The sequence below is a fragment of the Lepisosteus platostomus genome, chromosome 15 (assembly GCF_059453375.1).
Source record: "Lepisosteus platostomus isolate fLepPlt1 chromosome 15, fLepPlt1.hap1, whole genome shotgun sequence".
Taxonomy (NCBI): domain Eukaryota; kingdom Metazoa; phylum Chordata; class Actinopteri; order Semionotiformes; family Lepisosteidae; genus Lepisosteus; species Lepisosteus platostomus.
In genome coordinates this window covers 25,419,193-25,957,450 of record NC_142625.1, presented here as the reverse complement: position 1 = coordinate 25,957,450, position 538,258 = coordinate 25,419,193, and the positions used below count along the sequence as shown (strand labels likewise).

General features: G+C 49.5%; 17 protein-coding genes and 1 non-coding gene across 45 annotated transcripts; 7 read left to right on the top strand and 11 right to left on the bottom strand.

Moving 5' to 3' along the window:
* Nucleotides 1-83,996: 83,996 nt before the first annotated feature.
* On the bottom strand, nucleotides 83,997-85,779 carry irx7 (iroquois homeobox 7). Its single transcript, XM_088608110.1, has 2 exons — nucleotides 85,474-85,779; nucleotides 83,997-84,947 (listed from the first exon to the last, which is right to left on the bottom strand). The coding sequence occupies exons 1-2, from the start codon at nucleotides 85,723-85,725 to the stop codon at nucleotides 84,204-84,206; spliced, it is 996 nt and encodes a 331-aa protein (XP_088464236.1). The 5' UTR covers nucleotides 85,726-85,779; the 3' UTR covers nucleotides 83,997-84,203.
* Nucleotides 85,780-93,803: 8,024 nt separating this feature from the next.
* Nucleotides 93,804-111,497, bottom strand: LOC148648383 (ankyrin repeat domain-containing protein SOWAHA). Its single transcript, XM_088608003.1, has 13 exons — nucleotides 110,841-111,497; nucleotides 107,462-107,526; nucleotides 106,934-107,173; nucleotides 105,570-105,722; nucleotides 103,804-103,932; nucleotides 101,389-101,445; nucleotides 100,233-100,334; nucleotides 100,035-100,046; nucleotides 98,096-98,098; nucleotides 96,693-96,779; nucleotides 95,349-95,421; nucleotides 95,157-95,246; nucleotides 93,804-94,726 (listed from the first exon to the last, which is right to left on the bottom strand). Exons 1-13 carry the CDS (start codon nucleotides 110,962-110,964, stop codon nucleotides 94,539-94,541), a joined length of 1,323 nt encoding a protein of 440 aa, XP_088464129.1. The 5' UTR covers nucleotides 110,965-111,497; the 3' UTR covers nucleotides 93,804-94,538.
* A 5,821-nt stretch (nucleotides 111,498-117,318) lies between these two features.
* Nucleotides 117,319-149,960, bottom strand: znf335 (zinc finger protein 335). Its single transcript, XM_088608002.1, has 41 exons — nucleotides 149,692-149,960; nucleotides 147,928-148,163; nucleotides 147,312-147,460; nucleotides 146,821-146,949; nucleotides 145,703-145,876; nucleotides 145,185-145,358; nucleotides 144,539-144,712; nucleotides 143,867-144,022; nucleotides 143,184-143,388; nucleotides 142,578-142,717; nucleotides 142,271-142,421; nucleotides 141,630-141,733; nucleotides 140,896-141,017; nucleotides 136,026-136,214; nucleotides 135,341-135,538; nucleotides 134,182-134,455; nucleotides 133,803-133,880; nucleotides 132,287-133,489; nucleotides 131,338-131,484; nucleotides 130,890-131,045; nucleotides 130,473-130,743; nucleotides 130,004-130,181; nucleotides 129,323-129,435; nucleotides 129,092-129,110; nucleotides 128,844-128,960; nucleotides 128,127-128,200; nucleotides 127,771-127,931; nucleotides 127,116-127,345; nucleotides 126,497-126,596; nucleotides 126,168-126,256; nucleotides 125,279-125,547; nucleotides 125,016-125,151; nucleotides 124,194-124,397; nucleotides 123,243-123,385; nucleotides 122,873-123,015; nucleotides 122,397-122,497; nucleotides 121,952-122,038; nucleotides 121,521-121,604; nucleotides 121,026-121,091; nucleotides 120,581-120,686; nucleotides 117,319-120,386 (listed from the first exon to the last, which is right to left on the bottom strand). Exons 1-41 carry the CDS (start codon nucleotides 149,824-149,826, stop codon nucleotides 120,262-120,264), a joined length of 7,110 nt encoding a protein of 2,369 aa, XP_088464128.1. The 5' UTR covers nucleotides 149,827-149,960; the 3' UTR covers nucleotides 117,319-120,261.
* A 25,494-nt stretch (nucleotides 149,961-175,454) lies between these two features.
* On the top strand, nucleotides 175,455-358,941 carry slc12a5a (solute carrier family 12 member 5a). Of its 6 annotated transcripts, none has more exons than XM_088607690.1 (27): nucleotides 175,456-175,912; nucleotides 223,191-223,223; nucleotides 309,460-309,554; nucleotides 309,839-309,970; nucleotides 321,259-321,405; nucleotides 329,522-329,576; nucleotides 332,647-332,777; nucleotides 333,886-334,133; nucleotides 334,936-335,147; nucleotides 335,307-335,474; nucleotides 336,970-337,068; nucleotides 338,070-338,127; nucleotides 339,012-339,186; nucleotides 340,247-340,365; nucleotides 340,623-340,721; nucleotides 340,837-340,956; nucleotides 341,523-341,627; nucleotides 341,906-342,074; nucleotides 342,628-342,823; nucleotides 343,279-343,448; nucleotides 343,800-343,931; nucleotides 344,811-344,918; nucleotides 345,039-345,164; nucleotides 345,779-345,975; nucleotides 346,867-346,881; nucleotides 347,660-347,793; nucleotides 348,050-358,941. In XM_088607690.1, exons 1-27 carry the CDS (start codon nucleotides 175,756-175,758, stop codon nucleotides 348,139-348,141), a joined length of 3,492 nt encoding a protein of 1,163 aa, XP_088463816.1. In that variant the 5' UTR covers nucleotides 175,456-175,755; the 3' UTR covers nucleotides 348,142-358,941. The 6 variants fall into 6 exon arrangements, with proteins under 6 accessions (XP_088463817.1, XP_088463816.1, XP_088463818.1 ...); XM_088607692.1 differs by having other exon boundaries at nucleotides 175,457-175,912; nucleotides 345,806-345,975; XM_088607695.1 differs by lacking the exon at nucleotides 175,456-175,912 and adding an exon at nucleotides 201,858-202,427.
* On the bottom strand, nucleotides 358,932-375,110 carry ncoa5 (nuclear receptor coactivator 5). The gene is made up of 11 exons (XM_088607720.1): nucleotides 374,879-375,110; nucleotides 370,793-371,068; nucleotides 367,322-367,429; nucleotides 365,747-365,810; nucleotides 364,160-364,393; nucleotides 363,040-363,194; nucleotides 362,180-362,333; nucleotides 361,625-361,827; nucleotides 360,736-360,940; nucleotides 360,480-360,571; nucleotides 358,932-360,368 (listed from the first exon to the last, which is right to left on the bottom strand). The coding sequence occupies exons 2-11, from the start codon at nucleotides 370,953-370,955 to the stop codon at nucleotides 359,638-359,640; spliced, it is 2,109 nt and encodes a 702-aa protein (XP_088463846.1). The 5' UTR covers nucleotides 370,956-371,068; nucleotides 374,879-375,110; the 3' UTR covers nucleotides 358,932-359,637.
* A 202-nt stretch (nucleotides 375,111-375,312) lies between these two features.
* On the bottom strand, nucleotides 375,313-378,005 carry neurl2 (neuralized E3 ubiquitin protein ligase 2). 2 transcript variants are annotated; one of them, XM_088607710.1, is made up of 2 exons: nucleotides 376,987-378,005; nucleotides 375,313-376,607 (listed from the first exon to the last, which is right to left on the bottom strand). In XM_088607710.1, exons 1-2 carry the CDS (start codon nucleotides 377,665-377,667, stop codon nucleotides 376,401-376,403), a joined length of 888 nt encoding a protein of 295 aa, XP_088463836.1. In that variant the 5' UTR covers nucleotides 377,668-378,005; the 3' UTR covers nucleotides 375,313-376,400. The 2 variants fall into 2 exon arrangements, with proteins under 2 accessions (XP_088463836.1, XP_088463837.1); XM_088607711.1 differs by having other exon boundaries at nucleotides 376,974-378,002.
* A 71-nt stretch (nucleotides 378,006-378,076) lies between these two features.
* On the top strand, nucleotides 378,077-388,706 carry ctsa (cathepsin A). 2 transcript variants are annotated; one of them, XM_088607700.1, is made up of 15 exons: nucleotides 378,077-378,213; nucleotides 379,202-379,367; nucleotides 380,280-380,391; nucleotides 380,626-380,676; nucleotides 381,325-381,411; nucleotides 382,159-382,314; nucleotides 383,277-383,368; nucleotides 384,120-384,204; nucleotides 385,029-385,120; nucleotides 385,461-385,539; nucleotides 385,852-386,000; nucleotides 386,369-386,444; nucleotides 386,748-386,837; nucleotides 387,150-387,251; nucleotides 387,588-388,706. In XM_088607700.1, the coding sequence occupies exons 1-15, from the start codon at nucleotides 378,141-378,143 to the stop codon at nucleotides 387,669-387,671; spliced, it is 1,494 nt and encodes a 497-aa protein (XP_088463826.1). In that variant the 5' UTR covers nucleotides 378,077-378,140; the 3' UTR covers nucleotides 387,672-388,706. The 2 variants fall into 2 exon arrangements, with proteins under 2 accessions (XP_088463826.1, XP_088463825.1); XM_088607699.1 differs by lacking the exon at nucleotides 378,077-378,213 and adding an exon at nucleotides 378,275-378,295.
* A 1,696-nt stretch (nucleotides 388,707-390,402) lies between these two features.
* On the bottom strand, nucleotides 390,403-412,520 carry pltp (phospholipid transfer protein). 7 transcript variants are annotated; one of them, XM_088607703.1, is made up of 18 exons: nucleotides 412,237-412,516; nucleotides 406,445-406,642; nucleotides 405,748-406,330; nucleotides 400,984-401,107; nucleotides 400,505-400,604; nucleotides 399,681-399,809; nucleotides 398,872-399,027; nucleotides 398,251-398,314; nucleotides 397,461-397,524; nucleotides 396,931-397,022; nucleotides 396,355-396,531; nucleotides 395,310-395,369; nucleotides 394,618-394,782; nucleotides 393,997-394,064; nucleotides 393,243-393,285; nucleotides 392,377-392,440; nucleotides 391,941-392,017; nucleotides 390,403-391,534 (listed from the first exon to the last, which is right to left on the bottom strand). In XM_088607703.1, the coding sequence occupies exons 4-18, from the start codon at nucleotides 401,090-401,092 to the stop codon at nucleotides 391,433-391,435; spliced, it is 1,470 nt and encodes a 489-aa protein (XP_088463829.1). In that variant the 5' UTR covers nucleotides 401,093-401,107; nucleotides 405,748-406,330; nucleotides 406,445-406,642; nucleotides 412,237-412,516; the 3' UTR covers nucleotides 390,403-391,432. The 7 variants fall into 7 exon arrangements, with proteins under 7 accessions (XP_088463829.1, XP_088463830.1, XP_088463828.1 ...); XM_088607704.1 differs by lacking the exon at nucleotides 412,237-412,516 and adding an exon at nucleotides 402,348-402,447 and having other exon boundaries at nucleotides 406,445-407,665; XM_088607702.1 differs by lacking the exon at nucleotides 412,237-412,516 and having other exon boundaries at nucleotides 406,445-407,664.
* Nucleotides 411,480-429,348, top strand: pcif1 (phosphorylated CTD interacting factor 1). 3 transcript variants are annotated; one of them, XM_088607697.1, is made up of 16 exons: nucleotides 411,480-411,849; nucleotides 415,706-415,839; nucleotides 416,824-417,128; nucleotides 417,577-417,723; nucleotides 418,033-418,166; nucleotides 418,918-419,072; nucleotides 419,535-419,682; nucleotides 419,780-419,863; nucleotides 420,340-420,439; nucleotides 420,898-421,060; nucleotides 421,916-422,088; nucleotides 422,426-422,512; nucleotides 422,676-422,860; nucleotides 423,096-423,189; nucleotides 423,760-423,935; nucleotides 424,265-429,348. In XM_088607697.1, exons 2-16 carry the CDS (start codon nucleotides 415,716-415,718, stop codon nucleotides 424,587-424,589), a joined length of 2,400 nt encoding a protein of 799 aa, XP_088463823.1. In that variant the 5' UTR covers nucleotides 411,480-411,849; nucleotides 415,706-415,715; the 3' UTR covers nucleotides 424,590-429,348. The 3 variants fall into 3 exon arrangements, with proteins under 3 accessions (XP_088463823.1, XP_088463824.1, XP_088463822.1); XM_088607698.1 differs by having other exon boundaries at nucleotides 415,701-415,839; nucleotides 417,004-417,128; XM_088607696.1 differs by having other exon boundaries at nucleotides 415,701-415,839.
* A 2,000-nt stretch (nucleotides 429,349-431,348) lies between these two features.
* Nucleotides 431,349-431,421, bottom strand: trnat-ugu (transfer RNA threonine (anticodon UGU)). The gene has a single exon. It is a non-coding gene; the product is annotated as a tRNA-Thr (tRNA).
* A 659-nt stretch (nucleotides 431,422-432,080) lies between these two features.
* dnttip1 (deoxynucleotidyltransferase terminal interacting protein 1) lies at nucleotides 432,081-439,914 on the top strand. Its single transcript, XM_088607709.1, has 13 exons — nucleotides 432,081-432,519; nucleotides 432,922-432,992; nucleotides 433,364-433,460; nucleotides 433,920-434,018; nucleotides 435,200-435,268; nucleotides 435,907-435,963; nucleotides 436,079-436,140; nucleotides 436,987-437,032; nucleotides 437,385-437,443; nucleotides 437,635-437,695; nucleotides 438,060-438,131; nucleotides 438,333-438,388; nucleotides 438,525-439,914. Exons 1-13 carry the CDS (start codon nucleotides 432,448-432,450, stop codon nucleotides 438,631-438,633), a joined length of 930 nt encoding a protein of 309 aa, XP_088463835.1. The 5' UTR covers nucleotides 432,081-432,447; the 3' UTR covers nucleotides 438,634-439,914.
* Nucleotides 439,915-440,309: 395 nt separating this feature from the next.
* On the top strand, nucleotides 440,310-444,403 carry ube2c (ubiquitin-conjugating enzyme E2C). Of its 2 annotated transcripts, none has more exons than XM_088607718.1 (7): nucleotides 440,310-440,454; nucleotides 441,513-441,647; nucleotides 442,074-442,101; nucleotides 442,233-442,319; nucleotides 442,892-443,096; nucleotides 443,624-443,683; nucleotides 444,225-444,403. In XM_088607718.1, the coding sequence occupies exons 2-7, from the start codon at nucleotides 441,547-441,549 to the stop codon at nucleotides 444,260-444,262; spliced, it is 519 nt and encodes a 172-aa protein (XP_088463844.1). In that variant the 5' UTR covers nucleotides 440,310-440,454; nucleotides 441,513-441,546; the 3' UTR covers nucleotides 444,263-444,403. The 2 variants fall into 2 exon arrangements, with proteins under 2 accessions (XP_088463844.1, XP_088463845.1); XM_088607719.1 differs by lacking the exon at nucleotides 440,310-440,454 and adding an exon at nucleotides 441,159-441,324.
* LOC148648372 (regulator of G protein signaling 9-binding protein) lies at nucleotides 443,537-447,225 on the bottom strand. Of its 2 annotated transcripts, none has more exons than XM_088607717.1 (3): nucleotides 447,024-447,225; nucleotides 446,199-446,566; nucleotides 443,537-445,523 (listed from the first exon to the last, which is right to left on the bottom strand). In XM_088607717.1, the coding sequence occupies exons 2-3, from the start codon at nucleotides 446,398-446,400 to the stop codon at nucleotides 444,967-444,969; spliced, it is 759 nt and encodes a 252-aa protein (XP_088463843.1). In that variant the 5' UTR covers nucleotides 446,401-446,566; nucleotides 447,024-447,225; the 3' UTR covers nucleotides 443,537-444,966. The 2 variants fall into 2 exon arrangements, with proteins under 2 accessions (XP_088463843.1, XP_088463840.1); XM_088607714.1 differs by having other exon boundaries at nucleotides 446,199-446,444.
* A 3,658-nt stretch (nucleotides 447,226-450,883) lies between these two features.
* On the bottom strand, nucleotides 450,884-459,918 carry LOC148648371 (E3 ubiquitin-protein ligase RNF182). Of its 2 annotated transcripts, none has more exons than XM_088607712.1 (2): nucleotides 459,547-459,918; nucleotides 450,884-453,600 (listed from the first exon to the last, which is right to left on the bottom strand). In XM_088607712.1, exon 2 carries the CDS (start codon nucleotides 452,478-452,480, stop codon nucleotides 451,719-451,721), a length of 762 nt encoding a protein of 253 aa, XP_088463838.1. In that variant the 5' UTR covers nucleotides 452,481-453,600; nucleotides 459,547-459,918; the 3' UTR covers nucleotides 450,884-451,718. The 2 variants fall into 2 exon arrangements, with proteins under 2 accessions (XP_088463838.1, XP_088463839.1); XM_088607713.1 differs by lacking the exon at nucleotides 459,547-459,918 and adding an exon at nucleotides 456,616-459,508.
* Nucleotides 459,919-463,598: 3,680 nt separating this feature from the next.
* tbc1d20 (TBC1 domain family, member 20) lies at nucleotides 463,599-473,027 on the top strand. Of its 2 annotated transcripts, none has more exons than XM_088607559.1 (8): nucleotides 463,599-464,110; nucleotides 466,432-466,617; nucleotides 466,848-466,931; nucleotides 468,017-468,203; nucleotides 469,240-469,341; nucleotides 469,569-469,710; nucleotides 469,935-470,119; nucleotides 470,692-473,027. In XM_088607559.1, exons 1-8 carry the CDS (start codon nucleotides 464,047-464,049, stop codon nucleotides 470,960-470,962), a joined length of 1,221 nt encoding a protein of 406 aa, XP_088463685.1. In that variant the 5' UTR covers nucleotides 463,599-464,046; the 3' UTR covers nucleotides 470,963-473,027. The 2 variants fall into 2 exon arrangements, with proteins under 2 accessions (XP_088463685.1, XP_088463686.1); XM_088607560.1 differs by having other exon boundaries at nucleotides 463,600-464,110; nucleotides 466,851-466,931.
* Nucleotides 473,028-473,389: 362 nt separating this feature from the next.
* Nucleotides 473,390-487,076, bottom strand: rbck1 (RanBP-type and C3HC4-type zinc finger containing 1). 9 transcript variants are annotated; one of them, XM_088607552.1, is made up of 14 exons: nucleotides 486,606-487,076; nucleotides 483,536-483,650; nucleotides 482,378-482,441; nucleotides 481,825-481,969; nucleotides 481,026-481,122; nucleotides 480,322-480,520; nucleotides 479,845-480,011; nucleotides 479,196-479,369; nucleotides 478,195-478,355; nucleotides 477,390-477,501; nucleotides 476,577-476,756; nucleotides 475,953-476,051; nucleotides 475,485-475,628; nucleotides 473,390-474,820 (listed from the first exon to the last, which is right to left on the bottom strand). In XM_088607552.1, exons 3-14 carry the CDS (start codon nucleotides 482,418-482,420, stop codon nucleotides 474,740-474,742), a joined length of 1,602 nt encoding a protein of 533 aa, XP_088463678.1. In that variant the 5' UTR covers nucleotides 482,421-482,441; nucleotides 483,536-483,650; nucleotides 486,606-487,076; the 3' UTR covers nucleotides 473,390-474,739. The 9 variants fall into 9 exon arrangements, with proteins under 9 accessions (XP_088463678.1, XP_088463677.1, XP_088463676.1 ...); XM_088607551.1 differs by having other exon boundaries at nucleotides 482,378-482,457; nucleotides 483,591-483,650; XM_088607550.1 differs by having other exon boundaries at nucleotides 483,590-483,650; nucleotides 486,606-487,075.
* maf1a (MAF1 homolog, negative regulator of RNA polymerase III a) lies at nucleotides 485,677-495,429 on the top strand. The gene is made up of 7 exons (XM_088607562.1): nucleotides 485,677-486,517; nucleotides 488,439-488,567; nucleotides 489,148-489,316; nucleotides 490,054-490,175; nucleotides 490,737-490,856; nucleotides 491,479-491,577; nucleotides 491,880-495,429. The coding sequence occupies exons 1-7, from the start codon at nucleotides 486,435-486,437 to the stop codon at nucleotides 491,899-491,901; spliced, it is 744 nt and encodes a 247-aa protein (XP_088463688.1). The 5' UTR covers nucleotides 485,677-486,434; the 3' UTR covers nucleotides 491,902-495,429.
* Nucleotides 495,430-497,223: 1,794 nt separating this feature from the next.
* Nucleotides 497,224-505,945, bottom strand: trib3 (tribbles pseudokinase 3). The gene is made up of 4 exons (XM_088607561.1): nucleotides 504,402-505,945; nucleotides 503,024-503,314; nucleotides 500,460-500,752; nucleotides 497,224-499,105 (listed from the first exon to the last, which is right to left on the bottom strand). Exons 2-4 carry the CDS (start codon nucleotides 503,312-503,314, stop codon nucleotides 498,634-498,636), a joined length of 1,056 nt encoding a protein of 351 aa, XP_088463687.1. The 5' UTR covers nucleotides 504,402-505,945; the 3' UTR covers nucleotides 497,224-498,633.
* Between the last annotated feature and the right edge of the window lie 32,313 nt (nucleotides 505,946-538,258).

Genomic DNA, 538,258 nt, shown 5'->3' with positions numbered 1-538,258 from the left:
TGCTGTAACTTAGCCATTCAATAAAACAATTTGATTTTGTGGTTACGATTCGTGACGTGTATGCTGTGCGGGGTGGCAGCTCCCTCCACCAACCCCCCCCCGATACAACTTTTGTTGTACAGATTTTGTTTGGTCTTGGATGATGAAGCACTAGTTCCTGTCCATTCTGGAAACTGGCAAGGTGCCGTGATGGGGCAGCAGCCGTGCGCAAATAGTTTTTTTAATGGCTAATATATAGGCAATACTCTAGAATATTAGTTCAGGTGGGGAGCTGCGTCAGCATGCGTAGGCTGCAAAGGAACAAGTAATAGGTTTATTCCATGCTGAAAAAAAGAAGAAAGAGAACACAACGTTTCGGCCGTGGAGCCTTCTTCAGGTGTGAGAGAGACAGGGCAGTAGGCAAAGGTAAAGTAGCCCTAGAGTATACTCTAGAATATTGGTTACCCTGTGTGTCAAAAATGTCAAGTTCCTGTCGCAGTTCTTAGTATCTGCTCCCAAAGAAACTGCAGCTGGAAAACAAGGAATTAGAGTTCAGGTTTACTAAGCAGCTGAGTGGGAACATCTTTCCCTGGAATGGTTGCCTTGATAACAATTCAGCAAATTCTGCTCACGTTTGTCTGAAATTTGGTCCACCAGGCACTGCTGACAAGTTCTCCTCCATTGGTATTCCACATGGGTTCTGTATAATTTATTCTAATGAATTAAGTGAAAAGAACAAAGTTATTTATTATTATTATTAGTATCCACCTTTCCAAGGGGGGAAAGCGGTCTTTAATCTCGCTGCAGTGTGCTGGTGGCAGTCCTGTTGTGACATGAGCTACACGTATCAATGGTAATGGTGACAGGATGAATGGGGATTTTCATTTCTTACATTTTATACAGAACTTTTCATGCTAAAGTTGTTTTTTTAACCACTGAGTGGCTGAGGCGGAAGGCAGTCCCTCTTCAACCACATCGCAATGCAGCCCTACCGCACACATCAGGTACGGTAGTAAGATACTGCTTCACAAAATCACCAGGTGAATCAAGAGGGAACTGGAGGCTGGCCTGTGCAGCCCAGAGAATCTAGCCAAGAGACTGGGTTAACACCCCTTCTTTAAGGGAGGCGGCAGGGACTTTGGGCTAATTAATATTAATCCTGCAAATGAGGTTTTTTATTCTTTGTCTTGACAGTTGTGGCAACAAGCCTTGGAAGTGTTTTCAGAGAATTAACCCTTTGTGTGCCCCCCCAGTCCGTGCGCCGGAGGTGATTTGTTCTGTGGGGGTGGGACAGTATGTGGGACTCTCTTGAGTTTGGTCTACCCACAGTCCTCCAGTGCTGAGGCTGAGGCTTTAGCCTGAACGGGCTTTTCCCCCTCCGCTGGTGCCTGGCGTGTTCCTTCAGTGCAGCCCAGCCAGCACTTCCCTTTAGAGCTGATGACTCCTCTGAGCAAGGGCCTCTGCTTCTGCTGAAACCCCTCTGAACCTCTGCTTCTCCGTCACCCCTGGCTTGTTTCAATTCCACTGTCCGCATGAGGGTGAAGAAGAGCAGGCCCAGCCCTACATGTGTTGCACAGCGTTCAAGAAGCCCTCAGCTGTTAACTTCCTCTCAAACCATTACAATGGAAAAACTGTTCAGCGATATTAGGGCCTGAATGGGCGGCAGTTAAATAATTAGAACCCCCTGCCCCGATGCCGACGGGTTTCTGTTTCACATCTGCTAATTAGAACCAATTTTTCTCAGCCCATTGTAATCTTCAGCTGTTTTAAATTCCAGTCTGATCTTAAATCTGTCCGAGCTTTAACTGAGCAAGAGCAGCGCAGACTGTGACCGCATCAAAGAAGTCATTTAAGGACAGTGTAAACTGCTCTAATGTCGGTCTTAAAAGACCAGCATATTTGGATCCTTTCTTACAATTCCTGTTGACAAAAAAAAATCTTTGTTGTTTTCAAATTTCGTTTGGAAGTAGGTTTGTTTGAAAAGTTGAGTTTTCATACGTGTGTCTATGCAGGATTGAGAACAATGCTTTAGCAGAAACGAAGTGAATTTATCCTTGTCCTGCACTATGCCTCCGGCGCCAGAGAGCGGAAGACGGGTGGGGTGTCCTCCGACTGGGTTCTGATGCTCTGAGCCCAAAACACCAGGGGTGCTGGAGGGAGGGGTGGATTGTGTTTATTAGTGTGGTCAAGGACGCTATGTGGAACAGGCCGGCTTGTGAGGGCTGATTCTTCCAGCTATTCTGCAAGATAAGCAGGGAACGGTAGAAAGGGGGGATTGTCACCAGTTTTACTGTGACCAAAATGCAGTCTCCATGGCCCTTTCACAATACTGTACATATTTTAACTGAGAGCTTGGCGCTGAAGGGATATGTCCCAGGTAGAGAGGAGAGGGTAGGCTGGTCTCCAAACACAGTAAGAAGCTCCAGAAGACACAGCCCACCGCCTCAGCAGGTAAATAGGGGCAGCCTGGCCCACAGCATGCACTACCTGTCCTGCAGCAGAACCTGATTAACCTGCCGCGCAGAAGCCTGGCTCGGCAGCAGGCAACGGCAGCCGCCTTTTCAGTTCCACATGTTAATTCCTCGGGGTTGAAAGCAGAGACAGGGAAGCTTGCACTATCTCAGCCTGAAGATGTGTCGAGCTCTCTGACCACAAAGCCCTCATCACCTCCCAATCGGGGGGCCCCTAGTTTCGATAGGACTGAGAAAACACCTCCATCCATTCCATTAGAGAGCAGAAAGGTTCTGACAGAGTTGGCTTCTTTATCAGCACATTACGCCACCCTTCTCAGCTCTGAGGTAGCGAGTAAGTTTACAGTTCTCTTTTATTAAGGTTTTTGTAAAAACCTTAACCTCCACGCAAAAATGCTGTTAAAAATAGAGCAAATTCTTGATCAACTGAAAGGGGAGTTTTGATCATGTGAAGCTCTGGGTTTAGTTTTGTCCAAACCCCTTAGTGTGAATCCCTCCTTAGTGATTGTAGAGCAAAGAGCCAATTCGATCAGAACCAGAAGGATCTTGTCCACACTGTGTAAGGCACAAAGGGGCAACATTATTCTGTCCAACAGTGCAGAGGTGAAGTCAAATCCAGTGTTGTGCTTATTTGAATTGGACCACACCCAAGCGTCAGAGTGTGTCATTAAATTCCTCGTGCAAATATTCTTGAATATATGATGAGAGGAAACAAAGCACAAGCTTGAATTACTATTCACCAACAAATGCTGGTGGCATTCTAGGTTTGTTTAAAAATAGAGCACCGTAAAGGAAACTTAGAACATGCAATAAAGCCACATGGAACAGCTTTTTATGCTTCAGGGCAACAGTTATGAGTAAATGTTTTGCAGTCGAGTCATTTTAATTAATTAGAATGGGGACTGAGAAAGAACAAGCAGGTTTGTTCCAAGCTGAAACGTAAAAAGAAGGAAAAAAACATCTCAGCAGCGGAGCCTCCTTCAGGTTTGCATTGGGTATTTTACATTAATTGAAATGAGTTAATTGACTAGAGTGTCTGAAGGTTTTCTTTCGGCAGTGCCGAGTTCTGACTGCAGTGTTACCGTTACTTCAAATCCCCAAACTTCCCAAGAAACCCAGATCTATCAACCTGGAACAAAAAATTCTATGCAACAAAAAAATGGACACAAAAAACAAAAAATGTCGATGCAGTGTAATGTACAGGTCAGAGCAGGGGCAGAGGAAGGCAGTGTGATCTACTGGTCAGAGCTGTGTTACAGTGACGTGAGCTGAGATACAGAGAGGCAGGGTACGGTTTAGGATAAAAAGTGCCACAAAAGATGCAAAACAAACAGTTAAATGAGGATTTGCACGCAGCACTGTGGGCCAGGACAGGGAACAGCCCCCTGGGCACGGCTCTCGGCCTGCAAGCGCCTGGTCATCGCGTGTCCCTCCTGCAGGACAGCAAAAACAAGAGGAGGAAAGTCTAAAACACGCGAAGGAGAGGAAAGCAGGCCCAGGTCAGGCAAGGAGCAGGGTGGAAAAGCGAGCGGCAGAACAATGAGAGTTTCAGAGAGCGGCTCGGGGGGAGGGATGAGCCTCTACTCCTCGGAGAAAATGTGGTAAAAATTAATCCAAATTACAGACGACGGATGTTTCGGTGGGGTGCTGAAGAGCCTTTATGAAGTGACTCTTCTTTTTGTTCCGTCTGAGTCATTCTGTGGGAATGTGGTGGCCTGTCCTCCCCAATTCCCTGCCCACCCCAAACACAGTCACACACACACGCAGCAAGTCACCCTGTCCTTCCCCAAAACAGCAGCGTCTGATCCGACGCCCTCCCTCTCCCCTCGCAGACAGCAGATGTCAGAGGTTCTGAGGGAACTGATGCTGCACCACTCTCACTCCCAGGAAATGAAATAATTGTGCCCCCCCCCCTTCAGAACCAAAGGCCTTTGCAATCCGACAACGCAAATTTGTCCAGCTATCCTCTCCTTTCCCATACGCACAGGCCAGGAAGAATCAATGATAGGACAGCAAGCTCTAAATACCCATGCAAATTGAAAGCAACTGTTACTTGCTAAAAAAAAACCCACACAAAACAAATACTGTCCGTTTACCTCTTATTGAGCAACACTAATCCCAGAAATCTGTCAGCAATTGCTCATGTTGAATGGCCCCAGCAAATGCATTCTAAAGTTGTTCATTCAATGTCTAAATCACTTAAAGCAAAATAGGTGCCTGCCACACTAATTTTCTTTAAAAAATGTACATTATTTTTCTTGATTACTATAAATCCGCTGGAGTTCACGAAAGTAGTACTGTAATTGAACAGACCGTTTTTGTTAAATGCGTATTAAAGCTGTTTTTGTTTTACCAAGTCAGTTTGTGCTTAGACTCTCTCTCATCTAGCTACCCTCTCTCTCGCTCAAACGGTAACTGCACACGGGCCACATGTTTGGGTCTCAGAGTCCGAGTGGTAATGAGGCCGAGGGCTCATTGTTAATGAGGACTAACGAGTGCGTGGGATAAGAAGGCTGTGTGGGAGAGGGGAGTGGGGCAAGGGGCTCTCCGTCAACCACCTGTCAGGACCTGGGGGTACGTCACCAGAGGATCATGGGACGGGTTCATAGTGCCAGCTGTCCGTCAGTGATTTCAGTGGTCACTGAGTGGCCTGACTTCTCTTTCACACACAGAATCAACTGCACAGCACATCCTTCTTCCCACACGCACAGAGGGCGTCTGCCAGAGTTGGAGAGCCGGCTAGCAGCGGTTACCTCCCCAAGAAGAGTCAATACCAATGCCAAGACTCTTCAAACAACTAATCAAACAATAAGAATGTAAGCTTGTGGGAGTCTGGAATAACCATCGTTCAGGAAGCATCTGAATGAGATTATTGGATTAATGAGCGGCTCACTACCAAGCAACTATATGCGCCAAATGGCCTTCTCTTGTTCGTAACCATTCTTATGTTATTAATGCATTGCCGAAATCGTATAACTCTACTCATGGGTTGCAAAAAACTTACAATATACTGAACTTGAAGTTGTAATATCTCAGAGGGGATGAACAGAACATTTGAGTTACTATGCAATATTTGCATTTACTCTTTGTACACGATGTCTTGTGCGGGTCTCTACAGCTCTCAGCCTGCACAGGAGCCCAGCACTGTCCTCTCATACTCAACACATGGCGCCTTTCCAGGTCCATTCGTTTTCATCCCTTGTGTGATTAACGGATCCCTTTCTCTGGCAGGGGGTGGCTTTATTTTCAGCGTGTGCGTGGCTCCCCCCTGACGCCAACCCCTGCAACAGCTTCTGACGTCGTCCCAGGACTGACTAACTCGGGGCAGGGCCACAGGCTCTCCAGTAAAAGCAGGTTCTTTCTTTGACCGAGCAGATTTCTTCAGTTCCTTCAACACAGAGTGGAGGTCCCCAGACAACAAGCCCATGGGGAATGTGTCAGCAGATATCAAAACCCTCGGACGCCACCACTCACCTGTGGACAGGAGGACCCCCCCCAGGACAGACCGGCAGAGCTGTTGTTTCCAGGTGTGGATGGCAAGACAGCAGGACTGGGGGGGGATGGACAGGTCCTCAATTGACGTTCCTGAGAATAAAAAACTGTAGAATTAGCACACAGTACAACAAACAGTACAATTAACACAACATTTCTGAATTCTAAAAAGCTGCTCTAAAAGATGTGTGATCTCCAAAAAAAAAACACGTCAACTTCAGTGGTACAGACACCAGACTGTGGATATAAGCCAGTTTGATCTCGTAGTGTTTCCACACTTCCATTGCCTGCCTTAACAAAATTATTAGACAGCACTGCACTGAGCCCTGTGACAGAGCACTTCTGGGCAGTGTTGGATCTTTACTGACTTGCAGGATGTCTGCTCCTGGAGTTTTGGTCTTCTCACGCACAGAGGGATAAAAGTTCTCAACCCGTTTCACAGTGATGAGTGGCTTAAAGTTTCTGCCCTGTGGTAATAAGCGGGCATCACACAAGACGCAGTTGTTGACAAAAAGGCCCAACTCACAGAGTTGCTGCCTGCAACATTATTGTGAGTTTCGGAGTAGAGGGTGGAACAAACTTCAGTGCCGCCCGCAAGCTCTCGGACAGGTCCCTGGACTTGAGAGCTCACTGGAAGAGAGCCACACGCCCAGGAGCTACTGGGGCTCAAGAGAATGGCCGCCCTTCGCCTGAAACCTTCCCTATTTTCTCACACGCTTGTGGAACGGCGACGTGGGAGCAGACGAACTTCCTGTGCTGATTTGGGTTTGATAGCAGTCGTGCCTTTCACGAGAGGTGGCAGCGATGTAGCCGTCATGAAGCAGTCATTGAGACCACAGGGGGGAGAGGCTGGCTTCTCTCCACAGGTGCCCCCGACTGGTGCCAGTTTTATTTGCTCCTCGGGAGGCCGAGGACGGTGTGACAGCATGAGCTCTCGTCCGGATGGAAAAAAAAGCAAAAGGAACAAGTGACTCATCGCTGCGTGAGTGCCGAGCAGTTCTGGAGCTGGAGGATCTTACTGACACAGGGAAGAAGACAGTTTGAATTCCTTTCAGTGTTTTCCTTTCTAATCTCCCCGATGTTATCAAGTCCCAACACAGCCCGGTCCCCCTCCCTCCTAGTCTCATGCCAGATACTTCTTACACTCCTGCCTTGTTTAATTATTTATTGAAATGCTGTTTATACAAGACAGGGGTGCTGCGCCGTGCCGGCTCTCGGCGAGCCCGCGCGGTGTGGACCTCCCCCCCAGCCTCGCCAGCGCGCCCAGACGGGAAGAGCCCTGCTCCTCTGCCAGAGCGAATGATTGCACATCCAGCCTGTCCTGTGGCGGCGAAGTCTCTACCTGGTTATTACATGTCATCAGATCCGGCTATTTCCAGAGCAGCCTCCTACTCTCGTGTCACTGCTTTGTCCCGCGGCCCCCCTCGGGGATCCCTGGCTCGGCAGGAAGAAATCTCTTCCCAGCAGGGCGGACTTTTCATTCCATTTCTTGTGGCACTTTTTCACCGTGATCCCGCTGCACCTCTGCTTTGACATCTCAATGGTACTACACTGCACCATGGAGAACCCTTCACATCTACTTCAGGAAAGCTGGCGCTCGAGCCTCGTGCGACTCATCGGGCCCGATTTTATTCTGCTTAACGCTGTGCTCAGTGTACCCAGAGGTCATCACTCCTGCCCGAACGGGACACTGGAGCATCAGAGGGGTCACACCCCAGCAATGCTGATAGGTGGAGCGGAGCGACCGGATCGAAGCCCTTAACTCATGGAAACAACCCCCCGGTTAGGAGAGCAGGACTTTAACCATTACTGGACACGTCCTCCTGGGATCTGACGGTGTGTGGGGGCGTAGTCTGGGTTCCGAGCTTCGAAACTGGAAGGTTGTGACAAGGCAGCACAGAGAGGCTCTGCTGCCTGTGTAACCTTGTCACAGCCCAGGCTACTGCGCCCTTGAGCAAGGCTCCTTGCTCTGATTGTCCCAGTGACATGCCTTGCTGTATATATGGGTACAGTTGTGAATATCTTTGGATACAAGTATCAGATAAATGAATAGTGAAAGTGCACCAGAGTTAACGTTCATAAAGGAAGCTCTAGTAAACACTGCCAGTGGACTGGTCTCTGCATTTCTGCACCCACTCTGTGTACAGGGGCATTTTACATACTGAGCTGATCTTTCATTATCTTCTGAGCTGTCCGGTTTCCCTTGCACTTTGCCATTGTTTCGTACTTGTCCTGATTACAAGTTACTTGTTACATTGTTAACTGTTGTTATGCTGTAGCAACACTAATTCGTTGGTCACACCCATCAAGCATTTGGAGTTGAACTGACATACCTGTAACTACTGTCTTCAGCAAGCACCAGAAACACTTTCTAAAAATAATACACGAAAAAGAAAACAATACCAAAGAACCTTCTCCAATTCTAATTTATTAAATCAACATTTATAACCAGAGAAAAGAAAACGGAAAAACCGACAATGAGCAACACAGTGCAAGTACTGATTGCTCCTGGGCAGTGTTATTACTGGCTCAGTAAGACTTGGGCCCTTCTGTCAGAGAAGCACATGGATCACCAGAGGTGGACGCAGGTATTGTCTTAGACACGTGGAGTTCAGCCGCTGGTTAAGTGGCTGTCGAGGGAGGAATGCGGCCTGCGATCCTGGGACTAACCCAGCCATGACTGCAGCAGGGATGACAGCAGACCCCCTCTATCACTTACCTAACCCTCCCCCACCCCCCCGTCTCCGCGGTCACGAACACACTAGCCTGCTGCCCCTCCCACCTCGCTCACCCCCCCCTCACGGCGGGGCCAGGGAAAACGAACGCGAAAAAGAGCCGAGGCAAAAAACAGAAAGATCGAGGAATCAGTAGCATTTTTTTTCATTTAAGTCCTTGTCCCTCAAATCTACTTCAATAGGGAGTATTCAGGCTGGAGTGCGGCAAGGAGTGGTCCTGATTGGAGTTCTGTGGGGCCCAGGCTTGATTAACACTGGTAATTAAGTCAAAGCGAATTGTGGTCGTGTTAGGGATCTCTGCTTATCAGGTCTGTTGATCTGCATCTTGGCTGCAGAAAGGTCTTCCCAGGGATCATTATTTTTGAATCTGAGTCTGCTAAGCCAAGGAGCTCTGTGCTAGTGTGCATTTTAAGTAATTGTCGGAGTTGCTGATTTCATGAGATGCTTGATAAACGCATGCTAATTACAGAAGGCTGTAATTAAAAGGCTCCTGGCTGTAGGTCAGTGCTTGTGTGCCAGTGTGTCCTGCTTGTGAAGGAAACTCGACGATCTGTTTAATTATTATTTACACATACAAACAGAGGTGATCCTTCTGCTTGACTCTCCCAGGCTTCTGTTTTGCTCTGTTGCCAAGCTTTGAAAGTACAACTGATTCTTTCGGGCTCCAGGGAGCTGACATTTTTAAGCGGCAGCACTGAGAGAAGAAAAAAAGAGTCATGTTGCAGAAAGGCATTCTAATGTTCGGGGACATTATAGGGGCACATTGTTTTTTGGTGTTTGTGAAGCCCCTCTTAACAGGGTGGGGGAAGGGGATGGGGGGGGGGGTATACTCTTGTTTTTCCAGTTTGCAGAGGGGGGTCCCAGCAAGTAGGACACCTTGCCTTTGTCATAGAAGAGTGTGGCCTGCAACTGAAGCTGTGGATTCTGGCACAACGGAAAGAAAATTTGCATTGGAAATAACTAACTGAGACATAAAAATCTTTGCATATGACATTGCTTTTGTCTTTTTAACTCGGAGCAGTACATTTACCGTATATGATACTGTAGCCATCCTGCCTGTCTTTGCTTTGCTGCGTCTTTCTGCCGGTTTGCAGAGAAGGGTGCATTAGAGAAGCGCACAACTAACCTTTTCGGGAAGCACCTGGGTAGCTTTCCATACAGCAAAACAAGCGAGGGGGCCAAGACACAATGCTGCAACACACTGCTGCGTCTGAGAGTGAGCCGAGGCAGCGCGATCACAGCCGGAGCATCTTCAGCAACTCATCACCCAGATACCGTCAAAGCCGTTTCAAAATCTTACTTTTTCACGGCTCCATTGCTGCTACACTGTGGAATCTTTGGGCTACAGATGAATGAGAGCAATCAGATACGTTAAACACAACTCCCAGACAATGAGAAGATAGCTACCAGAGGGGGTTGCATTTGCATGTGCAGAACCACACAAACTGCCCTGAGGCATGTTTTCTGGTTTTGACGGATTCCCTACGCCATGCAAAGATAACTTCTCTCAGCAGGCTGTGCACTCAAGTGGATGAAAGCAAGTGGGGTGAATGAAGGCAGAGCTCTGGTTTTCGATAAGGCCTGAACCTTATGAAAAGAGCAGCGATAAAATTGCGCTTTAAAAAAAAAAAAGCTATTTCGGTAGTCCGGCTCTATCCCAGTGATTGTGACAGAGGGATGAACTATGTTGTAGAGAGACCCGCCTGGCTGAGGGAATGGCCGCCTATCTGAGAGAATGAGGCTGCCCCCCACCTCACTATCGCGAGGAATGAGCCAGGGAGCTGCTGCAGGAGTGGAGATGGGGGGGGAGGGGGTTGAAGGTTTGGGAGAGAGAGAGAGCAAGAGAGAGACGCATGTAGGGAAGTCCTGTGCACGAGACTTAAGTACACAGGTGAGTTGAAGAATGCCAGTTAGGATTTAACTTTCCTTTGGAACTCCATCTAGAAACGGGGAGGCAGGGTCTCCCTGGTGCTCTGCTCCTTCCCTCGAGAGTGGCTGTGAGAAGGGAGCTGCGCAGGGAATCCCTTGCTGTGCTGGTGGCCCACTAGTCTCAGTCTACAGCCCCCTGCACAGCTCAGTGCCACACGACCTCGAACATGCAAAGCAGTTAGCAAAGGAAGTCCTTTCTTGTGTTAAGAGCTTTCATTTCTATTTTGGGAGGCAATACTTTCCGAACTGATGCATGTAGTGCACTCTTGAGATTCTTAAAAATTCAAATCCTTTTTTTTTCATTCATTACCCAGCTTTCCAATATTTTCCTCATTTTTCACAGTTCAGCACAGTAACATCTGGCCAAACAGTTCCCGTATTTGGATGTGCACAGCGGGTGTTCTCAGTGCCTGGGGAACGCAGGAACCACCTCCATGTAAGGGAGTGAGGAAAAATGATTACAGGTGAATCAACCAGCAGGCAGACTCTCTTACTGCTGCCTGAGGAGAGTGACTTTCTTGTAAGGACAATTACTGACACCAGCAAAGACCTGCAAAACAGCTTTCCATTGGCCACAAGACAACACAGATGTGCTCTCCTTTTCTTCTCAACACCTGATGTGGACATTGTGTCCTATTCCACAGCCTTTAGTTTTTAATCCACGCTGAAAATGATCCCAAAGTTTTTAAGTTAGCTAATCAACAAGGGAGACCATCAACAAGCTACTTCAAATGCATCCCTCATAGGACACAGTCATTCAGGAAGTAAAGGTCTATTTAAAAACTTCTCCTTAACAAATTAACAGTGATAAAACTAAGACAAATAAGCAGGCCTGCTAGCAAAAAGGATAATTTTTGCTCGTTTCCATTTTATGTGCAGCGTCTTCCTGAGCTCAGCAACAGTAGTGGGAAGACTAAGGAAAGAGAATGAAAGAGGCTTTATTTAGTAAACATCTCCAGCAACGGAAGGGTCTTGAAGAGATTCCTTTGACAATAAATAGTTCCAGTATGGAGTGAATCACTGCAAACCGCACTCATTTCCTGCCTGTGTTTATTCAGGGGAACGAGATACAAGCTGTCCGAACTTGTTCCTGCTTTGCCGGCTGTGAATAAATCTGCTTTTCGCAGGCACCCTGGGCTCGGCCCCCAGTCTGCGTGCCTGCCAGCGTGAGCTCCCCCAAACACACCAGACACAAGGCTCCGGGGAGCTGTGGGGAGCAGACTGGCTGTCCAGGGAGCCCTGGAAGTCTCTCTGCGCAGGACACCACCAAACCCTCTAAATTGCTAAAACATTCAGGATGAAGGCCTCCACCTCCCAGAAGGTCAAAGCTCTTGGTCACTTTTCACATCTTGTGAGTCACAATCAGCCTCTTCTTTGGCCTGGCAGTGATCAGAAGTAGTTTTCTGTGATCTAACCCAATTCATTGGCTTTCACCCTGGACAGGAGCCTCTTCAGATCCTGTGCTGGGTTTTCAGAATCTTTCCGTATCCAGCGGACACCATACCACAGTACACATCTGAGTTCAGGTGGTGCACACTGGTCACATCTAAGCCCTTCTAGGGTGAAACAAGATGTGCTGTCCTAAATGCAGTATCTGCTTTAATGTGAAGCAAGTAATGCTAAAGAGCAAGTCACCTGCATTTCCCAGAGGGTGCACCTGAATGAGGAGAAAGGCTCCTGCACAAACACACAAGGTGTTTTTAAAATCTGTCTCTCGCAAGTGGAAGATACTGGTGCATAAACAAGCTTAAAACCATCACATTTCCTTCACTACCAAATAGCTATGGACTTCACAGAACCATACATTTCTTCACAGGGCTCTGCGTGCTTCCTATGCAGGGTGCTGTCTGATCACAGTGGGGTCAGCCAACTGCGATACAAAGATTTTTCAAGATATGTTGCACAGTGTAAGTGTGGCTTGTAATGGGAGATTTGTGTTAACAGGCGAGCATTTTCCTTACGATGCTTTTTAATTATGAGCAACAAGTTACGGTCTACAGCTGTTGACAGATGTGAATGTCTCTGCAACCAGGAACATGTGTGGGACAGGTGGGAATCTGCTCGATAGAACGCTGCTTAGTACATAGACAAGTGCATGGTGAACCATCCTGTTCGGACCAATTTCCTGGGGTCACCTGGAGACGTCTGACCCATTCTTAAGAGTTTGCAGAACCAGAACCTAGACACGTTAACTGAAAGCTCTCTGGGTCAAGCTCTGGCTTGGCCCATGTCTGTGTCCAGTCTGCACAGACGCACAAATCCTACGACACCGTGTCCTGCTGGAGCTCTCCCTCCCAAGGGGTACCCACAGGAAATGTGCACAGCATGTTTGTTTTTCCATGTGTTTCCTGGGGTTGCATCACAGATTTATTCCTCTTTACCATCTACAGTCTCTACAGTTCAAACAAGGTGTTTGCTTTCGGCCTATAGTGGGATAAGACTACACTATAGATGGCCCATCACACCGCCCCCACTAGCCCCAACCTTCCAACACCTATTGCCAGTGCTGCCATGGCAACTGGCTGTTCATCAGGGCGGATTATTGTCAAGTAAACCACAGGCGTGTTTACAGAAGACCCTGGCTTGGGTCCAGCACACGGATTTCAGCACCTAGAACAGGGTGGCAAGGAAATCTGTCAGTGTGGCCTGTCAGAAAGGCTCTTTCTTTAAACAAGCGTACGGAACGCCAGGGAGAGAACACGGCAAGACAGTTTTTTCTTCCAAACATGGAGACTTTCTGTGTGCTGCTTTTCACCAACTCCTTGCTGCGATTGATTTTTTTTAAAAAATATATCTCGAAGTCCCTCGGGAGGAGACGATTCTCCCCCTCAGACACCCCGATCTGCGACACCGCGGCAGCAGGCAGCCATGGCTGAACTTCTCTGTCCACACCGCCGCAGGGGAGCGCGGACAGCTCGGAAAATAAAGAGCGGTGAAAATACGCAGCCATTTCTCTCTGCCGCAGAGGAAGGCAGCCGCGAACCTGCCCACCGCGATGGGCCCGGAAAACGAGGACGATTTCAACAGTCAAAAAGTCTCTGATGGCAGAAAACAAAATCATTTTGCACCGAAGCACAAAACAACAACATTTGATGTTCAGAAAGAAAATGAAATAACGGAAACAGTTTTGGACCGATGGAGAAATCTTTAGATGGAGACGGGCTCTGTGCAGAGTCCAGCTGTGAGTCCTAATGTTTGCGATTCTGCCATTCAGCTGTCTTGCTCTGCGAGCTCCCCTCCCTGTGCTGTATTACACAACATGAGACTCTCGCTGTCTGGACTGGTTTGAAGTCAAAACCACAAGAATGTGCTGCACACACACACACGGGCTCCAACTGTGATCCGAGGAGGGGAGGACGTCCCGGCTGTGTGAGGAGCAGGCTGCTGGGCTGCGCTTCATTGGTCACTGTGTTGCACTGGAAATAAACTGTACCTGAGAAACGAAACACAGGGACAGCCTTAACTACCCAGACTGTTCTCTGAAGACGAATGATGACCACAGTGCAACATTTATTCGTCATTCTATGAACGCGTGCAGTTCCTGGTTGGCACGGATAATCTGCAGGTACCAGCATGCTTTGCCCCAGCCAGACACGATGGGCACTGCCAGCACTTGGCAGGTCTAGCAGGTGCACAGCTGAAAAAAAGTTTCAAAGACAAAGCCTTGTTTAGAGTTTGTGAAGATCAACAACACCAGAATCCAACAGCAACACCGGGCACTTCGGAAGAAACTCTGGCACGGGGCCCGATGCAGAAAGTGACGTCGCCCCCCCTAGGGGCTGGGATGGTACTGAGCTCTCTAGAGGGCAGGAGACCAGGATATTTCTGTGTAGCGGAATTCACTGCCATCCACAGCAGGGGGGGGTTGCGCAGTTCTGCAGTCATTGGCCCATGAGCATCAGCGACTGGGTCTCAGCGCAGAAGGAGGGGCACTCGTCTTATTCTGCCAAAGTCAAACCAGTTGATCCTGGATGATAAGGATGACCTTCCGTCCCAGGATCGGCTGGCGATGCCTGCGAAAGTGACTTGAGCCCAGCCCAGACCTCTCAGCCGGGCTGCCCTCCTGCGCTTGGAGCAGCATGCTTTACTCAAGCTAGTTAAGCTAGTTTTGTGCGCATGCCTTGCATTACAAATGAGGTGCTCTAGTAAATGCATAAGTCACATGAGTATTACTCAAAGGGGCCTCACTCTCATAGAAGTGCACTTCTATGAGAGCTGGTATCGACATGCCTGAGTGAAAGGATTTATTTTGAGATTCAATCAAAATAATAAAACACAGTACAAAAGTGAAAGAACAGAATAAAAGACTTGTGAAGGTCTACAATGTCATTGATAATGCCCTCAGCAGCCTTCCGCCCTGAAAGCAAACAAGTCAAAGTGAGGTCAATGAAAGAAGTACCCTTGGGGTACCCCCCAAAACACTGCAGCCCGAGACCCTTCAGCTCACACTGCGGAAAGGAGGGTGGGGCGCTTGTCTGAATACGTACATCACTCTCCGGGTGACAGCTCACTGCGGCGGAACAAACACAATCTGATGGCCAGCAAGCAGCGGCCCTGAGTGGCTCTTCTGGGCAGATGGGTAAACACAGAACGAGCAGGAAGACGCAGAGCCCCATTGGGAGGTGGCGGGGGCACAAATCCTGTGCTTCGCTGGTCCCATTCTAATATCAGGAATTCATCAAAGTTCTACGAACGCGCACCTGGGAAAAAGTCCAAACCATGCCTGCAATATTTAATCCTGTGCCGCATGAAGCCCCGATCTGCCATGGTATGTATTCTAATCGAGAGAGACAGAACAAAACACATTGATAAACATCTCGCCCCTGGTGTGTTTGTCTTCCTGGGTGACTGGCATGTTTAGTGCTGCCGCTCCACTGAAGTGCAGCCCCCCCATGCTGACCGACCGCAGATGAGGACTCCGCAGAGCACAGCGAGTCCTGGGACGTCCCGGCCGGAGCCGAGAAACGCAGGAGCCACGTGGGTGAGCCGGCGAGCGGAAACCCAAGCGAACGAACGGGTGGGACTGGGACAGCAGGCGGTTTCACCGACGCGGCGGCGGCACGGCCCCGCAAAACTGCAAGACAGCGAGACAGAGAATGGGGGATAAAGAAAAGAGGGAGGAAGAAAGAGAGGAAGAGTGAGAGACGTCTTAAGAGATCTGAGCTCAGCATCCCCTGACAAGAGAGCATCCGCCACTGCTGCATTTTGGTGGTTCTGGTCTTCCATTCTGTTCTTTCTGTGCAAGATGATGAATCACCGTCTTTATATAAATCACCAGATTGCTCTTGTCCTTGAGGACAGAGGACAGATTGCACAGAACAGAGTGCGGCACCTCTGGGACGTGTTTCTGCCCCTCTGCCCATGTAAGCTGGGGCCCATCACACTGCAGGTGAACCAGTAATAATAATTCCTTACACTTATAAAGCGCTTTTCTGGACACTCCACTCAAAAAACTTTACAAGTAATGGGGACTCCCCTCCACCACCAACGTGAAGCCCCAGCTGGATGATGCTGCGCCAGTACACTTATCACACATCGGGGTCCCGGCTCTCCTGTGACCCCGATTCGGGTAATGTGGTTAGAAACTGGATGGATGTGCATCAGACACAACAACATGACCAGCTGCTGGAAGGATCCACTCATGTGCAAGGGAATGAGCAAGAGTGGTCAGGACAATTTGGGAAACTGCTCTTTACAGCACTACACTATATCAGCCTCTCAAGTGGGTACTGGGTTCGAGTAAAATTTCACACTGTTGTTTTTAACTGCAAACGTACAGGATGCAGATGACTGCAGCCAGACTGGAGGAGAGGGCAGTGAGAGAGGGGACTGAGGGGTGAGGAAGAGGAGGCCGTTCGGGTGCGAGAGTAAGGGGAAGAAGAGACGGTGAGAGGAGAGCCAAGCAGGTGTTTCGGCCAGAATCTCCCGGCACCAGCGCGGGTTTTCAGGAGAGATGTCAAAATAGAGAGCAGGTGAAGCCTTGTGAAATCTCATCGCAAGGAAACGGTGACAACACAGGCCATGGAGATTGAAGCGATAGCTTGTTATCTCTCTGGGATAATTGCATGCAGGCATGTCAGGGGACAGGAGCAAACATGCAGCTGCAGCAGAGGAATTAGAGTCTGGTTAATGGAAAGAGACACTCTCACAAAAGGAGTTTATATTTAACCCTTTCACCTCTCCCCTGTTCTCCTCTCCCCCCAGTCTGGGCAGTATCCAGAAGCTGAAGTTAATAGAGCCTCAAAAGACCAGAACCCACCTCGTTTCTCAGGGTGGTTGCAGGCATGTCTGTGTGGCTCAAATACGAACAGGAATCATTTTGATTTTATCGCTAGAGCCCTGAAACCAGGTTTACTTCCCGACAGCAGAAAGCTGTCACGTTTTGTGAACAGAGCACTCCAAAATCTTTCCCAGCAGCAGGAGGAAATAAAACATCCCTCTGTCTCTCCAGCCCACTGCTGAGAAGTGTAAACAGATCGCGACGACACCTCGAGCAGAGCAGGGCTAGAATTTCTTCACGAGGTGAAAACTCCCCCCCAAAAGAGTGACACAAAGATTACCGTTTGCTTATTTTTAAATTAAAGCCCTTCAGGAACATTTTTTCCACTCATTTTTCAATGCACTCTTTGTTAGTCATCAGAAATCGTGCAGAGTTCCTGGTTGCTCTTCATGTCGACCAAGAGACACACCTGCATTCTGACCAACACTAGCCTCAGGTGAAACCCTTCTATTTTTGTCTGCCCTGCAATTATTTCCTTATTGGATTAAAAAAAATAGCTGATTTTTGATGCCCAGAGGGTCTGAAGGAAAACTATCATTGCTGCTAAGGCATTACAAGTGGATTATCTTTTGCTTTTGTTTATTTATTTATGCTATGAACACCTTGCCTCAGTGAAAACCTGACACAGCATTTGAAGGACGCGCAGTGAAACAGAAAGGGTTCTGTCATTAAAAGGCAAACCCTTTCAGAGTCTTTATCACACTTACTGATGCCCTTCGAATTCCAGCCCAGCCCTGCAGTTTTTCCAAAGACCCACAATGAGCCGAGCCCACCGAAGAGGCACATTTGAGGGGATATGTTGCTTTGCACCAGCACACCTAAATTTCCCATCGGAAAATTAGATCATTACTGTTAGTGGAGGCAGTGCAAATAATAACTTTCAGTGCAAACGCAGGTTTTCCAGCAGGTTTTATCATTTATCATAACAAAACCCAAGATTGCTTAGAAATGCAGAAGCTTACACAGTGGGTCAAAAGGCACAAACTGAAACACGGAGATGACACCTGACTGTCAGGAGGAGCACCTGAGGTGGGGAGAGGAAGGGGAACCGAGCAGATGGAAAATCCCAGGCTGGCAGAGACAGGCCTCGACAGGCCTGGGTCAGGACAGGGTTAAACACGCCAAGGGCTGCACAGACACGCAAGGCTGTTTGCTCAGGAGGTGCACAGGCTGGAGCTGGGCTTCGCTCCTCTCTTGTCCCGCGAGCCGCCCGAGCCCAGGTAGAGGCTGTGCAAGCAGGCGGGCAGACAGCTCACTCAGCAGCACTGCCAGGCCTCAGCCGAAGGCCCCTTTGCCCCAAGCTAAGCACTGTTTATCCTACAGACACAGATGAATTCACGCACTTAAACTGTACCAGCAAGCAATCACATTTGGCATGCTTTTTATTTCTGGTTTCTAGAGCAGATTCCTGGAGATTTACTTTACATGCTTGCAGCAGACGTACAGTACGTGTCGAAAGACAGCTCCCCCTTTCTGGGACTGCAGTTTGCAATCTGAGCTCTGCAGGGAGGCAATGGTTGGTTTTCTGTATGTTTCGTACCAGGAGCCATTTAAGGAGGGACTGCATTGTCATGAAGATATGCAAGCGGTAAATATTTCTCATGTTTCTGCAAATGGAATTTCAGTTTCAAGCTCCTAAGCGTGTGCTCTTGACACAGTAGGGAGCAGCCAGTTCGAACTCCCCTGACATCCTCCTTGACCAAGAACCGGTTAACCTGACTGCCTGCTCTCCATCGTGTTCTGACACGCTGAGCTTCACAAACACTGAGCAAAGACTTGCAAAGCCAAGAGACGTCAGGCCCAAAGAAAACACTATATGTTAAAACAAACAAATAAGCGAATTGCCAGAAGAGCTTTAACGGACAGCCCAGGATATGCTGCAATTTTTACCACAGCATGTTTTAAAATGATAACTGTCTGACAACGTGCTGAAGGAAAAGAAATGCTTTATACTGTATCTGTGCAGCAGCACACTAGTGCAAACCTCTGTGCTCTGGTGTCAGATGGTTTGCACTTCATGTCAGGGGAGCTTCTGCTCCTGCTAGCAGATGACCGTCCCTGTCACTACAGATCCCTGTGAAGTGGATAAAGACCCCTGAGTGCTACACTACTTAAAGCTGTTCTGTGTGAAAGCAGCGTTTGAACATTGATGGATAGTGATGTTAAGAAGCATCTTCTAGGTCTAAGTGGAACAATTACTGGTGAAATCGTATGGCGTACCGATGCCGGCACGAATCCAAGAGAATAAAAATCACTCCTGGAGAGCTGCTTTGCTAAGATGTAAATGCAGTTGTCTCCAATAACAAAAAAGCCCTCTCCAACACATTTGCGATTATATAATCATTTAAATGTTCCACTGCACATAAATGACCTCCACAGACTTGCTTTACAGGTAATGGGGACTCCCCTCCACCACCAATGTGCAGCATCCACCTGGATGATGCGACGGCAGCCATAGTGCGCCAGAACGCTCACCACACATCAGCTATCAGTGGGGAGGAGAGCAGAGTACTGTAGCCAATTCATAGATGGGGATTATTAGGAGGCCATGATTGGTAAGGGCCAATGGGAAATTTGGCCAGGACACAGGGGTGGTTTTCCATGCATTTTGCCAGTGCAAGCCCAACTTCTGCGACCGGGAGATTTCCAAAGATCCCAGGAACTTGCTTCCCCTTCCTTCCCCTTGTGGTTTATTTGGGATCCCCTGCTCCTGAAGAGTATCTTGCTTCCAGGACAGGATTTGCACACTTTTGTTCATCTGGGATTTTAGAGATCAGCGCCTGTTGGAGCCCTGTAGGACTGCCCAAGATCCCTCTGAAGACTTAACCAGCTCAATGTTGTTCAGTAATACCTCACAAACAGGGCGCACAATGCCTAGGGCTCTCTAGGACAGACAAAGAAAAAAAAACAATTAAAACGCCAGATAATAGTTTCTGAAAATTACCCCGCATTGCACTGAGATCCTATAATAAAGTTAAGCTCTCCTATTAAGCAGCTGGTTTTCTTCTACCTTTTTTTAGGAGCTAGCTGGTTGCAGTTCTGTAATCCCTCAACACCCTCAGGCAGGGTGCTTCTGGAGCCAAGCATAGTTCAGGGCTGCGGTGTCTTGCACGTTTAGCTGGTGTACAAGAAAGTAAAGCTGATAAAACACAACAGGTTGTCCACTGGCACCTTTCATGCCAAGGGTTCTCACAGCGTGGCACTGCCCTGGTTTCTGGGGAGGCCCCAGACTGCAGTTTATGATTTGGAGAAATGAGCAAAAGACAAAAATGTTTCTGTCTTCGTGCATTTCATTTTTCCGGCCTTTAAAAAAATGAGGCCTGCCCCCTCCACTGAGTTCATACAATGATCAAGAGTGAAGCACAGATGTTTCTTCACCTGCACACGTGTGACGCAGAACATCACCACCACCAGCCATGATCCTGCAGGGCAAGGGAATTCAAAACTCAGCCGCAGTACCAGATACCCATCCCGGCCCCCACCCCCCAGCCCGTGAGACTTTCTGAGCTGACAGTTCGGTTTCACTTTCTCGTGCTCAGCGATGCAATTTACATCCTGTTCCACAACACACCGCTTCTAGCACTGACCAGATTGGAGAGTGCATCTCACTTGAGCATACACGCCGCAAAGGGGGTCGTGCTTATGTCTGAGGGCTGATACATGCGTTCGCTGTTCTTGTCATGCTCCCGGACATCTCGCAAACGGAGGGACGCGGGGGGGGGGGGGGGGGCTGGAGATTTCAGATGAGCAGCGCACACATGTACAAACAGCCCCCAAGGAAGCGCAGTCGTCTCGGGGAAGATTGGCTTTGGCGAGTAACGCAAAGAGGCAGCAAAGCCCCAGCCCAGCCCTCAGCCATCCCCTGGAAAGGGGCAGAGAGACGAAAGGAGGGATCGCTGGATGGAGAGCGGAGAAGGAGAGTGGACAAATGGGTTTGGACAGGCCTGGCGAGGGGCTGGGGCGAGAGGAGGCCGCTGGGGGCTGGGCGGCGAGGCGTGCACGATGTGGGGGCTCGTGGAGGGGGAGGGGGAGGATGCCGGCGACTTGGGGGAGGCTGGAGCTGTGCCGCTGATGCGATCTGAGCGCCGGAGAGCCGCGCAGCCTCGCCGCCGCCAAATCCCTTCTGACACCGTTCGCATTCTCTTAGACATCGGAGAGGGGAAACCGCACCAGAAAGCACCTGACACACACAGACGCTCGTACAGCTACACAGGCAGCACTGGTTGGCACTGCTCTCCACCAGAGAGGTGGAAGGAGACCCAACACTGCAGCACGCAACACCTCTTAAAGGCCCAGAGCGAAGCATTTCAGTAATATCTTATCAACTTGTGATTTTCATCTCTCTCTCCAGGAACCTTCTAAAAAGATAAGACGAAGCTCGAGGTTGGCTGTGCCACAGTTTTTAGAATGCAGAGTCTGTCTTTCTGGAGGACAGGGCTTATTGAGACTTGTACTGCCTCTTTCCAGGACTTAAGGGGGATTAAGTGTGTTTTCTTAACACTGATCACGCTTCATAATGCTCCAGATTTCTGGAAGAGCGAAGGAGGTTCATAATCAGGGCGTGCACGTTTACTGGTGTTCATTCCTGTCCTTTGCTTCTTGGCAAAGTAAAGGGCAAACACCTTTCACGAAATAACAAAAATCAGCTTTATTTCACTATTCCATTATCCATACTCAGTGGTACGAATAACCTGCTAGTAGCGACAGGCTAAAACAGTGTACTATCACAACACTGGTGCATGGCTCCACATCAACACACATCACTGTCCCCTCGCCTGCCTGCAATCACAGAATACAGAACCAGCCTTTAAGTCTTTTAAAGACTCAATCCTGTCCTTCGCAGGTTTGTAGCAGTTGCCTGGTTCCTTTTAGCAGTAACACTAGTGCTAAGAAACTCGGATGATGCCCCTACACAAGGCAACTAACAAAGTTAACAACAATTACAAATATTGCCACCTGAGCAAACCCGAGCAGATGTACCAAATGAGCATGCAATCCAAACTGGGCCAGAGCTCCTGGAACGTGAGGTAAAAAAAACTCAATTTTGCCAACTGGCCCTTTAACCTTGAGAAAAGAATCTCTGATGACAGGTGCAAACTAACTTTTGGATCTAAAACCTGGACTCCAAACACAAAAATAACAGAAAAAAACAACAAGCTGCCCAAAACCGCTCCCTTGATTGGAGAAAAAGCAAAAAAAAAAAGACTAAAAAACAAACAAGAGAGAAAGCAACGTGGCACCATTCGTAAAGGCACAGACTTGAGGAGGTCTTCACCCAGCACTGGTCAAAGAGAGGCAGCAGAGCCAGGGCAGCAAAGCCCTCTCTCAGGGCAGCCCGAGAAAGTCACATTCTCCAGGTAGCAGACAAACAAACAAAAAGCACTTGCAAAAGTAAAAAAAAAAAAAGCCTAAAAATTAAAGTACCAGAAAGAGGAAGTAACACAGAAAAAAAAATTCCATGCAAATGTCTCTCTGCGAGGTTTGCAGAAAAGCTATCCCGCTGGAGTGAGAGGAGGCGGGATTATTTTTGTGAGCGGGTACTCAGTTGTCATCAGGTGCTCTTGTGCAACACATTTCCAGCTAAGTTTCCACCACTCACCGTGGTGTGGAACTGGGATGATCTCGCGCACACTAGCACAGGCACAGGCACACGCACACGCGGTCTGGGGCTGCAGGTTTCGTGCTTGCGTGTCAGGAGCCCGTGTCGGGGGAGGTGCTCCGAGCGCCTTTATGTTTCTGCAGTGAACCTGCCAGGCGGGCTGAGGCAGTGCTGCGCCATTCCCACACCCTGAATTCCCACACAGGTGTTACTCTTCCCTCACTCAACTGACAGTCAGAAACCTCCAGCCATGTTTGCTTAAGAACCTTTCTAGGGGTTTCACACAGCAGGAAAAGAAGTTACAGGTGTAAATCAACACCAGAATATCTTCACTGCCATTGAATTCCAGGGTGAATGCACGTTTAATACCCATAAAAGAGGCACCGTGGACAGAAAATAGCAAGGTGGATCTAAACGGGATTTATTGTACCCAGCTAACTATCAGATAGTCCTGTATCAATATTACTTCGTATTAAAGATTTGAAATTCAGATTGTTCCTTTTAGAAGTAGTTCACTAAAGAATAATTGAATTGTAATCACTTATTTATCCTGCATCAATAAAATGTCATTTGCAGAATTAACATGTCCCTGTTGTTTCCAAAACAGGGGGCTGAAAACAGTGATTGGTCCATAATTTCTATATACTTGCAATGATTAGTTATGACCACAGGATCCATTTAAGGTAAAAGGGGTTTTATTCAAAACTTTAAATGTTGCAATCCCACAAATAAATCAGTTTAAATTAATTCTTCATTCCTTGGCAGTCAGTCAAAGAACAAAAGTTGTATTTGCTGAAGGTTTTCCTTTGCCTTCCAGTACTTGGGTGGATGGTGACTTACAGTCAACATAAACTTAAAATAAATTAAAGATTTACAAACAGTTCTGAAAGGGATACAAGAAATATAGTAACTACAGCATGCCAGCCGCACCGAGCCACTGCGTTTCCAAGGCAAACAAGCTGAAATCATAATTCGCATCTGTATTGAACAGGACTGTCAGCTTACAGTACTTCTACACCCATCACTCGGTTTGTGAACAACTGTTTATGAATTTCTACTGTAATGATGCATTTTCATACCTATTCGCTACAATGAAGGTTCATCCTCTATACCTGAACAGAAGACATCATCCTCAAAGTGTGACCTCTCACATCAGGGTGTGTAGTGTACCTACATTACACATTTTCTCTTGGCTATTTCACTTATTAACTATTGCCCTGTGGTAAATAGAGTAAATAACACTCAAAAACAAGCAGCAGGGTTCTTACTTTGACCATCCAGGGTTCTGTTGGGATAAACACAAGCAAAGCTGGGCAATTCTCTAAACCTCAGAAACAAATCAGAAAGTTTAGCATGCAAAGTGATGGGATTCCATTTTCACTTCCAAACAGTTTTCGAGGAACAGACTGCCTTTGGAAACCGGGGGAAGGGTGCAGGATCCTCAGGGAAAGTCTGCCCTACCCAAATCCCCAGTCAAGCCCCGACTGGCACAGGCCGCAGCACAGCAAGCTTCAGGTCTGAGGCGCGTCCAGGAAGGATCAGATCCCGGCATGCCTCCACACGGACGACCATCGCCCGTCTTCATCTGCAGCATCACTGCTTTTCAGTGCACTAACTCTGCCAAGACCCGCTACAGGACTCACGGCATCGCTGTGCTCCCTGTACCTTGAGGGGAGCGTAAGGGGACGGGAGAGAAAGGCAGGAGGGCGAATCCTCTTTCTCCCAGGACAGCTGGGCTCTGCCGACTTGTTGGGTGCCGAACAGGTCTTTTAGCTCCCTCCTGCTGACCCCTAACTCCCTCTCTCCCTCTCTGTGGGCCTTAACGAGCCCCCGGAAGGCTTGATTAGCTCATAACGAGTCCTGTCCGGGGGGGGGGGGGGGACAGATCACGAGTGGGTGCCCTGTTGCACGGGGAGCCACTGAAGGTTAGGGCTCGGTTTGGGTGACCGCGCGTGTGCTGTCCTTCCCCCCACTCCCCCTGCACTCACACCCTCTTCGTGAAATTATCATGAACCACTGTTCTGGATTAACACTGTTTTTTCCCTGGTTACTTGGTCAACAGGGGGTGCAGCACACGAGCGGGTAGGGACGCCCCAAAGACACTCGCACAGGAAGTCCACCGCAGGACCCGTCCCATCCCATGCCTCGGCCTTCGACGTCTGACCGGTTTCAAAAAGCAACGCCCACTGCTGCTCCCCCGTAAAATCCCAAGCATGTCATTCCTCCTTTCTTTGGTTAAACATTCCCATTCCCGGAGCTCCGGCAATTCTCCCAAACTCACAAGCGGTATAATAAATATAAGGACGAGAACTGAAAGCTCTTGCCCATTCGGCCTGAATCAAACCTGTTCTAGTGAGATCCCTCACAGGGTGTCTTGTGACAGGAGTGGGGCAGGACGGAGTGTTTCCAGAGACACACCAGCACTCTTGTGCAACCTCTTAAGGACAAATAAGGTTCCCCTGGCCCTAGGAGGAATAAAAGAAAGCAAGATACAGCTCTCCGCCCTTTTTCCTCGTCTCCTAATCTGGTGCCAAGAGGATGAGTTTTAAAGGAGCTGAAGACGGCTCTGCCCACAGCAGGAAGTCCGGCTGTGTCTTCCGCCTCACACTGGGGCTTCTGTAGGGAAGCCTCTGCTGGCCAGAGCTGTGGCACAGCGGAACTCCGGTGGCCCAGCCAGCGACGCAGACCAGTCAGGCCAGAGCTGCCACTTGTCTGTCAAACGCACCACAGCAGACCCCAGGGGGCCCTCGGTCCCGAGCCAGCCGAGACGCGGCTCGCCCCTCCGTCTGAGCTGCGACCCCAGAGGAAAGCTCCAAGGATCACCTGAGCGATGGTCTCCAGCCGGACCCAGGCTGCTCTCCGTTCCCAGCACACCTGGGGGACAGGGAGGCCCTGCATGCTTAAACCTGCAGCTTCTGCCCTGCATTTAGGCGGTGGCCATTAGTGAACTCCAGAAGCAAATGGGGTGCTGCGTCCGTGAGGGCACCGTCTTGGAGTGGTTGCTCATAGAAAAAAAAAAAAACACTGCAGCAAAAAATTGTGACATTCTGTTGCAGGGGTCCTGGCAAAACCGGTTTGGGCGTGTTCCTTTCTGAAACGGAAAGGGGAACTGGAAAACGCACAATGATGTACGCTTGAGTCTGTGGGGAAGCCTGCTGAGCAGCTCCTTGTCAGGATGGGTATTAAACCCTTTTTAACAGGCGTTCTGTGACTTTGTTACTGCAGAGGCGTGATGCCTGGCTTGCGAAAGGAATATACAGACGTTTACTGCGTTCCCTGTTATTACTGCGATCATGAGGTGTTTTCTGGGGTTTGAAATCAAAGGCTTGATCCCATTACACAAAGCTCCATTACAAAGAACTCCTTAATCCAGAAAATAGCTTGGTTTTATTTAAACAGATAAGATGGGAGGGAGAATTAGGAAGACTGAGAACAGGATTTCTTTCATTCTGAGACTGCAGGGAAAGCTATCGAAACGAAGTTAAACTGACACAAAAGCAGGATAATCTCTCCCCCCACCGGAAGTTCAGGGCTGCAAACCTACTACTTTTTTTTTTTTGGCGTCTTCTGCTTGCAGTTACCCACAATCCCCTTGCGCCTCTCGCGGGTCGTCGTGTTGCTCCCGCCAGGCTGGCACACCGTCGTGTCTCCCCCTCTCCTACGGCGGCGCCCAGCCACGGCTGAGACCCAAGAGCATGTTTTAAAATATCTGCGCCTCTTTTTTTTCCCAAAAACAGAAAAGCTCATCCAAGGGCCCGCGGAGCTTGCATGCCGACTCCCAGCTGGGGAAGGACGGGTCACCGGGGGACTGCATAAGCCGCAGGCCTTGACCCCTCGAACCAGGGCTCGCACACTCAGCGGCTCGCCTCCCTCGGCGGTGGGGTTCAGTCCCAGGCAGGACTCCTGCCCCCAGCACATCTGCATGTGATCTGCTGGCGGACTGAGCTTCCTTAAAGAGTTTTACTGCATCCTGGCGCATCCTGTCTTAATGAGCGACCCCCCCCCCCAGCCCCCAGCCGGCTTCCTCCTCACCGCCCGGCAGCGGGACGGACTGCGCGGGGCGGGGCCGCCGTGGAAGGGAGCAGGGCCCGGGATGAGGACCCCGTGTGGACACGGGCCCCTACGCCGGGGCCCCGCCATTGATCCCTGGCCCCCGGAGTGGCCTCATTAACCCCGGCTGCTGAAGCTCGTTAACCTGCTAATTGAAGAGGGGAAAGGGGATAAAAGACGAAGGAATTTACTGCCAGCTTTTAACATCAAAGGAGGCAGCAGCAGCACCAGGCCTCAGCGGGGCGACTGCAAGGGAGGGGCGCAGGAGGTGGGGGAGGGCCGTGGCGACTCCATCACACGCGCGCTAGTAGGTGGAAACATGCTGGTCAAACTTGCCTTCGTGGAGAGGCACCGTAGAGCAGGGCAAGACAGAGCGGACGATGAAACACTGTTACCGCGGTGTACAGGGGTACGGACCAAAAGCAGGGATGTACAATCGAATCACAGCAAAGCAACAGGGAGGTTATGTAAGGAGACGTGCAAACCTCGGAATTCCTACTAAAGCGATTTAAAAGTGAAGCATAAGCACAGTAAGACTCGCCATGGCACTGCAATCTTACACAGGGGAGCTTTCACGAAGTCGGGAGACTCCTACCGGCTCCGGCCTCAAGGCCAGCTGGGGGTCTGTGCAACGGGGCCGGATCTGCTCGCCGTTCCTTCGTGGACCAAATGATGGCGGACTCCCCAGACCCAGCGGTGCCCATCTCTGCCACCCGCATCCCCCAAACGGCGGGGCAGGGCCGGGCAACCTCTCCACCTGCCACACATGACCATTTCAATCAGGCTACTGCAGGAGAAAGAGGGGGGGGGGGGGTTTCGTCATGCCAACCAGACAGACAGACAGACAGCAACGGACGCAAGGCAGGGCTCACCCTGGACAGGACCCCGGTCCACCACAGGGCAGGCAAACACAGACGTACCCACCCCAGGGCCAGCTTTCCCAGAAGCCAACCAACCCACCGGCATGTCTTTGGGCTGAGGGTGAGGACAGGAGCACCCAGAGGAAACGCCTCCGGGGAGAACGTGCAAGATCCAGTCGGACAGCAGCCCAGGTCCAGAGCCGAGCTCGGGGCCCCAGTGGTGTGAGGCAGCCCGCTCAGAACACAACACCCGAACGATGTCATCAGACAGCAGACCCACCCTCGCTTCACCGTACCCGGGGTCACAGAGACACACAGGCAGTCGTCATGCCTGCAAGCCCATGCTCTTGACTCCTAGGAGACGTTTTCTCAGGTCTTCGTGTGAGAAGGCAGTGTGTTAAGGGTCTGGGGATGATAATCGCTAATTCATGCCTCTTAAGCGCTGATTCGACTTGGTCCTCATCTGATGTAGTCTGTCCCCTCGGGGGGGGGGGTTTCAGTCCTTTTCGTTTTCAAAAGCAACACAGAGAACTGGGGCAGCAGGAGCAGAAACGTTTTCAACCAAGTGCCACTGCTATCGCTTGCAAAATGCCGCGGTGAATAGGCACGAACCTCCCTTCCGCCCTCTCGTTCGAACAGTTGGCCCATTTCATCCGATTTTAAAATCATGAAACTGATTAATCTGCACGGCGCAGTGCAGCGCAGTGGGTCAGATGGATGTTATTTTTTTCCTTCCCTGTCCTCATACTCCTTGGAAAAAAACAAAACAGCTCGGATTACACAGAAAACTAAAGATATATTGTTTCTAAGGCTGGAGGAATGGAAAGCCTTGTCATTTTACATCAGTTTTATAGCTTCTGGCTGAAAACGGCCACTGTTTATCAAGTTAGGGGAGAACAACTGCTTTTTTCAGTTAAATTTAGAAAACATTCACGCATCTGTGACCCATTCTTCCAAACCCAGGCTCTGAGGTCATTGAAAGAATTACAGTTTTGTCATTGTTAAACTCCTATAAAGTCACGTCGGCAAAATCACTTGTAAAAAAAACCTTGCAGTGTCCCTGCAAACTGAAGTTCTCTTTTGGAGTGCCTGAGTAACATTAACTTAACATTTAGGTGCTCAGCTGGATCCAAGATAAAAGTGCTCTCTTTTTTTCAGAACGGCAAACGACGGAGAAATAAAAATGATCATCTCGGAAGCATTGCTTTGAACACAAAACGGCAAATAATATGTTAAAAAAAAACCAGAAGAGAGTTAAAAAACTGTCATTGCGCTTGTCTAATCCTGACATGCCTTTTTCAGCAAGAACAGAGAATGAATTCAAGCCCCTGGCGATATTTGACCTTTCTGGAAAACTAAATACAGCCCGTCTAATTAACCCATCCTACTCTCACACACACAAAGACACAATTTATTAGTTTTTTTTCCCTGCTGTTCACAGGTCAGCAGTTTATTAGACTAATTTGCCTAAATGCAAATTTTCCTCGTTTGAACATTAAGTTTATTAACCCCTAAGATTTAATGAGTTTTAAAGACTATGCAAAATTAACGATCACTCTCTGTGACATGTAATTAAAAATGCGCGAAGCTGGCATTGTGTGCGTCTTCCCTCAATGCGCAATGACTTCAATTTCAAGATCCCCACCACACAAAACTGGATCGAGGTCATAGGAGCAGCTAGTCGGACGTTTTCGGTTTATGATCTGAAACATCTTTTTCATTTACGTTTTTTCACAGTGTTATTCCTAGTTTCTCTGAAGGAATCCGGAGAGCAATAGGAGCAGGACGGAGCGCTCTTCCTCAGGCAGGGGGGTCGCACAAAACTGACCGAAGTAAAATTCGAAGTAAGGTCGAATTTAAAAAAATCGCAGTTTAAAATTCGTACGTGTTATGAAGGAGCCCTTTTTCAGGCTATTAATATAGCAGCGGCAACGCGAAAAATGCCATTTAAATATTCTAAACACAGAGACCTGCGAATGTATTTTTCGTCACAGGCGCTCCGGCTGCTCCGCTCTCAAATGTGAGATCTTCGGATATTCCGGACGCCTTGATTTTGTTGTGATAGTTCTCCAAGACAGGAGTTTGAAGAAAAAAAAAAGGTTATTAATGAACTCATTAAATACACATCGGTTTCCCCTGATGCAAATTAGCCTAATTAATTGCGCCTTGTTTTCGCACATTGAGCCTCGCGACGGCGCAGCCGAGGCGCGCGGCTCTGACAGAGGACCGAGCTGCTGACAGGCGCGTGCGGCCGCGCGGGCTCTGCCTGTCAGACCGAATTGGGGGAGATTCTGGTAAAAAGCACGAAATCTGAAGAGCAAGAAAACGGCCTTTCTTGAGCTGAATGACTTTCGGCTCTGCTGTACACTGGAGTGCCCTCATGGGCAGGCCAGGAGGGTCTGGGGCTCGCTGTAGCTCACACACGTCATACTACTCTTACTAAGAGAATGTATATAGTAAGGGTGTTGTGATTCAGAATAAAGAATCCTACTCCTACTGGGAGAGGGAGGAGGGAACCCAGCTGAACTGGCAGCCCAGTATGTGACCTCCTGTCCCAGCCTGAGGAACAGTGAGCCTGTCTCCCAGTAATGCTCCAGATGTTTACATGTAAATATCTTGTGATTGTGTCTTTATTGTAAACGTCTGTAGATTCTTTTATGTTTTATGTTAATCGCATTTGTTTTGCTCTGGCAACACAGATTTCACTCATTGGTCATGCCAATGAAGCATCTTGAGTTGAACTGAATAACGTTTCGCATGGGGGTGTAACACCAGCATCCCTGGCCCTTACCCATCATGACCTCCTAATAATCCCCACCTCTGAACTGGCTTCATCACTCTGCTCTCCTCCCCACTGAGAGCTGGTGTGTGGGGAGGGGACTGGAGCATCATCAAGGTGGGGCTGCACACTGGTGGGGGTGGAGGGGATCCCCATGACCTGGAAAGCGCTTTGAGTGGGGTGTCCAGAAAAGCGCTATATAAGTGTAAGCAATTATTATAATAATTATGAGGAGGAGGAGGCAGGAATCGCACCTTTGACGCAAGAAACAGCAAAGGCGATACTCCGCATAGCAGTGACTGCCTGGGTCAATTCACCCCTGTTGTTACTGAGCTCTTTCTTCGTGTTGAACCCGTGGATGTTATAGGCATAAATCATACTGTTTTTGGTTTAGCTCCCTCCCATCCCATTCAATCGAATAAGCTTCTGTCGGACTAGTCAATTACAGGCACGTTCAGCTGTTGACGCTGGGGACCCGGGCAGTGCACTTGTACACCCGGGCGTGTGGTACTGCTGTCGGACCTGCACCCACGACCTCCTGGCCGCTGCTTCACGGACCTATCGCCCCCGAACAGCACCAAGAATCCATCAGTCGGGGCAGCCGTGTTTCTGTTTTTCTCTTCATTAAGAACTTCACGATGAGCGATCCCGCTTTCTCTCTCACACACACACACCCGATGTTAAGTGTTTCACGGAGGACGTCTCCGGTAGAGGGGTTGAAACGACTGTGCTATGTTTCTTGAAAGGCTGATAATGAAGGCAGCCCGAGGTACGTCCGTGTGGATCGAGTGGCTGACGGAACAACTGTGTTCGCTAAAGACCTCGCTTTTTCTTTTAATTGGCATTGAGGTTATTTCTGTACGTCGACAGAGCTTCGCGTATCAGTGAAAACAGACCTATTAATGTTATTAGTTCTATATAAACAAGCGGGACCCATCCCTGGTATTCTCGCAGGGCTGTTTTGCCAGGGGAAGTAAACTGCATTAAGAGAAGAAAATGTCACAGACCGCATTACGTCAGACGTGAACATTTCTCAGAAGCAGCGATCAACCCCTCAGCTTCACTGAGGACGGGAGAGCGCTTTAAAAACTGAATCGAGCCCTAATTTACCGACGGTGCGCTGCAAATGATCCAAGATCCTTTCGCTAATTAGAGCCAGTTACAGGGCCCCGAACACAAACCCCAAAATTCAGTCCTGACGGGCATATTAAGAGCATCAATCCGTACGGCCTTGAATATTTGGAATTATGTCAGGAGTTATTCCCTGCTCAAAAGAGAAGATAAGAAACACAACGTTTCGGCTGTGAATTTGGAATTATGCGTGTTGAATATAACTTTTCTGAAGGCAAAAAGGGAAACCACATAATCTTTAATATGAGAGATGCGCATTTCTGTGATTCCTTTAAAATATGAATGTTTTATAACTGTATATAGCGCCTTTCTCGCTCTCAAGCCGCTATGCAGGAAAACACAAGAGAAGTCGTTTAATACAATAAAATAAATGAGACGGAACTGAGAGCTGGGGGATAAAGACGAGCCTTAAAAGTGCCGTGTGACGTCGTTACCTTCGAACAAGAGCACGCAGCCCAGACAGAACCTTCCCCTTCGCTTGCAAGCCGAAGCCCTCCTCGCTAGAAGTCTTTAATTGCACCTAATAGTTACTTGCCCGTGGTCTAACAGCGACTCTGACTGCAGCGAACCAGTTTCAAACTTCAATCTCTGGACCTCGCCCGCACCACCCTCGCACAGTCCTTTAGAAGAGGCCAGAAACCGAACAACTGCACTGTGCGACCACTAACAACATCAGCCTTGACCAGGAAACACCCCCCGGACCTGAACTCGCCGTCATCTTCCAGACGAGGAACGACCGACAAGCCCTTTCTAAAAGCCAGTTACGGACAAACACCACCGCCTCAAAAACGTCATTAACAGAATCGCTAAGCACGTAGGTTTGAATTCTACACGTAGAACAGGAGTACAGTTAGATTAATTAAACCTAGCTACGACTGTTACGATTGCTAAATCCATTTTGATTCAAATTTCAAACGATTCATGCAAAATGTCCGTCACACCAATTGTCCATAGGCCAATTCCATGAAATACGAACGTTTAAACACATTTTGTGAATGCCCCTCGTTCTGTACGCGCCGACCGGCATTTACAAAGCCGTTTATGGGGAAATATAAAATTAGAATCCTCCTTATAGCGAGGAGGGCTTCGGTTTAAAATGAATGAATGTATATAGTGAGCTCGCACGTATATTCCCACACAAAGCAAAGATAAACAGGGGCTTCGCCCGACGCCGTTTCAAAATGTGACACGTTAAGAAAACGGCGACATGCGTTCGTGTCGTGGCTGCGCGCTGTATTCTGCGGTCTTGCGCCTTTGTCTGCAGGACACGTACAGTCTGTCGGGTTATGAGAAGCTCGCTGATGACCGAGCGCAGGATCGCTGTCCTGCACAGCGCCGTTCGTTCAATCAAGTACAGGACAGGCGCATTGATTGTTTTCTCCCTGCAAAACTGGAAATCCGCCTTTTTTTTTTAAAGTACCGAATCCGACAATGTGACCCACAAAACAATCGGCTACAGGCACACCTTGCTGTAGGAGTAAACTGCATTTGTGTTGTAATACATCAGCGTATCTTTTACAGTAGAACTATACAGCACTCCAGCCCCTAAATCCAGAAATCGACCACAACGTGTTTAAAGTGTCCCGCTTGGTGACTCGGTACAGCTCTGTCAACACGGAGCTGGAAAGTGACATACTGCATTACCGCTAAAGGTCACCCCTACTCGCTCAGTCTCACCTCCAGCGCGCCGGACACCAGGGCCGACACCAGCGGCGCTGAGAGCTTACTGTGAGTGGGGTGTCCTTCTGCCGACACAGACACATGATGAGAACTCAAATTGGGGGGGGAAACAGGCAAAACATTTTTCCCGCGTAACTATGGCAATCAAGTCTTTCCCTGGAAGGGGGAGTCTGCAGGGCCTGGCCAGTAAGGGCTGTACTAACCTGCATTCTATAAACTGCAGAAGAACAGGCAGGTTGCAAACGAGGGGAGATCAAATTAATTAGGTATCCACCTCAAGCTCATCTCGTCCACCAGATAATAGTGTAAACAATTCAGGGGTCTCATCCAGCCAGGGCATCGGCCACAACAATTTGGTTGGGCAGCTTGTTCCACACCCCCACCCCCCTCTGTGCAATGAAGTGCGCCCATGTTCAGGATTAAAATGCACTTTGCCTCGCTTGCGGCCCCTGGTTCGATTTCCATTACTAACCTTGGCAAAATCTAAAGGGTTGAGTCTCACAAAGCCCTTGAGGATTAAGAATACTTGAACGGGGTCAGTCTTTTCGGTTCTTTGCTGGGAAAACAGTAAGATAATCACACCAAGCCATATAAATGGGTAGATTAATTAGAAATCAACTAGACACAGCTACTTTCACTTTGCTAGTGTGTCTCTACACTTTTCCGAAGCAGTGGTTCCAATTCCTAGTGCCCAGGGATTCCCGATCCATCTGGATTTTCAGTTGCCCAGTGGGAACCCATCGTGCAATTCATGACGTTCTCCTCCCAAAAACTTCCAAGACACTTCAGGCCCAGAACCTGAAACACTCCCACAAAAGTTCAGTTCGGTAAACACTGGTTGCACTTGGGGTGCTACCCGAACAGGCAGGAGGTCAGCTGGACAGCAGCCCGGCAGACCCGGGGTCAGGGGGAGCAGCACAGAGACCCCAGCCCGAAGAGGACAGAGCCCGGAGGGAGAGCATGCAGAGGTGTGTGTGTGTGTGTTTATGGGGGGCGGTGGACCACTTTAAACAAGACTTGTTCTTTTTCAAAAGGCAGTTAAACAAACAGTGCTTTTGTCCCCGCGGTGCTGACAAAGCCGCCTGCTTCTCTGCACCTCCTCCTCCTCCTCCTCGGAGAGAGGGGACGGGCAGGCGGGGCTGTGGGCTGGCAGCGGCCCAGCGGGGCCCGGCTCTGTGAATGGGAGCGGTAATAGAGAGTCACTTCAATGGGCCGCTGAATGGGGAGCCAGGGGCCTTGCTCATTAGCTCGGCAGGTCCGGCAGCAGAGAGGAGCCCTTGATGAGCGGCCGACGCCCCGCTGGGGCCCCAGTGTGATGCAAATGCTCTAATCACCATGATCTAATGGCCGGCTCCTGGGGACGAGAACGAGCCCTCCTCCGTCCGCCGGCTCCGAGCAGGGGCCCCGCCACGCTCCCGGCGGGGGGGGGGGGCAGAGACGCACGGAGAGGCGGGGGGCGAGGGTTTCGGAAAGCTCGGCGCTCCGGTCTTCCCAAGGCAGGCCCCCGGCTCCTGGCTGCCTTTCCTCCCTGGTCCTTTCAGCGGAGAAGGTGCCGGAGCAACAGCTCTGACCTGGAGCCTGATTGCACGGCGACCCTCCCCGACGACTCACACCTCCCTCAACAGATGCCAGCCTTCCCCCTGGCGCAGATGACAAGCTGGCACCCTGTGTGGTTCCTTTGTGATTCCAGGACTGCGGTTTCCATTGCCTTTGTGATCGCTGTTTATTTATTAACCCTCCCATTAGACTCGGAACTGTGCGTGCTCTAATCTGGCCGGAGAGCCCCTCTTGATTTCTTTTTGCAATCACCGCAAGACTCGCAAGGTCAGACTTTAATAGAAGACCTGTGCAATATGTTAAAACACGCACGCATGTTTAAGATGCCCTGTGAAAGACGCCATCTCCCAGCACTGGCGGGTTGGGACTTTTTTCCGTTCTTTCTTTGCTCCGGGAGACCAGCAAGCAGCTGCTCCCAGTGGACTGCAGTCTTTAGTGTCCCACACGACACTAGGGCTGCAAGCAGGAGGATCTCCGCTGAGGCAGCTACCTACTTGAAGTAGTTTCATTGAGCTCAGGCTGGGACCCCAGCCTGCCACAAGGCCTCTCAGAGTCATTGCATCTGCCAGCGAGACGCGCACACAGATGAGAATCAGACCCGTTTTCCTGGGCCCTGTGATTCCCAGCCCCTATCCCATCCCCTTCTCCTGGAAGGTCCAGCCAGGAGCCGCTCGGGATCAGGGAATGCCAGAGAAGGCAGGAGAGGGATGGAGAGCTCAGCAGACCCCGTGTCTCCACATCCCCACGTGGGTGTGACGGACAGCAGCTCGGTCAGCCTTACGAGCATGGGAAATCAATTAGTCCTCGACGGCCAGTGACTGCACGACATGAAAGGAAGGAGGACACCCTCTGAAGGAAATGGGCCTGTTACAGATGAAAATAATTTAACAGGAGGAAAGGATTAATGGACAGAGCTGTACAAACCCATTAGGCATGCCTGCATACCTTCCAGAAGTGGAAAGGAGATCAGGCGTAGCCCACAGGAGAAGCACTGACCACATCCCTCTCCTGCGTGGTCACTGCATGTAGACCCGGTGGAACATGTACACGGGCCCCGGTGCAAGTTGGTCTTCTGGGCCCCAGGCCCCAGGCTCAGGCCCCATGCGTGTGCTTTGCATTAGCAGGAATGGGGGGGGAGCCCCCCTGTACAGGGGCTTTCCGGGAGCGTCGGGGGCAGGAATCGTTCCCCTTTGTGCTGGTTCTCAGGCACACACTCCGATACAACAACAACAGCATCTCTCCATCAGCAATCAGACCAAACTTCTGTACACCGCTAGAGTCAAGCAAGAAATCGGGCAGCTTCATCACGCTGGTAACTACAGACAGACCCATAGCAACAAGACGACGTAAAGGATTCAACTTGCGCGAGCAAAACTGAAAACCGTTCATAAAATAGCGAGCACGTTTCAAGGATGCCTGATCACATCGTGCACCATTTCCTAGTAGTATCCATCCGTCGTGAGCCAGCTGCTCAGAACTGGAAAGGGTCGCGTTGCCTGTCTAGGGCTCCAGGAGGCTCGGCACTGGACTGTAGTTCAGCACAGGGCATCTTTCGCAAACCTCTAGCGAAACGAACAACGGCGTTCCCACCTCCGCAGCAGAGAGAGAGGATCGGTGGAAGGACCCGGCCCTTCTGTTCCCAAGCGGTGCCGCCCTGGCAGCGGGTGAGCTAACGGGGGCTGGCAGCCGGCGTGTGTGCAGTGCCGGGCTGGCCCCCGTGACGCGGGAGGGCGCGGCCTGGCGCGACCGCTTGGCACCCCTCAGCCCGTGACTTGTGAAAAGTGCCAGGCCGCAGATTGTAACTGAGCGGGACACTCGTCACGGGGCTGTCCATGAGACATTCTGACACCTGTCAGGGCTGGTTATCTTGAAGACCTGCTATTTTTATCCTCCAGTCTTGCCTCCGATCCGCAGTTCGAGAGAGGGCAGCGCCCGGGAGACAGGAGCTGAGAGGATGAGAAGGGGAGGTGGTGTGTGTGTGGGGGGGGGGTTCGATGCGTTTGGTCTGTTCTCCAAGGGGGGGTTAGCAGCACTGAGTTGAAGCCGGACTGGGAGAGTCTGCCTTCCAAGCGCACGTCCTTCAGATGAAGGGCCCGGGTGCTCTGTGGCCCCTGTGGCGTTTGTGCAGTGAAGTGAGGTCAGAGCGCCAGGCATCTCTCCCTGCAGCTCCGAAAGAAGAAAACGCCGAGCTCCATTTCTGGACAAAGGGGGCAGAAACCAGCCCTCAAAGTCCTTCAAGAAGAAGTGTGGAAGCTGAGTGAGCCTCACAGTGAGAGACAGGCTCTCTGGCTGGAAGCAATATTAACTCACTCGAAACAGCCTGAGGAGGGAGGGACCTGGAGAATCACTGACTGCGATCTGCCCAGTGAATAAACAAATACACAGATTCAGGGACGTGCATGAAAAACCGAGACTTTGCAAACAGAAACCCCAGGCGATCAAGCCAATGATCAAAACCTGCACCGCAAGGGGATCCCTGCAGTTCTACCGATGGCACCTCACGGACGGGGCACCACTGAACCCGCCCGCGCGCACTGCTCACCCGCCTGCCCTCTCTGCCGCCCCCTGCTGGAGGAGCATCGGGAAGGGTGGTCGGACCAGGACCTATTCAGGCTGGGCGCAACCTCCAAGAGCTGGATGAAGAGAGAGCGAGAGAGCGAGAGAGAGAGCGAGAGAGAGAGAGAGAAAAAAAAGTTGTTTGGTTCAGGAACCGTTTAACAACTTCCCCCTGGAAATTGAAAAAGGAAATAGTTTTGGGATGGATGGTGGAGACGAGGGGGGTGTTGTTTCCCATATGAATACCAGATGAAACGAACACCCAGCCAAGCTGAGGAAGAGAGTCTGGAGGGGGGGGTTCAGTGTTTATGAGGTCATTTACCAAACTCGTGTTTTCGACATTTCCTCTTGAGTTTAATTCCACAGCCTTGTTCACTTCTAATTGCCTCCATCCACATGAGAGAGACCTGCCGAGCTCCAGTGCTCAGTACCACCCCCCCCCGGACCTCCACCCACACACCTCCGACTGCCTGTGCCCCTTCCGGATCGCTCCGGTCAGGCTCCGCAGACCCTGACCCAAAAGGAACCGATCTCTTCAGCCCTGAGCTCGACAGCTGCTTCTCCGAGCCCAACGGGACCTACAGAACTGCGGGCTGGGCCTGCAGAGTTGCCCTCACACTGGCGCCTTCCTCTGTGCCAGCGCTGCACAAGTTATATAAGCATCGCATGTAACAGCCAGATCGCAGTGCAAAGCGCAGCAGAGCTAAAGGCACTCGCTCTGCTCTGAGGTTTATACTGTGTCCTCAGTGGAGATGTTTATCTGTGCAAAAATACTGCAGTGTTGGAACAATAACACAATAATAATAACCTGCTGTACAAAGTGATTTTCAGAAAGTGTTCTTAATCTGAATCATTAATCGAAAAGACGCGCATTAATATGCTAGTCCATCACTAATGGCCTATTTGCTTTCATCTCTCCCCTGTCTTTCCTGTGCAGCTTTCTGAGTCATCGGAGAGAGAACTGGATTCACCCTGCCTCCCTCTCCCCCTCCTGGTTTGCCAATGCATTGGGCTGCTGCTTCCTGTCTCTTCACCTAATTGTTTCCTGGCCTGGGCGCAGGATGTTGATTTGTCTGCTGATAAGTTCTACTGTAACACAAGAGAATCTGCCTGGTAAATGTACACCTCCCTACTAACAGGACAAAAAAAAAACATTCAATTTTCATGGAAAACAGCAGTATGGGGCATTTGACACAAAGTATGTCAAATATAGTGCAGATTGCACAGGCAATGATGGACACAGAATAACAAAGCCCCCATCAGCGAGTCAGTGTTTTGGGTGTGACGCAATGCATTGTAACACTGGGAATTGCTGTAGTTTGAAACAGACTTGAACCTGTTAGAAAGCTGGTTAAAAGTTAAAAGACTCAGTGGTGACCACCGTGTTGGGGAGGCGTTTGCGAGATCGGAAAAAAAACCAAGACGGGTGGCAAGCGAGCAGGGTCACGCGGCCCGTCCAGCTTGACTGGGATTTTCAAAAGATGAGTGACCCCAGGATCTCACCCAGCTGCTTCCACACCACTGCCCACCCACCCGCTGTGCAAAGAAGAGCCTCTTGTTCCCAGTTTAAACTGAGCTCCCCAGTAGGCTGTGGTATTGTATAAGAGTTCTTGCCCCGGACTCCGAATGTACACCCCGTATTCTAACCCGAATGGCAAAGATGTCATTATAAAGAGCCTAGCAAGAGACAAAGTAGGTACGGCAGAGAGGGACAACAATGATGTACTTTGTAACTGAAACTTGGATTGGAATTATGGGGAGCGCTTTATGTGGAGATGGGACATGTGGATCTCATTTTGTCCCAGAGCCAAAAGCCTTGGAAAAAGCTGGTTGCTTCTTTAAGCAATGCTTGTCTGGGGACAGTGCTGGGATGTGGCAGATGTGGCAGAGGAGACAACTCCCCCCCCCAACCTCTCCAGTGTGCTGCTGCCCTACAAATCTGCACATTACCTGAACAAGCCAAGGCAAACACCACACAAATCGCTGTGAACAGCACAGGGAGAGAGTGTGCAGCGCAGGCTCAGCCTAGAAACACAGCCAGCCAATGCCATCACTGTTCCACCACAGAGCAGGGGTTTACAGGACTCACCGTCATAAAAATCAAGGCATTTAGCGGAGCATGACAAAATATGCCCCTGATGAACCACAGTGGATTCAGTAAGTCAGGCACCCTGCGCAAATACCAGAGACACTGAGCACTTACTGTACTGAATGGACAGTAAACCAGTCTCATTTGCCTCCTGAATTCTCTTGAACAGAAGCTGGATCCCTTTTTATTGTTTCGCATTCTGTTTTGTAGTTCCTTATTACAAGTAACTTCTAATATCTTCTGCACCTAGTACATGAGTGCCACATGGAAAATAGGGTCATAAAATCACCAGATCAACTCATCACAGCCACATGGGTGCCTGTCTTTAGAAACGGATGATTTAATAATCACATATAAAACCTGCTGGACAGTGCTCTTTAGGAACAGGGTTGGAGACCCGTCTTCTGGTCTTTCGTCCGGACAGGCCCCGCCCCTCTCCACAGTGTGCACCAATGGGCTTGTGGTTCCCACAGTGCTCTCACTCCAATTAGCCCATCGCCAGGGGATTACCAGAACACCGCCAGCGAGCGCAGGAGGGCCGGGCCGGACAGCCACTCGGAGAAAAGAGGGCAGCCTGCTTTAAAACAAACAGCCCTGCAGGCGTATTGCTCGACAAAAGGGGATAAAAGGAGACAGGGAATTCCACTGCGGGGTGAGGGAGAGCTCCCTGGAAACGCAGCCAAGCTCCTGGCCTTGACGCTGCTGCCTTGCCTGCACTGGGGGATCATGCACAGACATACACACTCTTACAGAAAGGGAGCAAAGAGACTCCAGTACAGGTTGATCAGTGGTAAAGTGCTGCTAAAACCGTAATTGTAGTATTACAATTTCCAAGCTATTTATGAGAAACGCCACCCCATGACTGTAGCAAACAGAGCAAACTCTCGCACATCCTCACACACCCCAGTTTCTGTTATGCTGTAGAGAAATGCTTTAAAACCACTGACCGAACTCAGGACGATCAGTCATCCTTCAACAAAAATCAAGCTGAGTATTGCAAACAAAACAAACTATGAGTTGTGCTCGAGTGCATGAAACATGAAACAGCCTGACATGCATCTCCTGCTCCTCCATCACAAGAGTGACAGTGATCTGCCTACATGGTGTGCGTGTCCCCCCTGTACTGCCTTAACACGTGGGGACATGGTCAACAACTCTCTCTCTCTCTCTCTCCAGCCAGCACTCTGGACGTGTTCGATCGGCAGTGCCCCCTACAGGTGATATGCATTTTCTCCTGCAGGTGTATAACCAACACCGAGGTCCACTGTGCAACAGTGGCTGCACAGTCAGAACTAGAAAGTGGATGACTTGACCATTCACACCAGAGCCCCGTGCAACATCATCAATGTTCCCCACTGTGTAACCGGAGCGGTCCTGGCTGACGCGCTGACACGGCCGCACGAAACTGAGGCGGACCTCTAACAGCACGCAGCGAATTCCTGGAGACTGCAATACCCCAGCTAGGGACAAACCCCCGGGCGTTCTGTTTAAAGCACATCTTCCAGGACTACAGAGACTGAAGCCTGTTTAATCCTAATGTTAAGGAGGATGGCTGGATGCGCATTTCCTAAAGGGAACTGCATATTGTATTTTAAGATATTGCAAAATTAGAAACTAAAAGGAGGCGCATTCAGGTATGAAGATAGGAGATTTATCTTTGCTCTTAGAGCTCTGAGTGTAACGTAAACTGTCAGCCAACCTGTTGAAGCCAAAAATCTGTGATCCTTTGGGAAGCAGATCGTTGAGATTTTGGGATCAATTAGTTACCAGTAATCAAATGAGCAAGATGGGTGAATCAGTTTTGAACCCTTCCTAGAGTCTTGCATTCCTGCAGGAATGTGTTTTCTCAGTGTGAACAATGTGTACATTTTATTGCCAGGAAACCGGTCTTGGCAGGAGGCAGCCGTCAAAGCTCTATAAAAATAGTAAAAAAAACAGATGACATGCAACCTCATGTTATACAAACAAATACTTTAACAAATCAACTAATTAGCGTTAAACAGCAGCGAGAGCAGCGATCCGTGGAGTCAAACTACTGTACACAGCATCTCACCCAGGATCGCCGCTCTGCTGCCGAGCGCTGAGAGAGAGAGAGAGAGTGTGGCCACCAGCCTTACACTGCCGCCTAATCCACCTCAACAAAACGAAAAACGATCTTCTGCTCTGCTCTGCTTGAATCTGCTCCAGACTACAGTTACGAAACAGAGATAAAAAAAACAGAATAGATTGCTGGAAGTTAAGGATACCGTGACAAAGGGCTGGGTCACGCAGCGATGAGTCACAGAGGCATTTTAATAAAGGCGGAGGTCTATTTTTTTATGCAAATCATTCATGCTTGTGGTAAAAGACTTCTTGCCAGAGACTACCTAGCGTGCAGCCTGCTTCCAGCGGCGGCAACACAACCTGTGATATTGAACTTTTTCGAGGTTCAGAAGACAGGAGCTCAGCCTGCCCACAGTCTCAGACACCAGGACCACAAGGACATGCACACGTTCTGTGCTGGCTGAAGTGCCAGCATTTCTGGGGGTGTCAGAGGAAGCCGTAGCGCCCCCCCCCCCCAAAAAAAAATGGCCAAGCGCCCCTAAAAAAGTTAACAACCTCATGACTGCTTGAATACCCTATAATGTTACGCTTATTTTCACACCCCAAGAGGTCTAAACCTAACCCTTCACATGCCCCATCTGGCCACACAAGATAGGTGGGCCACCTGAAGGCAGAGCCTTCAAAGACAACAGAAAGAGTCGATGTTTCACTGAAAGGTGAGATGTTTTTCCTACAATGAAAATGTCCAAAACTGCAATTACTGCACATGAGGAACAGGACACTGCAGAGCCCTCAGCCCTGCTGCCAATGTGACAGCAAGAGGCCTGCAAGCATGTGTTATGATGGTGGGTGGAGTTGGTGTCTGTGTGCACGTGTTTGAAAGAGGGGTGTGGCAGTGGCTGCAACATGATAGAGGGCTTCAAGGTCTCTCCTGACATTCCAGCGCGGAGGGGATAGGGTTACAGGCTCGAACCCAGATCCGCCCAGCCCCTGACCGTGAATTACTAGCTGCCGGCTCTGCGCTGCAGTCCCACAGAGCAGGGAACTCCTGATAAAAACACACTGGCGTGCATCGCCCATTCCAAGAGCAAGTCAGAAGAGTGTGACCCTGAACTTGCCCAGATCAGGGTAAAAAAAATGCAAACCCAAAAGCTGGAGTCTTCGCGGCTTTAAATAGCTTGTTCACGGGTGGCAAGCTGAACGGGTGAAGGATTTGAGGCATCGGCCTGGGGCAGCGCTCAGAGCTCTGGAGGTGTACCTGGGACGCTGTGGGCACAACTCCTGGGTGGGATGGTGCTGTTATGCCCTTGAGTAAGGCACCTCACGGACCCTGTGCCAGTAAAACGCCCCACTGAATAAATGGGGAATTCTCCAGGCTGTCTTTGCAAAAGGATATCTGTTTGAATAAAAAGCGCTGACTCCCATTAGTACCTCCGCACAGGAAATCCGAGGATGAAGATGGAGACAGGACAGAGCATGGAGAGAGGAGAGAGGTGGACAGTGAGAGAGTTGTGCCCGAGGGCTGTGAAACCCCTTTAAGTCTGCTTTAGGCTCGTGTTTTTCATTGTTGCACAACTTGTAACTTTTCTTTTCCAACAAGGAATGCCGGCTGATTGCTACCTTGGTGACACGGAGGATTTACAGAGATCTTTATCGAAATGACGGGGCTGTGGAGTTCGGAGAGGCACTGTTTAAGGCCAAGAGAGAATCAAATCAGAGTCGAGTGTAGAGCTCTGGGTGGTGTTGGTCTTCAGAATGAAGCACGCGTATTTAGAGCAGGATACGACCTCTCACATACAGTATATGAGGGGGCTTGATGCAAAAGAACAAGTTCAAAAAATTTCAACATTTTGCCCATTGATCCTATTTCGCGGTAATCCCTGTTGTTTTCTTCTTTCTACTTTTAAGGATTAATTAATGTCTGTTTGATCCTTTTATTTATAATATGGCTTTATTTAACAAGGAACAGGGCCTTAATATATAGATAATAACCCTAACACTTACAGAGCGATTTTCTGGACATTCCACTCCAAGTGCTTTACAGGTACAGCGGAATCCCACCACTACCACCAATGTGCCGCCCCCACCTGGATGATGCGACGATGATGCATCTTGTTTATAGACGGGTGCTTTTTTAATAGAACAATGCAGCTACTACTTAAATACATGAACAGGAAGTGCCTGTACATTATATTACACCTTTAATAGAGGCCAGAGAGCAGAAAAAAAGGGGACAGGGTGGATGGTGGGGGTGCCGTCTCTGCTGCATACTATATACACCTGGGGCACAGACAACTAAGGCAGAAACATGACTTGATTAGATACATTAATTAACGACTAAATGAGACAAACGCTTGGAAGATCCACCTCACAGTGCGATTCATTAAACCTGACTCTTTAGCCAGAATGAAAACTACACTAAACCTAATTTGTTTTAATTTACTGCCCTTGAGATCACTATTAAAACAGTGCCATGGGGAGCGGTCTGCCCCGCTAATTAGAGGACTTCTTTTAATTACATTAACCAGGGGCTCGTTATGAATTTCATGCAGCACAGTGACCTCATAGACCTTCCACTGCCTTCATCTGCCTGGCACATCACTTCCCGGTTCCCAGCTCATTCTGGAAAGTCACAAACCTGCACACACACACCACTACTGTCTTTAAAATAAGGTATCATTCTGATCGTGCTTGTGATGGATTGGAGTTGCTGTTCGCAGCCGAGGAAATGCAGATGCATACAATAAACACGCACTGCTCAGTTCCAGTTCATGAAAATAAATGCAAATGCAGCCTTACGAGTGTTAAGTGGACAGACTCTTCACCGCCTACAGACCAGTACTGGAACAATACAGCTGGCACACTGAGGACAGACTTCTGTATACAGGAGCAAAAGATCAGGGGTTCTCTGTCAAGGTCCTGGGGACATCTGAACCTGCTCGCTCTCTTTACTTGACTGAATCTTTAACTGCACTATTCAGAAGTTTTAGATCTTAAGCTACTTATAAAAAGCAAACTCCAATGTGTTTAGCAGGTGAAGACAGCTAAGAAAAACATCACATTTATCCTATTAGTATTATCCTATCATTAATAGGATATTAAATATTAATATCCTGTTAAGGGCTGAATCATGTCACTCAGAGCTCGACTGGAATGAGAGCCAGCAGGCGCAGGGGAATGCTGCTGTACAGAGCTGACTAGACCCTGCAGAACAGATTTCACCCAAGTCCAGTCCTGGAGGGCCAGTCCAGCAGGCCTCTTCAAATCCCCAGCACCTGACGACCCCATCACGAAGAGCTGAGAAAAACTGTTATGCTGCTCCAGTGAGGCCAACAGGCAGTTCAACTGGACAACTAAGAGCTGTTCTGGAAGTGAGTCCTGCCGGACTGTACAGGGACACGGAACCTCTGCTGGCGAGAAAACGAGAGCGGCCGCCCTCTAGTGCTCAAACTGCAGTACTACTGCCCACAGCGCACCGCGCTGGAAGCGGAGAAAGTTACACTCGGTTCCCAGTCTGCTGTAACACCGCATGTGATGACGGCTGTTAGTTTTTATTCTCTTTGAATTCACAGTGAGCGGTCTGTCTGATTCTGTGCATTTCAGCGTTTGAGGACGCACCGATTTATTTTTATCTACATACTAAAAAAAAATCTCTGGCCACGATCAGTGGTTAAAAGGCTCAACATTAATCCACCTCTTACACGAATCGATCAGATAAGGATTGTACAACTTCTGCATTTGCCGAATGGTGAGGGCGTCCTTGCGCGGTTCTTACAACTTTTATACATATTATTTTATTTATTAATACCTCGTCCTGACATTTTGTAGCCAGTACTTCAAAACATTAGTCTCGACGGTTTCGAACAACGTCCGTCAGCCCTCGAGACCAAATAGACTGACGGCGATTTTCTCCGGTAACTAGATCAATCACAGTCTTAGCTGATAAGACTTCATTGATCCCGAAGTGAAACTGGGGCGTTGCAGCAGCGCAGCCAAAGACAAGCAAAAACAGACATCAGAATGGACTAAAAATTAAAATTAAATAAGTACAGCAATACAAAATAAAATATATAGAGTTAGGCGTGTGCAAAATATGCTCATAGTCACTGTAAAACAATACAATATGTGCAAAATGCGCACAGGTATATACAGATTGAAAGTACCACAGTATAGATAGTGTATGAATGCAGTTACTCCTGGTATTCTTTCTTTATCCGGGATCAAGGTGAAACAGTGGACGGGGACACTGAAGTGTCTCTTTATACCGAAAGAGCGAGATGGGTAGAACGGGGTCACGGGCGGCGTCTCAGATTATTCAGGGCAAGAAGGTGGTTGAATATTTTCTCTGTAAACCCGTTTTCCACGATCACGTCGCGCCAGGCTGGCTGTACGCGTGCTTTCAAAGTTTCTCAATTGCTCTCTAAAAATGGGGGTAGTAGCAATTAAGATTGTGAAGAAACTATATATAGAGAGAGATATACTGATATAAAAATGACCATAAAACTTTCTGGAAGAGAGTGAGACATTGACCAGGGGTCTCTAGCTCAGTTCCTGGAGTCCCGATGTCTGGTTTCTGTCCCACCCACATCGAGTTACTCAGTGGGACTAATTATTTAATTAGCTGCACAACCGTAATACTTCGAACCAGGCTCCAAAGTGAAGTATAAAAGGTACATTTTCCTTTTTTTGAAAGGAGTGTCTTGTTGAAAAGCAACTGCAAAAGACCTGAAGAAAAATCCAGTCTAGCTTTGTTAACTGAATATTAAGTAAGTCAGACACTATCAGTTAGGGTTTAAAAACAAAAACCAGATTTTAAATGAGTTTAACTGACGACTCGAGCTGGAGCACTAACTGGGCGACGCCAGTGGTGGAGATCCGGCGCACACAAGGAGACCGCCGATCAGCCAGGTCCACTCCAGGACACACATTTCCAGTCTATTCAAACGGCAAAGACCTACAAATTCGGCATCAGGGCTTAAATTAACTCTCACCTGAGCGTGCCCATCAGCTGCTGTAGGGCTCTCCCCAGGTGGACTCAAGTGTTTGTGTGGAGTACCTTGAGAGGTGAGACATGAAAGGAGTTTCAGGACTCTCAGAATGCACTGCACTGTTTACATGTCTACGTATTAGGATATTCATATAAAGAATGTGAAGTATAACAGGCTTATTGTCACAGTCAAAACTGCATTATACAGTATTACAATGAAGTAAGACTTTTGCATTTCAAAATAGTTACTATGTTTTGCACGACTGTTGTCACAATCATTGCACTTTTTAAATACTGCAGGTTATATTGATGTTTATATTTTCAGACTGGCATAGTTAAAGTTTGCAGCTTTGTTATACCCTGATGGAGGCAAGGTTTTTTCACCTAAGCATGTTTTTTTTTTGTTTTGTTTCGTTTCGGCCACGTGAACAATCTGAATACCTCCGAGGCGAACGAATCTGAGCGCCGGGTGAACATCTCTCGCAGGCATTACGGGGCAGTGAAAGCAAAAAACAGCTTTACTTCTGCGCGTGATTTATTGGCTCTGTAGTTCTCCTGCAAGATAAGACAGAGAGAGAGATAGAGAGAGAGGAAAAAGAGGCTCAGGCCGGTCTGGATGCCTAGCCTGTGGTAGGGTGCTCGGGTGGATTTTAATTGCTGGGTCCATACCCCATGACTGTTCTGAAGAGACGCTTGGGCAGGCCTGACAGTTCACACATAGCACGCCACCCTAAGCGCTGGGTGGGGCAGGTCACAGAGATCACCAGCTCCTGTAATTACTGCAGGGCTCGTCACAGAGCGGTATGAGGCTATAGCAACCAGAGAAAACAGCCTCATGCCCCGAACTTCAATCAGGACCTTAACGACGGGGACTTCTCTCCTCTTTTATGTTCTGTGGAAGAAACAGAATTCTTTTTCCAAGCTGGCCATTGTGCTCCTGGAATGGGGTGGGGCGCTCGGGACGGGCCCTGTGCTGTCAAAAGCGTGGGACAGCCAGCAGCCCTGCTGTTCAGAAGGGAAACACAAGCCCTGGACAACTAGAAAATAAACTGCACCTCCCCGTCTAGTCCACACGCCTGACTGCCGATCGAGCACGTTGGCGGCAGAATCGCAGCAATACGGCAGCTCGGCTGTTTGCATTCTTGGGTGTTAGCAGATATACTCCGCTTATTCCTTCCTTTCGCTGCCACGTTCTGCGGCAACACGCAAATCCACGGCAAACCGAGAAGGCGGGCTCGCCAGTGGAAATTAGGATGGGGACGCATGGAGAAGAATAGGAAACACTGCTGTGACAGGAAATAGAGTGTGCGATTTCTGGAGGCATTTATCAGTCGATTCTCAGAGATGCTGTGGGTATCAGTTAGACGCCAGTAGCCTCTTGAGCAAGACGGGTTAAAGAGGAGGAGAGGAGGCTGTCCAACCACGCTTGTGTCCAAGACAGAGGCTTCAGAATAAGAACAAAAACGATTCCTCAGATCAAACTCCTGGAATGTCAAGCACATCTGTCCAGATATTTATGCTTCGAGGTATTTAAGCCTGAGGTTAATAGGGTGACATTCCTGGTCACTCACAAGTCCTAGCCATTTACCAAGGACTCGAGTTCTGCCTTCTGCCTGGCTGTGTGCAGGAGACACAGAGGTGTTTGAGACTGCTCTGCTTTGTGCTTGGCGATGTACACAGCCTGGGAAAGCTACTCAACTTCAGACAGCAGGATGCTATGGTACTGCTCAGACCAAACAGAAACTGGCTTGATTCCACCTAGATGAGAGGAAGGATGTCATCTGCTTTAACCCCCAAAGAAAAAGAATGGAGTGCTCAAACTGTGCTCTCAAAGGACACAGATCAAAATTAACCACTTTCACAAGCCACTGATGCACAGATTAGTAGACAAGAATTTATATTGAAACAATCTATCTGTGTCTGTCTGCGCATCTATCAGAAGTCGTTGAAGTGTTTACAAAAATAGAAATCACACACATTTGCTTTGCATTTATTTCAAACTTCTCATGTGGCTCACAGGGCTTTGAAATACCCAATACACAAGACTGCAAAAAAGGAACATGTAACAATACAGGCCTTTAAGCAGCATGAATTGTCAACCTTTTCAAGTTCCAATGCGGGGATATCTGTCCTATACTGTCAGCAGAGAAAACAAGCTGCATATTTGTCCCATTCTGTTTTAATCAAGTTGTTTCTAGATGAATGTGGAGAACAAAGGGGGCCCTTTGTACCAGAGTCATGAAATTGTTCTTTTCTTATAATTTAATCAGCACTGTCAATTAAATCCGGCAAGCCCAGCATGATCTCTTTTAGGACTTGTTTACCGTAAACATCTTCAGGAAAAAGGCCTGGAGTGACAGCAGAGGGGTTAACAAACGCAAGCCCACTCCCCTGGCCCCTCCTCACCCCTACTTGATTTAGGGGTCAAAGCTCAAATGTGCAACACACCACAGCCACTTAGGACTGTCCAGGTCCTACCCGGTCCTACCTGGACAGAGAGGAAATCATGCCATTTGCTAACACCACACATGGAATACACCATCACAGGCTGTGCCACTCTCACTACGCAAGCATCAGTAACAGAGGACTTCAAAACATTTAGCTTCTAGCAGAATGAACCTCCATTAGTTTTCAGATTAGAAGAGCCACTAGGCCACTCTACACAGACAACTGCATTTACTAGACACAGCCTTTACTTAACTGGTTCCATTCTTCACCCCTCTGCTCTTCTTAATACCATCTTCCACGGTCTCCTCTATTGTTATTGTTGTATTGTTGTAATTATAATTGTGTCCTGTCTTGTGAAATTTTCTTATTTATTGTTGTAGTCTTCTTATTTATTGTTATTGTCATCCTGTAAAGCGCTTTGAGAAGCCACCTTTAAAGGCGCTATATAAAATAAAGTTTATTATTATTATTATTATTATTATTATTATTATTATTATTTCCAACATGAAACAGAATCAGCTTCTCTTAGGTGCTGTAGGTTTTTCTACCAAGACAAAAAGGTGCTTCAGGTGCTGCGACGAAACCGTCAACCGTCACGCCGCGACGCAGCTCTGAAGGAATTCCTCGGATTTCGGGTGATGCCGCAAAGGGATCGGGTGGCTGTATGATCACTCCGGTAGCGCCCTGCTTTTACGGTTTATCTCGCTCAGTTTCCTGGGGGGGGGGGGGACCCCGGGGCCGGCTGGGCGCGCGGCGCGGCTCCGAGAGCAGGCCGAGTTCCCGACATTCTTCAAAATCCTTCTCGATACATCACAGAGAAATGACAAAGAACAAAAAGACAGCAAAAAAACCGACTTCAAGTCATCAGCCCCCCCGCCATAAAAACGGCTCCTTTTTGAAATTTCACCTGGGACAAGAAACAGCCCGCCCACCGCAGCACAGATTCGGAGCTTTGATAATTGCAAAAATAATAAACAGTTCTCATGGCTAATTGAGATCTCAATAATCCGTATAACGTGCAATATAAACTTAACACGAGGGGCGACTGGTGAAGAGCCTCCTGGCTGCAGTCTGTCGTGTTCTGAACTGCGGTTCACCTATTTTTTTCATTTGTTTTTCCAAAAACTGCAACGAGCTGGACGGATCACCTGCACTTCTGTGCTCTGACAGGTCTGTACCGAGAGTCAGTGAAGGCGGTGCTGGTGCCCTCCTGCATCATACAGCAACGTCCCAGCCAAGATGTTCCGCTCTGCTGTACAATCTCTTCATGCGCAAGATCATTTTATCCCCCTTCCTTTTATTTTCATAGCGCCTAACATCTAAAAGTATCCGAAGCGCGATGCACCTAATTACAATTCCAGGAGATCGCACTGCATGGCTTCATGAATGTGCAGAACAGTGAAAGCGAAGATGGACAAGTTTACGTGTGGCCCACGGGCAGTGGAAATACTGTTCCGATCAAAGCGCAAGGAAAACTTATTTTTTTTAAATCGCATTACTGAAAAAGGAAATTTCTCGGCGAGATGCGGGTCGGCTAGTATAATCCACACAAGCCCACGGACACGAGCGGGCCGCGCCCTCGCCGTGCCTCTAAGGGCTGGGGGTGCGAACGCAGTCGAATTGTTTTTGCTCATTTCGATTTTAACCTGTAGATCACGTGGGCGTCAACATATTAATTGTATTCCCACGGGTGTTTTTTTTTTGCTCAGAATTATTGTACAGCTGCCTCATTTATCAGAGAACATACTACCGTCCCGGCGCACCCCGAACCTCAGAGATAGTCCTTTCTGGCACAAGGCCTGGGACCTGCCGTTCTGAACACGTTTAAAGTGATTGAACTGAGACATATGAGCCGGCTCTTCAGTTTCAAGACTCCATCCCTGAAGGCATTCTGGATCTTTAAAAATAACCAAACAGCAACTGCAAAAAAAAAAAATCGAAAGCGAAAACTGAATTAATTTTCCTTTTAGAGCTCAGGTTTATTAGCTCTCCCGTTTCGCCCTGCGTTATCACCAGTTACAGACAGAACAATTAAAAATGACAGAAAAATCAGTATTTTCTCTTCAAAGCCCATCTAGCTGGGTGCGTTATGCGACTCCCGCTACAACAGCTTCGGCACACACACACACAAAACCGCCGTCGCAAAATATCCCAGCTGCAGTTAACAGGTTACACGGAGAAATCGTGATGTATTTTTCTAAACGCGTTTCTAATTAAAAGTGAAACATCTCTGAGTGTTGACATGATTAGCCGAGCTCCTGTTCTGTTCAAAGCCTGCGAGTGGGGCACGGAGCGCCGAGTGTTGACGTTGACGAGCGCACAGCCCCGGGGAAAATCCAGCAAATGTCACTTCAGAAATAGCCGGCGTGCCTGCGCGCTGCTTAACTCGGCTTTTTCTCCCCGTTGTGGGGAGAGTAGAGCACTCTCACCCCTCTGCTGCCCCCCCCCCCCCCCCTCTCTCTCTCTCTCTCTCTCTCGTCTTCTTAATGAAAACGCTTCGTCCGAAGATGCGAACCGGCGGAGCTGTTTCTGCAGGGACTTGGCAGGACAACCCGAGCGGCTGCGTCGGCGTCGGCCGGCCCCTGAGACAACGCGTTACCCTCCCTGTGCTCCAGAGCGCCGTGCTGACAGCAGGTGTCCGTCCTCCGCGCCGCCGCTGGCCCTGTGCTCAGCAGCCAAGCAGCGACCCTCAAGGTCGTCCGAGGGCCTGTGCAGCGCCCCGCTGTTCAAATGCGTCCCGGGAGAAGCCCGGTTCGCCCGGAAGAGGAAAGGGCCGAACCCATTCTCGTCCACGGCCACCGCGCATTACATCGTCCGACCGCAGTGAAGTCGGGAAAAGAGAATTGTGCAAGAGAGCACTCGATCCCCGGTTCACCGGGTTAGTCAGAGACCTACACATCTCCAGTGCTGACTGGACAAGCAATTTAAAAAAGTGAAGTGGTATTTGTAGCCAAACCTGTGGCAAGGCACCCTGGAGCCTATCCTGAAAGAATGATCTAGCAGGTTAGACCCTGGACAGGCCAGTAGACTCCCACACACACACACACATTTAGAGCCACCGGTGATCCAGCTGACCTTGTCTTGGGAAGGGGGGTAAACAGAGAAAGTGCATGTGCACACGGGGAAGAACGTGCAAGCTCCAAACAGCAGGGTCTGCGCTCGGCCCTCGAACCCAGGACTGGCACTGCCGCCACACACAGGGAAATGAGAAGGAGGGGCAGAGGCGGCAGTATGGCTACGCTGGGGCCAGTGGGAAGGAAAAAAAAAGTCACGGCGATCTCAAGTCTGAGGCTTTCTTCTCCTCCAGACAAGGTCAGTCCCTTCAGGCCTGAGCAGGTCCTGCTCTCCAAGGTGCACCAGTCATTTTGCTCCACACAGGGCTGTTGCAACGACCTCTGACCTGCGGAATTTTCAGGGCTGTTTAATAAGCAGTGAAGCAGGGTTTCCTTGCCGCCCCAGAGCCCACCGGCTTTCACTTGGGGTGAAACCTCAGAGACCGAGGTAACCTTACAAAATCCCTCAAAACGCTCAGAATTTGATTAAGCTGGTCTCTTCACTTGTCTGTTGCACAGTGTTTATTAAAATCTATAAACACTTTGAGAACTAAAACTGTTAAGGAGCCAAAAACTGCAAAATGAGGTCCAATTAATCAAGTGAGGATACTCGAATTAGAGGCTCTGTTAAGCGGTAGTCATTCGGACCCCTGGGAGTTATGGGCCTGTGTGACAGAGGCAGGCAGAAGAAGAAAGCATTACAATACTGATTACAATTTAAAAACGCTTGGCAATGATGCGTTTATACACCCGAGGTGCCCAGGAGCTATATGGTTAAAGTCTTTGAAAAATAAATAGTGGTTTAAGTTGCTCTTTTTTTGCCCAAGAGAGTTTCAGAACGTTATTGCTTAAATTACAGCCTGCGTATCACAGACTGGAATCAGAAGAATGGATCTGATTAAAGCTTTGTTGACTGTGGATTCTGGTTTAATAGGTGTCTACTGGCACAGTGTCAGGAACGGCAGGTATTAAACAGAATCTGTAATATATGGTTTTAAAACTCAAGCTATAAACTAATTGAAAATGAAAATGTGATTGCTATTGCTAAGCTTAAAAATTTACCATTTTTAAAAAGGCAAAAATAGAATTTCATACAAAGTTTGGAAATGTAAACTAAAAATAAGCAAAATGAGTCCATATTCTAATTTTGTATTTTCATTATACTTTCAGCAACTGCATAATTGTTTCACATTCACAAACTGTCAGTTTTTAAATGATAATTTTCTATAACATTTTTGACCCTGTAGGATTCCCAAGTGCATTAAGATTATTAAGATAAGTGCATTATTAAGAACATAAGTTACAAGTAACAGACCATCTAGCCCATCCAGGTACTTAGTCTTAAAATTGATCTAAGGTTCAGTCCTTTCTTGAAAGACCCAGGGCACAGGCTTCAATATCATGGCTCAATAGCTCGTTCCACCCTCCCACATCCCTTTGGGTAAAGAAGGGGCCCCCTGTTCTCCATTTTAAATGCACTTTTGTGTAGCTCCCACTTGCGTCTGTATGGTTTATACAGTAGCTGCACTACAATTAAGCTCTCTGTAATACGAGAGCGTGCCTGCTCCGAGTGCGTTAGAGGTGGCTGAATATTTAGCAGTTCGGCAGCCCAAAGTAGGAGTAGTCCATGAATCCTAGCCAGCGTGTCTTTAGGCCGTGGGAGGAAGAGTCTGGCAAAACCCCAAGCAAGCATGGAGAACATGCCAACTCCACACCGACAGACCCCCGAGGCCAGAAAGGCCAGACCCGAACCCTGGACCCCAGGGCTTCGGCCCTGTGCGGCCCCGAACGCGAGGCAGGGCCGTGGGGAGACCCCGTGGGAAGAGAGCGGCCGAGGCCCGTCCTCCGAGCAGGAGCGGGAGGAAGGGGGTGGGTGTCCCCCCCCAGCACGCCGGGACCCCCCGCTGCCCCTGCGCTGCCTTCTGCTGACCTTTGTAACCCTGTGGTGGAGAATGCCCCGGCTCTGCCACAGACTTTAATCTGGAGCTGAGAGCACAGGGCGGGTCCAGCCTGAATCTCATTATCCAGGACCTCATGGGGAGCAGGTGGGCGGGGGGGTCAGCAGTTGTCCCTGACCGGTGAGGTGTGGTCAGACAGCTGAATCAAGGTGAAATTATAGGTGCGTTCGGCTGCCATTGTTCTTTACTGCTCCCCTCTGTGTTGCAGACCCCTGGCTTTGCGGCACTGTTTCCGCAGGGGACGCCACAGTGAAATGCCCCCCCCCCACCCACCACCCACCCCAGAAGGAGACCGCAGGTAGCTGGGAGGCTCTGGTGGTGTGTTGGCCTCTCCTCCTAACATAGGAATGCAGGGCAATTAGCAGGGCCACATCTGTGTGGATTTTACACTCTTACAGTCTTTAGGAGCTGTCCAGCTCAAAATGTCATTAAAAACAGTTGCTGATGCATGTCATTTCTGCACTGATTCATATAAGCTAGGGTTTGGGAAGAGTGCCGTCCCACCTGTCCAGCTTTTAGTACAAGGCACTTAAGTGCCTGAAGACATGGCCAGTATCTGTATCTTTACAACCACCCTGGGTTACAAAACACCCCCCAAACCCTGCACTTCAATTCTTTTTATCTGAGACTTCAAATTAGCTTCTCTACGCCTCCACCCCCCAAGATAATCACCATAACAAAATCCACACCAACGTGATCTTTATCTCTGGTCCACTGTAGGAGTTGAAAATAAGAAAAGGTCGCACCAGAAAGAGAATGGAACTGCAGACAAAACTTTGGGGGGATCCCGATGGGGCGACTGCAGCCAAGGCGGTGATCTGGAAGCGTCTCTTCTACCCCTTTGCTCTGCGAGACGTCACCCTGCAGGGATACCCTGCAGCAATTCTAGAGGAGATGTTTGTACTGGTGCTATGGGAAGGGTTAAACAGATCTCTGTGGTCAGAGTGGTTTACAATCTGACCGCTTGCTTGGAAAGGGAGCAGTGCGCTTAACTGCTTAACTTAATTTTTTTTTTTTACATCAAGCAGATAGCTTAAGCCAGTTTTTGTTCTGTGATTTTCCTTGTAATTGCTGCAAAATGTAATTAAGTGTGTGCAAAAGTCAAGACGATTTTTTTAAAATTTGGAAACGCGGGTTTTTAAAAATGCATGAAAAGCACAAACAAAAAAACAAAACAGCTTCCTTACAGCCATGATAAAGCTAACCATCTTATCTCCAAGATCATCTTCACTTCACACACCTACTGCAATGTCACAGGGATTCACTGAACAGAAGAACGATAAAAACAGGTTTGCAATTAATTCTGAATGTCTTAACTGCAGAACAGACAAGAAGAAAAGTGTAAGTTAAATGCATGCCTTCTGTGGGTTTGTATTTCAAGGACTGAGTGTCAGATCAGCAGAGACGCCTGCACTCTGGCTCTCCAAGGCCAGGTAACCTCTTTGTAATTGTATGGCAGTAGCTGGAGGGGCATTTAAAGAGACGTCATTCTGTCAACACAGAGGGGCACGGAGCCTGAGGCCGGGGATTAATGTCTTCAGCCCTGTCAACCTCAGCGTCTCCACCTCCACACAGGTCAGTCATTGTCACTGCAGGACCATACACCTGGGAACGGTCTTTCACACACCCATGCCCCAATCAGCCTGGGTTTGAATTACACCAGTGGGAAAATCCCTGGAGCCATCTCATGTCATTCTTCTGCAGCACAGCTGCGAGTGGCACCCAGGCCACCACACTGCCTCTGCTCAGTTCCACAAGGCCTTACTCCACATGAGCCAGACACGTTTTTGGGGGGTCTTTATAGGACATGCAGGTGGACCCCACTTCTGAGTTGGCGTCCCGCGGCCCGCCTGTGAGCACTTGAGCTGCATGACCACTGAGTCAAGTCAACTGTCCCCTGACCCCAGGATCCAAATGAAATTCCCGGGAGAGTGACATGACTAACAGGCTCTCTGCAACCTGCTATTCCTGGCTTAAGTAGCTGATACATTTACATAGCACTTGACATTCCCAAAGAGCTCCAAGTACTTGATATATACAGCATATAGGAGGGTGCCCCATTCATCTACCACTGGGCAACATGTGGCAGCCACTATGGGCCTGGAGCCCCGCAGCACAGCAGATCAGATGGAGGAGTGACAGACTGAATAAACGGGGAACTTTACAAAGGCCCGAACACAGCCAGAGTGGAATCAAGGCAGCACACAATCAGGGGATTAACACCCCTCCTCTTCTGAACCTCTAAGACAGATGTGTCCCCGGTCAACATACTGGGGGGCGCCGCTTTGGAAATTCTGGTCCAGACAGTAGAGCGCCACCTACTGGTCCACCGATTCCACTTACAGCCACAATACACTCTGTTCAAAAGCCATTCGAGCCACCTTAACGCGGGAGCATTGAGAACGGACCCACTGGAGGCCATCAGAGAGACGCCGCTCAGAGCAGCGGCAGCCAAGCCTGAATTTCCCCGCAGCTCCAGAGCTGCTGAGCCGTCGGGCCCCTCTCCGGCGTGACCTCCAGCACAAGGGAAAAGCGTGCCGCTGTGATTAACTCCTTCATTACACTTGGCACAGCCAATGCCACTGCAGGGCACACTTTCTCCCATGGCTAGAGGTGCTGGAGACGAGCTGATCTGAGCCGGCAGTTCAGCTCCCCGCAGGTGCCAAATTGGCACTAATAAACCAACACAGGATCTGGTTAGATACATATTTATCTATGCATACAACTCAAATTCTATTTGGCTGTTAAACCTCCCTTCCGAACAAAAGCAGGCTTTGGAACATTCCTCTTGCTGGAATTCCAGCTGCTCCCTGGGGCGGCTGCATCATTATTTCACAGTATGACAGGTTGTGCACCTCACAGCCCTTGCAGAAAAACTGGACGGGGGGGAGTGATCTTCATGCCCAGCGAATGCGTGGTTTTTCTATATTATCTCTCATTTTGTTATACTGGATTTCATATTTTTGCCAACTATACCTCCACGCTGTACAAATGAAATATCCAAATCACTTTGCATGGAGAAGTGTTCTAGTCCTGGAGTACAGGTGTGTCTGCAGCCTTTCATGAGGTACTGGGGCCTTCAGGAGACCTTGAAAACCTGCAGACCCACCAGGACCGGACACTACGAACGCCTAGCTCCGAGGATCTGCTCTCACTGTGAAGTCTGGCTCTGCAACGCACAGGTGTGACCAGAACAGCTCTCTTACCCATCGCCTCCTGGAGGAACATTCCACCAACTCCCAAGTCACGTGGCTGAACCCCACAGCTCGGGATCCAGCGTTACAACATTAAGCTGGGAGCCACCGGACTTGCAAGATGCGTTTTTGTTGACCTGCTCTCCTCTGTGAACATTATTTGAAGGTCTTTCTTGCCAGACAACGTCCACGTCCTCTGCGCATGTCATTTCTGAATTAGTAAGCTTCCCTTACGCAACACTGAAAAGCTTCACAAACATGTTAATAACAAAGACAATAACTGTAGCACTAGCAATGACAGAGACAGCTTTGTGGGTTTTAAACTGCAGCACCACACTTCCTCCCTGGGGGGAATCGGCAAAGAAATTCAGTTAAGAATGCCACTTGAAAGATACATTAAGAATGTGTAACTATATGTGCTGTACATATATATAAACCTAGAGAAAACCGCTCAACTTGTAAAAACCGAGGGCAAGTTAGTACAGATGCACAGTCCTTGTCAAAAGTGCAGAAAAGCACAACTTCAAGCGCTATTTCCACTCAGTGATCTCTGCTTTCCTAATGAGAAAGCCGCCTAAAAACACAAGCAGCTCACACTGACCTCAGGATGTTTTCTAATTCAGTTTTAATTAACTGAAGCATAAATGAATATGAAGCTCTTGGGAAGGTATCCAGATTTTCTGAGCTGGTCTTCAACTGCCCCCCAGCTGTGAAAGGGTTGGACTCTCACCCCAGGACCTCTGGGGGTTTTTACTAGAGCGTTTCAATTGTAAAATGATATTTTGCCAACAGTCACCCAACTAAAAGGGCGCAGAAAAAGACAGGCCAGAGCTCAGGGGTGAGGTTACCAGCAGTTTGACTAGAAATACTGCACGATCATTTAGGTTCACAGGCTGAAATGATCATGCACAGAACAGCATTACACCCAAGAAGAATGCAATGGGGTACTTTAAGATACAGTGTGTAATTACATTATAGGTAATTTTATAGTCATGTTGCATCTCGAGATTAAGCATTAGATACATCAAAAATACTCAAGTCATTGTGTCACTGTAACCCATTAAAATGTTGCTTCTCTGTAATTATGCCGATCAATGAGTATGTACTCAGATTTAGTTATGTCAACCTATAAAGAGGTTATTTCATTTTGACAGAAACCGCAAAGATTAAAGATGATACAGTAGAAGACTCTGCCTTTTTGGATTCAAAAGCACCACAGCAACCTCAGTGACATGGAGATGGGAGTCTATGACTCACACACTTTGTCTGCTTTGCATATTATTCTATTCAGGAGCAAACAAATTGGGGGCAATGCTGACTTTACAGTAATTCCAGCAGTATTTCCACACCACTTCCAAGTGCCAAGGAGGGTGTTATCAAACCTGGCAGAGTCATGTGCCAAAGTATCAGCAGGCCTTGTGTTGCTGCAGAAGTCGATTTAGTTGCCAGAATGAGCCAAGTACTGTCTCCCCCTCACACACACACAGCCTCGGCAGCTCCAGAGAGATAACAAATCTCAGACAACTCGAATGATCGGCAAAAAGATGCTGCAGATTTTTTAAAAGTAAAGAAAAGTCTGATTACATCGCAGAGCTCCAGCTTATTCAGGAGAACTGTTTTTCAGGGCAGCAGGTGGGGCAGGCCACTCCAGTCACTCTTGTTGCCACACTTTATTTGCAGCTGGATTTCGTGAAGTGATAACAGCTGGTCCCCAAGATGTGTAAATAAAGGAGGCCCGAACGTACAAATTAATTGTTTGATGTGTTGCAATTGAACTTAACGAGCAGATTGATGCATCTGGCTTGCCAACTGCAGGCTGCGACGAGCCGCTTTGAAAGAAGCTCGATACAGACAGTGACGGGTCTGCCTCGATGGACTCGTTTCTCTCTCTCTCTCTCAAACGAAGAGTGTTTGCTCCAGAGCTGGACAGCTGACAGAACACTTGTTAGTCATCCACAATCACCTCGGGCAGAAGAGAGGTGGAGAAGATGGGAGGGGTGTTTCTCAATTAGACAGCACCGCTCTTTTAATTAGATACCGAGGAGCCTGATGCCTCTGGATCACTGTCAGTCTTGATTAGGGTCTTGGCAGCCCCAGAGAGGCAGGACCGCCTCCTCGCTGCGCCGTCATGTGAACCCCCATCCTGGTCTTGGCGATGAGACCAGGGAGCCGTGCCTTTCACATCTGGCAAACAAGGACTAGGGATTAACTGCATGTGCTCATTAATTAAACTGATTCACTGCCAGACAGAACAGGACTGGTGTTCCTCAGCTCCACACCTGGCTTGGTTTCCACAGCCATGACAAGAGCAAAATAACCCATGGTGGAAATGGCAAATTGGGAAGCAGAGTTTTTCGTCCCAATACGGCACTCAGCACAGCAGGGTCCACAATTCAGAGGAAGCGCAGAGAGGTGGCTCACACCCCACAGCCCATCCATTTAAAATCTCCGAGGACAGCTCGTGCTGTCTGGAGACTGACCTGCACTGCAACTCCCATCACACACAAGCAGAGAATGGCGACCGGATCACAGAAGCAAGACGGCTAGAGCACAGCAGGGAGGAATGAGCCGGTCCAGTGAAACAATCCAGCACACGACGCGAGAGCTGGAGATACTCCAGTACAGAACAACGCAATCACACCAGCTCCTGCTTCTGGCGGCTTTGCTCGAGTCAGATCACACACAAGCTTTTAGATCACCACGCTCCTACGGGGACGTTCCACAATCACAGTGGCTAGCAGCCCCAGACGACAGCACACCCAGCACAACCACCAGCACAACCGCACTGCACCGACACACCTGGACAGCTGCTGGCTAATCGAGTCTGCAAGGAGCCAACAATTACCGGACTCCCTAGTCTTTAAAGACACAGGTTTAATCATACATTTAAAAGAGATTATTTTGGCTCTCATGACTCCATGAAAGTGTTCTGGAGCTACTCTAAAATCTCTTGTACATTCTTCTGCCTTGTAACTGCTCCAGCTTTCACTGGCTTGCCTGTGGGTCTACAAACCATCAACAAACAGTTTCTGTATTTCCTTTCTGCATCTTTCGGGATGTCCTGTGGGCTGCACTTATGGTCACTTATTTTCAAAAAGGCTTCTGTTCTTCTGCTTCTTCACTTTAATCTCCTCTTCTCACCTCCCCCCCCCCCCCCAACACTGTTGTGGTGAAGATTCTTCTATACAAAGCACACAGTGCTCTGAATGCCACACCCCTAAACCCCAAATACCCCAATCCCCCCCACACCCCCCACCACTCTGCGCCTCCGGGCGACTGCAGCTCCCTTGCGGTTTGAAAATGTGGCTGATGTGTTTCCAATAAATCTCCCAGCCCTTAATGATCCCTTTTCAGAGTGATTCATGGCCAGACTGACAGGTCAAATTGCTGGTGTGAATCTTTGGCAGGGCATGAAACGACGCCTGGCCGCACCCCTCCTCGGGCGACACGCCGACAAGCCGAGACTCCACAGCAGATCCCAGCCCCCGGACCGTCGGCCCTCGCTGCTCTCGAGCGGGCAGCGCGCCGGGTCGCCGGGCCAGCAGGGAAACACGGCCGGAGCACACTGCAAGCCCACTCCACCTGGGGAATGTTCCTGCAGAACCAGTCTCTGCAGCGGGGGGTTATAACTTAACCTCAGAGCTCAGTTTCTAATGATTGCTGCTCCTTAGACAAGTGCCGCATATTTTGCAACGGAAGGAACGTTTCTGCTGTAGCCGGCCTAGTAATACACCTCCATTTAATAAGAACTTCACCGTCCCGAGATTAAAAAAAAAAAAAAAAAAAAAAAAACCTGGGCTGGAGCCATGCTCCCTCTCAGCCAGGTCTCTCCCATCTAGGCCTGGCCAAGTCCAAACACCCCCTCACCGCTGCCTCCCACACAGGGGCAGGGCTGCACAGCAACAGCGCTGACTCGGCCTGAGTCACACGCGCTGCAGACTCGACAGCGCAGACCTTGCAGGGACTTGCCGCCCGCTGCTGCACAGAGCTCGGAGGGGAGACAAGCAAGTCCTGTATTTCACTAACAGGATGTCCGGTAGCACATTCTGTTTTTTCTCAGGTCCTTTTTGATTCAAGGAAGAGGCAACAATGTTGGTGTCTGTTTTTAGTTATTCAAAAAAGCTCTTTTTCCCCCCTCTTTCCAGTTCCAAATAAAGCTGTCAACTGACCCCAACAGGTCACCCAGCCATTTTGAGGCATGGTGGGTTTTTCAAACTTGCCCTGAAGTGGAAAAAACCTACAGACCTAAATTCTTCTGCTGCACAGCTCTCAAGTCCAGGGTTCGATTCTGAACCAGGCACTTTCTGTGCGGAGTTTGCATGATAATCTATACAGAAATGGAAGCACTCCCACATCCCAGGGACATGCAGTTTGAGTTAAACCATGTGATCTTGTGCTCTGCGGTGCACAGGCATCCCTTCCAGGATCTCATCCTGCCTTGAGCACTATTCATGGTAATTAAGAATTTCAATTTGAATGCTGCCACTACCTCATTTGCAAACTGCTTTCACAAGGCTTGGAACACACTGTTTTTTTTCCCACTTTGTACGTTGGAGGTTAGACTACTAAATAAATGTTACTGGAGTTTAAACTTCCCCCTAGTTCTTCCATCTTACAGCTGATGGAAGATGGATTTCCCTGCACCCCCAACATCCAAATCAGACAGAAGAGAGCCAGGTTAGACCTGTCTCATAAAGCGGTATGAAAGAAAACACATCAGAAAGATGAAAAATTGGTCTGAATGAATACCCTGCTGCACCTTTCAAATGTGAAAATAATTCCCTACAATTCCAATTTCTCCCCACGGCTCTTCCTAGGCCTCTCCTTCTCCAGCCCCAGTCATTACCAACAGTATTTCACATCCCATACGTTTCTGACAGCAGGCACGGGAAGCTCTTACAATAGGATTTCACGGTTAATTGCCTCGACGGCGTGTTTTCATGCAACAGCCCGATACAAAAAAACTACTAAACTGAGCCAAGACATTTGGATCCCATTAGGAAAAGAGATTATGATAAAGTGACTGCCTAACCCCATAAGACCTTTCAGTCCAATCTGAATTACCCCCAGCACGTACATCAATCCTAACTCTATTAGACAAGCCAATCTGGCCAGGGCTCAGAGGAGCTGAATGGATTGGCGTTCAGAGCCTAGAGCTTGGACTAGACAACACCGTGTATCAGGATGACCAGTGACAGGGCAGTGGTGACCGTATGTTTCAGCCAGATCTAAGCTGTTATACTGTCCAAATCTCTCTCACCCATGTGCAACAGGCAACACAGTGCACAATAGTCTCCCTTTGGCCGTGCAGAGCATTTAAAATTCCCCCACGCCAGGGTAACAGTCTCTAACGGCGTCTCTTAATGGGTTTGACCTTTGTCCGAGCTTCACGACGCAAGCGAAATGTGGGCTGGGGTGACCATGAGCCCAAGGCCCCACTAGGAGCTTCACCCTCCAGCTGCCCAATTTAGGCTTTTAGTGATCAGGTGGGTCAGCACGGCCCAACTGGAGTCACAGTCTTCTTCCAAAGGGCAGGGAAACCGGGGTGAGGACCAATTCCCAGAGCGGAAAACTCCAAATCACGACACGAGCTGCTGAAAAACAATCAGATAGAAGAAAGCTCGAGTGCAGGCTGGTTTTTATTGCACATAGCGCGGTTATATTTTAAATCAACTCACGCACACCTAATCCAAGTATGCTCGGCAAATAATGAGTGTGAAACCCATTTTAAAATCCGCTTAGAGGCCTGGGTGAAATTATGGTCCCAGATCAGCTGGACGCTATTTGATCGCCCGGTTCCTTTTCGGCCCAAAAGAAGTGGCCGTCACGCGGACAACGGCTCCAACGTAACCACAGCAGCACGTGATCGACCTCGGGTAGGGAAAAAAAGAATTACAGCTATTATAAGCCCTGCTGGCTAAATTCGGCACTTCCCTTTCAGAGATTCAAAACTGCAGTTTATTCTCAGGGAACTCGGTCGCCGGGCTTTCAGCGGAGAACATGTTTTCACTTAAACCACGTTGTTGCTCTTGCGTTCCGTTTTCCACTCTTTCGGCTTTCGCAGGCTACTGCTGCTACGGCTGGAGTCCCAGAGGGCTCTGCGGTCTGTTTCTCTTTTCCCACAGAATTGCACAGACTCCCAGCGACAAATAACAGGGACACTCCCATTCAAAGGCACCAGAAAACGGGCCAAGACCGAGAGCCCGTTGCGAAATCAAACAGCTGGGGTACAACGGCGTGCCCTTCTCGTAACGCTAGAGCAGGGGCTTCCTCCATCTGAAAGGAGATAATTCGGCAAGGCATTCAGCCCTAACACACAGTTCAAATTCGATCTCCCTCATGGTGGTGGACCCGCGGTTGCTGAGCTGTCCAGCTGAGCTGTGGTGAAACAGGAAGGAGTTTCCAGCTACAGTGCGGGCAGCCTCGGTCTCTCACAACCAGTCAGACCCACCTTAAACCCAACAAAGTCTCGTGTCTTGAGATTCTCCAAACATTCAGAGTCAGGACGGCTTTTCTCTTATGCAACCACCCGCAGACCACCCATCCTGCAGGTCTATTCCGACACTTTACAAATTATTATTTCATTTTGTTAATTGGCATTTCCCCGATCACGTGATCTTGACACGTCCTGGACCTCACGAAATTGAGAGAGTGGGACCGACAGGCACAACGACCGCCCCAGCCCGGACACAACGTCAGGTCAGCCCCAGCTGACTGCAGGAGAGCAGGTCGGGCTCTCTGACCTGTGCTGCAATTACTCGCCGTCCCACTGAGGGAGTACCAAGTCATTTATCCCCCTGACCCCACAGCATGAGCCTGATGCTTTCTGCTCTTGGGGGATACGGCCTCCTCTGCCTCCATTCACTGCTCTCCAGCAGAATTCAAGCACCAAGGAGCGAGATCTTCTCGGATAAGAGAGCTGCCGTGTACAGTTACTTTTAGCTCCATTTATTTTTCCCCCCCAACAGCGTCTTAGGGCCTAAAACATCCCCGAGGATGTACATGCAAAACTTTCAGCACTGTGTCAGGAGAAAAAAAAAAGTCCTGATAAATGTTTTCCATTTGTCCTTGCCGGAGACGCGGAGGGTCAGCTCTGCTGGCTCAGTCGCTGTGGTTGGACAGGCACTTCAAAGGGGCCGACGATAAAGCTTCAGCAGCAACGCTGGCGAAGCCAGGAGCTGAAGCGCGTGGAATCGGACCTGATCGCCCACTCGAAAGCATGGCTTTGCTCATCACAGGGAACAGGGCCGCAGGAGCGAAATGGTGCTGCCAGTTTACCTGGTCTCTGCCTTTTAGAGCTGTTAGCACAATAATACAACCCACCAGCCTCCAGATACAGTCCTCAGCAAAACAATGGCAAAGAACTGCAGGCTATTAGCTTAAAAAGAAGCACATGCCAGGGACCACTCACGACTGCGACATCTGGACTCCCAAGAAGGAACAGCAGTGCTCAGTATGAATTAAGAAATAGACATTTTCTGAAGAGCAGAGTAAAAAAAACAACCACAAGATGCGTTTATCCAATCTTAATCCACTGGCCCTCCCAACACTTGTTTTGCCTTTTAAAACAAAATTCTCTACAGCAAGCCCATCTCTCGTGTGTCGCCCCCTGATCCTTAGGCAAAACCAGAGTAACAAATATCTGTTTGTTGTCCTCAACACCCCCCCCTTTCCAGTGTAGAGGAAAGCAGGCACGTCTGGGAAACACTCGCAGCCCTGAAAACCACCGAGGAAATGTCCTTGGAGAACGAAGAACCGCAAGCTGTCAAGTCCCAGACACTGCGTTCCTCCAGCACCCCAAAACCATACCCCCCCCCAGAACCCCGTCGAGACGAATAGCCTTTTGTTTGCAAGATGCAACCCCCCCTCCTCCTCCTCCTCCTCTCCGCAGCAGCCAGAAGAGCTGTGGGGTCTGGTCAGATTCGGAAAGAGAAGAGCACACAGAGCCGAGCAGGGGTGCACGAAGAGAGACGCTCAAAGGGAAACAAAATAAGTTCCACCACTGAAAACTGAAATGAAGCTGGATACAGTTAATTTTTTCTACAATACTTTTTTCTATTCCACAACGGTGGTGACGGTTGGGAAGCCGTGCAGGAACCGGCTGTATCCGGAGCACAGTGGAGACGCCACACAGCACACACAGCCCTGCCCGTCACCTGTGAGCCCCCAAAATAAAACATTCCCCAATGCTAAAACATACAGCCTGCTGCCTACTTGTCCGTTTTCGACTCTAGACACTATCAATTATATGCAATCTGGCCATTAGGATATTATTGGGACATTCCTCTCCTCACATTTCTAAGCGAGCTGTACACATCACATGATCATCTTTTGGCTCCAAGACGGCAACATCTTGGTAGTGCAGCATGCAAATCACTGGCAGGAAACCTAAGAAATTAGGTAAACCAAAGGCATTTTAAACCTTTCAGATTCTCTCTCTGGGGTTCAGCAGATGTGCCTGCCTGCAGCTAAACAGCACAGTCCACGATTTGAATACTGCAGCCCCACCCTTCACCGCCAACACCAGTCGTCTCATTGCAGGTGACAAAAGAAGCTCAGAGATGCTGGCTACCCTGCACAGAATATGTACGATTGCTTTCTTTCTCTCTCTTTTTTTTTTTTTTAGACAGCTAAATTAGCTGGTAACTGACAATTGTCTTGCTACGTTGGAACAGCTGATTGTTAACTGGCTGGGTTTCCCAGTACGACTCTGGTGCCACTGGTACGTCTCAGCTAAGATGCGCACTGTTGAGCCGCCCACCCTCTTCATACCAAGACCCTTCAGGCCAGATGGGCTCAGCTGCAGGAGGTGTGCGGCTCCGACTTGCTGAAGAGCTTACAGGTGTCTGAACTGCTAGCTGTGCCCTGCTGGTTAACTGGCCCTGCTGGTTAACTGGTCAGCTCAAGATCCTTGAGCTAGCCGTGCCCTGCTGGTTAACTGGTCAGCTCAAGATCCTTGAGCTAGCCGTGCCCTGCTGGTTAACTGGTCAGCTCAAGATCCTTGAGTTAGCCGTGCCCTGCTGGTTAACTGGTCAGTCCAAGATCCTTGAGCTAGCCGTGCCCTGCTGGTTAACTGGTCAGTCCAAGATCCTTGAGTTAGCCGTGCCCTGCTGGTTAACTGGTCAGCTCAAGATTCCCGAGGTAGCTGTGCCCTGCTGCCTAAGGAATCTCAGACACAGTCAATGAAATCACACCTGACTGAATATACACTATGTGGACAATGGGGCTCAAACTAGATTCCGATCAAACTTTTCCTGACTGGGCCACCTGGGAGCCCTCTCCAAACACCGGTCCCCCTCCGAACTAAGGGTCACGCGTCTCCCACACAGAAGGGATCCTTAAAGAACAACCGACGTTCCTGGATTTATAATTAAAAATGCATGGAGAATATCAACAACGCCCTCCTATCTGGAACCTGAGCTGTGGCACAGGGGGCAGGAGGAAATGAATGTCCAGCAGGAGGGGGCTGGGATGTGTGGTGGGGTCACCTATCTGGGGGTCAGCTGGGAGAGTGGAGGAGTGGAGTCGGACCAAGATCATTGTGTCAAATGGCTGGGGGGGGGGGCTCCCACTCGTGACATCACTGGCACCCGGCTCTGAGACGGACGCGCTGGGCAGTTAACTCTGCTGTCCACACAATAGGCTTTAGACTTGGAACAGGAGAATGGCTATCATTACAGTGCTGGAGATCATTCCTTAAGAGTCAAGATCAGTTACTTCAAAGGCAGGCAAGAGGCTAGCAAGCTGACAGGAGCCAGCGAGACCTGAAGAACTCGTTTCACAACCGCCAGAAAGAAACGGAAAAAGAAGCCCAGCGGAGACACACGCCCGACATGCTGGTCTTGTCCAGTTCGGTTCAGGTACTGGCATACGAAGCCCACTGGGTTTGGGTGAGCGTCCATACTGGCCGAGAACAGGCGTGATCGGAGTTAGAGGGTGTGCAGGTGGCAGTGGAGGGCATGGGCACTGGAAACATTCCAGAAGCATCTGTGTTTGTTTGCTTGCTTTCCGCAAAAGGGCTGTTTTATTCAGCAAAGCAGGGCTGAACCCTCCTCTTTCTCACGCTGGCAGGGGCAAGGGGTTAAAGTGCCCCCCCCAGTACCGATGCCACTAACAAATACTGCCCCCCCCACCCCCGCCTTGACCCAACCCCCTCATCCTCCCTACTCCTGCATTTATGAGTCGCTTCCATTTACTGCCAGTTTCCTGTGCAGCCCATTAACGAAGAGAAGGTCCAGCTCTTTGACTACTCCCACCCCCACCCGATCCCATCCCGCCCCCCATCCTCACGGACATCAAACATCTCTGGTAAACACACCACCACTATTTTCCATGATGCAACGCTCACACGCAATGTGTTTTTAATCTGGGGGGCTTTTTTCTTTTTTTTTCTTTTCTTACGAGAAAGGCTGGTCAAAATGTACACAATCCCTTGAGGAGCCTGCTGAAGCTCAATCAAGCCAGGGAGGCCGGCATTTCTTTTCGCGGCTGCCTTGCTAAAAAGCAGCTTTCGCCTCCCTCCACAGGACTCACCAGGTCCAGAACTGGTCAGAGAAGTGAACTATGTGCACAATCTTCAAGCATCACCCTTTAATACATGATCAATGCCCATTAAACAGAAAAGGCGACACACAACCTCCCCCCCCCCACTCCGAACCCCCCCCAGTGTCTAATAAAACATGGCGGTACACTTTATTATACCACTTATGCTGCTCATCAAGCTGCAGTTTCCCATTAGACTTTGCCCCATTGCCTAAAGCTCACTCCAAGTAAACCATTAGTTAAATTTGACACGGCCGGCGAACAAAGCTCCTATTATCGTGATCTTCTGCAGAATGTTAAAAAAAAAACAACTCTGGAAATAAAAGCAACGTCAGTGCAAGAAAAAAGGGCGCCACATGGACGAAGGCATTTCGTGCAGCTGCTCTGAAGCCGACCCATTCTGCAACAGAGCATCAAAAGAGCCAGTTGTAAACAGGATACAAATCAAAGGGAGAGACAACATGCATGCTTGTGGCTCATTTTTTCGTCTCTCTGCTTTTCTCAGGCTTCTTAGTGCTCCTAATCACGGAAAATATTTCAGGACCACTCTCCCAAGGCCGAGTCTGAAGGAGGGCACGGCGCCCTGTGAGGCTCACGTGTCCTGAGAGGATGCGGGCTGGATGATGGAGTACGGCACAGGGATGCCTCCTCTGCCTCTGGGCGTGGATGTGCCCTGGCACTAGAGACCCGTCTGAGAGCCCCAGACATGAGGGCCTGAAGGGGTGCAAGATCTCCCATTGCTGGAGCTGCAAAACCAAAGGAGTTTGGGAAGGGACCAGGAGAAAGAATAGCTCTGCAAGGGGCTTGCTGACCATGCTATGTCAGTATTATAGATAGAGAAGAGAGTTCTTTCATAAAGGGGCCGGGAGGACTGGGTCTTGCCTAAGACAGAATGATTCAGCTGTAAGCTGAAAGGCTACAGCACTTGGATGTAGCCTTGGACGATGCAAAGTAGCCCACAGACAGGAGACAGGCAGACACCGCCCAAGTGGCTGCTGAAGAGTGGAGGCTCTCAGACTCTCAGAGAGAAAGGAATACATCAGGAGGACCCCATGCAGGGCATTCCTAGTGGCGAAGGTCCCGGGCATTTTGATACAAAGGTCTGAGCGTCACGCACTTTCCTGAACATCCCTCCTTTGGAAAGCACAGCTCTCAGACTGCCAGTCTGAGCTAGGCTCTGTACTAAGAGACATCAAGCATGAGTAAAACAGCTTGCTGCGATTTTTCATTGCGCCGCAAAGGCAAATGCCCTTTAAAGCAAACAGATCACGGACATTACAAACACGCCAGCCTCACCTCAAGAGATGGGCAGTTCGAAGGAAGCTTTAATCTCCTAGACAGTAGGACAGACACAGAAAGAGGCAGAGTGAGTGGGAGCTACACCGCACACCTGCACAGCAATCAAGCCGAAACATCAGAGACAGGAACTCTGACCAGCAGTAAAAGCAGGAGAATAAAACGTGATCCCTTTAAGACTCTTTCAAATGCAAATTGCTTTCAGAAAAAGGCATCTTTAAGCTTCAGGGCACGAATGTGCAGTACAGGTTCGTGCAACAAACCACATCAATGCACAGAACACCCCGCCACAGGAAGACCTCAACCAGCCAGCAAACCCTGAACAGGGTCTCCTCAGCAGCCTTCGGTGTCTCAGAGGTCAGCAAGACTTATTTTAGCAAGCCAAAAAGGTCGCGGAGGTCACAGCAAGGCCTGAGCTGTCTTTCAGGAATTCGGCGACGTTGAAGCAGAGATGAAGTGAGGTGTTTAAATACCACAGGATCACTGCCTCTTCCAATTAGAGGGAACATGCAGATGGGCAGTGTGCCGTCTGGAGGACAGGCAGGCCGCGCAGACCGGCCTGGCAGTTTCGAGGGCCGAGGTGGGGGGTGGAGAAAGGGTGGGGGGAGGGGCTTTGCTCATCACAAATTTGTTTCAGATGGCCCGCTGGACGGCGCCTACAGGAAGCAGCGAGCCCTGGGGTAGGAGCCGGAGGCCTGTAAAATATCCTACCCCACAGCGCTCTGGCTCCAGGGCCTATTACAGGCCCCCGGGCTGGACCGGGAGAAGACTAAACAAAATCTGCTGGCACTTTTAATTCAAGACATCATCATCATCTGTCCCTGATCTGCGAGCGGGCCCGAGGGCTTCCTATTCACTCCTTTTCAAACGGGCCTTTTTTAAAAACTGTTTCCGAGCAGAGAAAAAAAATAAAAAGAGTGTTACCCAGCCTGGGAATTAGAAGCCGCTGGCAACCCGGAATGAGGCCGAGTGGCCTCGTCTTTTTCAGGAGCCCTGTCCGGTTCCACGTCAGTTTCGGAGACAAGCGGCTGGATTGTGGCTCGGACTTAGGTCACTCACACCTGAGCATCAAGAGCCCCTTCACTGGATACAGCAGGAGAGAAACTTCACAAACTGCAAGTCAAGTCTGTCTTTTGAGGCACTCCTGCAAACCAAGCAACCATCCCGCCTGCAAAATTCTCCACAGAGCTGATGCACTTTAAGCTTTTATTTAGTACAGATGCTCGAGTTGAAGATTCTTATTCATTTAAACTAGTCATGACCAGCATGAAGGCCCGTCATAAATGCACAGGAGCAAAATCCCACATCCACACGGAGAGGTGGCTCTGTGGCTCAGGATCTGCGCCTGTGACTGGAAGGTTGCCGGTTCACATCCCGCGGCCAGCAGAGGAATCCTACTCTGTTGGGCCCTTAACCCCAACTGCTCCAGGGGAGCCGTACAATGGCAGACCCTGTGCCCTGACCCCCAGCTTCTCTCCCTGTCTGTGTGTCTGTGTCTCCATGGAGAAAAAGCTGGGGTATGCGAAAAGACGAATTCCTAATGCAAGAAGTTGTATAGGGCTAATAAAGAAACATTATTATTACACACTTGCACCTGAAAGCACACAACAAAACATCTGCTCCACCAGCCCTTCTGTGCAACAAATGCTAGGTTCTGTCAGATCTTACCTGCATTTTTTAACAATGGTTTAGTCCTACACTAAATCTAATTATTTCACACATGACTAGTTACCATAAAAGATGGGTGTGGATTCATTAGATAAAGAGCATGCAAATCAGTCAACTGCAAATTCATTCTTGTTTCACATTTGGGTTACAAAGTTTGCCTACTGCTGTAACATATAGCATGGAAGGGAAATGAGAGAATCACAATAAGACAATTGTTACATAAAACAGTGAGATTCAGACAACATGCAGGCAAACAATTATTACCACTGCTGCTGTTTTGCTACATTTTCCCTCTGTCAACAGAAGCTAAAGAGAATGTTTGCCATCGTGTGGCCACTCTGGGTTCAATTTCTTTAGAAAAATGAGAAACTCTGAAATGTTTCCATGTTGTTTGAAGGGTGTCTTTTAACACCCAGGGGAAAAAAAAACTCATGCTCTGCATTTTACTGCCTGGGTGAGTTGCAGATCTCAACTTTACATTACACACCACTGGAAAGACAGCTTAGACTCTGACAGATGCTGCAATGTCTGGATTCAGCTTACCAAATGAAACGGCTTGCAGTTTGTGCTACAGGTTGTTACTGAAGATACGATTCACAGCAGCACGATCCTCCTGGGTGCGGAAGCTGTCACCCACAACTCAGCAACCGATAAATTCAAGAAATTCAATGCCAGACTCTCCCAAAGAACCAGATACTGCGGTTAAGCTAAACGTCTTCACGGGATGAATATCTTTTCAGCCTTTTGCAAATGTTTTCAGATATTCACACCCTTAAGGACCCCCAATTTAAGCCTGTAACAGAAAATCTATATATCTATATTTATGAAATCTATATGCATTCATAAAATTCTATACTTTTAAGATAGCATTTTATCTGGACCTGTGGTGATCAATTCCATCACACCCAACCAAACAGATCTCTTTCAAAGAGAAGAACAGAGTTCTCAGATTCAGGTCAAATTAGCTGTGCGGGAGAGAAAACCCCCGGTTTCTGAGGAGAGGAGCCTTGCTGACAGGCACAGCGCCACCGTTCCCTAGACCTGCCCTTGTGATCGCCTGCGCCCCCTGGTGACCTCAGCTGCGGTCCGTGCTGGTGGGCGATGCTCAACGCGCACACTGGCAGCTGTTCCTGCCGCGCCGCACAGCGGACAGGAGTCCGGCCCTGCGAGACGGGCCCGCACTCAGGCTGTCTCCGCCCCCCCCACAGCGATCGTGGGCCTCCGCGGCCGCAGTGCGCAGCACACGGCCAGCCTGCGTGCGAACACAGCCCTCTGTGAACACCGCAGGAATCTGGGAGCACAACACTCGGGGACGGGCCGTAATAAATCAACTGAAAAACAACCTCACAAACACACACTTCCAAACACACACTGCCTCCCTTTCCGGGTTCAGAGGAGGGAGAGCAGAAAAACAGGGCTGAGCGTTTTCGGCTCGCCCTGTTCTCCTTCAGCTGCACCCTAGACGGAGACTCCGACAGGCAGACAGATAAGGGGCACGTCCCGAGGACAGGGTCAACAGTCCCTGAAGAGCCAACAGTCCTGATGAATTATTGCCATTCAATACTTCCCAACCCTGACAATTTTCCAGTCCTCGTTTTGACAGCTCTGCTTTCCAGCACTGCAAAGTGGCAGGAGCTTATTACTTCTCCCTCCTCATAGACAGATACTTTTCTTGATTATCGAAAAGGTTAGATACACATACCAGTAAATCATTTTTTGTATTTTAATACATGTTTTAAATTAAAACGATACATTTTTATCGGTGCTCAGATCCACAGGTTGCATTTCATTATCATTTACAACTTAAATAAAAATGCTGGGCTTAGCAATAATTACATTTATACAACAAACTTAGTACTAACAGCAGTGGGAACCTTAAGGTCTATTTGAAAAAGCTACAAATTGATATCACAATAAAACAGAGCAATTAGAAGGTCTACAGTAATTTAATCTACCATAATAGCAGGGTTAGTTTCAGTGATAAACTTCAGCTTAAATAATTACATTATGTTAATAAATGAAGTCAAATTAATTTTACAGGAAGTGGACAATCATATTTCTTACAGTGTTATTTTAAAAGATTTTTAGGTTTTCACTCACTGAAATGTGAAACTTTCATGCGGAGTTATTGGTGGTGCAATAGCGCCGCCTGGTGGACAACAATGTACTCGTGCCCCATTACACTAGTGGCGCTATGTGCGCATAAACGCAGCTCCTGCTGAACCGTCTCAGCGAATAGGTGCAATTTCAATTGATCCAAATAAATCAAAGATATCGATGACATGATATCAACGACAAGAAAGATTTGAGGTGCGTTAAAATGAAGGAAAAAAATGAAAACCCCAAAACATTTGGCTAAATAAAAAAAGAAGATTATTAACCCGGTCTAGCTGCAATGTTACCAGATCTTTCCTAAACACTTAATGGGAAATTAGGATAAGGTCGTGTGCTAAATAATAGATGTCCTCACATCACATACAAAGCAAAACAAACTCCTTTAAATATTTATTTATATATTTAATACTTTCGCCATAAGGCATTCCCCGTGCTTTCGACCTACTTAATTTGGACAACTGTTTTAATATTTTACTTTATTTAATTTTCCAGCAAGCATGCATCTTATGTATCAACATCACATCAATTTCTCTGTTGTTCTTGTTTTTTTTTCTCTAGATGGTGAAGATTATTTATGACGCTAACTCGTCTTTTTATACACGCGAGTCTCTCATCTGTTCACGGGTTCACGCTGTGTTAAATGGTCCGTGTGGTACTGGGCGCTACTGCAGTCACCTGCCTGCAGGGCGAGATTTCACATCCGGGACAGTGCGGGGAGGAAGTCGGGACGGCTGCCAGCCAATGGGAAGCCGGTGCGCCCCTGCAGAGGCGCGCGATGGAAGAGCTCCGGAGAACTGCTGCTCTCCCAGTTATAATAATAATAATAAAATAATAACAATTGCTTACACTTATATAGCGCTTTTCTGGACACTCCACTCAAAGCGCTTTACAGGTAATGGGAACTCCCCTCCACCACCACCAAGTTCCACAGAGCCACCGGTTCCTCTGCTGCAACGTCTGAGGAACTGCAGAATTAAGCATTCAAACCCTCTGTGTGGTGAATCGACAAATTCTCAATAGCCACTCGGGCGGTTCAATGCTCAATACACGTAACGTTACATAACAACGTACTGTATCACACCTAATGCATCATCTTAAACCACTGTTGCAGATGGAGGATGGATTTACGCTTTAGGAGAGCTCTGCCCGTGAAGGTTTCCGGGATTAAACATTATCTTTAAAACGGATGTACTGCTGGGGAAACGCAAACGCAGAGAATACGTTTCAAACAGAAACACGTCTTCGTTTGATCTGACACGCAATGGTGCAGTAAGCTAACGAATCGTTAACTGATCTGTGACTAAAAATCTATGACTTGTGAAACAAAGACCACTTATAGGTGATGTTCATCCTCGACCAACGTGCTGCAGTCCTGCTGTTTACAGAGTAAGACGCACAGCACACAGAAATGCGCTCTTATATTCCCGAGGATATAAAATGAGATGAATCTCAGCGGAAAGCAGATGTATAACAATCACAATAACAATACTCCAAACAAGTATGAATAAGAATAGAGAAACATCCTTTAAGAAGTCAGTACGTTTTACAAAAATGGGAAATAAATCACAAGTAATTTCTCCTAGTTTCGGTTTCAAGTCGCTGTAAAAATTTAATGAAAATGCTAACACTTTATTTTCAAGGGCCGAAAGAGGACATTTCCCTTCAAATGAAAACTAAAGACGTGGAGATGTTCCTCACCAGGAAAAGGGTGCTAAAAATAAATTCCTTGCATTTTCTGTAGCCGCTACTCTTCCACGCGATCACGTTTCATCATGCCTCGAAAATGACAGCATTCAACAGAAAAAACAGCCGAGAGGGCGGGGTGGGGGCTATGTACATCAACTTTTCTTGAGGCCGGATGATTTTATCTAAACAATAGTTATATGCAAATTTCCACTCCCCTTTAACGAGTGGTTGACGCATAAAGGGTTTAACAGCTCACAAACACCTGCTGCCAGGTCCTGTGTACACTGATGACCTCATTCATCCTCTAGTTCACTTAGACCCTTATGTAAACTTTGTCTCAAACCCACCTCCGCCCCAGAGGTACATTTTCCACAACTGCACTCAGCCTCTCCTCAACTTCTGACTAAGCCTCATTGATCACTCCACGAAGCACAGACACATTTAAGGGTTTAGTATCTTCGGGTTTTGTTTCTGCATGTCTACTTAGCTAATGAGCTGCCTACTTGTAATGCCAAGCAAGCTGCTAGCAGATTTATAGGTAACTGCACCTTTAATGAAGCGATCAATGTTTTGAGTCAAGCGTACCCTTAAAATCCGAAGTCTAATTGAGAAAATAATTAGGTTAATTGTTTAATTGACTGCTCGGGTAGAAAGAAAACCCAGGAGATTCCTGGCCTCCAGGAACAGAGATAAAGACCCCTGCTAGGCAGCGGTGACTGACATGGACACACACAGCAAGGAGAGTTCAAAGCTCAAGCACATTACAATCCTTCGAATTCAGTTGTGGACATCACATCAGAGGGCTCTCCAGAACTCTTTATGGCTCAGTCTACCACATTCAAACGCAGATACCCCATCCTTTAAGAAGACAATACGTTGTACTACAATGGCATCCAATTATGAAGTACTTCCTGCTAGCTTCCATTTAAAAAGTAAGTTATGTCGCCGTAAAATGAAAGGAAAACAAGGAACACTTTAGTTCCAAGGCTCGATAGAGGAAAGTTCCTCTCAGTTGAAATTCCTCACCAGAAATATGCCGCACAACACTTGCCGGTTGACGATAATTGTTCAGTTATACGAGTTTAATTTTGGCGGCTCCTTGCCCTGGGTAACGGAACAAACTCGCGGTCTGTGGGCTTTGCCACGGTTAGGTTGTGCTTTGTTCAGTGTACCACTTTAACTTGGACATACCTGAATCAGGGGCACAAGAGGAGTAACACCTTATCTTCCCAAGGCCGTCACCTGGGTCTTCGGGAAGCGGTCGACATGGCCGCCAAACCATGTGACCCACCAGCCTCGCTCTGGTGCACTGGCGCGGGAGTGAAGGCGCTGCGCTCCTTAAAGACCTGGCGCTCATAGTAAACTACGATAAACTACACCGTGTTTCTATAATGTCATCCTCGGGGTGAGATTCATTTATCTGGGAAGGGACATGGTTACAGGGAGAACCCAAGTATCCGCGAGAAATAACACGATCTGAAATCCCACGGATATACGAGCTCGCAATTCCTAAATGACCTGTTTAATAGAAGACAATTAAGAAGTGTTTTGGGACAGATATTTAGTAGCGGAGAATCACACTTCACTCTTCCTGTAAAACGGCATTAAACTAGTACAGCTGCCTCTTAATAAAAACAACGAATTTTTGGTAAATGTAAGCCTAATAAATACTGTTTAGAAATAGCCTCTGAGAAAATATACCCTTACTGCTTTGTTTGTGTTAAAATAAATTTGGTCTTTTTAAGACTTGCTGAATCCGCGCTCTGCCAAAACTGAAGCCGGCGCACTAGAACAAACTTGAAATTCCAAAGTATTATTCTTTGCTACAGACTCCCACAACTCTCAGTGTAAAGGAATGTCACAAAGTGAAGTAGTGGCAAGATTACTTGCCATTACGGGGCAGAAGGTGGCTGGAAGGTTGCCGGTTCAAATCCAGCGGCCGGCAGAGGAATCCTACTCCGTTGGGCCCCTGAGCACGACCCTTAACCCCAACTGCTCCAGGGGCACCATATAAATGGCTGACCCTGCGCTCTGACCCCAAGCTTCTCTCCATGTCTTTGTGTCTCATGGAGAGCAAGTTGGGGTATGCGAAAAGACAAATAAATAATGAAAGAAAGTGATCTTATCTTACAGTACAGTACAATCATGTTGCACTTCTCCTAGACAGTCACCAGGTGGCAGTGTCCGGTATTCACCTCCTAGTTTTGTCACTCGGAGCATCCCATTATAGATCAGAGTTTAAAACCGATACCAATAGCAGAGTGATTCATATCTATCGCCCCGGGACGTCTACGGGTGGAAACGATGTCCTGTTACCCAAATAAGGCCCGAGAGAAGCTCCTGCTATATTGGTTTACCTTGGGATGCAAAGTAGCTGTAGTGTCCCTGTGTGTCTGCCTGTGCAAGACTGCGCATGTTTGCACAGAGGTCAGACTCCCTCCTGCTCCAGCAATGTTATTCATAAGAAAGCAAGAAAGTTTCCACACAAGGGGAGACAATTTGCTCATGTTGGCGACAGTAATCCGAGGGCCTCATGCAGCTGTTTCCCGAAAGATGCCAGGGGGTTCAACTTTGACAGCATGGCTGGGGTGTCTGTGCCATACCCCCACAACCCTTTGTGTAAAGAACCCCCCCCCCTCTGCTCTCATTTCTCAGTGCATTTCAGCAGCTGTTTTCACTTGCGCCCTCCGTCTGGGGTTGGTTCTGTGGGTCTGGAAGTCCAGGTTTGTCAGGTGGGTGCCCTGGTGGTCTTCTCTGCTCTAGGAAGCAGTGAACCGTCTTCAGTCGAGACGGTAATAAACACGGCGACCTACGCTGCGCTCATCTGGCGAGCGGACCTCTCCTATGCTGTCGAAGCGCTCGGTCCCCCAGCCGGCGCAGCGGAGGACTCTGGGAGTGAGCCGCCTGGCCAGGGCCCGAGTTTGCGCAGAGATTAGACCCCAGTCCGGCCACCTGTGATAAAGGAGCTAATCCCCTGTGTTGACAGTGTCCTGGGAAGAACGGGCAGGAGCGCGAGCTCCGCCATTCCGGGCTGCTCCTCGCTGGGGATTTCCCTTTATCCGGGGATTAGGGAAGGGAAGGGCCTTGGAATTGGCATGGAAACCTGCATGAGGAGCAAGGGAGGGGCCCCTTTCATCTCCTCCGAGATCAAATATTCTCCCCCAGGGCTGATCCCCCCATTACTGTAACATCAAAGCCAAGAGCCAGGAATTAGCATGCGAGGTGAGAGGGGAGCGGGGCGCATCACAGCACCCCAGGAATTAAATATTTAATACTGCATAGCTTGGTGCATTCTACACTATAGGTGTCCCTTCTCCACATGCTAGGACATTTTCCATAAAATCACATGGAATACGGTTACAGATCGGGACAAAAGAAACTTCATTTGGAGGAATCGACACGAATGACTGAGCCGAGGCCTTCTGCGACGTGAACAAGCAAAACCTAAATAAAAGTATAAAAAAACTAAAACCTAAATTACTGGTTGGTTCTCAGAATTGAAAGCCAGACAACACTTATATAGTGCTGTTTTTTTTTTTTAAATCATTGTACTAAAGCACCACAAGGAAGGCCAGATTACAGATATTTCTGGGATTGCAAACTAATTTTAAACTAGGGTTTTAAACACCGCTCGGCTGCTGGTATGAATGCGTTTTTCCACTTGTACCAAATCCTCATGTTATTCGGGACACGGAACAGGACAATTCACACATCCTAACAAGTTAAGTTACACCTCAAGCAAAGTTGTGCCCCTTACTGTGTTTGATTAAGGTGACTGGGCAAAGCCCAGTTCTGACCCATTGTCTTGCTCTGACAATGAATTAAGAAAGCATCCCATCACTGTCCCAGCGCCCACCCCCACAAAATCCATCCTCCCAATATCATTAGCCAAAGCTAACAGGATTAATTAGTTGTCACCAACAAAGGACAATAAGCACAGCTGATCCCTACAAGTCAGAGAACACTTCACAGCTCCCTTTCTGATATGCAGATCTCCTAATGGCTGTTACCAGTGATTGTGGGATTTGAAGGAGATAAGGCTTCTCTAAGAGGCTGACAATGAGATTCCTCTGTGTGGGTCTTCATATCTGATCTCCCACCCAAGGGGTCATCTGAAAAAACAGTCAGGGGAAAAAAGGGAGGAGGGAGGTTGGAGGAGGGGCACAGGAGAGCTAATCTCTTCAAAGTAACTGCAACTCATAAATTACACACATGCAAAGCTGCTAGATGTTAGACACCAGGGGGCCACAACAGGCAAACACAAAGAGAGCTGGTACATACAGTAAGTGATGTGCTGTGCTGTGCGTCCAGTTTTCAGACCCCATCAGTAAAGAGAAATGATTCAGAGTCTCTGACTCTGCAGTCCATGCTGAGCAGCCCCCACTGTGCACCACCATCGCCACAGTTATGACTCAATAATTACCATATGTACCGTAATCTGCAAAGGAACACGTAAAGGTTTATTCCCTGCTGGAAGGAGAAGGACAGAAACACGTTTCGACTGTGGAGCCTTCTTCGGGTGTCACACGTTGTTTCTTTTCTTCTCTTTCCAGCAGGAAATAAACCTTTAGTATAATGCAAAGGAAGAACAAGTAAAAGTCACTCTCTTTCAAAATATTGTCATAGTCTTTACTTGACGTCTGAACTTATCGTTTTCATTCTAAACCATATGCAGATGATAGGTCACATCAATTTGTTTAAAGCATTTAAAACCTAACACCTGAACAAGGTGCAGTTATTTATCCAGCCTTACAGATATATCTAGCAGGCTGCTGCAGTCGAAAGGCGGCTCGGCAGTGTGCCTGTGCTCCGACCATTACAGAAAACCATTTAGTGGAATTCGAAATATAAAGCCAATCAAATAAAATATTTTGAAGTTATTTCAGTTCACTTCTGTTTTAAATCAGGCTTTTACTTTTTTTCTTACTAAGTAACACATCGCCGACACAGCCAAGGGAATCGCTTCGGCTGCCGAAGGACCTAACACGGGCACACCAGGGCGGAAAGATTAAATACAACCGAGTTTTAATCTGGCGAGCAAGTCCGAAACAAACAAACAAACAAACAAACAAACAACTACGAATATTGTTAAAGTCACAGGAGAGCGTTACTGTGTCATTACAACACTCTGAGTATCAGTGTTAGAGGAGCTGGATGCTCCATTGCGCGGTACTGCTGCTAAATGCAGAGACCGCAGAATCTGCCTTTCTTCTGACTCACACCCGGCTTCTTAATTAACTGGTTTTCCACATTCGCTTTAGCTACATTACCCCTGAAGAGAAGATTAGCTGGTTAATTACGCAAATGAAAAAAACAAGGGAGAACGTTATACATTCCTTCCCCCCCCGATATACTACCGCGATCCGAACGCCCCGACTGCGGTAGACACAGGGGCTTCAGACGGTTTCGCGACAGTAGATGATCGTGTTGAAAGGTTGAGCTCAGGGGTGAATTGATGGGTCGATCGATCATTGACACTGCTATGCGTCCGCCTTGTCGGAATGAAGTCCAGCGCTTCGTCATGACATAGCGTCCTGCTGTCGGCCAGATCAAGTGCATGAGGTTGATTTATATCATGTTCCTTCCTATCCAGAGTCCGGAGAAGCCGGCGTCCCTTTCTTTATGGCCTACATTAAGAAATGTTAAGAAGTGTGTTTTTTGTCAGTTGATTTTTAAAACAAAATAGATTATGCCAAGGAACAAGTTATAGGTTTATTCCACGCTGAAAAGAGAAGAAAAGAAACACAACGTTTCGGCCGTGGAGCCTTCTTCAGGTGTGAGCAACCTGAGCAACCTCACACCTGAAGAAGGCTCCACGGCCGAAACATTGCGTTTCTTTTCTTCTCTTTTCAGCGTGGAATAAACCTCTTACTTGTTCCTTTGCAGCTTACGCGTGCTGACGCAGCTCCCCACCTAGATGATGTCAAGTCTTGGAAGTTATTGTCGAACTTCGTGGGGGGGGACAAAGTAGTTTTATTTTTTATGGAAGACGTAGTTAATTCGTGTTAAAAAGTTAAAATAAGAAATGCAACGTTCCGGATGCTGCAAGTTGAGTGGAGCTTTAACTTTTCATTGGAGAATCTCTAGCACTTTCTGTAGTGCGGAACACTCAGCTGCAGTCTGATTACTTTATACCCCGTCATTAACGCGAACATCGGGACAACTATTGAAAGTGCAAAAGTGAAAACGTTTCGTGAAAACGTCTGATTTAAAGGCTGTGCAACCTCTAATATGATATATAAAATCGTAGTTGAATTGCTGAAGCCGGAAGCATTGATTTTGATTTTCCAAAGTACATTATACGTTCAGTATGATCTGTAAGAGTTTGCTGGGAAAATACGCACGGCAGTAATCCCATGGTTAAGATTCAGACTTCTGCTGTTTGTCTTTAAACTGGAGTACAATCAAAAACGAAAAGCGGTTTTCATTTCTTTTTTTTCTTTTGAGCCTTTTTAAGTTTACCGGTCGGTCGGGGGAAAAAAAACTGCGTTTAAAATAACTGTAGTGTGAATTCGACCGGTGGAGAGACAGACAGCTGCGAGGGTCCTGTTCAAGATCTGCGTGCTGTGTCGGAGTAAAGAAAACCTGATGTGGCCTTATTAGGAGATTCGTTCCGATCAATTCGGATTTATTTACTTGGAAAAAAAAAACAGCATCTCATTCCAATTGGTTGTCTTTCATTTCGTCGGCTCCCAAGAAAACAGAATTTCGCCTCGCTGAGTCATTTTCACAGACCCCTGATGCAATAGTAACAGTTTTAATTGTAGTACTGCAGGATATCTATAGAAAGTCTCAAGGGGCCACAGATCACACACCAAGCTGACTCTTTAGACAGGGAGCTGTTGACACTTGATTCCCCTCTGAGAGACGAAATGCGTTAGTTCCCAGAGTGTTTGCGCTAGGATGTAACACAGAAAGGTTGCACAAGTCAACAGAAATCCATTCTGCTCGCTTCCTTAGAAATCGACAAATGTCAGTGGGTCCCAGAACGGAGAGGGACAGCTTCCACACTCGATTTGAGAAGCACTGTCCGTTCAGAAGCCGAGCCACCGGGGAGAGATCTGTCCTGGAGAGGTTATAATGACCTTTCCATACCTGAACCGGTTTGAGATTTGAGACATAAGGGTCGTTTTTCACGACACGATGCTCCGACGCGACAATCCTCCGACCTAAAGGATTTTCGGTGAACGTTAAATGAACTCCCCTTCTAAGTGATACGTGCAGAAATAGGCGGAATTAAACCGCTCCTTTATCGCAACCACCCCCTGCAACACGCCGGCGAATGCTTCCCGAGTTGTAACAATATGACGATATTTTAACAGGTAGGAATGATCTAGAAATGTATCGCTACACAGCGAAGACCTCAGTGAGGAATGTGCTCGATTCCGGAGTTCGCCACGGCAGGTCTTTCTATACGGCTCCTGTCCATCCAGCATCGTACAGGACGGCGTGTGACCGCTTGAGCGCTCTGGGGGTCGAAGCCCTCCTGCTCGTCCCCCGAGCGAGGGCCCTTCCTCTCACTCACTCTCCTCCTCCTCCGGTGCTCTGGCGGGTGGCCGCCTTGCCGCCTCTGGGGTCTCCGGCCGCCAGGGGGCGGCAGGACGAGTACGGGGCTCCGGCGCGACTTAGCGGAGACCCGAGGCACGAAGACGCGCCCTGAAACCAGCCAAAAGGAAAACAAAAGTGGGAATAATAATTCCCACTTTTGGGAATTAACTTCGCGTAAAATAATAATAACGCGTAGTTTCACCTGACGCGTAAATGAGTCCTCAGTGTCTTTAAATACCCATGTAGAACAATTGCCTGGCCGCTGATACAGGGGTGCTGTGGAGGGACAGTCCGGCGCCCGCATCACGGCAATAGTTGTTCGCCTTATCAATAAGAAAGCAATACCTACCACGTGCCCCTCGTGTTGCCCGGAGGATGCGGGACAAGACAACAGAGAGGAGAGTCCACGGGGCACCCGGGCCGACACCCCAAGATCACACATCTTTTTCCCTCAGAAGAAGGGAATCGGCAACTCCCGATCTTGTTTTGGCGAGGCAGACGGCCTCGGTCCGCCGCACTGAGAGCTCCCCCGTCTCAGCTGCAGCCGATCCCCAGAGCCCACCGCTCCCGTCTCCTGCGACCGACAACCTCATCAGAAATCTTCTTTAACAGCGTTTCAGCTGCTTAAAAACGAATAACGCAACTTACAGAAAGAGCTGCTTACTTTAAGCGCTTTCCCACTAGCAAAATTGCAGAACTACTTCGCATTACAAATAACAGAAAGAAATCAGCTGTATTTTGGTCTGTTCATTGCCGTCAGCTGTACAGCTGCCGGTTTGAACTTTAGAAACTAAAATGTATTCGTCTTAATGAAACTGTCCTAACAGGTGTGCTTGTATCAAAGCGCGTTCGTCAGTAACAGGCTTCACTTTCAAAGCAGTACTGCGTGTAACTGAATGAGAAAAAAACAGCATTCTTTTAAGTAGAGATGTAGTTGTTCTTCTGTATTCGTCGATCATTTTCTTAATCGGGGTTCCCTCTGGAAAGCGGGGCATGGGGGGGGCGACGGGACAGGAACACCCACAATAACAAGCACAGGCGCTAGGGATACATGAACACACACTGTGCTATCCCCAATCACCACGATGGATAGCGCAGGCTTTAGACAGGAATAAGAGGAAACGTAGTCAAATTAAAAATAAAATTGTACCGCTAAAATCCACACTCAAAAACGTTTAAGCACGCTGTATTGGGTTGTTATTAAGATAGGGACACGGAGGTGTTCGGGTTGTGCGCCTATCGCAACTATGTTGCGCATTGGTTTTGTCGGTTTGTTTCTTTCAATCCAGGTTTACAGTCTACACCGACCACAACCTATGGGGAGGCGGCCGCCTTTTCTCTGTATTTAAATTTGAAGATAAAATTAAATCCAACAAAACCAGGACTTTTAAAATATTTTAATCCCGATCGGTTCGTAGCAACTGCAACACACATCACAAAATGCTAGACGACTCCAAACTTCATTCCGTTTTCACCGAGTCACTGGAACACCTGCGTCTGAATACTCTGGCGTTCCTACCTGCTGGAGGCGTTTAACACACACCTGCTCCAGTTGCGTAAACCACTCGGTAAGCGTTACTATTCTCTAAAAATAATGTCTTAATTACAAAGAGATCTCATTTACAACCGACACGTTTTCCCGCTTACATTTTCTTTTAATCAATTTTAAAGGAAATAAACTTAATCGAGTGGCGACTGTGAACGTTTGCTGTATATTATCGAGCCTCTCTTAAAAACAGTCAAACGGCACAAGATATTCCCGCTCCAAACGTATTTAGCGGGATCGAATTAGAAAACCGTGGAGCCGCCTTATGTCAAAGACCCCATTGAGTTGTATCCACAGTGGATGAAAGCGATCTTCTGGACTTACTGTACTTTTCAGCCGCCATAGAAGCGACCGACCCACAAAGCAAATTAAAGAATCTGTTGATGTTTCAGCATCGGGCTGTATAGTCGTTCATGATGGACTTTTTTAAGTTAACACACAAATGTAATTTAACCGGTGTTGACATGGTTTTCGAAGTTAAATCAACCGGCCTTTACACAATCCACAAAACAGCAAGGTTTCCGTCAACAGATGCGTGTTTAAACAGAATTATTTTCCGTCTCACGAAGTGCGTCTGCTTACATGGAGTCTCTCTCTTCTGCTCGGGCTTGTTGAAGCGAGACAGGCGGCAAAGCGAAGTCATCAGGCAGACGGTCTTGACTCACACCTGTAGCCCGGCGGGATCGTTACCCTATTCAGCACACAAGAACCTCAACACATCGCGCCAAGCTGCAGATTGCGTATGCATTTTTATTTAACAAAATACCTTATGTACAGTTCATATGTAAAAAATAATAATTTACAGGATGTACAAAGAAGAAAATATACGTCTTTTCCGCGTGATTGTCTGCTGGAACACGAGACTTAAAAAAAAAAAAAGATGAAACCTATGAGGTTTAAAGACCAAGTCGCAGCGCGCCCGGGGACCCCGCTCACTGACAGTTCAAGCCGCTGGCTGGGCCGTGCTTGAAGATGTACTGTGCCGGGTAGTAGACTGGAGAATACTGTCCGTTCCTCAGAGCCCAGTCCGGCCACAAGGCGCCCGTGTCCGGGCCGCAGCTTGTCGAGCGGGCTCGGTGCCCGCCGCCCGAGGTCGCCGTTTCCGCCAGCGACCATATCTTGGGTTTCTGGGCTTTGGGCTCGTTCTCCGTGCAGCCCAAGCCGGACCGCGCACAGACCGCCTCCGTGTCGCTCTCGGTACCCGGGGCCGGGGGCACTCGCTCCGAGCCCGGTAGCCCCCCGGCGTCCGCTTCTGCATCCTTCACGGCCCGGGGGTCCTCCTGCTCGTCCCCCGAGCACGGGCCCTTCGGCCCGAGCCCTTCCTCTCCCTCACTGTCCTCCTCCTCCTCCTCCTCCTCCTCGGACCGGCCCTTGGAGCCCCAGCTCATCCTGTTCTCTTTCTTCAGGCGCCGGCGCGCGTTGGCGAACCAGGTGGACACCTGCGTCAGGCTCATCTTGGTGACGATGGCCAGCATGACCTTCTCGCCCTTGGTGGGGTACGGGTTCTTCAGGTGCTCGTTCAGCCAGGCCTTGAGCGCGCCGGTGCTCTCGCGGGTGGCCGCCTTGCCGGCCCTGGGGTCTTCGGCCGCCAGGGGGCGGTAGGTCGAGTACAGGGCTCCGGCGCGGCTAAGCAGAGCCCCGTGGTACAAAGACACGGCTTTGGGGTCGAAACAGCTCTGAAGGGGGAGAGGAAAAAAAAAGTCGAGTTAATTAGACAGCTGTTAAGCGTCTTGAAAACGGACGCAAACGTTTATTTGTCATCGTACGATTATTTTAATTGAAATGTATATAAAGTGGTTGAAAAAAGAAGGTTTATTTAATCCACGTATAGCATTTATATTGAAATGCATCACAAACGGAAACTGACTTGGGATTTCACCCAGGGACGGTCATTTGAAACCCGCATCGACGGGCCTGACGCTCAAGGGAGAAAAGTCGCTATAAAAAAAAAGTTATCGGACACTAACAAAAAATCCACGAAACAAAAAGAATACGGTAAAGGGTTGGAGGATCGGGAAGCCTAAAAGGAAGCGACACGGGACTCGCGGGCGCCCGGTATGAAATTGCAGCGCGACTCGCGTCCTGTCTTCACATCGCCTCCCCGGGAAAGCATTTTCTGCGCATCTCCCGAAACAGAGCGGTTTGGACAGTTACCCCGCCACCCGAGCGGTTCAACAGGGAGGAAAGCGAAGCTCGGCTTACCCTGTGCGCTCCGTGCCTCAGGTGAGGGTAAGGGACGAAACCGCAGTCCTGCACCCCGGGGAAAAACAGGGGCGCCGCCGCGAGGGCAGGGAAGGCAGGCGGCGGGGGGACCATCACGGTCTGATTCCCAGGCGGCAAGCGGAGGTTCTTCCCGAGGAATAAGTCGCCGAATCCCGTTTGCGAGGCAGGCATCCTGGTCTTCCCGGTGTCAGCGCTCCGACAGCGGCGCGGCGCCCCCTCACCTGAGCTCATATACTGCGCCGGGCGCGGGGCGGGCGGGGCCTCTCGCCGCTGACGGACAGGCCTGCTCTGCAAGACGGCCTTTTACAGCTCCAAATTCCTTCAAAGACCACCGCTGTTCCTTTTAGCGGAATCTCAAAGACGCTAAATACATGATAATCCTAAAGCCCAACCTGATATGTATTATAATGAAACGGATTACAAGACTTTCTTTAATCTAATAAAATATAGGCTGCGGCGAGAGAAGTCGAAAAGTCACCCCCAAATTAGCCCGTTTTCACACAAGCCGCGGAAATTAGATTTAATTTAGATCATATGGATTTAAACAACACGCAGGATTGTAATTTACTCGTCGGGAAGTTTTTTTAAACGTTGATCTTTAATTAAAAATAAACGAGTGAACAAACCTACTCCTCCAAAACCTGAACGGGTTTAACGATACGATTCTTTGGTGGGAAGGAAATATATGCGTGTAAAAAGTAATTTCCCGTCGCCTTGAAGATTAGATTCCCAGAATACCACAACGTAATAATAAAACAATTCCACTCAATCCGTTAGATCAAGTTAATTGTGAGGAGAAACAAAACAGTTTATTTACGCCTGTTGGCTAACCACTCAAATCGCATAGTAACAACGATTCAGTTTTAAATGCAACGCTTGCGTATCGACGAACCGGATACGCATTAGCCCCAATTCAGCGTTGGATGTTAGTAAAATTAAATCCATTGGATATACAGTGTAACCCTCTTAAATTATCTTCATCTAAGATCACATTTTAAATGGATCACACTAGACAAATGGGACAGTACAGTAGGCCTTTTAAAAGGAATGTGTGCAAGTGAATAAAATAACGAAATGGACAGCCCATGTTTATAACTAGTTTTTGAACTTGGTCCACTGACCGACGTTTTATAGTTTGTCGTTTACTAGAGTTTCTTAGATCCTCATGATGGATATCTTACGTTATTGACTCAAAAAATATAAATAATAGTAATGCTTACATAAAATATATATTGGGTGCACTGTTCTTATATAGGTATCGTTTTTGTGAAATACGGATTACTTTCTACCGTTCGCTTGATTAGAAACATGCCTTCTACGAAGCACAGAAATTAAAACAGACATTTGCATATGAAGCGAGTCCCTGATCCGAGATCAGAAGAGCTGGAGAATGAAGCCCGTGTTTGTCAGACGCATTAACAAACACGGCTGTGTCGCTGAAGTCTGGCGGATACATGCGAATTAAATTAACCACATTTAATTCAGCAAATAGCTACAAAGATCACAGACCTTTGATCACGGATTTTCACATTTTCAAGAACTGTGCGTTAACAGCGCTTTCCAGGGATGAAGTCTCAGAGGCCGATTATGACTGTGTGTTAAAACAGGCGGTGCCTGGAGCATCAACCTTAAATCATCAATTTATTAACACTCGGGGCAATTTCGTTTTGCAATTAAGTAATTAAGTGGATCAGCGATCATTTAAAAATGAAAACCCAAACGAGAAACACAGACGGCCTTTCCGGACTGAAACGACATTAATTGATTTAGTGAATTGATCACAACTCGCCTGTTTTCCATGTCTTTACGAACTGGCCCTTCGTTTAAATCGGTTTCCAAATACACTAAGAATACAATCGGAACTACAAATATTTTTAGTTTACAAATCAACCTTACTTTAAATTGTCTTCTGGTTATAAAAGTGTTTATATTTACATTTGTCAATTGATATCATTTAAATTATTTTAATTAATCATTTTTTTAGATAATGATATCATTTGTAATTCTGTATCGAGCAGAACAACGACAGAGTCACATGTGAAGATTTCAGATCTGTTTCGTCAGAGGGATACAGAGAGTGGCCTTACTGTACGTATTCATTCATTATAAATGAACCGTGTTTAAAAACCGATATAAACCAATCAGGATGCAGCTGAAAAGAATTAACACAAAAAAACGATTATTTTTAAAACTACTCCACCTAACTTCACCTAAGAAATCTCGTTGCGATTGAATCCGTCAGATTTTTTTAATTAACTATTTTATAAGCTAAAAAGTGTTTCCTGTCTCGCTACGAACAAAGATTTTTATTCGCAGGTCAAAGATAAATTGCCTTATTAGGACAGATTGTACTAATTCGGGTTGAATGGTTACTGCATTACAAAAAAACTGTTGTTTTTTTTTTTGCTCATTAGTGTTTCTAAAGTGTCAGCTGTTTCTGTCCCTATCAGCCCACTGCCGCTCAATAGTCCTCATTAAACGTGCGTGGCGGAACAGGTGTCGGGTAATGTATATGATAATGACCAGATAACAGATGCTAATACAAGGTAGGCGGAGGGCACAGTTAAAAGACACCAAGATAAGGTTACAATGTTTTCCCCTCATTTTAAATTACTCCATGCATACCAATGCGAGCTTCCCTCCCTAAAAGGGGGAGATGTACACATACCGACCTGCCTATTCAAATCAGGAAACGGTTTTTTTTCTCCATTTTGCCGAGTTAAGATTGTCGGTACTAATGTGTTTGGCTTGAATGGGGTGTCAAGGCATTAGCGCCGGGCGTGTGAAACACGAGTCGGCTCCTTACCTGTGGACAACCCGTAACCTCACAGCACGGCGCTGTCACCGTCTTTCCTTTTAACGAGACGCGTGTGTCGAGAGCATTTCTGCGTCTTGACCCGCAGACGCACACTTCACCATACGAATTAAACACGGATTCAATTACAATTATTTTTTTTTTACCATCACCCAGGCGGTGGAGGGGAGTCCCCATTGCCCGTTAAGCCCTTTGAAGTGTCCAGAAAAGCCCTATTTAAGTGTGAGGAATTATTATTTAATTAGGTGTTCTTCGGAGCGTTAAAGGATCAGCGCTAATCTTGGAGAAATACTCTGTGCTGAAGCACCGCAAAGATCCAGACACTCTGGTCGGAACATGTTAAATAAATTGCCGCCCCAGTTGAACAGCTTTCAACGAAATCTTTGGGAATAAGTAAAAACGATAACCCAAGAATGTGATCCGTGGAAGCAGACAATGCAGTCTGACAAAGTTCCACGCAGGATTTTGTTTTGTTCTGTGAACTGTAAGCGTGGGTCTGTTTTAGCCTAGACGCTCGTAAGGTACTCGCTGAATCTCTGAGAGGGGCTGAGTTTGCGGGTGAGCGGCGGTAGTGACGGGCCTGATACAGACCGGGGAAAGGGACTCAAAATAAACAGTTTGTTCTACAGGACAAATTTGCTCAGCTTTTCTAAAGGGTGACGCAACCTCGCCCAGAGCCTGCTCTGTGTGCAAAGTAGACTCCAGTAGATTACAGATCTCCGACAGGAAACGGCTCTGGACAGACAAGCCTCTTTCTTGGGCTCTTCCAGATCTTATAGCAGGCCAGTGTGTGAAACAAGGACCACTGAAAACACTTGGGAACTATGGGGGAGTACGCCTCAGACTGGAAACAGGTGGCACTTCTTTACACAAAGGGCAGTGGGGGTCTGGAACAACCCGTCCATGTTATTTGAAGCCGATACCCTGGCCTTTCAGGAGACTGATGGATGAGATCCCTCAAGCAGCCGAGAGCTGGAAGGACAGAATTGTCTTCTCTCGTCTGTCACTGGTCTTCTGACCGCTGGTCTTAGCTCTCTTGCGCAATTGGCTTGCGGGGGAGGACAGACGTTGGGGTTAGAATAGAACACGGATCTGAAGCTCCAGCCTCAGGGAACACGCGGCCTTCCTGCTCTCACCTTGTGGAGATCTTCACTGCCTAATTGCACAAGCAGACCAGTCTAACGCTGTCATCAGTCTTCAGATGTCAACGTCATAAAAGCAGGTTGGACACTGTTGCTGCTCCACCTACAGCCTAGGTTATAGCTGATGTGCCACAATCCAGCACACAGCACGACTCAGAGAGCCTGTTGTTTCCACTATCCTTCGGTCTCGGAGAAGCCAGAGTACCTGACTAGCAGCAAGTGTTACTGATCCTGAAACTCTTCCTTGCTTTCTGCTGGTGTGCCAGGAACAGGCTGAGAGCAATGGCTTACATATCAGCATATTAAAAAACTCTGATTTATGTTCTGATATATCTGCTATATAGGTCATACACATTTCACAGATCCTGTTTATTTGCTGAGAATTGTACTACACTGAAAATACAGACCCATTAAATCTGTAACAATTTCAGATTGTACTCACAAGGCTCGACATGAGGAATGCCTGTAAAATTGCTCCAGCTCTGCCTCTACATTGTCCTGCCTGCCAGAAAAACAGCAAGACATCTCTGCATACAAGTGAAGAAACGCCTTTTAGAAAAGCATTCCCTGCCTGGAGAGCTGACAACACAAACATTATTTGTAATGATGTTAAATTGCAGTGGGGCATAATTTACTAGCCATCACCTGCAATCATCAATGACAAAGGGTTGAAGCACAGGCTTTATTTGGAAGAGAAAGCCCTGAGCGAGTCTTTTCACTCCTGGCCAAGTGTTAACAAGTCACATGCAAAGAATGGAGCCTAAAGACAGCAGACAGGCTCTCTCTTTCCAAGGGCTCTCTGGCTTCTGCAGGGGAAGTGAAGCGCAGCACTATCTGAAAAGCAGCTTTTCTGATCTGCTCTGCTCTGCTACAGTTCTGTAAAACTACCAGTATCTTCACTGTAACGCAGATCACGAATACCAGGTATTATTAATACAGCTACTCTGCAGGAGGATGGACTAGAAGAACCTTAACTCTGCCAACAGCAGAGGGGGGCCTGTCCTGATGGTGTGAGTGCGCTTTAGAGAACGGGTCAGAGGAGCTCGTCCAGTCATCTCTTAACAGACTGGGGAGGAAGTGTCTCTCACAGCCTTCCTGGCCAGCTTCTTCCCTGAAGAGCAAGGTGCACTTATTGCTCCCGGAGTCACTGTACTTCCTTCAGAGTACCCTGACACCCCCATCCCCAATTTCTGAATTCATATTTGTGGGTGCAAACCGAAAACACCGGGAGCAGGATTTAAGAGTAGCCCTTTTAAGGTGTAGAAATCTGATTTAACTCCTGCTTTATGGAAAAAAAGCTATTATTATTGTTTTTACTGATATTATTTCTTTGTATTGTGCAAGCAGGACAAGGGCCTCCTAGAATTAATTTAAAAAATCAGTTGAATTAAAAAGACTTTTTTAGCAGCAAGGAGATGTTACAGTTTTTTTTTCGGGGGAAAAGAGAGACTCCAGTCTGAAGGTTGAATTTAATCATTGCTCAAAGTCACAGATTGCTTCTGAAACTCAGCTAAAGGTGTTGATTCAACCTTATAGCAAGTGAGAGTCTGCGTGTTCCCTGTTAAATTGCATCTAATCAGCGTTTACTCTTGTTTGATCAGTATCTCCTGTGAATTGGATTTATATATCGGTAAGTGTTGCACACACGCTGTTTCTTTGTTGTACTAGTTCAGGTGGGGAGCTGCGTCAGCATTCATAGGCTGCAAAGGAACAAGTAAAGGTTTATTCCCTGCTGAAAAGAGAAGGAAAGAAACACAACGTTTTGGTGGTGGAACACCCGAAGAAGGCTCAGCAGCCGAAACGTTGTGTTTCTTTTCTTCTCTTTTCAGCAGGGAATAAACCTTTACTTGTTCCTTTGCTGTACACTGCCCTGGGATGGGCAGTTTTTATAAATAAAGTTTGGAAAACGGGCTCATGAAGAAGCCTAATCGCAGGGCCCAGGGTTCACCCAGCAATCCCCATGGCTCCAGAGCCCCGACCGCTGCTGCCTCATGGGGCTCAATAAGCCTCCAGACGCAGATGGATTGGCGTTATCGCGCTGTGCCACCCTCTCCAGGCGCCTGTCCCTGCCTCTATCAGTCTCACTCCATCTCCCTGTCGAGAGCCGGGGAGCAGCCCCCACCCCCCGGCCCGTTAAAGCTGCTCTTTGTTCACACCCTGAGCCGAGCCTGGGCTCCCCAGGGCCCGCTGTCCTGGACGGGCCTCGTCCGTCAGCCCCCGAGGAGCTGCGTGACAGCCGGACAGGCCGTGGCCCCCCCCGTCCCGGGTCGGTCCAGCGGGCCGCACCCCTGCAGCCCTCGTCAACGCCAGGCAGAGCTGCCAGCAGCACTCTCCCTCCTCACGCCGAGCTGATTGATTGGCGTTTGTAGTGGGTGGCCCCCTTTTTTGTGTTTGCAATTGCTAATGACAAAAACAGCATTCCCCATTATCCACCCCAACCCGCCCCCCAGCACACACACACACACACACACACACACGACTGCACTGAGGCTGCCCCCCCCCCGTTTCTCAAGAGCTGCTTTGTGAGAACATCTCATCAAGTTGGTCTCGCAAATACAAATACAGAGCGTGCTATCTGCCCTCTCTCAGCTCACACACTCCGTTTCTCCCATTTCTCTCCGTTTCTGACCGCCGCTCACAGCACGACGCGGGGATCTTATCCTGACCCCCTCGACCTGCTCGTCGGCCTGTTCCCACTGGGCACACCTCCCGCTGCCCTGCTGAGCCCCCCCATGGAACTGGATTTGCATCAGCAAACTTAAAAAAACGAAACAAAGCGGATGTGTGTCGGTGTTATTTTGAAGTAGCACCCTTCAAAAATATCTAGATCAGCACTGTCCCGTATTTAATCAGCAGCTTGGAAAGTCCCCGCGTGCTCTCCATCTCAGGGTGAAAAGTTCTGCGTGGACTGTAGCGGGGACATCGCCCTGTCCGCGCACACGCCTGCAGTGGCCCAGGCTGACCCCTGACCCCTGACCCCTGACCCCGCACACCCCGGCGCAGGAAAGCACCGCAGCTCCTCGGACTTTCATCCCAGTTGGATGTGGAGGCCTGGAGCCACACGCCCTGCAGGTTAAAAAACCAACAGTGCTGAAGCTGCGCGTGCCGTTGTCTCCGCGTCTGTCACTCCAGGGTCCTCTCTTCGCTGGCGGGGAACATCCTCTGTCCGTTTCGGGAGCCCATGGTTTCCTGTCTGCGGCGGACTCTCCCCACGCCCCCCCCCAAGGTCCTGTTCCAGCCAGAAGCAGAAATCCAGCACCGCAAGGAGTAACGGGGCTAATGGGGTTAACGAGGCCGACGCCCTCGTTCGTTTTGTAAGGAGCCGGGGAGCCGGGGCTGCTCTCTGACCTGAACCCCCTCTTCGACACGCAGGCTCGCTGTACTTGTAAGAAAACCGCGACATGACATCTACATCTCAGGCCATTTGTAAAACAAAAAGTCCAAGCAGGCCGGGGGCGCGGGGCTGCGATGGAAATGAGCAGCTCTCCCAGCAGGGCGGACTAATCCCTCACAGAGGAGCTGGGGCACAGCAGTGCCCCCCTCCTGCCCATTGAAAACCAGCCCCCCTGTCCTGCCGCGGGCTCTCCCCACAGCGCCCCGGTTCCAGAACCCCTTCAGCAGAAGGGGGGGGGGGGGGGGGAGGACAAGGGGGCTGGGGCAGGTGGGGAGGGAGGGGGAGGGGGGGGTTGAGGCCTCAAAGCCTGGGATTAGAGTTAATGTGCCTCCGTTGGTTTATAATCTCCTCAGAGGGGGCTTTGTTTGAGAGCTTGAGGGTGGCGAGATAAGTATCTATTACAGAAACGCCCCTCTTATCCCCCCCTACCCCCCACCCCTGGCAAAAAAAAACACACACACTTGCCTCCATTCCCCCCCTTCTCCTGATACCCACCACCGAAAACAAGCGCCCTTTTCAGCTAATCTGGAATTAGGAGATAAAGACCAGCGCAGCACCACCAGGCCCCATATTTAGTCCATCTGTGGCTCTCAAAGTAAATTACACCCACCCCTGCAGATCAAAGGCGCTGTGTAAAAATGGGATTAGTGGGTGAAAAGAAAGAGCAGGGGTGGTGGGGCGCAGGGCCCACGGCAGCAGAGCTGATAAGGGTCCAAATATCACCCCCCACGGGGCAGGATAAAAGCGCCCCATTTCATGAACTGGCGGGGCTGGTGCTCGATCTCCAGGGCTGGGCCAGCGCGGAGGATCGCTGGTCCACCCACCGCCGGGCCACTGGGCTGCTGGACCGAGACCGAGACCGAGACCGAGACCGAGACCGAGACCGAGACCGAGACCGAGACCGAGACCGAGACCGAGACCGAGACCGAGACCGAGACCGGCAAATCACAGTCACAAGCCTGGACCCATTTCAATTTAATTTCACATAGGAAGCACAGGGAATGAATTCCATTATTTGTGATGATAAATAAGAAATATATTGCAATATATAGAAAACATAAATCACCTGTTTTTTTAAATAAAAAGGTACTTTGATATTTCACAGATATTTTTTGTAAGAAAATAAGTATAGTAAGGTTGAACGTGAGATATATGTAGATATATCAATTAAATACATTCAGCTATATACACATACAGAAACGTAACTGTTTTATATCTACAAAATGGAGACATTGAGTGTTTCAGTCCTTCAGGAAACCTAAAATGTGTTTAACAAAAGAATCAATCCTGCAAAAACGCGTAGGAGTATTTTCTGGAATGTGAAGTTTCGGAGCGTGGCTCAACCCGGAGTCAAAGAAAGGAAAGCACATCCTAGACACTCTCAGCTCAACTGTGGCTTCCAGCACGGAAATCCTGGCATCCTTCACGACATAAAAAGAAACGTTTAAGATACAGAATTTCTCAACGCGTCCCAGCCGAGCTCCCGGGATCTCGGCTCATCGGGGCTGTCCTCCGAACCAGCAAGAGCCGTCCGTCCGTGTCCAGGCTGCACCTGGGCGGAGGAGGACAGCTCACAGCTCGCTCCAGGCCCGGAGAATCACTGGACGCACAGCCCGGCCCGGCCCAGACAGGCAGAGCTCTGCGGTGCGGTGCTGGCTGGGGTCTCTGTCCGGCCATGAGCCCCCACTCGACTCTAGCGGGAGAACTTCCTGGGCCTGAACGTGGGGGGGATCAACAGTTGGGGTCCCCCCTTTTCGTCCGAGCCCGCCAGGTCCTCCACCGAGCCCCACTTCTTCTTGGTGCTGCCCCCCGCGGTCTTCGGCTGGAAGAGGGACCCCAGTTTCTTGGTCCTGCGCTCGCTGCCTTGAGGAACCGGGTATTCTGAGATGGGGAACAAAACCCACAAACAAGAAAAACCGAGTTGATCTGCTGAAAAGCACAGAAACAAACTCTTAAGCACTTCAGTCTGGACACTCCAGCCGAGACGTTTTTAGCAATGTACACATAACAAACAGGAGGTACTTTTTTTACACAAAGGGTTGTGGGGGTCTGGGACAAGCTACCCAGCCATGTCGTTGAAGCTGATACTCATGCTTTCTATAAGACACGGCTGGATAAGACCCTCAGACCAATTTGCTAACCATCCAACAGAAGAAACAGGCTGAAAGGCCTCCTCTTGTTTGCAACCCATGTCCCTTATGACCGTGATGAAATCCGAGGCCTATATCAGGAAGCAGGATACTGTAGGACAAGCCCAGGACACCACTGAGGCTGGACCTCAAAGCAGCACCAGTCACGCAGCCCAACTCACGCAGGTCTCTTCCCTCCTTGTGGATCTCCTGCGTGCCGAGGTACTGGAGAGCCTTGTGCCCGCTGTAGTCTCGCAGGTCCTCCCGGGCACCTGAGGAACACAGACATGGGGCACGGGGTCACGTGCTCTGCCCATGGACGGGACGTGGGCCCCACTGCCTTTAAGACACTGAGCGCCCGAGACGTGTCTTACCATAGGTCTGGATGAGGAGGTCTATGATGTGCCTGTGTCCATGCAAGGCTGCAATATGAAGCGGAGTGTATCCCTAAGGAGGGAAATAATACAGTAGCTTATAAAGTACAGATAGGTACTTTATCACCATTTTGGAGTGAATTATTTATTTTATGGAGGAATAAAAAAAAACATCTTTCATTATCCTGCCTATTAGCCTCCCCCAAACATTTAAGGTGTGCAAATCTATCCCCTGTTCAACCCCATAGGAAGAACTACTGTTGCATTTCTGGCGGATTTCAGAGGAGCCAAGTGGGCACAAAGACAGCTCTCTGTCTGAGTTGCAGGAGTCTCAGCGTGTTCAAGCCTGCTGTAGATGGGGCAGTTTTTCTCTTTATTTACTTCACTGATTATTTGGATCAGAAGGGAAACTGCTTGTGTTTTAGATCTTTAATCTGGTGTTATTGAGAATTGAAAACCACCTGTAAACCTGCAGGACTGCAGCTGCACTCGCTGATCCAGAGATGCCAGTCCTGGTCCTGAAGGACCGGCCAGTTGTCCTGGGTCTGTTTAAAGCTCCAGCACCCGCAGGGCTGGGAGCTGCGATTGTAACTGGGTTCATAATGAACTCACTTGAGATCATGAAGAGACAATGTATAATAAAAACCTGCAGACACACAGGCCTCCCAAGACCAGGACTGGACAGCTAACTGGATCCTTACAAATCCTATCAATGACCAGATATACTTACTCCCTGGGACGTCACAGGCCCAGTCCAGGAGAAACAGCGTGGAAAACAAAACAAAAAAGCACAAAGTTCATCAGCTGAACGCACTTAAGGTAACCAAGTCTAATTCATAAGTGTCACATTTTTCTACACAGTATACAAAACATATAGGTTTAAACGATGTTAAAAACATCAATAAACAATTGGAATTATAGGTAATTTAATAAAAACTATACCTTAAACACAAAATCAAAAAGATATTCCACATCAGAGTGTGTAGCAGAGCTGACAAGAAAAATACTTACATGCTGCAGGAGACCCACGCCACGCACACATACAGACAAGGAAACAGAGAAAACGTTGCAGTTAAAGTTTTGGAGCAGTGCAGTTTGCTGCCAGCGGTAAGAGATGCCAACCCTGGGCTGCTCTTTCAGAAACAGATCCCCCCCCCAGACCGCTGCCAACCCTCGACTACACAGTGCACAAACACACACCCAGCACGTTCGCGCCCCCTGCCCTGGCACCATCAGTCCCCGCGGGGCGGGACCATGCTCGCTTAAGAAACCCGCTCCTCTGCCTGCTGCGCCAATGGGCGTCGACGTGCAGCTGGCGCAGGAGACCCGGGCGCGCGGACTCACCGCTCTGCAGTTGACGTCCGCCCCGGCTCCGGCCAGCGCGGCGGCCATGTCCTCCCGGCCGTGCTTGGCAGCCCAGTGCAGGGCCGTCTGCAAAGCAGCAGGGGGGGGGTTAGTCAGGAGGAGGGCGTACACCCCGCCGGCGTGGCAGGCCCCAAACCCACCCCCCACGCCCGGGCCAGCGGCGGCCCCCGCGGTTTGTGAACGAGGACGGGGGGGTGGGGGAGTGAGCGTACTGGGCGTCAGGGGCCCCGCGCGGGGGGGGTGGAGGACAGCCCTGCAGTACGAGAGGCTGTGGGGTGGACGAGGACCACGAGGGGCCGGGGCCTGCTCTCCCCCGACAGCCAGCCAGCTGCACGGGGGCGGGCCGAGTGCTGTTTCCTGCCATTTAACACAGCTAATTACAAAACAACAAGCTGAGCGTGCCCACGGCGGGGGGTGGGCGGGGGGCTGTCAGCCGGGGAAGATTGATGATGTTGGTGTGACCCACAGATGCCAGCCTCCTTCCAGCCCGTCAAGCGCTGACAGCGCCGCTGCCCCCCCACCACGGCAATTACCCCGATTCATATTTACACCCCAAAAATGATGTCTGAAATGACTGTAATTGCGAGGCCGTGATTAGGCAGTTTTTTTTCAGCGAAGCCCGTCTATCCTGTTTGCTGACAGGGTGCAAATTACACTTCACCGCTGTCTAAGCAACACGCCCCCTCCCTGCCCAGCCCGGCCTCTGAGGCCGCTGCTCTGACAGCGAGGCAGGGAGGCAGCGCTGGGCTCTGCGCTGCTCCAGCCACCTGCCGTGAGGGAGCACAGATAAAGCTACCTTCCACCTCCCATCCCCTTCTTACTGTCCAAGCACAGAACACAGGCTTCTCAAGATATTCCCTCGAGAAACACTGATTGTATTCAGACAGATCACTGAATCTCAGTGAAATCCGCAGAGCAACTATGTACACACAGGCGAGTGAAACATGCGATATAGAAGGAGCAGTGCCCAGGTGAACTGTGTCACACCTGGGAATGCCAAACAGTGTCAGGACTCTCAGGCCAGCAGGCCTAGATTCACCACCACTGCCTCTGTGCAGCACACAAGTGTGTCTGGAGCTCCTGGGCGCATGATTGATGTGTCTGTCTGTGGTATTTGCATGTCTGTGCCCTCACACCCCCCTGCAGTCTGAGTGATCAGCGGGCGATCTGACTGCACTGACGGACATCTCCACACAGCGGGGCAGGGACCTGTCCCCCTTGGTGGGCTGCACAGAGACACCGGCCCACCAGTGCAGGCCCGACCTCCTCTTCCCCTGAACAGAATGGGCTTGAACAGGACCCACACTGCTGCAGCTCAGGAACACCCCAGCGCCCCCATGTCCCACCGCCAAGAAACGGGGAGAAAGAAGTGATGTACTTACAAACTGGCGATGGGCCGGGCAGGAGACAGGGCGCGTTCCATTGGCATGCAGGGAGAGAGAGACACAGGAGAACAGAGAAGTCAGGGCGGGCTCTGCTTTCAAATATGGTGAGGAAAGGAAACAAAAAGCTTACTGTGGAAAAGCCGTATTAAAAGACAGAAGAAGGAAACGTTTATTCCTCTGTCCTGTACCCCCCATCGTGGCTATGGAGACATCCCACTGAAGTGGATTTGTGAGGGACTACTCCACCGTGGGACCGGACAGACACACCACGGACAGACCCGCCGGACAGGGTGTGACGAGCAGCCGGAGCACAGGGGCCCGGAGGAGGGGTTCCCTGCCCCCTGCCTCGAGGCGGACTGGCCCAGAGGCTGGGGACAGCGCCCTCTGCAGGGCAGTGAGCGTGAAGCACATGGCTGCCGTCCGCTGGGGCGATGCCCAGAGACTGGACCGCGCTCCTCGAGGACTGTCCGGCCCTCGACAGGACATGGGGGAGGTGGCCCCAAGGCATCCTCGAAATGACCATCCCCACAACAACAGCCCCGTTAACCCCTTGTTGACTGAGGCCTCGGAGCACAGGGGCTTCTAAATTGGCTTTCCAGGGGGAACCGCGGCTCACACACAGCGCCGGAGAGCTCAGCACCGCCGCAGGGAGGATTCCCGGGCACGGCTTCGCACAGCCAGTATTCCACGGAGAAGAGAACATCAAAGGCAAGGAAGGGATTTAACACCATCGGCCATTGTCCGCCAATTAATCCTGCCTCCTCTGTTACTTTCAGATTATCTTCAAGAGGGCCCGGGGCTTTGTGCTGCTCAAGGGGCTCCTGATGATCCCTGACACTTCAATGCCGGCCGAGTGTCTGGTCTCCTCAGAAGGAGGTCTGAAGCCGCTGAGGGAGCCCCCCCCCCCAGGGGTTACAGAACCCGCCGTGCGTGTGCGTGCGGTTTTCAAGATTTCCTCAGGACCCACCTCTGGTACCCCCTCCTGGTACCGCCAGGACTGCCAGAACCGTGTGGCTCTGAGCTCACACGGACTGAGACCCGAAGGACGCTGGGGTTCCTGCAGCAGGGCCGGGGGCTGCGAGACCCCCAGCCTCCCAGCAGCTGCTCTCAGGTCTTCCCTCTGTCCTCTACCCCATCATGGAGACATCCCACTGAATCGCATTTGTAAGGGGCTTTCACACGCGTCACACACCACGGACAGACCCGCCGGACAGGGGGAGACGCGGGAGCGCGGGTGTGACGAGCAGCCGGAGCACAGGGGCCGGGAGGAGGGGTTCCCTGGCCCCTGCCGCGAGGCGGACTGGCCCAGAGGCTGGGGACAGCGCCCTCTGCAGGGCAGTGAGCAGGCGAGCAGGGAGCGTGAAGCACATGACTGCAGTCTGCTGGGGCGACGCTCAGAGACAAGACTGTTCTCTGAAGGGGACAGCCTCTGAGGAGTACTGTCTGAGGAGGACTCCGCGGAATCCAGTCAAGAAATGAGGCTGGCTGTGAGAACTGAGAGTCCTCACTGAACAAGGCTGCCTGTCTGCACACCAAGTACTGACCTGGCACTGAACACAGGCATCAAAACTGAAGTCAAAAAGTCACTACCTGTAATTAACACAGATGCACTAAAGCACATTTAAAAGTCCAAACATCCGGGCACAAGAAAGCAGTGAGAAGGCTGAGACACCGCGAGACTCACCCCCTGGGAGAGAAGGCCACCGTGCAGCCAGGGACCGCAGAAGAGACCCCAGAAAGAAAACAGAGGGCATAATTAGACACTGCTGGGGACCTCCAGGGGCCAGAGGGCGACGGCCACTCAGGGCAGCGGCACGCACACGGGCTGCCAGGCCCCCCACTCCCGCGCCACAGCGGGGCCCCCGGCAGGGCCGGAGGAGCCCGCGAGCCGGACAGACAGACGGAGAGGAAAGGACAAAAACACACTCATACTTACAGAGGTGAAGTCCTGGTGTCAACCGAGAAGGAAGAGAAAATACAGTGAGTTACATTTCAGGAGCAAAACCCATCGGCCTCCGCGCCCGACTGCACGAGCTGGCGCGTTAAGCACAGGTTCAGGAAATAAGGCCGGCTGCTATGGCCTTTGACTGGTCCACCGGCCCCCCCGGCCCCAGGTGCGAGTCAGGCGCCGTACCTTCTTGCAGGCCAGGGACGGCTCTTGCTTGAGGAGCTGGGCCAGGTGGGCCAGCTGCCCGCACGCTGCCGAGCGCATCCACTCCTTCTCCAGCGGATCCAGCTGCGGACACAGAGGAGACCCGGGATGGGCTTCCGGATAACCACCTCCGCGGCGGCGGGAGCAGTCCGCCAGCCTGCGCCCAGCCTGCGGGCAGCGGCACGAGGGCTGCCCCCGTCTCGCCCCGCGCAGCACCAGCTTCACGCTCCCCGCGGCCGGCCTGCCGCTCACGACCGCCCACAAACTCCCTCGGCCTCTCCGTGTGGCCCTCTCCTCCAGCGCTCTGCTCTGGGCACAATCCAGAGCAGCAAATCTGCTGACCAAAACTGTTCTCAATACTCTAAACCTCATCGTACCTTTTCAACAACAGCAGCTCCCAGCTGGCCGCCCACTGGAGCTCAGCAGGTGTGAGCCTGGCCAGTACCTGGAGGGGAGACCTCCTGGGAAAGCTAGGGTTGCTGCTGGAAGAGGTGTTAGTGGGACCAGTAGGGGGCGCTCACCCTGTGGTCCATGTGGGTCCTAATGCCCCAGTATAGTGACGGGGACACTATACTGTAAAAAAGCGCCGTCCTTCGGATGAGACGTAAAACCGAGGTCCTGACTCTCTGTGGTCATTAAAAATCCCAGGGTGTTTCTCGAAAAGAGTAGGGGTGTAACCCCGGCGTCCTGGCCAAATTTCCCTCTGGCCTTCACCAGTCATGGCCTCCTAATAATCCCCCCTCTCTGAACTGGCTTCATCACTCTGCTCTCCTCCCCACTGAGAGCTGGTGTGTGGGGAGCGTTCTGGCGCATCATCCAGGTGGGGCTGCACACTGGTGGTGGTGGAGGGGATCCCCATTACCTGTAAAGCGCTTTGAGTGGAGTGTCCAGAAAAAGCGCTATATAAGTGTAAGCAATTATTATTATTATTATTATTATCCGTCTCCAAACTGCTTTATCCAGTACAGGGTTGCGGGGGAGCTGGAGCCTGTCCCGGAAAGGCAGGTTACACCCTGGGCCGGACGCCAGTTCATGGCCGGGCACACACACACACTCACGCCAGAGCCAACATACCCAGAAGCCATTCCACCTACCAGCATGCCTTTGCCCTAGCCGACACAAGGGCGCCCACACTTACCGCCACCGCGTGGGACCCCACGCTCCCCGAGCCGTCGTCGTCCCGCTCCGACTCCGACTGCGAAAGAAGCACAGACAGGGGTGTGAGCGGGCCGCCGCGCGGGTAAACGCCCAGGCGATCAGCACAGGAGCAGGAACCTAGCCAGCGCTGAGCGCGAGAGACAGCTGTGGACGCCGGAACCTGGGGGGCACGCGGTCTGCTGTCACACGAGGGGGCTTCACAACAGCGGTGGCTGCTGGTTAGTTGGGTCAGTGAACGAAGGAAGAGCATCCCGTATTCCCCTTCAGCCCTGGCGCTGGGCTGAACGGGATCATTCAAGCAGGCTCGCGCTTCTGCTGGCTGTGTCCCTCTCTGCGCCCGTGAGCCCGTCTTTGCACCCTGTCTGTGCCCCTGAGCCCCTCTCTGCACACTCATCCAGGTCTGCAAGCTTGTGTGTGAACAGACCATCACTGTACATCTTCACTGTTTCTTCAGCTCCCAGACACTGACACACACACGAGCCTCAGAGCTGAAGAGCTCAGAGCCCAGTGTGCTCGACTTAAGAAATCCCCAATACCAATGCGAACTGTAACAGCCTGACATTACACCATCGTGGCTTCTGAATCATTTGCTGGGTGCTAGTTTTGTGTACGGAACTCCTGCAGCTCCAGCCGGTTATCTTTTCCACTTCTTTTTTTAATTTTTATGTTGCACTCCCATGCAGCACTGCTCAGTTAACAAGGAAAGGTCAACACAATTAAAACCACCCCCCACATGCCCTCCTGAAAAAAATAAACAATTAAAGTGTCATTCACTCTGATTAATGTGGGCCGCAAATAGAACTCTACTTGCAGAAACACTTGATTGCTAATTGTTCTCAGATCGGGATCTGGATTGGGACATCATGAGCAAACACTCGGCCCTTTCATGTTAACCACACTGAAGTTAAATGTGCTTGTTTTAGCCAAGACAAGAGTGGGGGAATATTTATCCAGCTAATTCTACCCAGACACACGTGAACAGTTCCAGCCCGCCTGTATCATGCATAACACAGAGGTGCCAGTGTACCAGCTGACATGGGTGGGACTTTCACATGTACTTTTCTGGTAACTGAGCAAGAGCCAGCCCACCCAACCTGGAGCTGACACCTGCTTTACGATGCGCAATGATTCCTGCACCGCTCGGGGCAGACGAAGCAAAGGCAGAGCTCCACAGCGTCGGACAGGAGAGTCGGTGCTGTCTCTCTGTGATGTCACTGCAAGCCTGCAGGTGCTCAGCCAATGACAGGAGCACCGGCTACTCAAAGATCCTGGTTGACTAACCTCCTTATGGCAGCACTCAGTCAGCTGTGAACCCATGACATCTAGGCCAGGACCATGTCCAAACCTCCAGAGACCATCCTTACTGCAGTGATAGTCATAGCTGTCCACTGACTTAGCCTGCACTAAAAAAACAGAGAGCTGCTGCTCACTGGAGGCTACACCACTCAGGAGCCTGACACTTCTAGCTGACTTGTCCACAGTCCTGTAAGACAGCCAGAGTGAAAACCGTCAAAACTGAGACTGTCGGTTCTCCCACAATTCATCAAAACGCAAAACAGCTCATCGCCATCTTGCAGTCACAGGTCCGTGCACCCCAAACCAGCACCGTCTCGGTGTTCTTAACCCCCTCCTTGAAAGGTCTGGACACAGGCAGGTTTCTCCCGCCCCCAGTTCGTGCGTCATGTGTTGCACAGAGGCTGCGAGGATCACAGCACACTTGTCAACTCCCTGCCCTCCCTGTGAGGCAGCCAGCACGGCAAAACCTCTCTTCAATACGAAGGATAGGAAAACAACCGTTACGAGCTCCCCGGGGGAAAACAATTACATCAGAAATAACGAGCGCTGCTCCCGAAAGGACATGACCACGTTCAGCTATGATGTTAATTGGCCAATTCTCAAAAGCACCAACATTAAGCTTTTGATTAATGACGCACAGCAGAGGGACAGCGACATTAAGGCCAGCACAGCGGAGCTGCAAAAATTCCAAAGCAACATTCGGCCCCAATATCAAAACAAACACGCTGAGTGCTCCCTCCCTGAGGTCTTCTCACCCGGAGAGCAATTACACTTCATTCTGCCCTCTCTTCCAGGGCTCCAGATCTGCCTACATAAAGATTACAAGTAAAGACGCACAGTACATAGTGGGCTGTTTAACCCTCCCCTCCCCGTCTCCCAGTAATAAAGGCCCTCCTGGAATTTGAGAAGCCCAGACGTCTTTTCCCATCGGGGGCTCAGAGAACAAGGCCAAGGGTGAGCCCTGCGAGCACCTCGTGTGACCCCCACGTCTACTGGCTCCTATAACGAGGCCGCACTCACACAGAGGTGCACAGTGCTGTGATGATTCGGTAATGGCCATGACCCGCTCACACCTCAAGCAGGGACGGAAACCACTTACAGCTCCTGCACTTTGGGCAAGGGGGCAGTGCGTTGCTGTCCACTCCCCTCTGCTCGCCCGCTCCTCTCCCACGGCTGCACTCAGGCCTGCCACTGTACATGAGGAGAGCCTGTCCTGTCCGCTGCTGGCTCAGAAAACCTCCCTGAAGCCATCCTCCTCCTCCTCCTCTTCCCACATGGATGTTAGATCCCAGACAGGAGCGATGGTTTAAAAAGGGCAGATTTCTGATTCCTGCGGCGTCACTGATTTTCACAAGTCAGACACAGTCTGAAACAAGTCTACCGGTTGTGTAGAGTACAGTTACACACACTGTGGACACAACGGATTTCCACAGTGACAGATCCCCATCTCTGCACGGTGCCTGAATCTCAGTGCCCCCAGTGTCTGGGTGTGTGCATGTCGGGGTTCCCAGATGGCTTCACACCGTGACCCCGACTGAACCTGGGGCCCATCTTCCACCGGCGCGTGATTTCTGAGAAGCAAACTGGAAAACCATACAGGTCTTCTGCTCTTGTGACGAATGTTTCCAGCAGCAGGGGGTTCAGACAGGTTTGTGAGCTCCGAACCCCCAGACAGGAGGGGGTGCTGCACCTCAAGGCCAGTCACCAGCCTGCCCAGGTGGCTGGGAAGAGTGGGAACGTGCAGCTGTACTGACACACTGGATGAATCCCGGAGACTCTAGATTCTGGGCTGTTGTGGAGAAGGCAGGAATATTATAGATGTAAACTATATACAACAGATGCAGACATTTTTTTTCCAAGACAGAGATACAAGAATCGAACCCCCTGTCCCCTCCTTTTTCCTCTCACTGGCAGGTTCTCTTCAGCTCTCTGCTTGTCTTCCGATAAAAGTTTCTTCTACTGCACCACCTTGTGGAGAGTCAATGTCAATGCAATAGTGTCTCCAGAGAAACTCCTAAGTCTTCCAGGAGCCAAATGCAGCGGAGAAGATAACTTCTGGGAATAAAGGCGCAGGATGGCACAGGTAGAAAGGGTCATTTTAGGGATGCCATGTTGTTCCCCAACTGGAGTTTTTCACCGGTACATTTTATGATCCATCACTGAATTTGCCATACATGTTGCTGCATGCCTTGCTTACATAATGTGAAATTTTAAATATGTTCTTATAATGAATTATGTGACTTTGCACTCTACACACATTGTGTGGTTTATTAACGGTTCTGAATATACACGTGCTCAATGCTACCAGCTAATTATTATGAACAACATCTTGGCAATCAAAGGGAGCTCATGACTCCAGCAAGGAGGGACTGGATCTTTCGCTGGGCTCTGCTTCACATCCCTTCACTGCGTTATTGTCGCCGTGAGGCGAGAAAACACCTGGATTCAAAATTTGATTCCAGTTACTACAGTAAGACTTGTGTAAGATTCCACTCAGGACTCACACTCCGACAGCTCGTCCCTCTCAATTCTGATCTGAGAACCTGACACCTGTCAGGGTGACTCCTGTCCTTTTCCACTTTTGGGGAGCAGAGTTCTGTATTCCCGGGAGTTTCAAACAGGCCAGCTGGGAAAACTCTGCTGGCATCTTTATAACAAGGAGCAGGATCTGAAAACTACAAAAGGGTTCTTTTGACCTCTTTTAATTCTTCGCTGCAATTGTGTGTTTTTGTGCGTTTTGTGTTGGGGTCATATTATTGTTCCCGTGTTACTTTAAAATCTCAAACTGCACAGCCGTGAGTCGGCTGTGACACACACAGGGAGTCCAGACCTGCGACTCCGTCCGGGCGCCGTGTGACCTCTCACCTTTGACACCGCGTCAGGCTCGGGCTCCTCCTCCTGCAGGCTGGGGGTCGGCGACTCCTCGCCGGGCTCCTCCGCTCTCCCATCCTCGGGGATTCTCCGGAGCGGAGCTGCCTCCGGGGGCTCGTCCGGCTCCAGGGCCAGGGGTGGGGCAGGCTGGGCAGGGGGGCAAACACCGGGCATGAGAGCCAGCAGTGGGCAGGAGGCAGCAGAAGCCCAGTGGAAACAGCATGCCTGTCTCCCACTCGAATCACCAGACCTGCACAGCCCCTGTGGAAACTACTCCCAGGAGTGTGACTGACTGCTGACTGACTGAGGAAGGCCTGGTATGAAACAGTAAGCCCAGAGGGTTTTAGCATGGAGTTAGAATTGGGGAGGTGCTTCTCTCTGTAAATATAATCTAAACGTTTGCAGAAAAGTATTTTATTGTAACCTGAACTGATGCCGCTTTCCAAATCCCAGACATTACAAAAATGTTGTTTTGCTGCTGACTGACTTGACAGAACTGTCTGGGGGCCAATGTCTTGACATTTGTCAGGTTCTTGCCTGCATTGTGCACATCTCTGCCTCTCTGCTGCATTTTGCACTGACATGGCTAGATGCTGAGGGCTGAGGGCAGAGCTATTTGAGGCTCTGATAGATTCGTTAACCCCAGACTTGTGGTTTTCTGACTCAAGGCTCAAGTTCAAAGTTAGAAACAATATCTGTTACACTAAGCAACAGCTGTCTTTCTTTCTCTCCACATGTTTCCTACTCTGCAAAGCACAGGCTACTTCTGTCCAGATCACAGATTCACCTGAGACTCTTATCGAAGGGGAAGAACCACTTCATCTCACCAGCATTGGATTCAATATCCCAGAAAGCCCTTTCTCTAGGATAGTTTACAAAACCTCTTCGGGACCATATTTAAAGACAAAGGCAGGTTGCTTTAGATCGTGAAACAAGCCTAAGATTACAGGTAAAGAGCAAAGCCCACACCAGACAGTCTATGCCAATGCCACACACTGTTCACATGGGTCAGTGGAGGACCAACACTGGACAACAGCTGCACAGCCTCATGGGAAACATGAGGCGTGAGGACCTTCCCAGAAGGAGATAAGAGCTGAACTAACCACATACCCAACGCCAGAAACACATATTTTAAGCAGCAGCAGGAAGTCGGTGTTTAGCACCAGGGGTGATACACGAAAAACAAACACTTCTTTTTTCTTCGCAAGTCGTGCTTGCACCGTGAAAGCGGTAGAGGGCACACAGCTCTCTGGAGAGCCGACGAGCGCTGTCAATAGAGGTCCTGATGCCCGCCCCTGTGCTGCCGAGACGGCACCCCCCTCACCCCTGGGAGCTGTTACGCTGTGTGAAGCACTCACCCTTTCCTCAGGCCGAGAGGGCTCGGGAGTCTCCGTGACAGTGATCGCAGGAGCCATTTCCCAGGGGACCAGGACAGCTTTCTTCTGCTCCTTGGGGCTCCCCGCCGCTGCGCCCCGCGTGCCGGCCTGCGCCTGAGGGCTTGACCCCGCGGCGGCCTCCCCGCCGTCCCACTGCACCCTCGCGGCAGGCCTGGGCCCCTGCGGGGCGAACCTCTTCCTCAGCACGAGCTGCTTCTCGCCCTGCGTGGCAGACAGCGGCGCGGACAGCGCATCAGGGGCGGGCCCGGCTGAGCAGAACCGCTACCGTCCAGTTCCCGCACCTGGGTCCTCGTAAGAGGAGGACTCGGTTTTTACTCAACGTTTGAGAGTTAAGGGGGTCTACCTCCTTCGCCACCATGGTCGACCCAGGTCAGGTCGCCGAGATCTTTCTTTACTGCTCAGAGCTAGATCGATGCACCCTCTCAGAAATGTATGTCAGACAGTACGGGCCGAGCAGGAGAGGGCGGCGGTTTCCTGGGCAGTACTTACGTTCTCCGCTGTCTTGACCACGGCGATCTTATCCACGATGGCTTTGAACTGCTCCCTGTACGTGGCTGGAGGGAGAAACACCATCGTGTGAGTCAACCCTCATTGCCCAAGTGCTTCTGGAGCCCTGCTCTGGGCCTGCAGGGAGAGAGGAGCTCTGTGAGGGAGAGAGGAGCTCTGCTCTGGGCCTGCAGGGAGAGAGGAGCTCTGTGAGGGAGAGAGGAGCTCTGTGAGGGAGAGAGGAGCTCTGCTCTGGGCCTGCAGGGAGAGAGGAGCTCTGTGAGGGAGAGGGGAGCTCTGCTCTGGGCCTGCAGGGAGAGGGGAGCTCAGTGAGGGAGAGAGGAGCTCTGTGAGGGAGAGAGGAGCTCTGCTCTGGGCCTGCAGGGAGAGAGGAGCTCTGTGAGGGAGAGGGGAGCTCTGCTCTGGGCCTGCAGGGAGAGGGGAGCTCAGTGAGGGAGAGACGAGCTCTGCTCTGGGCCTGCAGGGAGAGAGGAGCTCTGTGAGGGAGAGAGGAGCTCTGCTCTGGGCCTGCAGGGAGAGAGGAGCTCTGTGAGGGAGAGAGGAGCTCTGGTCTGGGCCTGCAGGGAGAGAGGAGCTCTGTGAGGGAGAGAGGAGTGTGAGGGAGAGAGGAGCTCTGGTCTGGGCCTGCAGGGAGAGAGGAGCTCTGTGAGGGAGAGGGGAGCTCTGCTCTGGGCCTGCAGGGAGAGAGGAGCTCTGTGAGGGAGAGAGGAGCTCTGCTCTGGGCCTGCAGGGAGAGAGGAGCTCAGTGAGGGAGAGGGGAGCTCAGTGAGGGAGAGGGGAGCTCTGTGAGGGAGAGGGGAGCTCTGTGAGGGAGAGAGGAGCTCTGCGAGGGAGGGCAGGGTGTACTATGTGCTGTGCAATGGTACTGACAGGGGGTGGTGTTTTTAGCCCAGTGTTCATGGTAACTCTCACGTGGGCCTTTCCAGTATTCTGGTTTTCCAAAGGGAGGAGTATGGTGTTTGATGACTGGAGACAGAAACTGCGACGCCTGAGGACACACATGGGGACGTTTTTCCTCTGCCTGTGACTGCCAGATGACAGCGATTCCCGGCAGAGCCTTCCTGTCAGCACGGAGCTCCGATTGCAAAACAAGCACTGTCCACGCATCTGGGAGAAAGGGCCAGCCCCCCACCCCTCACAGGAGGAAGTGGAATTAAAATAACACCCCGATCCCAGAAGACTGAGTGTCCTTACACTTCCGCTGAAGGATTGTTCTGTCGGAATATTCTCTGCGCAAAACTGAGAGAAGCTTCCCCTGCCCTGCGATTGACCTCTGCGCTGGACCTGTAGTTAAATATTATTGACCAGCCTGTTTCTTTAAAAAGATCTGGAGGAGGAAGACTGTAACAGGCAAACATTCAACTTCTCTGAAGCTTTCCAAAGCAAAACAAAACACTCCCCTGAGTCCACCCCGTGCAATTCGGCACTTTCTGTTCTGGGAGGGAATAAGAAAGCTCAGTTTCTGCTCCGGCCATCCGATCCTGTCCCTGCAGACACAGGCGCTGTGGATGAACAGGAAACTGCGGAGGAACCAGCCACTCGCTCAGCCCACACCAGAATTCCTGGCTTGTCACTCTTTCATGAGTTTACACTTCCAGTTATTTATTAGTCCAAGCAAGAAACTGCCGTAGCAACCGAGTCTGTTATGAAGGACTCGGGACCAAACACTGACCCTCCCTACCAAAGCAGGAGACTTACAAAGCAAGCTGCCAGGGTGCCTGATACAGAACTATTTACTCAGGAGGCATTCGGAAATAACTGCTGCAACAGGACACCCTCAGTGGCAGCCCTTATCTCAGGCCATCTTGCAATCTCCCCCCCAGACTGTACCACTTCTCCCAGCAGATACTGTGCCAGTGGGTTCCTGCAACAGCCAGGTCACAACACACACAGAGGAGACCGAATAAAAAGTCATTAAAATCATCAAGAAATACTAGACTGCAAATACATTTAAGACATGCAACTGGCAGATTTAAATATTGAAAACTACGTCATCCTATTGGCTACATGCCCTGCTCGGTGTAGGATAATAACAAGTACAGGTTTATTCCCTGCTGAAAAGAAGAGAAAAGAAACAATGTTTTGGCTGTGGAGCCTTCTTCAGGTGACAGATGCCAGTCCATCTCAGATCACAAGGCAGGACACAGGCTGGACAGGACACCAGTCCATCACAGGGCACAAGGCAGGACACACCCTGGACAGGACACCAGTCCATCTCAGGGCACAAGACAGGACACACCGGGGACAGGACACCAGTCCATCTCAGGGCACAAGACAGGACACACCGGGGACAGGACACCAGTCCATTATGGGACACAAGGCAGGACACATTGACAGAACACCAGTCCATCACAGGGCACAGGCAGGACGCATGCTAGATAGGGACACATCGGAAACACCAATTAACCTAATCACTATGCCTCTGGAAGAAGGTTAAAAACCAGGGCACGAGTATCTTTACACTCCACAAACACTCAAATGCAATCAAGAAGCTCTGATTACTGGTCAGTAACTGTCCACAGACAGCAGTCTGCATCACCGTGTGGGTCTGAGATCAGTAGTGTTCACTCTGGGTTGACATTGAGCTGAGCACATTGACGCAAGTAAATTGTTTCATTGCAGGAGAAGGTGTATTAGCCTTTTCTGAACTAAACCACGGAGTCTTGTACCAAAGGTGTGTTTGTGGGGGGAGGTGACCCCACTGCGCCCTTTGGACTCAGGGGACGAATGAGAGGGGACGGGGGGACTGGACTGACGACAAATCAAACTGTTTCGGCATAAGACCTCTGTTCCCTCAGGACGTGTTGGAAACGTCCGACTCCGAATAATGGCGAGGAGATGGCGAAGAGGCGACAAGGCTCAACCCCTCAGCAGCAAAGTGCAGATTCGTGGTTCGGCGGCCCGACACGGGAAAGTCCACGCCGGCCAGAGCTCTCCTTACAAAACCCCACTCGCCACCCCGCAAGCAAAACGAGCAGTTCACATGCCTCCGACTTCCAAGAAAGATATTGCAACCGCAACAGAAAGGAAGTTACATTATCCCGAAACGCAACCCGATATGCCTGAAATAAAAAAAACAACATCTTTCGACAATAATGTGGAACAGATGTTGTTGTTTTTTTTTGGGGGGGGTAATTACGTTTTTAGAAAGCTAAGACCGTGCTGAGAAATGGCGTAACGGCGTTGTGTTCTAAAGCAAAACAAAAAATAACTGTTGAGGGAATATTTTCGGGGGATCGCGGGCGGACAGTTAAGACACTGCAACGCCGTTCACGAGCGCTGCTGCAGACTGGGGGTGAGGAGACCCCCCCAGCGGCTCGCGGCTCGGGCACACAGCGTGTCCCCGCGTGACCGTACTCACCGCGCAGCCGCTGGTCGCTGTGACCGATGTAGTCTTTGTAAGCCTTCAGCAGGTCCGAATTCTTCACTCGCCCTCCCGCCGCACGCAAGTAATCCAGCAACGAGTCCTCGCTCAGCTCCCCCATCTCGCCCGCGTTCGTCTTGTTCTGGTTTTCCTCTTCTCCCCTATGCTGTCGGACAAACGGGACGGGTCCGCTCCGCTACAGAGCTCAATGCTCAGCCTGGAGTCGGAGTCTGCTCACCCCACCCAGCGCGCCGCCTGCCGTTTCAAAACAACCCCGGAACCCCCGTCTGCGCCCCAATGAGCATGCTCGCCCAGCGCCCCGCAGGAGCTCACGCAAGACAGGGCGGAAGAAAGCGCAGCCGGCGAGAGTTGGGCTGGATCCGGAGTTGCACGACCCCGGCTACTCTCGGGACTGAGATCTGCGGGTGTAGGAGACGGAGTCGGACCCGAGACACGCCCGACTGGAGCCCTGACGCCCGGCGTTCGTCTGCTCTTCCGCAGCGAGCTATAAAAATAGCAGAACCGAATTTTCTGAATGAAAAAACGGGTGACAGATAAGTTATGAGAGATAATATCGACATATATATGTATTCATTACAGGCCCGACGTTTTTCTGAACCTGAGATCTAGTTGAATTGTGCTGAATTATGTAAATATGTTAAAACATGCAAATTCAATCTCCCTTAAAAGGTTTAGAGTACATTCATTTATACCTGAATACGATATTACAGTAATTGAATCAGTCTTGCACTCACTATTACATTCCTTTAGATTAAGCCATATGCCTGTGATTTAATTTCCAGATGATTTGGCATCAAAGCCTCCTGTGAAATGTATTGCAATATTGAAATGGCGTTAATCTGCTTATGCGTTTGCAGACACAATTATACTGGAAAGAGAATCTGGGACTGTCATTCTTTTAATTCTGCCCCCTTTCTGCAGGTCAGTAGCGTCTATAAGCAGTGCAGCTCTGGTGCAGTTCTCTGCTCTGTCAGTATGGCCTGCTGGACTGGGACACCCCTGCACTGGCACTGGGGACCCCAGTTCTCTGTGGCTGCTCTCTCAGTATGGGCTGAAGCCTGCTGGACTGGGGACCCCAGTTCTCTGTGGCTGCTCTCTCAGTATGGGCTGAAGCCTGCTAGACTGGGGCACCCCTGCACTGGCACTGGGGACCCCAGTTCTCTGTGGCTGCTCTCTCAGTATGGGCTGAAGCCTGCTGGACTGGGGCACCCCTGCACTGGCATTGGGGAGTTATATGCGATGATTGCGTATGACAGATGGGGGTCACGCAAAGTCGTCCACCGTCTCTGCTTTCTACGACGTACAGGGGTCTCCAGCCCCAGTCCAGCAGGGCTGGGGAGTCGCCCCTAAATGGAACCGTTTCGTGGTGATCAATCGAACTGGTGAATTGTTAAATAATGGGCAGCGGTCCTGCCTCGAGCTGTTAAATGACTACATGATTATATCCGGAGAAAACGCGGGACTGTTTTTGCCTTTTATGGCGCCGTGTCTGGAAGTCCTCTGTTCTGCAGGAATACAGCCTCAGGAATCTGGGGGGGAGGCTGCAGTCAGACCCGGGTCCCCAGACAGCGCAGTGTGCGCCCCACCCACACCCCAGAAACGCCTGCAGCCCCGAAGCAGACGCCCTCCCTGGTGCACTGGACTGAATGACAGGCCCGCAGGTCCTTGACCAGATGCCTTCCTGCTTCACCCCCGCTTGCTGTGGGCTGGATCCCGTCTGTGCAGCGCGGTGTGACCAGCAGCCTGCAGCTCCCAGCTGGCCGCCCACTGGAGCTCAGCAGGGCAGACCCTCCAGGGAAAGCTGAGGTTGCTGCTGGAAGAGGAGTTAGTGGGGCCAGCAGGGGGCGCTCACACTGCGGTCCATGTGGGTCCTAATGCCCCAGTATAGTGACGGGAACACCATACTGTAGAAAAGATGCTGTCCTTCAGCTGAGACGTAAAACTGAGGTCCTGACTCTGTGGTCAATAAAAATACCAGGGTTTTTCTCAAAAAGAGTAGGTCCTGGCCAAATTTCCCATTGGCCTTTACCCATCATGGCCTCCTAATAATCCCCCTCTCTGAACTGGCTTCATCACTCTGCTCTCCTCCCCACTGAGAGCTGCTGTGTGGGGAGAGTACTGGTGCATCATCCAGGCGGGTGGTATCATTTATAGTAGTTCAGGTGGGGAGCTGCGTCAGTAGGCATAGGCTGCAAAGGAACAAGTAATAGGTTTATTCCCTGCTGAGAAGAGGAGAGAGAAAACGCAACGTTTCGGCTGTGGAGCCTTGTTCAGGTGTGAGGAAACCGTTACGGAAGGACTCAATAAGCTCACACCCGAAGAAGGCTTCTTCTCTTCTCTTTTTAGCATGGAATAAACCTATTGCTTATTATTCTTGCCGCAGAATCTGCCAGCATCATGCACGAGGCGCGGACACGAGACCGCTGTTCCTGACAGCAGCAGCTCAAGGGGAAGGGTGTGGCGTCTCCACTCGCCGTGCACCGGATGTGAGGTGTTGAGAGCTGACCAGACGGGACACCCAGCAGGGACCGCTGCAGGATTCCTTCTTTTCCCTGCGTCTGTCCCAGGGGGGGGGGCTGCGCACAGGTGCCGAGCTGCGGGCCCGTGTGCTGTCGGGTGGGAGAACACTCCGGCCTGTCTGGGCTCTCTGTTCCAGCGGGTCTCTCCTGCCTCAGCAGGGATCTGGCTGGGCCAGATGTTGAGGTGGCAGCAGCGCGGCGGCGCTGACAGAGGGCAGCTGTTCGCGCGGTGATCCGCCCCATATGCCACCAGCCCGCAGAGAGGCCGTTTTCACAGCAGCTGGCTTGTAAACACGCTCCGCTGCTGTGGCGCTTTCTAGGCTACTGTCCCAGAGCCAATCGCCTGGCTCGTCAAAGGGATGATGTCGACTGGGGCAAACGGCGGGGGTAAGCCCGTGGAGAAATGGGGCAGCGGCTCTCTCTTCCGGCGGAGAGGCAGCTGGGATCAACGGGATTGTTCGTTCGGACAATGGTGTCTACCTGATCTTAATCCCGCCGGCTCAGAAAAGAGCCCGGGGATTCTCCGAGTTTAATAAGCGAAAGTGCTTGTATTATCAGGATTTGCGAAAGTGCCTTTGTGTTAATCTAAATTTATTGATCTTTCACCGCGTGGTTTTTGACATCTGTCACCAGGAGGACAGATAACCCCCCTGCGCTCTGCTCTGCCTCTGGACTGCGCAGTGAGCCCAGGTTTTTTATCCATCTCCAGAATCATGCATGAAATAAGGATGCCATGGGCGCCCAAACTAGCCAACTAATTAATTTAAGTGAGCATGGAGCTGTGTCAGCATTCTCTAGCAGCACAGAGACGAGTAAAGGTTAGTTTCATGCTTTACAAAAAGACATTTCCGCTGTTAAATTGTCTTCACGTGTGAGGGTAACAGCTGAGATGCCGTGTCTTCTGTCTGCTTTTTAGAGTGGGAATTAACCGTTTCCTGTTCTTAATTAACTGCTCTGTTTCCATATTTTACATTCAAAAGCCTTAAGTAATCCCCTCACTGGTATGTGAGAAATCTATTTTAAAACTGATTGTGATGAGCTGTAGAGTTTGGCAAGGAAATAGAGGTGCCGTTTTTGTATATATATATTTGCAATACTGGACAATGCATAACTATATCGCTGTGTTTGTCTTACCCTCAGTGGGTGCCATAGTTACATGATATTGTGTATTTATGAACTTAAAAAGCAACAGTGAAGTTTGGTGAGATCAGTGTCTGGCCTTCGGACTTGTGGAAAACTCCAGGAAACTTTTCCTTGAGAGAGAGAGATACTGGTGTGGGTGGGACTGCGCATGTCAGTAAAGGCCCAGGAGCAGGCGCTGACTGAAGAGAGAGGACAGCAGGACACGGCCGGGAGCAGACTGCATACACAGCCCATGTGAACAGCACATTTTCACAAGTGAGGCGAAAGCAAATCTTTCGCTACACCCCTTTGAACTGGAGTGTACCCTGACAGTCTAACTGGTGCTCAGTTTTCAGGAAAACAGACAGAAGTAAGCATTTCATAGGGACTTCACTTGTGAATAAACCTTCAATGATTTGTGAATCAGGTCAACGAAAAAGTTCAACATTTGCTTTTTATGCAAAAAGTGTAACCATCTGAGTGTCAGTCCCTGCAGATGTCATTGTATTGTGTATCGATGTGCTTTGATTGCCAGTTTGGAAGACACCAGTGAGTGATGCGTGTCAAGATCAGCCACTGCTGGAAACCTTCCCAACAGAGAGCTGCTGGTGTCTGCTGTAGCCACAGCCAGTAGTGTAGGTTCCCTGACCTTTCACACGCTGTGCTGTTTGCATGCATGCACAAACGCTAGCCCACTTATATAGGCCAGAAGTCATGACAAAGCAAAACCTGATACCTCTCTTCCTCCCTTTCACCTGTGAAATGACACAGCTTGAGCTCAGAACTGTCCTTGGTCAATCCATCTTTACTGCTGCATCATGGGATTCCAACACTGCCTACGTACTGTGGAGCCAACAGGACACACGAAACTCTGTCCTCGTGCACTGTGTGAACCCCATTCTGTGATGTCTTGCTAAACTAGACAACACCATTGAAAAGCAAAAGTGGCATTTCTGCCGACTTTAACCAGAAAGGCAAGAATATTTGATGTCCTGGTCATATTCATGCATTAGCATTTATATAATATGTGTGTAGTTTATTACATTTAAAACTCATGTGGGATATATACCCTAGAAACTACCAGAAGAAAAAAGTATCACATTAAAATGCACATTTTTCAACACAGTGCAGTCCAATTAAAATATTAGAACTGTTAAATTCCAGAGCTGTCGAATTTAATAAATAGCTTTTCTGCCAAACCCTTGGAAAACGTCCAGCACCCTCTGCACAGAAAAGCCACGTGTTCATAAAGAACATGCTTTAATGCGCCAGGAAGAGGGATAAAGGACACATACAGGACTTTCTGTCCGCTCCCTAACACCGTGCCTCTTGCTGTGGCCCCGGTGCAGATAATCGAATTAGGTTTTGTAATTACTTCAAGATTAAATCCCAAAGCTGCATTTTTATAATTAAAGTCCAGAGTATCAGCGCTGAACTATAATAAAATTGTTTTAAAATGCCGGATTACAATGGTAAGTCTAGTGGGGCCAGCTGTGTGGATGAGCCGGCAGTATGAGATGAGATTTGCAGTAAAATCCCAGAGCGCACTGCTGCTCTTACGCTGGGATTACGTGCTTGTGTGGATTCAACATCCTGTAATCTGCCGATTAGCTGCTGTAATCACCTGTAAATACAGGCTCCCCCTCCCCGCAGTGCAGTACTGCCATGGCTGTGGCTTCAGGACACAATGTCACAGAGTACTGCTCTCCCCTTCATGCTCAGACTTTCATTCAGTCTCAGCAGTTCAGCTTTAATGAATCTGACCTGACTTACCAGAGGTAAGAAGTTCATGGGAAACAAATGAGAAAAGAAATCGCCATTATCCCTTGAAAAGTGTCTTAGTGTTATACAGAAGATGTTGAAAAGCTGTTTTAATCCTGTTAAATTCTCAATGTGATGGTATTTCCAAATGATCTGAAATACATCGATTGTAGGTTTGTCATATTGTGTATGACAGCAGGTCTGTGAACTACTGGGAAGTGATAATTTGCTGACAGTAGTTATTGTCTCAGGCAGTTACTGCTTGCACAGTACAGAGAAGAGAACAGCGGCATCGGATTTTGGATGATTTCAAACCTCTCCGCTTGCTGTCTTGACAGGCCAGGTCCCTTAAAGGTCAGCAGGGTGTCTAAGTGACCTGCTGCACAGTGGGGCCGATGGTGCAGAAGTAAACCAGTAGAGGGTGCAATTTCCTCTGAACAAGAAGTTCCTAACTTATTCCCCTGTTAAATGAGCACGGACACGGAGCAGTAGCAGGCAAGATCCTTCAGGACCTGATTACTTCCCACAAACGATCCTGTAAATCGGTGAGAGTAGGGGCGCTAACCCCTGTGACCTGGCTATATTCCACTCAAGGCCTGAACGACCTGGCTTCCTTGAAGGTCCTCCTTGAATTCAACCGATGGAACAGGTTCTCCCTTCTCCACCTGTGGCTACTACGCATCATACAGCTGAGTACAGAACTTCTGTGGTGGAAGACGTTGGTCATCTCCAATGTGTAAAATGATTTGGGTCCTTCGAGATGAAAAGCACTATGCAATGGCAGACGATCATTATTGGTAGTGTAGTGGACGACATGCGTGTCATTTTATAAGTGGTGTAGCATTGACTGGATACAAGACGAACACATGCACGTACCTACACTGGGTTCGGCCTGCGATTCCTTACTTTCATTTAACAAACAAAATGTTACATCCTGACTCGAGCCCTGCATGGCCCCGGCCACAAGCCAGTCCAGTGGTTATACATGTCATGTCCTTGTAATCCTCAAACGGGTGTCGGAGCACAAGACAAAGTTCACCACACCGCACAGGTTAGCGGATTAGCTTTTATTCGTGACCTCCACGCTGCCTCTCCTGGTCAGTCTCTGTATAGCATCTTTTCTGGCCCTGTCATTCACAGAAGGAATAAAAAAAGACCAAGGCAACACCCCTATTTTGTTCTGCCCACTACAACTAAAAGAACTATATTTTATACACCATTTACAGAGGGTACCTGTTTCTCTCTTTCGGGTTGTATATCACCCTTCTGTGCCCCCACCTGGGATCGACAAGAATGCATCCAGTACAGCCCCCATCTCACATACTTCAAAATAATAAAAAAAATACGATTTTAAAAAAGAAATCATGAAAAAAACAACCACAAAGAAATTAACACAAAGATAAAAAGGTTTTTAAATGTAATACAACCTTGAGGAATCTGTTGGCACAGGGGTTTCCAGTCCTGGTCCTGGAGGTCCAAACACCGGCTGGGTTCTGCTCTAGCCCAGCTCTCTGGGATACAACCGGACCACTGATTGACGTAATTACAAGATTAAATTGAGCCGAGTGGCTGCTTTCAGCTCCTAAACATGTTGAGGCTGCTAGTAAACTCTCGTAACTATTGCGTTTATTCATGTAAAATTAACTAAAGTAGAAAATAAACTTGCTGATTTTCCAATCAAGCATATCTTATAAGTGCAATTAAGACTCTAATTAAGTCATTAGTCTGGGAATGAAAACCGGCAGGTCTGTGGTCCTTCAGAACCCGGACTGGGAACCCATGAGGTCACGGATTCTACCTCTTCGATCAGAAATGATCAAAACAGATTAATTGTACACTGGATTGTCTATCTTGTTGTCGAAGGAGTTGACCCTACCTTTAATGAGCAGCAAGGCTTTAAAAAAAAAAAGCCCTCAGCCGGCTCTTTAAATCTGCAAGGTCAAATCCTGGATTTCATAACAGAAAGAAACACAATTCGTTTTTCTTCTTTCGGTTCCCTGGTCATTTAGTGCGATGTTTTCTTTTTCACAGATCGGATATTCGTTACAGCTCGCCGTGCGAGAAGCTCGATCTCACAGTAACACTGCCATCTGCCGGCGATACAATGACATTGTGCAAAACACACTTCCGCGTTCCCTTTTTATGGGTATCTCATTTTGAAAGCGCGCGTGGGAGGTTAAGGTTAATACATTTCATATCGAAGGTGGCCAGTCATGGCGCTGAACTGCACAGTCAGTCAGATGATATAGGGCTACTCTCATATTACCAATTTCCAAAAATGCAATGCAATTTGCAAAATCAAACGACAATCACAGGAAAAATTACAATTCACACTAGATTGTTTAATAAAGAAATCGAGATCTTTCCGAGTGAAAGCACATGCCGAATTGAGCAAAAGCCTACATCTGGAACAGGTCTTTATAGAATGACTGTTAAAACCAAACCAGCTGTTTCCATCCAGCGCCATACTGGCTGGTTCCTAAACCTCTCCACTGCGACCTGCATCAGGGAACCCTGTACAGCTGGCTCATGCAACACCAGCAGCCCCTGGAGCAGATAAGACCAGCCTGATCAGGCAGCGACCCCGGACAAAGGTGATTATTGCATGATTCATACATTTTCCTGCATTTTGGAAATGCAGTTTCTCACATACAGAACCTCTAGGAGTTCATATTTTTCTCCCAGCAGGCTATTTGCAATAAAAGAGAGACTGGTACTTTTAAGGTGCAAAGGTAAGTGTTATGTCATAAAAGCGATCTCTCAGGGAACTGCAAATGAGATTATAGCATCACAAGCCACACACAACACTTGTCAAAAGCATCTGGAATTTTAAATTATACAGGTCCTTTTTTTTTACTTACAGGATTAAAGACGAATTATTATGGTTTTGCAGAAAGGAGCGCACACCGGTCTTTCTAGCACTGAATAATGCGTTTGCAACTCATCTCTTATTTACAATGCAAGCAATGATCTGCAGATCCTAACTCAGCCCTACAAAACGAGCTCTCAGCCAGTATGTACATTACACAGTTGGTTTTGGAGGTTAAGGTCCTCCTGCGTGTGGAGTTTATTAAATGACGAGGGAAGCAGTGTTGACGTGCAAGCTCAATGGGAACGAACAGAGGTTAATTCCACACTGCTGAACACCTTCATAGCTGAACTTCGTTGGTTTTCCTTCTTTTCACTCTGCAGTGTGGACTTAACTTCTACTTGTTCCCTACATAGACACTCCCGAATAATAGCAACAGAGTTTTGCAATTTCATAAGGTCCTATGTGTGTGACTGGACGTACATTATTTATTTTAAACACTATGAACACCCGATCACAAAAAAACGACATTAGAAGTGACTCCGGCTGTTTATTTGCCTTTTCTGTTTCTGATTGAATTTTCTTTCTTTTCTATTCTTCTGAATTTAGGAAGTAAAGGTTTCTTTGGTATCAGCTTTCAGCTTATTATATCTGCTCTTTCATCAGTGTGCAGCACTGCACCTGCTCTTAAGTGTCTGTCTACTTGCACAAAAAAGAAAATCAAGAATTCTTGCATAAATTGCGCTGTAACTATGTTAATATCTCATATTGACATCAATATTTACAAAATCTCTTAAATATGTTCAATTGAAAAGAAACCACAGAAACTCTCACCAGGGGCTCCCCCTTATTCCTACCAGTTTAAGACTCAGCTACAGCCTAAGACTGGACAAGGCATCTCAAGAATAAGTGAATTTGAAAAGACTGCCATAATCATTTTGTAGTGCTTTTACAGTTTCAGGTAATCTTGTTAGTAATTTGGACCATAACCTCCAAGCAGGAAGAAGTTTATTCTGTTTCTGCCCGTTTCTGTGATCTCCAGTCATGTCCTGCTACAGAGACCCCTGAGAAAAAAAGGATCCCACCAGGAGGAGAACAGGCAGCAGCAGTGTTCTGAAAGTGCAGCTTCCGGCCCCCAGCAGCAGGGGGCAGTGTGTGATCATCCGACACCCAGACCAGGTCTCTCCTAGTCTTCCGTGATGGTGATGACATCATACTGGATCCCCTGCTGCTGCATCTGCTCCAGCTGCTCGGGCGTGGCCTCCGTGGCATAGACGGTCTGGGCCTGCGCCATCGCCGCGTCTGCAACAGCTGGGGAGCCCAGAGCAAACAAAGCCACCTTTCAACCACCTGCACCACTTCAAGCGCACCACATCAGAATCTCTTGGCTGGAGCTTAATGCAAAAATGTGATCTTGAAATCTCCCGCCCGATGATGCAAGCAGGCTTATAAATGAGGGATATGGAGAGCTGGAGGAGGGGAGATGCCGGCGTGGGACCACCCACCTGTCACAGCAGAATGGGCCGCAGCTTCCAGGTCCTCCTGAGTCACGATCTGCTGCTCCGAGCTGATGGGAACGTACTGTATCTGCCCATCGTGGGTCACCGCAATCTGAACAGCAGGCAAAGCAAGCCATTTGTCAGTACTTTAGGAAAGCAGGTCTAGTGCTACTGCTCAGCAGGACCTGCGGAACTTCCCCCCTTTCAAGAATTTGTCTTGGCATATGAAAGGCCTTGTACACAGTGCAGTTCAATGAACTTGAGATGTCTCTCTGCTTAGAGTTTCGTCTGAACACCTCCTTCAGAAATGAACGACCAGCTCCCTAGGTGTGCACCACATGCCAAAGGAATGCCTTCTTCAAATTAAGGAGAACAGTGGCGGTGATGGTTGGAAGTTCTTTAGTTCAAACCCTGAATGTGTTTCTGTTGCATTTTACTGGAACAGGCTTACCTGCTGCTCCTGCAGGAAAGCTCCATCCTGATCGTACTGGATGTGTGCTATCTGCCCATCTTGCATCTGCAAATAAAACACACACCTCAGTGTCAGCAGAGAACGGCCTTCACTACTGTGTGTTAATTAAGGAGAAATATGACCAATTTGACTGTCTTTTGATTTCATACTGTACAACGATCAGGTTTGCAGAACACGTCCGAAATCTACAAAGCTATGTTGTGGAAGCCGTCCCCCTGGCTTCGTTCAACAACCAGCTGAATGAGACCTCCTTATCAATTAGCTACTAGCAATCAAATGAGTCAAACAAGCCCAATGGCCTTCTCTCACTGGCAGCCTTTTTGTTCCAAGCTCCTACCCTTTTTTTGGGAGGAGGAGCTCTGCTGTGGAAGTTAAACAGGTTTAAAAACACACCGACTGTGTGTGTGTGTGCGCGCACATCAGCCCTCCTGTTCTGGGAGGATCTGCATTCCTGCAGGTGTCTGGAAAGTGTACCTGGATGTGGTTGCCCTCAGATACCACCACATACTCCTGAGGAATGAGATGTTGGACCCCATCCTGTGAGATGATGTACTGGACCTGCACGGCAATGAGAAAGAGCAATGTCACAGAATGCCCTCCGGGAGACAATAGCCACCAAATGGACCGATGGCCAATCCATCTTCATCCACGTGCTGTCATGAACACCACGCGTGCGCCGTCAATGCACTGAGGTTTGTGCTCGAATGTCAAATTCACACCTCTACACAGGCATCACATCTAGCCCTGAAACAACCCCTCCTCTTAAACACAGCACCATCCTGCATCAAGAAATCTAGACTGCTAACAAATCAGTTTCTCAGGGAGTTTTCAGTCCAAAACGGATACCTGGCTCCTTTCCGGAGCGTGCCGACGGACACCATTCTCAGCACAGTCAAGCCCCTTACCTCAGTCACCTGGTTTTCCGCAGCCACCAGGTGCTGAACCGTCTGTCCGTCCACCGTGGTGATCTGCTGGATATACGTAGTCTCCCCCTGCAAAGAAAAATCTTTCCTAGGATCTTTCCCAATACTCCCAAAAGACTGGGAAGACAAAGATCAAATGCGATCTGAGGGCTTGTCGTAATTCCAGGCCATTCTATCTGGTATCTGTGCATTAGACTGGCCACGCTTTAAGAACAGGAGATTGGGTTTATTAAGGAACGAGAAATTATGAAGAATGAATGGCATTCAGCAGGATGGATGAGGTAATGAACGTGCAAGGTGTTGACATTATACAGCTCTGCTGGCATATTAGAAGAAGCACTAGACTCGGCAGCCAGACCTGGCTGATGTACTGCTTGTCTCTTGACGTGCTCCACACACACTGCCGGAGCCCCCCCATGTGCTCTACCTGGTCAGACAGGGGCTGCTCCTGCGCCACGATGATGTGCTCCTGCCCCAGCGCCTGCTGCAGCCTCTCGGGGGAGATCACCGCCTGGCCAGCCTGCAGAGCTGCCGCGCGGAGCGCAGAGGGAGAGAGAAGCAGAGGGAAACTTGTCAGGCGCGACAAGCGCATCGGCCACGCCTGATGTGTTCTCGGCGTTAGCCCGCGAACCGGATATCTCTCGACACGAACTTGTGTGCTTCGTCCTGGCCAGTCGTGGCTGCATGCACTTCTCGTGTGATCCAACCTAAAACTTTTTAGATCTGTCATTATCCAACATGCATGGTCCCTAACTCAATCTCAGTAAGAAGATGCAAAGTGCACCAGGAGACAGATATGAAGCCACCAGATATTTGTTTTAATTAGAAGCACGCTGGGGACTTGTCACAGGTCGAGGCGATCACGGCAACGACACCTGAAAGGGTTCGTGGAAACGGGCTTACTCTGGAGTGTGGCCAGGGCCTCCTCTTCCCCGTTGATGATGATGGCCTTGTGGGAGGCGGCCCCGAGCCGCGTCTTGCGCGGAGAGGGATCCAGGCTGTGCAGCCTCTCCATGTGGAACTTGAGGTGTCCGTTACGGTTAAACCTGGGGAGGAACAAGAGTATGGCGGCCACGTCACATGGGTACGATTTGGACATTTCCTTGACATGAACACACGCAGTGAGAGAAAATGAAGGTTTATACCAGTTGCTGAAGGCAGGGGAGTGGAAGGTTATATTAAAATGTTTTTTTTTTACTGTTTTCTGTGTATGGCAAGCCAGGTACGGAGCGCAGGAGTGTAAGAGCAGCTGAGAGAGAGACAGGGAGGTCACCTCTGTCCGCAGACGTCGCAGGCGAAGGGTTTCTCGTTGGTGTGGGTCATCATGTGCCGGCGCAGGTCCTTCTTGTTCTTGGAGGCGAAGCTGCAGTGGTAACACTTGTGGGGCCGGAGGTCAGCGTGCTGCATCATGTGATCCTGAAGACAGTGTCCGAGGGGGGGGGCGACATGCAAAATCACAGACTTCAGTCAGTCATGTTTTCCCCAATGAACAAGGAGGAATGGGGCTAAAAGAGGCAGTGTTTAGGGTGGAACAGGCAGTATGCTGGCAGCACGTGACAAAGGTCTAAAAAAAACATTGGTTAAACACATATGCATTAAGGTTGTGTCGAATCCAACTGTTCCAAATAATCTTTCTATTGGACCTTTTCTGAAATAACATACGACTACTCAAAGCTGTGAAACTTTTAATTCTCGCGATCAGTCTTTGCCAAGAGTTAGCAGTCCCCAGAGTGCTTCTAATTAAAAAAATAACTTGTGGCTTTATATCTGACTCCCGGTGCACTTTCCATCTTATTGACCTTCAAGTTAGAGATCATGTATGTTGGATTATGACGGATCTAAAAAGTTTTAGGTTGAAGGACAGGAGAAGTGCATTCAGCAATGATAGTCCAAGAAAAAGCCTGCCGTTCCCTTTAAATAGAAAGCATCCCACAGACTGCACACAGCAGAAGATAAGTTCATAGTTTGCTGCGTGAAGTGTTACTGCGTACAATAGAAAGGTGAAGAGTCACAGAAGGTTTTAAAGGAGAAATCACTCAGACAACTAGATGTTGCAAAGCACAGAATATGCAGTTTAAGTGGGCGATACAATATTCCATATTTTGATCTTGCAAAGTGGTCGTGCAAATATAAAAACCAACAGCCACAAGCTGACATGCGCAACAGGAAAGAACACGGTGAGCTGAGAGGCCAAGCTTGCCTGGCAGAGAACAGCGAGACTGACCCTGACGTCCGGCCAGGAGGGCGCCGTGAAGGTGCAGTCAGGACACTTGAAAACGTGGGGGCCGATGTGCGCCCTCTTGTGGCTCTCCATGTCAGCGCGGCCGAGGAAGGAGGCCTTGCAGATCTTGCAGGAGAATTTCTTGGAGCTGAGCTGCTGCTGGGGGGAGGACCCTGGAGGTGGGGAACTGGTGGTCTTGCTGCTCAGCTGGGGAGCAGAGCAAAGACAGCAGCTGTTTCAAGGTTCAGCCATGGACACACGGAACTCACCCCCTCATCCTCCGATCGTCTTCCCCAGCATTTAGTTAAGATCTATAAGATCACTTTATTGGCCATATACAATTTCTAGCATTAGGTTTTTGTCTTTTTTGCATACCCCAGCTTGCTCTCCATGAGACAAACAGGCACACAGACACGGAGAGAAGCTTAGGGTCAGAGCACAGGGTCAGCCATTGTACAGCGCCCCTGGGGCAGTTGGGGTTAAGGGCCTTGCTCAGGGGCCCAAGGGAGTAGGATTCCTCTGCTGGCTGCGGGATACGAACCGACAACCTTCCAGCCACAGGCGCAGATCCTGAGCCACAGAGCCACCGCTCCGCCCTTTAAATAAGTTTCATTAAGGGGTACCGACTAGATTAAGCATTTGTTCATATCCAAAAACATGACCACAAGAGTCAGTGAAAGCTGAGTTTTTGTTTTCAATATCTGCAGCATGACTGAGATGCCATTCCATCAGAGCACTCACTGGCAAGAGGATGCACCCCAAGTCCACACAACACTGGAAGTGCTGAAAGTGGGAAAAGCCCCCGTGACCTGCCTCCGGCCTTACCTCCACCTGCTGCAGCGTGCCCGCGCTCAGCCCCGAGGCCAGGTAGTATTTGCCCCCGTGCTCCTTCAGGGTCCCGGAAAGAGAGCTGCTGCTCACCACCACAGGGCGCGCCCTCTCCGGGCTGCCATCTGCACTGCTGCGGAGACACACACGTGCGGGGGGGGGAGGTGAGGCCTGGCGTCTGAGTGGGGCGACCAGCAGAAACCCTCCCCTCCAATCAGGTGAGGCCCGGATGTAATGGGCAGCCAGGCTGCGGTCCATACCTGTAGACCGTAGAGGTGCTGTGGATCTCCTCGGCAGTCTGCTCCACCACACTGAAGTCCCCGGCGCCCGGGTAGGCGCTGATGGCGATCTGGGCGATCCCGGTGCCCGCCTCTGTGGGCCCGGGTGCGAAGGCCTCCTGCACTAGGGTTTCTCCATGCTCGCTCACATGGAACGTGACCACCTTCTGCGGCTGGGCGGGGGGCTGTTGGGCAGAGCCCACCTCCTCCCCCTCCAGTCCTCCTGCCTCATCTGATTTCAGCACAGCCACCTGTGTGGGGAGACAGCAGGTAGAGGTAAACCAACGTGGCCGTGCTGTACCCGACGGTTTTGATTGCTGCACATCTTTTTGCTTTTCCTGAATGTTGTGAATCTTCATTGGTAATGCTTTTATTTGGCGTTTAATCGACGTCCTAGGGTCCAGGCAGGATCCTGCTGCAAAACTGAGTCGAGGGGTCATTTCTGGAAAGGACACTGGGAATGTATGCCCAAGCCCAGGGTGTAGAGACTGAACTGAGCATCCCCTGTCCCTGGAAAGGCTAGAAGAGCTGTTGTTAAGTTTTGAACATGTTAAATATTTAGATTCAAAGCCTACATCACTTAAACTGAGCAAGTCAAACAGCATACTGTTTACAGGAACTCTGTCTATGAGCTGTCCAAACAGCAAGCTCAGAATTTAAGCTCATCTTTAGTTGAGTGGCAATCACCAATGATGGCCCAGAATATGCTCTATATGCTCTTTGCTCTAGGTTACCATCACCTGCAGCAGGTGCAGAACGAATAAGGTGAAGCGAGTGTTTAAGACGCGATTTAATGCTACCAGCCCCTGGCAGGGCCCGTCTGAAGCTGTGGCAAGGGGTCGCTTTGGGGTAGAGTGTGACGGTACCGTACCTGCAGGGAGTTGCCCGCCAGCTCTCGGGGGTTGCTCATGTTCAGAAGCAGGTCCAGCGCGTTCTGGGCGGACAGGTCAGTGGTCCCTGCTGCAGGGAACATTCAACAGGGAGCTGAACACTGATACGTCGCACCGCCGCATAAGGTCCAAACTTTCATACCTTTGCACGCTTTTTAACAGCGATCGGAACTGGATGAAGCAGTTAAGAGAACGAATGGAGAGGTTGACTTCCATACTCTCTTACTCCAGGAGAGAAAAAGAAAAGCTTTCCCCTGCCTGGTCTCCTAGGTGACTTATTTTGTCTGCTGGAGGAAAGTCGCCGGCTCACCTTGCTCATAGATAATAGTGGCATTTTCCAGGGAGTCTTGAGAGACCCCAGAGTTCCCCACCGGCTGCATCGCTTGAAAGGCGACCTGCTCCATCGAGACCTTCCAACAGCCGCGTCAAAAAAAAAAAAGAGAGAGATAGAATGAGTTGGACTGACCCGGCCACTCCTCATGTTTGTAAACTTTCTGACGTTCTTATCAGGCCCCTGTGAAACCAAAGGCTAAGCTGCTCTTTTCTCTCATCACCATGTTTTCCTCTCCCAGTATTTCCCTGAGCCCTGCTCCGGCGTGACCTCACCCTCATACTTTCATAGCCATGTTGCTGCTGATGCACTCCGTCTGTTACCAGCGGCACCCCTGCCCCCTGGGCCCCCCCCGACCACACCCACAGCCCAGACCCCGCCCCCGTCCCCATGGGCCCCGCCCCTGACCACAGCCCAGACCCGCCCCTACCCTCTGGGCCCCGCCCCCGACCACAGCCTAGACCCCACCCCTGCCCCCCTGGCCCAGCCCACAACCCAGACACCACCCCTGCCCCCCTGGGCCCCAGCCCACAACCCAGATACCACCCCTGCCCCCTGGGCCCCAGCCCCGCCCCCACCCCCCAGGCCCCGCCCTTACGATGGGCCCGCGGATGCCTTCCTGCACTGTCTGCGTGTGGTCGTGCTGCTGCTTGAGCTCCTCGATCTGCTGCAGGGTGAAGAAGGGGCGGCGGCGGCGGGGCGGCTCCTCGGGGTGCAACCTGCACCACTCCTCGAAGGTCTCGGGGTGCCGGCACTGCACGTGGAGGCGCAGGTTCTTCTTGTGCTTCGTCATGAAGTGGCAGAAGTCGCAGGAGAACGGCTTCTCTCCTGGTGGGGGGGGTAAAGGGCAAAGAAATGAGCCTCGTACACAAACGTCCTTCGTCGGGTCCAGTCAGGATTCAACCTATGCCAGCAGACGGCACGCCACAAACCTGGCACCTGAGGCCGGGCTCCCCTTTAGAGAACCGAAGGCCCTGGCTCTGTAAAGCCAGTTTGCACAGTGGGATCAACATTTCCAGTGAATCTCAGCTGCACTTTTATGTGCACAAGCTGAATCTGTCGTTCGTCATCTTACGTTTCTTGAGCCGCTGCGATCTGACAAGGAAAAAACGATCCCGAGGCTGGCGATAGTGGCACGGTCTGAGCTGGATGCAAGCTGCTCTTTGCTTTCCGAAACGCCTTCAGCGGCAGCACTGCAGGACAGAAAGGCACGGCTGTTCATCAGAGCAGAGCCAGGGCCACTCTCTCCTCACCGGTGTGTTTGATGGCCATGTGCGACACCAGGAAGTCCTCCTTGGTGGTGGAGTACTTGCAGTAGTCGCACTTGAAGGGCTTGTCGCTGGTGTGGGACAGCTGGTGGTTGAGCAGAAGCTTCTTGTTGTCACACGTGTACTCGCAGAACTCGCACTTGAACCTGACAAGGGAAGACCAGCAGAGGTGGAATTGTATATTTGCATACATAAGACAGCTTGTCTGTATTGCAAAACCACATGTAACACCAAAGAACAGTAAAATACATAATTGCAATAAACAACTACAGAGCGGTATTCTACTTTTATAAGAGTAGAAATAAAAGGTACGGGTATTATCAGAAATAGCTTGCTCTGACCTGTTTCCATAGCTCTGGATGTGTGTGAGGAGATGCATTTTGAAGGTGTAGCGTTTCTTAAATGACTTCCCACACTGCAGGGCCAAAACAAAAGACACAATGTGTGAGACAGGTTACAGAAGCACGTTTTGCAAACCAGAGCAAGCCCATCTAGTCCATTTGCCTCCGAGTGTCTCAGCAAGCTGTTTCTTGACATCTTTCATAGCACGGCTGCACAGCTTGTTCCAGACTCCCACAATCCTTTGTGTTGCCCCCCTGCTTCTCGGCGTTTAAAAATTCTTTCGGATTCTGACCAGGCTACCCCCGCGTAGGGCCACTGTCTCCTGTGACGTACTGTAGCAACAGGCAGAATTCAGAGCAGTGAGGCGCGGTGAAATCATGGCCAAAGCAAGGTAAGGTGTGGAAAGGTATGGTAAATCAGCGTACACACTGTGGAAAACATGGTGAAGGCAAGGCATGGTGTGGTTTAGGGATGGAAGAACTGGGAAACACGGGACTGTTGCGATGCTGGTAACACTGTACAGATGCGGGCTGTATTAATGGGGCAACTCAGCCGTCACTGGAGCAGAAAAATAATCACAGACCGTGAGGCACATCCTCTGTTAAATGCGTAAGCGCTTGAGCTTTGTTTTAAGGGAGCTGCTAACAGTGCTTGCAAAAAGGCTTTTTACTTTTTTTTTGAACTCTTCATAGCTCCCAGTCCAGGCCGGTGCTCACCTTGTCGCACATGTGTGGTTTCTCTGTGCTGTGGGTCTTCATGTGCTGCGTCAGGCGCTTCTGCATGGGGTACACACGGTTGCACACCGGGCAAGGGTACTGGGTGATTTTGGGAATCTGGCAGAAACCAGGAGAAACGAGCATCTAAAGCCAATCTTCAAAAACCTGTTTGCTTCTCACAGGTCATGCTTAGCAACACTCCATGCTACCTTGAGAGTTAAAGACCTCTAATGTTACAACAAACTTACCAAGTCTGACTTTTTTCTCCTGAAAGAAAGAAAAGATCCACGTATTAGTCACGTACCCTCTGACATCAGCAGTCATTACCCCCAGATTCACAGTACAATTTACTACCTCAGTGCAGTTCCCCTTCTCTAATATTCAAACCATCATGTCCCCCTGATCACACTTCTGTCCACCCAGGAGGCCCTGTCCCCAGTGTCTCAGAGCACCACACCCCCCAGGGTCCCGGCTCTTACTTGTCCTTGTTGTGCACAGCGGAGTGGCGGATCACATCCTTCTTGTACACGCTGGTGTAGTCACATTCCTCACACTTGTAGGGCTTGGTTCCCACATGGTTGAACATGTGCTCCTAAAGTAAGAGGGGGCAGGTGTGAGTAGATTCACCCACTGTGGCTGATGTTTTTGGTCGAAGATTTAACATAACCTTAAGACTGATGCGGAATGTTTCTTCTCCTTTAAACTGTTTCCTTGAACAGGTTTTGGGTGATTCATCCCTCCAATGCAGTTTAATTAGCTTATTAGAAAACAATCAATCAATATTGTATTTCCCATGTGTCCCTTTGCAACAAGTCTGGCACCGAGATTTACAGAGTTGCACAACGGTTGCCAAAATAATGACAGCTGACCGTACGGGCACAAAGGAGAGGAAAACAAAAACCCCTAAACTTCTGGGGGGCCCAGTCCCGATGGCTGCAAGTGCAGTGAGTTTGTTAATCAAGGCCAATCTCTGCTATCCCGGGGTCGGTCATGAAGGTCGTCTGAATGAAGTTTCGCAGGTCTTCTTCATCGAAAACCAAGAACAAGACCACGATCCAGGCAACAAGAAACAAACAGACGAGTACAAACTCAAGACTGACTGCTTGTTTCCACCAGAGAGGAGAGTACTGCAGGAGAGGACAGCCCTGCTGCGTACTTGCCTTCAGTGATGACCAGCGCTTGCACCGGTATGCACACTGCAGGCACCTGAAGCTCTCGGGGTCGTTGCCCTCGTGGGACTCCACGTGGAAGCGCAGGTCCTCCTGCGACAGAAACCGGGACCCACAGACGCGACAGTTGTGTGGCCTCAGCAGGGGCTTGTGGGATTTGTAGTAGTACCTAGCGTTAGAACAGGAAAACAGTACATCACATCAGGAGTGGGAAGGAAAAAAAAAAAAGACATCTGACGGGGAAACATCTCAAACCATTTAATCTAGCAGAGCAATTTTTGTTCTTAAAAAGGTGAAAACCGTTAAAAAGGTCTGTTTGAAATTTGCAGAACGAATAAGAATAAAACATTATTTTGTATAGTGTCTTCAGAAGTGGCTACGACAAGCACTTTACAGTAGGAAAAAAAGCACACAATCAGAGGACAAGCAACTGCAGCAAATCACAATCACTGTATCTTACTTGCGGGTCATGTATTTCTTATATTTCTTTCGGAGAAACCGCTTAGAGGGGCGTCCCCGTTTTCTGGGGTAGAAGTCCACATCCTCCGATCCCGTGTTGGAGGACGGATCCTTGTTCTCTGAATCCGACTGGCTGACTCCGGGCTCCGCGCAGTTCTCGAGGCCAGAGGAGGGCGGCCCGGTCTCCAGCCCGGAGGAGCTGGCCTCCTCCGACGCCTTGGGGTCTGCGCTCCTATGGGCCACCTGGGCTGTCAGGGGATCGGCTGTCGTTACTGAAGGGGCAGACAAAGAGCAACCCCAGGGGGAGTCAGCAGGCTTACAGCCTTCAGCGCCCTGGCCAGCGAGCGATAAATGGAGAAAAGCAGAGGAACGCAATCTGGAACAGCCACACCAGGCGGGGCCGGGCAGGCAGACCCACCCGTGCCGCTGTGCGCTCCTTCGGCGTAGGGGAACTTCCTGGGACGCGTCACCTTGCGGCGCGGCCGGTCCTGCGAGGAAGAGGAGGGGGCAGTACGGAGGAGGGCAGGCTGGCGGCCCCTGCAGTCGTCCTCGGCCGGGTTGTAGTCGCTGTCGTCTGGGGAGAGACGTCTCATCAGACGGAGAGAGAGAGAGAGAGAGAGAGAGGACGCGCCCTGTAACCCGCCCGTCCCGTTTCAAAGCTCCGTGTGCAGGCCACGAGCACATACGGTCAAAACGGAATGCAATCAAGTCCGACTTTGAAACTTTCGTTCATTTCGCGGCTCCTCTCATTCAGCCCTCGAAGCAGGCTTCCGAGCTCCAGCGCGAGCCGGCCCCCCGCCTCTCCCCCCCCCCCCCCCGTGCGCTGGCGCCAGCGGGCGAAGGCGTGCGCCGGGCCTGCACTTCACCTGCGGGGTCGTCGATGGCCCCGGCATCGACGATGTCGTCGTCCTCCTCCTCCGCGGGCTCCTCCGCCTTCACCTCGCCCTGTCGGGGGGCGGGGGAGTCACAGCGCCGCGGACGCCCGCGCCCGCGCTTCTTCGGCGGCGGGGCTCCTGCGACAACACAGCCGGGGAAGATGATGGTGAACGAAGACATTAAAACATGCGTGTGTGTGTGTCAGCAATACTCCTTACTTTCCATACCCACTCAACTCTAGATCCCCGAAGGTTTCCGGACTTGCCTCTTCTACACCCCTATACCAGCATGGCAGGAACAACGACCTGCAAATGTGCTCCTCTGTCAGGGTCGCTCATCTTTCGACTCGCTGCGCGGACCACAGTGCCTGGCAGGAGGGTTAGAGCCAGGAGGAGGAGGACCGGCGCCTCTCTCACAGAGCCTGCACGTGCCTGACAAGTTACACCAAGACCCAAGAGGACCCTGGCAATGAGGCTCCACGAAAACAGGCTCCGCTGCGTGCGGAATCCTCCTGGAAAAATAACTGACCCGGGTTTCCTAGAACGTGTCCTCTTGCCAGAATCCACTCTTACTTGGGCGCTACCTCTGTTTGCAGAACTTACCACCTGCTATTCAGTGGGTGTGACTAAGGCATGTTAAGGTAAAAGGGCCTTTAACATTCTTCTCTGATGCAACAGAAGAAGCCCAGAAAGGGAACACTCTCACTGCGTGACGTGTCGATCTGATTCGGTTTCCAAGCTCTAGCACTGATTAAAAATAAATTTAAAAGTAAATAATAATATGTAACAATTTTCTACAAAAAACAGGAGAGTACATCTACAGAAGATGGTCATTCTGGCTCACTCCTACTAAGTAATCAGCGCCTTGATTGCTATATCCTGCTCTAAGCAGAGGTGCTGTTTCTCAAGACGTGCTCTGCTTTCAGAGACGGTGACCCACCGGTGTGCTTGAAGTGCCTGTCTCTCATGTGGTTGATGAGGGTGTCCTTGGAGACGCTCTTGTAGGGACACATCTTGCACTTGAACTGCTGCACCACCACCACCTCCATCATCTCCTCCAGCTCTGCCAGGTCGGGGGGCCGGTCCCTGAGCCCCACCTCGGCGGGCAGCCCCCTCGCGCGCCCCCTCTCCGTCTCCCGGCTGAGGCGGAGCGCCTGGTGCGGGACCGCTTCCCGCTCGGGGTACGCCGCGCGCCGGGGCCCTTCGGGGACGTCGCCACTGCTCTCGATGTAGTGGGAGCCCTGGGGCTGGTCGGGAAGCTGCCCGGAGCACCCCACATGCTGGGACCGCTGGGCGCTGCCGACGGCTTCGGCACTGCACCCCACGAACTGAGAGCGCTGGGGCTGGTCAGGGTGATCCACGGAGTCCTCTTCTTCCTCGTACAGGGAGTGCTGGGGCCCGTCCGAGTCGGGGACAGCGCTACACTCGATATAGCAGGAGTGCTGGGGCTGGTCGCAGTCCGGGTAGTCCTGGGCGCGCTGCGGCTGATCCGAATTGTCCACGCAGCACTCGATGTACTCGGAGTGCTGGGGCTGGTCGGGGCCGTCCACGATGCACTCCACGTACGGCTGCGAGTGCTGAGGCTGCTCCGAGTGGCCCACGCCGCAGTGGCCGTACGGAGAGCGCAGGGCCTGGTCAGAGCGGTCCACGGCGCACTCCACGTACTGGGAGTGCTGCGGCCGGCCCGGGCGGTCCGAGCTGCACTCCACGTACTGCGAATGGCGCGACTGGTTGGAGTCGTCCTCCCCGCCGCCGCACTCCGCGTACCCCCGCGAGTGCCTCGACTGCTCGGGGTCACCCGCGCTGCAGTCGACGTAGCGGGAGTGCTGGGGCTGGTCGGGGGTGTCGACCGCGCACTCCATGTACTGGGAGTGGCTGGGGTCATCTGCGCCGCACTCCATGTACCGGGAGTGCCGAGTCTGGTCGGGGTGGCTCATGTGCTCCTCGTGCTCAGGGTACCCCGAGTGCCCGGGCTGGTCAGGCTGGTCTGGGTCCATCCCCTCGTGGTCGGGCAGGCTCGTCCGCCGGCCCTCCGTCAGCTCCGACTGGTCCAGACAGGTGGAAGTCGGTCGCTCCCCCAGTGCTTCAATGGTGATGCGGCTGGACAGGGCAGAGGAGGACATCTGGGACACCATGGGGGCACCTGGCGACAGGAAGGGCGTCACGCAAAAGCACTGCCGTCAAAACAGCGTCCAGTGAAAAGCAGTTGTGAGAAATGCTCACAGCTGAACTTGGGTCTCTGCTCTCCTAAGGTTATATTCCGTTTTATTATAAAACTAAACTTAAAACTTCATCATGCAAGACACTAAAGAGTGCCAGATTAAGGCAGGGCAGCCTTACAGTACATTTACATGACAGCAGTAGTGTATAAAGTTATGTCTACTGAAACATTTAATGGTACTTTGCTGGGTAACGACTGCGAGAATGGGCTATGAGCAGGGCAGGGATATACTGACCGTCGTCCGGTCTCTGCAGAATGAGATACTGGGTGGTCTCAGCACCTCCCTCCTCTGCACTGGTCACTGTGATACAGCCTGAAGCACAGAGACATGGCGATAACATCAGGAAGAACAGCAGCCCCAGCAAACAAAGTCTCCACACGCGGGCTGCATTTCTCAGTTCTTCGCTTCTTAATTGGACCCCGGGTAAGTCGACTAGCGTTGACTAGTTAAACTGCTCGTGTTCCTGCCAAAAACTTGCAATAGTAAGTTTATTCAAATGAAATAAGATACATCACGGTGCCTGCGATTACAGTGGTAGTGGTCCCAGCCGAACTGCGGGAGACTCTTTGAGCAAAGAGAGCACAGGCTAACGGAGAGGGCCCTGATGTCTGACCGGTTATGATGTCCGGTCCGATGGTGGACTCGATGATCTTGTCGATGGCGGAGCCCAGGTCGGTAGAGGTGGAGGCCGTGGAGTCGGACACGATCATGGCGCCATCGGACACCGCGCTGGAATGCACCAGGACCTGCGCCGACTCCGACACCAGGATGGACTGCGTCACCGTGGAGACGCTGGAGACCCTGGTCGACTGGGCGACGGAGGAGGAGTCCGGGAGATGGATGACAGCTCTAACATCAGTGCTGGAGCTGGTCTCTGGGATCAACTCCTTAAAAGCACAGAAACACAGGAGTTACAGCTGGAAACTGGAATCTTTGCCCCAGACGCCCTGGCCAAATTTTCCATTGGCCTTTATCAGTCATCACTTTCTAATCATCCCCATCTATGAACCGGCTTCATCACTCTGCTCTCCTCCCCACTGAGAGCTGGAGAGTACTGGTGCATCATCCAGGCGGGTGGTATTATTTATAGTAGTTCAGGTGGGGAGCTGCGTTAGTAGGCATAGGCTGCAAAGGAACAAGTAATAGGTTTATTCCCTGCTGAGAAGAGGAGAGAGAAAACGCAACGTTTCGGCTGTGGAGCCTTGTTCGGGTGTGAGGAAACCGTTACGGAAGAACTTAAAAAGCTCACACCCGAAGAAGGCTTCTTCTCTTCTCTTTTCAGCATGGAATAAACCTATTGCTTATTATTCTTGCAGCAGAATCTGCCAGCATCATGCACGAGGCGTGGACACGAGACCGCTGTTCCTGACAGCAGCAGCTCAAGGGGAAGGGTGTGGCGTGTTCTGGCGCACTATGGCTGCCGTCGCATCATCCAGGTGGGGCTGCACACTGGTGGTGTTGGAGGGGAGACCCCATTACCTGTAAAGCGCTATGTGTGGAGTGTCCAAAAAAGCGCTATATAAGTGTAAGGAGCATTCTTGTTGGTATTGTTATTATTATTAAACATCCACTATCATCCCAAAATGTTATTTCATATTCCAAAACAGGCATACAGAAGACTCCTTACACTTCAAATTAGGAGGCACAGTCTTAGTTCTAATACTGGGAACACAAGGGAATTTTAGAGTTAAGGCCTGTGAGATTATGAATACAGACAGCTCAGACTGTCGTGTGAGATATCCCCCCCCCTGCCGGTGTCGAACCGGGCTCACCACCAGCCCCTCGGAGCTCTGTCCCACGTGGGAGTCGGACTCGGGTGCGAGGAGGGGCGGGGCCGCCGTGTCGCTGCTGTCGGCGGACATGGCTTCGGACGTCTCCATGCCCAGGCCGCTCTCCGAGGGCTGCTCCAGGCCCGAGGGCCCCGCGTCACTGCTGCTCTCCACCTCATTCTCCTCCGAGTCCATGCTGCCCTGCGGGGACACGCCGGACGGGAAGAGCTGTCACCCGGAGAACTCCCAAGCGCCCCGCGCCCTCGCCGTCTCGCACTACCACCCAGCCGTTCTCTCGCCGCTTCACCCCATCCGGGGGGAGCGGGAGCCCATCCCAGCAAGCAGCGGGGTGCGAGGCGGGGTACACCCTGGGGGGGGGGCGCCAGTCCATCACAGAGCAGACCGACACAAACATGCGCACACTCACAGCAGAGACGATTCCCCAGAAGCCAATTAACCCACCAGCATGTCGGTGGACTGTGGGAGGAAACCCACATGAACACGGGGAGAACATACGAACTCCACACAGAGAGCACCCCCCCCCCCCGGAACTGAACACCAGGCCCCAGCAATGCTCACCACTGTGACTCCCTGCCCTAACAGACAAAAAAAAAACACCTCACCAGTGCAAGACACTAAAAGGATCACTAAACGTTATTGAAATTTCTCTTCTCCAGTTATATCACACCTCTGGTAAGGGCATGTTCCTTGTTCCTTCATGTGATAAAGTGCAGAGCTCTGTAAAAAACGTAACTAAATACAGGTAGAAATGTCTCAAAGACCTAGTGGACCAGAAGGTGGCACTCCTCCTTCTGGACCTGTTTCCAAAGCAATGCCCCAGGACAGTGACCATTGAAGCTGCTGTGGAAGGTGCCATCTTTTACATGAGACGTTAAACTGTGGACCTAAAGATCTGTTCATTAAAGCTTTCAAGGCCACTGTCTTGTAAACTAAAAGTGTTAAACACAATGTCCTGGCTAAATTCTACTCTGGTTATGAACAATTTAGCTGCCTTACAGTTCCTTCTTAATTTGTGAAGATTATTGCAATTTAAACCCCTTAAATCCTTAAGGATAATTGATCCCCCAGCAGCTCCAGGACTGGAACGACACGAAACTTCAGTACGGCTAACCCGTGAAAGTAAAAAAGGGGAAGGTCTCTCCATTGGAGATTTTCACCACCTTGTGGGTTTAAAGAAAAAGAAACTAAACCCGACAAAAATAGCCATGAGTGTCGGAGTTACTTGTTACTGATACTTTCTAATTGGCTCGGGAAGGTGCTCTGTTTAGGTAGGGCTACTTTATACCAGCTTTTTAAGCGATGTCAATCCAAAAGGTCTCCTTATTTACATTAATAATCTCCGAGACCCTAATCATGCAATGATGTCTAGCACTGGTGAAAACAAAAAGGTGTGAGCCGCCTTGCGTACAGCTATTTCGTTTAATTAATCGTACAGCTGCACATTTATTTAGGGCTTAAACTCGTGTGTGGGGGAGCGGGGCTTTCTCGGGACGGTGCGTGGACCTGCGACGCGTTGTGCAGCACAGGAACATGTGTCTGAGCAGAACTGAATCGATGGGAAGACTGGGCTGTGCTTCAGGGCACCGTCTCGAAGCGTCTTTCAGACCTTCAACTGCCCAACGAGGGGGGGGGTTAGTCGAGGACACTGCTGCAGTGGTTAAACACGACCCCCCCCCCCAGAGAAAGAACGCCTGGGCGGTTCGTAAGAACCCGTCTCGACGAACAACTTTAAAAAAAAATATTTCAATCGCCCCAACACGTCCGCCTACGCCGCCGCCGCCGCCGCCGCCGCACTCTTCATCAAATCCTCTTCCTTTCTCCCCCCCTCTTTTGAAGAAGAAGAAGAAGGGGGAAAAAAAACCAAGCGCCCAGGCCTAGCTGCCCTCCCCACTGCCTGCTGCGCGCCGCCATGTTCCTTCCCCGCCCCCCCCCGCAGCCCGCTTTCCGCGCAGGCAGGTCCGCGAGCTCCTAACTGCAGCCTGAGGGACCCCGAGGGCCTCCTCGGCGCGGACAGACCGCCCAGCTACCTCCCCTGACGGAAAACAAACCCCCTCTTTCGCTCCGCGGCCGGAACCCCCGAATGTCTCCCTCACCCCTGCTTCGGTTCCGAGTCGCCTCCCTTCTGCCCTCGGCCCCTGAGACGCGAAACAGATCTGTTTCTGCTATAACCGCTCCGGCATTCTGCTCGGGCGCCATGTACCGCCTTCTCTGCCGAGGACGCCGGCCGGATCTTATTTATCAACTTCATTTTTTTATCAAAGGGGGAGGGGGGCCCCGGCGGGCACAGATTGGGCCACCCAGCGCTTGCTGTAGGCTCATGTAGGGCCAGCACCCTGACCGTCGGTCCGTAGGCGAGCGAACGGTCAGCGAAATAAATAAGTCTTCGCGTTTTGTAGGTTGTTTTTGTCACGAACCGTGGACTATTTCTTGCGGCGTAAGGCAACGGTACTGTGGCACGGGGGCGCGGAAGAATATGTTGTACGAGAAAGGCCATGGAGCTATAAACAGCTGGAGGATTATTATGAGTCGTGTTATTATACTAAGTTTTGTTTTGAATAGGAGTATCCGCTTTTCCATCACCTGTCTGTAGTAGTTATTTAGTATTGCTTTATTTTTAAAACGGGGAAGTGTCTACTCCCCCGGTAAGTACTTCACATTGGTGTTGTCTGAAAATGGTCCGAACTGGTTTCTGAGTTCTTTAACCTTCATGCCTTAAAATCCCCCCAAATCTGGCACTGAATTTCGCATTACTTTTCCCTCCCTAGCATTTACACACAGGTATTATGAGAAAACCTGGAAGTCCACTCGAGACCTAGCTATTGAGTTGGACACTTGCGTGAAAATCTGAAAACCAAACATGAAAGGTTTTGCCATTCCTGACACGATCTCTACACAGCTCTGCGTGCTTCTGATGCCACAAATCATCAGCATGATGAGAGCTGTGCTGTAGTCTGCAGAAATCCAGGGGAACCAAGCTGGAGATGCCTCATTTACTGTGTTCTCTTCTGCAATCACATTCATCTTGTTCACGTTAGCCATTCTCGCCTAGCTGGTCACTCAAAGTAACAATAGAAATTCATCTCAAGGTTACAATCAACATGGGGGGCATGGTGTCACAGGGGTTAACACTGCTGCCTTGCAGCACTGGGGCCCTGGGTTCAATTCCGGACCTGCTGTCTGTGTGGAGTTTGCATGTTCTCCCTGCCTTCATGTAGGTTTCTTCTGGGTGCCCCTGTTTTTTTTAGAAAGTAAACACTGGGGGAAGTAAAGAGAGAAGAGAGAAAATGCTGGTTCCCAATTTTTGAACCCAGCTCAGCTGCTTTCTGGCCTTGGGTGCTGCACATTGGTGGTGGTGGAGGGGAGACCCCATTACCTGTAAAGCGCTTTGAGTGGAGTGTCCAGAAAAGCGCTATATAAGTATAAGCAATTATTATTATTATTATTATTATTATTATTATTATTAACCCAACAGGCTCGACCCAAAGTGGTACCGGCTCAGACTCTCTTTGGGTCTCAGCTCACTTTCCAATGCTGTGGACGTGCCACTTGCACTTGATCTGAGCCCAAAGGCTGAGAAGCGGGACCTTAGACATGCTGGGAGGTTAACTGGCTTCTGGCAGAACTGGCCCTGGTGTGAGTGTGTCTCTGTGTGTGTGCCCTGTAATGGACTGGCGTCACGTCCAGGATGTTTCCTGCCTTGCGCCCCATTGCTTGCTGGGATAGGCTCCGGTTCGCCCACGACCCTGACTTGGATGAAACGGTTAGAAAATGGCAGGATGGATGTAGTGTAGGACAGTGTGTCTGTGCCCACAGTGCCAGGCTGCAGTGTGGAGGGCAGGAGTTTGCAGCAGGACAGTGTGTCTGTGCCCACAGTGCCAGGCTGCAGTGTGGAGGGCAGGAGTTTGCAGCAGGACAGTGTGTCTGTGCCCACAGTGCCAGTCTGCAGTGTGGAGGGCAGGAGTTTGCAGCAGGACAGTGTGTCTGTGCCCACAGTGCCAGGCTGCAGTGTGGAGGGCAGGAGTTTGCAGCAGGACAGTGTGTCTGTGCCCACAGTGCCAGGCTGCAGTGTGGAGGGCAGGAGTTTGCAGCAGGACAGTGTGTCTGTGCCCACAGTGCCAGGCTGCAGTGTGGAGGGCAGGAGTTTGCAGCAGGACAGTGTGTCTGTGCCCACAGTGCCAGTCTGCAGTGTGGAGGGTAGGAGTTTGAAGCCGTGTACGTCTGTGCCTTTTTTCTTTGTAGGCAGTTCATGTTTATTCACTTGTACAGGTTTAATTTTTGAACTAATTATGTTTACATCGGCAGCACAGTGGCATGGCTGTTACTGTTGGCACTCTCACAGCTCCTGGGATAGATTTCAGCTTGGGACATTATTAATGACTTATAATAATGGTTTGTTTGATAAAACTGGTAAAAGAGATTTCTGAACGCCTTGCATTAATACTGATGAAAATCGTGTAATAAGTAAAGTAACAGAAAATAAATCAAGAGGTCATCAGATTAGAAATGCAGTATATTTTTATTGAACTTTTAGGAGCACTGCAATAATTACAGAGAATTCTAACTTTTCTTTAAATTAATAATTTAGATTTATGTTGCTTCATGTCTTCCAGCACCTGTTCTGGTATTACAGACATTTTTAAATAGAAAGAAAAAAAAATACAGCAATCACCTTATTGTTTCATCAAAATACATCCAAAACAACAACAATAATAATACAAAAAATAACTAAATTAACACAACTCAAGACCTTTAAAATGAAAAGAACAGTTTTTTTGTTCCCGTTTGCTCCAGGCAGACGGCTCAAAGTCAATAAAATAAAAATTGATGACCGAGTCTGTTATCTTTGGAACACAAGACCAAACATTAGGAATTTAGGTATGGTTTCATAGAATATGTAAAAATGTATACATTCTTGAGCAATACCACAGGTCCTCAGAAGAATTGCAGGGTGGAAACTAAATTTTGATTTTTGAGGCCACATTATAATCACAGTCATAAATCCAAATTTGCACTCATCCCCACACACAGCACAAAAACAACATCCAGGCCAAAATGTCTCCACTTTCACAACACACTGGCTCATCTGGTAAGTGACTTACAGTACAGTAGTGTCTGAATCTGTACCTGGCTCTCTCTTGATCTTCACATGTGAAAGAGACTCTCCCCATAGCTGGGCGAGATGATCATGAACCTCAGTCGAATCATTTTGACATCATTGTGGGTCGCAGTAAACTGAGATCTTTTAGGAATCAACACAAGGGCAGTAGCATTCGTCACCTCTCAACGTGTGAGGGGCTCCTTCACAGCTGAGGGCAGTGGTGGAGGAGTCGTCTTAATTTAAATTATTACAGGTACAGGATGTAGCTCAGGTTCATCTGAAGGGTTGTTTCATTCTGGTCTATATCATGAAAATCTTTAAGGGCAGGAGGTCTCTAAAGGTGGATAGAGTGCATGAAATAATAAATTAGCCTCCCCGCAACCCGCAGGGAGCAAGTCAGGAAGTTGGGGTTTCGGGGGCGCTGGGGGCGTTGGGCTCAGACGTAGCGGCGCGAGTTATCGGGACACTTCAGGATGTCGTATTTCACGTAGCCGACCCGGTCCACCTGCCGGCGCGAGTTCATCCTCCAGTAGAACTGCTCCCGGCAGAAATAGTAGTGTCCTGGGGCAAGGAAAAAAAAAAACAAACCAACCGTCCTGCAGTTAGATCTGCTGCCCCGCTGCAAGCTCCTTTCGTACAGCATGTTACCCCCCCCTGCTGGCGGGATCATGTAATAACAGCAGACCGCTGGGCGACAGTCGCCTGCTGCTGCTCAGCATTCTGCTCATTTAAGGGCGATGCCGATTGCTGCTGATCTGTGCCTGGTGAAATGCTGAGGGCTGGAGTCGACAGAGCCCTGTGTGGCGCTGAGGGAGCGAGTTTATTTCCTCTGCAGCGACTGGCAAGCCGCCGTTTCAAAGACCAGCTGACCCCGTTTTTTCAAACACAGCAGATTACTGGACATTTCATTCTTTCTGTTAATTTTTTTGTTGTTGTTGTTGGTCCTTTGGTTGTTTTTGAAAACGGACATGTTCGTTCCTGTCCGCAATGCCTCTCTGCGCCCTGCCTTGCCTTCACTGTGATTTCACTGCACACAACGAAGGAGCTTGTACTGTACACAGCACGGCCAGAAACATTCGGAAGGAGCGACCTTTCAGCGCTCCTGAACGTCAGACAGAGTAGAGTTTTGGAAACGCGGTAGTTTCAGTCCCGCAGCGAGGCGTGGGGACTTACCGTTGTACAGGAAGACGTCGTGGGAGTCGACAGGCACGCCAGCGAAGACCAGGTCGATGAAGCGAGGGTAGCCCTTGTCGATGGTCTGGGCCTTCACGTCCAGCCTGGGGGCGAGGGCCAGGGAGTTAGACGAGCCGAGCCGCGCGTGGGCCCAGTCGGAGAGACAGCAAGAGAAACTAGCCACGGGCGGGCCAAGAGTCGGTCATCTGGTCAGCCCCACGTTTTAACCCCAGTATGCTTCCTCAAAATGTGACTCACAGATTTGCTCCAGTAACTCGCTGCTGCTCCCCAGGGGGTCGGCTATTAAACAATGTCATTTAGGTACTAGGGAACATAAGATGACCTTCAGCATTCAAAGGTGGACGCGGAAATAAAATAGACTTTAAGACATGGTGGTTGAAAGCAGGTCCTGTTCCTTTGACAGGACCTGTGCCCTGTGTCCTGTGTCCTGTGCCCTGTGCCCTGTGCCCTGTGCCCTGTGCCCTGTGCCCTATGTCCTGTGCCCTGTGCCCTCTGCCCTGTGCCCTGTGCCCTGTGCCCTGTGCCCTGTGTCCTGTGCCCTGTGCCCTCTGCCCTGTGCCCTCTGCCCTGTGCCCTGTGCCCTGTGCCCTGTGCCCTGTGTCCTGTGCCCTGGGCCTCACCTCCAGTAGCTGTCTCCGCTGAAGAGCAGCACCTTGCCCTTCCCTCGCTGCAGGGCGCCCTCCACTTTCTGCACGCTGCTGGCCAGGCCCAGCTTCTCGATGCCGCGGGGCCCCAGCACACTCTTCCCAGTGTACACCCAGAACTGGCGGGCTGCTCGGGACAGGAGGTCACAGGAGCGTGGGTCAATACACAGACACGCCGGCTCTCAGAGCGCCCCGCTTATTCCTCTCTGAGGGACGTCCCACAGACACACAGAGAACACACGTACGTCTGTAATCCACACGGGTGTGGGAACAGGCCCCGTACCTGAGAAGAAGTAGATCTTCTTGGTCAGCAGGTCCTCAAAGGCAGAGTCAATGGTGGAGGGCAATGCCGGCCACTTCTCGGAGATGGGGAACGGTCCTTTGATGGCGTTACCCTTCTGGGACAGCACTCTCCAGTACTGGCTGTGGAAGACAGACAGGCCGGGACGCCGGCGATGAGCAGAGTGTGAAACCAGGCTGCAGACTTACACACCTCTTATTTACTGTGGATCTACACCGAAGCGCTGCGGATTCGTACTGACACCTTCCCGGACAGGCGCTCCAGCGGACAGGGTGCATCTCTAGACATCTCCGTGAAAAGCCACGTCAAACACGAAGCTCTTGATTCTGAGTGAGCGTGGGGCGGATTTCTCCAATATTCATTTACGCCGTTACACTGACTGCTGTGTCAACTTTCTGCAACCTTTCCACTCTCGCCAGCTACTTAAGAGCCTTTGCAGTTTAGCCTGGTAGCAGCAGGAACCAGCTGAATCAGTCACACCGCCTACTGTACATGTGCGCCCAAGTTGTTTTCTCCTGGAAGGTGCTTCCTGTGCTGTCCTGTCCCTGGCCCGCGGGTCTGCCCTGACGGCGCCGGCGCCGCACTCACCCGTCCTTGAAGAGGTGCAGCTCCCCCTGGATTTCGGTGATGGTATCGAACTTGTCCACGTTGCAGGCGTCGGTGGAGGGGTCCACAGGGTGGGTGGTGGGCGTGGAGGTCTCGGGGGTCTTGTCGCTGGGGGTGGGGCCGGGGGCGGGGCTTGCGGTGGTCGTGCCGGGCTCGGGGGGGGTGGGATCAGGGCCGGGTCTGGATCCTGCGAGGGAAGGGAGGAAGAGTGATGTCCAGATGAAAGGCGAGGCTAGGGGTTATTCAGCAACTGCCTGTGCTTCCTATAACCTATAACCTATAACCTTTAACCCTGCATTGCTTTATTCTGCAATCATTGCGTCCTTGAAAAAGGCTGGAGCATTTATAATTCTGTTTCCTACTGGACATACTGAAAATGAAAGAACAAAGGAAGACTCCGTCTCAGTGGGGGCCGTGTGCTCAGCGCGCTCAGTTGTCTGTGTTTGTTTGTGATGCAGTGTGTTGTGCAACGGCACACCTGCCATCTTTGAAGGTCACGTGGGATGGGACATGAAGACAGCTATTTCTGAGTAAATTCTGTGTAAATGGAACTCAAAGATAAGAAAACAGTTTTTCTGAGAGCGAGCCTCTTTCTGAGGTGTCGCAGGGGCGTGCGGGCTGCGTGTCCCCTGTGGCAGCAGAGGCCAGGGAGGGCCGGGGCTCACCGTAGAGGTACTGGATGCCCTCTATGTCGTCCTGGTGCAGGGAGAAGTCCTTCACGTAGCTGTACATGGGGAACATCAGGGCCTCGCGGACGTTGGAGTGGTCCAGGCCCAGCGCGTGGCCAAACTCGTGGGCCGCCACCAGGAACAGGCTGTAGCCTGGGGGCAGGAAGAGGAAGGCAGGAGACAGGGGTCACACCTGCTGCCAGGGCCCGGGAGAGCGCGAGCCGATCGTGCCAGGCCACGGCGGACGGCCCCTCGTTTGCGTTGTGGTTTCCAGATGTGCGCACTAGGGTGTGTCAGAATCATGACCGTACCAGGAGGGCAGTAACAGGGGGGTGTGGGGGGCAGTAATTGGGGCATGCAGGGGGCAGTAATGGGGGGTGCTGGGGGCAGTAATGGGTGGAGCAGGGGGCAGTAATGGGGGGTGCTGGGGGCAGTAAGAGGGGTGCGGAGGGCACAGTAACAGGGGGGTGCAGGGGGCAGTAATGGGGGGAGCAGGGGGCAGTAAGAGAGGTGTAGAGGAGGCAGTAATGGGGGTGTGCTGGGCTGGGGGTAGTAACGGGGGGGTGGAAGGGACAGTAATGGGGTGTATAAAGGGCAGTATCGGCGGGGGGGTTCAGGGGGCAGTAGTGGGGCGTGCAGGGGGCAGGAACGGGGGAGCGCAGCTCTCACCACTGTCTGGGCAGAAGCCCCACTTCAGGTCCCGGTCGTAGTCGCTGGTCGTGGCGCACCACAGCTTGCCATCGCCCCGGCCGTCGCTGGTGCAGGAGGCGTAGCTCTTCTTCTGGAAGGTGAAGGGGAACACGCAGGGCTCTCCCTCGGAGTTTCCTCCAATCACAGCCGTGTCTATGGAGAGACAAAGACACACTTCGACAAGCGCTCCCTGAGCAGGGTCCTGCTCCCAGCCCAGCCCTGGGGGACCACATCCCCGCAGGGGGGGTAATATTGCTGAACTCAGTAAAACCTGCAGAGATGGACTCTGAAGAGAAGAGGTAATAGGTTCTAATAAATGAGCCAGTTTATCTCCCTCCAATGAAGCCAAAGCAACAGAGCCCCAGGATCTGTGTCAATACAGGTTTACACCACTAGAGGGCAGCATGGTGGCACTGCAGGGAGAACATGTACCATCACAGGCCCAGTACCTCTCTATCCAGCTGCCCTACGGGACTGTCCGGGGTTCTGTCCTGTCCATCTGGAGGCCCGATTCGTCACCCAACATGTTCAAAACCCAGATTCCAGCCCCGGAGATCCAAGAGTCAGCCTGCCCCCCTCCACCCTGCGTTAGGGGATGGCTAACGCCCCGCTCTCGCGCTCTCACCTCTGCTGGGGCAGAAGCCGTACTTCCTGTCGGTGTCGTAGCTGCCGGTGGTGGCGCACCAGCGGTACCCGTCGCTCCGGCCCTCCGTGGTGCAGCCGTCGTACGACTCGCCGTCGAACACGAAGGGGAAGACGCAGGCGGCGCCGTCGCTGTTGCCGCCGATCGTGAAGAGCACTGCGGGGGACAGCCTGCGTCAGGGCCGCGCGAGGGAGCTGTCCCGCGAGGGACACCGCGGGCTAGAGCTCGCCCGCCGTCACGCAAGAGGGTGATGTTTGCAGCACCGGCGTGCTGCAGGAGAGAACTACGCCTGGCGGGGTGGAAGACTCAGGTGACCTTAACTCCAGGCCACTGGCCGTCATGGCAGTAAAGTTCTGCACCTGAACGGCGGTCTCTGCTGGCAGCCAAGGGCCAAGAGGCAGAGATGAGGGTGTCATCTTGCATGAGAAGCTTCCGACGCTGCCCCGGCCTGGCGGGTGAAGTGTCTGTGCGCTGTCGCCCCAGGCCCGGAGGGAACTTACGCTCGCTGGGGCAGAAGCCGAACTTGTTGTCCCGGTCGTAGTCGGCGGTGGTGGCGCACCAGGGCAGGCCGTCGGAGCGCCCCTCAGTGGTGCAGCTGGAGTAGGACTCTCCCTGGAAGGTGAAGGGGAAGTGGCACAGGGCCCCCTCGGCGTTCCCGAAGCGCGTCTTCACCACTGCGTCACAGACGAGAGACAGGGCACACGGGTCAGCACACAGGGCACACGGGTCAGCGCGGCCTCACCCACACGCACGCTGCCATGTCCCGCGGTACCAGGCTGTGAATAAGACCCCCGTTCAGGCCCGGGGAGGGGGCGGGGCCAGAGAGTGGCCCTCCTTTTAGCTTCTCAGCTCCTGTATTTGACAGTGGGCACCAGATGGCAATGTACTGTTACAAATGAGCGGATGCAGAGGAACACGAATGAGAGGGCTTATTAAATATTTATCCGCTGACGCTTACAGCGCATCAGACGCGGCTGACATTGGTAACACAATCATTTCATTCCTGTCGCGGAAATCAGCCGCAAGAGCTACACAGACCTGCTTATAAGACACTACCGAGCTGCACATCTGTACCCACAGCTGCATTGTCTCTGCCTGCAGCCTCAGAGTCTGTACCCCCAGCACCAGTGTCTGATCCCCCAGTTTCAGTGTCTGTACCCCCAGCGCCAGTGTCTGATCCCCCAGTTTCAGTGTCTGTACCCCCAGCGCCAGTGTCTGATCCCCCAGTTTCAGTGTCTGTACCCCAGCGCCAGTGTCTGATCCCCCAGTTTCAGTGTCTGTACCCCAGCGCCAGTGCCTGAACCCCCAGTTTCAGTGTCTGTACCCCAGCACCAGTGTCTGATCCCCCAGTTTCAGTGTCTGTACCCCAGCCCCAGTGCCTGAACCCCCAGTTTCAGTGTCTGTACCCCAGCCCCAGTGTCTGATCCCCCAGTTTCAGTGTCTGTACCCCAGCACCAGTGTCTGATCCCCTAGTTTCAGTGTCTGTACCCCAGCCCCAGTGCCTGAACCCCCAGTTTCAGTGTCTGTACCCCAGCCCCAGTGTCTGTACCCCCAGTTTCAGTGTCTGTACCCCCAGCCCCTGTCTTGGTAAGACTCTGTCCCAGAGGTGTCCCCTCACCTGGACCAGTGCCCAGAGTCCAGAACTCGTCGTCATCAAAGTGGGCGTCTCCCTGCATGCCCTCTCCGGGCGGGTAGGCGTGGGCCAGGAGGCCATCCTTCCCGTCAAAGGGGTAGGGGTCCCCGTGATCTGGAGCACAACAGTGAGCAGCTTCTTCTTAGATCAACGGCCACAAACACAGCGACAGGCTCTGCCCACCCCCCCCAGAACGAACCAGTCTCGCCCTCCATTCTCCCAGTCAGATCCGATATTTTACACTCTTTTGCACAAAAGCAAACAAGTTCTTACTTTGCAGTTTCATTATTTCCCAGACACAGACTATAAACCGTGAGTAGAGTGTAACCCACGGCGGACAATATTCAGATGACTAGAGTAATCACTGTTTTTCTCTCCTGGTAGCTGTGGGTTTGCCGCTGTTTCTCTTTGTCAGGTGTATTATACGGAACGCGTTCACCGGGCGGGAAGGGACGTGTTCGGAAGCGGGAACGGACCTTTCTTCCCGAAGGATACCATGATGTCGGCCGTGCCGTCGTACAGGCGTGTGAAGGTCAGCGGGGTCACGTCGCTCCACACCTTGAACGCGCGGGCGAAGGCGTCGTCGATGAGAGAGGCGTCCATGTCGGGGGAGTAGTTCAGGATCCTGCCGGAGGAGAGGAGACGCTGCCGTTCAGCAGAGACCAGCGCGGCGCGAGGGGAGGGAATATCTGGCAATCCTGTTGCAATTAGGACCCTGCCTGCGGAGCTCCTCGCTTCCTCCTGTTAGCGGGCTTTTGTTTGTTGGCGCAGACAGAGGGTGATTGGCCCTCCCATCCGCCAGGGGGCAGTATTCGCCACACGCACATTACCATACTTTACTTCACGCACCCTAGCGGTACCTATCCCCGCAGTGCTTCCTGCCTTGCCTGAAGCCAGAAGGGGCAACCACAGAGCAGGGTTTTAAAGTCACCAGCCTACCTCTAAAATTTTGCATCATCCGTGCATCTGACCTATGCGCTGGTGAGTTGAGGATATCGAGGAAACCGCTTGCTCCTCCTCTCACTGCGTGCATGTTGCCCGGTAACTTGGCTGCTGTCCTCTGCACCCCCCGCGCTCCTCCCCAGCCCTCACCTGTAGGTGACGTCTTTGTGGTCCCACTTGAGGTCCCCCTCGAAGGTCTGGTAGTTGCGGATGTCGGGCACGCCGCAGCGCGGCCTCCTCATGGCGTCCAGGGTCTCCCTGTCCAGCTGGCCCGTCTCCTGCAGGCCCAGCTGCCTCTGCATCCGGCGCAGGGCCTTCTCGCTGGACACCTGCTGGTTCCCGCTGCGGTCCAGCACGTTCATATAGCCAAACTTCTGGAGGTAGTCCTGTGGGGGGTGGCGGTGGGTTAGATCGCTCTGCACAGACGCAGCAGGCCACCCGGGCTCTGCAGTTGCCCACCGACTGTCCTTCCACACAGAAAGAGCCATACGAGCACTTTTTGTTGTTTAATGTTTATCCATCCATTTGTCTGAACCCTTTTCCCAGTCTAGGACAGGGGGGACTCTGGAGCACAGGGCAGGATACAGCCCGGACAGGACCCTTGTCACAGACGCACACAGTCACACCACAGACAATTTTCCTAGAAGCTGGTTAACCTACCTATAGGTGGGCAGTTACTGCTCATAACATTTTGAAGACTTGAAGTGAATATCCGTAAATAAGAGTACTGTGTTACAGTCCTGTGCACCAGGAACACGGCACAAGTAGCGAGTAATTAGGCCCAAAAATTCCAAATGAAACCAGATAACTCTCTTCATGGTAGCTTAGCATCTGAATATCAAAATATTTTCCGTCCATAATTAAAAACAGTCACCAGGGCTGAGTCAAAATATCTGAATCAAGCTAATGTTCGGTTGCCTAAAGATTCTCTGCTAATTCTCTGCAGCAGTGCCATAAAAATTTCATTTTCTTTTCTTGCTGTGACACATAAAGCACGTAAGCGATTTCAGACTGACACTTCTCTTCCTGCAGTCCCTGCAGTTGTTGAAGCTGCTTATTAATCAGCCTCATCTGTATGAGACTTGTTGAAGCAAGGAGTTTTCTGAGGACTTTGAGAGGATCTGAAAAAGGTTTTGCCGGCCAGTAAAAATATTTTCATATGGCAGCTCCAGCACTCGAGCCAAGTGCTGTCTACCACTGACTTAAAGGCATTCATACTCAAACTCCTGCCCTCCACACTGCAGCCTGGCACTGTGGGCACAGACACACTGTCCTGCTGCAAACTCCTGCCCTCCACACTGCAGCCTGGCACTGTGGGCACAGACACACTGTCCTGCTGCAAACTCCTGCCCTCCACACTGCAGCCTGGCACTGTGGGCACAGACACACTGTCCTGCTGCAAACTCCTGCCCTCCACACTGCAGCCTGGCACTGTGGGCACAGACACACTGTCCTGCTGCAAACTCCTGCCCTCCACACTGCAGCCTGGCACTGTGGGCACAGACACACTGTCCTACACTTTGCTGCCCAGTGCTCAAAATTGTCCAGTGCTGTACAGCCCTGATGCTGGAACTGCTGAAACACCCCTTTCCTGCAGGTTATAGGTATCTTCATCAACACTTCCTGTAATAACGGAATGAATGACGTAATGAACTGCTTGTTTGGGATGGAAGCTGGAAGACCCTGCTGCTCTCCAGGAGCAGGATGGAGACCTGTTGCTCGACAGCAGCTTTGCAATCAAGCTCCATCACTCTTTAACCACCCAACCACTCGAACCCAGCCTGCTCTGCAGGCGGGCCATGGGAACTCCACGAGCCCGCTGTGCTTCGCCTCAGTGACCTGGGAGCCTCGTGCTGTGATGTGAGCTGTCTGAGTGCAGGGCTGCGTGCCGGTGCGAAGGAGAGGGTTACTCACATTGGCGAACTCCTTGTTGGTCATGTTCTTCAGCGTGTCCCCGGGGAAGACCACCGAGACGGACTTGAGGGGGAGACAGAGCCCACCCAGGGCACACAGCCCCAGGGTGAGGACAGCCAGGACGCAGGGTCTCATCCTGAGAGCACAGACAGGCTTGAGCTGCTTTCTGCTGAGGAATCAAAGCCTGGCGACTCTGAAGCTCCTGCTGGAGAGTGGATGTGTTCTGCTCTGGGACCTGCAAGGCGCTTATATGTACCTTGAGCCCCGGATGTTTTAGTTGAGTCACTCACAGCCAGCCCCTCTTCCTCCTCCTTCTCTGCTTGCACAACAGTCTGCATTACAGCACACCCACTTGCAGGGGAAAACACACACGCGTATCAAAACAAGCCTTTGCCATGGCTTCAGCAAGGGGAGGGTCTGTGCTGCCTTTGTGTTTTCATCAGTGTTCTTGCCTTATTTGGTGTGGTCCCTGCAGCTCCCAGGTCCCTGAGCGCTGTGTGCTGGAGAGGACCGAGCCCTTCTGCTGGGAGAGCTGGGAACCACTGGCCCCCCAGGCCCCGGTGTCCAAGAACGAATGGCAAGCACACCCCAGAAGTTGTTGGGGTGTCGCCTTCACTGACAGCACAACCCATTTGCTCCGTGGCAAATTGGGTAATTCTTCCTCAGACTCAAAATCAAATCTTCTCAAAAGCGTCATTTCTGACACAGTGAGTGGGATTTGTTGGCAGGGGGAGGGAGGGGTGGATTTTGCTGAAGAGAGAAAGGAGCTGAAAGTCAAACCAGTGTCCTGGTAACAGTGTAGCATGACAATATTCTCCCTTTGCCATGGTCGCATGCACCATTTCCACTGGTGTCCTCTGGATGGTGTGTAACTGGTCATTCTGAAGACATGCGCTCAGGTTGGGCCTGTCAGTGCCATTGCACTCTGAACACCTGCATCAGGTGCCCTCTTGGTCGTGTCTGCTCTGAATTCCACCTCAGTCAAGCCTCCACGGCCTTGCACAGCGTGTGCCCCTCCCTGCTGAAAGAAGGTACTGTAATTGGCAGTGCTCGTGCAAGTGATTACAGTGAGTCATGTCTGCCAGCAGCAGGAATACTGACAACAAAATCTCTGGATTTAATGTGTAGAAGCGCTCAGCTCCAGTTTTCTTGACAATCATTCACAGCAACACACTAGTCAGCCTCTGCTTCCACGCACGTTAGAGCGAGACTGTAGGTTTTTTGGGGGGGGGGGGGGGGCGTTTCGACTCCCACCCCTATATTTGTGAGCTGGATCGAGGCGGTGTTCCCTGATGCCGGCCAGGATGTGCGATGAAGACTGGATTGTCTAGTCCGATGACGCAATGCCCTCGCCTCTGCGTTTTGTCGCTTGATGAAGTGTGTTGATTGGGGACTTCCAGGCAATAGGCAATTCCGTTCACCCTTTGTGTTTCACAGAAGCTCGTGCACGTTACCTTTTTTTGAGGACACAGACGAGGTGGTATTTACATAGCCCACATCCTGCTGGTGCAGGATATTCTATTCTTTTCGAGTCCACTTGAGAGCTATTAACGAACAGCTAAATGACTCATTGAATCAATAATTGACTGAACTGGATCTAGTAATATCTACAGTGGCAGTGAGAAGTGCAGGGTCTGTAGATCTTGGGCTCCTGGCTCTGTGAGGCGAGGAGGAGAAATGCCACTTCACTGCCTGGACACATCTGCCCATCAGACCAGAGAACAGAGGGTGTTCTTTATCCTTAACAGCTCTGTTGAGGGCCCCACGGTACAGAATCTGGGACACACTGCCCCAGTGTGCAGCAGGGCTGGGGGAAACAGAGGGCTCTTGTCTAGGAGTTGCTACAAGATCAGTGTGTTTTCAAATAAGGCATATTTTATCAATGCCTGTAATCAATTTAACAACACAAATTGTGATGTTTTGATCATGGAAAGAGGCAAAGCTGCTGTTGTATCACAAAAAATGAGCTCAGTTTAAGAACAATCTTTGAGTACCTGATGCATTTATGGCTGTTGTCTGTGCTGTGGCCCGCTGGCTCTGTAGTTACAGTACTCTTCAACTGTCAGAAGTCATTGTGTTGCAGTGATTGCAATCAACTCCCAGGAAAAGAGAAGCAGAGAAGATTTCTCGAGAAGACCTGGCCTCCCTTGTAGCTGGGTGTTGTTGAGTATCGGATGGGAAAAAGCACAAAGCAGGCTCTCATGGTGAGCGAGGAGTGCGTCAAACAGTCACACCCTCCTCGCCTGCCATCGGCTGGCTGTGTCACCCTGAGTCAGGATCCTTCTAAACTGGGACAGTCGCCGATCCGCTGCTGTAACAAGCCATCTGTCTCCGATGCTTTCTTACGTACTTTAAAAAGATCGTATTTTCAGTGATAGGTGCACATGCATGTACAGAAGGGGCATGTAGAATTCAGAGTGGATCTTCCGTAGTTACAAGGAGGAAGGTCCTTTTTTTAAGTGGACTTCCAGCAGGGGGAGCTCTGATCAGGTGTTGCTTCCCCCCCGCAGCCGAAAAGGCCTGTGTGCACATGAAGAAAAAGAGCCGTTTCCTTGCCTCGCGTGTAGCACTGCATCACGTTCTTACAAATAATCGCTTTGCATTGCGTACGAGGCAGAAGCACAGCTTTGATGTTCTGATTTAGAAACCGTGCTCTTACAACATGTCACCCTCCCGTTTGTTAAGAATTTCCTTTTCAGATTTTTCTTCGGTGGTCTCCGAGTGGCTCCACCGGAGAGGGCCTGGGCGCAGGTGTAGCCCTTGGCTCAGATGGGAGGCTGTGTCTCTTCTCCTCCGATCAGTGCTGTTTGTGTCTGCGATGCCTGTGACCTGAGATGAGTGACGGGAGCCTGCCTGCACTTCCTCCTCCTCCACAAGTGTGCTTCTAATAAGATCATGCGTGTTGTTTCATTTTCCTTTAGTTACAATTGAGATGATCTCTAGGTATCAAGTGTTTTCGAGGCCAAATGATACTACAGCTCATCTTCTAATGTATCTGTAGGCATGTCGTTGGCCCAGCCTGGAGCTCAGGTTTGTGGATGGCAAGACAGGTGATCTGCTGGGGGTGCTGGTGAGACTCATGCTTCGACTGTGGTGCGTCTTGCACAGTCTTACTGATAGTACTTTGTGTAAAAGGAGTCTGGTTCTTTCTGGGAGAGCTAATTAACGGTTAGCAGAAAGCATATCCGCCCATCGGCACATCCTTGGAGGGGTCCTGGATCTGTACAACATGCAGGCAGGAATGAAGCTCGGGCATACAGGCATGTTGGCAGTTACAGTCTTGGATCAAAAGTCCCCCTAACCCTCCCTTCCCTGCCTGCGCACCTTTCACCTGTAGAAGGCTCTCTAGCAGAAGGTGCCTTGTTAGTGTGATGCTTGAATTTGCATTATGAATACAACCAGCTGCCACTCTACAAGTACTGATGTTACTACATTAATTACTGCTGTTTAGCCAGTAACTGTGACTACTAATGTTACTGCTACTACCTCGCCTGCTGGTATTGATTCTAAGAGTAGCAGGATATGTGATACTCATGTGATGCCTAATAATTCTCCTGCTACAGCTACTGCTATTAGAACAACAATTGATTCAAATTATAATACCACAGCAACTTCCACTGCTACAGAATTACTACTAAACCTGTTGTAACTGCTTTCCATGATAATAGCATAATAGCAATTGGGATTTGAGTCTTTTAATGGCCCTCCACGGTGCTAACACAAAGCCTTCAAGTGAACGAGTAATCGTTTAGCATTGTTATTATGATGATGATGAGTTATGTGGGTGTTTGTGCTGGAAAGTTTGAAAGCCGTTTTGGTGACACAGGTTATAAAAAGAGTAACGAACTGGGGGGGGGGGGTCATTTGAGCCATGTCATTCCAAGTGCTTGATGACTGAAAATACTCGTCTGAAGTTCATTTAGCAAAATATTAATTGCTCACATACAGTAGGTGTATTCTGTCACTCTCTTGTACAGCATAATCGGTGTTAACGATAAAAATTAAAATGGGGTAGATGCTTTTCAAGTCATCCCCAAATTGAAGAAACACGCATTTTAAATGAGTTAATCCTTCCTTAAAACGTTTTGATCTGTTGCGTCTAAATCATCAGAGCTTCATTCCAAATGCCTGAAGGAAACCTACTGTATGTACAGCACATGCACAGATAATTGCTACCTAATCTTTTCCCTGGCATGTGTTCACAGTCAAGGCTGGGCACACATGACAGTGGTGAGCTGAGGTACTAGGAGGGTGATGGGCAATGTTCAGAACTTTAATAAGGACAAACTGGATCACGCTCTTTATTTTAATGATGCTCTTTAAAGAAAAGACCATACAGACTTTTGACCAGACAAATTGATGAAATTGAATCACTCAATATTCTATATTATTCTGCAACATTAGAGTGGCCAGGGTTTGGCTATATATATTTTTAAATAAACAGATATGGACAGACTATTCATCCGACAAATGACAGAAACAAGGGCACAGTGGGACAGACTGTAAGATTGTAATCCACTGCAAGCTGTTTGAAGTTCTCTTTGTTTTGTTCATGCAGCCCTGCTGCTGTATTTCAGCACTCTGCTATTGCAGAACTGCTGGTCTTCCTGGTGTTCAACTTGCTGGGGCTGGCATCCTGTCCAGTAAATCGTGCCAGATCATCCTCAGGAAGATAACTCAAGCGCTGCTGGACAGGACCGGCAGTGATGGTGACACCAAGGCAGTATTAAAACACCCAGAGGTTCTGCACAATGAGGCAACAGCACATTAGTAAACAGACACTTCCTTTGTCTTGCATGCGCTGTGATTAGTTAATAACTATTGACATGATGTAAGCAAGCCTGTGTTTGTGTGTCAGACATAATAATGTCCTGGTGCAATTCCTTTTTTTTTTAAGCAAGCATTTGATGATCTTGCTGAATTGTGTGGGTGTATGGTTCTGTAGCAGGCTTTGTACCAGACCACTGTGAGCATGGAAAACAAAAAGCTTGCAGATGTCAATACATATAAATCAATATCATAGTATTAATAGTGCCTTGGATACCTTGTAAGGAGAGAGCAGCAGACACATAGACTACATTAGCTGTTCTCTGAAACAGCATAAAGTGTAATATGTACTCTATATAATATTAATGGTAAACAATATATTTGCATGAACAGTACTGATGAAAGCAGCCAAAGGCTGAAATTCACAGAAGAATCACAGAAGATGCACTACATCCAGCACTGGATCAATCAGTGCTGACAATGCTGACGATATAGATATCCACCCATCCGTTTTCCAACCACGTTATCCACTACAGGGTTGCAGGGGAGCTGGAGCCCATCCTGGTAAACAAGGGGCACTAGGCAGGGTTCACCCCGGACGGAACGCCAGTCCAAGGCGGGGCACACACACTCACACCAGGCCCAGCTTTCCCAGAAGCCATTAACCCACCAGGTCTGGGGGAGGACACAGGAGCACCTGGATGAAACCCACACAAGCAGGAAAAGAACACGCACAGCGCTCACAGATAAGACCCCAGGGACCGAGCCCACAGCCATCCTGATATGGATATCCTTATATATATAATGGAGCAAAAGTTCAGGAGGAGGTCAGGCCCTAATCTCACCCACAAACCCACAGTCTCTCCCCTCATTAAAGGGAGGGAGGGTCCCCCAACAGCTTCATTACGGACTGGATGCTGTTTTCCTCAACCAGGTGAGTTACCCCCAATACACCTCTTTAGTCGAATCTCACCTCTTGTCCAGTTTAATCAGGGCTTGGCAGAACTCCTGATGGAAGCCACGCTGGACCTGTGTCTCTTCACAGTAACACGCTGTGGAACATGAAGCAATATTTGGATTTTTCTTGCATCTGTGTGGATTTCCCGTTGATCTTCCCCTCGGGGGCTCTTTCCAAATACAGAAACCTTCCCCATTTTCTGCGGAAAATCCCACTCATTCCCTCCGTTTCCGAAACGTGACTTGGGACAAGGAATTGATCAGTCACGATGGCTTTGAGGGCAGGCGTTGACTGCCAGACTTGCGCAGTGACAGCAGGCTGTGTGCGTTAAGAGTGTTGCACATATGAATGATCATTTCAAATCTGGAAAACTGTGGTGAACATTACCAAGACTATGAAACACTGAATATTACAGCTGAAGGAGGCAGTAAAGAATAAACCACATATGACACTACTGCACAGACTGGCTGGAGCAGTGATAATAGCTTTTTATCATTGCTAAGTATCTAAAACTCTAGAGCAGCATGTAAAATAGCTGACAAAAGAAAGCTCTTTAATTGAACCAAGCTGGGGAATGGTACTAATCACAAAGTGGCTGTTAACCAGTGGAGTCAGGAAGTGAGCTGGCGCTGCTGTGTGTAACGGTGCTCAGTGCATTGCCCAAATCTCCCAGTTCCCAGACCAGGTGATGTGTCAGCCAAAAACACTTACCACTTACTGGAACTCATTTAAGAAGTCGGCCACAGAAGCTGAAGGACAGTGAGGACAGAGGTCCCTGTTATCACTCTGGATGTTGGTTCAGAGGCGGAGACCAGCCGACATCAAGGTTGCAGACGCACCTGTGGTTTTAGAGTCCAGGAGCTGGAATAAGTGCGTGGACCTGCCTGTCCGGGCGGGAGGAATTCCCCTGGAGCTCTGGGAGGATGCAGAGAGCAGCTCAGCACCACAAGAAAGAGCAGGAGACCAGCCAAACAAGCACACTCCGTGTTCCTCAGCATGTTGCTGTGGGCTGGGAGGATGACTAAAGAAAAAAAACCCACATTAGGAGGTGACTTTTCAATAGCTGAAAAAGCTGAATAGGAAATAGCTGAGGAGCTTCTCTTTATTCTCCTGTCCCTGACCCCCTTTAGAAAGGCCACAGACCACTGTGCTGAGCTCAGGCCCTCATTACAGATCAACCTCTTCCTTCTCCATGCATGGAAAGCACTGTTTTCTGCAGCTGCAAAATTGTGTGACCTTTGTTGCAGGCTCCAGGCAGCACTGGGAGATAACTGCTAACACAGTAAAATAAATAATCCTTACCATAGTAAATCTGCTTAGCTTGAACTGAACTTGAACTTGAACTTAATTGCCATATGTGACCGGCACATGTACTGGTACAATGGAAGTCTGACTTACAGAAAGAAAGTCTCTCGAATGTTAAACAAAAGTGTAAAACACTAAGTGCAAACAGTGCATCAAGACAACATACAAACAGTAGACAATGTACAAGTAAACAAGTAAACAGTTTGAATGTAAACAATGCAGACGTGTAAAGAACGACTGCAGGTGTGCAATAAATAAAATAACAATGAGGTAGATGGTGCAGGTGTGGTCTGAGGGGTCCAATCGCACTGCTTGTGGGTAGAAGCTATCAAGGAATCTGGTGGTAAGCGTCCATATGCTCTTGTATCTCTTGCTTGAGGCCAGTTGGAGAGCTCATGCCCGGGGTGGTGACTGTCCTCTGTGATGGCCAGAATTCTACCACGGCGGCGATCCCCACAGAGCTCTTTAATCTCTGTGTGTGTAGTGAGTGGGGTGGGGGGTGAGGTGCGGCTTGGACCCCAGTCCACACACAGCTGGCTCACTCCCCTGCTTTGCCTCGCCTGACCGCCTGCTCGGGGGAGAGTGCACATTGCTTCCTTGCTTCCCATGCGACTGTGGGAGCTGTAGCAGAGTCGAGTTGAATGACATTCAGTGCTTTCAAATTGGAAGCATATAAAAACTATTGAGCCAAAAGATGCAAACTATAATCATCGCCATCATCCTCTCCAGCCTCATCATCAGCACCATCACCTTCACGTTCAACACCACCACCATCATCATCATCATCATCATCACCCTCATCATTACTACTATCATCATCATCAACACCATCATCATCATCAACACCACTATCATCACCCTCATCATTACCACTATCTTCATCAACACCATCATCATCAGTATCTCCACCATCATCAACACCACCATCACCACTGTCATCGTCTCCATTATCTCCACTTTCAACCTCAACATCATTTCTCCACCATCGTCACACTCATCATCATTTCCACTTTCCATTATAACCATAATGCTGAAGTGTTCATAAATTAATCTAACCAGATTTACAACATAAACAGCTCTTATTATTTATATATATATATCTATATATATAATCTCTTTTTGCATACAACTCTGTCTTAAACACACATTGAATGTGTTTTATTTTTCAGAGCTCTGGTATATTGTTTATATATACAGTACACATCCTGTATTCTGTGAAGGATGTATAATGCATTCATTGTGTCTTCTATCTTTGTATCTGCCTTACCACCCACAGTCTGCTTTCCAAATCTGGAAATCAATATGAAAGAAAATGTACTTTTTATCCATGTATGAGTATGAGGGTAGAATATTGCGTGGTTGGGGTGTTTCCAACAATGTATTTCAGGGAATATGTTCCAAAACTGACTTCAGGGATTAGAAACAAACAAACCCCTCTTGTGGTTAGTGATGACATCTCATCCAGGAGATGGATTAGCAATACATTCGAGGTACCAGTCTGGGACAGAAAATTGGGTCACAGCTTTTGTGAACCAATTTGTCATGTTTTCATTTGCAGTTCTAAGAAAACAAGCAACAGCTCTGATTATGTTAGGGCGTGATAACCATTTGTTCCAAAAACAGAAGTCATCGCCTCTTTTCTTTCCTTGCAAAATAAAAAGAGCGAGAAAGGAAATACAGTATGTAACTGAATGGCGAGATTATCCAGGAAGTTGGGTTACGGAGGTGTTGAAGCTGGGGTGAATCAATAGACTTCAGTTTCATCACCATACCAGCTGCAAGCAAGCCTGGACTCCACATGGATAGGCAATGCAGCATTGTTATAGGGAATAATCACCGTGGTATTACATACTGAAATAGTCCAGTCAGTTGTATGCAAGAGAGCGTGTGTGCTGCTCATCTATAACATCTCACAATCCTCAGGGTATAGTGAGTAGAAGGGAGATCTCACTAGTTGTAGTGACTTCAGGAAACAAAGCAAACAAGCAAAATACTTCTCAATCCATCAGACTATTTTTTTTTAATGACACAAATACATACATGCTCGATTGACACATTCGTTACTGTGCAGAACATCATACGTGCTCATCTAATTTATTGCACCATGCATCCTGCAGGTGATCCGAATGTCTCTGTTTAACTCAGGGTAGGGATTAGGACTGGGATGTGCTTCGGATTTTGGAATACAGTTTGGGTTAGGGATTGGGATTTAAGGATATGCTAAAAATCTCCAAAATGCTTAGAAAGCATATGTCTCATAACAATATATGCATATAGTTGGTTGCTTATATGATCATTTACAGCACAATATTGTGCTGGGCAGTACAATGAGAGCTCCAGGTCACATGGTATACAGGTGACACACAGAGGACGATCCACAGCGCAGTGCCAGGCACCTCTCCTGTGGCTCCTGGAAGAGCTATGATTAGCCTGTTGTGTTTTAGTGGAGATCTATAGAGGCCTTGGGCAGTACAGGTACATGTAAAATGCATTGAGACCCCAGTATAGGCAAGTGCTCTCAAATCCCGTATTTTCTGTGAGTCTTTGTAATTAGATAGATAACACTTTATTGATCCCGTAGGGAAATTGATGTGTTACAGCAGTCCAGCCCAAGACAAGCAAAAACAGACATCAGAATAGACGGAAAGTTATACATAATAAATATAAAATAAATAAATGAAAATAAATACATACAGTAGGTGTGTGCAAAAGATGATGATCATGATTAGCTGCATCACTGTGATTCTTCTACCTTTTATCAGGAACATCAGGAAATGTGTTGCAATATCCCTCCACAGAACAGCGAGGGAAAATCGCCCGGCACAACGCGGTTCCCTTCAGCTTTTCCCTCTGTGGCGGGAGGAAGAGACAATAATGTAGCAAGCGGCCATGCTGGTGAGCCCCTCACTGAAGGAAGAGAGAACTGACAGCCAGGGCGGAAAGAGAGCCTGAGATCGGGACCGAACCCGTGAGTCTGCAGGCATGCAGGGCCTGTCAAGTGGACCTAAATATAGGAGCCTGACATTCAGCATGCAGCGGAAAACAGGCTGTGGTGTTGAAGGGGGTGTGGCGCAGTTTCCTGTGGCCTGGTGCGTAGGGGCTATGGTCTTGGTTTCCTTGCAGCGCTCGTGAAGCCAGACGTATCGTTTGAGGGTTAGACTGATGTCTGATGTCAGAACCTCGTCTTCTGAAATGGACCCAGGAAAAGGCCAGGAAAGAGAGTGTGTGTGTGTGTGTGTGTGTGTGCAAGAGAAGACATGGGGGACCAGCTTCTCCACAAAGGGGAGAATTTGAACACACTCATCTCCACCCTGCAGCTGCCCCTGGGTTCACTCCTCTCTGACTGGGGTTCGAGTCTCCTCGTCCTGTGGCCAGCGGGCTGCCCGTTAACCAAGGGGGTTAAGCCAGACGTTTCTCACCCAGTATTCTTAAAAGTCACAAAGCATTCAATCTGTGGATGTTGTTGTCCCTAATGAACTACCAATTGGACTAGATGGGCCAACTCTCAATTGTATCAGATGGGCCCCTTTCACCTATCTCCTTTCTCATGTTAATGAACGACAAATGGTTTTGATTAGGAGGGACATTTTCAAATATGTGTCAGTCAAGCTGTCCTGCGAGAGAACATAAGGTGACTTTAGCATCAATGCACGCAGATTTCTGAATACAGACCAGGAGCTGCATGGGGCGTCAGAGCCTGATTCCGGATTCTGGAATCTCCTCTGACATCACAAGCAGAAAGGAAAGACAGGGGCGTGTCAGTCTTTGTGACATCACACGCGGTCTACACTCATTCTCATTGCTTTCCAATTACAGGCTTCTGTTACCCATCTCTGTGACTGGCCTGCTGGAGCCTTCCGCAACACCTTTTACATCCTGCTAAGGAGACAACAGCAAGAAATGACAGCCTGTTCCAAACACCTCATTACTCAGTAGTATCAATAAATCTTTCTGTATTTTTGTGTGGCGCAGAGGTGCTCTGTCTGGGGGTGAAGGTGACTGATACCTACTTTATTCTAAGTGACTTCACTCATTTCCTTCTGACTCAGTCGTTGACAGATGAGATCATAATATTGCCTTACTCAGAACACTCATGTACACAACAGCCGTTCAAGCCAGCCTACTACTGACGGACACACCAAAACAACTTAGCAGTATTTTTTGGAGACAAGAGCACTCTGCCCTTGTGTTCTCAGAGCTGTGATTGTAAATTAAAATGGTTTAGACAGTACATGGAGGAAAACCAAGGGAAAACAATAAATCTCCCACCAACGTTTGATAATACCACACAATTTCGTACTGTAAGGTTTTTTTCTGCGTATTTGCTTTAAACATTTCACTTTGTATGAACACTAGAGACTCATGTGTGAGTCTACTAGAGGTCGAGGCGCTGTCGCTATAGGAGATTGGGAGCCAGATGCATGTTCCCGTTAATATGTTTTAATTAAAGTGCTTGACTTGTTGTGTCTCTGAGTGCGAAGGCGGGTGATCCCTTCCTCCCTGTGAAGGGTACCGGAGAAACGGTGGAGGTGTCTCACCGTGACTGTTTCCCGGGGTATAATTCCCACTCCATCAGTAGAGGCTCTCAGGGCCCGCTGGGCGACTGTGCTGTCCGGACAGCGGTGTGCGGTCAAGGCCGGCAGAGCTGCAGTGTCCCCTGTAACTCGTTGGGTGCCAGCGGATCTGGCGAAGTCTCGGAGGGACTTCTCTCCTCCGCTCCTCCGAGGGAGGGCTGGGGCAGGGAGCTGAGATAATGGAAGAGCACTGGGGGCTTTTAAAGTGTTTCAGGGAACAACACGGAGCCAAGATCTTGCTCTTCACCGAAGTGGTGTACATACTCGGACTGCAAGAGGTTATCTCTGAAGTGCCCTGAGAGATGTCTTCATGTTTGTGGGCAAAGTGTACTTACGATCTTATACTGTAGCTCACCCACCACAGTCCATAAATCTTTTATTTGAATAATGTAAGGATCTGTTGCTCTCCTAACAGACAGAAACCCATCATTAGGTCACAGGCAGCGAGGGCTCCTGGGGTGAAGAAATATTCCCCAGTGCCTCAGGACGATGAGGAACCATCAGTGTGAGAAAGCATGTGGGCAGGAGTCACTGAGGTGAGAGCCTGACTGTATCATCACAGTGTACAGTAATAACTCCAGATTAAAAATAAATCATGACACAATAGTGTGTGAACTGCAGCACATCAATTGTCCTGGGATGGGGGACAGACGACGGTGTGTTCAGTCACTCAGTGTCAGGGTGCTCGGCTGCAGTGTGTTCAGTAGCTCAGTGTCAGTGTGCTGGGCTGCAATGTGTTCAGTAGCTCAGTGTCAGTGTGCAGGACTGCAGTGTGTTCAGTCACCCAGTGTTCAGTCACTCAGTATGTTCAGTCGCTCAGTGTCAGATTGCTGGGCTGCATCTGGTCTACAGTGTGTTCAGTCACTCAGTGTGTTCAGTAGCTCAGTGTCAGGACTGCAGTGTGTTCAGTTACTCAGTTATAGTGCTGGGCTGAAAATTGTCAGTAACTAAATGATGATGAGTTTGAAATTTTATTCCTATAACAGTGTATTTTGAAGCTTTTGTTTAAGTTTACTTTTATTTAAGTTTACAACAACTTGTGAAGAGGAAATAGTTAGAATTGTGGGAATAGTTTTTTTCATTAATTTGGTCAGTTTGTGGAATCAGCTGGAATTTGTCTGGAGTAAGAAAACATGTAGCACTTTTCTTGCTGTGGGTGGAAGTTTTGGAAAAACACAAGAAAAAAACCCTCTTTCAACACTACTTATAGGTTTCATAAGCCTTCGTCTTCCTTACGTTTTCCCTGGCCTGTCCCACATGCTGGAGGGACTTCCCATGTGCCCAGGGACAGGAATTTACTCCTCACTGCTCGTTACTCAGACAGCTGATTGAAACCTGGCGTGAATCAGTGCCGATGTTTTATGTAGACCAAGTAACATCACCAGGAGGTTTAAGAGCACAAAGGCAACTAGAGAGTGAATCATGACATCTAATCCCAGGTTAATTGCTTATCCACATGAATTCAAAAGATCTCTTTCTTGTTTTTGTGACTTTGCCTATGTGGCTTTTCAGTATAGGAGAATGTTGTATGCGAAGGTGAGTCAGGGTTGTAGCTGGTGTATCAGGACTGGGCTGTGTGTGTGAAGGAGCCCGTTGCTCTGTGGAACTGTTTCAGAAAGCCTGTCGCAATCAGGGCATGATCTGTTGCTGTTTGTATTCGAACACGATTGACCATTTTCTGCATTTTACTTCACACTAAAGTTCTCCAGTAAAATACACAGCTTTATAAATGGATACAAAAGCAAGTTACTATGGCTAAAAACATCAGCCAGATAAACTAAAGTGAGCAGTATGTACTGCATTTCACATCCTAAAGGGGTTACCATAATGATCACTGACCCTTTCATCTAAAGTGCTTCTCTTAACAAGTATTATTTAACCCAACAAAGTTTAGCACTTCATTTACAATTTGTTTCCCACGTGCTAAAGGATAATAGCAGCGTTTCCATGGGGCATTAATACTCCTGCAAGCTAAATATTTGCAGGATTTAGAAACGGTGTGGTCGGATTTCATCATTCTCACCCTTTTGCAGTAAAGTTACAGCCCATCATTTAGGCTGCTCTCTTCCAGCCAGTGTGAAGAAAGTGTTGTGATGTGGCCACGGCCGTTTCGGAATCGAAACCTTTTTAATGTGTGAAAACGACGAGCTAATTGACAGAGACAGTTCCCCTTGAACAAAGCAGTCCCTTCACGGGAAACAAGAGAAACCGTCGCTCGGTTAAATGACGCCAGGACTGAGGACTGCTGAAGGTTATTTTAAATCAACCCTGTCCCCGGAGCGAAAAACATATTTCGGTTTTTTTTTTTTGCCTTTCCCTAACGGCGTCCCATCCACGCTCTCCAAAGCAGAGAGCAATACCTGGCTCGTCTGAGATCGTGACGCCTGGGTGCGGGGCGGGGTGGCTGGGCTCGGGCTGGAGCGGGCTGCCTGAGGCCCGGCTTGGTTCTGCTCGGGCTGGGGGGGTGGGCACGGCAGCTCTCCCGAGGAAACTGTCGCCTGACGGGAGCACTGGGAAGTGCCGTCAAGCCCGCTGGAATCGGAGGGACAGAGGTGTGCGCGGCGGTGGGCTACACCCCCCCGCGGGCAGCAGGAAGACCCGGGTACAAAGCACAATCGTCACTGGTCTCGGATCACACGCGGGCCCCCTGGTGTGCAGCCAAGTCGGGGTGCTGCCTGCCGGTGCTCCCCCACTTGTGCGCTCAGGATTCATGTCTCACAGGCTTGGGAAAACAAGAAAAGACACAGGAAAAAGTTTTCAGGGATCCGTCAGCGTGGTGGCGGCGGCACTCGTCCTGTTCCAGCCACACAAACGACTGTGGCGAATTCGGTGACATCATGAGCGGCGTCATTGGGCGCTATTTTCTGCCTGCGGTGGTGGGAACAGCCCAGGCAGCCCGGTGCCCTGGCACCATGTCACGGCCGTCGTGTGACAAAGCTGAAGAGCACATCGTTGGGAAGATTATTGCTCGGTTAACCACCCCCGTAATGAAAGAATAGACTCACTGTATACGCTCTTCAATTGGTGTACAAACACACCACAACCCGATGTATCCACTGTGTGAGGAATCGCTCTGTTATAGACGAAAATGAGGTTAAACTGAGGAACAGTGGCTGAGAGTAAGAAATAACAATATAAGATTTCTGGAGACAGATAAAGATTAGGGCTCATCTGTGCAGCATAGTGCTTTTGAAAAGCAACTGCCCTCTGCTCTGGACAATCACTGCGACCCTCTGCTCTGGACAATCACTGCCCTCTGCTCTGGACAATCACTGCGGCCCTCTGCTCTGGACAATCACTGTGACCCTCTGGTCTGGACAATCACTGCGGCCCTCTGGTCTGGACAATCACTGCGGCCCTCTGCTCTGGACAATCACTGTGGCCCTCTGGTCTGGACAATCACTGCCCTCTGCTCTGGAGAATCACTGCGGCCCTCTGGTCTAGACAATCACTGCGGCCCTCTGGTCTGGACAATCACTGCGGCCCTCTGCTCTGGACAATCACTGCCCTCTGCTCTGGACAATCACTGTGGCCCTCTGCTCTGGACAATCACTGTGGCCCTCTGCTCTGGACAATCACTGCGGCCCTCTGGTCTAGACAATCACTGCGGCCCTCTGCTCTGGACAATCACTGTGGCCCTCTGCTCTGGACAATCACTGCGGCCCTCTGGTCTAGACAATCACTGCGGCCCTCTGGTCTGGACAATCACTGCGGCCCTCTGCTCTGGACAATCACTGCCCTCTGCTCTGGACAATCACTGCCCTCTGCTCTGGACAATCACTGTGGCCCTCTGGTCTGGACAATCACTGTGGCCCTCTGCTCTGGACAATCACTGTGGCCCTCTGGTCTGGACAATCACTGCCCTCTGCTCTGGACAATCACTGCCCTCTGCTCTGTGGGGGAAGCTCAAACGTCACCCTTTCAAGTCAAAAAGATACTGCTGCCCTGGAGGTGCTACAGAGTAAATTCCATAGGGACATGATTCGGGTATCCTGAAAGGCTGCTCAAGAGAGACTTCCTCAAGACCAGAAGACTGTGGAAAATCAGTCTACACACAGGAAACCACACAGGAGACCCATTTTTACACAGAGTGGCCCACTCCCCAGCCATGTTAATGTTGCTGACTCCCTGGGTACCAGGGACTGCCCTGATGGAACTGTTAGATCATTAAACTGTGCAAGACGAGGCCCTTAGAACACCATCTCTTAACTTTTCTTAAGAGAACCTTTCTTGCGCACAGACCTGGATTAGGAACTTACTGGCCTGCAGCTTTGTGCCTGTCTGCTGCCAACAGGTGACGTACTGGATCAAGAATCAGCTGGCCAGTGGACGGCTGTTCTGCTGGATGACTTCATACCCCAGCGTTTTTTGGTTGGAGTGTTTGCCTTTTTAAGTTGCTTTCCCACATGTCCAGAAGACATGTGTCAAAATAAACACCTCGCTCTTTTTCACAAGTAGCCTCTCCTACTGCAGCTCAATTTCAATTCAATTCAAGCTTTATTGTCCCCTAGGGGAAATTTGTTTGTTCATTTTTACCACCCATATATAAAACCCTGCGTTTTTCCACATGAAACCTCATCTGCCATGAGTTTGTGAAGTTATGGATCTTATCTAAATCTTGAAATTTAATTTGCTTCTTCTGCAGTCTACTAATCCTCCTAAACATGCAAACATGACTCGTTTACTTGCTATTCCCAGAATTCAGATCACTGATTTAAATTAGGAAGAGCAGTGGTCCTAAGACAGATCCCTGTGGTACTCCACTAATTACTAGTCTAGATGTCTGGAATCCATCCCGAACAAAGTACGTAGGCTTTTGCTGACTCAGGATAACAGCAGGAGCGCCGATTCTCCGCAGCTCTTACGTCAGGAAGCACAGCAACAGCAGTGAGGCAACAGCCCTCTCCTGTGAAAGGTAGCACACTTCTGTTGTGCCATTTCCTGTTCTTGTTTGTCCAGCTGTTCAGGCACATCGCAGACCGGACACCACACTTCAGTAGCAGCCTTGCCAGCAGGCGTGTGCAACAGCTGCTCCTGGTCTCAGAACTGTGTGAGAAATCTGTGTAAAAGACCACAAGAAGTTGCCAAACTTCAAAAGTGAGGAGGAAGAGGATAGGTTACAGGGAATCCAGCCTGCTGAGTCAGTGCTTTGGTGATGTAACAGTAGGTATTTGTTTTTTATATAATGCCTTGAGGAATCCATACATTGGATGGATGCAAAAGCAGTTGCGGGTCTTTACCATACATTAATGAACAGCTGTCTGCAAGTATGAAACCTTGTACTCAGTAGTTTGGTTAGATCCTGATACACACAAGAGTGAGAGGCGAGATGGGCAGAGTGGGCTTGGCGTAGCTCACCTGGCTGAGGCAACTGGCAGCCCAGCCAGAGGAGTGAGGCTGCTGCAAGGAATGAGCCAGGGAGCTGCTGCAGGGGTGTAGATGGGGTGGCAGGAAGTGTACGAGGGAAGTGCATTGTGGGACGTCCCAGGTCCGAGACTAATATACGTAGGCAAGTAGAGGTGTGCAGCAGACAATGTCCTGCTTTGTAAACAGGAAACAGGAACCATTCAGGTAGAAATGAGAATTTGTTCTTAATTGATTTGTCTAATTAAATACTGGACTCCACAAACTGAAGCTGTAAAGCGTGTTTATTGCATCTCATTTGGTTTTCAAGGTTTGATGTTAACAGGTGATGAAGCAAATACTTAAACTTTTAATAAACAAGTAAAGATTTTTTTTCCAGAATCCCTGAAGCAGGAGGACAGGTGTTCCTGGGGCCAGATCTGACCCCTTGTGTGCTGGGAATAATCATCGGCCCAGTGGTGTTCTGGGTGGTGTTCACCCAGTGCTTTGCCCACTGATGGTCAAGAAATTGCCCCAACCAGACCTGGAGCTTTCATTCCAGCAGAGCTTAATTACAGGACCTTAACTGGAGCCTTAATTGAACTAACAAGTTGCTTGATTGGAATACATGTATGTTTTTTTATACTAACATGAGATATGATTTGAATGATGAAATGTGATAGTTAAAAGGCAACCTCATGCATGTTTAAGAGCTAAAAACAGCTCATTTAAATCCTGTTATTAAGTCAATTAAGGGTGCAGCTGTGAAGCAGGGAGCTGGGCTGGGAGAGAGCCCAGCAGGTGTGTGGGCCTCCAGGACCGCTGTATAACGAGATGAGCAGACCCAGTTCCCAAGAACACGATGTGTCTCACTCATACTGTTGTTGAACCAACAGGAAGCAACGCCAGACTTTCAAATCTTTCTCTACACAATTTGCACCACAAAAAAAACAGCGGCTTTCCTGTCTCCGGCCTGTGGTAGCCCTGCTATGCTGACCCCCCATGGAGCATGGCAGAAGTAGAAGACAGGGCTGACCCCTAGACTGCACACGGTTTTCACCCCTCGCTGAACTCCTTGGGTAACAACTCTGCATCCCAGCTGCAAGGATAGCACAGGCCAGGCCCATGCCTCGTCCCAGCTCCTGAAACTCCGGGAGGCCAAGGGGCAGATTTAGGGCAACTCCAGACGGGACTGCACCACCGCCAAAGGCACAGAGAGGCTCGTAATGAAGAGCTTCAGGAGAGAGACGCCTTGTGAAGCCATCAGGCCTGGGAGAACACCGATGGAAGCACACAGAGCAAACCCTGCCTTAGACAGCACGAGGGCAACAAGCAGGGAGAGCCAGGCTCCATGGCCTCCATGAACACACTCTACCAGGCACCAGGGAGAGGCTCCACAGCAGCCAGGGCAAGGTGCCCCGCTGTGCCAGTCTGGCCTGGCGTCGGGAGCTGTGGTCTGGTGGGGTTGAGGCTGTGCTTTTCTGAGACAGAGGGAGGACTCAGGAGACTGAAGGAAGATGTCAGTCTATGAGATGCAGAGGGCTGGGATGTTGTTATTCTTTTTTTCTGAACGCTTGCCTAGGGCAGGACTACACCCTGTAATAATTTTTGTCTTGTTCTTAAGAGGTTTGTTTTGAGGCTGGATTTGTTTCAGTTGGTAGGTTTTTACTACCAGTGCAGAGGCAGACTCCCTGATTGCTAAAGAAAACCATATGCCAGTGTTACCAATACCATCTTTTTTTAAGGCTCATTCTAAATTACGACCAAATGGGTGAAAATTAAGTTCTGTTTTCTTTTTGAGGGGTAGCTGTGGCCCAGTTTTCTATGTATTTGCAATTTTATGAACAGGCAGATTAAAGGAGATTAATCTTTTTAGCATTGAACAAGGGCACTTGATAGACGTATCTGAAGTCCCAGGTGTGCAATTAGACAGTTCTTACAATGTACTGTTGCAAACTAATAAGAACTCTCATCCTGCTGGGTGTTGTACGCACTGGACTCACTGTGAAATCCCTGTGGACACACCTGCTGGGTCCACTTGATCCACCAGCTGATCTTCTGAAGGAAGATGGAGTGAAACTGCTCTTTTCCAAAACACAGTTTTTAAGCTGAAAATGGAAAACTTTGTCCTTTACGTATACAAGCAAATTCGCTGATGTATATCATATAAACTGTTCTAGTCCAATATACTGTTTACAGTGTAAAGATCGCAGCAGTGTGTGTGTTTGCGGGCAGCAGTGTGGAGCTGTGGTCAGGGCTTGTGGACTTGTAACTGGAAGGTTGTGGGTTCATATCCCAGCTGAGACACTGCTGCTGCACCTAGAACAAAGACACTTGCTCAAATTACAGTAAAACACCTCGCTTAGGATAAAGGTCTACAATTCAGTATGATTTCATAGCCCAGAGATCTTTCGTGATGGATGACAGGAGTCATTCTGGAGAGATCTGTTTCTGATCCCGGCGCAGGAGCTGTGTGAACTGCGTAGACAGTACTGCACTTCTCCGCGGGGATGGGGTGACTCATTTTCTATGTTAACATGGTTTTCTGATTTAAACAGGGTGCAGACTTCTGTACCCACGATCCTGTTGTGGGAGTCCACCCCACCCCCTCCCCATAAAAAAGGGAAATTAGAAGCCTTCGCCACTCCAGCCACACAGAAGCAATAATAACTCCTCCTCTCCTGTTAGATGTGAAGAAATGTCTAATATGTATTTGAAAACTGAACTGTGTGCAACAGCAAGCTCTCAAAGTATTGAACATTTGGTTCAGGATCGTAAACTAAGAGTTAATGCATAAGATGTCTGAAATCTAATAAATAACGTAATCTAATTAATAGTGATCTAATGAAATCTAATTCGTTTAGCTTTGGCATAATGTCATGGTTTCTATAAGCAGCAGTTTTAAATAACTTAGCGGTTCACTTTTTTATGTCTACAGAATATTGCCGACCTCTTTTTTTTACAATATACTCTTCCCCCTCGGTAGTGTCTCTCTGTTCCGTGACACCTTTATACACAGTGCAGAACAAGCACATTTTCTTCACCTCAGAGTGTCAACAATGGACAGACACATGATATTGCTGGATGTTGCGAAATCACGACAGCAGCTGACGACGCAAATAATACCATCAAGAGCTGGACCTAAAACTGCTTTCATCTGCAGGATTTCATTCCAGCTCAGTTCTTAACAAACAAACGCAGCTGGAGCAGGGCTGAACTGGACTGGCTGAATATCTTCTACTTTCTTCTAACTTCAGGTTCTTCTGCGCTAAAGCCTGCAGATGTACCAGCCATTCGAGACCTGGGCTGGACCCCCTGACAGGCCACGGCCCTAGATAACCCATTTTTAATGTACACTTCCAGAGAAATGGAGTTCGTCCCGGAAGGAATTGTGAGATCCATCAGGACACATCATGTAGATCCATTCTTGCTCGGGTTTTTCCTAGCACGCGTCTTTACTCGAGACAGAGTTCACTCCATTCAGACTCAGCATGGTGGCGAAGCAGGAAACTCAGCCCCTGCGGAAAGCAGCCCCCATGCAGCGAAGACACGCAGGTGAGCTCGCCGCCTGCGGGAACCCCGGCCCCTGTGTGCTCGCCGCCACAACAGCGGAAGCTGTTCTAAAAAAGAAAGACCAGACTTGAAAAAGGGGAAACTGGAAATCCCCCAGCTCCAGAAAAAAAGCAGCAGGAGGCAGTTGCTATCTCGAGGACAGTGAGTCAGTGAGGGGCTCGTGTTGCTCAGCCCTGTGATGGATACCTGCCCCGACAGATCGCTGGACCTCCTGCTCTAGCAGGGGGAGCTGGGCTGGGCCTGTGTGCCTCAAGCGTGCAGGCCCCCTGCGGACTTCCACCTAAACCGCGGCCCCCCCGTCGTGGGGTCCGGCTCTCAGGGTCCTGTTCAAGCAGGCGGGCGTCGCCCGCGCTGCTCACATTCCTTCACAGACACGCCAGCCGCAGGCGGGAGGCGAGGGAAGGCCCGGACATGTCAGCACACGCGCCCCGCCCGCGACACGCGCGCGAGCTGCCCGCCGGAGACGCAGAGCCGCTGTTCTGGGCTGTCCGGGGGGGAAAGGATCCGGATCTGTAGCCTGGCGGGCTGCTGGCAGGCAGGAATCGGATTGACCCAAGCTTCTCCCAGCTCGTCTCGGGAGCACAGACGCTCAGCGGCCTCACGCGTGTCCTGTCTGTCTGAGCCGGCGGCACACTGGCAGGGCCACTGCTGTCGCCTTGCAAGGCGCTATAAACCCGAGTGCGAACGAACCCCTCTTAGCCGCAGACCTGCACGCCAGCGCCTGGCCCGCCTGCAGCGCGGGTGGGGTCACTGTCGCATCCTGCACCGTCCCAGCCCACACCCCGAGATTTCAGCCTACAGATCCAGTTAAAAGCTGTTCCGGTTCTGATTTTATGTTTTAATTTTGCAAGATTTTGGGCTCCACTTCCCAGAAGTTTAACAGCACAGGCTTACTGACAGGAGCACAGACAACCTCAGACGGCCCTTTCCTGCCAGCTGTTTATGTGAGCGCTGTTTATATGAGACTCGATCAGACACACTCTTTGGCCCCGAAACCTCAAATTCCTCTAAATAAAGCCTGTAATCTCTGTGTATCATCATACCGACGCTGTTGTTGGAGAAATGGAGACCTCAGCCAGTGGGCACAATAATATATATTATATATTATCTTAGGACAAAAAAATGATCAACCACTTGTTTTCAGTGTTGTCACATCTGGTCTCTGACCGTGTTCAACAGCGACACCTAGTGAGGACAGGGAGACATAACCACCTCACGCTTTGATGCCGTGTCCTTCAGTAGTTCATGAATCTACAGTAGATCATTTTAAGATAAAGAATAGGCCGTATCTCGAAGTCATGTATTTTCTCAAAGGTCATTAAACTGGCAGAATAAGAAATAACACTTCTGAAAATAAACTAGTGTAACGTCAAAATGCGTTATCTTCACCTGATATATGTGTGTTTATAGTGCATGCAGGAACAAATACAGATACAGACATTTACCTTCTGGATCTCAGTAAAGGTTACTAGAATGTTGTGTTTGTAAATAATAGTATTTGGTGAACGAATTGAACCTGTCGATAAAGCATCATCTATGGCCGCGGAACACAAACGTTGTTTCACAGGCCCTAGTTTAAAATGCATGATGCTATTACCTACAGTACAGTACGTGTGCTGTCCTGCAGCACAGTATGTGCCTCTATAGAGAAAACGGGTAATTATTTAAATAAACACACACCTTCACAAACAGCGCAATATCGTTCAGGCCGCTCGAGCTGTTTGGAGGTCTGCGGGAACAACAGCAAGGGGCGAAGTCGCCTCGTCTGTGCCGTGCTCCTCTTCCCTTTGCTCATCAGCTGTGTGGTCACGCTGTTCCTCCGTTTTTAGCCGCCTCGTCCGGGTGAGTCAGCAGGAACCCGAGCCCTTCCGCCCTGATCTTCCAGGACACCGCAGAGCGCATCTGCGCCTAGAAAGCGGGAGGGCATCTTGCTGTTCGCTATAGCACCAAATAAAAACAGACACAAAATCTGCTTTTCGCAGATGAAGGGAGTTTGAAATGACGAAAACAGGCGCCCCCTCCCGCACCTCAGCAGCTGACAACACTGTTCTGGCCTGCTTGTCGGCTGTCGATTGATTATTCCGTATCGATTCCTGAAAGGGTGCTCACGACACTTCAGTCTTCGCTTCGCGTTTCCGGGTTAGAAACTTCGTCAGGTCTGCGGGGGCTTCCAGCAAACCTAAGATTAGTTTGCTCGGATGTACTGGCAAGATTCAGTTCGTTTATAACTCATTTTAAAACTATGCACTTATCGATTGTGTAAATTCTGTACGAAGCGGCTTGATTTATTTCATTAAAGTGTATTAGCCGTCGTATAGGCCTAAAGATATGATTGACTGTAATTAAGTCACAAAGGTATCGCAATCGGCGGTCAATGCATATTGATATGATTCTGATCACAGCCTCTGCTACAGGCCTAATGGCTCTCAGAGCAAGTGTCGCCGCGGTTGTGCGACCACTGCACGGCCCGGTGCGTGTGAGGACTTCGCGCTGCCCGCAGTAACGCGACGCCGGATCGGGAGCTGACGGGTCGTCCTTGGATGTAACGCGATGGCGTTAATGTTGGTGCAGTCTCTCCTGCAACCCGCCCGACCTCCAGCAGATGGAACCCGAGTTGTCTTTAACTTAGCGGCGCTCCTTGAGGTGGGGAAGGACGCCGCGGCACTGAAATGTCAGTAAGTCACCCGGCCTCCGAAGAGGCAGGCCGGTCACGTTTCGATACGAATGATGGAATATTTTTTATGAGCAATCGCGTTCAAAAGTAGAACCTTTATTAAAAAGTAGGACCCTTATGAGCCGGTTTAAAATAAAACTTAAAACGAAAATACCCAAGTCATCAAATAAATCCTGCGGAACAGAGCACTGTGCTTCTCAGCGAAGCAATGCTAAGTCTGATATAATAAGTCTGACTTAAAATAACGCAATTTACCGGACTGTAGTTCCTTCAGGAGCGCGTCAATACCGCTGAAAGACAGCTGTCGGCTGGGGCAGCGCTGCCACCTGCTGGTGGGTTGTAACATTGCAGCCGGAGTCGCAGATATGAATTTATGCACGGACAGACCGATTAATTCTTTTTGTGAAAAGCCAAGCTCTGGAAAATCACTTTTTTTTCCTTAGAAACAGAAGAGAAGGACAAAGAAGACAATTGTGCTTCTAGCCAAGAGGAGGTCACTCACAGAGGAGGCCTTGTTTGTGTTTGTCTCTGGTCTGTGATGTTCAGAAAGGCTGAGGGAGAGGGGCAGACCCCCAGGGTGTGTGGCTGATAACCTGCAGGCACCCAGACCCTCCCGGACCACGACTGGACACCTTCATGTAGTGTCAGGGATCCATCTGATGCTTTGCAGATGGAGGTTGGCACTGAACAGACGATTGAACAGACGATTGCAGCCACAGCAGCATCCAGTTACTGTACCAGAAACAGCTGGAACAGCAGAAATCAGAATATTTTGCACCGCCTGACTCTGTGCATTTCATTCTGTGAAATATTTATGACTGATTAGATCAGATCCCACCGAAGACCTCCAGTCACCTCTCTTGAGTTTATGCCGGCTGAAATCAGAGATAATGATGGAAAAGACTCATCCAAAGCTCAGCCAACTAAGTGCCCACACAGTGCAGAACGGCTCCCTATTACCTGACATTCAATACAGACTGATGGGTTAATTTAATGCACAGCTTCCCACACGATGTGCAGAACTAATACATTTATTTGAATGGTTTCTCTACATCTTAATATACGAGATATAAATGTGACACCTTGATATACAGTCAACAGTGTAGAATCTGAATAAATTATGATAATACAACGCACTAGAAAAACCTCTGTTGGATTATGTAGAATGCAAATTTACAGGGAAGAGAGATATTTTGGTTTAAAGAATGTCCTACTCCGACAGGCTGAAATATCAGAATATTTTGGTCACTAACAGGGAATATTACTAGGGGACATGATTCGAACAATCAAAAACCTCCAAGCCATTGACAAAAGACATAAAGAGGGGACACAAGAAGATGGTAAGGGGAAATGTGTTTAAAATTGAGAACAGGAGACCCTTCTTTACACAAAGGGTTGTGGGACACAGGAACAGGCTTCACAGATGAGATTTTCTGATCAATCAGCTACTAGAAACCTAAAGAGGTTGTTCCAAACTCCCCAAACCCTTTGTGTGAGTACACCTGTGTTCTCTGATCCGTGTTTCATGGTCGATTTTAAACACTGCCAATGACTTTGGGGATGGTAAACTGGGTCTCCTCATAATCTTCTCTGTCCAAGACTGAAAAAGTACAGCTCTTACAGCCAGTTGGGAAAGGACGTTCCTTTGAGCCTGGGAATGAATCCGGTTCCTCTTGATTGGACTGATTCCAGAGCGGCGATGTCTGTTCAGTATCATGGTCACTATAATTGAGCACAACATCCTAAATGAGGTCTTACTTGCGCATTGTGCAATTTTAACCCAACACCCGTTAATTTAAATTCTACATGTTTAACTATATATCCCAACCTTCTGTTTGTCTTTTTTTTTTTGCTTTCCCACAATGTTTCATAGACGAAAACGATGTGCCAACATAAACACCTAAGTCTTTTTCGTGGATAGCTTCTTCAAAGCAGCTCATTCAAACAAGTCAGGACCGCAATTATGGTAAAAACCCGTCCATACTTAGTGCTTAAGACGTTTTAACTAGCCAGGGATGGGCCTGTACCGTCAGGGGTCCTGCAGAGTTCACTGTTCCGTGGCACAAGCGAAACTAAAGCGCTTTAGCCTTGCAGGGGACAAATATAGCCTACAGAATTAACCAAATAGCAAAGCTGGAAGACGTGTGGTAAAGAGAAATGCGTCCCAGCCGACGGTGCAAGGAGAAACCCAGCCTGTGACCAGCGGTTTCACTACCGTGTTCTCAAAGACGCCTAGCTGGAGAAGCGGCACCTGCCGACTGCCTGCCCGGCGGAGACGCGTACCTGTACGTGTCCACAGACCGGTAAGGGCGTGAGAGACAGAGAGAGGGAGCTCGCAACCCCGTTTCAAATGATCGGGAAAAGGAGAAAGGAAGTTAAAGCACACGTTAGGACAACAATCCGGGGGTGCTTCCAAAGACAGGATACGCTTTCGAGGAAAGTCACATGATTTAAAAAGAAAAACAACGCTTTCTATGCAAAGTTTACGGCTTCGAGTTTCACTGTTGCACCGACAGTCCTGGGTTGACCGGCTTTAGGACCCAGAGACGCGGTTACAGGCGGACACTGGTTGATGTGAGCTTGACTGTTGTGTCTTAGGTCTACAATCGAAAAAGGGTGAGCGAGTGACTGCGACAGGACCGGATAACATAAACCCCACGCGGAAAGAGACCGCCGTGACAGGGCTCGTGGTCGGCAAGCCCGGACAAGCCGCGCGCCTCCGGGACACTGTCCAGCCGCCTCCTCGCGCCGGGTCCCGTCTAACCCCCCCCTCCCACCCGAGAATTCCTGCGCCCAGCGCGAGACAAGCAGGCGAAGGCGCGTCGCTCCGCGGTCCCGCTGTCTAGTCTCGTCACGGACACGGCACCAGCATGAGCCAGAGGTTCACCGTCACCGCTTTCTCCGGCAAGGCAGAGGGGACCTGGGCTCTGGGCGACGGGAGAGGGGAGATCAATCAGCTGTTCGAGGGCGACGAGTCCAGCCCGGGCTCCCCGGACAGAGACCCCGGCGCCGGGGCGCAGGAGGGAGGTAGATACCCACATTTCTGTCTTTTTGTGGGGGTGGGGTGTGGTGGCGGTGCTGGTCGCTGATATGTGAGCACCTGTAGGCATGACTGGAATCGTCAATGACCGACCGGCGATACGGGATCAATAAGCGAATCGGGGCGAAGCGCCTCCGCGCTCGGGAGCGGGGCAGGGGACCGCGGTCCTGCGAGGAATTATCATCATTATTATCGTGCTTGTCACAGAGATCAGAGCTAAAAGGGTCAGATTATCGCTTTTCCCAATAAAAACAAGTATCATGCCGAGGAAAACGAGTGGCGGCATGAAGCTGCAGGTGCTACGACAACAACCACAGCAGCGATAATAATAATTTAGTCGGGGTAACGCACTGCCGTTGTATCCGGCGCGATATTGTAGTGCTGTCTTACACTTCTGCCGAAGCGGGTTTCCACGAGAATGCCTCTTTTACCGCTCCTTTGTGCACTGTAATTAGACAGTGACTGTCCAGCAGTATTTATTGTGTCAACTGTTGTAGACCCATATCAGCGATTACGATGTGTAGGAAATCACAGGACTGAGCGCGGTGGGCACTGGGGGGCGGGCGAGGAATAGGCAAGAGACCTCCTTCAGACAACCCGGGAGCCTCCTGTTTCTGCCCGTTCCCCGATCGCTGTGTCCATATTGAATGACCCCTGGGGGCGGTGGGGATCATCCCCTCAGCGACCAGGGCCGGAGCCCGGAGGAGGGCGGGTTCCTGAGACACCGGAACACCGGGCCCTCTGCTGCGGGCGGAGCGCGCAACAGGTGGGGGAGAAGTCGCCGGTTTTTTCTGTCGTCTCGAAGCACACGCGTGACAGTGACCTTGGCTGTCCCCCGCGGCGCCCTTGCGCGCTGAGCGCCCCTGGGGGTCGGGAGAGAGGTTCTCGGGCTCCGCTGGAGTGGAGAGCTCTGATGGCGCTGCTTGGCGCCCGCCCACCCGGATCAGGTTTATCAGGGTCTGGAAGGGAACAGTGTGGAAACTCCGCCGTTGCCCTTATTTACCCTGGACACGCCCCAGACGGGCTGATTTGCCCCAGGCGGCAGTCCTGTCGCTGGACAGAGCCCTGCCTCAGCCCTGCTGGTGGGGACCCGGCCTGGCCCGGCCTGGTTCTGTCTGGCAGCGCGGGACGGCCGACCAGGAAAATAACTGTTGCCCGAAAATGTGTTACCACCCCCACCCCATCGAAAGACCGACACAAGTGCAGGAAGTTGGACTTAACTGAATAAAAGAAACATGAAGAGCTCCTGGCCAGCTGCTCAGGCACACAATCGTTAAGCTTAATGTCCTGTGCGGAGAGCTCCCCGGACTGGAGCTATTTCACGGGAGCTCAGCGCGCTGGCAGTCAGCCGGTGACTCAGTGTATTTCCCTATCGATCCGCCCTGGCCCCGGGAAAGTCGTGGGAGCGCGCAGGGCGTGCAGCCGCGCCAGCGGGGAGGCGCAGTCCGAGGCACAGCAGCCCGCCGCTCTGGTGCCTGCGGGCATGTGCAGCGCTTGAGCAAGAGTTTCCTGCCCAGGGCCCACTTCTGCTTTCTTCGGCCAGGAGCCACTGTGACTGCAGGGCGAGTAACCCGGCTTTGAGGAATCAGAGGGCTGCTGCTGTACTGGCAACCGGTCACTGTGAGGACAGGCCCCCCCTGCAGGCAGGGGAGAAGGCAGCAGGTCTTTGCGAGGACAGCCCCCCTGCAGGCAGGGGAGAAGGCAGCAGGTCACTGTGAGGACAGGCCCCCCCTGCAGGCAGGGGAGAAGGCAGCAGGTCACTGTGAGGACAGGCCCCCCCTGCAGGCAGGGGAGAAGGCAGCAGGTCTCTGCGAGGACAGCCCCCCTGCAGGCAGGGGAGAAGGCAGCAGGTCTCTGGGAGGACAGCCCCCCTGCAGGCAGGGGAGAAGGCAGCAGGTCTCTGCGAGGACAGGCCGCCTCAGCCCCTCTGCACATAAATGTAAACACAGAATGTGTTTTAAAATAAAGTGCAATGCAGCTCAGCCCAGTGGGTTAGCGCTGCATCAGGAGATCCTGGGCATGACCGTCCACTCAACCACATGTTTGCTTCATTAGAGACCACACGGCCCACCCACAGTGTGCACACACGTGATGATTACATGTACTGTGAAAGTCATCTGGCCAACATGTGGCCAAGTCGTTACAGCCTATTTCACCCTTTCTTAGGGTGGATCCACAATACTTCTGCCTTAGGAGGGATGGATCACTGGCTAAAAAGATTAAATTAAAACAACCATGAGTTTGAAGTGTTTTTCCCAATTAGTGTTGAAGTTTTTTAAATGTTTCTCTTCATTGCTTTTGGTGAATTTGCTGTTGTTTCATCTTGCTGAAACCCTCACTGTCCCCTGTGACTCTGGGGCATCATGTGCTTAAAGGCTGTTCTCTTCAGTTTGGAAACTTTTGCAACATCTAAAAACCTCAGCCAGAGACTCCACTGCGCCCTCTGCAGGCCGGTCTAGCTGCAGAAAAACACACTGGCACAAAAACGCCCGGCCGTGTGTACGTCTCAAGACTTTCGGTCTTTAGGAAGACTGTGTCTTTCAGTGTCGTGAAAGAGTGAACTGCGCAGAGCATCTGACAGCGGCCCAAGGACACATAATAGGAAAAAGCTGCTTTTGATTAAGTGTTTTTCCTGGCCGCTTCAGACAGGGCACAACAGCAGAGAATAACAGCCCATTCACCACTCCAGTCCAGTAGAGTCCAGAGCAGTCGTGGTGTCAGAACCACTGCGGTCGAACCCCTGCTGATCTCACCAGGAGAGAGGCACCAGCTTGCAGCTAAACCTGGTCACATTTCACCTGTCTCATAGCCCAATTGCAGTTTCTGCTTAAATGAATAACATTTTGTGTGTTAAAAGGTATTATATGTAGAACGAATGTAAGGTGAAAGAATGTCGTTTTTCAGATTCGCTCTCGGCCAGTTCAGTAAGTGATGCCTCTGTTCTGTAACGGGGTGAGGGGTGGGGGATCGTAAGATAAGCAGACTCTCCATCTTGGTTTTAAATATAACGAGATAAATTCGTCGTAACTCCTTGTGCAGTCCTGCCAGGACTGTGAGTCCTGGAAATATAAACCTCATCGCCCTGCAGATCCATCGTGATGTACCGTGGTAAAGGGCAGTGTAGAGTGTGGAAAAACAGAGTGAGATCTGGCTCAGGGCTTGGCAGTGCATGGTGAAGCATCACACACACTGTGAGCCATCATGGCAGAGTGAACCCAGTGGCCAGTGCGAGCATGGTGGAGCAGAGTAAGTCAGTGAAATTCACTGTGGTGTGTTCTGATAAAGGCTGTCGTCCCCCCTGGCGTGGGTCAGGACTGAAGCTCAGGTCCCTTCACCTCTGATGTCGCTCAGCTCAGCACAAAAAAAGACAAGCAGCACACAGAAGGAGGATGTGCAGCACAGACTATAACACTGACTCATTGTAGCAATTAAAGTCCTCACTCTGACACACGACTCATCACGCAGAATGTGTTACAGTGCTCACCCTGTAAGTATTTATTTGATCAACGCTGCTTGACATCTAATGTACTTCCAGCCTTCCAGCATATGGGCCTTGTATTAACAGAGGCAGATCCAAGAAATATTTCCACTTCGCATTCACACACAGTGTACAGGCCCGTTGATTTAAATCCATTCAAGTGTATAAAGGCTGTAACACACACTGGCCCCAGGAGAGTACCTGTACCTACTAGTCCCCTGGCCTTGAAAATAAATTCTCCTTATGTCGTGTAGGCCTACAGGAGGAATTAGCAGTACGAATCGCACGGATCAGCAATTTCTAAGAGGCGAATGAAAAATCGGGATTGTGCAGATCACGGGTAGATCTTGGGTGTTGTGTTCCGTCTCAGCATTTGCTGTGGTACCCCAGGGGTACATAGCAGAGCTGAGAGTGAGAACACAGAGGGTTGTTGAAAACATTACAGGGCAGGTGGGTACTTATGGTTAAGCAAAACAGAAAACAACCCAGGCAGGGTACAGGCACAAGAGCACACCAAGGCACTGTGTACATTTACAGGAATACATTTTCAATACAAGGATACAGCATGGTGCCAGTTTGTGCTGCTCATAATTAATAATAATTGCTTACACTTATATAATGCTTTTCTGGACACTTTACTCAAAGCGCTTTACAGGTAATGGGGATCCCCTCCATAGTGCTCCAGTCCGCTCACCACACACCAGCTCTCTGTGGGGAGGAGAGCAGAGTGATGAAGCCAGTTCAGAGATGGGGGTTATTAGGAGGCCATGAGTGGTAAAGGCCAGGGGGAAATTTGGCCAGGACTGTGGGGTTACACCCCTACTCTTTTGGAGAATGGCCACAGAGAGTCAAGACCTCAGTTTTACAACTCATCCGTAGGACGGCGCCTTTTTACAGTATAGTGTCATTATAGTGGGGCATTAGGACACACACAGACTGAAGGGTGAGCGCCCCCTGCTGGCCCCACTAACACCTCTTCCAGCAGTAACCTTAAGTTTTCCCAGGAGGTCTCCCCTCCAGGTATTGGCCAGGCTCACACCTGCTGAGCTCCAGTGGGCTGCCAGCTGGGAGTTGCAGAGTGATATGGCTGCTGCCATGATCTGATCTGACAGATCATGGAGTTCTTAAGTGTCCACGTTCTCCCCAGGTTTTTTTCTGGTTCCTCCTATCCCCCGAAAGGTGGTAAAGTAGTTTAATTTACATTGTGGGTGTGGGAATTGTATAAGTAGAGTATTTTATTAACTCTGCTTAGATCCGTCAGTGTGGCAGCCTTGATGATTGTGAAACGTTTGTCAAGAGATGTGAAAAGCAAGGTCACATTCTGCTGTCAAAAATGAATAATTGTTTAATATGATTCCAGGGTACATCTGTTTCATCCAAAATTAGCATTTGACTTAACGCCTCTCGTTAAAGGCACCAGCAGAGGCAGGAGTAATTGCTAGGATGTATCGCTGTGTTCCCTGCTCTCTGATCAGTAAAGACCGCTGCCGAGGTCTAGCTGCTGGGAAATGAGATGACTGCCCTGTGCTGAACCTGGCCAAGTCCTGTCTCCCTGCTGGTCTCCATCTGAATGGTGGGAGAAGTCCGCATTTTGTGTACTAGACTGTGTGAAACTCAAACCAATTCTGAAGAGCTGGGCATGCTAGTAACAAAACTTGGTTCGGGGGTGTTGTTTCCTTCCCGGATGAGGGAGGGTAAATGCAGTCGCACAAGGCAGTGAGGAGACAGCCTGGCCTTCCAGAGACCTTCTCCTTGGGGACATGCAGCTCAGTTCTGACAGACGCCTCGGCAACCGCATTGTCATGGCAACAGTGGCCGTTTTTTCTTCTTTCTGATATCACTGCAGGGAAACATCAAGGGGCTTTTATTTACACGTTGGGCTGCAATGGGAGTCAGATTAGCCTTCTGCTTCTCTGGTGCATGTGTGTAGGGGGTTCCTTTATTATTAATATGCGGTTATGTATAATGTCAAGATACAGAATAATAGGTTGGTGGAGAAGGTGTGGAGCCCACTGCTTAATCAATGTCCTTGATGCTAAATTATTAACTGGACGAGACTGTGGTAAAGCTATTTTGCATGGATTTAGGTTTAGAGGACTACAGAAGACCTGCAGCTCTGATGTGGCTGAGGGCTCTCAGGGCTGTTTATGAGCTCAGAACTCACTCAGTTCACCACAGAGTCACACACACTGTGACGCAGAGGGCATTCCTTCTCATTTTCTGTTCCTGTATGACTGGAGGTTCTGTTTTTTTTGTTATGACCTGTAGTGGAGCAGTAATAGGGCAGTAACAGACCTGTAGTGGAGCAGTAATAGGGCAGTAACAGACCTGTAGTGGAGCAGTAATAGGGCCGTAACAGACCTGTAGTGATGCAGTAATAGGGCCGTAACAGACCTGTAGTGGAGCAGTAATAGGGCAGTAACAGACCTGTAGTGGTGCAGTAATAGGGCAGTAACAGACCTGTAGTGGTGCAGTAATAGGGCAGTAACAGACCTGTAGTGGTGCAGTAATAGTGCCGTAACAGACCTGTAGTGGAGCAGTAATAGGGCCGTAACAGACCTGTAGTGGAGCAGTAATAGGGCAGTAACAGACCTATAGTGGTGCAGTAATAGGGCAGTAACAGACCTGTAGTGGAGCAGTAATTGGGCAGTAACAGACCTGTAGTGGTGCAGTAATAGGGCAGTAACAGACCTGTAGTGGTGCAGTAATAGGGCAGTAACAGACCTGTAGTGGAGCAGTAATAGGGCAGTAACAGACCTGTAGTGGTGCAGTAATAGGGCAGTAACAGACCTGTAGTGGAGCAGTAATAGGGCAGTAACAGACCTGTAGTGGTGCAGTAATAGGGCAGTAACAGACCTGTAGTGGTGCAGTAATAGTGCAGTAACAGACCTGTAGTGGAGCAGTAATAGGGCAGTAACAGACCTGTAGTGGTGCAGTAATAGTGCAGTAACAGACCTGTAGTGGAGCAGTAATAGGGCAGTAACAGACCTGTAGTGGAGCAGTAATAGGGCCGTAACAGACCTGTAGTGGAGCAGTAATAGGGCAGTAACAGACCTGTAGTGGAGCAGTAATAGGGCCGTAACAGACCTGTAGTGGAGCAGTAATAGTGCAGTAACAGACCTGTAGTGGAGCAGTAATAGGGCAGTAACAGACCTGTAGTGGAGCAGTAATAGTGCAGTAACAGACCTGTAGTGGAGCAGTAATAGGGCAGTAACAGACCTGTAGTGGAGCAGTAATAGGGCAGTAACAGACCTGTAGTGGAGCAGTAATAGGGCAGTAACAGACCTGTAGTGGAGCAGTAATAGGGCCGTAACAGACCTGTAGTGGAGCAGTAATAGTGCAGTAACAGACCTGTAGTGGAGCAGTAATAGTGCAGTAACAGACCTGTAGTGGAGCAGTAATAGGGCAGTAACAGACCTGTAGTGGAGCAGTAATAGTGCAGTAACAGACCTGTAGTGGAGCAGTAATAGTGCAGTAACAGACCTGTAGTGGAGCAGTAATAGGGCAGTAACAGACCTGTAGTGGAGCAGTAATAGTGCAGTAACAGACCTGTAGTGGAGCAGTAATAGGGCAGTAACAGACCTGTAGTGGAGCAGTAATAGTGCAGTAACAGACCTGTAGTGGTGAAGTAATGGTGCAGTAACAGACCTGTAGTGGAGCAGTAATAGTGCAGTAACAGACCTGTAGTGGAGCAGTAATAGTGCAGTAACAGACCTGTAGTGGTGCAGTAATAGGGCAGTAACAGAACTGTAGTGGAGCAGTAATAGTGCAGTAACAGACCTGTAGTGGTGCAGTAATAGGGCCGTAACAGACCTGTAGTGGAGCAGTAATAGGGCCGTAACAGACCTGTAGTGGAGCAGTAATAGGGCAGTAACAGACCTGTAGTGGAGCAGTAATAGGGCCGTAACAGACCTGTAGTGGTGCAGTAATAGGGCCGTAACAGACCTGTAGTGGAGCAGTAATAGTGCAGTAACAGACCTGTAGTGGAGCAGTAATAGTGCAGTAACAGACCTGTAGTGGAGCAGTAATAGGGCAGTAACAGACCTGTAGTGGAGCAGTAATAGGGCAGTAACAGACCTGTAGTGGAGCAGTAATAGGGCAGTAACAGACCTGTAGTGGAGCAGTAATAGGGCAGTAACAGACCTGTAGTGGAGCAGTAACAGGGCAGTAACAGACCTGTAGTGGAGCAGTAATAGGGCCGTAACAGACCTGTAGTGGAGCAGTAATAGGGCAGTAACAGACCTGTAGTGGAGCAGTAATAGTGCAGTAACAGACCTGTAGTGGAGCAGTAATGGTGCAGTAAGAGGGCAGTAGTGGAGCAGTGATAGTGCAGAAAGAAGGCAGTAGTGGGGTAATAACAGTGCAGTAACAAGACGTTAGTGGGGTAGTAGTAGTGCAGTAATGGTGCAGTAACAGGGCAGTAGTTTGGCAGTAGTCCTGCTGGCTGGGGGAGGCTGTAACCTGTTGCAGCGCCACACACAGATACCCGTGGGCACAAGGGAAAGCTGGCTGGTTTTGAGCTCCAAACTCCCAAAGCCATTTTTCAAAGCAACAACCTGGCAGATCATACAGAACCCGACACGCTGCAGGACCACTCTCATTACCAGCACCTATTCTTAGCAGTCTGTGCAGACAGGTGGACGCCGAGTCATTAACACGTCTCGAGTGTGCTCTGGGAGGTGTAGCTATTGTGTTTGCGAGTGGCTGTAATTGAATTTTAAGCCTTTGACTTCCTGAAAGCAATTTGCAGCAATCAGTGTTTCCACTTCATGCATCGTGGTGCTTCTGCCCAAACCTGGCAGTGCAGCTTGTGGTCAGTCCTGGCTGTGTGGCTTGTGGTCAGTCCTGCAGTGCAGCTTGTGGTCAGTCCTACAGTGCAGCCTGTGGTCAGTCCTGGCAGTGCAGCTTGTGGTCAGTCCTACAGTGCAGCCTGTGGTCAGTCCTACAGTGCAGCTTGTGGTCAGTCCTGCAGTGCAGCTTGTGGTCAGTCCTACAGTGCAGCCTGTGGTCAGTCCTACAGTGCAGCCTGTGGTCAGTCCTGCAGTGCAGCTTGTGGTCAGTCCTACAGTGCAGTCTGTGGTCAGTCCTACAGTGCAGCCTGTGGTCAGTCCTGCAGTGCAGCTTGTGGACAGTCCTACAGTGCAGCTTGTGGTCAGTCCTACAGTGCAGCCTGTGGTCAGTCCTACAGTGCAGCCTGTGGTCAGTCCTAGCTGTGCAGCTTGTGGTCAGTCCTGCAGTGCAGCCTGTGGTCAGTCCTACAGTGCAGCCTGTGGTCAGTCCTGCAGTGCAGCTTGTGGACAGTCCTACAGTGCAGCCTGTGGTCAGTCCTGGCAGTGCAGTCTGTGGCACAGCAGAGCACTGGGTCTCACCTGCTGGAGGGAGGGTGATTTGGGGTTTAGAGAACAGCAGAAATCCTGAAACTCTGGGTTGAGTTCTGCAGAGTCATGTGCACTGTGATAGCAAAGGTCCTCCCACCCAATTCCTTGTTTCTGTTCCACTGGACATGTAGCTCAAGAAAGTAGCTGCGTCAGCATGCGCAGGCAGCAAAGGAAGGTGTGTTCCCTGCTGAAGAGAGAAGGGGCCTTCTCCCGGTGTGCTTCATTCTGTGCTTTTGTCACGTGGCAAGTGTGTCTGGTAGAAAGTTCGTTGCAGCACAGATTTTCCATAACTGTGTTGAATTTAACAGTAACACATGAGTGGATTTGCCTCTGTCACCCTTCCCAGTGTTTCTGGAGCAGAAGGCGGCTTCGAAAGCCACCCTGACTGGTTCTTATCCCCCAGTGGCTGCACGGCCTCCCACAGCCCCTCCACGGGGGGTGCCTGGCACTCGGCTCTGTCCCCAGCCGCCCTGACCCGAAGGAGAGGCGCCTGGAGGTGTCTGTGATAGCTGGCGCCCCTCCGGGCTGGGCAGAGCACCTTGGCGCCGATCATGGTGCTGCTCCTCCCCTCCCTCATGCAAACACACCCCTCACTCCTCAGGCCCGGGATTCTGGGGCGCTGCAGGGCGGCCAGGTGGCCAGGGGGCAGTGTGTGCCAGTACGGGGGGGGGGGGGGGGATGGGGCGCTGGCTGTGCGGAAAGTGATTCTGTTCTTTGGATTTGTTTCCACTGCATTTATGCGGCGGTGAGAGCAGGGCTGTTTTTCTTCCTCGCAGTCAAACTGTCTCCATTGATTAGCGAAATCAGATACCTAGTGGTGAGGGGTGGTTGAGGCTGAGCTGGTGGCTTCCGCTTCTGGGCTGGTGACCTTGACAGGGACAGGAGGGAGAGAGGAGAGAGACAGGGACAGGAGGGAGAGAGGAGAGATAGGGATAGGAGGGAGAGAGGAGAGAGACAGGGCAGGAGAGAGAGAGGAGAGAGAAAGGGCAGGAGAGAGAGAGGAGAGACACAGGGACAGGAGGAAGAGAGGAGAGACACAGAGACAGGAGGGAGAGAGGAGAGAGTTAGGGACAGGAGGGAGAGAGAGACAGGGACAGGAGGGAGAGAAACAGGGCCAGGAGAGAGACAGGGCAGGAGAGAGAGAGGAGAGACAGGGACAGGAGGGAGAGAGGAGAGAGACAGGGACAGGAGGGAGAGAGGAGAGAGACAGGGACAGGAGGGAGAGAGGAGAGAGACAGGGACAGGAGGGAGAGAGGAGAGAGATAGGGACAGGAGAGAGACACCAGGTTCTGGATATTTCAGGTTTTTTCCTGCCTTTTTAATAAATCTGAAAAGCCTCAACATGCAAAGTCAGGTTAATAGCCCTTATACTGTTTTAGCCCTTCCCCTTCATCGGTATGGACTGCACAAGAGCACGGCACTTCCTAAAGTCTGGAATGGATTAGACTGCCATGCAATCAAAGTCTTATCTCTGTCCCTGTTATAGGTGACTAATTAGCTGAAAATCAGGCTCAGAGACCTGCTGGGCGTAATCCACTGAGCATTTAAGATGTTTCCTTTTAGGAAAGTAGAGAAAGCAGTATCTGCTCAGCCTACACACAGATTAGCAATGTGAGGCTGCAATGCAACTGTCAGGTGGGTGACGCAGTCAGATGAGTGGTGTGTGAGCCGTGTGGGCGGGAGTCATGTGGAGAGGCTGGGGTCTGTGTTAGTGCGACAAACCCCAGAGCTCCCAGCCTCCTCCTGGCCACCCTGCTCTCCCTCTCTCCCTGTCCCTCTCCCTGCTTGGTGGGACATGCAGTCACAGGGACGCAGGCAACACCAGCTCACACGCGTGTGCATGATGCCAGGCCTGTGTGGAAGGGTGTGACACACGTGTGCATGATGCCAGGCCTGTGTGGAGGGTGTGACACACGTGTGCATGATGCCAGGCCTGTGTGGAGGGTGTGACACACGTGTGCATGATGCCAGGCCTGTGTGGAGGGTGTGACACACGTGTGCGTGATGCCAGGCCTGTGTGGAAGGGTGTGACACACGTGTGCGTGATGCCAGGCCTGTGTGGAAGGGTGTGACACACGTGTGCGTGATGCCAGGCCTGTGTGGAGGGTGTGACACACGTGTGCATGATGCCAGGCCTGTGTGGAGGGTGTGACACACGTGTGCGTGATGCCAGGCCTGTGTGGAGGGTGTGACACACGTGTGCGTGATGCCATCATGTCTGTGCGTGTGACCTGTTATACTATAGACAGATCCCACAAGTTAAAACTGAATATTCTCAGTAGGAGATGGCTGCTGGCATGATCACCTAGCAATGATGAGTCTACTGTATTTGGTTGGCTATCCTAAAAGGATGCTTTTCTCCCTGGTAGGATGTCTGCACTCTACTGCTTTTCTCTTCCTTTGATCTCAGAGGAAGGACAAAGCCTATTCGAGCACTGCTTGGCTCTGTCTCCCCCTGCTGGTCGCCTCTGGCATGACGGCCATCCAGAGGCCAGCACTAATTATAAGGCGGCAATATAATTGAGTCTTGTCTGTGTTTTGTTTGGAAAAGACAGAACATCTCGGTTAAGGGTAGCTGATCACACATTGCCTTTGTGTTCCCATTAATTAGTGAATTAACTGCATGATAATTAAAATTCCTCTCCCATAGCATTTTTTTCTGTCTGTTATTGTGGGAAAATCTAGAATTTGGAGACACAAACATTGCTTTTTTAATGACAATGTCCTTTTGTCTGAGAATGCTTGGCCAAAACTTGCTGCACATAAATAAAAAACCTTTACTTTCTCAGAGGAACTAAACATAGAGGAATTGTCATAAATACTGAAACATTTATCTGTATTTACTAATATATATCAGTATTATACTAATATATATTGAAGTAAAAATAACCTTTGTGTCAGACCATTGAAATTATATTTGTATTGATTTTACTTTCCTCCCATCACCAGCAAACTGCTGATATTATTATGGTACCTTCATCTTTACAACATTTATTTGATCATTTGTCCTAGGAAGAAATGGATTTGGAATAAAACCTGGCCATCAGCATCTATAAAGCCCCTGCTATTGTTTTTCTTTTATTTTGTGTCTAGTTTGCAGTTAATAGGTCAACAACTTAATCAGATCTGCCTGACCTTTATTCTTCCGTTCAGAGAACTAAGCACGTGTTTAACTGTAATCAGGAGCCTCCGCAGGTTCGGGCAGCGTCCGAAGGGTCACCGAGGAGACCAGCTCCAGCAACATGGTTCCACACTCCTGCCACGCCTGTGGTCTTCGTCGGGTTTGCTGGCTTGCTCTGGAGGAGTTAGACCTTGTACAGGGTTGTAGTAGTTCAGGCGGGGAGCTGCGTCAGCACGCGCAGGCTGCAAAGGAACAAGTAAGAGGTTTATTCCACGCTGAAAAAAAGAAGAAAGAAAACACAGCATTTCGGCTGTGGAGCCTTCTTGAAGAAGGAGCCACCTGAAGGAGGCTCCACAGCCGAAACGTTGTGTTTTCTTTCTTGCTTCTTCTTTTCAGCTTGGAATAAACCTCTTACTTGTTCCTTGTCCAAGGTTTTTGGCCGTGTTCTGTGCTTCGATACGATTTACATGATCAGTATTAGAATAATTATATATCACATCTGGCTATTTGATTACAAGAAAACAATAGTTTTTCCCCGCTGCGGTCTGGTGCATGTGACCATGGCAGTACCCCTGCACCAGTGAATCCCCTGTGGTAATGCTACATTGATTACGGTCACTTCTCCCAGCTGGTTTTGTAGCGAGTCGCTAATAGATCTCAGGATCTCATCCAGCTGGTTCTTGAGAGAAGCCAGGGGGTAACCTTTGAGAACATGACTGCTCAGGCTGCTCCACACTCCCACCATCCTTTGTGCAAGGAAGTGCCTCCTGTTCTGGGTTTTAACACTTTCCACTGGGCTGCCTTGGCCCCTGAGGGTTCTGCGCTCCGCTCAGGACGAAGCAGGCTGGTCTTTTCGTCTGTCAGGGGGGGATCCTCCGACTCCGGGAGCGGTCCCTTCCTGGAGGGAGAGGCGAGCTGCAGGGCCCGGCCGTCGCCAGCTCAGGCCCGGATCCCGACAGCGCTCGGCTGCGGCCGCTGTCCCCTGCTCTGCGGCTCACGGCGCGCCGGTCCCCGCTGGGAAGGGTCGGGGTCAGTCGGGCTGGGGCGCTCGACTGTCCAGTGGTCAGCGGCTCTGTGGTGACCCGGTGGAGATCGCAGCGTGGCGGGCGACGAGCTGCTCTGCCAGTGGACCCAGAGACAAGTCTGGGACTGAACAGCCACAGCCGCCGATGTCGACCGTGTCCAGTGAATACAAACTCCCGGTCTGATCAGGGCCCTGATCCCAGCTGCTGTGGGTGTTATTAGCATTGTCTGCAGTGCTAAAGTAAAACACAGCTCCTGGCCTTACCTTTCCAGACGCCGAAAAACTACACTTTCAATTTTGTGGGCACAAGATGGTGCTAACACTGCAGGAATTCAGCCAGGGTCTGTGTCTGTTTCTTCTGTCCTTCCCTTCATAGCAACTGAGCCAACAAAGACAACCCTGCTGGTTACCTTTACAAAATCTCATCAAGCTCCAATTACTGCTATTGACAGGCACAGTATATATAAAGTCAAATCAATATTCATCTTCTTCTGGCCATGTAATCAGTCAGGAAAACAGATTTATTGATATTGAGATTTTCTTTTTTTTTGTGCATGCCTCTGATCAATAGTATATCTAAAATGAGGTATTTTGAGTGATGGTACCAACAAGCCCAGCGCTGCGGTTTCACCGAGCTGGAAGAGAACTGCAGTTCTGCCTTTCAGACAGCAGAGGGCAGTGCTGTCTTTCCTGTTGTAGGTACTGTGCTCCGTAGCCTTCTGTAGGGAAGGTTGTTACAGGGCTGTCCACGGGCACAGTGGGAGAGGGGTCACTCAAATAATACGACAAACCGAGTGCTGTTGCAGAATCTAAATGGCAACTAGGCTGAGGTGTCGTTCACTCTCTGGCTGAGGATGTTTTGACGGAGGGCTTGCTGGAGTGTGAGACACACACACTTGAAACACTCTCCTCTGGGGGCAGTGTGCAGGGCGGGACACCAGCACACCTTCCCCGTGAAACAAGAGCTCTGCAGCAGGAGCCTCAAGCCTATTGACGGCCTGGCGACTTGATTGAGGCGATTTCGCGCGAAGGTGACCCGTATACGAGGAGGGTTTGTCCAGGTTTCACGCGTACGCGCTGGGCGAGCAGACGTGCTTTTGACAAACTGGCCCCGTGCCTCCCTGCAGAAACGGGCCAGCTGTTGGACGACACAAGAGAACAGCAAGACAGGGGCCTGCAGTGTGCTGCTCTCGGTGACTGGAGGTCGTGGGGCACCGGAGTGCTGAAACCCAGCACATAGAGGGGCTGCCCTGGGGGTCGTCTCCCTTTGTAAAGTGGGCTGAGAGGAGGCTGCACGAGTCGTCCAGGGGGAGCTGACTTCTGCAGCCGAAGGGTTAACGCTTCCCCTCCTCCGGCCCGCAGAGGCTGGACGGGCAGCTTGACCGAGAGATTCATTTTTTTTAATTTACGCTGGGACCGGGGCTGGGACAGTGACCCCAGGTCAGCACCCTTGACGCCGTTCAAAAATAGAAATGCAATTTAAAATGAAGCCGCAGGACAGCCCCCTGATTTTATTCAGCTGTGAATTTATTTTTCCTTCAGCACCCCCACACGCCGAGCTCGCGGTGCACCCCGCAGTGAGTCCGCTGCACTGGGGAATGTGTCTTTCACAGCGCTGGGATTTCTGTCCACAGCCCCTGTCTCGGCCCTCTTTCTGCGTCACACACTGCAGTGTTCCAGCCAGGCTGTGTTACAGTTCCCTGCAGGACACGGAGTTATTTAAAAATGGCTTCATAGCAGCTGTAAGGTCGCTCTCCTCCGTTGCGCCAGGGTGCTTCGAGAATGCCGTTTCTGGGGACCGGGCTCTTTCATCAAGCCTTGGCACACGGCTGACTGCGAGTGAGATTGTGTTGCTTCCCGAAACTGGGACACAATAAGGTAACACAAAGGCAAGTCCGCTGTAAAGTGCCGAATTGAATCAGTGTGGGAGGAAAAGAATCTTGTTCTGTAACCCAAAGCAATGTCTGCTAAGAGAAGGATTAACACTACGAATAGGCAGCCCTTCTTCGTACCAGGACTGTGGGTGACTGGAGCAAGCTGCCCAGGCATGTTCTTGAGAATGTATTCAGTTATATACTCAAAAAATGAGCTAGGTGGCCTAAAAGGCGCCCCTCTAGTTTAAACCTTTCTTGTTTTTTAATTATTTTGGGATTGCCAATTGATTTTGATTTCACAGACCTGTTAACTCATCATGCCAAGAGGCAAGTTCTGCAGCAACGTAGGTTATACACTGACTGGAAGGGAGGTGGGGCTGCCTAATTCAAACCCTGCACCCCAAACCAGAGGAATCTTGATCACAGCTTGCAGGCTCGAGCTTGCAACCTCTGGGTGATACGAGTACAGCCTGCGCTCGAAGCAAAAGCCATTACCGGTCAAACTGCACAGGTGTCCACAGTGAAGGTCTTTCTGAGGGACCATGTGATGCTGCTTTTGAGACATGCGTACACTTGTGGAGTGCTGCTGGCCTGTGTTCTCCACTGCGATCTAGAACATGCACTGGGCAACAAACACATGCAGTATCATGTGGTATGTTGTAGTATATTGCAGTACAGTGCATCTGCCTCGTTGCCTCCTGCTGTCAACCCTACTCTGTACTATGGAGTTAGATGCTGTCCTGGTTGTCTTTGATGGCACAGCTGAGCCAGGGCACACAGCGTTAGAGCTGTCCATGTTGGCATATGTATATACAGTTATATATAGTATATATGTGACAGCATCTTCAGAGAGTGATTTTTATTGTGGACGTTTGACATGCAGCTCCAGTGCTGGGCCCCGGTTTGATATTGATTTTTTTTAACTTGGTTTTACTTAACACTTTACGAAAAGGGGGAAAGTGAGCAAGTGTCAGATGTGGCTCGTTGCCACCTGTCTCCAGGACAGCAGAGCTGTAATGTGCTGGTCCCCTCGGGCAGGTGAGTCACCGGGGCTGGCAGCGCAGGTGACTGCTCCTTCAAGGTGACCCGTCCCGTCCCCCGCCTTGGAACTAAAACAACAAAAAAACTCAGTTCCCCAAGGACCACCTCCTTGGTAAAACAGCACCAAGATCAATAACCCCCTGCTTGAAATAGTTATTGAAAAGCTGGTTCTTGCACAGCAAAGGAACAAGGACAGCTCCAATTCAGAGCACTGCTCTAAATGATCAGTTGGTTTCCCTAGAGTACAAGAAATAGCTGAGTCTCCATCGTTTATTGTGTTTGACTCCAGTCTGCTGCTCTGACTTTAGAAACTAGAAAATATCCTTTGCAGTGCAGCCAAAGATCTTCATCTGACCCTTTGGTAGAAAAGATCACAGATGACATGATTATGTGCAGACATCTTCCCAGTACTGCTTTATAGTGTGTGGTGTGAAGATACAGAAAAAGTGTTTATTTTGATAAAGAAGAAGACTCTGTATTTATTTAGGTACAGAAGAAGCTTTTATTTATACGAATCCTCAGCTCTGTTCCCAGCTTGGGGAGAACACCAGGACTGGGTGCTTCCTAAGTGAGTCGGCCTGTTCAGAGAGCTGCTTCAGAGAACCTGGACACCATGCAGAGGGGGCAGGGGCCATGAATGTGACAGTGACCATCGGCCACTGTGTTTGCCACCACCCAGAGCCTTTGCAATATCAGACATGCCTGGGGCTGGGGTCATGAACCCCCGGCACTAGAGGGCGCTATATCGATTCACTGAAATCACAATTTCTATTTATGATGGCACGCATGCGTTCTTTCATGTTCCTCATGATCCTTTTGCACACATGCCAGATTTCAAGATTTCGTAGCTCCAAGGAGCAGTTTCCTCACTAAAGGTGTTTGAAGTGGTCGCCTAACTGTGTGTCGTTAATCCTGCAGGTTCTGTGAGTGGCAGGGTGAGCTGGAGAATAAATGCCCCCCCTGAACCTCTGGCCCGCTGACCAGATTAGCACACCGATGCTTAATGCGACTGCTATTTCAACAAAATAACACCACCTTGAAAAGTTCAATTCAAAATTAAAGCAATTCCAGGAGCAGAAATGCTCTGGATTTCAGCTGTAAAAGAAAAGATTTCCCCTTCCCTGGCAGAGTCCTTGTTCCTCCTTCATAAAGCTGTCTTTATTTCTGTAGCTGAGTCACAGTGCTTTGTCCTGACCCCAGCTCTTAAAGTGCTGTACATCAGCGGCCCAGTGAGCAGTGCATCAAGGCTCGCTCTGCTTTATTCACAAGCTGGCGATGAGTAACAGACGAGTACGGCTCACCATGAATTAAGTAAAAAGGCAGGCTGCAGGCTGCTGTCGTGCAACATGCTGTGGATGTTGGACGAACCAGCCTTCCTGCCAAATAGGGTGTATTAATGGTCTGCCTGCCTGTGTGGAATAACGATTTGGGGTTGAAAAAATTCTGCCTGGAGAAGAATTCCCCTCTTAGTCTCTGAAGGGTAGGACACAGAGACTGCAGGTGCCCCCGCCCTCTGCAGGTCAGCGAGAGAGGGAGCGCAGTTTTGAACTGAGACAGTCGGGGTCCTTGCTATCTGGTAGACAATGACCTTGCCAGTGATCACCATTACTGATCCCAGCCAGCCCCTCTTCTGCACTGGAAACACAGGGAAAGGGTATCTCAATGTGAAGCCTTGCACAGGACGTGCTGTAAGAATCGCAGCGCTGCGGGAGACGCCATTACTCTGACTGCAGGCTGCGGGTCCCGGCTTGATCCGACTCCCGAAGGCACTCCAGCGGGAGTTTGTGATGGTGCTGAGGCTGACATCCTCCAGACTGACTCTGACACTCGTCTCACGGCACGATATGAACTAGCAGGAGGAAGAGGGACGAAGGGGCGAGGCGAGGCCGCAGCGACAGGAGGGGACCCCTGCTGAGCTGCACGGACTCAAACTGGAGTGGAACTCGGTTCCACTTTTCCCAGACAGGGGAGGGGGTGTGTGATATGGGAAGGTGCCCTGGTAAGCTTGCAAAAAGCTGGGGGCTGCTTTAGTTTTGGAGAACTGAAACCTCATCAGGAGTCAGCAGGAATGGAGCTCTGTATTGTACTTCTCCTCGCTACTTTGCATGGGGTGTGTCGATGGCTCTGATTAATGCGCATGTTGTGTGTCTGGCTGTGCATCTTTTCAGTCCTCCTTAATCGGGATTGTCATGCCCCGTGCTGCCGAGAGACGCAGTGCGTCTGTTAATGAGGGCCTTGTGTGAGCGCACTAACAGGTCCTCCTTTGCCTCGATACAAAGCCGAGCTGTTCGAACGGCCTTGAGCTTCGTCTGCCTCTGGGTTTGGGTGGCGGGCTGACACGGGGCGCAAGGTGGGGTTTTTGCTCTGCGTGCTGATTAACGCAGCCCTGAGCATGCTGTGCTTGCGCTTGGACGCTCATTTGCATTTTTATAGGTATCTTGAAACGGGAAGGAATGAGCTTCTGCAGATGCTGAGGATGGGGGGGGGGGGGGGGGTTGAGGGCAGAGTTTTCTGCCTCTGATTTATGGTGGATGTAAAGCAGAGGCAGGAATCTTAATGTGTTGCAACACAGCATTGGGCCAGAGCCACCTGTCAGGAGGATCCAGGAGAGGGAGAGGGGCTGACATCGTATTGCCAGATGCCGTTAACTCGCAAATAAGAAAAAGTCTGCGTTCGCATCATTCACATCCCACTGCATTAAAGCTCTTCATGTTATAATGATTAGGCAAGTTGCCATTAAAACATCTTCCTGATCACCATCTGCCGGTTATCATCAAGGAAGGATCTGCAGCTGCCTGTGGTCACTGAGGGGGTTTGAATACTGGGCAGGGGTGAGATGAGATCCTCTTTCACTCGAGGGCAGGTTAGTGGGTCTTTCCCTCCGGACTGAAGCCCATTCCAAAAAGTCACGAATTGGACGTCCTGAAACTGTTGTTTTTCTATGGCAGAATCTTGCCCACAGTACCTTTAGGTGGAAACATTTGCACAGAGATGAATGGCCATTACTGAGACGGAAGAGTAGCACTGCAGAAAGCTGCATGTTAAAGAAACAGAATCTAAAAGATTATTTTGCTCTTGTGACTCTGTGTTTCAGACACATCAAAGGAATCAATAGAGGTTAGTAAACAATTTCAGATTATTGATGCATATCTGCTGTAGTACTCTGGTAGAAGTAAGACACTATAGCAAAGGGGCAGCCAGGGGTGTCTTTTTACTGCCAATTGCAAATTGTTGGGTGTACAGTATGTACTGTAGAGGATGCATTGTGCTGTTCAGGTAGGCGTGTAGCCTGACTGCAAATCCACTGCAGGAGAATATCCTGTTCCACACAAGCATGCTGTGACTGCCTCTGTGGCAGAGGATCATAGTGATTTTCACATTTGGAAAATATAAATATGTCAGGGTTTACACAGAGACTCAGCACTGAAACAGCCCTTGGTAAGGTGGTTGAAGTTTGACTGCTGGCTTCCCAGTATGGGCCACACTTCTCCTTCTGGGCGTGTGCAGCTTTTGATTCGTCATCCTGCTGGGTCATGGGGAAACCTGTCTCAGGATTAGTGGGCTCCTACCTGGCGATCAGGTACCTATATGTAAATCTTGTCTGCTTTCAGTCTGATGTGATCCCACATCCTCAGGGTGTTCCACATGGGTCTGTCCTGGGATCCTACATGCTTCTTCTTCTCTTGGTCCCCATCGTAGAGCTGGGTTTCAGTCCTGTGCCGACAACATTCAGACCTGATAGCGATCCACATCAAGGACTGCTACTTTTCTACACTTTATATAGGCACCTGTTTGATACTGTATGAAGATAATTTTGCAACAGAATATTCTTAATCTGAACTGTGAATGTACAGAAGCTGTAATCGTACTGTAGGTCACAGAGCTGGTGACTTTAGTGTCGTGGTTGACGGTCGTGCAATCAAAGCCTCAATGGAAGCTAATAACCTCCGCGTTTCCAAGCTGTCATTTGAGGAGTGTGTTCGGAACATCAGCAGGGGATCCTTCTCCCTTCTGCGCACTGCTTGGAAAAGGACCTGGCCCAGTCCTGCTGATGATGAAATGTCGCCACATGCCTTTGGGTTGGTGCACCACAGTGTTGGAGCTCTGATGGCTTCAATCTGGGCTTGAAACCCATCCCCATGTCCATTTTAGACAAGGTCTCTTCTACAGTATTTCACCATTCGGTGGCATTAAGGTATCTTGTCTCCACTGACTTGCTTTCCGGATGGCGCTGCGCTCTTTTGCAAAAACCATTATCCTTCAGCAGGCGAGCGGGGCTTTCCTGCTGTGCAGAAAAAAAGCTGTAAATGCTATAAAAACACCATTCAGTACATGTATCCCTGAACGCACTTGACATCGTGACTGAATGCATCGCAGCTCTTTATTAAATATTCAAGACCGCGGTCTCCGATTTGCCTGCCAGTTCACACTGTGTCTCCCCCATCTCTCTGTCACTACCTGTTTGTCCTGCTTCCTTCACACGGTACAGCACGATCCGATAGGCCACTTGCTATATTCACAAGCGGAACGTGGAAGCCTTTATGTGGCACACAGCTGACATTGATGGGATTAATTCAATCATGTGGTTTTCCTTGAAGGATTGCATTCTTGTCCGGGATAGCTTTGCTGGATATTAACACCGAGATTAAAGCTTCCCCTCCCCTGCGTTCGTTTTCGGATTCCACTGATCGTAGGACAAAAGGCGTTTTTTTTTTAAGTGACTGCGCGGAGTTGTGCAGAAGGAGACGATCCCTTCTAGAAAGGAGGGAGGCAGACAGGCGAGGGGAGGCGGAGGGGATGCGTGTGAGGAGATGTGGAAACGGGCTCGTTCCCTGCCTCTCCGCGCTGCAGCCAGTTGGAAGCTTTTTCTCGCTCGGGGTCTGAGAGGGGGGACAGGCTGACAGCCCGCGCTGCCTGTCCCTCCCCCCCCCCAGCAGGGTTTTGGTGCAATGCAGTCGCTCCTCCACACCGGAGGCAGCACAGCCCCAGCTCCCCGGCTCTCCGCCGCTGCGTCGCAGGGGGGCGCCGCAGACACGCGGGCAGCAGGCGGGAGCACACAGCGCCCCCCCCGCTGCAGTCGGAGAGGGGCCCGGCCAGCCCCGCGCTGCCCCCCTGCCCCCCTGCCCCCCTGCCCCCTGTCCAGCGCCCCAGCCGTCGGGGCCGGCACGACGCCAGGGGGCCGGCTGCCTCGACCGCAGCGCGGTGTGGTGCGTGCCCCCCCCCTCTGACTGCTTGCCTCCGGACCAGACCTGGGGGGGCAGGTCGACGATTCGCCCTTCAAGCTGATCTGACAGGTGTAAAGGGCCTTAATGTCCAGATGCCGCTCGTAAATATTTGAAGAACATTTCGGATGAGTAATGAATGGTTAATAAAGAGGTTCTACCGAGAAAATTAAACATTAGTGAAGCACTGCTCTGTAGCTCGGAGACCCTCCTGTGCAGTCTCATGTGCAATATCCGCCCGCAGACGTTGACGCTGCTGTGACCTGGTGACTTCTCCGTCACGCGTCACTCAAACGTTCATGTGCGCGGTTCCCCCAGAGGCCCCCCGCGCGGGCGAGGGCGGGCCCGGGGCTCGGACCCGGGTCTGGTCAGGAGTCCAGACTGCCGCTGGAGCCTCCGGGGGGGACTAAAGAATTCACCCAGCATAACGTGCAGCGCCGTCGTTTTACTGCGGGACCAGGAAAGGCGGATTCTCCCGGGATGTGGGGCAAGAGGAGCTCTGCAGCGCGGAGTGGACCTGCCCCTGACTCAGCTCCCCACTCGAGCATCTCGCCATGCTTCTGACACACAGCCCATCTCTTTGGCATTGCGGTGACTTCTCATTTCCTCCTGCTGTGCTTTGCCATGCCTATGTGTAGTATAGTTACAGTACACTGTATCTATCTATCTGCCTGCGCGCCCCTCTGTGACCCAGACCCCTCTGTGAAATACCATGCCCTCTCTGTGGTATACCACGCCCCATCTGCAGTATACTGTACGCCTGCACCACCCTCCCGGACCTCTGGCCATCAGCACCCCTGTCTGTCCGCTGGGCCTGGGGGGGATGGCCAACCAGCCAAATCAGGAGCGTGTGGGGCAGTTAACCTCCTGTGAGTACAGAACACAAAACTGTGCAAAACACCCCGCTGGCATGTGACTTGCAGGAAAGCAAACCAGACGACAAAACGAGAGCCTCCATGATGCACCAGTGTGTCGTCCCGCGCGACAGACCGGGCCAGTGAGAGTGGCAGAGACCTGTCCTGGTGCTGGAGCGGGCTCAGTGGGCCCAGCTGCAGCTCCGGGGCGCCTGCTGTTCTGTAGGTTCGGGTGGGCAGGCAGCTCCTACCGTGAGTATCCACCTCTGGACTGTGAAGGCTCGCCCGTGCCCTTTTATTGTGCTCATTTGCGGGGGGGTTTGTTTTTTTTAAAGAAATAAATGGGGTCGGTCTGGTGGTCTCTGCACTCAGGGCGGATGCGACGCTGGGAAAGAGTTCAGCGAGATCCGGCGTCGGGACAGGAGCCGAGCAGGGGGACAGCCCCAGCCCGCCCCCCCCCTCCCGCACGCGCGACTTACATAACCCGCCTCGTCTTTCACGCGCGGCAGATTCATGGGAGTGGAGTGGGAGGGAGGGAGACGCGCGAGGAGGCAGCCGTGGCCAGGAAGCGTTCCTGCCTGCCTGCCGGCTGGGAGAGCCCTGCTGCCTGTAGCCCGGACAGACACGGGGGAGACAGGGGACAGGGGGCAGGCAGGGGACAGGTGTCAAGAGTCCCGTCCGGTCCCGCGACCCGTGCGGCGTGCGCGCTCTCCTGCAGCTCGCCCAGGGCGCCGCGCGCGCTTACTCACGACCGGATCAACGGCGCGCGCGGGGTCAGGCGCTGCCCGTGTTCGACTGAACTGGATGAAGTCGCTGGTAACGCTGGTCCGTGTACGAGATCAGACCGGAAGAGCGGAAGACCAGTAACACTGAAAACACAGCACACATACTGAGGTCTCCTGCCGTCGCATTTACTTGGGTGATCGCCTCGAACCCGTGTTCACTGTGAAGTTCTTCAGATAAACTGGTTCTCCGTTCATTCACACCCGCTGTGAGCAAGGGTACAATCTGTGTGCCGGAGTTGCAGATGAGAGCGCTTCTTCCCGGAGTCTCGGTGCCGCGTGTCCAGCTTTGATTGAGATTGATTTTTAACTCAAAGCGAGGAAGCTGGAGTAATAGGCAGCTGGGGCAGCTGGTCGCGATGTGAAACTCTCAGCTGGGAGGGTAATGGCTGGTTGAGAGACCCCCGCTTGCGAGGTCCGCCCTGCGCGCGCGCGCCGCGCAGCCCTCGTCTACCAGTCGGCTCGTGCCTTCAGTTCAGTGCGATTGGCCGGCAGAGCTAAATCACTTATTCTGTAATCACCGGAAATAAGAACCCGCTCGCTCGTGCTGGGTTGGAATATCTCCCACCTACAGGAATTGACTAGATACAGCGTCAGAGGAAACCTGTTCGGAAGTCTGCAGGAGTCTACTTTAATTACCACACAGGGCTCAGGGAGGGGCTCCTGTGCTCTAGAGCTGACTGCGATTGAATTAGTGCGAGATTAGAACTTGTTTAAGATCGCTCATAGCTTGGTTTGTTTGTTGTATCAGGCGTTACTTGAATTCTAGGCGGGTGTGGCGCTTATCCCACTGTAGTGCACTGAGAAATAAACAAACTGTGGATATGTGGGTACAACAGGGAGATCCATAGCAACGAAACCCCAGAGTCTGCAGCACAGTTTTCAGCAGCCAGTGTGTCAGAGCGCTGGGCTGCAGTGTGTTCAGTCGCTCAGTGTCAGAGAGCTGGGCTGCAGTGTGTTCAGTCGCTCAGTGTCAGAGCGCTGGGCTGCAGTGTGTTCAGTCGCTCAGTGTCAGAGAGCTGGGCTGCAGTGTGTTCAGTCGCTCAGTGTCAGAGAGCTGGGCTGCAGTGTGTTCAGTCGCTCAGTGTCAGAGAGCTGGGCTGCAGTGTGTTCAGTCGCTCAGTGTCAGAGAGCTGGGCTGCAGTGTGTTCAGTCGCTCAGTGTCAGAGAGCTGGGCTGCAGTGTGTTCAGTCGCTCAGTGTCAGAGAGCTCTCAGTGGGCCGCCTGTTACAGAAGGACTGGATGTGATCTCTCCGGTTGTGTCATCTTCAGACCCAGGCAGTGCGTTTCCGTGCCTGGGTGGGCCTGGGCGGGCCCGTCTCGCCCGGTGGAGAGCTCTGACCCTGCTTCGGGACTCAACTCCGAAGCTTCACCGCCATCTCCAGCGCCTCTCGTCGGTGGGTCAAGCGAGCCCGCAGACGGGCCTGTATCCTAAACTCCTCCTCTCCCGCGGGAATCGGCCGCGTCCAGTCAGAGCTCGTCGGCGTGCTGTCCGAGGGCCCGGGGCTGCCGAGCTGGGGCTTTAAACGGCTCCCGCGAGCGCCCGTGCTGTAGAGCAGACTGAAAGGCCGTGTTGAGGATTGTGAATCGCCAAGACAAGGCCTCTAACGAGGTTCCTGGATGTTGCAGTCAGGCGAGCTGGACGGCTCAATCTCCCCCCTCGTTTGTACCCGTGACCGCGGACTGAATATTTGATCCTGCGGCTCAGCGCGCCGCTGAGGACCTCCTGCTCAAGGGTGCTGTGTTGCTGGGAGGGGCAGTGATCTCTTGGGAGAGTCCCAGTGCTCATCTGGGGAGGGGTAACAGCGGAGCAAAACAAGGTCAAACTGGTCAATAGGAACCCGATCGAGACGGACCGAGAGGACGGGCGACGGCGACCGCCCGGGGCTGAGCGATACCCGAGGCAACCAGCAGAGGGCGCAGCGGCGGGAGACACGCCACGACACCTCTTGCCTGCCTGCCTGCCGAACTGCCGGTCCCGACCCACATCTCTCGTGTCCGGGCCCCCGGGGTGACAGGCCGGTAAGCCCGGGCAGTGATTCGGAAAGGCAGCGGGTCTCCAAAGCTGCCCTGTCTGTCCCGCGCGCCCGTGTCTGTGACCCGCCCCGGCTCCCACACTGCCACTGCGCGGCTCGGGGGCCGGGTTCCTCTCGGGGGCCGGGGTCCTCTCTGCCGCGGGCGCGCCTGGCCTTCTGCGCGAGAAACCTCTGACGTGCAGCGGGATCTCTGGCCCTCGGAGGGGCCGGGCAAGGCGGTTCTGAGTGAAGACCCGTAACCTCTGGCTGTCGCCCACTGTGGGTTTCCTCCTGCTCCTGTCCGGGCGCTGGGCGCAGATCCGGACTGCAGGGGCGCTGGTGGCCATCGCCGGGCCGCTTATCCTGGCCCAGTGTTTCTCTAGGAAAGAAAAAAATGTCGTAACGCAACGGGGGCATTTGGCAGGCGCTCTTGCCGCATTAGGTCAGCCCCCCACTGTTGGGGGCTCGAACCCGGGACTCCCGCGTCACTCTGTAGGGACCCAGCCCGGTGAGCCAAAGAGAGATCTCCCCACAGCCCAGTAGCTGTAGTCCTGCTATCACAGGGAAGGGCGGTGACGTCACCTGCTCGGGTACGCCGGCTCTTACACAGTGCCTGTCGGCCGTAAGCGTTACAGTATTTTGTTGAAGGCTTAGGACCACGTAAGGTTTAATCGCGCAACGTAAAAAATTCAGCGTTCCGCATTGCGTGAGGAAAAGATACAAACGACTCGGGCCGAAATCTAAAACGTGTTACATTGTTAGGGCCACGAACGTCCCAGAAGAAATAGTTGAACGCCCAGGCTTTTCTCCACAGCGCCGTAATGGACAGCCGGCAGTGAAACACTATCAGATGTAGATGATGAGCACCCTGTCATTGTAAAATTAAGAAATGTTTAATTAGGCATTTTTGCACATCAGGTGTTAGTTACGCGCGCGCACGCACACTTTTATGTTTTACTCGCCGCCTCCCGTAGGGTGAAACGCCGCGAGCGCACGCGCAGCGCGCGGGGCGCCGGACCTCGCGCCGCACGCAAGGCGGTCTCGCGGCTTCCCCCTTACCAGGGGGGCGCGAGGACCGGTGTGGAGACACCGAGCGGAGCGGCTCAACGTTAGAAACGGCGGTGGGGGGGGCAGAAGAGCATAATCAAGACCCAAAGTGACACATGGTGGGTGTAAATCTTTCCGAAGGCCCCTCCCCCTCCCCCGGCCGCTGGAGGTGACACGTAACTGCCGCCGCTAGATGACCGGAAGTCACGGCCGCCCTCACAGCTCCCAGACCGCGGACACTCCCGCCTTCAGCGGCGACCCAGCCGGCCGGAACCGGGCCGCGGGACTCGGGAGGTACCGGGCAGAGCTCTGAGGCGGGGCGGCTTCTCGCTACAAACATTGAGTTGTATTGGGGGGCGGGAAGGCGGAAAGTCGACTGGACCCCGGGCCCAGAATCGCCCCCCCTGCCCGGATGTCCTGTCTACAGAAGGGGACTTCTGTTCTTATTTGAAAAAAAAAGAGAGAAAATATCCTCGAAGAATTTGCGAGGCGGGAGTGGAGCAGGACCAGGAGCAGCTGCTGACCCGGTGAGGCGCTGGAGGCTGTGCGGTCCGTGTAGGACGTGTAGGACGGGCCAGAAGTAGCCGCACACCGTGAAGCGCTCTCTGAAGAACGCGTGTTAGAACCCCTGTCACTGTTTTGGTATTTTGGAAAACGTAAGACAAGGTAGTGGAACTTTTATTCGCACTACTCTCAAAATAGTGTCAACTCTTATGTGTGATAGAGTTATTTTTAAAGTGTCCTTATGACCGATAATACCGTGATGGTACTGGAACAGCACCTTAATTACACAGTGGCGTCTCACTGGTGCATATTTACTACCAAGAGTGAGGGAGGGACTTCCAGGCTCTGATATCCATCCTCTATACAGTATATGTGTGTTGTGATGTTGTGGATATACAGTACCGTAGCTGGGATTCGCTTACTGCACGTTACCGTGTGGGCACAAGAACATCTGAAAAGGTTGAAAACAAAAGCAGACTCGTGAAGCATGCGGATGTCAGCAGGTGTTCGATTCCAGGATTCCTCCGACTGCCTCCCGAAGGACTCCTGGGAATGCCCTTCAGAGGCAGGGCAGTGAGGTTTGTTCTGAACACCTACACTACCAGGTGGATGCTGGTGGATGCTGCACATTGGTGGTGGTGGAGCTGTAAAGCGCTTTGAGTGGAGTGTCCAGAAAAGCGCTATATAAGTGTAAGCAATTAATTATGATTATTATTACTACCAAACACTGCAGTAACCTACAGTTGTGAACACCTTCAAAACCCTCCTGTTTTCAGCCGTGGCTGTAGGATCTGTGTTACTTCAACTTGTCCCCCAGGTCACTGGTTCGCTGCTCGGCAAGACCCGGTGCTGTTGGGTTGACTTTGTCAGTGGCTCTCAGGGCCTGGTGGCTTCAGTTCTGCTGCTTGGTTCACCCTGTTCGTCAGTCAGCAATGAGGGGGTCTGTCCAGTGCCTGTCCAGCGCCTGTCCTCTGTCTTTAAATTTACAATGTTGTGACTGTTGTCCAGTACTGACAGAGTAGTGTCAGTGATCTAGGGAGCCAGACAAGACGCAGAGCTCAGTCTCCTCCGTGGGCAAACAGCATGTCTGTTTTATTTTATTTACTCTGGAATAGAAGGATTGCCCACATCCTACCCACAGAGAAAATAGGGAATGATTTTTGTTAACGCCTGGCTAACCGCGTGATTGAGCTTGGCGAATGTTACTGTCCGCAGGTAGTGTTTGAACAGGAGCTCAGATCTGAGCAGCTTTACAGCCTTTGTCCATCCAGCCCCCCGTCATCTGTCCACCTGTCCGTCTGTCTGTTCCTCTTATCTGTCTGACCAGCCGTCCAGCCAGTGTCCCCTCTGTCTCTTCTTCTGGCATTAGCACAGTCAGTGAAATACCAGCGAACTGCTGCGGTTTCTGGGGAGATGAATGTACAGGAGGAGTATGGAGAAGGGAGCAGGGAGAGAGAGGGGAGGAGAGAGGGGAGCAGGGAGAGAGAGGAGAGAGAGAGAGGAGCAAGGAGAGAGAGGGGAGCAGGGAGGAGAGGAGAGAGAGGGGAGCAGGGAGAGTATGGAGATAAACGAGAGAGAGGACAGGGGAGAGGAGGGAGAGGGGAGCTGGGAGGAGAGAGGGGAGGAGAGAGGGGAGCAGGGAGGGAGAGGAGAGAGAGAGGGGAGCAGGGAGGGAGAGGGGAGCAGGGAGGAGAGGAGAGAGAGGGGAGCAGGGAGAGAGGGGAGCAGTGAGGAGAGGAGAGAGAGGGGAGAGAGAGGAGAGAGGAGAATGGAGGAGAAGGGAGCAGGGAGAGAGGAGAGGAGAGAGAGGAGAAGGGAGCAGGGAGAGAGGAGAGGAGAGAGAGGAGAAGGGAGCAGGGAGAGAGGAGAGGAGAGAGAGGAGAGGGGAGCAGGGAGAGAGGAGAATGGAGAGGAGAGGGGAGCAGGGAGAGAGAGGAGGGGAGACGGTGGTGGGGGAGAACGAAGACAGAGGAAGAGAGAGAAGTGCTTGTTTGCGAAAGAAAACAATCTGCTGCCGGGGCCTGCTGACTGCTGCGTTAGAGAGGACTGCTGTTGCCAAGGCAACCAGCGGCCGTGATTGGTATTCGGAGCAGCGCGCGGCATGACTGCGGAGGATCCGATGCTTTCACACGCATCTGGGGCCCTCGAGTACGGCACGCGCCTCCCCGGTTTCTCACCCCCCCCCCCCCCCCGCCCCCCTGCAGCTCGGACAGGGGCGGCTCAGTCCCCCTGGGAAGGACAGGAGGAGTGGGGAGAGCACGCAGCCGCCTCGGGGTCACGCCACTGCCAGCCCCCACAGCACCAGCCCACGCCCGGCTGGAGCCAATGGGCAGAGGGCCCACTTCACAGGAAGTTTGGGTGGGCGGGGGGGCTGTCGGATATCCAACAGGACGTGGTGATACCCTCGCAATTTCCCACTTCTCACAAGCCCTACAAAAACTAGGGCCTTGGGGGCGCCAGTCTTGCTGGTGATACATGAACCTTCAACATAATTCCATAAGGCCCTGGAACAGTGCTTGTTCAGTGCCTTTTAAGCAGTATAACTGGGTCGGTCAAAATCACATGGAGCACTCGTGATGTTCTTGAGGTGCTGGAGGACAGGTTTGTGAAAGGCCACTCCAAGGCAGCTGCGTGAAAGACGACCTTTTGCCTCATCTCTCCCCTCTCCTCTCCTCTCTCTTATTTCTCTCTCTGCTTGTCTCCGTGCCAGCAATACAAATCCCCATTACCAAGTCATGAACAGGGAAGCACGATTCTGTGATCTGGAGAACGTTTACACTCCTGGGGGTTGCCAAGTGCAAACAAGACATAGGGAGACTTGACGTTTGTACTTCACGAGTCCTCGCAGAGACCCGTTTACAGGATAGATAAGTGTCTCTCCGGACATATCAGTCCCCTTTTCTTCTTGTAATCTGATTTTGGCACTGAATTTAAAACCCTGGCTATCACTGGTGAGAAACTAGGAGGCAGACTTGAGCTCTGGAGTGGGACAAGCACAGTGTTTACACAGACAGGTTTAGTAAGTTTGTGTGATATATTGGCCATATACAATTCCTTGTATTAGGAATTTGTCTTTTTGCATACCCCAACTTGCTCTCTATGAGACACACAGACAGGGAGAGAAGCCGGGGGTTTAGAGCGCAGGGTCAGCCATTTTTACGGTGCCCCTGGAGCAGTTGGGGTGAAGGGCCTTGCTCAGGGGCCCAACAGAGTCTAATTCCTCTGCTGACCACGGGATACAAATCGGCAACCTTCCAGCCACAGGCGCAGATCCTTAGCCACAGAGCCACACATACTGGAGTTATAAGTCATTTAGTATAGTCTAAAATCCCTTGTGGATGCCGTGTGGATGTAGTGTAACTCATCAGCTACTACTGCTGCAAAGCTGTTAACAATAGACCTCAGTTTTGCACAGTACACAAGGAGCTTAAGTAGCCTTCAGGGAGTACCACATAGAGAGATGGTGGACGAAATTTACTCTACCTTTACCATAGTACAGGCAGGTCTCCAAGAAGATTGTACTTCCTTTGGTGAGCAGTGTTTCCCATAGCTCTTGAAAGTGTAGCAGCCAACATATACCAGATAAAATGCAAAACCGTTAAATACTTAATAGATCTTGATGGGCACCTATTAATTAATGAAATACAAAGAGGCAGAAACATTCCAATGACGAAGTGCATGAAAGGAACGAAGCTGTGTTTGAGGAATAGATGTATAGATCTACTGATACATACAGCAGCTGACATCTGTATATCAGTTGCCAGGACTAATTAAATTACAGAATGCCAGTCCTATTTCTAAACACAAGACAGAATTGTGTCAGTCTTGATGCATGTTTAGTTAAAGAGAAAAAAACCCAAATGATTATAGATATGTTTATAACATAATTATTTTTTTTTATTTTAGACCCAAATATAATAATTACAATACAATTATAATACAATATATTATATTATGATAGACAATTATTCTTAGCTTTTACATTCTTGCTTAGTTGACATGCTCTAGTTTTCAGTTGTGGGAAATTAGTTATTTTGTTCCTTGATTTCAAGGATGTAAGAATTTTTATACCTCACTCTCAGGACTGATAGTATAAAATTGCAATTGAACTGCAAAGCACATTTCTAAAAGTTATATTGGCTTCCTGGCAGGGTTTTTTAGCTGTATTCCCTGGAACCTGAACAATTTTAGATAAAAAACAGTTAAGCATTCATTGGAAAGAAATTGCATTTGTTGATTAACGAACATACAGCGTCACTTGCACTGTTAACAGCACAGTGTTTTCAAACCCATATTTATCATGTTTTTTTAGCACTTACTGACATAATCCAGGTACGTAGTAATATGTGTTAATTTAGCACCATGATCTGCCAATGTAAATGACTGTTGTTGTTGTTTTTCCTGCCAGGGGCAACTTGTGTCTGATAGAGGTTTGGGGGCACAGCATTATGAACCAAAGCAAGCATTTAAAATCATAGAGAAAAATGTTTAAACACGAAAACACCTGTTGGGGGGGTGGGGGTGGGGGGTTGTTGGGCTAGCATGCACCTGGCAGCCCACATCTCTACTTAACGTGCACTACAATAGATGACTTCTTTAAATCCGTACAACACTAAAATTTGCCCTGAACTGTAGGATTGTCTTGTGCATTGTTAATTTATTGCCTTAATATATTTATCATGAAATTTCAATTTATAATGCTGTGATAAGTCATGGATTAACACTTCAGGGCGATACAGTAAAAGTCTTTGCTGAGAACAGTACTTGTTTAAGAAATCTCTCTGGAACAGTACCGTCTGACAGCGTAGCAGTGGATCTGTGCTGTGGAGTAATGGAGCTCCCAAAGTCATTTAGCAAGTGAAGGAGAAACTCCCATTTTGCCATACAGTGTAGGAGCTTCATATGGCATGCACAACTCTGTTTTATGTGCAAAAGAAAGAGATTTGTCTGGGTTGTTTGCACTGAGAAGTGCTGCTCCATTTCAAGGTCGTTAGTACTGTATGTACGGCTCAGTGCCAGCTCCTTCCAAGACTGGTTATATGCAATGAGGTTGCCAAGCAGAGGAAGTTAGGGAATTGCTGAAACATTGAGTGGATTAAAGTAATGTTCTGGGAGGATTGTCGGGACAAAACAGATTATTAATGCTGCTCGACAATATTTTCAAAGCTGCCTGTCCTGCTGAAACGCACAAAGCAAGAGGGGTCTTTGATCCTTTTTGCTGTGATTTTGTTGGACTGGGTTGATGATGTAGACAGTGAAAATGTTTCAGATCACATGTAAAATGTATTTTGGCCAGCATTTACATACTGTAGTAGAAAGGAAAATGTTATGTGCCTCATAGAAAAGAAAAAATGGTCTTTGCTTAATTTATTTAGAATTGAAATCTTGCCAGATAATTCAAGGAATATATACTTTTGTGTATGCTCTTGTGGGCAATTTAAATTCTGTTTTCTTGTATTTATTTGATTTTAACAAAGGGAAAGTAGGTGGTGTACTTTGAACAACAACAACAGCAACAACAACTACTGTATTTTACAATCAACAATGAAACATTTGACGAAAACAGTATTGGTTATTTGTAACCACCATTGAATGTAGATAACTAAGTGTTGACAGATTCTATTAATAAAAAAAGTTTAAAAATGTAATGCATAAATTGAACTCGCTTAGTCTGATCTGAATGAATAGGAGCGATTAGTGAGGGTTCAGTTAAGGTAGAACAGTATTTAAAGGAAAAGTAAGAAGACACATAGTCTGTAAGCACAGACACTATTCTAAAGACTGTGTGGCATTTTATACCACTTGGGCATGCATCGTAGACCTAAGCCAGCTTTCATTTGGCTCCTGAGATGTCTCTTAACTCATCTCCAGAGAGCCCAAGGACTGCTTTATCGATATAATTTAGCGGCTGAAAGCAATGGCTTTGAAAGGATTTCATTTAGAAAACAAGAATGACAAAGGTTATTTAAAATTGCCTCTTTTTCTCTGGCTAAGAGACAGAAGGTTTAATTGCTCCCAGATGCCATGACATACTGTACTTCGGCACTAAAAGGTATCTGAAGAAGGCCCGGGGTGTTTCGATGGGCTTGAGTGAAATGGGATAAAATACTAGGACGAACATGTTGCGCTGTGCAGATAAGCTGGATGAAGCAGCACTTCTGGGGTTCAGAAAACAGCTGCCGTTGTAGCCACCTGAGCCTGCCTGAGCCGTGGGTGTCGGAGACCATGTGACATTGTGACTGAGAACTGAACACGCGCTCACCCGAGAGTTCCTCCAAGTTCGAAGTGAGACCACAGGCGTGCTGTCAAATCCAGTTGCCCGCTTCAAACAATTGCGTTCTGCAAATAACTGAAGTAGGGAATTTTCAGATAAATTGTTGCATGTGTTGGCAAGACCAATGAGGCCTGTCCGATAAAATTCTCCCTGCTGGCACAGAAGCTGCAGCACATGTATTCTTTTCAACTTTAACATTTATAGCTATACTGTAAAATACTGTACAGCTTATTCTTATAATATTATAAGAATTACAGTATTAAGAGGGACCATTGTAGAGCATTATATAATCTTACAGTACTTTCGGGGAAAGTAGGTCAGTTTCCATTACAGGCAGGCACGATAGTGTACAGCAAAGAGCACTGCAGATAGACAGGTGCAGGACCTTACTGTAAAATGTCGTGGTGTAGTAACTATTGAGAATTCTCTAAAACGGTGTCTTGAGAAGTGTGTGCATTGCAAAATGGGATTTTCTTGCAGCGTGCCTGGTTCAGAGTCCGTTCTAGTCCAGGCCTGATTGTAATTCACTGTGTACAGGCTCCCCACTGGCCTGCTACAGACTTCCCTCCTGCTTCTCCACTGCCCACGCACAGAACCAGCTCAAGGCCCCAGAAATTCTCCTTCTCCACCAGCACTCTTAAGTCACCATGGCAGATGTTTTCCTCTAATGGAAAAGGGTTATAAATGATGCAGCGTTGGTGAAGAGCGTGCGTGGCAGGGGATCCTTTTAAATGGAACTTGTTTGAAAATTGATGGGCTTGCTTTTCGTCCCGTGCTCTGACGGTTTGTGTCCCTTGTGAGCCTCTTTCACTCTCTCTTCCTCCTACTCCCTGGTCCTCCATCCCTCTCCGTTCGGCTGCCCTCTGTGCTCCCGTGTGCTGTAGATGTAGGGAGCAGTACCCTTGCAAGCGGTTTCACCATCCTCATCATAGGAAAAATCCTATCCATCCTATGATAGGAAAAACAGACCACATGTTTGCAAAACATTTTTTAATTTTATTGGAGCAGCTTTATATCTCAGGCTCACAGCAGCAACTCCTGTTTCTGTAGGACCTGTAAAGCCCTAATCACTTCCTAAACTTTTGACATCCGGCACCTGACAGGAGAGGTGTTTCTGATTGGAGGACCAGTGCATCTCTCAGTGACATCATGGCAAGCCTGCAGGTCAGGTGCCAAGGAAGGAGCAGAAGTGGCTGTTTTCCAGAAAACTCCCAAGAATAATAATAATAATAATAATAATAATAATAATAAAACTTTATTTTATATAGCGCCTTTAAAGGTGGCTTCTCAAAGCTCTTTACAGGATGACAATAACAATAAATAAGAAGAGTATAATTATAATTCAATGCCAATCCCTTCCTCATCCCAGAATGCCTGTGTGAGTTGGCTTGTCAGGTGACCCAAACTCAAACCTGTGACATTGCATCATAGAACCTAACTTCCTCTTACCTCAGAGTGTGTACCTGTGTCGGCTGAGCCACTCTGGCCGTTTCTTTAATAAGGAGACCTGTATTTTAAGATAAGGATTCATGAAAAACCGTATTCCCCATTCTGGATGTGGGAATCCTTCAGCTCAGTATTGCTTAGGTCTCAGAAGAAAAGGAGAAAAACCCACCAGTATGGGATATCGCTTCACATCTGCATGGTTTTGAAACAGCTGATTCAGCTATGTCACGCGTGTTTGGAACAGTAGCCGTGGTTTTAAAAATGGAAACAGGAATCCCCTGCAGCAAGATCAGTGTGTTCTGATGTCAGGCTCTCTGTCGGCTTCATTGATTGGGGGTTCCCTCGTGACCCCATCTTGAGCAATCGGTTTACGCATCAAACAACATGCGAAAACCACACCGCTCAATAAGACACCGACGCAGCCTGCCTTCCTTTTGACTGGCGCTCCAGCTGTTTAGTCCCCTTTTCCTGCAGGGCTGCAGATCCCATAATTGGCCTGTCAGTTTCACTGTGGTTCACATTAGCGGTGGGGTCAGGGGGCGTCGCTCGGTGCATGCATGATTCTGATTTAGTTTTGTTCCGATGCAACCAGCGGACGCGGATTGTAAGTCGCGCACGTTGATTAAATAAATCTACGCTACGGTCTCCCGTCTGAGGCTGCTCATTTGATTGAGTGCTGTAAGCGTTGGGCAGAGATGTCGGAGTGTTAGCATTCCTTTGCATCTCCTGTTTGCATCGCGATGTACACAGTCCTTTGAGTGGAGAGCTACAGCCGTGTAGTTTCCACTGCCTGCCCATTTCATATCGCTCATTTGTTGTGCCATTTATGGAGTGTAATTTTAGAAAGCGATGGAGTTCATTTGGACATGAGTGGAGGCGGGCTGTCCCAGTGATGTTAGTGCTGGTACGAGCTTTGGGTAGGAGAGCTGTATGTACTCTGCCCCACTTCTGCATTCCAGGGTACTGAACCGAAAGATAAGGCAGTACTGTACAGTGCACAGCCATGTTATTGCATTTCCGAAGATAAAAAAAACAGAATTAATAAAACATCAGCCAAATGTACTGTATGTGCTTCTGTTTTCCTTGAGTTACGTCACGTTAATTAAGGGCTTTTTTAGTTCCACTTAGTTCACTGTTGCTAACAAAGTGGTTCTGTTACTTTAACCATGGCAGGATTGATCTAGAACTGCAGATCATGGGATGAAATGATTTTGCCTAATGCACTCCACGTTGCCTGGGCAACTTGTGTGACTTCTAATCATTCTGGTGATAGTTAACTAACCCTGATAATCCCCAGAGTCGGGATAAGGACTTCCTAGAATGATTGTTTGAGCTATACTGCTTAAGATCAGCAATGGCGTATCCTCTGTTAATCATTTTGGCACTGCTGATTTTGTTAATGTAGATCTAGCTGCTTAGTCAGCATATATTGAAATGTGCCACGTGTTCTCTCCATGTGTGTGCCCTGTCAGTTGCACCCTTGACTCTTGGATCTCTCTGAGATCTCATCCTGTTGTTCGGGGTTGCGGTTCATTTGGCAAATTAGGCCATCTCTCAGCCGTCTGGATACTGTCCTGGTTGAAAACCATGTTTATGTTGTGTGAAAAGGCATATGCTTTAGCTGTTGTTTGTGTGGACCGTTTAACAACCAGTCGTGAGTGATCCCTGCCTGTCTTCAGTGGAGTGAAAAAACACTTAAAGAGCTCTCTGTCATCTTTATTCCTGGATTACACTTTAGAATACAGCTACATATACATTCACTGCATGATTATTACTCATGCTTTTACATAGATTTATCATTTAATTCCATTACGTGGAGTGCAGCCAGTTCTAAACGCAGACTGGTGATTAATTATGTCCTGAACCTGATTATTCTTCCCTTCATTGGATTGGAAAATGAACGTGTGTGGAAGGTTTTAGGTGTTTCCATGGTGGTAAAGGTAAAAGACTTACAAACTGGAGATCCTATTGTGTTTGTATTTTGCAGCGCATCATTCGGGATAAAAAAATAAAATTAGTAACTGCAGTCTAAACTGGCAACTCTGTTTTATGCCAAATTAATTCACTCATTCACAGCCTGGAGAAAAACCATGACAGAGGGCTGTTTGAGTGCAACACAGACAGAGCTGCATATGTTCAGTATGCAGAGCTAGGTTGTGTTTCTCTAAGGGATCTGAAACACCCAAATGATCATGTCCTTGTGATGCACAAAGCAAAAATTGAATTAAAAAGTGTTCAGGCCCAATGAGTAAGCAAACAGATTTAAATGGAGCAGGGAGGGTTATATGTGTATTTTGGGCTGTCTGTGGTTGCCACTGTGCAGTTCAGAGAAGTGATTACCAGCATTTGCATGGCTGAGCCTTGCCCCAGTGCTTCTCAGAAGAAGACCCAGTAATTAAAGACATGACCTGAGAGTTTGGGTGTTCTCCTTCTTGTTTCTGAGGGCAGAAAGTGAACCGTGTTCACAACAAAATTACTTGTAGTTGTGTAGGTAGGTAGTGCTATTAGATTGGACCTAGCAGCAATGCAGTGTTCACAGTGGAGGTTTTGCATGATGTGTGCAGGTCACTGTACTAACCATATGAGAGACAGTGCAGGGGACAAGGCTCGTAGTGAGAAAAAAGGGCTTAGGAGTTGGATCACCGGTGCATGTTGCTAATTTTAAACCAATGGCAGAAGATTAGCTACGAAAGCTGAAATGCTGTTTATGCTCCCATATATTTCTGCAAGATCAGTCACCACGTCTAAACTATATCTATAACTTGCACACAGTGAGATGAAACCATCTTTGTCCTAGTGTTTAGCGCACCTCTATATTTCCTTATCGCCCCATGATCTGACTTGAGTATCCAGAATGCTTTGCACCTGTGTATTGAGACAGGAATCGCGGGCCTATCAAGGTGTGTACAGGCTTTGCAGAAGCCTGCCCAGACTCTAGAGCTTTGTACCACGCTTGGGTCTGTAGACCAGGGCCATCGGTGTCGACGTGTGGAGCTACAGCACAGTGCCGTCTCGTTCTATAATTTATCACATGAGATTCAGGCCCTTCTGCCCCCGGTTATTTATAAGTCTCCTGCCTCACTCACTTACAGTGCTTTGCATTCTCTGCTGTAAAACACAACAGCTCCTTTCTATTTGTGCTAAGTTCCCTCCAGCTCTCAATGCACAAGTGTCAAGTGCTCTCCAAGACAGTGGAAAGTGGGGCCCGGCGATTAGTGCTGTTCCCAGATGGAGGAAAAACCGTAATTAAAGTCAGCTGCGGCGAATGTGGAGAATGCATTACAGAATTTTTTTCCCAGTACTAATGCATCCTACCCCTTACTTACAGTACATGTCCCAGGCTAGCGCATATGCACTTAGCAGATCCTCGCCAGAAATGTCACCTCTGTATCTTGCAGCTCAGAACAAGATCTTGTATAAAGCAAAGGCACAGCGGGCAGAACGCGGGCCAGGACATACTGTATGACAGTTTTGCTCTTCAAAGGATGACTTTACTTCCAGCTTCTTATGAAAAAGCCCGCCGGCGCAGCCAGGAGAGCTGCCTTAAAGAGGTCAGAAGGTTTAATTCTCCCTCGAGAACGATAAGATCCGAGATCAGAACAAATAATGACTTTAGTGTTCTTTTCTGCCTCAGGTGGTTAAGACTCAATTATTAAATTTGGAAACATCGAAAAAATCTTAAAAACAAAGTACACTCACGAAATGAACAGAGACACCCCTCTGTGGAAGGCGTGCAGGTCTCAGTCAGGTTCGTTTTGTGTCTGTGTCCAGCGGTGTGACTCTGAGCTGCAGCACTGAGCGCGCTTGGCCACATATAATGGATGGCTTTGTTGTCTTGCTCCCATCTCCCACTGCCTTTGCAGTATAAATCAGAGCATGGGGCCTGGTCCAGAGGGGAGGCTTGAATTAGGGCTATGCCCAAGACCCCTGTGTCTCCTGGAGTCTCAATAGATTTCTGCTGTGGAAGAAAATTAGGGTGGAGAGTGGCTGTTCTGCAGTAAGATTAGCAGTTCCACTTTGGGCAAACTGCCCACTTCATTGTAAAAATGAATTAAATGGGCATCTTCCCTGCTGTGGGAAACCCCATGATATAATATCCAATAGATAAGTTTATTTTCAGAACATATAGCACCCTTTGTTGACCACATTTGTGTGTACGCAGTCCTTCACAAGTGTCATTTGGCTCTGAGCTTCGGCTGGAATCTGTGGCATCAGGAGGACTGATGGTACAGTATAAGACTCCCCCTGGTGGAGGATACTGGTCCATTGCAGGTTAAATTCCCAGCGTGGCCGGTACCCATTTTTAGAGCTGGGTGTCCTAGGAAAGTACCTTGCTCTGGAGTGCAACAGCTGTATCTGCACTGGGGTCGTGAGACTTCAGCCCAGAGCCCTGGCTCTGACCAGTACTCCACAGTGCCCCGTGCTGGTTTGAAGCAGTGCTGATTGTTATCACGGCATGAACACATGAGCCATATCCAATTCGCACACGCTGTCGCGCCCACAGTATACCAGATGTATTCTGCGTCTCTTCCGAACTAGTGAGCGACAGGCTGCGTGTAGATGTGGGTTTGGGACATCGCAGCTGCGGGGAGCTGGGGCTTCGATGAGCTGCAGCTGTGACCCGGCCTGTTGGAGCTCTCGTGGAAGAAGACCCCCTTTGAAAGAGAAACAACACTTGATAGAAAGCTCCCCTGATCCTGTAGAAAGCAGCCTGAGGTGTGTGTTCGTGTTCGTGGGGGCAGGCCAGACGAGGAGCTGTGGGGGTGTCCGAGTGTCCACGTGTTGGAGGCATTGTCGGTGTGTTTGCATCGGTGATGGGAGAGCAGTGAGAGGGAAGAGCGAGAGGTGAAGAGCTCCGTGCAGACCCCCCGGAGCTTGTAACCCCTGCACAGTCCTCCCTGGAAGGGGAGCCAGGATCCTAGGGGGGGGGGGGGGCTCCACCTGACAGAGCACTTCTCCGCAGAGAGCGAAGCTGCGGTGGGTCTTCTCTCCTGTGCTGTCTCCCAGCCGAGAGCGTGTGAGAATATACCGCGGTATTGAGGGTGAGGGCTGTTCATGAAGTCCGAACAGGACTAGTGCGTACGTGAACAAGAGCGTGAGAAATCGTGAAGTGCAGATGGGCCTGGTGACGAGGCCACCTCGGAGAGGCAGGGTCTGTCTGTCGCAGCGACAAAAAGTCAGTCCAGAAGCGTATCTATTGCAGATTGAATACATAAAGATGAATAAATGCTGCCTGATTTCACACTGAGGTTTGCAGGGGTCTGGAAATGATTTGAGCAGTGAACTCTGCAGAAGCCGGTGTGAACAGAGCCCTCTCCTGGTGTGGCTAAACTTCTAACGAGAGACCTTAATCCATCCACAAGGTCCAAAGTTGTCATGCAGCAATGTAGAGGATTGCTAAGGAGTCCCTTCTGTAAAAGACGTGGCAGCCGGCAATGATCATCGTAATCTATTCCTGTTGACAATTCTTTTAGTTCTCGTAGTGCCTTATGAAGACATTTCCTAACATTTTCAAACCTTACCTCTGGACTTGCCTGTCTTTGTCTTTGAGTGGTAAAGTGTTCATTTGTGCATCGTTGGCGTTCTGTTTTGTGTTCCTTCACTGAAGGTTTTTGCATCTGCAGTCTTGTTACCCCATCTTTAAAGGAGTTTTCTGCAGAGCAGGAGACACTTGTAGACAGTCCCCCCTAAGAGGATTGCTTTAGAAAGTCATCTGTTGATGCCACCTCTCAAGTCGACAGAGGTTACTGCGGAAGGAAAATGAAGTGAAGAAAAAGGAGAGAATCTCCCTCTCCTGGATTCGGTTCATTTGAGATTTACTATCTCGTTGTGAGAAACGTCCAGGGGGAGATGTTCTTTCATGAATTAGAGATAGCAGCCATTCCCCAGTCTGCTGTATAAAAACAGCCGTCTGTAGCTGTTCTGAGCGCTGATTAAAACAGAAATGTGTGTATGAGTCAGAGTGTCTTATACTGTAAGTCTTCCTTAACACTGAGACATTTGACGTAATGGTTTTTTCCCCTACTCCTAGAGATGCACAAGCATAGCCGTTTCTGTTTATTGCACTTCAGGCAGCACAGGCTTCAAATGAAAACAGACAGAATTAGGGCCCCAAACTGAGAGGATACTTTTGGAAAACCAGGGACCTGTGACAGTGTAAGAATTCACCATTTTTACTGGAGTGTGGTGTAACGTTAACGTGGTTCTGTTAAAATCAAATCAAATACTTTATTCAACCCCAGAAGAGGCAATTTAAGACTCAAGACTTTTATGGAAGATAAGTCTGAGAACATTGCAGAGCTGGACAAAAAAAGCATTCTTGTTTCGTGTCCATACTTGATTATCCTCCCAGTCTGCTTTTATAGTATGTCTGTACGCTAAAAGATTGAACACTGGAAAGACAGTGTTTAACAGGAGAAAACAAAAACCTGAACATTAATGTTGCGTGTGCAAGTACTCCAGATCTTGTGCTGGTCTGACGTTTTGCACTAGAGTCTCTACAAGGCAGGCTGGGAAGGCTGGAGAGGGAGAATTGTGTAAATCAGACACTGGCGGAAAGATCGCTCGGTAATTCCCATCGTATTCTGGAGCAGGGAGAGACAGAAAAACATAGGATCAATGGCCTTTCAATAGCACAGGGTCTGGCAGCACTCCCTCTAATTTAGCCACAGGACTAATGCATTGTCAATTGTGCAGCCCGTCTTCTTACCCACTTGGGTGTTTCTGTCTTTTTCATTCCCACATCTCCATTTATAGACGCCTTCCCTGTTGAACACAGGTGCGTCCTGCAGTCTAACTTGTAACTTGTCAGCCCTGCACCTGAGTTCACCGCAGGTTCACCTTGACTTGTTGATCCCAGTCAGATTCCTGTAGATCCCAGTCACCGGAGTTCCTGGACGTATTCAGTTGGCCACCGATTAAAGATGTGGAGAAAAATAAAATGCGAAAAATTATACATTCTGTCAGCTGACGGAGAGCTCAGATGAAATGAACACCAGAAATTCGTTGTTCCCGAGGAGCAGTTCTGCTTCTCGTTTCTGTTGCCCCTCCTGAGATCTTAATTGCCTAATTGAACTCATTATTTGCCCTGTTGGTCTCTTCAGATCATATTCTTGGGCTTCCCAATCTTGATCCCCAGGACCCCAGCGTGTCTTCTGACTTTTCAGTCCCGCTGAGCTCTCAATTACTTAATTGGATTCCTTCCCTACTGAATGAGTAATTTGTTGGATTAGAGCTTTGTCAGTTGTTTTCAGCACTAAAACTGTTGGAGGTTTTCAAGTTCTCCGGAAAATTGTATTATCCGAGTGAAATATCTGCAACTTTTTCAGAGCTGAAAACAACACTGCAGAAGCTTAATTAAGCAAAGGATTTGTCCACTGAAGTCATTGAGAGCCTAGCGGGAACACAAGTCATCTGTCACCCCCTAGAGGTCTAGGACTGGAAAGTGTGTTTAAAGGTACTGGAGATTGAGAGAGACTGATAAATCCTGCTGGGCTGTGCTGGTAGAGGCAGGGCAGATGTGTCAAAAGGTTTAAATCCCACCTCAGTTCTTAAGGACCTTAATACGCTTGTTATTGGTTCAATTGCAGCCATTTACCAACTTCTCTCAGCAGTGCAAGTGCTGCTGCATTTAAAAGATGTTGTTTTGTTTGGTTATTTTAAATGGCGCATTCCAGAGTTCAGTTCTTGACAAGTGCCCATGAGGAAAGGAGCAGGGCTCCCAACGTCACTGCTCTGTCCTTTGAGGCATCGTTGGATAATTACTAGTTTGGCTGACACTTTTATCAAAGCAGTCTTACATTTGCGCTCCTTTATCTCTCTGTGTATCTTACTGGAGCAGTTTGGATGAAGTGCCTTGCTCAAGAGTACAGGAGCTGTGTCTCGGCTTGGGTTTGAACCAAGAGCCCTCCAGTTTCCTGGCCACTGCTCCACACTGCTGCCTGCAACAAACCACTCTGACACTTCTTTGCCAGAGCCTGGCTTTTATATTCAGAAGTACTTTAACCCAGCTGAGACAGAACAACCACTGTGAGTACGTGGTGCCAGCTGTATTTGTGGTTTTTCGTGGAAATCAATCCATAGTTGAGAAGGATTGAAAGAGCTAGTTGAAGCAGACTCAGACAGCTAGTGGCCTCCTGGAAATTGAGCTGAGGACGGTTTCTCTAGAGTTTGTCTTTGCTGCCCGTGAAACATGTCGCACAAGCCCTGCAAAGACGCAGAGAAGGGGTACCTCCTTTTCCGAGGAGATGAATATTCAGTGCGCAGGAGATGAGCTCCGAAGATGTTCCTGGTAAATCAGGCTCATTTATTAAAAATGAGCCGTGTGTTTTGGCGGTGGAATGTTAAGGAGAAAACGGGAATAAATTTACAAGTTAATAAGAGTCTAGCAAACCCCCTTGGGGTTAGAAGGAGCCTTTGAAATGTTGCTGGAGGACGGGACGCCGATGGCAGGCGATGGAGGCGCCGGGGCGCAGTGCCTCTCCTTTACTCTGCAATTAAAAAGATTTGATAAATAAACGGGAAAGAAAGAGAGCAGGAGAGCCCGTCCCGGCGGACACTGGCAACAGAGAACAGACTGCACTGAGAGATCCCAAGCGGGCTGGACTCCGGGTGACAGTCCTGGACACCGGGGGTTTCCAGGACAGAACGAGCTGTGGATGTGCAAGTGGGCTGCGCAGCTATCGCTTCAGGGGGGCTTTCTGATGCTGCGGGAAATTAAACTTGATGCCATGATCGTCACATCAGAGTCGTATGAGTGTTTTTTTTTTGCAGGCACAGAATTGAAGTGATGCGTATGATTGAGAGATAAATATGGACTGCCGTGCAGATGATGGCTCGTTTGACCTTCTCATATTAATCAGTTGACCCTTCCAGTCAATTTCCATAGTGGTGGAGCTCCCTTCTTGTTGACTTCATATGATATTGCTCTGAGCTCTAGTGGCTGTGGTGGCCAAGAGCAGTGCCAGTAGATGTTGTGAGAGTCATGTGATGATTTGTAATAGTATTAACCCTTTATCCATCTTGAACTCGGAGACTGCAGTATCACTACCTTGGAAAGAACATGCATTTGCAGCCAGACACTATAATGCACTTCAGTTTAATATACACTAAAGTACTGCAGTGCTTCTCAGTGCATGAGAATAGTGCTTTGTGCATGTGTTGCACCATGCCGGGCAATTAGTGATTCCTTATATTCGCATTGTGCTTTTCATCCCAAATGATCCCAAAGCACTTTACACTGTATAGGGGACACATTTCATCTACTATCCTGTACCAGCAGCCCCTCTATCCAGGAGAGCAGATGGGGAAGTGAGAAACTACTTCACCAGTTTAATTAAGAGGGAACTTTAGAGAGGCCAGGACTCCAGGGTTAACATCCCTGGTCTCACCAGCAGTGCTATTGGCTTATGAAAGACCAGGTGTTCAAGACCTCAGTGTACCCTCTTATCTGATGGACAGCATGTATTCACCCACCATGCTGGGGCATTGGCTTGGAAATTCTGGGCTGGAGAGAAGAGTGCTACCTATTTGGTCAATTAATACCGCTTGCAGCTGTAACTTAGTTGTCCTTAGAGTACCATCCCAGTACAGACAAGACCCAGCGTTGCTTAGTGTCCGAGGTCTGAAGAGGTCAGGCTACAGCCTGGTAACACTGTTGTGATGGGGTGCTACTCTGCTCTCCATCTTTTTTAAGGCAGTGAGTGGGGGCTGCATGACAGGTTGAGATATGGAGCTGGTAAGCTCTATCTCATACAATGTCATGTGTGCTCACCTTGCTGCATGAAATCAGCCTACCTGCTCTTCTTCTGCACAGAGTGATTACTTCATGTAAATTTTAATCCAAAAATAAATCCGACAGCAAAATAGGTCTTCTTTGTCTTTCTGTCTTCTGTAATTATGGGCTGGTACAGTTTTGCTCACAGGGACTGAAAAGTGTTTTTTTTTGATAATACAAGTTTGCACAAGAACCACTGCCGTTCTCTTAAAAAAAAATCCTGTCATGTCAATGCAAATTACATATCGGGTTTTTACCAGCAACACGTTCTTGTATATAGTACGCTGGGCAGATGAAGCCAAAAATGTAAATCTGTGCTCATTTCCTCTAGATTGTCTTTGTAGATTTTACTCAGAATAGGTTCGTGCAAAGGTGAACTCACCTGCCAGGTGATTCATTCACGAACTAGGTGCTAGAGATGGCGGCTAAGTTTGTGAACAGGAGGCTTCCCATCCACCCAGTGGTAACATTGAATCATGACTGAAATCTTGTATGGCTGAAACCATGGATGATCTTTCTCCTCTGCGGTTGCAGACTCAGTGGTGAGTGCTCTGAGACTAGATCGTGTCACGTTAAGCCGCCACTCAGTCTTCGTTCTCAGGCTGCCTTGTTTGGTCCTATAAATACTGTCTTGAGAACACAGGTCTCTTGTTCGCCTTCATCAGGGGCATAATTAAAAACAAACCTGTCATGTTTGTGGAGTCTGTTCATTACTTGTTGTCCTCGTTCAAGTGGGAAGCACGTCAGTTTGTTTAGAGTCAGATCTTCAATTAAAAGGCAGAAAGCCACCAATAAGGACGTTAATTAGCGAAAAAAATATTTTAATGGCCACTTCCTTTCAGACGCATTAGAGTCTGCCCCTGAAAGCCTCTGATGGTGACTCATTAGTTTAATTACCTTCAACTTGTTATGTCCAAGTAGTGTCTCGTACCACTGGTAGCCTTGTTTTAACCCTCCTGTCCGCCTCCTCAGTGGTTTTGAAGTGAACTTCCTGACGTACAGGGTACTGTAACCCAAAGGCGGAGCCTCCACAGAAAGAGCAGCCTTCACCTCTGCTGAGCGAGAGTCTCATCCTTTAAACTCAAGGGGATGGGCGCTAAACGCTGCTTTTCATGGTCAATTTTTGCGTTGTTGGTTTTCTCGCAGCAAGGTTTTGATCCCATTCTTCTGTGAAGAAAATAGAAATTCGGGAGAGTGAAGACAGCGATAGCAGTGCGGAGCACAGCAGCTGTATTTCCAGACCTCAGTCACACCAAGGAGACCTATTCCGTTCGTTAAATAAGAGTTGTAAAGAAATACTGGACACCTTTTTATGATCCAGTAGAGCAGTTATGAAACTCTCAGACCCCTTGACAACATGGAGTCAGATTTGGTATCATAAATATGGTTAAAAAAGAATGGAGTTGGGAGTATTTTAACAGGCCCTGGCAGGGATCGTGGCTAAAATGACACCTGTTGGGTCGGCACAGTGGTGTGGTGGATGTTATGGCCGCCTCACAGTTTTTCAGTCCTGGGTTTGATTTCAGGCTTTGTGTGTGGAGTTCTCACATGACCATATGGCTTCCTCCTGCTTTGCAAAAACATACAGGCTGGAATAAGTTCAGTCTCTAAATTCCCTGCGTGCGTGTGTGTGCCCTGTTATTCCTTGATATGTTGCTTTTCTCTTGACTGACTCCAGAGCAGTTATGTCTTTATATCTCACAGTGACCAAAATTGAACACAGTATTCTAAATGTTGTAAAACAGTGCACACATTAGGATTTTAACAATAAAAAATAAACATTTAACCATAAATGTTAATAACCCCCCCAAAAAACTGAAACCACCAGCTCTAAATCTTTTTCCTAAGCAGATTCTACCTGTTAGCCGAGTTTGATATATCTCACATGTATATTTTGCTTTTGTTCCCGGTGTGTAATACCCTGCACTTGTCTGCTTCAAAGACCATCCGCCAGGTGTTTGCCTAATCTCGAGTCACTCAAATTGTTTTGATTTCCTTTGCAGCTCCTACAGTTTTTTGATAATCTTCCTCTTTTCGTATCATCTGCGAGGGCATCCACTGTAAAATACTATCCCAGAATTCTGTCCATTGATGTAATATAAAAGCAGCAGTGTTACAAATACAGATCCTTGTGATATTCCACTAATGACATCACCTGTATTCACAGAGCATTCACCTGTGTGTTACTAGTAAACCTTCATGTTCATTCCGCTTTTCTCCATCTCTGTTTTGTCCTTTTAAATGCTGTAAAATGTTTTCTGAGGTGCAAATGTTGCTTGTAGTGTTCAGAACAGCGTTGTGCACAGGGGACTCCATTTCTTGCAAATCCTTGCCATCACAATGTATCTCTTCAGAGCTTGCACCTGCTCTTCCCTGGGAAGATGCCCGCTCCCCTGCATCCCTGGGATGGCTGAGGGAAAGATGACAAATGGCCTACAGCAGAAAATAAGGAGGTGCTTATCTGAGCGCAAGTCACCCACAGAAAAGAAAGATACAAAAGGAAGATAAATTTACAGATGAAGTTACAGACCACATGGTTCTTGAACTAGAGAACTATAACGTTTAGCTGTTTACTGAATATTTATTTAGAATGTAGATAAATAAAATCAGTACTTATTAATGGTACTTAATGAACACCTCCAAAGTGCTTGGGAAAGCAACTAGAAACTCCTGATCTCCCCCCACTCTGTGGTTTTAGGTTTCCCAGCTTCATGTGGCAACAGGTGTCGATTACTTATTTTATTTTAAATGAGGAAAAAGACAATAAATGAAAAAAATCACCAACCCCTGTTTGTTGGCCGTGCTTCCCCAACACAATCATAAAATAACTCTCCTTTTCTGAAATAACCCAGCAGAAAACTGGCATGTCTGTTCTGATTTTCCTTCTGAAAAGTCTGCCTGTCAGAGGTTTTATTACAGAGGCTCTGAAGTTGTGGGGTGATTGAGCGCCTACTGCACTGTGTTTGGCCTGAGGCCCCTCTGTCATGACAGAGATTTCTGATTAAAATATCGCACTAAATGTGCAGTACATGAACCAGAAATGAGAGTCCTATGAGGAATGACTATACAGGGCTTATTTTTTAGTAGCTTTATTTTTTTTACCCCTGCATGTAATAACCCGGACTTTGTGTACATTAAATGTCATCTGCCAGATGTCTGACCTGTCTTTAATTGCAGATATTTGTGAATAAAAATTGCAGTGCCGAATCTCCATCAGAACATGTCCATCTTATCTGTAGTTCCTTAAAAGGTTTACTCAGAGGGAATGTCATTGGTATCAAAATCTGGAGACTCATGAGGTCAACGGGACAGCTCCCTGAAGAGACATCTGTGCCGTGGATCCAAACTCGGACAGTGAAATACGGGGCTTTTTATGTGCTGAGGTTGTTCTTGGCTTCTGACTGTCCGACCTCTTCTCTTGTCTCCACAGATACTGTCCAGCAGGTGCGCACCTTCTCCCCAGGTAAGCCAGAAGAATTTCCCCTTTACTTCTCAGCACTTGGGGCTTGGTTCCAATGCTCTCAGGATGCCATTATTGTATGTTTTCTTTCTCTGTTTCCCTTGCTATCCCCTTCTGGGTGCTAATTAGGAAATAATAGCCTCGGAATGACAGGAATGGGGAAATGGCATGCCTCCTAGGACCCCCCAGATCAATGAAAGTGTGATGCGTTTATAAGCTTGTGCTCCATTGAGTCACACGGCCAGCAGCTTTGTGCCCAGTTCAGGGACAGAAAGACAGGTGAAACAAATGCTCTATTTCAGGTTAGTGGAACATAACTTCGGTTGGAGTGAAAGTCTTTGCTGGTAAAGATCGTTTTTGTTTTTATATTTTTAATATGTTATGAAAATGAATACATTTACTGAAGGAAGTTTAGGTATTTTAATGCAGCCTTTCAAAAAATAAAGACATATCTGTGGAGACAGGACTGGAACATTTTCCCAATACCAGTTGACATAGTTCTGTGTGAAATGTGGGTCCAGCTTTTTTTGGTTTTAACTGTTCCTTACACAGGTGTTTTTATAGCTACCGTACAAAGTATTGCCTGTAAATTCTCCTGGCTGTCTGAATTGACACACTAGCCTGGTCTGCTGTTGCCTGCTCTTACCCAGGGGCACATGCACCTAGAGTCAGCCCTTTTGTGAGGGCACTCAAGTCCACAACTTGTCCCCCAGCACAAGCAGGCAGAGGAAAACCGTTTGGCCGGCTGCCGAGCCCTCAAGTTCACCGTGTTTCTTGCTCCGTTCTGCGCTGCGGTGTTTGGAAAGCGTCACTCGGCGAGCCCAGGCGAGGGTGAGGAATGAGGCCGTGTCGTGTGACTCAGGGAGGCGACACTCTGCCCTTGAGGCTTGGCATCCTCGCTGTGTGTGGTAGCTCTCGGTGCCGGCGTGCTAAGGCTCAGCTCTTCGTGGTCACAGCCCGGCGGCGCGCAGGCAAGCCCGGTGTCTGCCGGCAGAAGTGCAGGAATAAGCCCGAGAGCAGCCGCTCTGTCTCTGGGAAGAGCGGTTTCATGGTTCCCGGAGGCGGAGGGGCAGCACAGCGGGCAGATAAATCAAGGGTGCCGGAGCCGCTGGCCAATGAAGTGTGAAAGAGCCCTGATGAGCGCATATGGCCGAATCGGAGCGGGAGAATTTACTGCCGTCACGCTCCGTGCTCCGGCAAGCCTGGCCGGAGCGGGCTGCCCAAATTGAATCCAGTGCGGCACACTCTGCCGCGGAGCGTGACCGGGCCAGGGGCAGCGGGAGGAGGCACGGCCGGCGCGCCGAGAATGACAACGACAGAGCAGCTCGCTGCCGCAGTGGTCGGCACTGCTGCAGGCGCCCTGGCTGTGGAGTCCGAACTCCCTAGGCTCTTGTGGGATTACACCCGGTGCCTCAGTGTCCTCCTGCAGTCCAAAGCCCCGCGATCGACAGGCGTCCCCTCCAGGGTGTATCCCGCCTTGCTCCTGCTGCCTGCCAGGATAGGCCCCGTCTCTCCTCCACGGGATAGATCAGTACAGAAAACGGGTGGATGGTAATAGAAGCCAAAACCTGTCCGTGATGCTGTGGTTTGAAGTATTTTATGTGTTAAGCAGTTAAGTACTACTTCTTGCGACTGTTCCAGGAAGAGCAGCTTAATGGAGACTTGCTGCTGCTGGTAAGGACTGAGGTGGGGTTGTGTGACACAGAGAAATTCCTGCTCTTGAGAGTTTTGCACTGACCATGATGCAGTTCCCAGTGAGCAGTGATGTTGACTGCTCATCACAGGGAGACCAGGAGATTCCCCCACCTCCCCCACCATTCCCAGGCTCTTCGACTCCGTATGGCCTCTTTCCCAGCCCGGCATCTCTCACCTGAGGACTGTCTTCCCACAGGTGCAAAGAGGCTCCGCTTTTAATTCTGCTCCCATTCTGGGCCCCTCTCTGGTGCTGCGGTCGCTCTGATTGATCTGAGAGCAGATATTTACGAAGCGGAGCTCTCTGGGCGTCCATAAAACTCGCAGTGTTGCTGAGCTGAGCAGTTGCAGTTTATGATGAGCACACTTTAGGATGTGCCAAGTATCCGGGCCAGCTAGCATTAACTTCTCTGAGCGTCTTTTGCACTTTGTTAAGAACTCTCTAAGTCCTTTCTGTCATTGCTGACATTTGCAGAAGACTGTGGTTCCTACCTGTACTGCCTACCTAGGGCAGGCAAGTGTCTCACCTCACTGCTGAGGTGAGGTGGGATTTTAGCCGTTGACCTTTAGGGGATGTGCTTGAGATTCCCTTGCTTTCCTCCTTCCTCTGAGAACTCAAGGGTATTGGACCCTCATCCAGAGGCAGAGAAGCCACGTTTGAACTCCATATCTGGTGATCACGTGGGTGGTGGTTAGAAAGGGGTGCAAGGTTGCGTAAACGGAGCGATGGAAATCTCATAATCCGTGACAGCTGTTTATTTGTATTAAATCAGCATATCAGCTATATCGGTGGTAAGATCTGGAGTGGTTGTACCCTCTGGGCTGTGTACATCATCCTTTTTTTGAACAATGCAGTGGCAGTAAGAACAACTAAGAGCTTATCTTGACTCCTAGCTACTTTATATTCCCTTAATATCCCACTCGTAGGGCAGTAATCTCATTAGGTGACGCTGAACACTTGGCCGGGCTGCATGGCGATCTCATTAGGATAGAGTGCCTCCAAACGATCTGCCAGCACAGCGCTGATTACCAGTTGTGGTGCTCAGACCGCGGGAGCCCAGGCACCCCCAGGGCAAGCGGTGTCCTGTTGATGAAGGCTCGATTGCGCCAGAAACCGGAGCTTTTCCGAAAAACAAGGGGAATTGTTATCCGCGGGTTCCTTTAGTGAAGGCGGCAAAATGACTGACAAATTGCTCAAAGCATGCAAGCGCTGCGCTAAGAGCCTGCGGACCAGCTTGTTTATGGGGCCTCAGATATTCCGCCCTTTTTATAACACTCCTTATTGACAGATTTCCATGGATAAGCAAACATGAAGAGTGGCATGCTTTTAAACAACAAAGAAGAGGGTATAATTAAATAACTCCTACACAAGTAAGGATCCAGGGTAGAATTCAGTTAACTGATTCAATGCCTTGGACTCTTCCCTGCTCACTTCTGCTAAACTAGTAATCTTAGTTTAGATAGCTGGCAAAAAGTGCATGCATGCCAGCCGTTATACTTGTCTAAACTCTTAATGCACTCGTGTGGGTGGTCTGCAGCAGACTTCTGTCTGCAGTTCCCAGTTGTGGTTAATGTAGAGGGCTCTTCTCTTTTGAAAGTTGCGGCAGCAGGGTGCCTTTCAAGGCTACGTCTTGCTGGCTTGCTGATGATGAGGAGGTTTGACGCCGGGTCTGCGCCGGGACCCGTGCGGGGAGGTTGGGGGTGCGTGCGAGACACGTGCATTGCGAGCGTTTGCCTACACGCCTCAACGCCCCCGGGTCCGCGCGTCATGAAAGGTGCCGCGGCTCTCGAGTCTGAGAATGCAGAATGCCAACCTGGCCCGTTGCGACACACTCTAGTCGGTCATTAGGAAAATGCAGTGGTAAACTTTTCTTGGTACATGTCGTACTGTAAATGCTACGGGCTGTCACGCCAACAGAGCTGGTTGATTGTAGGAAGTCGGGTCACGCGGGAGGGGGAAGAGAGCCGTCAGCCAGCCTCAGTCTTAGTACCTGGTACGGTCCGGGGTAAATACCTGATGCGTGGTTAATGTTGTAAAGTACCTTTACCCCCAGAGGACTGGTTTTCTGTCTCAGCTTTTCAGGTGTAGTTATTTCTTTTTCAAGAGACCACATTTATTGCTCAAAACGGTATGAAGAGTCTCAGCGGGGTGGTGGGCTTTGCTATAGCTGTTGTCATCTTGAGTAAGAGTGTAGATATGATTCCATCAGGCAAAGACGCTTTTCTCTGTCACTATCTGGTTGCACAATTCCTAGAATCGGGAGGATGTGAAGGAAAGTCCTTCTGCAACTGCTCCTCAACTTCCCCATTTTCTGCTGGGCACCCACTGTCTTCCTGTAGTTGCTCCGCAAGGGGCACTGTTTACACTAGACAGTCAGATCCCTGCTGCGTTCTGTGCCCCATGACTTCAGCTCGAAAGGCACTGATCCCTTCTGTATCATTTCCAGAGACAGGAGCACATTGAAGATCAGAAAAATCCTTTTAATTCAGGTCTGAGCTCATCCCTGCATGCCAGCACTCCATTGCCCAGCCTGAAGAGCAGGGGTGATTAAAAGATTTGCCTTCCTCGTGGAACATGAGAGCAGTGTCCTTGTCTGTTCTTCCTCTCCGCTGTTCTGTTGCTTGTATGCTACACAAGCTCTCTTCTCGTTCTTACTTTATCGCTTTTCACAAATGCTTCCTCTAAAAAAAAATCTCTTGATTATTGAACTGCAACTGTCCAGTAATACCCACTAATGCAAAATAATGCCCAGTTGTTCTGAAACTGCATCCAATAGCTCCATTTACGGCTTTCATTTATTACCAGAGCTGATCTCAAATCCTATAGTCTTATTTTTCCTGAACTTACCTGAACTTTTATTTATATACACATAGAGCTTTAACAATGATGGAGAATAAGTGTACATGATAGTATGCATAATGTTAACATAGCATTTGCAGCGTCTTTCCCAGTTGTATTTACTAGTACCCTGTTCCAGTTTATTGCACGGCTGTAAGTAAGATGTATCCAAAGTGAAGATGAAGTGTGATATGGGAATAAGTCAGAGACCACTCAAACACATCCTACTTTATACAGTCCTCGATTGCAGGTTTTACTCAGCTCAGACTTCACTTTTAACTCCCTGATTGCTCATAAATGGGTGTAATTTGTAAGGATTCCTTGATTTTCATGACATGTTGCCAGGATAATGTTTTTTTTTTCCGGGATCATGCTGTTTAAAGAACGTTCTCAATCACAGCCCATTGTCCCTTCATTTTTAATTGACAGTGTATCCTTTGCGTTGTTAAACTTTTGCTGCATCTCTATGTCTGCTCCAGTGTTTTCTGCTTCAGGACTGCTTTTCATGTCCGTGTTTGCATTTTGGAGACCAATGAAAAATCTCTCACATGCAAGCAAGCAGGCTGTGTTTACTCCTGCTAGAGAGCATTGTGCACAGAGCCGGGCAGGCTGCTTCAGCTGGGATTCTCGCATAGCTTTCAAACATGGAACATACAGGGTAACATTGGTGCAATATAGTGAAGTGTACGGAAACGTGCCAAAATCCTTCCTCATCTAAGCCAGTTCCTCTTCGTTCAATGTTAAGGTCAAGAAAAGCCTGTAGTGGTCAGAGGAAGGGGTCAGCTGGAAAGGCAGCAATGTGGGGAACAACCGTGAAGAAAACCACACACCCATGAGCATGAGTATACAGCAGCCTCCTGAGTCCTGGGTTCCACAACACATTTTTCTGATTGTGGAGGAAAGAGAGAAATCCTGTCCAGTGCGGTTTGGCCTTAATCTGCGGATTAGGGTATTATACTGTATTTTGCAGCAGTTGCACTGCGGGCGTCAGGCTGAGCTGTGCTCTGTCGTTGGTTTAGGAAGTACATGTCCCAGGGCAGGTCATAGGGCCACAGCAAATCACAGAATACCCAGAATACCACAGTAAGAAATGGTGGGGGGGGGGTGGGCGGGGCACCATGAAGACCATGTAACCAGAAGCTTTCAAAACAACCATCAGAGTAGCGTTTGCCCCTCCCCTTTCTAATCAAGTGGGTTGTTTCTATCAGCCTGCATTTCTCATTTTCTGTGTTTTTTTTCAGTCCGGACTAGGCCTTTTTCACAAATAAATCCGCTGAACAAAAAGAGGCTAGAGCTGTTGATATTTTGCCTTCTAAAACACCAATAACCAAAGATAATAGTGGTTGTTTTAGTTTAGTGCAAAAAATCATCTACCAATCATATCCATTGACAATTACTAGACTTTTACAATAACTGGCAGACAGAGCACAGCAGGCTCCACCAGACATAAAAGAATCCTTAATAAAAAGAAATCGTAATGATCTAAATTAATCCTATTCACTCTGGCCAGTCTTCTCAAGTGGCTGGAATCTCAGCATCAGTACCTGGGCTTGGCTCTTCTGAGTCAGCCCTTAATTAAGAGTTGTGGAGCAAATCACACTTTCATCTTTGAATGTGCCCTGGTCGTCTAGGATTTTTTTAAATGGCTGTTTCATTGTAAAACAAAAAAGGAGTGTTTTAGGTTTGAAATACAAACCTTGTCCATGCAGATGAGTGCTCCACACAGCTGCTGAAACTTTAAGAAAAGGAGGTCGGCTGGTGACAGTTGTGCCAGAAATGAGGTCACAGGCTGTGTTTCTGAATTTGGTTAAATATTGTTTTGTCTTGCTTTCCTCAAAGCCATTTTTATTAGTGAAAATGTCTACAGGTCTTCCAGAAAGCCATGGACACCTCTAGAAGGGATTAGTAAGAACAAAAGCATTGAGTTTACTCAGAGTGAGCACACACAATCTTACCTGTAAATGAACAGAGCTCATCAAAACAAACGTGTTAAAATGTTGCATCGCTTACCCATATCCCTGACCTGAGGAATTAAAGAGAAAATGAGGAAGTGGGCAGGGGCAGATCTTTTCAGAACTGCATTTTAATGATGCCCTGTAATGACTTTCAAAGATTCATATAAAACCAGCCCTTCTGCCAGTTCCATTTTATGGACTCTCGGTTCAAAGTGCACTGGCCACAGTGGGCGAGGCGCCTTGTACAGCGTGTCTGAATCTGACCTTTGACCCTGCTGTCTTCCCCTGTCAACAATCACTGACCCCAGCAAGGTCTGCTAATTAAGCCCTTCTATCAGAGCATTAGTGCACATCACAACCACAGCCACTGCTTATCCGCGGCAATTTTCCACTGTTATTAACATGCCTGTTCTACAAGTGATAAGCCATTTAATGCTCCCTTGAACAAGGTGTGTAATGGGTTGTTAAAAGCATTACAGCACAGCGATGAAAGGCGATCAAGGGGAGAGCTGAGCTCAGACTCTGCCACCCAGACCCTGCTGCGCCTGTCCGCTGAGACGGGGACCCCTCAGGCACCCCCTGTAGAGCTGTGATGGCTCTGCCTGGTTACGATACCCAATGCTTTGCACCCAGCTTGAAGAATGCTTTCAGGAAGGATGTCTTTGCCAGAAGTCAGTACCTTGCCGTTTGTAACGTATCCAAATTTTTCCTCTCGTAAATATCAACCAGGCGCAGCATATTGCTTATGGCTCAGTTTCCATTCTTAATGAAACAACGGAGGGCGGTATCGATGGGTGGCTCTGGCAGTGACGTTGGGGACGTCCTCAATGCAGACAAAGCGTCTTCGCTGTGAAACGCTACTTGAAAGCTGGTTTACTGACTTTTTGTTTTGTAAAGCTATGAAAAAACAACCCTCAGAGCTACAAAATGAATGTTTTGTGTATGTCGGGTGGGAGTGGGGGGGGGGAACGGGTAGTTACATTTGCGTATTTGACATCGGGGTATAAAACAGTAAGCATAAGTGTTGCTAACTGCTCAAAGCCTTTCCCTTCCTGCCCATGTGTGCGACAGTGTGTGACGCTCTACTGCAGTCCTGCCCTCAGAGTCAGGGTCAGCCTGTGTGGGGCTGCAGGACATGTCTTCTAATGCTTTAAATGCACACATCTGTCATTTCTCTAAGACGCGCTGTAAGCCCGTTCCATTACTTCAGTGGCCGTTAGTGCTCAGGGCTGGAAAGCTTTCTGAGGAACAATTTCCTCTGATCCTCGGCCCAACCCGGGAGCTGAGATTCAGGGCGGGGGTGAAGGAGGCTGTAACGGGGCCCGTCTTCAACCGCTTTTATCCTCCTCCTTCGCTCTTGAATATGGTTGGGTTTTCTGGCACAGCCCTTAGGGCCCAACGGCTTCTCAGGGCTGACGAGCAGAGACAAAGACGGAAAGATTTTTAAGCCCTGAGCACTCCTTTGAGGAATGACGATAGAATCTGAGCCTGTCTCACTCAAGGTGTTCGTGGGGCGTTCATTTCTGCCTCTCCTGTGTCGCCCACAGTTGATTGCTCCCATTCATCTGCACTGCGCTGTGCAATTCATTCAGTTGTCTGCAAGCAGGGACAGTAACCACTCCTGAGGCACGTAACCTAGCTCTACAGCATAGCTGTGTGTTAGCTCTGTCCCCTCTCATCCGTGTCCAGCTTCAAAGCACGGCTCACTCCAAATGTACTGTACAAATGCTGATCCTCTATGGATAGGGGAGAACTATTCTTTTGTCACACTGTACAACTAAAGCAAATATCTTTTCTTACAGGTACAGTATCTTTCTCCCCGTTTTTTGTTTGAGTGGTGAAACAGTAGGTCATGAGATGCTGTGTTGTTCAGGTTCAATAATTTTTTTCCTGACTAAATTAAATTTGTGGTTGAAAAAAGGTCATGGCTGAATTTACACAGAATGTTTGCTGTCCTGGATCAGTGACGGCAAAAAAAAAATGTTGCTGTCTTTATGGAAGAATACAAGGCTCTTGTGTTTATTCCCTGCATGTTCGGGCAGACCACATTCATCAGGAGATGCATTCAAGCAAAGAGCAGAGAGAACTGATTCATATTGGTGTTGTTCGTGACAAGGAATTGTTTTGAATCGTAGTCCAGTTAGCCTTCACAATGCAGCCACTGGATCTGTGTGTGTGGTGAAGCAGAGTGCGAGGGGAGTGTAGCGCTCTTGATTCGCCATGTTTTTTTTCTGCTCAGCCCTTAGAATACACTTCCAGACCGTGCCGTGTTTTTACCCTCAAAGGCACGTGTTTCACCAGCTCCAGCGCCGGGCGTGCTGTCATCACCCTCTCATCGCCCAGCGTGGAGTGAGAACACTTTCGCAGGGGAACAAGGGGAGACGTCGCCAACAGCTCAGTTCCGACTCGGGCCTGGCCTCAGTATTGACACTGGTGCAAGCAATCCCACCATAAGGTGTGGAAATGCGGTGCATTTTCCCCGGGGGGGTGTCTTGCAGTGGGGTTGTCTGCTTATTGTTCCTGGGGTGTTTGGGTCATGGGCGCTGCCAGTCGGCCCGCTGATCTTGGTCGCTTGACCGCCACTATGCCAACTGAGAGAGATTGACCTAGGCAATGGGCAGTGCTCTGGTAAGACAAAAGCCTCCTCCGCCAATGCTGCTTCAGGCCTCAGCAGAGCAAACAGTATTTAAAAAAACTGCCACAGTGTACTCCAACAGGAATGCAAATATTGCGTTGTCATTTGTAGCCATTATCAGAGGAGTTTGAATGATTTCTAACACATCGTAAGAGCTCAGGGTATCTGGTGGAAAAGGTAAAGGGCTAGTTAAAAGCATCTGCTAAATATTTATTTCAGAACTTCTCCGTTACAGCACATCCAGCACATCCTGCTAATGTGGGTGCAGTTTTTATTGAATGGATTTTGTAGGATTTTGAAAGGATTGTATTCCGTGCTGCAAAGAGAAGAAAAGAAATGCAACATTTTGGCTGTGGAGCCTTCTTCAGGTGTTTTTATTTCAATCTTTACTAAGCAGGGCGCAACAAAGTACAGATAGTTTTCAAAGGGGAAAGATCTTCCATCAACAAAACACAGCATCACAATTTCCATTCAATCCCTCCCTGTCGTTGGCACCTGTTTGATTCTGTGACAAAGTATGGAATTTGTCATCAAGCACGGGTCAACTGCGCTGTCATACCATGACAACTCAGCAGGAAATCAAGAGATGAGGTGCTGTATGTAAACATCAGAGGTGCTGAAGGTGGATATGAATTTGTCAAAAAAGGCTGTAAGCCCACAGTTTGAAGTGAAATTGCAGGAATCCCTTTGATCTAACGGTAACAGCAAATGGAAATGATAATGAATAGTTTCCTCTATGGGGCTGTTTAATGTTTTTACTTCTGTGATCGCATCTAGCAAAGCTCAATGCTCTAGATACTGCAGGGCGGAACGCACTGTTCAACTCTAGAGGTCTTTATCCTCCGCTTCAGGGAGCTCATTCGCTGAGATTTACTCAGGTGTCATCTTCCACATTGGGCAGAAAAAAAAGATGGACACCGAAATGCGTGTTTCTGGGGGCCATGTGTCTCGAGTGCTGATTTTAATGATGGAGCATTTGCAGTTCTGCATGAGGTGCCGTGTTTAGTAAGAGAGCCCCTGACGCTAGGCGCAGAGTGATAACACTGGGACACCTGGAGCTCCTGAATGATGGATAGCTATAATCAATTGCCAGAGACGTGCTGAAAAGCTAAATTAAAGTTTCAGCATCTTTTTTGAACAAGATGTACTCTTCCTCCCTTTCGGCATGATAGTTGTGCAGGGGCTGTGGAATGTTCTCTCAGGGTTCAAGAGCCAGAAATGGCTTCTGGTTCCTTTGGCCATCTCCTAGTGCATGTAGTGTGGAGCTTTCTTTGTAGTGAGTTCTGTAATTAACAGGGGGAAAAAGCCATTTTGAGGACTGGACATTATTATAGAATATGATCTGTTGATAAAGTATTTAATATTTTAAATAAATACATGTCAAGGTCTAAAAGTTATTGGTTGTTGTAAAATACCCTTCGATAGTAATTTAGTTAGTGTTTTTTCTTTGTGGGTGCAGGGTCCATCGTTAATTGCCCAAAAGCTTTGCAGTGACATTATTAATTGCATTAGGAAGTTGCCTTTTCGCAGACCCCAGCTTGCTCTCCATGAGACACACAGACAGGGAGAGAATCTCGGGGTCAGAGCGCAGGGTCAGCCATTTATACAGCACCTCTGGAGCAGTTGGGGTTCAGGGCCTTGCTCAGGGGCCCAACACAGTAGGATTCCTCTGCCAGCTGCGGGATTTGAACCTGCAACCTTCCAGCCACAGGCACAGATCCTGAGCCACAGTGCCACTGCTCCACCCCATAGTAGTGCGTATGCTATCAAACCATGAAAGCATATGAAGTCTATATGTCTTATTTGGGTCAACTCAACTTGTCTGGCCTCTAAGCACGAGTACAGGAGGCTTTTTGCTACAGTAAGTGTTGCTAGCACCACGATCTTTCTGTGAGTAACTGTGCAATGTGGTTGACATCCTGAAACTGATAAAGATGTTTTGCTCTTAACTGGAGCATTCGAACCGACCTGAAATGAGACAATTGCCCAAAAGCTTTGCAGTGACATTATTAATGTGTCCAATCTGAGAATCAAATGCAGTACTACAGCCAATAATGCCCCTCAGCATGCATTAGTTTGGAGTTTAGCAATAGATTAGCTTGCCAGTAATGAGTCCTAATGGGAAACCTTTGTTGAAAGATTTCTTTCAGAATGAAAAAGGCATTGGAAGACCCAATCAAGTCAGTATTCCTTAAAAAAAATGTTGGAAGGAATCAAAGTGCCTCTCTACACTGTTTAATGTTCTGAGCTCTGTTCTGTTCAACGCCTTTTTGTGCCTTTCTTGAATATGGCTGGTGTGCAGTTGTTGAAGTGCCTCACAGAACTATCTTTAAAAGTGTTACAGTTCAGGGTGCACGCAATGAAATGTTACTGGAAATGGATTTTGCTTTAACCACAAGATAGGAAACAATTGCTTTCATTCCAAAAATGGGTATAAAAAGCCTGACAGAGGTCCTAAGCAATCTCAGTATCCCATTCCCCTCCCCGTCAGTGGGATTCTGGACAGAAGACTCAACGACTCTTGCCCATCCTCCACCCACTGCTGGTCGAACAGAGGTCAAGAAGAGTCAGCTTTCTCAGTCTGTCAATAACCATGATTACGTTTTCACACTGCTTTGCAAACATGAAAGTATTTCTCAGAACAGATACAATCCCCGCTCGCTTGCGGCTGCCTTGAGCTCGGTTTCCCCTCGGCAGGAGCTCCACTCGCTACTGCATCCCACAGGACACTTTCACGCCAGCGCTGTCCTCGCAGGTCTCCGACTGCACCGCCCTGGTGTTTCTCTTGGTCCTCCTCTCGTTCGGCTCATCGCTGAAGCCTTTGAGCACGCGTCTATCCACAAGATAGGCTCTTAGAAACGTCTTCTAGTTCGTCTCCGCTGACGAGTGTGACGGCGCAATTTCCTTGCAGCACGACGGCAGGACTCTGGCAGCTGACACCCCCTCGGCTTCGTGTAATTACAGTGACCTCCTTTTAGAACTGAGCACCAGGGAGGAACCTGACCTGTAAAAATAGTAAAAATAGTATTTGTAAAGGTCGGTGGTAGATCCTCGGAGGAGCAGCACAAAGAAAATCCTGTTTTTTTGTGATATTCATCAAAATGTATGTTTGTTGTGTTGGGAACTGCAGCTGATACATGCGCTAGGATGCAGAGTTTTCTTGCAATACCTTATCTGTAACTGCATTTTTAGAAAAACCTGCTCAGAGGATTCCTAGAGAAAATCGCTCACCAGCTCTTTATTGTAGTCTGTGAAGAGTGCTGAAAACAGACCCTGTCTTTGAGCGCTGGAGCTCAGATGCTTATCAGCTGCAGTCAGGTGAAGGCAGGGAACATGATTCTTACTGTATGAGTTTGTCTCTACGATATAAAAATAATATGTATATATAATCTATAAAAACTGACATAGATCTGTAGTGTGTGGGTATTAAAATGAGCTGAAATTGTTGGTTGATCTGTCTTGCTTGCTGTCTAAAAGGTGCCGTAGAGTTAACCAGTATTAAATATAATGCTGTCTACCATTCACATATGCATGAGCCACAGGCACCACAGGCCTGAGTAAATGCATAACCCATAAATTCTGCTTCTCTTGTAAAGCTTTGCTGAGCACTGCCTATTAAATGTAGCCTGTTCTGCATGCATGGTCCTTGAGCACTCTTCCTTTGGTCTTCTGATGAGTGCTGTACTGTGCTCCTTACGTGTTCCTCCTCCTTTTGTGGGAATACCCAGTCTATTCCTGGAAACCCACTGGAGCAAAAGCAGACGTACAAACCTTTGATGCTGTGAGCCACAGAGGCTGGAAGTGTGCTGCCAGCCCACCGTGGACAGAAATACAGCAGCAGTGCGGGTTGAAGCAGAGCAGCGATTCTAACTCTGGCCAGAAAGGCCACAATGAATTATATATATTTTCCAAATATTAAAAATAACCAAATCACTGTTTTTCAACACAAAAAGGGCCAGGTTTGACTGTTCTTTGAATTGCAAGACTCAAAATCATTGAGGCTTAAAACCCATCTTTGCATTATTTATTATCACATCTTCTCTGGCTTTTTTCAGTTTGAAGTCTCCTGTCGGTAGATTTTTTTTTTGGTGCCTGATGCAAACCTTTGGTGGTCCTCGCTTTAGTGAAGCACTTCTGTTGCGAACGTCCGCAGCCCGTTCCGGTTTTGACGTGGTCTCGAGTTGCGCACGTGGCCCCAGGTCGGCATGGTGGTCTGGGTGGTTAGTGCTTCCTCGCAGCTCCGAGGCCCTCTGTTTGAATCTTGCCTGGGGCGGACATTTGAGTGGAGTTTGCACACCATGTTCTCGTTTGCATGGCCTTTGGGGGATGGGGGGGGGGGCTTTTGATTTTCTGCCACTGCCCAAAGACATGCATGTTGGGTTTGATTGACTTGAAATCTGGGGATGGTTCTCTCTATCTCATTGCCAGACCGTGAGTGGCCTCTTTGATGTTCTCTGCATCCTGCTCACAAACTAAACAGACAGACAGGACTAAATGTCTCTTATGGCTTTTGCACAAAGCACAAAGCATTTTGCTTCTAAAGGGTTGATGCCGAGTGTCATTATGGTATTCTGTGGTAAATGCTAAGGAGACTGCAGTGAAGTACAGTGCAATCATGGTAAAGCATGCAGAAAGGTGTGTTAAAGACTAAGTGACAAAAGGCCTGATCAATAACTAAGTGCAGGTTTAAGCATGGCGAAGCTGTTGTTAAAAGTTCAAGGCATAACGATGATGTCTGCTGTACAAACCTGTAGCATTTGTTTACTAGTGCAGTTTTAGGGGGGTTATCAGTATCCCATCAGCACACATCAGAACTGACTGCTTAACAAAGCCTCTCCTCTCACAGTTTGACTTGACACAGTGCACTGCGAATCTGTAGATTTCCAAATAATGCGACACTGACTAAAGAATCACCAGCTCACAGATAAACAGGTCAGTCTTGGCAGAAGATTAAAAACTGAAGCAGGCAAAAAAAAAAAAAGAAGAAATCAATATGAATATGAGAATATGATTTCAAACGCATTTTCTAGAACAACAAATTAATCAGTGCATGAACTAAAATATAAAAGCCAGAACATGTCTCTGAGCAGCACTGTCTTGAAGAGAGACAGCAGGGGCATTAATGAATCACTCTCAGTCTGTAAATTGTCTTTTGCAACGTGTAATAAAAGACTTGATTGTGCCATGGCCTCTGAGTTTGTAGAGAAGATCACTTTATTAGCCATATACGTTTTCTTGCATTATGAATTTGTCTTTTTACATACCCCAGCTTTTGCATACTCCATGAGACGCACGCACACAGAGGGGGAGAGAGAAGCTTGGGGTCAGGGCGCAGGGTCAGCCATGGATATGGCGCCCCTGGAGCAGCTGGGGTTAAGGGCCTTGCTCAGGGGCACAACGGAGCAGGATTCCTCTGCCGGCCGCGGGATTTGAACCGGCAACATTCCAGCCACAGACGCAGATCCTTAGCCACAAGTGTCACCGCTCCGCACTTGTGGAATAGCATGTGGAATAGCAGCTTATGATTAGTGTAGCAGATTGACGAGTATCCATACCAATAAGGTGTTCTCAGAGGATTGCGATTGGGCCTCCGGCACTCACAAACACCACAGCTAGGGCTGTGGACATGTTCCTCTGACAAGGGGGCCAAGAATGTGTGGGATTCCAACACTGGGGCCCTGGAACTGAAGGGTGTTAAAGTGCTGGAGGTCATGCACCTGTGCCGTAGTTTGCAGGGCTGTTGGTCATCAGGTTATCTGTCGAATGCTGAAAACCAAGTGAAAATGACAAACTGTTTGTTGAAATATTAGAGAATTTAAAAGTTGTCTTATTTAATTGTAACCCTGTTTAATGCGGCAGGACAGTCCTTTGTCTGAATGATGGGGCGCTGTCTCCTTTGTTCTGGCTAGCCAGGCGTGGGAATTTCAAACCCCCGGAGAGCTCCAAGTCTTGAGGTTCACCATATATCCTGTAGAAAAGCTCCCCACCATAAATGCAGAACTGAGGATCCTCTCTTTTTGAGGCCAGAGTGGTGCGATAGAGCTCTGGAGGTTTGTGCGGCCAGAGGGATTCAATATATATTACTGGAAAATTGAATGTAATAAATCAAACGCTTCTGTCTGTGCCTTTATGCACCAAGGATGAGGTCATCGATGGGACTGGAATGAGGTGTTCTGAATTAATATGCAAGGATGGTGCTGTCTTTCACGATGTGACGATGCATACGACCCTAGTTCCCTAGTCCGTTACACAGGACCAACACAGAACCTGTGAAAGAAATCCTCTAAGCTCTGAGCCGTAGTTGGTCACGTGTGGTTCTGCAAGGGTTAAACCCAACTGCCTGTTTATTAAAAAGAGGCCATTTAATTTGGCCCTGTTATGCGAATTAACTCACTTTGCTGCCTCTCTTTGCCCTTATTAAGCTCTATCTGTAGCATTATTCATGATGCTAATGATACAGAAACTTTCATGAAAAGGTGGTAATATTTTACAATGAGTGGCTAATAACATTAAAATCAGGGGGCTGCAGTGGGTCTTAAAATGCATCTCATTTAAGCTAACTGTGTTGGAAATAATTCATACTGTGGGTAATTACCCCAGAAATACTGTCACCTATTGCAAAGGGTTCCCAGAAGTCACTAAGGGTATGGCCTGACCTTTGTTAGAAACATCCAGAGGCTGTGTTTACACACTGCAAACTAAAACGCTGGTAGAAGGACAATCAGACTGTCGATCCCTGTCGTAGTGGGACATGGGGACAAGGTTTCCAGCTGAGACTGTCCAGGACAGATCAGAGGAGGGGCAAAGTGAGAGCTGGCACATCCAAGCCAGGGCCTCCACCCTTCCTCTGCCTGCAGCACTTCATTCTCCAAAAGGAAATGATAACATTTCCTTCAAGAACTGACTTGAGTGAACATGCATTTTGTGAGGACCGCTGCAATTTCATTTTTCAAGCCCATTTAGTGTGACTGCGAAGCTGTGTTAGTTTCGTGATGTTCACTTGTGATTGTCACACATCATTCTGGTAGTTAACACCTCGCGGCACAGCCCGGTTTCTCCTGAACGGTGCGCCTTCCTCTTCTGATTGTCATCATTAATCCTCAATATTGTTAATAAACATGCAGGTTTAATTTGTAGCTGGTAATAGCACTAATTGAATATGGAAAGTGGCACCAATATATTTTGCAAAGGACATTACAAGACTCTTTTACTGTGGGAGAAGGACGTTTGAGAATTTTAACAAGAAAGGGAGGCTTATGCTGAAGAAGTGTGTTCATTTTAAATTCAAGAATTGGTATGACAATGCTCTTTGACAAGCATATCACTTCGAGGACTTCAGTACACTGCAGTGCATGCAGGTCCCAAATTAATTATGTCAGGTATTGCTTCCATCATAGTGACCTCGACATCTATGGATATTCTTTCTCATTTCCCTTTGTATTCATCTGAGTTCATGAGATGTTTCTTGATGTTATAGTAGTTTGCAAACAAAGACGGGGCTTAGGATATTCTGTGAGTTACACCACTAATATTGCTTTATTAATTCATTTAGATTTTTTAGCTTTACTGGATTATTTTCTCTTGATTTGTATACTACAAGCAACAAACAGTCTTCTGTAAACCATCTACATAAAACTCCCCGCATGTATGAAATCTAACATTTTCCAACAAAAATCAAATTCAAAGCATATTAGAGCTGTAGGTCTTAACATGCTTAGAAAAAGGGTTCCTTGTTTTTTCCCAAAGTTGTTTATTTTTCCCTGTCCACTATAAACCTAATTGTTTCACCCTGCCAGTATAGTATATATTGACTTTGGATATTATTCTGAACACCTGGCACAAAGCCTGAATGATTCCAAACTGACTTAATAATTTAAATACTTCTGTCTCTTATTTTATGGTTGGTCTTCTATAAGGAATAAACCATTGCAACAGAGATCTGTTTTTGGACACAGTCTGATCGTGCTCAATATACACAATCTGCTTTTACACACAGTCATAGTACTGACCCTGTATTCATTCATTTCCAAATGGGCTAAATGGGACATTCTAGTTCAGCTTATGCATTGTCTAACTGTAGAGACATCTTGACCACTTTTTACTGCCTCACAGCCAGACAGGTTTCGGTTGAATGCAGTATAATGCTGTCACCTGTCAGGAAAAACCTGGCTCATTAAATCTGTAATTATACACAACGCTAGTTTGTATCATTTGCTGATGACAGTTGGGATTCTGCAAGAATGTTGGCCCCAGTCATCCAGGGTATCATCTGCAGCCCCTAGGAACTTAATAGGCACCTGTGATCTCTTTAGCTGGAAAGGCACACATCTGTGCTCTCCCATAGGCATTCACAATGGCAGCAAGAAGCAGATGGCCACACGCATGTGCTCGGAGGAGGGTGAGTGTACAGTCCTCACCTCCCCAGTGCCAGCGTGACACTACCACTGGAGTTGGTCTACAGCCTGCAGTTCCAAATGAGTGGGATAAAAAGGAAAAGGAAAATGGAAAATTGAAAAACAAGTCTTGAAGCAAACTGAAAGAAAACATTTGTAAATGGATGCCTGTGTTTTTATGCAACTACTGTTGTGCAGTCTTAGATGCAGTCCAAGATTTTATCTTGACTGAAATGTGAGAATGTTCCCTCTTAAACATTGCCCCCTCTGCCATGAGATGCGGTTGCCTGCTTTTGTTATGTCAGTAATTACACTCGGTTATTACTGCATGTGCTGCTCTGGAGGACCTGTGTGTGTTTCCTAGCCTCAGGCTCTGCCAGCCTCTCTGTTCACTATGGACAGTCCTCCTCCTGCTCGCTTGCTTGCAAAGCCCTGACATAGAGACCAGCGCAGGTCTGCTTCAAGGGGAACAGTGCTCACTCTCCTCAGCTTCCCTCATCCACACCCTTGTGGCATTTGATTTTCTTTAATAGGATACTTACAGGACACATAATAGGATACTTACAGGTGCATCTGTGATTTTTGTCATGGTGATTTACAGTGTTGGTTTTTTGCATGTACTGACTTGTGTACATTGTGCCTAAGAGAATGCATTTTCCTGTATGGACATGTTGCTGAAGACTGCACAGTTGTAGACAGTACTAGATGCTCTATGTTCTCAGTACCATCAATTAAAGGGCTGCTGACAGGATTATTAGGAGAGGTGGAAACCATTCTGCTATGTCATAAATGGTTTGGAAGGATCAGTAGGAGAAGATGATACAGCGATACAAGAGGCCAGGGGATCTAGGGGTGAAGGCAAAGTACAATTGTTGCCAGGAAGCTCTTGATTCAAGTCCCAGTCCTGCCACAGACTCAGGGCAGTGCCTCGAGCCAAATAGTGCATCTCATTGTGGTCCATCATCTGAATGAAACAGAAAGCTCCTGCTAACCTTGAGGCTGTAGGAACTACTGTTGGTGCCATTGTTTCATGTCACCCAGTCTCCCTCACTCCTTCTGGAAAACACTGCAAAATGACTTCAGTGATTTTTTAATTGCGCTATTTACCTTGCTATCCTACCCCACAATGGACCCACAGTGTATTTAAACTTAAATACTGAGCACCTGTACAGGGGAGCAAAGGCTCCTGGTCCTGCGGGGTTTGATTGAGACTGGGAGCTATGGAGACAAACGCCTAACGAAACAGTATTTTGTCCCTGCAAGAGGTGTTTTTAATAAACATTGGCCACTATTTTCAGCCACTGGAGTCGCAACCACTTTGCAAAAGTCTCATGGGTCCAACACACTAAGGTGTGTGTGCACACAAAAGCATGATCACTCGATCTCAGACAATTGCCCTCTCCTGGACTCGGGCCTTTTACCTGCTGGAGCTCACAACCCATTTTCACTGTCCAGTTTCCTGCACTACTTCCTTTGCACCACTTCTAAAGGAGCCTCAGCCTTCATGTCACCTGATACAGCAGCTGTAGTCCTTTGCTCAATTCTGCTATTGACTTGTAATGGGTCTTTCCCAGAGAGCTGAGACAGCTGAGCACATCCTCCCTGTGTCTAGGGAGCTTGTGGTTTGTAGTAGTCTTGGTCTTGGCATTCCGTACTTTGTGCTCTGCTACTGCTCTGTATCACAGGGGCGCTGTGCAACATAGTGGCTGTGTGCCACTGAACTGTTTTGCTTAGCGTGGTGAGAGATGATCCAGCATGTTTTTAATCAGGAGAGCATGCTGTGCAAAGATCTGGTGACAGCACAGCCTGTAGATAGATACCTCATACAACAGAGTATACCATGCTAATAGCAGAGTAAATCAAAAGCAGTACAGTGGACTTTAATCAAGGTCAAAGCAGAGGAAATCATGAAGATTAGCATAAAAGCAGGGTGTGTCCTGAAGGAAGTCACAGTGGCAAATTATGTGATAAAAAGTGCAAGTAGCTTGTGGGAGAACTTTGTGATGATGACCTGTCATAAGTGTCTTGATGTGACACAGGATTTGCAGCAGGACTTCCAATGGAATTCAGGTACTGCATATCCCCGCAAGAAGCTCATGGCAAACAGCTTTGACTGCATTTTACCCTGAAGCAGCTCTGCTCGTCCAGTGACATGTAGGCCCACAAATAATTTGTTTTTTCGTTGTTTTTGTTTGCTGATTTTTTAATGTTTTATGGTGCTGCTTATCGGTCTCAGAAAACAAAACTGCTGTGCTGCATTTTGTTACTCTCATAATCATTTGATTGACCTTTTGTAGTTTTTGTTCAATTTAATTTTTCCTTAGAAATGTTTTCCTTTGAAATACTATGATGATTTTTCTTCACTATTTTTACTATAGGAATGTGTTGTATTTGAACTGCTCGCTGTATAAATTGTCCCTTGGGGATGAATAAAGTATTTTGAATTGAATAGAATATTTGTTCTGTTCCTGTTGTGTGCATTTTAACTGGATACACATTTAAAATGTGTATTTTTCCTGGGGCCTTTTCTGAATCCCCACTTACTAAAGAGCACTATTTTATTTTAATCCAATGACTGTTTTCACATATTGACTTCATATCGCGTGAGAGATGCATTTGTAGACCAGCTGTGCTGTGTGAAATAAATACTGTGTGCAGCTGAACATGAGACTTGCAAAAGGTGTTTTGGATCACTGAGAGGACTGACAATAAAACATCCCATTTAAACAAGAGTACGGAAGGTTGGTTGTTTGCAATTGAATCTGGTTTCTGTTTCTGCATTTTCTTCACCTTTCGCCTGATTCATTTCCACGTGATCAAGTGCTTTGTGAACGCCAGTACCTTCACTTGTCCTCTGCTTGTTCTACTTCTTTCATTTCCAGTACAGGAGTCTCTCATTTGAGCCCTGGCGCTGTGCAATTAAGTGGCAGCTTACAAGTGTCATAAAGAACGTTCTTTCCCCCGAACACATCTCGATGGGCTTTTTCATTTCCAGATAAATGACACACATCTCTCACATGAAAGACAGCGAGACTCACTGAGATTTAAAAACTGGGATAAGAAAGGAGAGCGATAAAGAACAAAAAAAAATTCTAGCATCCTCGCATCTCAGAAAAAACGATACTTAAGCTAGAAGAGGCAACCCACACCCCCTGCATCACATCTCTGAACTCCATCTCAGAGCAGGAGAGAGAGAGAGGCAGAGGGAGAGAGAGAACAGAGATAATACCTCCTGAATGCATGATGAATTTAGTCGTCAGGTTCAGACTGACCGGAGGCCGGTTGTGGATGCTGCGCGAGTGAGCGGGGAAGAGACTGTGCGTTGAGGTGTTCCAGCATCCACTACTCCTGCAGCTCTCCCTTCGCCTTGCCCTCCTCCTCCTACAGAGAGGGAGCGAGAGAGAGAGAGGCACGCAACACAGAGAGAGAGAGGGAGAGAGGGGGGAAGAGAGAGAGAGAGAGACGCGAAGAAGAGAACAAGACGAGAAGAAAAAGAAGGAAGGAAAGGAAGCTCTTTTCTCTCTGCACCACGCCGCCAGAGCCCAGGGACGCAGGGTGCCCAGCTCGTGCCTTTTCGTTTTCCGAGGACGTCGCGTGCTGCCGGAGGAGCTCTCCCCACAGCGAGCTTCCGCGCCGCTTCCTCCCGCGCTCCCAGTAAGGAACTGCCGGTAGCCGTCGGCACGTGCCGGAGCGAGGATGCTCAACAACCTGACGGACTGCGAGGAGGGCGACGGGGGACCCAACAGCCAGGGTGAGTGGCGGAGCCTGCCCCGGGTTCGAGAGCGCGAGAGGGGCAGCCCGCGAGGCAGGCGGGGAGGGTGTGCTTTCTGCTCCCTGCTCCTGCTGCTGCTGCCTGTGGTGGTTCTCAGGTCTCCGCTGTGGCTGTTACTGCAAGGCTGCTGTGACAGGAATAATAATTGGGTTCCTTTTGTATGGGGGAACTTGAGGGCATTAAAGCAGGTATACAGGCGATCGCTGCAGCCTCGTGGGGCTCTGGACAGCAAGAGTCAAGCCACTGTAACTTAGCATCGGGCACATCAAAGGTATCTCTTCAGAGGGCATATTCGCCTGTCGACCTTTTTTTCATTTGTGTCTGTCCAGTTTTCATTGATTGAAGTACAGTACGTAACCATCTGGGCATCTATCTGCTTGTGAATTTTAATTTGCGTAGGAGCAGAGGAAAGGTCTGTGCCTATTACATATTGCAATGCTTGAGCTGCAAAGCATGCAGCGATGTTCGGAGCTGTTTCTGCTCTGGCATAACTGAGCGATCTTCCCTACAGGCACTCACATGCACACTTTGCCTCCACACACATGTGTCCATCCTGGCAGCTCCCCTTTGAAGCAGAATATCCCAGTTTCTGTATTGGCTTGGGTTTCATTCTTTCAGCTGCAAAAATAGGGATGTGAATATCTTTGGTGTGTGTTTTGAGTGCACTCACATGAAGCAGCAGCACTTTGATGCCAAGGGCACATACACATTGCATGCCCAGATATTAACGGGCAGTTTCTTTTAGCCCACAACAGAAACCCTGCAGAATGACAGGAATAGATGTGTTGCACCAATCTGGAAATTCAGCCATTATTGCCTGTACTGGAATATGTGCCACTGGTGATGTACAGCATTTTTTGTGGCATGTCCGTTTTAGGTTATATGAAAAGTATTTGGGGTTTCTGCTACCATGCTATGTGACTGAGCTTGGCATTGTGGATTTTTCTGTGTCTGCTTTGATCCATCGACATTTCTGCATAGCAGTGTTGAAACCAGTGTGTGCAATCTGTCCCCATGACTACAGAGACAGATATGTGTGTGCTCTACAGGAATGTGCTATCTGCTCTGCTAAATCTGTGAAGATATTAAAAAAAGATCTGACATCATTTGTAGCAACCCATTTCTTCCTGGGAACACTGATTCCCTGTGTACCATAATATTACTATGATCCACATTATTTCCTTGGGTTTTCTTTAAATGTTTTGTCAGATTGCACTTAATCCTCTCACTGCATGCTTCCATTTTGATTTCTTTATTTCTTCCTCCTTTTTTATAACCTGAATTCTGTGCTTAATTTTCAGTCGTTCTCTCAACGCAATTATTATCCCGCTCAGCATACATTTTTTGGGCTGTGATAGACATTCCTTTACCGTGCTCAAGTCCCCATGTAAAGAGGGTGTAGTGCTGTACATGGGTTGTGACAGGCAGAGTGCTCTGTCCAGGGAACTAAAGCCACCGGATGAGGAACGAGGATTCCTGTATATTGTCTGCCTGGCTGTCTATGAGAAAGCAAAGCCGCAGTGTAGGCTGCTGTCCTTGGTGCTGAAACAGTATAGAAACATTTGCTTGTTACAGACATATGATACTAAAAGGTGTCATTTATTTAAAGAGATGATTCACCAATTAATGCAGTGCTTCAATGCATATGACATTTCTGGCATTAATGCTAGTTTTGAATATTACTGCAAATTAAGATTTTCTACTACATTATATGTAGCCTTTTTGCTACTGTATATTATTGCATTGTGTTTGTTCAGATTTGTGGGTCAGAATATGTATTTCAAGCAACAGTAAAAAAAAATCATCCTTGGAATAAGAACACGGGGGTTTTGACGATTGAGGCCGGTATTTCCTTTTTTTACTCCTTGGAAAATCGTAGAAAAAAGGTTGTCAGGCGAGTAGCGCAGGTGGATGTTGGCGTGTTTGTGTCCGGCACAACGGCACAGTACCTGATTCTGAGCTGCCTGTACGGAGCGCGATCAGAAAGCACTGCAGGGCCCTCAGGTTCCTCAGAGATGCACGATCTCCACTCGGAAGGCTGGAGTGACAGGGAGACCCCAGTGCTGTGTTAGCGTGAGGAAAGCCTCCTATTGGCTGAAAGATAAAAAAAAGAATAAGCTATGTTCTAGTGAGGGGAGGGTATCACTCTGAAACCATGTCGCACCTGATTGTGGGGTAGGATGCTGTCCCATTGACCTGGGATACTTCACAGCCAGTTAGCAAATCAGACCCTTTGAGTTTGCAGCTTCTAGTAGAGATCTGGAATCTCAGTTTTAATTTTCATGGATACATTAAAGAATGATATTAAACGTAACATTTTGACATTTTGATCTTCCTTTCATTCGTATTTTTATTGTTGTTGTTAGTATTATCACTTTTACTGTAGTCATTATGGATTCCAGCAGCTGATGATGTTCTCGGGGTGATAAATTCATTCCCCGTCTCTTCTAGAGAGTTGTGGCATGTGATTTTGACAGGGTCAGCACAGGGTCAGCACAGGGTCAGCTAAGTGCCCCTGGAGGGTCATTACCCTGTGCATAAGACAACTCACACACCAGCTCTGACTGCTGTCTGCCTGTCAGTCGGTGCTGATGCTCCGTGCTGAGGGAGAAATGCTGTACGTACACACATGGTCTTCACTTCTATACCAGGAAATATTGCTGTACCGGGAGTACTGGGGGGGAGGTCAGTGGAATAAACTTCCCTCTGACTCAGCTGGCGTAATTCCAGACAACCTTGTTTTTTCTTGATGAACATCTCAGAGACAGTGAGCTAACAGTCACACACATAACAAACATAGGGATTATCCAAATGAAACCGCTGTGACCATTCCACAACCTTAAAAAAATGGAAACATCTAAAAAAAACTCCCACTGAGAAAGAGTCATTGTTGGTTAATTGACATATTTCCCCATGATTCATAGCAATCTCCACTTCCTAGTACTCTAGACATAGAGATAAATAAAAATCAGGACTTGCGTCTACTTTCCGGTCTTGAGACATTTCCCTGTTTTTCTATGATTGAGTCTGCACGTGTCTCAGGGGTGTCAAGCATGATAGTTTCAGTGACAGTGATGGTGAGTCGCCTTGGTTTCGTGTGCTGGGTCCTCTTGTGACTATGGAATACAGGACATGCAGCGCAGTCCTGCGTTTCCTTTAGTGAATAAATTTCCATGTTCTGTTGTGTCCAGTGCTGCTGCAAGACAACTTCCATCTGATCATAGTTATTGTACAAACAGGAGCAGAACGCCAAGGCTGACATCTGCTTGCTTTATCATATGCGGTACCGTACATTTCATTCATTATGAACTTCAAAGCTGAAGAACAAAAAGCTTATTAGCAAGTTGTGAAGACAAGAAGAAATTAAAAGAAGCTAAAAAATCAAAGGTACTCCCTTTCTGCAGGCCTTTGGGTACAGAACTGCTGACTCACGTCAAACTGTGCTGCTGCACCTTAACTCTTAATAAGAGGCCCTTCAATTACACTCACGTTCTTACAGAGCCAAGATAATTGGAAAAACAGATTTGCCAGAATTGCACAAACTCTCTTTGCTGTGACGGTTCATGCGGTTTGTGGTGTGTGGGTTTAACACGTGCATCTAAAACCTGGACTGGATCAAGCTGCTGTGCCGCGGGAGTCCTGTCGCTCCCCGATCGCTCCTGTCCTCTGAGGATGCAGGCAGTGCGCCGGGGTGGCGTGTGGTGGCGGTGTGTGGGGCTGCCTGTGCTGCACTGGGGGGGCCCGTGGACACCTGTTGCAGTGTCCCAGGGTTTAAGCAGAGGGGTCAGCGACTCCTTGTCTTTGCCACAGTCCCCCCCGTCACCCTCCAATCCCTCCAGACCTGTGCCCTACTCTCGCAAAGGCTTAACATGGGCTTAATGATGTTTTAGTTATGACTGACTGCATAATGCCTTAAAAACTCCCTGGGGCATTTTTCAAGAGAATGAAGTGTTTTTTTTTCTGTTCTCTGTTCTCTGCACCGAGAAATAGCGTCAGCAGAAACGTCTGTGTGAGTGCCAGGGAGCAGGGGCTGAATCGGTTACAGCCCAGAGGTGTGCCCACAGAGGAGGCTCCCTTCCGCCGCACATCCCCGTTCGCAAGCGACGCCTCCTTTTGTTCAGCCACATTCTTCCTGTCTGTCGGCACTTATTACCAGGAAGGAAACGAATACGATAATTATAATCATTAACACTTCAGCCACTGCTGCTTCTAGTATTATTATTATTATTAATTTAGCTGATGCCTTTATCCAAGGCAACTCGCAATCAATGAACTGTAAAATATTAGGAGGGCAAAATACATCATGTACAATTGTATGAACAAAAGGAATCAGTTCTTACTGTACAATTATATCACCTGGCGAAAACGGAAAAAAACCTGAAATCCCAGGCCCTGAAAGTGCCATCTGCTGTAAATGAAGTAAAATCAATACGAGGCCCAGAGATTACAAGAATCTTAAAGGCTAGGTCTTATAATATTCATACTCTTCAGCAGAATGCTATCCCATCTACACTGGGGTCTGCACTGGGGCGAGGCTGCTCCATACAGGCTGAGTGAGTGTGTAAGGAGTCTTCCTCCTGATCCTCCAGGAACAGGCAGTTTGGCACAACTGGTCCCAAGCATGAGTCTGAGAGGTGGGGGGAACCATGGAGAGTATTTGGAGGAAACCTGTGCAAATATGGGTAGAACACAGTTCCACCTAACACTAGCATCGAACCCAGGACCACAGAGCTATTGAGCAGCAGCACTAACTACCTTCTTTCAGTCTTATTATTAAGGCTATTAGTTTTGGTGGTGTCTATTTGCATATAAGTGTGTAATAGCCTCTGTACTAGTAATAATCGTCATAACAGCCACAAATAAAAAGTGCCAATATTAGATTCAGACTTTATGTGTCTAAAAATATGCCCATTAACTTTAATGTAACTGTAACAATATTGAAAATGTGTAATTGTAATATTGCACTTGTCAGGGCAAAGAAATCAGGGCAGGCGGTGTGTAATTAGCTGACGAGATTCCTGTGAATAAGTAAGAGGTGAGTAAGCGTTAAAATTGAGAAGAACCATGACTCAGCTTCGCTCCCTCCTGCAGCTTGGTACTAAAGGAATAGGTGAGTTTGGAAGGTCTTTGCTTTTCTGTTTTATTCATTTCCTGGATTTTTGCTTGTTTGTGCCGGGCCTGCACGTGGGAAGGGCCTTTCCCACACCTCTGTGCCGAGTGGGACGAAAGGTGTGTCCACAGCTGTGTGGCTTTAGGGGGTCACTTTGTTTGCCCTGGGCTCTGGTGTTGCCTAGCAACACTCGGTCCAGGCCTGCCCTCTAGATTAACCTTGTCTGCAAGGCAGCTACTGGATTCCCGGCTGTCGGGTTTGGGGCTGCGATTCATCTGCAGCTTTTCAGATGGCAGTCAAGCATTTGTAGTCGTGGTCTTTGTAGTATTAGTGTTCAACTCATTATCGGGGGGCCATTCTTGTGGGTGAGGGCCGTGGCAACGCAGAGCCTGCCCCGAAAGCGTGTGGAGGAAAGACGCAGGGAGTACACACCGGACAGGACACACAGACACACACACCTGCTCGCTACTGTAGCCAGAGGGTCTTCGGCAGGGGAGAGGAAGAAGGAACACCTGGGGAATGCCTATATTCCACACGGGAGGCTCCCGGTCCAGGACGTGAAAGCTGTAACCAGCAACATTCAGGTCACTTTTTAATCATATCGTTTGATTAACTGACATGGCCATTTGACTCCTTAAACATTTAGAGGAGATTAAAAAAGCAATGCTCTCTGTCTCCTAAACACAACTGAAGCTTTTTTTTTTCCCAGTATTGCTTCTCTGGGTCTGTTTTGCTGGTCAGTTTGGCACTGTGACGGCTGACAGCTGAACACCATGATGGGAATCCTGTCATTTACTCCTCCCTCTGTGCTTTTTATTTCTGTGTTTACAGTAAACAGTTTCAACTAAACCAACACTGCTTGCATATCGCACCGTTTTTAGGTTTATCGCTGTTCGTTTAAGATGCTCATAGTCTCTGTCCCCAGGTGGTTTGCTGTAAGTATAAACTTGCACGGATGAGCTTTGTGTGGAAATGGTGACAGAATGACTGTGGACACAGACCGGGGCTGACAGATGGTAACAACGGCTGACTTCAGCCCAGACACTAACATGACAGCAGCCTTATAGTCATAAAACATTTTCAGTCACTCTAGGCTTAAAGCACCTTGAAAGTCAGGAACAAAAATAGTTCCCCATCTTCCAAGATGCTAAATACTGTTTTAACAGATACAATTTCCTTTGAAATAACGGAGCTGAAAGTTTTCCAATCGCAGGCAGGCATTACACAGATGATACGCTGACAGCGTGAGAGAGACGATTCGCCCAGTGGTGCCAGAGCACTCCAAAAAATAAATAAGATCCGGATTAAAGTTGGTGGCGAACACCATGATGGCTTCAGAGAATTTGCTTCAGTTTTTTAGTCTCCCTGTGAATACCAGGACTTTTGTGACCAGGATTATCCACCTGACTACCACAGATTTCCAGGCCCGAGATGCACAGGGGCTATGCAGCTTTTTCTTTCAGGGGTTCTGTTTTAAATTTGAAGAAGCGCCGCTTTAAAACAGAAGGCAAAGGTTTTGCGGGAGAGAGACAAAAACTGGTGCCTTGAGGTGGAACTGATGTTAACGGCCCAGTGGTCTAATGGACAAGCTGCTGAAATATGCAGCTCACTTACCTTTGCTTTTAATTTAAACTTAGGGTTGATTAAAGTTATGCTCTGGTAGCCTGGTAGGTAATTATTTTTTTTCCAACGAAAAGGAAAGACAAAGGTGGAATGGAGAACAGCTTCCTTTGGCAAGGGGAGTTTAAAAAAACTGTTCGGAGAGACGTATTAAAAAAGAGGAAATTGAGAGAAATGGAGTTAGTGATTTCTTCATCTGAGTGTGTCCCAGCAGATGAGGTCCTGTACAGTGGAGGCTTTCTGAGTCATCAGTGAAGCGGACGTTGCTGAGCTGAAGAGAGAAATAGATGAGTTTGCAATGAAAGAGATGATGGAGGAGGTAGATCGGAGAGGGGGTAAGAAATTCACTCATTGGAAGATGACACTTGTTGAACAGACAGGGATTTCTTTTGTAATGTTCCTAGGGATAATTGACATCCCTTTATTAAAGGTCTTTTTATTTCCCTTTTGGGCTGGGCAGCTGGAATTGCTCACTGAAAGATCTTCATTTCCCCCGTCTGAAAATAGGCTGGCTTTCAGTGTGGTTTACCTGGAAGAACAATTAACTTTATGATTCAGCTTCTGAATAATGTCAGTCCTCTATCTGAATCGCTACATTTCCAGCCCATTTCTGAGTGTGCTGCACATTTTGCTACTTGTGGTCATGCGTGCTTCATGATCCATTTTAAGATCACTTTCAGTACTTTTAGGCAATTTCCACCTGGAATGATGTCCCTGTTATTTTGGAATACAAGTGTAGACAGGAGAGGCCTGGTTTAGAGCTTAGATTGAAGTTAATGAGATAAAATAAAAAACAAGAGAATGATTTACATATTCTATCCACTGACCCTGAGGGTCACAGGCATGGAGTGTTGTAGTGATTTAAAATGTCAAGAGTGACTGATTAAACCTTTATTCGCAATTCAATTACCATATCTCCATTATGAGTGCATCTCATAAGTCTTCAGAATAGATGGCCTCTGTATTTTCTTTACCACCTCCAGTATTACCAGTTACCAGTGAGCTTCCTTTCTCAGGACAGCGCCTGTATTCTGCTGGCAGTGACTCTCAGGGATGCAAGACTCCTTTCAGGGAAGGGCAAAGACTCCTTCTGCCACCTGGCGTTTCTGAAGTCCCTGTCATGCCGCAGAGATGGGGGGATCCATGGGGCATCTCTGCTCCCCCCCAGCTCCTTCCCAATTCTCCGACTGAATCGGTGGAGATTTGAACGGACGAATTCTGCAGCAGTGCTGTGACAGATGTGAGAGGGTGGCTTCTACCACCAGCTGCTTGTCTATGCGGTCGTGGATTTGGCTGCCTGTGTATTCCATCCCCGCACTCACACTCTCACCTGTAGTCCAGGAGCCAAGTGCCTGGCTTCCCATCCCAGTCCATTTTGAAACGGATGACTGGTTAGTTGCTTGATTGCACCCACTGTGGAACAGACAACATACCGAAATGCCTTACTCCAGAATGGATTGGATGCTTCAGTATTTGACTGCCTCGGGTCTAAATCGGAGGCCGTATAAACCCCACACCTTATGGAGCACCGGAGAGGAGCAGAGCATGCGTGCTGATCAGAGCCGGCCTGTGTGTGACAGCCACCTCCAGCAGAGAAACCGCGCAAGCGGAGCACGAAATACCATTATTACAGGTCCCCTTCTATCGGTTCGTTTAGGGGGGGGTCTTATGATTGCCTGTGTGCTAAGAAATGAAAGTTAATTTAATGCATCTGATCCTTTTAAATTACATCTCAAGGAAGGAGGGAGTCATTTTCATTTTTTTAAATTAAATTTCACAATGCTGGCGCTGTTTGATGCAGAAAATATAAGGGGGCCACTTTTCTTCTGCTCAGTTGGCTGCTACTGGAAGTGTGACCTCTTTGTGACCCTACAGTCATTAAGACACTTTTGGCTTACGTACAGGGTGAGGCTGCCCCTCCAGTTCCACAGTATACCTGATGAGCGCAGCCAAGCGCACTGAGTTGGGGTGTTGTAGTCCTTGTTGGGTGTACATTGAGAATTTCTTTTAGAATTAATAACTGCTTGGGTTAAAACTGGTTGACTATGCTAAGAAAGAGCTCAACTAAATAATTAAGTTGAAATGGAATATTAACCTGAGAATCCTGATGCTCTTGGTCGGTCTTGATATTACTCAGAGAATGTAATATATTCCTTATATAATAATATAACGAGATGATCAATTACTGATGCAGAACTAGGTTTGTGCAGGTGTCTAGTGTGGCTTTCTGAACTTAACTTGACTGACCCTTCTTATTTGTTTTATTAAAAGGCTTCTGATGACTCTAACTAATCTCATCTTAAACACCTTTTATTGAGACTGAAAAGCCTATTTTTACTAAATTGGCAGTCTATCCAAAGAAGGTGATCATACTGTATATAGACCAATGTATATCGGTTTGCACTTGAGTCGGACACACAGTGAGAATGAGAACTGTTCTTCCATTGTGTTGTCCTCAGAACAGATATAAAAAAATATCTGAAACTGAAAAGAAAAAGCTTCATATACTCAAAAAAGTAAATGCAAGCCCAAATTTAGAGTTTTTTATATTTTTTAGAAGTGTAAACCTCAATTAAAAATACAGTAAAGCTGACAACTGAACTGTGCGTTTCATGCATAGATTTTCCCTCTCTTACTTCAGTATATTCAGATGATTTTCTCCGTAGTTCTTGTCATCTTTGGTGGGTATGCTTTCAATATGTGAATGTAATTATTTTGAGCTGATGAGACAGGATTCTGCACGGCTCTCATAGCAGTGAAGACGACAATGTAGAAAAAAGAAAGCAACCTCAACATCCAAAAAAATAGCCACTTACATCATCTTGTTTACTAAAACATTTTTCTTTTTTTTTTTAGATGGTAGAAAATAGACAGGGGGCATCAATTGCTCATGCAAGGAAGATAATGCAGGTCTCCATGGTTACAAACCGAAGTGATAGGTCCATAGGATACATTGCCCTAGTAACCCTCTTCGAGATATAAACTTCAGAAGTGTAGCAAGACTTTCTATAAATATCCCCCTTTCAGTCGATTTAACCAGCAAAGAAAAAGTGCACCAGCAATAATAATACATTTGGTACACTTTGCTTTTCTCTTTAGACACGCGCAGTGTTTGCTGTGGTTCTGAGGCCGATACTCATCTCTGCCCTTTCGCTGCTCGGTCTTCTCTCTCTCTCCTGGGCTGTAGTGGGCTTCTGGGCTGACATTGAGGACATGGCTCCTGATACTTCCTGGCTGTCTCAGGACTCGTGCTGCCATATCTGTTCTGCTGTGCAGTGGGGCTGCCGCGCGTCACCCCTGCGCAAACCGCACCGGATTGGTGGATGAGGTAGTTGTAGTAGTAATAATAATAAATAAATCTTATACAGCATCTGGAAATGCTCTCAGTAGTAGGTTCATTAAAATGACCTGCACCCTGCACTACGGGGCGAAGCTAACAACAGTGGTTCCAGACTCTCATCGCGACTTAAGCAAGTCGTGATGAATCCTCCTGTGTGGTGTTAACCGTGCAGCGTTTGTTAGCATGTGCTCTTCCTCGTGCGGAGTGATCTTGGAGGTGTGGTGGGTGGACGGGGAGTATCCGAGAATGTGTGGGAGGCTCGGGGGCCAGAGAAGAGTACTGTGTACACAGTCGATAAGGAGTCGGTACTTACTGAGCGTATTTAAGCACATAGGGAAGCATTTCTGTTTTCAGAGGGTGAGAAGGTGGAATTGGAGCACGAAGAGGAAATCCAACTACTCCGACTAAGCTAATCCTGAGGAAATGGTTCTGTGGTGCCCGAGGCTGGGAAACACCGGGAAGCAGGGTGGTCACACCCAGGGAGAGCCTGTTGTTCATCCTTTGGGATAAAGGTCCATCTTTGGTGGCTAAAATGGTTTGCGCTCACTAACTGATGTTTTCCAGTGGCATAGTGATTCGCTGTTTCTCCTTTGTTGTTTGTAGAGTTTCCTTTTTTTTAATATTGTGTAGGAAGAGCTTAGACACGTGGAGCTTAGTCCAGGTGTATGATGTTTATGTAGGCAGTGACCTTTTCAGAAAAAGAAACATTTACGATATAAGTAAAAACAAACTCTAGATCTTATTCTGGGGTGCTGATTCACTCTTCCGAGCCCGTTGCTATCTCCTGGCTACATGAAACAAGCACTTGTTCCTGTTCCCAGTTCAAATGGACTTTCCTGTGTCTTCCCTCTCTCCGTCTCTCACTTTTCCTGATGCCAGTGGCAGGTGTCTGCTTTCCCTCTTTCAGGAAAGTTCCGATGCCAAACTCTTTAACACAATAATGCCTTCTGCTTAAATGGACGGCTCCTCATCCCCTCCTGGTTCTTCCCCCCCACAGCATTGGGCATCCCTTCCTGCTGGGCACCTCCCCCGTGACCTTTGCCCTGTCTCGTAGGGTCAGACTGTGGGAGCTTCCCCGGCTCTCCCGGCTCCTCCGCTCTTGGTGTCGCCCCATCGTGCAGCGTCTTGCAGCGTTCTTCAGCAGCCGGAAGATGTTTCGACTGGATTGCTCTCATGGCAATGGACTGGGCACTTTATGTGCTGTCTGTATTCCAGAGCAATCATGCTCAAAGTTCCGCGCTACCATTCCAGAGGAGCGGAGAGGCAGGCTAAGGCGGACGCGTGCTTCCTGGAAGGTTGTTGTCTGACCTTGAGCGCTGTACGGTGATTTGCAGCGCCGATGGTGAAAAAGGCACCTTCCCGTCGGCGTGCTTTCCTGAGCTCCCCGTGAGCCGGGAGACAATGTGTGAACACGGAGTGTCTCTTTGTCGTTTCGCAAGGCTGCTAATAAACCGAACAGGCCGTCTGCTCCTGTTCTCATTAAAGAGTTTCGACCTTCAAAGTGCTGCTGGCCTGTGGATTTGCCCTGTGTGGGCCATGTTGGCAAGGTTTGGGGGTCAAGCTGAGGATGGCAGTCTGTTTGAGGGGTGTGTACAGTTTCACCCGAGATCCACAGCACTAGGCATGTGTCTGGTGCTCACAGTGTGCTGCTCACAGTAGATGAACACATCCTTGCTTTTCTCTTGTTGTTGCGCACAGATGTTTCTCTAACAGCGAAGAGACTTCCACAGCTATCCTCAGAGCCATATGATGCACAGCATGTTGACTTGCAAGCATGTCAAAACAGCAATCTAATCCAAAGAAAAACGGAGAGCTGGAGGTCTTTTGATAAGACAGTTTTATTGCTCTTTTTTTTTGGCGAGGAGTTGATTTTGAAAGAAAAAAGACTGCATTGTATCATTAGAGATACATTACAGAATACAATGTCCAAAAAAAACTAACTTTAGGAATAATAAGCAAGATGATGTGACATATGATTTTTGAAAGGGGGGAGGCTCTTTTTCCCCTGATGTAGTCTAATCTGCCATCCAGATGTGTTCATCTCATCAGTGCTCCATTTGTAAATAAATCTTTCCATTTGTATAATTGCCCGACAGCAGTAAAAGCTTATCGCCACAGTCATAATTTCTCTGAGAGAAAGCAAAAAACAAATGTGAGGTTGTGGCAACTGTTGATCCAGTTTGCTAAACCTTAGAAGGCCCAGCCCGTCTCTCTCTCACTCACCTCATCACAGCTCCATTATTAGCATTATCTGTCCGTTGGTTGGGTGCTGGAACAAGCTTTGCATGCAGAACTGTGGCAAGAGGTTTTCTTAGTAGTGTTTCTGTACCAAAGGCAGTAAGAGCTCTTGGAGAGGGACAGCATGCTTGCACTCTGCTGCAAAGCAGACAATTAGGCCCGTGTCTAAGAAACTAACCTGCTCCCTGCATAGCTGCGCGTTTCCTGTAAGTTCTAGATTTCCGGATGGCCGACAGCTGCTTGAGTGGAGCTCATGCCTTGGCAGGCTGGACAAAATTTAAACATGGCACTGGTCAAGGGCAAACATCTGTTGTTTCCCTTGTGTTCATCATGCACTTTATTTTCCATCCATTGTTGAACTAAATCCCCAAGTGCCAGCCATCACTGAAGTCTCCTTGATATCCGGTCTAGCTAGGTTAGTGTGAGCCGAATGGCTTATACTGAACTTCCTTCTTTATAGGGTGGTATGGTAGTCTGGCAGTGCTGCCTCTGAGTTCTTAGATCCTAGGTTTGATGTCATCCTGGGCTCCCTGTATGTGGAGTTTGCATATTCCACCCTGGCCTGAGGGGTCCATTGCCTGGGTGCTCAGGTTTCCTTCCACAGTGGCAGTGGGCCTTCTCAGTGATCACAGTGATGCTGTGCCTTTTCAGGTAGGACGATGGCATCAGGCCATCATGCATTGCTTGGTGAACGTTATGGAACATAGCTGCAGGATTTTACTGTATGGGTGTCCGTGCTTTAACTGGCAGGACAAAATGGGCATCAGTTATTTGGGAGGTTCACCTTTTGTGCTTGCTATTGAACGATTCACTGCAGCGAAGCCTTTCAGTCAGCGAAGTGCTGGTTATCATTAGAGGCTAACTGTGGTGTTCATTCAGACCACACAATAGGTCTCACCTTCCTCCGCCGAGTGCTTTTGCTCCAGGTTAAAGAGGCCAAAAAAAGAAAGAACAAAATCAGTGAAGTCATGTGAACAGTGGACACGGGAGGTGGTTTTTCTGAGCGCCAAAAAGCCGTCCCTTCCAGCGCCCGTCTCTCCTGCCTCTGGCGGCCTGCAGTGCGTGGGCAGTGTGCGAGTTAGAGGCTGATCTATTTTGAGTTCTTATCTTCTTCTTTTATTAAATACAAAGGGATGAACCCCTGTGGACAGCTGTTATGCAGAGCTGCACGAGATTACCTTATTTAAGCCTCCAAGACGCAAGAGGCAGCCTGACAATGCCCAGACTCCCAGGTTCAGGTCTGATTTCGCCCTCTGTTCCAAATCCAATTGATTTTCCCAACACAAGGATGCCATCCCACAACGCCCACCCCCTCCCCGCCTAACACAGACGCACATGTGAGGAGCGTTATCAACAAGATGTATCAAATAATGCATCTTGCAATATCAGCGCAAGCTCTCATTAGCAATTCAATGGCTTCCATCTGGGGAGTTTCAATAACGTTCAGTGTTCTTCTGGCGTTACCCTTCCTCTAAGAAATACTTATTTTTAACAAAAACGATCCTCCCTTTTCTTTTCATCTGCTTTTGTTCTTTATTGCCCCCCTGCATCCATCGCTTCGCTCTCTCTCCGGGTCTACCAGTGTGAATGGCTCTGAGGATCTGATTGGGCTCATTGCTGTTCTTGTGAGCTTTACAGACCTCTTTGGTCTCTCTGGAGGCTCAGTGGTGTTTTAATTGAGTCTTGTTAGGTACGGTGTCTTCCAGCAAAACCCAGGTGAAGGAAAAATAAAGGAACGGTGAATCAGTTTCACACGCAGACAGGAGGACAGAACTTGACAGGTTTCCCCTACCTTCGTAATTCTTTGTGGTTTTAGCCTGAATTCCCATATACCCCTTCTGTTTACTTGCCTGAAGCGATGAACTGCCTGATGAACCTCAACACACAGACCATAAGCCCGATGTTTGCAAGGACAGGCCTGTAAGTACTCTCTGTAGCACAAGGGGAAGGCCGGGCCGTCTGTGCATCAGTCCTGGTTCTGCTGGAGATGTGCAGAGGTAACCTGTGAAAGGCACTGCGTTTCGGAGGGTTGGTGGAGTGGATGGAGGAGAGTGTGGGGCTGTGTGACGCATGAAAGTGCATTAATCTCATAATGGCTTAGTGTCGGTTTATTATGTCATTAGATGGTGCTGTTGGTATTACATAAGAACCCCCTTTTAATACCCGATGTGGGGTTTTAAAGGCTTCCTGCGATCCCTGCTGATGTTTTTCCAGTTGATTTACAGCTTTGCTAAATGATAATTGCAAGAGATAATTGCAATTGCTGTTTCTTGCTGGATGGGGCTGAGCATGGGCCGTTTCACTGCCTCTCGGTGAGAACAGGTCAGGGCAGGTTACAGCACTCTGATGTGCTTTACAGTTAGTCTTATGAAGGCATGATGTATTAGGAGAAATGGGGGCTTAGCCCAGCACACTGCAGACCTGCTCTGTGACGACTTACACTATCATGGAGCTTAAGCCCAGTACTAAGAAAGAAATACCAATTGCTAAGCTACTCAGACTCTCTAGTTTCCTGTATTGTTTTTTTTATCTTAGCATTGAACCTTTCTGCTACATTGCATTTAACATTGAAGTCCACAAGCTTTGTGTCCACAGTGATTTAATGACTATGGCGCACTGTCCCTCTGCACTGCAGTCATACACTCTAGCACTGAAGTTACTGAAACTCACTGCAGCCCTGCGTAGTAACACTGAGCAACTGTACTGATCACAACGTAGCTCTTACGCTGACCATAGTTCCTCATTATAGACCGTTATGTGAGGAGCAACTGTTTCCTACTTTGGTTCACAGACCTCGTCGGATTGTGTTGCTGAAGTGTTTGGTTCCTGTGCTTGGTGTCTTACGTCAGTGCTCGGGGCGCATGTCCTCGGGGTCTGTGTTTCGGAGCTGAGTGTCAGAGTGGGAGCGTTGTACAAATGGAAGCTCTTCATTGACTGAGTATCATGATTTGCACTCAGCTTAGGCAACAACGTACAGTAAAACAGCCTGGAGAGGAACCAAGCCATCGCGCTCACTCCCAGCCCGTTCACAAAAGACCCAAATGGCTGAGTAATTTTCTTTGTGTGTGATTTTAGTGTGGGAATGAAAACCATATTGCAAAAGCTGATTTTCAAGCTTTGCAGCATTCTAAGAACAGTCATGAAAGCCATTATACAAAAAGCTAATACTTAACAGACTGAATGCAGTTTAAATACACGTTATTATTAACATTTTGCACAATGGCAGTTTATCTATGAAAAAGCATCTTTATATGTACCGTAAATGCCCCATCATGCTGAGTTTTGAACCATGCTGCCTTAAGCTCTATCAGTAATGTCAAAAATCCTTCCTAATGCAAGCGTTGTAGACAACTGTGTAATTGTAGGCAGTAACTCCCACTGATTGTGGTAGAAAGTATAGCAATTAAAATTACTCTGTAATAACATGGTGTAAAACTGTGAAATAAGTAGCAATGATTTTTTTGCAAACTTTTTTTGGTACCATGCACATTATTCTCTGCAGTAATAATGAGAAATCTCTTAAAGCAAAGATTAATGAATTAATTAATTGGATGATTAATTGGTGGATTGATTAATTAATTGATTCTTTTCCCTCCAGAAATTGTGGCATGTTGGAGATCATGAGAACTGCCTGTAGTCTGGATTACTGTCGTACTGCGTCTGGCAATAAAAACAGCACTAATGTAAGCCTGCTTATCTTTAGGAGGGATAAGAAAAATGATTATGGGTAAACTGTAATTCAATTATCATGCAGTATGAGGAGGATGCTTTCACACACTTTTACAAGACACTGTGAACAAAAGCAGTAGAGTGCAAAGTGATTATGCACATGGTGCTTTAATGGTTTTAAATTATTTGGCAGTGAAGTTTCTGAGTTTCGATTTTTCCCCCCACAATCTTCTCTTTTCAAAGACTATGCCTTGATCTGTCCCTGAGGAAATTGTGTTACATTGCCCTTGGGCTAGATGGACATGTACTTCCATTTGTACCATATCTCTGAAGTTACTAAGCTCCTTATTGACCCTCAGGATAATCTCACATGGTGGTCCGCTTTACAGGCAAGGGCGCAGTCAAATGAAAATATGTGATGCGGTACAGAAAGACAAGACTACTGAAGGTGAAGCGTGATCCAAACCAGGCACAATCAGGGTAAAGCAATTGTCTGGCATTAGCATGAGTCGCTAGAGGAGCACCTTGCAGAATCCATGTGGCGATCATTCACAAGGAAAGAGGACTTCTGCCTCGCTCTTGCAGGCTCACGCCCTGGGTCTCCGACCAGCCTGTTGACATTCCCCAGTCCAGACTGCAGCCAGCATCTCCCTGTTTTGATGTTATCCTGGTACTTTCTCTCTTGTGCCCAAGAAAGCAGTTTTCACATCTGTCTCCCCTGACGAGATGATCAAGGAGCCGCGATAGCTGGTGCCCGACTGTGCTGCGACTTGGATAAAAATCTCGCCCTGGTAGAAGGCAGTGCTGGAAATGAGCTCGCATAAAACAAAACAGGCTCTTCTTTTCATCTTCCTTCTTGGCATGATGCCGCATTGGCATCCAAAGCAGAACATCACCAATAGAGCTGGACCTGTCTTGACTCAGACATTTCTAGAATTGCCTTATAATGTATTAGGTTCTCGTAGGCTGTAGTCACTATAACAACCCTAGTCTTTGTTTTAGGCACAGACACTGGTACATGTTCAGTGGGAATGCCCCTAGTTGTTACGAAGTTAACATACAGTATTTATATAGACTGTCTATCGAATGTCTCAGGCAGGTTGTGCCTCTTGGGCACAGTGGCGCAGTGGTTAGCGTTGCTGTCCCTGGGTTCAATTCTGGACCTTGGGTGCTGTCTGTGTGGAGTCTGTGTGGGTTTCCTATGGGTGCTCTGGTTTCTTCCCACAGTCCAAAGATATATTTGTAGGTTAATTGGCTTCTGCAAAAACTGACCCTGGTGTGCGTTCATGTCTGTGTCTGTCCTGTGCTGGACCCGTAGAGGGTGTACCCCTCCTTGCGTCTGCTGCTTGCCAGGATAGGCTCCAGTTCCCCCACAACCCTGAAAGGAATGAAGCCATTAGGAAATGGATAGATGTTCACTGTGCCAAATCGCACCTGACTGTGCCCAAGCAGAAGAGAGCTGATATTGCGTGTGAGAAGGAGGCCAGTGGGGGTGTTGAGCGAGGAAGCATGCGTTTGTCAGAATCACAATGTGTTGTGTGGTAAAATCGTGATATCGCATCACGAATTAATTGAGGAGATTGCATTCTCCTTTCTGTCAGTCTTTCTTCCTCTCTCTTTTTTCTCCAGTATGTGCTTTCGTAGATGAGCTGGTTGTTCATGAGCCTCCTTCTTGGGGTTCTGTCAGGGACTCCCTCTGTTTTCACACTTTAAACCCCAGCTGTGACCCCACTCAGGCCAGGCAGAGCAATTTCAGGCTGCAGTGTTCACAAGCAGAGCCAGCCCTGGACCAGAGATGGGGCAATGCACAGCAAAGATTAACAGAGCTTTCTCTAGTGTTTGCTCACATTCTACAGAGAGTGGCTCCATGTTCCCTGTCTCCCACCCCACCCTCACACACACATTCGAAAACATCCTTGTGGAAAGAAGACTAGAAATATTTGCAGATCTTTAGCATAGTTTGTGCATCAGCATGAGTGCCTCTTCATCTTTCAGCAATAAAACAGTTAACACAAAGCACAGTTAATTCACTATAATATGTCTTTACCTATTAACAATATTTTAGTAATATTAAACATTACATTTTGTGGAAATATTTTAGTACGCAACTTTATTTTAATAGAGTTAAGCTAAACTACACTTAAGGGAAATACTGGTTTGTTTGTGCTTTTGATGGAAAGGTGGATTTCAAGCTTTCAAGCAATTCCCTAAAATACCACCAGCAGAGTGATGCAGTGACAGACTCATGATTAAATAATAGCTTACAAGATCAGTCAGATGAAGGGGTGTTTACCTTTTAGCTGTCTCTATCTGTGGTGAGAGATAGATAATGCTGGGTCTGTATTTTTCTACAAGTCCTGAACCACGCAGTGTAGGTGGTTCTTTCACAGTGCCTGAGAAGTATTCATTTAAATTTCAGACCACCTGTGGCCCCAAATACATTAAACAGAGTTCATAAAGCTTAATACTGTCACAGACCCTCAGAAGAGGTTACAAAGGGACAGACCAGAATGGCCTCACATAGGACATTGTCTAAAGTTGTCATTAATTTTCAGCAATGATTTAGATATATTGTAGCTACTGTACATAAAAACTTTGTAAGCAGTTGACGTTACAGCCTTTCACTACCGGGAGGCGCTGTGCTCAAGTGTTTCATTTGTTAAGAAGATTGTATTTAATTATTATCAGATTTAATAAGGCCAGGTGAACCACAGGATGTTTCTGAGCTGTTATTCGGAAGGGAGACTGCTTGACAAGTCGGTATGTTCGCATACCACTGTGCGAATCACTGAGAAGAGCAGGGGAAACTGTTCTCAAGTAGGGACCCAGTTGCAGTAGTTGCAGATCTGTTACACTCTCATACACAAAGCTACCAGCTCTTAAAAGAAACATCTGCTGCTTTCATATATTTTGACAACTAGCTTCTGCTATTTCTACATTTAGACAGATGTTTCGTTCAGTGTTTGACAGATTTTTCTATTGAGAATTGGACAGTTTGGTCGAGTGCGGTCATGCATTGCATTCTGATTTTTTTTTTACTTGAAAAAGTGGATTCAGGTTTCCATTATTCCATTATACGCCGAGCCTTTGATCTCTGGATCCTTCCTCTAAGCTAAGTGCCCCCAATCTTAGGCTCAAATCCATGGATCTGCAGATAACCCCTCCTTTCCCAGGACTCAGAGGCCTGCAAGGAAACACTTCAAAATCCCGCAGAAAGAGAGGACAGGCGGGGATGCAGACACATCTGGTCTGTTTATACCATCCCTTTGTCATGCCAGTGTGACAGATCACCCTTTTGATCAATGGTGCACCAATATACAGTTCTTTTTTCATGCCTCTTCTTCGTAATGAGTAATTTGGGTGATGCTTTCAATGGAAGTGGTTTACAGAAGATTGCCACTGTACACTGTACCACTGTACCACCTGTACATAGGATTATTATAATAGTAATAGTCCGGCTCATAAGTGCTGAATTTGTGGTTTCAGTGTATGCTCAAGCCTCCCCAATATTTTTGATCGTGTTGTTCAAGCAGGGTTAAAGATACTGTATCTTGGTGTTTTGGAGATTAATGCAGGATTGGCCACATATGATGCTAAATAACTATGATGTCTTAAATCCCAGACTATGCAATCGACTTACCTGACTGTTAGTTATGACTCAGTTGCTCGCCCATGTGTAACGACCTGTTATGAAGAAATCGGAAGCAAGTGACTGACGTTTGATCTGGAAATGTCAGTGCAAGACAGCCCCTACCACTAAGGGAACTTCACAGGAGATGTGTACAGATGTGCATCAGAATCAGAAGCATCTGGAATTCAGAAAACAAGCCCCGCAACAAAAACACCACAGACTCCAGCATCTGCACTTAACTGGACTTCTGGTTTTGAAAACATGAACTGTTGAACTGTCACTGCATAGCTTCTAGCAAAACAATGAATGCGCAAGACCTGTGTGTCATGATAAGTTTAGCCAAGAAAAACACATCCCCACATTCACTGAGATTCTGTTTCACTGCATGTTGAAGACGCTGTAAATAACTTCATTAGCAGAAGCACAAGGCGAAGGAACATGTTCTCCTTAACAACAGCATGAAGCCTCATTAATCGAAAGAAATTCAAGTAATTGATGAAGGTAGTGAAGGGGGGGAGGGGGGCAGATAAACGCTTTGTGAATGTGATTGCATTTTAAGATGAACTCCCCTACTCAATTTGAAACGGTGACTCCCATGGTAACATTATTTACCAATCGCTATCGTTCCTTTTCTCCATCAGTCTTGTTTATGATCTGCATATTATATTTCTGATGTCGCTTGTCTCCTCTGGTGTATCGGTGTACCGTTGTGCTGCACTGTCCCTCTGAAGCCCCATGCAATGGAAATGGCACAGTCTGCTAATTCAGATTCCTGTAGCTGTAGTCATGTTCACAACAAAGCTGGATCGACACGAGATTTCAAAGCCCTTCCACTGTGGGGAACAGACTGACACCTTCCGTTACTGAGTGAACATTGGCCTTCCTTTCGCACCTGGGATAGAGCTGGATCTTTTGAATGTGCGTGAGGGAAACAAGAAGGCAGGAGCCTGTTGGAAAAAACGAACCTCATTTGTTTTATAGCCCAGGCCAGGAGGCTTATTTTAAAAATTGATAGGATTTACAGTAACCCTCGTGAACTAAACACCACCGTAATCGGCATACAATGAGTTCCTGTTGTCACTGATAAAGCTGAGCTGAGCTGAAACTACAATCTGCGGTCCGAAAGGACTCTATTTTGAGCTGTATGATAATGCAGGCACTAGAGATAATACATCTGATAAGTCTACTCCCACTGCATCTCCCTAGATTGGAGATTATAAAATCAGCCTGTTTTTCTCCTCTGATCATCCTTTTGAGTGTGTGTGTGTGGATCCGTTCTTCCAAAATGGAATATTTAAACTTTCCCCAAAAGGCAGCCCCAGGGTACGTCAGGAAATGCTTCGATGTGTGTGTGCATGGGGAGGTGTGTGCTCTGTATGTCAGATACACATGGAAAAAAGTCAATGTGAATCAGAGCTGCTCCTCAATCTCCGCTCGCTTTCCCGTGTTTTAGCCTGCGCTCCTCTCCGGTGTGCTCCCTGTGGCTAGAGGCACATTGTGCGGGGGAACTGTTACATTATTAACGCTCTGAGCATTTGGCTGAGGAGAGTGGGGCTGTGATTTAGGATAGCAATCAGGGCGTGAAGGCACATCGCGTGGTTAGAGGGCGAGGAAGAGAGGCGCGCACAGGGTGGAGGACACTTTCACAGCACACGGGCGCGCACGTGTACACACCAAATCATGCATGGACCGTCACAGACACGCTGCAGGCGCGCATGGAGACATACAGACTCCCCACAGCACAGACAGACAAGGTGCAGGCCTGAGTAGCTCCATGGAGACAGTACCACTGAACTTCCCCCCACTGCAGGTTGGACAGAGGCTGTCTAATGGAAAGCTGCATGAAACCGCTGTCAGCAGTGTTTCTCGACCAGCGTGCCCGTTCACAGCAATTCAGCTGCAGAAGTGAGCAGACATGCCTCAGAATTGTAGAAATGTCATGCATTCCAAAATTAAAACATGTGCAAATTAAATGTTGTTTTTCCAAGTTTGATGGTCATGAAAATCCTCAGCAGAGAAGGTCTGAGAGTGGCTTCAGGCCACTTCAGGCCTTAACTTTGATTAAACATCGAAATAGGTTATGTAATTTTAATATTGTTACACCCCTGTGGTGTTAAAATGTCAAAACAGGAAGGTTATTAAATCAATATGAAAATAAAATAAGAATCAGACACTCCTACCATGTTGCTCTGCAAGCAAATAAAAAAAATTAAATCCACCCCTTTAATGTCCAGCATTCAAGAGCTTTATGTGGCATGTGTGTATTTTATGCTCCAGCTAAAATCAATAATAGACAATAGAAAATAGAAAATCTTATTCTCCAGAGAAATAATCGGTCCCAAACGTATAATCTTAATAATCAGACAGGACGAATATTTCCATCCATCCATTTTCTAACCTTTTTATACAATTCTGGGTTCTGGGGAAGCCGGACCCTATCCCACCAAAGGACGGGTGGAAGACAGGATACACCCTGGACGGGACACCAGTCCATCGCCGAGGACAAATATTTATTAACAATAAATAACACACATACTGTAACAACAACTCTCAACACTTAACTCTCAACTCTCAACACTCAACAGATATTTACAGGTCTGTGAGCTCCAGCTGGAGCCCTTCCTTCTATAGGCTATATTATTCTATAGACAACTCGGAACCCCCCCGTACTCTAAATATTGGAATTGGTCAAGACAAGAAACTGTATCGTGTTCATTAAAATGGATCCTGACCAGGCCTAACATCGCCCTCTCTAAATGGATACTTGCCAATGAATGGGAAGTAGTTTCCCTATTTTAACTATGTTTCACTACCATGGGGAGAGACCGAATTTAAAGCCTGACAATTTCAACGATATAAAAATCTGAATTGTCTCCAGTAAGATGGCACAGTCCTTTAAGGCTCAGAATGCCTGGACGGAACCTGGTTTCACGTTTCAGGGCAGACGCTTCTGATGAGGATGCTGGAGTGACATCTGTCCTTCTTTCTGTTCTTGCAGCTTTTGTTTTTATGTCTTCTCTTGTATTTGTGCTGCAGTCCATTCCTGTGGAGTCTGGCTTAATGACATTGCTAGCAATGACCTGGTCACTGTTGAGCATTTATGCCTTAATATAGCAGACTTAATGATTGAGTACATTTAATTAACTTGTTAATTAGTAAATTATTAGAAACACTCCTTTGATCATCTGATCATTGTTTCAAATCTTTAAAATTAGATGATGATGCAATAAACTACAAATGCTGATACCCTCACTGAAACTCAGCTTAGACCAGGGTGCTATGCTAAAAGAGTTCCAAATCCTCACATAATTTCCGGTACGTACCCAGAATATTCCAACACTCCGGGATGGAAAGAATAAAGTCTGGAGTAAGGCAAGATTTTTATCTTCACCTGCTCCACACACACTTAACTCTGCTTTGATCTTTTCGTATAGAAATATATTCCTTAAACTTTCAAGGTATTAAAAAAGAAACGGTGGGAGAAACTAAGCTGCTCTTTTCATCCTTTGAAAGAGAAGGTTTATTTATCTAGAAGGTAATGCAATAAATTCAGAGCTGTGGGACCACAATCTCTCGGTCGGCTAATCCTTCACATATGACTTCTGGAGACTTAAGCACTGGGAGAATGATACACTGAGCAAAAAAAGGAGAGAAAGCATGTGTGTTTAATTTATGACTATATTACTCTTTTGTATGCTCACTGAATTATAATTGTATACATGCAGAGAGCTGAGAGAGACAGAGATGTGTGTCTGTTTTAAAAGGATGGATACGAAACCCAGTGCTTCATGTCTTGCTGCAGTGCTTGATGTGGAAGTGGAGGAGGGCTCCCACTCATTATTGCAGGAATCAGATTTGGCTGGATTTTTTTTTCTCTGCCGCAGTCTGTCAGAAAGGCAGGTGGGTCGTCCTGCTAAACTAAGATTAGTCATGTGCTGGATGCAGGTTGAAGGTTATAGGCCAGTGATCTCAATCTCTCTTTACCCAGCAGCCCATTCTGCCTGAAAGGTCCCCAGCCCATAAAATGGACCACTGACTTTGCCTGTGGTGCTGAGCCTGTTGCCATAGCAACAGGAAGGATGCTCTTCTTGCCGATTGTGGCTTTGCTGGATTCCTGGCTCTTCAATAGGGTGTAGGAAGCGAGTTCTTCTCTGGTGTAACGGAGACTGTAAAACCACACAGCTCAGAACTCAGAGCCCATTGTGAGAACATTATTGAATTTTTATTAAGCATTTGGGTTTTTTTCATATAAAACCAATCTAGAGACATAGTAAAGCTGCCACTCAATACCCATGAAGCCTTTCAGATTCAGTATTAAGGAGGAAATCTGTGCTGAGAACGAGGCTTAGTATAAAGCCAACACAGTTGTGAGAAATTAGAAAGTGGGGACCTGCGATGCAGCAAGCCTTGTGCAGACATTGGTCCTTAATATGTGAGATTAAAAAAAAGCATCCTATGCAGCCCGTTGCACTGCAAAGCTTGTGCAGTGTAAACATGGGGTAGGCAGACAGATTTCACACCTGAGTTACCAAGAAAAGGGGAATTTGCAGACACCTGTCACTGAGAATTATCCTTATCATCGGACGTCTGACCACTCGTACTATGAATGGAGTGCCTGTCTGTAATTATCCATCTTAATAAAGCAGGGGAAGTGGGTGCAGGTTAATGGCTGTATGGATAGGATGCGACAGAGGAGCAGGGTGCTCGGCAGCGCCCAGGGACCACCCCCCCGTCCCCATAAGGCTAACTGGAAATGCAGTGTAACACACTCCTTTGATTAGAACATACAGTACAGCCACGCCTGCTCACCACCCCTTCCCCCTTCCGTCACACACAAACAGGGACACATGCATTCACACACATGTGCAGTATGGGCTTTCTTCTGCATGGATGCTCTCTGGCGAGACATGGTCCAGTGAACACATGGTTATGCAATCTAATGTACAACAACATGTCAGAGCCTGCAGCTACCTGACTTAACAATTTATCTGTATCAGTTTACACACACAGGATCTGGACTCCAACTAAAAACAGAATAGCAAGCTGATGAATTGGATTTCATTTAGCTAACTCAATTAATGTTGTATATAATATAACACTTTTAGCACATGAAATTGGTACTGCATTATTGCTAGAACTATTGGTATGTTTAAACTGTCAGACTGCCTTGGGGTAGCAAAGGTAGGTTTAAAGTGCTTCAGGTAATGCAGAGATTGGGAGAGAATCACAGCCAGTTTTCATCTGGGGTTGTGCATTCCATATCTGTGGACTCAAGATGACCAATGGTTAAGGAAAGGGAGGATATTAAAATGCTGTAAGAATTAAATGATTAACTGTGCCTATCAGTGCCAGTAGCTTAAGAAACAACTTGAAGTGATCAAAGCTCTGGTACACTCTCAGCATTTCGCAATTACCGAGAAGGAAAGATTACAACAGCCAGCTTTGGCCTGGAGAGGCCGAGACCAAGGCCCATTGAGAGTCATGAGGCAGGTTAGTAGGAATCCTGCGTTGCTCCACCAGTGAAGCTGCCTGTTCAAAGTGCATGCTGAGGTCTAGTGTCCAGACATCACCAGGTCCAGGCTGCTACTGGACGAATGCAACTGGGATTCTCAAAGCAGCTGTGCACATTAGGCCCAGGGTTGCCAAGGGCTGTCGATAGAGCTGGCATCATCAGCTTGCAACAGTGACTCCTGTGGCTGTCCAGGCTCCCGAGAGCTCGTGGAAGAGTTTGCCATGTGGAAGATCTGTCTGCCTTCCATTCACATCCTGTTCCTTCCTGCACCTGTCGGGAAGAAGTAAGCAGGAGACACTGTGCTTCTCCATTAATGCAGGCAGCATCTTGCTGAGAACACTGGTTTTCTGTTTTCCCTTTCAAGAACACAAGTTCTTGTGTTCAGCTCATCAGCATTTCAAGCTGCAGGTGCTGTTGTTTTAAAAGTATTAATGAGGTATGGTTCATGCTCTTATTTCAGTAGTGAAGAGGTTAACGCATGCCTTCAAAGGAACAAGTAATAGGTTTATTCCATGATGAAAAGGGATGAAAGAAAACACAATATTTCGGCCGTGGAGCCTTCTTCAGGTGTGAGAAAGACAGGGCAGTCAGCAAAGGTAAAGTAGTGGGAGAACAAAAGCTGGGAGAGAGGAGGAGTGAGAGGCGGGAGCAGGGGACAGAAAGAGAGGCCAATCAAGAGGTGTGAAGTCAGGAAAAGGTGAAGAGAGGTGTGAGATGAAACCTACAATGAATAGGGAGAATTTAGAAGAAAAGTAGTCTGTCGTTAAGAAAATTATCCTAGCTGCAGGATAATTTTGGTTTCTGTAGTCTTTCTGATGTATGAGTTCAGAAAACAGTCTTTGAGAACACAGACGGAGAGATTAGAGTGGTCAGAGGTGAAATGAGAAACGATGGGCTTGGAGAGATCTTTAATCTTCATGTTGTAACATGTCCTCTGAAGCGGTCTTTGAGTCTCCTTCCTGTTTCTCCAATGTAATTGGCTGGGCATTTACTGCAAGAGATACAGTAAACTACTGCTGGAGGTACAAGATGCCATCTGGGGGATCCGGAATTGTCCTGAGGGGCCTTGATGCATGCATAATGCATGCCTTACTGGTATCTGACCATGATGTTTAAGTCTCATGTGCCTCTGGATGGAGGCTGTGCACTAGTCTATCCAAAGGACTGACTACACTGATATTCAGGCACTTGGGAAGACACCGAAGAAACTCGGTGCTCTACGCTCATGGGGACAGTCAAATCAGGACGGTGACACAGCCTAGCTTTTTAGTCAAAATTAGCCTTTTGTCTTGATGACCTGCGTCACGGAAACTGGAATGTCTGGAATCTTAACTCTACTCTCCCCCCACCCATGTCTCCGCCCTCCTGGAGCTCATGTGTTATAACAGCCCGCAGCTGAGAGCCCACTCTCACCTGGCGCGGCCCGAGAGCTGCTGCTTCCCCTTACTGTTGCACTGCTGTCTAATATCCCAGAGGAACTCCTGAGCAGAGAAGACTTGGAGCTGCAGTCCCTCAGTCTTTGTCAGCCTGCGGCAATGGGGAGACACTGATGACTTTTAAATGGAGTCACCTGCTGCTCATTTGTGTCGAATAGCGGGCTCAGGATAGCATTGGAGGTACTTTAATATACTGCTTTACGACCCTATGAGCTAAGAGAAACGAGGGCCTACTCTCTCCTTACAAAAATGGTTGGGTGTAAATGTAAGCAAACCACTGGAGCTTTCAAGCAAAGCTTTTACTTAATGTAACAACTGTGCGTTGGGAAAGATAACTCTGAGGACGCAGGGGATCTAGGAAACCGTCACCCTTATTCACTGCAGCTGTTGCAGAGGCAGCTTAATTGGCTTTAACCCCCCTCAGGCTTCACTTGCAGAGATTACTACCCAGTAAACTGCCTTCAAACCTTCAAGCATTACAACGCATTGGAGCCACTGCAGCAGGACACATAAAGAATACAAGTTTTGCTGCAGCATTTAATACTTCTCTTGTTTGCCTGAATTCTTGCTAAAGACTTGTTTTCTGAGGTGAAAAAGGAAATGAAACTCGTATCTAGTTATTTCCCAGCTTCTCTAACCCGACCTTCCAGCTGCTTTGGCCGGTGGCCTGACACACAGGAGGGGTCATTTCTGCTGTCAGTCTGGGCCTCACAGCCCTTCTCATTCCCCCTCTGGCCAGTTGAATCTAAATCTCTACCTCCTGCCCCACCTCAGCTCTAACAGGGAGGGGCCGTGTGCTGCACACCTCTGGTGTGGTTAACCCTGTGTTTTGTGATGGCCACCCCTTTGTTCCTGAGCTAGAGATTTTCCCAGGGGATGCAACAATGTCCAATACTACAATCAGCAACGCAATCGAGGTCAATTTTACATACGAGTCCGTGCAATTGCATTTGTATTGACCCTTAGGAAACTTAACCGTGGTAAAATCGGTGCTGCGTTTTAACACTTTTCGCCATCTCTTTAACATTGCGTTTACATTGCTTTGTGATGGGCTCCCACACTTCCTAAGCGGTGATAGGGGCGACTCTCCTGCCGTCTCAGATTTGCATCCTTATGTGCGATGTCGTTCAGAAGCGGGTCAGTGGCCCCTGCTGGGAGAGCTCACACCCACCACAGGGGCGCTGGGACCAGGCGGCTGGGAGAAGCGGGCAGGCTGGAAAGAGCTCGTTGAAGGGGGCTGAGCGCAGCTCCGCGTTTTGATTCTCACTGCATGTGACAGGCCGGCACAAATGCCACAGCTCTGTTACGTAATGCATTTGCCTTCTGGGGCTGCGCGGGCCCCTGCATGCAGGCCGGTGCAGAAAACTGATATGACAACGTGAGAATAAGCAGCAGAAATGGGATCGTTTTGTATCATTGTAAAAAGACAATGCGCTGAGGAGCCTTGTCTCTGGGACCTGTTTGGTCACTTTAAAACCAAAGCCGTGCAGGAGTCAGGAGGAAGGGAGCTGGATCGCAGGTGCATTGAAGAAATCCAGTTTCAAAGCTGCGTTGTGTTCTGTTCAGTCCACAGCTCTCAGCCCTGCTTGTTTAATACACGCTTAATAAGCACCAGCGCTAGAACTGCGCTGGGTGCCATCGACCTCTCTTTCATGCTCCCCGTGTGTCTCTTCGAAACTAATCCCTCACTTGCAAAGATGTCTGGAGCTCTTAGATGTCTTGATCTTAATCAAAGAAGCACATCAAATAAATGTCTGTCATTGTTGGAATTGGAGGTAATGTGTGAGCTGGCAGTGAAGGGCCGTATTCTGCACAAATCGACTAGGATGGTCTCTGCTAGAGTAGCTGTGTCGCTCCTAACGGACCGAAGTTTCTCACGGCGCACAGTCTTTCCGTTTTACTTTTCTGTCAGTCAGGAGAGCCGCGGTGTCTTGCTGCAGGCAGGCCCATAGCTAGTTAGACCATGCCGAGGGCTGAAGAAGTTGTGAAAAGACAATTGTGTTCAGATGTTCCACGTTCCTGAAACATTTAAAATGCACATTTTATTTCCACTTAAAGAAATGACAATTTTGTGGAGAAAGCCATTCCAAAATGGTTACACTCGCCCCCTCACTCAAGAAGGGGCTCGTAAATGTATTTTAACTGTCTGCATGCAGCCAGTTGCACTAAAAAAGCCACTGAATTAAAACACGAACGGATTTGTGTCTGTGAAGGAATCGTCTTTGGGGTTTTTCGAGGGTGGCGGTGGGCGTGCAGCCTTCCCAGTGCCCCGTGCACCAGTAAGCTGTGTGGGCTCAAGTCTCGGCTGCTCCTGGCAGGAGAGCAGCAGGGGCCACAGCTCCTCTGCAGGGCTGGGACAGGTGTACCTGGGACGGGACGCACCGTCCCTCTCCAGCCCTCCAGCCCTCCAGCCCTCCGCTCTTCACGCCAGACGATTTTTGGATATACATGTATGTGCATATTCTGTCCTGCACTTTCTCTCTCTCTCTCTGCAGTGCTTCATTACTCAGCTTGCTTCGCATACCTTCCCCAAGGGAACCCATGCAAGCTGCCCACCAGCCAGGCTCTTCTGACACAATCCTGCTGGAGTCAAGACTTCCTGTAACAGAGGAAGGGAGAGAGAGAGAGTCAGACAGACAGAGGGGAGGATGGATGGGCAGAGTTAGAGTGTCCAGTATGAAATACTGGGCGAGGAAAGTTACATGATCTCTTTTCTTCACCAGAAAGAAATATTACCCAAGCTCTTATGAGTTAAAACAGGCAGAAAGGAAATCACTGACGTCTGAGCTGCTACAAAGTATAGCCCAAAGCTTTTGTTATGTAGGCCATCTCACTTTATGCACAGCATACGCATACATTAAATCTGCTCAGAAGAGCCGACTTCTAAGCTTTTCTGTATCTCTTCTCCAGGGAGCCAGCGTTTGAAGCCAGACAGTACTGGTTTATTTATAGGAGTACTAATATACAAATACCTGGGCTGATGAGCTTCCTCACACTGATGGAGAGTGTGTACAAGCAAGGCAGAGCTGTTCTTATATAACAGAGCACAGGTTCTCTATCTCCTTATCTTTATCTGTTTCTCAGGGGCATCAGGTCTCTGATACGGCAGTATCTGGTTTAGCAGAGGGACCAGTACCAAGAAAGGAAAGCAGAGTCTGGAGGAGACAAGTGGGTCATCCTTGCAAGGAATTTTAAATTCTTTTTTAAGTACTCCTAAAATATGGCAAAATCAAGAAAATTCTTCCCCAGGGGTAATCTTCAGCTAGCAGCTTCAGTAATTTACCTAGCAGAATTGTCATTGTGTGGGAAAACATGGTCTCTGGTGCGTTCTGTGCATATTTTCAATGTCCTGGAGGAAGTCTCATCCCTCTCTGCCCAGAACTCATGGTCAACAGCATGTCAACATGCTGCATTTAGGCATCGGTGGCAGAGTGATGTCATGGGGAAGTGGCATTGTGATGTCACCCTGAGAAGGCAGTGTGGTAGCACCATGACGTGATGGTGGAGTGTGCTGGATCAGGATGGCACAGACACATTTCTATTACAGAGTGGTGTCGAGAGAGCAAGTGAAACTGTGTCAAAACCAAAATTGGCTTGCAGGCTCACGTACCTTGGAGATGAAACTGAATCTCTAAAAGCATATTGGGCTATTGGTGTGATGTCAAACATCTGTTTGAAGCAGTAGGGAGACGTAAAGAGGATGGAGGCTCTGCTGTTCATTTTAGGGCTGGGATTTTTGACTACCTGTCAGAGATGTCCCTGAGGACCTATAGTAGATGTCATCTTTAACAATTGATTGATCCTATCAAATTCTGCACTTTCTCTCTTTCTCTCCCTCTCTCCATATCCGTCTCTCTTTTTGGTCTTTCTGTCTTAGTTCTAACCAGCCTCTTCTGTTTGAGTGATATATTCTTTCATTTAACTTTATCTTAGAAAAGATTCTAGTTTCACTCTGTTCTCTTGACATAATCACTGTCTATTAATATTGGCTGCATACCAATGCTACATTCTGGAAATACGGGATTTAATTTATTAAAAGTTGAAAGTTTTCAGTACTCCCCAACTACAGGACTTGCTTGAGTCTTTTCCCTGAGAAGATCTAAGTTCAGCTCGACATAGCACCAGTGGTTGACCAGCCCTTCGTCATAGCAAGACCTTCACGTAGGTGGCTGCATCTGCGAAGGCTGCAAAAGAAGGCTCTGCAGCCAAAATCATTGTGTCTCTTTTCCTTTCCTTTCAGCATGGAATAAACCTTTGCCTGTTCCTTCATAATAACATACCGGAAATCCTTTTGAATCTGCCTGTAGATAGAAACCCACTCAGCAGGGCTCTCCCAAGACAAAACCACAGACCTCCGTTTTCTCTTTCTGAGACTTGACCTATGTTGTGAGTTTCATGCATGTCATGAGGGCACAGGGCCCAAGGTTCATAGCTACTCTGGAGTCCTCCCACTCAAACGTTCCTGTCTTCTAGACCTCTATCTGCTGAGTTTGGGGCTGGGTATGTGCTGTGTATGGGTTTGTAGGTGGGGCAGCAATGCCAACGCACCCATCTAGCTGTAAGTTAAGTACAGTGACAGATGTGACTCCCAGCCTCTTATCTGCCCATGTCATCTGAACTGCACAGCTTTACTGCGTACAGCTTGTGTAATATCTTCAGGTAATAAATCTATCGGTCAACAGTACTGCAGTACTGCTATTGAAGAGAATACGGGAGATCTCAACGATTTTGATTGTCAAACATTGCAAACGCAGTTGATGACAGGCTGTGCACCATTTAGCAAAACAGGACGGACAAAACTGTTTGAACCATACTTGTGTTTACATTGCAGGTCACGAAGCAATGCTTACAAATTGTAATGGCTGTTTTGCAACTCTCAGTATTGTTTTTCCAAGCGTAAGGGCTCCAGACTAATTTGATTAAACTGATTCACTTTCGTGTGTGTGTGGCAGCATTGTTGCATTGTTTTGTGCATGCCTAGGTGTTGACTGGGTAAGTACAAATGGCTGTGAATGCTGGGTACAGTGTCACCTGCTCGCATGATATGGTAATCACAGCAGTACCTTTGGGTCAGGGAGAAAGATGGAAGCAAAAAGGAGGGTTCGTAAGTCTGTTGGAAATAACTCCACTGTTATACATCGCCGACTTCTGGTGTCTGCATGGTCTGTGTCAGATGAGATTAGAGCAGGAGTCAATGAGCAAATCCTCCCATCCCACTTAGAGATCAAGCTTTAAAAAGAGTTCAGATCTCTATCGGTAGGGTGGGGGCTGTTTTCTGAAGGAGATAGAAGTTAATCTCTTGCTGTAGAGCTGTAATTAAAAAAGGAGAATCACAGAGGGTTCTGTTCTCGTGTGGACCTACAGTATGTTTATGTTTCAGCATGGGGCTGGAGCAGGAGCCCTGAATCTCTCATGGACACTTCTGGGGGGTTTTGACACAGATGGTTATATTTTTTTACAGCTGGGGAACATACTACCTGGTTTTGACCAGGAGGAATGATTCTTACTCCAAATTAATCAGATTGCCCAATGTTTTTTTTTTGATGCATTACTATCTTATCCATACTGCCCAATAATTATTGTTTATTACTGTGTCTTACCATGGAGAGAACCATCTCAGACTAACAGGCAGTTTAGAAGTGATTCCGCCCTATAGAAAAATGAAATGAGCTTCCCATGGCTGAATTCATTTCCCTGTAGAACATTCCTATTGTGTTGTCCATTTTTGCCTCCTTTTGCAGTATTCTTTAATGCAGGAGCCGAAGTTTGAATGAATGGATAAGCCTTTTCAAATCCCTGAGACTGTGAAACATCAACCCTGTCTAGACGCAGGAAAGCCTTCAGAAAAACTCCAAAGGTATTTACAGTAGAGGATGTGTCAGCATCGTCAACCAGTCACAGCGGAGCTTCTTAAGTCGTTGCCAAGAGAGGAAATCATCCATGACCCCAGTTAAAAATAAAGTTGACTGCGACTATTCAGATGATTAATAGGCTTTAAAACCACAGCAAATAAGTGTTTGTAACCAAGAGTTTTGAATGCCTCTCAGTGTAAATGCAACAGATCAATGGAAAACAGGAATGGATGTTTTTCCGAGGGGAAAGGGAAAAGCAGGCAGGGAATGGTGGGCCTTTGTGTTCCATGTCAAGGGAGTCAGAGCAACATGAAGTGGCTGTGGGGAAGTGAAGCAAAATTAAAGATTACATTTCTGAAACTGTCTCTAGTCTCCAGAAGCAATCATTGATCAATCTTCTAGACCACGTCCACCCCCACCTCCCTCGTCCCACCTGCAGCTCTCCCGGTGTCTCTGTCAAACACCTGGGCGAGGTTCAGCACGGTCAGCACGAGCGCGGTTTCGATGGACTCCGATCTGGGCCCGGGCCCCTTCCTTTCTGTACGACATTACAGTCTTGGTCAGTAATTGGCCAAGGTGGGGTGGGAGGTGGGGCTGTGGAGAAGGACATCAGCTTGAAAGCTTTCACAGCTGTGGTTCTGAAATGGGAGCATCCTTGCCTAGGCTGCTTAAAGGCGAAAGTTTAATATCTATCTATTGATATCTCTGCCCACCCCAACACTCAGACATGAGCAAGTCCACCCAGGATTGGGTCACTGATCTGTCCCTCTCTGGGGTGGGTAATCTGTGAAAATTCAGGCCCTGGTGGCCACCGCAGAGGTGGAAAAGCTGCTCCTTCGTGGGCTGCTATGTCCATTTCTCTCTTGATCCAAACCAGTTGTTTCCACCAGTGAGAACTTGGCCTTTTGTAAGAGAAAGAAAAGTCAGGGGCAGAAGGGCCCACTGCAAGCCAGAGAAGTGCGTATAAATCAGTTACAGAAATTCCTGTGTTATATTCTAGCTCAAGTTGTGCAGTAGCTGTTAATTTGAATTTTAATTACAAAACAAGGCTGCGTATCTGATTATCATTGATTATGAAGCAGAATAATTTATTAACCGAGCCTCCCTGATTCTCTGCATGAATGTAAACGCTACAGATACCGCTGCTGGACACTGCCATCCTGTTGTGTGAGAGTAATGCTTGTAGTGCACACACATGCGTTGAGATTCCCTTACGTGCAATATGCCTTCCGCACAGCCCCACGGGGCAGATCTCCGAGAGCAACTCTGATGCTCGTGACCGCAGCCTCCCTGCATGCCAAGCCATTACTGCAAATTAAACTGCGCTGCGCTGGCCTGCAAGCAGACTCTGAGGAGGTGAGCCCAGGCTCTCGGAGAGAAGAGCATATTAAACAGCCCCTTGTTCTATTAATACCTCTGGTCAAGTCAGTAGCTGTAATTCTGTAAGTCAACAGTCTTAAATGAATTGTGCAGCACGTAGATCAGCTCTCTGCCTGGCCTGGGATAGGCAGAATACATTATGAGAGGGCTGAGGCAGAGTGTCTAATAATATCTGGAAATTAGGGATATCTGTCCAACTTTGTACTTTTGAAGAGCAGGATAAAATAAAAATATTTATATTTTATGGGTTGAGCACACCTTAAAATATGATGGAGATAGAAGGGCAAAAAGCCCATAATATTTAAGTGTCTGTGGCTTTCCTTTGTAATAAATGTGATTTAAAACAATCAACACAATGTCACACTCCAGTCCTCTCGCCAGCACCCCTCCCAGAGTGGCCAACACTTTAGTTTCCTGGAACAAGGAGAACGTGGGACAGAATGAGCTGAAATAAGGAAGGAACTAACATGGTGTAATAATTGAAAAGAAAACTAGCAGAGATCTTCTGACCGTTGAAGGGCATCTTGCTTATGACTCAAAAAGTGCCTCGCAGTTCTCAGCCCCGAGTCTGATGGGCTACCCTGGGTGTTTCACGCCATTAGTGTCCAGTCCTGGTCCTGGAGGGCCGGTGTGTCTGCAGGTTTTCATTCCAGCCTGCCCAGCTCTCAGGTTCTGTTTTGAAGGAACCTAGGAAGCCTGCAGACACAGATCCCCCTGTAGGTCCAGAATCGCCCCTCCCTGAATTAGCCTCACTGTAAACATTTCCTTTTAGTCCTATTTGGGGTCAGGTGCTGGTGCAGTGAACAGCTGACCACAGGTTTAGTTATCGACAGACCTCTTCTGTTTTTCATTCTTTGCAATGTTCTCTGTACCAGACTGTACCCAGCACAGTTCCCCATCAGACACCACAAGGGCAAATCGTTTCAGTGCTATCTTTCTCTGCCTCTAATGAGTGTGAAGGTGATGTGTAGGATACTTCCTTCAGAAAACAGCAGGGATAGGCTTTGTGTGGACTTGTCACTAGACTTCCCTGGCGGGGCGCCGAGAGAGGGACCTGTGCAGACCAAGAGGTTTCAGCGACCAGGTGACATCTCAGGAAAAATGTGTCTCTAGCAGATAAGAGCAAGAGCCTGGCGAGAGAGTGTGGGAGGGAGGGAGACCAGCTTGATAGAGAAGAACTCAGAGACTGGCTGACAGTGTCAGACTTGGCTGCCCAGAGAGGACTGACTGTGCGATTACTGTGGCCAGCAGAGATGTCCTCAATATCGCAGCACAATGACCTTTTTACCCCCATTTTTGTCAGTCCAAGAACTCCCACACCTGTCTGATGCTGATAAATTGTCTGTTCTGTTGTGGGAGGACAGATGTACTGGGTTGATTGGCGTCTCTAAAGTCCCTGTATTTGTGTGTCCGGTGCTACCAAGAGAGGCTCCAGGTTACCACAACCTTACCAGGAAGAAGTGTCTTTAGGATGGATTTTCCTTGTTGTTCCTTAGGCCAGAATAGGGAACACAACCAAAAGGGTGCTGAGTCATCAACATTAAAATTAAATCCTGAAAAAAAATCAGAAAACACTTTGTACTACTTAGTGGTACAGGTGAATGGAGACCCTGTGACATTGCTTGTATTTCTTTTAATTACGAGTAAAAAAATTGAAAATAGCTGAATGTGTAATACCACCTAGAGGCTTCTGATTGTAACTGGTGAAGCTAAAATAATTTAGTGTTAGAAATGTTATGATCTAGAGCACGATGTAAAAAACAAAACTAAAGCCACCAGGAGTCCCTAACACATATTCACAACACAAGCACATTTCAGGTTCCCACTGTGGGAGACAGATGTTACATAACGTTCTATAAAAGGACACTTTAAAGTCACTCCTGCGGTCTGGGCAAAGAAGCACTGATGTTTCAGCTCCTGTGTGAGCGCAAAGAAAGCTGTGCTGAGCTAATGAGAGGGGTGTCAGTCCTGTCTTGGTCAGAAGCACCACAGATTGCTTCCGTTGCTGTCTGCTGTACTGTAGATCCACTGTGGATCTACTGTACACCTCACCTCACTCCTCTTGCATCTCAGCATCCCCGAAAACCATGTCCGAAAGCCCTGCTGGGCTGCCACAGGCCAGCCTTATTCTTGCTTCTTCTAGCTGCTCTCAAGCAGGGGTGCGGTGCAGCAGCTCCCTGGCCCTGATGGATAGCAGCCCGGCTTGTGGGTAATGCAGCAAACGCCTCTGTGAAATGAGGAGGCGCAGGCGGCGGTCCGCCAGGTGTGTGGCAAGGAGATGTGCCCCCAGCCCATCCTGTAGCACCTCCTACTGGCGGGCGGGGGGCTCGGAGCGCCCCTGGAACTGCAGGGTTTGGCTGCCTCTGGCCCTTCGGTGGAGCTTGTGTGGTATTAAAATGACTTGAGCTTACATGACTGCCCGTCTTAAAACTGCCAGGTCATGTCTAAGCAAGTTCAGTGTCTGCTCCCAATTGTCCTTCTGTCCGTGGTAGCTGTAGAGCTGTACGTCTGCCTATGTGTAAATGATTGTATTACAGTGTGGGATATCTGTGACAGCAACAAAGTAACTCACCATGTGCACTCTCTCCTCACCCACTCCTGAATCTGCAGCTCCATGCTTCACTGTGCATTAGACATTCATCTCAAGGGAGCCCAGCAGAAGAGGTCCTTGTGTAAGTTTCTGGCTTTTATATTAAAATGTTTAAACAGAGTGAAAATGCAGTTGCGCTCAGTAGATGCAATTTGTTCTTCAATGAGAGCAGCATTTTGCACATATTCATTGTCTGATGGCACAGAGGTGACTTGGTTTTGGCATAAAGAGTAGAATAGATCAGTGAATTACAGTACTTTGAGCCAAGGATATGTGAAACATTTTGAAATCTGGGTCTGCTTGTTATCTCTGTATTTAATTAGCATTGTATTAAAATTCCACACAAATCAGGACAGATTAAGGCCAGAGAAGTAGAACACAGATATCCCAGACCAGGTGTCGAAGACTGGCCCACATTTTGTCCATCTTGAGCGTTTCGTTTGCCTGTCTAAGAGAAGCCGCTCTGTCGGCAGCACGATTGACTGGGCTTTGTAGTGGCAGGAGGTGGCGAAGACTTCATACGTGAGCAAGGAGCTGGGTGATTTCAGATGTGTGGTGCTGCGCCCTGCAGGAGTGGTTGTCGGGAATGCAAACACCGAGGTGTATAGAAATGGTGTTTGAATTTTGGGGATCCAAAACCCAAGTGAAAATCAGTTTCTTTCGGCCCTCTTCACGCCTCTCTTTTCTGGCTTGAAAGGTTTGATCGGCTGATGCAGTAACGCTCCATGCCCCCTGGCCGCACAGTGTGGTATTTTCAAAAATTAAAGCTGTCAGGAGTAAGAGTTACTGAATTACCCACTCAGAGAAGCACAGCCTGCTCTCTGCTGTAACTGTGTAGCCCTGAAAACAAAGCCTGTGAAAAAGTTTAGTCTAGTCACATCTGGAGCTCTGAATATCAACACAGCCACAGGTGCACCTCTGACGAGCCCCTGAACCTGAGTGCCTAATTAATCATATGGCTTGCCTGCCTCCCAGCTGGTATTTAGTTAAAAACAGCACAAATGGTGTCTGGGCCCACGGAGATGTAGGCCCAGGGAAAATATTGCCCCTGCCTCAGCCATCAGACGTCTGTTCCTGTGCTGGCCTCGAATTTCCTGTGGCGTGCTGGGAAGGGAGACGGACACAAGGAGAGTGGATTCTTCGCCCATCCCGGGCTGGGGTCCTCAGCCTTTCACCAGGTTCTCCCTCTGCCAGCTTGCGCCGTCTCCTTCCCATGATCCTCTCTTCCCATACTCTGCCCTCTGAACTCCAGACAGCTGAAATCTGAGCTGTGGTAATGTTGTCTGCTATACCTCCCTGCCTCCAACACCACTCTACACTGCCACCCTGTTTAGGAGATTAGGGCTTCCCAGTCTAGGTCCCGTGACCCTAGTGTCAGCTGTTTTTTCCCCGGTTTATGATATCAAAAACCCTATATTTAACTGTTATCTTCTTATTTATCTCACAGAGATGTGACATTTACTGTAGCTTTCCGTATTTGTACATGACCTGGAAACAACAATGTCGAGGGAGCAGGAAACTGTTAAAGAGGTCGAAACAGCTTGTGTCTGTCTTCCTTCCCAGCATGCCAGCTTTATTATTCTGATTAAGTGACTGAGAATCCCGCGGGAATGAAAGCAGGAGATGGGGTTGCAAGACCTGGAGTTGGAAGCTTCCGGCTTGTGCCTCAGGACACTCTGACTGCCTCAGGACACTGGGATTTTATATATGAAACTCATCTGAGGACGCACCCACACTCGCTCGGGGACAAAGTGGATCACTCAGGGAGACAGCTGTGGCTGAAAGCACACATCTGGAGAAGTCAGAAAGAGGACCTATAATCTCTACAGTTCTGTGGACTGTAGGCGTTTTGTAGGTCAGACGTCACAGTGAAAGACGTACAGAAATTCCCATGACCCATATGACACATGAAACACATAAGCAGCAGAGTGCATATATGAGACATTAACAGTCTGTTTTTGCTCACACTGTTTATGTTCTTGGCATTATTATAAATAAAAATTAACTCAAAATGAACAAAATATTGCCATTGTTTAGGTTTTTATTATCTTTTAATGACTTCAAACTTGGTGATTCTTTCTATACTAGTGTTTTTGGATCTTAGTGCTGCTTTTGACACTGGGAACACTAACATGGTGTTAGTCTGTTTGAAAGATTTACTTGGCTGGTACTGCCCATAATGTGAGTCCTACAGTACGTTCATGAGAGAAAGTTTGTCCTTTGTGGTGGGTTTAGGTCTGTTGCTAAGCCAGTCTTCTCTGGTGTTCCTCTGGGGCCTATGCTGGGGCCTATTTTATTTAGTATGTTCTGTATATATACTGTATGCTCTCACTCAAATTCTTTGGCACTCCAGGTCGCAGCTGTTAAAGCACGATACCTGCTACTTGTTTCCCTCCGCTCTCACAGATAGATAACTCCAGCTCCCTTTTGCCTACTTTCTGGCTGTTTCCTTCAAATTCTCATCATGTAAAAATTATTCGTGGCTTTAACAAATCCAGCCAGCTCCCATAGAACTGGAAAGGGTGTGTAAGTGTGCACCACTGCTGCAGAACAGTTCCCGGCCAGAGGAGTTTTTAATAATCTTGCTAGAATGTGTGCTAAATGGTTTTCCCATGCAGTGTGGAGAATACCTTGTGCCGTCACTGTCAGCAGTCAGTGTGGTTTTTCTTTCCACTTGCAGAAGCGGTATGGCGATGGTTTTCTAGGAGCTTTGCAGTGAGTGTGTGTGTGCTTGTTTTAGTGTGCAAGTCTTGCCCTTTCGTGACAGAGGAAGGGACGGACAGCAGTGGTCTGCTGGGCTCACTGCCTAGGTACTGATGCTAATGAATGCGTGCATGACTTGATTTCTAGAGTCGCTTTAATAAAGGTTAGATGAACAAGCCATGACTGCGCCATACATCATTTCATTAGCCTGACTGACACGTGCGTGCCACATCGCTCTCAAATTGCACATAATTATTTCATTTCTGCTGAGTTTAACCCTCTTGCAGTCTAATCTGCAACATGGAGCTGTGGATTGGATTCTGTGTTCAGGACCTGAGGGCTGTGAGCTCATTGTTAATTACAGGCCATGAGCTGTTTGTAAATAAATGCAGAAACTTTGTTTGTTTCTGGACCGCAGGGACTAGAGTTGGGAACCCCTACACAAGGAATAAGGGAATTGTGCAATGGATTTTTAATTATTTTTTGTGGACAGCCTGTTATCTGTCTGTGTTTCTCCATCTTCTTTATCCTTGTGTGTAACTCATTGCTGGGGATAACTCATACATTCGTACAAGCATCCAGTTATGAGCCTCTGAGGACTAAGAAACATCTGAGAAGCTTTCCTCTTAACTTTGTCGTGGCTGCAGCTGCCGTTCCTGCAGTCTCTGAAAGAGTCTCGTGTTTGCAATGCCCTTTTCTCCAGATGGGCTTGTGTTGAGCTCCCGTTCAGAAGGAAGGTGGCTGAGAGACACAGCCTTCACTGCTGCCATTGCAGGACTGGCTGAAAGTGAGTGACGCAAGTGGGATAAGTCGGACGAGAGAAACGAAGTGCCGTGCCACTGCGGGGAGAAAGGTGTTCCAAAAATAGGTGGCAGTTTGACCGCCAGTCTTTGTCAAGGAGTGCCAGCGGAAAGAACAAGAACAATTAGTTCCTCGCAAATGACCCGTCGGACAACCTTTCTGCTCTGCGGCCGCCTCGGTGCGCACACATCTGTCACGCCGCTGTTCTCTGAGATGCCCACAGAAGGCCTCGGAGGCCCTGTTTAATTCAGCAAGAGCTCCTCAAGCCTCCCTGTGCAATATCCCTGCCTTTCGCCAGGCTCTCGGTCGATGGGCTCCACTCCTGCCCTCCAAAGCACAGCACGTTCAGGAACAAGCCTGCAAACGCTTTTAAGGCTCGGCTAAAGACTGACTTTAATGCACAACTGTTGTGGAAGAAACATGATGACCACCTTGATATAACTCATTTCTTCCTCTTTTTGTTTGTAGCTGAATGACCATAATGTGCTACAGAGACTTTACTGCAAGACGTAGATTTGAAATTGACCTTGATTGCATTGTTCACTACCAGTCAATTTGGAATAGTATGTGTTTCTGGCATTTGAATGAAGTAGCCCTGGATTGTAACTGTTGTTGCTTCCAGGCCTCATAGAACAGTTAATCTATTTGATTTCCACCTGACGACCCACAGACTCATGTACTGCAGTTCATCATTGTACCATGAATGGCAGAAAAAAACTATCCAGCGAGTTTTCAAATGTGCTACATAGATCAGAATTTCTGATGGTTACAGTATTATACTCAGTGAAATCACCCAGTGACGGTGCACTAGGTTGTGAAGACAGGACTGGAAAATTACTTTAAAACAAGCCTCTTAATTAAGGGGTTTTATTTTCCTGACCGTGATCTGAAAGTCTGGGTTGAACAAAGTGTAATCGGAAATTGACATTGCACAGCACATCTGACACAATCAACTCATATGAAATAACCAGATCTAGAGTACAAGTAGGGAGAGGCAACATGCTGTGTACAGTACAAATATTCTGTCTAAATTGATTAACAGCCTATCAACACCACATCACCAGAATGGAAAAACAAATATCTAAACAGACTTTGGTCTGTTGAGTTGAGTCTATGAGTTTGGGAAGTCGACAGTGTAGCGGGGAGGCTTAATAATAAGAAAGAATTAAGTGTTCTGAGCCTTCCCAAAAGAGGCCCCATCTCACCCTCCATCTCTGTGGTGCAGCCACAGAGAAACCATTCATGCAAGATGTTTTCTTTTGATAAGGACAGCTCCCAAAGGGGGATGCACTTAGCTAAGCCTGGCTATCATGATCAATGGTCACCCATTGGCGCCTATCTGTCTAGGGAGTGCGAGTTGGACATCTGGACTGCATTACTAAGTGTCAGGACTAAGTGACTCATATCTCACCTTGATCAACCAATCAGGGACTGGTAGGGCCGAGTAACCCACGTGGGACTCTGATGCCCATGGAACTTTCAGCCAATCAATGAGCTGAAGTTCCTCCAGGTAAAAACAGGCAACACAGAGATTCAGATTCAGATTCAGATTCAACAATTCTAAAGGGAATTCAAAGGAGAATTCCAGGGCAGGACGGCGCAGGAGCAGAAGGCTCCCAAGGGCAGGACATTCTCGCAGCGCGCCTCCTGACCATCCTGAGACTCAGCCCGGACAACCACGGAACGGCCAGTGTGTCCGAGTGCCAGAACTTTCCTTTGTTCTAAGAGTCTAGAGTGGAGGTTGCCAGAGAGTAACCAGCAGCAGGCCTCGTGAACAGGTCGGAACTGTGGACAGCTGAATCACTATTCAGAACTAGCTCTTCATCGGGAACGAACCGGTCCTCTTCCTGACTTGCTGGGACCCACAGTCATCTTTTCTCCTGTGCACAAACTTTGCTAGTTAAAGCCAACAATGAGCATCAGCAGCGCACCGTCGCAAGCCGCACAGCACAGCCTGGCAGGGAGCCAGAGAGCGCGGATTGGACAGCAACAGCCTGCAACTGTTCCTTTGTGCCCGCAGGAGATCTGAATCCCCAAAGATTGGATGAGTATTCAACTTCAATGCATTACAGCTCGAGAATTCAATTGTTATCCCAACCAGTTGATATCAATTTAATTCCTAAGAGTTATGTACTTGTTTGAGTATCTAATGTAGAAGTTGTAACCAAGTTCACTTTACGAAACGGTCTTAATGAATGATATACTGAACGTATGTCCTCTTGATATGTGTAACACTTTGTAACTGATTGAATATATACCTTTTGTATTCTGATAACCCTCTCGCTAAGATCTGTTAGGTTTACATGCATATTCTATGTATTAATAAATGTATCCTCGTGTATTAGTACCTGTGTGTGTGCGTTGTTTGAGTTATGTCGCATGGTTGGACTCTAAAGCCATCAAAAGAATCAACTTTGTGATTTACTGCTACAATTAATAATTGTCTCAGCAAATGCCCAAACCCTACAGAACTGGTGCCTTCAGAGAGCCACTATGAGTACATATTTGGCGTCCCTGAACCGGTTTTCACTACAACAGGTTAATACCACAATGAAATGTGATGCATGTTTTGAAGACGAACGCTCAAATGCACGACAGCTGAGGGGTAGATGTACAGTAGTACAACTAAAATCCATGACCATGTCCACCAGATGAACAGTTTTCAGAAAGCCGATCAAAACAAAAAAGTCTACTACAAGGAGCACCCACCTCCCCAAAAGAGGAGAAGAGAGAGCTTTCTCTTCAGTTTTTGTTATGCTGGACTGGGTGTCTTATCTCTGTGTGACAGAGAAACTCAGCAGAGCTGTGGTTGGGCCTCCTTAGCCAGTTGACTCCTTACTTACAGAACTTCTTGCATGGGAGCCTCCACCCTCTGTAAAGTCAATGACACCGTTCGAGACCATGTCATTCACCCAGGGAGCGAGAGGGGCTCAATCCAGCTGCATCAGGAGGGGTTATTTTAATTAAACCAGGAGCCATCTGTAAGCTGCTGGAGCCACAGTAGGCAGAACCAGACACGTATAGATAGCTTTGAGCGTTGAAGGGCTCTGTGTTGAAAGCACACAGTCAAGGAGAAATCTTTAAAGATATTTGACTGCACTTAGAAATATAATTCTCTTCTGTTCTTCAGAATCAGGAAGGCGGTCTTTTTGTAAATGATAGGGAGTGTGTTTGTTCTTATTCACTGCTGTTTTGCAATTTAGGTTTGTGCGTAAGTGTACTTTGAATTGAATGAATTTCAGTCTGAAGTGTCAGGGAGTTGCACAAGCTGTAACCAGAACCTAATCAGGCCAGTTCTTGAAGTACAGTATGTTTCGTTTGCAGCTCCAAACAAAATCCCCATTTGCTTAAAAAAAACATTAAAAAGAACAGGACAGGCTGTAAATCCTAACAATGGAGAGGAACCAGTTTGCGCTGCACACACTGAGCTTAATGAAATTACCCTTTTGAAGTGTGGGGCTGGAAGTCAATAGCTCACAATGGAGATGCAGCCGACACACAAAGAGCAGGCTGATATTGAGAGTGCGGGGTGGTAGCTCTCATGTCAGCAGTCCACACACGTTAGCCATAGCTCGTTAGCATAAGGGATGAGGACGGTTCCCATTGTCTCTAGCGCAGGGGCTGCCAGGGAGGGGAGGAGTGCTGCCGCAGAGATAAGCTGCATTTCTATGGAGCAGCGAATTGCAGGACCAGAGCCACTCCGTGAGATCGGGACAGTGGGATGCGTTTCACAGAGACGTGTCGCTGGTCGCAGAATTCAGAAGGAACAAAGGAAGTCAAAAACAGTTGGCGATGGTGGATTTCTTCCTCACTTGAGCCCCTCCCCAGGCCTCCTGGCTTCCCTGCTCTGATAACGGTCTCCTCTGTGGGGACACATGATGGAGCCAGGTCCCCAGTGCTGATTCTCAGACATCCTGGCCTTTCCTAGTTTTTATTGTTTTGGAGCCTGAAGTTTTAATTCAAATAATACTTTACTGCATGTTGTGGAACAAGCTACTCAGCCATGTTGAAGAAGCTGAGAATCTCACTTCTTCCAAGAAACAGCTGGATGAGATCTCAGGATCAACTAGCTACTGTCTAGTGGCTACCACCCAAACTAAAGTTGCTGCTGGAAGAGGTGTTAGTGGGGTCAGAATAGTGCCCCAGAATAGTGATGGGGACACTACTTTTAAAAAAAGACTCCATCCTTTGGATGAGACCTAAAACCGAGATCCTGACTTTCTGTGTTCATTGAAAATCCCAGGTGCATTTCTTGAAAAGAGTAGGGGTGTTACCCCAGTGTCCTGGCCAAATTTCCCATTCGCCTTGAATTGGCCTTATCACTTTGCTCTCCTCCCCACTGAGAGCTGCTGTGTAATATAGCATACAGGTGCACTATGGCTGCTGTCGCATCATCCAGGTGGATGCTACACATTGGTGGTGCTAGTGGGATTCCCCATTACCTGTAAAGCGCTTTGAGTGTCCAGAAAAACGCTGTGTAAGTATATGAGACGACCGACCTCCTCTTGAGTTCTTAACATCTCTCTGCCACTCAGCAAAGAGCTGCAAACAAAAATAAAGACATAACTGAGCAAGGTACGAGACCTGTTGAGGTTTCAGTTGAAAAGCAGCAAAGATGCGAAAAGGCAGATGCCCTCCAGTGGGGCACAGCTCCGATGTGCTCGGGCTTTCCTTCCTAGGTGACTCGACTTGCATTGATTCCACCTTAAACCACTTCAGACATTCAGATTTCAGTATTTTCTGTTTGCATTCATATACATAGAGTGGAAGCTATCTATGGCCTATACAGTAAATAACTTCAATGACTTCCTATGTTTAATCCAAGAGTTTTTTATTTTTTAATACGGTGCATTCATTATGCTACAGATGGGAACCTCTTATTATCTAAGCATAAACTAATAAACATGCACGTGGCTCAAAAGTGAAATTTGACTTTTGGAGAATCTGATTTACAAAGCAGTTTCCGGAACCAAACTCTTAAGGTCGAAGACTGTCTGTTATATCCGCATGTCTAAAAAGTTCGTGTTGTCTTCAGAATGACGTCAAGGGTCATGAAGACACAGGGCCTTTGGAAGTGTGGCCTCTTTAGATTCCATGCTGGAGGAAGCGCAGTGGCTGGCACAAAATGAATGACATTTCGAAGCCTTATTGAAAACCTTGCTGTTGTCCGTCAGCTGGCTCTTATTTGCAGAGGGGTTGCAAGCTCAGCCTCAAGCAGTTGAGTGGCTCGTCCCCAGGTGAACTGGTGACTAAATGCCCATGCAATCAGAAAAAAAGGCTGTTGGGCTGCATTCTTATGCCGCTCAATCAGTCAAGCAGACAGCACAAGTGAGACAGCGCTACAGCTAATTAGCTAATGAAGGGCAGGGCGGTTACCTGGCCTGGGCACACAGCGTTTTTCTGTAGATCCTTTGAGACCCAGGAATCCTGTTGGACCATTGACATCCTGTAAGCTGCTGTATAAGCAAAGCTGAGAAGGAGGGGGTCTCAGCATCACCCCCTTTTTATCATACATTAAACACCTGTCTGTTATGGACTAAAAACATTCTCACAGAATCATCTGCTGGATTGTTTTATTTTTTAGCACAAGCACGGCACACACACACACACACACGCACGCTTGCACATTCAGAGACAAGCTTGCAGGAATTAATAATATATCTTGAGTAACGGTATGCTAATTGTGAAATATGATTAGGTGCCAGCTAATATGACAGTCAGATGGAAGTGGTTTGGAGCACTGAAGAGCTGCTTGATCTAGTTCTGCCCCGAGGGAGGAATTAGTGATGCTTTAAGAGCGATGTGTTTTGGATCTCAGTAATAATATGATTTATCCTAATTTTATTACTTCTTTATTGCACACCTCGCTGCCTCTGCTGTTTTTCCCTTGCCTTCCCTTGCCACCTATTCGCAGATGAGATGTTAACTTCTGGGAACGTTGTTTTTCTGCCATCCTTTTACAGCCCACGTAACTCAGCCCACCTGCCATTCCATTAGAAAACAGGTTATTGTGTGCACTTCCCTCCTGCCTGTAAAATACACCGCAGACAGCATCACAGGAAGTTCTCATACCCAGTGAAGACAGCGATGAAGTGTCCATCTAGCAGGTCTTGCCATACAGCTCTATGGTGTCCACAAACCTTGGCTTTAGAGATGAAGACGAGTCATAACTTGAATGCATTATTTAAAGGAAATTAAAACGATTATCTTCGTAGTTTCTCAATTTTGTATAGTCACCAGCGTGTTTTTCACATCTCGGCTCCCGGCTACGAACCCTGCACCTGCACACGGGAGAATGAGGAAGCAGACTCCTTTGACCCGCCCACCTTCCCACCAGACATCTTTTAGAACACCACTGGCGCCGCAGCCCGCTTCTGGAGGTTCAGCGCCACCTGGAAAAGGGGTACAATCCCTTACCGACAGCACTGCGAGCTGTATTCTTCCATCCTTCAATGGCACTCTCAGGTTCCGCTGGGGGAGTAATGGTCACGGTTGGCTAGTGACATGACACAGGCTCGAACCCGTGATCCTAGAGCTCATCCTGCTCTCAAGCGAGTGCCTTTCGCTGCCGAGTCACTCAGAAAGCTCCTGGATGCTTTTCTAGTGGGAATGTACTGTACCCAGATACAGTTTTCAGCAGAACTGGAAAGGGATTACAAATGACAAGTTTTCATAAGCAAACGCGTTCTAGCATGCTAAGGCCTTGGACAGTGAAGGTATTGAAATAGTGATGATTTTGTTTGAATCTTCTAGGGAAATAAAAAGTGTTCAGTGCTTATTCGTATATAAGTTTTGGTGTAAGAATCCATTTTGTGCTGTGCTAGTGGAGCCTTGTTTTACTTGCTGTGCTTGTGTAGCAGAGAAGTATAGAGCAGGTATCGTCTGCACCACCCCCATCTCTGGAGGTCCCAGGAGAGAAGGAGAGAGGGGGGGGGCTGTGTTTTGTCCCTGACAGACTCTCTCCTGGGACGGGCTTTGTGAACGGTGGAATGGATTACTGAAGCTTGCAGGATGTCAACAAGAGTTATGGGTACACAGCATCATGCTCATAGTTAAAAATAAGACCAGGCCTTTGTCTCACAAATTCACAAGCTGTAAAATACTGCTTGGGGACTGTGTGTTGAGTCTCACAGCCATGCAGAATGATCCCTAAAATAAACTGTCCTCCCAACCATTCCAGCCTGTTCCCAAGCTGCCCAAAATCAGGTCTAGACGAGTGCTTCTCACCAGGATAAAAAATTATGTAATTATTTAATTTTGTTTTTAGTGTGGATATCCTTGTTTGCAGTTTTGGCAGAACACAGGTGTTTTATTCTATTATGCAAAAACATACCTGTAGGTTTCACATTGTGTCTTGGATCTTGTCAGGCCTCAGAAGCTGTGCTGGGCCTGGTCAGTACTGGGATGGGAAACCTCCAGGGAAAAGCAGGCTGCAGCTGCAAGTGGTGGTGATGGTCCAGCAGGATGCGCTCTTCCCTCTGGATCAGAATTGCCAAACCAATGCCCCCGTATGGTACCAGGGGACACAGTGCTGTAGGAGATGTAGTCCTTCAGATGACACAACAAACCAATTTCCTGACTACTTCGTCTTTAAATATCCCATGGCTGCTCTTAAAAATAGGGAATGTAAACTGTGGTGTCCTGGCTAAATTCTACTCTGGGCTTGCACATGCTGGCCTCCCTGCAGCCCCCACTTCATTAGTGAAGCACATGGTAAGCACATGGTAACGTGGGGGTCCTACTGGAGCTCTTTGCATGCTTTACCAGTGGCACCAGAACTGGAACAAATGAGTGTGACCCACTAGAAAAACAGGAACGTGAAAAAAGGAAGGGCCATAAAACAGATGTGTCTTTAAATGTCATGTTGTTTTAAAAGGCTGTGGTGTGGGAATTACAGGAGGATGTATGTGTTTTTAACAGAACTCGGTGCAGTGCTGCATATCAAATAACATAAGAAGCTTGTGTAACACACATTATGTCCAGATGGGTGATAGCAGTATGTTGCCAATCCTCCTCCTGGCCCTGGGAGCCCCTGGAGCTCTGAAATCTCTCCCAAAAATCACTAATCCAGGATTACAGTATCTGACCAGGAGGGAAAGAGCACAGATTAAGACCATCGGGAATGGAAGTACACAATGGATTTTCCTTTTCTGTTTTTTGCAGATTGCGTTTTGGCTTTTTCTTCTTTAGTTTCCGTCCTTGAACACTCCAGTACTTGTCTTATCTACAGTAAATCCTGCACATCACAGCTGTGAAATCCAAGCAGGTTTTACAAAGACAGCATGTGCAAACTGCTAGCCTGTCATGCTTGAGTGGACCGTGGTAACTAAACGTAAGTATTTTGCAAGAACTCTTAACAGACTTTACATGATCTATCAAAAGAGTGCCATGCTCTGTGCTACTGTGAGGAGGAAATTGAAGGTCCACTCCTCTACACAGTTGTAGCAAGGGCTTTTATAAATGATAAAGTGGTGCTGGGAGAATCGGAAAGGTGTTACAAAGCTGAGCTGCGGTGTATTAGAGTTCAGAACGAGGAAGAAGACATGTTAACTGTAGGGCGCGTCCTGACGTTTACAGTAAAGTTCTCATTTGAAATCACGAGAGTTGAGATGATCTCAGACTGAACATGGCAGTCCTACAGCATCAGCTTCAGTACTTTGGTGGCTTCATTCCAGACAAACCGAAGAAACAGGGCGATGATAAAGCCAGGGATGAGGCCGCAGAACTGCAGGAGACGCGGGCAGACGCCCTGAGTCTCTGTGGTCGGAGCAGCAGGTCCCCTCTCACCTGTGCGGCAGGCAGGGGCGGGGGGGGGGGGGAGGGGGCGGGGCAGTTTTCAGTAAGCCCACCGCCACCCCAAGGTGTCCCTTCCCAACTTCGCACGGAGTGTGCCGCTGGGAAAAACACAGGATCTTCACAGGAGCGGGTGGGCACGGGAGCAGAATGCATAAATAACTAGAGCCACAAGCAGCACATGAAAGCACTTCCGCGAGCTTTCAATCCAGCCCTGGGAAAACAATGGCAGCGGGTCGGCAGCTGTGCCCAGGCACCCTCTCTCTGCAGACTCTCACCTCATTAATTTGTTAAGCGCCTTCAGTCGGGACAATGCGCTGTGGAGTGCGGAGAGCCCTTATCTCTCTCTCTCTCCTGCGCAGGCATCACAGAAGGGCGTCTGTGTGGACAGGGGAGGCTGGGGGCCGGGGTTCGGAGGCGGGGGGGCTGGCACAGTGGGACTTCAGTTCTCAAAGCCGCAAGGTGGAAGGACAGTAGGACTCTGACGAACCGTAATAAAATCATTCTCCTCAGTAATAAAGAGCGTTGTGAAAACATGGTAAGGTCATTGGGGAAACCGTTTCGGGGGAAAATCCCCTGTTTTTTACATTGCGTCTTTCGTGGTAAAAAGCATCATAACGTGCTTTACAATAGAAGTGAAAAGATGGGAGATAAAGTACTGCGTACATAGCATGAAAAGAACATGAGAAAGAACAGAAATCTAAAACATCGGAAATAAATGCCAGATTTAAAAATATGTTTTTTCAGCTGGACCTGGTTTTGGAAGTGTGATCAATATGTCTAATCAACTTGATTTCTTTCTGCTAAAATAATATACTCAGGGGATTGCAGGGTTGCCCTGGGTAGGGGGTGTTCTCTCTTCTCTTTTCTTTAACTAGATCGTTATTTCTGATGACTGTTTTGTCTGAGATCAGCTATTTCACGGGGTCGCAGCCCCTGGTTTGCATGAGCCGAGCAGTCACGTACCCCCCAGGGAAGACCCAGGAACTGAGAGTTATTACAGGTTTACCACCTGCAGTAAAACCCCGGCTGCCTTATCAGAAATAGGCAGATCTCAGAAAAGCTCAGCACGTTCTGTTCAAAAGCTGGGAGATCTTTTGTATTTGAAATTTAAATTTGTCACGTTCAATATCCTATTAAAAGGCTTTAGCAAGGCGTTGCACATTTCCAACCGTCCTGTAGTTTACTGGGATATTTATGGCTGGACTGCATGCTCCAGCTTTGCATTTCGCTTTTATTACTAAATCATTCCCTCTCTGGTGCCGAGTTGTGTTTTGTGACCTTGGTGTGCAGCATGTGACAATGCCCTGTTTCTCAGACTTGGACAGAGAACTGCTACTTTATTCACTATTCCTCCAAGTGCTTAGATTTCATGCATCAGCCACTGGCTAAGATGAGCAAAGAACTTATAAAAAGTAATTTAAATCGTAAAAGCGTCCTGAGTAAAGTTTAGTAGCACAGAGTTTGCAGGGCAGGAAATAATCCAGTCAATGAAACTGCATTACAGCTATTTACTGTACCTTTTCTTTCTTTCTAAATGACTTTGTCATCCTACATAGATAATTGCCCTGTTTTTGAACAAGTGCAAGACATTTTAATGAGCAAATAATTCACTCACTGTCGCCTCGATGCTGTAATGACCTTTTGGATAATTTCAAACCTGCCGTGGTACTGAAAGAACAAACCAAATGAGGAGCGATGAATTAATCAATTAACTGGAATACAATTCAATAAATGTATGCATGGAAATTCACCATGTTCTCTAAGTATCAATAGTAAGGCCGACTCAGAAGCTGCCACTTTTAAAGTTTATAACAAATTAGTCTGCTTTTCTTCTTTGCTTAGTTCTGCTTTATCACAGCAGAATGAATTCACTTCCATGTTTCAGCACCACTGAAAAACTGCTCAGATGAGTGGACTGCACTTTGCATGACATTGAAGTCTTCTTCCTTATGCCTTCTGATTTCATGTTCTGCCACCTCGCACACGGCTTTATTTCTTGTTGCGGTGTAACGGACAATTTGAAATTCAGTCCTTGGTAAATTTGCTTAAATGAACCTGGAACCCCTGTTGTCAGTGGCTCTCAACTGCACTTGCGTTTGTCTACGGACAGAAGAGAATGAGCAGAAGGCATCAGAGTTTCCAGCAGCACAGCCAGCACTTGGCTGGTGAGCTCCTGAACAAGGCCCTTAACCCCAGCTGCCCCAGGGGCGCCGTATAAATGGCTGACCCTGCGCTCTGACCCCCAGCTTCTCTCCCTGTCTGTGTCTCTCATAGAGCGCAAGCTGGGGTCTGTGAAAAGACGAATTCCTAATGCAAGAAATTGGATAGGGCTAATAAAGTGATCTTATCTTAGTATCTTGAGAGGTAGGACTCCAAGGAGCTTCTGTTCAGTGTAAGAGGGGAAAACGCAGGCATGTGCACTTACAGCACATCCAAGGATCCTGACACTGTGGAGATGGGTTTCTTTCACGCTTGGCTCCTGAATAAGAGCAAACTCTGAGATAGAATTGAGCAGAACAAATATAATGTGCCTGATTAATGTGAAATTGTGTCACATTTATTCCTGGCCGTTCATGGCAGAAGCAAACACTGCAATCATTGTAATCAATAATGTATTACAAAAAAAATTGGCCAGTGGGCCAAATTGCCTGCTGTATAACAGGATTAGGGGTGGTTCACAAACCCCACATCTTGCTAATGCATTATTCATCCCATTAAAGTACATCATTTGTCCATAATTATGGAAGCATTTACCTGGTTCCCTGTTGAGGAGTTGGTGTTTACAGCAGGGACTGCTCACTCCAGCTTCTTCCCTCCACCCTCCCCACTCCCTCACTTCGCATGGCTGGAGGGCGCAGGTGTGCGGTACCCGGTGTCGGAACCAGTTACCCCCGACTGCCGGTGCTGCCAGCCCCCGGCAGCCCTCCAGTCAAGAGGAAAGAGATGGGAGCCACTTGTCGGCGAGGCAGATGGGCTGCAGAGTGAGATCTCATCTTGATTTTGGAGATGTTTTCTGCTGCTTAGTGGAACTTGAGAGTTCTGTTTCATTTAACTTACAGCAGAGTCGAGTTGTCTGACCTCGTGTGATGTGGGTTTCGGGCTGATTCTGTGAAACCGGCTCACTTTAGACACCCTGGGCCAGGGCTGCCCCTACTGCTGCCCATGATCACACTGTCTTCCGGGGTTTGTTGCAGAGGAGTGCTTCCAGTAATTAGGTGAACCTTCACTTGTATTGATGAGCTCCTGACTACGGCACAAAAAACAGAAGACGCCTTGGGGCTTCACTGGGTCTGTATCCGAGCTTCCTTTGGCTGTAGTGCTCTGGGAAGGGAAAATAGCACTGTGGCCACCGGGGCCACCTAACTGGTCTTCAGCTTGGGCGGGAAAGCACTGCAGCCAAGCAAAGAACTGAGCTGACCACCCTGCAGCAGAGAATCAGTGTTTTAGTGTTTATTTAAGATTCAGCAGTTGTGTCAATTAAATAATTATGGTTCGATGAGGCAGTTCAACAAGTGGGAGTACCTCCAATGCCCCCGACTGGAGAGCCGTGTTTGCTGCCCTGGTGGAGTGTATGGATTTGGACCAGGGCCTGTTTTTAAAGCAATGGGCCATAGTCATATTTTCTTAATTTCCAGAATATACATGAGTGCAGATGTGTTTTGGCCAGAGGTTATGCTGTGGTGCAGGTTGGAGGAGAGGCAAGAGACCCCCGAGTTAGAAGAGGTTAGCCCTGTATAAAGCCTAGTATTTAACACAGCTCTTCTCCTTAAAGAAACAGTCCAATCGGTTCTGTTTGTCTCCATAATGCATGGGAAGTTTCATGCAGTGCCTGTGCAAGAGGGCAAAATGGGCCCAGAGGTTGATTTAAGCTGCTTCAACTCTTTTTCAGGTATCTTGTGCTCTTGAATATCTACAGAACATGCTAGTTGGCCTCAAGGCTTTGGGAGCCTTTTCTTAAAGCCTCGGGGCAGTGTGTGTCCGGCCGTCTTGGGCTGTGAACTTGTACATGGGAAGGTGCGTATTCACACTTCAGCACTTTTGCCTTGACCGGGAGTGCGTTCACCCAGAAGAGCAAGATCACAAGACGTTTTTCAATGAAAAAGTAAACAGTTTATCAAAACATCGAAGCCTCCTTTTGAAGCCCCCAGACAATGCGACTGGGTTGGTATTTAATTTCATTTTTTGAAGGCTCCCTGATAGGTGAGAATTTGAAAGGCTGGGCAGCAGCTGGCATTCTGCACTGATTCCTCCGAGGTCAGGGACCAATTAAAGCAGCTCGGAGATGGCAGCAGTGCACTGTCAGCGCTGTCAGAGACGCACCCCTCCGCTTCCTCTTCTCCGGAGAGGGACAGCGTGGCCGGGGGGCCACGGGGGAGCAAGACGGAGAAAGAGATGGTAAAGGGGGAGCAGGAGGAGGAGACAATTAGATGGACTGAGGCAGCTGACAGAAAAGAGAAGGAATAAGATTGACAGATTCTTGTGAAATGGAAAAGTAAGAGATCGAGAGCAGACTGAGAAAAAGGAGGGGAACTGGTGCCAGTGCAGACTGTGAATACCTCAAATTCATGGGCGGTAACAACCTGCAGTGCAGTGGCGGTGGCGGCCTGCTGTCCTGTCACTTCACAGTAGACCCCTCTGTTGATGGCAAGCGTGAATCAGCATGAAGGAATGAGCCTACCTGTGACATCTCGATTCAATACCACATCTGTGCGCCTGCTATGAAAAAGATTGAGTAAATTCCTGTGTGAATTTCTTGCAGTTATGAGCATTAAGCATGCTCAGTGTGTAAAACAAAGAGTGTGAGAGATAGGTACCGAGAGATTAACTGATACATTGATAGTGAGAGATTAACTCATGGAAGGACACTACTGTGTAAAAAACAGCGGTAAACTTTCTTTTCTATTGCACTCGGAAAAATCCTTGTCTTGAGCGAGAGAGTAAGAGGGGTAAACGGATCCCTCTCTGGTGAGTGCTGGATCAGCTGTCTTCTGGGTGGGCTGGTCCCCCTATCAAGGGCTTTGTGCTGCCTGATGGGAGATACTAATGCTCAGTTCTTGTCCGTAAGACGCCTCCACCTCTTATCTAGGAGGTTTGCTGTGAAATCGGCTTTTGTCCCCTGTGTGTGCTGGCCTTCTCCAGCAGACGAGGATGAAGCAGATGGATGCCAGAGCCGAGATTTCCCAGAGCTGTCCATCCGCAGGTCTCTGCTCCTGTCCGGAGCCCTGTGGAGGCAGTGGGCACGCAGACATTGCTCAGGGCCTCTGCTTCCATTTCCTTAAGAGCCTGTGTATCGGGGTGTCGTTCTGTAGATCTCTACGGCAGCGCTTATTTGGTCAAAGCGAAATATTTTAGCATCCTTTGGAGTGCGTCTTCTTCCTCTCCGCAATTTCTGCCCTTCAGATGAGGGCGACTGGATTAATTCCAGGGCTTAATGTAGTGTCTCACTTGGACAGGTCACAGGACCTGAATCTCTGTGGTCCTGAACAGAAGGCAGTATCAGCGGACCTCAGTTCCAATAAGTAAGAGAAAAAAAAGGTACTGACAGCTCCACAGGGACTGCTTTAGGTCGCTAGTATATGAAGGTTTCGAAGACACAAATGGAAACAAAGAGGGCTTGAATTTAAGACTGAAAACAGGATGCACTTTGTGGAAGGAAGAGTCTTTTGATTTCCACTGACTCTTCAGGAAAAGGGTGGATAAGACCCTTGGAACAATGGACTATTAGCAACACAGACACCCATGGCTCTTACTGAAGGCCTTGCCTTTTCCCTGGCCTTCGATTCTTTGTCAAGCCAGAACACCACTGCCTACACAAACCAAAAACACTGAATCAGTCATAATGAAAAATAGCTCACTTTGAGATTTGGTCCTTTTACTATGGTAAAATGTGTCTGTTATTATCAAAACCCCTTTCCACGATTGTTAATAAACCCCATTTTTCTATCTTCTAGTCACTAGGGGGCATCTTTTATTTCAGAATAAATGGTCAGTTTTGTTTTTTCACTCGTGGCTGGAAGAAAAACAATTTTCTTTTTAGGTAGTACCATCGTACTCTCCCTCTCTCACTGCCTCTTCTGCTCTCTTGCTCTCTCCTCCTCTCCCTGCGGGCACCACTTCTGCACCAGCGTTCCTGTACTCTAATGAGCAGATCGATGTTCCTGCTTGAGATTGAATTCAGATGTGACGTTGAGGGCACAGGCAGCCTGACATGTGGCTGTTAACCCCCTGTCTGCCGCACACCGAATCCCACTCGGAATAATACCCCAATGCAGTAAACCTGACAGCGACGGTTTTGGAGCCTCCTCTGTGATTGGTACACAGTGGGCTATCCTTAACTTTTCTCCATCCTAGCAAAAATGATCACATCTCATATGACAATATGAACAGTTACTTAATAAGAGTAGTTCAGGTGGGGAGCTGCGTCAACATGCGTAGGCTGCAAAGGAACAAGTAATAGGTTTATTCCAAGCTGAAAAGAGCATGAAATAAACCTATTACTTGTTCCTTTGCAGCCTACTTAATAAGAGTGCAGCTATCTTGGCAGAGGTCTTTACAGAATGTTTATTTTGTCAAACTTCACGTTTCAGGAAAGTGTGGTTTATGTGTCGGGTTTTACAGAGAGGAATGTCTGTGTCGCAGAAATTCTGCCAGTGCGTCCTTGCCTTTTACTTAATGGGACAGTGCTTTCAGGCCAATCTCTTTCAGCAGCAAAATAAAACGTTTTGAAGCCGTTGCTCAAAACAATCTTCATAAGAAATAGGTATAAGAAATAACCTAATAGAAGCCTAATTGCTGAATTAATAAATAAGGGGCCCATGATGCAGCTGCCTTCTCTGTTCGTTAGAACAGTCTTTTCTTACAACCCCCAGTGAGACTGTGTTGTCCTGGCAGTGGTAGGAAGGGACTCAGGAGTTTCTGGCTGGGAGGGTCTCTCCTGACTACTGCTGTGCCACTGTTAGACTGGCTTCTCTCAGAACCTGTCACTGTTTCCTTCTCCTTGACAAGTCAGTCTGCAAAGGTGCGTCTTTTTTCAGATGCGTGCAGAGTCTATCAGCTGCCATCCATCTCTCCCTGCACCGACGCTAATGACAGGGGCAGCCAGTTCCTGCAGTGATGAACACAACCTGCTCTCTTTCCTGCCAAGAACCCCTCACTTGTTGCCCCTCTGGCAGGGATGATCTCATCTTACTTTCTTTTGGATTGGCAGTGCACCACATTGCATGTCCTCTGAAATACAAACAGACATGAGAAACATTTGCTTGAACCCTGTGCAAAATATTCCTGCTCAAACTCCATGTCCTTCTATAATAATAATCCTTTACTGTAGAATATAGATATAGATTTACTGTATATAGCGCTTTTCTGGACACTGCATTCAAATAGCTTTACAAGTAGTGGGGACTCCCCTCCACCACCAATGTGTAGCCCCCACCTGGATGATGCAACAGCAGCCACAGTGTACCAGTCCGCTCCCCACACACCAGCTCTCAGTAGGGAGGAGAACAGAGTGATGAAGCCAGTTCAGAGATGGGGATAAGTAGGAGGACGTGATTGGTAAAAGGCCAGGAGGGAATTTGATCAGGACCCCTGGGAAACACCCCCACTCTTTTCAAGAAACACCTTGGGATTTTTAATGACCATGGAGAGTCAAGACCTCAGTTTTACGTCTCATCCAAAGGACGGCGCCTTTTTACAATATTGTGTCCCCGTCACTATAGTGGGACATCAGGAGCAACGCAGACCTCCGGGTGAGCTCTTCCAGCAGCTACCTTACCTTCACCAGGAGGTCTCCCATCCAGGTACTGGCCAGGCTCACACCTGCTGAGCTCCAGTGGGCTGCCAGCTGGGAGGTGCAGGGTGATGATATAGCTGCTGGCTATATTTCTGGTCATGTTTCATCGGTCTTCTTACATCTGAACCCTCCAATGGTGAGAGAGTCCGATTATTGATTGTCCCCTAACAGAACATGAACCAGCAACCTCCTGCACAGGAGTCCAACACTGTTGTTCCGCTTTAATCAACCATCGTTAATCCAGCCTGTGGGGGTCTCTGGTTGCAAGAGGAGAGGCAGTCCCAACCCCCCCCCCCCCCCCCATTTAAATCGCCCGTGTTGAGGAAAGAGACAAGGTGGCGCTCTGGGGGGGGCTGACACTGCACACAGATAGCCTGTTTCCAGCGTGCCTCGTATCGCCACTGACAGCTCTGCTCCTGGACAAGACTCTACATTACCGAGAGTGTCAGGAAAAAACAAAATCCTGCAGAGGCACTTATTCTGCCAAGCTCCCTCCTGATGAGGAGAGCTGGAATCTAAGTCGTGTGTGCACATACGCCCTGCCAGAGCACGTGCGATTCTGTGTAAGAGCGCAGACATCGCTGTGTGGCTATGCAGAGCACTCGGATACCTGCTGTGAGTTTTTACTTGAGATCATGTCTCCAAGAGTGTTAATATAAGCATGGTTATAAAACAAGAGGAAGCCTGGAACCTGAAAGCCGGCATCTGGTTGCCTCCCCACCTCAGACGTAAGGAAGCCTGAGTTTAATAACTAAGAAAACGCTGGAGCTTTGGAAGTGCTGTATAGTAGCAATGGCTTCCAGGCAGGGCATTACCTCATTAGAAAAAGTCGCAGTGTGCAGCTGAACCGTGTGTGCTGAACCCCTCCAGAAACCACAGGAAAGAGCCTTTGTAATGGTTCTGCGAAGGCAACATAGCGGATTACAGAAAACATCAATTTCATGCACCAGTGTCTTGCACATCATGCAGGACTTGAGGGTTTGTCAGACAGAACTTAGATTTTGCATCTGCAGCTTAATAAACATTTTATTGCTTTAGGCCCATCAGGTTTGAGTAAAATATCCAAATTCACAATGCATAATGGTACAGTAAAACGATGCATTGTTTTATCTGGACGCAGGGCATGTACAGAGTAGCTGGGATAGGCCCTCAACACATAGCTGGACATCAGTTGCCCCTGTCATCTGAAGCACAGGAGGTGGAAAAGACTGCTGGTTTCTTTTCAGTTCGGTTTTTAGTTAGATGTGTTCAGGGGTCCTGGCTGTTAAAGTGCTGTGGAAAGGCATGTTTTTTGACATGTTACTGCATTTTTGAGAGCAACTGCATCGAGGTTAGTGTAACAGCATTGTCACTGCACATATAAGACTTCCCAGGGACAGTGAGGCTCGGGCTGGGTTTACCAGCAACAGTTCTACAATACAGCTGACCGAGCAGAGCAGAGAATAGAACAACCTTGCATAAAGCAATCTCCAGTCTCCGTGTCCTCAAGTTTAGCTATGTGGGCTAAATATTTGTCTATCTTTTCCTATCAATTTGATGAGACTGCACCTGTTTAAGTATTTATTCCTTTCTTAAAAAAAACTGAGGAATTTAGGCAGAAAGGTATGGTGGATCTAATAAAAAACATCAGATATGTGTGCTAATGTGACTTTCACCACCAATGTATCCTCTCCTAGTCCCAGAGACAAGGAAATTGGACCAGAGCCTGACTTGCATGATTTTTTATTATTTATTTAATAAGTCATCTGTTACCAGATGTCTGTGATAGAAAGCAGCGCTCAGAAGCTTAAAATGATTTCAGAATTTAATACAAATTAAAGCTGACACGCGTGCCTTTCAGTGGATTGGAACGTGAGCTGAGGAATTAGTTGGCAGCCTCATTCTGCAGCACTTGAGCTGCGAGTCAGGCTCTCCTGTGGAAAGGTACCCTGTCCCCATTCCAGCGAGGCGCTAAGTATAGGAGCTGGCTGTGGCTACTCGATGCACTTAATCAGGCAGAAAGTGTTGCACCAATGCAACAACCTTTACACAGCCTGGTGCAAAATAGATACAGAATTCCAGGAAACTATTTGAGACTGAAAAAAAAATACTGTAGATTTTTTATAGAAAACAATTTCCGGATGCATACAAAACTATTCAGGACCGTAATTGTACTGTAGCAGTAATCCTCTATTTTTCTCCTTGGTTTTTTTCCGTATTGCGATTCGTGTCAAAATTCCTTGTGTATTCCTTGTAAATTAAAATGTGAGAGAAGATGATTTTATTATTTTATCAGCAGTGTAACTACTGAAATTCTCTTTCATCGGTTCATCTGCAGCTCTTGGGCTCTATGTTTTATGGTATCTTTTCAAATGATCAGCGCTACTGCACTGAAAAATTGTGTTTTATTGTAATTACCAGAGGTAGTTAAAAGGTGTGTTTTAAATTTGGGGGTTAGAGTATGCTCTTGCTTGTGAACTACAGTATCCATAGGCCAGCCAGAATTAATATCCAGGGAGGGATTTTGATGTGAGCAGTGAAGCAGCTGTTAATATTGTGGTTTAATGTGCTCTGGTGTTCACTTCTGTAGCCGTTATCTCTGAAGCCAGCGATGTAGCTGATCCTGTCCGTTGAGCCCGCAGGCGTTTTATGAGCAAGAGTTCTGATCAACACAGATCGTCACAGGTATCTGTACAGTCTAGGTTTTTCAGGTGGGTGAGGCGAAATGGATTTCGGAAGGTGGCTCAAGCCCGTCCAAGCTGAGTGGCACAAACTCCTCCGGCCGCCCCCCCCTGTGCCAGCCAGGCCTGTCCTGCCGGGCTCTGTCTTCCTCTCCTGTGCGCTCCGCGTTCACAGCAGGAAGGACGGACCGCTGTTTCAGGAGCTCGCTGCTCCAGCCCGCGTGGTTTCCGTCGGATCGATTAAAGGGCTTTGTTGCTCCATCGACAGGACCTCTCCTCGCTTGCAGTGGAGCTTAGCTGCTCAGGTAGTTTATCAGTCACTTCAAACATCTCTGGGATTACTGGCCTGCTTTTTTTTCTGACTGTTTGGCCTGATTGTCTTCAACTGAAGGAAATAAGGTCACGAGCTCAGGCTGTGCATCTTATAAGATAGTGGCAGATGGTCCCTGTAACATATTCTGACTTTTTTATGTGTGCAGTCTTGCACCGGCTCACACACAGCCTGCCACTTTGAAGCCCTACTGGTGTCTCTGTGTCAGGAGTGTCAAAGGAAGCAGGGGACGTCAGCAGCTTCTTTTAAAGCTAGGAATAAAAATATGGCACAGAAAAGACTAAGCATTGTTTTGTAGCAGCTGGAGATGCCTTTCATTTGGTTTTTAAAATCCCTTGAGCTTTTTTTTTTAGATTTTTATGAAAAGTGTCCCCAGATGAAAAGATGCAGCTTGTCTCAGTCCAGTTTACAGTGTGCCCACTCTGCACTCCATCACCCAGAAGTGCCTCTGCCCACATGGGCCACACACCCAAGAGACACTCTGTTCCCTCTGCAGACAGTACATAGGAGATACAACCTGATGTCACCTGTTATACGAGACGCCTGAAGAAGTCAGAGAAGGGTCCGAAACAAGGAACAGTACAATAATAATAATAATAATAATAATAATAATAATAATAATAATAATAATAATAATAATTAATAATTAATAATTCTTACGCTTATATAGCACTTTACTGGACACTACACTCAAAGCACTTTACAGGTAATGGGGAATCCCACTGCCACCACCAGTGTGCAGCCCCACCTGGATGATGTGACGGCTGCCAGGGTGCACCAGTCCGCTCCCCACACACCAGCTCTCAGTGGGGAGGAGAGCAGAGTGATGAAGTCAATTCAGTGATGGGGATAAGTGCAGGACACTTAACACTTAGTACTGTAGGTGGTAAAGATGCTTATCTTTTAACCCGTCACTTAGAAATTTAGAATGGAATATGAAATGAAATGGAAATGAAATATTTTTCCATCAAGTCTGGAATCTCAAATTGTTTTAAGACTCAACTCTCTGGCAGTGACTTCCATACCTGTGGAAGGCGTGGAAGTCATCATTGGTCATCCTTCCTGGTGGGAGAGTTCACACCAACTGGAGGAGTGGCACATCTCTCCTTCAAGCCTGCGTACCCCCCCTCCCAAAACAGAAGGTTTTTTTCCCAGAATGTCAAGGGACCAGAGGTGACTAATCCTGACTCTGCACTAGTGGAGATCCAGGGTGGATCATGGATCTTAAGCTGCCCTGTGAGTGAGTACTGTGCCTTTCCTGACTGAGCTACTCAGAAATCCCTGTTGTGTAAATTATTCAGTCCAACACTATACAGCCTGAGAACTTGAAATACAGCCGGGTACATTAACAAAACGAAAAGGTGATACACTTAATAATAGCTTTACATTTGATTGTTAATGGTTATTAGACCATTGCTGAGGGAGGTACTGCATGTTTCTGTGCATTAGAGGCCTGAAGGTGAGAAAAGGTCACCTCTATTTCAGCTGATTCTTTTACACTCCTATAAAATACGGCAAGGTCTCCTACAACTCCAAGGGGCTTCACTCCACAGAGCACAACAGCTTCTCTTAAGGAGAAAGCTAAATAAATATGTTAGAAAGTACCTTAAAAAGCATACAATAAAAAAAACATCAAAGGGATAAGCATTTACATATTAATAACCTTCCTGTAATTAATTAAAACTCCATTCAGGCAATTATATTCATTGTGACACTGACTGGCAGCCCGGAACCTCAGGAGATTCTAACAAGACTCAGCTTATTTGAAAGCTTTTAGCTTACAACATGACATATTGAAATTGGTGCCATTTTAGAATCCATGGCACGCATTTAATAGTCACTATTTAAATAAAACTGACTGAAAAGTTAAATATTTCATCTCTCCTGCATATTTCATGTCTTTTCTATTCTAACGTAAAAAATGAGGGAGGAGCCCACTGCTCACATCCTGTAGGTAAACAACATCCTCAGCAGCTAACTGCAGTGCCTTGATACACATCTGCACTACGCACATAGTCTACCATTTTTGGGGGGCTCACTACTACATCTTTATTTATTTGTCCACAACATATTTATTGTTCCTGTTGTCTACATTGTGTGGGGTCGTCTGTTGTACTGTGTATGTCCTGAAAATCAGTGTGATTAAGAATTCCAATGTACGTGTACATATGGCAATAAACTACTCTACTCTACTTTTAACTAAAAAAAGAAACAGTCATTACTCATTTATTACTAAGATATATGCAAGCTGTTACTGAATTGCATTTGGGACTGTATTATTCAGATCATTTTCCATTTCACAGGATCATAAAGTACTGGGAGACAGCAATGTCTTAAATCAGGACACTAATGCTTTTTAAGGGTTTTCAAATTTAAGGATCTTTAAATTTTTTAATTTAAGGTTTTGCTGTTTATTATACGTGCTTTCCATATTTGTCCAATAGCTTTACCTGCTTTGCTGTGTAGACTGCTCTCACGTGTCTGCGTATCTACGGGATCCCGTATCCTATGGGATTAATAAAGTCTTATCTATCTATCTGAAGATTTAATTGATTTTAGAATGATTATTATTCATAGCCAGCCTGCTGCAACTATACATTGCAATTGCTTCCCTTACAAACATGCATGCACAGATGCACACACCATTGCCCCCTCAAGAACTGAGTTCCCAGGGGGACAGGGATCTTATTAAATCTTTCACTTATTCCAACACCCTGTCAACAGCAGTGACACCGCTGTAAAGATTGTGCTCAAATCTGACACTGCATTTCCACATTTCATTTTCCAGGCTAATCCAATTGGATGGATCCAGGTTCCTCTGATGAATTTCCGAGCTGATCTGATTCATTGATTGACTTTCTGTAATGATTGCTCTTATTGATGGATAGGTATCGGAAAAAAGGAATGTAGAATGGGTAGTGACAACAAAAAGTGCCTGCAGGGAATTAACATAATGCATAATACCTTTCAACACCCTGCGGGCTTCAGACTCCTAACGTCTGCCTTGATATTGTGTCATTAAACCTGAGGCTTATGGGTTCATCCTGTAAAAGCCTCCACTTGGATCGAGATGGACAGCACACCATGGAAATCTTGGCAGAGGAAGCCGAGCTCCCAGTATGGCCCAGTAAAAGCTGGGAAGAACCGGGCTCGGACCTTAAAGGCTTGCTTTACTGGCTGATGGTTTTAATGACCAGGTTTTGCCAGGTTGGCTCGAGCAGCAAGGCTGCTGGAAAACTGGAACTTAAGATGTAAAGAAGGACCCATCTTTACCCAACCTAGCAGCTGCCTTTCTGAATTCACAAAAAAAAAGAGATTTGGGAAGCGAGATGTGTGTGTGGTATGGGAGGGAGGACCAAAAACGTATTTGTGTGCTCTGCTGATACGGACTGGCAGGAAACAGGCAGCGAGGGCACTTAGAGAACCTTCTCTGGAGAGAAGGGAAAACCAGTACTGGCTGGAGACCCCTGACAAAGGAGAGAGAGCCAGGGCGAGAGAGAGGGAGAACAGAAGTAAGGAAGGGAGCAGAGAGAGGAGGTGTGTGTCAGAAGAGAGGACCCTGTTCTGATCAGCCCCGAAGACCAGACCCCAGCTACGTTTCAGAGAGCTTGCTGTCCTTTATTTTAGGAAACTGGTTTTCTTATTGGTGGAATCCTCGGGCTAAAGACGTCCTCTCCAGGTTAGCAATTCAGTGATGAATTTTTAGAATAGGGAGATAGTTCCCTGTTCACTCTGAGGCACCCAGGTTTGTAGGTAGGGAGATTTAGTTCTGGGCCGTATTCCAGCTTTATTCCAAGCGCAGGTTTATCACTTTAGTTGGCCTGTTCAGGCATCATATAAGGTTCAGGTTACTGGGTTAGAAGTCTGGGTTTTCTGGGACATTAGAACTTAGGTTCCTGAGATGCTTGGTTTGTAAACAGCATTGTGTATGAGTGTAATATATCATGTGTTGTTTAGTTTGTTAATGAACATTTGTTTTAGTTTGTCACTTGTTACTCAGGTGCCTCAGAATTATAGTGACCACCCGGGTATATCTTTGACATATCTGACATTGGGGGGGGGGGGGTTAATTATTAATTTTAATTATTGTATTATCCTGATCTATCCTTTTATTTTCTCTACCCTTGTTTGTAACGATACATATTTGTTCCCAGACACCATGCCCTTCTTCTATAATAAGTCTAAATGTTTTTAATAATTGCTATCCCTTTGACTGACAGATGATACATTTTTCACCAAAGGGCAATATATGCTCATTTATTGAAGCATAACTGTAATTAGGCATGAGTAACCTTTTCATGAACAACTGTATGTGGCTCAAGTAGACAGTTATCCATTGTGTAGTATTGAAAGGCTTGATTGATCCATTAAAAAATAGTGAACTGCGGGACCAGAGAAAAGTCAGCACTAACTCCAGACTGTGAGGAAACAGCCGCCTAAAACTGAAAGTTCAGACACACTTGACTGGGCAGAAATATGGAAAGATGAGTCAGTGAACCTCCGGGTTAGGTCTCTGGACATTGGGTTACGTAACCTTTCTAATGCCTTGAAATCCCTGAAATCTGCCTGTGCTTACTGAACCTGGAAACCATCTGATTTCCCATGCAAGACATTGAAAGCACACATGACATTAGTTCCAGATGGTCCTCCATGGAGTGAGGGAGACATGTGACAGTGGTAAACCAGCTATAGAAGTCTGTGGTTAACGTCTGTATATTGGTGCAGGTGTGCTTTGGGATCCAAGGACGGAAACATCAGTGAAAAGGGATAAAAACAATCCTAGGTCCGATCGACACACTGTCCACTCCCCTAATCCCTTCCCCAACCCGTCTCCAGTGTTAATGAAAACATATGGATTTTAATTTCAATACCTAAAGTCTGGGTTTAGGTCTTCTTTGATTAGCCTGGGGAATCGATTGCACTGCTCTGTCAACAGTGTGACCCTGCCATCACTAGGTCACATCTAAATCCTCCCTTACAATGTATCCTTCTCTGGAAACACATCAAACCTGCAGTGTGGTTGAGTGAGGTTCTTCTCCTACGGGCAGCAGTGTCGGGGAGTGCTAAGGGCTCTGGACTTGTAACAGGAAGGTTGTGAATTCAACTATCAATTGGTCTGAGCTCACTTTGGTACGCTTGAACAAGGAACGTCACACAAATTGCTCCAGTGGAATTCAGGACAATATATAAAATGAATAGTATACAAATATAGGTAGCTTTGGATTAACAGCTAAATAAGTTAATAATGAAATGTCGATAAATTGGTGTACCAGTCAGTGATAACTTGCCTCAACACAGTTCCTGGGAGGACCCTAGAGCTTTTTAAGTTGTGGTATGAAGGCATTACTGATCAGACCTTCATACTAGGGACATGGATGTCCAAGATTGCCTGTTTGGACTTAAAGTCTTATTTTAACTCCATCCAATAATCATTATGTGGATGAAATTAGCCAGTGCAATGACTCTTTCTGTCTCTCTGTCGCCCCTTGCAGGTGATGGCAACCCCAAGGAGAGCAGCCCCTTCATCAACAGCAGCGATGTGGAGAAGAGCCAGCAGTACGATGGCAAGAACATGGCCTTGTTCGAGGTGAGAACAGCAGGGGCCTGCCAGTAGGCAGGAAGAACCTTCTAACCCACAAAACAAATCTGCAGAATATAATAGCAGGGGCTCTCGTCACGTATGTTGTGGCTGTACTAATTCATGTTTCAACGTGGTAGAAGCCAACTAAAAAAGGTTTGTCCGTGTTTTGCATGCTTGTTGTCATAAGCCACAGCACATATGAAGTCATGTGGTCTGGAGCACAGTCCAGCTGCCCTTTACTCTGCACGTGCCCCAGGGTGCTGATGCTCTTGTGTCTGTGTGCCCTGCAGGAGGAGATGGACACCAGCCCCATGGTTTCCTCCCTGCTCAGCAGCCTTGCCAACTACTCCAACCTCCCGCAGGGCAGCAAGGAGCACGAGGAGGCCGAGAACAACGAAGAGCCCCGCAAGAAGCCCGTGAAGGTCAGAGAAAGAGAGCCAGCCCCCCCACTAGCCTGTCTTGGGTGTTTAGCTAGGATTCCCAACTGCTGTCCATTAGGTTCCAGCTCCCCAGAGATAACACGGACTGCGGAAGCAATGAGGTGTCTTAAGAAATTTGCCCACGGACTCTATGGTGCAACACGATGTGTGATAATCCGTGGATGCAACATTCCACCAGAGCCAAATGCTGTAATGTTGTTTGTAACCCGCTCTGGGAGTCTGTAGTCCTGCGGTTATATGCTTGCAACACCGCAATTTTCTATGCTGTTCTAACCCCCCCTCGCCGGTCCAGTGTTAACTCTCTCCTAAAATCAGCCCGCATCACATTTTTCTTATTAAGGAGGACAGAATACTTGAATCAACAGTCTGCTTGCCCACGAGCCTCTTCCCCCTGTCTCTCTCTCTGTTCTCACTCTGCAGCTCTCCTCCCACCCTTCCATCTCTTTCTGTCTTCCTCTGTTCCGTTTTCTTTCATCTCCTCCCTTTTCCTCCTTCTCCTTTTTTGTCTCTGCCTTCCCCCTCCCCAGCTCCGGATTCCTGGCGAATTTTTAATTGCGCTGGAGAAAATCCCGGCTCTGTCGAAAGAGCTCGCTAATCCCGGGGCTAAAAATAGCTTGCGCGCGAGTACAGCTACGTAGCAGGGACCCTGCGGAAAGCAGCCGCCCCCTGGAGTTTCCTGTGTGAAAAGACAAAAAGCAAAGTCTGCCTGGAATGCTTCTCGTTCACCAGGACTCCTACCACATCATTTCTCTCTGCTGCGCTGTCTTAATTTAGTCATCACGTACAGTACAGCAACTGTACTTTAACCATTCCCTGCTTCAAAGACCCCACACCATAACAAAACACCATAACGTCTTCAGAAGCACATCAGATACTCCTGAGAGACTCTGGGCATGAACTCACACTCGCCCCCTGCCTGTGTGCAGCGTGTTCATGTTTATGTCAAAAGGATGGGAACAGATACTGTCCAATGTGTAAAAAAATAACATGAAACCCCATGAATGTTTTTTTTTTCAATGACCATGGTTCAGAGCTGCATCACGAGTGTTTAATTGCAAGAAGGAATGCATGTCATGCTGGTACTGCCTTCTCTAAATTTCAGGGTTTTTTCAACATTTCGGCTCCGTCGGTAAAGGCGCTCATGTGGCGGGCCAATCGCACCCTGCTGACCCTTGAGCACTGGTCCGAGTCTTTGTGGTTTCGGCTGGCCTGCGCTCGCTATGAGGGGCTGGGTCTAAATTGTTGAAAAGTGGATAGGGTACGTCGGAGGAGCCTCACGCAGCATACTCATGGAGCAAGCTGAGGCAGCACAGAACACAGAGAGCTGAAACAGAGCTATCAGTCTCAAAGGAGCATGAGAAAGCTCTAAACAAGAGGAGGCCATTTACCTCATCCAATTCATTTGATTTAGCGAATTGATCCGAGGATCTGATCTTGCCAGTTCTGGAGAGAAACCAGGGACTCGTCTTCCACTAAATGCAGTTGCTGTACTTGTAGCTTCTACTTGTGTCTTTTGTTTCATAAATGATAAGATGGCACCCCTTGTAAGAATGTCACTTTCCAAAAACAGACTCCAGCTAGATTGCAAATCGGCCTCCGGCAGACTACCTGAAGTAATCGCACTTCTCTACAGTTTCCGTTTTGCTTTTCACTGGTGATCCTGAGGATAACGGCTGGGTTGGGTTTTTTCTTTGAGAGAAAAAAAAGTCATTTTTTCCTATGAAGCTGTTTACCCTCATTTAGGAAACAACTGTGTTTCAGTCGTAGACACAGCCAATGATTTTTATTTTCCAAATGAAAAACATTCATCGCGATGTGAAACGGTATGAGGAGGTTTTAAGTTAGAAAGCAATGTCTTTGCTGCATTTTTTGGAAAACGGTGTACTGTATATATTTGAATATACAGTACAGAAAGGGTGGGGTCAGACGTTGCTATTAAAGAATATCTAGACCACATATCTAAAAAAAGGAAGAAGCCATTTCTGTTAATTTAACATATAAAAAACAGCAGAAAAGATACACTAATCAGTCTTAATATCAGTGGTATCCCAGTATGTTCAATTTTAAGTCAGTAGACATCTAAAAGGGGCTTACCACACGGAGATACCACGCCTGCCTGACACAAGCGACTGTCCTTGTAACAGACAGCTGCTGAAACGTTTGCTCCTGTACTTGAATGCCTGTGCGTGAGCGCCCCCTACGGGCTGTGGCCCCACTCGTCCGTGTCACTTTATCTGGGAAGACTTCGCCGATCACATCCCTTGCCCTTTACCCAGCGCCACGCGGCTCTTTAATAATACATCAAACCTGAGCAGAGACGCATTAGCGCTGTCAGCCCGCGTCTGTGCGACGGAGCGCGAAGCCGGAGTTACAAGCTCTCCTTGTCTTCTTTCTCCGCTGCTGTACTATATTGGAATTCAGGGCGCTGTGCCTGGGTCCCGCCCGCCTGCCTGGCTCTCTCTCGCCCGCCACTTGTCAGCCCTCTGCCTGACCGCTCCACTCTGATCTCCGGTTAGGAAAACCGGGACCTCGTACGGGACTCAAGGAGGAAAAGAGCACATCGTTTTCAAAAAGAAAAGTACATTATACTTTAACCAGTGGCATCAAAGACCATTATTCAGACCAGTTCCCAGGCTACCTAATGTTGATATAAGTAAGCAGGTTCAAACTGCTTGATAAACCCTTTAACATATTGGTATTAAACAAAAACACACTGTAAGCATCAGAACGTATTGAGATTACAGCTTGTTAGAACATTGCATGTTTGCAGAGAGGCGCTTATTCCCAAGTTTTTTTTTTGTTTCGTTTTGCAAGGAACTTGCAAGGAATTTTACTAAAGATTTGAACATTTGAAAAAGGCCTACAGTAAATGTGTAATGACAGTATAATTACATATAATAAGAGGACCATTGTAATTACATGTAATAACAATCAACAGTTCATGTAGTCATTTGGAAAAACAGTGGTGATTTTTATATTCCTGTATTAGAGTAGTAGAGTAGAAGAGTTTTTTGCCATATGTGCATGTACACTGGCATTCTTATTTACACTGATCTCTCGGGACATACACAGTACAGCAGACAACACAGTACAACAGACAACACCACAAAATGTAGACAGTACATCACAAACAAACACAAACAATAATATCAACAGAACAGTAAATATGTTGTGGAGAACAATAAATACGAAGTACTGGAAAACAAACATGTTAGACGATGCAAAAAGTGCATAGTGCTGATAATAATAATAATAATTGCTTACACTTATATAGCGCTTTTCTGGACACTCCACTCAAAGCGCTTTACAGGTAATGGGGATCCCCTCCACCTCCACCAGTGTGCAGCCCCACCTGGATGATGCGACAGCAGCCATAGTGCGCCAGAACGCTCACCACACATCAGATATCAATGGGAAGGAGAGCAGAGTAATGTAGCCAATTCATAGAGGGGGATTATTAGGAGGCCATGATTGGTAAGGGCCAATGGGAAATTTGGCCAGGACGCCGGGGTTACACCCCTACTCTTTTCGAGCAACGCCCTGGGATTTTTAATGACCACAGAGAGTCAGGACCTCGGTTTTACGTCTCATCCGAAGGACGGCGTCTGTTTACAGTCTAGTGTCCCCGTCACTATACTGGGGCATTAGGAAACACATGGACTGCAGGGTGAGCACCACCTACTGGCCCCACTAACACCTCTTCCAGCAGCAACCTTAGTTTTCCCCAGGAGGTCTCCCATCCAGGTACTGACCAGGCTCACACCTGCTGAGCTTCAGTGGGCTGCCAGATGTGTGTAAAGTCTGTGGCATTGCAGTTAGCTGGGCAGAATGCCTAATGCTGCACTGTGTATGCGCAGTAATGGGTACTGTACTGCGTATTTCACACAGAAAATCGATTAAGAACATTTTGTCATTTAGAGTGATGACATGGAGCCCTTTTCATATAGCAGGGTGTTGACTGGAGCAGCTCGAGTGAAGGGCTTTGCTCAAGGTTACAACAGCAGTGTCCCACCAGGGGTCCCCCGGGTCCCCCCACCCTGCAGTCCTCCGTGCTGCCCCCTGTGTCCTTTAAACACCAGCGCACAAACAGCCCCATCTTTCTTTCCCCTTCCTCCGCCGCCAGGGCACAGGGTATGTGAAATGTCCGTGTGCGAAGGTGGTCTGGCCTGGCCCGGCCCGGCCCGGCCCAGTTCGGAAACCACAGCTGGAGCCTCCCGCACCTGAGCCAGCCCGTGGCTTGTGGCCGCCTTCCCGAGGGGGGAGAGCTGCCCCCCCCGCTGCACACCTGGGGCCGCGCCAGATGCGCTGTTCTCCCGGGTCACGGCCCAGAGAGGGACCGCCGTGCACTGTCCCCATGGGTTAGCGGCACTGCTCCCCTGACATGCAGGCCTGGTGTGATGCAGTGGTGTCTCCTACCTGTCGGCCATCAGGAGTCGAGCATGTGGAGTGCAGCGGGGGTGCCGCTGACCCGCTGACAAGGGCAGACCCCCTGTGATGTTAGAAAATTTGATCAAACGAATCTCCGAGCTTGAGAGAAATTCCAGGCCCGATAAGCGAGTCCAGGACGTGACAGGTTTGTGCAGAAAAGGACATTTCACTCGCAGGGAAACAGACCCTTTGTACATTTGCAAAACACCGAGTGCATGCAGAGGGTTTCATCTTTTGCAGCAGGTCTCCTCAGCAGACATTCCAAGTAAATTAATTTGGTGGGTATCACTCTGCAGTTATGTTAATGCCGTGCAGTAGAATGTGCTGTTTTAAAACAAATCGCATTACCCGCTGTTATCAGCTGTTGGACTGGACGGAGCTCAGTCCTGGAGTTTCCAAAGCGTCAGTGATTGATGTTCATATGGAGCACCCCAACATTTTTAATCAAGTGCAAAATCATACCGCGGCCGGCTGCCGAGCAGCACTTTATATCAGAAATGAAATAAAATAAAGTGGGTTAGATACCTCCACGCACAGCGGGAAAGGGATACCGCGAGCATGATAAATGAGACACCAAAAATGAGCGGGTTTTTGTCTCTGAGCGCTCTGAATAAGAGACGCTCTCTGGCGAGCCTTTGTGCTGCAGCTCTTGTATACGTGCTCTAAAAACATAAAGACACAAGAATGATGTCAAACTAGAGGAGGCCATTTCACCCATGTGACATGTTTAGTAGTAGCTAATTGATCCACCGATCAGTTGTTGTTTTTTTTAAAGAGGCCAGGGTGTCGGCTTCAACAATATGGCCAGATAGCTTGTTCCTGTCCCTCGCAACCGTTTGTGTAAAGAGCTGTCTGTGGGGAATTTCTTTTTTAGAAAGATAAAATACGGCTAATAATTATGTTCAGCCATCCATAACGTGTGTAGTAATTGTTTTCAGCCTCCCCCTATCAAAGTTAAGCCGATTTGTATTTTTTGACGCTCATCAAAGACATGATGACATTTAAAAAGAGAGACAAGGCCATGATGCCACTTGAGTGGCCCTGTGTGGCACGTGTGCCTGCTCTAAGGGAGAGACGTCGGCGTCAAACAGGACTGTCTCTTCATCAGTGCAAGTGAGCACAGAGCTATAAATAGCCTCATTGAGGGAGCTTCCTGACTGCGGCGCTGTGCTGAATTCGAATTGATGAACGCCCTGACTTTAGCTGTGCGCTGAAGGACGAGCTCACGGAGACTAATTAGCATACCTCTCCATCAGGCAACAGGCTGCGCTGGTCATTAAAACCCAGGAGGTGTGGCGGTGACAGAGGATTCCTCCTCACTGCGCCGCCTTTTTCAGATCCCTGTTACTTTTCTTCGTTTTTGTCTCGACCTCAGATTTGCAATCGAGTATTTTTTTCAAAGTGGAAAGAATGTGCTTATAAGGCGTGCTGTGTTATTGTTAATGAACCAGGGGACACAGGTGGAAACTATATGGAAGTGCAGAACAGGAGGCACTTCTTTACACAAAGGGTGGTGGGAGGGTGGAACAGGCCAATACCCTAGCTTCATTCAATAAACAGCTGGATGAGATCCTCAGATCAGTTAGCCAATAACTTTCAAACAAGTAGAAATGTTTGTTCATGTTTAGTGTGCAATTAAAGCTAATTCCATTCATTTTAAAAAGAAGGGAAAGTCACTATTATCATATAACCAGATAAATAAGATGTTCTGTGATCCACAACAACACGGCAGAATAAATACAAAAGTTCAAAATGCATCTTTCTCAGCTATCAAAGCAAATGACAAACAGAGACCCCTTAAAGGGAAAAGGGCATGGAGAAAAGCGAACTGTAAGTGGATGTTTCCCATCTAGGCTAAGTGCTCCTCCACTCTACCCTGATAGTAAAGCTTGCTTGTCTGAAACACTCTTCACAACCTGAAACCAGTAAGATGCATTATCAGACTCACTTCTGGGCTCCGTGCTTCTATTGCTGGGGAATAAAATGGCAACAGAATACAACTGGATTTTAGGTGCGCAGATATCACAGCCAGTTCTGTGTAGGCAGAAAAAAAATAGCCTCAATACCAGTTATATAACCTGTTAAAAAACTTAGTAGATGCTTAATTTTTTATGAATTATTTCCCACCAGCATGCAGTTAATCAGGAATTAATATTTCAGGTTAATTAAATTAACAGCCTTCCCTTCTCTGACATCTGGTGTGGCTCTATGCCCAAGGCTTTGGATGGCTTGGATATCTGTGTATCACCACTGCACTGCTCACTGTTATCTCTGAGGTTAGGTGCATCGGGGGAAATTGCATTTATTCCCTCCCATTTGAGCTTGCTGGGCCCTCTCCCTTGACACTCCATTCCAGAGCGTTGACCACGAATCGGCCTCCTCCATGATTACAGTCTTTGTGTAAGAAAGACAGCAGACCCTACTCTGACAGAAGCTGTGTTAATGGAGTCACACTGAGGGGAACGAGGGGCCATGCGGTCTGCTCATTGATCAAGGAATCCCACAGGCTTGAAGGACTGTCATTCCTGCTCTTACTGTATGTTAAAATCAGGGTGGCAGCTGCACCTTCTACTGAGCGCATCTATAGAAAATGCTGCATCGTGAATAGAGGGGAGTTTTCTGTGAACTGTTGTAAGAGGTTTTACAGTTTACTGCAACTTCTTATTTTCTGAACAGGCCTCGTAATGACTTAATGAACAGGGAAATAATGTAAGCTTTAGCTGGAATATGGGCACTTTATCTTAATTTCTTTTAATCTTTTCTGATGAATTGTTGGTGCTGTTGATGGGATTTTTTCCCTTGCCTCTTCAGATTTCAAAGGCGAGAACATTATCTTCTCCAAAGAGAGGGAAATCTAACTGCTGTGCTCCTCCAGTCACAGCTCAGATTAATTGTCCTTCAATGTAATTCTCTCCCTCAGAGCCCCTGGGTCATTCTTAATAAATGACATTCATGTTCTTCACATTTCAGTCTTTACAGAAATAGTTTGTATGTACCTTTGTACTGTGATGGTGTCCTTTGTACTGTGATGGTGTCCTTTATAATATTTTAGAATTTTAGACACACTACTCTCACACACCCACCCTATACTCACACACATGCACACAGCAACACTATACTCACACACATGCACACAGCAACACTATACTCACACACATGCACACAGCCACACAACAATCACACACACATGCACACAGCCACACAACAATCACGCACACATGCACACAGCCCCACTACGCTCACACTATACTCACACACACTACACACATCTACACTACACTCACACAGGTGCACACAGCCACATGCTACACTCACACACTACACATACCCACAGTACTCTCCACACATGCTGCACCACCCCCACACACCCCTCTCTGGCCCAGACTGTCCCTCACCTGACAGTGGAAAAACCCACTGAATAGCTTTGGGTTCTAGCAGACCCAGCTGTGGAAAAGAGCTTTCCAACACATGCAGGAGCGGAGGCACTGTCCTGCAGCAGGGGAACCTCAGCGCTCCGCACGGAGAGGCTGTGTTCTTCTGAAACAGTCCCTGAAGCCGTCACGAGGAGATCAGCCTGGCAAAAGGCTCCTCAGCTACGGTGCCTCCGTAATCACTGGAGACTGTGGCCATGTCTGTGCCGTGACAAGGCTGGCATTCTTCTCCGAAAGCAGAGTCTTCCCACGAGTCATCGGAGAATCAGAGGCACCTTTCATTCTGTGTAGTGTGGAAAGTCACGTACAGGACAGTGCATTCTCTCTTTAGCCCACTAGCAGGCCCGTCAGAAAAACGCATTGCGGCCTAGGCATGCTATCACTGGTGATAAATGGCTATGTTACAAACTGGACCTCGGCTCTCTCCTGCACGCTCCTGTGCTCCGCCGGCGTGCTGCAGGAGGGGGCCTCAGGCGAGGAAGAAGTGAACCCCAGCAGGGCGTGTGGGAGATGTGAAAAGGAGTGTGAGCTGAGTGCTCAGGGGGTGCAAGTTATCATTCTTTTGCCCACAAAGCATTTAATTCCACCCATACAGAGTTCATACTGTATCCGCACTGTATATATGCTTCCATAAATCATATAATTTAATCATCATCCACAGGGGAAAGGAGTCTGTCTAGCTCTCTCCTCACCTGGCACTTCAGTAATGGGATCCTCGCATTGCTGAATGGGAAATGGACCCATTTCCATTCAAGATGGGCCATTTCCCAGTATGCAACAACTTCCACCATAAAAACAAAAAAAGCAGCATTTTCCTGTCCATTTTTGTAACACGTTTTCACTTGGCATTTACAATAGAGCTTAGCCCTTGAAGCACTCTAACACTCGGATGAAAAACAACGTTTGAAGCCGATAGCCAGCCTTCCACTGAGCAGAGGCTTGTTTTTTCAAAACAGGTTTTAAACTATTCTTTACATTTCTGTCTCTGAAGATCCGTCCCCAGAGCCCCGGCCAGTTCCCGAGGCGCCCTGGGTCTCGGCAGCTGCCTGTTTCGGCCAGCCTTCAGTGTTGGTAATCACCCCCGGGAGAGCCTGCACATCTCTATTCAATCAGCATCTTCTATGTCTAATTAATTTTTAAATGCCACACTGCATGCTCAAAAGCTCTCTCCCTGTTCGTTGAGATTAAACGCACAGTATTGCACTTCTGTTGAGACACAGAATCGGTTTGAGCCGGGCGGCCCTGAGCCACAGGGGACTGCTGGGAGTAAACTCGCAGGTTGGCTTATTTATATGACCCTTCCGTGCTCTGAAGTAATAGCTATAAAATCAACCAGTGTTTTGTAGGTGTTCATTAGTAGTTCGCATATGGCCAGGAAAAGTGCTTTTAAAAATACAGGATAATTTACCTGAGCATTTTCTATAGTTATTTCATTACAGGACCCTAGCAACTTTTCTGTTTTAAAGCCTATTGCTTGTTTGCAACGCATGAAATTGGTTATGCTTAATGAAATCTGAATAGTCTGTCTCATTTTAGACTGGCTGAAGGCTTGCTCTCATTTTTCCTGATATAGTTTTTCCTTGTTTATTTCCCAGCCTTTTCTGCTTTTCTGTTTTCTCTCTCATTAGTTGTTAAAATTGTACTTGAAGCACATCATTATTGTTGTAATTTTTCTCATGCATAAAATCAGGCTCTTCGCAAACAGCGATTTGCTGACAAATTGCAGCTGATTGTGTTTGTGATGCAGACGCAGAGAGTATCAGTATCGACATCTGCAGCTGGTGTGGGGATGCAATAACTAAGCCTCTTCCTCCTGGTGGGATGATAGCGATAAACAGAGAGAAGAATTAAAGGCTCTTTTGTTTCATAAAATCAAGAGAGTTTTCAGGGATCATCAGTCAGATGGCAAAAAAAATTAACTTCCATCTGTGTTTCCCATTGAACACAAAACCATTCTATTCTGTATATGCCTCCCCCAAGGAAATTCAGATTCTGTTGGCCTTTTATTAAGAGGGACCCCTAGGATGCAGCGAACAGTGGCAGTAAATTGCTATGATTAAATTTTGTTACAGCACAGCAGTATCTGTGGGGAATGTAGGTTTGAACGAGCACACATGCATCCAAGCATGTTTTACTTGGATTGAACAGTTTCGGTCAATTTGCTTGGGATTACTTGGATAGCGTTTTTTGCAGAACAGATACCTTCCAAAGACTTGAAATAACATTAAAATTAAAAGCACCTTTGCGGGAAGTTAATATTTCTTGGAGAAGTCGCACAGCTTGTGACGGGGATTTCGAGGTGAAACTCTTGCATGCTAAATGGGATGGGCAGCATTCTTTAGCCACAAGTGTGATTGTCGAACTGTAAACTGACATTCATGTTGCTCACGAAACAGTATCTTGAGCACGCTTCATAAAAACTATTAGCATTTATAATAAGTTATTAGAAGAATGTTGCCAAAATCATATCCTTCATGTTGGTTTCCAGCAAAGAATCCCCAGCAATATGTTTTCAGTGCAAATGCTAAATACTGTATTTTCCTGTTTAATTCTGACCAGAGAAAAAGTAAGCATCACAGGGTTCAATTTAGAAAGGTCAGACACAAAAGAATCTCAAACATACTTTCTCTGTCCCATCTTCTTTATCAGGAAGTCATTTCCACATTTAGTTGGTGCGTGTCTGCCGGTGTAGACTGTCTCTCCTAGGACATTGCTGTCTGTTACAGATTGATCTTTGCGTTCATCTGGCAAAGACCAAAAAACTTCCCTCCTACAGATGTCCCAGGTTGTCTGGCTGTTTGTTTGTAAAGAAACATGGTGAATTCACAGTGGTGTAATAAGTATGTAATGACTGAGTGATAATATGGTATCACACTGGGGTTTAACAGGGTTAGTGCCAACTTCTGTTGTTGTTTTGTTGTAATCAGGGTAGAAAACAATAGCACAGTAGTCATACAGTTATTCTGGTACACTATATTGTGCTAATAATTATATTTCACTAGGTAAATACCAGTAGATTTTGCTTCTTTGTGCTGCAAATGCATGGTTGTTATGCACTGTGTAATAATGTGGTACCAATAGCATTAAGTAGCCACATCTAATTGCACCTTCCTGTTTTAATCTGTCACTCGATCAGTGGTGAAGGTAGATCAGCTAACATGATATTAATGACAGCATAATCATTGGTGTTGAAATGGAAAACATCTAACACTAAGTGGCCAGTATTTATGCCTGGGCTGAAATGACAATGACAGTGTAGGCTGACTGCCGTGGGCATTTCAAGACATGTTAATAATGATGGTTTTAAATGCTCCACCATTTTTATTGATAAACAAGTTCTCCTCGGGCGCCTTCGCTGTTTTAACTTTGCTTGGTATTACTGATGCCGTGTGCGTTTTCTGTCTCTGCCAGGCTCCTCGGATGGGCACTTTCATGGGCGTTTACCTGCCCTGCCTGCAGAACATCTTCGGCGTGATCCTGTTCCTGCGGCTGACCTGGGTGGTGGGCGTTGGTGGGGTGATGGAGTCCTTCATCATCGTCTTCATGTGCTGCTCCACTGTGAGTACCCTCTTGTCTCACAGGTCCTCTCAGAGTACACTTGTACAGGCACCCTGCCTCTGATCGTCCCACACTCCTCCTTCTGTAGACTTTTTAATAGGAAACCTAGAAACTGCTTTGAAACTGCTTTGCTCGCCCTTGGACTGCATTGAAGGATTCTACAGTGAAGGCTCACATGCAGTATAAAGAAAGAGGATAAACAAGCTTGTTAATCCCACTAATCTTGCGCTTCTGTGCCAAATGTGATGCTGGGAGGCTCATTAAGTGCCCTGATATATAAACTAAGTCCCTTTGATGTCCTATTTGTCCTGTCGGCACATTTGGGTGATATGCAGGAATCACTGAAAACATTCAACTTATTCTCTGTAGCAATTCCTCCTCTGAAGCATTAGGGGAAACCTTTGTATACCTTTCTACAGTATACTAGAGACGTAAGTCACTTCAGACTAATACATTTGGACCTCCACTAATATATTCGGATATACACACTGTAAGTAGTGTCGTGGGACCAACATGTAGGTACTTTTCCCCCTTGATCAGACTTTCCCAACCAGTTCCACACCAAGTGATCGGTGACACGGTGCTATAGGATGTGCCATCCTCCAAATAAGAAGTGTACCTAAGGTCATGACTACTAGGTCATTAAATATAACACTGTTTGTAAGGCTAGGAGTATTAACACAACTCTGCTGGCTGTCATCTACTCTCACACTAAACAATCTTCGACCTCCCTAAGCGATTTCTCAGTCCTCCCCCTGATCCTTGGGGGGGTGGGGGTTGTGGGTGATTAGGTGATCACCTAATGGCTGACACATGTCACCTAGGTGGAGGTGAGAGGCAGGCAGTGGGAGATGAAGTAGGCCCCCGCGACACAGAAAGCACGTTTGGGATCCTTCAGGATGAAGATGAAAAGAATCCAGATCATAAATGCAGATCCTGTATTCATATAGTGACAACTTGTATAAGATGTCCGCACTTGCAGTGGCATTGCTCATCTGCTGCAGACACACTGGAAACATGCCGTGACTTTGTATCTTGAGAACACAAAATCCAAAGACTGTCCCACCACCACTAAAGCTCAGATAGGCTCTGGGCCTTTTCCACCTGCATGTGATTTATTTGTATTTATGGTTCCTGCAGTTACTGTCTTTCTAATACAGCCTCTTGACAGATATTCAGTTTCCTGTCAAGGACAGTGCAGATCGGTCCCCTGAGTGCTCTGAGAGATAGGGAAATAATTGATTGGACAGAGTGGAGAAGACTATCATTGGAAATTAGTTTAACCACTCACCAGTCATCTCATCTCAGAGCTTGTGAAATGCCTGTTTGTGTGTTTAGCCCATGAAGTGTTTCAGCAGAACAGAATATATTAGCCAGTTTGATTTTTTTTTTTACAATTGATGTCATTCTTAAATGGATTTCAGGCTGCCTCTCTGAAAGCCATAAACACTGAGCAGGTCTAAGAGTGCAAAGATATAAACGGGCGTTTGCTATGCAAGCAAGTTACTGACAGAATTGGAATTGGAAAACAGCAGCCTTTTCATCAGAGGTTTTGTTAACATCTAACAAAGGGGCTGCCTCACGCATCACCATGAAAGCCTCCAGCACGCAGAATCAGGCATCGCCTCCTTGCAGACCCCTCAGCAAAGGAAAGGCTGTATCAGGGACGAGTGCATTAGGAATGTCCCCCGGAGCTCCTGAGCTTCTGGGTGCATGCGTGTGGGTGGGCGTGTTTGCGTGTTTGCGTGTTTGCATGTGTACTTGTTCGCGCTCATTGACGAGTCGGCTCCCTCTGCTGGAGAGTGGAGGAGGCTCTATAAATAGCAGGCCTCCCGCTGCTCCGCTGAAGTCAGGGCTCCTTCGCCTGCCGTTCCTCTGCTCAACACGGTCCCATTAACCTGCGGCGGGGCCGGGCGGCTTCATCCGACACCAGTTTCACAAATGGAAAAGAGTGCTGGCCGCAGGTTCTGCGCTGGTGCCAGTGGGTCGAAGCAGGAGGATCAAAATTGCTCTTTCCTAGACCCCTTGGTGACTAGAGTGCCTAGGCACGATGTAAATTTCATTTTGAGTTGCACATTTAATAGTAAATGAAAACGGCAAGAGTTTGGATCTGAGGAGTGGGGCAGTGATGCACTGCTGGTGAAAGCCTTCTTTTCTTCAGGTCGTTCCATTCTCCCCTGCGGGGAGCAGAGTGGAGTGGCCTGTCATCCCTCTCCTCCCCACCTACCCCCTCCCCTTCTGCACCGCATGGTTTAGCCCCGACCCCCCTGGGCAGCCGGCTCTGAGATCAGCCTGGCAGTGAGAAGTACCGGGGTTCTTACATAACACAGCCCAGCTTGGCACACAGAGAGCAGTGGGAAGATCAGAGGGCTAAAAATAAATTAGCCTCCGAAACACCAGATCTGTTCAAGGAACGCGTGAAACAGAAAAAACGTCTGAAAGAGAAAGGTTTACCCTCTCTTTTAATTCCTTTTATTGCGGACTGAAGCCATTAGCAAAGTTCTGCTGAAGAAGGTTAAACTGTTGCTCTCTCCACAGCGCAGCAGCCTTTGTGCCAAAATGGGTCTATTGTGCCTGAAGGATTTAACCCCCTTGTTTCCACAGTGCACAGCTGTCTATCCCCTGGACAGAAATTAAACAGTTTTTTTCAATTGCAAACCCAAAGATCCCTGTGGGATATAAACCTGCCAGAGTCTGACTGCACAGCCTGCTTCTCCTGTCTGATCAGATATTGCGTTTTAAAGTCCCTAATGCAGGGAGAGGTTGTATGACAGCACTTCTGATAAACACACGCAAGTCTGGACTCTATGTGAAAAACTGCATCATCCCCCTCCGTGCAAGGGAAAACTGCAAGGCTACAGCATGTTCTTATCAAGCTCATAAAGATCTGAAAGTCAGTTTCCAGGAAATCCTTAAAGGAGCCTTTATTGGCTGATGCCGTGTGTATGGCAACCGAGCTTCTGAATTTAGACTCCAAGGAGCAAACCAGAAGGAACCCAGGAGAGGCAGCCGAGCAGGGAAACAGGATGGCCAGCACCCCACCCAGTTCATACAGTTTGTGCAATTTTCAAAGCCCTTTGCTGTTACTCTGCCCTCCAGCTAGGAAAAAAGGGAGATGATTTTGCATTCCTGCTGCAGTTCGGGCTGCACTGGAGCGTGTTTATAACTGAACCGACCCTGGCAGGAGGTCTATAGAAAACAGCATGGCTTTCCAATGAAGAGCGACAGGCACCTTGCTATCCTGCTACAATTACAGGAGGAATCACCTCGGCACTACAACAGGGCCTGACACTAGAGTAGTTTAACGTAGTTTGCTCGCCTCATTAATGATTTATCGCAATGATCATGTCTGGTTAAGTAATGACATTTGTTTCATTAAATATTCAAACCTTATTGGCATTTGGATCTTCCTTAAATAACAGCACATGAACCAGACAGATGGATGGAGAGATGAGATTTTATGCTTTTGAATTTTGTCATCCAATATTTGCTATTCTGTCATTTTCTTGATTTGGGGGGAAAAGGAGGAGAAGTGCACGTGGTTCCTGAAGCTTTCCAGCGTGGCAACGGGCACATGGGAAGGGTGAGAGAAGGAGCAGGGAGGAGAGACGAGCAGAGGCAGGGGATGTGGAGGGGAGAAGGAGGGAGGGGGAGAGGCCCCGCGGGTGGAGCTGGAAGACCGCAGGACGAGCGAGGCGCAGCGGAGACGGAGGCAGGGTGAAACACTGATCGATGGAGGTGGGGACAGCCTGTAGAGGCAAAGGGAAGAGGAGAACCAGAGAGGATGAGAACAGGAGAGAGAGGGAGACTGAAACAGACATACAGCAGAGCAGGGGGGGAAACGGACACGAGGGGTTTTCAACTCGCCCAGGACAGAGCCGTGTGTCATCCCCGACGTGCCGGAGAGGCAGTGTTGCACACTGTTATGCAAGACATTCTACTGAGGAAAAAAACCTAAATAAATAACAATAAATGCATGGTTTATTGGAGCGCTGCTGTCAAGGGTAAGACAATGTTGTTCCTAGTAGAAGAGCTAGAGGGGTAAAAAGACACATTTCCGCAGCAGTGGACAATAAAGTATCTCTGTTTCTCTCGTTTGGTACCTTTATATGTTCGTGTTTAGCCAGGACACCGGGGTTAACAGTCCTACTCCTGTAAACAGTGGCATTGGATTTCAATGTATTCCATACAAGAGGAGTGCCGCCTACTGCTCCACCGGCGCTCATTACAACTGCAGCCTGTTTTTCCCTACATGTCTGTTCTCCCTGTACTGACCAGACCAGTAAAGCTGCTCTCAGTACAGAGCTGCGTGTCTGCCAGAAATGTAGCACTGTACTGTCTTATGCAAGATATTCAGCTGTTTTGTTTTGTTTTTTCAATGTTGCTATATATGCATGAAAATGCAGCACTACTGTATATATTTATATAACACTTTGTTTTCACCCAAGGGATTCCTAATGGAAGACACAGTCAGAAAATGCAGTCTCAATGTTTTCAATTCCCAAAAACCATGTTTTTTATATTTAAATACATATTTAATACAGAAATCCACACGGCAGTACAGCCTCAGAAATTGCGTACGGAGGCACTGAACCGGGCAAAAGCACTTTGGCTCAGTCACTTGTACGCTTTCAGAAACATTTTCCACCAGAGCTTTTCTCACCTTTCTGCACAGAAGTTGAATATATCTTCTGGCAGATTAATGCTTCTGGATGTACGTCCCTTCAGTTTTTAAATAAACGTCAACCGTGAGGTGAACAACACTGTGTCTCTCAGAACCCTTTAATCAAGAGAACAGTTTCAGATTGTCATATGGCACACATTCTAAAGGGCTTTCCTTAGAGGTTACAAAGACAAATATCTCTCTATAAGAAATGCAGCTAACTAAATAGCAGCGATTTCAATATATAGGTTTTGTCCAATGCGGTTCATTGACAGTACATGCACTGAAACCCGATTGCAAGGTGGAGACCTGCCTCCACTGCAGTGGACTCTGACTGTCTCTTCACCGTTGAACTCATACAGTAACATCCCACTTAACCACCCACAAATGCAGGAACTCAGCTGGAGAAAAATAATTGCTTGCAATTAAATAAATGTTCAGTGTCATGTAAAGAGTTGTTTATCTGTCAAAATTCTGTGCAGTACAAAGGATCCTTCTTCAATCGCTAACAGCCACACCCATGAGGGTGTCCTTCCCCATTTTAGTGAATTAAACCCTGTGCTGCCACCTTCACATAAGCCAGTGTGTGCCCTAGCCTGCCACTGCTGTTTCTGCTATCTCAGACCCCCTGGGCAGCTTGTCCTGTCCTCTCACAGCTAATATACAGATCGATCAGTACAGTGACATCTATCTCTTGACCTTCCGCGGCACGCTGCTCTGAAGACAGTTCACTACCAGAGCTGGTTATTTTTATCCCTGTCCTCAGACGCCTTGCAGAAGATTGTTCTTGGTCCCCCTCCAGTGATGAAGGATTGTGCTTGCCCAGGCCTGCTTAACTTGAGGAATGAAAAAGGCTGCTGGCAAAACTCCTGTTCCACCCCCTGCCCTCCCAATAAGGCCTCCATTCTCTCTGTATCAATGGCAGCCAATGTGCTTCTTCACTAGATTATCCAGAATGGGGTTGTGATGGGTGATTGGTGTGAGAGTACTGCAAAAGGTGAACCTTTAGTAAACACGAAAAGAGGGTCATACTGAGAGTTTTTCTCTATAATTTTCAAGGCTTCAGTAAACCCCAGTCTGGGTGAATGTGTATCATTGTTAATGATGCTAATAAATACCAATCTCTGTATGCTTTTTTCTTATTCACCCTCGTCTGAAAGGTTTGCTCGTAAGATGCCTACTGCATCCCTGAGTATCCTTGGAAACAGTCTCTACATCACAAGCACACTTCATTAGAATAGCTGGCAGGATAACAGTGGGCCCTTCAGTCGAACCAGTGTGACCCTGGTTAAGAGACAGGGCTTACAGAATACCTTCCAGCTTAATTTAGAAATAGTGTGAACCTGCTGAACACATCCCTCAGGAGAGCTGTAATTCTTTCAGCATGGCTACTGAGTGATGTCATCTCACAGCAAGGCTGTGGAGAGTTGTCCTTATGTCAGTGGATTGATATTATTTCTCACTGAGGCTACAGAACAATGCCATGATGTCAGCAGAGCAATGCTATCACTCACTGAGACTATAGAGCAGTGGTGCACAGCTCCAGTCCTGGAGAGGCACTGTCTGCAAGTTTTCCTTCCATTTCTGTTCTTATTGAGCTCATTATTAGCATAATTGAACCAGTTTAACCCTATTGAAATATCAAAATAGTATCTTCAGCTATTTACTATTTAAAGAGACCCAGTCTTGTTGGATTCTGGCTGCAAGGACTGGTGTTCTGTACCTGATGTCATCTCTCACTGAGGTGGTAGAGCGATGTCATTGGGTTTCCAGCGCGATGCTGTCTCTCACTGAGGCATTAGAGCAATGTCATTAGGTTTGCATGGTGATGTCATTGTGTCAACCACACTTGCTTAAAGTCCCTTCAGCTTCAGCTCTAGACTCTCTCAATCAGATAACAAAGCTAAAACAATTACCGTCTTATCTCCCTCCTTCAGAGAGCCCTGCTCACTTCATTAATACCTGATTAGAGAGTAATTCAGAACCAGCAATGGCCGCCTGGCAGGGAGGGTTGTATACAGAGTTAACACTAACCTGATTAGCAACAGCTTAAAATTCCTCACTGCCATTACTCACATCGGAGATCAAATTGAGAAAAAGACTTGCAGTCAAATTGATTCCATCAGTTTGCTCTCTTTCTCTATCTGTTTCTTCCCAGTGGTTCTGACTCTGACTCTCTCACCCTTCCCCAGTAGGTTGAACTACTGGTCCCACATTTAGCAGGTCTCTTGAGCACAGGATGGAGTTGCCCTACAATTTAAACAAATGAAAATGTGAGTTAAGCACTTCACCTCTGCTCAACAGTTGTGTTAAAGAGGCAGTTTATCTACTGCTATTTAATAAGGAATCACTCCCTCCCCTCCCAAAAAAAAGCATCAGGATTACTGGTATCTCTGATTGCAAAACAGGCATAGTGACCAACTGACCGATATTTCCTGTTTACTGTGCTATGTGATGGAGTGACACTCCTCATCTTCCCAGGGGTGCAGGACAGTTTTTCCCCTCTCCTGCGCAGCAGACTGGATGCCAGACTAGTCGGTTCCTCTACTGCGGCTTCATCTTCCTTCTTCTGCCCCTCTCTCCACCTGCACTCACTCTCGCGCTCCACCTGCTCTCTCTGGTGCTCGCCGCCCTCCTGCTCTCTCTGTCGATGGACTGGCCGGGGCTGCTTCCCTGGGCTTTCGCTTCAGAACGTGCCGGCCGGGCTGCCCTGGTTGTCCAGTGTCGCCTCCCACCCCTGCAGGAATGGGGCAGAGCCGCCAGCCGAGCAGCAGAGACGCCCTGTGGAAGTTCAGAACCGTTTCAAGTGACTGCAGACAGAGTTGCGCAGAATCTCGTGTCGCCTGCTCAGCTGTAAATAGTTTCAAAGCTTGTTTTTCTTTTTCTGAAAGATGATGTTGTGGGTTTTTTTAGCTCTCGGTGGTTTGACAATGGATTGTAATGCTCAGCAGTCACAGAGGCTTGGACTGTTCGCCAGGGTATTGACCGCATTACTGGGCAGCTCGTTCCAGACCCCCACAGCCCTTCCCACGACGAAGTGCTTCCTGTTCGCAGCTGTATTTCACCTCCCCCCTTGTTTCCACCTGCATCCTCTGGCTCATACTTCTCTGTTTATTCTGAAGGAGTCCCCCGGGTGACCCTATCAGTGAACTACTGTTTTTTAAAATAAGTAAATACTAATAAATTGAATTTAAAAAATGTATCAGGTTCCTTTTTAGTCTTCTCTGTTGGATTGTAAAAAGGTTCCTTTTTTAGTAACATGGTGACCAAAATGATACACAATATTCTGTGAGGTCAGTGTAAAGAACAGAGGTCTTACTAGTGTGATACAGTATATGCTTGTGATGTGACAACCCTTGATTTACATTCGAGAGTTTTCTCCAGCAGAGGATCACAATGAAGACTTTCATCCATCCAAAGTGCTGATCTGTTCGTTTTCCCTTCCATTTTCAGACCATGCTGACCGCTATCTCCATGAGCGCCATTGCTACTAACGGAGTCGTGCCAGGTGAGCCTGTCCCCAAGTCACCACCTGTGTGCTGAGGAAGAGGAGAGACAGAGGGGCCTGTCTGCTGAGGAAGAGGAGAGACAGAGGGGCCTGTGTGCTGAGGAAGAGGAGAGACAGAGGGGCCTGTGTGCTGAGGAAGAGTAGATACAGACGGTCCTGTGTGCTGAGGACGAAGAGAGACAGAGGGGCCTGTGTGCTGAGGAAGAGTAGATACAGAGGGGCCTGTGTGCTGAGGAAGAGGAGAGACAGAGTCCTGTGTGCTGAGGAAGAGTAGATACAGAGGATCCTGTGTGCTGAGGAAGAGTAGATACAGAGTCCTGTGTGCTGAGGAAGAGTAGAGACAGAGGGTCCTATGTACTGAGGAAGAGTAGAGACACAGGGTCTTGTGTGCTGAGGAAGAGTAGAGACAGAGGGTCCTATGTGCTGAGGAAGAGTAGAGACAGAGGGTCCTGTGTGCTGAGGACGAGTAGAGACACAGGGTCTTGTGTGCTGAGGAAGAGTAGATAGAGTCCTGTGTGCTGAGGAAGAGTAGAGACAGAAAGTCCTATGTGCTGAGGAAGAGTAGAGACAGAGGGTCCTGTGTTCTGAGGAAGAGTAGAGAAAGAGGGTCTTTTGTGCTGAGGAAGAGTAGAGACAGAGGGTCCTGTGTCCTGAGGAAGAGTAGAGAAAGAGGGTCTTTTGTGCTGAGGAAGAGTAGAGACAGAGGGTCCTATGTGCTGAGGAGGAGTAGAGACAGAGGGTCCTGTGTGCTGAGGAAGAGGAGAGACAGAGGGGCCTGTGTGCTGAGGAAGAGTAGAGACAGAGGGTCATGTATACTGAGCAGTGTTTAAATACGTAAACAAAACAAGTCTGGAGTGCTTTTGCTTCATTAAAAACTAGTTCTCATCTTTTGAACAGATGGGTGGGGGGAGTCAGTAATCAGCCGGGACCCTGTACCACATTTTGGGTTCCGGATTTCCTCTCCCTGAGGCGAGGGGAATTAGGAGCAAAGGGTGTCCACTGTGGGACGGTCCCGTACAGTGTCAGTCCCACCAGCTCGGAACCGCTGTGCGGACAGATCCGAGCGGAGACGGCGGAGAGTTCCGTTTGGGTCATTTCTTGACAAAAAGACGGTCGCAGCTGGGCAGGAACAAAACTGAGACCCGTCGAGACAGGTCCCATCCGGCTTGGCAAAGAGGGGGGTCGATTAACCTGAACAATTAGGAATCGGTAGGATTGAAAGGCAGAAGACGGGGTACAGACATCCCTGGAGCAGCTGGCTGAAATTGTAAAGGCTGCAGTGTTTGCGCTCAGAAAGTCCGGGACGTTAAGGAGCAAAGGACACTGCTTGCTTGTCCAGTGTTGCGGGCATAGTTTGGGTTAAAGGGGGATTTTACCTCAGCGCTCCAGGCACAGGTGTGAAAGCTTAGAGACGGACACTTTAAAGCACAACGATTTACTGAGCTACCTGTGTAAGAAAACGGGACGACAGACTCCTAGAACAGATTTCATAAGCATGTATTTTGGGAAAACTCAAAAGCTGAGGGGAAGTCAATTTAGACTGCATTGCGGTATTCAAACTCTCCCCGTCTCCTCTTGTATCTCACGCGTTAACCTGTTTACGCTGGCACAGAGGAAACAAAGTCGTTTTGTTTTCAAGCAGCCGCGATTACTGCCAAGATTCATCGCCGTGAAGACAAATCACATTCACTTGTTTAATTGCTATTTTCAGTTGAACGCGGATTGTGGGTTTTTCGCCCTTTCTCGCATTATTTGGAGATGCGGAACACTTCGGAAATCGTTCGACTGGTTTCGCGACTCCACGAGCCCTCTCAGTTCCCAGTTTCTATATTAATGAAATAATCGTCCCTCGCCTGCAAGATTGCCGCGCGCGGCTTAATGAGCTCCGGTGTTAATGAGCACGACTGCGCAGTTAATTAACACCAAGATTAGTTGATAAACGGCAGTTATTGTGTTGGTTGGAGAGAGAAAAAAAAACAGAAAAAAAATGTTAAAGAGAATTACAGATGGAATTGGTAGGGAATGTCGGTGAGGGTATGATAGATCGAGGTGGGGAGGTTAGCCGAGGTGCTGTAATTATATTAGACTGAAGAAAGGCCAGATCACACATCGATTTCTGAACCAAGTCCCCTGTGAAGCGCGCAGCGGTTTCCTGGCGTGACTGTCTATGGCTGTGCAGACCTCACCAGTGTCTGGGTTTCTCAGTACTATAGCTACATAACGACAGTGAGGCACGGAAAAGGCGATTTGATGATTTTTTGCATCTACAAAACGGAATTTCAAAATCCAGATTCGCATATTATTTACATAACACGCGTTTTCCATCATCGCAGATGTGATGCGTTTTTATTTCCTAGACTGTGTGGTTATATTATTATTACTAATAGTAAATAAATAAATGATTCTGCTGAGGAGCGTGCTAGATTCTGCCCAATCAGAGTCATGTAGAAGAAGGCAGCCAATCAAAGTGGGAGAAAGCAGTGCAAGGGGCGGGGTTATGAGAGTAAAGCTATAAAGTGACGTCATCCCCCCCCGTATTTTTCTAATGGAAGCAAAATTTCAGGCGATCGTTGTGCTTTTTCCCCACAAAGAACAAATCTTATTACGTAAGAGACCGAACGGGAAACTCTTATAACACAACGAGTGGTATTGCAAGGCGACGACTGATTTTAAAATCTCTTTTGTCTCACCTTAATGGTCAACCTCGCATGTTTCATCTCCCTGTGAAGTTACAGTTTTCACATGTTCATCTTCTCAGGACGTCCAATGTCCTCACGTGTATTTTTAAAAATAAAAATGCACCTTGCATTAATCCCGAGTCTGCCCATGTTGGCAATGGTCACGGTATGAAAGAACATCAATAAACAAATTTAGAGTAGAAAGCGGTACGAAATTTCATGGTTTGAAATTTGACTTCATGGAATTTCAGTCAGAGCTACAGAACGACACGACTCCAGCGCCCCCCCTGCTGGTGCGGCGGTGCAGGTGCGCAGCCCTGCGGCCGTTGGCTTCAGAGGTGTCAGCCAGGGGCTCATGGGGGGTTCTGCCCTTGTCCTCTCTGTGTGAACAGCGGGCGGCTCGTACTACATGATCTCGCGCTCCCTGGGGCCTGAGTTCGGGGGCGCCGTGGGGCTCTGCTTCTACCTGGGGACCACCTTCGCTGGGGCCATGTACATCCTGGGCTGTATCGAGATCCTGCTGGTGAGGCCTGCTTCTCTCCCCACTCCTCTAAGACACCCCTGTCTTCTCTCTCTGCCCTTCCCTGTCCTTTTCCCCCACCCTGTTTTCAGTTGTTTTTATATACCTCTCCCTCCTCTTGCCTTAATCCTTTCTTTCCCTCTCTTCTCTTCCTTCCCTCCTCTCCTCTGCAGCTTCTCTTCTTTCTGCTGTCTCTCTCGCTCGTCCCCTTTGTTTTTCTCCTCTCTTCTTCCAGCGCGCTCCCTGTCTCTCGTGCTCAGCTGCACGAGGGAGGGTAATTATGTTAATTCCGCATTAAAGAGCGAGGGAGAGAGACTGGGGAAAAACAGCATTTGGCTGGGGTAATGAGATGAGACCAGCTATAAATGTGCTTTGTTTGGATTTTATTAATGGTTTTAATTACAAACAGCAACATTTTTCTTGAGGAGTGAAAGCTCTTCACAGCCAGCCGAGCACAGACGTACCCCTAGCTGGTACAGGTCCTGGATTAGATCTGTTTTTTTGGGCCTGCATGGGACTGGCGTGGGTCTGGAAGGTGCCATCGGCTATTGACTCGCACCATGGTTCCCCAGGTGGGGAACATTATGTCCAGCATTGCCAGGGCTGGGTGACGTTGGTCACTTGTGTGGCTGTGCTGTGTTCCTGAGAGCTGCCTCAGCCTGCCATCTGGTGACACACAAGAGGCTGGACAGAAGCTTTCCTGAATGCAGAAAGGTTTAAGGCTTTAGCATTTATTCAGCTGTTTGTATACCAGTAACACACGGTAGCAGTAGGGGAATAATTATTCATACATATCAATGGCCTGTACATCACAATGTGCTGAGGGTCATGACTGTATTAACTAGTGAGGAGGTGCTGTGATTGCAGATAAGCTGTAAGGGATGAGTCCTTCTCCCCCAAAATTATTGGACTGTTGGCAGGAATTGCTTCAGATTTATAGCGCTTCTTAATACAGATGTCCAGTGACATCATCCATTGCAGTTATCAAGCCCTCCCCCTTAGGAAAAGGAACAGCACGTTGACTCTTCTCTATATACAACATCTCTCTCCTCCCTGTCCCTTCTGTCCCTCCTCTACCTCTCTCTAACGGTGCCGCCCCTTCTTCCCACAGACCTACATCGTGCCCCAGGCAGCTGTGTTCAAGATGGAAGGTCTGGAGGGGACAGATGCAGAGGAGGCCCTGCTCAACAACATGCGGGTGTACGGCACCTGTGTGCTGTCCCTCATGGCGCTGGTGGTGTTCGTGGGGGTGAAGTACGTCAACAAGCTGGCCCTGGTCTTCCTGGCCTGCGTCATCCTCTCCATCCTCGCCGTGTACGCTGGCGTCATCAAGACCGCCTTTGACCCCCCGGAATTCCCGTGAGTGACCTCTCGGGCAGGGTTACAGTCTGAGCACTGGCACCGGGTCGGGATCGGTTTGAGCTGTTTCAGACTTTTGCAGACTCTTAGGTACTAACAAATAAGTAGGAAGTGCTGGGGATGTTCACTGTTTCAGTGCTTGTTTCCTTGCTTTTGCGTTGGATTAGCATATGCTTAGCATATAGGATTAGAATATGATAAAGTCATTCGCAAACCAGGAGCTGCCACGTTTAGCAAAAACTACCAACATGCATGTATATCACTGCGCAGAAGTCTTGGACAGTCGACATTGTTCTGCTCTTTTCACTCAGTGTTGTTCTTCTTTACGTACAAACACAATTTGCATAAGTGATCATTTAGCCATTCCAGCTAAGAGCTGAACCTGGTAGAACTTTTAGGACAAATAAGAACCATTTTAGCTTTAAGGATGTGTAGAGAGGAACAAATTATGTAAATAACAATGAACCTGACAATGACTCATTTCGTATATATGAATGGTATATATGATGGCCTAGTGACTGAAGCACTTCATAGTGCCTATTTTTTTACAGTTTGTCTTGCATTGTTGTTATTTCTGAGTTTCAGAAGTGCCCTAGAAATTATTAATGTATTAATGTTTGCTGAAGGTTTCTTCTCACCCAGGCTCATCTGCATTAATGACACGGTTGTTCTGATAGAAAACACTCGTGGAGCCTTTGAGTAAACTGATAACACTCCTGACATGCTCATCACAGGCTCCTGATGGTGACAGTGCAGTTTTCTGCTTCAGATGTTCAGCGATCTCCCTCTCATTTTTCTGCAGGATCTGCGTCCTAGGAAACCGCACGCTGATCACGAAGGGCTTTGATGTGTGTGCCAAGGTGATCGAGCGTGACAACGGCACCTTCACCACCAAGCTGTGGCAGATGTTCTGCGACTCGGACCTGCTCAACGCCACTTGCGACGACTACTTCGTCAACAACAACGTCACCGAGATCCAGGGCATCCCCGGGGTGGCCAGTGGCATCATCACAGGTGACCGTCCCCCACACAAGCTCAGTGCAGCCTGGGTAACCTGGGCCTGCAGCCCTCAGCACAGGCCTGTGGTATGCCCACAGACCATCATCCTGTTCCCCCTCCCTCCATCTCCCTCCTTTCCCTGTCTCACTCTCTCTCTCTTTCTCTCTGTGGCAGAGAACCTGTGGAGCAACTACCTGGAGAAGGGGGTGATAATCGAGAAGGAGGGAGAGCCCTCTTTTGTGAACGAGGACGCGCCCATCACCATGACCAACCGCTACGTCCTGGCCGACATGACCAGTTTCTTCACCCTGCTGGTGGGAATCTACTTTCCCTCTGTCACAGGTGGGTGGTAGCCCGAGATGGAGAGGGCAGAGAGGCGAGCTGATCGTGCAGACACACGGGGAGTGATGGACCTCGTATTGCTGCATGATATGATGACACACACAGTGCTGTATGTCTTAGCTTCTGCGTCAGTACGAAATCATCTCAGAAAGTACCGCTGTCTTTTTCTCTCCAAATATCTCTGCTTGCTTTCTTTGTCCAGTACACCCCTGAAGAAGCTGCAGAGATAAAGTGTGATGTATCCTAATTTTTTTTATTAATTCTCATCTTGGAATCGGTGTCTCCTTGTTCCTCACTGGGCAGAGAGATCCTGTCTGTGTGTGGCTCTGGGAGACTAGACTCCTTTCTGCCTACAATAAGTATGTAAGAGATATACGTGACATTTTCTGTTTTGATCCAGAAATCCTTTCATTTTGTCGCAAGCACATTTGCAGTGTTAATTTAATCCCTCACTAGTCAAAGCTTTGTTAAAATCTTTATGAGACTTCAGCGTCCCAGGACACTTACTAGCCTCTTGTGGCCTATCACTCATCATCACTACCGTCAAAACATGCACACTCACACACGAACACGTTTCCATTTAAATCGCGTTTCTCTCTCCTCCTCGGAGCTATTCCAATCTCTCAGCTTTCTTTCTGCACTGGCACCACCACTGCGTAATTAATTTTTAATTACATTTTCGCTGTTGCTGCTGATGAAAGGTGGCAACAGTGAGGATCCATTAGATTAGCACCCTCTGAGGTGTCAGTGGGAAGTGAGAAATGGGATAGGATTGGAATTGAGCAAGCAAACACACGCGCGCGCGCACACGTGCTCCGGCGTACACGCACACACTAAAAAGCTGTCGGATACATCGGATCCTGTTCTAGGCGTCGGATACATGCGTGGGATTCTCCATTTGGACAAATGTCCTCACACACCGGCGAATACTCGTGCCGTCCTGCAAACCCACCGATGACTGAAGGAGACACACGCATATTCACACCCCCTCTTTAATAGTCACAAACAAGGTACCCTGATCCTGATGTCACAATAGAGGGGAAGGCCGGGCCCCACTGAGGGATGTTTGACACCCCCCTAGGACCCCCCTAGACACCCCATCCAGAAAATAAAGGAGTAAGACACGACGAGGCCCTCCTTGAAACGCAGGAAGAACCCCGTCGAGTCCTACCCCCCCCCCTCTCCCCTGGAGATCCAGATCAAGACCACCCCTCCCTTCCGAAAATCAAATTAACCATGACAGGCCCCTCCCTCCCCCCCTCACCCCCCCCCCTGCTCAGATGACGTACCGGCCAATGCGTGACGCAGCAGAGCAGCAGTCATTGATCCAGAGGCACAAGGCCTCTGTGTGTTGGACCTGCAGGATGCGGGTAAAAAGAGCTGAGTAAGGGGCTGGAGCCTAGAGCCAGGCGGGTGGGAGGCAAATGGGCCACAAGGAGGCTTAGGTGCAGAAGGAAGATGGATGTTCCTCTGACCCCGGTGCGGTGTGTTTCAGGAATCATGGCTGGCTCCAACCGATCCGGTGATCTGCGAGATGCCCAGAAGTCCATCCCTGTCGGGACCATCATGGCCATCACCACCACCTCACTTGTGTGTATCCTTCCGGGACCAGCCCACGGGGCCCGCGGACCGGGCTCTCTCCACTGTTTCCCCTTTCAGGCACTGGAGGCGCACAGATGAGTCCAGAGCAGTGCCGGCTGGAATTAACAGATGTGCGCTGATGTCTTCCACCACACACAGACACATCAGCAATCCTCCTGTCTGATCAGGAGGGCAGAGCTCTGCCCTGGATCACTGTACAAACCCCAGAGGCGCAGTGCACACCACCGAAAACTGAACAAAGACACCAAGAGACACCAAACGGTTTTCTTTTAATAATAATGCATTTTATTGAAAGTGCACTTTCCATAAGTCGATCTGAAAGCGCAGAGTTATGTATTGACGAAGAAACGGAATGTTTTTTTAAATGCAGGTGCAACGTTTTTAGCCATACCAGCCTTCCCCAGGTAGCAGTGCCTTTAGATCATTATCAGGGAGGCGGGTTCGACGCCGTTACGCAGCTGTTTTGTTTGTTCCAGGTGTTCGTTTGAACTCCTAAGCTGCTAGCCATGTGGTCAAAGCCGACCTTGGCTCCTTCGAAGAAAGCAGCTAGATGCGATCCTGTAGTCAGTGAGACAAGAGAAACCAGACCAGCCAACAGCAAACAGATGAGCTGAATGGCCTCCTGTCGTGAGAAAGCCTCCCTGTGTGCTTGAAGAGCACTGCTGTACCAGCAGAGATGGGGCAGCAGCGCTGTGGCCTGCGCCTCCGTTCCGCTCCGTCACAGACAGGAGGGAAGCAAGAGGGTCTTGGTTCCGATCTGTCCTTCGCACGAGGCAGGAAACCGGCAGTAAGACTGGGCAGAGGCAGATCCTGGTGTAGATTTCATCCTGCAGTCTCTTCAGAACAAAAGCCTCTGCTAAGAGGCTAATTATTATTATTACCCTAATTATGAGAAAGGGGATAATTTTTTCTCCGACGTCGTTCGCACGTGGAACACCGGGCCCTGGGTGTGCTGTCTTGCCGACTCTCAGCCTTCTTTAACTGCCTGCACAGACATGTCCAGCATCGTGCTGTTCGGAGCCTGCATCGAGGGCGTGGTGCTGCGGGACAAGTAAGTGCCCGGGCGTGTCCCTCTCAGCTTCTGCTTTCATAGCCGCATTCCTCGACTGTTTTCCCTGTGGGGTAGCCCGGCACGCGCGCAGCTCGTTTCGAGCCCCCAGCTGTTCTTGCACCCACCCTTGTGCTGCGACCGCAGCAGCAGGTCCTGCAGGATGGGGACGGGTACGTGCCGTCCTCAGGGGCGTGCTCGGGACACGGCCGCCCGCTGTTGTCCACACAGCTCCCACGGGCCCCAGGCGACGGGGGTCCGCCTTGCAGGGAGAGCTCAGGGTGCCCTGGTCAGCAGAAGTGCTCCAGCGGCCCTTGTCCGAGAGCACGTCACTTGCCCGGATATTCCCATCCCTGCCGGCCAGTGGCATAGCCCTGGCACAGTCAGTCCTGGCTGCGCCGCTCGGGAAATCTCTCTCGGTTCCGTCCGTAGCTCCAAGAAATCTGGACAGGGAAGTTGACAGCGCCAGTGCTCCTGAGGGAGACTCGCGGCTGTTAATCCGCTCATCACCTGCGAGCACCACGTCAACTGTGGATATTATTACCTTTATACCTGTAATAAAGGCACAGTTGTCGGGCCTCTTAACCTCTCTTTAAATTTCATGATGCCACAGGCGATAACAAAGCATAATAAAAACAAAAACAGATAGTGGGACCTTCCTGATACAGCGCTCTTGTGCAATGACTCTTGAATCGACATTAGCACGATACTACAAGACACCAGATGCCGACACGCTAGGAGTGATCTAAACCCGGGTGACTTTTCCTCACTGCCTGCGACGTCAGCTAGGTTGTGACAGTGCCGGACATCGCTGGCAACAGAGGTGCCGGAACCTCTCCACCCGCGAGGTGGAAGAGGACTGAGCAGGAGCTCGCTCTTGCTTGCAGGTTTGGGGAGGCGGTGAATGGGAACCTGGTGATCGGCACGCTGGCCTGGCCCTCCCCCTGGGTGATCGTGATCGGCTCCTTCTTCTCCACCTGCGGGGCGGGGCTGCAGAGTCTGACGGGGGCGCCACGCCTCCTACAGGCCATCTCGCGCGACGGCATCGTCCCCTTCCTCCGGGTCAGTTGGGTCGTCTCGGCCGCCTGTCTGTGTGCGTGTTTCTCTGTTAACGAAACAGACGATAGAGCATCCCTAGCGAACCGAAGCGCCGCGCCATCGCCTGGTCAGCCTGCCTCTCCCATGAGCCAGAACAGGCACAAGAGCACACAAACACATTCACAGAAGCAGCCTCCGGCTTTCATTCCAATCCAGCTGGAAATGACTTATTTAAATCATCCCCTTAGTATATTCACTGGTGAAAAAATAAGCATTTTTACTATGGTTTTAGTGAGCAACTTATTAACATACCTATAAAAATCCTGTTTCCCTAGTTACATTGTTAACACATTGTAATAATGTTAGTTATACCAGTATATCCCATTATAATGATGTTAATTTAGGGAGCATGATGCGGGCTGGATTGGTCATGTCTGCTAACTCTCCCATTATCAATCACACACACACAGAGCAGGTGTCCTGGGGGAGCAGAGGAGGTAGTGGGGTCCCCAGGCCTGCGTTCTCTGTGAGAGCGAGGGGCAGTGTCTCCCCACCGCTGGTCCGGCAGAGCGATTCACGGGCGGGTTTGTCTCCCCGACGTGACCGAAACGGTAGGCGGGGATGGAGCACTGCGGCATCGGCCCCGGGTCCGCGGGGAATTGCTGTCGGAGCAGGAGTGCGAGCGAGCGAGTGCCTGTCCCATCGGAGCATCCCCGGGGCTCAGCGCTGCAGCAAGGCTCCCAGCTCTGTGTGTCAGCTGGGCGATCACTCCCTCGCCTGCTCCTGGCCGAGTCTCAACCCACATACAAACAGAAGACGTTCAGCGGGATTCTTGTGGAAAGGTCCTGCTGAATAGAAAGGGAAAATATCCTGGTGCTCTTTGTCCAGGGAACAGCTTGCAGGCCTCCTCCTATAGTAAGAATAAAAATATTCCTGGCGTTCTGTGAGCTGCTTCCACAAAGCCTGGAACATTTGGAAGAGCTAAAGGGTTTCTGTATGTGCAGGATTTTTCTGCGGGGATCACTTTCTTCAGCAGCCCCCCCCTTCTTCCTTCTGTGTCCCAATCCCTGTCTCTCACTCCCAGGTGTTTGGCCATGGCAAGGCAAATGGGGAGCCCACCTGGGCCCTCCTCCTGACCGCCTGCATCTGCGAGATCGGCATCCTGATCGCCTCCCTGGACGCCGTCGCCCCCATCCTCTCAATGTAGGTGCACCCCATTGAAGCGTACACCCCCAGAGACACAGAACCTTGTAGCCAATACCAAACACCCCTCACTCTTCACGCATAGGTATGCTGGGTCCTTCACCCAGGTCTCCTGAGTCAGTCATACAATTATAATTTCTCACAGCCCACCACTTTAGTTTCTTCTAATTCATAAGTTAGATGCTTTACGTTCTGGTTCTCAGCTCTCTCTGCCTCCCCCTTCCTCCCTCTCCCTCCCTCTCTCTCTCTTTCTCCAGGTTCTTCCTGATGTGCTACATGTTTGTCAACCTGGCCTGTGCCCTGCAGACTCTACTCCGGACCCCAAACTGGAGGCCCCGATTCAAATTCTACCACTGGTGAGGGTCCAGTGCCTTGCTTGCACTCCGCTCTTGTAGAACCAGCCGTCTGCTGGCGACAGGGAGTCCTAGGTTCTGCCCAGTGCATGCTGAGCCTGTTTCTTGTCTCTGGCAGGGCTCTGTCCTTCCTGGGGATGAGTCTGTGCCTGTCCCTCATGTTCATCTGCTCCTGGTACTACGCCATTGTTGCCATGGTCATCGCCACCTGCATCTACAAGTACATCGAGTACCGTGGGTGAGTGACTGCTGACCTAGAACCTAGAAGACTGCTTATGCACATGACTGCTTGTTTCTAATTATTGTCGACTTCCATCGCAGTTTCAGTTTTTCAATTTTTACAACGGTAAGTAGGTATTTCACAGTGCATGCAAGATTTATTTTGTCAGAACAGGAATGCAGACCCTAGAACAGATTCAACTGTCCCTCCTAGCTCTCAGTCGTGGCTGCTTTTTCTCTATCATTGCTCGCTGCACGGAAACGAGAAACAGAGGGATTTAGCAATTAAATAAAGCATGTCCCCGTTTTATGGTTCCCTCTTGTGGACAGGTCTGATATGACATCCAAGTATGAAACAATGAAAGGAAACATTTTAAAGCAGGAAACCTGGAGTGTCTGCATGATTTTCCAGGTGTCTTTAAGATCAAGGCGGTAAGTTAGTAAAATTAAGACATTGACAAGCTGATTGAAATCGTTTAGCTCCAGAACCAGGACGGGAGACCCCTGGAGTAAAGAGCTGAGGCTCTGACCTTGTGCCAGGGGGTTTCATCAGGGGCGTGTGGTGACGTGTGCCTTGTGTCGCAGGGCCGAGAAGGAGTGGGGTGATGGGATCCGGGGGCTGTCCCTCAGCGCGGCTCGGTATGCCCTCATGAGGCTGGAGGAGGGGCCTCCACACACCAAGAACTGGAGGTGAGAGTGGCACCCCACAACTGAGACAGCACGACACCTGCTGGAAAGTCCACACCCTGCATTGAAACCAACACCCCAACTTCCGGAACCCAGAATGTAGCTTCAATGGCACCTACTGTAATGCATACTGTGAGAGAAATGGTTGTGCAACAATATTTCTCGACAGTCATCCTATCCCCTCTCTTTCCAAACCCCCCCTCTCTCCAATTTCCTCTCTCTCTCTGTCCCTCTCCCCTCTCTGTCTTCAATCCCTTCTCTCTCTCTCCCTGACTCCCCAGGCCTCAGCTGCTGGTTCTGGTGAGTGTGGACCAGGACCAGAACGTGGAGCACCCACAGCTCCTGTCCTTCACCAACCAGCTGAAGGCGGGCAAGGGGCTGACCATCGTGGGCACGGCGCTGGAAGGCACCTTCCTCAACAACCACCCCCAGGCCCAGCGTGCGGAGCAGGTCAGAGCAGAGCCCGGGCCCCTCGGTAACAGGCCAGTCAACCAGACACCCAGTCAGTCTCTGTTTTATGACTCTTGATAAGCGCCATCTCAAAACTCCTCTTCGAGCCATCTTGCAGGAAGTATTAAATAATTCAGTTTTAGTAATTTAATTAATTAGAGTTCCTCGGAGGTTTGTCTGTAATTTATTTACGCATTCAGTGGTATGTTCACATGCTCTTTCATTCATTATGCGAATTACTTGTTTATTAACGACTTGTAAGAGCCAGATTAACTGGCAGGCTGCTTTAACCCATTCAGGACCGATCAATTTTTCAGGGTTGACACACTCCAGATACCAGGCATTTTTAAACACAATTTGACTCTCTTTCTTCAAAAATCAACGTAACTAAAAAAAATAAATCTGTTTCCGGAACGGAAATCGTACAGAAGCTCAGTCAGAAACCAGGAGGTGATGCACGATGCCAACGTCTCCATCTTCCCTGCTGCCTTCTCTCATGTCTCCTGCTCCGTCTCTTCCCCCGGCTCCCTCCCTGACCGTCTCGGCCCCGCAGTCCCTGAGGAGGCTGATGGACGCGGAGAAGGTGAAGGGGTTCTGTCAGGTGGTCATCTCCTCAAACCTGCGGGACGGGACGTCCCACCTGATCCAGGCGGGGGGCCTGGGGGGCCTGCAGCACAACACAGTGCTGGTCAGCTGGCCTCGCAACTGGAAGCAGGCTGAAGACCACCAGACCAGGAGGAACTTCATCGGTGAGGGGCAGAGGGGCGATGCAGGAAACACGAGGGGGTGATCAGGGGCTACTGGTCAGTGACAGTGCATTAGGTTGTGTCCCGGTTTTGGGGGTATCACAACTGGACACTTCATGAAGTCCTTATTGCTTTTTATTTAATTGTCGGCTGTCATTGGTCTTACAGCAACCAGTTGAAAACGAGGCCATGAAAACCTGTCATTAACTTTTTAACTTGACATGCTTCTGAAATAATTTTGAGGTCTCCCTGAGTGATCTTTCATTATTTAAGTAGTTGTGGGGCCAGTTCAGTAGTTAAGGCTTATTTAAGTGAGGAGGCAGCTGATTGGAACCTGCGGTGATCCTGCCTCAGGGCTGTGTGATGGTCTCAGGTCACTCAGGCTGAGAGCTGTGAAACGGACTGGTTCTCTTTCCATGGGACAAGGCCTTTACCGCCATATCTCTCCACAATCCCAGAACTGGTCAGGGAGACCACGGCCGCCCACCTGGCCCTGCTGGTACCCAAGAACATCTCGGCCTACCCCTCCAACCAGGAGCGCTTCACCGAGGGCAACATCGACGTGTGGTGGATTGTCCACGACGGAGGCATGCTCATGCTGCTGCCCTTCCTGCTCCGCCAGCACAAGGTAGCACTTCCTGTGTCATTAGGTCAGGCTACTGCCCTTCCTGCTCTGCCAGCACAAGGTTGCACTTCCTGTGTCATTAGGTCAGGCTGCTGCCCTTCCTGCTCCGCCAGCACATGGTATCACTTCCTGTGTCGTCAGGTCAGGCTTCTGCCTGGACCCCTTGGACAGGCAGACACTAGGGAATTCGTGATCAGCTGTTTGCAGCTGTCTATCTTGAGTGGAGGAGTGGAATGTAACTGGTCACTGAGGGGGCAAGGCAGTTATTCAAGGACAGGATGCAAGGAGCTGGCTGAGTGTGAGGGAGTCGATACAGCCATCTTAGCACTTGTGTGTGTGTCTGTGCATTGACAGGTCTGGAGGAAATGCAAGATGCGCATCTTCACTGTGGCCCAAATGGACGACAACAGCATCCAGATGAAGAAGGACCTGACCACCTTCCTGTACCACCTGCGCATCAGCGCTGAAGTGGAGGTGGTGGAGATGGTGAGGAGCTGTCTGTCTCTAGAGCCCTCCCCCTGTCTCTCTGTCTGCCTCATCAAAAGTATAGGCTCTGTATGTCTTAGAATATATTTGCATTAACAAACCAACTCTCTGCCCTCCTCCACCCCTTGCAGTTCAACAGAAAAAAATATTTTTTACCATTAATTAAGGCTTCAATAACACTAAGAACACATTCAGGAGAATTTTTTTTTTGCCTTGTGCTCCTGCTGATATAGCTATTTATTACACCTTCATGAACATGGGACACTGAAACCATTCTGGTTTTCTCATCACATTTTTCTTATTTGTTATTTTCCTAGAAGCGTCACGGTGACAGATTCTGCACGCTCCCAAGATGTTTCTATCACGTGATGCTATTTGTCACATCTTTTCTCTATAAATACAGACTCCACCTTTGCAGAAAATGTTTTTAAGCCCCAACCTTTTGCATCTTTTATTTTTAAGTCATCCTCTTCTTCTGTTTAATGTTGATGTCCACTTCTCCAGAAATGTCATCTGCAAAAGATGCTCTGCTCCAGCAGTCTGCTCTAATCCTCCTGTCAGGCGCTGGCTTGCAGTGGTGGAATGACAGACTGACCTGTAGTTTGGCATATCATTCTCTCCTGAGTGGGTGCCGGAGCCACTGCAGGAGAGACAAACCTTTAGACGAGGTTTGAGACAGATTGACATCTGAGGACTCCAGCTTGATCCAGCTGAGCTCCTTCGATTCGGGAGCAAAAAGAGAGCTGGAGTTTTCTTTAGTACCTCTAGCCACCTTCTTGATCCAAGTAAAACACTGTTGCATTTACTTGCTCCTACACTGCGAGCTGTGTTGCACTGCGGCGGTCAAACACGGTCTGACTGCAGGTGCTTCTCCCATAGCACGACAGCGACATTTCCGCCTACACCTACGAGAAGACCCTGGTGATGGAGCAGCGATCGCAGATCCTGAAGCAGATGCACCTCACTAAGAACGAGCGCGAGAGAGAGGTACAGCACGCCGCCTGCAGTCCTGCACAGAACCCCCCGAGCAGTAGCCAGCCTACAGCTGTCCTCCGAGCTTGTTCGAGCAGGACGCGGCTTACCCTGCCTCGTCCTCCCTCTGTGCAGATCCAGAGCATCACGGACGAATCTCGTGGCTCGATCCGTCGCAAGAACCCGGCCAGCACGCGCACGCACCTGAACATTACCGAGGAGCAGCCAGGCGGCAGCGAGGAGGAGAAGCCGGAGGAGGAGGTAACCCCTCTCGCAGTCTCTCACCCCTCCCTTATCCATTGTGCTCTGTGCTCCATTGCTGCCTCCTCGTCTCTGTTTTCCATTCTAATCAGTCCTTTGCTCTTTGCCCTATTTTTCCTTGTGCTTAAGCAATGAATTTACGCTGTTTTCCTACAGTTGCCTCACCTCATTTTTCATTGTAGCTTTGCCCGCATCACTTGCCTTTTAGAGTGCTATCATTCTGGTTTGGTAATCTGCTGGTTCCTTTCCCTTCCTTTCCTACTGCAGTGGCTTTGCAGAGGTTCAGTTTTTTCCCAGTCCAAGTTTGTCTTTTTAGACCTCTTACCATTCCTTCTTTCTCCTCCTGCAGTTGCATGACTAAAGGAAACCGTTTCTAACGCCCAGGGAACTGGAAGAACCAATCCTGTGCGTTTCTGCCTGTGTCTGTGGCACACGGGGAAGTCAGGAGGATTGGTCAAGACCAAAGGCTCTTGAGTTGGACGCTAGTGGCTCCAGATTATCTTGCTTCTGGGCGAATTTTGAAAAAACGTTACAGATGTAAACGACAAAAGCAAGCTAACGTCTCTCTCTCTCCTTCCCCTTGCTTTCTCACTGTTTTCTGCCCCCTCTCTCAGTCTGTCGCTCTCTCCTGCCCCCCGCAGGTACAGCTCATCCACGACAAAAACGCCACGCCAGTCCCAGCCAGCCCCCAGTCCCCTGCCGAGGAGGTGGAGACCCCTGGGGAGAAGGTGCACATGACCTGGACGGAGAAGGGCAAGGCCTCGGGCACCACCACCCCCGAGGGCATCAAGGACATCTTCAACATGAAGCCGTGAGTCCTGTCCTGCGCTGTCCCTCCTCCTCTGCCCAGGGCTGTAGCTCTCCCTGTGTTCGCACCCCTCTCAAAGCCAGCCAGACGCTCCGCCCTTCTCTTTGCTCGATGTGCAAGAGAAGAAGAGAGCACCGCTCTTATTTCACCTTGCCCCAGCACAGTTTGGGGTTGTCTCTGTGTGCCTTGCCCGATTGTGTCACTTATTATTCATGCACAACGCAGCAAGACCTGAGTCGTTATAAATACGTCGAACACTGTCCTACCCCACGCAGTTTGTAACTGAGGCCAGCACTGCAGTCCGCAGTCCTGCTGCTTTCACCCTCTGCCCTGGTCTTGTTGACTGTTGCCGAGAATCGCCCTTCTCCAACCCTTGTTCCTCTCTGGTTCGCGAGTCAGGGCTGTGCTGAAGAACAGCCGTTTAGGCCTTGAGGTTAGAGAGGAGCCGCTGTTTCGGACTCACAATTTCAGTGTGGATGAGCGGGTAAAAAGATGGATGGATGAATGGATAAGTGGGGGGATAATTATATGGACAGATGGGAGATGGATGGAGATATGTATTAACTGCAGGGTCTATCCCAGACAGAGATGACCCTTTGTGCCTTGGACAGCTGCAAGGTCCCAGGTTATGTCATGGAAGCCCATTATATCACCACACCATTATATCTTCAGCTGCTCCTTTCTCAGTCCTGCCTTCTGAAGCTTTGATTGTCTTGGGAGTGTTATGTGTCTGCATATGCAAAGCCCTGTCTGCATGTTGTGTATTAAGGAAGACTATACACCGTGTGTGGAGGTGTACTTTACCAGCTTCTTTGCTCTATGAAAATCCATGCTCAGAACTGTTACTGTGATGTTGCAATGCTGACTCTGTCTTCCTCTCCTGCCACGCTGCAGAGAATGGGAAAACCTGTGAGTACCTCTTTATTCCACAAGCATTCCAGGCGTTTGATCCAACAAGCCCCTCATTCACACTTGATATATGAAAAACATCAGGATTCAAAGCAGAAATACACAAAAGGTCAACTGAGGTGTGCAGAACGCAGTCTTCTCAGGTCTTCCCTTTTATTCACCCTTCCAGACTGTGAGATTTTAATTAAGATTTTAATTAAGCAGACACAGAAGGTGATGGAAAACAGACAGCCTGCACTACTTTCCCAGTGGAGTTTTCTCTGTAGCTCTATGTGCTATTTAAAAACCTTTTCCAGTGCATATTTTCACTCACTCACACTCACACACACACAGAAAGGGCCTCGTTCGCAGAAGAGGTTTGGGCAGGGAGCTGAGTCAGGAGGCAGCCAGGAAAGCATCAAGTACAGGTTAATTCTACTCACAAAAGCAGAGAGGAAAATGCTGTAGATGACCTTATTCTTAGCTCTCAGTGGAATCATTTCTTTTTAAGCCTCTCCATTCATGTACAGTTTTCGTTTTCAGTTTTCACGTCTCCTGGAATTTGCCTGTCAGAATTCCACTTCTTTGTCTCCTTTCCCATCTGCCAAACCTGGTTTCTTTCTGCTCTTTCTTTCTTTCTCCTGACACTTCATTTCCTCTCTCGGAAAAAGGCACATATTATCTCATGACCACATTTTGTGATTAAGGCCCGAGGACTCTTAGTAAACATGAAAAGGCTCGTGATTATGAGTAACACCTGTCTCCTGACACCTTTTCCACCATCTCTCTGTCGGGACAGGAACCAGTCCAATGTGAGGCGCATGCACACGGCCCTGAAGCTCAACGATGTCATCGTGAAAAAGTCCCAAGAGGCCAAGCTGGTGCTGCTCAACATGCCCGGGCCGCCCAAGAACAGGAAGGGCGACGAGAACTGTATCCTTTATCCTGAGGACACCGAGACCAGACTGCCGGGGCCTCTGTGCCGAAGGCAGAGTGGAGGTGGAGAAACGCTGTGTGTCTTTGCTGGGCTCCAGGGCAGCGTGACCCTACAGGTTTGCTCATAGTCTTTCTCGTGGCAACCTGGGTCAGAGGTCGTTTAGACCGGTTGTGCACAACCTCTGTGTATGAGGGTTTTGATGTTTCCAGAGCAGAACACCGCCTTTAACCCTTAACTCCTCCGCTCTGCCAGACATGGAGTTCCTGGAGGTCCTGACCGAAGGCCTCAACCGGGTCCTCCTTGTGCGCGGCGGGGGCCGTGAGGTCATCACCATCTACTCCTGAGGGGCCCGGCGCGCCCCTCCCACCACCCCTCCCAGCCCCGCCTCTCCACAGACTGCACCCTTCCCCAGCACCCTCGCCCCCCCGGGACAGTCCCGCCGCCCCCCACCACCCCAGCAATAGCCTCTCCTGCCCCCCACATCGCCCAGAGCACCCACAGAGCCCTCCCCCGCGCCCGACTCCCGCCAACACCCCCGAGTGTCCCAAGACCAGTCGTGCTTCTGCCAAAAACCACTCCCTCCCTCACTTCCTGCTTCCACGCCTCCGTGTCTGCCTCCTCCGGCTCACGTGTGACGGGGGCCGCTGTCCCAGATCCCACCACAGCCCCGGCTTCGCGGCAGGGTCCGCGTCTGATCTCGATGTCCGCTGCGTCGGGCAGGCCCCGGAGGTGCCAGTTCGTGAGAATTGAAAGCGCGTGCCATCCCGAGCATGCGTGTTCTAACACGGCGGTTGTTTTTTTTTATCTTCGCGCCACGCCTGAGGGAGCCCGGCGCCTAGCGAGATTCGTTCAGCTGTGTTTGCTCGGGGGCGGAGGGTGGAGCTGCATCTTCTCCAGGCCTGACGCCTGCAGGGCGCCGTCTCTGCGGTTCTGGAGTGGGGGCAGGGGTGCGCTTGTCTGTTTCTTTACTCGCTTCCCGCCCCCCCTGCCTCTTCAGATGCCCCCCGGAACGCGAGTCTGTCCCGGAGCAGGGCCAGCTCGGCCTGCCTGCTGCAGGGGCTCTCTCCCCGTCTGCGTCTCCTTCGTTGACGCTGGGTGCGTCCGACTGTGTTCCCTGTCATTCCGGGTGGTGGGCTCATCTCGTAACACCCCCAGCCCCCCAGTCTATCTTTCATCAGAGTGGGGGGCGGGGGGGGAAGGTGGGATAGCGTGTTTTATGGAGTTCTTCTTTTCTGTGTTTTATTTTATCGTCTGTAAAAAAAAGGGGCAATTTTCCACAAGAAGAAGGTGGGGAATGGCCGAGGGCAGGGGGAGTGCGGGGAGCTGTAGGCAGTGGAGTGCGGTCTTCCTGTGGGGTGGTGGCAGAGCTCCAAGAGGACAAGACATCGTCTCTAAGGCACAGCCACGGCTCAAGGGTGGAGACCGTGCAGCCCATCTCTTTCCAGGCCAGAGCAAGAGGCCACTCGGGCAAAGCATTGAAAGAATCGAGCACGGAGGGTGGAGAGAGGCCTGGTTCGGGAGCTGACGGCCCGCGGCCTGCAGATGGCGGTCCTGGGGGGCTGGAGTGACTCACGGGACGCTGGGTTCTGAGCGCACTGCACTTCCATAGCACCGCTCTTGCTCATTTCCCCTCTGGCGTGTGGACTTTCAACGCAAGTGGCCCAGTTACAGGTTTGCCCTGCTCAGAGATCCTTATGATCAAACCCAGTGGATCTCCAGCAGTGTGAAAGGGTTTCGCTGGAGCTCAGAGGAAGGGGCGCAGGGGGGTAAGAGAACACTCCCCGGGCAAAGCAGGGCCGTGCCTGGCAGGGAGAGCAAAGGAGAGGAGCGCGTGCGAGAGGCATCTCGGCCGGAGATGAAAAGGGGAGAATTGAAAGAAGAAAACGGGACAGCTTTGCCTTTGAACTCCGCAGCGCTGGGCTGCAGGGGAGCAGCTGCCTTCGCCTGATTTCAAGAACAAGCTCCAGTTCCCTTTTACTAAACCAGGCAGTGGGGCGGCTCTCCAGATTGGCGTTCTCCTCCGTTTTGTTTTTTCCTTGTTCTTTAAAGAACGCCATGGTTCCTTGCGCTGGTGTGAGGCCCAGGGCGAGAATGCCTTTCCCCCTGCGCGGCTCTCAGATAGTGCCTGATGTCCCTGCCAGCTGGAGCCCAGCTGTCCATCACCTCTCCCACATTTTGAAAGACAAAGTCCTTCTGAGCAGGCAGCACCGCTGCAAAACTTCTTCTAGTGCTTTCCCCAAGAAAAATGTCTACATTTCTTTCTTAATAATGCTACTGCAATTCAGGACGTCTGTAACGTGCATATGAAGCATAACGCATTTGGCTTTTTCGTCAATCCACATGCCTATTCATGTTTATAACTTAACTGTTACTTCCAGGAAAGAGCAGATTGCTTCATTTTGAGAAATAATCTATACAACGGGTAGTATAGAGATCCTTAAGATGCAGTCTAATGAAGGTAACGTAGATGGCAGGGCAGCCTGAACATCGCCACCAGGAACTCAGCTCTAATAACTGACCTGTGGCTTGCAGGTCTTTTCGCCTCTGTTCTCTTCGGGCAGCTGTAGCTGATGGCAGAACTGGTTCCCAGCTTGCCGTGATGGTCCCACACTTCTGCAGACAGCGTGCAGCTGTATTGTTCACTGGAGAGGGGGCGCGCAGCAGGATGGGTAGTCTTCTCTTTACGAGGATCTGAAATAGGGTGACTACACCAAAGTTAGGTTTCTAACGTGTTCCCTACCAGGCCAATATCAAGCATGCAAAGCAAGCTCTGCACTATGCTTTCGGTATGGAAGGAGTGTCCATTATATTTGCACTGAATTTCAGCCTGTCTGTGTTTGTGCTGGGGCATTTTCTGGGTCTGCAAGGGAACACAGGCAGAGGGGAAATTAGCAAGCCAGCTGAGAGACTGTTCACTCTGGAGACGGGACAGACGCAACCCAGCTGAATGAGGAAGGAGATGGGGAAACATCTGAGGGACCATGAGCACTGTGAAAGCAAGGAAATGGGCCGCTCTCTCACGCCCAGCAAAGGGACTCCCTGCTTTGGAAAGACGGGGCTGGATCCAGACTTTGAGTTTGGTAGTACTTTCATCTTTGGGTAAGAGGCCGTGGGGGGAATTACTGAAGCAGGTGAGAGAGCTAAGATCTGTGCAATTCTGGGGGGGGGGGGGATGTGGGTGTGGAGGGAGCAGTGTCACACAAGGTCAAAGGTCACTGTCCAAACCCAGACATACGTAGCCGATAATGGATTCTGCAGGTCCTTTGCCAAGTTTGTCCGAGTCTTTGTTTTTTTACACACAAAAAAATGCCGGGAGCCGAAGGAGATATAAACCACATCAAAAATGATTGCACCAAGTATCAGTTGGTTGTTGTGCCAAAGAAAGTGAAGCTGGAAAAGAAACTGTGGTACTGGATAGATGCTGTGGTCTCTGAAGTGGGCTGGGCAGTTTCCTTTATTATTCTTGAAGAAGGCCTGTTTGACACTGCTGGGAGGTGCTCTCACTCCACGCCAGAAGCTGGAAACTTGTAAATAGTGTACAAAGCCCAACACATTGTTGTATATCAGTAATAGTATTTCTGTGACTAATTAACAGCTTCTAGCAGAGAAACATATTTGCCACAGACTGGGTTCACTCAGAACGCTGCAAGGTGGATTTCTCACATCTGATTTTTCTTCTTGATATCGATATGAGGTTTTTCATGAAAAACTAACGAATTGCTCCTCTCCCCTTGTTTTGAAGAGAAGGGGAACAGGAGGGGGCACTGTGCAATGGTGTATGTACTTTACCAAAACTGCATTTTTTTGTTCTCAAGTATTCTATATACTCTCTTACATGTAGTTCCTCTGAGAAGAAAAAAAAACAGGGGAACGAATATATTTTTTGTCTATGTTCAAAGTAAACTACTGGGGGGAAAAAAGACGTTTGTAATTTACCTGTAGCTACATGAAAAATTGGAAAAGAGAAACCAGTGCAATTGTCTGCAGTAAAGACATTCTCATTTCGCATTCATTCCAGTTGAACGTTTTGCAACATTTGCCAAAAAAAACAAAACATTTAAAGATTATTTGTTGGTACCATGATGGAACCTGCAGTTCCTTTGCTAGTTATGTGAGAGATTCTGACTGCCCACATTGGGCAGCTGAGAGGAGGCAGAGTGTTTCCCCGGTTGCTCCAGGCAGGGGGCAGGTGTAGCAGAAGGGATGAGGACGGGGCATAGGAACGCATGGCAGTATGGGATTGATCTGCAGAGGCCGGCAGCCATGCATTTCTCCACAGGTATGGGCTGGCTTACAGGCCACAAAACTGAGCCTCTCAGTCCAGCTTAGCCGATTGCAGAACGCTTGATTGAGGCACGAGGGCTGCAGTCTCACAGAGCGGCACAGGATTTCAGCGTCCTGCTTTATTCTGATTGGCATGGGAAAGCAGGGTCCTAATGGGAGCTGTGGTAAGCAGTGTGTTGAAAAAGAACACCTGTGGAGAAGTGGTTCCTGTTTGCTGGCATTGTTTGTCTTGAATTGTGCGTTTCTGGTTAGGGGTTTCAGAGCTCTTCAGTCTGCTCCATGCAGGTTCCATTCACGTCTGTGGAGTACTGTCACATTTCACTGCCAGAGCAGATAGTTTTCTGGTGCCACACGGATTCTTAAAACAATCACAGAACTCGTCAAGGTGGAGCTTCGTGAGAAAGAGCATTTTTCAGGATTTTAACACCATTATTGATCAAGGCAATTTTTAATTAACAAATCTGACTTGAAACCTTGCACCTTTAGGATGTAGGACCCACGGGTACTTGCACATCCGAGAGGAGTGGAAAATAGAGTTTCTTTCTGCACGGGGCACGCGTGGAGATTCTGTTTGAAACAGTGTTCGAGTGGGTGGTTAGAGGGTTGGAGCAGAACTGTTGTATTTTACAATAGGAATGTGCAGTGCTTAGAAAACAGATTCATGCATTCATACTATTTATTTATTTTTATACAAAGTGATATTTTATATATGTACTTTTCATAACTAAAGAATTCAGCTTCAGTAAACTTTGGAGTAAAGCTGAGTGAGTGAGAATTATAATTTATCGTCTGTACTCTGATAGAAACTGTTTTTTGGTCATATGTAGCAGAGATAAGATGAAGAATATTAATTATATCTAGATATATATTTCAATACACTTTGTTTTTGGGAAAAAAAAGAAAATTAGTTTATAGAGTCGTCTTAAAAATGACGAGCATTTATGTTTTTTGAGTACGTCTGTGAGAAGTTGTTGCTTATAAGAGAAATTTTTAAATCTTTATGAGTTGAGAATGCTGCTAATCTATTAGATTACTTTGTACTGTATAAAAAAATTAAAAGAGTGTAAATTGTATACAGGAGAAAACCAGAAAAGGGTCGATTCTCAGAGAAATACATATCAGTGAGGGTGGGTATCCCTTCTGAGAACTGGCAGGGTTTGAGCACTTTTACAATCCTGGTGGCCGAGTGGGGGAGACAGGAGGCGGATTCAGGGGGAACAGTGCACTGTTACAGGAATCAAGTCCAGGCTGTTTCTCAGCCTAGCTGCATGTAACACAGAGTAGGGGTCTCCAGCCCTGTGCCAGACTCCCTTATTTGTCAGGTCTGGCAGCACCAATGTTTTTTTTTTTTAATCAAATAGTCGCTTTTGATCAGTCGAACACGTCTTGTGTTCAATCAAGGGAACTCTGGTCCTCTGAGGTCTGCAGGGTGCCGACTGAGTTCTAGGTTCTCGCTGAATCTCTTCATCTAGCAAATCACCTACTGAGCTGATGGAGGTGAGATACCCTCCAGGCTTCTTCAGCATGTGGGCAGTTCTGTCCCGGGCTGCCAGCTTGTGGAAACAGGTGTTGCCTTGTTCTGCTTGCCTGGCGCTACGAAGGGATCTGCAGCTGGGAGAGTCGACAGGCGTGTTCATTACATCGCTGTTGCCGTACTAATTCTGAGCACTGCAGGCCAGACAGTGTGCGGTGCTGTAGTGTGTCCGAAGGCTCTTCACAGCCCTCCCAGGCCCGCATGCTCCTCATCTTCGCTGTCCCAGAGGGACCATGTGCCAGACGAGCAGCTCGCTGTGCCTCAGTGGAGCCCGTGGACTGCATGTGTTTAGGCATGCGTAGTGGGGGGCACCCTGGGTAATTGGCCAAAAGAGTCTGAGGCGAGCAGTGAAAACATGACAGGATACGATAGGATAGAGGGGCAAGTCCACACTCCTGATGGGCAAGGCTGCGCTGTGAGCACACAGGAGGTCCCAGTAAGGAATTCTGAATTCTGGATTTTTCCATAGGAAGTGCTGCGTCGACCCAAGCCCATCAGAGTTAGAAGGCACATATCGCTAAGCTCCAGCCAGTACCTTGTCCAGATAGATTGCAGTTTACATTACATTGCCTTCCTAAAACCTTATCACTGACGACTGAACTCCATGCAGTAATAATGGAGCTGTCTGGAGATCGACAGCTCAAAAAATATCATCCAGCCTGTAGACTGGAGAGTGGTCACGTTTATGTAATTGTTTTTTTTTTTCTTAAATTACTTTCTGTGTTTGATGCACTGCATGCTTCAGTGGCGACCGGAGTGGTGTCTGTGGACGGCTTGCATGGAGGCTTAACAATCCTGTCTTTTCTGAGCTGTGTCCTGATTCACCGAGCTGCTCAGTGTCGACATGTCAAAATAGTTATAATCCGAGAATGCCGGGAACTGGGATCACGGCGGTAGCCAAGAGGCACTGTTACAGAACAGTGTTTTTCTTATTTCAGATTCTATTTGTGTTGTAGTAGAATAAGAAATAGGGATGGATATTGAATGGGAAAGGTTTTCAATTGTTTGTGAGCACTTGGGATGGCAGCAATAGAAAATAAAATACAACTTGATGTCCCTTGATCATTTAGCGTTCTTCTGTGTTTCCAGATGACTTAAAAAATTAGCTTAGATGATAGTTTTGCATATGCCTGCGTAAAAGTGCAATAAAGTTTTACGTTCTTGTAGTGATTAAAAGGAAAAAATGATATAGTTCTAATATCATTCTGTGCTGCTTCATGTGTTATATGTTGCTGCTTTCAGTGACTGCAGGAGCAGTCTCGATTCTGTTTCAGTTCCAGCTCTTTCTGCCTCTTATCTTATCCTAGAAACACCCTTCTTAAAGGAAAATATTTCTAGTGTGCGGTCAACTTGGTTGCAGTGAAGAGCACTTGGAAACGGGTGAGCTCTGGCTTGGACAGGGGTGAAAAACTCCCCCAGGAGTCTTGTGTCCGGTACACACTCTCCCCCTAGTGGAGACATGTAGCACTGCATCCTGCGGAGGCAGAGTGAGGCGGGAGCAGGAGAGTGTGTGTGTGTGGGGGGGGGGTGCTGGCACTCACAGGCTGAAAACCCTGACAACAGACCTGCAATTAAAGGAGAATGAGAAAAAGATAGAGGGAACAGCATTGTCCAGCAGACCATGAAGCCCACGGCAAGGAGCTTATTTAAACAATTTAGTGCTCTTGCGGTTTCATGGCATCTGGAATGGGTTTTATTTTCACAGCAGGGGCAGAACCAGCCAGGCCAGACGAAGGCATTTTAGGCCTGTCTATCACTGTGTTCCGTTAATTGTGTCTTGCTGTGGCATTGCTTGTTTACACGGCCCTCAGACTCACTGTTTTACCTAGATGTTCTGCAGATTATTGTGGGACAGTTGCATTTGCTACAATCCTCAGTTTTAAATTCACATTAGCGAAAAGGTTTTCTGGCAGGATTTTTCTGTGCATAGGTGTGCATTTCGGGCTTTTGTACTGCATCTGTTAATAGGACCATAGATCCCCACCTTGATTGCTGCCAGAAGGTGTGCTGCTTTCTGGCGAAACGCTTTGGGTCTTGAGAGGAACTCTGCTGGTTCCCCCACTCATTAAGCTGAGCGCCCCCCTAGTCCCCCAGCACTGAACATGAGCCAGTGGTTGAACTCTGAGTACGGAGGAGAGAGTATTTACAAGCGCTTCCAGTACTGACCTGGGCTCTGCTACAACTGTGGACTTGGGGCAGCGAGTCCTGGCTGTGCAGCTTCCAGAGAAGCTCCACACCCTGTCCCAGAGCGAGCCCCCCACATCTGCATGGCCGCTCCGGGGCTCCCTGGGCTGGGCTGGGACCCCCAGTGCTGCAGCCCTCCAGCCAGCCTGCGAGCCTGCTTTCACTGCCAGCTCCCTCTCTTTTCTTACAACCATGTCAGATTAATCTTGTTCTGAAAACTGCATGCAAAAAAAAAACTAACTAAAAAGGGCTGTGAATATTAAGTTGATGAACAATATTATAATGGTAAGTCTTGTATATTTATCAGTAGTTACTCCATTAAACCGTAGTTACTTTGGACGTTTTCCCCTCTGCTATCCAGATCCCTACCAAAGACCTTGCGCTAAAAAGAAATATCCATTCAAAAGTAGCTCTCGGAGATAATTCGGATTGGTTCAATTATGGGAAACATACCGCAACATCCGTGTCAGCAGCTGAAACAGAGCCAGTTCCCACTGGGCAAAGGACCTATGTCATTTCACACTTATTTTGCTAACCTGACTGAAGGTGGGCAGAAGGCCTCCTGTCCCAGCTGTAGCAGAGCTCCAGGCCGGTATGTTCCGTAACAACGTGCACCTTTTTCTGCAGAGGTAGTTCATTATTGTTATTGAGGTGTTTCATTGGCATTGCGTATTTGATCGTTTGAGCTGTTTTTTTTATTTTTAAGTGTTTGTTTTTTTTACAGAGTTATCGGGTTTTAATTTTATTCACTTTTTGGGGGGTTGGTTAATCAGAGTTCAGGATCTATCACTTTACCAATCCGAGGCTCTGTAATCTCCCTTAGATATGAATACACTGAAAACATTCAATATAAACCTTATCATCATTTCAGCACTTTTAATATGCAAATTACTGCATTTGATATTAGCTGCAGATAAACTGATTACCAAATAAGTTACTAAACGTAGTAGTTACTAATTTAGTGTGATTATTAATCTTTAAGAGGATTTAAGAGGATAAAAACTCCTTTTGAGGTTTGAGTGCTCCAACTGCACAGATGAGTTAGATCAGGGCTCTGCTGGCCTGGTCCCAGAGAGATTCCTGCAGACATTATAATGAGTATCAGATGGTAGCTAGAGGGAAAAATGTCAGCGCTACTGATTAGACAAGTGATTGGTGCAGTTAAGTCATTCAGCTCTCAGTAGGAACAAAAAACTGGAAAAATCTCTTGGCTCTCCAAGAATAGGACTGCAATCTCCTGAACTAGGAGGCAAAAGTTTGCACGTCAGGGAGGGAGATGGGAGAGGAAAATTCTACTTTCACCTCATGGTTGGTCCCGGCTGACACCACTCCGCACAAGAAGCACTTTCACCTTCCAACACATTCTCCGGCTGTTCAGTAGTGCCACTCTGGGCAAATACTGAACCTGCAGGTGCTTTCCCCCCACAAGCAGTTAAATGACACCAGCTCTAGGGCTGCGCAACTGTCCCAGCCCATAGAGGAAAGAAAAAGCACTCCAGTTTTGTTTAGTCTCTCACTGTACTTACATACAGGGTGGCACTGTCGCTTTGTCTCCTCAGAGATGACACGTTATAACTGTTTACTCCAGGGAGCTACAGTTCCAAAGGCAGGTTTGTCACGTTTTGCCAGTGTTTCTCTGTGTGCAAAAGTGATCCGGAGGTGGCTGGAACACCAGTTAAAACACGATTTTCAACAAAAGAGGACACCTTCTTTATTGATTCAGTTTTTTTTTGTTCTATTGTTATCCTCAACTTTGTCTGATAAGGACATAGTTTGCTACTATTTCCTAGTTTAGTCCCGGAGGCTTGATCTAGAGTGAAGCGCAGCAGGTACAGTTATAGACGCTTGCTTTCATGTGTATTTGGTAGCGTGATGCCAGAGGGACAAGTCCGCAGGGGTCTTGCACTTTGTTCTATACACTGTGGACTAAGCTGGTTTTCAATATTGATTTACTGTAACAATAAGTTCAATGAGGTAAGACGTAGTATCCAAGCTTTCGGTTACTCACGCATTATAGGACGGCAATGCTCGATACAGCCAAATCAACAACTCACAGTAACCCCCAGGCACATTAACACTCCCTTAACTGTTTTGAAGTACAGTCAGTATAGGAAAATGTACCTGGCTTTCACGTGCATTTATATTTCTAAATCCTTAAACAGTATTGTAGAGGATGTCCTCATATCGCTGTAGTGCATCAAAACCTCGGCGTGAGCCCCACCACCGGCCGAGTTCACGGAGAAAAACTGCAGCGGCCTACACACATGCTGACCTCTTCAAGAGGCAGTGAACGTGAGTTTCCAGAACGATTCACACTGCATGTGCAATTTCTACTGCCTCTTTCCACAGGAGTGGGGCAGAGTACACTTCCGCTATACATTATGAACGCCGTCATTGAAAAGGGAAATTAAGGTGGAGGTTGAACACTACAGCCCTTTCCCACTTTATTCCAGAAATCCTCTCCCATCCGAAAGACAGGCCTAAGAACCCCCCCCTCCCCCCGAGCAAGAGCTAGCAGACAAACTCTTGAACTGCCAGAGATGTGGTCTTCTGACAGGGTTTGACTATTCTATATACTTGTTTGAATTCTTTATTTTTAAAATTGACTGGAGATGTGTAATTCACGTTTTGTATGAATGTTTTCACAGTCGGGATTAATATACATCAAAGGAAGTACATCTTAGAACACAGACTTGTTGGTGTTTATGTTCTTAAAGCAGATTTTCTGTTCTCTTTTCCAAGTAAAGATATTCTGGTAGACCTGTTGTGTTACTTTGTGTTTTCAGTTCTGCGCGCGCGCGTGTGCGTGTGTAGTTGTGCGCGTGTGGGTGTGTGTGCCTGCAGTATAACCATGCTCAAGGGAGGGGGGTGAAGGGAGGGTGGGGGGAATATCTGTAAATAGAAACAACTATCAGAAAGGTAGTGCTTAGCTGTTTATTTTTCGTGTCAGTGTAAGTTGAATATTTTAAATATATAGAAATGTATTCTCTATTGTGTTCATTAATTATATATTTAAAAGAAAAAAAACAGTAGTTTTATCTCTTTCATGTCAAATGCTTATATCAATGGCTTATGGCTTTCCTGTACCATTTTATAGATTTTGTCTGCACAAAATGCAATAAACTAAAATCATTTTATTACACCTATTGCTTGTTTTATTCTTCAATGAAAAGTAACACAGTGTATTTCTTCTGCAAGGCTGACCTTTTACAATTAATCTGTAATCCAGCACTGTTACATGATTTTATTAAATGACACTTCTGCTTGGCTACATTTCACAATAAAGAGTTGTAAAAAATTCACTTTTACAGTAATTGTGAAACTATCTGGTTGTACAAACCAAATCTTGAGGATCCAGTGCCACCAGCTGTTAAATACTTCCCAGGGTTCTGGTAGAACAAAAGCAGGTTTTGTTAATCGTGCTTGTTAAACAGATCTTTCGTGGAAGTTTCAGCCACTTGCGCTACTAAGGGAGAAAACAAATCCTTAAGTTACAACAGAAAAGAGCCTGTTCTTTTAAAAAAAAAAAGTCTTCCTAAGCAGATGACAGAAAGATGCACTGTACATGCTTACATGCCAGGATTAAAAAAATATTTACAAGAAACTGCCAAAACAGGAAAAAACGCTCTTCAACTTAAACTTAGAAATCTCTGAGGAAGCTCCATGTACTCATGTCGTTAAAGAGAACATACAAAAAAACAAAAAACATGAAAATTAAAATTTCACCTTAACAAAAAATTCATTAGTCAACCGTCCTGGCAGGAGCACTGCCTTAGCCTTCTGTCTCAACCGACACCCCCCACCCCCTCACTGCACTGCCCACTCCTGGCGTGGGTGCTCAGTAGTGGCGTGGGTAATGGGACATTGGGGGTGCCTGGCCCATTCCCTGACCCATTCCCTGACCCATTCCCTGGCCCATTCCCTGGCCCGGCCTGAGCACTGCAGCGTTGCCTGGGTTGACGAGGTGGTTTATGGAGGGTCCGCTCTGAATTAGGGTGTCCAGGGCCTTCTGCACACTGGGGTTGTCGAAATTGATCCCAGTGCTCCCCGCAGCCGGCCGCTGGGGTCCCACCGGCGCAGACACGCGCCCCTGGGGCAGTCCGTAAGGGGGGGCCACGCCGGGCGGCACGACGGGGGGGCGCAGGGCCGGCCTGGGGGCCATCACGCTGGGGTCCTGAGAGGAGGGCGGAGGCATCTTGGAGAGAGACGGAGGAGGGATGGACGCCGGCGGCTGACCGGCGGACTGGCCGCCCATCGAGGAGGAGTAGCCCTGGGAGGGAGCGGACCCCCCCGTGCTGGCCGGGGGGGCCCCGGAGCCGCTGTTGAACAGGCTGAGGATTTTAGCCTGCAGCTCCTGCTGGTGGCTGGAGGAGCTGGCGGGGTTGGAGGCCGGGGGCGGGGGCAGGTGAGGGGTGTGCGCGGGGTGAGAGGAGAGGGAGGAGTGCGCGGGGCGGGCCGCGTGAGCCCCGTGAGCCCCGTGAGCCCCGTGAGCCGCGTGCGAGGCGCCGGCCAGGCTCTGGGAGGGAGGCGGGGGCTCCAAGGCGGAGGGCACAGCAGAGGGCCGAGAGCCTGCAGAGGAGGAATAAAAACCACACTGAGTCCACGCTGGTCTGCACACAGCCGGGGAATCAAAAACGTCATTCTAACGGCTGGAGAGCTGAAGGGCGACGTTTTGCCTGCCTGTGTGAGGGTCGCTGGTGCTGCGCAGCAGCCGCTCTCTCTTGTCTCTCAAGTAGTCGATGAGCCGGTCCAGCTCCTCCAGGGTCAGGAACCTGAGGGCACACGAGACGGTGACGAGGGTCCGAACCGCGGCTGTGAATAAGGCACGGCAGGGACGCGCGGGGCGGACGGGCCAGGCCGCGCGGACATTCAGGCCCGGGTGTCCCAGCCTCCCTCTTCAGGGGCGGGAGGCAGGCTGGGGGCTGCTGCCACTCACCGGCCCTCGGACAGCAGCGTGACGATGGGCTGCAGGGAGATGGGGTGGCCGTCGCGCTCGTGCTCCCTCATCAGCACGTCGTCCGCCATCTTGGCGGCCTTCCGGGCGATGTCCTCGCGCTCCTTGTCCCGGTGCTCGGCCTTGAACAGGTCGTAGTTGTGCGCCACCAGCACCATGGCGTCCTGCATGGGCATGTTGCGGTGCTCTGAGAGGAGCCAGGACAGACAGCGCCGGGTTAGACAGCCCCCTCACGGCACTCTGCCGACGGGATCCAGGGCTCGAGACACGCTAACACCAGCCTGAGAGAAACGAGGCTGACGAAGCCACAGCTTTCACTGACACAATCCGAGAGAAGCTCCTCGCTCACGGCTACAAAACAAGTCTCCCACCCTGGGCTTCAACCCACGACCTTGCAGGTGGTCATGATCGCTTACGACCGCAAAACTACTCGTGAATACGGCGCTACTAAGAGATACCGAGTATCACAAGGAAACGAAGCACGTTTTAGAAAGAAACTGAATTTCGGATAGCAATTAAATGTTTTAGATGTCACTTGTGATTGAATGAATCATTCCCGACCGACAGCGATGCACTCAGTCGCTTCACCAGTCGGAGAGCTCATCAGTCCAAGTCAAGCGATGAGGTGACTGAAGCCCCTGAATATCTAGCCTGTGACGTCTACAGTAGGCCCCCGATGATGACCCATGTCATGTCCGTTACAATTCTGTCACGGGCTACAATAAAGTCTAGTCATTTTCCTGACGACAAGTGACATTTCCTTTGATGCCGAGTGTCCGGTAGCAGCGCCTGCACTCCCGCCGGAGAACACTTCCGGAAGGCAGTTTTCCGGAGCCGGTGGAAGGCCACGCGGACGGGGGACCCCACCTACCCTGGGGAGTGCCGAAGAGGATGTTGACGGTGCAGGAGCGGTGCACCTGGTGCTGCTGGGTGATGATGATGGCGAAGGGGGTGCGCGCGCGCCCCACGTCCTCCAGCGCCTGCGTCAGCGACACCTCCGTGTTCAGGAAGATCAGGTCCACCACCATGCCCAGGTCCCGCACCTTGCGCCCCACTGTCTCCGCATACTCCCTGCAGAGAGGGGCGAACACAAGGAACGCCGCGGGGGGGCGGGGGGGGGGGGGGTGAGGGAAGAAAAAAATAAAATAAGGTCGACTGTTCCTGACATTTCTCGACCCCACTGACCTATACCCGCCCCTCTCTAGGGTGCTCTGGAAAAGCAGAACTGTCACTAACAGCCTCTCCCCTCCGACCTGAACAAGGTACATTTCAGATTCAATAAGCCAGGTACCCAGAAGAACGCCTCAGACAAGCTCCAGGCGGTTCTGTCCCTGGCCTGACTGTGCGCAGTGAAGAGGAAGGGCGGCACCACAGCAAAAGCAGACGATCCTGAGGCCCCAGCAGGCGGCCCGTGATAGGGACTCACTTCTGCTGCTTGTTCACCACGATGACCGAGCAGTCGACGGGCCGCTCCGAGTCGTAGCGCCGCTGCAGCTCCTCGTAATACTGCCGATAGAGCTCGTTGCGCCGGCGCTCCTCCGCCCGGGGGCGGTCATCTGGAAGAGCCGAGGCACAGCTCACTGCACAGGGCACAGGGCACACGCTCACTGCACAGGGCACAGGGCACAGGGCACAGGGCACAGGGCACAGGGCACAGGGCACAGGGCACAGGGCACAGGGCACAGGGCACAGGGCACAGGGCACAGGGCACAGGGCACACGCTCACTGCACAGGGCACAGGGCACAGGGCACACGCTCACTGCACAGGGCACAGGGCACAGGGCACACGCTCACTGCACAGGGCACAGGGCACAGGGCACACGCTCACTGCACAGGGCACAGGGCACAGGGCACACGCTCACTGCACACAACACAGGGCACACACTCACTGCACAGGGCACACACTCACTGCACAGGGCACACACTCACCGCATACAACACAGGGCACACGCTCACCGCATACAACACAGGGCACACGCTCACTGCACAGGGCACAGGGCACAGGGCACACGCTTACTGCACAGGGCACAGGGCACACGCTCACTGCACAGGGCACAGGGCACACGCTCACTGCACAGGGCACAGGGCACACGCTCACTGCACAGGGCACAGGGCACACGCTCACTGCACAGGGCACAGGCTCACCGCATACAACACAGGGCACAGGCTCACCGCATACAACACAGGGCACACGGTTTCCGCGGCGGGGAGGGGCGTGTGGACAAATCCGCCGACACCCCCCTGCAGTCCCGACGGCTGAGGAAGAGGAAAGGCGAGCCAGCGTACCTTCGGAGTCCCTCCTGCCATTCCAGGAGTCCCTGCAGCGATCTGGGTAGGGGTCCTCTTTCCTGCGGTAATAGTCGTCGTCGCGGTAGTACCGCTCGTACTCTTCATCTCTGCCAAGCAATCGATTTCCAGAGAACGACTTTAGAAACGCTTCACTTTCAGAGTCATGCAAGGGAGACAAAAATCAAACTACGTTACACACCTTTAGGCCACACTCTACAAAGGAAGTGAATTCCCCTCACTATTTCACCAAATAGACAACAAGGGTTCAACACCGACACCTCAGTGTACACACGTGTTTCTACAGCCCCGTTACACACTGCATTGACAAATTTACAATCGAGATTGTTTTTTAAATCCATACTTCTGGATTTAAGTGCTGTTACTGGGACTTCACCTGGGGGTCTACATTAACTTCATTAAGCAGCAATGCAACACGCACAGAAATACTCCCATGCAAGCAAAATCTACATCACATAAACAACTGAAAATGTGAATAAGAACAGGGTTCTGAATTCGACATGGTTGGAACAGTTCTCTTCATTCACGTCAGGCTAACGACCCGGCGATGTGAACTGTGTGCATGCTGGGACAGAGTCACCTTCTCCACCACCATTAACAACAGAGAGAAGCAGCCCCGCACGCAGGAGCCAAATACTAGAGCGGTTACTTCAGTCACACCCGCTCCCCGACTCCTATAAAGGCTGTTCCACAGCTCTCTACTAAACCCGAGACCTCACGGCACGACAGGAGCAGCCCCTCGCAACACAGAAGCCAAGCCCACGACAGACGAAACATCGCGCTAACCGCCAACACGTTTCACAACCTTTTAAGGAGTAACGAAACACTTTAAAGGCATGCACAGGGAAGAGGAGATGCAGCCCTGGAGAGGGAGGGAGGGAGAGAGAGTGTACTTTTATTTTTTGTTTTGTTTCATGTGAACTTCATTATTTGTGCTTGCGTTGGCAACGCTGATCGCGCCCACCGGCCACGCTAATAAAGCACCTTGAACCGAGAGAGAGGGCGGAGGGGACACGCACGGCTCCCGGCCCGCTACCCAGCTGCCCGAAACGCTTCTCACACAAGGGGGCGCCAACGTCCGCCCCTAGGGGCCACTCACCTGTAGTGCGGGTCGCGGGGGTCGCCCCGGGGGTCCTTGTCCCGCCCCTCCGAGCTGCGGTAGCGGTCGAAGTGGGGCTCCCGCGGCTCGTGCTCGCGCGGGTGGCTGCCGCGCGGGTCGCGGAAGTCCCGGGCGTCCCGGCCGTCCCTGTGGTCCCGCGAGTCCCGGGCGCGCGGCGGGGAGCGCGAGCGCTCGCGGGGCTCCCTGGCGTCGCCGTAGCCGCCGTACGGATTCCTGGGGGGGGGAGCGGCACGAGTCAGGGGGCGGGCGCCGCACGCAGGTGGAGAGTCTCCTTCATTTATCAATATAGATTAAAAAAAACACCCCAAAGAGAGAGACGAGCGGTCAGCAGCCCCCGGAGCGGGAGAGCTGGAGCAGGACAGCCGGCCGGACCGAGGGGGACCCGGCTCGGAGCCGGAGAGGGCTGAGCCGTCCGGCCACGTCCAGTCCAGCTCCAGCGTCATTCCTCGGACCCCAACGCGCCGAGCTCATGCCGGAACTAGCGGCCGCTCCACGGACTCAAGTTTGACCCCCGGGAAGCGCCCCCAGCCTCTTCCGAACTGTACGCGCCTTAGTGCAGCAGCTCGGAGTTCATAATGATGGGAAAGTCATTATTCTCCGGCCTGGGAAAATACTGCACCCAAACAAAGCAAACTGGATATGGTCAAGATTTTCACATTTTAAAAGGAGGGGGTAAAAAAGTTTTACGCGCGCAGTCTGGTCGTTTCCCGTTACAAATCGGACCTGAAGCATTTAGTTCTGGCGAAAAGCCTCCCGCAGAGCAGAGAGAATCAGAGCGGGCTCTGGAAAGACTTCCCCAGTCCTTGCAAGAAGAAACGAAAAAAAAACGAGTGTTCTCTTATCTTTTCCATTAGGAAACTCATTTTCCGCCTCCCGTTTTCCCAACGCAGTGAAATGCTACAGCTGCCCACGCAAGGGCCGACTCGTCTCCATCTTATCAAACGAGATTCCACGCGTAGCGATGAATGGAAATACTCCAGAGAAACGGGTCTTCAAACGCAACAGTGAAATGATGATCGTTATTCCAGAGCATCTCCTGTTCACGTACATCCGTGATGTACTCTCCTTCCGTGCCATCCGTTTATCATTACAAATATCTCCTTGCAGAGGTCAAGAGAAACCTCTGGTGTGCACATCAACGCACCGGTGGCTGGAAATGATGTTTTTGTTTTTTTAAAAAGGGGGTTCAAAACAGACTTGGAGGTGGTCAGATCTTCAGAGGCTCATAAAAGATGGGAAATCAAAATTTTGCGCGGATTTAACTCGGTACGATCGATTCAGGCTCCCGAAACAGGAGAGAAAATATATAAAGAGATAAATTGTAGTCGTATCCAAGACAGACGCGGGGCTAGAGCATCACCACGTACAGAACAGATCGCAGATAAAAACCCGTCCACTGCTGGGATCGTCCCGTGAGCGCCAGCGACAGGAGGCTGCGAGAAGCACCGCGTCCGAGCGAACCGGGTCGCCGCGCAGGACGGGCCCGGCCGGCTGGGTCACCGGAGGCGGGTGGCTCTCGCCCCTGCTTCTCCACACGCAGCGTGTCACCTGTCAGCGTTACTTTACCTGCGTGGGGGGCTCTGTCGGGAATGAGCTTTATTCTGCCGTCGCTCCGCCGCCATATTAATATCTGAAAATAAACCAACCCACACGTTCAACACATCAATAATGTTAAAAAAATAAACGATTCGCAAAAATAAAAAATACACCGTGAGGCGCAAGCAAATAAGGGCGATGAATAGTGCTCGTTTTTCCTGTTCTCCATACAAATGCAGCTAGGGACGTTTATAACCGAGTGTTTCTTGCATCTTGAAAAGTACACAAGATACATGGATCTTCTCGGCAAAATCTATAGTACTGCTTTAAAATTTGTCAGATATTTTAATATTTTACAGAGTTTGATTTAAACCTTTGAACTACTCGTGTTTAGGGTCCTTCTGCTCCCCTGGGGGAATCCAGGTTTTAAAGAGTACACCTGAAAGTACAAATTCATCCCACCAGGAAAACTGGGGATGTTAAGTACAGTGACCCCCGAAACCATTAAATTATTCGGTTTTGTATTGCAGTAGTAACTTATCGAAGGTTTCTAAAGCAATACATATACATGTTTGTATACATACACACACAGAGAAAAGGGAGTGACCTTTTGTTTCGTTTGGCATCTTGACACATTTTTAACAACCTTCAGAGCAAGTATCACATCTTCCAACGTCAAATTCATACTTCACAACTACCATAAAATTATTTGACAGCAATAACTGCATCCAAAAAGCTCTGATATTATATTTTCAAGGTGCATATGAAATGACTGAAGCTTCAAAAATCCAGGATTTTGCGACTGGGGGAGAAATGAAATATCCCCCCCCCCCCCCCCATCAGGAAGCAAATGCAAGCACAGTGCTCATATGCTTTTTAATTCACCATATATTCAAGTGTCATGGAAGAAACATTTAAAATATAAATATCAAATATACACACAAATAACACGTCTCTCATTTCAGACCCAGAAGAAAACTCTCAGCCATGAGAAAGTGCACTGGAGTGTTCTTCAAGCCTGGCACTGAAAACATCACCAGAAAGTAATGTCTCTGAGGCTACAGGCTTTTCAGTTTTACTCCCCCTTTTAATTACCGTGACGCAAAACCCTCTACTGGCTTCTCCTTAAAAACGACGAGGAGAAGCAACATTCAACGGCTTTAGACAGAGATGAAACTCTTCTGAAACTCGTTTGTCTCAGCGGTGTCTGTAGAACCCGTTTGCCTGACAGGTTCCTGGTCCTTTAAGAGTACATCCGTTCATTCTTTTGCGAAAAATGAAATTGAAGCAAACAGAAAATAAGACGCAGACATTAAAATCTTCACTGCAGCTGCGTAGAAATGACCGGAACCCTTGATAGAAATGCCACAAGCACATATTTTACATTTTTTTAATTATAAAACATCAAACAAACAAAAAATATGCTTTTCTAAAGTCTCACATTTAAAATACAGACCATGAGAAACTGTCGAAAATAGCCCTGAGCTTTACAGCGCCGTACATGTTTTTTCCAATTACAGACAGCAGGGGTGGAATATTTACCACAAGCCGGCAAGCGCCGCTCTCCGTGGGGGAGACTCGAACCCGGTGCCAGTGAAGTCTTACCTAGTTTATAACCTCTATAAATGCGACCGGTTTGTCCAGCCTTTGCCGCCTCTGCCTCCTCGGCCCGCTCAAACTGCACAAATCCGTACCCACGGAACATGGACAGGGCTGGAAAGAGAAGCGTTTTTTCTCTTTTAAACATTCCCACACCTACAGCATGATGCCAGTTATCCACAAGGACACAGTGTGCAAAGTCTGCCAGCATGGCTCAAGGTGACAGGCAAAGAATTTTGACCTTTTCATTCTGGAATATATTAATAAAAACCAATGTCTTTACACAAGCATGACGCTTTTCCTAGAGCATTTCTTTGCTTTCTGAACACATTCAAAGTTTGAGGTTCGTTCCAGCAGCAGCAGTTCTGACTCGAGACGGGAGAGCCTGGTCTGGCACATTAATGTACCCTTCAGAGTGCTCTCTGCTGGCTGAAACACTACAACGTTATGGGGAAAAAGAAAAGTCATTCCTGTCCATTTCGGGTTAAAGAACTCACACACTTTTAGAAAAAGCATTTAAAAAGCATTTATGCATTTAATAAGACCTTGAAATACTTTTAAGACATAAATCTGAAACTGATTCTCTCGCACCCAAGTCTTAAAATCTGTATCAGTACATTTTGCTGCGAGTTTCTTTGCTTTAATATGTTTGAGACACCTGATCCGAGTCAGATTTTCCCTTGATTATCCTGATTAGACAACAGAGGCATACAAGCAAGATGTACAAACTGCTTTAAAAAAGGAAAGCTGGTCTGTGCAAAGGCAATTTATCTCTGCCACAATCTGAACGTGTATTTAAACTATAGTGCAAGCTCAGTTCTGTAAAAAGCTATAGTTTTAGCACGTATAAAAACCAATGAGATTTGTCTCATTTAGTGTACAAAGTGCTTCCTATTCTGCTTACAGCAACTTGCAGCTCTCCCTCAGGAGGATCTTCATTTGCGGGGTTAGGATTAAATAATCTCTTGCACCCCAAAATGCTTCCCATAGAGAAGGGGACCCACTTCACCCCCACTGAACACAAGGCAGCTGCTCCAGGACACACATCAGGTGGAGAAATGAGAGACTGCTTCACCCACGGAATTAAGGGGGAACGGAGGGAGGAGAACCTATACAAACCCTGCATGAATTCAGCCAGGACCAGCAGCAGTCCTGTTCTGAACACTCCCACAGTGTTTAATATCTTTAATAACCAAGCAGGCACAACTTTGCTTTGCAGCTCCTCTGAAGGACAGTACCGCCTACAGCTGTCACCACATCCCGGCTTTGTTTTGAAAATACTGCGCCACCTACTGGTCCACTAACACCCGGTGCATCTGCAACCTGGTTTACCTCAGAGGCCTCCCAGTCCAGGACTGAAGAGGGGTCCAGCTTTAAACAGCTTCCCAGATCTGACAGGAACAGGCTACAAGGAAGACAACTCTCTCTCAGGGGGACAGAGGAGAATAAGGGGCTCTGCTACATTAGTAGTCCAGCAGTGTGTTTTTGCCACACTTTTGTACCTGTGGTTGAAATATGCAACTTTTAACACACAAGAGGAAGCACAGAAGTACAGTACTGAAACTTATCTAGTCCAAAACATAAGCAGCTCACTCAATAATGCTCACCTTAGCCAAAAGGGTAGTAAATGTCTTATTAAGGAATTTGCTGAGATTCTCATTCTTTCATCCATCCTCATACAGATCACAAAACAAGATCACATTTTGCTTTACTTTTGACTATGGACACCTTTCAGCTTTGCTTGCAGTTATAGTCCATCCATTTTGTTATCTTGATTCTACTCCAGTTATTCACACACCAAGCAATGTTTACTTCAAGCTCCACACTGTAAATTCTGACTTCTGAAGTTGAAAAGGCCTTTATATTTATGACAAACTCAGCTAGAACATGTAAAATTTCTGCTTGTGAAAATGCCCCTGTAACACAGGGTATATATGGCTACTTTCCGACCTACGGTTGACTACACAAGGCAATCTTCAGACTGAACGCGAGATCAACCAGTATAACACACACACCAGCCTGTTATTGCATATGACCAAACAACAAATGGAATTAATTTTAAACTTAAAGACTACATGGGGTTAGTTTAACACAGTAAGCTTAACAAAAAAGAAATAGCCTGAAATACAAAGTTCCATTTACTTTCCACATTGACAGTATGATAAATCACATACAAAAAACTGACTGAAGTACACCACTTCACAAAAAAAAAAGTTACATTTCCGTGATGATTATCATGCGTTTACAAGAACTGTCACAATAACATTTTTTGATGGCAGCAATGTGCTTCTGATAAATGGCAATCCAGCGGATATTTCTTGATTACTTGCACACATTCGGTTTAATTGCTAGGGGACAGATATTTGTATGTTTGCAATGCATTTCTTTTACTTAAATACTGTTTACATCAATTCAGCTGCAGAACTTTCCTCGCAGTCACAGTCATCCTTTGCCCTCTGGAACTGGTACAGAACAGAATAATTAATAAAACCTTGACACTGTCAGCTCTGATTTTGAAAAACTTATCAACTCAATGTTTCTCAGAACACTGCATCAAAATCTATTTAATCTTAGTGGACTACAACAGAAAACAAAAATATATATTTACAAAAAAAATGAATTATCTGGATAGCCTGTTTCCTTAACTCAACTGGGTCTTATGACCAACGGCTTGACTGCTCTGCACAGTCTGCTTGCTCCTTTTATCGAGATGATCTTACATTCACAGCAACAGTTCTTGGGCTGCTCTGACTAACAACACTGAAGACACCTCCATGGAAACGGACAAATACTTCTCAAGTCTGAAGTTGGCCGTGGAGGTCAAAACTCCAAAACAAATTAAATAAAGTGGGAAAATGAAAGGAAAACTTCAAAATTATTTGCCTGTCTCCTGTGTCCGGATCAGCACTGCTGTTTCAGCTGGCAGAACAAGGCACTGGGTGAAAGGGTCTCTAGTAGGACAATGTGCATTAGCTCTATTTTTTAACTCATCAGTCTTCGCAAACCATTCACGAAAAACTAACACTGTTAAAATGCGATTCAATCTGGAAGCTACAAGATAACCTTTTTTGTGATCTATAATCCTAAAAGGTTCATACTAAATTAAAACAGTAAAAAAAAAACGTATTTTTTTTTAAGTCTGGGATGATAAGATTTGAGATGAGTATTTTAATTTTAGGACTGACGGAGTCAAGATATTTTGCAGGCTGCCCTGTTACAGCAAGTGTGGGATGGAGAGGATACAAGTTTAGTATCCGGCCCTTAATCTACATTTACACTAAAAAGCTGGGCCGAGGAAGGCAGGCCCGTTCATGAGCACTACGGGTGGGGGGGGGGGTGGTCAACAGGCCTGGCGAGGTGAAGCCGCATCGCAGCGGTCGGGTCCGCACAACACCGAGACGCGTTCAGACGGGGTTTCTGACGGGACAGGAAAAATAAAATAAAAATACAACGACACCGTAGCGTCGCACTACTAACCGTTGATCTTTCCGTAGGGCCTGAACAGGTCTTCCAGGTCCTTCCTGTCCATGAGGGTGGTGGGCAAATTCCCCACAAAAATTCTCCTCTCCAGGTCCCGCGGGTCATTGCTGTTGGTGGTGTGGTGGGAGGGGCTCCCGCTGCGACTCCTTCGGCGAGACATCTCTACCCGCCGGCGCGACCGCGCTCCGCTGACCAGAGCGCCGGGCCTGTCCGCCTCTCCGCTTTTTTGTGCCCGTCCCGCGCGCTTATATTACTCGCCTACTACTCCAGGTCCTAAAATATATCAGCGTGCCAAAACGGGAAAGGAAGAAAGAAAATGAATAAAATTCCACAGGTCAGGCCTCTCCACCAAGTACGACAAAAGGAGATAACAACAGAATTTTTTTTTTATTTATTTTTTTGGGGAAAAATCGCCTTGAACGAGAATGAGGAAAATATGAGCTTGAACGGAACCCGGTCACGGGACGAAACGCTATCTTATTCACCCGGTTCTGTTTCGTTCTCTCGGTTTGAGCGCCACCTTACAGGCCCGGTCGCCAAGATCAAATACACACCACCTCGTGCCGCAACGGTCTGATGGGAAACGACGAAGGACGCAGCACAAAGTCACAAGGCGAAGGAAAGCAGGCAAAAATGAAAACAGAACCACGGTATGGATGGTACTTTTCTCTGAAACAAGGAAAACGAATTATGGCAAAAAAAGGACAGTGAACCGATGCGAATTAACCACATTTTGAAAGCAAGATATTAAAAATAATCTTTATTTATTGGACTCATGTTCAACATCACAATTAGATGACGCACCGTTCCTCGCAGTTTGTAAATCACGGAAAATGGAGGGACGTCTATTCCAAATATTTAAACCAAAATCCACGACGGATCCGAGCAACTCAATTTCTACCCCTCAACGTGAAAAAAGAAAAAAAAAAAAGAGACCCACTAAGTTTCAGTCTTGCCTTCTGCTAAACTCATAAAAGTGTCAAAATTGCTTAAGATATCCAGCAGTGACCATCTCCTCCTCGCACAGATGAAAGCAATATGAAAGAGGTACACTTGGTATTGTCCACATACACACCAAAGGAGATGGGGGAGGAGGGAGGTTTAAAAATGTATTTCTGTGCCATAAATAACCAGGAAAAGAGAGAAATGCAAATCGAAATGAAAACACACAGGATATCAAATTAACCGATAGCCACTGTTTATGTTTATTCCGGCAGTCCAACACACATCTTGTATCACAGGAGACAACACCGTCGAATGAGAAAACATATTCGTGACAGTTTTCGGCTTCGTGCACAGAACTATAATTTCCAGGGTCTCCTTCAGTATGCCGAATGAGCTTGTATCCTCTTCCGAACAAAAGCTGGAGCGTGGGAAATTCAACATGCAAAAATGCAATCCAGAATGCTGAATTAAAGATAAAAGAGCTGAATAACCTTTCAACATCTCGTGCCGGGACTAACTCGGGGCTTGTGCTACTGAGCACAGTTCGTGGTACTGAAGTGACTCAGACAACGCAAACGTTTCCCTTTTGCAGGACACTGAATCCCAACACCCTGCATTTCTCCTTCCAGATTGATTTTTTTATGAGCGTGCAATTATATTTTATATTTTAATTCCACACTGAAAAAATGAACCCCTCCTTGCTCGGTACAGCTCCCCGGTCAAATTTAAAGCATTTTTTTTTTGAAGTGGTTTAGGGGGTTTAAGTGGTTGACAACACTTTCCTCCAATATCCACTCCTGATCACGCTGTAGAAACAGGGGGCTTTGTCAGCTTTTGCCAACAGATTTGAGGAACAATGTTCAGATAAAGCCCCTTCAGTAACAACCATTTCCTCGTGCATGCTTGGGCTGTAGAGCCAGGCTCTTCCAGACATGCGTGGCTACAGCTCACACCACACTAGGGGCACCAGACGGACATCCACCACCCACCACCTGTCCACGCTGTCTTGCTCCAGTCACAAACCTTATTTATTCACATGCGACTTATTAGATCTTCTCAGCCGCACGGCAGAGAAACTACATTTTCTTACATACTCTTCACAACTGCCTGGATATCCACAAGATGAAATCAGTGGGTATGCATTAAAAGTGGGAAAGGTATAACCTGCCTGTTGACAAAACACCTCGATCTAGAATGTTCTGTATTCTGCCACAAAATCGAGGGTTTTCGTTTATGTCTTTTCTAAATGAGCTCCTAAATGAGCACAGGAGGAATTTCATTGTGTCGTTTCTCCCTGTACACTGCCATGCTGTCAACAAGCAGCATGTCTTCACAAGACTTACATGACTGCTGTTACCCTGCAAGGTTGGCTATGCAATGCAGTTGAGTTGTATTCTTGAGAGGGACACATGGCTTTCAGGACGTTAATTTCTGCAGGCCAGGCATTGTGGATTGTAAACGGTGCGTGTTAAAATAAATGCTTGAATTTGTCTTGATTTTTTTATTCTGGCAATTGTTTTCTTTCACTTAATCATGGCGGTTTTTCGTACACTAGTTACACATACCCGTCTAATGACCCTGGATAAAACCCAACCAAAAAGCCCAGGTCCGGTCAGGTCGGTCCCCCTCAAGACTAACACACAGGTCAGATCGGACCAGCACTCTCCGGCAGGCCTTCCGACACCTGCAAGGCCAGCTGGGATCACACCGCCTCCCCAAACCCCCAAACATCATCTCGGCACCGCAGAAGAAGCGTGTTACTTAAAAACACACCACAGGTTCGAAGGAACAGATCCGAGAGTCCTCAGAAAAGAAAACGGGCTTATACTTCGTTTTTCTGGTGACTGACACAAGCCAACACATGAAGCCGACGGGCTGCTGACTGGGCTGAACTGGGAAGGCGTCAGGCCCGGTTCACAGCTGAAGATTCGCTTATTTGTTGGTCGCAGAGACTGTGCCGCCGGGGGAAAAAAAGCAACAACACGGCGCTTCTGCACGACAGCCCTAGCGACACCGGCCGGGCTGCAAACCTCCGGGAAAACTCCCGTCTTGAGGAAAAGCGCCGCGACAGAAACAAACCTTTTGAGTGCTGAGAGAACGGGGAAAAAAAAAACACATTTTCATCCCTGTTTTTCTCGGACTCGGAGACGCACGGAGGGAGGGAGGGAGAGAGCGAGCAGCCGGGCAGCCCCAGCCCGCCCTGGCAGCCGCCAAGCTCGGCCGCCACCCAGGAAACAACCGCGGCTGCACCACCCGCGTCCAGGCCCCGGCCGAAGACGCGCTGCCCGGGGCTCGAAGCCAACAAGAGGCCCCCCAGTCTCTCGGAGAAACGCCGTCGTGGTCGCGACTTCCATTTTAGGAGGGAAAAAAAAAAAACACCACCACCCTCTACGTCCTTCCCCGCACAACACATAGATATACACCCCTCTTGTCCCTGTCATTCATTCCAAAAAAACAACACCGCATCATGCCTTTGACGAAGACGCGAAAACAAAGGTGTGGAGAAAAAAAAAACGAAGAAATAAAACAAACTCGGGTTCTGAAACGATCAGGACCCTCTCGGGCGCGCGCCCCCTCCCCACCACCTCGCGCACCACACGGACAGCCGCTCGCGCCGCCGCCCCCGCTCGCTCGCCCGCACGAGCCGACCAGCAGACAAGCCGCCGCCGCCGCCGCCATTTTGAGCGGAGAAGAGCCGAGCCGGGCTCAGGGCTCAGGTTCACCGGCGGCGGAACAACTCCACCTCACAGGGCCCGAACCCGCCCCTGACGCCTCGGTGGCCCGCTTCACCCCAGAAACCGAAAGACTCGCGAAGCAAAAGTGGAAGGGGGGGGTTAAAAAATAAAATAACGCGTCAACAACGGTTTCATCATTTAAAATGTCGTCGGCAGCGACGCCAGAAATATGAACAACGAGACCCTCCAGCCGCGACGCGAGGGGAATGAACTAGTCAAGTTATGAGATGCTGAAATCAGAAATTACACGGGGAAGAGGGAAATGGCCTCCCGAGATCTTTTTTTTTTTTACAAAAATTGGATATTAAAGTTCCGGCTGTTTCACTTTTGGTTTAAAAGGAAACAAGACAAATGAACCAGCCCGGCCGCTTCAAAAAACCATATTAATAGAATAAGCTCTTACCTTTAATCCGTAAATTGTAAATTCGCCCGTTTCCCCCTGGGTTTTTGGTAGTATTAATGTTCAAAAACGGACCAAAGACCTACTTCTCATCTCCTAACGCTTCCCTCTACAGCGCGAGTACACTTCTTTCAGTTTGCTTATTTACTACAGTTTCAACCTGCTTTACGCTAGCGCCGCGCCGTTGCTATGTAGCGTAAGACAGTCTCTTGGCAACGTTGAGCAGGGTCAGTTCTGCGTGAAGGCTATAGCTCCTAAATACACAACAAAGCATACGAATTTATCATTATTATGATATTGTAAATATGTCTGTCCGTAGAAGGAGGGGTCAATATAAGCAGTGAAAGAGTGAGAATAACTTTATTGATAACTGTCGTAACCGAATTACCAAAAACTTAACTGCTGTGCTTCTTAATTAAATGAAGAACGCGTTTAAACCTATTTTCAAAATGATTTATTATTGTAGGGTACATGAATACAAGCTAAGGTTATAAAAATAATGGTTAAACAGTTTTGCCTGCTATTTTTTCATGGCCAGAAGGGATTTTTCTGATGGATAATAATGCATTATTAAAATATGGTGTAGATGCCTTTATTTTGTTGTGCAAACCAAATTTAACGGTGGAATTTAATAACAAACCCCGTATAAAGCCTTTATCATGATGAGTATCTCCAGGTGATATAGAGAAACAATGCTGTAGCCCAGTTCATTTGCTGATAATATTCAGTGTCACACAGAGTCCAACAATGAACGACGTAATTATCTGAGGTAATAACACAATAGAGAAGGCCATGGTACTTCACAGTATCAATTACAGATAATACAGGTAGAATTGTTTAATGTGGTGCTCCTGCCAAAAGTAACCAGTTTGAAACAGACCTGTTGATGCTTGACTCCTTGGTTGTGATTCAGTTGAAAGCTTACAATGTGAAACTTGTCACCACAACAGCGCAGACCGAGTACTTATAAAATCCAAGTGTTATGATACCATTCAGGACTCGTGCACAGCTAGAAAAGGCTGCAGTAAGGCACGAGCTGAGGTTAATTCCACGCTAAAAAAGCAGACAGACGAAACAAGACATGTGGGCTGTTGAGCTTACTGCAGGCTTGAATGATGGTTCTGGTTCCCGAGTGTCCGGAAACAGAACAGAACAGTCCAATTCTTCCACACGGGGTCTGCTCTGCTGACCGGGAGCTCTCCATATTTCTATCATTATAAATTAATTAGCAGAAGCTGACTGGGATTTGATGTTCAGAACGAAGACCCTCCATGAGCAGGATTTCAGAAACGGCGGTCCTGTGCAGGGCAGGGCAAAAATGTCAAAAACCCCCTACTCTGAGCACGGCTGACAACTCCGGAATAAAGCTTCCCCAAGCCATTCCGGGAGGATTCCCGTAATCAAGGCCCGTGTCCTCCCGAGAGGAACATGCTTCCCAAGCGACTGTCACTGGCTCCTCTGATCGCACCCTACTGTCTGTGTGAGGGCCGCCCAGGGTAACGGAAGAGGGGTATCTGCTGGCTGCTCAGTGGGGACACGAGAGCTCGCTGTCGCACGGGTTTGGGGGCCCCTCCTTCTGCACTGCCCCGGCTGCGGTCCCTGGCGCCCCGACTCCGTCACTCGTACTTGCAGTAGTGCTTGAGGAGTTCAGGGAGCTCCAGCCAGTCCAGGGCCATCCTGTGGACGATGTGCTTCTGAATGGTCTGGCGGCACAGGGTCTGCAGAGAGGGGACTGAGACGAGAGACAGGAGAGTGAGAGGGAGAAAAACCCAACAGGAAAGGCTGTGATTTGGCTTCGCTGCTGCAGGGGCCTCGTTTCATGCAGGCCTCTGCAAGCTGTAGCAAACCCTGTCTTTGCTCATTTCACCGTGAAAGGGGAGACATCAGGTCCCAGAGATGCTAAACTAACCAGGAAAACTCAGGACTTTTTAAACATGCAGGTCCTTTGCATAACCAAATGAAAACCAACCGACTAATTTGCACTTTTTCATTCTCTGGGGCTTTCAAAAGGTGGGGAGGTTAAGCCTGCTGACATTCACCGAGAGGCGGTTGGGCCTGCTGGACGCCCCCCCAGACAGAGCGCGCGGGCCACACTCACAGCCGTACTCCACCTGCACCACGCGCACGCTCTTGGTGGCGGCGAAGACGTCGACCACCGCGAACAGGGGCCGCTGGGCAGGGATGCCCCTGGCGCTGGCGCCCATGTCCTCCCCGTTGATGACGATGTGCATGTCGGCGGCGCCCCGCCCGCTGGGCACGAACAGCACCCCGATGCGGCTCCGGCGGGCCGTGGGGGGCAGCGTGTTGGTCTTGTACAGGTCGTCCAGGATGTGGCTGAACCGGCCCGGGCGGCTGCGGCCCACCAGCTTGTCCCGGGGGATGCGCGCGCCCCCGATGTGGAGGTGGGTGTCGGTGAAGAAGCTCTTGGGGGAGCTGCCCCCCTCCGCCTCTCCCTCTCGCTCTCCCTCGACCACCCTGTTGTGGTTCCGGGTGATGGCGAACACCCAGCTGTCGCCCATGCCCACCAGGTCCGGCAGGGAGTACTCGGGCACCGCGGCCAGGCCGCCGGGGTCGTGCGCCGTCAGCCCCACCCTCAGGTGTCCGCACCAGCCCAGCTCCTTGTCCTCGATCTCCACCAGGAAGATCTCGCCAGGGGCCAGGGGCCGCCTGCTGAAGCACAGCCCGTCGGCGAAGCTCTCCACCCGCGTGGCCCGGGTGCCCGCCTGATCCAGGCGGACGTTGGCGCCGTGGACGGGGTGGAACTCCAGGAAGCGCCCGGCGAAGCCCTCCATCTGGGCCTGCTCAGCGCCGGCCCGACTGCGTCCTCTCCGGCAGGCCTCAAGCGGGTCTCTGGCTATTTCAGGCCTGCCGCAGGGCTCTGTGCGTCGTCACTGCAGCTGTCTGACAGGTGGCAGAGTGCTGTGGGGGACAGAGGAGACTGGGGGAGGGGGGGCGGACTTGAGGTCTCCATAAAAGGCCCGGGAGAGGGCAGTGATAACAGGACTCCCTGAACGCTGGAGGACTTCCCAGGCCCCGTGCACAAGACACAGGGATAGAGCCGGGGTGCTTGACCCACGGATTTTAATACTACAGGGACAACCTTGCAGGACACCTCCCCGACCCCAGGAAAACATCCCGTTTCCACGCATTTCCGCTCCCCGTCCGTCCAGACGGCTACCGAGCTGCCCGAAGTCACGTGATCCTGATCGCCCCCCCTCGTCACCTGACGCCCCAGTCATGTGACGTCCCTTATCAGCCGGGTCACATGATCTCACCCCCCAAGTCAGGCGCTCGACGGTCAGAGCGCATTCAGGAAGGAGCCGGACTAGCACAAAAAGGTAAAGCTGAAATCATTGTCGTTTACAGTGATGTACTCGGTTACAGCGCTTAGAAAGCGACGGCTTCCAGCTTGTGTTAAATGTACGAGTGTATTTCAGCCAGTCGCTAAGTTTCGTGGCATCTTTGGAGGACGTCACTGTGTTTCTGTTGTCCCCACACAGAGGGGACTGTTTTTAAATCGCAGAACTTTCCATACCGGTCTGCTTCCCGGAGAGGTGAAAATCGTTGTCGTTTATTGTGAATTAATTTGGGCAGCAGCTTCAAGATGCCGCCCTCGAAAGAAATATGCGGCGGCGGTCGGTGCACGGATGTGTAGTTATTAGTTTCGTTTCTGTTCGTGTAATCGGCATTCAGGAGGTCTTGTTTTTTTTTTTTTTTTAGAAATGTTGAGATGTTTCGGTCAGGTGCCGCGACAGATCTTTTGTGTTGTTGTTGTTGTTGTTGTTGTAACTTTTCAACACACGACATTCAGACAGATGCCTGACAGAGGGGCGGTGAAAAACGAGCTCTGCGTGACTGCCCTGCCCTTTCCCCTGCTCCAGGAGCTCTGCGTGACTGCCCGGCTCCCCTGCCGCCTTGTCCTGTATTTCTGGGGGTCCCCCACGAATAGCGCCGGTTTCCGTGATTGAAAGACATTGCGATGGGCTTTTTTTAAAAAAAAAAACACAGGGAAGGTGAAACCAGGCAAGGCGCAGAAGCGGACACGTTATGAGGACACGCAGGACGCGCCTGGTCTCCCACGGGCTACAGGAGCTCATTCTCTTTAGTAGTCCAAGTAGGCAGCTGCGTCAGCACGCGTGGGCTGTAAAGTTAAGGTTTCTTCCCTGCTGGAGGGATGAGAAAAGAAATGCAGTGTTGAGGCTATGGAGCCGTCTTGAGACACTTCCCTTCCAGACAGGGCCGGGCAGTATCCCTGGGGCAGGCGGTCTGTGTGTGTGTCTGTGTCTGTGTGTCTGTAACGTCCCCCTCTGTCCCTGTGCCGCTCAGGGATGGACCGAGCGCTGCTGCCTCTGCTGCTGCTGGGAGTGCTGAGGGTCCAGGGGGCTCCGGACGCGGACGAGATCAAGTACCTCCCGGGCCTGGAGAAGCAGCCCGGCTTCAGGCAGTACTCTGGCTACCTGAACGTGTCCGGCAGCAGGCACCTGCACTACTGGTGAGTGTGGTCCCAACCCCTGATCTTTCCAGCTCACTGCCCTTCCTGCTCCCTGCTGATTCTGGGAAGCGAGCGTGGGAAATTCCCTGGGGGGATCCCTGGAGCTGGTGACTTGGTTTCCAGGAGACGTCAGGCGGCCCAGGTGAGGGGGCCCTCAGTTTCCAGTAGTTCCCAGGGCGCGTCATGGGATTCTCCCGGGATCGGGAACCCCCTCATTCCTGGTTAGGACCCCAGGGATCTGGAAGCACAGGGATCTGGAAGCCACGCCAGCGAGCCCACATGGACACGTCAGGTTATTTCCATGAAGGTCAGGAGCAGTTGCTCAGACGTGCCCGGCAATCAGCCCTCTGCTGCCAGGTGGGTTCTGTGCCTCCCGTGTTGTGCAGCATGAGGTGAGCTGAGCTCATGGGAATAAACATTCACAGACCTGCTGCAGGGTGCGCAGCTGCAGCTCGGGGGCCCCAGGCCATGCGGTGTCTGGAGCAGGAATTGAAACCGCTTGCTCTGAATTCCTTCCGATCCCACTTCCCTTTCTCCTGAGACTCCTGCGTGAGAGGGCCTTCTGTTCGGCTCGACTTCACAGGCGTCACTGCTCTGAATGCCATCAGAAGGTGCTACCTACCTTTCCAGTAACAAGACAGGAACAATCCGATGCTGGTAAACAGAGAGTGGCTATTTCAGAACACAATAATCCGGCTCACAGAATGGACTTGGGCCCTTAAAGCTGAGTGTGTGCCCCTCCCTGTGCTGCAGCGTGGCTGCGTCTGTCTCATACCCTCTCGAAAAGAGAGCCTGTCTTTGCATATCGCCTGTCCCGCCTGTGTGCTACTTCTCGCTTTCCTCCCTGTCCGAGCTCTCTGCTGTCTTGTCGCCAGGGAATGTCGTGACCCGGCCCCTGCCCCTCTCCTGCAGGTTTCTGGAGTCCCAGAAGGACCCGGCTGGCAGCCCCGTGGTTCTGTGGCTGAACGGGGGACCGGGGTGCAGCTCCCTGGATGGGCTGCTCACCGAGCACGGGCCGTTCCTGGTAAGAGCGCCTGCCCGCACGGCCCTGGGAAAGATCCGGGAGGGCGCGCACGTTTTCCCGCGTTTTGGGGAGGTTCCGGGGAAAAACCAAATCCAGCGGGCGGCGGGGTCTGCCTGATTCCTTCGCCAGGTCTGCGTGTGGCCTTGGGCAGCGCTCCCTGCCAGCCGTGTTGAAAGATCTGGGCGCGGGGGCGAATGAAGGCCTGTTTGTGATTCACGTCTGTTCCTGCTGCAGATCCAAGACGACGGCGCCTCTCTGAAGTACAACCCCTACTCCTGGAACACGGTACGCTCCCCGGTTCTGAGTCTGCTCGGGTTTCTAAACCGGTTCCGGTTTCCGATCGGGTCTGAGCATTATCCCGGCGCCCTGCTTTGTGGTTCCTTTCCCGATTAAAGGAGGAAGTGGAACTGTCGTTACTTGAGAGTTTTTTTTTATAGGAGAAGTCACACACGTCAACAAATTAACAAATACATTCACATTCACGTCTTTTTCTGTGTCAAAACGAAGTGAAAAAGCAAGTGGTCGAGGGATTGCCCTTCTTGGGATAGTCTGAAAGATGAGCAAACGTGAGGACAGCCGTGAGCTTCCCTCACCTGCTACATCTGGAGTAAAGTTACGCGTCGTTTTCCCAGCACCTGGCAGACCTGTCCACACGAGCTCACGAGCGCCCACTCCTGTCATCCTAGCTACTGTGCGGTCTTGATATTGAGCAACAGGAGCGACTGACACATCTGGGTCTGCGCCCCGAGAAATACCACCCTGTCCCCAGAGCGGCACGCAAATGGCGAGTCAGAAGTGCGTTCAAATGAATGATTCATGGAAAGACAATCTGAGATGAAAAATTAAACAGCTTTTTGAGATGTGGGGCATGGAAGATTTCCAGAGGGAAGGGTGTAGGACCTGGGAGTTCACGGGCGTGCCTGTCGTCCGCAGATAGCCAACATGCTGTACCTGGAGTCTCCAGCAGGGGTGGGCTTCTCCTACTCGGATGACAAGGACTACGTCACCAACGACACGGAGGTGAGTCAGCGGGGGGGACGGAGCCCGTGTCCTGGCGCCGCCGTTTCCCAGCGCCGTGGGGTTTTGCACACGTCCTTCTGCGGACACAGACCGGACACCGAGAGCTTGACCGCTCGGGTGTTTTTTTGCTGGAGCCTGTCCGCAAACATGCCGAGGTTCGAGAGGGGAGATGCGTCAGCTCTCCAGCCCCACAGGCACCGTGGAGTGGGAAGAAGAAGCTGGGAGGTGTGTGGGCTCTAGAACAGGCACTGCTGGAGCAGACCTGTTTAGAGGAGCTCGCCTAGGGAGCTGTCAGAATACATAGGCTGCAAAGGAACAGGTATGGGTACCGTTCAGCATGGAATCAACCTTTACCCGTTCCTTTGCAGACACGTTTAGCCCCAGTCTGAGGTTTTAACGAATACCCTGCTAGCACGGACTGTAATTCATTCTGCAGCGAGTGATTGGAATATATATTTTGCTTGTTTAAAATTGAAAGGAGGCAAGAACATTAAAAAAAAAAAATTGCTTCAGCTGTGGATCACGTTTTATTTTTTCATCTTTGTTTTTTAAGAGTGGAATATACCGCTGCCTGTTCCTTTACGCTTATGCAGTAGCTGTGCGTCGATCCAGCGATCGACACTGTTGGGCGGAGAGGCGCACGCACGTGCCTCAGTAGGTCTTGATGGAGATGCCGTTGCAGCCGAGGCGCGTTGTCAGTCCCGATCGGCACCGTGAGCTCAGATGGCTGTCCTCTCCTCTCCGCAGGTCTCCCTCAACAACTACCTGGCCCTGAAGGAGTTTTTCCACCTCTTCCCAGAGTACAGCAAGAACCAGTTCTTCATCACGGGAGAGAGCTATGGCGGGATCTACGTGCCCACGCTGGCTGAGAGAGTGATGGAGGACAGCAGCATTAACCTGCAGGTGGCTGATGGGCAGAGACCCCCCTGGGCCTCTGTGTCCACAGGCAGCTCCCTGTCTGTTTTCCTGGCTGAGTTTTAATCATCACAGATTTCCAACTTCTTTATGGCTCAGAAGCTCAGTGGGTGGGCTGGTTTTCCATCATGGGGGTCACTTATTTATATAGCGCCTTACAAGGGAGGAGGGGCTTTTTTTCTGTTGAGTCCCAAAGCTGCCAGAAAAGAATCAAACACTGCCAGAAGAGACTCATATAATTCAGCTGTGATGCTCTACTTAAGGAGGGTTAAAGTTGTGATTGTTTGAACCTGGATATTATACACACTGTTAATGTTCTTTGTACTTTTCAGTTTTATTTATGTCGTTATTACTCTGAAATTTTGAGCTGCCAGTTTTGTTTATACCCAACTTCCTATGGACCGCCAGCCCGAGAGAACTCTCAGGAAACCCCTGTGTGCTCCTGCCCATGGGCGTGTCCACCCACTGGGGGCGTGCTCTCTCAAAATATAGGGGTGTGTCATCCCACTCGTGGCTTGTCCTCTCAAAACCCTGGGGATGTGTCCTCCCAATGGGGGCATGTCCTCTCAGAACTCGGGGGGGGGGGGGGATGTCCTTTCAAAACTCTGGGGGCATGTCCACCCATTGGGGTGTGTGTGTGTGTCCTCTCAAATCCCAGGGGGCGTCTTCTCTCAAATATCGGGGCGTGTCCACCCACCAGGGGCGTGTCCTCTCAACCAGGAGGCGTGTCCACCCAATGGGGGGCGTGTCCTCTCGATTTTGGAGGCGTGTCCAGCCACTGGGGGCGTGTCCTCTCAACTTTGGAGGCGTGTCCAGCCACTGGGGGCGTGTCCTCTCAAAACTCAGGGGGGCGGATGGACAAAGACCTAGGTATTGGGAACAGTCCCTCAGGCAGCGTTAAGACGCGGAGAGAAAAGGGAGATTCTAACCAGTGGTCTTGTCTTTCCCAGGGAATTGCCGTTGGAAACGGGATGTCCAGTTACGAGATGAATGACAACTCCTTGGTCTATTTTGCCTACTACCACGGGCTTCTGGGAACAAAGTGAGACTCTGATGTTTTTCTAAATGTCGCCGTCCCACAGGTGGAAGCAAGGCTCAGTGTGTCCTTAACTAGAACTAATGGCGTAGCTCCCAGCTGGCCTCACAGGCGCAGATGTCATGGGAGTGTTAGCGCTGCGTTTATTCTCACAGCTTCCTTCCCATGAAGAGTTAAGGTTGCAGGTGTTCACTGCTGACCAGCATGGTGGTGCAGTTGTCAGCATTGCTGCCTCGCAGTGCTGGGGCCCCGGGTTCGATTCCAGACCGGGGGTGCCGTCTGTGTGGAGTTTGTATGGTGTTCCCTTCGGGAGCTCCAGTTTCCTCCCGCAGTCCAAAGAAATGCTGGGAGGGTTTAGGGGGCTTGTGGGAAAACTGACGGGAGTCTGTACCTATGTGTGTCCTGCAACGGACTGGTGTCCCATCCAGGGTGTACCCTGCCTTGCTGGGATAAGCCCCAGCTCCCCTGGGACTCTGTACTGGATACAGAGGTCATGAGGATGGATGAATACTGTTTGAACACTGTTTAAAACGTTTGTGATGTGGATTCTGTTATAGTTTTAAATGAATGTGGAGTGTGCATTAAGCCATCTGCTTAGCCAAGCAAAACGGGCCGTACGACCCCAGCCACAGGACCAGGATCTGCTGACAGAGAGAAGACCACCAGGCCACCTGCTGACAGAGTACAGGGGGCTCTAAGAGAGAGGAGATGGTCTCCTGCTGTTCTTGATTACAGTCCTGCTTGTGTTCTGTCTCAGGTTGTGGGCAGAGTTGCAGAACTACTGCTGTTCAAAAGGGACCTGCAACTTTTACGACAACCAGGATGAGAACTGCACGTTGAGGGTACGTACACTCTTGGGAAGGGTCTGTGGGCTTGTAGAAACACTGCTGAAACAGACTTGTTAAGCCCCATTCAGGTTTCAATGAATTCCTGCCAGCCCTTGCTGTGATTCACTCAGCAGCCTCTAGGTGGCAGCCTTTCAATGTAGCAAGCAGGTGTAGCCATGCCTACAGAGTGGGGAAAAGGCTTACAAATGTTATACAGCCCAGTCCTATTTAACCATAACAGAGATGCACCGTGTCATAAAAAAAATTCTTATATAAAGTCAATGTTAGATGAAAAGAGCAGTTGCTATTCTTAATTAAAATGTTTCTTCTTGGAGAGGTTGAAGTGTTGTTTTAGAGACTTCAGTCTGTGTGTTTGGCGCCAGTGGGAGTCTTGGCCAATGAGAGACCTTTCCCCCCACAGATGCGTTGTGATGTAATGTACCCACAATGCCCTGGCTCTGGCAGCCTTGACGAGCTGTACACTAGCTGTCTGTGTTAATTTATGCATTTGTTTTCAATGGGATTAAAAATGTCGTTTGTCATTGACTTAATCGTTAATCTTGCTTTCCTTGTATACATAAAATGAAGTGGTCTCAGAATACACCCACATTTGAACAATTTAGAGTGGACATAAGGGCATGTAGACATCATCTCCAGAGTATTTCTCAATTGAAGAACATGAGAGCTGTGCATACTTTAGCTCATTTAATCTTTTTAGTTGTATCATGTAATCCCGATGAGGGTCCATTCAGCTTGTGTGTAATGTGTGTATAAAGTTTGATGGAGTATCGCAGATGTCCAGCAGCCTGAGTTCACTGTGTCTCTGTCTCGCGCTGCAGGTGGCTGAGGTGCAGGTTCTTGTCTACAGGTCAGGGCTCAATATATACAACCTGTATGCGCCCTGTGCAGGAGGGGTGCCCCAGAAAGTCAGGTGAGGTGCTGTTGGGATGGTGACACAGTGGATGGGAAGCTTTTCTCCCCACAGAGGGGCCGAGAGACGTGCAGTTGTGTGATACTAGCAAATTCCTTGCTAATTACCAGCACAAATATTTTTTTTTTTAATGAAACAAGGGTAAATACACATGATTATTTGGGGAACAAGGCAGCTGTGCATGCGGTAGGGTTGATGTAATCTTTTGGAAATTATCTTTGCAGCTGCATATTGTTCAATATAATGTGCAAAATGACATTTTTTGCACCGCATTTTTTTTAAGTGAAGGAATTGAGGTACTTCCTATGTGTTCTCTAACTCCTTGTCTGTTGGTTAACAGCTACCAGAAAGATCACCTGGTCATCCACGACCTGGGGAACCACTTCACCCGTCACCCCTGGACTGCCATGTGGAGTGAGGTAGGCCTGGGCTCGGCGGGGGCCCTGCTCGTTACTGGCGTCTCTGTCATTCTTGTTCAGCTGTGTCCTGACCTGGGGAAAGAAGAGACAGCACGACGCGTGGGATAGGTTTGATTGGCCTGTCTAAATTCTCACTTTGGGAAGAGGGGGTTTGATCGCAGCCCTGCTTTATGATGCTCTCTAGAGCAGGGATTCCAACAGCCTTCCCTCAGGAAACGACTGGATAAGATGTGCGCGTTAATGGTAATGTGGCTTCCTCTCCTTCGGTGCTTTTCCTGATGTTGTCAGCAATGTGGCGCTGCTGTCTTGCAGAAACTCCGGAGTCTGGCCTCTATACACAGGTCCGTGAGGCTGGACCCCCCCTGCACCAACTCCACGGCCTCCACCGTGTACCTCAACAACCCCTACGTCCGCCAGGCCCTGCACATCGCCCCCCAGGCCCTGGACTGGGTGATCTGCAGGTCAGAGGCCTCACTGGCGTGGGGGTGTCCCCTGTCCCCACACTTGAGCCGCTGCAGACATTGACCTGGGGCAGAGGATGCAGAAAGTGAAGCTTAAGCATCAGAACCACACCTGCTGGATGGGAAAACGTAGTGAATTTCGGATGATGTTGTTCCCTGTTCAGAATGTCGGCCCTGACTATACCTGACGCATGGTAAAATGGAACTAAGTAAAAGTTTAGCTCAGTGTAGGCGTGTACAGACACTGGGCCCTTAATGTGCTGTTTAGCCACAGCCTGTCTCCATGCAGTCCTGTGTTTCACACGGGAGTCCCTGTGCCCCTGTCCCTGCTGCCGGGTCACGTCTTGTGTTTGTTTGTGCTGCTGCAGCGCGGAGGTGAACCTGAACTACAAGCGCCTCTACATGGACATGAGGAAACAGTACCTGAAGCTGCTGGGGGCCCTGGTGAGTGTGGTGGGGCGCCTGTGGATGGTGCACTGGAGACAGGGCAGCCCCGCCACTAGGGGGGGCGGGTGGGTGGGGGTAGGCTGAGTTTATGCTAGAGGTGAGAGTTGGCGGCAACAGCTGGGCAGGCCGTGAGCTGGGGTCAGCGCTGCGTTATCACGGCGAGATTGCTTTATTGGGAAAGCACTGCCGGGAGCACAGGATATTCCCAGGAGGAGCACTAAGCCAGGGGGTCCCGTTAGGCGTCTGTGTGTCTCGCCCTGGGTTGGTCTCCTTCACGCCGCGTGTCTTTCGTCCATGCAGAAGTACCGTGTGCTGGTGTACAACGGAGACGTGGACATGGCCTGCAACTTCCTGGGGGACGAGTGGTTCGTGGAGTCGCTCCAGCAAGAAGTATGAGCTGGTGTCTCTTTCCATTCCTTTTCCTCTGTCTGTTTAGCTGCCCCCCATTGCCCAGGGGGTGTCCGTACTGAGTTAGCGTCATGTTCTCGAGAACTAAGGCCACATTCCTGAGAGAAAATTGTCTTTGGAAGTCAAGGGACGATGGCAAGGAGATAAACCGCCTTTTTGTAGCGTTTGTCCTGAGCCTCCTGTAGCCCCTGAGAGTTGTCGCACTCCCGAGCAGTGATGTCACTCTCTCGGGCAGTGATGTCATTTTTTGAGCAGCGATGTCACATTTCTGAGCACCCATGTCACGTGCCGCAGGTGCAGGTGAATCGCAGGACCTGGCTGTACAACAATGGGGACAGCCAGCAGGTGGGCGGATTCGTCAAGGAGTTCTCTAACCTTGCCTTCGTCACGGTCAAGGTGAGCCCACCGTCCCGTTACTCTGACTGGGGGGGGGCTTCAGTCATGAGGTTGGAAGCGGGGGAGGAGTATGGAACTGCTTCTCTCTGCACACACTGTGCACTACTCCCTACCTGGCAAGCATGGAGCAGGAAGTGGTCTCTCATGGTTTCATTTGACATAGTGTTTGTCTGTCAAGACGTCTCCACGCACTCTACAATTTAATGAACAGCAGGGAAACTGATAGATAAACTTTAAACCTTATTTAAACATTTAAGAGCGAAGTTATTTCAGAGCATTTCTGCCTTGTACTGGCTGCGTTGGTAATGGTTTCCTGTGTGTGTGTGTTTTCCGCAGGGTTCGGGACACATGGTGCCCACTGACAAGCCGATGGCTGCCTTGACGATGTTCACTCGTTTCTTGAAGAAGCAGCCCTATTGAGGAGGGAGGCGATAGATCTGCCCCCCCTCCTCGCCTCTGACATGAGGGGGGGGGGCAGGTCTGCTCGTCGCTTCTCCCCAAGAGAGGAGTCACATCCCGTTCAGATTCTTACCTTTCTGTGCGATCTGATCTTAAACTGTCATGTTCAAACCGTGCACTGGGTTGGTGACTGCGTGCAACGTCAGTAACTGAGATGTGTTGATTTATATGCACAGACGTGTTCCAGGAATATAGTTTGCACAAGCTCTTTGCAAGTACCATTGGGCTACATTAACAAAGCTTTCGTGCCTTTTGACGTCGTGCGCTTGAGTGTAGCTCGTCTCTGTCTTGGATTAAACACTTAAACGTTTTCCCTTCTATCCAAAGCCTGATTGCCTTGTCCAAAGCCTCTCTAAACGATACTGCTGTAGTGGACATGTGTGAACTGCTGTCGGTCAATCTGAAAGCTACTGAAGGCATCTGCATGTCCTGCAGGTGTGATTATATCCTATTCGCAGCACATGGTACAGCCTAAAGCCATCGAGCAGCAAGTCCTGAGCACAGCATCGCTTGCCCAAGTTTACTGCAGAGCCCGAAATGAATATCTAATCGGTACTTTGTTACTCTTGTCTGCATTTGTCATTAGTTTATTTTTTATAGATTTTATATTTTGCACAGTGCATTCTCTGAAAGCATTGTAGAGTTGAATCAAAGGATAAACAAATCCTGTCAGCCACTTCTGCGTTTTATTTTAATGAAATCGTGGAATTCCGTCAGCAGCTATAAATGTCTTTGTAAGAAGTCAAATGTTTGAGCCACGGTTGTTGAGAATAACGCCTCACTGAGCACTGAGCTGGAATGTCACAGCCTGTGAGCCATCAATAATGTCTTATGTTGAACTACATATCGGACACGGTGAGACTGTTCTCACAGCAGAATGTACTGAAAGGGAAATCAAGCCTTCGTGCGAGCTTCCTTGGCGGTTGCTTAAGTTTATAATTCGTTAATTTTTTTAAATAAAGTTTTTTTTTCCTCTTTTTCTCCCGTCATTTAAAAGTGTCGAGTGTTTTTTCCGACGGTGTAAGTGAAGGTGGGAGAGGCTCTTAGCCAGCGCCGGGCCTGTGGAGTTTCAGAGGGACGGGCTGAAGAGGGGGAGACGGGTCTGTGAGCGAGAGTCCTCAGGGGGTTCTGGGAGATAAGGGCCGAGGGAGTGGGCCACTATCTTGGTTGCCAAGCAACAGCACTTGGAATGCCCTGGGCAGAAGCTGTGCTCCCAGAGGAGTCAGGGTGGAGTTGGAGAGGAAGCCTGTTTGGGGGGGGGGGAATTCTAGTTTTGCTCACGCCAACTCACGTAGACCCCAAGTTCTTTTACGTGAACCCCCGATCGTTGGTATGTTACTACGCAGGATAGCGAATAAGTTTCGAAGCTCCGTCAGTCCTAACCAACTGCTAATAAAGCTTTGTGATTCTCCCTGTTTCACTGAAAACACTCTTTACCCGACATGTGGTGAGAGGGAGGTCTCCTGGCACAGCGATAAGGCCGATCAGCTTCACTCAAGTGTCTCTGTCTGGCCTGACCTAAACTCCTGTCCTTCAGTAAACATGTGACGTAAGTACCTCTTCCCCATCCATTCGGAGATTTCTCCTCTGGACTGCTGCCCTTTGTGCACAATTGGATGTCCAATATTGTTCAAAGGAATTTGTTCTAGACAGGCTAATTGACAAACCTTTTTAAAAATGCTGTGAGTCCAATATTATTATTATTTTTTTTATGCTGGGCTGCTGTTGATTTCTCTGTGCCACTGAGGGACAACAGGCATTCCTCAGACCCTTATCTAAATCCAACCTGTGGATCAGCCTGCAACAACGTCTGCGCAGAATCGGGCAGACGTATCCCTGAGCCACAACATTTCCTCTCCAGCAATCCCCATCGCTCCTGCTTGGAAAGCTGTGTTTTCTGGAGGGGGGGGCGGTGCCCCTGCACCTCTACTCCAATGGCTCCTTGAGGCTAGAGAAGCTGGGAGAAAGGTAGCAGTAGCTCTGATGAAGGGAATATTTTGGGAATCCTACTCCATCCTCTACAGTTAGGAAATAATTAGGCTGTTTAATTGACTACTGAGGTTGGAATAAAACTTGGATTCCCAAGCCCACCATTCTATACATCTGTTTTCTAACCACTTCCACCCAGGAGCCAGGGCCTATCTCCGCAAGCAATGGACACAAGGCAGGATACACCCTGGATGGTAAACGTGTCGTTCACAGGCTTGCACAGACACGCACACACGCACACCAACAGGCGTGTCTTTGGACTGAGGGAAGAAACCGGAGTACCCTAGAGGAAACCCACACAAACACGGGGAGATCATACAAACTCCACACAGACAGCACGCCAGGAACTGAACCCAGGGCCCCAAAGCTGTGAGGCAGCAATGCGGACCACCCCTCTTCCAACACTTTGATTCTCTTCTTCTGCTTTGGATACATTTTCTGACTTTTCCTGTCTCTGCCGCTCTGTAACAACTATGAGCAGATCGGAGACCATACTGTGTATATTCTTATTTATTTCACAACACTATATTGACTATATATATTGGCAATATGACCGGTTCATTACATGGGTGTTATTTTGCAGAATGATTTCCTGCACATTTATAATCATGAGGGATGAAATTTTTTTCTATTTTGAAAAACGTAATAAAATGTTAACAACCAAAAAAGTCAAGTACCATGTACAGTATCGGAAAAGAAGGTGAATTAGCAGAATATGTTTTAATGATCAGGTATTGTCTCTTAACAGCATTTGACAATCTTTTCCCGTTTCTTACATTGGATAACAGGGTTCTGTCCTAGATATAACCACAGAGCCCTTTCTAAGTCTGTTCCTCAAAAAAAAAAAATCAGTGATGTGCAGTTTTTTTATTCTAACATCAAATTAATGACTTTGTATCAAACCTTCATTTTAGCAGTTCACCAAAAGGAAAGCTGAATGTCACCATCGTTTTTCTGGGCTTTGAAAAAATAATCTGTATAAAGTCATAAGGAGTAAGAACTGGCAGTTTGAAAAGAGAGAGACCGATTATGCAACTTGTGTACTAGACGGAATACTTTAGATATTACGAAATACAAGGGCCTTGATTACAAAATAGCACACATGGGCCTGAAAGGATTGAACTCAGGTGGCAGGATGTCGGTTCATCTTGTTAAGATCCAAGCTCTCCCTTTACTTCATTCCTAGTTCTCGGAGTGTGGTTTCTCCCAGTCTCCCAGTCAGGATCTCGTAGGGTGAGGCTGTGGACAAGTCAGCGGGCCGTGACGGGGAGTGGATCCCTGGAACGTGTGGGGAGGACTAGGAGGCGACGGCTTCCTCGGAGAGTGTACAGCCGGGAGCTGGGCTGGCTCTCCCGGGGAATGCTGGAATGTTTCAGTGCGGGAAGCGGGAAGTGGAAGTGGCGGCCCTGTCGCTGAAGGAGACGAGCCGTGACCCCGGAGCGTGCTCGCGAGCACCACCGGAGAGCACGCCCGCTCGAATCCCGCCGGGCTCCGGCGCTCTGCAGCCTCACTGCCGCGCGCTTCCAGGAAGCACGACCGCTGGTAGCAACAAGCACTTGTTTTGACGGTATTTCCTCTGAAAACTATGGACGTCGGTTCCGTGAGCCTGAGAAATGAAGACGCAGAGTTGAAAGCGTGGCGCGGCGGCGGTGGGTGCGGAGAGGCGTGCGGGGCGCGGGCTGGGCCGGGGGGGGGCTGTCGTCGGCTGTGGGGGGGCTGCGAGGCGCCCCGGCTCAGTCCAGGGTGCTGTTGGTCTGCAGGGGGGAGCGGTTCTTCTCTATCACCTCCCTCAGGCCCTTGCTGAAGTGCAGGTTGGCTCCGATGGTTATGAAGCCCTGGGCAGGGGAGAGAGAGAGGGCACGGATAAGGACAGGAAGTGGGGGAAAAAAAACAGGATCCAGCCCATGGGAATTCAGAGCACCTGAGGGCACACTGCCGGCCCCAGAGGAGAAAATAAGCAGGAAAAATACTCAACCAATCCAGAACAGCATGGGAATGAGCTGATGATCCCAGACTGTGAAAACTGGTGGGATTAAAGTGCTCTGTGATTTCTCTTCTGCATGTCTCACTGCAGAGTATCCCCCCTTATTTTCACGCTCCCTGCCAGAGCTGATCTCTGGTAGTTGTCTGGTTGTCCTGAGGCCTCTGTTCACATTCGTTAAGATGTAGTTCCACTCCTGCCTGTACAATATTCTACAGCATCGACCGCCATGCGCTCCGCACCCTGAAGGGGGCGCTCACCGTGTGGTATTGGACCACTTCCTCTGTGAAGTCCATCCCCTCAGGCAGGGGGATCTGGACCCCCTTCTTGGTGCGATCTGGAAGCAGAGAGACGCAGGAAGAGGTTCACACACAGATACAGCCCTTCCAAGACACGCAACTGCATGCACAGAAGCAAATACACACAGCCAGGGGTACACACTCACGCACACATGCCCACACACACACACATACAGGAGCACACCCTACACAGCAGTACAGGACATCCTTCAAGACAGAGATAGGATGTACAATTTACAGCTGGAGAAAAATAAGCGTGCATAAAATAGATCATTTTAAAAAAAGCTCCACTTATTCGTTCCAACTTTCAAACATCACCATGGTCGTGGGCAAGTTTGTGGGAGGCCTCTCGCGCTCAGAGTGGTCAATGGCGAGTCTCCCCCCAGCCTGCACTCACCATTGATGATGGGCACGACCACCAGCTGCAGGAGGGTCTTCAGGGGTCCCTGCAGGGGAATGAGCTGGGGGAACAGGACAGAGGACTAAAACGTGTTCCGCACCGCAGAGAGACCCCCCCACCATCCCAGAACCTCCAGGACTGTCTCAGCTCCTACAGCTAGGAGGAGAGCCCCACATCCCAGACAGACTCCGGTCCTGGTCTCCCGGCACGGGGGTCTACGAAGAGCCGAGGGACACGGAGCCAGGAGAAAGTGGAGGTGCAGGGGTCAGGGGTCAACCTTGGTCCCTGTCAGCGTGGGGAGAGAACCCTCAAACGTAACCTCATTCCGGGGAGGAGAGCTGTGGGATGAGGTATTCTTTCTGGAGGGGAGTGATGCCTTCCTCTGTGTTTATTTGACCAAAGGGAATACAGTCACTTACAAAGCGGACCACTTCGAAGTGCCGCCTCGCTTCGGGAGCGGGGTTTCACCGAATACAAACGCACCGCTCTTGTAAAAGCCAACCGGTGCTTACCCTGGTAAGAGAAGGCTGACGTGCAGTAAAGCTGTAAAACAGTGAAACTGTGCTAAAGCGCAGAGAGGTAATGGTAGATCCTTTCAAAAATGGCAAAAACAGATTGAAATTTACTGTGGTCAACTTTCATAGGGGTTGCTTGCTCTGTCTAAGGGTATCTACCCTCCATCTGTGACCTTAGAACAGCTGTCAGGGTGTCCCCTTCATCTACTAGAACACAACCCTGCAAATCTAGAATGAACCCAATATCGTGCTGCATCTAGATGATTGGTACCACAGAATTGTGCAGTACTGATGTGTGCACAGGGGTTCTGGACAATACAGAAACAGGATACTGTGCATCAGACTTACCGCTAATGATTCCAGAGCAGACTGGTTAGAGTAGATCCTGAAGCTGCAAAAAAATTACGACAAAAGCAATTAAATGACAGTAAAGCAATGGAAGCATTTTAAAAAAAAGTAATGGTTTCAACACCGTCACAAGTCTCCCATTGCGGATAAATACAGAACGTTTCTCCGACACTCTCCTACTCCTCACAGTGTAAATATCAGACTCCTGTAGGAGCACCTGCTTCTCGGCCTGTTTGCTTCTTGTGGTGCCTGTTGCTGTGTGGCGCAGACCGTCTCTATGCTGTGTTGACGTGTCCGCTGTCACGGCCGCGCAGAGTCCGACACGAGCCTCTCGCACACGCAGACTCACGAGTACCTTGGTGACACATGACCAGACACCAGCCTCCGCCGATTCCCGACACAGGTATCGGTTAGTTATCCGATCGGTCACCTCGGCACCAGACTATTTAAGGCTTCATTCCCATCATCACGGGGCTCGGTCTTGGTTTGCCAGTGGAGCTCTTTTTCCTCGCTGTCACGCGCTTTCGATTTCCTGACCCTTCGGCTTCCCGATCTGCGTCTGTCACGACCTCAGCTAAGGATACAAGCTTTGGCTAAGTACAGTACAACCGGCTCTTTGCTAAGCCAGGTTTTCGCCTTTTGACCAAGTTCCGCATAGGGTCCTACATTTAACGTGGCTACGGCGATGTAACACCCGCCCTGTGCGCACTCCGAGTGGCTCGGGCCTGCACTGCATCAGGCAGGGGGAGCGTACCGTCTCAGGTCCATGTGGATGGCCAGCTTCTTGCCCTTCATGGACACTTTGGCATTCATCTTGTTCTCCTGCGGACAGGGAAGAGACCGTTACAGTGCAATCTCTGTGGAAGACACTACCGTACAGATGGGGTGAAATGCACTGGGCTGTGAATAGAATGGGGGTAGAAATTAAAGATATGGGGGCAGACTTGAGTACAGGCAAGAAATTGGACATAAAAATAATTAAGCCATTAACTGAATAATGCTGATATTTGCTTGCTATGAGTAAAGCTATTTGGAAGAGGCAAGGGGGGGGGGCTATTGCCAGAGTATGTTGTATATTTATGGTCAGTTTGTACTTGACTATCAGGCATAGAATCTATAGACTGGCTGTGACCTTCCTACTGTGCTCTCTGATTGGCTGTGACCTCCCGACCTTGTGCTCCCTGATTGGCTGTGACCTCCCTACCTTGTGCTCCCTGATTGGCTGTGACCTCCCTACCTTGTGCTCCCTGATTGGCTGTGACCTCCCTACCTTGTGCTCTCTGATTGGCTGTGACCTCCCTACCCTTTGTGCTCTCTGATTGGCTAAACATCGATCCGTTCATTCAATGAATCGGTATCTGGATTGTAGCCTCACCATGGTCATGCTGCTGAGCTGGACCGGCGGCTGGCCCGGGGGCAGTGCCATCACACTGACCACCGCCGTGACGGACACCGTGGCCCCGGAGGGTTTGATCAGGCAACGTGGCGCCGCGGTCACCTCCAGCTCCAGAGAGATGGGGGCGTCCATCAGTGCTGGATTCTGGAGCAGAGAGAGGGCAGGACATCAACTCCACTCTCGCAAGCAGCAGGTGTGCATACCCCCCATTCACCAGCCTACACTCTCCGCAGGAAGGCTTGTACTAGGTCTTGTAGCTCCTTTCAAGGAAAGCATCCCTCACAAAGCACGGTACATTGAAAACCATTCAACTACAAAACAGCTCACGTCACCAAAGCATTCAAACCTGACACTTGCAATAGAAAAACATATTAACAACGGTTGTGAAAATTTCCACTTTAAAGGGCCCCAAAAAGCAACATGACAAGCCTACAACTGCAACTACAGGCCAACATGCACTAGTATTATACCTAGTACTATACCTTAATTGTAACCCTAACTGAATCTACTCTGCAAAACCCAGTATTTAGGAAACAAGAATCTTCCGATTATTCCAGGTCAACTCCCCAACAGGTATCAGCGTTGGGAAGGAGCCGGTGTCTGCAGTATCACATGTCCTATGTCTCGGAAGAGATTCATTCTTCTGGTGTCAGGTAGCACCAGACACTTACCAGCATCATGATCGTGCCAAAGTAAGTTGTCCTGAGAAGCATCTCTACATCTTTCGGCATCTGAAAAGCAACAGCGTTAAAGGTTTTAATTCACAATCTAATGCCGGATCCGCCCGACTGAGGTCAAGTAAACACTGCTGGGAGTTGAACGTGTTCTGTCTGTGGCATCAGGAATCTGCACAGGGCTTGCTTCGTATTTTCCTTATTTATTATGGGCCGCTGGCCAAAGGCCAAGTATAAATAGACATCTTGATCTGGCTGTTGAGGTGTGCGCTATAGCTGAAAAGGCAGCATTCTCGTGGGACTGCTGCTGTTACATTTGTACCTTTTTAATCCTTCCCCCCTGAAACATGCGGGGTCTGTCACCCTTAGCAAAGCCTTCGAGTCGGCACAAGCACACAGGCTGGACACAGGCAGATTTTGCTGTTATTTGAAAAGTGCTTAGGAGCAACTCCAGCGGTCCAACGTGCCCCTTGACCTTTCACCCATCAGCCTGCAACAGTAGAAACGCCTCCAATTTTCAGTCATGTCATGATGTCATGAGAGAACACACTGTGGCACTGCGGCCAGCCAACACACACCTGTGCTCCTGCCCTCGCAGAACCCCAGTGGCTTCACCCTGCGCTGGGCTCTGCCACTCGGGAGCCAGTTTCCTGTCTTATATATCTTATATCCACCCAGTTTGGAATCTCTGACAGCTGCTCTACGTCTGGGTTGGCCAAGACGGCCTCCGCACCCACGCACTGGGGAATGAGGAATAGCAGACGAGCCCCCCCCCCGTGCCCCACCCACGCTTTCGTCTTCCTGCAGAGCGAGAGCCACGTGGAGGAGCCCGCCTCTCGCCGACGCTGCCACAAGGCTGCCGGGCACCTGGGAAATGGGAGGGGCCTGCGTTTGGCCCAGAGGCAAGAAGGGAGCTCCGGCCGACGGTTCCCATCCCTGCCCCCCCGGCCCGTGCCGTAGCCATTCACCGCCAGGCTGGCACCCGTGACGTGGCCAGGCTGCTCCCATCGGAAAGCGTGGCGATGCCTCGAGCCATGCCTACCCGGTCGCGAGCTATCTGCATCCTGAACACGCCGGCCTGGAAGTAGGCGTACATGCCACTGTCAAAGAAGTACTCGGACAGCGCCAGGTACACCATGCGGTCAAACTCCCGGATCACCGGCATCGCCGCGTAGTTCACGATGGTGTCGCTCTCGTTGTGCCGATCGAAGAACATTCCCTGCAGAGCCACAGACACAGGGGACGGAGAGGTGGAGACGGGAGAGACTGTGAACTGATGTTTCTTAGAAAAACACAAGATCGGCTTTTTAAAAAGAAAAATCCATTAAAGGAGACTGGCTGGCATGGGTGTGATTTAAAAATTTATAAAAATAAAAATACACTTTGTAACTATGCAGATTTTCTTGCAGTAAAGTCAGGTGAATGAAAAATACAGCTCAGAGTGAAACAAATTTTAATTTATTTTCATTCTGCTCGTTTGTGAGCTGTTCAGGCAGGAAGAGGTGGAAAAATCTATACACTGATTAAGTGCCAAAATTCGGACGGGTAAATAATGATCACACACATTACATCTGTTTGGTGCTGTGTGATGTGACTGGGGGGGCTATGTCGCAGTTACCCTGAAATCCATATCAAGGCTGGCAGAGGTCACCTCAGGGTCACTCAGTAGAGAGTAGTCAATGCCTACGTAGTTGTCGACAGGTGTGCGCACTGCAGAGACAGCACAACAGCACAGCAATAAGAGGTGGAGCAGGCTACAGCAGGGTGCACTCACTACACAGCAAAAGATGACTTATGGCAAATTGTTTCTGTTCCTGGGACAGTCAGAGCACAACTCCCTGTCTTGTTCATGTTCTGATGCTACAAATCTCCCCCTAAGAAGAAGTAGGTCAAGGATGATGTACAGTATCTAAACTGTACCTCTGGAATTAGGGCCACATGGGATTTTTGCAATAATGCAATGTATCTATACATTTAATGCATTTAAAATGCATTGCATCTAAGTGATAAACTGAACTTATCGTATTTGTCTGCATAACAGAAACAGGCATGTCACTGTGTCATGTCACTGTCAATAAACGCGGGGTGTGAGTCACTGTGGGTGCAGAAGGGAGAGCAGGGTGCCGAGGGGTGTCTGCAAAACCTCACCCGGAACCGTGTCCAGCAGAGAGTTCATCAGGACCAGCCCGGCGTGGTTCAGGACAGGGCAGATCTGGGACACACAGACAGAGAGACCACGTCTTTTCACTTAGACTTACTCCTGGTTTTCATGCTCTGCCTAATTCTTAAAAGTATATGGGTATCGGTCAATATTTCTCAAAACTCACGATTGGCAACCTATTGAATGTCAGCAGGTGTGAGCCTGGTCAGTACCTGGATGGGAGACCTCCTGGGAAAGCTCAGGTTGCTGCTAGAAGAGATGTTAGAGGGACCAGTAGGGAGCCCTCACTCATCTCGACGATCATAACATATTCCAGGGCGTTTCTCAAAAAGAGTAGGGGTGTTACCCCGGTGTCCTGACCCAATTTCCCCCAGGCCTTTACCAATCATGGCCTCCTAATAATCCCCATCTCTGAACTGACTTCATCACTCTGCTCTCCTCCCCACTGAGAGCTGGTGTGTGGGGAGAGGACTGGCACATCATCCAGGTACGGCTACAAATGGGTGGAAACAGTGGGATTCCCCATTACCTGTAAAGTGCTTTGAGTGGAGTGACCAAAGATGTGCTAATATGTGTAAGGAATTATTGATTAAGGATTTTAAAAACTCAAGTTGAAGTTAATTGAAAGCAAATATTGATTAGTGCCAGGTGAAGCTGGACAGAACTGCTTGAAGAACACAAAGCAGTGAAGGTAACTAGTGCTTCCGTGAGTCACACTGCCTCATGTCTGCTGAGGGCTCTGGACCCTGGACAGGCACCTGCGTGGGTCGGCCTTACCTGCTGGTTCAACAGGAACCGCATGCCGGTGGTCAGGAAGGTCGCCAGGAAGTCGTACACCCTCCTGCACAGAAAACACGACAGGGTCGGCACGGTCGGCGCGCGGGAACCAGCCCTCCCACCCTCGGGAGATCAATTGGCTCGCGCTTGGGAATCATCCCAGAGCTGTCATGCTTCGTCAAGGGGAAGCATGACTCCTGCATTAGCCATGCACAGTCATTTAATAGAAGACACTGGCTGCCAGTTCAAACAGCTAAATCCTGGAGCACATCTCAACACACACACACACACACTTCTGTATAGGGTACACACTCAAGCCCGGCTTCCTCCACAGTCCCTGTCCAACTCCAGCCACAACCACTTATTTCATCCCGAACACAGAAGTGGATATCACTGCTGCCTCCCATTCTGTGGACACCAGTAGGCTCTGGAAAGCCACTGTCAAGTAATGGGTTTAGGATAAGCAATTACTGGGTGGGTCGGTGCTAGGACAGCTGAAAAAATAAACTATTACTTAAATGAAGTGACAGACGTTCATGGGGAGACAGACGTCTTGCAGACTCAGAGAGCGGAGGCTTAACACTTGCTCTTGGATTGCAGTGCGGGATTAAAAATAGCTACCCCAGGGTGCCGGAGAACTTGGCGCGCATTTTGGAGATGGCAGCGTCGCAGGAGATGTTGGAGATCTTGAGACGGCCCACGACGTCGCGGGACAGCTGTAGGGCCGTGTGGATGTTCACGCCCTCCGCCGAGGCGTTGATGGAGCCCACGTCATTGCTGAAGAGGTGAGAGAGAGAGAGACGACGCAGGCCGGTCAGGACACACCCCAGCTCGGACTCTGACCCAGAGTCGCTCGAGACCAGCTCCCACAAAACCCCCAGGCGATCAGAACAACTGATCAGCTGTGAATCTTCTTGATGCAGGAAGCTGTAAGGACTAGTAGCTCGTCAGCTTGTGAGATCTGATGGGCCCAGAGGCCTCAGATTCTCCTATTTATTGTTTTTTTTTATGGGTTTGAAAAGCTTCTTAAGGAAAACAAATGATTTTCATGATGAGGTCAGCAATGAAAGGACATCGCAGCCAACCTGTGGATCTTTTTTATAGCCAGAGTAAGTAAGAGTAAGGGCGTTACCCCAGCTTCCGGGCCAAAATTCCCATTGGCCTTTACCCATCACGGCCCCCTAATAATCCCCATCTCTGAACTGGCTTCATCACACTCCTCCCCACTGGCAGCTGCCAATATGGCTGCATATTGGTGGTGGCAGTGGGATTCCCCATTACCCGTAACCTTACCTGTAAACAGTGGAGTGTCCAGAAAAGTGGTGTATACTTATGAGGATACCGTTCATATCTTTTCAACACCATAGACTCTGAGCCCTATGAATCTTCCCCTGCGCACAGGGGCAGGTGTCGGCGGAGCAGGAACTCACAAGAACCAGTAGAGGATGTGCCTCTGGAAGTTGAGGGTGATGGAGGAGTTGTGCACCTCGAAGAGCAGCCCGAGGTCCGGCTGGAAGCGCAGGTCTGCGTGGGTCAGGTTGAGCTCTGTGATCTTCACACTTTCGGGGAGAGGGGGACAGTGATGGAAAGGAGGGGTTCGGGGGAAAAAGCAGGGGCCACGCTGAGGCTAAAGAGACGCAGTACTGGAGGCACTAATGCCAGAGGCAGTGCTGCAAGAGCAGAGCTCAAAGGCCCCCTGCTGCAGGCACAGGCACGAGACTGGCCAGGTAACTTCAAGGTCCTGCTCACAGCACAACCCGGATGGCTGACTGCAATTAGAACAGCGATGTGGCACTTTGCTTAGATCACTGAATCTTGTTTTTGTTTAACATGATTGATCATTCTGGCGAACTGAGCCTTTCTGCTTCCTCTCTGATGCCGTTTACCAGGTCCGTGATTTGTAGGACAGCTATATAACCAGCAGTGGCTGCCGAGGACTAATTCAGGACTGGACACACTATTTCAGGGGGTGTCCATTCCTGGGCCCCCGGATGGCCAGTGCACATGAGGGTTTTCATTCCAATTCTAATTATAAAAAGTGCAATAGCTGTTAGAACGGTCTACACCGGCTGGCTACTGACTTCGCTGGGACGGTTTAATAGCTTCTCCCAGCTCTTCAGGTGCTGCTGGCTGCTGTAACCAGCCCTGGAAAAGCCACAGGCACGCCGGCCCCCAGGGCTCCGGGCACAGAGCCCCAGGGGCTGGTCACGAGACCACGAGGGGACAGAGGCGCACGGGCATCGGTCGGACTCACTCCTTGATGGAGTACTGGAAGCGTCCCTCCTTGCCCTGCAGGTCAGGGATGGTGATGTTCTCCAGCTCCTCCTCCACGAACTTCAGGGTTTCCTGCCTCACTGCGGGGCACAGGCGTCAGGGGACACATGGGAAACACAGGGAAGGATAAGAACAAGGACCCACAGGGAGGGACCAGGTGGGAGTGGGGACAGAGGACAAGGGTTCACAGGGAGGGACCGAGTGGGAGTAGGGACAGGAGACGGGAGACAGGGGACAGAAGGACACAGGGAGGGATATAGTGGGGGTGGGAGTGGGAAAAGGGGACAGGGGCCACAAAGGCACACAGGTAAAGAGATATTATATTTTACGAGGGAAAAAAGTGAATTTTGTTAGGTGTCACTAGAATTTCACAAAACTCAGCTTTCAATGAACAATGACTTTAAGAGCGTCTCACAGGCGTCTATTACCATCGCTGTAACTACAATTAATCGGTCTTACACATCTCGAGGCCCTTGGACGTGACCCGGATCTTGCAGCCGGGGGGCTCGTTGGTCGCCATGGAGACGAGGGGGAGCAGAAGAAAGATGGCGGCTGTGCGGGCGGCCATGGCGTCTCAGGGAGCCTACAGCAGACAGACAGACAGAAAGACAAGCACACACAGCCGGGTCAGGTTCATCGGACAGGGGCTCGGCAGGCGGGGGACAGAACGGCCCTCACAGCGGTGTTCTTTCTGACCAGGTCGGTCCAGCCCGGCCCGGACACCCCCCTCGCCGGCGGCTCTCTGGGCCGCCCCGCAGGCGCGGGCACCGCGGGGAGTCACGCGTGGCGAGGCCGTCCACACGCTCACGGAGACGGGGGGCTCTCACGGCAGCCCGGTACTGTAATCACGCCGCAGGAGACGCTGACGGCGAGCTTTGTGCACAAGCTCCGGGACCAGCGACCTCAGGTCCTCACAGCGGAGGGCTGTGCCTGAGAGAAGAGCTGAGCTCTCGAGCAGCCTACTGACTTTCTGCAACAATCACGAAATCCTCTGGACAGCTTTATTATTCGCTTAACGCCCCCCCCCCCACTTCCCCAGCCCCTCCTCAACACGTCTACTGGAATTCAGTTTTCAAACGCCTGGAAAGAAAACAGACCGAAAACTAATTGCTCTGTTGTTTTTAGAGATTAGACATGTCCTGGGTTTCATTTGACAAAATGTTGGTAATGCACAGGAATATATTGCTCACTGACAGAACCCCCCCCTCCCAGACATTTAACTGTTGATCTGCCCCCCCCTCCCAACAGCACTCACTCTCCAGGAGAGTCTGATTTGGAGTCTGCTCAGTGAGAGGGCGCTGCAGGTCAAGCTGTCCAGGCCTGGCACGTCTGAAAGGCTGTTGAGGAGCCTCGCTGCCCCCTGTGCCTCTGCGCAGGCGTGGGCGCTGGCTCCTGCAGCTTACCTCTCACACACGTGCACGGGCAGGCGTGACAGAGGACCCCCGCTGGTCACAGCTCGCAGGGCTGTGCAGCTTCACGCCCACGCTGGTCAAGACACGGTAAAACCCCCGTTTCTGATCCGTCCTGGCATTTTCATGTGGGTCGTTTCAGACCCCACGCTGTGTCCCCCACAGGCAGTCCACTGCGCGGACAAGGCGGCATGGCCCCCTCTTCTCCTCCAGCCCACGGCCAGCTCGTCCCCTGCACCCGCACGGAGCTCCCTCCGTCTCACTCAAGGACAGCCAGAGAGACAGAGACCAGCCCGACACACTCCCTTCATAACTCCCAGAGCAACGCCGATGTGATACTGCAGCATCCGGGGGGGCTGCAGGGCTTTTGCCTTTCGCCGATGCGGCGTGGAAACGGAGCGTCCCAGAACGCACCTTTCCCGTCCGTCGTGGGCAGAATCCCGCGGTCGGCCTGTCTCCTGTCCGGCGGAGCCCGGGTAGCCGGTCCAAGCCTTCACTGCGCTGCTCTCTTTGTCTGAGGCAGCGGGGGGGCGGGGGGAGGGCCGGCAATCGAGGAAGAAACGAGGCAGCGCTGAGCGGACAGCAGCTCCAGCAGATGGGGAACGCTCACCAACCCAGATGGTCTCTCCTGAGCGAGTGACCCAGCTCCCCCCACACACACACACACACACACACACACACACACACACACACTCTCTCTGCTTGCAGAGCCCCCATGGACAAAGGAAGAAACGGACACCGTGTGAATGGGAATGGCCAAGAAACTCCCCCTCCACCCCACTCAGCCTCCCTCTCAAATCACACTTCTGCCATCCTGCTAGTTTCTCAGAGTTCCCCCCCATCCTCCCCCCCTCCTTAACTTAACATGTGCTGCTCCAGTAAACAGCCGTGGAGGGGTGGGGGGTGGGGGAGGGGGGCTGTCCGCTGAGTAAACAAGGGATTGCTTCATCAACACTGTGAGCAGGTCCAGGCCTCGGGTCCTGAGCGATTCAGCTCACTAGTCCAGCATCTGTGGGTGGTTTTTTTCTCCACAAAAAGGAAGCAAGATGCTCGGGCCTGAAAGGTGTTGGAATTTGACAGATCATTCTTTCAACTTTGTTGGCCGTTTCCGGTTTGCTTTAAAAACAAACGACAGAAAACATCTTGTCTGGCGTGTGCACAGGGGTCAGGTCATTGTCATGAGAACCAGCAACCTCGTGTCCTGCCAGGCTTCTTGGCACTGTGAGGCGCTGATGGAGGAGGACAATTTTGGAACAACTCATTTCTGGGAATCTGGGAAAGTGTTTCAGGGAACCAGAGGAGATGAGTAACACTGGTTGCCCTGCTGCTCTGTAGCTGCCCTTGCACATACAGCTGTCAGCACACAGACGGCATGCTCGGTTCAGACGCCGAGCTATCCTATAAACACGCTTGGGTCACGCGGGCTGGTTCTGTGACACAGACACGTACACACACACACGCAAACAGTACAGACACCGGATAACAAAAACATCCGACAGTCACAGAAGCAGATCCTCTATTTTTTGACAGCATGGTTAAATTATACATTTTGCTGGGTTTTATAGGGAATGTTTCATTTCCATATGAAGATTGCCCGGAGAGGAACCCTATCATTAAGAACTGAATCTGTGACATGAGCAGAATTTTTCAAGCATTTTATCTGGACCATAATCCGCCGGCACAGTTAAGTTAAAAATATTGTTCCTTAACCACTAACTGAAGTTATTACAAGAACTCTGATGTGCGATCATGGGGGATGGCGGGGCCTCGAAGGGGCAAGGGGTGTTGTGCAATGATGAAGGATGAAAGTGGACACAGCGCGTGCACACACACACAGTATCACACACATGCAGCATCAGTCACATAGCGTCTCACACACGCACACACAGCATCAGTCACATAGTGTCACACACACACAGCATCACACACACAACGCCACACACACAGACAGCGTCACATACAGTACACAATGGCTTGCACACACAGCATCACGCAACCACAACATCACACACACAGCAGCACGCACACACAACCTCATACACTCATTGTGCGCTGAGAAAGATGAGCAAGGCTCAGCCTGTGTGACCACCTCCCTGGCCTGGACCGTGTCCATCTGATCCGGGGTCCGGAGAGACACCTCACCCCAGGACACGGACCTGCCATGGGCGTCCTGCCTACACCACTCCTACCACCACTCCTGAAGCTCCCTCTACCTTCCTCATATAAGTACATCTGGTAATGTAAGATAAGATAAAATCACTTTATTGGCCATATCCAATTCTTGCATTAGGAATTTGTTTTTTCACATACCCCAGCTTGTTCTCCATGAGACACACAGACAGAGAGAGAGAAGTTTGGGGTCAGAGTGCAGGGTCAGCCATTTATATGGCACCCCTGGAGCAGTTGGGGTGAAGGGCCTTGCTCAGGGGCCCAACAGAGTAGGATTCCTCAGCCAGCCACGGGATTTGAACCAGCAACCTTCCAGCCACAGGCACAGATCCTGAGCCACAGAGCCACCACATAGCCGTAAATGTATATTATGCATTTATGAAATCATCTAGCGAATATTTTAATTTCCTAACCATTTCATTAAAAATACACCAGAAGTCAGTCAGCCACGAGTTTTACGTAAAGCATATTGCATCTTAGAGTTCATTCCACATCCTTCGTTTCCTGTGAATTCCACTTACTCCCCACTGAATGCAGGCACAGATTTATCCAGTTAAAAACACACAGGTCCATGTTCTCATTTATCCCTGTGGCCATAACCTTGCTCAACAGATGAATCTCTTGTTCAGGTACATGTGTATTGTTTGTTTGTGTGTCTCCTTGTCTGCTTCTGTAAAATACGTTGCCCCTTGGACTCCTGGAGATCACGAAGACACTCTCGCTCAGACATGTTTCTGCCCCTCAGGAATCTGACGGACAGATACAGATGAAGCTGCACATGATTAACACACTTCATTCTTTGTGCTAATGATTTCTTTTCTTTCCCCAGAGACTGGGGAAAAGCGCCTGACCTCTGTACTCTGGATTTAAATGATCCTTTTTTAATTAAAAAAGGACAGTAAAAGCCTCACTCAGTATTAGGCTAGAGTTACGCAAGATGATATTCAATCTTAAATACCAAGGCAGATTCTGAATATTGAGCAGCAAGTTGGAACATAGAAACCTAATTTCAGTTCTTTCTCGAAGGGTTCCTGCAATCCTGAGTTTTCTCTTTAATTGCTAATTAATTTGGCTGAAACTGTTGCACAAAGGCACTGACACTTAGACCCATTTGCTGTCGTGCGTTAGGCGTCCTATCAGCACAATCGAGGCCAATTAACTCGATCAGATAGGTAACTGAAGACAGACCAGCAGTGTCTGCCCTTGGATCTGAACCCACAAAGTTCTACTGGCAAATCCAGAACCCTCACCCCTGCTTTTTTGCTATCATTTCTCTCTCCACCGAAGAGAACAGAGCCAACCCGTCTCGAACAGCACAGCGTTCCTGCCCGCCTGACGGATCCCGCCGGGTTTTGACCCTCATTCAGGCTCCTCAGTGCCATGACAACGCAGCCTTCGACTAAAGAAGAGCTGACTCAGAGCAGCTCGGGCTCCGTCCGGACTCACTCACCTCTGCCAGTGCCATTGTGTAGGTGTACCACAGCAAGCCCTCTCCCACTGGCAGCTCCAAGGCTGCAGTGCATTCTGAAGGCTGTCACCTCTGCGCACAATTGTTTCTGCATCTCAGATGTTCTCATGAAATGTTATTTTGAAAATATTTTCCCTTTCACCCGACAGGGTTACACAACAGATTCAAAATACTTACAGCGTACTATTGGCAGGGAAGTCTTGCTCAGCGCTGGTAAAAACTTTTCCTTCAGCTGCGGGAGTTGATTTACTGTGAAGTCTTGTTAACCGCCTGGTGCTCAGATTGGCCTCAACCCAGATGACTGAGAACGATGAGGTGGTAGCAGCAGAGTAAATCCCTCTCCCTCTCTCTCCTTTGCTCTGCCTCTCTCTCCCTGCTCTCTGGAGGACCTGTGTTTATATAGGCTGGGTGGTGAGGGGACGCGAGGGGTGTGGGTCTGGGCTGATCGAGTCGCCTGAGTTTGTGTGGTCACCATAATGATGGTAATTCATTTTCTGAACATCAAGTCCTGGCAGAGCTCCAGAGCTCTTCTCCCTCTCCCTGTCTCTCTCGTTCTCTCTCACAGGCCCCAGTTTTTCACACATCAAGTGTGCCGACGTCAGATCTAGAGAAGGTAGATTTGTGACACTGGGGTTGCTCTGTGTTGTCTGAGTTTACGATCTGCGCGTCCGCTTCAGTCCTATTCAGACCCGCAGCGCCGTCTTCAAGATCATTCGTTTATAGTAATAAATACCCTATACAACCAGAGGAAATCAGGAATCTAAAAGGAGTAAAAAGACAAGAATTAATACAAGATACACAGGAAAGCTTATACAGAGCATGGTTTAACTCTTTATTGTAGTTTGAGCTCTTGTCTGCTATTTTTTATATTTACCTTGTGCAGCAGCATTAGCACATCATAGCTTGGTCTCCCCTGGTCTCTGCAGATACAGAGCATGGCCAGGCCTGGTCAGTGCTGGGATGGGAGACCTCAAAGTGAAACCACAGTGCTGTAGTATGTGTGCTGGTGGACCAGTAGGTGGTGCTCTTCCCTCTTGACCAGAATTTCCAACCGAGTGCTGACTGTAGGACACTGTAGGACCATTGGATGAGATATTTAATCAAGGTCCTGATCTCTTGGTCATTAAAGATCCCATGGCACCTTTTGAAAGAGCATAGCTGTTAACCCTAGTACTCTGGATAAGGCCAATCTGAGCTTGTACAGTCTGGCCTCCCCCAATTCCACCTTAATTAGGAGACTGGGGGTCAGTGGGTGTCCTTCTATACGTAAAGCAATTTAGGTTCCCTGGGGATGAAAAGCTGTGTATAAATGTAAAGAGTAAAGTATTATGATTACAGCTTGTATGAAATCCATTACTGCTTAAAACAGATGTCCCACTCATCTTTTCTTCGAGCCCTCCAGGTAAAATACCATATATAGGATCAATAATTCCTATTTAAAGTAAAATGGAATGTCATTTCTCCAGGCCAGTTACAACACAGAGGGGCCTGGTTTTCCCTGTGGGTGAACTAGCCCATATAATCCTTTAATAATGGAGTGGTATGTTAACCACAGGGAAAACTAGGTACTTAATTATTTTGACTTCGCTGTGCCGGCACACGTTCTGAGGAGCGTGTCTGGTGCTGACTGAGCTGCCGGCCGGGCTGGAGGCCGGTTGTCCTCACGCTGCCGGCGGGGAGAGGGAGAATCCGCCAGGACGCACACCGCAGCCGCCTGGCACGGGCGCACGCCCCAGGGAGGGGGGGGAGTCGCCGCAGGGATGAGGCAGGCCGCCTCTAGATTTGGGAGTACCGTCCCAGAATAGCAGCGGAGCCGGGAGAGATGAAGGGGAGAGCGGCGAAGCCACAGGCTGCTCCCACCCAGAGCGGCTCCTCTGGGATCTGTCCTGCGGCTGGAGAGAGCTCCCTCCCCGATGCTGCAGGGAACTCGCCCTCCTTCCCAGTTTCCGTAGAGCTTGGCATTCCAGAGGCCGGGGCTCTGGGGCAGGGAGGAGGGTGGGTGGATAACGGTGGGCCTTTCCTTCCCTACAGGTGTCCTGCAAAAGCCAAAGCCCTTTGATCCGGGGCTGCGTTCACCGAAGGGCAGAAACAAGAGCAGGCAGGAGGCTTCTCGCTGTCGCCCCCCTGTGGAGCTGCGTGCGCCTGGGCAGGACTTCGGGATGAGCGATCTTCGGCCTGCCAGGTGGAGGCGCACTGCAGCAGCGGAGACTCCCGCTGGCGCCGCTCCCGCGGGGCTGTGTCCTGATTAGAGGGTTGCGATGATCTGAAGAGATGACTGCACTGCGAGGGGGGGACGCCAGCTCCACAGCTCGGTGAAAAGACAGGATTTAACCACGTGCCGTTCGTTACCCACAGGGGCCACATTCATGACTTAACCGGGGAGACATTAGTGCAATCAATCGCCGCTCCTTGGTTTGCGGAAATGCTGGCTTGCCTGCCTGCTGTTGCGTGGCGCCTCTCAAAAGGGCAGCTTTCAAGCCGGTTTTGCATCGTTTTTCTCGGAATGTCCTGCAGTAAATCACTTGGGGTGGAGCCCCACGCAGCGGCAGGACACACAACCTTTACACAACAACCCCGGCCCTCGGGGACAGCCCCCCACCTCACAGTCAGACACCTACAATTAGAGACGCCCGGGACTCCCAGTCTCCCCGCAATTACCTCCTCTGTAGACGAGGCAGGTGGGATGAAAGTTAAGAACCAAAATAGAAAAGGCAAACACCTGCAAAAAAAAAGTGTTGTCTGTGTTTAAGATTGGTCATCTTGACAATTAGAGGTGGTAAGAGCATGCACGTTCACAAACCTAAGTCGCTATATTTAGCAGATGCACAGCAGGACTCGCTAGGAGACGTCCGTTCTGGTGCCTCAGCCGTGACAGAGGGGCAGGACTGAATGACAGGGCATGTGCTACAGACAGAACCCGGTGTCTGTTTACCAGCGCACACCCGAATCAAAGGGGGAGGAAATAAACACAAGATCCATCTCAATGAAGCAGGATCAGATCATGATCTGTTATTGAACCACAATTCTCATTTACAATCCTGACCTGGCCAAGAGGTGCCACCGCAGTACTGCACATAAGATACAGAAGTGAAAGAAAGGATGAAAGCAAATTGACCAAAAAGGACAGAACATAACTGGGCAGGGCAGTGTTAACGAGCACTGATCTCAGGGCGAAAGGATTTCTGTCACATCTCGGGGCTTTTGTGCTATTTTTTTTTTAGACTTGCTGAAAAGCTTGCGGGTGTGAATGTGGACATTGTCAAGGGCAGCACCAGCGACCACCCTTGGAATGACTAATGTGTCTTACAGAGAGAGAGCTGGTTATGGGCTGGCCTGCAAAATAAGAAAATACACGTTTGAGAAACAAGGGCTTCATGATAAATGGTTACCCCGTTCCCATAGATCACATACCGAACTGGAATAAAAATGTAAAAACTCTGAGCATGTTAGAATAGCACAACGCCGTGTGTTCTAGTTGAGAGAGAGACTTACTTTTAAAGAGCCCATTTTTTCCAGGCAGCTCGGATTCTTTCGTCAGCCAGTGACAAGACTTTTGCGCAACGGTGCGTCCCCTGGTGGTCTATAATCCCTCAGCAATTTTGTGCCGTGGTCCAATACAAACCAGGGGAGCTTTAAAAACAAGCCGTGCGTCACAGCGCCTTCAAATCAATAACAATGACAATATTTACAATATTTCGCTCCTCGGTCTGCGGAAGGAGCTCTGTGGAGCTGCCCCTCCCCCGGTAGGATGTATATTCGGGGATTTGATTTATTTCAGCGAGACATGTCGGTCTACTCCTCGATTAGATCGAGTAGGTAACTGCGTCAGCATGCGTAGGCTGCAAAGGGACAAGTAAAGGTTGAGTACATCATTCTTGAGTATATTTACTCAATGCTTTGCCAAGGGAAACGGCCGCCTAGGAGGACCGCCAGCGACTGGGACCAGACTCCTGAAATTCATTACGCAATTTACTTCTCTAAATAATTCATCTTGGCATCGACTTGTTCCCAGAAAAAAAAAAAACTTGTTTTTTTACCCATGCTACTATATTGTTCGAAACCGAGTAGGTACGCACACCATACACATCAGTAAGAATATTCGTGCACGTCTGCTTATATGGCCCTTAGAAGACATACTACTGCTTCTCCCTTTTCATCTTTTTTCCCCAATGAACGATGGAAACAGGAAAGCTACAATTCCTTCCCCCCTTCCCGTGCATCGAGATATTATTCTCCCGAGGCATGAGAGCTACAGCCAACCACCATTCAGTAAACACACACCTTACCACCCCCATCGCCCCCACTGCTGTGACGCAACGGGGGCAGCTAATGACAGAGGGGGCGGGGTGTTTACTTTCGCAGCAGCCAATGGGAAGCGGGTGTTCGACCGACTCCCGCAGCCAATCAGCGCCGCGCTGCCGTACCCAGACCGAGGTGGGCAGCGCGAGGAGCCATAGCGGGTGTGGCAGGGCAGGAGGGGCGCGAGCCGCCCCGCTTGCGTCCTCGGGACCGGCGTCGCCGGCTACCGGGTTTTTTGTTTTTAATGAAAAACGTTTTCAGTCCTATTGACTGCTTGGACGGGATGACTACCGGTAGAGTGATTGCCAATATCGGCTTCCTGCATTCATGGCACACTTTTTAGGCGTTTAGGTTGAGGCTAAGGATTATGCAAGTTTGAGAAAGCGGTAACTTTTTCCGAGCCCCTTCTCGACAAGAGAGCGCTCAAAGGTTGCGTATGTGCATCGACCTCTCAGCTTGAATCCACCCCCCCCCCCCCCCCCCCAGCTTAAAGTCCTTCATTTAAGCGACGTTGAACAGCATTCATTCATTCAGGTGGACACTGACACGGCGATGACTCGGCTTGTGCTTCGTCACTCTCGGCGGCAAACAGGAACATCGCATGGGCGAGAGTCAAGAGTGAAACCGACTCGCGTGGGGTCTCTGTCGTTGGGTAACGCGCTCCAGCAGGCTTCTGCCTTGCAGAACAAGCGGGAGGGGAAAGATCCACACAAGAACTGATCCCTGGTTTAAAACCCAGCAAAAGGGAGAGTTCTCTCCCATCCTAAGGATCTGAACAAAATAAATGTAATGCAGTGTTGTTGTTTTTGTTGTTTTTTAATGACTTTTATTAGGTTCACTTAATTGTTCACAAGTTGACATTACAATCACGAATTCAACACTTAAGAAACAAAGTTCCCTTTTTTTTTCAGAAGGCATTTTCTTCAAGAAGCGAGTCCCGAACGTACCAGGTTCGTTAATTAAACATTGAGCATGGCTTAGATATTTGGTTGTCACTTACAACAACCACAAAATGTACAGAACAGCAGCACACTCGGGGACAAAATATATGAAACAAACATGAATATACGTTCGTACAGAACCTACACTTACCACACTTTCTTGTCCAGTGATCACTTCACAAAAAAAACACGATCAGCGATATCACAGAACCTGCGGATCCCTAATCCTGCTTTTGGTCCAAGTTCTTATTTCAGGCAAGCTGATCTTGGTCTTCTGCTGCAGGCTTGATCTTAAACGTGCTTTCAGCTTTTACAGGTGTGAGGAAGCCTGCTTCCCTGTATCAACGCCTGAGCATCAGAACGCTTCTCTGTCAGGAGTTAGGGGGGTTTTGCGGCATTCTTCACACAAGATGTTGTGAGAGCAAGCAGGGTCTCAGCTGAATAACGAACCCACAACACCGTTTGCAAAAGCAGCGACGTTAACCTCAGCGTCCAGTCTGAATTCCACTCGAGGGTCGTCCAACCTTGCCTCCCTAGAAAGCCCCCTTTATTAAACTCGGGGATCAATATCCTCACTTCTGTACGGATCTGCTATTCAGCGAGGGTCCTGGTGGGTCCCCTTCATACGTGCCGAGCCTCTGGCGTTCATGTAAGCCAATAAGCCCGGCGATTAACTTTAAATGAGCTCGATAAGGCATTTGGAAAAATAAAAAAAAAACGATTTCACCCTTACATTAAAAGAACGACGAAGAGCGTCTTATACGACAACAGATCTGCATAGCTAAGGACGTAAAATCTGCAAACCGCACATTCACGACCCTGAGCTAGCGTGTCAGGGAGAGCCGCTCCGGACACATCCAAGATGGCCGCCGGCTGCGGACACGTCAGCGCCGCGGCCCCGAACGGGCTGACGCATGCGTAGTGCCCGGGGCCGGGTCCCCAATACAAGATGGCGGAGACGGTGGGGAGAGAGAGGCGGAGGCGGGTCTGGATTGAGCCGAGCGAAGCCTATACCGGATTCCCAGCAATCCTCTCAAAGGTAAGGGAATTACCCCCGTCGGTGGGGCAAGGTGGGCACGGACAGGTGGCGGAATGCACCGGGTACCCGCACGTCCGCTGCGAATGTGCATGTCTGGTCTGCGCGCTTCAAAAACAGGCAAAGTTCGCTGCAGGGAACGCAGAGCCTCCAGTTTGGGCGCGCTCGCCATTTTGTTTACAGCTTTCCGTCCTCCCCACCCCCCTCCTCTCCCGCCTCCCCACACCCACCCACTACAAGAAGTGCGCGCCTTTAAAAAAAAAAAAAAAAAAGCCGGCGGTCGGGTGAAATTCCGCCTCGTTTCCCCGTTTTCTCGCCACGGCCAGGCGCCGTTGTCGGTTCTGCCCCCCCGGCCAGCCCCGCCAGCCCGCATTCGACTCCGTCTCCTACCGCTTTTCGGCCGCTTTTCCCCGGCTCCCCCGGCGGCCGCTTCCTTCTCCTTCTCCTCCGTGTTTGTTTTCGGGCGGCTCGAGCGCCTGGGCGGGCGGCGCGTCCGGCGCATGCGTACCTGCCCCGCGCTGCCCGCGAGCCGCCGTTGTGCTGGGAGACGCGGCGGCGGCGGCGGCCGTCTGCGCAGGGCGAAATTAATTTTTTTTTTTGGGGGGAAAAAAAATAATAAAAAAACACACACAAAATCCGTCTAAACGTGTCGCTCTTCGGCGTTGTCCTGTTCTTAATTCCCTCATCCCACCGCGAAGTGTCGAAGCCCTCCCCCACTCCTCCTTTAAGATCTCACTGTCCCTCTGCAGGAGGAGAACTAAAACCCAACGTATGAATGTTTGTTTTTTTTAAAAAAAAAACGTAATCAAGCGTTTGCCCGCTAAAAGAAGAGGGAGGGAAAAAAAAGCCCCGCATAAAATGGAAAAACCCGCCACGTTTCATTAAAATAATGTCTTTAATCAAGTTTCTTTAAAAATAAATTCGCGAACTACTTTCTTTCTTTTTTTGGACGGTTCCTCAGCCAGCAGCAGCGTTGTTGACAGCCTGCTTTCTGGTGATTTTGGTGTATAAAGTAACCACGGCTGCTCAGTGTTAAAAACCTTGGACTTTATCGCCCAGACGGCATTTATTTAGTCCCCCAAGTGTAGAGGAGATGTCTCAGTCGAAATCTTTTAGTGTTGGACTGCGATTACCCTGTCAAACCCCCAAAAATCCCTCCGATCCGCTGTTAAGTACCCAGCGGACCGGCCGGCGACAGCTGCTTTCGCAATTCCGTCATGAATTAGCTGCAGCTCTCCTAATTGACATCAGCGCCACAAAAACATAAAATAAACATGAAACATCCTGATGGCGCGGAACCACATCGAGCACCGCCAAGGGTTACAGAAGTTTAAGATCTGGCCGTTTTCTTACGCTACCGAAATTTCCGCTCTCTGGGTCCGCAGGACTGTATTTACACCATTAAAACACGCCTCGCTGCCCATTAACGGGTACTGGTTTGTCGGTGATGTCGGGGTGAACGGTGTCCCCACGATTTCGCAGTTTATAAAAAGCTCTTGGCTCCGTTTCGAAACTGGGAGTGACGCTATGAAATACTTAGATGTCGTTAGAAAGAGTTGACCACACTCGTCCTCTTTGTGGACCATCTTAAGAACGTTTAAACCAAAAAAATGTTTCACAACATTTTAATTGTCATTAAAATTAATTGTAAGTAATTTAATTGTGTAACGTTTACAGGTCAACTTTAGTAGGGTTCTTTAGTCCTCTGTTGAAATTATTATATTTCAGTATAACAGTGCATTATATTTATTATAGTTAATTTCTAAGTTAATTTCTTGCCCAGATACTGTTGATAATCGCAAATCCTGCACTAACTCCCCCAGCTGTGGACTCATGTTCGGTGTGTGTCAAAGAGGAGTGGTGTTGAGTGTTTAGACAGTTTGAGACAAAGTCCAGCCAGAAATGCCATTAGCAGAAAGATGCTCATTCCTGGAGAGTGCTGAAGCAATCCGGAGTTCATCCTGGAAGCACAGGCAGGGCTAATCTTCTTTGCACAAAGGGTGGTGGGGGTGTGGAACAAGCTCCCCAGCCCTGTTGTTAAAGCCGATACCCTGGCTTATTTCAGGAAACAGCTGGATGAGATCCTTGAATCAGTTAGCTACTGACTACCTGTTAACAGGCTGGAGGGGCCAAAGAGCTGTTCTCAGCTGTCCAGTGAGGCTTCAAGTCTCATTTGAGGCAGGAAGAGTTCTTTGAAAGCCATTTCAGAGCAAGTCTTCTCTGCTGCTGTAGTGCCTCGTGACTTGGGAGGTGCGCTCCACGCCACTAGTGGGTCCTGCAGCAGGTGTGAAAGAGGACTAACATAAATACAAATGCTGGTTTAAGTAAATACCCGATAACAACCTGCAATTCCGGAATGAAGGCATTAAACCAGTTCCTAGTTCCTAACAGTGTGCACAGCTGTTATAAAATGTTTACAGCAGACAGCATGATAGGGTAGGCAGGATGGTGATGCAGGTGTGAGCATTGCAGCTCTGGCACCTTGAGTTCAATTCTGGGGGTGCTGTCTGTGTGGAGTTTGCATGCTCTCCCTGTGTTCGCGTGGCTTTCTTCCCTGTCCCCCCTGCGATGGACTGGCATCCCGTCCAGGGTGTATCCTGCTTTGCTCCCATTGCTTGCTGGGATGGGCTCCGGCTTCCCTGTCACCCTGAAGTGGATAAAGCCGTTAGAAAGTGGGTGGATGACTGCGTGTTTAGTGCATGTTTTCATTGAGGTTAACGGAGCTAGTTGCAGTGTGTAGTTGTCAGCGTTTCAGTCCCACCGGGTCGCTTAGTGGTGCAAATTTCTTCTCTGGACTCCGCCAATGGCCTGACGGTTCCAGAGGTACAGCTGGCACCAGGCTCAAGATCAGCGAGAGGTGGGTGGAGGAATAGATAATTACAGCATTGGGTGCCATAGCTTTCCTTGTTCAGTACAGCAAAATTTTGGAGACTGGCAAAGCTGTAGAATTCCGCATGTTGGTTTTAAAGCATGTGAAATAAGGAGCACGTTTGCCAACTCGCCCTAAAGACCTCAGTTTTACCAGTGGCGAGTCAACATTTTCAGCTTTATACGTTGTGCAGAGTCGTGTTATTAATGTCTTAGTGTGTCAGACACTTCTGGGTAGTAATAACCCGTGAAGGGGTCGAGGAATTTGTCCAGTAGAGTACTGAGACCTCCTGAGACACGCCACAGTGGATCCAGGGAAGTGCAGCTCTGTGAAGAGGTGGGATGTGGTTGAATTCCCGGGGTTGGGAATGGTCCTCCATGGGTGGTCCATCAGTCAGCGTTCCTGTGAGCAGCCCATGTGTCACACCGGGGGTTCATGTGGTGGTAAAAAATTAATTTCACTCGCTCCTCCGACCCTCACCGTAGTACACGCAATCAAACCACTGAGCAGGATAGTGAAGACGGCCAGCAAACGTACTGTGTACGACAGATACAGCTGTCAAACCTCTGCTTCAATCAGACAGCCCAGAAGGCCAGTATAATCACTGACTCTCATGACCACCCCTTGCACAGGGAGGCTGAGCTCCTTCTGTCTGAGCGTCAATTAAACTACCCAGAACCAGGGTTTTACTTTATTCCCACGGCTTTTAACCTGCTTAATTTGAACAGTCGATATATGTAGAATATTCTACATTTTTTTTATACATTATATTTTTTCTTCCTTTCTCGCCATACGTGTGTTTCTGATTCTTCGACGGGTTCGTGTTGTGGTCAACGATGTGCGTTTTGTGCGTCGCGTCTCTCGCCTGCCTGCAAAGCAGACGTCCCATCCGGGACAAGAAGAGATCGGAAGGAAGGAGTCAAGACCTCTTCCCCCCCCCCACTCACTTCTCCCTCTCTCGTGTCTCCTCCCTCCCGCGGCGCAGGACAGATGAGGAGAGATGGCGAGTGAGAATCATGGAACGGCGATGGCGGACTCCGCGTTGGTCATGTCCCCCCCGGGCTCCTCGGCCCAGGGGCAGCCCCTGTCACCCTCTGCCAGCAAGCCTGGCCAGGAGCTGCCAGGTGAGGAGGGCGTGGGGAGGTGTGGGGGGTGTGGGCGTGTCTCGGTTCACTCCCCGCCCACTGGGGCGGTCTCCCGCCCGGCGGGTTTATGCGTGTCGGCCGTGGCTGCAGAGCCCGTTGCCAGATCAGAGCAGGAGTGAACAGCTGCGGCTGGACACCTCCGGACACCCCTGGGCCGATGCAGCAGGACAGCCCCCATCCTGTAAGTCTTGTAGATCACCCCGAGTCTCCTGTTTCCAATGACTGGGAATGCTGGTGGGTCATCGAGCCGTTAAGCCTATTTGTTCTATTGCAGGCCTGAAGGGGGCTCAGATTTCTTACTTATAATAATAAACTTTATTTTAAATAGCGCCTTGACAAGTGGCGCTCTACAGTAAGAAAAGAAGTACACACTGAGAGGAGACGGCGTGATTAGACTGCTGCAGTAAGGGTTTGGAACGCAGTAGGAATGTAGGGTTCAGACACAGGAGCAGTTCAATAAAAGCCCTTTTAAAGAAGGAGGTTCTGAGTCTTGATTTGAAAGTGCTCAGGGAAGGCGACTCTGTGCTATCCTTAACCATGTGATATCTGAGATATCCTTAGGGATAGAATTCCGGAGCTCTGGGGCGTAGCAGGAGAAGGCCCTGTCACCACACCATCTGGACAGGCTTGCGGGACAGACGTTTTCTCCCTGTCACCTTACAAATCACTGGCGTGATATTAATCAGCTGAAATGATCCCGGTGAAATTTCTTAGGGTTTTTTTTTTTTAAAGAAATTTCAAAGTGCAGGGTTGACGGTTACCTCTAAAATGTGCTGATCTGGGGGCTTTCCAGGATCAGGCCTCGGAGAATCCTGCTGAAAACCATTCCCCCCGCCCCCCGTCAAATATCGCCATGTCCGTGCCTGTTTCGACGTGTGTTTCGATGTCCTTAGAGGACAGTCCTCCACCTTCAAAAGAAATAGCAAATGTCCCAGCTTCTCAGTCTGCTTTCTGCTCCCGCAGCCCTTGTTGCAGAGAGCGTCTCTCTCCAGGTGTGCTTGCACAGCCCCGACAGGGCTCTGTCCCATTTGCCTTCTACTTGTACCGCCCTGCCCCACACCCCTGCCCTCGCCCCCCGCCGCGGTGGCAGCCCGGGCCGGCGGGGCCTGACCGTCGGCTTGTCCGCGTGTGCGATCCTTGCAGACGAGCTGATCCAGGCTGGCTGGTCCAAGTGCTGGAGCAAGAGGGAGAACCGGCCCTACTACTTCAACCGCTTCACCAACCAGTCGCTGTGGGAGATGCCGGTGCTGGGGCAGCACGATGTCATCGTGAGTGCGGGCGCCGGGGGGGGGGGAGGAGGGAGGAGGGGGCCCACACACGGACACACACGGACACACACGGACACGGAGCGTTTCATAGCTCTCTGTCCTGGCTATGGCTGAAGAGCCTTTTGCCAGTTCGGAGCAGGAATGGCCAGCTGCAGACGTGAAGGCCTGCAGCTGGACACCTCTGGACACCCCTGGGCTAATGCATGTTGCCGAGGTATCAGGCTCTTGTGCTTTGCAAGAGCTCTCTTGCATCTTTTGCCACTGAGAAATATTAGGACACACTTGTTACTACCAACGTTTTATGTTTTATTTGAACAAACAGCCTTGCCGAACGGATGTTTACGGCTCATGCATGTGTTGCACTAAGAAGGGGGAGGAAGGGCGCCAAGGGCACGAGGTCCTGAGAACCTGCCCGTGATAACGTGAGCTGTCTCCCCGGAATTTGCAGTCGGATCCACTGGGTTTGAACGCAGCCCCGGCCTCGGCAGAGGGAGGAGGGGTCCTTGCTGACCCCGGAGTGGGCAACGGGCAGCGCAAGAGACGCCTGTCGGAGGAAACCACGCCAGGGGTCACCAACAGCTTCAAAAGACCCAAGGTGAGCACTTCCTGGCTCGCCGTCTGTGGGGTGACTCAGGCTCTCCTCCGAGATTAAATTGCAACATCACCTGAGCGCCCAGCCTATTCTATTGAATAAAACTGACTTCATAGTGATCTTGAAGAACCTGAATGAGCTGGTTAACTGGCAGAGTGAGATCTCTCGACCTCTCAGTTACAGAAGAGCAGAACTGATGGAAGTGAAAGTTTTAACACTCTCCAAAAGTGATGATGTTCTCTGGCCGATGCGACAAGGCTGAAGCTCCTTTTCCTCTCCTGAGCTTCCTCTCTGTGCTTGCCTTCCTCGTAGGTGGAGATGCCGGTGACCCCTACGACCCCCACCGTCCCCATTTCCCCCAGTACGCCAGGAGCTAAACCGTGGAGCTCCAGCAGCGAGGACAAGCAGGCCCAGGCGGCCACGCCTGCTCCATACAGGCCCACGGCGTGAGTGCCGCCCGCACACGGACACACACCGGAGACAGGCTGTAGGTCACCCTGTCCCACACGCATGCACTGCCCCTCCTCCCCCCTAGGGGGCGCTACAGTTTCAAACTGGGGCATCGGCGGTGTTAAACTGTGTCAGACTGAGGACACTGGAGAATTCAGTGCGTTTCTATCGTTAGTGTTAAGTGACTGAAGGATTGCGCAGCATCTCTTGACAGGGGGCTGCCAGAGGTTTGAACGTGCCACCTGCTTCGGGCTTCCCTGTCTGTCCTCCGCGTGTGGCGCTGGCCGAATCGAACCTCCAGCCCACCTGTCACAGGGGCCTTAATTCTGCCAGCGGCGCTGCTGGGTGTTTGTCTTTCGGAATCCTCCTTCCTGCCTCCCGGCGGATTCCCAGAGGAAATGATCCTGCAAAAGCGCAGTGGGACACAAGGAGAACTTAGGACTGCTAAATGAGCACAGTACCCGCAGTGTAATAGCCACAGATGAGAGAGCCTCTGCTTCAGCAGTGCCACGCCCTCCTCACGCGCAGGAGGCAGGAGATCAGTGTCTTTTGCACTGAATCCTGCACGTCGGTATCGGTCCGTTTGCCATCAGACGACGGATTTCGAGTTCTTGGGAGGGGCAGCGGTTTGAGCTCGTCCGTCCGTGTGTGTGTGACCCCACTTGCGGGCCGCTGCCCCCCTGCGGGCGCGTGGCCTGTGCCCGTGTCTGTCCGGGGCCCCGCCTGAGGCCTGCGTTGCCGTTGCAGGGTGTACTGGGACCTGGACATCCCGACGAACGCGGTGATCCGGGAGCGCGCCCCAGCCGACCACCTGCCGCCCCACCCCGAGATCGAGCTGCTGCGGGCCCAGCTCACGGCCAAGCTGCGCCAGCACTACCACGAGCTCTGCTACCAGCGCGAGGGTGAGCAGCAGGGGCGCCCCGCTCCCCCTTCCTCGTACGCCCCCGAGAGGGGAGCTTCTGCGTGGTTCCCCCATTTCCCCCCACCCGAGCTCCCCCTTGCTCGGCTCAGCCCCCCCCGATGAGCCAGTATCTTTATCCGCTTCAAAACCATTTTCCTAGAGAAAAAAAAAACGTCAGTCTTAAAAAAAAAACTACTGATTTTCTGTCACTTGTGGGGCTTTTATAAATAATTTCAACGGTTGCAGAGCCGAACCAAATAAAATCTTATCGGCGGTTTTTCCCTGGGTTAAGGCGTGAATTAAGTGGGCCTACTCCTTTCGGAAAAGCCGGGACAAAGGCAGAGTTCCGGGATAGTGGGATAGAGATGGTTGGCTCTGCTGGGTGAAATGTGGGTGGACGGGGAGCAGGGTGGCGTGTGGTCCTGGCACTGTGGTTCACTGTGTCCCCCCCCCCCCCCCCCAGGGATCGACCCCCCCCGCGAGTCCTTCAACCGCTGGCTGCTGGAGCGCAAGGTCGTGGACAAGGGCAGCGACCCCCTGCTGCCCAGCGACTGCGACCCGGTCATCTCGCCCTCCATGTTCCGCGAGGTCATGAACGACATCCCCATCAGGTCAGGACGGCCGCCGCCCGCCCGCCCGCTCGCCCTCGCCCTCGTCCTCGCCTCCGCGGTGTCGGGCGCTCACCTGTCCTCTCTCGTCCCCGTCCAGGCTGTCCCGCATCAAGTACAAGGAGGAAGCCCGGAAACTCCTGTTCAAATACGCGGAGGCTGCCAAGAAGATGATAGAATCCAGGTGAGTGCCCAGGTCTCGTCTCGGGAGCCGCCCCCGGATTTCGGATTGCATTTTCCGACTGCGATTTTCACATTTCTGTGAACGCGGCTGAGCCCGTCCGTTCACCTGTGTGAAAGTGAGCGTGTCGCTGGGCAGGTGTGGCATTTTGCACTGTCTCTCAGCAGATATGAAAATGGGGGGGCTTTTATGCCAGAGTTTCTTTTTGGGGCGGGGGGGGGTCTGTGGTCATGTGAGTCTCAAACGTATTTTGAAAGCGCCTGATGCTCTCAAAATGTCACAGAGAATTTAGGGCTGTAACGTCCATTTGACATGGTGGCTGACTGAAGCAAGCGGGAATACAGCACCTTGCTCGGCAGCGTCCACAGCGGGGTCTGGAACTCCGCTCTGCCCCACGGGAAAAACAAAAAGTCTTATCCGCAAGGTCTCCCGGCGTCCGTGGTCCCCCCGGATGCCTCAGTGCTGTGTTCTCCCGGCAGGAACGCCTCTCCGGACAGCAGGAAGGTGGTGAAGTGGAACGTGGAGGACACGTTCAGCTGGCTGAGGAAGGACCACTCCGCCAGCAAAGAGGACTACATGGTGAGCTAGGAACCCGCTCGGTCTGGAGCGGCGCCTCTTCGCCTTGACTGCTGCTGCACCCCTGTGGTACTCAAAATGTGTTCTCGCGCCCCTGACCCAACATTACTGATGTAGGCTGGTTCTTTAAACCCAAGGTATCTGCAGTATCTCGTGACTAACGCATGCAAGAGTAGAATTCTCTGTTTTATTTCAATTTTGCAGTAGGATGACGCGCTACTTTTGAAGTTTTCCTTAAAATACCTGGGTCTGGTGGAACAGAGCTGCTGTCCTTGCGGGCCTGTGCTCAGTCTGTGTTTTCTGTTGGTTCCCTCCCAAAATCGTGGTCCTCCTGATGGGATCGCTACTAACTACCCAGTGCGCCAGAGGGGCCAAATGGCCTGCTCTTGTCTGTAACGGTTCTTGTGTTTGTAGCTGGTTCGCTTACGCTGTCGTCTTTCTTCCCCTGTCCCGGGCCGCAGGACCGCCTGGAGCACCTGAGGAAGCAGTGCGGCCCCCACGTGGCGGCGGTGGCCCGGGACTCCGTGGAGGGCATCTGCAGCAAGATCTACCACATCTCGGGCGAGTACGCCCGCCGCATCCGGGAGGCCCACAGCAGCCTGCTGAAGGACTGCAACATCGCGGGTAACTCCTCCCGCCGGCTCGCCCTCGCCCCCCCGCCCTCGTCCCTCAGCCTCATCCCCTCCTTCTCCCCCCGCCCCCAACCTCACCCTGCCTCCGCCCTCAAACTCACCCCTGTCCCCGCCCTCACCCTTGGCCACGCCCCCAATCCTTCACCCTTGTCCCTGCCCTCACCCTTGACCACGCCCCAAATCCTTCGCCCTTGTCCCCGCCCTCACCATTGGCCACGCCCCCAATCATTTACCCTTGTCCCCGCCCTCACCCTTGGTCACGTCCCCAATCCTCACCCCCATCCCTGCCCTCTTCACTGTCACCTCTCCCACCCCCATCCTTGGCCACGCCCCCCAACCTTTCGCCCTCGTCCCCGCCCCCGCCCTCGTCCTGTTCCGCCTCGCTCTTGCACTGTTCCTCCGGCGTGTGGCGTTTTCAACAGGTAAAAAAACGGCAGCACCGCCAGTGAAAATGCAGAGTTAATAACACAACCCACTGTGGACAACGTTCCCCAGACCTTCCGGAGGAATCGGAGTTTTCCCCAAAGCTTAATACTTGTTAATGCTCAATAATTAAAACTTAGTATTGTTCGCTCACATGCAGTGTAGCACAGCTATTACATAACGCAGTAATACTTAATGCTTCTTTTCCCAGTGAATTTCTATATGCAGGAATAAAGCCCAAACTTAACCAGTGAGAAACATTAAGTAAATACCGTCCATCCATTAAATAAGAGTCCATCCGTCCTGTCCTGATTTCACTCACCCTGGTGTGGGTTGCCATGGGTTTCGCAGCCCCGTGAGCCGAAAGGCCCGCTGCGTCCCGGGTTCGAGGCCGTCACGCTCCCTCCTGTCTCCCCCCCTCCAGAGGCGACGGAGAGCACGGAGGCGTCGGAGCGCCTGGTGTACTGCTACCCCGTGCGGCTGGCCATCGCCTCGCCCCCGCAGCCCCGCGTCGAGCTGCACTTCGAGAACGACATCGCCTGCCTGCGGTACAAGGGCGAGATGGTCAAGGTCAACCGCAGCTACTTCAACAAGCTGGTGAGGCACCCTGCTCTCCCCGTCCCTGCCCCTCTTCCTGCGTTTCCATCGCTTCCGCCTCTTTTCCCTTCTCTTCCCCCCCCTGTCAAAGCCTCTCCCTCTCGGTCGCCTCCTGCCTTCCCGCATCGCCCGAAACCTCCATGTTAAAATCTCTCGACGGACAACATGGCATGCAGACGATCCCCGCGCCGCTTCCTGCTTCTTCTTCTTCGGGGCAGCGGGATGTTTGGTGCCGGCTGCTTAGTTGCCTGTCCGTCGCTGAGCCGTTGTGGGGATAGAATTCCTTCCCCGGGGCGTGGGAGCGCGGCGAGACTGAGCCGGAACTGTGTCGTTTCAGGAGCTCCTGTACAGGTACAGCTGCATCGATGACCAGCGCTTTGAGAAGTTCCTCTCCCGGGTCTGGTGCCTTATGAAGAGATACCAGGTAACCGCAGGAGCAGTGGGCTGCCCAGGAGCGGCTAGCCCTTAGGGAATGGCGCTCCGTCGCTTCTGACCACCCCTGGAGCTTGACTTTGTTAACTCCCTCTGCCCCCTTCTTCTCCCTCTTTCGTCTCTCTCCCCGTCGTCTTCCTCCTCCCCCCGCGCAGGTGATGTTCGGCTCTGGCCTGCACGAGGGGACGGGCCTGCAGGGGGCTCTGCCCGTGCCCGTGTTCGAGGCGCTGCACAAGCAGTTCGGCGTGAGTTTCGAGTGCTTCGCCTCGCCGCTCAACTGCTTCTTCAAGCAGTTCAGCTCCGCCTTCCCGGACATCGACGGGTTCTTCGGCTCGCGCGGGTGAGTCTCCGGAAGGGGAGGGCCGGGTGGGGGGGGGGGGGGGAACGCGGTCTTGCAGACGGCTGCAATCGTGAAATGGGTTGACGGTCAGAGAAGAGAGCAGGGGTCCGTACCAGAAGGCCTCGCTTCTACCTGTCTAGCAAATGCAGAGCGGGACCCGTTCGCTGCGGTGAGCGGCCGTTCTTGACCGCACCGCTGCACTGTGTGACTCGTCCCTCTCTCTCGGCCGCCGCAGGCCCTTCCTGAGCTTCTCTCCGGTCAGCGGCTCTTTCGAGGCCAACCCGCCGTTCTGCGAGGAGCTGATGGATGCCATGGTGACGCACTTCGAGGTGAGCAGGGCGGGGCCGGGGGCCGGGGGGCAGGGCCGCAGCCCAGGTGGGAGGGCAGGGGAGTGAAGGAGGGGGCGAGAGGTTAGGGGTTAGGCGAGAAGGACCAGGTTACCCAGCCGTGTGATTGAAGCCGATACTCGGGTTTCGTTCGATCAACAGCTAGACGAGATCTCTTGCATCGCTGAACCCCTAATTGCCGCACAGGCTAACGGCCTCCGCTCATTCATAATATCATTTCTTTTGGTTGTAGATTTTGAAGTAAAAATCCCTTGGCGGTGTTTGGTTTAATTTTAAGTCTGAGCGCGAGACGCTGCCACTGATGCGTGTTCGTTTTGTTTCTCTCCTCGTCACGCATTGCCATTTCGCAGTGTTTTAACCGGATTGTGTGCCGTGCCTCTGTCAGACTTACAAAAACGGTTATATATATCTGCGTCTCAGCTGGGTACCGATCGGCACAGCGCGTCTCTGTGTGCTGAAGCGTGAGAACGGCGAGAGAACGTGAGAACTGTGCTGTGCGGATTCCCCCTCTGACCCCTGACCCCTGACCCCTGACACCTCCTGCCTTCGCAGGACCTCCTGGACCGCTCGAGCGAGCCGCTGTCGTTCATCGTGTTCGTGCCGGAGTGGCGCGACCCCCCGACCCCGGCGCTCACCCGCATGGAGGCCAGCCGGTTCAAGCGGCACCAGCTGACGGTGCCCGCCTTCGAGCACGAGTACCGCAGCGGCTCCCAGCACATCTGCAAGAGGTGGGGCCCCTTCCCGTTCCGTTCCCGAACTCCCTTCTCCGCCTTGCCGGCTCTCGCCTGCCCTTCACACTGGGACCAGGAGGCACCTCTTTACCTAAAGAGTGGTGGGAGTGTGGAACGATATACCCAGCCATGTTGTTGAAGCTGATACCCTTCTTTCGAGAAACAGCTGGATGAGATTGTCCCATCAGTTAACTACTGGTTACCCAACCAGTTTGTCACCTTTCTTATGTTCTTACACCCTTATGCTCTCCTTCTTGTTCTCCATCTTGCTTTCTTCCGTTCCCCCCCCTCTTCCTCCTCGCTGACGTCTGCCGTTCCCCCCTCAGGGAGGAGCTGTACTATAAGGCCGTCCACGGCACCGCGGTCCTGTTCCTGCAGAACGCAGCTGGTTTCGCCAAGTGGGAGCCCACCTCTGAGCGCGTGCAGGAGCTGCTGGCGGCCTACCGCGTCTCGGGGCGCAGCCTGGCCCCCTCCTCCTCCTCCTCCACCGCCACAACCACCACCACCACCACCACCTCCACCAGCTCCACCACCTCCTCCTCCTCTTCCTCCAGCGGGACCGGAGACAAGGATTCCCACACAGGACAGGGGCAGGGCACGAGCGGCGAGGGACGAGACGGCCTGCACCCCTCCTCAGACACAGGGATGTAATCAGGGGAGAGGAGTCGGGGGGAGTGGGTTTTTCGGTGGGGTTTGGGGACGCATTCAGGCTGGCACTGGGAGGGTGTTTGTAGGGATACCCTTGTCCCTGCTTTCCTTCTCTGCGTGGACTTTTTATTTAATATAAGTAGAACTGGCTATTTTTAACTATTGTTGTTGATACTATTATTGTTGTTGTTGTTATTTTTAATATTATTGTTTATAGTTATTTTTGGCCTCTTATCCTAAAATGACATCTTAATCTAGCAGTCAAAGGAAACTAGGTGGGTGGAGGAAGACAGGTGTGCTCTGAGGATTAGGCTGGAGGGCAGTGCCTGTTTGAGCCCTGGAGACACTGAAACCTGGCTCTTGTGGCCTCGGAATCATGAGGAGTCGTCTCTGCTTGGCTGCGGTCAGCTGGCCTAAATCTTTATGCCCTGCGTCCCCAGTCTGCACAGACCAGTGATTCCCAGCCATGGTCCTGGAAGAACACTGCCTTCTGGTTTTCACTCCAGTCAGCTTCTTCATCACAGGCTCATCTATTTTAGATTTCTGTTCCAAGGTAAATCTGTAAAATTGCTTTCAGATCTTAAAAGGTCTAGGAGATTTGTCACCAGAATCAACCCTCGGACCAGTTTCAGTTTCTGAGCTTCAGGTGTGCTGCCTGACATGGACCTGTGCAGGAGGACAGCAAGCTTGTGGGGTACGCTTGTGGAACACGGTGTGTCTGAGACAATGTCACTAGCAGCTGTGTCTCTTCATCATCAGTTGATCAGCAAGGAAGAGCTGGTCAGCCAGAAATAGCAGCCACAGAAGAGAGCTTGTGTGGAGTTCTGTGTGCTGAGGCTGTGGGAAACAGTACCCTTAAAAGAAGGGTCTCTGACACTCACAGCCGACTAAAGAAAAAAGTCTGAACAAGCGAGAACATCAGTTGGCACCGGAGATGCAGAGCTGGAGTGAGAGCCAGCAGACACAGTGTTCTGCAGGAGCAGGGCTGGGAAGGTTTGGTGTAAAAGACCAGGAGAGGGTGTAGAGTTCAGGCAGCCATGTTTGTGTGGCTGATCAGTCCAGTGTCGCCCTTTTCTTCACAAAGGAGCACCACAGGTGCAGACTGGTACGATTTCCTGCCTTGTTCTTTTTAGGGGTGACTTCAGGTACCTCAAGCAGGGAGCTTGAGCAGCAGCATGTGTTGGCTGCAAAGGAACAAGTGAAGGTTTATTCGGGTGAGACACCTGAGGGAGGCTCCACAGCCCAAGCTGTGTCTTTTTATTCCCCCTTTCAGCATCAGGTACCTGGTTAAGCCTGTGCTGGGAGCCACTCGCTCTGTCAGACTGCTTGGTCCTGCACCCTGTGCACGGGTGTCTTACGGTTTTGCTCTTATTGGCTTTTGCTCGTATTGCAGCCACACGACCGAAGCCACAGCATCGCAAAGGCTGGACGCCCTCAGCAGCGCGGTAAACGAGAGCTCGTTTTCCCCCAGATCTTCTCGAAGCCCGTGCTCAGTGATGACGGGGAGGAAAGTATCTTCACCAACAGGTTTATGGCCCTATGTGAAGCTCGGCGCTCTTTTGTTTTCCATCACCAGGCTTCTACTTCGTTTTTGTCTGAGACCCACAAAGTGGCCCCAGGGGTTAGTGGAGGTTCAGTGTCCAGGAAGATGACAACATGATTGTGTTTTGCCTGGTGGAGGTCTTGCCAGAGGAGCTGAGGAGAGACCTCTGACCGAAGCAGAGGCTGCAGTTCGGACTCCCGAAGTGATGGCTCTCTCGGGCGGGCAGCTGTAGTGGAAGCACGGAGAGCAGTCCTGGTCATCAGCCAGCTCCTGCCTGACCTGCGATTTGATCGCTACTGCGCTCTCGTCTGCACAACTTTCAAGATGTGCCCCCATCTGCACCATGATCTTGTTCATCTGTGCAAGCCAGCAGCATGTCCTCTTCTCAAGAGCTACAGATCCGCTGCCCACTTCCTGTTGGCTTGCAGTTAACCCCTCATTTATTTAATCATCGTCTTCAATAATTAGAAGAGCTGTTTGTATTTATTCAGCCAAGAACTGAAAACTGAAATTGGTACGATGCGGTCTGAGATTACACGACAGAGCACAGCATTATGAATGTAAACAAAAAAGCATTAAAAGTTCTGGTAGCCTTCAGAGACTCGATCTGTTGCACAGTCTCATGAGGCAGGAAGTGCTGGAGTGGTCTGTTGTTCGTGAACAGGTTGGCTGCCCTTGAGCTGAACTGAAATTGTCTACCTTCTCAAAAAAGACAAAAGATTTGCAACTGCTTTCCTTTCTTTCTCTGGCGCAATTTTTGTTTTCATTTTCAGAGAGCACGAGCTCTGCCTGATTGAAGTGGAAGACTTGTACTCTGGGATTTCCAGGGCTCGTGCTTCTTGCCTGTGCCTCTCTCACGCTTCTGTCCCATCCGTGTATGTATCTGTATATAAATTGGCTATTGGCGGGTTATTTTTATATTTTGCTGTTGCAAGGACTGCAAGAGAAAAAGAAAATGGGGCGGGGGGCAGGCTAGGTCTTTCAGTTGTAACGTAGTTTTATCAAAGAGGCGCCTGATAGCCCTGGAACTTGAGCGATCTGGTGGATCAGGAGAAAAGCAGCATCAAGCCGATACTCGAACCCCAGTGTGTTTCTGTCACCAGCAAAGACATGTACATAGTGTACAGAGATCCGTGTGAATAATGTGTTTTCTCTCCTCTCTTGTATTGATCTGTATTGAAGCCGTTTTAGGAAGTGAATTGAATGTCGTCTCTTCGTCTATGAAGGTTTTATGTTGATTTTTTTTTCCATAGTGGCAGTTTTTTATTTTTTTATTTTGAGATGCAAAATCTTTATACGTTTTAATTTAACACGACTAAACTTTTTAAATGTTTTTAATTTTGCTATTGTGAATTATACAATTTGAAATAGGAAATGTTTTAAACTAAACCAAAGTGTTATTAAAAAAAAAGAATCTTTATCTTCTATGGAAAAGTTAAAACAATGAATGCTACTGCTCTAGGACACAATCAGCAGAATTTCCCTGATGTTTATTTTTATAAGCCTTTGATTCCTATGTCTTACTTTGTTTTCTGGAAATGAATGTTGTGTTTCCTGTTTGGAAATTAAATTGCATGGTCAGATATTTTTAAACTACAGAGAAACCATAAATGAATATATAGAAATTGACCTTCATAGAGATTAGTTTATAGATTATCGGTGTCTTGACTTAAACATTTTGTGTATTTGTCTTTGTTTATTTTATATATGTATACATTATATATACATACTTGGAAATTTATCCAAGTAGTAAAAAGGAAAAAAAAAAACATCTTTAAGCTCTCTGTCTGTAACCCAATAATGTTGTGTTGTAATGTATGCAGTCTGTTTTAAAAATATTTTCCTGACCTGTGTCTGATATTCCTAAATGGGGTGATGAATTAAACTAGCACTCCACCGGGAGACAGCAGGACTGTGTGTCAGACACCCCGTACTCAGTACCTGTAACAGGAGTCCCCAACTCCATCCTCTGGCAGCGGGAACCCACCAGCTTTTCCTTGTCTCCTTAAACTGGGGAAGCTGGGTGGACTGGGGCAACTGAGAAGCACCTCACTCAAGCCAGTGTCTGCAGCAGGGACCTGTACATGTAACCTGTCAAAAGAGGCAAAGCCACTACCCTTCACTGTCCCCAACAAGGCCATGGCCAAGGGAGAAAATAGTCCAGTCCAATCAGATTGTCTCCCAGGTAGAGAGCTGTAACTAGGACCTGGAAAAGCTGCTGGATTCCTGGTGCTGGGAACCACTGCTGCCACCACAACATGATAGAAGGGTTCCCAATTCCCCCCAAGTTCTGAAGACCAGAGATTTGGTGAAGGCATTGTAATCAGTAGTGTCCCAGAATGATCACTGCACTCCACCTGTTGTGCACTGAACTTCGTGTGTCTTGTGGACACAACCCAGCAGCCCTGCTGTTATAATTCACATTGACACAGTAATAGCACTTATCATTTATATTTGCCTATTATCTATTTGTCTATGCTTTATCTATTACTCTGATACTGGATCTGATCCACCGATGTCTTGCAATGTACACAGATGTTATAGTTGCCCAAACAACTTTGGACAAGACTGGAGCAAGGAATGTTGGACTTTCTTTTAAGGATTTTAGACAAGCCCATTTGTAAGGGAGTTGGGGACTAAAGTGAGAACTTGTGCAAGAACACCCGTGTTTATTTTTATGGTTCGTGTTTCCTCGATGCACTTGAACCCAAACAAGCCTGGCGAGTAGAATGACCTCCTCTTGTCTGTAAGCCTGCGTTTTAAAAATGTTGTGGCTGGAAATTCCTGGGGATTCAGCACACAGATGGAAAAACTCCTGCAGTTTCCTCCCTGCAAGTGGCGCCAGAGGATGAGACGGGATAGCGAGCGAGCGAGCGAGGGAGAGGGTGGACAGATGATGGGATGAAAGAAGCAGTGCCTCGCCCCCAAGACTGATGCGGGGACCAGCAGCATCGCTCTTGGTGCTGCTGCCCTGTTTCTCCCAGAGGGCGGCGCAGGGGGGAAGGGGGGGGGGGTTTGTGCAGAGGGCTTCCACAGCCACCAGGAAGCTCACCTGCCCAGGTGTTGCTTTGCCAGCGGTGCTGGCAGGGGGGCCAAGGGGCCAGGGAACTGCAGGGAGTTTGCAATTGCACAGCTCGGAGCTCTACAGCAGTACGCACTCAGTCAGCGACAGACATGTATATATAATATATATGGAGAAATAAAAATGAGTTCTGAAAACGAGCCTCAAACCCCTACTTGAGTGCACCTTTACCCTGATCCTTTCTCGCATATGATGGCCCGTGTCCTATGTGGGTTTTTTCCCCTGCATGTGTTTCCTTCAGACTTCAGCTTCTCCGCGTCACCTGTAGGAGGTCCTGGTCACACATACGTCTAGGCCAGATGCACTAACCGGCCTGACTGCAGGCTGTGCAGAACCCTTAGAGCTGTGTTGCACTCGCTTGGCGTACAGATTGATTTGTACTGATTTACAATGCAGTTAGTTCAAGACTTTCTTTGACATTTTTTGTGCACAATTTCAACAAAGTTTGTTGTCAGCTTTTGCTTTATAGTTCTATTCGATTATTTTTGTACCCTGTTGTGTTCTTTCCCCTTGTCGAGTATTAAACGTGGAGAAGGGTAAATATCCTTTTATTCAATGGATTGTTTTGGATGTTTTTTTTACAATAACAATCTGTAGAAAGCTACAGTTGTACAGATGATATAACGTGGTTTAAAGTAGTGTAATACCTTTTATGTGCGTGCAGTTTTTTTTGTAAATTTTATTACAGTGAATTCATATTGGAAAATCCTCTGTTGCAATTCAGAAGTCACGAGTTAAAATAAATTAGATGTTGCTGTATATTATTTCGTATTTGATGTGCAATAAATGAAACTACATTTTTTTCACCTGATTACACCTACAATGCTAACAATAATATACATTTTAAACACTATTTTATTATAGACGTGTAATAAACCTTATGTACAGTATATAAACATATTTAAAAGGTGCAGACAACAACAAAATAAAAAAAACGTCTGTGGTTTAAGCCCTCTGAATGTCATTCAGGAATGACAACTATATCATGCATACATTAAAAGTACATATAGTGTTTCGATTATGTCTGAGATTTTTTTTCCTGATAAAGTGAAACGATCTCGCCTGTTTCTGCAGCGCCATCACGAACTGCTGACGTCATGCTCTCTCGCTGAGAAAACGGCGTGGAGACCAGAGGGTTGTGGGTTCGATTCTCGCGTCGGCTCCCTCCTGAAGCTACCCAAGGGCTGTTGCAGAAATTAAAGAAAATAAAAGTATCGGTTAAAAAAAAAACGGAGTCATCTGATGCATATGCTAAAATTGGAAAAATCAAAACCTCAGCCGGTTACATTGCAAATAGAAAGTGCATTTATTCGAAGAGCAAGGGAAATGTTGAAGCAACGATGCCGGAATTTAAAAAAAAACAAGCATTGAGACGGCTATTTCGCATATAATGAAGATATTTAAAAATTGTTAAATACAGGTGAGAAACGCAACACGACCAAAAACTCCAGGCAGCTCTGCGACATGTGACTGACTGACCCCCCTCCCTGAATCTTGGCAGCAGTGGCGGGCCGTGATTGGTCAGAACCTACCCACGTTGCATCGTCCCGACATTCTGATTGGCTAGCCCATGTCTGGCTCTTGACAGCGCTGTGAGCTTTGATTGGTTAACGCTGCCAAGACCAGACAGCGCTCTTTGAGCTAGGAGCTTTCGATACGGCACGGTCTAATGTCGAAATAAAGACCATTTTACAGTAAAAACATAAACCTGAAAGCTCGAACTTAGTGATATAACTATCAAAGAATGATAATTAAAAAATTGTACTTTTTTATTTAAAAAATGTTATCAATATAAAGTGATTCAAAGTCGGAAAGTCAATTCAATTCAATTCAAGGTGCTTTATTAGCATGACCGATGGGTACAATCAGTGTTGTCAAAGCCAGAAAAAATAATCAAATTAACACGAAACAAAACAAAAATAAAAGTAAAATAAAGTCTATCCTAAAAGAGCTGTAGCTGCTCAGAGGATTGTAAGATGCAACTAGCATAGACTATTAACTGCTCTCTACAAGAACACTATGTGTGTATTTAAAATAACATTTGAAAATCAGACTATGTCTGTGATTAATTACATATGTATTCCGAACAACAGTCAGTGTGTTTTTTTTGGTAAAAAAAAAAACAAAAGCTTGTGGCAGGCCCCAGCGAGATTTGAACTCGCGACCCCTGGTTTACAAGACCAGTGCTCTAACCCCTGAGCTATGGAGCCACCGCCGGTAAAGCGGAGGTATTGTATCCCTCAAATATTAGTACACTGAGATTAGATTTCTCGTTATTTATGTCAAATATATGAGTATTTTCCTCTTAAGTGATTTACAAACGTTAGTACGTTTTTTAACATTTGAAACGCACAAAACCAACACTCTGCAACTCCTTACTATTGGCCAATAATGAAAAAGTTCTGTTTTGACACAAGTCTTTCTAAAAAAAAAAGGTGATAGCTATTTTTTCCCAACTAGGTTCAGCAGTGATGTTTCTTCAGACCGGTCTGTTTGAAAAGAAGCACCGTACAGAAATCAATCTTTTAACATCCGAGGAAAAGATTGATCCTCGAAAAGCGCGCTGTGCCCCTCAACAACATGGCTGCCGTACGTCGAGTGCAAACAACGTCGCGGAAAGAGATTGGGTAATTAACTATAGTGAGGTCACGGCGTACTCTTAGTGTTTGGAACAGTATTTACCACGATTTTACCTATTCCGCGAGTGTGTCTGAACGACACGGTTTCTAGTAAAGCTGACGCTGTCATCAAGCGCCCCTCTCAATCATGGCCGCCCTAACGGCTCTGGGGTTGGGGTTTTTTTTTCACTCGCGCTCCGCGATGACGCAGCCCGTCGGCGGGCGGTGACGTCGGAGCTCGAGGAAGTAGCGATTTTGCGCGAGATGGCAGGAGCATCCTGTCTGTGTCGGTGAAGACGGGAGCAGCGCTCGATTTAACAACATAATCCGCCGACAACTCGTCTTCGGGCGTTGCACCCCCGGGGAGAAGGGGATCCTGAAAGAGCCGGCACCGCCCCTGAGCTTTTTTTTTTGTAGCGTGGACCCGGCGCTGGCTCATCCGTTTTCACAATGAGACTCCGTCCTGCGCCGTGAAACGTCTTGTTGTCTGTGCGCAACAAGTTCGCCTGCTGATCGCGCCGCTGTTTTATTTTTTGATTTTTTTTTGTAACTGAAGCCAGAAGGGACATCCCACGTCCCCAGGAGCACCAGGCGTGAAAGGGTCCGACGCCGGGCAGGATGGGGGCTCACCGCAGCGAGGGGCGGAGGGACTGGCTGCCGCAGCAGGACGCCCCGGAGCAGGTCGCTGTGGTGAGAGTTTACCCCCCGGCCGCCTAGAAGCACCGCAGCCCGCAGGTCCTGTCACCTGCGTCAAGGCGAGCAGAAGTTCCCCTTCCCTGCCAGTTCTCGGGCTTGGGTGAACATCCGAACCCCTCGGCGTGACGTTTTCATAATTTCGCTTCACAGCAGCTTAACCCTATTTGGCCTTTTAAAACAAATAGCTTAAATAAAAGCGCTAAAACTGAAGATACGGACTCGGGGGTGGGTAGAATTGTAATGCGTTCTTTAATTGTCGTGCGTTGAAGCCCGCGATGCCAGGTCTTAACTGTGCTGGCTGTGGGCTGGTGCAAGAGTTTGAGGGGTTCGTGACAGGGTGCCGGCCATGGAGTTTGTCCGTCTTCCGCCTGGGTGACCCTCCCTCTCGTCTTCCAGAACCCGTGGAACATCATGATAAAGCACCGCCAGGTTCACCGCAGGGGTCGGCGCTCCCAGATGACAGTCAGGTAATACGACTTTGTGTGCGTAAGAAACAGCTTGTTTAGTTGGTGCTTTGCAGCATGTCTTGTGATGATAGATTTCTGCTCTTGCTGTGAAGATTCCCTCCCACCCCCGACTGGATTCTGTAAGTGGTTAATGTTTTCTTTAAATTCAAAAATTGGTTTGTGTATCGCGGCGTTGAAGGCTGATTCTGCCTTTCGGGGAAGACGGAGCAGAAGGCGTCAAAATGCTTCATGTAAGAGCTCCAGGGTTTCCACCAGCTGGGGTGCAGGGGGTTGTCATGGTGTTTCAGGGCGCAGTCGAGGCTCGGTGTGTTGTGTGGCGGGGCGGTACTGTAAAGACAGGAGCGCGCTGACCGTGTCCCCACCCTTCCCAGCTACACGGACCCTGTGATCTCCATGGACCTGCTGCGTGCGGTGCTGCAGCCCAGCTTCAACGAGGACATCCTGGCCGTCTTCAACAAGTACATGAAGGTGAGCCCGCGGGGGGCGGGCGCGGTGTGGGGGGGCGCCCCTGCACACCCCGCCCCGCAGGAGGAGGTTTATTTCTTGACCCCCTGACACCGCCTTCACTCCCAGCGCGCTGCTGCCGCGGAAAGACTGGACCCAGAGCTCCACAGCGGCGGAGAGCTAAGACCAGAGGCCCAGAGCAGGGGGCCATGGGCTGGGAGGGGTGCTTCTCACCATGAACATTTTTCTCCATCGTGGGAAAGGCTTGTTGGCATGATAAAAATACTGCAGCTTCCCATGATAGCAGACAGTGGCTGAAATGCTATGTACTGAGCTGGGAGACTGCAGGCCTCTTTGACAGGCATGTCCTGCGTAGTGTGATACTTGCAGTACAGGTGCATTGCAGTAACACAGGGCTTGGGTAGTGCAGTGAACAGGATGTGACATCACCTTGACCAGCCCCTCTGCCCCTGTGCGCTGCAGTTCTTCCAGAAGGCAGCCAGTAACGTGAAGGAGAACATGGGCGACGAGGTGCAGCCCGAGGTGCTGATCAGGGAGGCGTGCCGGAACTGCCTGGAGCAGGTGAGAGCGCCGGGCCGGGCCGTGGACCTGCACCTGCGCAGCCTGGGGGAGGGGGCTTTTCAGTCAGTCTGGGGGTGCAGCAGCACATACAGAAGTCAAAGGCGGGTGCTGTCGTACAGGGGACACCAGGGGGTAATGTCTTCCACGTCGTCTTGAAAGACTTTAGTTAAGATTTTCAGCAGCATTATAAAAGTATGTTTTCCTGGGAGACTGGAAAACAAGCTGTTTGCACAAGTTGTGATATGGGAACATACAGTGTCGGTTCTATCCGGGAAGCTTGCACAATTAGATCCTAATTCTGGAATTATACAAAAATACGATTCACAGTGTAAAGTATCACCTTATCTCCCGTAACTCTATTGTACTGTCTGCTCCGTTGGTAATGTTTCTCTTCCTGTTTTATTGCACTGTGTCAAAAACCAGATTTCCCCTGGGGATCATAAAGTTTGGGATGAAATGAATACACACTGCACAATAAGAACATCTCTTCAGATTTTCATAAATCAAAAAACATTATGATGCAAATACTTTTGTTTTTGTTACGCTTACAAAACCACCTGCTGTGGTGTCTTAAAATGGTTCAGTGTAGGATTTGTAGGTTAGTTTATTTCGTCAAATGAGTTTAGTTGTACAGGTCGCTGATAACGTCTTCTTGTAGAGTCTTCTTGTAAAGACTTCTATAGAAACAGCAAACAAGCTTTATTTTTTAGTGTTTGAATATTGTTATTACTATGAAGAGTTTATTATATTATTATTCAAGAATAACAATAGAGAATCTTTCTTGCTGAGAGTGGATAAATACACCCCATAACCTCACATGATTTTTGCTCTGAAGCTGATAATACTCAGAATGTGAAGAGTATTTGGATCTGTGGTACAGATGCATTTCATACATTTTAAAATGGATTTCTGTGTGTTCTTTTGAAATATTCTACATGATATAAAATGAGCTAATCGTGGCAACATGAACCTCCATCCCTCAGACTTATTTAGCTGCTGAGCCGTGCCTTTTGGGGTGGAGAAGTGATTGTGGGTTAGTGGGGCATGGCGTAATGTTTCTAAAAAATGCAGGACTTGCTGTGACTTGTAGCTGCCAGTGATGAGGATAATGAATAAGGTGGTAATGATGAGAACTGTTCAGGACTGTTAGATCTCTTGTGTGATCCTTCCTTCCTCTGCAGGCTAAACAGCTGTTCTCTGATGGGGAGAAGCCACCCCAAAGACCAGCTGTGGACCTCCCAGCCAGCAAGGTGCGAGCTCGACCTCTGACCTCTGACCTCTCTCCCCTGTCCTGGCCCAGCGGAGGCCTTCTATAGCCGTAGGGGTGACTTAACACTTTTAAGTGACAGATATCGCTTACAACATCTTAAATTGCATTGTAGTTTCATCTGCCTTCATTTCACAACTGTATTTTTATTTAGGTGAGAATGGGGAAGTATCATTAGCACTCTCGATGAATCCAGTTTGTCTGGCAATCAGATTACATAGTTTATATGCAAAAGAATGTAAGCCCTTCTAGAACTAACCTGTAACTGTAATAGATTACTTAGACAAAGGAACTTTTCCCCAGTTCTGCAGAAGTCATTCCCTGATCTCGTGCCCCTTTGGTGTAGGCTAGTGGTTTCTCTCCTGGTCCTGGTGACCCTCACACCTGCTGGATTTCATTCCAGCCAGGAACAAACAGTTCACATTAATGTTATTATATTAAGTCAATGAAGAGTTTGATTGTGTATCTGAGGACTCGGCTGGAACACACACCCGCAGGTCTGTGGGGGTCACCAGGACCTCGATTGGGAACCACTGGCGTGGGGACGATTGGGGGCGCACGGCCCCCCCAGCACGGTCAGCGGGCTCAATAATGTCTGCTCCTCTCCTCTCTCCCCTCCAGCGAGGCAGACAGGTGGACGACGAATCCAGCCAGAGGGGCAGTCCTGTTCCCAAGAAGGTAAGGAGGCTCCCGGCGATGAGCTTGTGGGAAATCCCGCAGAATGCCGCGAGAGAGCCGCAGTTTCGGATGGAACACTCTCTCCTGTTCATAGAGATGGGCTATGTCTTCACAGAGGAAGGGGCGTCCGCCTGGGCCCGTCATTCCTTACGACCGGCCAGTCTCCACTGGAGCCATGTGAGTACCTTCGTGCGCGTGCACACCCAGGCGCAGTGCTGCACGTGGGGGACAGACGCACCCGGGTTGAACTGGCCAGCCTGCCTCACTCGAGATCAGTGGCTCCCAGCACTGTATCTGCTGGTTTTCGTGCCACCTGAGCTTGACGTCTCCACTGTTCATTGGTGACTTCATTTAACCTGTTTCGTCAGTCAGCCCTGAATGTCAGCAGTACCCCACCTCAAGGGTTAGCTGGTTACTTCTGACTAAACGGTTAGAAGTTTGGTGGGTTGATGATGAACAGACTAGGGGGTGAGAGTGGATCTGTGTCAGACACGCCCACAGTGAGCATGCGGCTCTGCAGAGGCCCAGCTGGGTCCGTTTCGGGCAGCACACCTGAAGGAGGGCACTTCTGAGACTCAAATCAAAGTTTATTCAAATCAAATCAAAGTTTATTTATCAAACGCACAACAATACAGCGCGCAGCAGTAGCCGGTACAGCCGAGACCAGTGACAAACCCCAAATCTGACCTTTCAAAAGCTGAAAGCAAGTTCATAAATATGCCCCCACACAGAAAGCCGAAACACGTTCAGCCTGTGATTAAGAACTCGTCTGGCGCGAAGACCAGAGGAGACGGCGTTCGTGGAGGTTCCCAGGGGGCAGTGTTCCTCCCGGCCAGGCCTTCCCGGTCCTGCTCTCGTGCTCCCGGTGTCCTCTGGGTTTCTTCCAGCCGAGCTCTCAGGCTAAAGCTGCTGGGCTGCGGCAGTACTCCCACCTGTGTCCACACCTGCTTCATATCGGGGATCGTTAACACACTGCAGCAGAGCCCTGGATCCTGACCCAGTCCTCTGTCCTCTCTTCTGCAGGAGCAAGTCGAAGGTGTCTGAGCCCATCAGGAGAGAGGGTCCGAAGGTACCAGGGGGCTGTCATTGGGCTGGGGGGGGCTGGTGGTAATGTGCACGGGCGGTTTAATGGGCCGGATGTGCACCACACGGCCTTAATTGGTGGTTTGGAGAGGCTGTGCCCCTTTTTAAACCTGAAAAAACAGATGCGCTTGCCGTACAAAACTTTTAACTGACTTTACCGCCTGTGTGTCAACAGGTTGCTAAATGAAAACGACGTATCTGCCAAGGAAAATATTTTACAGTGAAAATAAAAGCAATAGAAATCAGTCAGAGTGACTTGGAAACAGAGAGCTTCAGTTTGTACTGTATGCATGATTTGCGGTGAAAATCTGTTTCTGATGTTCTTTTCCCGACCGCAGTGGGACCCTGCAAGGCTAAATGAAAACAGCACGTTCGTCCTGGGCTCTCGGGCCAACAAGTAAGTGGAGGCAGCGGGGCCTTGTCAGATTGAAGGCGAGTCTTGCTGCCTTGCTCTGTTTCCTCTTGAAGGGCGCTGTTACCTGCAGCGACCTGATGTCTGCGTCTGTCCCGAGCCGTCGTTCCTCTCTCCGATCCCTCCTGCCTGATCCGTCTGATTCTCCCCTCTCAGTCGTCTCATTGTCATTGCAGAGCTCTGGGGATGGGCGGCACCAGGGGCCGGATCTACATCAAGCACGCTGACCTCTTCAAGGTGAGAGCGCGCGAGGGAGCTGTGGAAGTGTGGAATGAGAATTACTCTTCTCTGCGATACCAATACTCACGACAGTTTGAAGCGCCACGTGACATCAGATGCCGGCGTTGAGAGTTGGTAGCTGTAAATTCTCTGTACGGACTCCCTTGCTAAGATGGCAGTAGTGGCTTAAAGGGACAGAGGTGGGGACTGTTCCAAAGGGCGCTGTAGCAAGCAAAGAACTGATGATTCTAGGCTCAAACAGCGATGTTTCTGATGGTTGCATAATGGACAGAGCAGAAGCTTGAGTGTAAAGTGTTTCTCCAGCGAGGGCCGAGCTGGGGGCGCGCGTGCATGCCTGACTCGGCCTGTGCGTCTCTTGCAGTACGCCGCCGACCCCCAGGACAAGCACTGGCTGGCCGACAGACAGCACATGAGAGCCACCGGGGGCAAGATGGTGAGTCCTGCCGGGGGCGTTCTTGTACATCCTAACGTTTCTAAGACGTCAGGTCTCCTCCAGTTCTGTAGCTGTCTTGTGATTTGTCTTTGGTGGTGGGGAAAGCTCCCTTTTGTGCGGGGTTGGTTTCTGCTGTAATTTAGTGTCGCTGAACATGCGGATCACAGTCCTGACGTGGCGTTTCCTCCATGCTTGTTGCAGGCCTATCTCCTCATAGAGCAGGACGTTCAGGACCTGGCCCAGAGTGAGGACTACAGGTAACGCAGACCCCTGCGTGCTGCACTCTTGAGTCGCTAAGAATACCTTCTGGCTGCTTTTGTTACAAACCTGCTCTTGTGTAAATACGGCGTCCCCGGCATGTGGTCACCTGTGCTGTCCTGTCCCCTGCTGCAGAGACTGCCCGGACCTGAAGCTGGACGAGCTGAAGCCCTTCACGGTGCCCATCTGGATGATCGAGAAGATGCAGAAGGCGATGGAGGCCCAGCGGTCAGAGAGGGAGTGAGGGATGATGGGAGGAGGGGCTGGCTGTGACGCAGGAGGTGCCGGAGAAGCTCCTACCCAACAGCCCGGGACTTCAGCGACGCGCGCTTTCTCATGGCAACAGCGCTGGCAGTAAACACCCAGACACCAGACTTCCTTTTTAACCCGTTCACACATTTCTGTTTACTGGCTGATCAAAACCACAGTATGACGAGGTTGTAGGTCCTTTATCTGTTGAATGCATCTACATACAAACTTTTTTAAAAAGGCAGACAGGCGGCAATTGCTTAATAAAGTACGGTTCTGTGCTTTTTTTTATTATTTGTAAACTTTGTGGAAAAGACTGTTAGAACTACTGTAGAAAGCACACTGAGCCACCACATCAGAGCAGGGGGACGCAGTAAAGAGCTACAGGAGTTAAGATGTTAGGAGACTGGAAAAAAGTGAGAGAGTTACCAACATTTTCAAAAACATCTCCCGATTAGAAAAATCTGTTTTCTTTCTGCTTACTCTGTATTCTTTCCATTAAAAGGTTTCCGTTTTCCTGACAGGCTGCTATGCTTTGTGAATTGTTCCAGTGATGTAGAGTCTAGGCTCAGCTTTTGCTCCTCAAATCTTCTTCTAGTTTTTGGCTTTAGCAGCTATGCAGAGGAGGCTGTTGGGGACAGACAATAAGATATTGTACCGGGATGAACAAGTCAGGGAGGCTCTGACTGGATTGACCAGACTTCTCGTTTCTGATTCAGCTACATAACTAATAGTCCATTGACTTGCTTTGCAAACTGCGCTGCTTTTTTAAGTTTTAATAGTTTTTTTGTTTTTGTTGTTGCTTCAGTCACCTTTGAAGGTGAACATGAAATGCAAATATTTGTAGCCCTCAAGATGTGTTCTTCTCGTGCTCGAGGTGATTTTTTTAGGATGACAAAGACTTGGAAAGACCTGCACCTGAGAGTCTATTGTGCAGGTCATCCGAGAAGCAGATTATCAATGAGTATTTGGTACCGAACGTTAGGAGGGAGTTTAAGACGTTTACAAGGAATGCCTTGATCAATTCGAGTGAGACGTCATCGGAGTTTTTGATTTCCACCTGAGATTTTTTTCCAGTTTATGCAATTTTTTAGTTTGTTAATATAAATTTAAAATGATCGTTTGCAACAATACCTTGTTAGAAGACGGGAGAGTGCGAGAATCAATTTTAGAAACGTCGAAAATGTTGTTTTTGTCAATGGAATGCCTAGTGAAACGAGTTGTTCCTGTATATATGAATACCGGTGCTATATAATAAAGTTTGGTTTATTTACAATATCGTTTGTGTGTTTTTTGTCAGAAATACTCATACGAATGAATGAAAAAGTAGTTCAAGTAGGGAGATGCGTAGGCTGCAAAGGTTTATTCCCTGCTGAGAAGAAAAACACAACGTTTCGGCTGTGGAGCCGCCTTCGGGTGTTTCTTTCCTTCTATTTTCAGCATGGAATAAACCTTTTACTTGTTCCAGTAACAACATGAACGTTACCAGTTAATGTATTGTACTGCATCAGTTTCCCCGGAAGCTGCTCCCCCCTATTTCCGCTCACTTTAAATCGCCCCGTCCAATCAGATTGAAATCCTAGCCGGGGTGCGTCACTCCTAGATACGGTTGCCAAGACCTTTGTTATTCCTTTTGTTTTCCAACCCTGCGGCCTGATTGGCCCGCACAGAGGGGGCCCGTGTGGTGATTGGCTGGTTGGACAAAGATTTGAAAAAATTTGAACGGAGGGGCGGGATATAGTATGCCGCCCAGAACCTGAATGATAAAATAACCAAACGGAGCTGGAGAGCTGAGGGGACAGAGCGAATTTATCTGGTAATATTTTTATTTTATTAGTAAAGAGATTCATAAGGAGGGGGGTTATTTTATAGACTAATACTGGGGTAGGCTGGGGAGGAAAGGGAAACCTGCAAAGCGGATTGTTTGTCAGTGAATTTCGTTGTTTTTTCCAATATTGGTAGGCTTCTTCCTCCCTGTGGAGTGAGTGATGTCATTGGCTTTAAGGAACTTTTATTTAAAATAAGTTTAAGTCACGTTTGAAATCTGTCTGGTTAGTTGCAGGAGTGGGTTAAGGATCTTTACCGTCTTTTGTAAGTATTAGGCGTTTTGGGCCTCGGCAGGCCGGGGAGTTTGGCAGGAGAGACTGTTCGGCCTGGAAATGTGCAATATTTCGCCTCTGGGGTGCAGAAGAGCCCCTTCCTCCGGGGTCAGGGGACAGACGGGCATGGCTGTACGGAAACTTCCTGGAAGTGCGCTTTTAATAGCGAGAACAGAGAACAGAGGGCACGTCTTTACACGCAGGGTGGTGGGGGTGTGCTACAAACTGCGTGCTGACCCCCCTGGCCTCTCTCAACACACGGCCGGCTGAGAGATCCCGTGGGATCGATGTGTCAATAAATCCGCAAGACAAATACGTGAATCGTATGAGCCGCCAGTCCTCAACCCTCTGCTTCACACCTTGATCTTGCCTGTAACTTACAGTGTAAGAGCTGCTGACGGTGCAGCGCTTGCTCGCTCGGCGGGCGAAGTGAAATCAATCTTCCTTTCCCCCAGATGTATACGTTTGCACGGCGACGTGGTTTTTATTTAAAAAAAAAAGAAAAGAAAAGCGCGTTTTGTGAGCCTCCCCGCTTCCCAGATCTACCTTTCCGCCCGCTGGAGAGGAGCGAACACGCAGTGCGCCTGGTCTGACCTCGTTTCTTTACAATTATTAATATTATTAAATTGTCTGGAGTGGCTCTCGGCTTCACTTGGGCGTCTTGCGTTTCTTCTTCTTCTTCTTCTTCCGGGAAGAAGAGCGTGCAGCTCGGTTTTTAACGTTTTAACATTTCTCGTTGTTGTTGTTTTTTTTTTTTTTTATCTCCGCATCCCAGAAAACACCGGCAACCCAGCCCCCCGAATCCAGTCATGGCTTCTCAGAACATGGACCCCGCCGCGGCCCCGTCCGCCGCCGCTCTGAAGGGCAGCGAGACCGGCGGCAGCGCGACCAAGGGCTCGGTGTCCAAGCGGTAAGAGAGCCGGTGGGCCGGCGGACAGACCAGCAGCAGCAGCTGACCGGGATCTCTGATGCATCCTGCCCGCAGGGGGGCCTACTAGTCTGTCGTCTGCTTACTGAGGGAGATAGCAGGGTTGTCTTAAGGAGCGCGTTTAGCTCTGGCTGTATTTTCTTCCAGGGCTTTAAATCAAACGTAGCCCGGGGTCTGTGTGTGCGCCTCCGGGCGTCCAGGCCTGCTCCGCACCGGGAAGAGTACTGAAGGAGATGTAGCAACCGCGGCAGAGCGCGGAGCTGCGCTGTTTCGCCGGGCGGTGCAGAGCCTCTCCATGTGCTGCCTGCTGGCCGGAGCTCCCGTTCTGTAGCGTCGCAGCCCCTCTTACAAACAAAACCGTGTGCGGCCGATCGACTGACATGTTTCCCCTGCCCTCCTGTTTTCCAGATTGCAGCAGGAGCTGATGACGTTAATGGTAAGAGAGTTGCGACTCTTTACCCCGCTCTCTGGGTCGGGGTTTGGTTAGTAAATGTTCATGGGATAATGGCATTCTGGTGAGCGAAGATGCTCGCTAGTTGGCTGAATGCATTTTCCCTCTCTCCGCAGATGTCTGGGGATAAGGGCATCTCCGCTTTCCCGGAAAGCGATAACCTCTTTAGGTGGATCGGGACTATAGATGGAGCTAAAGGAACGGTAAGTGATCCCAATTGTTGCGTATGCGGTGGGGCTGATTTTGCTGGTCTGGTAATCTTAATCTGTCATCCTGCTGGCTTTCATTGTGAGGAGAGGACGTGACTCCTTTCTAGTCCTGCGAGGGTTAATGTGTCTGTGAGTTAGGCTGCCTGGGCAGATAACAGGAAGTCCTCTGCTCATGCATTTATCTTTGTTAAACTCACCTGAAAGGTGGAAGGACGCCCACACTGAATAAAACTCCTAAGAGCTTTCGTGCACGCCCCAAACCCAACTACTCAACTGCACCACTTTGTGGAGGAGCAGTGCGAGAGCCCCCGGTGACCCCCAACAGCTGCCACCTGTTTCCAGCAGTGCAGCTGTCCAGAACAGTCGGGCCAGGCAGCACAGCAACTGTTCGGGGGGCTGTGAACGATTGTCAGAGTTGTATGAACCCAGGTTAGCTTGGTAGTGTTGTTCCAGACTTTTCTGGGGGGGATAAGTCAGATGCCCCTCAGGTGTGGGTTTTACCCCATAACAATGAACCCCTCCCCTCGCGCCCTGCTGCCGCAGGCTCTAACCAGCTGCCCCTGCAGGTGTACGAGGGCCTGCGGTACAAGCTCTCGCTGGAGTTCCCCAGCGGATACCCCTACCAGGCACCCCGCGTGAAGTTCGTCACTCCCTGCTTCCACCCCAACGTGGACGAGCAGGGCTTCATCTGCCTGGACATCCTGAAGGAGAAGTGGTCGGCCCTGTACGACGTGCGCTCCATCCTGCTGTCCGTGCAGAGCCTGCTGGGAGGTGAGGGGGGTGCGACGCTCTGCACTTCCATTGTCAGTGCTGCGTTCTTCTTCACTGCTGTTGGGTGGGGGTGCCCCTGTAGCTTTAGGGAGCAGGAAGCGGCGTCTTGCTGGGATAAGGACGCTAACGTGTTTCTGGATGAGTGCGGAGCGGAGTGAGTTAGGCTGCCTGGACAGCCTTGTGACTTCACCGCAGTCTAGGATCCCCTGCACACTGTAGTAATTCTCCTTACTCTGGTAATTGTAGACTCTGCCAGTACAAAGTAGAATCTGTGACCTAGTCAAGAGTAATGCTTCAGCATTTAACTTTCCTTCAATAAACCATATTTGCAAAACTCAATCACAGTGTTTGCCAGAGGTTATAGCACGCTTAAGAGTTAATGCCAAGGAGTCTTGTTTTAAGAGAAGAGCTGTAGGCAGAAGAATTCTTAAAGGACAAAGTTTTTGTTATTCTCAGGTTTCAGGGTTTTTATTTTGTTAATCTTCCCTGACGGACAGCTTCCAACAGCAATGACTTTCTTTTCGCAGAACCCAACAACGACAGCCCCATGAACACGATGGCGGCTGAGTTATGGGCGAACCAAGAAGGTAGGTGCCTTTCACACTCCGCCCAGCCTGCTTGTGTGAAACTTCGTCTCCTTTATTCAGCTGCGTCTCCCCTCTGTCCGCGTTCTTTTCTGGCTAACCTACACGTCGGGAAGGGACTGAGCCAGAATTAAACCACTCTGCCCTTGTAACTTTCATCTCATCCTGCGATTGGTTATGAATATAGTGGCTAAAAACAAGACACGGCTATTCTGTCGAGTGGAAGTGGCATTGAAGCCAACGAAAGAACATTAAAACCTAATTGTCCATGGATTCAAACTAGCGGTGACTCTGGCCATCAGCCATGTGCAATATCTAGACTTCAGAGTGGGATTAACCTTCATTGCTCCTCATCATTTCACGTACGCCTTTAACACCCCACTCAAACCTTGTTAAGCTTGTGCTGTTGCTGGATAATGAAAATGCCCTTCTATTCTCAAACTGGCATCGCTCTGCCTGCTGCTCGGTGGCAGTCACAAGATCACTCTGCCGTCCTGTTTCTCCTTGTGGTTCACTGCCTAATGGCTTTTCTCTTCTCTTGCAGCCTATAGAGCCCATTTGCACTCGACGTATAAGAACTGACCCCTGGGGCTCGGCCTGTCCTGTCTCTTGTATGTCTGATATTTGAATGTACCTTCCTGTCTGTTGCCTTCTCATTATGTAAATTCATTTTAATTTTTTTGTATTAACTTATGTGAATAAAGAGATGTCTTGTAAAATCCATCAATCTGTGCTTTGTGTTGGCTTTTGCCTCGGCTTCCTTTTTGTAGGAGGAAGGCCCTTGTGCAGCAGGCAGAGCAAGGCTGAGTGCAGAAGCTCCTGCCTTCTTGTCTGCAACAGCAGCCTGTTCCTTGCCTGGCCAGAACTATGGCTCTGTTGGAGAATGTGTGAATAAAATACCTAGTCAGACATATTGACTAACCAGTCAGGTTCACCCAAGAACTTTGTAATGAGTTACCCCTTGTGAAAATTTCTTGCTGAAACTCAGGTGTGTAATGAAGGTGCAGATTTGGTCTGTTTCGCATCGGTATCTTGCCAGTTAAGCGTCTCCACTAAGGAAAACGCCACATGCTTTTGAGCCTTTAGAGGATGGATGTGATTTCCCCCACCCCCCACAGTTTTGGAAAAAACTAGAAGTTTCTGCTTAACAAACTGGAATAAGAGCAGTCGGATGTGTTCTCTGCCATTGCTAAATGAGGTACGAGAGAGCAGGCGCGTGCTTGCGCGCCCCGCTGGGCCTCCCTGTGACGCACGCTGACGCTGGTGGGGAACAGCTGGGCTCGTGCTCAGTTCACCAGGCACAGGATCCAGCCCAGCCGGCAGCCCGGGTAGCGGCAGCAGCCGGCCTGGCGCTCCGCCCCCTGGGACAGCTCCTCCACGGTCAGCAGCTCCTCCGACGTCACCCTGTCGTCGGGGTCCAGCTCCGCCAGGCTGCCCTCCGCCCAGGCCTCCTGCGTGGCCTCCACTGACCAGATGGGCACGCTGACCCTCTGCAGCAGGTCCTGGGCCATGCGCTCCAGCTGGGCGATGTGCGCCCCCAGGTCCGGGGGGGGCTCCGCCGCCGCCGCCGCCTCCTTCTCTCCCTGCCCCCAGGGCGCCTGCACCAGGGCGGCCCGGGCTGCCACCTCGGCGGTCCGGCCCGCGGCGCCCGTGTGGAGCAGGGCCCGGCGGTCGCGCGGCTGGCTCAGCGGGAAGAGGGCCTGCAGGGCGGCGGTCTTGTGCAGGTCCTGCAGGAAGAGGTCCAGCCCCGACAGGAAGAGCACCCACAGCCGCTCGGCCTCCTCGCGCTCCTCCGGCCCCAGCTCGGCCCCCGTCAGCAGGGCGGTCAGCCGGCCCTGCAGCCCTGCAACGAGCCGGGACAGTCGCGTGGTCCGCGGGCCAACACCCCTCTACACCACCCTTATAGACCCACGTTCGGGGCTAGATCCTCCTACTGGCTTTAAACGCTTTAAATAATCAGCTCCAGCATGCGTCTCCGAAGCCCTCCGTGTCTACACTCCTGCCCGCAGGATCGGCTCCGGAGAGGGGGTCCTGTGCTTACGGCACATCCCTGGCTGAGGGTGACCATTGTCAAGAAGTGCCCTTCCATCGACTCGGAGAGAGACAAATCCTCAGACTCCCCATCTTCAGAACTCGCCTTTTGACTAGGGCCTGTATCCGCCATACTTAACTTTCTATCCTGTTTCTTTTTTTTTGCACAAAAGAGCAAAAGAAAATAAAAATATTGTACTTTTTTATCACTATGTACAGCATCCTTCCGTTTGGAAACGTGCTTTGTAAATAAAAGATGTTATTATTATACCCTAACAATGGAAATCTCTCTTACGTCAGCTAGTTCTCTAATAGCATCGCTTATCTTTAGCATGGTCAGCGTGGCAATTTGCATGCTGGGACTGTTCATGTGGAATGAACCGGACAGGGCTGCTAACCGAGTCCTGCCCTGGAGCAGAACTCCGAGCTGCCTGTCCAGGAAAGGTGTGCCCGGCGCGGCGCTGCTCGGTGCTTCGCCCTGCTCTACCTGTGCAGATGTGGTGAGCCTTGAGCCGGGTGTCCTCCAGCTCCTCCCTCAGGCGGCTGCAGTCCGTGCTGCCCCCCACGCACATGGCCAGCTGCTGGAAACAGGCGGTGACCCTGGTCAGGGAGGCCTGCGCCTTCTTGCACTCTGCCACCGAGCCCTGCGCCGCTGGCAGCTCGCCCACTGACCGCCTCCACGGGCTCATCGCCGGCCTTCGGCTGCCCCCACGCTCTCCGAGCCTGGAGGTCCCTGTCAGCCAGGAGCAGAGGCGGTCAGACACTTGGACAAGGTCCGTGTCTCCTGGTGTGCGTTAGCAGAGGAATGCCCACTGATTACAAGGCCACCTTCATCTCCTCTAGACGTGTAGAAATCTGTTCCAGAAGGCCAGGTTTGTTAGTAAGCAAAATCTTTCAGATCACCTGGTAGGAAAGATTTCCTTGAGTAATTGTCTTAACTGCACTATAAATTGTTTTGTTCCGGCTGCACGAGTCACAAGCTTTTGCAAAGGCTAAAAATAATAAGAATGCATGCATACAGTATAACAAGCCCTGTGTGCAGAACTCACATTTTGCTGAATGAGGTAAAGATCAGTTGTTCCCAGCTGCAGTGGGAGTGGACGTACTGTAGCAGTTAAAAAAGCTCAGCCTCAAGAGGAGCTTTACAGCTCAGACAGGAATCCACCCTTTCAGATCCACAGGTCTCCCCCTTCGCTTCCACCCCTGCCAGAATCGCTGCAGGGGGTCCAGGCACGAGGAGACCGACGGCATGCACCCTCTGTTTCTGTTGCCCGATTTTCATGAAAGTCCCAGCAGCGTCCCAGCAACTCACCTGCTGATCCCGGGGCTCTGGTGATGTGGGAAGCGGTGCTGGGCTCAGAGGCTCCTGTGGTGTCTCATGGTGTAGCTGTTGCTTCCGCGCTGGAGCTGCCCTTCTGCTCCCCCAAGCAAACTCCCCTCGCTCCTGTTTGCCCCTGCGGCCTCCCCTCTCCTCCTCCTGCGCCGAGTGCTGCCACAGGCCCAACGCCCCTCGATTCCTGCCTGGAACACCCCTCCCACCCCACCCCCACTGCAGCTGACGCACTGATTACATTAGGAGCGGTGCTGCGCTTCTCCGGAGACGCACAACATCTCAATTATCCCTGCCTGGCAGCTGATGCTCAGGGATGCCCAGGCCTGTGGTGAGAGACAGCATGGCCATGTGTGTGTGTGTGTGTGTGTGTGTGTGTGTGTGTGTGTGTGTGTGTGTGTGTGTGTGTGTGTGTGTGTGTGTTTTCTCATGGTACAGCTGCTTTAAACTGATGTTTCCTTGAGGACAACGCGCTGTAAACAAGGCTGACACTTTAGGAGTTGCTTTGCGAGTTCAGACTAAACACTCAGCTCTGCATCAGCGAGGTGCCCGTGGGGCGTCACTGTGCGAAATGGAAGCCACACCGAGGCGTCCGCCTCCTCAATCAGAAGTGTTCGCGTCTTGCCGATCGTGCGGACGTGATGAATGTGGGTCCTGCCCCTGATCTAAGCAAGTCCTTCGGATATACAGCAGATGTAAGGGATTTATTTCACATTTGGTTGAAGAGGCATGACGGACAGGGGACAGGGGAGGGGGGAGGGGGTGGAAAAATACCAGCCCTGTTTTTTGCCTCCTTCTGCAAAGCCAGCCCCTTGCCTGCCCCAGGTGCTGGTTAGTTAATCACCCGCTGTGTGCTGTGTGCGGAGCGAGGGGGGCGGTGGGGAGTGGAGATGTGGGGGGGGTTTCGGACCCCCCTGGGTAGCTGTGCTTACTACCACAGGGCCCCCCCAGGGAGTGGGGAGAGGCCCCTGATGTCACCACCTTCTCTTCCTCACCGCGTCTCCCGAGCAACTGCTGCTAAAATTAGCCCCCCCCGTCGTCGTGTGCAAAACAATTACCTGCCGCTGCCGAACTTGTGACCTGAGTGGGTGCTCTCTCTCCCTGCCTCCCCATTCACAGCCCCATCCTCTCCGCCACCTGCTGCCATTCACAAAAACAAGACGCCATCTGTCTGTCCGCTTCACGCTAACAGAGTGACGCTCGGCTGCAGCCGAAATAAAACAACAGCCCTGGTGATCTCCTCTGACACAGGAGGCTCCATACTACAGATGCTGAAACACCTCCATTGTAGGAAGCCTGCTTACATGCAGGTGGAGAGCGAAGTCTTGGCACTTTGCAGCCACAGCAGGGTGGTCCACTAATGTGTTAGGCGTGGCTAGTCCATGCTCAGTTATATGCATTAGAGTACAGCCCAAGATGTTGTATTAAAAAATGTTGTAGTAATTTATTCAAGGGCTGCCTCTGTGTTTCTTCATCTTCAAGTACATTACCACGTTGGGCATGGGTGTCATCCAGCAGGGATCACTGCTCCTCCACACAGCCCACGACTCGCAATAACCCACAACATGCTGAGAAGGGTCCAAAACGTTCCGCGCCTGCCAGTTCACTGAAAACACATCGGCCTTCGAGACAGCCAGTCTGGAAAACCCCTCCCCAGCGAGGCTTCGACGCAGACTGCACTGGGCCCAAGACAGGGAATCAGTGGGCTGAACAGACACCCACCTCGTCACATGCCCTCCCCAGCTGCCCCCAAGCCTGCCCACTCCACGAACACCGCACACCCTCCACACGGCTGGACCAGAAGCTAGGGCGCTCTTCTGCTAGCTTTCCAAATGCCCCTCCCCCAGCTTGTTGTTTGGCCCGGCTTGCCAGCCTCCCAGTTAGCCTGTTCCACACACCCACCACCCTTGGGGTACAGAAGTGTCTCCTGTCCTTGGTCTTAAATGCATTTCTGTGGAGGATTCCCTTGTGCCCTGTAGTCCGTGCGTCAGCCCCCTGCGCTGACGGAGTAAGTCCCTTTATGGAGTTTGAAGTCATTTTAACTCACGGGTTGTATCTGGACTGGTTCTGGAGCAGCGATGTCATTCTGTAATGTGGTGACCAAAACCCAGCATGACGTTCTGGATGAGGTCTTGCTAGAGCGATTCACAATGTCAACATGACATCCCTTGTTTTAAATTCCACACATCTAACTATCACTGTATATCTCAGCGGTATGTTCTAGTATTTTGCAGTGCTTTGCGTTTATTAGAAATTAACTGGAGCCAAGGACGACCAGCCCTGCGTTTGTTGATAACCTGTATACAAGGTAAGATGGAAGTTTAAAGTCGATATAATTTTTCGAACTTGGCATTCTGAAGACTACTACATCTCCTAGAAAAGCCTACAACCCACAGGAAGAGGACAGCATCTTTTTACCCGAGCGCTTAGCTTTCTTTATATGTGCGATTCTGTCCGCTTGTGCAGGTGTCCGGGAGTTATTTGTGCTGTAGACCCCACCCCGCCCGCTGATCTGGAATTTCTCCAGGAGTTGCAGTAACGTGAAGTTCCACCAGGCGGCGATGGACTATCTGACTGTCAACGAGGCCACACAGCCCAGCCTGAGCGTTTGTGCGCCAGCTTGCAACGTGCAACTTTGTCTGAATTGCAACGTCTGCTGATCAGGCTTAAGTTATAATAAGTTCGCCAGATAATACTAAAACTGCAGAAAGCAGGTTGTTCAAAAAAGAAACTATGCCAGCAGCTGTAGATTCAATGCGGATTTTTAGTTTCTCAAATACTTTCGGTCTGCTTAAAAAAAAAACAGACAAATACTTTTTTGTGCGGCTCCCTTCATCGGTCCGAGCAATCCAAGCGCGAGTGAATACGTCTTACCTGAGATGTCTGGTGGCAAGGCGAGACGTTTTTACTTTTTCTGCCTCGATTAATGACATGCTTTCAATCCAAATCCTAGTTAGAGTCTATGACTAGGACTACTCATAGTATGAGTCCCCTCTCCTCTTCCTCGCTTTTTCATTCCGTGTTTGCTACGGTTAATAAATAGCTAATCCCGTGGCCCTGTTACAACGGCCTGAACTTTGCTATTAATATCTTAAACGCTCTTCACTTAATAGAGCTTTAATTAAGGGACAGTGGGCTTATTTGTGTTTTATTTTGCTCGAGAAGCTGTGCGTGTTCATCTGCTCGTCTGTTTACAAGCATGTTCGGTGTGAAACGGTTTGTGCTCTAGGCCTCAAGATATCTTTAATGTATTATATAATACATGGCATAAAACAACAATTATTTTTAGTGTTATTACTCCACCTTTCCGTTTATTTTTTTTCCCTCGTGTCTTCATACTACAACAATGAAGAGGCGTGTCTTTAAACTTGAAGCGCACGTTGCTCCGGAGCAGAACGCTTGAATGACACCAGGGCCGCTGTTTGCGCCGCGTTCCCAGCTCCCCCGCGAGCCCCCCTCCAGCTGACAGCTCTTCCTTCCCATGATCCCACGAGGGGGTGTTTGGATTAAGAGGAGAAATGGGGGCAGCCTTCTGGAAAGCCCACAGCGCAAGCAGCAGCACCAGGAGAAGCGGTGTTTTTTATGATGGGAGCCGGCACCGGTCTCGCTTCAGGGCTTTGACATCCTGGCTCTCTGCGGCCGGACCACCGACAGAGCCGTGCCTGCGAGCGCAGGGTCTCCATCAGTCCCCCCGGCACAACCGCAGTCCTCACGATGACCTCGACCTCAGCTGTTACCCCACTCCCTTCAGCTGTTACCCCACTCACCCCCGAACTGTTCTAAAAGGGCTGTGAGAGCAGTGCAGGACAGTGCACAAAAGAAACCCACTGTGAGCCCAGGCACTGTGTTCGGGGTCTTTATTGGGATGGGCTTGGTGGTGTCAGTCCTTTCGCGTTCAGCGACGACAAAGTGTTTAAACACGGAGTTACAGCTCTGGAGCATGGTACAGACAGGCCAGTAAATGTGGCGACTTTAAACATTTTAAAAAAATATAGGAACACTATATGCTTTATGTGTGCAGACATAGTGTGTGCGCTAGGTTGTTAGAAAGCAAACCACTCTGTATTGCTCACAGAATTGCACCAAGCTCTGCAAGCTGATGTGCTGTTTCCTGTCTGCAGGATGCAGGATGATCAGACACTATCTTCCAGTTGTATAGCTGATTGATCATGATCATGATAACACTTATCCTCATGTCTATACGATGTCTGAACACAGAACACATGGCCCCTGTGGAGCTAGAGGTACTGATGCATTGAGAAGGAAAGAGAAGGTAACTTGACTTTTAATGCGGTCTTGAACCTGTAATGCTGATGGTCAGCCCTCTTTCTGGAGCAGAGACTCTGTGTAACAAAATCGGGCTGGTCTCAATACAGTCTGAAAGCGCTATTACGCCCATCCGGAGGTCAGAGGTCATTCCAAGAGTGTCACAGCCACTCACACGGGGAGACGGCATGACCCGGACAGCCTTGGCACGGCTCGTTTTAGCTCCACGAACGGCCCAACGGGAGGCTGAACGAAGAGGGCGAACAAGCAGAGTCTTGCAACTGCTTCCTGGTGGTGGCACAGGGGGCAGGCACCACGCCGGGCGGGATACGGGGCGACACGGGGTGCCAGGGTCGCGACCTGTGGCCGCCGTGCCCCCGCCCCCCCCCCCTCCCCGGGCGGGGGGGGCGGTCACGTGGCGATGGACTCCATGATCTCGTGGCACAAGCACTGGCAGAAGCCGTAGAAGACGCAGAGCACCAGCGTGGAGGGCACCAGGCTGACCAGGATGACCCCCAGCGTCAGGTGCTGGATCATGAGCAGGTAGATGCCCAGCGGCAGCGAGCTGAAGTAGATGAGGCACAGGACCCCGATGAGGAAGCGCGGGAAGGTGCGCGAGGTCCAGGCCCGGCACTTCTGCACGGGCAGGTGGCAGGGCAGCGAGTCCAGGCTGGGGGGCCGGTACAGCCGCACCAGGTTCAGCACGCTCATGGTCTCCGAGGAGGCCGTGTCCCCCGGCACCTCCATGATGGTGATGACCAGGCAGTCGGAGGAGCTGTGAGAGGGGTCCCCGGGGGTGCCCCCGCCGCCGCCCAGGCTGTTGGGCGTCAGCACCACCTCGCCCGGCGTGCCAGCCGCCCCACTCTTCCGGGCCCGGTCCTGGTAGGTGAGGATGGCCAGGATGTTGCTGTCGTCCTGCAGCAGCCAGATCTCCTCGTCGGGGACGTGGGTCTCGTGGCGGCAGAAGGGGCAGCTGATGATGCTGGGAGAGGAGTCCCCCACGTCCACCATCTTCTTCAGGCATTTGGCGCAGACGCGGTGCAGGCAGCTGAGCACCTTGGGCTTGCGCGCTCGCGCGTCGTAGCGGTTGTAGCAGATCTTGCACTCCAGCTCCTCCAGGGTGTAGACCAGCGGCTGGGAGCTCTCGCCCTCCGGGTCGGGGTTCCGGCTCATCCTGGGCCGCGGGTCTCGCCGGCGGGCCGGAGCCGCCGCGTACAGGGCCGAGAGAGGGAGGGACGGGGGGTATGGGGCTCCTCACTGGCTGTCCCCGGACGCCCCCGCTGGGGGTGGAAGCGTCTCTTCCCGCTGGTTTCCCGGCGCGGCTCTTGCTCACAGCCGCTGGCCGCGGGAGACGGGTTTCCCGCCGGGCATCTCCGATGGCCGGGCGCGCCTCTCGGACACGGCGGGCTCCGGTCAGCCGGCCAGCCCGACCTCTTCGGCCGACGGGGGCGGAGACGTCTCGCTTGAAGAAAGGGAAGGCCTGCTCTCTGTGTTCCCTCCCTAGGCTGCCGGGCTCGGGGCTCCGCAGAGGGAGAAGGACCTGCTCTCCTCCCTGCCGCAGGAGGTGTGCATGTCTACGACGCTGTTCGCTGCTGGTTCCCCCCTTTGCAGCCTCAGGCTGACCCTCTCGGCAGCAGGAAGCAGGAGACCTGTGAGGCTGGGGTCACCCCTGGCCGGAGAGCTGTGCTAGTTGCCCCCGAGTCTGCTGCCCTGCGAACCGGGTGACACTTTCTGCTGCAGGACGTCACCCAGCAGTGCCCAGCTCTCATTCTTGCTCTGCAGCAAGAGTCAACGGAGAACAGAGTCTCGCTCAGATCAGCGGCCCCACATCTAGGAACCTCGCTGGAGAAGTCTGGGTGAAGGGGATCGCCCCTCGTGGGCAGCAGCAGCCTGGCACCTGGGATTCGAACCCGCGACCCCTCCGGTTCAGCGTCCAGATTCCCTGGTCCGAACCTACCTGTGCATCACCTCTTCATTCACTCATCCGTAGGCACTGGTGCATGGAAAACCCGGCTCGCTGCAGGAGCGAAAGAAGGCAGAAGACAAACGGGGCCTCGCTGGGTCCGTCGCTCCCTGGAAGTGCTCGGCGGAGAAACGGGGCCCCGACCAGGCAGCGCTCGTCACAGCTCCAGCTCCTCCCGAAAGCACCCAGAGGTCGTACGGGGGACAGAGCAGGCGGGCCGGAGAGTGGAGGGGGAGGCTGCAGGGTTACTGGCACCAGCCAGGTGCGCACGCGGCGGGTGTCGTCTCCATCAGCTTCACCCCCGGGCGTCCCGGGAAGCAGGCGACTCCCCTGAGAGTAACAGGACACAGAACAGAGGCGTGACTGTGTGGCCCTGCAGTCAGCACCAGCAGGACCAATCAGGACCATGTGTACAGCGTGCAGGACCAATCAGGACCATGTGTACAGCGTGCAGGACCAATCAGGACCATGTGTACAGCGTGCGTGGGCAGGCACGTGTTTTCATCTCCAGCCATGGATCCACTCATGTATTTTGCTTATTATTATTATTATCGCTCGTTAAACTTGTCGATTATACCTCTTTGAAGCTCGTTTAACACGCTTTCATCCCAGTAACTGGTATTTAACGAGCTAGGAATGCGTTGTAATACATCAAATTGACGAAAATGACACTTGATGTTTGATGTCAATGTTTGTCAGTGTAGAAATGTGCCCTGCGCTTGCAGACAGGTAGGATAAGTGAGGCCCCGAAGCACAGCACACAGGGGCCCCAGGCCTGTGTCCAGAAGGTCAGCCTGGCCCCTTTCCATGATTATGAGGCTTGCTGTGCCCCTCTCCCCCCTGCTGCTTCCAGGGGGAGGCTGGGCAGGTTGTCACAGAGCTGTGGGGGGGCGGTTGTCTCGCAACTGTGAGCATGGATAAGACAGCATGAAAATCGGCACGTTATGCACCTCAGAAATAAGGCTTTGCAGTTCTTATTTGCAGTCCTAAACCACCAACCAAACTGCATCCTTTGCTCAGAAACAATTGGGTTCGGTTTCCAAACAAACACGCCAATCTTTTTTCTCTTGTTGCACAAACAGCACGCACTCCAGCACACACAGGTGCGCACGCTGCAGGGGTAAACAATAACGATTCTCGGTCCTGCCCTGCTCCAGCCGGTACGTGTGGAACGGAGCTGAAATGCAAAAAATGTGAGGTTTCTGTCCTGTAAAACATGAAGGATATGTATATTTATTTTTCCTCAAAAGATCACAGACTTTTTTCATTTTCTTTTTCCGACTCTCCTTATCTAGTCTGGTTATGCAACGGTATCTCTGACTGAAGTAGGGCTGTTAAAATATGAACCAGCGCTATAAATAGCAGGGGCTGCAGCTGGAGGGGGGGACAGGATCTTTTATATAACCATCCCCCAGCAGACAGTGTGCTTTCATCTGGAGCTGCGCTGGGGCCTTTGCCTCTCTGGAAGCACAGGGAGACAATTATAGAAATTGAACAATGTCCACAGAAAAACACCATTCGGAACGATTTCGTAACGCGCAGGCAGACAGCCCTCCATGGCCGGTGCTGTGATCGACGGCTGTCTCCTCCGAGCGCGCTCCGGAGTCTCCATCTGCACTCGGGTGCAGGGTTTTCGACTGGGGACACGCGGAGCTGCTGTTTCAGTGTCGGGTCACGAGCTTTCAAAACCCAGCATCTGCCTGGAAAGTGTCTTAACGCACATCCGAGCCCTGGGAGCCCATGTCGTTCATAGCAGTTCACTATGACAAGAGTTAGTGCTTTGTGCATTTTTAGACTATTGGGTGAGAGAGGTTTGGCTTAACCGGCTTGGTTAACGGGCCACAGGACGAGGAGACTCGAACCCCAGCCACAGTGAGTGGACCTAGGGGCAGCTGCAGGGTGTGTTTGATATACAGAGCTGATTTCCGTGTGATTAGTAGCAGCTGTGTGAGAGCGGACTTGTTGCTGTTATCCCTCCTGAACCTCAGTTAATGACTTCCACTGAGCGTGGTGTGTGAAACAGGTGGGCCCGACCCCACCCTGTGTTCTTCCTGAAATCAGTGGTGACAGCGCCACCCGGATCCCGCACAATCGGACCCTGGGCCGGCGCCCCGGCTCTCTCGTCCCCCACAGCTCCCCTGGGCCAGAGAGGAGGTACAGTATGCAGGCAGGGACTGAGGGACCGAATGTAACTGCAAGAAACAGGAAATCGTTTCAAAAGCTAACCCTTAAAACATTGACTGTTTACGGGTGAATACGTATGACATTTTCAAAGCCATTCTGAATCCTTTGCTGAGTCTAGCGGAGTCCAACACACACGCATTCCTATCTCTGTCGATTAATTACGGGATGGACGAAGACCAGTTATCGCTTTCGCAATGCTAGAAGCTGGACCCTCAAGAGGATTAGAGCTCTGTTTCGCGTTTCAACGGTCAAAGTAATACCACACAGAGACACCTGAGATCAAACAAACGTGAAAAAAACATATTTCACCTTTCAGAAACATGATTTATGTCACCTGTAAAACACTGCAACCTGAAATCTGACCTTATTCCGTTTCCTCTGAATTCACTGTGCACATTCCTTCCCCGATACAAACTTCATTCCATTTATAAATCCTGTTGGAAGACCAGAAGATCGAATGAAACACGCATTCCGCATCCTGTATAAGACTGTAAGACTATGCGGTGGGAGCCTGTACTATCTCCATGGGGAATACTCATTCCCAAACTTCTGACAGCTCTGGCTGAAGCACAGGCAAGTCCACGACCTCAGCGACCGTCAGACCACCTTCTCGCAGTCTTCGTGAAAATCAAACGTTTTGCAACTAACCATGTAACATTCTGGCATATAATCCAACGATGGAACACAAAGTTACACCCTGATCGTAACGCGGTTTTTAATAGCAAGCGAATACACTGCATCAAAATTACCTAGTTGAAGATTTTTGTGTTGGAGGGCGGAGGTCATTTAAACATTCCCCCTCCACACAACGTGATCGGCCTCAGTTCTCGGTTGATTTTCTCGAGAATCTTCAACGCAATTTCATTACCCCTGCATCGCTTTGAAAAGATAACAGAGTCTTTGGCTCAAGATGGGTGACGTTATCGTTGAAATTGTAGCCGTGTAAGCTTCACGAAAAAATGTTCCTACAAAACTAAATAACACGAATATCGCTACCCTGGACAGCGCGACGTAGTTCGCAATAGAATTGCGTTGCTCATGGTCTGCAAGCACGGATTTAATGAGGAATATAACTCATTTCATAACATTCATCTTTATTTTACAAACATAAAAATACATAAAAATAACAATAAAGTTAAGAAATAAATAGCTGATACTCACTGCTTCAGATTATATATACTGTCCTGTTTCTCCTTTTCATCGATTGATCATGTTGAGAACGTCTGCCGCACGTGTAAAGAAACACAATAAACCACAACTCCCATGTTTCCCGGGACGCCTGGAGGAAGTGACAATCTCTAGGAGGTGGGGCTAAAGTTCTTGAATACCAGTAAAAGAGAATCTACAGTCTTGTCGGACATCTACGCTTGTTTGTGGATTTACTCGTGGAATGGGGGCACAAACATTAGCTTCGTAGCTAATCCAAGTGTTTATGGCAAACAACAACGGAAAAAATAAACAAATGACTGATATATTTCACAACAGTGGCTTGTAATTGCTTCCACTCAAAAAATAAAACAACAACTCCATTGTTTGCCATCTTTATCGGAGAGTTCAAGCAATTTGAAAGCCAGGTGTTGCCCTCATAGTCATCTCCATTGACAGAGGCGTGAGACTGTGCACATCACGTATATGCTGACTGTAGCCGTACGCATCGCATAAGGCTTGTTCAGCGATGGTGACTGTAAAGATGTAAAGAACTGAGTGTATTCTTTCAGTGGTGCCCAAGACTATGTCTTCTCTGTGTTCCTGTGTTGTTCTCTTCCTCTGCTTCTCTTTTCCAGCGTGTCCCCTCTCCCTGCCTGTGTCCTCTGGTTTCTGAGTGCAGGTCCAAAATGAATCACTCAGCGCAGATGGCTGTTTCCTCTCTGACTGCAGGTCTGACTGCAGGGCCTGGGAAAACCGCTCTGTCCCCTCCTGCGCTCCTTCACCTCTCCATCGTTTCATCTCTCTCATAATCCCGTGTTTCTCTCTCCCTCTCTCCCTCAGTCCCCTGACTCTCTCCTTCTGCCTCCCGTCTCCCTCCCCCTGTCCCCCTGTCCCCTGTCTCTCTCCCTCTGTCCTCTGTCTCTCTCTCCCTCTCCATCTGTCTCTCTCTCCCTCTGTCCTCTGTCTCTCTCTCTCCCTCTGTCCCGTCTCTCTCCTTTCCCTGCTCAATCATCTGAACAATGCAGCTGCTGCAGCAGAGCCCCCTGGGGCTGGCGTAGGGCTTCCAGATGCCGCTAATGTCTGTATCTCAGCTGTTTACAAGCACAGCTGACACTGTCCCCACTGACCCTGAGAGAGGGCACATTGCCAGCCTGTGCTGTGGGTCTCTTACCCTTCTCCCAGTGTGTCCCAGCACACCACAGATCTCTGTACTAAGCGCTTTCATTCTAGGACTTGAAATCTTTCAAGAGTCCTGAAGTTGCTTTTACAAGAGGCGTGCAGATTGATTTGACGTGATAAAAAAGAGATGAGAAAAAAAAAACATTGAACCTCGACTCCCAAAATGCTCTAAAGTGAATCCTGGGATATTCAGTAAAGTGCCGTGCATTTGGCTCACTGCGTTATTTCTGTTTTAATGGACGCAGTTCATCTCCTTTGCTATGGGTTGCAGTTTCAAATCCCTTTCAAACACTCAGAGGGGGACTGGCCTCGAGAGCAGCTAAGTGCACCTCCGGCCGCCAGCGCACTGGCACAGGCCTCTGTGGTGGGGCAGCGGGGCAGCAGGGACTGAGGCAGTACCATCTGTCGCCTGGCCACCTGCTCCCGCGGGCGCCGCGGGCACCGCCGTGGGCCAGGCTCCGTGCCCGCGGGCAGGCCGCAGCGAAGGCAGACTCTCGGGGATGAAACACACGCACGGCACTCGCAGGCCTGCTCGGTTGGGCCCGGGAGTCTGGTACCGGGTCAGGCCAGGGCGGGGAGCCTCAGTCTCGCCCCCTGCCAGAGGCCCGGGGCCCGGCCTCGTGCTGATCAGTGGGGACCGGTTTTAATTTCCTGAAATGCTCCGGGATCTCCAGCAGCCCCATCCTGTAAACTAGAGCACCTGAAGCCCCCTGCCTGCTGTGTGGGTTCGAGCCGCCTGTTTCTCACCCGGCCAGGAGATCTGGGACATTTCCTACATCACTGAGGGGCTCCTGGAAGAGCTGGGACAGAAGGAGGAAAGTTGCCACCAGGCCTGATGCCACTATCTTTTCTGCTCGGAAAATCACAGTGTAAAAATAATGTAAATGATAGTCATAATATAACAATTATAATATGAACAAGAGCGTTATTAAGATGAGCAACATGCACAGAGCGACTCTGAATATTTTCCGGATGTTGTTATTATTATGATTATGATTATGATGATTATTATGGCAGCGCTCTGTTGAATGTGTGCGCAACGAGTGGCCTAGATTCTCCGGAAGCGGATTAGCCGCGTCGGAATCGGTGCGGTGTGGGATAATCCAGACTAGCGAGAGAGTCTGCAATGTGCGGGGCCGGGCACCCCGGACAAACACGCCACGGCTCCCGGTCCTTCTGGCGATCGCTGTTCTCACCGGCGGTATCGTTAGCCACTGTCGCTGCCACTCGGTACGCGAACGACGCGCCGTGTCTCCGCGTCTTAATGTATTTTTGACTCATCCGCCCGCTGTCGCCCTGGCCCCTCTCCTGATCAGAATGTTGCCCACGTCAAAGTGAACGCCGTCTGCGCGGTCAAGTCTCTTCAGAATCGCGTCGCCGGAGAGGGGATGGCGGTATCTGGCCACAGAAACTCTCTCGGATAAGCCCACTCTCTCCATTTGTTGCTCTAGTTCAGTTTGACCAGACGGTGAAGTGTAGTTATGCGTCCGACATGATCACGAAGACGACGAATGCCGGAGTGATTGTGTGTATACATACATATATATATATCATATAGCATATATAGCATCTGTTGAACAGAAAATACCGTACTGATACAGCAATAACATTTAGCTCGATACAGAAATCGTGAAAACATTTTTTTTAATATTATCGAGACGGTGCATAAAAACTGGTTGGCACCCACAATTAAAGACGACTTTAAATGACGAAGTGGTACAACGCATGAATCATACGTGCAATGAAGCCGCTCTCCAAACTCACCCGACCCGTCTTTGGCGGCGAGGAAACGAGTCCCGCTCTCCGAAAGTCCTGGACCGAGACCGCGGCGCTGGACGCGCTGAGCTCCGGCTCCCCCGTTACCGGCAGCCCCCGCCCGCTCCCGCTCCGTCTTCCTCTCGCTCACACTCGGTCTAATGAGTCACTGCCGCCCCTCACAGCCCCTCTGTCCAGCCGGACTGCCGCATCCCCCTCTGTCAATGCAGCAGCAGCATCAGGACCTGCAGAGATTTCTCCTTCGCGGTTGCTGTGGCAACACCGAGTGCCAGCATGCGCTGATAGACCGTATCTGTGGGGTTTACACTGTATACGTTTCTGCTTCTCTCTGCCTCTCTCTCCCCCCCACCCCCCTCCTTTAATTTATCGTCTGCTATCCTGATGATTTAGTGGTTGTTTTGCACCGTATTTGAAGGGAACATGTCACCGGAGGAGACAACAGCACGCCAGCACGTACCCCTGTTGAACGCCGCTGTCAAAAGCGAGTGATCTTCATTTCAAGGGCTTGGTGTTGTTTTACGAAAAGTAATACACGTGAATATTGTTAAACGAATATGAATATGAGCTCACAATATTAAAACGCCATGCTATCCTTTAACTGTTTGATTTTTTTTTTTTAGGTGGAGTTTTTTTACAGGAGGCTATAACAAGCGATTCTTCTTTATTCCACACGATTGGTGGCCCGGTAGGGGGCGCTCTTCTCTCCGGGGGCAGACGTTCCGGTCCATGGGCCCGGTGGCAGTTTCTCGCCCGTGCTGTGGGCCTGCGCCGTGCGTCCCGCACACAGGCGCGCCTCCAGAACCAAGCGCGTTAGCTCAGCGTGTCCGGAGTGGAGCCACCGCGGATATTGTGGTGTGGTACACTCTGGGGTTGGCCTTTCCGGCAGCTTGCTCTGAAGCCACTGTACCTCATCCTGTATGGATTCACGCGGTTTGCCACGGGGGTCTACATAGTCCCTCACGTCCCCAGTGGGTGATGCATTTTAGGGGTGGGGGAACTGACCCTCCTATATAGGAGTAGCGCTCCGGGATTAAAGGCGCTGTACAAATGCAGCAGATCAACCACTACACGGGGTTTACAAGAGCACTGACTGACTGGCAACACTGCGTGATGCGTGTTACTTTAATCCGCTCGAGCAAAGACACAGAACTTCTCCTTAAACCCTAACCTATTTTCGGCAGAAATAGGCCACGATTCGTCATGCTGAGGAACGGTGCGAAAAGAAACCCCCCCCCAGCTGTGCGACCCGGGAACAAGCGCGTGTTCTCTTTGTTCCTCGGGAGGCCGAGAAATTGTACCTGGGCCAATAAAGTGATTTTATCCCGAGGGAGGGGGGCCACCTCTGATTGACACGTCCTGCGTTCGCACCGCTTCACCAGCGACGTTCTACGTGCTTTTCAAAAAGTGAAACATTGAATTTCCAACAGGAAGAGAAGCCCTGTTGCTGCAGACCAACTAACCGAAGCTCCATCCTAAAGAATTAATGAAACCGCGTAACTCCCGTCTTGGCCTCACAGACACAGACAGACCGGGGCGTCTCTCTTCCGGAAGGCACAATGCGCTTGTGCCTTCTAATACTGTTTGCAGTTACAGTGGAAGTGATTACATTTAACTCGCTTTTGAGCTTCTTTTTTGCTTTGCAGAGCGGTGCCTCGGGTTTGTGGGTAGTTCAACAGGGGTACGTTTATTTATACAAATAAATCCGTTCCATTGAATTAGAAACTGATGTCCCCCCATCTTCTTTCACGCGCAGAAATATGCCTGTATCCTCCGCTCAGAGCATTGCTGAAGTGTTTGGAAAAAGGGCTGCCGACGGGGAATTTGGCGAAACGCGGGACGCGCGCTCTGGGGAAATCACCCACCCGTGTCGCGCAGTCGTCTCCATAAGCCCACTGAGTATAACCCGGCGGTGAGGTTAGAGTTCTGCGCTGCAGCGCGCCTCGGGTAGAGAGCAAAGAGAGGCCGGCGGTGTCCTATTTCTGGAAGCCGTCAGGGCTCCAGCACGCAGGTGTAAGTGGGGCACTGTGCCGCGCCGCTCGCCCGCCCCCGCCCGGCCCCGACACCTCGCCCCGAGCGGATACCAGCGCCATCTGTTACCGCCACCCCAGCGCTGCAGCATCCGCCCGCGCTGCGAGGGGCTGGCGGCGTCTCCGCGGGCTGGCAGATTCGTGTCGCGCAGAGAGCAGCGAGGTTAGATAGAGAACAGGGACCGGGCCTTTGGTCCGCGCACAGGAAACAAAAACAAAGCAGCGGACAGAGTGAGACGCTGGCCCTCTGGGCGGTGGGGGTGTGTACATACTGGCTCTGCAGTCAGGGTCCAGGCCCGGTTCACGCGGCGGCTCGGAATGATTTTAATATACAGTAGCAGCCTCGAGCCCCGGGTTTCCAGCCTCAGCCTTTACGCAGAGCAGCGTTCATTTCATCAAGGACAGGAGGTCCCAGGTCCCAGTCCCAGCGTCCAACAACCAGCTGGGTGGACCCGGCCAAGTGGGAGCTTATGCGTCCCTCTGCTTCCCTGCCGTTTCTCTTCATGCTTGGGACCTGTGTCGGATGTCCCCGCTTTCGACAAACTACAGTCGTGTTGGAAACTGACCGTTTCCTTTTCGCTGAGAAGATGCTTTAGTCGCACTGTGTAGCAACGACGCGGTACTGCGCTGTGCTGATAGTTTGCACTCGCTGCAGATCGCTGCGCGCAACCAGTGTTTCACAGAGGTGCCGATGCGCACTCCAGAGGAACAGGCGCAGGTCCACACGCTGGACGGCCGGGAAATGAGTGTTAATTTCGATTTTGGTAAAACGTTCATCCTTTTCTCTTCTGGACATTACATACAATTCTGCGTGCATTTCAGACGTGTAAATATCACGTCTGGATAAGATCTTCGGTTCAATAACATACTAAAAACCAAACAATCTACATGACCCGCCTCTTGTTCGCGAACTTTTATGTTTTTGGTGTTCTGGTTGTACTTTAACTGTCATTTCTTCTGTAAACAATAAAAACGAGTTTGTTAGAAGTCAGAAAATAAGCCAGTATCAAAAGAACCGACTCCCACCAGTCAAGAAAGGTAGGAACTGCGCCTGTAGATAATATCGTATGTCGTACCCATTTAAATAACCATATCATATAAAAAATGAAGTTTTAACAGTACATAGTAATCCCTTTGCTAATTAAAATACAGTAATAACACCATTTGCTCCTGTGCTGCGCAGACGGGCACTCCGCTGTAGTGTGCGCGCTTGGCGCCTCCCTGCTGTCTTGTCCGCTAGCGCCACCTGCCGTTCACACGGCAGAGGTGTTCGGCCATTGTCTCTAGGGGCTCTGCCTCCCCCTGGCGGTCATGTCTTCTTACTACAGGCGCGGTGTCGGAGTAGCGTTTAGTAAGGAGGGATTGAGCTGGAGAAAAGCTACAGAATAAAAGCCGCTCCAGAATACAGCAGGTGCAGAAATACCATTGTGTGGCTGTAGCGTTTTAAATTAAGCTCCTGTATTATACCTGTATGAGACATGACGTGTGTTGCATATGTGTGTTTATATCACAGTGTTTTTGAAAGTAAATAACGGAACGAGTAGCATGCTCATTTAATGACTCACTAAATTCTCATATTCAGTTTTATTGGTATGAAACCGGTAAAATACAGTGTTGGCAAAACACATGGAATTTGACCAGGTCTATAGCGTGTACTATCTGACAAGGTAAGGCGAGTCACTAACTAAAGACCTCACTGAACAACGCAGAAAGCTATTGCTGGGTTAATTGTATCTGCTTTGGGCGACACTGTAACTCAGCAGTCAGGCCAATTTGTTTTTAAAAGATTTTTTTTATTAAATGTATAAAGAATTTACAAATACAAATACAATCCGAGGATCAAATTAGGTACAAGATAACAAACACAAACAGAAAAATAAGCAGTTAACCGCCAGAGGTAAGCAGTCAGGCCAATACTGTTGGAATGTGAAAGCAACACAGCGCCATCGACGTGCGCCGCTGACAAGCGTGGCCCCCTCCCGTCCTCCGAACTACAGGTCCCGGCAGGCACCGCGGCGCGTGACGTCATCCCGATCAGCTGTGAGCCTGGACCGCGGCCCCCCGCTCACGGGCTTCTGGGCAAAAATGACGCGCTGGTCGGCTGGCGCATATCAACACCGAGCTCTCTGAAAGGGAAGACCTGCCGTGCCCGAGCTTGGGTTCGACTTCCCTGCTTCAGACAAGCCTTCTGGGTGGCGTTGGAGCCTTTTGGAGTGCGGCGAGGTGACGTAAGGCCGGACCGAGAGCTGGGGGCCGGCGGCGATGTGGCCTGGTTTGTTTTGCGGTGGGGGGGTGCGAGGAGCTGGCTAGGATGTGCGCCCCTGCCTGAGCCTGTCCCTGGCTTATTCCTGCCCTGTTCTGCGTTGCTGTCGCCGATAACAGTATTTCCTAGCGCCAGCCCAAGAAACACAGCCGTGGGTGAGACGAGAGCGCACACTGGCCGGCCTACAATGAGCCGAAGATGTATCTGAAAAAGTCCGAGAGTCTGGGTGTCTCCTCGCCTTTGAATGGAATCGGCAAAAAAGGTAAGACTGAATTTTTTGTGTGTGTGTGTGTGTCATTGTACGTTTTAAATTCCTGGCTGCGTTGCTGTTCCCCATCGCCTTGCGCGGAGAATGCCCGTCTGCAAGCAAGCAGCTCGGCGCCTCTTCCTTGGCGGAGCGGAGATGCGCAGGCGAGCGCAGCGCAGGCTTGCAGTGGGGGGGTCTGGGGTGTCCCTGCTGCTGTCTGGGGAGCTGCAGGAGCCGGGAGCGAGGGACGAGCGCGTCTGGGCTGCCCGAGAAGTCTCCGGCCCAATCCACTCATTTGTAAAACCGAGTTTTCGGTTTCATCTGTCGAGGACAGCCGGGTAACGGGGGGCGGGGGGGAAACTGATCTTCGTGGGGTCAGCTTCAGGATGATCACGGACTGATTAACCGTGCGCGCCGCGGTGGGAACAGGAGCTCTCTCTGGACAAGCCCCCTGGTTTACAGGCTGACAGTCTTATAGTTTATGTAGGGGGGTTCCCAGCGAGATGCGAGCTGGTAGACCTGGGTGGACCAGACCAGCGCTGTAACCTCTGGATTTAGGGAGTCGCTGGAAAATTCGAGATCCACGTTGGCGATGCCGTGACTTTCGCACAGACGTTGTTTTATCAGTTCGCATTAATCCGAGGCAAAAGTTATGGGACAGAGTGCCCCGCCCCCCCCTTATGTTTCAAAATGATGCACAGAACGTGCAGACGCGCCCCCCCCCCCGTTCAGTTCCCCCCAGTGATGTGTTGGCAGTGACCTGCTGACTTCTCAGTATGACTGAAATGGGATAAAGGTCATGATTCCTGCCGGGAGCTGCAGCACTCCGAACTGGCCAGGCTGACCTGGTGACACGGTACTGGGCAGGGCTCTCGTCAGGACCAGCGAGAGGCGCCGTTCAGCCCCTCCCGCCCCTCGGTGTCAGGGTTTCATCCACCCCTTTCCTGAAAGAAGCAAGGGTATTGGCTTCGACAGCATGGCTTTGGAGCTCGTTCCACACCTCGACCGCCCTTGGTGTAAAGGCATTTCTACAGAAGAGCTTTCGGGCAAGAAAGGTCTGTCTGCTTGCCCGCTCAGAAACCGTAAGAGTGGAACAGCAGGGCTTGGGGCTTGTGTCTGAGTGGGGGATGTGTGAGCCTCCTCTGCCGTAGCCGAGATTGTTTCACTTGCAGGTGCGACTCTGCCGCTGAGCGTCCAGAGTGAGGAGCAGCTCTGCTCAGAGGCCCGAGTCTCGTGTGCAGTCATGTGTTGTGAGACGTGTGTCTTCATTGTAGCCTTGATTTGATCTTTCAGCTCCACATATGGGGTCATATTAGGCTGTTAGCGATAAAAAAAAAAAAAAAAAGAAACAGTTTCTTGGAAAGGCAGTTCAGTTTATCTGTGTTTGTCGGCCAGTGTCATTATTTTTTTAGCATGGCAGCGTTGTTTGCCAGGCGGAATGAGATGCAACACGAGCCTTGAACAGAAAGATCTGCTGTTTTCCGTACAGTAGGGCAGACAGTGGTGGCCGACACTGGTCCCCGAGAATCCCACTCCTGCAGGTTTCGTAAGACCACTTTAAATCATCTGTTTCTACCCGGGTAGAGCAATTCTGTTTTGTTCACTAGAGAAGGTGATTTGTTTAGTCAGGTACCTTAGAGGTTGTTTAAAATGCAGATCCCAACACGCCACAGTTTCGTGGGGGCCACAGTTGTCCAGTTCTGACTACGCTGGACCGATTAACATGCTCGATGTTAATTGATAAAACTTGCATCTGTTCCAGTGTTTTAGAAGATGTTGGCCTTTCAGGCCTGCCTTTTTCCTTCGTACTCTGGAACAGTGGTTCCCCGCCCTGGTCCCGGAGAAGCAGCGTGTCTCCCATCTCATTCTTAATCACAGGCTCGCTGCGGCGTATTTGCAAAGTTGCTTTCAGATCTTTAAAGGTCACACGGGACTTGTTCCTGGTTTCAGTACCGGAGCTGCAGAAGTGCCCTCGTGCAGGTGTACTGCCTGAAATGTAACTGGACCACTGCAGAAGAACATCCCCCACACAATCCGTTGCAGGTGGGCCTGACGTGGTGTCGGTGCCCCCTTGTCAGCAGGCCTGATATGGCGCTGGTGACTCCCACCTCTGTTGCTGATCAGTTGATCTATCAGTAAGTCAGGTGTGACGGCCAGCAGGCTGAGGGGAGGCTGAGTAAAGCTCTTGTGTGCTGAAGGTGTTGGAAACGGAACCCTTGAAGTAGGGTGTTTCCGACACTCAGCACCGAGTGAAGAAACCGGTTACACGAGACCTTGAGCACGCAGCCTCAGCAGCTGAGCTGCTCGCGCCCTGAGCTTGCGGCCGTGTGTTTCAGACTGCGACCCGAAGAGGAAGAGGAAGGTGGCGGAGATAACCCAGGCTCTGAGCGTGACCCCGGTGGACGTGGCCACGCTGCGGCGCATGGCCATCAGCGAAGGAGGCCTGCTCACGGACGAGATCCGCTGCCTAGTCTGGCCCAAGCTGCTGAACGTCCAGACCGATGACCTTCCTGAAAAACCAGGCAATGTGAACCCCTGACCCCTGACCCCTGACCCCAAGCCCAGCCTCCACTTTGACCCTGACCCTGCTGTGACCCAGCCACAGCTCTAGCCTCCACCTTGACTATAACCCTAAACTAAATTCTATCCCTACTTTTAGGTGGAAACATAAGTTTCCTTTTTTGTATCAAATACATGTTACTCGCACGTCCATTCTGTGCTCTGTGTAAAGATTTTTTCCCCCTGTGCTCAGCAGGGGCGGAGCTTCGAGAGAACAACAAAGATTACCAGCAGGTGCTGCTGGACGTGCGCCGCTCTCTCAGGAGGTTCCCGCCAGGTGAGTGTGTCACCTGTGTCTCAGAATGCAAACTCCTGTGTTTGTCCAGGAGCAAGAACTGCGTAATGTCTCCCCTTTAATCCACATAATCGACTGTGTTTATGGTTTGTTTAGCTTTCGTGTGGTTACGATGTCTTTTGCACGCTGTCAGGCATGATGTCCTCTTTCTGCCACGGCTGCTCAGTTTTCTGGAAACTTGCAATTGATGTGCCGTGTCCTCAGTGATTTTTGTAAATGGTTCTGTAACAGCGTGGAATTATGCGATTTGCTTTTTTCTTCTTTATAGACTTTTGGTTACGCATCTGGTTTGAAGAAGAAAAGATAATTGGTCTCTGTGAGACATGCTATTTTTAGAGTTCTGTTTTCCCGCCGTGACTAAAGTCCCTGATATGTGTCACGCTGCTGGAGAACTAATGATAGGATGCTGCTTTTGGAAGTTTTAAAACGCAGGTGTTCGAAGAATGTCACGCCGAGGCTATGCGATTTGTTACATTCAAATTGTGTTCTTCAGCAAACCAGACAAGCGCTGCTTTGTTTGTTATTATCCAAAGCAATTTGCCCCCCCCCTCCCGCCCTGGGCTCCAGCTGACGGGGGGGGGGCTGCAAGGAAGACCAGCCCTGCCTGCGTCTGTGCTTTCTGATGCGGTGCGGGTCTCAAGTTGAGGCCAAGTCTCAAGCAGATCCTTAGCCACAGAGCCCTCATGGGGGGGGAACTGTGCACGATGACGATGAGCTGGCAGTGCTTTTGTTGCCTTCTGTGTTTGAAAACGGTCACAGCGCACTCGCTTAGAAGTATTTGGACATGTGGCCTGAAACCAGTTCGTCCAGTGATTCCAGTCAGGTATCCTGGAGGACCCAAGGCTGTGCCCGGTGTGCTGCGCCTTTTTGTAATAATCCAGTGATTGTTGGTCAGCTTCACCAAGTCTGAAACCCCTGGGGTTGTGAGGTTGGAGTGTGAATCGCTGTGCATGAACACGCGTCTTAACGCCTTTGCCTTGCCTGGCCCTGTGCAGCCGGTTCCCGGCGGGAAAGGGGCTCCCCGGGGCGCTGGGCCCGGGGGTCACCGTGCGCTGTGTCTCGTGCAGGCATGCCCGACGAGCAGCGCGAGGGGCTGCAGGAGGAGCTCATCGACATCATCCTGCAGGTCCTGCGCTGCAACCCCCAGCTGCACTACTACCAGGGCTACCACGACATCGTGGTCACCTTCCTGCTGGTGGTGGGGGAGCGGCTGGCCACCGCGCTGGTGGAGAAACTCTCCACCCATCATCTCAGGTACGGACCCCTGGGGGCCGCCCTGGCCGCAGGCTCTGCTGGTGACCGATGTAAACCTGCAGACGCACGGCCCCCCGGGCCCTGATCTCAGCACGCTGAGCGGACACCTGGGTGCTCTCCCCCGGGCGAAACCACTGCTGGTGCTTAACATGAGTAATACGCGCAAACGCCATTCTAGGAGGTGTGTTTGAGTCATTTTTTTGTTAATTAATTTAGTTGATTTCGGCTGACCTTCCTGTCAGAGTTGTAATGGCAGATTTGTTTAGTCAAATCTGAACTGAGGCAGTGAGGTATCCGACAGGTGCCGACAGAAATTACACGATGGGGGGGGAACTGTGCACGATGACGATGAGCTGGCAGTGCTTTTGTTGCCTTCTGTGTTTGAAAACGGTCACAGCGCACTCGCTTAGAAGTATTTGGACATGTGGCCTGAAACCAGTTTCGTCCAGTGACGCCAGTCAGGTGTCCTGGAGGACCCAAGGCTGGGCCCGGTGTGCTGCGCCCTTTTGTAATAATCCAGTTATCACGTTCAGGATGCACACCTGGCCCTGGAGTAGGTCTTCACGTGTCCATGCCTGTGGTCTCGATCCTCTCGCTGGCTAGCTCTTCTGCTCGTTCTATTGGCCGGCCTGTTTTGGTGAGGCGGGGACTTGGCATGTTGCAGTAAAGGCAGTGTGGGTGGTACCCGGGAGCCCTCAGCTCCGATTGGTTGCAGTAAAGGCAGTGTGGGTGGTACCCGGGAGCCCTCAGCTCCGATTGGTTGCAGTAAAGGCAGTGTGGGTGGTACCCGGGAGCCCTCAGCTCCGATTGGTTGCAGTAAAGGCAGTGTGGGTGGTACCTGGGAGCTCTCAGCTCCGATTGGTTGCAGTAAAGGCAGTGTGGGTGGTACCTGCGAGCCCTCAGCTCCGATTGGTTGCAGTAAAGGCAGTGTGGGTGGTACCTGCGAGCCCTCAGCTCCGATTGGTTGCAGTAAAGGCAGTGTGGGTGGTACCTGTAAGCCCACAGTTTACGTTTCCTCTCTCTTTCTCCTCTGTAGGGATTTTATGGACCCTACAATGGACAATACAAAACACATTTTAAACTATCTGATGCCCATCATCGAGAGAGTCAACCCAGAGGTGCACGATTTCATGCAGAGGTAAAGGCTGCATATTTTGCCTTAATGCAAAACTACCCAAAAGCTATCAGTTATCCTGTGAATTTCTGCAAATGGGTTGATCATCTTTGCAACGTGTAATGTCCGCTTTGCTACCTTTTCACAAGAGTCCTGTTCCATTATCTGCCCTGTTATTGCTTAACCACGTCAATGATGGTCGGTTAAAAACTTTGCGGTTTAAAGTTTTTTTTTTGCCTCCTCTCTCCTAGGGCAGAGGTAGGTACCATCTTTGCCCTCAGCTGGCTCATCACCTGGTTTGGCCATGTCCTGTCAGACTTCAGGCATGTGGTGCGGTTGTACGATTTCTTCCTGGCCTGTCACCCCTTGATGCCTATCTATTTTGCTGCTGTGGTAAGTCCCTAGGTGGCTTTGGCCTTAGAAACCGGGCTCTGTATCTGCTGCTCGTTCGCTTGGCGTGATCTGACCTTTAGTGCGAGTACTGCGTACCTGGCTGTGCTTCCGAAACGCCTCTCCCGGCGTGCTGTTGCCGTGACCTGTCCCGTCCGGCGTGACGGTGGCCCACCCCCTCCTGGGGGGGGGGCGGTATCTGTTGACCCGTTTCCTGTCCCGCTCAGATCGTGCTGCACCGGGAGTCGGAGGTCCTGGAGTGCGAGTGTGACATGGCTTCGGTGCACCACCTGCTGTCCCAGATCCCGCAGGACCTGCCCTACGAGACGCTGATCAGCCGCGCCGGAGACCTCTTCGTGCAGTTCCCCCCCTCGGAGCTCGCCCGCGAGGCCACCCAGCAGCACAGCCAGCAGTGAGGCCGCCTCCTCTTTATTACAGTCCCCGTTTTAAAGTTCAGACGATACTGTTCGAAATCACGATGACCTTGCACAACAATCCTGTTACAATACAAATTGACCAATATACATCACACGTGAAAATTTAGTCTTTTCTTATCAGTTCCCTTAATATTTCACTTCTAACCGAACGATATGCGTTCAAAGTAAGGAAGATACATTTTTTATGATTTGTAAAGAGGGAGGGGCGAATTGTAGAAATACTAATTCCAGTTCTTTCTGCATCTCGACAAATTCAGACCTCAAAGGCTCAATGTACTTAACCCCCTCCTCAAAAACATATTTGACAAATTTGTTCATCCGTAATTAAAGTGAAAAGGCTATGTTTTTTTAAGTTTATGTAACTGTAGTTGATTAATTCAATCCAGCCACGGGTAGTTGGTGAATCTGGGAGAAGCTGTGTTCTTGTTATAGATTCCAAACAGGTGTTTGTCAGTCAAAGCCAGCTGGCCGAGCGAACAGACCCAGGGCCGCCGTCTCCTGCGGCACGCGTCCGTGTCCTCACGCCAGCCCCCTCTCTCGCCCGCAGGACGGCGGCCTCCACCTTCAAGGACTTCGAGCTGGCCTCGGCGCAGCAGCGGCCCGACGCGGTGCTCCGGCGGCGGCGGTGGCGGCAGGGGGAGCGCGCGGGGCCGGGGCCGGAGCCCCGGAGCCGCGCCGTCGTGCCCGCGCCCCGCGCCAGGCGCTTCGCCCGGCTGGCGGTGATGGGGCTGACGGTGGCGCTGGGGGCGGCGGCGCTGGCTGTGGTCAACACCGCGCTGGAGTGGGCCCCCAAAATCGACCTGCAGCTTTTTCCCTGAAGCCCTGCGGAGGAGCTAGGGGGGGGGGTGGTGGGGGGGGAGAAGACTCCGGTTTCGTTTTTACCGAGACTTTTTGAAAGTAAGTCCCGGATCGCTTTGGAAGGGCCAGACTTCCTCCCGTATTTGAATGGACAAAAAGTGAAATGTTTTGGAGCTGTGAAAAACAGGAACATTTTTTTTTAAGGAAACTTAAGTGTTACGTTCACAGAAATTATGCTGCGGTCAGATTCAGTGGGATCCAGTGTTTGGAAGAGCTCTTCTGTGAGCTTGTGGAGGTGCTCGTGCTGGCTGGAGTGTCCTGGGTAGGTATCCTGGTAGCTGACCAGAGCTCTGGTCTCTCTTCCTGGTCTGCGCCAAGAGATCCCACCTCTCCTGGGGAGCCTATGAGTAATGTGTGGCAACGGCGGGGGATCTCCTGGGGCCTCTCTTCCATTCAGCACAAAACTTCTTCCACCCTGGGGCGTAGACGCGATAGTCAGTGCATCACGTCTAACCCTTTTCATTTCTGCAAACTTGAGACCAAAAACAGGAACAAGTCTTTGTATATCTGGCAGGAAAAAAGCTTTATTTTTCAGGACCTTTTTTTTTTTTTTTTTAAAAGAATCTTTTCTAATGTCGAACGCGCACAGGCCCGACCCGCCACGCATCCCCCTGCCCGGTGGCTGTGCTCCTATCCAGCATGCCAGCCTCGTCCCGGACCAGCCCCTCCCCCTGCACAGGCCTGGCGGCGGTTTTGCTTCTGGTGGTTTTGTGTCCCCTGCAGTACTGGTGTCTCCGCGTTGGGTGATCTTGGGGTACGTGAGGGGCTCCGTGATGCTCCCTCACCCCCAGCCACCTCTGCCCATCCGAGCCCCCCCCCGGAGCAGGACAGAGGAATGGCCTCCAGCTTCCATTCCCCCCCCTGTGGCGACACCACTCTTGTTCATGTGCCCAGAAACGGGAAGACGAAATCCCTTTGGCGTCAGATGGTGGAAACCTCAGTTCCCACACAGCAGTGTTCGATAACGCCGTGCGTGTGTGAAGAGAGAGAAAACAGTCCCTGGCCGAAACACTAGGATCTCTAAACGGGATCTCTCGGTGCGGAGGATGCCTGTTTGGGCATGAGAGGGCAGGAGCCACATTTCCATCTCGCTCTCGGGCTCGAAAGGCTCCCAGCTGAGACAGGCTGGGCCGCGCTTTTCTTAGGCTCTTCCCACCATTCCCCTGGCCCTCATCCTCGCGGCAGCTGGTTACGGCTGTCCTCGATGACCGGGGAGGGACAGGATGGGGCTGCAGCCGTTTCAGAGCCTTGTGGAGTTAAGGCCCGGGCCCACTCAATCTGCTCTTCAGAGGGGGGTAGAAGACGGGCCTTTGGGGTTCCTAATGTTTTGGCCTGCGAGTGGTGCAGGAGGTGCTTTTTGGCTGTGCTAGGCTTCCCGAGTTAGTAAAGGGGAATGTTCTTTTGGCGGGGGAAGGGGGCGAGTGTGTGTTGAACGCAGCCAGAGAGAATCTTAATAGTGCTGGGGGGGGGGGACTGTTGTGCATACAGATCTACACGTGTAAAAGTTCAAAGGTTTAAAGAAATGTAGTGCATGCAGGGCTTGCATCCCCTTATATTTAAATACCTCTGCTCCCCATGTTGGTTAAATGGCGTCAAGTGCCCTGCTGCGGTTCACGGCTCTGTTCAGGCTGGGCCGCGGCACGGAGCCCGGCTCTGCGCCACTCTGCTCTGTAACCCCCCCCAGTTGCAGACTCACTGCGTGCTTCCTGCTGCTGAACACAACGTCAGCCCAGCAGCTCTCGGCCACCAGGGATGTGTGTCTTGGGACCGAGGCGGAGCAGCTGATCCCAGCTGTCACATGTCCTTACAGAGCCCCTGCAGCAGGCATGACCCCCCCGGGGCAGTGTATGGAAATGGGAATCATGTTTTTTTTTCCCTGAAGGTGCCGATGTTCACCAGCTGAGTGATGCAGAATTGACTAATTTGATTGTAGCGTAAAGTACTGTGACCACTTCTTTGAGGGCAGCTTTTGCTAGAACCCTGGTCTATTTTCTTGGAATAATAAAAAACAAAAGTATTAACGAAGCTTTCTCAAGTATTCGTCTGTTCTCAGAAAGCTGCTTTTTCCTGGGAAGGACTGGGGCAGTTTTTTTTGTTGTTTTGTTCCGTGGTCAGAAATGCTCAGGAAAAGCGAGGAGGCTGCTACCAGCACCTGGAACAGAGAATGCCAGGCTTCCCCGTGTCCATGGGCCTGGGTTCGCCAGCGTGCTGGCCCTGCTTGAGTGGAGGTAGGGAGTCACCATCTGTTAATGGATGAGTCAGCCTCATATTAGCTATGCAAGTGTGTGTGTGTGTGAGATGCACAGAGAGAGAACCTTTCTGATGCTCCAGTTGCACTTTGTAAAGGGAACAACCCCACGCTGGTTGAAAATACAACACTTTTCAGCTGGAGCTTCATTGGAATTTATTTTTTTAAAAGAGTAAACATCCTGCAGCTCTCACTTCCATCCAGTAGCTCAAAAAGCCAGGTGTATGGTTGTTATTAAAATGGAGCATTCTGAAAAATCATGCAACAGAAAAATCATATGTACAAATTGTAACGTGTTAACTGGGTATTGTAAACATGTCAGTAGGCGTGCTTTGGGATACTGCTATGTTTTCTACAAGGCAAGTAATTGAGAATCCCATCCCAGGACACATGGAGTCTTTCTAGGATGACTGTCCTGGGAGTACAGGCAATTGATGGGGCTCAAAAAATCCATTTTAGCAAAGTATTTTTTCCTGGAAACAAATGCCACCTTAAATTTTTTGAGAAACAAAACTCCCTGCACAAACACTGTAACAACAGAATGCTGAGAGACTGAAGTGATCAATGAGCAATCAGAATTTAAAATAACTTATGACAACTCGGGCCGTTTTTGGAACGGTAAGGTTTCAAAAACAGGTTGTCTGTGGCGATTCAAAGATAATGCTTTGTACTTTGACCCCTTCTCCCCTTTTAAGAAAATCAGCTTTTGCTTCCTATACAGAAAGTATAGGAAAGTATTGGTTTTAACCACATGGAGCCTCAGGACAAGCAAAGCCGCCAGACAGGATAAACCTTCCTAAGAGAGAGCAGATAAGGGGGGAGTATAATAGTGTTTTTTTTCCTGTTCTGAAATACATGTCTGGGTGGGGAAAAAAAGGGTCCGGATGCCCAGCAGATGTTTGAGCACAGCTGTTCCAGGGTGAACGGGCGAACTCACACCCACGAGACCGGATTCCGGATTCGGGAATTCCCCCTTGGTGCTCCGGGAGTCGATCCCCGTCAGGGATGCTCGGTACTAAGGGGGGTGGGGAAAGAAGATGCTGTAGTGAACATGGGGTACAGGGCTCGGCCCTCAGAGCGTCGGCCCCGTTCCTGGGGGAATCCGAGTCGGATATCGACAATTGGATTGGGGCCGAACTGGACTCCCGATTCGTGATTCGCCTCCCGAGGACTTTTTTTTTTTTTTTAATCCCTGATCCTACCGCTTTCGGTTTAAATTTCGGTTTTCATGGGACATTTCTTCCCGTTTCCAGCTCCGGGTAGTTCGTTATCCCCGCGGAGGCGCCGTTAGGAGGGCTGCCGATACCGGGGTCACAGGGATCTGGATTGGGGGGGTTCTCGGTCCTGGAGAAGTGGACAAGGGCCCCTCCTGCATGTTCCCCCCCCGCTCATCGTCTCCTAGGTCCAGATGATGGTGCTGTGAACGGCGGTGGGCGCTCTGGCCAGGCTCTCCTCTCTCTGCTCCGGCGAAGGACTTGGGGGGGGCATCTTAATGGCAGTTCTGGCAGTTGGGGTGACAAGGTACCCCGTTCACTCTGCATCTGCAGCCACCTGACGTGTCCCCCTGACCCTGCAGTCAAAACCAGAGCACTGTTGGAACACTGTGTAGTTGTGTGAAGGGATTCAAAACATCCTCTGTGCAGTGGAGGATTATCGGACATAAATTCATTCTCTATGGTGAATGGGAAACATGCAAAGGTTTATTCCCTGCTGAACGGAAAAGAACGTTGTCTCTCTCTTCTCTTTTCAGCAGGGAATAAACCTCTACCTGTTCCTTTGCAGCCTACACATGCTGACGCAGCTCCCTTCCTGAACTTTATGGCGTATGTTTATGTCTTAACCCCTTTGTCCTGGGTGAGGCTAGGTGTTTAAGAGAGAGACCACTGCAAAGTGTGTTAAATGTGTTCAGGAGTTGGACAACGATGGGAGTCCGTCTATAATAAAGCAATAATAATGTGAGAGAGGACTGGGGTCCTGCTGTAAGTGACCCTGCAGCAGCAGTTACTGATGCTCAGTTCACCTCATGGCCCCTGGAGTTCTCCCTGGATAAGTGAAGCAGCTGAGTTGTATTACTGTATCACCACTGGCTTTTAGATACCAACTTGTGAGGATCCATCACAGTCTCAGGGCAGCTTAAAAACCGTCGTCATGTCTTGGAGAAGTGCGCCAAGGAGTTGGGTAATTCTGGTAATACAGCGAGTAAAAAAAACAAACAAACAGGAAAGGCGTCTTGCCTGCGGCCCCCAGCGCGGCCCCCTGGTCACCCAGCAGATCTCCGTCTTGCACATCAGGCAGCAGATCCAGTCGCACCCGTCCTTCTTCTGCACGATGACCTGGCAGCGGGGGCAGTGCATGGCCTCGCCGCTCTCCACCATCGCCTGCAAGGCACAGCCCCGTCAGCCCCCGGGCCCAGACCAGCCCAGCCCAGCCCAGCGACCCCAGCTCAACATGGACAGCCTCAGGGTGGGGCAGCTTGGGGGGAAACGGCTATAGTGCGTCTAAACCCGGATTCTCCGCGAATCTGACGGAATCTTGTTAAATATGCAGCAATATAAGACACAGATTTGTCCAAATCTAGTAATGGTACATATAGGACAGTGAAATGAAGGAGGTACATCTTGGATTGACATGCACTGAGAGGGGGGGGGGAGAGGCTCTTCCGGAATGCGGAAAGCGAGGGGTTAACGCCGCCGGGTCCTGACCTTGAGCATCTCGCTGGTCTGCCTGGCGGCGACGTCGTTCTGGGCCCGGACGCGGAGGTCGTCCTGGTACTCCCTACAGTTCATCCCCTCGTGGATGGCCTGGCGGGCGGAGACAAAGCAGAAAAGCCCTGCGGTTTTGAGAGGCCCTCCGCGTACGGACCCAACCCTCCGCATCGCGCCAGCGGGACCCGTCGGGTACGAGCGAAACGTCTGCAGGAACGCGGGATTCGGATTCACGCGGTCTGAGCTGAAAGCGCATGCCCACCGAGGCCTGTTGGAGGACTGTGCAAAACAAAAGCTTCAGTCCAGCGCTGAGCTCTTCCCAACTGTGAACAACTGAGCCTTAACCCGACGTACTGTAAATACCTCTGGATCCCCTATTGCCACTCTGGTCTCACAGCAAACTGACCATCAATCGAGCATCTATTCAGTCTTCATTTAAACACAGCACTGGGTAAATATGGCTCCATGGCCGAAACGCTGAGCGTCTCCCTTCTGGACTGAGCTTTGGATCGTTCCCGTGTTGCTGGCTCCCTGCTCGAACCCCTGCGCTTGAAAGGGGTCGGCCTCATCAATACGCCTGTGCAGCCCGCGAGGTGGGGGGTGGGGGGAGGGGGCGGAGACCTTGCAGAGCAGGCAGTTGGTCTTCCCGCACAGCTGGCAGAGGAACTCGTTGACCTCGTCCTCGAAGATGCACCAGCCGGGGCAGTCGAGGGTCTTGCAGTGGTAACTGTTCTCGCTGCAGGTCTCGGCGATGCTCAGCCTCAGCTCCAGGAACCTCTGGTACTCCTCCGCCGACAGCAGCTGGGCCGGGGGGGAGGGAGAAGAGCAGAGACGTCAGGGCGGAGCGCTGAACGCTCCCCCAGGGAGAGGAGCAGAGGAGGAGGAGCGCTGAACGCTCCCCCAGGGAGAGGAGCAGAGGAGGAGGAGCGCTGAACGCTCCCCCAGGGAGAGGAGCAGAGGAGGAGGAGGGCTGAACGCTCCCCCAGGGAGAGGAGCAGAGGAGGAGGAGGGCTGAACGCTCCTGCCGGGAGAGGAGCAGCAGAGGGCTGAACACCACCATGACCTGCGGAGCGAGGGGCCGATCTGGGAGGCTGGCGTTCCTGCTGTCAGAACTGAGCAGAAAACCGGGCGGTTTCACAATCTCAAGATCTCAAGAGCACAGAAGGTCCTCTGCACGGGTTGTGCATGAGAAGAAACTAGGAAATTATAATTACACGTTAAGAAAAATACGAGGACACAAATCTTGAATAGCGATGAAATGACAGGCCGTGAGATCTGTGGGATGAAAGGCACTATATAAACGAAGGACACCATGGTTACTGTTCTGTATTTGTGCAGATGTAGCTATTCTACAGGACAGTTGGGTGGCCGGGGGGCTAAAATGAAGGTCCCCCGCTCCGGGCAGTAGGGTTACTTCCAGATCAGAGGACTTACAGATCGGATCTCCCGGTCCTGCAGTTTGCCGTTACAGGCAAAGTCATTGTCCGAGTAAGGACAGGCCACCTCCGCGTCCGTGCTGTTGACTATCGTCCCCTTCAGACAATCCCTGTTTGGGAGGGAGACAAGCAAGTTCTCATGACGGGGGGGGGAAGGACAGACAGATTGGACCTTTTGTGCATGCTTCAATTTGAAGAGTTTCCTTATAAGCAGAAAAGCATGTCAATAATTACCTTCCGGAGTTTCAGACAGGCAGGATTGCCATTGTATGTAATGGTTTCCATAAGGGACAATTATTCTAATACAGAGAACAGAATGCTTTTTGTTGTGTGTGTGACAATGAACTGCACATACATGTAAAAATTCTGCTTTAAGTGTGCTTAACATATACACTGGAAACATCAATGGGTGTCGCAGTGGTCGGTACGGCTGTTTCGCAACACTGAGGCCCTGGGTTCAATCCTGGGCTGCTACCTGCGTAGAGTTTGTACAGTATGTGCTCCCCACATTTACACGGGTAATACGTGCTGGTGGGTTAATTAGCTCCTGGGAAGACAGGCCCGGGTGCGTGTCTGTGTGTGCGTGTCCTGCAATGCCCTGGTGTCCCGTCCAGTGCACCCCCCTGCTCTGATCTCAGGCTCCGGCTCCCCCACAACTATACACTGGATGAAGTGGTTAGAAAATGAATGGATGGAAACATCAATACCATCGACAAGTCTATCCCTTGTTGTTTCTGTAAGTACGTACCACCTTTTAAGGTATAACTTTATTTCTGACCCGATGAAATGAAACGTTCTCATACTTGCAGAAGCTGTGCAGGCACTCGCGCAGCGTGGCGCCCTCTCCTGGCTCTATGAGGACATAGCAGATGGGGCAGTCAATCTGCAGCCTGTTAGGCACCAGGCTGTGCTGGTCCGTCTGCAGGAGCTCCTCGAAGTTCCTGGTGCGCTCCTCCTCCAGGGCCTGCCAGAAAGAGAGAGAGGCAGGTAGGGCAGTGCCACAGCAGCTATCTGGCAAGAATCAACTGCTGACACCCTGGCTCTTGCAGCAGGGCCCAGGGGCTCCCTCACTCATCACTTCTGTAAGAATCCTTAAATTCTCTGGATTACTTAACAAAACAGTTCTACAGGTGAACTGTAGCTATTTTTCTTCAAACGGATTATGTTCTCAGATCGCAGCTCTGTTTCTCTGGCCATTAACATTGGGACAGCCGTCTTGCTTCCAGTAGCTCATGACTATTGAAATGGCACAGTGCAAACAGCTTCTCCTCCTGCTGATTCTTGCCAGCCCTGTGTGAACACAGAGGGCTTCGAGGGGGATCACTGCAGCCCTCAGTTCGGTGCAGCTCAGCAGTAAGTGCAGGTATAGCGTCATCTACACAGCCATTCACTGCTAATCTGACGGAATTAAAGGAATGTCCTACACTGCCAGGGCAAAAGAACCAAACCCGTATGGTCTTGAACACAGAAGACTACAAGGGGACTTGAAACCAGGACTCAGAATCCTCAAAGGTGCTGACAGAGAAACACGAACCAGAGGACACAAGGGGGACCTGGGTGAAACTGCATTTTAAACCGGACAGAAGGCACTTCTGTACACAAAGGACTGTGGGAGTCTGGAACGTTGTTAAAAGCAATACCTTGGCTTCCTTCAAGCAACAGCAGGATCTGATCCTCGACTCGGTTTGCTACCGGCTCCCAGACGGGCCGGAGCTGAGCCGAACGGCGCCTCTCCTCTGTAGCCCCTCTCACTGTCTCAGGCCCGGTGTCGAAGGAGTGGAGGAGTGGCCAGGCGGGCTCCTACCTGCTGGTACAGCTGGCAGGCTGCCTCCTCCTGCTGCAGCCTGCGGGCCTCGTCCTCGTCCGGCTGGTAGACAGCTGGCACCTGGTAACCCGCCGGCCTGTCTGCGCTGCACATCTCGCACCCGGGCCGAGTGGGCTTGTTGACGAACGTGCACTGTGGGCACTCCCAGCCCGGCTGCACACAAGCACACAGGCGCTCACAGGGACTCCATTCAACACAATCCTGGCTGCTAACATTACTGCTGGCAATAGCACTGCAGGGACTGCTGCTGCTGCCCCTGCCACTGCCCCTGCTCCAGCATCTACTGCCACTGCCCCTGCTCCAGCATCTACTGCCCCTGCCACTGCCCCTGCTCCAGCATCTACTGCCCCTGCCACTGCCCCTGCTCCAGCATCTACTGCCCCTGCCACTGCCCCTGCTCCAGCATCTACTGCCCCTGCTCCAGCATCTACTGCCCCTGCCACTGCCCCTGCTCCAGCATCTTCTGCCCCTGCCACTGCCCCTGCTCCTGCTCCAGCATCTACTGCCCCTGCCACTGCCCCTGCTCCAGCATCTACTGCCCCTGCTCCAGCATCTACTGCCCCTGCCACTGCCCCTGCTCCAGCATCTTTGATTCGCTTTAATTCAACATGGTGCAGGTAAGCCCTACCTTTGGCTTTGGGGGTAGCATGGGTGGGGCCGGCAAGGCAGCACGTTTGGGGAGCAGTGGAGGTGGGGGTCCTGTGGCTCCCCTGTGCATATCCTCCTGCTTCTTGGCCTGCTTTATTCCCGTCGTGCCTCTGGGTTCAAGCACATAGCCCACAGCACTGATAATCTCTGCAAGAACAGAAGCAATGCCAGGAGAACAAAATAACCCTCAATAACGAACGACTTCTCATTCAAAGAGGAGCAAAAATAAGGCCAATCTTTCTCTAAAGCTTCCCCAGTTTTTAAAACATTAGTGTCTGACATCCTACAATGTCATAGTGAAACCCGTGGGTGAAACAGATTCTCTACATCGTTCTGCCAGTGTGTATTGAAGTAGTTGTAGCTCAAAGAATCCTTTAGTGTTTGTGAAGTAACCGTGGGGTGTTCTGCTGTTCTGGAGAGGTCAGAGGTCAGAGGTCAGGGGGTCGGGGTCGCTCACCGCCCAGGCGCTGCTGCTCCTGGTCGTACTGCTCCTGCTCCCGGGTGAGCTGAGCCTGCTGGGCCGATCGGATGTACAGGAAGGCGGCGTCTCCGTCTTTCCTCACGCCGAGGCTGAAGAGCGTCTCGGGACCCTGGGCCAGGCGCTTCCCGATCACCCAGGTCTGCAGGGAGGGGTGGAAGCCGTAGTCTCGGTTCACCTGCGGGGCGGGGGCATAGAGAGTCACCCCTCCACAGCTCCGATGATCAAGAGGCAAGGCGAGGCGCAGCCTGAGCTCACACAACTTTAACCCCTCAAGTGACACTATAACCTTGTAACCACAGACATGCTTTAAGGGCAATAATCAAAATATGGATCAGGTCCACCGTTCTGAGCATTTAAACAGCCTCATCTGTAAAATATCCATCCATTGGATACATCATGTGTGGGACGCTGGCCCATCTCCAGGCACACACACTCACACCAGGGCCCATCTTCCCAGAAGCCAATCAACCTGCCAGCGTGTCTGTGGGCTGTGGGAGGAAACGTGCAAACTCCACACAGACAGCACCCCGGGTCCGGAACTGGACCCAGGGCCCCAGCACTGCAGCACCACACCACCCCCAAACACAAGATGTCTGAATCTTCTTCCCTTTCTTTGCCTGACTGAGCTCATCCAGGAAGGCGATGAGAGGAGCAGGGGGTCAGCAGGGCTCATGTCATACCTTGTCTTTCAGCTCAGTGATGGTCATGTCAGAGGTCACCACGATGGCCACAGGAATGGAGGCGTCCGCCTGGGCATCTTCCACTCCCACCTTTAGTCTACGGGACAGAGGCACAGTCAGATGGCAACAAGCACGCGACAGATACTTCCATGATATCAGTCAGCTGACACTACACGGGGGAAAAGAGGAAATAATGTCTCCACATCTCCTGCTGCTGACTCATCAGGCATGGGCACTGCAGTGAGCCAACAGCACGCTCACTCCTAAAGAAATCCACCGTCTCTGCATGCTCCACTGTACAGCATATACCCAACATGGTGCACAGGAACGTTCAGTCATTCCTAACAGGTGGTTGACATGGGAATGTAGTGTAAATGGATTAACAATCTGTATACAACCTGACTTCTGAGATCATTCCTTCTGGAAAACTCCGGCAGCAATGTCGGCGATGCAATCTAAACACAGGCGCCTCAAGCAGGCGATGTTTCTTGAGGACTGGCACAGTTGTGTAGTCGTGAGGGTCTGCTCTTTCAACTGCCTTGTAAGGATTAACACCTTTAACAATCCGGATTGCCCCCTCAACAGGACTACAGACTGTGGGTGTTGGAGAGTTAAAGGTTCCCAGGGAACAGGCCTGGCAACTTGTTCCGGACACCCGCCACTCTTTGTGCGAAACGTGTCTCCTGTTCTTGATGCTGGACCCACTGGCCTGTCACTCCATCTGATTCCCCCCTGGCAAGGGGAGCCTGTGAACTTGGGGGTTCACGGCTACCCCACCTCCCCGCCTGTGCGGACTCACCTGATTTCTTCCTTAGGGTACACGTCCGGGGTGACCCTGACGCTCAGGGGGACCCGCAGGTCCGCCAGCTGCTCCACGCAGCGACACGCCCCCTCCCGGTCCCCGAGGCCGACGGCTGTGCCCAGGCTGGCGGCCAGCTCCTCCGCTGCAGGAAGAGGAGAGCAGGGGCTGTGGCAGAAAGGCATTTTTAAAAACGCCTTTTTTATTCTTACTGAACACCTGCTCATGGGGGTCAAGCTACTTGTTTTATTAGCCTCAGCCTCTCCACAAACAATCCTCTATTCTCTCGGGGTGGGGGGAGCAGACTTGTGGACTCACACCTCCCCCTGAAGTCGTGCAAGCGATTGAGAGGAGGGTGAGCAGGGACTGGAGGAGCAACGCGTCTCTCACTGACATCACTTCCTCTCACAGGGAGATTCCCCCCCCCCCCCCTCCCCTTGGGGACCAATCACAGCCTTGTATCCCGGCGGCGTTCAGCCAATCATACGCCACCGTTACTGGACATCCGGTGGGACAGAAGGGTGACGGCAAGCTGAGCACAGAACACGCTTACCTTCTTGCAGGGTCTCGGGACTGAAAGCAGCAGGAGTGGCCATTGTTTTCAATTAACAGCTCCTCTAAACCGAAAAAGTCCAAATTAAGAAAACAACACAAAGTCACGTCTGGAAGTCTGAAATTTCCTCAATTTTAAAAACATAACCGCGCAGCAACTTACACTTTAAAGGGCAATACCTAAAAATAGTGTCATGATAAATAAAAGTGTTACATAATTAACAAGCATGTGCATGTCACGCGTCATCTAGGCGTCAATAATTTATCATCCATCGCGAGTTACTCTAAATAAAACATCAACACACCTCAAGAATTAAAGTTGAAAAGTAAATAACACTCATTTCAATGCACAGCATCTGTGAGCAACCCAGGGCTCGTGTAAACCTTTAACTTCACAGGGGGAACACCCGTTTGTAAAACAACAAAGGAAAATCCAAAGCGATATATATTCGGAGGGTCTCGCAGTGCAGCCGGAGACTCTGCACAGAGACGCGCCGTCTCGAGGCTTACCTCTGACCCGGCCCGTGCCGACGCGGAGAGGCACGCGGAACACTTGGGCGTGATATACAATATCGCACAATAACGCAACACTGTACTTCTCCCCAAAGCGAGAGGGTTGCATTTATTTAGCCAAGAACGGATTGTCCTCCGTTACTGTGGTCGTGACTTAACCAACAACCGGAGGAAATGAAACAAGTTGTGAGAAACGGCTATTTTGGGCAGTTCCTGCAAACTGGAGGTTTAGAACTCAGCGGTTGGAGAGATTATTAAGCGCACTGTTACCTGTCCCCCCCATAGCACAGTAGAGGCAAATATACAATATCAATAAGGAAATAATTATCAATAATAAAACTCCCATTCAGCAAGAAGAGAGATGAAGGAATCATTTCGAAACCACAGTTTCGAAAAGCAAATGACCAAATTCTTCATCAGCTGCCAGGCGCTTCCGCAAGGTTTCGGTGGAGGAATGACACATTATTGACATTTATTTTTTAATCCTACTTTGTCGAAATCACCCGCTAAAACAGCACGGGAACTACCTAGCGTTTTTTTTTTCCGGGAGTCTTTTTTTCCTGCGTTACCCAGTAAACAACCACCAGAGTCACGACATTTCCCCGAGTTAACAAACGGTATTGTTTAAGACACAAGTTCAGTTTACTTTCTTTCCCTCCTTCTTAAATCATAGCGCAAACGTCAGTCTGGAAACTTGTACCTCCGCTGTCCTGCACCTTCATAAAGGAGTCTGTCCGACCACCCGGAGCACCGTCTGTATTCTGAAATGAAAAGTGAAACGAGCTTCTGCACCAGGAAGTTTCTGATTTAAAGGAACCCTCGTGTACCTACAGGGGAAGATCTCAAGCGGAGCAGCTCCGCACACAGCAAGCAAGGTTTCTCCCACGTCCATGCAGCGCTATCCCACTGCCTGAATAACGTTAGAACAGTCGTCTAGTGATGTATTAGGAAGCGAATTCGAACGAGGGCTTTTGCAACAGCGATTTAAGATCCAGGAACTTACGTCGCATAAATCCCTGGAACATTATGAGCGCAATAGTGCCACAATGCTCATCTTGGACATGGAACCGAGCTCTGGTAAACTACAGAAACATCTCGTCGCAAACTATTGTTTTTACCACGATATACAAGAGGATCGCTGCACAGCTGTCTTGCAATATTGACCGCCGATCTGTCCGAAGTAACCTTTCTCCTTCTCGCACTCGTGTACGGGGCGATAGTATTCGGAACAAGTCCCTCCTTCGCAAAGGACTGATCTTTGTGAAGCCAGAGCTTTAAGAAGGAAAACCGTTTAAAAATAGCAGAAAGTTCGGACTCCGTGCTAGACTGTCCCTAATTCATTTATTCCCTTTTTTTAACTGTAGAATATTGGGCAGCCAGTTTTTTTCTCCTTACTGAGGAGTTTTTGGTTTCTGGTCTTTTCTGTTCTGTGTTCGCAACACATAAGGTCACTTGCTTTGTAAAGCGCCTTGGTGCAACCTTGTTGTGAAAGGCGCTATATAAAAATATACCACCTGGGAGACACACAGCGGCCATTCTGCACCGGCAGCCCCACGCACAACAGATATATTGGACACGTGAAAAACTGCACCAGATGAATTAAAGAGAAGCTTTAGGACTGCACAACACTCAGGCAAAAAGCACACCGCCGTTTTCCTAGCTGAGCGTAACCCTTGTGAAAAACGTGCATGGCCTAAATATTTAATCAACTTTATTTTACCTAGTTCCTTTAAAAGCAATGTTCTCAAAGCTACCCAGGGCATTAAAAACATCACAATAAAATTAAATTAAAAATCTGATAACCAAGTAGGTTCAAAAGATGGTACAGGTTTTGAGGCACCACTTAAAAAGCACCCACTGTGGTGACTACGTCTCTCCACCATCGCGTGTGGGGTGACACAAGAAACACGGACACAGTGAACTCGAGGCACCCGAGCAAAGGTCGGCTGAGGTGCGATTATCAGATCCAGTTATCTGCAGCGCTGAAGAGTCCTATATACAGTTTTCGTCCCTAAAACCAGTTCCCTTCAATCAATCAATCAATCAAAGCTGATTTATCAAAGGCACAACAATACAGCGTACAGCAGTAGTTCCAGGCAATGAAATGTCTTTTCTGCGAGCTCATCGTGCAATGAAAATTGAATTAAATAAACCCAAGACAGAGCTCAACATAAATAGAGCTGCGATGTGTCGTCCAGGGTGTATGCAATACATTATGTCCAGGTAGTGCAGTATGCCGAATACAGTGAAAAATGTACGTCCGTGTAGCCATTACGGGTGATTTGTTGAAGGAGCTGCAGCTTGGCTATTTAGCTGCCTTATTGCCTGTAGGTAGAAGCTGTTCCGTAATCCGTTAGTCTTTGACCGAATGCTTGGATACCGATTACCGGACGGTAGGAGAGAAAACAGTTTGCAACTGTGATGACTGGTGTCCTTGAGAATGGACCTGGACTTATCCAATAATCATATAGAGCCTAAACCTAAACAGCAACCCCCCAAATAATATTTTTTTACTTCATAGAATGAGCTGTACTTTTAATACGTGTAATTCAGAGTTGCAATTCACTCACTACATTAAGTTGGGCGAGTAAACCAACACTGGATCACGTCCAGCCAATTACGATGTTAAGATAATATTCAGAACTATTTATATTCTGTATAAACTGAGAAGTTATTTAGCGGACACCCACTTTTCATGAATACAGAAATGTTTAGAATTTAATTTGACAGATTTAGACATTACCCAGAAGCGACACCCGGAGGTGGACGACAGGACTGCGGGTAGTTTAAGCGAAGAAAAAAGGAAATTATCCGAACAGCGAGAGGTTGTTTGGAAGTACGTCAGATTAGGTCGGACTGTCTAAACGGTGAAAGACATTAAAAATAAAATCAGAAGGTTTTTCGCAGCAAGTCAGTGGTTGCAGCGAGGGCTTTCGTAAGCCTGGGATTTCCCTTTGAATCCCGTTCAAAAAGCTGGGATGTGTAATTTTGCGTTAAATTTCAGTTTATTCAATGGCAGGTATTGGAAATTTCACAGTAAAAAGGAAGACATTTTTATTAGACACAGAAGTGTCTTAAGCCTTCGACAGAGATCGTTTCCGCGTCCGTAAACTGGTATTTTGTCTCTTTTGTTTCTTTACCGCAGGCTGCTAGCCTTACATACATTTTTTGCTTTTGAATTGAGAGCGGCTGCTGAGCGGGAGCCGACCCGGCGAGAGCGCTTTCGAACTCGGTGCGAGCTTTAACTTGAGCAGGCGGCTTTAGGGGACGGGGTAGGCCCAGAAGTTGCAGCGCTGCGTTTCGTGTCGTCGAGAGTTGAGGAGACCGAAACATCGAAGAGGGTTAGGTTAAAACAATAACAACGCAAGATAAAATTTGGATGCACACTTTGTATTTTTTTCCCCCCCAAGGCGCTTAAAAAAATGAACATGATTGGTCGAGCACAGGTTAGGAGACGATGCGAATGAACTAATTCTTGTTTTAAAAGATCTGAACTGCGGTACTTCTTTAGATGTAAACATTGCTTTTGCCGAATTGACGATAAGATGAAACTCCTGGAAAACTCGAGCTTCGAAGCTATGAACACTCAGCTCACGATAGAGACTGGGGACTGTCAGATCATCGGACGGTGAGTTTTACAGTCGCAAACCTCTCCGATACGCGACACGCAGGGACGGCGAGTTTTTTTTTTGCGTGGGTGACGGGAAGACCTTTACCTCTTCTCGATCTTCAGCTGAGCTCTTGAACCTTCTTGATAGCCTGTGACGGGTTGAGGTAGCAGGCTGTTACAAACTGAGCGATATTTATTGCCGTAGCCCTGTGTTTAGGACGCCAGCAAAAAAAAAAACAAACACTACATGTTTGTTTTTTTAAGTGTTTTTACTAGCACTGCATTCATGCACTCTTATAACTCGGTTGAAGTTATCGCTTCTCCCGAGTTAATCGGTAATCCGTCTACAATCTAAGATAAAGTTGTCTGGCAAGTAACGGAAAAGTCGCCCGAGGGCTGGAGTCTACCATACTTGAGGGAAACAGTTAAGTCCCACTGCAGAGCAGTTTGGCCTGTTCTTGGCTCCAGTGCTCCTATCGCAGCAGGAAAAAGAAAAGCATCGCGGTTTTTTCTTAGGTCTGTGCTCCCCGCAGCTCCCTGCCTGTGTGCATCTGTCATCTCGCAGCCCTAGAGACCAGCCCTGTGAGCTGTGGTTTGTACAACCTGAACCGGGTCAGGCTCCTATGCATCGTGAATTCGTTCACCCTCTCCTGGGTCTTTAATTTCTGGAGCCTTGGTTAAGTGGGTAAAAGCCCCGTGCAGCCCAGCACCTAATTAGTGCAGCTAATTAATCAAGAGCTCGGTTGTGAGGACGGAGAGAGGGGAGAGAGTGCTTTTGCTCAAAGGCCTCCTGCTGTGCACCAGGAATCTGTCTGTGATGGGTGTCAGACTCCTTATTTACTCATCCTAGCCCAGTGGTTCCCAATCCCGGTCCTGGTGACCCACACACCCTCAGTGACATCATCAGACCCTGCATTGACTTTTTTTAACAATAAGAATGAATGTGATCTGTTTGTTCCCGACTCTGACACCGTGTTGGGGCTTTAACTGTTGTGTTTTGTAAGTGAAATAAAATCCCAAACGTTGGACAAGAAACAAAATGCAAATATTCCAATGAAGCAACTTCTTTAAATCAATGAAGGCTCTGATTATCTCATGAAGGCGGGCTGGAGCGAAGCCCCTTGTCCATAATGCCCCCTGCTGGTGGGTCACTTCCAGTTGGGCTCGCTGTCTGCTAGCCTATTCTCTATCAGAGATGGAGAAACTGCAGCAGGTGTCTGCTCTAGTTTCCTCTAATTGAACAATTGACCCGGTTTATCTTAGTCAGACAGGCCTGTATAGAGCATGTTCCCTCAGGTCTTGTGCAGTTGCTCACTTTAAACTTTTCATTAGAGGTACAGTTCCTTCTAAAGCACCTCGGAGCCAAGTTAAAGGTACTGCGCTTATGCAGTTAATTAAATAACTGGTTGCACTGTGTAACGGGGATCACTAACGAGTCTGAGTGCTCCTGATGCGGTCAGCAATAGTGCAGCCCCTTCTTCAGTGAACAGCTCCAGCGCTGTGGGGTTTCATTTCACCTCTTAATCTAATCGCTTGCTTCGCTAGACCAGTTTTAACGCTGTTAATGATTTAAGGAAACCTGTTGGACTCTGGTCCTGGAGGACTGGGTGTGTCCCCCTATGCTCTGACTTGTGAAGTAAGGAAAACCCAGAATCTCTGCATGGGAAACTCTTCTGGGATGTTCACAGTGCTCTCAGTTCTGAGTGATGCAACTTTCTTAGGACTTCGGATTTGAGCAGTATGGGAGAGAACGTTGTTCAAATAAAAAAAAAAATAGTTGGATTGGTTTGAAGTTCGCAGCTGGATTGGAGGTTTTAGAGAATAAACCGGCAGGGTTTTTTTTTTTCCCCCCCTGGGGTTACTGGGTAGTGTTGAGTTCAAAACCACTGAGATGGGGAAGTGTCAACATCTCCTCTGCTGCTCCCTTGTTGTTCCACAGGATCGAGAGCTACTCATGCAAAATGGCCGGGGAAGACAAGCAGATGTTCAAGCAGTTCTGCCAGGAGGGTCTGCCCCACGTGCTCGAGGCCCTCTCCCCCCCACAGACCTCAGGAGTCAGCCCCAACAAGTAAGACACCGGTGGGGGCAGCAGGGCTCAGGGTTCCGGACTCGTAACTGAGAGGTGGGGAATCGCTGTGGTGCCCTTGAGCGAAGAACTTCACCTGAGCTCAGTCCATCCATTTTCTAACTGCTGTGTCCAGGACTGGTAACATGGGGGAGCAGGGGCCTATCCCAGCAAGCATCGGGCGCAAGGCAGGGTACATCCCTGGATGGGACACCAGCCCATCGGAGGGCACCTATTGACACACACCCACTCACACCCGGGCCAGTCTTCCCAGAAGCCAGTTAGCCTGCCAGTGTGTCTTTGGACTGTGGGAGGCAACCACAGGGGAGGCGAGGGGAACATGCAAACTCCACACAGACAGCACCCCAGTAAACCTTTACTTGTTCCTTTGCAGCCTACGCATGCTGACGCAGGTCCCTACTTGAGTGTCTGGTAGAGTAGCAGAAATCACTGTGTGTACTCCTTCTTCTCGGAGATCCGGGGGAGAGCTGGGAGGAGCGAACCGCTTGGGGGAGCGTGAGGCGGGCAGGAGCGGACACTGACCGCTCCGTTGTCGTCGTTGTTGTCCGTTCCTCCCCGTCAGGCTGAGCCACAGTCAGAGCGGAGACGAGGGCGAGGGCCCCCTGTCGGACAAGTGCAGCCGGAAGACGCTCTTCTACCTGATCGCCACGCTCAACGCCTCCTTCCGCCCCGACTACGACTTCAGCCGCGCAAAGAGCCACGACTTCAGCCGGGAGCCCAGCGTCACCTGGGTGAGGGCGCCGCCGCCTTCGCGGGCAGCTGGGCCTCAGTCTGTGTTAACGCGTCCGTAATAGATAGATAGATACTTTATTGATCCCGTGAGGGAAATTGCAGTGCAACAGCAGCTTAACACACACAACACAGCCACAGTGTAACGAATTATATAATAATAGTACAATACATACAATACAATACAAGAGTTACTCACAGTCCGGACACACAAGAGCAAACTAGAACAGAACAGTACACAGAAAATCGTATCACACATATGAATATAAATATAGATGTAAATATAGATATAAATGTATTGCATAGGTCCCTGGCATATATTGCACAAAAGTGGTTGTAAACGGGGAAAAAGAAAAAGAAAGAGAACAGATGTAGCAGTAGATGTGTAGATGCGTTTAGTCCAGAAACAGGTCACTGTCGATGTTGCCTCTGCCAAGACGTAAGGTGGATGCGTTGTACAGTCCTATGGCAGACGGCAAGAATGACCTCCTGTAGCGCTCCCTGTCGCCCCGTGGATGAATCAGGAATTATAAATCGTTTTAGTTTTCTCTTTTCGCGCGAGTAAGCGGGAGTTGAAATCTCTTTTTTTTTAATCGGACATGCCTTTTAAACGGGCTGTGAACTGGCGGTGTGTGGAAGGCATGGACCTGGTGCGTGCGTGTGCGTGCGTGCGTGCGTACGTGTGTGCGAGCAGGTTGGACGTGCGGCACACGCAGTAGCTCTGCCTTCTGTCTCCCAGGTGGTGAACGCTGTGAACAGCAGCTTGTCGTCCGTGGCCGGAGGGGAGTTCAGCCGCCTGCAGCCTCAGCTGTGGCAGGCTATCGACGACGAGATCTGCCTCTCTGAGTGCGACATCTACAGGTGCGCCCCTCCTGATGAAACCTCTTCCCCTGTAGATGGCGCTGTGTGCGTGTGTGTGGGGTGCCTTCCTTTTTTCCCAAGATCAATAAATATTTCACATTATTACCCTCATTTAGCTATGTCTTTCAAAATAATTTTTCGGCACACTTGCAAGGTACGGTAGCTGATAATTAAAGTGTTGATCAGATAATCTTATGGGGGAGATGAATGACACAGATTAGGGGCACCAGGCTTTGGCATCGTCAGCTGTGGTCTCAGCAGAACAGCGTCTCATCCAGACGCCAAAAAATCTTCTGTCCCATTTGAAGAGCTTCCATGGATCTGCGCTAGTCTGCTGAGATGTTCTGTGCTCCCCTTGTCTGTGTTCTTTTGCTCCCTGTTGTAATTGTTTCCCAGTTAACTGTTTACTGCGTGCTGGGCAGCAGTGCTAAAGCGTTTGCCATGTGTTTGCTGTGCTCCCCGGTTTCGTTAAGACGCATCAGACACAGAGATGTTTTTCTCGATACTTATACGCTCAGTAGTTTTTCAAACATGTCCGCAAATCGCTTGGTGACTCTGCAGCTATAACCCAGACCTGGACTCTGACCCGTATGGAGAGGAGGGCAACCTGTGGTCCTTCAACTACTTCTTCTACAACAAGAGGCTGAAGAGGATCGTCTTCTTCACCTGCCGCTCAGTCAGGTGAGGAGCAGTTGCTGTACTGTGTGTGTGGGTGTCGCTTGGACAGGAGGAGGTTGCTCCTGCATCTATGGTAGTTATATTCCAGTAATGTTCAGCTGGCATGCCCAGCCTTGGTCCTTCTAGAAATCTGTTACTTATTAGTTGAATCTCTGTGTGATGGGTGCTGAGCTGCGCCGATGTTTATCTGTCCTTGAGGACAGCAGTCTAGAAGGCTGGAAGAGTGCTCCTTTTAGTCCAGCTCCCTGTATTGTTTATCTGTGGTATCCCCTCTAGTCACTGGCCACAGGGGTGGACAGGGTGTGGTGGGTGGAGAAGCAGTAGTCTGCTCTTTATGTGCAGTGCAAGAAAAGACCCTCATGTCTCTGGAGTATAAAATAGCCAACGCAAACAAGCGAGTGAAATAATTAACTCTGGCCAACAGTCGTTTCTGGGTGTGGTTCCCCGTTACGCCCCTGCTTGCTGGGGTGGGAGAGGACACAGGGGTCTCTCCTACACCTCTCTAGTTATCGGTTAAAGAACCGAGGGGCGAGGTGTGACAGTGTTCTGCAAAGGGGTGGACTGGAAGGTCCTGAGGTCAGGCAGCACTGGCCTGTGGCTGACCTCCCTCTTCTCCTGTGTCCAGCGTCTTCATGGCCCCGCGGGACTCGGGCCTGGGCAACGACCTGGACCTGGAGCTGGAGGAGGGCAGCTACGAGGAAGAGGAGAACATGGACGAAGAGAGGTGGGCGCACTTGTCGGGGTTGATCCCTGCACTGCTGGCGGCCCTGGTGGGCAGCCTTTCAGAGGGGTCACTCTGGATCGTGCGGCCCGCCGGCGAGGACTCCAAGCCCGGCTACCGTTGGTCGGTCGGCAGTGTGTGTTTTACAGACGCCCCAGAGTGTAAAACGTTGGTCGGTCGGCAGTGTGTGTTTTACAGACGCCCCAGAGTGTAAAACGTTGCTCCCTCTGCCGGCTGCAGGCTGGGTGGCGCGTGTTGGGCTCCACGTGCTGCTGACCTGCCGCTGTTTCCCTTTCTCTCTCCAGGTACGGCGCACTGTGTGCTTGAAGCTGCTGGTAGGAGCGATTGCCAGCTGTTCTGGACGGGCGTGCAGAGCTCTGAGATAGCAGCGGCCAGACCTGGAGGCCACCAGCATTTCCTTTACCATCTGTTCCACAAGCACATTTACTGTTGGTTTCGGAGAGAGTGAAGCTTATCTTCTGTACACAGGGGCGTGTGAGCCTAGCGTGGTAAAACCCAGTCTTGTCTCTGTTTTACTGTTTTATCTCTTGCACTAGTCTAAAAATTCACTTTTTTGTTTTTTAAAACATATTTCGTATTCCTTATGTTCTATTGGAGAACCAGGCATATGGAAGAATAGAGAAAGAACATGTAAGAATTGAGTGTCTTGCTCAAAACAGCAGAACTCCGATATGTTGTGGAGAGGCGAGGCCTAGGCGTGTTCTGACAGCCCTTGAGAGAAATATTCCCTTCTGTGGGAGTGGAACGAAAGCCCAGGAAATTTTGTTCAAAATATTTTTATTGGACTGAAGTGTAATTTCCGGGGGGACTTTGAGAGTCTTTGCTGTTTTCCTGATGTTTGTATTATCCAGTGTTGATATTTTTCCATTTTTTCCTGTCTTTTTTATTAAAACCCATGTGTTCTAGTTACATTTTAATCCTAAATTCAAGTATCTTTTTTGTCACAGCTTGTAATGTTATCTTTTTATTAATAACATAACAGGCTGTGATACTGTTTGTCTACAGCTTAGATGAGAGAGGCAGAAAAGACTTTGTGGTGCACACAAGTTCAGACACTAGGTGTCACCATAGTTGCATTTCGTTGTTTGTTTAAAGAGAAGGCAGCGTCTCCTGATTTTCTTACTATATGAATAGTACAGTATTGTGTTTGTCTTTTCAAACACATGAGCAGGGCTTAATAGAAGCTGTGATTGTAGGAAATGCTTTCCCTATGATACTGCAACATTGTGTAGCCCTGGAGTGCTAAATCTCTATTTTGGAATTCAGAGAGTTGAGGAAGTAAAGGAACAACCAAGCGTTGCGCCCTGTACTCTTGCACTGGGCATGCTGTGTAGATTGCCAATGCAATTGTTTCTCACCTGATTTACTTCTAAGAAAAACATGTCTGGCATTTCAAAAGATGTGCCGGTTACAAAGTTCCAGACTGCTTTGCGTAAGCATGCTCTTTTCTCCTGCAGCTGTAGAGGAAGTGAAAGGCCGTCTTTGCCCGTGAAATCTCTTTTCTTTTTTATTTCTTTGATCTTTTCGGTGGTTTAATGAGACGGGATATTTTTACACCTTGTACAGGGGCATTGACACATTGCCACTCTCGGGGGGGGGGGGGAGAGAAGTGATCAGGTTGTTTTAAAACCGTGAATCGCGCTGTCAGACCGATTAATCTCGTAGGGAGTTAAACTGTGAGACAGCGCAGCTCTGCAGGGCTTGAGTGCGAGACCCACGCTGCACTTGTACATTTTGCTCTATGGCCTGTACACTGCCTTGGCCTATCCAAGTAAGCCGTATTAACATTTTGTTAAGTTATTAACATTGTCGCTCTATGGCACAATACCACGCAGAAAAAGCATGTGGGTGCAAGCATTGCAGTATTGGGCATCTTGGCCTTATGTAGTGTGCAGTGCCTAGCAGAGCACCTCATGCAGCAAGCTGTTCTGTGCATGTATGTAAGTCTGCGGTAGTATGGAGTAATATTAAGAGCTCAGGGCTCCCAAGTTAGAGGCCTGTGGGTCCAGTCGCTCCTCTGTCCTGCTGTACAAATGGGTCCCCAGCCCGACGTTTTAAACGGGCATGTGCTCTTCATCGACTCCCATAGTATGGGATTAAATGAATTATGGAGCTGGCCAAGCCCACTTTGCTCTGAGCAGGGGTTGTCATCGGCACCTGTTCATTTTTTAATGTCAGCATGCATGATCTTTCTAGAATCATATGGAAGCACTGTACCCATATTTACAGGTTTAGGGGGTCACTGTCTTGGAAGCATTAATCTCATTCGACACTTTTCTGCAATAGATGGTGATTATGCATTGTGCCACAATTATATAGGCTAAAAAACTGCGACCATTTACTGAGTTGCATTAATTGTATAGAATGGACATAGTAAATGTCATATACAAATCCTAAACATTGAAACAGTCCCTACATTAACATTGTAGGTAGCAGTCTGTAATGTTTTGGTATTGAAAATAGCTAGACCTAATGTTGAAAATAGGATGAGACCCACTGGATAGGAAGTGGTGGTTTTAAGAAACCAGGACTCTGTGTAAATGCGATGTTTGCTTTGTGCAGTTCTGGGAAGCCTGAGCTGCTTGTATTCTGTAATAGTGTAACCAAATGCAGTCTGTTATTAAACCTGCTGTCACACAGCTAGTTGTGCTGTGATTGAAATATCCGTCAACTTCATACATATGTCAACTCTGTAAAATGGGTCTTGCTAGTTAAGACGCACATGGTGTGTGCAACAAAGCCATTTCTGTGTGTCTGATGGAAAGTTTCATTGTGTTTTTGTACTTTAAAAAATTCAGCTCGGCTCCTATGCTGCATGTTCACAGTTGTTGTGTGCCGTTACCGTGATAAACTACTGTCAGCTGGGACTTTTGACAAAAATCTTTAAATATTGAGTTTACTGAAATCTGTGCCGGTTCTTTGTTTCAGCTGCCTTCTGCTTGTTGGCAGCTGTGATGAATGAATTTGTGGTTTATCATACCATAAAAGGTTGCAGGTGTCTGGAGACCCCATGTGGACTCAGGTGGCACAGGAGTTCCTTCTTGTCTGGCAGATAGAATGCTGCAGCACATTCTTTGCAATAAATAAACAGGTCTGTGACAAGACGTTTTTTCTTTTTAATCCAAGGAGTGCAAGTTTCTGAATTCCTCCGCTCAGTCTGTTGCTGAATGTGAATCTTGACCGTTTTGAGTGATCAAGAAACAGTCCGGACATCATGTCTGGGAGGAAACACTCGGTAGATCGGTGGTCTGTTATAGCCTCTTAATCTGAAGGCGGCATTTTGGTGTACATTTTATTCGTGAAGCAGGTATTTAGAGTTACCCCAAAGACATTGGATTCTAAGTTGGAAGACGTTTGTGCTCATCTCAGCCACATGTAAGCAGTGTGAGAATAAACACTTTTTATTCAGTTTATAGAGTGACAGGGGGCTGGAGGCTGGAGCTGTGGTTGGACTGGCCCAGTATCACAGTAAGCGGCACTGGGCTGTTCAGAATATGTATGTGCACTTTGCCCTCATTTGCAAAGTGCAGTTCTCAAGAACTACATGCATGTTGAAAACCTAAGAGTGTATTTCTCACAATTGTGTTTTTTTATACCTTGGATTTTTTTTTTGAATGAGGAAAAATTGTATGCGTTTCTCAAGCTGTGCACTTTTATGTTTTTTTAACCCTGTTGGTTCTGTGTATGTAACATGGACAGAAGTGCTGTCTCCCTTCTTGCGCAGCTTTATTACAGGTGTTTATAAACTCGTTTATTTTGTCGTCTTCTATGTTTGATGCATTTTTCTCACATCTATATTGTTTTAGAAAAAAAATAAATGTGTGTAAAACTAAAGCTTTTTGTTTGCAGAAATAAAATTTTCAGTCTTATTCATTACCAATGCAGGTGGGTCATCACTTGCCATCGCAGGGCCATAGCCCAGAAAGCAAGGAGATCGTAAATCCGTGAGCCTTTCAGGAGGAGTGACGACTACGATCAAGCATTTTTCCAGAAGATAGTCGTCATCCCTGCATGAGCTCCTATTGCGGTATCTGGGTCATCAGCTCAACCCGGCTGTAGGCCATCAGCTGGTGTTGGTCAGCCACTTGTGCTCGCTCTGTGTCTGCAGTGCTCATTGTTCTCATTTCTCAGGGCGGAGCGGTGGCTCTGTGGCTCAGGATCTGTGCCTGTGGCTGGAAGGTTGCCAGTTCAAATCCCGCAGCCGGCAGAGGAATCCTACTGTGTTGGGCTCCTGAGCAAGGCCCTTAACCCCAACTGCTCCAGGGGCGCCGTATAAATGGCTGACCCTGCGCTCTGACCCCCAGCTTCTCTCTCCCTGTCTGTGTGTCTCATGGAGAGCAAGCTGGGGTCTGTGAAAAAACAATTCCTAATGCAAGAAATTGTAAAGGGTTAATAAAGTGATGATGTTATGTTGTTGCTGACTGAGGCTGACCCACAGCCAGCGGCTCACTCGGGAGTGGACCCCCCCCACATGCCAACCCCTGTCCTCTGACCCCTCACCCAGCCAGGGAATAAGAGGTCCAAGGGCCCCGATGCAGCCTCACTCAAATCAGAGGAGCGGAGATGAGCGGGGAGCACTTTCACCGAAAACGTACCATCCCTCCCCCAAAGGGGAAACCCCTACCCTCCAGCGTGCACCCAGACTGCATCAGCCAGCCTGAAACCGAGACTCCCGACACCCGGTGAATAAGAGTTTCTGCTGCCTTTCCTTCAGTTCATTGACTAACACTGTGGTAAGCACCCGTGAGGCAGGGGGAATCTCCGCCGACCACGGCTAACGGCGAGTCTCCGCGGCAACTCGGGTTCGAGTCCCGCCGGCGCCGGTATTCCCCGCTGCCGCTCCCACCCCTCACACTGCTCCCCGCAGCTCGTGCCTGCGGTCCAGGCACTCCCGGCGCGCGGTTCTGAAGAGCGCCTGCCCGGCCCGCTCCCTTCTGCCAACCCGCGGCGCCCTGGGCAAGCCTCCCCCAGCTTCGTCCGCCGGCTCTTTGGCAAGGTTGTTTCCTGCCCGCGGTGCTCGGGCCGAGAGCCCTGCGCTGAGATCTGCAGGCGCCGCTGCACCTGCGGGGCTCCCTGCTATGGGCTATAGAGTTGAGTCACCTCTCTTGATGGAGACGCAATGGAAAAGTCACAAACAACTTGCTGCAGGGGAGGAATTCAGAAACACTTCAGTACCGGGGCTGCAAACGAACAAACGTAACCCACAGTACACAAGGACAATTATATAATGTGTAACGCAGGTGTCAATAACTCTGATAAGTGGCTATTAACCAAGAAGAGCTCGACATGGACTATTAACTAGAGATGAGATTTGTCATTGAGACCTGGAACAAGTAGACTGATCACTCTAGACCTCAGCTGCTGTGCTTATGGACTGTAGAAAAAAACAACAGTAAATATCACTTTCATTTTCAGATGACTTTCATGCTAGTTCTGTAACTACTGTATAAAAATTGATGCGTCGTATTTTAACAATGTGGACGAGATACCCAGGTACATCTGGCTCGGGCCGTTGGCCTAGTGCTGTAGCAGATCAGGCCCATTTAATTAGAGGGGCTTCGAACCATACAGCCCGGAGACAGTAGAGAAGTAGGAAAAGTCAGGCTAACTTGCTTAGAAACAATAAAACAAATTTCAAGTTTTTATTTTTATTGGCAACAACAAAAATATATTCACTTTTTATTTTGCATAAACAAATACTCCCCTTCCGCCCCCCCCCCCAAAAAAACGTAGTGTGCATGTCTTTTTGCAAAATTAGAAAACGTTATTTACAGATTCACAAAACAAGACTTCCGCAGGCACCACAGCTGCACAGCGGGCTCCTCGCGCCCGTGTGGCTGCACCCTGCTCCCGAAGCCCAGCGCCCACCGTCCTCCCCCCTGGAACACAGGCGGGGCATCGGCCCCCACCAGGGCTGGACTGGACGTGTGGCCTGCAGGCCGTGTCCTGAGCAAGGGCAGAGCTGGAGCAGGACTTTGGTATGGAAACTCATGATTGGATTAATAACAGCAGAACAAACAGCTTCTTTTCCCCCCAAAAAAAACCAAACAAAATCTTCCTTTCCTTTCGTGGATAAAGGCACTTCTGAATTCCTGGACCCAGGCTACCACTTGCAAAGCAATATGTAAACAACAGTACAAAACAAGGCACCAACCTCATTGAGCATCAAGTATTCCAGGACAGTATGGAGTTCAGAGGTATCCGAAGATAGTAATGCTACAGCCGATTTCAGTTCTCTTCCGAGATCACGCCCCCCCGATTATTCGTCTTTCGCACTGCTGTGCTCGTCACCCTGCAGCTTTGCTGTTGTGCCAAGGGAAAGACCGGTAGCAACACGGAGGGAACAGACAGGTCACGGCAAGATGCACACAGGGATTTTCCATCCGTGAGGAAAGGGCCAGAGGAGATGCAGACTTTCGCGTCAGTCTAAAATCCGCACTGCCTGTGGGCTGTCATTGGGGCCCTGGTTCAAAACAAAAACCCCTTCTGAAGGGCTTCCCTTGTCCTCGGACTAGTGAAGCCGATTTTTGCTTCTCTCTGCCACTCCTGTTGACCTAAATCCAACCAAGAAAGTGGTCTCAAGAAATGATTTTTTAACAGAACATCAGGAGGATGGCGTTTTTCTCCAGCCGGCCCAGAAGCCCTCTGAAACGCCCCCCTTTGCTTTGCGCGCACACGCAGTTCTCCGCACAGGGCGGTTCCCACAGCTTCTCCGAAATCGCTTAACCCCACCCCCGTCTCCCAGACAGGCCCCCCGCCGTGGAAAAAGACCCGGCCGAGTCCCCATCCCTCCGAGATCTCGTCAGCTGCAATGACATCTTCAAAAACCTTCCTTGTTCACCGCCCAGCGCAACGCCGCTGCAAAATGTCAGTTCGTGGTAGACCATGCCCGAATCTCGTCTGCTCTCCTCGCCGCTGTGGGCTCTGGCAGCCCCCCGCCCCCCGCCCCCCGGCCATGAGGGCACAGAGCAGAGCGTGGTCTCCCGGCGTGTCTCGGTCGGGTCGTTTCGGGGGGGGAGGTTCCCCCCCTTCTCTTAATTATAAGTAGTCAGCATCTTCGCTCCTGTCGAAGTCCGGGACCACCTGGTCGGCGCCGTGCCTGTCTGTGGGGCCGAGGGGCGCGGGGGCGGACACCGTGCCGCCGCAGCGGAGCCAGGGGTGCAGGAGGATCTCGGAGGCCTCCAGCCTCTCGGCCGGGCTCTTGCGCAGCACGCAGCGCACCAGGCACTTGGCACGGGGCGAGAGCGACTCGGGCACGCTGAAGACGCCCCGGCGGATCTTGTTGAAGAGGGCGGCGGGCTCCACATCCTGGAAGGGGTAGCGGCCCACCAGCATGGTGTACAGCACCACGCCCAGGCTCCAGACGTCCGCCGCCTTCCCCGAGTAGGAGTGGCGGGAGTTGAGGATCTCCGGCCCCACGTAGGCCGGGCAGCCGTGCTTGTCCGTCAGGGAGTCGTCCTCCCCCTTCAGGAGGCAGGAGTCCTCCAGGTTCTCCAAGACCAGCTTCGTCCTGCAGGGACACACAGCTGTGGTCAGAAACCAACGCAGAAGAGGGAACGCAAGAAAACTATGCCAACGACCCTGCAGAGCTCCCCCTGCTGGTACACCAGCGAGCTGCTCTCAACCTGCCACCCTGAAGCACTGCGCCTTTTAATTCTGCAATTCCAGTAAAGGGAAGCAACCCGGGATTCCGAGACAAGCCCCTATGGTGCAGGAGGTCCTGTCCTGTCCTCCGTGACCACCCTGCCGGTCAAGATCCCATTGCACTTTCCCAAAAGGGCCGGGGAGCTCGACTGGACACCAGGACAGGCTGTGCTTTGGGCTTCTACAGACTGATCTCCCCAGGTCACGCTCTCACCCCTCGCCCTGCTCCGCTGCGCTTCATGGGGGAGAAAGTGAGTCTCCTCCTATATGTCAAGCACTGGGATCCCTTTTCATTGAACAACTGCAATCGACTAAATTCATCTTCTACTGCATAGCTTTCTCCCCCACCTTAGCATGAATTTCATCCTCCGTAGTGCGTTTTCTAAACACAAGAAGCTTCTATAAATAACACTACGCTTGCATGGAAACGGGCTCTGGGTCTACAGCAGTGCTGATTCAGCCCCCTTATGAAAAGTGAAACTGTCGCCTACTCCTCAGCATCTTATCATCATACAGTAAAGTTCAACTCATTCTGGAGTTCAGTTCTCTTCGTGTGGTTTGACCTTCTGACGAACGACAAGTGGAATATTAGAAAATAGGGAAACAGCCCACCACACAGACAGAGAGACAGGGTGTCGAGGAAGCAGAGGCAGCCTGCACACAGCCACGACAAGTCAAATCACCAAGCACTCTCCTGCACTGCGCTCCTGCTTATAAAAGGACATTTTCATATGCAAACCCCCCTGGGCAGCTCTTCTTCGTCCTGTCGCCTTTGGTTTCTGCTGAAAAGCAGGATGTGGGTCCGAAACTCATGTTTCACTATTCAATCCTCAAGGGGAAAAAAAAAAAGCAGCAACCATCCCCAAGGAACACCGCTGAACTGCAGCACCACAGCTCCGCTGTGCACCCAAGAGTGAATCAGTATGAGCAAAACCAGCCTAGATGAACAATTAGCAGCTGCTCGATGACCGTACGGCACAGGGGGAGCGCAGCACTGGTGCAGGCTGGGGAGGGAGAGCGCGCTCACACTACTTATTTGCTTAACCTCCCCGAAACGCTCCGGTTCGAACCCTTTCCAGGGCTCCTGCAGCTGGCACGGACGCTGCAGGGCGCCACAGTGAAAACAGGAGCGAGCCGCGTTAGGGGCAACACCGCCGGGCTCCGGTACGGTGAGGGCGGATGCGTCACGCGGCGAAGGCGCGCGCTCGGGAGCGGCTCACCTCTGCAGGTCCGCGAAGACGAACTTGCGCAGCTTGAGGTCCCGCAGCACCACGCCGTGCTCGTGGCAGTGCGCCACCGCCGCCGCCATCTGGCCGAAGAGCCGCGCCGCCTCCTCCTCCGGCAGCCGCTTGCAGGCGCGCACGTAGGAGTGCATGTCGCCGTAGCTGCGCGCGAAGAAGACGTAGACGCTGCGCTCGCCCGTCACCACCTCCGACACCCGGCTGATGTTCTCGTGGGGCAGGAGACGGGCGTAGGGGGCGATCAGCTCCTGGTACCTCTTCATGGAGAAGACCTGTGAAAGACGGGAGCACCGGTCAACATCTGGAGGGCAACACCGCGGGGGCTGCTCGCGAGTTAGGTGGACGCTGGCCTTCAGCCACTCAAAACCTGCACGTTTGCAGCTTCGCCCACCCGGGACGCAGCTCTTCGGCTCCCTGGCCTTTTCACAGCAACAGCATTGTCAGCTGCCCTCTCTACTTCTTAGCGATTTCCTGTTGATTCACACTAAAATGCCCGCAGGATCGAATGAAACGCATTCCATGTTGAAAACAAAACCGGCACGTGGATGCCTTCAATCGCAAAGCTTGATGCGCCCCGGTCCGGTCCAGGAGACGCCGTTGAAGAGAGCAGCCAGCTGTGGGGGTGTCTTGGAACATGCACCTGCCACGCTAGGTGCACAGCAACCGGCCACACGAAAGAGCTAAAAGTTAAGAAGAGGGCAACTAAAAATACCCAGCGGCCAGGCTGCTGCTGTGAAAAGGTCAGGCAGCCGCGCAGAGTTACCCACGCGCTGTGAGAAGTCTGCTGCAGCCCGGGTGGGCGAGGATTACCATGTGAAAGCCGCGCAGAGCCTGTCTGCGGGTTACAAGCCTCCTCACCAGATTACTCACTGGGAGAGAGCGAGCGCTGCAAACACGACCCACATGCAAAACATAGGAAGTGCCGTCAGGCCAGCTCCTCGCTGCAGGCTGCCGAAGTTTGTTTTAAAGCTCCTATTTGCGATCAGCAGCAGGCAACTCTGCCGCCAGCGAGGGGCCCCGGCTCACTGACGGTTCGGGAGCTCCGTGTGCGAGCGCCCTCTACTCCGGCCGGCCCGAAGACTCGCCGGAGAAGCTCTAGGGTTATAATGGGAGGCGAGGGGGAACGGGAGGGAAGGAGGGGTTTTCCCCCCACTTAGGCCCGGGTTTTAAGAGAGACCCCCTGAAGCTCCTGTCCTTTCTGCACCGTCTTGCACATGGGCTCAGGCTGCCCTTTGCTCTCAGGTCTGCAGCGTGCGGAATGAGCCGAGGCAGTTCCCTGTGTGGGGGACCTCGCGGCCACCGGAATTCCTGCGGGGCGCCGTCACAGACCCGCGGATCCGTGCGGAGGAGACGCTCTGCTCCGACAAGGAGGGGATGCTTTGCCCTTTCCTTTAAAAAAAAAAACCTCTAGGGCACGTCTAGTTTTGTTCTTTAATTTGTGGGTTAAAGGCCCAATGCAGAACTGCTCCAAAACCACAGAAATAAGAGCCAGGCTGGTGTGAATCAACCAGGCAGCACTTAAAACACACACCCCTCCCTGCCTGCATGAAGAGCACCAGCTGCAGAAGATGACACAGCACAGAGCTGCAGCGTGCAGCACACCTGTCTGGGCCACGGTGTCCCCACTTCAGGCTGTCCCCCGTCTGTCACTGGTGAACGCAGTGGGCGCTCAAAGGTCACAGCTCCCGGAGGATCATTCACAGAACTGACCCAGCTCTCGGATGCACAGCGCCCTGCCCCCGTCCCTCACCAGCAGCTACTCGCCGCAGACTACAAAGCCCCAGTCAAATGCTCGCTTGCCATTTTGCAATACTTCCTAGGACTCTGGTTGGGGAAAAAAAAAATCTCTGCTGTTCTACTGCTGTTCTACTGCTTCCAGGCAAAAACTTCCGATCTGAGCCAGGTGCGCTCCCCCCCACGGTGGTGGGGCACAGGAAACTCCCCCCGAGCTGAGGCCACCTGCTCTGGACTGAATTCGAATGTAGCCGCCTGAGCCAGAGTCAGGGTCTCAAACCCAGGTCCTGCAGAGACTAGGATGCTCTGGTACTTGCTCCCTGCCTGAGCAGTCACAATTCAACACTTCACCTACTTAATTTCTCAATCAAAGTCGTTTTTCTGTCCCCTGAAGGTCTTTTACAGATGTGCAAAACCTTCATTTCTTTAAAGAGTCAGTGACTTATAAACCTTCCCACAGCCCGATGAGAAGTATTGTAATTACAATGCATTTGATGAAATAACTGTTTGACCAACTATACAACCGAAAGGTGAGGCCAGGACTGGGCTTGAGATCCCCGGCTTGAGCACAGCGTTTCTGCAGCACGTCACCCCCGAGGGCCAGCAGAGAGATCCAGACCCCCTGCAGCCGAGGGCCTCCGGGAAGACGCCAGAACAGGAAAGACCAAACCCACAACAGCCCGACCACAAGGGCGAGAGCTGTCCCGCGCTCTCCCCGAGAGGAGCGCGCAGGAGTGCGGACGAGGCTGCGTGGAATCTGCTCTCGCGCACGCACACACACACACACGCGCGCGGAGGGGCGCCCCTACCTTGCAGGTGTACTCCTGCTCAGTGACGCGGTGCACGGCCCGGAAGCTGCCAGCCCCCTCGCCCGCCTCCAGCAGGATGTAGGGCCCGATGCAGGAGACGCGGTGCTCAGCCCCACTGGGGCTCGGGCTCTGGGCCAGCGGCCGCAGGCAGGGGGCGAGGCCCGGCGAGGGGGGCTGGCTCAGCCGGGGGCGCTTGCATTTCGGGGTGTCGCTGTCCAGGGGGTCCTCGAAGTCCAGGCGCTTGAGCCTCAGGGGGAGAGCGCGAGGCGCCGGCTGGAGGTTCACGTTCATCTGCAGGACAGGAGAGAGGGGCTCAGAGCTGCACCAGAAACGCATGGGTCCTTCACAACTACACATGAATGGCCTCTCTTATAGACCTCAGCGTGCACTTCCTGTTCTCTTCTGCACAGAGCATGATGCTGGCCCAGAAGAAGGAAAGCTATCGATTATCCGGCCCACACGTCTTTCCTCGCACCCAGCTAATGAGGAGAGCGGTTCGGCGCCTGTGTACCGCCCGGACCCACGCTGGTGGACCAGAACCAGCATGTACCGCAGGCCGGTCCAGCCCGATGGCAATACAGGTAGTTGGAGAGACGAATTGCCCCCCACACAAATGAATAAAATAAAAGCCTCAAACAAGAATCCGTAAATAACTCGCAGTGTGCATTTATGAAGCTCCAGGGTTTGCACGCCTGGGGATAAAACGAAAAGTGCACTTCCACTGAAACGCACCTCGGGCGCTTCATTAACGAGTTCGTGTCCGGCTCGGACGGAGAAGCTCTCTCCGGCGAGTCGCCCAGCAAACACACATACAGGGTCCCGACCCACGCCGGGACCTGCGGCGACTGGAGCCAGGGCTGACCCCAAAACAGTCAGGCGAGGCGGTGCATCAGCGGGCTGTGCCGCCGGGGTATGGCTCCAAGACCGCCGGGCGAGTCACCGCCTCCACAGCCCCGCTGACACCCCACACAGCCGTGCATCCCCGGCGCGCTGCCCAACCGGTGCGCAAGCGATTGCTACAAGCTGCGCGGCGGGGTCCGCTGTTTCCGTCACGCACGTACGCGCGCACAGACACACACACGCAACATTTCGTCGTGGCTACCGCCGTGACGGAACGGGCGCTGGTTTTCCAGCATCCCGGGCCCCCGGAGCGGCGCTGCACCGGTGGTAGCTGACCTCCGGTGCGCACTACAGGGGAGGCCGTCGAGAGACTTTTGGCAGCGGTCCGGTCACAACAGCGGAGCGACCTGCCCATTCACCCGGGCCCCTACGCTCCGCCGGTACCCCGAGAGCTACAACAACAAGCCTCGGCTTCGGCTACCTTTTCGTTTTTTCACGGGTAAAACTGACGAACAAAACATCGGGACTGCCCCCTTACCTCGTCCGCGAAAAGTTGGGAGGTCTCGCCGCTCGTCAGCTGAGCAGAGCAGTTTCACCAGCTGCTCCCGGTGGGACGAGAACTAGAGCGCCTAGTTACCGCAACCCATCCACGAAACAGGGGAAGGAGAATTAAAAAAAAAAGAGAAATCCACCGAAGTGTGAAAGAATATCCCCACTGTGATATCGCTCCTCCGAGTCGGCCCCCCTCCTCCTCCTTCCCTTTAGCAAGAGGGGTCCCAGCACGTTCCAGTGGGAGCACAAAGGACCGGGGATCGAAGGGGCTCCGTCCGCCCGGGAACAGGATGAGCGGGTGGGATACCTCGGAGGCGAACTGCCCTTTAAATCCACACCGAGCACCGCCTGCTTTTGTCGGTCGGCAGAGACGGGGACACGCAGTCGAGCGATTCCTGGGCAGCACAGTCAAAGCGCAAGCCGGCGCCTGACTCGTCGTCTGCGGACTCCCTTTTGTTCCAGACTCGCCGCTAAGTTAAAGTGCTCTGTGCGCTCTCCGGCCTCCTCCTCGCTTCCCCTGCCTTGAAGGTGGCTTCTTATGTGAAAGCGCTTTAACGCACACACACACACAAATACAAAAGTGGGGAGCCTTTGGTTGCTCCGCGGCGTGTAGCTCCTGTGCGCAGACCCCCCCGTACTCCCGAGCCTGCCGTGGGGCTGCAGTCGCGCTCTCAGGTCGCTCCGAAGAGGGAAAACGCCAAGTGCCCGACACCACAACAAAGCCAGGTCAAGCTGATCGGCCCGCTGGAGTCGGAGTCGAGTTATCGTCTTCTGCCTGCGTGTGAGCCCGTGAAATATTCCCCCCTGACCGGGCGAGTAGGCGACTTGCTCTCTCTCTCCCCCCCTCCGTAAGCGCTACCTCGGTCTGCCTGGCTCACTGCGTCGCCGAGTCTGATGTCAACTACTTCAAATACCCTTCCTGCGCCGCTCTCCAGCCGCTGATGGCGAGCTCTCTCAGGATTGCAACATCTCCGCCCCGCCTTGTCGCATGACGACACCGCCGGGTTCACACTGGCAATACAGGCTCGCGGCGCGGATGACTCAAAACTCCGAGGGCTTGTGCTACAGCAACGCTGGAGTAATAGTTGCCCGTAATCCCACCTTTCTGTTTCACTCTTCTCCCCCCCCCCCCAGGTCAATATTATTACAGTGCAGATTCTGGCGTCTCAACGTGCTATTTTCTTGCGTTCTTGAAAGAGAAAGGCAGTGCCGTGCTCTCGGAATTTGGGTCTCATCGCCACGGGCTTGAGGAAGTCGTTTCGTAGCTGTGTTTGTGTTCATAGTATTCCGACCATGTCAATTTTATATGTATTGATTGTAGACAATAACCTCTGCATATTTGCACAGTGTAATCCCATGTCAAACACGTGCGGAAAAAAAGGTTCACCAGGAGCTGCTCACGGCCGTACGAACACAGGCCAGTACACTGAGCGACTGGCAGGACTTCATCTAAATGGTGGGAACGGCGTCACAGTACAGCTTGATCTAACACGTACCACATTGCAGTGCACGGTGCAAGCGACGTGACCGAGACCGGCGCTCAGGCAGAGTGACAGAGACTTTTTTTTGGGGCAGGTTCTGTGCGTAATGCGTTGTAATGTGGAGCGACAGGTGTTGAACTCCAGACGACACCGCCGCTGAGATCTACAGCGCTCCCTAGCGAGCAGTGCGGTGAGGGCTGAGCTACAGATCCCGGGTGTTCAGGAAAGAGGATATACAAATGGAGTTATCCATCCTCATCGTTATCGTCTAATTGTCAGCACGACATATCTCGCTGTGATATGCACATATGAAACGAGGCCAATTCGATTCATATGTTTCATTTGTCATATACAGAAAACGTTCAAGTACCACAGACCTCAAAGCACCCCCCCCCCCCAAAATAAAAACACGTAATTATGCATAAAGTTCTCCATAGTAACAGTTGGTTAATTTAGAAAACCTTCAACCCCCAGAACGGTAAGAGGGTCTTTCCAACGTGCTGCCTTGGACAGTTGCGCCAGAGTTACGCGTTCATTGTCAACGAGGCGCGCTTCGGTCAGCTTTCCTCTCGCATCGCAATGCGTTTCTGGAAAATCGCTCAAACGAAAGAAGAAAAAAGCCCCTTGTCCCGGGATTCTGGAATGTTCATCTCCTTCTTGTAATGGCAACAGATCTAAGTTTAGAAAGCGAGAGAGACGCGTCTGGAGGAGCGGGCGAAGCCCCGCCCCCTGCATGACTCAATATCAGTGATGGTGTTGCACCATTGAGTAACTCACGCCTGCGGAGACGGAGCGCACTCCGAGAGGAACGGGGGCCAGCGGTGTTCAAAGCAAACATGCGCGTTGCTATAGAAAGTGCCTCAACAGATGAAGCTGCTCAGTGTGGCCTGGTACAAAACGACAAATTTCTGTGGTACGGGTTTTCTGTGTGTGCGCACGCCTACTAAGGATGTGGAGAAAAGGGTTCTTCCCAGCAACTGGTGACATGAACTTGAATTCAGTATTACTCAGCAAAGGCTGGAACAAGTAAAGAGTGTAAAGTATCGGGTCTACTCGCGAAATCAGGCGTGTTCCGTTCCAAAACTGTGATGTCACCTTGGTGAGAAGCAAGGAGACGTGTTCTCCAGCTGTAGCTGGGGGGGGCTCGTCGGCGCGGTCACGGCTCCACGCGCGCGGGTTTTCTCTCCAGGCTCCCCCTGGCCCCTCCTGTAACTGTATCGAACGTCACTGCTCCCGCGACACAGCCGCCTAATTCAGCTGATGAACCTCGTCTGCACCTTGTAATTACACCGCAACGTACATGAATGGCTGTGCAGCAAATTAAACGCTGATAACTCCTGCTATCGTCTAGTCCGTTCACATTCCTGCTGTGTGTCTGCAACCCTTACAAGCAACACTCGTTCATACAAACAAGCCCCGCATGAAAACCATTTCTTTTTTACTCTGGATGTCTCTGTGTGCCCTTCCTGCATTTGAGGAGTAGAGGGAATACATTCAGACCCCTATATACAGTGTATATGGTGAGGAACAGCTTGCCTCCACAAGGCCAGTACCTTTGTGTGTATCTGCTCCCCTGTCCGCCCCTCGCGCCTGCTGCTTGCTGGGATATCCCCCTGAATCGGGTAAAGTGGCTAGAGAGTGCATGGGGAGGAAGACCACTACATTTCCATGAAAGGGAAAAGAAACCTTCGAGGTCCTATATCAGCCAATGCCTCCAGATCGCTCTGTTATAGCGGAGTGGGCACAGCGTCGAGTCCCTGTGATGTCGGCACACGGGGCTCGGTGAATTCCTAGCAACACGCCTGCTTTCACCAGCGGAGCGCTGGCGGCTGTGAGTCAGCACTCCGCTGGCTCCGACTTCCCATTGACAAACGCTCTTCTGTGGAAAGAAGGGCCTCTTCCAGCAGCGCTGACTCCTTACGGACTGACTTATCCTGGCGGATTGCGGCATGCAGCCACTCGCCTTCCTGTTCTGAACAATGCGCTCTTCACCCCGGGTCAGAGGGGTTTAAGTCATCTTTCTCTCTGCGCCTTCGCTGTTTTGCTCTCTGCCTGCCCCATCTCTCTCCATTGCTTTCCCACACACACGCTCAAACCTGACTTTCGGCAGAACCCAGAGGATGACTTCATGCTACCTAAACATACCGCGCGATTCAGTGGGAAGACAAGGCGCTGTGAGAGAAAAGGGGCTTTCCTATTCCACGTCTGCTCCGGGCTTGCTTTGAGGGAGCCCTGAGACCCCGAATACAATTCACCCCAGCAGAGTCCAAATGCCTGGGCCTGCAGTCTTTGTCACCAGCTCTGAGGCCCACTTCAACCTTGGACTTTGCTACACTCAGGAAATTCACAGCTGGTTGACAAGACAAGTTCGGAGCTGAAATTCCCAGAAGACACAAGTGACAGAAAAAAAAACTGCCCAAAAACCTGAATGTGGAAAACCCCAGTCTGTGCTGGAAGGGTTGTTGCTCCCTCTTCCTTCCCACGCAGAATACACAACCGTGCCTGAATTTACTCCTCCCGTCTTCACCTAAAGACAGCGAACTTTCACCTCGGCGCTGTTAGATGGGGTTAGTCACCCGCGGGCTATTTGTGTGCCAGGTGCTACGGACAGCTGAAAAACTGGAATGAAAATTATTTTCTGTTTGAAACAGGTTTAAAGCAAACTGTTTACAGCGTTTATTATTATATTGCTTTCCAAGTATTTTTGTTTGGAATTTAAAAGTGTTCTTTGAGGTTAATAATAATAATCTTACACTTACATAGTGCTTTTCTGCACAAAGTGCTTCACAGATAATGGGGTCCCCCCTCCGTGTGGCCCTAGGGTGAGACTGGGACTGTACCATGCCCCAGATCAGAGTGGTGTTTTAATTCGTATGGGTCAGCTTCCCCTCTGCCTGCCTGCTTCCCGTCACAGATACTCAAGCTGCAGTTTTTCTGCAGCTGTTGCTGGAGAGTCCGGGAAGAGCCACAGACAGAACCCGGGCAGCCGCTGCAGAGAAGTGGGGACGGGCCGGATTGGGCAATACTCATGCGAGCAACTTCCCCCCAGGGGCATTCAGGAAGAGGGACTGGGAGCTACTGCTCCGAAGTGGAGTTTGCTGGCAACTTCTCTCTGAGCGTCAGTGACTACAGGAGTTGCTGTACTCCAGCGAGCCTGACCTGCACTCTGGGCTGGTGGGGTGACCTTGGACAAGATAGCACAAGCCACAGATGCTGTGTCTGAAGTACCCTGGAAGGACACCATTATAAACATGATAATCAGCTTATTTTTGTCATTGTTGATATTATAGGTTCTACTTTTGTATGATGCAGAAGGGGAGCTTTAAAAAAACTAATCTCAAGAAATGCACAATTCATCTCATGACTTGAGTTTGCCTTTGACTCTTTGACTATATATATGTGAAAAAATTGTAGGGGGTGATATTTCTGCAATTTCCTTATTAACATATAAATGTACTGTGGAAAAATGTCTGAATAAAATTGATTTTTTTTTTGCCTTTAAGACGTGATTACTCTGGAGCTCTGCGCCTCAGCGGGGGACTGTCGTACACTAACCCCTCTGGAAACTGCTCAAACACAGCGGCTGGAAACCCTGTTATCTGAGAGACAGGAGCTGAGATAAGGACAGACAGCCTTGGTTTCAGTGACACATCAGGCTCCTGAACTTCCTGTGTCTCGGCTGGCAGATCTCTGAAGGAGGGACCTTGAGCTTAATCAAGCTAACGACTGCACTTCCATTCACCCTCAAGGGGCTGAATTACTCTCAGACACATGAAGAAGTCAGATGTGTATTGGACAATGACGCCCTGTATCAGTTGTCAGCCCAGATGCTGTTTCCATGCCTGTGTAATCTGGCCTGGGCAGTGGAATGAATTACTCAAAGCAAACGGGTGTCTCGATCGTTCACCTTCCTCCTGCAGCTCCAGCCTGGGCCCCTCCCCCCAGTGCTGGCAGGCAGGTGGCTGTTGGGATTGTTGTTTGTGCTGCTGCCGGTTTGCATCCTTCAGCTGTGACGGTGCTTTTTAACGAAGTGAGTTGAAGCCAGAGAAACACTGTGCCGGTACTCCGTTCATCCTGCAAGACTGCAGCTGCTTGATCGTGGGATACAGATGTCTTTGTATTGCGGCACACATGCAAATAAGCCTTTCATTGCACTTGTGCACGTGACAATAAACTGAACTGAGGCGATCGAGGGCGTCATTCGCTTTTTCTGCCCTCTGCCAGGGAGGCTGGGGACCATGCAGATTAGATATGTCATTTATACTAAGCTAAATCGGTGCGTTTGTTTGTACCTGCCTGGCGTCTCTTGGTTTGATGATGCTGTGCGTTTTCTGAGGCTTGCAGAGAAGCCGAGCCCAGAGCTCACAGCTGGCTTATTGCAAGCTTCAAAGGGAAACCTCAAGGTGCTGCATTCAGAGGCAATCTGCTTTCAGTGCGTCTGCTGCTCAGTGTGTCAGCCGGTGTTTGTGTGTGGGGGTGGAAGGCTCTTCCTGTGCTGTTTCACACACAAGCTCTGAGTGGGAGACCTCTCTCTCTTTCACTCAGAAGACCTTCACACGTTAACCCCAGGTGCCAGGGGCCCAACGGCTCCAGGTGGAAAAATCTACTGTACACCTCGTGAGGCTCCGTTGGCGCCTCTTCGTCACTCTTTATTCAGCATTTTCGTTAACCGAGAGAAAAACAGAACAAAAACACACTCTTGCTTGTGCAACATCACAGTTCACTGCCGGGCGCGCTTGCCTGCTCCACGCTGATAAACCAAACGCTCTGAAATCAGTTACAGTGGTTTCTCTTCGGAGTTGCCATACAGAAACCACACTTTCCAGACCTTTTGTGTTGCATTTTTAATGTTATCCTCCCACGGCCCCTCATTCACTTGACAGGCCTTTTATAAACTGCTGTCATTTCTCTGTGCCATTGTAACTCATGATTACTCAGCAGGCTGTGTGAGGGGCTCCCCACTGCAGTCCTGGGTACCCCAAGGTCTGGTTTGTTCCCCTTAGCCCCTGGCACGCTCCTCTGTGTACCTGTGTGGTCCCCATCCCCCCTGGCAGAGTGTGGGGTGAGCGGATGAGGGCCTCCGTGATGAATGGAGCACAGCAGTGTTTCTCTGGCTTCACCTCGCTTCATTAAAGAGCACCGTCGCAGCTGAGGGATGCAAACGGCAGCACAGACAACATCCAAACAGCCACCTGCCCGCCAGCGTCTCCTACAGGGTGTGAACCCCCAGACACAGCTTGAGCGCTGACTTTGTAGGAAGTGTGAGGGCCTCACACCTTACTTAACAATCCACGGGACAAAACTGGAATTCTCTAACTGTTCTCGGCTTGCTTAAACATTTTGGAGATGCGCATTGTTGATTGATGATTGTGTTCCATCACTGGTGCCAATTCCCCCGCTCTCCAATGGGAAAAAGAACTCCTTAGTTCAGTGTAGGAAGGAACTCAGCTGGAGCAAACTCCAGCAGGAGTGGCGAGACTTCGGAGCCAGGACTGGATAACACAGCCAGGGGCTACTGCTGTAGTGTATAATAACCCCCCCAGAATAATAATAATAATAATAATAATAATAATAATAATAATAATAATAATAATAATAATAATAATAACCTTCCTCAGACATCATGTCATGGGCAACCGAAGCACAATTCAACTCAAGTCTGTCCCCCATTTCCACTCTCACAGGACATCGCTCCCCTGTTTCCCCAAACCCCTTCAGGGGGGCATGATTGCATTAGGGGGCTCCCTGCCCTTCAAATACTCTCCAGGGTGGAACATGCCGATAGTCTCAGAGTCATATTTTTTTTAACCTTTTAGCCATATAGGTACTGACAAAGAAAATACAAAGTCAATGTTTTAGCAGTGCCTATGAAAGGCTGGTGGCTCTGTGGCCCAGGATCTGCACCTGTGACTGGAAGGTTGCCGGTTCAAATCCCACAGCCGGCAGAGGAATCCTACTCCGTTGGGCCCCTAAGCAAAGCCCTGAACCCCAACTGCTCCAGGGGTGCTGTACAATGGCTGACCCTGTGCTCTGACCCCAAGTTTCCCTCCCTGTCTGTGTGTCTCATGGAGAGCAAGCAGGGGTATGCGAAAAGATGAATTCCTAATGCAAGAAATTGTATAGGGCTAATAAAGTGAAGTTCTGTTTTGTTATAAGGCTTTCTCAAAGACTATCTTAAATGTAATCTGACCTACATATATCCACCAGTTAAGTAAATACACATAAGCCTGGTTACTTAAACTTATACCAACTTCAAGTCACACCAAAGATCAAAAGATTAAAACCTTAACAACTATCAGCAGTTCACATGCATCACACATGTACACACAAGCGCTCGCCCGTTTCCCTTTCCCAGGCGAGGTGGGGCTGCACACTGGTGGTGGTGGAGGGAGGACAGTCCCCATTACCTGTAAGGCGCTTTGAGTGGAGTGTCCAGAAAGGCGCTATATAAGTGTAAGCAGGTATTATTATTATTTAGTTCAGGGGGGGAGCTGCATCAGCATGTGTAGCCTGCAAAGGAACAAGTAAGAGGTTTATTCCATGCTGAAGAGCTGCTGAGCCTTCTTCAGGCATGAGTATCCTGCTCACACCTGAAGAAGGCTCCATGGCCGAAACGTTGCGTTTTCGTTCTTCTCTTTTCAGCATGGAATAAACCTATTACTTGTTGTTTTGCATTATTATTATTTATGTTGTTTCTGGGGAAACAGTCTTAAGCAGAATGCTGGAGGGAGGGGGGGGAGTGCAGATTCATAATGTCTGCCTTCCTTTTCATGCGATGTGACCCTCAGATATCCGTGTGCACACTTCGAGGGGCAGGGAGTGGCGGGGTTTCAGAAAGAAAGGTGCATTTTGTGAGCTTACTCATGACCTGTCTTACTGAAAATGAGAAATATCCCTCCATCCATTTTCGAACCGCTTCATCCAATCCAGGGTCATGGGGGAGCTGGAGCCCATCCCAGCTGGCACAGGGCATGAGGCAGGGTACACCCTGGGTGGGACACCAGACACAGACACGCACACCACCAGGGCAACTTTTCCCAGAAGCCAACTTAACTTCCAGCATGTGTTTGGACTGTAGAGGGACACCGGTGCACCTGGAGGACGCCCATGAGAACATGGCTCGAACATGCAAGCTCCACGCAGACAGCACCCCCGGCACGGCCTTGAACCCAGAGCCCCGGCGCCGCGAGGTAGGAATGTCGACTCCTGCAGCGCTGTGCCTCCCACGGTTAAAAAACGTAACCTGAAAAATCCCCAGAGGAGAAGACAGAGCAAAAGGTGTTGTTTCATCAGTCCGGGACGGGTTGACTGATCTGTCATGTCATGGAGGACTCTTCTGCTCACCGGTGGTAACAGTGGGAGTTCTGCATGTGCACTTGAACCCAGGAACCCAGTCTTATGAAACCCGCTGCCTTTCCGGCCTCAACCGCTGCACATCCCAGACAGGGGAGGCAGTGGAACGGGGGGGGGGGCACTTGTGAGCCCTGGAAACAGACTCCTGCGTCGCTGTAGCGACCGGCCCCGATGGGAGCCAGCCAGCCAGGAGACGCAACAGCCCTTAAATGGCCATGAGCGTTTCAACGTAAGGAAACCGCACTGACTAGTACTGAGGCCGAGAGCCACAGGCCACAAAGCAGGCTCTGTCTGAGTGAGGCGGCGTGGTCCCTGTCAGACAGCTGTCCTTCCTCTACTTCCACCCTCCCTCCCCTCCCCACTTACGGCTCGTCTCCGCCCCCTGCAGCCCCAGCCCTGCGCCGCCAGCCTGCTGGAGGCATCAGGTGGAGCAGGAGGAAGTGTGCCAATCAGCTGGCAAAGGGGACGTCGCCCAGGTGTCTGATCCTAACGAGATCAGGATCTAACGACCTTGAGGTGGTCCCCCCCAACCCTGACGCCCCGGCAGGACGTCTGAGCGTGTGAGCAGAACCCACCCAGAACCGGGCCCTGCTTCGAGACTCAGAGCTTGGCGTCCATTGCACAGGGAGTGTGAAAAAGGCTTCCTTAAATAAAACAGAACAAACAAACAAAAAAAAAGAAACATGACCTCTTCTAGCTTTCTGATACGTATAAGGACCTCTTTGATATCTAATGCAACATGCTTCTGCAGAGGAAAATACTGTAAATCCAACTTAAATCCAGTATAATTCCAGCGGTTTGTGTAAAACCCTCTCATAATAGCCCAGGGAAAGGTTGTATATTTTTGTAAATGCCTTACAAGCATTTTCTGTCGTAGCGTATGTCTATGTGGTGACTCACTGTGGGAGGCGAACGGCCTGTTCTTTGCAGACTAGAACACTGCTGAGCAGGCAGGGATGCTGATCTGAAAGGGGACACGCGTTTTCTGTACGGATCAGCAGAGAGACAAGTGCTGGCTGCTGTAGGAAACCTCTACAGCACGGTTTGCACAGCGTCGCCACGGAGCTGTCGAGTCAGCGGGGAAACACAGAGGACAGCGGGCGGTGAGCTCAACCCACCTGCATCACACTGCAGCGACACACTGCAATCTGCAATAACAAAATAAGATCACTTTATTGGCCCTATACAATTTCTTGCATTAGGAATTTGTCTTTTCACAGACCCCAGCTTGCTCTCCACGAGAGACACAGACAGGGAGAGAAGCTGGGGGTCAGAGCACAGGGTCAGCCATTTATACGGCGCCCCTGGAGCAGCTGGGGTGAAGGGCCTTCCTCAGGGGCCCAACAGAGTTGGATTCCTCTGCCGGCCGCAGGATATGAACCAACAACCTTCCAGCCACAGGCACAGATCCTGAACCACAGAGCCTCCGCTCCACCCCGATGCAAAACAAAATCTGAAAACTAAAAAATACAGGGGATACAGGAACAGGGCCCGCAGTTTTACCATGGTATAGCGCAGCAGGAGTTTCTGCATTGCAGCGCCCCAGACTCAGCTCAGACAGTACAGCACAGTGAAGGCGTTTGGAAGCCAACACACAATAAACAGTGCTGCAGACAAGGCAAAGGCGCAAAAAGAAAACACTGCCATCTTCCCCAGGCCAGACTTGCGTTTGGGCTGCAGGTCTTCGGGAGTAAACTCGTGGCGCAACAGGGCTTGAACTCGGCTGTGCATGACGGCTCCGAGCGGATATTTACAGAGTGCGCTGGAGGCCCGGAGAGCCGCGTGCTGTTCCTCCGGCTTATAAGGTAACAGAGCTCTGGAGGTCGGAATCTAAACCTGTCGTGCCGTTTAGATTTTGAACTAAAAAAAAAAAATATCCCGTTTTACGTAAATCCGTTTGGAAAGCACGCGGAAAAATAAATTCAACAGGCCATGTCGTCTGGCGTCTAGTTTCACTAGATTTCAAAATGTAAAAAAAAACCCACACACTCGGGAGAGAGGTGACGTTTTCACGGTCCCCAAACGCAGGAGACACGATACGCACACGTGCCACAGGAAACGCCCCCCCCCCGCGCGGTCTTGATTTTCACACCAAATGGAGCTGGAACAGTTGATGGCTCCGTGTTGATTGCGGCGGTGCTCCGTGAAAGGGATGTGACCGTGGCCTCGGCGTCTCTCGCACCTCGTGTGTCTGATGGATCGGTCCCGCCGGCTGGACGGAGCGCCTGGCCCGCTGTGAGCTAGCGCACCTCTGAGCATTACACAGAGATCAGTGCCAGAGAAAATCAAATAGCATCTCTAACTAGATTAGCACGCTGTTGTTGTTTGTTTTTTTAAAAAAAATATTTATCCTGCGTTGAATGGGGGATAAGCACACGCTAATTGCCACCTTCCTGCTTGCGTTTTGAGCGTGGCTCGGGGGGGCTCGCGGACTGCGTCGCCCCACGAGGGGGAAGGGCGCGCGCGGAAGGGGAGACCTGTGTTGTTTGTTTGTTTGTTTGTTTTTTTAAATTAATTTCCTCGGCCGGAGTTAACGGGGTGCACACCGGGGAAATAGCGCTGCGAGGGTGCCAAACCTAAAAAAAAAAAAAGCAAAGGAGAAGCCCAGCGTCGTCTGGCAAGGGGCCGGACTTGAGACTTAAAGAGGCGGACACGCGTGACAACGCAGGGAAGTTCATCAAACTGCTTCCTTCTCTCACCGCCGTGAGGAAGGCTCCCTTTGTCCCCGAGCCACACTGAGGCACTGTGTGAGGATGTGCAGGAAGTGAAGCCAGTGGGAACACTTCCCAGCAGCACCTCCTGTTACCCCCTGAGTGGCAACAGGGTAGGAAAGGCTGCAAATGAGAGGAGGCTACTGAGCCCCTCCAGGTTGTTTGCCAAGCGAACCCAGGCCTCATCCTGCTGTTCCTGAGACGAAACCAGGGTATTAGCCAGCTCGCGCCACTCTCCCACAACTCTGTGTGTAAAGGGAGCGAGACTCCCGGTCTCAGTTTCAGATGTGTTTCCACGTCCTCAGACCCTTCTTCCTTGGTGCAAAATTTTTAAAAACTACATCATAGTTGTGGAGGAATTGCTGTCTCCTGTCTCGTTCAATCTCGTAATAACATCAGCCTTATTTTGTCCTCGCAGGAGCAGAACGCAAATGCTTTATGAAAGAAGGCCAAACATCTGCTCTGTGGAAGTGCGGATTCTCTGATCTTGCGTCATCTAATTTCCTCTAAAGATCCCCCTGATTCTACAGTAGTTGCTACATTTCAGTGGTGGAGGAGAGGATCCCCTCCTTTAAGTGAAGCATTTATGTCAAATATGCATTAAGGATTGAGAGCTCCACATAGATGCAAGCCTTTCTTAGGCAAAAAAATCCATCACAAAGTTTTTGACCTTTTGAATAAGGTAAAAAAGATCAAACTTAGAACAGGATTAGAAAAGAGGGCAAAACAGTATTTCTACAGAAGCTGCTGGAAGATGATGTTGGCAGAGAGTTGCCCTAGGCCCTACTGTGAGTAATCGTCTAAATCAGCTGATCTGCACAAACATATCTAGAGCAATTAAAATATGTATTTACGTGTGCTTCTCACAGTACTTCTGTCGGCTTTGATGACTCCCTGGTGAGGTTTTTTAAGTGACAGCTCAGTGCTGTGTGGTTGGCCGTCTACAGTTATAGCTGGTGTGGTTAAACTGTAGCTGAGTGAGTGAGTGCAGTGAGCTCTTGCACGGCCGTGCTGTAGAGATGTAGATGAGGTGTGCGTCAGTGTGCCCTGTGTTTTCCACAGGTGCAGCTGCAATAAGACCAGGGTCCCGCATTTCTGCTGCGCTGCTGCTCCCTTCTGCCAGTTCCAGAGCTGGAGCCGTGAAAGTGGTTTGAAATATTCTCGTATTTTTCCTGCTGAGAATAAACTAAATGTGTCACAAAGGAGCAGTTTGTTGCAGCTCCTTTGCACAAACCGCTCTTGTTCGCCGGGCCCAGCGAGCAGAGTTACAGCTCGTTTAAAGAGCACAGGACGGCGGAGAAACACTCCTTGGGTCTCCTTTTCAAAATCTCAGAGTGGTCCAGAGACAGTCTGATGTCAGGCTGGGTTATTTCAAAATGTGGGATAGGTAAACAGCAGCCCCCCCCCCCCAAAAAAAAAAGATTTGAAAAAATGATTTATTGTGCGTACAGTACCTAGCTGTCTTCAACAGATCATAATCTTTCACTCACACTTAGGTCTGTACCCCTCTCTGCTCAGTGGTGAGGCTGCTGAACGTGTGACTATCAATCAGTCTTTTATGTACAGTAGGGTTAGGGTTAGGGTTTACAAAAGTGTGTCCCAGAGCTCTGTACAGATCTAATAATAACAATCCTTACACTTACCATACATTTTTTCTGGACACTCCAATCAAAGCGCTGTACAGGTAATGGGGAATCCCACTACCACCACCAATGTGTATCACACACCTGGATAATGCACCAGTACGCTCCCCACACACCAGCTCTCTGTGGGGAGGAGAGCAGAGTGATGAAGCCAGTTCAGAGATGGGGATTATTAGGAGGCCATGATTGGTAAAGGAACAGGTAAAGGTTTATTCCATGCTGAAATGAAATGAAAAGAGACACAGCGTTTCGGTTTTAGAGCCTCCTTCAGGTGTGATTGGCAAGTCAGGGGGGAAATTTGACCAGAGTACCTGGGTTAACAACATTTCTCTTTTCAAGAGACGCCCCCTGGGATTTTCAATGACCGCAGTGAGTAAGAATCTCAGTTTTACGTCTTATACAAAGGAATGACACCTTTTTTATAGAATGGTAAAGTGCAATATAGATCTGTATTGCAAGTGACAACCCTGCAGCAGTAGACCATTGGGACACAGAGGAGAGGGAATTAAAAAACCCCAGTGGGAGGAAGGAACCCTCTGGGGGTCCTGTGATTGCACCCCCCCCCCCCCCCTTCTAGACAATGAGCTTGTGGTGCATTAACTCTGACAGATCATGAGCAGTTTCTGCGAAGTTCTGCGAGAGTTGGGGTGCTGCCCTCCTGGGTCTGTCGTCAGGGTTATCCCACTGAAGCAGCTGTGGTTTCCTGGGTCTGCCATCCCGGGCTGTCACAAGCCGTCAGGGCACGCCTGCTCAGCCTCGGATCCCAGCGTCAGGACCCAGGCGGTGGGAAAATAATAATAAGAGGAGAAGGCGCGTTTAAGACTAATGACAGGTTTACAGTGCAGTGAAGGTTTCACAGTGGAGGTATAATACTGATTGAGATTTTCACACACTTTTGTGGCGTCTCACCTTTTGCTTTGCATATATTTTTCCTGTTTCCTTTTCTTGAAGAGATAATGGGTACGTCACGCCCGATGTTGTGATAGGCTTTTTCTCCGGAGTGTCTGCTGCAGTCGGTTTGCCGATGTCTCGTGAATGTACCGCGCGTGTTCCACTTCAGCTCTGCCAGGCTGTGCTGCCCTTATGCCTTACTGCAATTTTACTGCGGTTGCAGTAGGCTTCGCTTTGGCATGCCGGAGTGGAATTTTTAATAAAGGGGCTGTTAATTGCCTTAATCCCGTAATCATTATCGCATTAAGTGTTGCAAAACAAATCAAATCCCACTAAAATAAACACGCGGTGGTGTAAGCAGAGGAAACAGAGAGGGGAAAGCCACCGGTGGGGTGGTGTCACAGTCATCGCCCCCCCCCCCCCTCCCCAGCATGCATCTATCTGAGAACCCGCTCTCACAGACGGCCTCAGTCAAGAGACACAGAAAGGTCTGGGCTGGGAAGGGATTCTGCAGTAGACGTGAGAAAGGGCAGCAGGCAGGAAGGTAATGAGCACAGTGTGAGCCTGTGATTTATAGCTGTTAACAGCACCTTTACCACCTTGTTAAGCGAGAGAGCGGAGAGGCTTTAGTCAGTGTGGCTGTCGGGGTGAGCTCTGCTGGTTAGCTTATCAGAGTGGAATGGCACTCCACCCCTGGGCTGTGACTAAGAGCTGAGGAAGTCCATCCCAGCTCCTGTCCAACCGGGAACAGCAAGCAGTTTTCCCGTACTCGGGCCACATGACCTCCATTGCACTTTATGGGAGGAGGGGATTTAATGCAAAAAGAACAACAAAAAAAATGTTGTTGGGCAGAGAAGATGGGTTGAATGGCTGAAGGCATGGTAGGACAGAGAAAGCATCACTGTACTGCTGCTGATCTTAAAGAAGTCCCCTGTCTTATTATTGTTGCCATTTTGGACACTTTACCAGCAAACTCTCTGTTTTTAATCTTCTGATACTTATAATATTTCTGAGTTCTGACTGAGCAATGTTGTTAAATGTTGTTTTGTATCAAGGTTTTGTACTGTGGGCTTATTGTATTGGTGTCAGTTATGTTACGTGTTACATGCTCTTGAAGTTAAAGGCTAATTCCCTTCCAGGCAATTAGGGTTAATTGAATCTTTTAATTTTGCGAAAGCCCTGTGTGTATTTAACAATCAGATGTGATCTAGTTGCAGAGGTCAGAGGTCAGGGGCCAGGATGGCTTTATCTGGATGTCTGAGCCCCGTCTGATTAGCAACCCGGCTCCACTTTTCTAACTACCCCCTCAAGTCCCACACTGGGGCAGTGGTAGAGCTGCCTGTGCACAGGATCATCTGTGAAGAGGAGGCCTTAAAGGTAAAAATGCAACACAGGCCGTCCAGTCAGCTGTCCCCTTATGGGAGCCGCAGAGCGGAGCTGATGGGCCTGTCGGTTTTGCGGTTTTGCTGTGCCTGCGTCATGCCCCTTTACTGTGCTTTTCCTACCATGGCTGTGTGTCACTGCGCTTATCTCTGCCATCACCGCAGGTCATGCTCTTGAAATCAGGCCTGTGCAACAGAACCCCAGCTTCTGAGCTCTTGTCAGACGCACCGGGGTAACATGCAGTAGCTTCAGCCTTAAATGGGAGCTGAAAGCCTCCGTCCCCCCGTAGGCAGGTCACTGAGCTCAATCTGGGCTTTGTCTCTGGAGGGTGCAGGTGGTGTGCGGAGGATTACCCAGAGACACAAAGCTCCTGTTCTGCGCTAAGATCTTTCACTCGGGTTTTTGGCTCCAGCTGCTCCGGCGATTGAATTCCCCGAATGCTTCCGTCTGGATGGAGGCTTAGGGCTTTCAAACGCTGGCGTCGGGATCGTGGCCCGGCAGCGCGTGCAGGCAGATCCTCGTCTGAACCCAGAGGCGCGATCGTGTGCCAGAGCAACGACAAGCTGTATATACACGGGGAAGTGCCTGTCTGTTTGACCGGTCCTATTTCTCGCACAGGCAGCCCTGCTTTCCCGCAGTTACGCAAACCTGCTGTCACCCCGATGCAGCCTGTCTTGTGTAAGTGGGCCTTCCCCTGCCACCTCTTGTGCCTGTAATTCATGTCAGTTCCCGTCTTCCCAGGAATCTGCCGAACCCGCATGACAGGAAGCCGGGGACAGGCGTTGTATGGTTGCAGCTTGCCAGCTGCCTTTGCTAAGGTTCTCTCGGCCTGGTAGACAAATACTGCGAAACAGGCTCTGGGGAAGGACAGCTGGGTGCATCTGGAAATTCAGCAGCAGACTTCAGCAAGGATTAACGCTAGGTGCAACGCTGGCTGCCACATGACGTCACAGGTCCTCAGGGTGCAGTGCCTCCTCCTGTGGGGAGCCGTCACCCACGTGCAGTACGGGGGCTTATCGCTGCAGCTCAGAGCGATTCTTCCCTCGGAAGTGGCTCAGACTGCGTGTGCGGCAGCTCGCAGCTGCTGTGCGTGCGTGTGTGTGTGTCTGCCTGTATCACTGAAGACATCTGCTGGAGGCAGGCTCACCTGCTGAGCCCTGGGTCCAGCTGCCTCTCTCCCTGGTGATCATCGGCTCACTCTCACAGTCCCTGTCCCCGATTTGGCAAGAGCGGGTCTAAATGCTAACCGACGTGATGTCCACGCCTTTTGCGTGTCTTGTCTTTGCTTTCCCAGGCACACAGAAAGCTCCCAGATTGTTGTTTTCAGTGAGGAACTCCCTTGACTATAATCGGAAAGGAATTTTATAATTATCCACGAGAGTAAAAGCCTGGGCAGTTTAAACAGACGCAACTGTGCATTTATGAATGATATGTGATATTTACAGAGGTGTGACTCAGTCACCCCCAGACTGGGATCTTTGCAGCTGCTCTCTGCTTTATCGTCATCTTGAATTTTCATCTTGATCTTGATAATGATTATTGGAAGCAGGGGGTGGCTTTATTCAAGGTGATTTGATATGAAATATTCACAATTTGTACAGTAGGGTATACAAATTATACAGACAGCTGTGATTAATAATTTAAAAGATAAAGTCCACACCAGAACCACACAGGTTTGTCCCAGGTTCTGTAGTGTCTTCAGCATAGGACTCAGCCCCCTCTGACTGAAATGGTCCACTACAGGTGTTACCCCCCCAAAGAAATACTGTTCCCCACTAATATTGCATGAACGGGGGGCAACTGGGGTAAAATACCTCACCGAAGGGTACAACACCCATGCCTTTGTTAGGGACTTGAACCCAAAAACCCGTCAATGAGGAGCCCAAAGACTTGCCCACTACGCTATGCTGCCACCAATTTAACATCTAATTGAAATGAAAGCAGAGCCGTGACGAGGACAGAAAGGCACGCATGCACCGACACGCGGCAAGGCAGAGGGACGAGACACCTGGCACGCCGGGCTCAGCCGGTGAATGAGCTCTCTGTGTCCCGCGCTGGGGCAGGAGGGCTGAGGTGGTCTGAGAGCTGGCTCGGGACTGGCTCAGGCTCTGAGGCCCCTCTGTTCGCAGTCAGGACGGCTTCCCGTGGCAGCCCGCTGGGGGGGGGGGGGGCTTGTGTCAGACCCCTGCACTTGCAGAGGGAAGCAACAAGTCCAGACGACGCAAGCGGACCGTGTACCTGTGCCGATTTTCACCATCCTCGGAAAAGCTTGTCAAGTCATTTCAAAAACCGAAACTCGAAACCAAGACGTCTCTAAAACATGTCAGATTGTCACCCTGCTACAAAGGGACATTTATCTTCCTCATTCTTTAAAACAGGACAGCAGAAGATAGCGGTGTGCACTTCAGCTCATGCGGCACTTAAATAAATGCTACTGCACTGTAAATTTTCTCATTTTCTTTTACTTGACATTTGAAGTGCAAGCTATTTCTGCAGGTCCGAAGGGTGTGGAGTCGGTAGCACTGCTGCCTCAGAGCTGGATTTGATTCTAGCCTCAGGCATCTGTCTGTGCAGAGTTTGCAGTGTTGTCCCAGTGTTTGCAAGGCGGTTCCAAATTTGTCTTTGGATTGATGGACTGGTGTCCTTCCCTGAGGAGAAGGACTGGGATAGTGGGATAGTGCCTTTGGTTTCGCGTCTCTGTGACTGTAAGGGTTAAGGAAGAACACTTGTGCGTGCAGATCTTTTCCTCTTCCTCAGAAAGAAAGTGGAAGCACAGGCGATGAAGGTGCATTGAGCAATCCTGTCATCTAACAGTGTGAGACCTTAATGAAGAAAAGCGTCATGCAGTATTACTTAATAGATTAAGTTCCGTATTATTTTGCAGTATTTGTTTTGTTTAAAAGAACTTGGATGGGGGTGGGGGGGTTAGTTTGGAACATGTGCTCAAAGCCAAGAGCAGACGGGAGAAACGCACAGCTCGGCAGTTTCTGCTAAACGTTTCGCGATGAGTCAGGCCCTGCCATTCAATCCCAACGTGACCGTCCGTGAAGGAAGTCGAAGCCGGACCCATTCTGAAAGACACGGGTGTCCGCGGAGCCCAGGGGCGGCTGGAGGCTTTTCTGACCTCTCAATAAAAGGGTGAAGGAGAAATCTCTCCCCAGCCCAAAGATTTCAGATCTTTCCCCACCACGCCGTTTTCTAACCACGCATTCCTGTCCTGAGTGGCGAGGGAGTCAGAGCCTCTCTCTGCAAGCAACGGGGGTAGTGCAAGGTACCCCCTGGACAGGAGGTGAGTCCATCACTGGACACACACAGACACACGCTCACACCAGGCCGATCTTCCCAGAGTCCAATTAACCCACCAGTATGACTTTGGACTCTGGGAGGAAACCTGGAGGGTACCCATGTGGACATGGGAAGAACATACAGACTCCATACAGACATACTGCTCTAGATTACAGTTTCGCAAAGGCTTAATCTTGATTCCTGAGGAACATGTTTATGACAGCTAAGAGATGATGCTTCTGAAGTGGGTCTTCTATTCCTACTGTCCTGTAGGTTTATGTTGCTGGAAAGCAGCAGCTTTCAGAAAAAAAACTCCTGGACATGGAAGCCGTATGACTGTAATAAAATCAATTGCAACCGCATAATAAAATCACAGTGTTGGAAGAACCTTCTCTCCTCCAGAGAGCCGCACTTTTGATCTGGAAAGGAGCTCTCGGAAAGAGGACAGCTCTTGAGAAACTGGAGTGTCAGAAGACCAAATGCTCCCTGTGTCATTTTGCGCGAGTGAGCGAGAGGGGGGGTCCGCTTGTCTTGGACACAGCAGTGAGGGTCTTGGGTGGGGTGTGTGAAGTTGGCCCGCTTCTCCGCAGCGTTGGAGAGGCCAGGTGGGGAGAGTCCGGAAGCTAGGGTCCGTTTTTCCTGACGGTTGAATCTGCTGCCCTGTCTGCCATGGGGTCATGCAGCCTGCCAGTAAAAAAGAGGATCTCTTCACTTTGACCGAGTCCCTTGAGCAGATTGCAGGGTTTCATCCCTGGCCAGCCTCAGTCCCAGATGGGGCCGATCTGTTGTATCCGTGAAGCACCTGTCTGGAAATACCCGAGGGAATAAATGGGCCCAAATGCAAGTCACTTTGTTTAAAAGCATCAGCCAAAGCTGTTAATAGTAATAATAACCTATGCACACATGGGGACCGGAGTCGGCGCAGCTTCAATGCCATGCTTGTGAAGCATCCAGCAAGGTGAGGAGGATTCATTCTGAAACTCATGCTGCGTTACTCTTTTGAGTCAGCTCAATTCCTCTCTGAATCACATGTCTTTCATAACAACCGTGATGAAACCAGCAGCCCGGCGCACTGAGTCAACTGTGGTTTGACATTAAAACAGAGGGTATGCTGCAAGGAGCATTCTTGCCACACCGCACAAACACTCAGAAGAGCATGATTTCTTTAATGAGATGGCTTGTTGTTTATCTTTCTTTTTTTTCCTCCTTTTGCAGATACAATCTGTGAATAACAAATGCAGTAAGAACCGCAGTGCTGATTTCCCAACCCAGCAGTGTGCTCAGTCTCGCTGCTTCATCATTTGAGCTCCCTCTGATTTCTTTTAATGTTCTTAGTAATCCTCAAGGAAACACTGGACCACAGCCTGTGACTAGCGGTTTGTGTTACCCGAATTTCGGGAAATCTGAGCATGGGGTCCTGAACAATGCCCCGGTTGGGCATGTCTATCATGGTGTAGATTCCCAGAGCAGGCATCATCCTGTTAGCATCCTTAGGAACAATAATAAGCAAAATAAACTTAGGAAAATAAGAATAACATTCCTTCAAGATCTGTTGATTCTGTTTTTGAGCTGTCAAACTCAATTTTTAAGCCTCTGACATCTGCTTTAGTGCCGGTGAAGGAGCCAGAGCCTTCTGGATAATCTAATTGACAGCCAGCCAGGATAACAGGATGGGCATGTGCAGCCACGACCTCACATGGAGCCACAGTGCAGCACAAACAGGTCTGCACACCACGCTGCACTTCAAAGCACTGAGATAAACTGAGGGACGAATGCCTGACCCTTATCACAACCTCTCTTTTTCCTCTGGCAAAGACTTGCGTGTGAAGGAGAGACTGCAGACGTCAAGCCATCATTTGTGCATGAGTGACAATCCCATCCTGCCCTGACTCAAGCACAGGCTGGAAAGGGGTTCGAGTCAGAAGAACCCCTGGCATCGCCTATTTATGAGATGAGGAGTCTCCAGCTGTGCTCCTGGGAAGTCCCAGTCCAGATGGCTTTATAGGTCATCATTGTAATGTCAATTGGGCTCAGCTGCATGTGATTTGGCTAATTTGGTCTTAGGTCTGTAGGCTTCATTGCAGTTCAATCATTACACAATTACAGATAATCTGGATTCTTGATGAATTTCATCAGTGGGGATCTAATCATTTTCAACATTGCTTAGTGGCAGCCCAAAGTGAGTAAATTTAGCCAAAACACTGTATTTTTTTTTCTTCAAAATAGCAGCAACAACAAATAAACCACAGCTTTAGCAACTGTTTTGGCATGCCTCACCAGCAGCAGATCAGCGTGTGCAGAAATAAATGACAAAGAAAAAAATCATAAGGATCTCAATAATAAAAATAATAATAATAATAATAATAATAATTGCTTACACTTATATAGCGCTTTTCTGGACACTCCACTCAAAGCGCTTTACAGGCAATGGGGTCTCCCCTCCACCACCACCACCAATGTGCAGCATCCACCTGTATAACACGCATAATAACACGCATAAAGTTAAATGTGAAATGATATGGTTTTAGAAAACTAAAAATGGGCTGATAGCACATCTTGCAGGGCCTCTCCTAAACATGTTGACCTTGGGCACGCGCCTGGAGAGGAGGTGGCATGTTCAGAAGCTTGACCAAGACATTGACTTCGATAGTGTGAGGTTAACCTTTTGCGGCTGTTCTTTGATCACTGAAAGGTTCCTGGGCTCTCAGGTGAGGATGTGGTGATTCAGGAAATGGGGAACGGAACTTGAGCTTGCGATGAATGTTGTTTAGAGGTGTCCTTGTGCTGTGTGCTTTAAGCTTGACCGAAGTGTATTTGAGCACATCAGGTGTGTAGTGTGTCTGCTGTGATGACACTGTACACACCAGTGCCGGGGCCATTGGCCTGCCTGGAGAGAGTCACTGTGCACAACACTGCTTTTTGCCAGGCAACCTGTGACTGTCCACCTCTATGTTTCCCAGAGGGATGTGTGTGGGAATGAAAACAGGATATCCTCTGACCTGCAGTCCCTCTTCCAAGTGAAAGAATTGTTGGAAGAGGATCAGGAGTGTTTTAGTTTGTATCGCACTGTAACTCCAACCTTGCTGAGGAGTGTGATACTGTGTGGTGAGCTGCTCAACCTGTAGACTAAATACCATACTCTATTCATCCGCATAAATAAATGTTTTACCAGAAATAGCATGACACTGTAAACAATTTCGTCACCGAGGTACAAGAAGAGTTTGTATCGAAATTTGCATGCCAGATGAATGATGTTTGCAAATCCCGAGACCCATTACACAATCCGAGTGCCCTGCATTCCAGAGCACAGTTCCTGAAACAGTGTGGACTGGATTTACGGGTCTTTGAGTGGTGGTGAGAACTCTGGGGGATGGGGGAGAGGGAGGCACCACAGATCTGCAGTCCCTCCGGTCATCGGCTTGATGTCTGACAGCCGGAAAGAAACAAACAGTGAGAGAGACAGAGTAGGGACCTGGTTTAGAGAGGAAGCCCACCAATGGTACCGACCACTCCTCCTATCTCAGCAGGCTGCAGGAATTTAAAAGCACTGCAACCCGCTGTCCTTGCGCCACTCTGACAGCTTCTCCGTCATTTTTCCCAGCAGGAGCCCGCCATACCAATCACGTGTCCTGGCCAAATTCCCCCCTGGCCTTGACCAGTCACGGCCTCATCCCCTTCTCTGCACTGGCCTCATCACTCTGTTCTCCTCACCCGATAGCTGGAGCACCCTGACTACTGTCCATAAAGAGCTCTTAGTGGAGTGTCCAGAAAAGCACTATATAAGTGTTGTTGTTGTAGTTATTATTATTATTATTATTTGAGAGGGGGGAGCACTGAAACAGAATGATTCAGATTAGGAGCTGATCCCTGAAGCTAGGCGACTCATCGACTCATCCTTAGGCCAATCACAGGCAGTCACAGTGGGATGGGAAGAATGAACAAGCCCTGCAGCTGTGGGCTGTGTGTCCCCGTAGCGTGTCAGTCTGGCAAAAAACAAATCTTGATAAAAGATAAGAGCAGCTGATCAACAGTGGGTGTCTGCTGTTCTTCCCCGTGTGAGGAGACCCGACTTCCTGGGTCACGGAGCCTCTCTCCTCTCTGTGCGTTGGTGCGAAGCGATTGGCTGCCCTGTGTCTGAGAGCCTTGCCTATTCAAAGCAGCATTCAAACTTTGAACCCAGATATCTAAGGCTGATGCTGCGATTAGGACATCGTCCTGAATGGTTACTTCCTACTTACAGCTGATTAATCACTCACCCGTGGAGGTGATGGAAAATCTGCACGTATTGCTTTACAGTGGGTACATGTTTCTGTCAATCATTAAACATCTAATTGCAATCAAATTGCATGCTCAGGCTGGGGTCACGTGTACAGGGTCAGCAGTCATTTGGAGCGAAAAACAGAGCAATCGCCACCTGTGCTCCCTGAGCCTCTAGGCCTTCTTCATCCATTTTCAATCTTCACGTCCTGGTGGAGGTCAAACGTCACTTCAGAACAATAAAAAAAGAATAACGTTTTACACTGGATCAATTATTAATTATCGCTGAAGCAGATCTCTGTGGACCACAGACAGATTAACGATGAAGGTAGGAGAATGAAATCTGATTATTGATCACGGTATTAAGACATCAAGAGATGTTCCCTAGATTCAGTACCAGACCACTTTCTGCATCTGGTGCGCAGCCAGGAGTATTCAGAGCTCCAGAACCTGCAACACACCGCCTGCCTCTGACGTTTGCGAGTCAGTATCGCTCCTGCTCACATCCGCAGGGCCAGACTGCTTGTGCAGGCAGTTCTCAGAGTGACGCCTCTGGCTCAGTCAGCCTGATGCAGCACTGTGGTTCCCCGCAGCAGACGCACAGCTGGGGGGTTTAAACTCTGGAGGGAACTGCTGAAATTAGCAGGCGGGCAGGGCCTCGTGAAAACGAGAACCCAGCCAGCACACAGTCGCCGCCTGGCCATGAATACAAGCCCTCTGCGTGAGCCTCTGTGCCGAAGCGCAAGGTCAGATGGAGGTTTAATGCCCGACCGCTTTATCTGACTGGGTGTGGTGTTCTCGTGTCAAACGGGTTTCCATGACAGAAGTTTTCAATCTGTCGAGCGCGTAGCGCTAGAGGTTCCGGAAGGCCGCGGATGTGGCCCGCTCAGACTGCGGAGCCCTTCGTGTTCCCTGGAGCCAGGATACCTCCCCCGAAGCCCGTTCGGTGTGACAGCGCTACAGGAGAGTAATGAGCAGGAGTGACTGTGATTACAGCGCTCCCTCCCCCTCCCAGCCCAGGCCCCTCCAGACAGGAAGGAGCAACAGTCCGGATGTGGAGACCTGGGATGTTTCCCTCCCGCAGGCTTGCCGCGGATTTCCTCCTGCTCCGGCTGATGTGAGCGTGGGGGGCACTGGGGCCACTGTGCCTGCATTTTGCAACTCATTTCCTTTCTGTGCTCATGATTCTTCTCTAACCGGGAGCACAGACCTGAAACGCTGCACATTGCAGTGTGTGACTGGCAGGCACTGGGCACGGCAAAGCACTGAGACGGACACGGAATGAGCTGAGAGGTCATTTTCCTCTCATATTCAGAAACACGTTTGTAGTAATCATAGCAATACTACAAGTACTATTACTACACAAATACTGCTAATTTGGCAACCGGTACATTTTTTAAAGTTATTCTGTTATTCTGAACCAGGAATTCTTAATGACATTCTCTCACAGCATACCAGAAGCCGGAAATCTGAATACATCCAGGTGGGATTTTTTTAATCCCCCAGTGAAAGCCTGAAGTTCAGGGAGGCTCTGACTTTGGTCTGGAGGCAAACACTTCTCAGACTGGTTGTCACCTTCGTGGGGGGTTCCAATCTGAGGTCTTTTGGGCTCGATTCCCGACACCTTTCAGCAGACTCTGGCCCTCGTCAACGGGCGCTACAGTGAAAACCAGCAGCGTGAGGTTTTGCCCCGGTTGCAGCCAGAACATCGGTGTGCTTGCAGATCCAGAGCCAATGGGCTCAGAAGATGATCGGTCTGTCCCTCGTAAACCCAGGCCTGTGAAAAGCATACTGTAGCACAGAGTGGCACAGTGGAACAATAGGAAGTCACCACAATCAAAGGGAAATGCCCGCTGCCCTGCAGATTTCCAGCAGTCAACTCCGTGCAGGGCTGGCCTGCACTGTGTCCAGTGTCACCTGACCTCCCTTCCCAGGGTAGCAATGGAATCCAGTTGCACAGTTCAGGCCCTGCCCCATGCACACAAAGGCCTGCAGCATGACCTCAGGCCTGAGGCACGAGGAGGAGTGCGCCCCTGATGTAATCCTGTGCAATGCTCTCTGTCTGGTAGGGGGGGGGGAATCTCAGAACAGAGGCAGGACAAGTGCAGGGTTTGCAGATTTAAGGGCTTCTTCACGTTACAGCACGGAGTGCCTCGTCGGGTGTGTACCGCTCTGGACTGCGGTCTTCTGCAACTGTTTTTGGTTTTTGTTGCCTTGCGCCCTAACCCACAGCCAGCTCAGTATTAGAATGAAGGGCTGTGATCGGGCACTCCACGCTCCACACAAAGGAGAGTGTGTAAGACCCCCCAGAACTGCAACCACTGATGGACTGATCAACTGAAGGGTGAACTGATGGGTGTAGGTGGCAGCGCTCCACTTTGCCCGGAGGAGCACGGGCAGTGCTGCTCTCTCACTCTGGGGCTCTGCCTGATGAGACTCAGAGCTGTTTCTGCGCAGCACGCTTCGTGTACTCGAGATAACCTCAAGGCAGGGCTGTGTTTGCGTGCGGCTGTTGGAGACGAGTCGCTGCAGAAGCAGAGCTGACACTCACTCTTGCGACGGTTGCTATGGATTTACTGGAGTCTCCAGCTCCGGCTGTGGTGTTGCTGGACCTGAACTGAGGAAACTCAATGGTTTGCCCTTCGGTTTAGCACGCAATGATAAACACGTAAAACACTGGGACAGCCCCCTTCCCAGAATACAAGACATTTCCACAAAACAGTCTTCCCAACTTCGCCACAATGGCAAAACATTACAGATCCAACCCCGTCTTGTCATCTTTAATTCAACGATATAATTTAAAATGTCTTGACTTAAATGTTTTCTTCCAAATAAAAAAAAAATCAGAATGCAGTAAACAGGGGGGGAATAGACAAACAGGAAAATGTTTCACTCTGGTTATACAGCAAAGATGAAAACAGACCAAAGAAATGATTTTATAGTACCGGTGAGTTTTGCAAGAATGATAAAGAGATTGCAACCCAGGCAGCTTTTTTTCAAGTTGTTGTCCATGCTTGGTAAATTAATACAACTAACATTTTGGGCTTCTCTGAACTGTGCATGGTGTAATTGCCTTGCCCACCTTGCTTAGAAGGATCTCTGCTCGTACTGTCATGCTCAAAACGAGCAGAAAGCAACCAAACCGCCCTGTGCTTCTCAATACAAGAGGGGCCTCCCGCTACATTTAATGGAAAACAGGACCTACGGCAGAGTGCTGCTCCCTGCTAAAGGAGACTCAAGGGGGGAACAGACACTCCTCGCAGCTGAGGAATGCTGAAGTGTTTTGGTGTTGGGTTCAGTTTCTCTCCCCTAGCCCCGTGTTTGTGTGTGTGGCGGAGCTCCGAACGATAATCGCATTGAACTAGCGTGCACATGTGCACAGCTGGGCCTGGGCTCCTCCACAGTCTGATGCAACATCTACCGGTCTGTCTGGAGGGGAGATAAAAGCCGAGCTTCTGAGCACCCCACCCTCCTCAGCGCTCTTCATCTCCTTGTTTACAGCCCGGGGAGCTCCGTCTGCCCCAGTCTGCTGCCATGAAAAGAAGAGGCTTCGGTGATCAGTGCATGGCGATGAAGGGCATTTGCATGCAATCCTGATGGTTTGCAAAAACAGTTCCTGGTGTAGGACAAACAAGACATGACTGCGGCAGACTGGGGCACAAGAACGACACACTGAAGCACGAGGAAGCAAACGGAAACTTGAGGGACAGCAGTAAAATACTGACGGCATAGTCAAATGAAGAATGAGAAGATAGATGTACAAATGTATTTGTTTTAGGATAGTTTTATACCTTGTGATTGAAGAGCCATGCGCTTCATTTAAAAATGAAAGTACGGGCAGATCTGTGTACCATCCAAACACTCCGTGTGGAGGCAACAGGTGGATCGTGTTAAAAGCATGATGATCTCGTGGGGAACCATGTCAGAGGACAATAAACATGTGACACAAGCATGGCGACACTAAGGAAAAGAGGAAAATTTAGCTCAGAAAACGACCTTCCCAACATAGCAGCATGATTTCACAGCTTGTGTGAAATCTCTAAATGTAGAGGCTGAGTGAACACAAGACATCAGGAAATCTTTATTTTTAGTACCTGCAGCTATAAGAGGTCAATATTTAATATAAAGTGTCACTGAAAATTTATTTAACTATGGGTTCCGTTTATAGGTGTGTTATGGGTGTCTAACACTGTTGAGCAACACGATCCAACAACTTCTATGAATACAAGAGTTTAAATGTTGCACCAACTAGTCATTTGCATGCTGGTTAAAAATACACTGCCAGCTCATTCTGTTAGTTCAGGGCTGTGTAGATAGTGGCCAGTCAGGTGGCTGCCAGCAAGACGTTTGGCTGCCTGTGTTCACACCCTAGCAAACATGCAAAGCAGTACAGTCATTGTGTTTTAAGAATTAGTGGAAAAAAGAATGCAGTTTCCACACCAAAGCATGATTAACTACTGGAGCCACATCGTTTTTTAAAAGAGAAGATAACATCTAAGTTGCCACCTGTTTTGGATGAAAGTGTTTGGAGAAAGGAGAGGTGTCGGTGAGGCCAAACAAGCAGTTGAACTGAAACGGCCTGTTTGAAAACAGTTTGCAAACAGGGTTAAGTTTCCCAGCAGACTTGGGAAGACAGGAGATCCTGGTGATCCCTCCCTACCCTGAGGTCCTAGTTTTCCAGCAGGGCTTGGGAGAGCTGCAGCTGCAGGGGGAAGCAGCAAAGAAAAAAATCCTTTCTACAACATTGCAGTTTCAAGAAGCCCGATCACATTCTGAGGACAGTGATTAAAATGCAATGCAACTGCTTGTCTATTGAATGTACTCTGTGTGTTGCATGCAACATGCAAAAACGGCAGACATTTTCCTTTCGATTTTTTAAATAGTAAATGCTTAAAGACGAAGACCTTGCATGTGCAGTACTGCAACTTCCAAACTCTTCTCTGCTCCGCTCCACAGTGTGTGTCAATGATTTTCCTTCACCCTCAGAGGCGTGCGGAGGGTTACAGCAGGCAATGAAAGATGTTGAGCAATTCCGGCTCTTGCATAATCCGGCTCGTTTCAGGTGCAAGTCTGGATGACTGTAACTCAACCACTTCTAGGAATGCAGTACGTGTCAGACCGCTCTGTGAGGTAATACTGTATAAACAATTCTCGAGCCTCCAAGAAGTCATTGCGCAACAAACTCCTTCAAACACAGAGCACCTCACAGGGCAGCTGCACTGTAGAAAGACGCAGATCCAGCTTGAGACCGGCCTTGTGCAAGACAGTGGTCTGCTGAAAACAGTGAGATCAATTTCCTGCATTAGGAATCTGTCTTTTCACAGACCCCAACCTGCTCTCCATGAGACGCACAGACAGGGAGAGAAGCTGGGGGTCAGAGCACACGGTCAGACTTTTATGCGGCACCCCTGGAGCAGCTGGGGTTAAGGGAGAAGGATTCCTCTGCCAGCCGTGGGATATGAGCCGGCAACCTTCCAGCCACGGGCGCAGATCCTGAGCCACAGAGCCACCACTCCGCCCCCTTAGCACAAGGCTAAAGTGTGACTTACTGCCTGCCCTCACCCTGACTGCATTTGGAGGACAGCGAGATGCTGACTTGCAAGGAAGAGTTGCTGTGTTTTCACGGAGAGTTTTCTATGGCGAAGGGGGTCAGGGAGTGCGTCTTGACAATTCTGAAATTGGTTTTGTAGCTGAAACACAAAGGCAAATTGGTGAACACAAACAGCCACACCAATTCACAAAAGCAGGCTTAAAATCATCAAAATACAGGACTGTAATTCTTCATCAGACCCAGTAAGATCGCACACGCAGGGGGGCCTTTCACCAAAGGACCTGTGTGTGGAGAGGGGACATCAGATATTACAAATGCCTGGGAGCGACCTGTCTTTCAAAACTCGCAGCAGGGTTGCACCAACAAGGTGGGCGCAAGCATCTCGAGTCGTGCTGCTTAAGCACAAGCTTGATCTTTTAAAGCTTTTTGGAAAAGGAGGCAGGGAAGGACGACATCACTTTATGAACAAAATAAATCCGATAGGAGGATAAGTCCACGACACACCGCGATGAGCTCCGGTCTCACACATTGCTAGGTAATAGTGTTGACTCACACAGCAACACACCATTCATGACACCAGCACAGGAGAATGGGTGACAATAGGCTTGCAACCACAATGACCAACGCTTACTAATCATCGCTGAGCAAGTACTGCACCCCGCTGTTGCTGACTTGCCATGAAAGACTCTTCTTATCGAAAAAAGAAGGAGGCTGTTGAAGGAGAAGTAAAAGAAAGCTTAGCTGCGTGATATCCAGACAGTTACAACATCTCTGTGTATTGAAAACGCTTCATCCGCAGGGTGCTGTGAACTCCAGTGTGAGATGTTCTCTGCTCTCCGCACAGACGTCTCCCATACTGGCCCCTGGTTTTCCCCCAGAGAGTTATGGTTATTTCAGCCTGTTTCCAGGTAGTATTGGCAAACTCTGGCTTTTGGTTTTTTGGAAGAAAGCATCCCGGATCAAAAACAAAACTCAGTGTGATTCAGAGGCTCGTGGCGCGCCGGAGGGGATCTGTTCCAACTCACAGATAACTTGCCAGGTTGTGAGGGGAGGGAGGATTTAAACCTCTGTTTAGTCAGGGCCTCGATGGGAATTATGTGCCTCCCCATCCACCCCTGACATTGGAAAACACCCGGGAGAAAAAGCTCCACCACTTCACTAGCGATAACAACACCCAGGAATGAACTGGACTGAGAATATCTGTTGAGTCCTTTCGCACAGTAAATCGGGCTCGACCCGCGTGGCTGAGGGCCGAGGCTGACTGGACCTTCGTGGTCAACTCCACTAATCATGTCCTGGTCATCAGTCTGCACGCCCTCAGGAGTGGCCCACATAAACAGGCCCAATGTGCACCTATCCACCCACAATGCTCTCCCAGGGATCTGTACCCCACACAAGTCACAGCTGACGGCTGACCAGCTGCTGGTTTCACAGCGGATCTGTCCCAGTGCGCTCTCTGTGTCAAGTTCACGTCAAGCTTCCTCCAAAGCCCAGCGAGGACCATTCATAACACACCATTTGATCGTGTGTAGTCACATATTCTTTATTTACCATACATAAATGCATTATTCCAATACGTCTTAACACATCGGCTTTGTGGCATCCAAGAAGTGTAAGCCGGCTGATTCTTTTTGTCTTTTCCCGGGAGAAGGTCTGGGGAACCTGGCAGTGCACTAGTGAATCCAGGGTGTGCTTGTGACGTCAGCCTGACCACACACTGCCTTGGAACCGGAACAGCACAGCAAATCAGAATCGTTTCGCTCTCGGTTATTTAAAGCCTTCACTGGAGGCACAGGAGTTCACAGAACAAGGAACTAGAGAGGGGAAAGACTGTGTTTTTTTTTTTGTTCTCTGGGTGCGGTTTAATACGACACAATAGAAGAGAGAGTTTCTGTGGAGAGCGGTATTCCCCTGCTTCTGGTGACTGCAGAGATTGCGTGGGAGGGCGTGTCTCACGCAAGTTGCATGCGACCGACAGACGTGGGAGCTGGGAGAAGGACCTGGACAGAGCACCTGGACTGTTCGTGCTGGCTCTCTGCAGGACACGAAGGGCCTGTCGCCATGGCTACTCTTTTCAACACTGGCCTAAAGCCGCAGAGCTCCACAGGCCTGCAGAATTTTGCACTGCCTTGTGGCAGCGGATCACAGCTAACCTTGAGGTTAGCTTCCAGTATACTCAGCCTGAAGCTGGCTAGCATGCCAAAACCTCACCCTTTAGTCATTACATCACAACAGAGCAAATATCTGTTTCTGAATGAGTCTTAGAAATTCTACAGTAATGAGGCTGACGATATATCTTCTCTTTGCAACATTTGTCCCTGTAATGCACAAACAATACGCCGCACATGAAAAGGAACTGCCTGTATACCTGTAATTACACTGTGCATTGTAAAGTAAAACCTGTAAAGTACATACAGGCATTGGGTTATTATTTTCCGTAAATAATAGTTCCAAAACAACCTTTCTACCAATGTGCTGCAGTTGGCTTTGGATTGAATTGAAATAGGATTTGGATTTAGTTTTGTCCTGAAGTTAGACCCGTCTGAAAAGCCAGACCTGACTCCTGGCTCTGGAAAAGCTGGAATATGTGGTCAAACCCCACACCCCAGCCCCAGGAACGTCAGCACAGCCACAGAGAGGACGAGGCCCCTTTTCCCACAAGAAGAGAAGCAGCTTAACTTCCCGAAGCAGCATCTCAGCCCCCTGTCCTCGGCACCCAGTCCGGCGAGTGAGTCGTGTGAAACGAGAACAGGGACACCTCCCTGGCGTCTGCCTTGCAGAAGCCTCTCAGCTTGTTTTCCCGTGTCGCAGTTTAAAGATGCCTCGGGGGGGCATGAGCCGCTCATCATGGGACGCCCGTGAGCTCCGGGGGGCCCGACAGGAGAGCTGGTGCTGGCTGCAGGGGCGGTGACATCACTGCAGCCAAACCGCAGACACAGCACAGGCCACAGGGGGCGCTGCTGTGCCCAGAGTCTGGGGACAAGAGGCCCCTGCAGACATCTCTTCTACTTCAGCAGCTCCTTCACATCAACCGACCGCTCGGCAGTGATCACTTAGGGAATGCACGTCACAGCAGGGCTGCGCTCTGTTTTCTTGTTGTTGACATTGTAAGATAGTTTGGCAAAAGAAAGCTGAACTGGGGGGTGGGGGAGAACTGGTTTCCCCTTCTCTGCCATGCTCATTCATCGGAGGGCAGCTCCGCTTGTCTGGGTGAGACGTCCCGACTCTCTGTGGTCATTAACAATCCCAGGGCGTTTCTCGAAAAGAGTAGGGGTGTAACCCCGGCGTCCTGGCCAAACTTCCCATTGGCCCTTACCAATCATGGCCTCCTAATACTCCCCATCTATGAACTGGCTTCATCACTCTGCTCTCCTCCCCACTGAGAACTGGTGTGTGGGGAGCGGACTGGCGCACTATGGCTGCTGGTGGAGGGGATCCCCATGACCTGGAAAGCGCTTTGAGTGGAGTGTCCAGAAAAGCGCTATGTAAGTGTAAGCAATTAGGAATGATTACTATTATTGTATGAGAGGGAAGGATCTGTTGGGAGAGCACGGTAGTGCAGGAGAGCCGCTAGCAGCCTTAGGAAACATGGTGTGCTTGGAGAAGGAGTTCTGCTGTGTGGCCGGGGAGGAAGAAGAGCAACGCTCCCCTTGTCCAGGATGATTAATTTTAGTGTCCTCCCCCCCCCCCGAGGCCCGCGACGCGTTCTCACCCGAGTCCGCTTTCTCACAGCTCCAGCGCATTCCGCGCGGGTGACGTGCGTCTCTCTGCCGCCGTCTTTCAGAGGAAGCCAGTTTGTTTACACGTCCCCCGCCAGCCCGGTCTATAAATAAGCGGTGGGGTTATTCCCATGGCCGGCTGTCGTGGGGGGCAGTGGGGGGAGGGAGGTCAGCGCGCCGCCCGTGTCCCGATGACCTCCGGACGACAGCGGAGGAAGTTCCCAGGGTGCGTGGCGTATTTACGGGAAGCGATGCGCGTTCACACAAGCGGCTTTAATGAGGCAGCAAAGCCAGCGGAGTCCCCAAGCCCTGATAACGGCATGCGAGGAAAACAAGCATCTCGTTTGGATGTTTGTTTCTTTATTTCTGGACTATTTTTGTTTCTCCCCCAACAGGGGTCCTGGGAATTTTAAGCCAGTCGCTGCGTTACCAACCGTCACACACTGCGCAGCGAGGGCTGCCTTTGCGTCCTGAAAATCCGCCTTTCCCCAGTCGCCCCCTTGTTACTTTATTCACCGGGCTGTGTGGCCGAAAGAAATAAAAAAGCTCCAGAAAAAACAAACAAACAAACAAACAAACAAACAAACAGATTCCACTGTAGTACTTGTAAATAGAGATGCCTACGGGGTCTCTGCTGGTTACTGGAGCTGGGACCTCAGAGAAGCAGTTGGGCTTGATTCTGGGTTCTGGCCCGGCAGAGTCGGGTGTATCGGAGCCCGTGTTCCCGTTTTTGGATCAGCTAAGTCACTGGTTACAGACGATACCGCTTCAGTCTTACGGCGGTAGGGTTGGGTCAGTTTAAGTCCCGCTGAGCAACTGTAGAACCCGAATTGCATTGCTCATTTGGGATGGCAGTGACACAACAGACTGATGAAATAAGAATGGCTTATATTTGCATACTGTTTTTCATTGCAAAGCAACCCTAAAGTAGCTAGAGATTGTACAAAATCGTTAGTAATGATAGCACATCCTCCCCAGCACACACATCCCTCAGCTCCCTGTTTTGTGTTATTTATTTGGCTAAAGATTAATTACTACACCCCTCTTCAAGGGTAAAATAAATACATCTTGAACTCTTTAATGCTCCTACTCCTTCCACTCTAAAATACAGTGTTCACCCTTAAATAAATAGCTGTTCACGTTTCCTGTAGTCCACCAAAAACGAAGGCATAAATACAGCCTTCCCGAAGCGCACTTCTGTAAACAGACAAATCACTAGCCCGGACCACCGGACAGGCTGAGGGGCAGACGGTATCTGGAATGTCCTGGACAGGCTACACAACTCTGCTCATTACAATTAAAAAATCGTTAGGCTTCAAATCTTTTTAATCACAGCCCCCGAAAGAAGGTTAAACACACACAACAATCTTTGAATAAAAAAAGGGCAACTCAACAGCTAGTGGAAAATAAATAAAGCGTTTCAGGTTTCCACAGCCCAGGAAAGAGGAAGGAGGTGGGGGCCTGCAGACAAGTTTCCGACTGTAACAGCGTCCTCGCCCGGGCTGGCTGGCGCTGTGCCACGTCGGATCTGCGCTCAGTACAGAAACCAAAAAAAAAAAAAGAACCGCT

Excerpts from the sequence above, each read along its gene's own strand:
- pcif1 (XM_088607697.1), top strand. The coding sequence starts at position 415,716 with ATGGCGAGTGAGAATCATGGAACGGCGATGGCGGACTCCGCGTTGGTC. Across the intron at positions 417,724-418,032 it reads ACAGCTTCAAAAGACCCAAG|GTGGAGATGCCGGTGACCCC; the intron begins GTGAGCACTTCC and ends CCTTCCTCGTAG. Across the intron at positions 423,190-423,759 it reads CCATGGTGACGCACTTCGAG|GACCTCCTGGACCGCTCGAG; the intron begins GTGAGCAGGGCG and ends CTGCCTTCGCAG.
- LOC148648383 (XM_088608003.1), bottom strand. The coding sequence starts at position 110,964 with ATGGGGGAGCTGAGCGAGGACTCGTTGCTGGATTACTTGCGTGCGGCG. Across the intron at positions 100,335-101,388 it reads TGGGGTCCCACGCGGTGGCG|CTGGATCCGCTGGAGAAGGA; the intron begins GTAAGTGTGGGC and ends CTGTGTCCGCAG. Across the intron at positions 94,727-95,156 it reads CAAGGAGGGAAGAGACCTGC|AATACCCGGTTCCTCAAGGC; the intron begins GTGAGTTGGGCT and ends TCCCCATCTCAG.
- ctsa (XM_088607700.1), top strand. The coding sequence starts at position 378,141 with ATGATCTCACCCCCCAAGTCAGGCGCTCGACGGTCAGAGCGCATTCAG. Across the intron at positions 386,001-386,368 it reads CTGGACTGGGTGATCTGCAG|CGCGGAGGTGAACCTGAACT; the intron begins GTCAGAGGCCTC and ends GTGCTGCTGCAG. Across the intron at positions 387,252-387,587 it reads TTGCCTTCGTCACGGTCAAG|GGTTCGGGACACATGGTGCC; the intron begins GTGAGCCCACCG and ends TGTTTTCCGCAG.
- rbck1 (XM_088607552.1), bottom strand. The coding sequence starts at position 482,420 with ATGGCCACTCCTGCTGCTTTCAGTCCCGAGACCCTGCAAGAAG. Across the intron at positions 475,629-475,952 it reads AGACCAGCGAGATGCTCAAG|GCGATGGTGGAGAGCGGCGA; the intron begins GTCAGGACCCGG and ends TGTGCCTTGCAG. Across the intron at positions 474,821-475,484 it reads GGCCGCGCTGGGGGCCGCAG|GGTCAGGGGGACACGTCAGG; the intron begins GCAAGACGCCTT and ends TTTTGACTGCAG.
- slc12a5a (XM_088607690.1), top strand. The coding sequence starts at position 175,756 with ATGAGCCAGAGGTTCACCGTCACCGCTTTCTCCGGCAAGGCAGAGGGG. Across the intron at positions 329,577-332,646 it reads TACTAACGGAGTCGTGCCAG|CGGGCGGCTCGTACTACATG; the intron begins GTGAGCCTGTCC and ends CTGTGTGAACAG. Across the intron at positions 340,957-341,522 it reads AAGTACATCGAGTACCGTGG|GGCCGAGAAGGAGTGGGGTG; the intron begins GTGAGTGACTGC and ends CTTGTGTCGCAG.
- ube2c (XM_088607718.1), top strand. The coding sequence starts at position 441,547 with ATGGCTTCTCAGAACATGGACCCCGCCGCGGCCCCGTCCGCCGCCGCT. Across the intron at positions 442,320-442,891 it reads TAGATGGAGCTAAAGGAACG|GTGTACGAGGGCCTGCGGTA; the intron begins GTAAGTGATCCC and ends CTGCCCCTGCAG. Across the intron at positions 443,097-443,623 it reads CGTGCAGAGCCTGCTGGGAG|AACCCAACAACGACAGCCCC; the intron begins GTGAGGGGGGTG and ends TTCTTTTCGCAG.
- neurl2 (XM_088607710.1), bottom strand. The coding sequence starts at position 377,667 with ATGGAGGGCTTCGCCGGGCGCTTCCTGGAGTTCCACCCCGTCCACGGC. Across the intron at positions 376,608-376,986 it reads AGAGCGTGCGCGTGGTGCAG|TCCCCTCTCTGCAGACCCTG; the intron begins GTGGAGTACGGC and ends CTCTCGTCTCAG.
- tbc1d20 (XM_088607559.1), top strand. The coding sequence starts at position 464,047 with ATGTATCTGAAAAAGTCCGAGAGTCTGGGTGTCTCCTCGCCTTTGAAT. Across the intron at positions 466,932-468,016 it reads TCTCAGGAGGTTCCCGCCAG|GCATGCCCGACGAGCAGCGC; the intron begins GTGAGTGTGTCA and ends TGTCTCGTGCAG. Across the intron at positions 470,120-470,691 it reads ACCCAGCAGCACAGCCAGCA|GACGGCGGCCTCCACCTTCA; the intron begins GTGAGGCCGCCT and ends TCTCGCCCGCAG.
- trib3 (XM_088607561.1), bottom strand. The coding sequence starts at position 503,314 with ATGAACGTGAACCTCCAGCCGGCGCCTCGCGCTCTCCCCCTGAGGCTC. Across the intron at positions 500,753-503,023 it reads AGCAGGAGTACACCTGCAAG|GTCTTCTCCATGAAGAGGTA; the intron begins GTAGGGGCGCCC and ends CGTCTTTCACAG. Across the intron at positions 499,106-500,459 it reads GTCTTCGCGGACCTGCAGAG|GACGAAGCTGGTCTTGGAGA; the intron begins GTGAGCCGCTCC and ends GTGTCCCTGCAG.
- maf1a (XM_088607562.1), top strand. The coding sequence starts at position 486,435 with ATGAAACTCCTGGAAAACTCGAGCTTCGAAGCTATGAACACTCAGCTC. Across the intron at positions 489,317-490,053 it reads GGGAGCCCAGCGTCACCTGG|GTGGTGAACGCTGTGAACAG; the intron begins GTGAGGGCGCCG and ends TCTGTCTCCCAG. Across the intron at positions 491,578-491,879 it reads GAGAACATGGACGAAGAGAG|GTACGGCGCACTGTGTGCTT; the intron begins GTGGGCGCACTT and ends TTCTCTCTCCAG.
- znf335 (XM_088608002.1), bottom strand. The coding sequence starts at position 149,826 with ATGAGACCCTGCGTCCTGGCTGTCCTCACCCTGGGGCTGTGTGCCCTG. Across the intron at positions 145,877-146,820 it reads GACTCTGGGCACTGGTCCAG|TGGTGAAGACGCGCTTCGGG; the intron begins GTGAGGGGACAC and ends TCTGTGACGCAG. Across the intron at positions 126,597-127,115 it reads AAGGCATCCGCGGGCCCATC|GTCTCGATGGAGCAGGTCGC; the intron begins GTAAGGGCGGGG and ends GGCTGTTGGAAG.
- LOC148648371 (XM_088607712.1), bottom strand. The coding sequence starts at position 452,480 with ATGAGCCGGAACCCCGACCCGGAGGGCGAGAGCTCCCAGCCGCTGGTC.
- pltp (XM_088607707.1), bottom strand. The coding sequence starts at position 401,092 with ATGGCCGCCCGCACAGCCGCCATCTTTCTTCTGCTCCCCCTCGTCTCC. Across the intron at positions 395,370-396,354 it reads TGCAGATAGCTCGCGACCGG|ATGCCGAAAGATGTAGAGAT; the intron begins GTAGGCATGGCT and ends GTTGCTTTTCAG. Across the intron at positions 392,018-392,376 it reads GGTCGTGCCCATCATCAATG|ATCGCACCAAGAAGGGGGTC; the intron begins GTGAGTGCAGGC and ends CTCTGCTTCCAG.
- irx7 (XM_088608110.1), bottom strand. The coding sequence starts at position 85,725 with ATGAGCTCAGGTGAGGGGGCGCCGCGCCGCTGTCGGAGCGCTGACACC. Across the intron at positions 84,948-85,473 it reads TGAGGCACGGAGCGCACAGG|AGCTGTTTCGACCCCAAAGC; the intron begins GTAAGCCGAGCT and ends CTCCCCCTTCAG.
- ncoa5 (XM_088607720.1), bottom strand. The coding sequence starts at position 370,955 with ATGTCTCGCCGAAGGAGTCGCAGCGGGAGCCCCTCCCACCACACCACC. Across the intron at positions 365,811-367,321 it reads TTATAGAGGTTATAAACTAG|ATATTAATATGGCGGCGGAG; the intron begins GTAAGACTTCAC and ends GTTTATTTTCAG. Across the intron at positions 363,195-364,159 it reads CCCCGCGACCCGCACTACAG|TGAAGCGTTTCTAAAGTCGT; the intron begins GTGAGTGGCCCC and ends TGACTCTGAAAG.
- LOC148648372 (XM_088607717.1), bottom strand. The coding sequence starts at position 446,400 with ATGAGCCCGTGGAGGCGGTCAGTGGGCGAGCTGCCAGCGGCGCAGGGC. Across the intron at positions 445,524-446,198 it reads GGCTCACCACATCTGCACAG|GGCTGCAGGGCCGGCTGACC; the intron begins GTAGAGCAGGGC and ends GGCTCGTTGCAG.
- dnttip1 (XM_088607709.1), top strand. The coding sequence starts at position 432,448 with ATGGGGGCTCACCGCAGCGAGGGGCGGAGGGACTGGCTGCCGCAGCAG. Across the intron at positions 432,993-433,363 it reads CGCTCCCAGATGACAGTCAG|CTACACGGACCCTGTGATCT; the intron begins GTAATACGACTT and ends CACCCTTCCCAG. Across the intron at positions 434,019-435,199 it reads GCCGGAACTGCCTGGAGCAG|GCTAAACAGCTGTTCTCTGA; the intron begins GTGAGAGCGCCG and ends CTTCCTCTGCAG.